At 40.2% G+C, this 571,867-nt stretch overlaps 30 protein-coding genes and 4 long non-coding RNA genes across 75 annotated transcripts in view; 16 read left to right on the forward strand and 18 right to left on the reverse strand.

The window, feature by feature from the left end:
- Positions 1-12,856: 12,856 nt before the first annotated feature.
- On the reverse strand, positions 12,857-13,118 carry LOC120720895. The gene is made up of 2 exons (XR_005693076.1): positions 13,067-13,118; positions 12,857-12,957 (listed from the first exon to the last, which is right to left on the reverse strand). It is a non-coding gene; the product is annotated as an uncharacterized LOC120720895 (long non-coding RNA).
- Positions 13,119-22,966: 9,848 nt separating this feature from the next.
- grpr (gastrin-releasing peptide receptor) lies at positions 22,967-26,540 on the forward strand. Its single transcript, XM_040012172.1, has 4 exons — positions 22,967-23,395; positions 24,574-24,925; positions 25,239-25,352; positions 25,985-26,540. Exons 1-4 carry the CDS (start codon positions 23,025-23,027, stop codon positions 26,252-26,254), a joined length of 1,107 nt encoding a protein of 368 aa, XP_039868106.1. The 5' UTR covers positions 22,967-23,024; the 3' UTR covers positions 26,255-26,540.
- Positions 26,541-34,829: 8,289 nt separating this feature from the next.
- vegfd (vascular endothelial growth factor D) lies at positions 34,830-43,201 on the reverse strand. 2 transcript variants are annotated; one of them, XM_040011742.1, is made up of 9 exons: positions 43,191-43,201; positions 41,972-42,184; positions 38,856-39,060; positions 38,656-38,776; positions 37,136-37,205; positions 36,876-37,003; positions 36,675-36,787; positions 35,637-35,802; positions 34,830-34,905 (listed from the first exon to the last, which is right to left on the reverse strand). In XM_040011742.1, the coding sequence occupies exons 2-9, from the start codon at positions 42,083-42,085 to the stop codon at positions 34,887-34,889; spliced, it is 936 nt and encodes a 311-aa protein (XP_039867676.1). In that variant the 5' UTR covers positions 42,086-42,184; positions 43,191-43,201; the 3' UTR covers positions 34,830-34,886. The 2 variants fall into 2 exon arrangements, with proteins under 2 accessions (XP_039867676.1, XP_039867675.1); XM_040011741.1 differs by lacking the exon at positions 43,191-43,201 and having other exon boundaries at positions 41,972-43,031.
- A 183-nt stretch (positions 43,202-43,384) lies between these two features.
- On the reverse strand, positions 43,385-58,215 carry pir (pirin). Of its 8 annotated transcripts, none has more exons than XM_040011735.1 (11): positions 57,939-58,056; positions 57,664-57,835; positions 56,894-56,990; positions 56,718-56,810; positions 55,149-55,229; positions 49,811-50,017; positions 47,671-47,755; positions 46,901-46,945; positions 45,413-45,495; positions 44,905-44,971; positions 43,385-44,771 (listed from the first exon to the last, which is right to left on the reverse strand). In XM_040011735.1, exons 3-11 carry the CDS (start codon positions 56,984-56,986, stop codon positions 44,653-44,655), a joined length of 873 nt encoding a protein of 290 aa, XP_039867669.1. In that variant the 5' UTR covers positions 56,987-56,990; positions 57,664-57,835; positions 57,939-58,056; the 3' UTR covers positions 43,385-44,652. The 8 variants fall into 8 exon arrangements, with proteins under 8 accessions (XP_039867669.1, XP_039867668.1, XP_039867666.1 ...); XM_040011734.1 differs by having other exon boundaries at positions 56,894-57,012; XM_040011732.1 differs by lacking the exon at positions 57,664-57,835 and having other exon boundaries at positions 56,894-57,012; positions 58,042-58,215.
- A 3,933-nt stretch (positions 58,216-62,148) lies between these two features.
- zgc:113276 (uncharacterized protein LOC553748 homolog) lies at positions 62,149-67,467 on the reverse strand. Its single transcript, XM_040012126.1, has 10 exons — positions 67,298-67,467; positions 66,754-66,964; positions 65,947-66,131; positions 65,648-65,863; positions 64,315-64,729; positions 63,950-64,071; positions 63,615-63,854; positions 63,218-63,379; positions 62,940-63,029; positions 62,149-62,851 (listed from the first exon to the last, which is right to left on the reverse strand). The coding sequence occupies exons 1-10, from the start codon at positions 67,421-67,423 to the stop codon at positions 62,681-62,683; spliced, it is 1,938 nt and encodes a 645-aa protein (XP_039868060.1). The 5' UTR covers positions 67,424-67,467; the 3' UTR covers positions 62,149-62,680.
- A 3,879-nt stretch (positions 67,468-71,346) lies between these two features.
- Positions 71,347-76,974, forward strand: il1fma (interleukin-1 family member A). The gene is made up of 7 exons (XM_040011755.1): positions 71,347-71,476; positions 71,607-71,725; positions 72,672-72,768; positions 73,024-73,366; positions 73,847-73,972; positions 74,140-74,279; positions 75,432-76,974. The coding sequence occupies exons 1-7, from the start codon at positions 71,465-71,467 to the stop codon at positions 75,648-75,650; spliced, it is 1,056 nt and encodes a 351-aa protein (XP_039867689.1). The 5' UTR covers positions 71,347-71,464; the 3' UTR covers positions 75,651-76,974.
- Positions 76,783-88,667, reverse strand: ace2 (angiotensin I converting enzyme 2). Its single transcript, XM_040011754.1, has 18 exons — positions 88,364-88,667; positions 88,126-88,284; positions 87,905-87,998; positions 87,118-87,261; positions 86,657-86,772; positions 86,390-86,495; positions 85,539-85,636; positions 85,197-85,369; positions 82,722-82,948; positions 81,888-82,032; positions 80,667-80,765; positions 80,379-80,501; positions 79,989-80,161; positions 79,345-79,403; positions 79,118-79,215; positions 78,920-79,036; positions 78,247-78,441; positions 76,783-77,788 (listed from the first exon to the last, which is right to left on the reverse strand). Exons 1-18 carry the CDS (start codon positions 88,550-88,552, stop codon positions 77,692-77,694), a joined length of 2,412 nt encoding a protein of 803 aa, XP_039867688.1. The 5' UTR covers positions 88,553-88,667; the 3' UTR covers positions 76,783-77,691.
- Positions 88,668-90,887: 2,220 nt separating this feature from the next.
- Positions 90,888-99,286, forward strand: LOC120721112. 3 transcript variants are annotated; one of them, XR_005693113.1, is made up of 5 exons: positions 90,888-91,231; positions 96,946-97,152; positions 98,559-98,710; positions 98,963-99,071; positions 99,177-99,286. It is a non-coding gene; the product is annotated as an uncharacterized LOC120721112 (long non-coding RNA). The 3 variants fall into 3 exon arrangements; XR_005693112.1 differs by having other exon boundaries at positions 90,889-91,231; positions 98,554-98,710; XR_005693114.1 differs by lacking the exons at positions 96,946-97,152; positions 98,559-98,710; positions 98,963-99,071; positions 99,177-99,286 and adding an exon at positions 91,330-91,378 and having other exon boundaries at positions 90,898-91,231.
- A 7,587-nt stretch (positions 99,287-106,873) lies between these two features.
- Positions 106,874-166,723, forward strand: nhsb (Nance-Horan syndrome b (congenital cataracts and dental anomalies)). Of its 3 annotated transcripts, XM_040011192.1 has the most exons (13): positions 106,874-107,501; positions 151,130-151,282; positions 151,368-151,504; positions 153,406-153,453; positions 153,685-153,729; positions 153,854-153,895; positions 154,210-154,272; positions 155,098-155,290; positions 156,352-156,483; positions 156,836-156,988; positions 157,268-160,456; positions 160,697-160,820; positions 160,978-166,723. In XM_040011192.1, exons 1-13 carry the CDS (start codon positions 107,222-107,224, stop codon positions 161,609-161,611), a joined length of 5,193 nt encoding a protein of 1,730 aa, XP_039867126.1. In that variant the 5' UTR covers positions 106,874-107,221; the 3' UTR covers positions 161,612-166,723. The 3 variants fall into 3 exon arrangements, with proteins under 3 accessions (XP_039867126.1, XP_039867127.1, XP_039867128.1); XM_040011193.1 differs by lacking the exon at positions 154,210-154,272 and having other exon boundaries at positions 160,679-160,820; XM_040011194.1 differs by lacking the exons at positions 153,406-153,453; positions 154,210-154,272 and having other exon boundaries at positions 160,679-160,820.
- Positions 166,724-168,050: 1,327 nt separating this feature from the next.
- scml2 (Scm polycomb group protein like 2) lies at positions 168,051-196,199 on the reverse strand. 3 transcript variants are annotated; one of them, XM_040011197.1, is made up of 14 exons: positions 196,100-196,199; positions 192,400-192,473; positions 192,062-192,130; positions 191,567-191,637; positions 188,200-188,434; positions 187,569-187,657; positions 187,032-187,275; positions 173,886-174,190; positions 173,481-173,613; positions 172,203-172,409; positions 171,267-171,440; positions 170,779-170,994; positions 170,358-170,509; positions 168,051-170,098 (listed from the first exon to the last, which is right to left on the reverse strand). In XM_040011197.1, the coding sequence occupies exons 2-14, from the start codon at positions 192,419-192,421 to the stop codon at positions 169,973-169,975; spliced, it is 2,043 nt and encodes a 680-aa protein (XP_039867131.1). In that variant the 5' UTR covers positions 192,422-192,473; positions 196,100-196,199; the 3' UTR covers positions 168,051-169,972. The 3 variants fall into 3 exon arrangements, with proteins under 3 accessions (XP_039867131.1, XP_039867129.1, XP_039867130.1); XM_040011195.1 differs by having other exon boundaries at positions 170,358-170,512; XM_040011196.1 differs by having other exon boundaries at positions 170,358-170,512; positions 196,096-196,167.
- A 2,102-nt stretch (positions 196,200-198,301) lies between these two features.
- cdkl5 (cyclin-dependent kinase-like 5) lies at positions 198,302-239,812 on the forward strand. Of its 5 annotated transcripts, none has more exons than XM_040011354.1 (21): positions 198,302-198,867; positions 201,595-201,964; positions 206,665-206,699; positions 217,731-217,776; positions 217,855-217,991; positions 218,378-218,498; positions 218,803-218,862; positions 219,764-219,854; positions 222,207-222,309; positions 224,581-224,667; positions 225,133-225,213; positions 225,351-225,526; positions 227,901-228,742; positions 228,965-229,305; positions 230,455-230,556; positions 230,883-230,988; positions 231,138-231,270; positions 232,974-233,079; positions 233,470-233,631; positions 235,065-235,316; positions 236,764-239,812. In XM_040011354.1, the coding sequence occupies exons 2-21, from the start codon at positions 201,928-201,930 to the stop codon at positions 237,172-237,174; spliced, it is 3,429 nt and encodes a 1,142-aa protein (XP_039867288.1). In that variant the 5' UTR covers positions 198,302-198,867; positions 201,595-201,927; the 3' UTR covers positions 237,175-239,812. The 5 variants fall into 5 exon arrangements, with proteins under 5 accessions (XP_039867288.1, XP_039867290.1, XP_039867289.1 ...); XM_040011356.1 differs by having other exon boundaries at positions 233,470-233,592; XM_040011355.1 differs by having other exon boundaries at positions 198,302-198,687.
- Positions 239,813-240,316: 504 nt separating this feature from the next.
- On the reverse strand, positions 240,317-246,190 carry rs1a (retinoschisin 1a). The gene is made up of 7 exons (XM_040011359.1): positions 245,982-246,190; positions 245,750-245,856; positions 245,505-245,530; positions 245,160-245,280; positions 242,977-243,118; positions 242,302-242,497; positions 240,317-241,594 (listed from the first exon to the last, which is right to left on the reverse strand). The coding sequence occupies exons 1-7, from the start codon at positions 246,023-246,025 to the stop codon at positions 241,442-241,444; spliced, it is 789 nt and encodes a 262-aa protein (XP_039867293.1). The 5' UTR covers positions 246,026-246,190; the 3' UTR covers positions 240,317-241,441.
- Positions 246,191-246,825: 635 nt separating this feature from the next.
- LOC120721506 lies at positions 246,826-247,374 on the forward strand. The gene is made up of 2 exons (XR_005693177.1): positions 246,826-247,027; positions 247,123-247,374. It is a non-coding gene; the product is annotated as an uncharacterized LOC120721506 (long non-coding RNA).
- Positions 247,375-247,702: 328 nt separating this feature from the next.
- Positions 247,703-260,796, forward strand: ppef1 (protein phosphatase, EF-hand calcium binding domain 1). Of its 7 annotated transcripts, none has more exons than XM_040011843.1 (19): positions 247,703-248,484; positions 248,802-248,909; positions 249,971-250,003; positions 251,955-252,082; positions 252,165-252,225; positions 253,654-253,817; positions 253,908-254,022; positions 254,474-254,520; positions 254,843-255,009; positions 255,119-255,155; positions 255,276-255,425; positions 257,293-257,444; positions 257,550-257,790; positions 257,895-258,080; positions 259,109-259,251; positions 259,411-259,517; positions 259,625-259,788; positions 260,197-260,281; positions 260,373-260,796. In XM_040011843.1, exons 1-19 carry the CDS (start codon positions 248,442-248,444, stop codon positions 260,600-260,602), a joined length of 2,361 nt encoding a protein of 786 aa, XP_039867777.1. In that variant the 5' UTR covers positions 247,703-248,441; the 3' UTR covers positions 260,603-260,796. The 7 variants fall into 7 exon arrangements, with proteins under 7 accessions (XP_039867777.1, XP_039867779.1, XP_039867778.1 ...); XM_040011845.1 differs by having other exon boundaries at positions 247,704-248,484; positions 248,750-248,909; XM_040011844.1 differs by lacking the exon at positions 249,971-250,003 and having other exon boundaries at positions 247,704-248,484.
- A 5,902-nt stretch (positions 260,797-266,698) lies between these two features.
- On the reverse strand, positions 266,699-281,577 carry phka2 (phosphorylase kinase, alpha 2 (liver)). Its single transcript, XM_040011592.1, has 32 exons — positions 281,288-281,577; positions 281,078-281,167; positions 279,264-279,422; positions 278,059-278,106; positions 277,712-277,880; positions 277,483-277,565; positions 276,785-276,865; positions 276,587-276,685; positions 276,355-276,501; positions 276,197-276,250; positions 275,925-276,047; positions 275,715-275,810; positions 274,253-274,360; positions 273,965-274,043; positions 273,420-273,554; positions 273,218-273,327; positions 272,965-273,109; positions 272,689-272,767; positions 272,451-272,602; positions 272,188-272,358; positions 271,437-271,546; positions 271,200-271,336; positions 270,945-271,107; positions 270,389-270,468; positions 270,228-270,306; positions 270,014-270,143; positions 269,794-269,895; positions 269,450-269,568; positions 269,091-269,144; positions 268,034-268,267; positions 267,757-267,957; positions 266,699-267,676 (listed from the first exon to the last, which is right to left on the reverse strand). The coding sequence occupies exons 2-32, from the start codon at positions 281,153-281,155 to the stop codon at positions 267,503-267,505; spliced, it is 3,699 nt and encodes a 1,232-aa protein (XP_039867526.1). The 5' UTR covers positions 281,156-281,167; positions 281,288-281,577; the 3' UTR covers positions 266,699-267,502.
- Positions 281,578-283,867: 2,290 nt separating this feature from the next.
- Positions 283,868-289,318, forward strand: LOC120721273 (AP-1 complex subunit sigma-2-like). The gene is made up of 5 exons (XM_040011489.1): positions 283,868-284,052; positions 284,506-284,684; positions 286,544-286,652; positions 286,796-286,933; positions 287,646-289,318. The coding sequence occupies exons 2-5, from the start codon at positions 284,506-284,508 to the stop codon at positions 287,691-287,693; spliced, it is 474 nt and encodes a 157-aa protein (XP_039867423.1). The 5' UTR covers positions 283,868-284,052; the 3' UTR covers positions 287,694-289,318.
- Positions 289,319-289,706: 388 nt separating this feature from the next.
- On the reverse strand, positions 289,707-296,534 carry zrsr2 (zinc finger (CCCH type), RNA-binding motif and serine/arginine rich 2). Its single transcript, XM_040011487.1, has 11 exons — positions 296,197-296,534; positions 295,641-295,720; positions 295,459-295,546; positions 295,242-295,350; positions 294,288-294,374; positions 293,857-293,895; positions 292,255-292,385; positions 291,287-291,500; positions 291,118-291,173; positions 290,920-291,029; positions 289,707-290,835 (listed from the first exon to the last, which is right to left on the reverse strand). The coding sequence occupies exons 1-11, from the start codon at positions 296,238-296,240 to the stop codon at positions 290,057-290,059; spliced, it is 1,737 nt and encodes a 578-aa protein (XP_039867421.1). The 5' UTR covers positions 296,241-296,534; the 3' UTR covers positions 289,707-290,056.
- Positions 296,535-297,189: 655 nt separating this feature from the next.
- On the reverse strand, positions 297,190-303,840 carry LOC120721272 (transmembrane 6 superfamily member 1-like). The gene is made up of 10 exons (XM_040011488.1): positions 303,483-303,840; positions 303,271-303,374; positions 302,956-303,053; positions 302,770-302,873; positions 302,505-302,587; positions 302,202-302,320; positions 301,101-301,205; positions 300,900-300,992; positions 300,684-300,803; positions 297,190-298,570 (listed from the first exon to the last, which is right to left on the reverse strand). The coding sequence occupies exons 1-10, from the start codon at positions 303,572-303,574 to the stop codon at positions 298,379-298,381; spliced, it is 1,110 nt and encodes a 369-aa protein (XP_039867422.1). The 5' UTR covers positions 303,575-303,840; the 3' UTR covers positions 297,190-298,378.
- A 1,973-nt stretch (positions 303,841-305,813) lies between these two features.
- On the forward strand, positions 305,814-311,983 carry LOC120721439 (BTB/POZ domain-containing protein 1-like). 2 transcript variants are annotated; one of them, XM_040011773.1, is made up of 8 exons: positions 305,814-306,409; positions 307,640-307,796; positions 308,673-308,778; positions 308,870-309,067; positions 309,222-309,414; positions 309,507-309,594; positions 310,978-311,124; positions 311,219-311,983. In XM_040011773.1, exons 1-8 carry the CDS (start codon positions 305,994-305,996, stop codon positions 311,375-311,377), a joined length of 1,464 nt encoding a protein of 487 aa, XP_039867707.1. In that variant the 5' UTR covers positions 305,814-305,993; the 3' UTR covers positions 311,378-311,983. The 2 variants fall into 2 exon arrangements, with proteins under 2 accessions (XP_039867707.1, XP_039867708.1); XM_040011774.1 differs by having other exon boundaries at positions 305,815-306,409; positions 309,285-309,414.
- A 10,958-nt stretch (positions 311,984-322,941) lies between these two features.
- Positions 322,942-326,627, reverse strand: LOC120721234 (RNA guanine-N7 methyltransferase activating subunit-like). 2 transcript variants are annotated; one of them, XM_040011429.1, is made up of 3 exons: positions 326,511-326,627; positions 325,508-325,678; positions 322,942-323,872 (listed from the first exon to the last, which is right to left on the reverse strand). In XM_040011429.1, exons 2-3 carry the CDS (start codon positions 325,675-325,677, stop codon positions 323,635-323,637), a joined length of 408 nt encoding a protein of 135 aa, XP_039867363.1. In that variant the 5' UTR covers position 325,678; positions 326,511-326,627; the 3' UTR covers positions 322,942-323,634. The 2 variants fall into 2 exon arrangements, with proteins under 2 accessions (XP_039867363.1, XP_039867362.1); XM_040011428.1 differs by lacking the exon at positions 326,511-326,627 and adding an exon at positions 325,885-326,009.
- Positions 326,104-358,075, forward strand: homer2 (homer scaffold protein 2). Of its 3 annotated transcripts, XM_040011426.1 has the most exons (10): positions 327,142-327,162; positions 331,319-331,324; positions 338,881-339,030; positions 348,173-348,304; positions 348,887-348,979; positions 349,697-349,839; positions 352,054-352,210; positions 352,701-352,811; positions 354,530-354,610; positions 356,150-358,075. In XM_040011426.1, the coding sequence occupies exons 1-10, from the start codon at positions 327,157-327,159 to the stop codon at positions 356,336-356,338; spliced, it is 1,068 nt and encodes a 355-aa protein (XP_039867360.1). In that variant the 5' UTR covers positions 327,142-327,156; the 3' UTR covers positions 356,339-358,075. The 3 variants fall into 3 exon arrangements, with proteins under 3 accessions (XP_039867361.1, XP_039867359.1, XP_039867360.1); XM_040011427.1 differs by lacking the exons at positions 327,142-327,162; positions 331,319-331,324 and adding an exon at positions 326,104-326,219 and having other exon boundaries at positions 338,874-339,030; XM_040011425.1 differs by lacking the exons at positions 327,142-327,162; positions 331,319-331,324 and adding an exon at positions 326,781-326,888 and having other exon boundaries at positions 338,874-339,030.
- A 1,613-nt stretch (positions 358,076-359,688) lies between these two features.
- LOC120721235 (WASP homolog-associated protein with actin, membranes and microtubules) lies at positions 359,689-376,262 on the reverse strand. The gene is given in 12 exon segments (XM_040011431.1): positions 359,689-362,414; positions 363,787-363,929; positions 364,341-364,452; positions 364,455-364,748; positions 366,816-366,911; positions 366,997-367,083; positions 367,604-367,788; positions 370,260-370,467; positions 371,772-371,941; positions 372,149-372,299; positions 373,581-373,754; positions 375,565-376,262. Coding segments are annotated over 12 exon segments (2,352 nt in total). The 5' UTR covers positions 376,141-376,262; the 3' UTR covers positions 359,689-362,258.
- A 282-nt stretch (positions 376,263-376,544) lies between these two features.
- LOC120721230 (fibronectin type III and SPRY domain-containing protein 2) lies at positions 376,545-383,141 on the forward strand. Of its 2 annotated transcripts, none has more exons than XM_040011420.1 (13): positions 376,545-376,751; positions 376,819-377,056; positions 377,302-377,397; positions 377,626-377,859; positions 378,046-378,068; positions 378,967-379,088; positions 379,343-379,507; positions 379,643-379,777; positions 379,926-380,079; positions 380,768-380,901; positions 381,232-381,364; positions 381,442-381,618; positions 382,529-383,141. In XM_040011420.1, exons 2-13 carry the CDS (start codon positions 376,874-376,876, stop codon positions 382,776-382,778), a joined length of 1,806 nt encoding a protein of 601 aa, XP_039867354.1. In that variant the 5' UTR covers positions 376,545-376,751; positions 376,819-376,873; the 3' UTR covers positions 382,779-383,141. The 2 variants fall into 2 exon arrangements, with proteins under 2 accessions (XP_039867354.1, XP_039867355.1); XM_040011421.1 differs by having other exon boundaries at positions 376,545-376,714.
- Positions 382,937-394,376, reverse strand: LOC120721231 (KH homology domain-containing protein 4-like). 3 transcript variants are annotated; one of them, XM_040011422.1, is made up of 14 exons: positions 393,713-394,368; positions 392,515-392,779; positions 392,298-392,417; positions 392,089-392,165; positions 391,817-391,869; positions 391,481-391,686; positions 390,737-390,945; positions 390,142-390,202; positions 389,819-389,876; positions 389,359-389,594; positions 388,971-389,075; positions 384,706-384,791; positions 384,502-384,620; positions 382,937-384,035 (listed from the first exon to the last, which is right to left on the reverse strand). In XM_040011422.1, the coding sequence occupies exons 1-14, from the start codon at positions 393,739-393,741 to the stop codon at positions 383,905-383,907; spliced, it is 1,755 nt and encodes a 584-aa protein (XP_039867356.1). In that variant the 5' UTR covers positions 393,742-394,368; the 3' UTR covers positions 382,937-383,904. The 3 variants fall into 3 exon arrangements, with proteins under 3 accessions (XP_039867356.1, XP_039867358.1, XP_039867357.1); XM_040011424.1 differs by lacking the exon at positions 392,515-392,779 and having other exon boundaries at positions 393,713-394,376; XM_040011423.1 differs by lacking the exon at positions 388,971-389,075 and having other exon boundaries at positions 393,713-394,373.
- A 750-nt stretch (positions 394,377-395,126) lies between these two features.
- On the reverse strand, positions 395,127-444,288 carry pde8a (phosphodiesterase 8A). The gene is made up of 22 exons (XM_040011419.1): positions 442,724-444,288; positions 418,341-418,397; positions 414,136-414,326; positions 412,993-413,049; positions 412,791-412,845; positions 412,532-412,620; positions 412,235-412,313; positions 410,614-410,754; positions 409,975-410,063; positions 409,785-409,836; positions 409,658-409,700; positions 408,530-408,607; positions 408,226-408,296; positions 406,584-406,748; positions 404,028-404,076; positions 403,661-403,796; positions 403,343-403,541; positions 401,214-401,431; positions 400,260-400,392; positions 399,341-399,505; positions 399,090-399,219; positions 395,127-397,488 (listed from the first exon to the last, which is right to left on the reverse strand). Exons 1-22 carry the CDS (start codon positions 442,874-442,876, stop codon positions 397,382-397,384), a joined length of 2,457 nt encoding a protein of 818 aa, XP_039867353.1. The 5' UTR covers positions 442,877-444,288; the 3' UTR covers positions 395,127-397,381.
- Positions 444,289-454,269: 9,981 nt separating this feature from the next.
- On the reverse strand, positions 454,270-458,516 carry gatm (glycine amidinotransferase (L-arginine:glycine amidinotransferase)). The gene is made up of 9 exons (XM_040011900.1): positions 458,350-458,516; positions 457,286-457,504; positions 456,988-457,183; positions 456,693-456,883; positions 456,332-456,469; positions 455,976-456,140; positions 455,814-455,877; positions 455,597-455,713; positions 454,270-455,483 (listed from the first exon to the last, which is right to left on the reverse strand). Exons 1-9 carry the CDS (start codon positions 458,416-458,418, stop codon positions 455,371-455,373), a joined length of 1,272 nt encoding a protein of 423 aa, XP_039867834.1. The 5' UTR covers positions 458,419-458,516; the 3' UTR covers positions 454,270-455,370.
- Positions 458,517-463,075: 4,559 nt separating this feature from the next.
- Positions 463,076-481,205, forward strand: zgc:158482 (uncharacterized protein LOC100009650 homolog). Its single transcript, XM_040011853.1, has 10 exons — positions 463,076-464,082; positions 464,802-465,011; positions 465,095-465,253; positions 466,397-466,521; positions 472,630-472,824; positions 473,100-473,190; positions 473,328-473,526; positions 480,108-480,205; positions 480,288-480,418; positions 480,528-481,205. The coding sequence occupies exons 1-10, from the start codon at positions 463,605-463,607 to the stop codon at positions 480,702-480,704; spliced, it is 1,863 nt and encodes a 620-aa protein (XP_039867787.1). The 5' UTR covers positions 463,076-463,604; the 3' UTR covers positions 480,705-481,205.
- Positions 481,206-490,824: 9,619 nt separating this feature from the next.
- On the forward strand, positions 490,825-496,969 carry LOC120721390 (very long-chain acyl-CoA synthetase-like). Its single transcript, XM_040011679.1, has 10 exons — positions 490,825-491,395; positions 491,705-491,914; positions 492,026-492,184; positions 492,398-492,522; positions 492,683-492,877; positions 495,089-495,179; positions 495,255-495,453; positions 495,691-495,788; positions 496,019-496,149; positions 496,239-496,969. Exons 1-10 carry the CDS (start codon positions 490,930-490,932, stop codon positions 496,410-496,412), a joined length of 1,848 nt encoding a protein of 615 aa, XP_039867613.1. The 5' UTR covers positions 490,825-490,929; the 3' UTR covers positions 496,413-496,969.
- Positions 496,970-505,249: 8,280 nt separating this feature from the next.
- On the forward strand, positions 505,250-516,394 carry LOC120721391 (very long-chain acyl-CoA synthetase-like). 3 transcript variants are annotated; one of them, XM_040011682.1, is made up of 11 exons: positions 505,250-505,321; positions 505,644-505,815; positions 506,114-506,323; positions 510,312-510,470; positions 512,254-512,378; positions 512,534-512,728; positions 513,814-513,904; positions 513,980-514,178; positions 515,030-515,127; positions 515,358-515,488; positions 515,579-516,394. In XM_040011682.1, the coding sequence occupies exons 2-11, from the start codon at positions 505,695-505,697 to the stop codon at positions 515,750-515,752; spliced, it is 1,503 nt and encodes a 500-aa protein (XP_039867616.1). In that variant the 5' UTR covers positions 505,250-505,321; positions 505,644-505,694; the 3' UTR covers positions 515,753-516,394. The 3 variants fall into 3 exon arrangements, with proteins under 3 accessions (XP_039867616.1, XP_039867615.1, XP_039867614.1); XM_040011681.1 differs by having other exon boundaries at positions 505,257-505,321; positions 505,647-505,815; XM_040011680.1 differs by lacking the exon at positions 505,250-505,321 and having other exon boundaries at positions 505,328-505,815.
- Positions 516,026-519,836, reverse strand: hdc (histidine decarboxylase). The gene is made up of 12 exons (XM_040011678.1): positions 519,729-519,836; positions 519,447-519,619; positions 519,223-519,336; positions 519,023-519,145; positions 518,790-518,927; positions 518,574-518,717; positions 517,985-518,051; positions 517,711-517,873; positions 517,491-517,581; positions 517,312-517,410; positions 517,111-517,212; positions 516,026-516,839 (listed from the first exon to the last, which is right to left on the reverse strand). The coding sequence occupies exons 1-12, from the start codon at positions 519,754-519,756 to the stop codon at positions 516,057-516,059; spliced, it is 2,025 nt and encodes a 674-aa protein (XP_039867612.1). The 5' UTR covers positions 519,757-519,836; the 3' UTR covers positions 516,026-516,056.
- A 7,132-nt stretch (positions 519,837-526,968) lies between these two features.
- usp8 (ubiquitin specific peptidase 8) lies at positions 526,969-540,355 on the forward strand. 4 transcript variants are annotated; one of them, XM_040011361.1, is made up of 19 exons: positions 526,969-527,097; positions 527,758-527,934; positions 528,089-528,233; positions 528,341-528,426; positions 528,541-528,682; positions 531,182-531,224; positions 531,315-531,486; positions 531,672-531,834; positions 531,937-532,078; positions 532,251-532,537; positions 532,631-533,110; positions 533,771-533,845; positions 533,985-534,283; positions 534,702-534,923; positions 535,018-535,231; positions 536,680-536,916; positions 537,123-537,265; positions 537,389-537,521; positions 538,798-540,355. In XM_040011361.1, the coding sequence occupies exons 2-19, from the start codon at positions 527,831-527,833 to the stop codon at positions 538,954-538,956; spliced, it is 3,246 nt and encodes a 1,081-aa protein (XP_039867295.1). In that variant the 5' UTR covers positions 526,969-527,097; positions 527,758-527,830; the 3' UTR covers positions 538,957-540,355. The 4 variants fall into 4 exon arrangements, with proteins under 4 accessions (XP_039867295.1, XP_039867298.1, XP_039867296.1 ...); XM_040011364.1 differs by having other exon boundaries at positions 535,018-535,228; XM_040011362.1 differs by having other exon boundaries at positions 527,004-527,097; positions 527,754-527,934.
- On the reverse strand, positions 539,961-547,578 carry LOC120721202 (ubiquitin carboxyl-terminal hydrolase 44-like). 3 transcript variants are annotated; one of them, XM_040011366.1, is made up of 7 exons: positions 546,130-547,578; positions 545,604-545,705; positions 543,444-543,639; positions 543,116-543,331; positions 542,869-543,011; positions 541,869-542,004; positions 539,961-540,812 (listed from the first exon to the last, which is right to left on the reverse strand). In XM_040011366.1, exons 1-7 carry the CDS (start codon positions 547,341-547,343, stop codon positions 540,624-540,626), a joined length of 2,196 nt encoding a protein of 731 aa, XP_039867300.1. In that variant the 5' UTR covers positions 547,344-547,578; the 3' UTR covers positions 539,961-540,623. The 3 variants fall into 3 exon arrangements, with proteins under 3 accessions (XP_039867300.1, XP_039867299.1, XP_039867301.1); XM_040011365.1 differs by having other exon boundaries at positions 545,490-545,705; positions 546,130-547,577; XM_040011367.1 differs by lacking the exon at positions 545,604-545,705.
- A 149-nt stretch (positions 547,579-547,727) lies between these two features.
- LOC120721203 lies at positions 547,728-555,772 on the forward strand. Of its 2 annotated transcripts, XR_005693129.1 has the most exons (4): positions 547,728-548,297; positions 553,721-553,801; positions 554,510-554,559; positions 555,213-555,772. It is a non-coding gene; the product is annotated as an uncharacterized LOC120721203 (long non-coding RNA). The 2 variants fall into 2 exon arrangements; XR_005693128.1 differs by lacking the exon at positions 547,728-548,297 and having other exon boundaries at positions 552,840-553,801.
- Positions 555,773-560,638: 4,866 nt separating this feature from the next.
- mapk6 (mitogen-activated protein kinase 6) overlaps positions 560,639-571,867 on the reverse strand; it is a 14,055-nt gene continuing 2,826 nt past the window's right edge. For 2 of the 3 annotated variants that reach the window (XM_040010980.1, XM_040010981.1), the window contains exons 2-8: positions 569,784-570,699; positions 569,346-569,663; positions 564,619-564,763; positions 564,081-564,245; positions 563,749-563,944; positions 563,454-563,571; positions 560,639-563,084 (exon numbers count right to left, since the gene is read on the reverse strand). In XM_040010980.1, the coding sequence (XP_039866914.1) occupies positions 561,987-563,084; positions 563,454-563,571; positions 563,749-563,944; positions 564,081-564,245; positions 564,619-564,763; positions 569,346-569,663; positions 569,784-570,020 (2,277 nt within the window). In that variant the 5' untranslated portion in view covers positions 570,021-570,699 and the 3' untranslated portion in view covers positions 560,639-561,986. Of the gene's footprint in view, positions 563,085-563,453; positions 563,572-563,748; positions 563,945-564,080; positions 564,246-564,618; positions 564,764-569,345; positions 569,664-569,783; positions 570,700-571,487 lie in introns of all 3 variants that reach the window. The other variant, XM_040010979.1, reaches the window with a different exon arrangement.

Raw genomic sequence — 571,867 nt, forward strand, 5'->3', positions numbered from 1 at the left:
TTTTATTTTGTAAGAATGAGAAAAACGAGGTACGTTTAAAACGACAGAGAATAGCAAACATAAGACAGTCTGACTAGGCGGGGCGGGTGTGTGTTCCCAAGGAAAAAACCACCATCAACACCACCAGTGGTTGTTTCCTTGTCAGACTGGTTTGACGAGGTGCTATCACCTAAACACACACGCAAAGGCGCAACGCAGAAACTGAAGCCAAGGGTGTTGTCATCTTAAAATGTCCGATTTTGAGATATTAATGCCCATACGGTAAAAAAAATACATTTTTCCTGGCCAAAATATATTTCAAATATATGGTAAATATATGTTGTATTTGTGATGGTCAAAAAAAATATTTTTGAATTTGAAAATATATTTTTTTCAAACCAAAATGCATTTCAAAAGATATTTCAGAGTGAAGAAAATACATTTCCAACCTTACAGAAGAATGTATATCAAAGTATCCTTTATTTAAAATGTATTTAGTGCAATAATGATAATAATAATAATAATAATACTAAAAGTAACAACATGTTTTATGTACATCTGCAAAAAACAGTTGGATTCAAACAAAACAGAGTCAAAGGTTTAGCAAAAATTAAGCTGTTTATTCATTTGCTTACAGTATTTCATATTACACAATAATGTAGCGTTCATTGACTTTGAAATTATCTGTCAGTGATACAGTAAACAAGATACAACAACTGCTATGTACACTTTAGTTTTTGACAATATATACAATATAGTACTTAAAGGAACACACTCCACTTTTTTTGAAATAGGCTCATTCTCCATCTCCCTCAGAGTTAAAAACGCAGCGTCTTCTTTCTAGATCTGTACGTTAATAAGGCTCTGGAGCGTGATCTTACTGGATGGGGTGTAGCCATGATTTTTCATTGAGGCGCCATATTAGCAGGCCAAACAAATGCTTGCTGTGTGGTCGGTTGTAATGTTAGATTGCACTACCGGCAAAGGAATAAGATTGAAAATGGGCTCTCTTTTCATCGTTTCCTCACCTGGAAGCATCATGAGGGAGCTTATGGATGTTACCAAAAGAAGGCGTCTAGCCTGGATAGCAGCTGTGAGACGAGCTGATATTCAGTTCTCTACCATCCACAGATATCTGTTGGTGTGCTGCTGTTTCCTAAGGAGGTATAGCCATTGGTGGCACCTCCTGAGAATCTCCTCCGTGTTGGCAGAGAATTTCAGGAGGTTGTCAAAGATAGTTCCCAGGTATTTGTACTCCTCAACTACCTCCACTGGATTCCTGTGGATGGTGGTGATGACTGAAGCAGCCAGATCCCTCTGCCTACTGGAGAAGGTCACCACCATCTCTTTGGTTTTGCTCATGTTCAGTTGGAGCTGTCACACCACTCTACAAACTCCTGAAGAGTGGGTCCGTGGTGTTGTGAGGGGCCTGACAGCAGTGACAGGAGAACTCTGTCGTCAGCATATTTCACCAGGTGACAGTTGGGCTGTGTGGATCTGCAGTCATCCATGTAGAGGATGAAGAGCAGGGGGGAGAGCACACAGCCCTGGGGGGAGCCAGTGGAGGTGGAACGGAGACCGGAAAGAGAGTTGTTGACCAAAACTTTCTGAGTCCTGTTGGTCAAAAAGTCCAATATCCACAGGATTAGCTGATCAGCCAGGTGAAATCAGGTGGAAAGTTTAGTGGCCAGGATATGAGGCTGCAGAGTGTTGAACGCTGATGAGAAATTAGCAAAGAGAAGTCTGGCGGAGTCAGGGAGTTAGATGACTTTTTGTCAGCCTGGCTACAGTGCTGAAGAGAAACCTAGGGTTGTTCTTGTTTTCTTCAATCAGTGATGAACAGTAAGATATTCTGGCTTTGCGGAGGGCTTTCTCACAAAGCAGCAAAGTGTTTCTCCAGGCTAAATTATGATCTTCTAAATTTGTGACACGCCATTTCCAGCTTACGAGTTATCTGCTTTAGGCTGCGTGTTTGAGAATTATACCACAGAGTCAGGTACTTCTGATTTGAGGCCTTATTTTTCACAGGAGCTACAGTATCCAGTGTCATATGTGGTGAAGAGGCTAAATCAATTCACCTACATATTGTGTATTGTGCCTTAATTAAGTGTTCCCTGGTGTTTCCCAGTTGCAGTGTGTGTTACTATCAGTAAGTTTGGTAGTTCATGAAATAGAAGAGCTTCTGTTCCTGTAATATTGAATGTTGTTTTAAAAGGTGTCCAAAACAGAAAATAAAGTATTTCAAAAGACAAGGAGTATATCACAATGAATATATAATTTGAATTTATACAATTTAATTAATTCCAGTGTTAGCAGTTAAATGTTATGTATTTAGTACCAAATCACAACAGCAGTCACCTAAAGACACTTTATGTTGCTGGGTAAAAACACAACAATAATACAAAGAAAACCCCAACAATTTAATTACCCCATATGAGCTAACAATTAGTGAGAGTGGGAAGGAAAAACTCCATTTGAAGAGGTAGAAACATCTGGCAGAAACAGGCTCAAGGAGAGACAGCCATCTACTGTGACTGGCTGAGGTTGATGAAAAGGAGACAGGACAACATATACACTGTGCAAGAGAGCAAGAGATACATACTAACTAATGATTAAATGCAGAGAGATGTATAAACACAGAACGAGCAAAGAAGGAAATAATTCATACATCATGGGAAGCCCGCAAGAGCCTAGGCTTATTGCAGCACAAATAAGGGAAGATTCAGGGTCACCTGATCCACTATAACTGTATTATTTGTCGAAACAGAAGGTTTTAAGGCTAATCTCAAAAGCTGAGATGGGTGTTTGTCTACTGAATTAATATTGGGAGCTGTATCCACAGAAGAGAGGCCTGAGAGATGAAGACTCTGATTCCCGTTCAACCTTAAAATTCTGTAGGAACCACATACACCTAATATTCTAAAATTAAAATCTGGATTTCAAAGCAAGTCAGTGAAGACAAGCAAATATGGCTGAAATATGCTGTCTCTTTATAGTCCCTGTCATGACTTTCTCAGCAGCCCTTTTGATCCATTAATATTAAACAATTATTGATGCAGCAGATTGAGATGAAACTTAGCCCAGAGGTACAGTAGGTGTCCCAGAGGAGGAATGTGTTGAAAGTTGGACCTCAACTATTCAGGATGATCTTTAATGAATTTTTGAAAATGTCATAATTCTATTGACTGTATTGCATTGAATACAAGTTTCCTGTAATTTCATAGGAATATTACAGTGAATCTGGATGAAACTTGGCCCAGAGGTACAGTAGGTGTCCCAGAGTAAGAATGTGTTGAAAGTTGGACCTCAACTATTCAGGATGATTTTTAATGAATTTTTGAATATGCGACCAGACTTTGGGCTGTCCCAAAGCAGTGTATGCGTGCATGTCTGAGTCCGCGCGCGTGAATATGTGAGTGCGTGTGCGCGTGTACTTGTGCGCGGGTCTATGCTTTCGATCGGGAAAGAAGGAGAAAAGGTGCTGCCGTAAATGCCGGTGTAGAAGCGCAAGAAAATTAATGCGACTGAAAAGAGGCGGATGGCTTGACTGCGGCTCACAACTGACAGCTCACTTGACCGCGGTGACAACAGGGGATGAACTTGCTACGTTGTCTTTTGTCTTCCCCATACCACCAGACGGTTGCAGCAGATGCCTGAGCCTGGAGCTTCCAGCGGTTTTCCTTTCTGCTGTCACTAAGTGCTTACTCACAAGGAATCATCTGACCTGATCTCTATATTATAGGGTCTTTACATTGCAACATAAAGCATCTCAAGGTGACTGTTTTTGTATTTTGGTGCTATATAAAGAAAATTGAATTGAACTGAATTGACTTTGATAACTACAAATGCATAGTAGTCGAAAAAGGAGGCGTTTGCCACTGAGTGTAATGTAGCAAAACCAAACCTGAAGGAGCTCAAGAGGTAACTGGGAAAGAAAATATTGAGGGTCCAGACTATGGGTGAAACCTGCAGGCTGTGGAAATAAAGGGGTGGAGAAGGCCTCAGATGAACATTCAGATAGAACCCCCCACCCCAAAACAAACAAACAAGCAAACAAACAAAAAACCCAAAGAACAAAACAAAAAACACTCCCTACAGCAAGCAAGCACTCTGGGAAGGAATTAAGGAGCCAGATAGGGGTGCAAAACATTAGGCAAGGTGTTCAACGACTTAAGTAAATCAGAGTGTAGAAAAGAAAGGTTCTTGCACATTAGTGATGGGGTCATTTTCTTCACTCTTAAAATATTGGTGTTCTTTATTTACTATCCCATTAAACTCAGTGTCAGTGCTCACATGTCTGCGGGCCAATCACATATACAGTGGGGCAAAAAAGTATTTAGTCAGCCACCGATTGTGCAAGTTCCCCCACCTAAAATGATGACAGAGGTCAGTAATTTGCACCAGAGGTACACTTCAACTGTGAGAGACAGAATGTGAAAAAAAAAAAAAAAAAAAAAAAAAAAAAAAAAAAATCCATGAATCCACATGGTAGGATTTGTAAAGAATTTATTCGTAAATCAGGGTGGAAAATAAGTATTTGGTCAATAACAAAAATACAACTCAGTACTTTGTAACATAACCTTTGTTGGCAATAACAGAGGTCAAACGTTTACTAGTCAAAGTCAAAGTCAACTTTATTGTCAATTCTGCCACATGTACAGGACATACAGAGAATAGAAACTTCGTTACTCTCAATCCCTAGATAAAATAGAAAATGAACATTTAAATATAAGAGTGATTAAAAATGCAAGTAAAATATTTTAAAGTAAAAAAAATTAAATAAAATTAAATAATATAATACAATTTTACATATAACAAGAAAGCTATACAATATACAATATAAGGGTAAATGACATTGAGTGCAAACCAGGCAGAGTAGTGCAAATAGGCAAATAGTGCAAATGGAGATATAGTAATGTACGGTAAGAGATAGTGTAACAACAAAGTCTTATGAGGTAATGGCAGTCCAATGCTCCACAAAGTGACTGGTAACTGGTGCAGGCCAGTGAGTGAGTCAGAGAGTGTGTGTGTGTGAGTGTGTGTGACAGAGTTCAGTGAGACCGTGGAGGAGAGAGGGGAGAGGGGGCAGAATCGGGAGGGAGTTAGGCTTCCTGACAGCCTGATGGATGAAGCTGTCCTTCAGCCTGCTGGTCCTGGCCTGGAGACTCCGCAGTCTCCTCCCCGACGGCAGCAGCTTGAAGAAGCTTTGCATTGGGTGCGTGGGATCAGCCGCTATGCAAAGGGCTTTTTTAGTGAGACGGGTGCTGTAAATGTCCTGGAGGGAGGGGAGAGAGACACCAATGATCCTCTCTGCAGCTCTCACTATGCGTTGGAGGGTTCTATGACAGGACGCATTGCAGGCTCCAAACCACACAGTGATGCAGCTCGACAGGATGCTCTCGATGGTGCCTCTGTAGAAAGTGTGCATGATGGGGGCTGGTGCTCCTGCTCTTCTTAGTTTGCGGAGAAAGAAGAGACGCTGCTGTGATTTCTTGGCCAGTGCTGTGGTGTTGTACGTCCAGGAGAGATCCTCTGTGATGTGCACACCCAAGAACTTGGTGCTGCTCACTCTCTCCACAGACGCTCCGTCAATGGTCAGAGGAGCATGTTGGGTGTGCATTCTCCTGAAGTCCACAACAATCTCCTTTGTCTTCTCCACATTCAGAGAGAGATTGTTGTCAGCACACCACGTGGCCAGGCGTCTCACCTCACTTCTGTAGTCGGTCTCATCCCTGTTGCTAATGAGACCCACCACCGTTGTGTCGTCCGCAAACTTGATGAAGAGGTTGGAGCTGTATGATGGAGTGCAGTCATGGGTCAGCAGAGTGAAGAGGAGGGGGCTCAGCACACATCCCTGCGGGGCCCCCGTGTTTAAAATGATGGTGCTGGATGTGTTACTGCCGACCCGTACTGCTTGAGGTCTTCCGGTGAGGAAATCCAACAGCCAGTTGCACAGTGAGGTGTTGAGCCCCAGCTGGACCAGTTTTTGGGTGAGCTGTTGGGGGATTATAGTGTTGAATGCTGAACTGAAATCTATGAACAGCATTCGAACATATGAGTCTTTATTGTCCAGGTGTGTGAGTGCTGAGTGGAGTGCAGTGGAGATGGCATCATCGGTTGAGCGGTTGGGCCGATACGCAAACTGGAAGGGATCCAGGGAGGGGGGCAGGACAGTCTTGATGTGTTGCATGACTAGTCGTTCGAAGCACTTCATCAGGATGGGAGTAAGTGCAACCGGACGGTAGTCATTAAAGCAGGAGGGAGATGACTTTTTTGGAACCGGAATGATTGTGGTGGCTTTAAAACATGTGGGGACGACAGCCTGGATGAGTGATATGTTGAAGATGTCTGTGAAGACATCAGTGAGTTCCACTGCACAGTCTCTCAGTACACGACCAGGAATGTTGTCAGGACCCGGAGCTTTACGTGCATTGATCCTGCTGAGGGATCTCCTCACGCTGTCCGGGGACAGGGTCATCACCTGGTCACCAGGAGGGGGTGGGGTCTTCTGTGCAGTGGTGCTGTTTTGGACTTCAAAGCGAGCAAAGAAAGTGTTCAGCTCGTTCAGCAGGGGGATAGTGCTATCACAGGTCTGTGGTGGGGGCTTGTAATCTGTGATGGTCTGAATGCCCCGCCACAGGCTCCGTGAGTCTCTGCTGTCTTTGAAGTGATGCGATATTTTCCTGGAGTACTGTCTCTTAGCCTCTCTGATGCCACGGGAAAGGTTGGCCCTAGCTGTCCTCAGGCTTGCCTCGTCTCCATCTCTGAAGGCAACATTCCGAGCTTTCAGCAGCCTGTAGACCTCTCCTGTCATCCATGGTTTTTGATTGGCCCGGACAGTTATGGTTTTCGTGACTGTTACATCCTCAATACACTTGTTGATGTAGGCAGTAACAGTCTCTGCGTACTCCTGGAGGTCAGTGGTGTTGTTATAGGTGGCAGCCTGCTTAAACATGTTCCAGTCTGTGGTGTTGAAGCAGTCCTTTAAAGCCTCTGAAGACCCTTCTGGCCACACTTTTATCTGCTTACGAACCGGTTTGGTGACTTTAACGAGCGGTCTGTAGGCAGGCATTAGCATGACAGTGATATGGTCTGAGGCGCCGAGGTGGGGGAGGGGAAAAGCTTTGTAAGCTCCTCTCTGGGTGGTGTAAACAAAGTCCAGTGTGTTATTTCCCCTTGTTGGAAAGTCAATGTGTTGTTGTATTTTTGGAAACACGCACTTTAAGTCTGCATGATTGAAATCCCCAGCCAGGATGAGAAAAGCATCAGGATGGGCTGTCTGCTGCTCACTGATGTGCTGGTACAGTTCATTCAGTGCCTCATTCCTGTTGTTGACATTGGAGGAGGGAGGGATGTACACAGCGCACAGTAGTATGGCTGTATATTCCCTCGGTAGATAGAATGGCCGGCACTTAATAACCATTAACTCCAACACTATAGGTCTGTACCAGGTTTGCACACACAGTAGCTGGTATTTTGGCCCATTCCTCCATGCAGATCTTCTCGAGAGCAGTGATGTTTTGGGGCTGTCGCCGAGCAACACGGACTTTCAACTCCCGCCACAGATTTTCTATGGGGTTGAGGTCTGGAGACTGGCTAGGCCACTCCAGGACTTTCAAATGCTTCTTACGGAGCCACTCCTTTGTTGCCCGGGCGGTGTGTTTTGGATCATTGTCATGTTGGAAGACCCAGCCTCGTTTCATCTTCAAAGTTCTCACTGATGGAAGGAGGTTTTGGCTCAAAATCTCACGATACATGGCCCCATTCATTCTGTCCTTAACACGGATCAGTCGTCCTGTCCCCTTGGCAGAAAAACAGCCCCATAGCATGATGTTTCCACCCCCATGCTTCACAGTAGGTATGGTGTTCTTGGGATGCAACTCAGTATTCTTCTTCCTCCAAACACGACGAGTTGAGTTTATACCAAAAAGTTCTACTTTGGTTTCATCTGACCACATGACATTCTCCCAATCCTCTGCTGTATCATCCATGTGCTCTCTGGCAAACTTCAGACGGGCCTGGACATGCACTGGCTTCAGCAGCGGAACACGTCTGGCACTGCGGGATTTGATTCCCTGCCGTTGTAGTGTGTTACTGATGGTGACCTTTGTTACTTTGGTCCCAGCTCTCTGCAGGTCATTCACCAGGTCCCCCCGTGTGGTTCTCGGATCTTTGCTCACCGTTCTCATGATCATTTTGACCCCACGGGATGAGATCTTGCGTGGAGCCCCAGATCGAGGGAGATTATCAGTGGTCTTGTATGTCTTCCATTTTCTGATGATTGCTCCCACAGTTGATTTTTTCACACCAAGCTGCTTGCCTATTGTAGATTCACTCTTCCCAGTCTGGTGCAGGTCTACAATACTTTTCCTGGTGTCCTTCGAAAGCTCTTTGGTCTTGGCCATGGCGGCGTTTGGAGTCTGACTGTTTGAGGCTGTGGACAGGTGTCTTTTATACAGATGATGAGTTCAAACAGGTGCCATTCATACAGGTAACGAGTGGGGGACAGAAAAGCTTCTTACAGAAGACGTTACAGGTCTGTGAGAGCCAGAGATTTTCCTTGTTTGAGGTGACCAAATACTTATTTTCCACCCTGATTTACGAATAAATTCTTTACAAATCCTACCATGTGAATTCATGGATATTTTTTTCACATTCTGTCTCTCACAGTTGAAGTGTACCTCTGGTGCAAATTACTGACCTCTGTCATCATTTTAAGTGGGGAACTTGCACAATCGGTGGCTGACTAAATACTTTTTTGCCCCACTGTATTACAGAATTAAAACTCAGCATTTTGATTTGACATTTTATTTCTTTCACAGTATCATTTCTGAGATTATCTAAGTCGTATTTAAAAATGTTCACGGTATTTGTTATTCCTTCCCTGGTACGTGGTGACTTCCTGCCTTTCACTTGTGCTTGACTTTTTTTTTTTTTTTTGCTGCCCGACCATCTACTATCCTAAAAATTGCAATTAAGAGTTGGTAAATAAAAACAAGCCTCAGTCAGCAACACTGCACAGAAAACCTGCACAGCTGATAAATACAGAAAATCTAAACACGACTGAGGAAGTAGAGCAGATAAAAGTGTATGCCCATGTTTAACTGATGTGTAACACATAGTGTGAGAATACTTTCATTATTATCGTCTGCATGTGGTAAAACCAAAGGCACCGTTGCCACTTCCTCTTGATGATGAGTGTCTTTTTTTAACCTTGGTAGGGAGCAACAACAGTTAGGTCAGCACATTAAAAAAGACAAACATTTTTCTCACACTGCTCAGCAAAATACATATTTTTAACTTTCAAAAAGACTGGGAATGTCAGATTGAATTTCTGTAAATATTGTAGAATTATTTCCTGAAGTTTTCATAAAGTTGGCATTTTATGCTGTATCACATAACAGGCAAGGAGGTGTGGTAAAAGAGCAGTGTGTATTTTCACTATAATATTATACACTGAATGTCTGCAAAAGCATCACCACATTGTATACTTGCTACTCTATTCCCCAAACTTTTCCCTTCTCTGGCTTCACACACATGTAAACTTGAGTGACATCCCATTCTTAATTTGTAGGGTTTCATTACAGAAATTCAATCTGCACATTTCACGAGTCACAGAAAACCTAACTGGCATACAACGACATGGGTGACTTAACAAAACCTTCAAACCGACAACACTGACTGTACCCGGATTCAGTGTTTCATCTTCATAACTACACAGTGAGTGACAGCGCATAAAGAAGCTGATACAGAAACACTCACGGCATTCCCAGTCTTTTTGAAAGTTTTTTAAATTTCATCTGGGAATGTCATGAGTGTAAGAGTTATTTTGCTGTTTGTCTGTTTTAATGTGCTGAGACCTAACTGTTGTTGCTCCCTAGCAAAGTAAAAAAAAAGACAAAGACACTCCTCATCAAGAGGAAGTGGCAACAGTATCTTTGTTTTTACCACATGCAGATGATAATCATGAAAGTATTCTCACACGATGTTTTACAAATCAGTTAAATATGGACATACACTTTTATCTCACACAGTTTCACCTACAGTTTCACCAGTAGTCAGCCTGAAAATCCAGAGCCACACCATTGTGTCTCCTTCTTTCTCCACATAACACTCCACATAGCCACCTATCACTTTCACTCATGACTAGGTTCAGAGGCAAATGAGGAGACTCTACTCATGTAAGTCTGCTGGATCAGATGGGCTGAGTCCCTGCATCCTCAAGGCCTGTGCCCCCCAGCTTTGTGGAGTCTTTCATAAACTGTTCATGCTGAGTCTGTGTCTCCAGAGGGTCCCAGTGCTGTGGAAGACATCATGCCTTGTCCCTGTACCAAAGATGCCACGTCTCAGTGGCCCCCAGGATTCCCGGTCATCACGAAGACTCTGTAAAGACTCATCCTGGACCAGCTCCGACCCATAATCAGACCACATCAAGATCCCCTTCAGTTTGCAACAGCTCAACATGGCAAAGACTAACAAATTGATTGTGGACTTTAGGAAGACCAGGAAAACCTTGACCCCTGTTTCAATCCAGGAGGTTTAATGTGGAAACTGTGGAGGACTATAAATACCTTGGAGTACACATAGACAATAAACTGGACTGGGTTAAAACCACCACTGCACATTACAGGAGGAGCCAGAGTCGTCTCTATTTTCTGAGGCGGCTGAGGTCCTTTAACATCTGTTGGGCAATGCTCAGGATTTTCTATGAGTCTGTTGTGGCCAGTGCTATCCTCTATGCTGTTGCATGCTGGGGCAGCAGGTTGAGGGTCGCAGATGCCAACAGGCTAAATAAATTGATCTGCAAGGCCACTAATGTTGGGGGGATGGAGCTGGACTCCCTTAGAGTCGTGTCGGAGGGGCAGATGTTGTCCAAGATAAAGACAATGTTAGATAACACCTCCCACTCACTCCATGACATGCTGGCTAGTCACAGGAGCACGTTTAGTGAGAGACTGAGATTCCCAAAAAGCACCACTGAACAACACAGGAAATCATTCCTGTCTGTGGCCATCTCCCTGTATAACTCATCCATCTAATACATTGTAAACACTGCAATAGATACACCCTTTTTCACACTCTCTTTTCTACTCAGTAATATTCCTGTCAATATTCTTGATATTTATTTATAATCACCTCTGTCAGTCCTTGATATTTATTATTGAGTGATTTGTATACATTGTGCTATTTCTTAACTTTGTAAATCTGTAACGTATTGTATCGGATGATTCATATGATGTCGGTCCACACTTTGCAGCTATAACAGCTTCAATTCTTCTGGGAAGTTGTTCCAAATTCAAATTCAAATTTTATTTGTCACACACACACACCCAACCATACACAGTATGACATGGGGGTGAAATGCTTGTAGCTGTACAATGCCCGACCATTAAATGACAGAAGAAAAGTTTTACAATATTTACAATTTACTACAAAAATTTACAAATTAACTTAGGAATTTATAGTAAAGAATGTGCAAATAGCAGAAGAGATTATAAAGATAAGGATTATAAATTATAGGAATTATAGGATTATAGGAAATGTGTGGTGGTGCGTGTGGTGACGTGTTTGGGAGAGTCCAGTCCTACACCTGGTTCAGGCCCCGAATAGCCTGGGGGAAGAAGCTCCTCTTCATTCTCTCTGTTTTGGCCTTAAGGGAGCGGAAGCGCTTCCCAGACCTCAACAGTGAGAAGAGTCCATTGTTGGGATGGGACAGGTCCATCATAATCTTCCTAGCTTTGGACTTGCACCGCTTGGTGTAGATGGACAGCAGGTCAGGGAGCTCTGATTGAATGATGCGTTCTGCCGAGCGCACCACCCTTTGCAGATCCACTTCCACAAGGTTTAGAAGTGTTTATGGGAATTTTTGACCATTCTTCCTGAACTGGACATGTGTGTGCTTAATAAACTGGCAAATTACAGCAGGATTTTCCTATCCTTGGTCAGAAGGCACAGGTGACTTATATGATGAAAGAGAGGGTCCACAGCAATGATAATTAGGGTTCCTTTAATCCAAAACATCTCCAGAAGTGAATTCGTGTGAGTATATGTATGTGTGTGGTTCTGTAAAATAACAGAAATTACAATTAGCAAACATTTAAAGTCAACCAAACTGGTCTAAATAATACAGAAAGGGTTGAACAGAAAGTCTAATAGTTGGGTTGCGGTCACGTGGTTCTGATGACGTGCGGAGGCAGCGCGATTTTTGAGTGGAGGGCGGAAGTAAACATGGAGGACACTGTGGAGAGTCAGGAGAGCAGCTATTGTGCAACTTTAGACCCCGTTTCTCGGGAGAGATATAAACAGATAGTTAAAAAATATATCGGACGTGATCCGTATTCTTTGAAAATGTCCGAATACACCACAGAAGTAAAGGATTTGCCTACTATCGAGGCTGTGGATATCACCAACTACTTGGTCCTCCAGACTTCTTACTACACTAGGCAGCAAATGAAAGCTTTCAAGAGTCTGGAGGCGTACAATTTTTTTTGTCAGCGGGTGGGTCCACAACCTTGGAACAAAACGTCTCCGTGATGGATACAGTTTGGTGTTTGCAAGGGTGAGTGTTTGTTCTTATATTGCTTTATCTTAAACACGCTAACAGTTAGCGGTAGCGGCTTTAACGTCAACAAACATGCCACATCCTTAGGACTTCGTTAGAGTGACAGTTGTTTGTTTCAAGGTAAACCATTCTCAGAGGTCTAACGAGGTCTAACTTCACACTGAAGTCTTCTGGTTGTGGATTCTCAGCTGGAAGCTGCAGTTCGGGGTTCTCCACTGTCACTAGGCTCAAATCCGGGCTCTCAGCCGTCTGTTGCATATCCAAAATCGCCTCTGCACATCGATGCTGTTCTGCCTTAAGCTTCATTCTTTTCTCTCGTTTGAGAACTGATTCCGATCTGGGTTTTCGTTCGTAGCCGAGATTGACCGTCGGAGCCCAGTCCTCCGACTCTTCGTCATCCAAAGCACTTGGGCAGCCTATAGTCACAATCAAGTCAATATTAGACTACTAACTTAAAAGCACTAAGTAAACGAGAATTTAACGACAACCTAATGCTAATAAGTTCGTTTGCAAACATAACATTACCTCTGACGAAGTGGTCGCTGCAGACACGGGCATTGGCAGACTCTGCTCCTCCCGACTGTAAACGGAAATTTAAAATCCATTTTTTCCTACGTTTTTCGGTTAGAATTTTCCATTTTTCTCCTCTTCGTTGGGCTATTTTTGGTACCCTAAAATACCGTTTATCAGTTTCTCGGGTCGACCTACTGGAGCATCCGTAAACACAACAGGACATAGGCATTTTGCGTACTGTCTGTCTGTGATTTTGCGCTTATCTTTTTCACTTCCGACCGCCAGTCAAATTTCGCGCTTTACGCCGACGTCACGTCTACGTCAAATGAAACCTAGCTATTCGAAAATGACTAAACCCCACCCCCTGGTGGACACAAATGGGCTGCTGCACAGGGATAGACTCCATCTTTACTTTGGGCAGGTCAGTTCACAAGGGTAGCGCCATTTTGGTCAAATCAGCGTGAATATACAGTGTCTCGTGGCTACACAAACCGCTGGAAAACTCTATAAAAGCATCACACAATGTACATAGGCAAGTATATGATACGTTACAACCATAGAACAAACAAATACAAGGCACTTACTTATCATTCACGCTCACACACACGCACGACACATGTTAAGTACAACAGCCCAGCTCCACCAGCGCTATCACGGTGATAGTGATGGGTCGTTCGCGAACGAAATGGCTCTTAGAGCCGCCTCTTTGACGTGAACGACGCGAGCCGGCTCCTTATTGCGAGCCGTCACGTGGTTTTTTTTTTCTTTCTTTCTCTCACCCTCTCTCTCGCACTTTTTTTCCGCTTCACTGTGCACGTGAGCCTTGTGCTTTATGCTGGGCAGAGGGGGGAGGGGCGGTAGTTACACTCAGTAGCACAGGAACAGAGCCAGACGGAGAGAGAAAGAGAGCCAGGGACAACAACATCACATTAGAAAGGTATAGTAATCATCCACAACTATTTTCAGTTGCGGATGATAAAGGATTCAGAAAGTTTATTCATGCAGGTCCATATGACAGAGAATATGCATGTTCTTTTTGTTTTCATATTATAATTTATATTTAATTGTGTTGTGGTTTGCAGTGTTTTGTGTTGTTTTCTACGGTGGCCCCTTACGGTGGCCCCTAGAGACAAAGCACATACAAACTTCAAATCACGTACGAACTCTGAAGCATGTACAAACTCCAAAACACGTAAAAACACGTACAAACTCCGAAGCACATAAAAACTCAAAACACGTACAAAAGACAACAGAAGTGCTCCAGGATGCTGGGTGCAGTGTTGAGCTTTTGTTATCTTGTGGCTGCACAAGCCAGCAAGTACCAACGACCGGATTTGGTGTGTGGTAGTAACAGGTAAATGAACTTTTTTTAAAATTATTTGAATATATATGAGTGCCTGTGTATAAATACACAAACAATACACACATGCTTTCAATTGTGTAATTTAAGTGATCTAGTAGCTCTGCTTTGGAAGTTCAGTTCATGCTAGAAATGTGTTTTGGAGTTTGTACGTGTTTTGTCTCTAGGGGCCACCGCATATATTTATATATAAACATATATAAATAAAACCACTTTTTTTACGTTAGTAATTCCTTTTGTGCATAATTTTATATTATTGTTAATAATAAATTAATTAAAGCAACAAAACAACCTGAAGAGCCGGTTCGGAGCCGAAAGAGCCGGATCTTTTTAGTGAGCCGAACCGAAAGAGCCGGATCTCTAAAAAGAGCCGGAAATCCCATCACTACACGGTGAACCAGCGTAAACACAAACGAAGGATGGGAGGAATGTACCATCTTAGCAGTGGTTAGAGGGGGTCCGTGGAACAGTCTATATACGCAAATCACAGGGGTTTTATACACTTCCCGAAGCACATTTGTGAGGTTAGACACAGATGTTACACTGAAAGGCGTGACTTGGAGTCTCCACTCTAATTCATCAGGACTCTGTGACCAATCACGTTCTTCCACACCAATTTCACTCATCTATGTCTTTATGGACCTTGCTTTGTGCACTGGTGCAAGGCACTGATGTAAGGCTGTGATGCAGCTGCTCGGCCATGGAAACCCTTTCCTTGGAGCTCTCCATGCACTGTTCTTGAGCCAATCTGAAGGCCAGTTTGGAGATCTGATTCTGCTGGTTGGCGAACTCTGTGATTTTACATGGTCTGTTGGAATATTTAGCAGTGAGAAAATTTCACAACTGTATCTGTTGCACAGGTTACGTCTATACCGTTCCACAGTTCACTGTGCTCCTGAGAGTAACCTACTCTTTCAGAAATGTTTGTAGAAGCGTCATGCCTACATGCTTCATTTTATACACGTGTGGGCATGGCAGTGACATGCAGAGATGGGCAGTAACGCGTTACTTGTAACACGTTACTGTAATCTGATTACTTTTTCCAGGTAACGAGTAAAGTAAGGGATTACTATTGCAAAAACGGTAATTAGATTACAGTTACTTTCTCGTAGGAACGCTGCGTTACTAAAACCGTGATTTTTTTTTTTGCGAGAATGTCTCATGACAGTGACGTAAGCGAGTGCGACGTTCGTGACAACAGCTGTGTGCAGATCAACAGTGGATAATATATGGAGTGCGGGAGAGAGTATGAGCGTGCAGCGTTTAAAGCGTGGAAGTACTGACCTTACTTTGAGTTTGATTCCATAAAAAGTGACAAAAACATTAGCGTCCGTTGTGCGTGGGAAGAAAACATCTTTTTACAGCGAAAAAACCCCCCCTAAACTTCCAAGCAAGCACCGAGTGTGCTATGACGTAATGGAAAATTCACAGAGAAACTCGCGGATTCTTCCACTGACCGCTGCAGCACACCTGCACCAGGGTAAACCTCCGCCTACCCTGCTCCTGCTTTACAGGTGAAAATAGAGCAAAAGGACCGCTAGACTTTGATTTTATTTATTTTCTGCTGTGTTTCACTTGCATCTATTTAAAAGACTGAGTGTAAACACAAAAAAACATTTTATTTTATGTGCTGGAATGTGCAGAAAATGAGTTTAAATGTTAAACAAATTTCTTCCAGTAAGAGAATGTTGCATATAATTACATTTTTGCGTGATGCATAAAGTTAAAAGATTAAAACTAATAAAACAAGTTTTAAAAAGAGACTTTTCCATTTGATTACATTTTGTATGATGGATTATGTAGAAAAAGTAGAATTAGGCTGAAAGATCTATCGCTTTATCACCTATTCAGGTTGTAAATCGTGTTTTTAAAAAGTAACTAAGAAACTAAGTAATTAATTACTTTTGAAAATAAGTAATAAGTAAAGTAACGGGATTACTTTTTTGGGGAAGTAATCGGTTCATTAGTTACTGATTACTTTTTTCAAGTAACTTGACCAACACTGGTGACATGAGCACCTGAATTCAATGATTTGGATGGGTGCGTGAATACTTTTGGCAATGTTGTGTATTTGCATGACATTTGAGATTTAATAAGTAACATTTTCCTTATAAAATGCTTGGCACAAGAACAGAGGTTTTATAAAGGATAAAAAAAATAGTGAAAATATGAGCTTTTGTTTGCATGAAGTCTGCTTTTTGCACTTGTGCATACGTGTATATGTGTGTTTTTGAAATTTGGCTAGTGCATGCCCTCAGCTCCTTCTCCTAATATCCATTTTTCTTGTTTTCTTGACTTTTTTTTTCTCACCTCCACATAATGGCTTCAGACCTCGCTGACATCATTTGCTATGTGAGACAATTACAGCATATTAAATTACCCCGCAGTTCTTGAGAGCAACAGGAATGAGATTAGAAATGTTCATTATCCATGACACATCCAACCTTGCTGGTGTTTTGGTTGCTTTTTTGGGGGGGTGGGGGTGGTGTTAGTGTTTTTACTTGTGAAATCTGTGTAGAATAAATGTTACTGTGGATCAACCATAATTGGTCTCTCACAGCTAAACTTTCTGGCTGACTGCTTGCATCCATTGGCTCTTTTTTTCTCCCTGATGTCCGTGAACTTCCTTTATGGTGTGGCAGCTCAGAGTTCATTGAGACATCACTTTCTGCAGGAACCTGCTGGGAAACTGGCAGATTTGAGGCCTCAGGGAAAATCATCTGGTTAGTCGATGAGTGCACAAGATCTCATGTACTTCACAGGAGCATAACGTGGCTCACTCTGATTGTTGTATCTCAACAACTTCTGGACCACACTGGTCATGGTTTAAAATAACTGACTGAAATTTTCTGCAGGTTTAAAAGACATTAGACCGCAGTCTGCAGTGACAAAGGTAATCACCCACACAGCCACTCGGTAGTGCAGATTTAATGACTTTATTAATTATTAATTTTGCATTGCAACATTTGGCACAGTATATGCATTCCTATCACCCTCTGAATGAACCTTAGAAATGTTCCTTATCCATTATGTTTCTGCTATCATCTGCTCTTCACTTACCACTGGAACTGTTCCTGCTTCCCTCAAAATTGCCGCCATCACCCCAATATTGAAAAAAAACTGGTCTATATCCCGATAATTTTGAGAATTTTTGGCCTATTTCCAATCTACCATTCCTTTCAAAAATTCTTGAGAAAATAGTTGCCACACAACTCCACTCACATTTAACTAATAATAATCTGTATGAAAAGTTCCAGTCTGGTTTTCGCCCCTCCCATAGCACTGAAACAGCACTTATAAAAATAACCAATGATCTTCTTATGGCAGCTGACTCCGGTTTACTTTCCATTCTTATTCTCCTCGATCTGAGTGCTGCTTTCGACACTATTTCTCACTCTATACTTCTCAGTAGGCTAGCCTCTATCGGTCTCTCCCATACTCCACTAGCCTGGTTTAAATCATACCTGTCTGATCGCACTCAGTTCATTCAACTCAAATCCTTTACTTCTCAGCCCTTCCCTCTGACCACTGGTGTGCCCCAGGGATCTGTCCTGGGGCCCCTTCTTTTCATTATCTACCTTCTACCGCTTGGACATATTTTCCGTAAATACAATATCCATTTTCACTGTTATGCCGATGACACCCAGCTTTATCTGTCCACTAAACCTGATTCTGCTCTTCCCCCATCCTCCCTTACCCTCTGTTTAGCTGAACTAAATTCATGGTTCTCTTCTAATTTTCTCAAACTCAATAGTAATAAATCCGAGCTCCTCTTGGTAGGCACTAAATCAACATTATCCGGAACCAACAGTTTCTCTATTACTATCAATAACTCACCGGTCTTCATTTCTTCCTCTGTGAAAAGTTTGGGTGTCATCCTCGACAGTACTCTATCTTTCAATTCACACATTAATAATGTTACTCGGTCTGCATATTTTCAATTGCTCAACATTAATCGTCTCTGTCCTTTTCTCACTCCACATGCCACTGCCATTCTTGTCCATAGCCTTGTTACTTCCCGGATTGACTATTGTAATTCACATCTTTTTGGTCTTACTCAAAAATCCATCCACAAGCTCCAACGCATCCAGAACTCTGCTGCCCGTATCATCACCAGGACCCCTTCTGTCCACCACATCACTCCTGCCTTGCAGCAGCTTCATTGGCTCCCGGTCAAATATCGCATCAATTTCAAAATACTCTTGTACACATTTAAGGCTATTCATCATCTCTCTCCTCCATATCTCTCTGATCTGGTTAAGATCACCGCCCCATCTCGTTGTCTCAGATCTTCTTCTTCCCTTTCACTCTCCGTCCCTTCCCCCCGTCTTGCAACCAAGGGGAGCAGGGCTTTCAGCTGCTCCTGATTTAAGAAATATCTCTTCCTTCTCACTCTTTAAGTCCAAACTCAAAACCCACTTGTACAAAATAGCTTATCCCACATAACCTCTCCACTCTGCTATTTTATTTGTTTATGTCTTATGCTTTTATGATTCTGTAAACTGCTTGATTTTATGTTGCTTTTATGTTGCTTTTATTCTACTATGTACAGTGACCTTGAGTGTTTTGAAAGGCGCTTTCAAATAAAATGTATTATTATGTTGTCATGTAGCGCCACCTTCTGACTGAAATTAAAATTTATGACTAATATCCCAAAGGGTCATTCCATCTTAAATCAACAACGGTCTTCTGTCTGAATGGTATACAGCTGCATTTTATGAAAATGCAGAAATAAAACATGTGGATTGCTTTTAATGTGAAAATCAAGAAAATGCCATATTTTCATCCAACTTCTATGCACATCACAAGTAACGCCATCCATCCATCCATCCATTCTCTTCCACTTCCACTTACAACCGCCACACCACCATGCTGACCAAGTAGCACCAGAAAAACAAAAACATCAGTAGATAGTGTAATCTGAATAGAACAAAACTCTGGAGCGTCCAGATGGTCCGATTATATCTGTGTATTGTGATCCATCATAGATCACAATACACGCATGCAGTTTGAAATACACAAGTGCAAATAGTTTTGCTACATTAATAGTCCCATATACTGTAGGCCAAAAGCACAGCATTTGAAGAACCTCCTCACTTTGTGTTTTTAGTGACTGTTATTAATGCAGCCTTCCATTTGGTGTCGCATTACTATCAAGACATACACAATAAGGTGGAACTGCAAATCAGGCAACACTTAAAAACTTGCACAATATTTTCAAAATAAACTCAGCAAATGACTACATGTGTTCAGTAGAAGATATATGGAGATGAAACAGAGAAGAGATAGAAGAGATAAATTAATTTCTGTAATTCTGACTGATTTTCAAGATTTCCACTTATATGAAAACAACAAGACCAAATGTCTAATTTTTATATAGTGCCCTCTTGAAATGGATGAATCTTGTAATGTAAGAGTACCTTCCATATAAAGCATCAGTATCTGTATGTGTCATCACTCAATGAGGGGTTTTGATTTCAGTCTGATAGATAGACACAGACTTCATAAATCCCACACTGGGGAAATTCATTTCCCAAGTAAATAAGAAAAACATTTTGTAAATACTATACAGATACTATACACACTGTTGTGGTTTTAAAGGTTTTTGTCCGTCAGTTAGATTTCCCATGACTCGTGTGAAACCTGTAGACCGAATTTCTGTAAATCCTGCAGAATTATGTGCAGTTTCATAAAGTTCAGCACAGCGTTTCATGCTGTATCACATAACTGGCGGGGAGCTGTGGTAAAAGGTTATTGAGCTGTCTACCTCCACTGTAAAATTACACACAGTAAATGTCTGTAAGAGCATCACAATATTGCTTCCTTGATATTTACATGACATTTAAGGCTTTGTGTAACCTTTTCCTCGTGAAATGATTAATGATTTTACAAGGTCAGAGTCATTTTTATAAAGAGTGAAAAGTAATCAAACAGTTTTGGGTTGCATAAATGTGTTTTCTGTTGTGAAGTGTAAATGTCTCTGTGCTTTCAAATTTGGACCAGATCATCCTTTCAGCTCCAGGTTTTCTCTCCAGGCTCTAATCCCCCTTTGTCCTTGTTCTCTTGACTTTATCTCACCTTCACATAATGGCTTAAGACCTCACTACCATCATTTGCTATTACAGTTGAACCATATTAACTTACACTTCTTGACACACACGCGCGCACACACACACACACACACACACACACACACACACACACACACACACACACACACACACACACACACACACACACAAACAGGGATTAGATTAGATATGTTCTTTATCAATGACACGTCGGATGCTGGCTGGGTTCTTTGTTATTGTTCTGTGAAATCGGTGTTGAATAAATGTTTCAGTGGATCAGCAGTAATCAGTCTCTCATAGACCATTTTTTCTACTTGAGTGTGTGCCTTGGTTTTTCTCTCTGATGCCCGTGAAGTTCCATTATGTTGTGGCAGCTGAGAGTCCATTGAGACATCACTTTCTACAGAAACCTGCTGGGTAATTGTCAGATTTAAGGCCTCCAGGAGATCAGGAAAAATCACCCAAGCAGCTAATCTGTGAGCACACGGCATCTGCTTAAAGAAGCAGAAGAAAGCCTGCCTAATAGAGTTCAGGCTACAATGAAGGATAGAGGTGGTCATACCATACATTGACTTTCAAGCTTGTTAGAACTGTACAAACTCTATTTTTGCCTTATTTCTATGTATGCATATGATTCAACTGATTTTCAGTCCCTCCCTTAAGGTTCTGATTTCCAAGCTCCTTAGATTACCATGACCTGGATGACAGAGAGATTTCTGATGAGGCTTCCGTGAACAGTGGATGAATCAACTGAACAGCCTGATGCAGCTCGATGCTGGATTTTCTTTTTTTAGACCTGCCACCTTTCTCCTCCACTTGTCCAGTTTCTTCATTCTTTTTAAGCACAGACTGCACACCATGTCAAGTTGTCAGGTTTTTCAGCCGATCTTTTGTTGGTACCAAAATACATTTTTATGCCTGTCAAACAGTTATCTTTGGCTGTATGACATTTCTCCCTCTCTCTCGATCTATATGCACACAGTGGTGGAAAAATGTGTTTGCCCACTTCCTGATTTCCTTTTTTCTATATTTGTCACACTTAAATGTTTCTGATTATCAAGAAAAATGTAAATATTAGACAAAGATAACACAAGTAAACACAATATGCAGTTTCTAAATGAAAATGTTTAGGGAGAAAAAAAATCCAAACCTAAATATCCCTGTGTGAAAAAATGATTTCCCCATAAACCTAATAAATGGTTGAGCCACCTTTGGCAGCAAGACCTGCAATCAAGTGTTTGCAATATCTGGCAGTGTTCTGGCAGTGTTTTATAGTGCTGTGGAGGAATTTTGGCCCACTCATCTTTATAGAATTGTTGTAATTCAGCCACATTGGAGGGTTTTCAAGCATGAGCCACCTTTTTAAGGCGGTGCTAAAGCATCTTAATCTGATTCAGTGCAGGACTTGAGCTAGGCCACTCCAACATCTTCATTTTGTTTTTCTTAAGCTATTCAGAGGTGGCCTTGCTGGTGTGTTTGGGATCATTGTCCCTCTGCAGAACCCAAGTGCGCTTCAGCTTGAGGTCAAAAACCTCTTGGATGAGTAGTTGATGGAGCAATTTTGGTTGGCCATCCAGTCATGGGAAGGTCCACCGCTGTTCCAGGTTTTCTCCATGTGTGGATAATGGCCCTCACTGTGGTTCGCTGGAGTCCCAGCTTTAGAAATGGCTTTATAACCTTTTCAAGAGGGAAAGATCTGAGTTAATTTGTTTCTCACTTGTTCCTGACAAGTGTCTGGCTTTTGAGGATCTTTTGGTCAACTCTACTTTCCAGGCAGGTCCTATTTAATGTTTTCTTGTTTGAACAGGTGTGGCAGTTATCAGGCCTGGGTGTGGCTAAAGAAATTAAACTCAGCTTTCCAAAGATGTGATACACAAAAGTTAATTCATGTCGTAATAAGGGAGGGGGTGGGGTGTGGGTGGGATAGAATTTTTCCCCGTAATAATAAACAGCTCCCTTTAGAAACTGCATTTTGTGTCTACTTGTGTTTTCTTTGTTAATATCAAAATGTAATTGAAGATCATTTTAGTGTGACAAACATACAAAAACATTTTCTATCTATCTATCTATCTATCTATAGTGTAAAAACAGACTTAATATGACCTTTGTTTACATGTTTTCTACAGTACATACCCTCCGTGCTTCATAAAGTAAATACATAGACAAGACTATTTTAGTGATACTTAAAGTTATACAATTATAAAACGTCTTTCTATTTTGATCCACCTTTAGAGAAAAATGTAACTGTGAAATAATAGATTTTTTTTTGCTTCTTTTGTGTGTTTCATTTTCAGGCTTTCTCTCTAAAATCAAATACCACTGACACACTTATTGATTGCTCTTTATTGGTGCACTTTGAGTTCCACTAAGCGCACCGGGTGGCCGCTTGAGACCTGCACACGTCATCAAAATATCACGATAACTTCTCCAGTTGTTTTATTTTTTGGAAACCCTGAAAGGACGTGTTGTCATATCTCAGAGTTTAAACATTTATCCCAAATTATCTCTGGAACAGTCCGTTGGTTTGACGGTGGGGGAGATGGAGCATCAGCATACAAACGCGTCGCGCAGCCTCATTTCTCCTCCAACCCCGGCGCAGACGATGTTGTACACCGGTGTAGCCATCGCTTCTGTTTACGGTGTAATCATTGTGTTGGGGCTAATCGGCAACATCACACTCATCAAGACGTTTTGCTCTGCCAAATCCGTCCGAAATGTGCCGAATCTCTTCATGTCGAGTCTTGCGCTCGGGGATGTTTTACTGCTGGTGACCTGCGCTCCGGTGGATGCCAGCCGCTACCTGTCAGAGGAGTGGCTGTTCGGCAGACTGGGCTGTAAAGTCATCCCCTTCATCCAGCTCACCTCGGTTGGGGTTTCTGTGTTCACTCTCACAGCCCTGTCCGCTGACAGGTAGGTTTTTACCAGTGTACCCCACCATAACTAAGGATAACTTAAAGCAGCATCCATAAAGAAGTTAAACGACTGTATGTCTTCTATTGAAACCACAGGACGTAAAAACTTAATGTCTAAGTAGATATTTACCTGTGTATCGATCCTCGGAAAATTACGCATGACAGAGCTTCTGCTCTGGTAAAGCTATAAATGCAATCAATAGCTACACAATAATAATTATTTGCTATAAATGTATTAGTTAGAATTAGGAAACTTTTGCTATAACAGTCACTGGTACAGCTTCGTAAAGCAATTAAAAGATGTTCTAAGTTTCGGCTTTTGGTGAAAAACATAAATGCTGCACCTATAATGTTCCTGTGCATCCTGTGCTTCAAGAGTTTGTTATCTGAATAGCCTATAATGCAATCCTAAACCCGATAGAGGAAAAAAATACCTTAAACGTATCTTTGACAAGAAACACGATTGTTTACATGTTTGAATGTAAGTATGCGAGGAGAATCAATTCATTTTGCTGCACATTTCCTAGACCTCTTTTCTCCACTCCTCTCTAAATAAACAATGTTAAAGGATTTTACATAGAAAGTTTGTTCACACTGCATTTTTCAGAAAGAGAAATCTCAGCTTTAAAGATGGTAATGTCACATCTGCACTTGCGTGCAAGAGCAGGCTGATATCTATGGTGCTGATTATGATAATGCCCATCGAATGTACTGGTAGCATCTGAAGCAGGTGTCTCAAACCATTGAGAGCATAAACAGTCAAAGACAAGAGATTCATTCACCGTATGCAAATAACAAGGGAAAAAAAGCTGCTGACTTCTGAGTTTTCCCAGCTCCAGACTGTTAATGGGACAGGAACACACCTTTGAAAACAACAGAAGCTGTAGATTCCAAACTGGTCTGAGTCAGTCACTATTAAGGAACACTGGTCAATAAGATGGAAATAACGTGAAACGTACTTTGATGGAAACAGGCAATGGGAGATCCTTTATGGGACAAAACCCTGTTTTAGATGCAAGGATGTGGTAGGTTTAATTAATGTCTACTTTTAGATTTCACTTAGAAAGCACTCACTGCCTTGCATGCCTCTACAGAACACACAAGGTCTCTTTGTCTCCTTGTCTAACTGCGCGTGCATGTGTGTGTGTTTAATTTACCTCTGTCTGTGTCTTTTAGGTACAGGGCCATTGTAAGACCCTTGGATGTTCAAACATCAACCTCCACTACCAGCATTGTCCTGCAAGCATTGCTTATCTGGGTCTTGTCCCTGATCCTGGCAATACCTGAGGCTGTGTTCTCTGACCTCCACACCTTCAACATCACCTCCACTAATGAGAGTTTTGTTACCTGTGCTCCTTATCCCCATGGAGTTGAACTGCACCCTCAGATTCACTCCATGGCCTCTTTCCTCATTTTCTACATAATACCACTGCTGGTCATATCTGTGTACTACAGTTTCATCGCTCAGAGCCTGATGAGGAGCACCTGCAACCTGCCAGTGGAGGGAAATGTGCATGCAAGACGACAGGCTAGTGTTAAATTTGTTACTTGGCAAGCTATAGATCAGTTTGGGTTATTCTTATGACATGAATCCCCACTAGAAATTTACTGTCAACTTAAAAATGATCGTTGCTTGTCTGTTGTCTTTATTACGCTACCAAGGAAACAAAAACAGTCAAAACAAAAAATTAGGGGAATAATTCTCCATACTGGAAAAAAATGTATTTCCACCATGTTTGTAGTCTTTTAAAATGTACCATATATTTCCCCTGTAAATGTTTGTTATGGTCCTCAAAATCTGAATTAATCTAAACATTTTGTTTTTTGTATGTGAACAGCAGATTGAATCAAGAAAACGCTTGGCCAAGACAGTGCTGGTGTTTGTTGGTCTGTTTGCACTATGCTGGCTACCCAGTCACGTTATATACTTATACCGCTCCTATCACTACTCCCAGGTAGGCAAATATTATTATTATTATTATTTTATCAGAATCAGAATACTTTATTGATCCCTAGGAGAAATATTGTTGGTTACAGTGCTCCAGTACAAACAGTAACAAAAATAGACAATACAAGAAGTAAGAAATAGCCCAATATCTATCTATCTATCTATCTATCTATCTATCTATCTATTACTAATAAATATCTGAATAACAAAGAAGAGCATGTGCAAAACGGGTGCAGCTATTGCAGTATTTGCACAACTCATCCATCTAACACACTGTGTGTTAGGTGGATGAGTTGTAACAGTGCAAATTAGTTTATTTGTTTCTGTCTTTTTGTGTATTGTAAGTGGAACATATCTCAACTTTTAAAAAAATCTATTCTGCACAAAGTTATCTGATATATCCATTGATTTATTAATTTTGGTTCCATCCCTGATCTGAAAATGCCGTCAGCGCTTTTTGATTTAAAATATGCTATTTAAATAGAAATTGTTGTTTTGGAGTGTATGAGAAATCTGTTCCTGTTGGCTCACATAAAGTAGATCTTTTTAAAAAGAGTCAAGTCAGATGAATTTAGGTTTTTTAAAAAATATTTTTAGATACCTCAAATCTAATCTTTTAATCTCTTTCTCGCCTGCCAGGTGGACACCTCGTTGCTTCATTTCGTCTGCAGCGTTGTAGCTCGTATCCTGGCCTTCACCAACTCCTGCCTGAACCCCTTTGCCCTCTATCTGCTGAGCAAGTCCTTCAAGAAGCAGTTCAACCAGCACTTGTGCTGTTGCTGTCGCATCATCATCAAACACTCACAGAGCCCGATACATTACAGTACACGTGTGACTTCTGTCCGCAGCTCAAATCACTCTATGACCGTCATTAATGGTAGGCAGCTCGGTCAGGAGGACTGTGTGTGAGCGTGAACGTGAACTGCATCATGCATGTAACATATGTTTGTGTGGTTTTCTTGTGGCTTCAGTTCTCCACATGATACAATAAGCCCAAGGAGTGATGTCTTCTCGAAAAACATTACACATCTACACAGTCAGTTCAATCAATCTTTTGTTGATGTCCTTGAATCTTTTGCGGTGTGTAATATTTGTCTTTGTTAACTGTTAACTGTCACAAAAAACACAACAGAAATAGAAAAAAACACAAGGAAAGTGTTTCTGGGGAGACAATAAACCGACGGACCAGTTGCAGGAACCCAAAACATGGTAGGTGTGTTTTATCATGATTCATATAATACTGATGACGGATTTTTAGGCTAATAGTTAGGCTAACACACTTACCTCTCATCTTTTCTTTCCTCAAAAAACTGATAAATCCTTCACTTCTTTTAAGTGTCTCCCAGTGCAATTCTTAGCATATTTTGGTTCCTGCAACTGGTCTGTTGGGTTATTGTCTCCCCAGAAACACTTCCCTTGTGTTTTTTCCTATTTCCGTTGTGTTTTGTGTGCTTTTGCAGCGTTTTTCTTATTGCTGGTGTTTTCTTAAGTTGCAGTCCGTTTGGCCTCTCAGGGCCACCGTAGGATAATCATTTTCCTTAAATAAGAAATTTACACAATATATTAATGTTTTCTATAACTGTTATAGGAAGCGAACAGTTATTCAGTGCAACTCATTTTTAATTTTACAGGGCCAATTCACAACAGTACAACACCTCAAAGCGGTTTGCATTGCTGGGTAACGACCCTGCAATACTAGAAGGACAACCCCAACAATCAGTTTAGCTCCTGTGAGCAAACACTTGGTGACAGTGGAAATGAAAAACTGAAAAGGAGAATACGTGGGCAAAGTTAGCTTAAAGACACCAGAATTCAACAAAAGCAAATCTTGAACTAATAATTCAACAGTGTCCTGTTCTTTTAATGACAAAGAAATGGTCCCTAGTGAAAATGTGACCTTTTCATTTCCTACAGACGTAGTGGACTTGCTTTTTTATATAGAGGAGAGGAACAAAAGAGTTTTTTCCTCTCTCTCTTATTTCCCTTGTCTCATGTTGCTGTGTCATCAGCAACATGACTGATTAGTTGGCCAATCATTTTAATTAATATGATGAATTAGAAACAACACCAGCACTGTGTAATTGGATATATCTGGTACTTTTGTCTTCTCCCTTATTTCCCAAAGGAAACAAGAAGGTGAGAAAAACCTCAAGCCTGGATAAATGTTCTGCTTCTTGAGAAATATCTCAAGCTTTAATTCCCAAAGGGAATGAAGCAGACCATTTATCCAGGCTTGAGTCTGGTAGTAGAAGTATACTAGCTTGTGACTCCCCGAGGTTGTTTGCGTCTCCTCCTGGTTTGAACCAGGGATCTTTTGTGTGTTAGCTACATATTTTAACCACTGTACCACAAACGGGAAAACAGCTATTGAAACGTTGACACATTAAACAGTATTGTATGCATTTGCTATTATTTTGTTTTTAAAAATAAGCTTATCCTATTTTTAATAATAATTAAAAATAGGATAAGTAATTTAATAAGTAAATAAGTAATTTTGCATTTAAATGCATTTCTTGGGCAAGTTAAATTTCGAAAACGTCATATAATTTGTCAGACTATCATGTATTGATCACTTTTCTCTTACAATAGGATGAAACTCATTCAAAACCAGAGCCCTTAGTCCTGTTGACCCTGTATATGCCACATATTTTCTACACCAGTGTGCTCACTGGCCATGATTATTCTGTACTGTCACATAATTAGATTTACCATCAGCATGTCACATCCCAATGTCCTAATTTGGTGTTTCACAGTGGGAGAAGATGTTGCCTGTAGTTGTAATACGTGTGTGCATAATTCAGTTTGGGTAGTGTTTGTTTAGTTGTGGTTTGAGCACTTTGCCAAATTTCTGTCCTGCATGGTCTTAACCCCCTACTTAACATGTCATCTGTGCAGACAGGCTCATTCGGTGAAGAGTCTCAAATGTAAATAGGTTATTAACTTTAACAGTTAAATAAAGTCAGATACAGACCAAATCCGGACACACACTTTCATTTACGATCTGGAGGCTCCCCTAAAAAGCTCTCGGGTTATTTGTTGTATGTTAAATGTTCTGCCAAATGGTGAGATGTCTTCCCAGCATCTCCTCCTGTTCCTCTGTTGCTGTTTGACTTGCTGCTTCTGTAAGCAGTGAAATTATCAATAAATTCCAGCGTGTCTGTTCCATTTGCAGCTGTATACAATGTGTCCAAAGTGTAAATAGACCACCATGTTTGGCAGATAAGGAGGCATGGTCTGGGCCATGAGCTGTTCCTGTTCCTGTTTTTTTCCCTGCGGTTTTTACTCTGTTAGCTTTGTTTCTGTTGATTGTTCATCTGGAAATGTACATCTAAATCCTGCAGAACAGCCTGCATCTTAATGAGCTGTGCAGTCTTACAGGGGGTTTTCTTCACCATCAAATGATTTCTGTTCATTTTTTAGTTACCGCTGCGCTCTGGTTAAGTTTAAGTAATGCAATTCAATTAACTTGGTACAAATTTTAACTGTAATTCAACCACTGGCTCTCACTCCTGTTCTCACTGAATGTAGAAAAACTGGGTTTACAAGCTTAAAAAAAATCTAACTGCAGTTAAATTTCCACATGGTTTTTTCAAGCCTGAAAATATGAATCTTGGTGTTTTAGTGTGCATGGCTCTCCCAAGATGCTGACCACATCGAGACATGCTTTAATAAACAGTTTATAATAGTTTAGTGAAAAGTTTATTTTGGCAAATTAACCACCTCTGAAAGCTCTTTTCGTCATCTGCACGGTCACGTCTGTCCTCCTCATACATGCCTGTGCAAAAAGTATGTCTCATTGCCTTATATTTTGCTCTCAAAGAGTCACACTTTCTTGCAGCTTTTTAAAAAATGATCCCGAGCAATCGTTCTCTAGGCTTTCGGAAAGTCTTTCGAAGTTTTGGCTGATTTTTCACTCATTTTAATTCTCGTCCTTGTATATGACCGAAGGTTTTGTTGTTTGTTTCTTAAGCCACTTAACACCGACCTATGAATTATTCAAGCATAAAAAGGCATCTAAGTGCTATTATCTGAAGACTTGGCATATCCCATCATAGCTTGCAGCATGTTCATAAAAAACTTTAAGGAAATAGGCAAATGGAGGGGAAAAGAAGAATTGTAAGGCCTGAAAAACTATCTGCAGCAGATGAACAGTATCTGAAAGTCATGTCCTTAAGAAATAGGAAAAAAAGGAGAGATGCATCTGCTTATTCATCTACTCTTTACTGAAGTCTCATCAGAGTATCAGTGGTAACAGGTCTGATGTAGTGTTTGCGCACTACTACTGTGATCTAGTGACAACTCATTCTCAAGCTAACTTATATTTTTTCTTTTCATTTTTCATCTTCCTCTTCTTCTTTTGTTTTAAGAGCGTCGATTTATGAACAGAGCCTGAAGAACACTTTGAGTTCTCCTGAACTCGTCACACTTTTCACTCAGCTTCAAGGTCTGCGTTTGTGTAGGTGTGACATCCGTTCACTGAAATCTGTATCGATCTATGTGGCTGGCCACCTTGTTATAGTTAAGTGTTAGAAGACAAGCACATGTGAAAACTGTCAAATGTCATCATGTTTCCTTTTTGTCTGACTTGATGTCAGTATCCTTTAACATGAACTGTGTCTGATGAACTCACTCCTTTAGTCCTCCTGTAACAAGAGAGTGACACATTTTCAAATTCCATGTACATTTTTACCTGATAGTTGACTGATCGATCAGTGACACAAATCCAGTAACCAATCTTTAAAATGTGACTTAACTTTTAAAATATCACAATGTCTACTGCTCACCTCTGTACTGTATCGGACCCAGTAAATTAATGAAAAGGTTAAAGAAATGAAGAAATACTGTGATGCTCCGACTCTCTGAAAGAAAGATCATTCATGCAGAAGCAAAAACCTTTCTCTGTTCAACAATGTGCTACACTGTAACAAAATTACAGATTATTTCCAAACACTTAATGCACCATATCTTGAATCTTGAATCTTTTAAACAACAGCGCTTTATTTAGTTATTTTCACTTTGTTCAGCTCAGGGAGTCAATGATGTAGCACCAATCCCTTCTTTTGGCCGGTGATGTGAGTCTTATATATGGCTGAACACCTTGAGCTTCAGGTAAGATAAGAGATTGAATAAACTGACATCTCTAGAATGAATAAGTTGATCTAACTTAGTCACCTTAGGCAAATTGTATTTAGTTTTTCAAAGGCAACAAGTTAAGTTCTGGGAATAAAATTAGATTTTGCAGTGCACCTGTTTCTGACCAGCTAACTCGTTTTTTTCTCCTTAGACCCTAAATTTAGTTTTTTTTTTAAATAAATTTTATTTGAGTTTAAAAGTTAATTTTAGGTATAATTGAAATGAGTATGTATATAGAATACTGTAGTTCAGCATTGCTACAATGAATACTTATATATTGAATCTTTTACATAAGTGGTTGTTGTGCCCAAAATGTTGGACAGGATTGGAAGAACAGAAGATAGAAATTTGAATTAGTTCAAGAAATCTGCTCAAATTTCAGATAAAATAATGCATAATAATGTCACACAAAATATTCACATCATTTTAGTCGAAATGAAACATCACTGTCATTTTTTTCAGTGTTGTAGCTTTAAGTTCTTCATGATATGAAATTTCTACACTTCTCATATCCATTTCATATTTTCAAGAAGTAAGAATTAATGGATTCAGTTAGCAGAAAATTGGTGAATTAATGCTTGCTTGTAAAAGTGCAAAAATAGCTTTTTCCAATTATGTTTCTCTGCAATTCAAACAGATGAGTGAGGAAAAAGTCATCGCTCAAATTCTGCAGCAAGGGGGAGACAAAACTCTGTGGAGCTGAACTGACCTTTATGAATTTGTTTCCCTGAACTGTGAGACGCGATGACATTCAAACATCGTGGCATTTTGACTCTTTGTGATGAGTGCAAAATCAATTCTGACGCTGCCTAAAACATGTAGGAGACAAAACTGGTGTGCACGACTGAAAATCAATACATCCGCTGAACAACAACAGTAACACATAAATAACCACATTTACAAATGAGAAGTTGTGTTTGTTTTCTGTCTGATTAATTTAAACACTGTTAGAGATGATGGAGGTTATCTGGATGCACATATATAGGACGTCAGATAACAGACAGTATGTCAAATATCACACAAATGGAGATGTTTATTTATATGACAGTCATCAACAATGGAAAAATGGATGTCACGGGTAAATTTCTACAAGGTTATCTAAATTAAAGACACAAATACAATACACAATTATTATTATTTTTTGCAGTTAAATTCACTTTCCCCAAACCAGCATTCAGTAGATGCAGCAGTTTCAGTCTCGAGTGAGGACAGGCCTCTAACACATAGCACATGAGCAATCACCTCATTCTTTGCAAAATTGATTAAGCTGTCAGTTTGCATTGGGGTTGTGAATGAACAACCTTTTTTCAAGTGCAGTTATTGAGCTGTTGTCTCAGCAGCTGCTCAAGGACACAAAAAAGCTGTTTTGAAGTGAAGTTCTTGTTCTTGCTTCGTTAGAAAACAAGCTTCAGGTTTCCTGGAGACAGCATTGGGTTTTCTTTCTAGAAACGCCTTTTAATACATTCATTTTATCCTCTAAGTCAGTGTATCCCAACTACTGTGCCCTGGAACATAGGTGCGCCGTGGAAGATTATCTGGATCCACCTGGTTAGTCCTCTAAGCAATCAGCGTAACGGGTAGAACAATTACATTCTTTTCCACTAGAGGGCAGTACAACTACCTGCTTTAATTAAATGGGTTGCCAACTTCCAGTAAAAAAGAAGAAGATAAAGAAGAAATTACATAATAGTCATACTGTGTTACAAAACATATTAGCAATAGATAAACATTTGAAAAGAAAGAGTAGTCAGTCTGAGCTGGATCCTGGAGAAAACTCAGACCCATATGAAGGCCCTAGCATAGTGGTCAGAAGAAAGCAAAAAAGGTATACTGGGGACAAACCGAGCCAATTCCACTATGTCTGGTGCGTGGGGAAAAATTATCAATTAGTTTTTTGTGACATTTTGGTTTGGTGGTGTGCTGTGTGATTTTTCTTATGTGAAATATGTGCTGTGGCTCCAAATGGTCTTACTGCTCTAAGCAGTGGCACAGCATGTCAGCAGGGTAAGAGTACCTTGGCAGTCTCTACTTATAAGCAAAGATTCCAAGGCTTGCTTTTGATTCAATCTTCCACTGATATGCAGATTCTGATTATGTCATGTTTCATCTGTGCAAATGCTTCCAATGTACGCTGTAGAGTAATTTAACATGTTCGCCAGGTACCAAGAAGAACCAGGACCAGGAAGTCTTCATTCAGTGGGTATTATCATGTTAAATTCTCCTGCTTGGGACATTTTTATGCTGAAGTCAAATATTTTGTTCATCACTTCATGCAGATAGGGTACTTTCTCACCTTTTGCCCACAGCTCAGCTTATTGAAATCTCCATAGCTGACAATGCAAGAGTACTCTTTCCAGTAGAAAAGGGGAGATCTTATCTTTAAAATCAGTATGACTCACTTACCTCCTTAAAACATGCCGCACCTTTCACAGTTAATCGCACTAATTAAAGAATAAATTCACCATCAATGGCTCTGTGCACCAAAGTGTTCCTTGAATTTTACAATGTCTCTATCTGATGGGATTAAATACAATGTAATATGAGCAGCAGATCATAAAACCTCAAAAGATCTGCAAACAGCCAAACAGGGCACAGCACTGCTTACGGTAAATGAAATGACTACTGGATTACACGCTGTTGCTCTGTGCTTGACAGAATCTGCAGATTTTAATAAGGAGGGAAATACCTGCTTTTTATCAGGGCTGGGTGAAGCACAGCTCCCAGTTTTAGCACTAGCAGGTGTCTTTGAATCTGTACGTCTGCTGCCACTGACGTTCCTGGGAATATTGCTTTCTTTTTTTCAGTTGCAGTTTTCTTTTTTAAGCCTGACCTTTGTGTTTATATTCAACTACTGCTCAGAAGCTTGCCTTTCTTATGAATGTGCATTTTGCTGTTGGTGGCAGGTCCATATACATCCAACATTCTGCTTTAATGTCTTGAATTTAATCGATATATTTACACGAGTTATTGGCAAATGAATAGCATCAAGGCCTTGAACTCATGGAGCAGCAGACTTGGCTGTCAGAGGAGTATAACCAAGGGCTCATTCAAAAATGCATTTGCAAAAACATAAACTCCTGATATAATCCTCACTGTATGATGTCAAACTGGCAAGCTATGTTATAGCAGTGGTTCCCAAACCTTTTTTGCTAGGCCCCCCACGTCCTCCAACCACACACACCCATATTTTGTTTTCAAACTCCATTGCAGTTTATTCCACACCTCAAACCTTTTGTAAACAATTAAAAAAATAAAAGTTAACTGCAATAGAGTACAGGTTGCAATTAAATAAACCACTACCTTTTTTTGAAAAAGCAGAAAAACAAACATCTTTAATTATTTTACGTATAGTTGTTTTTGTTTTGTTTTGACTGTGTAAGAATATTCAACATTGTTATCAATATATTTTTCAAAAAATGTCTCTCTGTGCAAAATGGGTTTAAAAACAACTGTGGGATACTGTTTGTCTGTGATTTGAACCGAGCGAACAAATATTGGCAGGATCAGTGTTTTGCCAAGGTGGATCCGGTTTACTCCACCTCCATTACAGACAATTAGACGTGGAAGTAGTGATGTTTTTGGGAACCACTGTGTTATAGCAGTTAAGAGAAGGGCTTTTGAACTCACAGGCCAAACATATTCATGTGCGTTTAAGTTTGAAACTTCTTGGGTCATCATGCAGGGGCCCTGCATTTAACTAATTACAGGGTTCAGCAGTCACAATTTACATTTCCCACACTATATGACAAATGTTTTCTGTTTTACTTTACAGATTAATACATGGCTATGCTGACATTAAAACAAAAAATTAAAAAAAATATTTTTTTAAATTAATTATTTTTGACTGAATATTTAAAAATATTTAAAAACATGAACTAAAGTCAAAGGAACAAGATAGTCGGGATTTAAACATGCATCTGAAATAACAACCCTTGACTCAGTGGGTGTTGCTGACTGTATGACTGCATTTTTTAAGAGTGACATGTTTAAAAAACATTTCAAATAGATATCTAAGACAAGCTGAGGTTGTCCTATTTCGCAGGGGCAACTTGTAATTCCTGGTTATATCAGTCTTTATTTTCAATAGGGAAAATTAACCAGTACCTAAAAGGAACAAAACCCTTTTCAGTTACTTATGAAACAGTCCAAACATTAAGTTCAAATTATAAAAATAGTCTTTTAATATAAACTATTCAGTGCATAAAACAAATGTACAAATCTTCAATTTTACACATTGATTAAAACAAAATTAAGCATGTTAAACATCAATTAACATGGTCATGTGAGCTAATATAATTAGTTAAAGTGATCTGCATAAATAGGACTGTAAATAAATTATAAGTCTTTTTTCTCTGCCTCCAAACATCCTTGGAGGGAAGGTCGTTGTAGTTTATTCCACAGTGGACGTCTACTTGGGCCATCTGCATCTGTGAAGACAAGAGGAGTCGTTTAGTTCACGCCTCCTTCACCCTGCATGAACCTGCACTCAGCAGGAGTGGATGTTGACATTCATCCTGCATAAATAGCTGCTAGGAATAACATTATTTTACTTTATACAGCATCTCTCTTGTGTTTTAGTCATCTTCATTTCAAAATTTCAGCATTTTCTGTTTGAAGACTGGCTTGTTATATGTGTAATGATACTTTCCATTGCAGATTAGTATATCTGAAAAACCCATCATTAGTCAGACAAGCCTTGGAGACATGTGCCATTTGCTGTGGCACATCATTTCGGCTCAAACAAACTCTCACCCATCTTTGCCCATACTGGGCTAATCACTGTGGCAGTGATAAAGATGGCTGCTGCCGATGTGAATCTGCTCGCTTGCTGGAAAATGGGGGGATACTTTTTGCTGAACAGAAGCATTTTGGTTAGCGGTAAGTACATTTGCCCTCAAGGTTTTCTGTAAGCAATTCCCAATAAGATCTAATCAAACGGGCCATTTTAAACCAAACCATAATCATTTCCCAAACCAATTATTTTTATTGCCTGAACCCAAGGAAACTGTGACTAAAATGTAAAATTATTATCCAATGAAGCTTTCTGGGAGGCTAAATTCTCCCACGAGTGCCTGTTGATAACTTCCCTTATAGATAAAAACTGAACAGAGATGTCCCAGACTAATTTGCATACTGTTAAGGTCCCTCCCTGGTCTACCTGCATGATGCCTCGTCAAAGCGTTGATGCTTGTGGGCACAGATAGAGGAGTTCACTTGACAGCGATGGGTGGTTCTTGACTGGAGTGTTGGCTCAGTTCTAGGAAGACAGTCACAGCGCTCCACGTCTATCTCACAATCTGGCATCCACGAACTGAGCGGAAGCTCTAAGAAAGACAAAATAATGAGGTAATTTTAGAGCACAACCAAAGTACGACACAATTAGCTGAATCACTGTATTGTCACAGGGTTATACTTTGATAATCACCTTGCTGAAAAATGAATTTACAACTTTGATTTAAAAAACTGGAATTATGTGTAAAATGTAAATAAAATCTTAATAATAAATAACCCAGATTTTATTCACAAAAGAGCACAGAAAACATATCAAATATTTAAACTGGGAAAATGAGTTATTTTAAGAAAATATTAGCTAATCCATCCGGATTGTTATCAGTGCTCATTTCAAAAGCCTCCATCTCTGCTGGTGTATCTGTGCATTAGTGCCTCAGGAATTGTCAGTTTGCACATCTGGAAGGCTGAAATGTACTTTTAAGATCCACATATGCTCCCATTGACATCATTCCTCTCCCAAATATCCATCAGCTGAACTCATCACTTTAATGACCTTTACAGACTGTTGTTAAAAGAAGAGTGGACGCTAAACTGACATGGTTGTGTTCCCATTTTTTTGTGATGTGCTACTGCATCAATTTCAAAATAATTTAAATTTTTTATGTATTTATGTATATTATGTATGTTTAAAAGTTGTTCTCAGTTTAAACATTTGATAGGTTGTCTGTGCTGTGAAAATATGGGTTTGGAAAATTTGCAAATCATCAAATTCTGCCTTTATTTGCATTTTACACAGTGTCCCAAGTTTTTTAGATTCGATGTTGAAGTACTAGTTCACACAAACAGAGAATTAGACCTTGTTAGGTGGGATCTCATGCCAGTCCCGTCTGTTGCTCACAGCCACACATTTGATCCTAACAATGGAACTATTTGAAACAACAGGAACATGTTTGCATACACGCACCCGGTGTACTGGAAGGGTAAGGTATGCATCTTTCAGACGAACAGTCCCAAATGAATCCACTGGCACACAGTCTCTTGGAGTCCTCTGCCTGTGACAGCTGGCCCAAAGCACAGCTGCAAACAAACAAAATCACTTGAAAAAGAGGAAAACAAAAGATCAAACAGATTCAGCTGAGAGACACGAGTGGGGTTTGAGACTCACCCATTGCCCCTGTGAGGTTGAGCGTTCCGTCGTATTATTGCAGGCTCCAAACACTTGCACTCTGTATGGTTCGCAACTTTTACTAGCACAGGTTCTGGTACAAACTTGAATGGGATTACACTGAGGACCTAATAATATAAAAATACACACACATAATCACAAATATGCAGGTTTCACTGACTGACTGATGACAAATCGTGGTGTAATTAAAGGATAACTGAAAAGAAAATCTCTTAGTCTTCTGAGATGTGATCACTTACAGTTTTATTGACATATTCAGTAGTTGTGTTTCTGCAGGTGACGCCCTCTTGATTGCAGCAGCCACTACATCTGTCAGCAGCAGCAAAACAAGTAAAGTGAAATGTATGCACCTCCAAGTACGCAGACTGAGCACCTATCATTTTTCTTGTTTTAAGATAGTTCTTCATGTCTAAATGATCATAAAATATAACAGGTATGGAGGACCAAAACTGCCAAAATGAAATGGATGTGCTAGTAAACGCATCAGAACATCAGCAATGTTCTTGGAGAAACAACTGTTGGTGTCCATCAGTCTGGGAAAGTTTATACAGCCATTTCCAAACAATCTGACGTCTGCCATTCTACAGCTAGAAAGATTATTCGCAAGTGGAAAACATTCAAGATTGTTGCCAATCCTTCCAGGAGTGGATGTCTCAGGAAACTGAGTCCGAGGTCAGTTACTGTAAGGCACGGAGGCATTTTTGCAGAACTGGAGTCTAATTAACTCCTCTCTATACAGTGTTGGGGAGTAACAGAATACATGTACCGGCGTTACGTATTTAAAATACAAAATAAAAACTGTATTCCTTTACAGTTACCATTTTAAAAGGTGGTATTCAGAATACAGTTAATTGTTGAAATAAATGGATTACATGGCGGTCTTTTCCTGTTTCATAAGGCTATGCCGTTGAGGTAGGTTAGCAGGGCATAGTCTTATGAATTGCTTTTCCTCCAAAACAATAAGTTCAGTTAGAGCAGTTAGAGATATTTCAACGCCTCTCTCTCTGTCTCTTGCTAGCAAAGCTGACCCAGATAACAAAGTAAAGCTAGTTTTCAGCTACGAGCCCAACACAGTACCCGATGTATTAGCTAGAGGTGCCTTTACTATGGTTCGGAGCCGCGGACCTGTTTTATATACGCGCGGAATAGTTTTCTATACGAGATCGCTGCAAAAAGTGCAGGCTTACCTAATGTCCACCCTACTGTTACTCATTTTATATTAAGATTTAAAAATGTAGTTTGTATTGTTATGGCGAATAACCTTCAGTAATAGTAATAAATCACACAGCAAGAGTACATTCATGTAGTTGTAAAATACTAATATAATGATAATATATTAAGTAATCCAAAGTATTCAGAATACGTTACTCTCATTAAGTAATGTAACAGAATACGTTACAAAATACATTTTGGGGCATGTATTCTGTAATCTGTAGTGGAATACATTTTAAAAGTAACTTTCCCAACACTGTCTCTGTATTAAAGTATAGAGATTTGAATGTGAAGCGATCTGTCCAACATCTAAAAGTTGGATCAAAAAGGGTTATGCAACAGGACAATGATCACAAGCACAACTCTATAACAGAAAGGCTGAAAAAGAAAAGTGTTGCAGTCAAAGACCAGGCCTTAACCTGATTGAAATGCTATGATGAGAACTACACAAGTCCTGTGAAAACCTTTCAGTTTTTTCAGTGTATACGGTGATGATCCCTTTTGTTATTGGTGTCATTTCTGGATTCATGCTCCATCTTAAACAAACCTGTGGACAGACACACAAGGTGGCTTGAAGAACACTGAGTGGTCGGTGCCCAGCTCCTTAGCCACGTCAACACAGGTTTCCCTGGGCATGCACTGTGTACGCTGCCACTCTTCGTCTATGGCTTAATAGGAAAAATGCAATGTTTCAATGCAAATAAAACACAAAGCCTTGCACATTACACGAAATATGTAGATATCAACCTGTAAGAATCTCCAAGCTGTAGGATTCAGCAGCAAAGCGCGTGGAACGGTGTGACCCCACTGAGAGAGGAGAAGTGAGGGTCTCTGGCTGCTGTAGTCTAAGTCGACACTTCCACAGTTTCCAGTCAGGAAAGTCTGCGAGTCGTAGCAGCTCATCCAGGCTCGAGGACGACCGCACCTTCCTTTCCCACTGTTGGATTACTCGCTGCAATGACAGACATTCTATTTGAGATCTTTGGTTGTTTTGGGATGGAGGTTTTAAATCGATCCAATACTGGGCATTTATATAGCTTAAATAGGTACACTAGAACTATTAGGAGGAGCGCACAAGTATGATTAGAGCCACCTCAGTGATAAATGGAATTTCTTATTCAGCAAGTTTAATTAAGACACCATGCTTTAAAAGATAAAATACAGGTAGCTCCTTAATTTTGTTTTTATTTATTTATTTATTTTTAATTTTTCTCATTTTTGCCTCACTAGCGCCACAAATGTGTTTGAAGTGCAGACCTGGAGCATCAGTTTAAGGGGTTTGACAAAAGTTTTGGAGTAACTGCTTAAGGCTTACAACCATTTTTAGAGGCTCAAAACTAAAGTACTAGAATTTAAGGATTGAGTTTAATACTTGGATGAAAATCCTTTGCAGTCAATGAATGCTTTAAGACTGGACCCTGTGAACATCATCATGTGCTGCATTAGGTCTTTACTGAAGCCACCCTCAGTTTCTCCCTGTTTTGGGGTCTTTCTGCCTTCAGTTTTGACTTTCCTAACTGCCAACCAGATGGTTGACTAGGCCACTGAAGAAAATCCAATTTTCCCATTATCCTTAGTTAATCTTGGTTTCATCTGTCTAAAGAATTTTGTTTCTACCAGAACTGATCAGGCTCTTGTAGATGTTTTAAGGCAAATTGTGTATTTAATGTTCTTGAATGTGACCAGTGGTTTGCATCACATTGTATTCACTCTGCAGTTACATTTATGAGTCTATTGATTGTGGACTTTTTTCCTATTCAAGTAACTTCAAGGTAAACTTCAAGGTTAACCTTGGGTTTTTTGTACTACAAAGGTAGCTCAGTGTTAGACACCATGTTAATTTATGCTGCAAATCTAGATTAGAGATCAACAGATATGGATTATTCAGTCACCACATACTGATTCGGTTTTTCAGAGAATGCTGATACTACAGCTGACCTCTGTGCATGAATAGTAGGAGGGTCTACAGTAATTCATTAGTGTCAAATGTCTGTGTTTCCCTGGTGATCGGTAAGAAACATATATTAGATGAAAGTTACCAACTTGGTTTTTTCCCACTGTTTGCAAACAATTTTACAACAAATAATGTTGTTCTACTAGAAGAAATCTATTATCTTAAACAGAGCACCTATTTGCAACCTACTTGTTGAATCTATACGAAATGCATATGTAGACTAAGCCTACATTTGAATTTTATTTTTATAATTTATTCTGTACTCCAACACTAAGTCTGCCGTGAAAAAAAAATTGATCTGTCTTCCAATTTCATTTAATGAAATACTTTCTTTTAATCCACTAGACAAAGTCAGTCAATTATTCAGTTATGTTTTAGCCTCTTAAAATTGGGAACTATTCATAAAAATATCTGTTAATTAGGAAAGTTTTGTAAAATTCCTTGAATTAAAGGTGACAGTCTGCACATCTTGATTCTTTGATGTAAAATCCCCTGTAGTGGTATACGGGTGCAAAACTGCAACAAAAATGAATCTTTGCCAATAAATTATAGGAGTAACTTAATTCTTTTCACTTCATGTTAGGCAAAGTTTCATACTTTCAACTTCCGACATCTTGACAGTCACATGGGGGTATAAGCAACTTTTAGTGAACAATGAAGGATTTCCTGGGAAAATCCCATATGCTAATCATTAGCATGTTAGCCGTTTCACCGTTAGCATTCTACAAAAACACTGCCTATCCTGTATGCACATCCTTTGAGAGCTGCTAGTGTGGCGTCAGACGCACTGGATTAAAAAACAACCAAATGGAGCATAAAACTAAATTCAGTAACAGCTGCCACAGACTACTTGCTTGTTACATTTCCCTGCCTCTGAAGACTGCTTAAAGTTTCCTAACTGTGCTTCCTGTAAGCGGTTTCCTTGTTAACCATTTAAGCCCATGTTGGCCAACATGCATATGCCAGACTTACATGAACACTTTTTTTGTTTGGAACTCCATAAACAGCTGTGACTCAAAACCAAAACGCTGTACGTCATGTCACCGCAGAAGTGATGATGTTGACAGAATAAATTGAAAATACAATGAATAAGACATGTGAGTAACCTTTTATGAAACACAACCAAGTTTTTTTCTCACTCCTTCTCGTAAATCCTGTAAAGGATTACAATTTTTAGTGCTCAGTTGTTGTGTTGACATGCTAAAATAGAGTAAAACACTAAAGAGCAGAGGATGTGAACTACCCAAGCAGGAGAAAGGAGAGAGTTGAGTTAAAATTTTGGAATTCCCAGTCCCATTTTTTGTGGGGTGTAAGTCAAAGCGTGACACCAGATGGTAGGTCTATAACAGGGGTGGCGGCACGGCAGGATGGATGGTCACGGGCTCCACAGTGCTCGGTTTATTTCCTCTGGACGGCTATATGGATCGAAACCCTCTGATGGGATCAGAGTGTTACAAAAGAGGAGGGTGGGGCAGGTTTGCTTCTACTTAAATGTGAAAGACGTCAACAAAAAAACGGGAAGGGACAGAGAAGAAAGATGGGAACCTAAAAGAGGTTGAGGTGTGGAAATGACTGGTGATGAAGGAAATTATGTAAAAAAAGAAAGAGTTAAATTCTTTTTAAAAAATCCCTCAAATGTAACTACCATGTTAGCTGCACATTTACAATTGTGGTTTCAGCTGCAAATAAACATGTTCACATGTGAATTTAATGGGATCGCAGTAACTGTGGCAGTATAAGTTTGTAAGGCAAAAACAAGGATGAAAGAAGGAAAGAAGCAGCAAAAAAAAATGAAATGGCTCACTTCAATCAGCTGAAGTTACAGATCAACTTGCACTTTTTCTCACAGACGTTTTACATGTTTTCATAGTTTAGACAGAACATAAACGTACAAACGAGCCGCACTCACCCTGTTTTCTCCCTCCCTGTGTGCGCTGTGGCCCGCATGTATCCAGCTGAGCTCCACCACTAGAGTCACCAAGCAAGAAATTCTCCACAGAGTCCATTTCATCTTCATCTTCATCCTTTTGACTCTCGCTGTTCTTTCTGAGGAAGCAATATGATCTTGGTTCCTTATGTTGCTGGCAGAGAGCACTTAGAGCTGGCTGCCTCTCTGACTCGGCTTCCCAGACCAGCTGAGTCCTTCAGACCACACACAAACACAAAGTCCTCTCAGACCAGGTATGTCCAAAGCAAACTCTTGGTCTTACAGACGAAAACTAGTGTGTGCGAGCCAGGCGTAACCTGTCACGGCCACCCAGACACCCTCAAGCCAAATGGAGAAAGGGGGTGTTTAAACAACCACCTCTTCCTGTTGAAGCTTTAATAAGAAGCTGAGACATCCAGTTAAGTGCTGAGGCTATTACAAGTTAAACGTTGCAAATTACCTCAGACAAAAAGAAAATGAAGGTTATCCTGAAGACTTCTTATCAACACACTCTGTTTTAGATTCAAGGCCGATGATATGCTTAAAGGCCTGTGGCTGGATAAACTAAACAAAAACCTCTGTGTTCAGACTTCTAGGTTCCTCGTAACTGCTATGTTACAGTATCCGTATTGAAAATTCACCACTATCTGTCTTCATTTCTTCCTGCTGTGGTGTTTCGATGCCTCTTGAGTTCCAGGAGGCTTGAATGCCTGTCTTTCCTTCACTGCTGCCGGTCTTGCAGCCTCAAAGTGCAGCTTTTTATGTTCCTCGTGTTCCCGTTTTCCCTTTTTTAATGTCCGTCTGTCAAGTGATCAAGTCCCCTGCCTGTTAAATCCCCCTACCAATGTCCTTTCTTCTGAAGCTGCCAAACCACACACAGCCAAAGAGCAACACCATGTGTTTTAAATGTGATCCAGACCGCTATAACATGTAAGGGGAAACAAGATGCCGGCACCACCCCTGTCTCACAGACACCACACCCACACACCCCTCCAAGCCCATTTGTCTTTGAATGTAATCCACTAGCAACATGTGTGCTGTGAGGACACATAAATAAAATCAATTATTTGTATGACTATGGATTGCTTTGAAGACTTTTATGTGGTTTATTAGGTTTTAACTGGGCACAAACCAGTACATTTAAAGAATCTCAGTTTACTTTTGTTAAATTATTCCCTTATAAAAGCAGTGATCCTAAGACAAGAGCACATGCTAAGTGTCCCCCAAATTATCATGTTATATTATGCTCAAACTTTTATTTGTAATGTTGAGAGAGAGGAGAAGGCAGAGCAAACTGGGAATTGAAATTGTGTTTTCAGATGTTTGTGGAAAATGAACCTCAGATGTTGGCTGAGAAGAGACAGCAAGAAGGGGAGAGAAGTAGGAGCACAAGGCTTGCAATTATGTACATTTTATTTAGCATAGAAACTTTTATTGTGGTTAAATTTGGACAGAAATGCTGACAAACCAGTGTGTAAAATAACACGGATGATTCTTATAGTGGTCATTGATCAAACCTTAAATCTTTCACTTTCATTTCCGGCACCAAAGAAAGCATGAGTACATCTGAGAAGAGCATTTACACATGGCATCTAGTCTATTAATCTGCTATGACTATGCAGAAGTCACCACTCATGTCTTTATATTTTGCCAGGAAAATGGGAAATAGGTGCAACAATTTACTGAAACATATTTATACATGCATGGAAATACAGTATAAGGCAAATCTAACAAGTTTGAAGGTCAATTTGTGCTTTAAAGCTTTCCAAAGATGGATCAAATGAAAGGTCAGATACATCTCTAAGCTCCTGTGTCAGGTTTTTCGCCTATTTCTTAAGAACATGACTTTCTGATACTACTCATTTCCTGTAGATAATTTTTCCGGCTTTGTTCTTTTGTCCTCCATTTCTCCTGCCCAGTTTCTGCTGTTTGTTTTAAGGACACACTGCACATCATGCTGATACCTCTTCGGAAATCACCTTGCTGGTACATAATTACTCATTTCTGTCTGTCAAACTATGTTTTCTTTGGCATTTTTCAGAGATTCAGCTACAAAAATGGGAATAAATTGTGTGTTTTTGTGAGAGGCTGCTAGTAACAAAGTGCCAATTTAAAATAGGTTCTTTGTTAAGTTGCCTGTTATGTGTAACAACAACACTGGCTTATCTCTTGAATGATTAATTGGTCAGTATTAAATGGTTTTACAAAAAATAAAACAGTCAAGGAAGTCTGGAGAATTGTTGGTTCAGACTTTGGAATAAAGAAATAAGGTGTGGCTCAAGACTTTTGCACAGTGCTCTAACTCTCACTTAAATGATAATGATTGCCCCCCGATTGAAACAGCTCCACAGGTTGTTTGTGCAAACAGCAACCCTTTGAAACACTTTGTTGACAGTGACCTGTAGTGGCCATAATAACTCTGGGACTCCCAAAAACTCCCAAAACACAACGAAGTTCTTACAAGCATATTTCCTGCTGTGGTCATTTCATGTAACAAGTTTAATTTAATCACACATAAATGAAAGATTAATAAATAAAAACAAGTTCTCAAAAACTAAACTTTTCCCATCTTTATATGATTATCCCAAACTAAAACCACCTTATGTTTTTTCTGTAGTAACAAATGTTTTCTGAAGGGTAAAAAGAGTGTCAGGATATGGTGGTCAAACAGAATCCCTGATCTTGGATCTCCAGTTTGGAGCCCTCTCAAAGCCATTTCTGCCATTCTGGTAGTCTCTGAAAGCTTCTCTGATCTCGTCCTCTGTGGTCATGACAAATGGACCTGAACAGCAGACACAACACGAGTGTTACATCACAGCTGTGTTACATCAACTATACCCTAAAAACACAAAGCATCTTTTTTTGTCTGTCAGTGACTTTGTGCCGGCATGGAGGAAAGGACACCAATGACTAACCGTGTTGTACCACAGGCTCGTTGATTGGTTGTCCAGCGATCAGCACAAAATGGGAAACCTCGGAGCCCTAAGGAAAAAAAACACAAGAAGAAATGAAGTAATATTTGTTTGAATTTAAAGTGGACAGACTAAAGTTTTTCACAATTCAAAGTCAGTAGCTCCCCGCTTAGAGATAGGGACTAAAGACATGTTCACCATTTGGTAAATGGACTGGTGCTTTAATAGCACTTTTACTACAAGTCTCATTTACAAGACACTTTATTCTAAAGTGTTAAGTGCTTTCTACCAATCACACTGCATGAGGAAAGATCTAGGGTTCAGCATCTTGCATCTTGACAGTTCACACTAAAAACACCTCACAAAGGCAGAAAAATCACCACTAGAGCTTCTTCGCAAGCTCCTTTGACTACGATGACCTGGATGACTGAGAACCTTCACAGACACCACTAGATGACATGGGGGTGGAAAATTCCCATAGCATACTACTGGTGAAAGACATTTTTCTAACCTTGTTTTCAAATTTGACACAGTCTCCATCCCCAAACACCACAGTGTGATGAGGCTCCACCTGCTGCTGCTCCTCATCTGGGCCTTGAAAAGAAAGGGAAGTCCAATATTCCAGGCATGATATTTGTGAGCGAGTAAAAGCAAAGCACAAGTTCAGCTGCGTGATATTTGTATCTTTTACCGTGCTGCAAAACAATTCAATGTGATGATCTCACGTTTTATACTGACATCAGTTTATATATTTTTGCTTTGAGTAAAGGTATTCATACTTGTTTTAAGATGCCATAAATGATCTCAAACATATTATAAGTTTGACATATTGATAATGATAATAATAATAATATTTGTTAAATTCTTCATTTATATTTCTAAATGTGACAGTTTCCCAGCATTTTGCCACATTAATCCCATTTTTTTCTTATGACGAATGAAACTGAGTACACATTTCATCCATAGAATTGTACTTCATCATAAATCATGTACAGAGCAACACAAAATACAAATATAAGTGATTAAGTTTGGGGCTTGTGAGTCAAAATAAGCATCATTAGCAACAAAGAGTAAATTTGCCACCTCCACGTTTCAGCCATTTACATTTTCAACCTGCTTGAGCAGTTTGTTCGCAACACCAACACTAAATGCTGAGAAACACAGCCAATCCCACTTGTGTTGGATTCATTCATCAAAGCCAGCTGGTGCTGATTTGGGAGGACTGCCTGTAGAGTTAGAGACTTTAAAATCAAATAACTTCTTTAATCTTAGCACTCATTTTCATCCTCTCGTGTCATCAAACATCTGCTCGAAATTACAGCCAGTCTGAGAGACCCTGCAGTGTAACAATGGAGCAACTGAATCATAATGAAGGATATTAAAAGGGAAATTCTGACAGAACACAACAGGTTTCAACAAACTAACAAAGCCTCTGAAAATGAGTTCATTCTCTGAGAGAGTTTGTTCGCATGTGAGGGGAATTCCCTGATCACACCATGCTGTTCAATAAGCATGAAACAATATAGTTCACCGACCAAACAGGAACACGGACTGAATTATAACATGAACATAAGCTCACTGATAAGAAGCCAAGCAGTGAGATGGTGGTATTTTACACACATGTGCACTATTATATTTCCAGAGATGATGGACCACCTGCAGTGATCTAGTCTAAAGAGATCATAGCTGAGTGACAGTCGATATCCATCAAGCTGAAAGGAAGATGCAGCTGGACTGAGATCACACACATTTTTGTAACGTTGATAAGGCCCCAGGACGAGCAAGGAGGGAAACCGGTGCACAAATCCAAACAGAGCACTACCCTCGAAAGGCTGTCTGCCTGCCAGCAAGCTCACACAAAAATGACCAGATCAACTTTCAGAAGAATTCAGGTGGAGCACAACCAATCTCCTTACATTAATCTGAGCTGTTAAACAATAAGAAACAATAAAATAGGTATTAGGAAAGTAATAATTAGTCAAATAAAGAAGAAACTTACCAACATGAGTGGATCCTGATAGTGTGTAGATGAACGTGGTCCAACCTGTCAAGCACAGAAACATCATATCTTAAGTACAGGCGTAATAACAAAATAGGTCAATCGTTTCAAAAGACAATTCACCTCCACCTGAATTTATTGTGTTTTTGGACATTTGTAGGCATCGGAAAAAAGGTTGTCGACACTGACATAAATTTAATTTAATTCACAACTTCTCAGTTTTAACATTTGACAGGTCATTTATGTTTTAATGAAATAAAGCCTTATTATTTGCAGATGCATTTTGCTATTTACATTTTGTGCTGTGATCTAGGATTTTTATTTATTTATTTATTGGAAAAAGGAACATATGAAAATTTGAAGATTATAGAATACCAAGTCTCAAAGTAGTATCATGGATAGAAACAAGAGGCTTTATTAATCATGGATTCAACCTAATTTTTATTCTAAAAAGTCTTATTTTAAAAGCCAAACATTTGTTTTGAGTTTGTTTTACTGTTGCTTTAGAAAAAAGTAGGTTGAAACACTTCTTATATCCAGAAGCATTAGTCATTGTTCTGTCTCTTTCACAAATATGCCAATATTCAACACAGCCTGTGGAGAACACAGTCCCCTCCTGGCAACAACACTGGAGAACCAATATTTCAGTAACAGATGGCGTCAGTCCCAGAGTGACCACAAGATGTTTATGTAAGCATCATCAAAGACATGATTAAGAATTTTATTATTATCAACTCATGTTAGATAAACTAGTTTCTAATTTTTCCTACCTTGAGGGACAGGCTGCACATGCGTGGCCCCTGCCTGCAATTTGAAGTCCAGGTATAACGTCGGAGTTCTCGTGTAGATCTTGGACTAAACAAAAGCAAAAGGAAACAGAAAAAGAAAACAAGAGAGAGCAAGACAGCAACAAGGAGAGTTACACAGTTATTCTTCTGTTTGAAGATATAAAATATTTGAGTATATTTGAGTAATTGTTAAACAGTTATTAAGACTACTAGTCCTAATTTACCATAGCTGACTCCACATCGCACTCCACCAGGCACCTATGTAACACGTACCGGTGCAATACTCGCAAATATAATTTCTCACAGCACATGACTGAAAACACAGTTTTTATGAGTTTTGTATTGCAGTTTATCAGCTGCATAGCTAACTGCTGCATATTCTCTTTCTCCATTGTTGTTATCTGTAACAGGCAGTTGTTTTCAACAGAAAAGAGCGCTACACCTCCTGCGCAACATCAAACAGCAAGCAGACGTTTTTAACAAATAGCTGGTGAAGCATGTGAGGATATAAGATTCACGCATTTCCCTCAGACGTTAGTAGAGACCCAGAATATTGCCAAAAGCAAGCAAATACTGGTCAGTTAACCAGAAAAACAATTCCACTGTAATAATTATGTTAGTCTATAGTTCAGACACATGATTAGTGCTTTGACATAAATGCATTAAGATAAGGAAAAAAGTCTGCTTCAAATGTGAATGTCATCTCTGGTGTTGGCCAGAGGAGCCGATGGCGCGATATGGCAGCCTCGCTTCTGTCAGTCTGCCCCAGGGCAGCTGTGGCTACAACCGTAGCTTGCCTCTACCAGTGTGTGAATGTGAGAGTGAATGAATAGTGGCATTGTAAAGCGCTTTGGGTGCCTTGAAAAGCGCTATATAAATCCAATCCATTATTATTATTATTATTATCACATTCATGTAGTACTTTGTTTATTTATGTCTTCCTTTGAGGGACTCAGTAACAGTCATAGGCTACATTTTTTTCCACTTTGGTCTCTTTATTTTTGTTCCAGATGTGTATTGTGACATGTTTGCTGTCCCAAGAAGGCTGTACTGTAAACAGCAATTAAAAGTGTCTTGTGAAAACATTTACAAAGTGTGGGAATAAAACTGGGCACAATTAAATTTAAACTAACTTGCCGGTTTAAAAAATAGATACGATGGCAGGAGACCAAAGTGATGGAGCTTAATTAACCAATAAATGTAATGTTGGTGTCATTTGAGGCTTTTAATGCTTTCTTTGAACTGTTCTTTTTACACAGCACACATCAGAGGATTTAATGTTACCAGCAGTAACCTTGTTCATCACACACACACACACACACACACACACACACACACACACACACACACACACACACACACACACACACACACACACACGTATGTATATCACAAGCAGCAAACTGTTTCCAAGTCCTTTTACTATGGACTTGGGAACTTTGGTCATTTCTCACTATACAATCCCTCACTGTACAAGTGTGTAATATATTGTATTATTTAATTTAGTTTGTTTAGTTACTATTCTTACTGTCGTGAGGAACACTGACAACATAATGTCTTCTGGTATTAATAAAACATTCTGATTGTCGGTATATTAGAGTCCACATACATGGATGAACACAAACACATACTTCAAACAACTAGTTGCATCAGTTTCCTTCACTTTCAGTCTTACATTTAACCTAAAATGTGTCAATAGTGCCCACTTCCTTAAGCAACCTCCACATCAACTTCCACCGATGTTCACAAAAGTATTAGAACAAGCACAAAGGCAAACCACAACTAACTAACAAGTCAACCCTCACGGCGCTAAACAATCTGCTTTTTATTTGTAGTTTCCTCTTTTCAGACACTGCTTACACTCACTCTGGTCAAACAGTGCAGTAACAGGCTCCTTCCCCTATCCTAGATGCACACACACACCCACATACTGTTTGTAGGTTTTTCCTTTTTGCCTCAAGCATCCAGCAAATGAGCAATCATCATGAGATCAGCAGCTAACAGGAAACTAAACACCATGCCCAGTTTTAGGGTGCTAGTCTGATAGACTTGGTAGGACAAAGGTTTTAGTGACATCAGATCCCTGCAGATGAATTATAAAAACAAACACACATGCACACACCTTAGCTCCTAAAGCTTCTCCAGATATCACAGTGACTGCAACTCCTCCCTGGCTGGGTTTGGGGATATCTGAGCCTTTAAGCTCCTGGTACGCAGGTTCCACCATCTTTTCTTGCCTTGACAGGTTAACCCACAACTGTAAGCCCACTACCGGCTCCTCTGACATGGGCATCTCAGCATGGACCACCCCCCGTCCTGCAGTCATCCACTGGTGGACAAGGAGAAATAATTCACATGTACAAAAGACACAGTCACAAATGATGTGCAAGCATGTGTATGATAGGACTAATGAAAAAAATTACAGTTTATTATTGTCTTTTTGAATTTTGTGTTTGGATTAGAGGTGGGCTGGATACTATTTGCATTTCAATGGTTTGGTGTAGGGCCTAACACGTGTGGATGGTGGTGATCAGCGACTGATTCATCACTTTGGAAAAAACAGCTTTGAAAAGCTGACAGTGGATGTTGAAATTTTGTACAGACATAAATCTCCCTGAGAGGATGTGTTGAAACCTTGGTGATCCCCTCATTTTTGGTCTGGTGTCACCAGTATGCCAATGTGTGTTTTTTAGATAGAAGAGATAGAAGGCAGGCAAGCAAACACTTCCACTGAGTGTGTATGTACACAAATAATGAAATATAACTTAAACTAAGTGCAACTATATTTATTGGGTTTTTCTAGGCGGGTGTCCTGTAATACTGTTTGACAGCCACCTAAACAAAAAAAAACAAAAAAAACCCCACACAGCACAGCCCAGAAGCAACTAGAACCACTGATAGTCTTTGAAAAAAATTGCGAATTTAGATTGGGAGTCTCTCCTCATCTCCTTTAGAAATTTGAGCTCACAACCTTGTTTAACTATATCTGCCCACTTATCATTTATCTAAGAGTGTTCATCATGCAGGTTTTTATTTATCAGTTACTTGATGTAAACTGGAAAATTAAAGATGTATAAATGTAGCAGAAAATTAGTACAAACCCTTAGGAAATCCCAGAGAATAAAATTTGAAAATAATTTCAAAATATATGTTATCATTAAATAGGCATGAAATATCTGTAACTTAGAACAAAGCTTCTGGTTTGGATTTAAAAAATGAGTCACCATCTAAAATCATTACGACGCTCCATCATATCTGAACTTAACCCAAGAACATTCTCAAACATTTTCTTTGCTGATCGCTTCTTTCACCTCTTCCTCTAATGAAAACCTGCTTTCATCTACATAGTCTAGATTTTCAGTTAGGACAGGCAGGCGTCTGTTTGAGCATCTGCAGCTCCCACAAGAGCCAACTGAGGGTGCACGGGGTGGGTTAGAACAAATCCAGCTGAACTGACTAAACCTCTGCTGCACACTGAAACTGAGTCAGTGGGCTGTGTTTGTGTGAATATTGCTTTACTACTTTAAAACAGAGGAAACATCCCAGAGGGCACAATATCCAATTAGTGTGAGTGCACAACATTGTAATGCATATGTAATGAGTTTTGTGAGGATTCATATGCTCTCATAAACTTAAGTCTTGTTCTACTGTTGAAGCCTTACTGAATCCAAATATGAGGCTATAGTCAATAGCGGCTTAGTGCAAACACTGGATATACTGGGAAACAGCTGTGCTTGGTTCAAAATCCACATATCAGTGCCAACTGGCAGCCTCTGGGACTGGAAAATTAAGCCACTGTGGGAGTGAAAAAAAAAGAACAGCTACCTGAATGACCACTTGAGGCTGTCTTGAAGAGTGAATGAATCCATAAAATCTCCAGATTTATAAGGGCTATATCCAAGTTTGGTTTTGGTCTCTAAAACTAATTTCCCTTTTTATGACAACTATAGAGTGTTGATTTGTTAGCACTCTTGTTTAAATTGTGATAAAAATATTGAACTTACCAAATGGAGTCAGCTAAAGTCTTAGTTGTCTCTTAAAACTTCGGCATTGCTAATTCAAATGGCTGAAATGTACCCTGTTTGGCATTGGTGGAACATTTTAGTTGAATCATCGGAATTTTAGTATTTTCTTTGACTGTTGCACTAATTAGCTGGTATGTACAGCGGCTGGGAAGTGCAAAGCGCAAGAAATTAAAAATCCGCAACAAATTAAAAAACGGCAACAAATTAAAAATCCTTGACAGAAAGGGATTGTCTGAAATACCGGAAGTGACAAAACGATTAGCCTAATAGGGCTTTTGGAGAGTGATGTCACGAGAGGGGGTGTGGCCAGGATTTTTGGTTGAGGCGCCATGTTTCTGGGCCGAACAAAGCGCTAGCGAAAGAGGAGCGAAAGTACACGGATAACCCCAGCTATGGTTCGTACTTGCTGTGCGGTCGGTTGTAAAGTTAGATCGCACGACCGGCAAGGGAATAAGGTTGAAAATGGTTTATCTTTTCATTCTTTCCCCACCTGGAAGCAACATGAGGCAGCTCATGTATCGGATGTTACCAAAAGAAGGCGTCTAGTCTGGATAGCAGCTGTGAGACGAGCTGATATCCAGTTCTCTTCCATCTCCAAATATCTGTTGGTGTGCTCCAGACATTTTCATTCCGGTAAGTTATAGATATGTTCATATCACTCTTTATCCAGTCTTTTAAGTCTGACATCACTAGCCGTGTCTTGGTCAAACTCCGCTGCAGGTCCATAAATCACACGATCACTGTGGCATCACTGAGTGTTGAAAAACTATCTAAAGTCTTTCATCTGTAATAAAATGATCAGCGTTCTGCTCTACCATGTGTAACAATTGAGTTTATCATCCAGGCATCCATGAAAACGAAATTAGCAGGAAGTTAGCTCGCTAGATTTCATCTAAATACAATATAGCATGTCCTAACTGAGGGATTTTGGAAACAAATTCTATACAGCACAAGACTTAAGAATATTTAACAGGAGCAAGTTTCATTTTTCCCTGGTTTTACTACCACACTGTTCACCAAAACGGCAGCAAACCTTTACTGTCTTATCCAGAAGGGTCACCTCTTCACCCTCACATGGAAGAAGTAATCTGATTGGCATGGTGGTATGTTTGAAGCAGGTCCCTTGTGTAGCGCTGGAACCCAGTCACGATGTTTCATCCATTTCATTGGCTGGTTTGCTGCAATAATGCCAAATAATTAGCAAGTCTATAAATAGAACGTAGTTCTGCAAAATCACTCATTAGGATGTTTTTTTTTCTAATTTGCTATGACCTCAGAGTGCATCGAAAAGAAAACTAATAGGCTATCTGGTCTTTAAGTGATGGTGTGACAAATCCTGCTTCCAGGCCTAAAGTAGTCTGCGTTTAATATGGGTTTTGTGTTGTTAACATGTTTAATGTTTTGTATTGTCTTCTATTTAATCTCAAAAAACTCCTAAAAACAGTAAGTGATCACTGTTGGCCTCCCTCTGCTTCTATCACCACTAATCATTTGAAAGCTCAGTTTTTAAAACCTTACAATGTAGCTACAGCCCAGCCCATGCAGCAGTATATGAATGACTAATCCTATTCATCCTTGTGGATGGATTATCTCAGTTGTTCTCCTGGCTGAAGTTTGGTCCGTTTACAGCATCCTGCCATGAGATTACATTTGTTCCTGACCACCGAGAATCCTCACGATAACTTTTATCAAGTGGAAAAAGTTAGAGTGTTTATATATTGCTCACATAGCTGTGTCGCTAGCCGTCACGTAGCACATCGTTATACACCAGCTAGCCAAACTTCAGTAACCCTACAAACGTCACTGCTGTTTAGTTTTCTGTCTTCATTTATGTTGGAAGTGATAGCAGAGCTGTACGTTTGAATTTGTTTCCAAAATCCCTCAGTTAGGACATGCTATATTGTATTTAGATGAAATCTAGCGAGCTAACTTCCTGCTAATTTCGTTTTCATGGATGCCTGGATGATAAACTCAATTGTTACACATGGTAGAGCAGAACGCTGATCATTTTATTACAGATGAAAGACTTTAGATAGTTTTTCAACACTCAGTGATGCCACAGTGATTGTGTGATTTATGGACCTGCAGCGGAGTTTGACCAAGACACGGCTAGTGATGTCAGACTTAAAAGACCGGATAAAGAGTGATATGAACATATCCATAACTTACCGGAATGAAAATGTCTGGAGCACACCAACAGATATTTGGAGATGGAAGAGAACTGGATATCAGCTCGTCTCACAGCTGCTATCCAGACTAGACGCCTTCTTTTGGTAACATCCGATACATGAGCTGCCTCATGTTGCTTCCAGGTGGGGAAAGAATGAAAAGATAAACCATTTTCAACCTTATTCCCTTGCCGGTCGTGCGATCTAACTTTACAACCGACCGCACAGCAAGTACGAACCATAGCTGGGGTTATCCGTGTACTTTCGCTCCTCTTTCGCTAGCGCTTTGTTCGGCCCAGAAACATGGCGCCTCAACCAAAAATCCTGGCCACACCCCCTCTCGTGACATCACTCTCCAAAAGCCCTATTAGGCTAATCGTTTTGTCACTTCCGGTATTTCAGACAATCCCTTTCCGTCAAGGATTTTTAATTTGTTGCGTTTTTTAAATTTGTTGCGTTTTTTTAAATTTGTTGTGAATTTTTAATTTTTTGTGGATTTTTAATTTTTTGTGGATTTTTAATTTGTTGCGGTTTTTTAATTTGTTGCGGTTTTTTAATTTGTTGCGGATTTTTAATTTGTTGCGGTTTTTAATTGTTGGATTTTAATTTGTTGTGAATTTTTAATTTGTTGTGGATTTTTAATTTGTTGCGGTTTTTTAATTTGTTGCGGTTTTTAAAATTTTTTGTGGATTTTTAATTTGTTGCGGTTTTTTAAATTTTTTGTGGATTTTTAATTTGTTGCAGTTTTTTAATTTGTTGTGGATTTTTAATTTGTTGCGGTTTTTTAATTTGTTGTGGATTTTTATTTGTTGTGGTTTTTTAATTTGTTGCCGTTTTTTTAATTTGTTGCGGATTTTTAATTTGTTGCCGTTTTTTAATTTGTTGCGGATTTTTAATTTGTTGCCGTTTTTTAATTTGTTGCGCTTTGCACTTCCCAGCCACCGTAGGTATGTCATATATGGAGGTACCTTGCTAGCCAAGCTTAGCTGGTAACTTATGAACTCTGGCTAACTTTCTAGTCGAAGTCAGTTACAAAAACGCGGCATAAAAATTAAAGGGTGACATCATGATGGCTCTTTCCATCTTTTATGTACAGTGTATGATTTGTTGAACAAGGTCTGAGGTTTTAGCTCAGAGGGAATACTCCTGCCAGTGCAGAACTCCTTATTTGAAACTTTGACCTTGTTTAATATGAGCATCCACCACTTTAACAGTATACTGTATACATAGGAAAAATCATTAGAGGTCCCCTTGTAGAAAGCCATACTTGCAGATCTCCAGATTTCAGTCGTCCTGAATGGCCGCAAAAGTCTTCATGAGCTATGCTCCCCTCTAAAAGATATGTTACCTGAAAGACACATATAAACAGCATAATCACCCATTATCAGTATTTAGTCACAGTTAAAATTGAAAAAAGGCATGATTAGAGTTTTTCCCTTTTATGGCACCTTTACTAAACAGGTTTTGGCAAAATCCTTTATAAAACATAAACATTTTTTTCATTAACTCTACCATTGATTTATTTGCTTCATTAACACAAAAAGGCTTGTTTTCACTTATTTTTAAGCAGGAACTTTTAAAAATATGGACTTTTTTTCAGAGTGGTCAGAGTAGACAGGAAGAGAAGTACTGACAGTAAGGTCAAAAGCTCAAAGGTGAACATCTGTGTAAGAGAGGAACGCTTGGGCTCCCACAGTGAACTGCATGCGATCTGTCTCCACAGCTGTGTGATTTCAAAAGTCATGTAAGTGTGTACAAACACACCTGCTGAAAGGCATGCTGGGAGTGAAGCCTAGTCCTGTCCACCCACACCAGGAGATTTAAGTCGCATCTGCCAAATCAAATAAAGTTGGGGGAAGTCCGGCAATCTAAGGACAACGTCTGGGTTTTCAAGACTATGAAGACACAAGTCAAGCCTGCCACACTTCATTGATTCATAGCTATGGTAGCAGCTTTGCTGATGTTTTGTGTAAATTGTGATGTCCATTCTAGAAAGAGCTTTGGCTACTTCATATTTAATTTGTGTGATCCATAAAACGATTAATGAGTAAAATGCAAAAGGTGAAGACAACATCACCTTTTAAAAAATAATTTGCTTTAAAAAAAATCACATTTAGAGCTTCAAGCTTCTAAATGTGGATCACAAATTCAGTAAAAAAATATGCACAAATATTTGGCATTTATTTTAAAATAACCTCTCCCACAAAAGTAAAGTTGCTCCACTAATAGCTGGGGCATTTGGTCATTTCAAAATAGGGGATTTTTTTTTTCTTCATTTGATTCTTTGCACGTTTCCTTGCAAAGCATTCTGGGTAAAAGGTGAGTTTATGCAAACTTTACAGTGGCATGAAATATTAGTGTTTCTTCTACCTTGGACTTTATCTATGTTTTAAAAAGGTCAATCAACCTGAAATAATGTTTGTATAAATGAATGTGGTACATTTATCTCCTGGGCCTTGTCCTGATGTCACCATCTAGTGACAAAAGGAGGAATTTCACCTGCTGGTGATATACTAGTTAAACTGTGTGACAACGTTTAGTTGAAAGGTTGACAACTGCAGTACTTTCACGTTGTACATTCATACGCTGCTTTGCAACCTGTTGCAGTGTTGCAGATTTTGATTTTAAAAATGCAAATTTTAAATCTTTTCTTTTTTTGTCTATTAAGTGTTGTAAAACACTGAAAGAATTCTCATAATTTTCTAAAGGAAAAATACAAAACTGATTGCTCCCCCCCCAAACAGAAAGACCAAACGCAGGAAGGAAGAGCAGCAAATTCCCCAACTTGAGAATCTGGAACTTGTAAATCTTTGGTCACACACTCACACAGCCTCACCGTCTCAAATCCTCTGTGAGGATGGTCTGGAAATCCCGCTGGCTTGCTCACTCTAAACTCATCCAGCATCAAAAAAGGATCCAGGTTCCTCAGCTGGAAATAAAATATGCAGCATATGTTTGAGGAGTGCTGTTGAGTGCATTTTCAGCAAGCAGCATGACAGCTGAAGAGCGTACCTCCTTTCTCCCAATGCTCCTGCGGACCCGAGCGCCGAGCCCCTCTTCCTGTTCCACACTCAGAACTGTCTTTTGCACTCTCCTCACATTCATCGTTCTGGGGAAGATTTCGGTAGTCACTACAACGTGTACAACATATACATAAACATTCAAAACAATGATATAAAACAATACATAACATACCTCAGCATTCACTAAAAAAAGGATAATAATAAGAAGAAAATCTTTATTTTACCCGTGACATGCCTTTTTTATTTGTTGATTCGCTACTTGTAATAACTTTTGTGAATAATTTTCATTTTATATCTATTACTCAGATTTCAACTCTCCATCTTTATCTATTAAAGCACTTCCTTACTCTTAAAATGCACCAGTGTAAGTTTCAGTTCACCTTTCTTTTCTAAAAAAAAAATCTGTATTTATTGACTGTAGTGTCTCAAATGACTTAGAAGTCTCAAAGTAAAAAAAAACGTTTTTAATAGATTATTAATTATTTCATCCTTAAGAAAAAACCTCAACTCTGCTGTAGGCGACTATTCTGAAATAAAATACTGTAAAATACCAAGATATGACAAAATAGCCCCTATTTCATTCCCCGATTTTTAAACACTTGATTGGGCGAACTGGAGGATCTCAGCTGATATGGCGCCACTGCGAAAAGCTCATAGACTCTGACGGCAGTGATCAGCTGATCGGTCAGCTGATCATCAGTTCTCGCTGTCGGCTCGGTCCTGTAACTTTCGCTGTATTCATTTGATACTTCTTCAGACCTTGTTAGGCCTACGCCGTCTCTTTTCGCTCCCGGCTCTGTTGTGTGATCACTTCCTGAAACGATGTCCGTTGATGATTTGAAGCCGATTTGCAGTCTGGTCTGGTGATCACGTGACCAGCAGTCCCTTGTTTTCTGTTCAGTGAACAACTTTAACCACACTGCGTCATTTTCTAGGAAATAAAGGCGCACCGTACTGCATTACCTGCCATGAAAAACCCTTTCGGCAATGTTTAAATGCGACTGGAGAATGACGTTTACAGAAAAAAAGCATACCACGGTAAAGAACAAGCCCGTTCTCACTCTGTAGAAGCACTAGCCGTCTACTTCTTTTTAGAGGCTATATCCAGCTCATACAAGCTTGTTAGCTTGTACTCACCTGCCGGACAGGAGCGAGTTTTTTTCTGGAACTTCACCTGCTCAGATTGCAGCCTACTATAACAAGCCAGGGGCGGAAGCGTGTGTATGTTTGTGTTTTGGGCGGAGGGATGACTAATCATTTTTCAGCCTTATGATTAAATGCCGCAACGGTTGTGTCCCTAGGCGCAGGTATTTGCCCACTGCGGGCACACGGGGCGCGGTTTTCAACCTCTTTAAACCGTTTCTATCGCCCCCTGCCATCTGGCTGCAGTATAGGTCATAAACATATAAGCCACAATCATTGCTTCAAACCTGCTCTCCTGCAGTCCTCCAAAATCCCAACAGCAGGTGCTTGAGCAGTTTCGTGAAATATACTGAAGTATCGACTCCTCCCATAGCAGATATTTATGTTCAAGAATCGATTCTCATATTAACATATCAATATTTTAGTAATCTGGGCAAATTTGGATTTTATCAGTAACATGAACAAAATAGAAAGTAATTAGGAATGGTAGGAACTACTTCTTTTCCCCCCTGTCGTCGTGATACGCAAAATACGGCTGTATAAATGGAGCCGTATAAATTTATACAGGCTCACGCGTGTTCGCTCATTTAGTTAGTCTTAACTCATTTACTGCCATTGACGTCTATAGCCGTCAATTGCAGTGAATGAGTCAATGGGTTTAACTCATTCACTGCCAGCATGGCTGGCAGTGAATGAGTTAAGTGGAGTCGTGTAAACAGCCAATATACAGTCTGTGACATATGCGGCAAGACCACAAACCTTATCAAACACAAAAAAGTTAATTATAATACAGAATATGATGATAAATATATGATGGACAGGCGCTGCTAGCGCGAGACAGACATCGCTCGCGCTCGCTTTGTTGCAGGCAGGCACGAGTACAGAGGGAGAACGTGGAGCTCTTGTCGGACGTGTAGTATAAATATGGATGTGAAATTAGTAATGAAATAAATACATGCTACAAAAATATATGTATGAGTTTAGCTTGGAGTAATATGTGTCTCTGAAATCACCTCACATCAATTCAGTTGGCCTGATTCTGTCAGTAAGGCTGTAGAGCAATTAAAGTGACTTATATAGAGTAGGTCTCATTCAAATATACAGCATACTTGCAGTAAAACAGTTACTGTGGGCTTTAAAAATAAAAATGCAACTCAAAATATTTCATACATAAAAAAGGAAGATAGAACTTGAGAAAATCTTTCTCAGCTTTATTATTATTTTCAGTCACATTTGTTTTGAATGATTGTTAATTGAATATTCTAAAATGTGGGTATTGATGTTTCAGGTTTTTTCTTGTAGGATAATTCTTCATAATTAGACAATAACAACAAGTAGTCTGATGTCTTGCATTTATTAAGTATTGCTATCAGTATCGTATTTGTATCATCAAGCCTAAGTACAGTGGGGCAAAAAAGTATTTAGTCAGCCACCGATTGTGCAAGTTCCCCCACCTAAAATGATGACAGAGGTCAGTAATTTGCACCAGAGGTACACTTCAACTGTGAGAGACAGAATGTGAAAAAAATAATAATAAAAAAATCCATGAATCCACATGGTAGGATTTGTAAAGAATTTATTCGTAAATCAGGGTGGAAAATAAGTATTTGGTCAATAACAAAAATACAACTCAATACTTTGTAACATAACCTTTGTTGGCAATAACAGAGGTCAAACATTTACTATAGGTCTTTACCAGGTTTGCACACACAGTAGCTGGTATTTTGGCCCATTCCTCCATGCAGATCTTCTCGAGAGCAGTGATGTTTTGGGGCTGTCGCCGAGCAACACGGACTTTCAACTCCCGCCACAGGTTTTCTATGGGGTTGAGGTCTGGAGACTGGCTAGGCCACTCCAGGACTTTCAAATGCTTCTTACGGAGCCACTCCTTTGTTGCCCGGGCGGTGTGTTTTGGATCATTGTCATGTTGGAAGACCCAGCCTCGTTTCATCTTCAAAGTTCTCACTGATGGAAGGAGGTTTTGGCTCAAAATCTCACGATACATGGCCCCATTCATTCTGTCCTTAACACGGATCAGTCGTCCTGTCCCCTTGGCAGAAAAACAGCCCCAGAGCATGATGTTTCCACCCCCATGCTTCACAGTAGGTATGGTGTTCTTGGGATGCAACTCAGTATTCTTCTTCCTCCAAACACGACGAGTTGAGTTTATACCAAAAAGTTCTACTTTGGTTTCATCTGACCACATGACATTCTCCCAATCCTCTGCTGTATCATCCATGTGCTCTCTGGCAAACTTCAGACGGGCTTGGACATGCACTGGCTTCAGCAGCGGAACACGTCTGGCACTGCGGGATTTGATTCCCTGCCGTTGTAGTGTGTTACTGATGGTGCCCTTTGTTACTTTGGTCCCAGCTCTCTGCAGGTCATTCACCAGGTCCCCCCGTGTGGTTCTGGGATCTTTGCTCACCGTTCTCATGATCATTTTGACCCCACGGGATGAGATCTTGCGTGGAGCCCCAGATCGAGGGAGATTATCAGTGGTCTTGTATGTCTTCCATTTTCTGATGATTGCTCCCACAGTTGATTTTTTCCACACCAAGCTGCTTGCCTATTGTAGATTCACTCTTCCCAGTCTGGTGCAGGTCTACAATACTTTTCCTGGTGTCCTTCGAAAGCTCTTTGGTCTTGGCCATGGCGGCGTTTGGAGTCTGACTGTTTGAGGCTGTGGACAGGTGTCTTTTATACAGATGATGAGTTCAAACAGGTGTTATTCATACAGGTAACGAGTGGGGGACAGAAAAGCTTCTTACAGAAGACGTTACAGGTCTGTGAGAGCCAGAGATTTTCCTTGTTTGAGGTGACCAAATACTTATTTTCCACCCTAATTGACGAATAAATTCTTTACAAATCCTACCATGTGAATTCATGGATATTTTTTTCACATTCTGTCTCTCACAGTTGAAGTGTACCTCTGGTGCAAATTACTGACCTCTGTCATCATTTTAAGTGGGGGAACTTGCACAATCGGTGGCTGACTAAATACTTTTTTGCCCCACTGTAAGTAAGAGAGGTGGTGGATTGGCCAGATGCATGGCCGGTGTGTAAAAATAACTCAGTTGTTTGGTATGGCGTAGCTTCCACAGATTCAGTAACATTTGATAGTGAATTTTATTGTATTCATAAGGTTAGTTAGTAGAGTTGCCAACCATCCCGTAAAAAGACGGAAATATTACGCATTTCGTATTGAGCTGAGAAGGAACACAGTTTGTCCCGGACTTCAGCTAGAATGGAAAAAGACACAAAGCCATTCTGTCATTGCGCTGCACATGGCACAGCTGCTTCTTCTGCTCTCATTCTCTCCCCCTCCCTCTCCTGTTGCTACTTCGATCATGTGGCTGACCTGCTCTGCCACCTGGGCTACAGCCAGGGAGCATTTTGAGTTGATTTTTGGTCAGTTGGGTGGGTTTGCCAGCTTTCAGTTCTTGTTTGTTTTTGTTTTGTGTGTTTATTTTTTTATCTTAAAATGTGAAAAACTTAAAATGTCAGAAATCTGCTTTTCATAATATAAATATCCTTATATAACTTAAGAAACACTTCCATTTGACTTAAATTTAATATTAAAAAAATATGCATTTTTAAAATAATCTTAAAATGTTATTCTACAAAATGCGCAACAATTTAATTTTTTTTAAAAATTCTTTTTAGCTGTCTGTGGGACCCAGGAAGACGGTATACCTGTATATCTACACTTTCTGCACTCCAGCGTCTTCTGTTCCATGTGAGAGGATTTTCTCTGAGGCAGGAGAAACTATCTCAAAGAAAAGAAACTCGGCCATCACACAGTGGAACAAATTCTCGTCTTAAATAAAAACCAAACGGGATGACCTTAAATGCATCACGTTTTTAATTTGCAAGTTCATAAGCATTTTCTCTTTCCGGTTCACAATCAATTCTACCCTCAGGTCAAAAATATGGATAAGAAAATTGGCCTAAATTAATATTATTTATAAACACACCTGTCCAGCTGTCCTGTGATTAATTGCATAAGTACATGGAGGCAGGACCTTAGAGCAGAAGCATAATGTGTTGAACATTATTATGTATATTATATATATTTTTTCACTTACTGTATTTATCAACATCAAGAAGTCACAAGTAAAGAAAGACCACACCATGGGGCATGATTAGACAAGGAAAGTTTGTTGATCAAAATTTATTAAACAAATAAACAACAAGTTTTTTCACCCAATTTTTTCACTCAGTGCTGGTGAAATTTCTTAGGTCTTCCACTTGACGTTTTTGTTCCATGATCCTCAGGATCATTTAAGAAATTCCAAATGACTATCTTACTGCGCCCCATCTCAGTAGTGATGGCGTGCTGCGAGAGACCCTGTTTATGCAGTTCAACAACCCCACAACGTTCCCATTTTTCTAGTGGGCTTAAACTTTGATCGGGACTGTATGTCTGACAGCCCATAAATAAAGTACCCATAAAAATCAACGTTTTATTAAAACCACATTTGTTGAAGTTCCCAAACTTGATCATATATTCAGTCATCCACATTTATTATTCTCCAAGTACACCTTGACCAAGATAAACAGGAAGAGATGACTTCTATTTTTGAGCAATGGCTAGCAGCTATTTTTGACTTTCTCAGGCTAAGTGGTCATTTTACAGCCAAAACAGACCTCGCATCTGTTGAATGTATTCTTCAGTTTTTGGTTTTTGTCCACTTAGTTCAACAGCCTGCCCACCCTTCTGCTGATGACGGCCTATAATGTCCTTGGCAATCCTCATGCTGGCAGCCTGTCCTCCTGCGAGGTTTACTGCATGAGGTCCAACCTATGTGAGAAATTGGGGGGAAAGGCACGGACAGCCTGTAATATAACTAAAAAAAAAAATCACTTCAAATACAATTTGTAAAACTTACCTGAAGAGCTGCGTACTGCCCCATCAGGTAGAGTGGGCATTCTTCTGTCCACTGTAAGCTTTCCGTTATGCACGGCCATCCGTCTATCACCTAAAGAACACAAAACACATGTCATCAATAATTTATTTTTATATCCAGAGACTGATTGCAGAAAAAAACTACATGAAAACATAAAAAAATTCCTCATCATCCAAGTAATTTCCAAAACCTTTGTGCATGTACAATACACTTCTGTGTTGTACATGCACAAACACTACACATTTCTCTACATAACACACCTGAATTGGGAATTCCTTCATCACTTCAGAAAGTAATGGGTCCTGTTTCACATCAAGTTTGCAGCCGGTGGCAATCCAAATCTTATCTCCAGTCCAGTGCTCCCCGGTGGTGAGGGAAAGGCTCCAGACCTGGTTTCTGTAGCACCAGCTGGCTTCACTCACCTAGACGGTGTGAGATTCTTTATCTCCCTGTTCATTATAGGCCTTATTTGACATACAATGCACACAATGCAGTTATCACACTGTCAAGCCAGTGAGGTAACTGCATTGTGCAACTCAAACATGGGTGACTTGTCCACATTAGGATGCTGGAAAGGTAGTAGAACTCAGAAGTTTGTCATTACTTGGTGGGTCATATCTCATTTTACTCTTGGGACCTTCTACACTGAATACAAACCTGACAGTACGTCTTCACATCCACCTGTCCGTTCACTATGAATGGCTGCAGCTGGATGTAGGCCTCCGGGGTGACGGCCCCTCCCTTCCTTGCCTGATGAATCATTGCAAGGCGTTTGTGGAGACTCCTCTCATTGTAGAACTGCCGTAGGTAGGCTTGGCCATCCATCTTGATGCCGTGCTCCACATGAGAGTAACGACCCACCAAACTCTCAACGTCACCCACGTCAAACTGTTTCAGCTGTGGAAGAAAACAACACGAGCTAAAATGTGTACTCGAGTTGGACAGAATTATTATTAATTTTTGGTTCATGTGCCGTTTTACAGTCTCTAAACCTGGAGGTGTTTTCTCATAACCCATGTCACATGGCTGGCACCTTGTTGCAGTGCAACTGAGATGACGTGAGCGCTGGTCAGACCTCCACCAATGACCATTACTCTCTGGCCGGGCTCACAGACTACATACAATGACAGAAACACACAAGCACACAGTATTTGCACAGAGAGGAGCAGGTGTGAGGATAGGTGCCAAATGGCCAATGAAGTCTGCAGAAGCAAAGACATTTATCAGAAAGCAAAGGTTATAACATTCTAGGAAATGTGCAAACAACTCACAAAGCGGAGTTTTACTTTAAGATACTGGGTCACTAAAGCTTTAATGTTTATGTAATCAAATTATTTCTAAAAGAAATCTCACATACCTTGAGGAGCGAAAGTATCTTTGTCTCTCACACAATTTGTTTCTCGAGGTTTTTGCTTAGAATTCGGCAGATGATGCATGAGATGAACTGTATGCAGTAAACGCTCCTCTGGGTAGCTTTCACCAATGCTTTTCACCCACGATGGGATGTTCGCCATCTGGGCACGGGTCGGACCTGTTGCCATGACGACCTGGTAGGCTCTTAGGATGGTGCCATCTTCAAGTTGGACTTGAAAATATTTAGCTGTCTTCCCCGCCCCATTTCTCTTTGCATCAGACACTTTGAAGACGTCACTCTGATTTTCCTCCTCCTGTTTCAAGTTCTCGTCTTTCATCTCTGTTTCGTCTTCCTTCACAGGGGTGATGTGCTCCACTGTTCCCTTCAGCAGCACTTTGTCCAATTTGTATCTCTCCACCTGTGTTTTAACTGAAATAGCTAAGGAAACAGCAATTCTCAAATTTTGGTGCTCATGCTGCTTAAATTTGGTAGGATAAGTAGTAGCAATTAGCAGTTTATTGTTGCCGTTGGTGTTTTGGTGAGTTTCTCGAAGCAGCAGAAGATGTCATGCAACATTAGTTACATTGTTGCAAAGTTTTTTTTAATAGTGAAAACTAAACTCAAACCTAAAAGTAGGTGTGAAAAAAATATTTGAGTTGACCAAAATAAAAGATAAAAACTACAACTGTTAAAAACAAATATAACATTGAAACTAACTAAACTAATTTTGTGAAGTTGTAAAACCAACTAAAATAAAATATGGAGGATATAAAATTAGTTGGATTATTTCTTAAATTATAAGAATAAGGTTTGATGAGTCTGTGATGGATGTCTAGAAGACCACGAGTCAATAGTTTTCAAATATTGATGTTCTTATTGTATTAGCTTGCTGGTTTTCTTACATTCTTAAATGTTGCCTCTGGCATATGTCCTCCATACATTAAAAATTAAAAAGACTTAACTATGAAGCTAATAAAAACTAAACTAAAACTAGACATCTTCAAAATAATAAAAGCTGACAAGAAATCCCACTGTTTGAACAAGCTGAATCTAAAAACAAAATTAAAATCCTAAAGCACAGCTCTGTTCCAAACTTTGATGCTCCCCCAACAGCAACAGGTAGAGAAGAAATCACATTGTCTAAAAGAAATGTCTCATTTTAGGATTCAAAGTTTCAAAGTTTATATTCTGTTTTGCATGCAAACTTCTCTTATTCAGTAACACAAATGTGGTGTTAAAAGAGCAGCAATCAAAGCTTACAAAGTGCACCAATCAATGCAGTGCACCTTCAAACAAGACAAGCACACATGCTATTTACACACACAGCTGCTCTCACCTGCTCCTTGAAGAAATCCACACTTAGTTTTGCTCCTGGCAGACTGAAGGACAAACTCTTCTTTAGCCCAGAGCTGATGTTTAGACGTTTCCTCTCTTTCTTGCTGAGCCTCATGTCGTTAAAGAACGCGTTTTCATCCAGAATATAAACCTGCTCTGGGAGGCTATGAAGCTCTGCCGAGCGCTCGCACCTTAAAGCAAATTCCTGCAGCGCTTTCTGTCAGGACAAATATTCACACGTTAACACCGTTCTTATTCGTACCTCATTTCCACAGTAGGGGAAGTCGATTGTGCTTCTACCTTATTAAGAGGGTCTGTGTGCACCAGCGAGTGTGAGCGCAGATGAGGGATGTTCAGAGCTGTGAACTGGCTCTCCCACAGAGCAGTCCACTCTCCATAGGTGTCCACCACTCTGAGACTGAGTGGGGAACAAACTGTCCTCTCCGATGTGGTTAACTTTGCATGTTGCACCTCCATCGCCTGGCCTGTAGAATATTTAATTTGTCAACAAAGAGAACAGAGAGAACTGTTCATTCTTATTTACAGCATCAGTGGATATCAAAATAAGTGCGTCTTCAGTCTCATTATCATGTTCACATAAAACTCAGTTATGTCTGAAAAATTGGCGAATTACAAAAGCCGGCTTTTTTTTTAAACAGTCAATTTAAAAACTATCCAGAAAAAGTCTAAATGACTAAAAAAAATCTAAATTATCTGGTTCAGTTTGTGTGGATACTTGAATTTTATTTATTCGTAATAAGATACTTTAGATTTTTATCATTTGTAGTTTAGTTAACAAAATATTACAAAACTATGAAAAACTCCCAGTTTCTCATCACTCATGTTCTTCAATCTACTTGTTTTGTCTGACCAACAGCCCAATAATATTCTCTGCTTTTTAAAATAAAGTGCAAACCCTTTATAAACAGAGGGTTACATTACGTCTGGCATTTCTGCTTAAAACGGTTCAAACAATCTGTCTTCAGTTCATTTTGCCTGGACGGTTTGGTTAATTGCCTGAAAATGTTTCCCTGTGAACACTCAGATTCTCAGTAACAATCCTAACATCTTCCCAGTTTTGAGAAAGTAAAGATAAGCACACCATACCATCTGTTGCCCTCTTCTTCCTCTTCATCTTGCTAGTATTGGGCTTGTTGCTGGATGTTTCTGTGCTTGGCTGAGACTTGGTGGTGGAGGTGGAGAACAGCGAGTCATGTCTAACATCTGATTTTGGGTCCCAGTCATTGCTACATAGCAAGCTAGCCAGGGTTAGGGCATGAGGGCCACTTCCTATTATTAACACATCGTGTATCACCATCTGAAACACACATACAGTAATGATGTCAAACAGTACAACTCTTATATTGCTGATTTTATTAAAGACAACACCGAGAAAGTTGGTATGAGTTTCTGAAAAGCAATTTAGGAAACTTCAAACAACACAGTTTGTCAAAGTTCACTTGAAAATGCAAATACAGACTTAAGCTGTCTTGTTTTCTTGCCAAGATTTAAGCAGATAAAATGCTACATACTTATCAATACTGTAAGAGTCTTTAAAACTCTCCCAGGTAGAGTTTTAAAAAACTTCTCAGGAGGCAGACACACACTTTCATGCACAATTTCTCATTGTATGTTTAGTATGTCACAGTACCTGTTTGGATTTATTCATCAGCTTATTTTGGCTTCTGAGATGGTGAAAAACTGGCCAGTACACTGGATTGAGGGTCCACCGTGTGCCGCTGTTACCAATGTTGCGACAGTGGAGTGGGCTTCTCATGTAATTCAATCTACCTGAACATCTACGGATTTAGCTGGATGTCAGTGGCTCCACAGGGCACGCTGGAAATAACTGCAGAATGTGTGGTTGCTTGTTTGTGTGTGTGCGCTTGTATAAATTTAGTAACAACTCATCATAGCAGCAAAGCATCAAAGTCCCTGCATAACAGATATGTTTGCAGTCATACAGTTATGTGGAAAAGAAAGTTTTTACAGGCTTCTAGCTGCGGACAGCGCTGATATTCTCTGGAGGCTTTAAAACAGGTGTGTCAAACATAAAGCCCAGGGGCCAGAATTGTCCCAACAAAGACTAATAATAAGTGAAGGAGGGTATACATTTTCATGAGTTTTACAGACTGTCTTATTGATGAAGACCTCCCCCAAGGCTATTTATACAGCACTAAAGTAATTAAGTAACAGATAAATAACTAAATGAGAAAAAAATTCTTTTTTCACTGCCTAAGGAAATTTGTTTGTGTGGGGTTTTTTTTTTGTTTTCTTTGGAGAAAAACAATAAATGAAGACAAAAAGAAGGACATTTTCTGTGAATTAACAAAACTTTCTGTTTCATAATTACAGGACAGTCTGCACAATGAGCCGCCATGACCTTCTTGTCACAAACTGTCTCACTGACCATTATTTTTGTTGAATTACTAGGTTTGGGTCCAGGTGACCTTCATCTTTACAATAAAGCAATGTTCACACAGTCGCTTACAGACAGTAATATATATTTACTCCCATCCGCCAAAGCACAATGAAATCAACCAGTTAGAAAATACTAACTCACTCCTGGTGGCCGATTGGCGGGACCTGGTGCCTGTGGCTCGGCTGGGCCCCTTCCGGGGGGTGGGGTGCCCTCAAGCCTCTGGCCTCTGGGCCTGAGGCCTGGTCCTCTCTGGCACAGCTGGCTGCCGGAAGAGCCCGCGGGCACGTCACAGCAACCCCCTCTGGCCTCTGCTTCGTGGCTGCTGGGTGACCTCTCGTTTGGGGCTCTCCTCAGCTCTTCCCAGGAGGGTGGCACAGTTGCCCCTGTGGTGGTCCTCCTTGGGTCCTCGTACTCTGGGGCCTCTGGATGTCTGGGGCCTGGATCTCCTCAATACCTGCTTCATGCCCTGGGGCACGGGGCTATGGCTCCCCACACTCCCTTGCAGATCGTTACATGGAGAAACCTTTTGAATAGAAGCGTGCTGAGCCACACAGGTGTGCACACGGGTGTTCACAGACACAAACTACACCTTTCTTGGCTGCTACCTCAAAGCACATTGTGCGCTGTCGATCTTGCGTGCTGCACAATAACATTTAATATTTAGTATCTACTGTTATCTACTGTTAGCTAGTTTATTGTGATGGTGTTGTATTTATTATGTTGCTCTTTTTGGTTTGTTTTCTCTTCTGTTTTTTCTTATACAGGTGATCCAGGTGTTGTGTTTGTTTTTCTTTTTTTTTCTTCCCCCCTTTCTCACCGTCTCTTCTCCCCTCTATTTTTCTTTCTCTCCCTCTCTTTCTTTCATTCTTTCTCCCTGTCCTATCCCCCAGTCATGTCTGTCCCGTCTGTAACAACCGAAAACCAAAGCAAATAAATACATAATTATAATTAAATACATAATTAAATGGACCAATATGGCAAGGCCATGATGATCCAATTGGTAAAGTAAATCCGCTTGGCATCTTTCTTGGCCTTCAGACAACAATTCTGATGGCTAAAGATCCAAAAGGGACAGGCAAATCAAATAAATAAATAAATAAAAATATAAAATAAAAAATGCCCAAAAAAAAGAAAAAAAGAGAGAAAAGAAAACTAACTCTTACAGACACATCACACATGTGTGACTGGATAATTAGATTCAAAAACAACATTGGTTTTGTTATTGGGTCTCTAGAAGGCAAAAGGAAAGACAAGCAAACTGCCATGTATCAATAACATCAAGATCCAAAGAGGGATAAAAAAAATCTATTAAATATTCTAAAACCATCATTTAAAATGAGTTCATATCAATTGTTAATACTTTCTTTCATCCATTTGGTGATGATGTGCAGTGTTAAAAGAATGAAAAACAGCTTTATGATTTATTCAAATAATAAATCAAACAATGAGCCACATAAACAGGCTCTTGTGGAAAATTTCAAAATTACTTTAAATAGGAGTTCAGCATTCAATGCTGTAAAGTAAATATCCAGAAACCCTCTCTTCTCTTCTCTAATAAATCATGGTGTCCTCCACTAGGTGGTGCTGAGGACAAAAATTGTGAGGACACTGAGCTTGTTCTCACTCCCGAGGCGGAACACCCAACGTTTTTGTTGCGACACTATATCACGTTTCATGTCATTAAAGTGGGCTAAAACACTGTAATTCAACACAAATAATGATAAGCAATACACTGTGTGGAGGTCAAATTATAAATATGTATATACATTATAAGCTCAGAGATTTGTGCTGACTTCTTTTTTTTATAACAAGATAGTAATTAAATGTGTATTAAAATGACAACCCTGCTTTAAATCCATCTCTCTCAGTTGGGTAGCCATGGCTGCTGGTAGCATGGAGGCATCACAAAAATCACCTTCTTAAAATAAACTTAAGAAACATTGTTTTTCTGAACTCATGATAGGTTGACCTTTTTTGAGCAAGAATATGAAATATGTACTGTACAGCAAGGGGTGCATCCAGAATTTTTTCATAGGGGTGGCCTTATAGGGGCCACTAAAAATATGGGGGGGCACACCAAAAACTGAATTTCCAGTTTTAATATGCTGCCATCAAATATAGGTTACTTGAAAAACATTCCCTATATGAGACTGAAGAAGTTACTTGGATGAGTGACATAATGTTTGTCCCACTGAAAAAAGTCCAGATGAACAGAATCCACTTTTTGGGAGTTGTATGCCTGGTTAATTTCCCGCTATTAAAGTTGATGTGACATAAAACAGGTACATCTGAAAATCAAAAAACATTTGGAAATCCATGTTAATCTGTTTTAATTGACTGGAAGTCCCAACCATCACTTTAATGATTGTCAGCAGAAGCAGCTTAAGATTCACTTTCTCAGAGTGGAGTTAACTTTAAGAGCAAACTTGTTCAGGAAAGAAAAATAAGCATTCGATCATGTTGCCTGTCTCTGTGTTGTCCCTGAGATGCACCAGCGATCTGTCCAGGGATTGGCACCAGCTTTTCTGCAACATTTTTACATTATTAGGACAGTTTTGCCAGGGGGTTGGCCAGGGCCCCCCGGCCCCCCGTTGGTAGCGTCTCTGTTTAAAGCAGTGAAATGTACAAATTAAGAAGTGGCATCTTTTTACTTTTTAAGCGTTAAATTAATAGTGAACGCTGTACTTACGGTTTTGAATGGAGGAATTTTACTTGCATTAGACGTTCACAATCTGGTACTGTGTTTTTTCTAATGTACGGGCAGACACGGGTAAAAATGAACTGATATTTAGTTACATTATAAATTTCCATCATAACTGTCACAGGGGAAGAGATTTTTTTTTCCAACAGCTTACATGTGATCTGTGATACACTGCAAATCTGACTGTTGGGATTTATATTTGAAGCTTTTCAGGTTTTCATGCTAATTTTTTAATCCTTATTATTGGTGTTTTTAAGGAAGTTTAAACGCAGTGAAAGAAAAAAAAGGGATGTTATATGAGTAATATTATATAGTAATACTATGTGATAATATTTTAGTCTCTATCAGTTTTGAAAAGGGGAAGTGTGTGACTTATCAAAGCACTGTATTTGTTGCTATTGAAAAGATATTTTACAGTTAAATCATAACCTTCTTCTTCCACATGCTTCACAAGTTCTGCTTTCAAACAAACCATATACTGTGTCCACTTTTCATCAAAAATGTTCGAATCTTCTCTTACTTCCTTTTTTGACAGCAGTTCCCCATCCACGACAGTGTCAGTGTTTTCTCACTCACAGTTCCCCTTTTTGTTCTATAATAAGTTGAAGCACAGACACACTGGAAGACTTAAAAACCGCCACTTTTACCGGAGTCTGTTTCAGTCAGTGGTATCTAGAGTGGACATTGGTGCAACCATGGACATGAAGGTAGGTGACAACGCTTAACTGTCCCCTAACAATAAGCACTACATGTAGTGAGATACACTTAAAAGATAATCCTGACATGATTGTCTTTGTTGAGAAAAGTTAAAGTTTGTGTTCTTTTTGTACATTTTAGGATTCTCTGGTTAAGGGCGCTGTGCTGATTGCACACAAGATCCACGAGGGAAAGCATCAATATGTAGTGGAGAATGTGGTGAAGTACAAAATGGAGAATGAAGGAAAACTTTATGTCAGGTATAATTTTCTCTCTGTTTAGCGGATTCTTTCTCTTCAACTATTTTCCAGGTACTGCTATGAAAGAAGCTAATACAGTTTTACTGTAGAGCCTCAAAAGTTGTAGTCATATAACGTTGCACGGACATCCAACTTCATGTTATGGATTTTTTTTAATTTATTTTTAGCAAGACCATGTTTTTGGTAAAAACATATAACTCTCTTAGTTTTTATTTATATTTACATTGAGGTTTTCTCTCCAGCTTACATGTTGAGCCTTCTATTTTTCACCCTCATTAAACATGAAGCAGTGATGAAAGATGTTTATTTATTGCAATAATTAATTCTTAAGGAATAAACTGAAATAAACTTGGTATAAAATGAACATATACCAGTCAAGTACATTGACATTCGACCAGATCCCATTAAATGTAACATTTTACATCGTAAAATGTAACAAAATTACAACATTTAAATGTGATAAAATTACTTAAAGTCAGCATTTTGTTCAGAATTTCTTTTTCTTTTCTTTCTTTCTTTGAGCATGAGTTCAGTTTGGAGTATCTCAGTTTGTTGCATACCTAATTATGTAATCCTGTTTTTTCTCTTATTTTCACTGTTTTCAAATTCTACCACTTAATCGTTTCAACATGATGCCAGAAAAGTTTGAAACTGTGAAATATTATAGGTGAATTGAGCAAATGAACTAAGATGTATTATATAATTCTGTTGCCTTATTTTGTAATTTTATTCCAATTTTGGGTGGATTTTTTTTGTGTTCATCTCTAGCTCAGTGTACTCACGAGACCTTCTGTAGTGGAAAAAATAACCCCTTTAAAGAGTAAAACTAGTAAATTATTATTTATGAACACACTCTAACTCCTTTTATTACATCTGCTAAACACAAAAGGGCTCAGTAAAGCACATTGTACATTTATTTTATTTATTTACTGTTTATTTTTATCAGAAAAGGAGACAAGCTTCTGCAGATAAATGGCATGGACCTGAATGATCTTACACCTGAGGAGCTGGCAGAGATGATAGCTGAGGGGAGTCCAATGCTGGTGAGTTGACGACTTCTAGTTTAGAGATATTATTTCAGATACAGTCTTAGAAGATTAAAAATAAAATAAAATAAACAATTCATTGTGTTTCACTTTATATATGTAAACATTATGAAAATGTGTAATGTGATTCAAATTTCTGTGCTTATGTTCTTCATAATCTTGGTAAATGCTACCTGCGAACATCTTTTTTCTGTGTTTATTTTGGTTTTGGGGGGTATTTTATATTATCCTGTTTCTCTTCGTTCTCTTCAGACAGTGTGCAAACCAGCCAAGGAAGAGGACCACACTGAGCAGACATCCCTGACTGAAGACACTTTACAACCAGTCTCTAAAGAGCCCACACTCCTCAGCTTTAGCTGGAAGATGACAAGGGAGGATGACCCGGAGGGAACTGTAGTGGAGCCGCAGGAAGAAGAAAAGGAGACAGTGAATATTGAAGAGGATCTTTGCCAAGCGAAAACTGAGGAGAATGAGATGTTTGTTGTTGAGATGACAAAAACTAGCATCTCTCTGGTGAGAGGCAGGGGCTGTGATAAGACAGGATGTACATTTAATGACATCATCATGGTGGCAGAATCCAGCACGGTGACGCTCGGTGAGTAAAAGCAGTTTTACTCTCCTGCCATTTCTCCCAGCTTTTCTTCTTTTCTCATAATTAACTTTGCTAACAGCAATATTTACAGTATTTAATGCATTAAAGTGTTTGAATGTTGTGAGGCAACTGGGTATTTCTTTTGCTTCTGTATATTTGTGGTTATCTAAAGAGGAAGCTACTGAGAATAGTCGCATGTTTACACCCATGAACCAAAATGTGTCCTGGCAGCTGTTATGACCTTGACTAGGCAGTTTTTCTGCAGACCCCTATAGATAACTTATGTGTTGTACAACTGCCTTCAACTGGCAACATTAAATCTCATAAAGGAAAAATGAAACCTGTGAAAGTCGAGATCGATGTAAAGAACACAAGACCACTGCTGTGAAATCACAGTTTGAAAACGGTCAGTGCAGTCACCTTTGTTTTTAAAAAGGGATATGACTTATAAACAGGGGCCCTTGTTCCCATTCTTACTTTCAGTTCCGAGAGGAGGCGGCAGTTTCCGGCAGGAAAAGTTGTCGAATGTTTTAATTGAAAATCTGGCCACTCGCCAATACCTCCGAGGTATCTGTTCTGAGAAGATCGTCTATGCTTCTCCAAATCCAGGTTTGTCTTTCAGAGCAAGACACATCAACGTGGCACCCGTGGTTTTCAGATGAGTTTTTACTGAAGCTGTCATCATTCACATTTACTCCAGTGTTAGGTAGAGTAAGAAAATACTCTGTTCTGATAGAGAAACTGCTCTCATTATTTTGGTTTCCTTTTGTGCTCAGAGAAAATTACTATCTACTACTACAAGTCAAGCGGTTTCAGAAGGGGTTCCAGTGGGATGCCAGTGGTGCTAAACCTCACCGATTCCAACTGCTTCCTCATGTGCTGCAAGCAAGCGGACAGGGTGTTCCTAAAAGTGGAGGTAATAAGTGTACGCTATTGATTTTGACTGAATCATGGCAGTGAAAAAAAAAGGCTTGATAAACATTTGTTTCTCTGGACTCAGCCATCATTGTTCAGGGGATGAAAGCATTGCATGCCCGTTTCTGTCCTTTGTTCTATGTAGATACACTTCTCACTTTAAAAGATTTGCTTAGACAGAGTTATGTTACAAAAAATATATAATAGCAGAATAATTAGCATCTCAAATTAGTAGTAATATCAAAATTTTAAATACACACAGATTAGGCATAACATTATGACCACCTGCCTAATATTGTGTTGGTCCCAAAATTAGCCTTCCCCACTGAGGCATGGACTGTGGTATCAGGCACCAAGATGTTAGCAACAGATCCCTTTAGTTATGAGGTGAGACCTTCATGGGTCAGACTTTTTGTCCAGCACATCCTAGAGATGCTCAATTGGATTTAGATCTGGGGCAATTTGGAGACCAAGTCAATACCTCAAACTGAAGATATGCTCCTCAAACCATTCCTGATACATTTTTTCTTTGTGGCAGAGCATTTTATCCTGTTGAAAGAGGCCACAGTCTTCAGAAAGTACCATTTCTATTAAAGGGTGTACATGGTCTGCAACAAAACTTAGGTATGTGGTACTTGTCAAAAATTACATCCACATGAATGGCAGGACCCAATGTTTCCCAGAAGAATATATATAAAAGCATCACACTGCCTCACTGGCGTGCCTTCTTCCCATAGAACATCCTGGTGCCAGGTGTTTCCAGGTATGTAATGTAAAACAAAACCAGACCATCATCTGTAGCTGCTCCACAGTCTAATTCTGATGCTCACATGCCCATTGCTGGTGTTTTCAGTGGTGAACAGCAGGGGCTGTGGCTATGCAGTCCCTTACACAACAAAGTGCGATGCACTCTGCATTCTCACGCCTTTCTAGTTCTTTCACTTTGTTTAGGACCAGCATCGACTTTTTCAGCAGTCTGATGCATTAGTTAGTTAGAACTGAAGAAGCTTCTCGGATGAGAGGTGAAACGTCTTGTTGTCTCAGTTCGACAATCGTTGTTGTCTCAGTTGTACTTCATTTCATTGTGACTTGAAGATGTTTATAAGGAAATTGCCATTTTCAAGCAAACTAATCCACGCTTTCATCCCTTTAGACATGTGAGAGGCAGAGGCTGAAGCAGATCTCCAAGAGCGATGAGAGTACCCTCTCCTTTGTGTTTTACATGAAGGGTGACTCAGCGAGACGACGGAGATTTGAGTCAGCATTGTATAGCGGTTGGTTCATCAACGTTTGCAACACAGACACAGTGGGCGTGGCAACCCTGGATGGACATACAGTGGATCAGTCCTTCCTCTTCATCATTCAAAAGTGATGGAGAGTCATTTTCCTCTGCATTTTCAGGACTCAGAAAAGTCAGTTACATTTATAAAAAAAAATTCTTGTAAATATTTCGTGTGACCTGGTTTAACAACACAAACCAACATCCATGTTTCAAATTCTGCTGCTGCAGAAATCCATAGTTCTCTAACTCTTTAAGGCTATGCCTTTACACAGCTGTCATTCCACATGTCCCTACCTGAGAGATGACGTGGAAAATGATCTCAGACACCAACTGTAGTGTTACGCTTTCGTTTTTTACTTGCCTCAGTGACCTTACCCCAAGTGATGAATGGGTCATCCTTCTTGTACCCAGGCTCTGCTTCCTCTACAGAAGGTAAGTCTGTGGGATTGAGGAGATCCTCAAAGTATTCCTTCCGCCATCTGACTTACATCCTCAGTTGAAACTGGCAGCACCCGTACCACACACCGCAAGTTTCTGAGTTGCCTGAAGATATGCTAGTATCACTTTGAGGCTGACTGAAAGTCTTAATGCATGCTCTCACCAAACACATTCAAGTTTTTGCTTCAGAGCCACACTCCACCTGGCCCTACCAAGAAGGGCACCACCCACCATGCAGCCGCAGCTCATTGCAGCAACCTCAACAATGGAGGTTGGGAACATGGCCAAGGGGCCTCACTGTTCCCTATTTCCCTCACAATGTTGTCAAATTTCTGCTAGAAGTGGGAATTTGACATTTCACAGACCAGAGCGTAAACCCAACACTCCCAGCACACCCTCACTCTGTGTTTAGATATGCCACGCCCATCCAGCATCCTGTCCCACCACCTGATCCAGCTCACCACCAGGCGAACGTGGCGATCAGGTGTTCCTTGGTGTCGGGAATATAGGGCAGCAGTTCCAATGATACGATTACAAAATCAATCATTGGCCTGCGACCTAGGATGTCTGATATGTACCGTGTAAACAGAGCTGGGGTCCGTTGTTGTTTAAAGTCTTTCAAGCTGAATTTTTTTGTTTGTTTTCTTTTTTGAACTCATATTGTATAATCTATATGTTTGATACAACAATACTGTTTCCAATATATTATAAGACATTGTAAGGAAAAATGACACATTACATGAACGATAAATAATGGCCCAATGCATTAACACAACCAAACATATTTAGAATTCTTTTTTAATAACACATCTCAGACGTCCTGGAAATCACACCTTTAGGCTTTGATTGTATAATATCAACTCATACAAATGTACTACTCTCCTTTTCGCTTAATGGTCACTCACTGCTTGCGAAAGAAATGTCTTTTTTTGTACACATGCGCAGCTGACAAGTAAAAAAAAGTTCCATTGGTAAACTGTGTAGCAGAATTTTTTTAATGCAACATTCATGTTTTTATTTGATCATTTTTCTTTAGCATCTAGGTGTATAATGACAAGATTTGATACTTTAGGAAATCTCTCAGGTTTGATATGAAAACACAGTGAACTAGACTAAAACGAAATGTGCGCTGTGATTGAAGTGTGCATTTTGACACGTAGGCGGCATCATCATAAATGTGACTTGAATTTGCCTAACTTTTTCAATTATGAACTTTATTTTTAAAATGATACTTTAAACCGGTTATTATTGTTATTATTATTATTATTATTATTATTATTATTATTATTATTATTATTATTACCAAAACAGTTAAATATACATAATTGCACAGGTAAGTAAAAAGGGTTTCAAAAAGGGAGGTAAGGCAGTGTGTTAAACTTGTTACTTATTGTATCACAAAATACTGTATAATAACACTTTAATGACACTCACATGGAAGTATACTATGTAAATGGCAATTAAGGATACTGTTCATTAACAGGGTTATTCACTGTTGCCAATTAACAACCTTCAGCATAATGCTTCACATTTAGCACTGTTAATGTTCTGCTATTGTTGATTGGAGGCCATGCAGCACTGATGAAAGAAGAAGAGAACTTTTAAAGCTTTACTTTCCCATTTCTGGGAAGGCTATGAGATTACTGGACACAAGTACTGATCTTCCCTCTGATCTACTACGACAGCGGTAGACTCAGAATCCAGTTTGCTCATTGTCACTGTCATCATAGGCTTTGTTGCTTTGTCCATCAGTGGATGACTCATAGGGGTTCTCCACACCAGGCTTTTTCCTATAAACACAGAAAACAACATTCCTTAACATTATGCACATAATTAATTTAATTGGAATATTTTTATTTTACTCATTTAGTCACCAAGTCTATGTGAAGTCAAGATATCATTTGTGAAAAGGGGCAGACTAAAGCTCTGATGGTAAAAACATACAACTGCACAGACAGACTTGTAATATCTACATATAATTAAAACACACATGCACAACTCATCCTGTTAAACCTGCAGCTCGAAGTCTTCTCTTCACAGTTGAAACTGAGACTTGCAGAACAGCTTTAAATTTTAACCCATTTTATGTTCCCTGAAAAAGGCCTTTTTATATAATTCTGAAATGTACATTATTTTTCAGTTATCAAGCTATTCATTGGATTTGAATGACTTGAATTGCAGTAAATAACTGGAGAAATTGAGCAGTTCTAAAACTTTTAACCGGTAGTGTATATTTGGGTCTACTCACTTCCTGCGCTCCTTGACACCAGAGACGACAAGGTAGACGCCGGCTACCACCACAATGCCCATAACCACACCAAATACCACCAGCCACACCTGCACAGGTTGCTCAGTGGGTGAGGCCAGTGTTGGTAGGATACCGGCAAACTCCAGAGTATTATCACCTAAGTTGAAGGCGTCGTTGATCCGGCCTCGAGCTAACCTGGAATAGATTTTAAATGACTTTACTATTGCTTTACAACTCATAAACAGGCACAGGCGACATTACTGCCAGGTTGGTTATTTCAGGTGTAGCAGGAGGCAGTTAAATTACAACTCTTATAATAAAAAAAATAAAAAGAATATGTTATAAATTTATGCTGTTGTTATAGCTGTGCCAAGACATTTTTAAAAATATTTTAAAGAGTTCACAATTCATTTCATAAGAAAAAGGTTTGAGCCATAGATCACCAAAGACACCTGCGACTAATCCTGTAAAGACCATGGATGTGTGAATAAATGAGCAATTTGATGGCAATTTGTGCCATGTTACTGAAGTTCAACATTTCCATCCAGCTAAAAACTGCAACTAAAAAGATTTTAAATAAATGAATCAGCTTGGCTACTGCAGCTACCTTAGGATGCTGAGCTCAGTGCTTTGGGATATTCTGTATTTAGCCACTCACGCACTTGATCCTCACCTGATGGCTTCCTTCAGCTCATTCTTTGGGATGAATTCAGTGGTTGTATTTGGGTTTTTGGCGACAACGTAGAAAGAGATTCTGGGAGTCTCCTTATAGGTGATGACATTAGTTGTTCTGCATGTGCAAACAGAGAAAACTCAAACCAAACAATTTTTTTGTTTTGCTTAAAGCACAAAATATCGACCTCATACTGACGTGAAAGGAAGAGTCTTGTTCTTCTGGCTGTAGTACTGCCTCAAGGCATAAGCAATGTTGGCCTGGAACAGGTAAAGCTCATTGGCATTCCAGGGGTACTGAAACACGTAGTAGATTTTTAAAAAAACAAAAAAACAATGGGCATGACGTGAAACAGACAGTATTTCACTGCATAAGTGCAGAATTCCTGCAAAATTTCTGGCTCAATGACAATTTTTAGTACTCACAGCATCATCGCCCATTGCAGAATTTAAACTTAGTCTCACTTTAATTGAATATTCTGGATCTGTAATGGGAACAACAATCAGTTAAAGACATTTTAAAGATGTATACCTGTGTGATAAATGTGCTCCAGCATATTACATTAACTAGCATAAAGTCTAGAAATAAGGAAGAACAGATAGCTGTGGGGGTGAGGACCCAAAAGCTGACTTTTGATTTTAAGATTTTAAGAATCGATGAAAGCTTCAAGGCTAACAGGACCAGGAAAAGTGTGAGAAGTTAGGTGATAAATTAAGGACATATGGTTGGGAACAGAAGACTGTGACACTAATTAAAATGTTGTCTTCTTTGAGTATAAAAAGCAAATTGTAAAAAAAAAAACCCGGCATTTTGAAAGCTGTATTATGCTGGACGATGACAACTAGATTCAAGTAAATTACTGTCAGTTCTAAAATTTGTGTACAAATAATTCAATGCACTTTACACGTGCAAGTACAGACTACAGAGAGTTTCCTTCCCACGTTCAGTCTTTTATCAAGTAGTGGCATCAGGAAGAGCGGTATCAATCTCAAAAAACACTAAATACTATTACTCCAGATAGATGATTTTAGTGCTAATAATTTTCATTTTGGGTATCTTTTGTACTTACATGGATCTTCACTCCAGCCTACCACCCTGTTGTGTTTCTTGTTGTCTGCCTGCAACCACTCATAAAGTTTATGGAAATAGTCCAGCAGAGGTTGGGCATCCATCTTTGTGTCACCAGATATTGCTTGCAAAGCCCTGGTCCAAGACTTAGACCTTCCAAGTTCTAACATATTCCTAGAAGAAAACAATGAGGATGATGATGATGATAAATTATTCCACCACTTTTAGACGTGAAGAACAAAAAAGTAATACAATGTGCTAGAGCAAAATTGCTCATTTATGCTGTAATTTCAAATAGCTACATGGACTTCCTAGAAAACATAAACAGACTGTTGTGATAAGAAAATCAAGCGAGCGAGGTTAAAAATGAAGAAAGGGAAGTTGTATGCACCTTAGCTTGGTTCCTGCTTCGATAGAATTAGTGATGTCACATGCAGACAGGTCGCCTGTGTGACCGGCCGCATCGCAGAGCGCTTTTTGGAACTGAAACTGGTAGATGGTTCGTGTGAAGTACCTGGATCGAAAGCAGTAACAAATGGACACACACACACACAGGTTCAGTTTAAAGTGAACTGGGAACTGCACCAAATGGTCATAACTGCTATAATTTAAGAATTAAGTCAATCCACAATCTGCAGTGTTATTGACACAAAATGCAGCTTTAGATTGGGATTGTTACCTGATGAATGAATAGTCTCCAGACACATGGAACAGAGCGGGTGGGTCACAGTAAGTCTCATCTCTTGGCACTGGCTCCATCACCCCAACCATCTCTCTCCTATTAAAACAACACAGAATCAATAATACAAGCTGTCAGGCCTGCAGTGAAGCAGCTGCTAAACTGCACAAAATGAAGACCTTCTTTTATTTCTTCAGTTTTCAAGTCACTTCCCTACAGTTATGCCTGCTTTGTAATAACATTTCTGTTGTGTTTTTGTTGTAATTTTGCCCGGCTGCCAGCAGAACCAATCCACAATGGATTTTAACTTGAACAATTAAGATGTGGTTGAAGTGCTGACTTTAATTCGAAGGATTAACTACGGTTTTGCAGTTACAGTTTAGGAGTTAGAGACAAAGGCAGAGGCAAACTTTTACATTTAAGGACTGTTATTAAAACTTGGATTAAAAACTCCTTTGTTCTTGGTGGCTGCTTGAAGTCTAAAACCCATGGACATCAAAAACCGTGTCTTCACTTAAAATGTTCTCACAGGTCTTTATTGCATCAATATTCAGTTGCTGCATTGCATTTAATAACTACAAAGAAGGCTCTGTTGTGTTGAGATTAGGTGACTGGTTTGCACCTTGTTGTAAACTCTTTGCATTTCCAGTCAAGAAGGCACATCTACGTTATAGACTTCCATAATGGTACAATGACCTTCTTGAGAGTGTTGTGATGTTGTGGAGGAAACATTTTTGCCATGATCTCCTTTAGTTGTCTTCTGTGCTCTTTTAAGCCTTTTGGTGTTATCGAGCTGGCCTGTGCATTAATTCTTTTTAATAACTTTGATTTGGTCACTCCTATTCTTTTTAACGGGTTTATGTTGGTTTATTCAGCATAATTTGGCCTACTTTACTTTAAGCCTTTGAACATCAAATTGAGATTCTAGTGAAAAGCAGACAAATTTAAATTCAACACTTCAAATGAACTCTAAATCTTTGGATTCATTTTTCATGGAATTGAATTCATTTTTTTTTTTAAATGGCTGTAATTCCTAAGTTTGCATGAACAGTTTGCATTAAGTGCAAGAAATTCTCATTTGCATATTGTTTGATTTTAAAATCTCTATAGGGATTTTAAAATCAGATGCAAAAAAAATAGTTTAAAAAAAAGTATGAACCTAACTGTAATCTGATGACATTGAAGTAAACTTTATACTAAATATTGCATAACTCTGCTCACTTCATCTGCCACCAGCGTTGCATCCATTCATCCTTGGTGATGTTCCCTGCAAACACCTGCCACCTCCATTCCTCCAGCATGTAGGTGAAAGGCAGGGTGGCCACAATAGTGAGTGCCTGTTTCAGCAGAAAGTTGATCTCTGTGTCTGTAAAGCATTAAACACAAAGACAGTTTATGATTCAGAGTGAGAACGTAATTAAATTTTACAAATGCTTTATTTTTATGTTTATGGCCTCTTTATCAGAGACTGTAAATCGATGACAGTTTGAATACCAGTTAGCATAAGGCTGCAGGTCATCTTATCCCGATATCGCATGTAGTGCTTAAGTTATCTTAACCCTACATTTAATAATCCAGACACATTGCAAAATTAAATCTGCAATAAATATATATTTTTTTGCTACGCAGAGGCAATAAAAACAAGGTCAACGTGTTCATAATATCTAAGTTCATGTTGACAACTTGGTTACTGGCCAACAGCTTATTATGCAACAAGGGGCAAGCATCAGGACAGAAAAATCAAGCCAGTGCTCAAATGCCAGAAACGGCAGTTCCTCAGGTTGTCCTTTGAGGTTGTCTGTAGAAGTGAGACACCAGCAATTGCGACTACCTGAGTTCTAATGTTGGGTATATATTGAATGCTCCTGTAAAATTGAGGGGACAGAAAACTAAAACAATGAGCTGAAAGAAGTTAAAATGCTGCATACAAAAACTGCAGAGTTAGGTGATTGCTCTCTGTAGCTTACTCGTTCACCTGTTTCTTGTTATTATAAATCTATTGGTTAAAGCAGCTTTAATGTTTTGAAGCACCAGTGCTGCCCGCAACGGCTGTACCTTGATCATAAACAAAGTCAGCAGGCAGGAGATTCAGGCTCTGTAGGTGTTTGGGTGTTGCAGCAGAGAGGGACATGATTTCTCCAACAGCCTCGTGGAAACCCTCATTGGCTCCGTCCCTCAGAAGGTAGGACAGGTTGCGGTAAGCCATCTGGTACTGGTTGTGTCCCATTTCATGGTGTGCTGTGAGGTAGTTGTCCATGTTAACCTGGGTGCACATCTTGATCCTGAAGATATTACAGGAGAAATGCTGATATCAGCAATTATATTGTGTGACAGAGACACTTCATACTACTGTGACCAGTGACCAGTAAAAGAGCAATAGTGAACTCAGTGAACTCCAAGCACTAAAAGCAGAATAACTAATTAAAAAGACAGGTAGAGGACTTCAGTTTTACACGCAAATTCTTTTCCTGTAATTTTAAACCAAACTGACACACGAGTAACTATAAAATTATTTTGCTTATTTTGCATTTTGAGAAACGTTATTCTAGGCAGTGTTGGGGGAATTATATGAATATTTTACAACCTAGACTTTGGTTATCTTTATCAGCAGAAAAGGATGATTCAGCGATTAAATAGCATCACAACATCAGTGTTCCAATAGGTTTATTTTTATGGCTATCATAATTCCCAGCTGCCAACTTGCTTTAACAAAAGTTGAACCTAGATAAATAGACAGATGGATAGATAAAGCAAAGGTTCTGAGCCACCTCTTGTTCTTCATGTCTTGCTAAGTTTTGGTAAGACAATGGGAAATAAGAGCATTAAATTATTGAAGTATGCAGGCTTGGAAATACAGTATAAAAGGCAAACACAGAGTTTGTACAATTCGAAGGAGCTTGAAAGTTGACATCTTGTATGTACACCTTTTTCCTCTTGCCTAGGAGAGCTTGAACTCTCTTAACAAGCTTTCTGTCATTTCTGTCAAGGACCCCTTGCCGCCTTTCTTTCTGGCACTGTTAGCAACTTAGGTGTTCTCTTTGCCAGCTCCTTTAAGTTTGACAAGCAAGTATCCACTATAGTTAAATCTAGTTTCTACCAATTGCGTCAAATCTCCAAGGCCAAGCACTACATACCACACAAGGACCTTGAGAAACGAATCCATGCTTTTGTGACCTCTAGATTAGACTACTGTAATTCCCTTTACTTTGGTCTCCACTCCACCCTTCTTCATAGCCTTCTGACTGGAACCGCAAGGTTTGCCTCTATCACTCCAGTCCTTGCTGATCTGCACTGGCTCCCTGTCAAATACCGAATTGAGTTTAAAATTCTGTTGCTTACCTTTAAAATCATAAACAATACTGCACTACTTGTTTGACCGAGCATTTTCAGTTAGTTAGTGCACTTCCCCTATATTTTACCCTTATGTTACTTATCTTCCTACTAATGTCCCACTGCATAAATACCCCCACCTTATATTTATGAATACCCTGTAATTTTATCTTCTAAACCAGCGGTCCCCAACCCCCGGGCCTCGGACCAGTACCAGTCTGTGAGTCGTTTGGTACCGGGCCGCGAGAGTTGAGGCTCAGGTGTGAAATGTATGGTTTTCAGGGTTTTTATCGGTTTTCAGCGTTATTTTGTTATCGCTTTTATCGTTAACTCGGTTTTCCTGGGTCTTTTCACGTGTGTTATGAATAAATCTTCTTTTTTCGGTACCGGTACTAGTTTTATTTTGTTTTATTTATCCGCGACACCTTAAAGGCCGGTCCGTGAAAATATTGTCGGGCATAAACCAGTCCGCGGCGCAAAAAAGGTTGGGGACCGCTGATCTAAACCATGCTCTAATGTTTTACTTCTTACTCTGTCTGTACCTTTGGGGGTTTTGTACTCTGTTATAGCCTTTTATCTTTTATCTTATGTTTTAACCTTGTTGTGAAGCACTTTGGTGTACCTTTGGTTTTAAATGTGCTATATAAATAAAGTTGTATTGTATTGTATTTCTTTGTGAAGTCTTCAGGAATAGTTCTCCAGGCATCTTGGAGGACATTCAAAGTGCTTCTTTGGATGTTGGCTGTTTTTTGTTCTGTTCTCTAAGGTGATCTCACACTGCTCCAATAATGTTAAGGTCCGGGCTCTGGGGAGACCAACCCATCACTGATAGTGTTCCATTGCGTGCTTTTCCATCCGGTACGCTTTTACTTTATCCGAAGTGTGTTTGGGATCATTGTTGTTGCCAACCAGACGAATACCACATCCCACTGTGGATCAAAATCAGAGTCTCACTGTATCTCTCTCCCGACCTCCTCTTTATATTTTGACACTGATTTGAACCAGAAAATTCACATATGGATTCATCGCTGCGTGAGATCTGCTAACACTGAGTTTCAATTTTACAAGGTGCCTTAAGAAATTTAAGTTTTGTTCTTTGCTAAGTTGTTAGTTGTCTGTAGATACAAAACTGGTTAACTCATAAAGAAATGACAGGTGTCTTAAGACTGTTGCACAGTAGTGTAGCTGTGTATACTCTACCTAAAGTCCTTTCTGTTTCCCATGTCCCAGGCTGTGGGGTGACAGACCACATTGCGTCCATCATTGGGATGTACAAACATAGAGTCAGTCCAGAAGTTGTCAAACATCTTGTAAAGGCCCACAGACATGAAGAACTTCTCAGCTTCTTGGAAAAGCTGAAGCTCGGTCCAACCCTGAAATTTAAGATGACAGGTAGGGAATTTCTGAGTATACATATTTATTTTCCATCCATCCACTCTATCTACCATAGGACAAGACACAGGGTACACCCTGGACAGATAACCCCAAGTCACAGGGCTGTCTTTTTTTTTTTTTTAATATAAATAAAAAGTTCTGCAATACCTTGTCCACCATAGACTGACTGACATCGATATCTGGTTTGTCAGGATAGGGCACTGTTAGAGAATAAAGGTTGGTCCAGAATCTTCCCCACATGTCACCTGAACAACCAACAAATAAGAAAATTATTTTTTCATAAATTTTCTCCTTCTACAGCAGACTGTAGCCTTTTATATGTGCACAATGCATGTGGGTGGATCAGTTATTTCCAGCTAAAAGCCACATGTACAATATAATAAGTCTGTTGGCATTATTTTTCTGTAGCACAGAGAGGTAGTGATAATACATGAACAGCAGAGGGAGACACACTTTCAGTTCTGAAATTATGAGACCTTGCATGAACTATCTGCTCTGTCAACAACATTTTTGTTGTTACAGTTTACAGATTAGTTATATGTTGTAAATTACTCTTTTTTTGTCATCAGGTATCCCACAAGCCCCATGAACAAAGACTCTACACTTAAACCAAGGATCAAATAAGAAAATATTACAGAAAGTGCAGACATGAGGGAGCAATGATAATAGGGGGAATCAAATGTAATACCCCGCCCCCACACACACACTCAAACGTTTTCTTTAAAAGTTATTTGTAGCCTGATAATCAGAGAGGACAGGGAGTGAAGATCTTAATTTTCTGTATATGACGAAACCGATTTGAATTTTGACTCTTTCATGATAATGATAAGCTCCTGATGCCGCTCTCAAATTTGTTTCGCAACTGTGCTGAATTTATGCCAAAAACACCAACTCTGTAAAATTAAAGTATATAAAAAATGTAATTATGAGAGTAGTAGGTGGATATTTCGCATTCAGTGTCTTTGGTTTCATTATTAGCTTTGAAACCAGAAACATACCCAGCAAGTGGGATGGGAGAAATCCATCTGAATCAATATGCCCTGGATAGACCTCCATAAGCTTGGCTCTCACATAGGCATGCAGCTCCTTGTATAAAGGCAGGATCTGTGGGGGGAAAAAAACCCCAGTGTATTATTCTTGTTACAATTATTATAAATAATTTATGTTAATTACGTCACACAGTCAATAACCAACTGCACATTCTAACTGTCTTTAACACAGAGGCACTGAAGCGTGAAGCATGCGTCACACAGACATGGACGTACCTGTTTGTATATTACACGGACATCTTCCATTAACTCATCGCCTGTGTAATGGTACATGATGTCGTCTTCAAGAGTCTCATAGTTGTATCTCCAGTAAGCGCCATAGTCTTCGAAACCTGCACACAATAAGCGTTTGTGTCAGAGATCAAGAAAAAACACCAAATTAAATGCTTTTTTACATTTTTTGGTGTTTTTAGCATTGATGGTAATCACACTTAATAAGCATAATGTAAGATATGACACTACTAGTGTTACATGAGCGAGATGCTGCCAAAGCAAAATTAGACCTCAGTGGTGGAGGAGTGGTCATGATCGCTGAACACTATCAGCTCTTGTCTCACTATCTTCACTGAGAATCAGTTTATATCTCTACAGGTCCCTGATAAAGTTAGAGTCTGCATCAGGACACACCGCAATGAAGCTTGTCTGTTATTCATTATTTTTTCATATTAGTTCCTCACCATTTAGCTTGGCAGCTTCATTCTTCAGATCCACGTAGTCTTCGTAGAGAGGTCTCATCCTCTTTCCTACTTCTTTCCTCCAGCCCTCCCACACATGGAGACGTTCGTCATAGTTTTGACTAGTGGCCATTATTTCGTCCAGTCCTGTAAACAAGTAAAGACACAGAGCGGTGTCAGGGCAGGCTCACACTGAAGTGAGAAAACAGAAAAATGCCCATATTCTCCCCCCAAAAAACTAAACTAAACAAAAACAAAAAAAAGAAAAGTTGGGTTTGTTCCTGTATCCATTCTGACACTGATCAAGAACAGGTGTGCGCCTTGGGCAAGTATAGGCAGTCCATTACAGGCTTAAAAAAGACAGACAACCATCCACACTCACATTTACACCTACGTCGAATTTAAAATCGCAAATGCATCTAACAGGGAATTCTATTGGATCACGGGAAGAAAGTCAAGAACCCGGATAAAAGCTGTGCAGGGCAGACAGAAAGGCCCTCACCAGGCCACAACATTCAAACCCAGAGCCTTCTGACTGTGAGGAGATAGCGATGAATTAGTGCTATTTTATTATTTTATGATGATTTCATTTACTAATCACCCGCGGAGCTGCCCGCTGCTGCGGTCCCTTGTGACGAAAGTAGCTTTACTGCAACAAATACAAACTTTTGTCCCAAACAGACACATTTTCATCTTCTTAGCGAGCGTGATAATAATAAAATGCTCTGCCTGTCTTTGACAGCAACAGGCAGCCACTTCACTACAACAGGTCCTAATAAGGAGAGCTTACCTGGCTCCAAAGTCAGACAGTTAAGCGGGTTGTCAAGCATACACACTGTGGCTGTGCTGTAGATTGTACTCATCTCACTCATGACTTTATTCAGCTACAGGAAGATATGAAAGAATACACAGCGATAAAATGTTTCATTTGATGTGGAAGACTACTGTATCTGTGCAGTTTGTCCAAATGAAAATTTGCCAAAGTTGAATTTAATATTTAAATAGTCTTACATGTGCAGCTTTATCTGCGGACAAAGCACCAGAGCCTTTGTCTTGTAGGGAAATGAGCTGTAATTTGATTTCCAGGTCGTTGACCTGGTCGATGGGGTATTTCTGGGACTCTTCAGACATTCTGTTGTAAAACGTGCCCCAGATCGCTAACTGTGCTGCCTGTGGAGAATAACTTCAGGTTTTATAACTCAGTAACAAAATAACCACATTTTAAAGTAAGTGTTTTCCAAGTGCTGACCTCTTTGTCTGCGTTCTCCTGTGTGATGTTGGTGTTGTAGGCCCATGATGCCAGCGAGTACTGGTACATAAGGTCACTCGCCTCCTTGTCAAACCTGTCCAGGAACTCCCTCGCCTGGCTCTCCACGTCTGACTGAGCAGAAACAGCACAGGACACGGCCAGGAGCGTTACAAGAATCCTCGGAGACATGCTGGCTGCTTCAGCTCCACGCAGACAAACTCTCACTGAGAGGGAAGGACTCTGTTATACAGTTTCATTAACCTTCTGTGCTGCCTTGGCCTTTGGACAGTAGAGCCATAACGGGGGTGTATCTGAGTTTTCATTTACAGATACAATGTTTCAGAGAAGCAGCAAACATCAGTGAGCCGTCTTCACAAGAGGGGAAGTCTTAGTTTTGCTTTGATAATTATCAAGATCTTTTGTAAGCTGTACAATTAGTTACATGTGCACAAAATGTGCTGTTTTGATGGGGCCACTTCCTCAAAGGTTTTATATACTTTGGCTGGAAGTGAAAGGGTTGTTGTTATGAACAAGACATCAGTCTTATCTTAATTTTGTATACTTCATTTTGTTTTACTTAATTATTTATTATTACTTCTCTTTTTTGGCTTTTTTCTTGTGTCTTTAATAAGTTTATTAAGCTCATGTTGTTTATTTTACTTCCCATTTGGAAAAGAAATAGAAAAAACTTATAAAAGACTTGCATCAGCTTTAGCTTGCTTCATATAAGGAATCATATAAGGCTTATATGATTTACTCATGAAAGTGGCCACTTTCTCATTACTTTCCTATATTGTTTTAGGAAGTATCCAAAACATACAAGTTTCATTTATATAATTTTTCAAGGGATCTTATATCTGCTTTCACTCTTGTATGCTTTTCATACAAGTTCAACACAAGAGAGATACAAACTTTATAAGATTTAAATATATCTTTTCCGTATGGGATTCTTGTTGCTTTATGTGCTCTTTTAATCTCAGAACCCCAAAATGCAATTATTTGCTGAGGTAATTTTATATGTAAAGCAGAAAAACAGAACACAGTAGCTTTAGATGAGCCCGAAACCACTTTATCAGTTGGTGACGAATTTCCGAGCACTAGATAAAATTGCAAGTCATGCGCTGTTAGGCCCTAAATACAGATAAGTAATCAGCCATAAGGACAAAGTTTATGCCATATTTATGTTTATTACTAACTCCAAAGATTATTTAATACTTTCTGGCTTTCTCTGCTACAAACCAATCAATAATTGACTAAAACATCGGTAAAATAACAAGATAAAGACCGTCTGAATTGTTACTGCATCGACAGCAGCAAATTCGACTTTCTGGTTGAGACTTGGGCTATTCTGAGGAAAGCTTGATTTTGAATGTTACATTTGTTATTTACTTCTGCTATTAAAGTGGCAGTTTCCAAATATATGTTTCTTCCTTAGCAGTAATTTGAAACACTGGTGCAACAGTGCCCTCCTATGGAAACTAGCGGCATTACAGCACTTTCAGCACTTCTTTCCGTCTTGCGGTTAAAAAATATTTAGATCCTCATGAACCCTAAAAATCTGAGGCTTTATTGGTACTTCCTCCTGTCTACACTCGGAGGGAATCTATTCTATCAACAATTTAGACATAAAAATGTTTTGTTCCGTGTAAAAAGCACAGCCAGGACGATGTGAACCGTTTGTTTCATTATTACGCCACCAAACCTTATTTATTTATTTAGGACACGCAGTCTGTGCAAGTACAAAATGGGAATTTGGGACAACAAAGCTACAAACCAATGCTGTGCAGGATGTAAAGATTTGCAGTTCACTTTGACAATGTTTTCACACACACACACACACAAAGAAAAAAACGATATTTATGTTTAAAACCAGGAACTTTTTTAATGACTGGGAAAAAATACTTGTGGAAACCTGTAAAGTTCTGTAACTGTATCTCGGGTAGCTGCAAAACCATCATGTGGACAAAACCTGCCAAAGTTCTTGAACATGCTTTTTGTGCTAGTTCTCAACATTTTAGATGTCTCCAGGAAAGCATTTCTCCGTGATGACACAAAAATTCAGACCACGGACTGTACGTAGGGTTTATGTTCGGACACAGTAAAACTACCCTATTCCAGGTGATAATCAAATCATAAGAAAGACTTGTTATGGTCAGATATCATCTGATCGAGTTATCAATTTTATGACAGAGTTAAGTGACTTCAACTGATAAACTAGCTGACTGCAGATGTGTGAGTTCACTCTCACACCAACACGTTCTCACTCCCAACTCGTCAAATGTGTGACGCATGGTCAGGCTCCCTCTGCTTCACTTATCGACGCTTACTAGTTAATAAAGTTTTCAGTAAAGTGTTTAATCGCAGCCACAGACTGACAGCAAATATCTCGATTAGCTTCAGTGCATCTGTAATAAATATGTGCAAGTTTCAGTGCTTCGTTTAAACTGTATGATACTTATACTGACCCAGGGTATCAGATCAACCCTATGTTTACCTGTCAGCCTGGACGAATGTGCTGTGTGAAGGAAATTAAATTAAAACAGATCTGAACTGTGTACATTTAAGGAACCTGTTCATATTTAATTGAAATATGAACCAGTGATTTTTTGATTGCTGATTCCAAGAGAGTCTTTGTGGAAATCCTGTTTGGCTTTTTGTTATTTTAATTCTCTTCTCTGTTTTCCAGAACAGTTCTCCACAGTCGCTGTCCACATGGGTCAGTGGGACCAAGAAGCACTCTGCTAATGTGTGGACTCTGACCAGCAACATCCAGCAAGACCCAGACAGCGTTTTCTATCTCCCAGCTGGAGTTTTTTGTTTGTCTGTGACTGGAGAGTCAGATTTTTGTTGAGCTTCACACTTGCAGAGGTAAGTCAGTTTGCAGAGATCCCTCCCACCCTGGCTTTTATGTCCTAGATTTCTTATCTGAAACAGTAATATTTCAGTGACTGCTGCTTATACCACAGGTTAATACACGCTACTGATCCCTGATAGGAGAATCATCAATTTTGGCAACAAAGAAGCCTGGTGGATGTTTGTTTACAGTCTGATGATGGGACATCATGCTCTGCATCTTCAAAGTTTGCCTCCTCATTATTATTCATACCCAGTAATGTGAAGTATGCTTATATCTCTTTGCTCTCTAAATGCTTTGCTTCTTTTATTGATTTTTACCGATTTTTATGCTGATTTTTTCCCCTTTTTTCCGTATGAGCTTACCTGCGATAGCTTCTGGACACTTATAGATCATTAGGACTAAAGTGTTCTTAACAGAAACAGTAAACGTGGAGGTAAATGGACTGTGTGGAAATGAAACAACCTTGCCTTTGACTCAAAACAATGGCGATGAGCAAGCTAGCACACAGCTAAGGAGCACAGATAACATGACCAAGAAAGTAGACTCTGTGCATTATTATAAATCCTCAAGTGATAATCCCCCCTTGGACTGTCTTGATGCAAAACCAAGACATAAATCATGTCTCCTGGAAGGGGGAGGACGTATCACAGGCAAGGCACAGCGAGCTGAAATCTCTGAAACCGACTGGCCTTCACTTCCTACGAGACAGAGAAGCTCTTCTACCCCTGTATACGAGAGGAAACAGGACTGGACAACCGTGAATAGGAAGGTTAACAACAAACCTTCAAAACAACTGAATGTGAAACTGCAGAACAGATTTGCTCCACTATCAAAGGACCCTGGATCTATATCGGACAACCATCCATCTAAAAGTAGCGAAGTAAGGTCCGAAAATCCACGGGGAAAGCTAAAGGCTAGGCCTGAAATGCTGATTGTGGGTGACTCTGCCGTAAAGGATGTACAAAGCATGTGTGGTAAGAACACTAAAGTCCTCTGCTTTCCTAACGATATGGTCAACATCCTGAAGGAGAGAATTCTTCAAATTGCAGATGAATATCCAACTGTGACAAACATTGTCCTGCATACAGGGTCAAACGATGTGTCCAAACAACAATCGGAGGTTCTGAAACGGGACTTTATTGGATTATTAAACACTGTAAACTCTCTGAATGCAGCTGTATTCATCAGTGGGCCTGTACCGCCGGTCAGAGGAGGAGACGAGAGATTCAGCAGGTTGTTTACACTGAATAAATGGCTTATATCAGCATGTGCTGACCACTCAGTGCATTTTATCAACAACTTTAATATTTTTGGGGAACGCAGGCATCTGTTTAAAGCAAATGGATTTAATTTTAATAAGTCAGGGGTGAAACTGTTCACCTCCAACTTGTTTTATTCCATACGTCATCCATCTGTGCTTGGTGCCAAGGCTGAGATAAACGAGGAGTTATCTCATAAAGAGGAACAAACAGTACTCCAAGAACAGACAAAGCCCAACAGAAACCTTGAGGAGGAGCTCCATCTGCCCCCACCCGGGAAGAGCCTCAGAAAGGAGAGACATCTGACGCAAGAAGAGGCAAGAAGAGGGGTCCCTATTTGCCTCCAACTCTCTCAACAACACCAACGACCAGGACCAGGATCTTCCCCAGTCCCCCAAACCCCTGACAGGCCATCACCCCCATCACCCTCCTCCCCCTCCCTTTCTCCCTCCTCCCCACACCTGAAATTCACTGAAGAGATGATGGAGCGGGTCAATGCTGGGCTCAGATCTACCCCCCGACCCAATCCCTCTTTGTCCCCCATAAACCCCCCACCAAAGGTTCGCTACCGAGCCCCACCCTCAACAGAGCAATCGAAGTCACATTGCCCAGCCTCGCCCCCCTTAGTTCCTCCTTACCACCTTCATGCTTTGTCTCCGCAGTCTGATGTGTGATGTGTGGAGGGTCCGGGCTGCGAGGATTATGGCAGTGATGACTTTTCCCAGGAGAAGCTGGGACCCTGTTTATTAGAAGGTTTTAAAATCTCTGTACTTTTAGGTGACAGAAGGAGACATGTGGCCTGGTCAAAACACAGAGAGCTGCACTCTAAAAGATCTTTAAATATAGTAAACATACCTTGTGTGCCACAGACTGCTCCCAAACACGAGGGGACAAGTAATGCCTCTAAAACACTTAAGTTGGCTTTATTAAACGTTAGATCTTTAGCTGGGAAAACATTTTTAATTAATGATTTAATCACTGAGCACAGCCTTGATTTTATGTTTTTAACTGAAACTTGGTTGGACCAAAGTAACAGTGGAGCTGTTCTCATCGAGACGACCCCTCCTAACTACAGTTTTATCAGTGAGGCCAGGGTGAGCAGGAGAGGAGGAGGGGTTGCTGTCTTATTTAATGAATCATTTCAATGTAAGCAGCTATCTCCTGGAAGTTTTCAGTCTTTTGAATATGTGGCTTTACAGCTGAAGGCCCCATCCAAAGTTGTGTTTCTTAATGTTTACAGGCCTCCCAAATACTGCACAGACTTTTTTAATGACCTCAGTGAACTGCTGTCTGTGATCTGTGTTGATTTCGACTGTGTAATTATTGTTGGGGATTTTAACATCCATGTGGACAACCCTCAGGACAAAGGGACTAAAGACCTGAGTAACACTCTGGGCAACTTTGGGCTGACTCAGCATGTAACAGAGGCCACACATAATAGAGGACACACTCTTGACCTACTGATCTCCAAGAGCCTGAGCATTTCAAACATTACTGTGTCTGATGTGGGCTTATCTGATCATTACTGTGTTTTCTTTGAAAGTAAAATCTCAGCCCACATAAATATATCAACAGCAGTGATCACAAAACGGTGTATAACTGAAGACAGTAGTGAGATCTTTAACCAGGTCTTCCCATTAACACCTGACCTGTCCAAAGGTTCAGTCAATGAGCTCGTCAATAGCTTTAATGCAAAAATGTTAAATGTAATGGATACTATTGCCCCCATTAAGGTGAAGGTTATCTCTGGAAGGAAAAAGTCTCCATGGAGAAACTCCACACTAGTGAAAAATGAAAAAAGAGAGTGTAGGAAAGCTGAGTGCAGATGGAGAAAAACAAACCTCCAGGTTCATTATGACATCTATAAAGAGAAACTTCACAATTATAATTTACAACTGAGGAGTGCAAGAAGGTCCTACTTCTCTGACATCATCACTAAAAACAGCCATAATGCTCGGGTCTTATTTTCTACAGTTGACAGGCTAACAAACCCTCCTGTGCCAGTGGCAGCTGAACTTCATTCAACCATGGCCTGCAATGACTTTGCCAAATTCTTCACAGACAAAATCCAAAAGATTAGACAAGCAGTTGGTACATCAACAGCAGATCCAGAATATGTACTGTGTCCACCGAAAAAACTGTTTAAACACCATCAAACAGTTTCACCCGATTAACAGCAAAGACCTGGAGGACATCTTAGGTCAACTGAACTCCTCCTCTTGCTGTTTAGATGTCCTGCCAACAAGTTTTTTCAAAAAGGTCTCAAAGACTTTAGAGTCAGACCTGTTACAGATCGTCAACTTTTCCTTAATGTCAGGTGTGTTTCCAGAACCACTAAAAACTGCTGTAATCAAACCTATACTGAAAAAGGACAATCTTGACAAGACACAAATGAAAAACTACAGGCCAATCTCAAATCTCCCATTTTTAAGTAAGATCATTGAAAAAGCAGTTTCTCAACAGCTCAATTACTTCTTAAAACAGAATAACTGCTACGATGCCTTCCAGTCAGGTTTTAGACAGAACCACAGCACTGAAACCGCTCTGACAAAAGTGTTTAATGACATATGTCTGAACACAGACAGTGGAAAAATGTCAGTCCTAGTTTTACTGGATCTCAGTGCAGCATTTGATACAGTTGACCACAACATATTACTCAAACGACTGGAGAACTGGGCAGGTCTTTCAGGAACTGTACTAAACTGGTTCAAAACATACTTAGAAAACAGGAAATACTTTGTATCAATAGGTAACTTCACATCCGAGCAGACAAGTATCACATGTGGAGTTCCCCAAGGTTCCATCTTGGGACCCCCTCTGTTTAACATTTACATGCTCCCACTGGCACAGATTATAAAGAACAACAAAATAAACTACCACAGCTATGCAGATGACACACAAATATATATCACAATGTCACCAGGAGACCGAGGCCCTGTACAGGCTCTTGGTAAATGCATTGAGGAAATTAATGACTGGTTGTGCCACAATTTTCTCCAACTAAACAAAAACAAAACTGAAGTAATAGTCTTTGGCGCCAAAGAAAAACGATTACAGGTCACCAGAGAACTTCAATCTATACATCTAAAAACCACAAACCAGGCGAGAAATTTGGGTGTAGTGATGGATGCAGACCTAAACTTAGAAAAACACATTAAGACAATAACAAAATCAGCTTACTATCACCTCAAGAATATTTCAAGGATAAAAGATCTGATGTCTCAACAGGACCTGGAAAAACTAGTCCATGCATTCATTTTTAGTAGGCTTGACTACTGTAACAGCATCTTTACAGGTCTACCTAAAAAATCAGTCAGACAACTACAGCTCATTCAGAACTCTGCTGCTCGAGTCCTCACTAAGACCAAAAAAGTGGACCACATCAGTCCAGCTCTGAGGTCTTTACACTGGCTGCCTGTCCGTCAGAGGATAGACTTTAAAGTTCTGATGCTGGCCTATAAAGCTCTGAATGGTTTAGGACCAAAATACATCAGTGACCTCCTAACCCAGTATGAACCTTCCAGATCCCTCAGGTCATCTGGATCCGGTCTTTTATCAGTTCCCAGAGTCAGAACCAGACACGGAGAAGCTGCATTCAGCTTTTATGCTCCTTATATCTGGAACAAACTCCCAGAAAGCCTCAGATCAGCTGAAACACTCAGTTTATTTAAATCCAGGTTGAAGACTCACCTGTTCTCAGCTGCATTTGAATAAAGCACCAAATCCACACTTTTAAGCTTAAATTTCAAAACTTACACTAACTACTGATCTTATCTATTTCTGATTTTATCTGTTTTGATTTTATATACTGTTTTGTTTGTTTGTTAATTAGTTAAGCTTAAATTTCAAAACTTACATTAACAACTGATTTTATCTACTGTTCTGATTTTATCTGTTTTGATTTTATATACTGTTTTGTTTGTTTGTTAATTAGTTAAGCTTAAATTTCAAAACTTACATTAACTACTGATTTTATCTACTGTTCTGATTTTATCTGTTTTGATTTTATATACTGTTTTGTTTGTTTGTCTGTTTGTTAAGTGGGTTTAGAGCTCTGGGTAGCTCCCCAGCTGGGTCTAGAGAGTATTTTAAATTCAGGGAATTTAAAATAGAAAGTAGCTCGTCCACAGAAGGACTGGTAGCTCCCCTTATGATAAGGGTTCAGATCGCGCAAACAGGTGTGAAATGTGTGTGTTTAGTTAGTTAGTTTGTTTGCTTGTTTTAATCAATTTTAAATCATGCTTTTTATTTGTTTTTGTTTCTAATGTCTCTGTAAAGCACTTTGAATCACCTTGTTGTTGAATTGTGCTATACAAATAAATTTGCCTTGCCTTGCCTTGCCTTGCCTATATCTACTATAACTGAACCAACCTGGTGGTCTTCATTTATGGAGGCTGTTGAGTCTGAATGTTGGATGTTGTGTATCTCGTGTTCTCTGGGCTTTGTTGTCCTCAGTTTTTTTGCAGGATCAGAAAACAAAACCAGGAGGCGCGTAAATGTTTCTTCTCCATGATGTTTCTTCAAATGTTTCTTCTGGATGATGATAAGACTGTGACACGGGATGCTACCTTTGGTCTTGTGATGAAGCAAAGCTCAGGAAGAAGTGTAATTAAATGGTACCCACATGTTGAGAAGGATGTACAGGGGCACCTGCAGCCCAATCCAAGCTTCAGGTTAGTTGTAGTTGCAGAACGCTATAGGACTGAGACAGCTGAGGCATCAAATGTTTGATTAAACGGATGAAAAAGAGAAGTTTCTTCCCTGTAATTATCACTTCTTAAAATCTGTAGCAACTTCAAGTCTGTCAGCATGCTGAGCATGCTCAGAATGTGACAGTATATTTTTGTTCAATATTTAATTTCTTTCAGTTGAAATTGTTAAATGGAAAAAAAATAAAAATGTATTCTTATAATTTAGCAAACTAATTTATCAAAAAAAATATATATACATATATCTGTATTAGTTTTAATAAATTAATTTGACACCTGTATTGAAAATACCATATTGTGACATTCTTATTACTAACCAAATCTGAAGCGCAAAGTAATATTATTTCTAAATTATATAACAGCATTCTGCGGTTTAAAAACGACAGCACTCTGTATATTAAAGCGAAGTGGGAAAAGGAGGGTAATTTGTCAATTACAGAGAAGTGTTGGGCTCACGCATGCAAGATACAGTGGGCTACCACTGGGTCTAATGTTTGGCGTGAATTTTGCTGGAAAAGCATTATGAGATTTTTCATTACCGCTGCTCAACAAAGATATCGAGGAATTGGTGATAAATGTTGGAGATGTGGGGGAGATGGAGCTAACCATTTCCACATCTTTTGGGACTGTAAAGTTATTCGCCAGTATTGGTCTCTAATCCATGATCATTTACAAAATGTTTTTTCATTTGTTTTTCCTTCAACTTTTGAGACCATATTTTTGTGCAATGTACCAGTGGATAAACTGAATTCCAACGACAGAAGACTCCTGTATATCCTTCTGGCCGCAAGTAAAAAGCCTCTTATGAGAAGATGGCTTAAGCCTGAACCACCAACGATAGAAGACTGGATACATTCTGTACAAGAGATCTATACGATGGAAAAAGTGTCATTTTCTCTTAAACTTCAAAGGGATACCTTCTATGGAATATGGTCTAAATGGACAGACTATGTTAAGCATATGAGGTGTGATTTTGTATATGATGTTACAACCCTGAGTACTACGTAAACCTACCTGCCCTGCTGCCTCCTAACCCTAGTTTGGGTTTTTTTTGTTGTTGTTTTTTTCTTTTCTTTTTCTGTCTTCTTTATTTTTCAATTATAAGTTCAAATGTGACAGCAAAGAAAGTGTAAAAAGGCATACTACTGTTATGTTCAACAGCTGTCCCAATAAAAGAGATAATAATAAAAAAGAAAATACCATATTGTATTCATACAGAATCAGTATGGTATCATTGTTCGTCTGCTCACTGATTGCTGAAACTAAGAGCTACTTTGATCTGTTTAGATCTAAAGTATCCAAAGTTGAGCTCTAATGTTTCTTCTCCCCTGTGTGTGTGATATCTGATTTCCTACATGCTGGCAGAGCAGCAGTTTGTGCTCACAGATGGTGACGGTGTGGAGAGACGGTGGTGTTTCCTCAGAAGAACCAGCAGAGTCACAAAGGACACCAGTCCATCTCACCACCTTGACTTGCTGACTGATGTTCGTCTGCACTGCACAGAGGAAATCAACTGACCAAGGTTTGTCCAGTGACGTGTTATGAAATGTATATTTGTTTTATGCTGACAGATATGTTTTTCTTGACAGAGGCTCTGCAGAGGTTAAACAAAGCAGAGAAAACATGTGCTTTACATTTTACTGTGATTTATTGAGATATTTGTTGCCTGGTGTTCAGCAGGAATGGAGAAATAGAATCAAAGGGAGATGTTTTTGATGTTTTTGTAATGATGTAAGTAAATCTTCAATATTATTTATTTGCTTGGTTATATTAGGAGTGTTTCTGAGTGAGGGGGAGAGGAGTCATCATCCAGTTTAAGTGACGTAGATCAGTGGATACACTTGTCTCCCCTTTAAAGGAGACAATCCAAGTCATCCTTAAATGTTAGTGCTTTCAAATACACAAACATTTTTAAAGGACAAAAATGAACATCCAACTTTGACTGTAATACAAAACAAATCTTTGCATGTGTGTTTTCAAACTCTCAGATGGGCAGGATATCAGTCTTGGACTGTCTAACCTGCCGGAGCAGCACTGAATGACCACCGCACATGAGCATGTTCCTGCAACATTCAGCATCTGATCCTTCATCTGTGTGTGTTAGGATGCCTGGGTCGTTGACCCAGGGGTTTTGAGTTTATTATATTATTTATACTTTCTAGTCTTTGGTTTCTTTGAGTTCTGTCTTATAGTTTATGTCTCTGTCTTCTCTAGCTGCTCTGTCTCCCCTGTCAGCTGTATCCCCTTGTCTAGTTCGCGTCTCTGTGTGTCCTTAGTGGCTATATCCCCGTGTCCAGTCAGTGTCTGTGTCTGCCCTGGTCCCACGTCTCTGTTCCCTCTGTTGCAGTGCGTGCGAGTCTGTGTCTTTGTTCAGTCTGTGTTATGTGTTTCCTGTTTTACTTTGAAAGTCCATGTCTGATGTTAATGTGTCTGGTTTTGCTTCCCCTTGTCTCGTTAGGCCTGATTTGCCCCAGCTGTGTTTCCCTCCTGTTACCCATTCCCTGATTGCTCCCTCTGTGTATTTAAGCCCTGTGTTTCTCTGTGTCTGTGTCGCGATCTACCGTTTATTTTGCTGTGTGTTTTGTCAATCCGCCGGTGTAGTTTATTTTTGACCTTTTTTCCCCCAGTTATGTTATGTTTGAGTTCAGCATTAAAGCTGTTTTGGTTTAAGTTCTGTCTCCGGAGTCTGCACCTTGGGTCCTATTCCTGTCTGCACACAGCCACACCTAACAGTGTGCTTCTGCTTTTGGTAAGTAGAGTTACCCAACTCCAGTAACTCTAAACACATGCCTTCCATTTCTAACGGCCTGGTTACTTCCTGTCAGTTACTTTAGAAACCATGTGGTCACCTGACCTAACACTGTTTCTTCTTCTTCCCCTTAATGTTCAAGTGTCACATGTCAAACAGCTGGAGAGGAAACTACACCAGTATACTGGGATGTTTCAGCAACACGTGCCAGATGCTGTTCCTTCATGGTGACATCACCAGAGACAGCCCCACCCACCTAAGGACCTCGCCATTGATCATGATGATTATAATGATGACAGCGAGCGGAACTAAGACTGTAAAAATCCACGACCAGAATTTTTCTTTCTAATTATTAATGAATACTGAGAGCCTCTTTCTCTGTTTTGGGGTTGTTGTGGGGTTTTTTTTGTTTTTTTTTTTGTTTTTTACCTCATTTGTTACTAACAAAGTTCACCAAACTCACACAGTTTACATTCTGTATGTTTCCATCTTTACTGCATTTAAGAAAATAATCCTTAGAAATCGTTGTTTTTCTCTTTTGTAATTGATGATAATTCAGTGAATATACTGCGCTGCTTCCTTTTATTGCGTCTCACATTGCTTTATGTTTTTCAGTGTCCAGTTATTTTATTTTTTTTTTTTTTTACTGCTGTTTGAATTCTCTGTATGTTTGACCCTGTAGACTGTTTGATGGACTGCTTGTCTTCCTGTTTGCTACCGCCGCCTGTTTTTGACTAAAGATTTGGATTTCTGACTTCAACACAGCCTCTGTGTGTCCTCCCTTTGTGTCCTCTTCCTCTGTGAACGTGTTGCATGTGTCACAGATTCATTTTATTAACAGCTTTCCCACAGTGAGTTGCATCAGCATTCATTCACAGCACATTTCAGAAGGATTCAGATTAATACAGTGATCTTACAATCAGAATTATCCTGACAGAGTGCCACTGTAAATTATCTTTCATCAGGTAAATTTTAAAGTTCAGTATTTCAAAGCAGGAGTTATGAAGAATCATACTGGCATTAGGACTAATAATATGTACTTACAAAGTCAAAGTTTTTTAATTATGCTAGAATATTGGAAGACAATCAACTTTTAGTGTTTTCCACATATTAATTATTCTGAAATAGAGACGGTGACCCTAACTGTACAGAAGCACACTAAACAACTGACAATCTAACAGACATCATTGGCCTGAGCTGATATGCACAGTGAGTCTGATCCTTTGCTGTGAGAGTCTGACAAGCATGTTTCTGGTCAGTTTGGAAGAAATAATATCACAATGTTGATCTTTTTTTCCAATATTCCTTCTCTTTTACAACATAAACTGTGATCAAAGCTACTTATGTTCACAGCATGTAACACTGACAGTCCAGGGCATTGTGGTCTGTTGAGTTAGGGTTAGCAATTCAGACATATGTAATCAATATTAAACGTCTCTGACGTGGGCCACTGTCCGCAGTGTTGGGAAATCCATACCAGGCTGGAACGAGTCAAGGTAGGTGAGCATCCACGAGAAGACAGCAGATGCATCCTACTAATACTGACAGGACCAGGAGACTCCAGAAACCGAGCAACAAATGGCGAAATGAAAAGCCGAACAACAACAATGCTGTTTCTTTAGAGTCTCTTAGCTTACATGTGTGTTTATTTCATATTTTCAGTTGTTACCCTCCACGGCTAAATAAACCGGTTTCAGTAATGCACTGATATACAAGAATGGACATAAGGGGCTTCTTTCAAAGAAAAAACTCAGGTAGTATTTTATATATTATGCTTTGTATGTTGTTCAGTATATTTCTATGCAAAACAAGAGGAACTTCAATACACAGCAGTATATTCACAGTTGAAACCAGATATTTACATACACTTTATGGAAAACACAAGAACATTTTTTTACTGTACAACATCAATTTAGAGCAAACTTGTTTTGTTTTGGATAAATAAATATTGAAATATCTTTTGAATTAGTTAAATGTCAGAATAAAGAGAGACAGAGCTTTCTATTTTTTTTTATCACAGGCATAAACACACAAACATTTATTAACATGTTCCACAGTCTTCCAGTTTGATTTTCTCATCCTGTGGACAACAGCGTACATGGATGCAGGTTTATTGTTAACTTTTGTAAGGTTTATTTAGTGAACATATCCAGCTGCAGCTCCACTGTGATCCTGAACTGGATAAGCACTTAAGAAAATGTGTCAATAAATGCACATACATCAACTTACTATATTTATCCAAACAGACGGGACCAATAATGCTTCACTGAGTTAGAGACTTTAATGTCTCTTCTATGTAAGAAGAATGTCTCGTGCTGATATACCTGCAAACTTGACAACAAAGGTGTTGCGACTTTCATCCGTAAATAAAGCCGCGGCCGGCTGAGTTGGTTGTGTCCCTGTGACGCGCCTCCAATAATCCATAATGGGTCGTACTTGTACTTTGCGCATTTATTTTAAGAACAAAACAAAAACAAACATTTGCGCTTTCAATCAATTTACAACTAGTGCATGGATTAACTGGTGTGCCAAAAAATGACACTCAACAGAAAAGTTTGCCCACAAACCAATCACCCAACACACCTGCTGCGAACACCGACATCAGGTAAATAGACTGTGACCACACCCACATACCATCACCTGAGACGCAGGTAAAGCTATACACCTGTGCCACCAAAACAAAAAGGAAAAACATAAACATTGACTTTGGCTCTTACAAAAGGTTTTTCAGACAACATGTAGCTGTCCTCTATGTCAGCTCACACATTTACATTTATGTCACACTTATTTCTGCTTTCCCATTTTATAATTATTACTTACATTTTGATTAGATACCTTGAGTTTGTAAATGATCAGATTACATAATTGGAATACAATGTATCCAATTCAGGGTTGCGGGAGGATGAAGCCTATCCCAGCTGATACAGGACAAAGACAGGCTGCCAGTTTATTGCAGGGCTAAGACAATATGTGTAACAGAAAATCCACTTAAATGTTTGATATTTCTTATAATAATCATAATTATGACTATTATTTAAAGGTTTCTTTATAAATACATTTTGATTTTTTATAACACCTAAAATATAAACCTGAGCTGTTTCAGATTCTGACCTCAGTGACCTGGCTGTGTCCTCACTGCAGCTCCCTCTTGGAAGTACGTCTGCTTCTTGTCTACCCCCAGTGTTGACCGCCTGCCCTTGATATCACGTACTGTACCTGAGGAACAAAAAAGGATAAACACTTGCCTTCATTTAAGAAGTACATTCATACAGAGGTAATCTATGGAAACACACTAGTTCACCCTTTGGGAGGAATCAGTTCCTGTGAAACATTTCTGTAAATGAACATCATGTGGAGAATGAATGAAATGAGTTCTTCAGGTGACTCAGCAGTCCCACACTGACAAATGAAATCTAGTTAAACTATTAAGCATATTTGCTCTTCTGAAATCTGTTAAACAACAACAAACATAAGTTAGTAACAAAAATACAGCTGAGTAGAGGCTTTACAAACCACCAGCAGCCATAATGCTAAATTTTAATCTTCAAATGTTTCTGAGCCGTCTTCAACCTGCTTTTAACACATTAAAGTCCCACAGTCAATGCAGCCTGACTCAATCCTAGATGTTCAGCACACAGAGACACAGAGGTACCGTTTAAAGTTTAGTGTTAACATGAGTCACTGATCATTTACAGTATTACAGAGTCTGGCAGTCTTTGCATGATGTCCACGTCACTGTAAGTTTCTAGCTGACTCTCAGGTGTGACAGGTGTGCCAGCAGGAAAGAGTAATAATAACCTGCATCCTGAGGTTTGTCATGCAGGATTAAAGGAGCCAGGCTTTGTTCACACAGCTAGGATTGTATTTTACACTGACCCTGGGTCAGTATAAGTATCATACAGTTTAAACGAAGCACTGAAACTTGCACATATTTATTATAGATGCACTGAAGCTAATCGAGATATTTGCTGTCAGTCTGTGGCTGCGATTAAACACTTTAATGAAAAATTTATTAACTAGTAACTTCATCAGTCATGACAGAAGCTAATATTTCTGTGCTAACATCGTTTAATCAGCAACAGTTTTACTCCAATATAGGCTAACGTTTACACCGTAACTTTAAGCTAGCACCATAAAGACGGTAAAACACGTAATAATATCTACAAATGCATCTTAAAGCTGTTATATTAGCACTCTGTGTATTACTAAGATAACCACATTAACATTACTGACACTCGCTGACTTTTAATAGTCATTCTATAAATGCTGTCCGTTTAAATGGTCTTACCTGTACACACTGCTGTATCCACCGCCAGAGTGGATTCTGGAGTCTTCCCACGCTCCTGTTAGTGATCCTCCATCTGGATGGATGAGAACAACCTTCTGAACAATCTAGCAGGAGATGGCCCAAATCTATGGGACTGATTTGTGCTAATAACGCCCATTGTATGGACTGATAACAGCCGAAGCGGGTGAATAAAGTCACCCAGTCGCTAGCTGTGCCATTACCCAGCATACATCACTCCCTCCATAAATGCAATAAACGATACAAAAGTATCGTTCTACCTGTTTTTCAGGTAGTTGTTTACATTATATAATTTATTGTGTTCAGTATACGTCACTACAATGCGATTTCGGAAATTTATAAATATACGGACAACAGGCTCTTCCACGGCAATCTCTTGTCGTCAATAAGCAACGTTAAGGGAGCTCTATAGTATTCAATGAGAGGACCCTGCGCGTCGATAAGTGAAGCAGAGGGAGCCTGACCATGCGTCACACATTTGACGAGTTGGGAGTGAGAACATGTTGCTCACACATATCCCTGTCTTAATACTTCTCAAATGTCTAATTGATTGAATTGATCGCCACGACAAATTCTGTCTCATTATAAATAATAATAAAGGATATAATGCATAACTGTATAGGGAACAATTGTAGCATTCTTGTCTTCTTGGCAGTTCGGAGAGAGAGGCCCGTGACAGGTTCCTGTTAATCTGCACTGCCTCAAATTTGCAGCAACAGCAAGTTTACTGCACACGTCCATATACAGACTGAGCCTAGAGGCTATAGGCTAATCACTGTGAATGAAACAGACAACGGGCAGGCTTAGCATCCTGGAAACAGAAATTCAGCAAAAAAAGAAAAAAGAAAAAAAATTGGTTGACAGAGGATCTGCTGTAGTTAAACTTTTTGGAGAGGTGTACAGGGTTAACAGTTTATGAATTTGGAGCCTCAGTGCATCATGAGAAGATACTGTGCAGTGACGTGTGCATTGCAACATGGTCACACAATTTAATTTTGTAGTTTGTGAGTTTATATTCATTACCTACTATGTCCACATCATCTATAATTGTGGTTTTCAGTCTTTGCATGCATTTTTTTCTTTGGGGGCGGGTATCAGAAAAACAAAGCTTAACTGTAACTTGTTTAAACAACAACTCCAGATTACAGTGACATAACAAAACACCATGTTCTTTGTTCAATGGGAAATATAGTTTGATACTAATTTAAGACACAAGCTAGCAGTCTACAAAGAGACACCCAGACCTCTCTAGGTGCACCCACCTCCTTTGGCTATTCTGGGGGGACACCAAGCTGGTCCCACACTAGCTGAGAGGTATAACCTCTGCACAGAGGTCTTCTTGTGATAGGATATCCCAAAACACCTCAATTCAGAGGCGCATGCACCACGTCTGCCGGCTCCTTTCCATTTGTAGGAATAGCAGCTCTAGCGCCTCTTCACAAACAGGAAGCTCATTTCCGCAGCTTGTATCCACAATCTTATTCTTTCTGCCAACATCTAACACCAGTGGCCACAGGCAAACGTGGCAGAGCCTCAGAACTGGTGCTAATTCTCCCCCCAGCCGCTCCACACTCAGCTGCCAACTGCCCCAGTGTGAGCTGGAGTTCACTACCTAATGGCACCAAGAGACAATTATATTCCAGCTATATTTGGGGTTTAGAGAGTTGTGAGAAACATTGTGTTAAAAATCAAACACAGCTAAAGTGCTGAACACACCTCAGTCAGAGGAGCTCCATCCAAGCTTCAGTTTTACCACCACCTCCAGTGTCAGATCCTAAATCCTATCACCACTGAGATTCTTCTCTGCCATGATGGGTCATCAGAGTCTAATTGCCAAATACATTAATTTCTCTATCTCAATAAATCGTGTTCAATTCTTCCAAGTGATCTCTCCTTATTGAAATGCTTTTGGCCCGTTTAATGACACTGTATGTAAATGAAACTGTTTGCTCAGTACAGTATAGATACTTAATTAGTTATTTAAGTTTGTAAGATATTCTCATAAAATTAGAAAAAGCTGTTTTCATGAATAATTAGAATTGTTTCAGTACACCAGAAATTTTATTAATTAAAATGAGTTTAGAAATTATATCAACTTGTGTCCCCAGCTCCGAACATCCCCTTCAAGAAGTTTTGGATGCTGAAAACGAGCTGTTTTCCCCAGACTTACCTGATCACCTGCATTTAGGCCAAGTAAGACATTAATATTTTTCAGAATTATCATCTTTCAGTGTCTGCTGACATGCACGACTGTCACGACCATTCCCCATCTACTCATATCTGCATCTCCGGGTTTTACCTCAGCCTTCTCCCTCATCTTCTCTGCCTGCACATACTTCAGGCCACGGAGCCAGGTTGCATCAAATACCAGAAGAATTACCGCAATATGGGCGGAAAAACAAGGGAAGGCCTAAAAAATAAAAGCTCCAAACGCGGAGATCGGTCATGAAGTAACCTTTGTGTATTTAAAAACAGGGCTTTGCAAGACATGTTTTCACTTTTTGTCGTATCCACCTCTGTATCCTGTGTAATTACCATCAATTTTGACGAGACCTCTTCAGTGATTTTCTATTACCGTCGTTGTCCCAGATTCTTATTTTGAAATCATTCAGCGGCATTTCCTTTTCGCTCTGGCTGATTTGACGCTGGACGGAGGCAACCCATGATCGCAGACTCAACACGCATCCTCACACCACTGACCTGGGCTTAGCTGTGTCCTGCATGTGTGTGCATGTGTGTGCGTGTGTGAGCGGGAGTGTGAATGATCCCCAGAAACCAGCAGCAGGATGGAGGATCTCAAGGAGAATCTGGGAACTTTGGATTGACGCCCGGGGATAACGCGCAGACGGCCTGAACCTCATCGGGCTTCTCGTGGATTTATATATTTGGATGTTGTCCGTTTTACCCTTTTACCTTTTACTTCTAGGCAGCGGGATTTTACGCTTGGCTTACAACCCTTATCATCTTTGGCGTGCAAAATGCCATTCGCCAAAAGGATTGTGGAGCCGCAGCTTCTGTGCAGACACCCGATCCCCAATGATGATGGTCTGCTTTTCGAGGACCTGTGTGCCATCAGTAATGTGGTTCTTTCCCGGACCTTGCGACAGCTCTCCGACCTGGCCCGACACGCCTGCTCCTTATTTCAGGAGCTGGAAAACGACATCATTAGCACCAACCAACGGGTCTGGGTCCTTCAGAATAAAATAGGCCAGATACAGCAGACTGCCAGTGCCCTAGACCCCAAAAAGGAGGCTGTGCGTAAGTAGATGAACACATGTGCATACCCCCATATTATGGGGAGAAATCGCTCCCCGATTTACACCTGAGCGTTTTGGCTTTGGTTTCCATACATTAACATCCCTCATGTGTCCCCTAATGCTTCTTAGTGTCCCTTCCTCAAAAAAATAAAATAAAATAAATATATATAATTTTTTTAACACAGCTGCACGCGCGCCCGCCGTAGACTCGGCCGCGCTCGCACCCCCACCTTCATTGAAATGTGTCACACGAGTGCGTTTGCACATTTGCCCATCCAGATGCATGTTTCACAACGCAAGATGTGTTGACTGCACATTTATGTGGCGTTGGAAACTCGGATGCGCGCGTCTGTGTGTCCTTCGACGTGGAGGGGAATCTGTGTGTGTGTGTGTGTGTGTGTGTGTGTGTGTGTGTGTGTGTGTGTGTGTGTGTGTGTGTGTGTGTTTTGACAAGCAGGCAGCGAGAAGCGGAGCGGAGGGGCGTGTGTTGCCGCTGCATTGGCTCAGCATCGCAGTCTCGCTACTGCGGGAAGCGCACACCTGAAGCATGTTCAGGCCGTGTTTCCCGGTCCCCCAACAAGGCCTCCTTCTCTCAGAGAGGGTGTGAACAGGCCAGTCTGCATGAAGTTAAGGTTCGAGTATCTGTTTAAAAAAAAAGAAGGGGGGGGGGGGATACGTGTGTGTGTTTGTCTGTGCTTTTCTATCTGTGTGTGTGTGTTAGAAAGAGAGAGAGATGGGTTTTTCGTAGACGACTCCCCGTGCGCCAAACCCACCCTTTCCACATGCAGCGGCACCAACACAGCATCAATAATGAATCCAGATGTCCATGTTGCAGGGTAAATGTGGAGCGATCGCGCCTATATGTTTAGGCGTCGCATTCATTTCCAGCTTCCGCGGATCTCACAAGGAAAAAAAAAACAGAAAACAGAAAGAAAACCCGCCTGATTGGCAGCGATGAGAGAGCCTGCAATTGACTGTAACAGAGCGTTCTGTGCAGCAGCTACATATTATTTATGTTCTCTGCAGTGCCGTCAGTATACGTCTTGAGATTTTAGAGGTTCGTTTCAGAGATTTTAGGGCAGTTCTGTACGCTGGGACTCATCACTGCTGCATGTTATCATAGTGTGGGGACAAAAAGAGCTTCTTGGGGGTGGGTGGGGGTCTGATTGTAGGAACATAAGCACTTCAGATATAACCCCCTCAACACACATCTCTGAGCGTGTGGTACGGCGGCCATGTCTATATTACATGGGAATCTGTTCTGCTGTGTTGTTTTTGTTAATAAGGGTTGGTTGTCTCACATTCAGCAAGACAGAAAATATGTTCAGTTGTGCCACATGCAGTAAACAGTAAACTCATCTCTCCATAATGGAAACTCTTCAGACCTGACACAAGCAGCACTAAACCCAGAAACCTGCCACATACTTGTTGGGCACAGAAGACTGATTTGTTTAGTGGATTGGGCTTTTTTTTATCCCCCTATCCAGTCAAGACATCAAACACAAGTTGTTGTTTTTTAAACATGCACCACCGTCAGAGTTTTGAAAAGTCTTTGCACTCATGCTGTCAACTAGAAATTCTCTATTGTGAAATGCTGTTTTACCCTTTCTGGCCCTTTAATGTTCTTTAAATCTGACAACCTGAGATGTTGACATCAACTTTTTACATGCTGCAATTTTAGGCGTCCAAGAGAAAAAACTAAATTGCTGCTCATATGTGCATACACTATAATAAAAATATAACTTGAGCTCCTCTTCCCCATTTGAATTGTTGTTGTTTGAGAATTCCAGTGCAATGTGGCCAACTTTGGCAAAACAGGAGAATGATGCCATGCCGTATTCTATTTTTTCTTTAACTGTCCCGCTGCTTTACATGCCTACAAATCTATCACACAATTAAAATGTTAAAGATATCTTGCCCAGTTATATACACTGTAAAACATTTTCCCCTTTCTGATCCTTAGATATTTAATTTCCCACAAGAGTATTGTTTTGAACTTACCTGTCACTGGCATCATTTATGATCATATTCTTGTTATGCAGAGATTATGCAAAGAAGTGGCTCCATGGTCTGAAAACTCCCCCCGGTTCAGAACTGGGAGGAGACACAAATCTACCCTCTGGGTGTCACAAGCTACTCTTAGTGCTGGTCCTAAGCCTGGATAAATGGGAGGATTGGATCAGGAAGGGCAAAATTAAACGTGCAGACTCATTTGCTGTGGTTAACCCTTGGGAAATAAGGGAGCAGCTGAAAGCACCTTCTAATATGGATACGGAAAGAAAACGTTGCTTTTTACGGTGTCTTATGATGCAAAAACACTTAGTGCTGGAATATCCTGTGAGTGGTGGGGATAGAGTTAATGTGGCACATTTTGAAGACAACTGACAAAATGCTCTTTGACTTCAGATTGGTTGCAGGGAGAGTCTGACTTCTTTTTGGTGAATGCTCCTTGGACGAACACCAAAAATGTTGCTATTTTTATTCAGCTATCAAAAGGGCTATTATCTTCCTGTGTGCTGATAAACAGAAGCAATAACCCCGAGGATGTAAAAGTCACTGTTTAAACACAGATGGAGATTCAGTGTCGCTGACAACAGTTTCCCCACCTGATGGTGGAGCGTATCAAGATTCCAGGGAGTCAATATGGTGCTAACTTGGATTGATCCTGAACATAGCAGTGGGCAGTCTTCAGACGGCGTTCAGACCACCTGCGTTGTGTGAGACACTGATCAAAACATAATTAAACAGTCTGTACTTGTTGTCATCTGTTGGCACTAGCACGTGGTGTTAACTTGCAAATGTACAACTTTCTTTTGTTTGATAATGCGTAACAAAAAGCAGGTGACCTACAGCTCAGTGCTGCTTTTCCGCACTGATAGAGGACTGAAACTCCCGCTGCTCTGATAATGCGCTTATGATACTCCTTCTCTGTACATATGGACTGAGGGATAAGCCAATCATGCAGGGGAATCTCATGGCAAATGTATGAATATCATAGAGGAGGAAATCAGTGGAGATGTGACAACCAGAGATAACAGATTGTTGTGAAATTTGAGGATTTGTAGCAATAACAGGACAAACAATAGCTAGTGATGGGAAATGGGCACTTATCACTTATTTAACTTTGAGGTGAGCAAAACTAGGCGTGAGAACTACTGTTGACTGACATGTGACAGGCTGCGAAATATACCAGAGGGTTACGTAAGCACCCACGCCTGGAATATCCAGTAGCAACTAGATGTCAGCAACAAAAGGGATATCACTTTATATGGGAACACGGCTTAAGGCTGAGGGATATTTTTACTGTTGGCCATCAGGATGTCAGATTGGAGTAACGGCTGTCTGTACTTTCCTGGGACTCAGGGTGCCAGATTTAAGTATCTCACTGGCAGCCCAAGGCTCAGTGATACTCAGTGAAACTCAGATACAAACAAATAAACACACACACACACACCTCCTTATGACTGCTTTCGTCAGTAGCGGATTGATGTAGTCACCTGTAGTTTGTATGGAAGACACTGCAATCACTTGGCAGATAATTTCCAAGTCTGAGTGAAACTGAAAACTCCAACACAAACAAGAGATGGCACGCACTGGTTGCAGCGCTAACGCACAACTTTTACTTTGAAGGCGAATTCTCTTATTTCTGGGTCGTGTCTCATTTTTTAAAGCTTTAATAATCTTTGGCTGGTAGTTACTAAGTGTTTGCAGACAAATTGGTGTCTTCCATAGGAATTTATAGGTGACTACAGCAATCTGCTACAAAGGACAAGGCAATTCATGGTGCAGAACCCTCTTTGCAATTGATTTCACCTAGTGACAGCCAGCAGCCTCCAGGAACCCCATTTTGCCCCCATGATCAGTGGTTGTATCTGATCTAATATGCCAGACAGCTTTTGAAAAATGTACACATGATGTCACGTGAGAAGCCAATATAAATTAAGTCCCCTTTCCTATACATTTTTATCCTATACATCTTACACTTGTCACACGTTTTTTAACACACCTTTTTTGGGGGGGGGTAAGGGTCTTTACTGGCATGATCGTTCAGCAACTATATTCTATTGACAGAATATAGACTACCTTTAATTACCAGTTAGCAATAGCATAGTAATTATACAACAAGGGTCATCAAAATATCAAAAATATACTGGTCGAGTAGCTAAAGAAGTATTTCCTGTCTTAGTCCAAAAAACACTAACACGTTGTTTGTATATTGCCTTTTACAAATCAGTTATCATTCCTTGGTAACCCCCCAAGCAAAACACACTTCCATATCCCATATCTAACTCTGCCTTTCTGCAGTAGTTGTCTTCTACTTTCTTTGGTACTTGTGGGCTTTAATCTTTTTCTTCTTCAGTATGTAAGGATAGAACACTCTTAGTACTGGAAGAACTGCTGCCTTGATACATATGCTGCCTGATATAAAAAAATACAGTTACTGTTGCATTTTTCTATTAAACTGTACTGTAAGCATTGGCTATGGTGACATCTCTATATACAGCAGGTTGATTATTTCCCTCAGTGATCACCTTCTCCTACATTTTGATGCCAAACGGTGTTATCAGCCAACCAATGACGCTCTCTGTGGATATATATCACAATAAACAAGATGTGATTGGCTGATGCCTGCAATGGTGCTTCAACAGTTTTCAACAGTTTCAAGCAAAGCGACGGATCCTTAATTCACCTCAGCATTGCGAGACATCCCCCCTTTTAAAGTGAATGAGAAGCGAAAAAAAGTCAAAGCCCAAAATGCTTTTGTGTGAATCCTCTCTAAGACAGTATTATCTTTCTAGCATAATGATAGTGTACTTCAGGTATATTGTTTATCACTCATCAAAGCTTCCCCAATCAAATTTTCACATTAAAAAAAATAACTCAAATGTCCGTGTGAAATCGCTCACAGCTTCCACAGCCAGCCAGCTGAGCAGCTTCTGGACCTCTTGTATCTAATTTTTCAGATATTGCTGTTAATAATTCTGTATGGTACAACAGTCTTACTCTGATTAGCCCCATTTACAGTACAGCAGGTGAAGCAAAAGGCACTGAAACTCTTTAATACTGTCAATGTAAATCACCTGCCCAGCACACAACATCAGACTTAATCAGTTATTAAGAACTAATATAACTGGTCAGAAAAGTGATATTAAGAACAGACAACATCTATACAGTATTTTCAGTTAATGGACTATTTAACAAAATCTGTTTTAAAAAATAACAAATTCCAAATTAATATTTACATATTTGATACAAGTACAAGGATTCGTGGTAAATAATGGAATAATGTGTGAATGCTGGCAGACCAGACTTATGTATTATGTACATTAATTAAATAATGCTGTGAGAATTACAGTTAAGTGCAGTTCACCTCTGTAAGGCTCACATACCCTGACTGGTTTGGATTCAGGATCTTCTGTTAAGTAGTAATCTACACCATACACTCTCCACTGAACACACACACACACACACACACACACACACACACACACACACACACACACACACACACACACACACACACACACACACACACACACACACTTACACACAAGGTGGAAGGGATTTTAATGTGAACATATTGGACTGTGGGGACTGTGGCAAATATATTGTACTGCTCTGGCAACACTAGTTTCTTTGTGGTATGCCATTAAAGCAAATTTGACTTTGAGTTTCAGAGCGTATGGCCTGTGGCAGCGGGAGGCTGCTCTATCTCTCGCTAGTCTGCATAGTAACAGAGGACAGAGAGGGAGGCCTGCTTTAACCTTTCAGCTGAGTCAGTCCCTTTCTCTTTAATGCGTGTCGTACATTTTAAGTCGCTAGTCGTTCCAACAACTAAAACTAGGATCGCTTCTGAAGCAAACAGCATCTCTTTGTTTGAGATAAATTGAGGAGAGCGACTGACAGAGAGAGAGACTGAGAGCCTGGCAGTACACAGTAATTCTCAGTGGTTTGAATGTGTATTTATTATTAACCAACTCATAAACAAACTAGCAGAATGAACTATTATCTATGGAGAAAAACATAACCACTCTAGGAGAGGTACGTCTTAGTACGATTGGATGAGTTCTCAGCAGGGCTCAACATTGATTGGTTCAACTTGGAAAAAGTGCCATTTTTGAAAGCAAGCAATCTATCAGAAGCTAGATGATAAAAACTGCCATCAGTGACTGAAAACTTGGCTCCATTCTCTCGTTTACTGATGTTGTTGTGGTCTAACAGATCTATGGTTACAATCATGCACTGTTTTGAGATGCATCATGGTTGAAACCTTTCTTAAAGCTATCGTCACCCCACAAGTCCAGTGGCCTGAATTCCTACAATGGAAAATCACCTACTTAGAGATATTGACCAACGTCATAGGGTGCTACTGGTTTACAGGCTTAATCCATTCAGTGTGTGGTTCTCGGAGCTGTGCAGGTATTTGGTTTCAAACACGCATTGCACATCAGAATACTCTGCGTCTAGGCACCGTTTGTCTGCCTCACACCTTACCACAAACAACCCAAGTCAGATGCATCGATTCAGATGTTCCCAGTTCAATATGTGTGATGATTTGTGTGCAAAGCTTTTAGTGACTGTCTCCTTGCCTCTCTCATTCCTTTTTTTTCTGTCCTCCATCTTTTCTTGTCTGTATCCATTCTCATCCCCCTTCTTCTCCTTTGCTTTCTCCACTCCATCTATACCTCTTTCCTCACTGCCCTACTTTCACCATCATCGGCAGCATGGAGAGTCTTCTGCCTCTTGACAGCATATTTAATGTTTAATGCACTTTGATTTTCACGCAGACACTTACAAGCCGGAGAGGAGAGGAGAGGAGAGGAGAGGAGGAGAGGAGAGGAAAGAGTTTGATAGCTAAAAGGAGAGATGAGGAGAAATCAAAGAAAAAGATGACAAATTCTTAATAGTATTAATTAAGAGTGTCCACAAAAATGGGAGACATGAGTGGTGTAAAGTTATTAAAGTCACACTATGGAAAGTATGCTTGTATTGACAATGCCGGCATGTTTATGAGCGTAATTTTTAGCATATTCAAAATCTGGTGGTTAAGTCAGAGATAAGCTACAGTTGGAAGCTGGCACATAGTGTAGCATTAACTGTTTAAACTAAGATTGTGACATTAAAAAATGTCATTTTCACAGTCAAACCAATTATTGCCAATATGCATTCAAAAGAGATTATTCTGGGAGAGCATCCAATCAGTGCAGCAGAAAGACAATGATCTGTATGTGCGTTGGGTAAGCAGCTTCAGCAGAAACAAACAGGCCTACTTCTGTAATGTTTAAGAGTTGCATTTGAGCGTGCATATGAAAATAGTTCATCCCTCTCGTTTAATGAACATTAAACGAGAATCACTGTGCTCGTTTAATGTGAATCAGTGACACAGAACCTACAGAAAGCTCATTTTTTTTACACATGGACACGTTCATTTCAATCATCAGTGTGAGGACAGGTAGAAACATAAAAGATCTTAAGTGAAAAGGAGGCTTCAGAGAGGGAGGATTTCATAAAATTACTAATACTGTTAGATAAAGACCTTACAGCACCTTACAGAAAACCCCAACAGTTATGTGACCTATGAGCAAGTGCTTTGGCCTCAGTGGGAAAGAAAAATTCAGTTTTGACAGGAAGAAACCTCCAGCTGGCCATCAGCCACGACCTCTTGGGACTGAGGGGAGGAAGACAGGATACACACACGCTGTGGAAGAGAGCCAGAGATTAATATTAACTAATGATTAAATACAGAGTAGTATATAAACACATGGTGCGTGAGAATAAAAGGTGAGTGAGATAGGAAGAACTAAGAAAGAGAGTCAGAGATACACACGAGTAACAACAAGTAAACCAAAGCATATGGTCAGCATATGTCCACTTATGTTGCCACAGAAACATGTGGACACGACATGTGGGGAAAGCACGAGAAAGGGATGTGACGCCATACTGTGTTGTTATTACTATCTGCACAAGACAACAGAGCGCCCGGCTGTCCTCGACTTACACACGCAGACACACACCACACACACATACACACACAATGTATTTTATTCAACTCCTCAGAGTCTCTTATGTCATGGAGAGTAAAATCACCACTGCACATTTTCTGTTCTCGTGGCCCAATTACCTCTATGCTAATTTTGGCTGGAGTGATTCCGTTGCCTCGCGCACAGTAGCACACAAACACACACAGACATCTGTCACAGTTTTGGATCAGCCTTCCTATGCTAGCTGGTAAACACACACATACAACTGCATACAAAAATAAGCACAATTAAACATGAAAATACATGCACACTCTCTCTCACATGCACACACACTGGCATAACATACACACCTAACCTGCTGAACTCTGAAAGCCTCATCGTTTTCCCCTCATGTTATCATTTAAAATTCTGCTTTAAGTGCCTGTGGCTCTGTCGCCATTGCAGCCGGCGATAAAACATGTATGTAGGACTTCTAGGTCTATACAACCCAGGAGTCAGCCAAGTGGATTCCTGGCATGCCGACTTCATGAAGGTGATTCTTCACATGTGCACACTGATCTCTGGCATATTCATGTTATCACAGCTGAGAGGTTATGCCTGAATGTGGACATGAATGGTTGTTTATCTTCATGTGTTATCCCTGCAAACGACTAGCAACCTGTCTAGGATATACCCCACCTCTCACTGGGATAGGTTAGGGTTGGATGGATGGATAAATGGAAGGATGGATGGACTTATTCACAGATATTGCACATAGAGATTGGACTGTAGGGTAGAATGTAGAGTAAAAATGTGACCCAAGCTAAAATATTTTTTGCAGAAAATAGAACTATTTCCCCAAGTGAGCAGACACTATACTAACTTGATGCCATTAGTTATCAGTCAAAGTAAATGTTAATAATGTCCCAGCATTATTGAAATCAGATCAGATTAACCAGTTTCCTTCAACAAATGACAACTGAAACCTCAAAGGACTGTTTTCTTTTTTAAAAAATGTTAAAGCGATCATTATACCCAAATAATAAAACTGCATTCTCCTTCATTCTTTTAGCACTATGCTCTAACCGTGCTGGCACCTGCCATTGTTTTCATTGCTTTGCATTATGTGTGTGAGTTCATTATGATAGCAGCCACATTTGTCCAGCAGAGACCTGCCATAGCAAAAGCTGCCACGGCAGCTGTTTTAATTGTGTTGTATCTAAAAGTCTATTTACGACAGAGGCAGTCAGCATGGCAGCGTCACGCTCTGCAAGGTGGATTCACAAAACTATACAGCAGTTTGATATGAAAATGAAGGATTACTTTAAAGATCGGTACTCACGAGTACTGAGTACTAGTATAATAATGTAGTAATGACAGCATCATTAATGGATGAGCATTACAGCTGATGTGCTACGTTGCAAAATCTGCTAAACTGAACCTCTTTGCATGATTATTTTGTCATAAAGTATAGTGATGGCAAATGCTGTCGTAGAGACAGCCCATGTGTAACAGACAGCAATTGTAGCAATCTCATGTCATTGCAGCTCAGTCAAGAAAAACTCGCCTGTGTGTATCCAGTAGCTCTGCCCATGCATAACTCTGTCCCTGATGTGTGTATGTGTGCCAGCCTCCTGTGACATGCTAAAATGACCTGTTGTCATCTCTGTCTGGAGACCCCATCATCATCACCATTCACCCAAAATCTTCGAAAGATGGCCGGGGACTAAAAGAACAAACAAACAAAAAAACAACATAGTCAGCGATCACTCTCTGCTCTGTGTGTGTGTGTGTGTGTGTGTGTGTGTGTGTGTGTGTGTGTGAGGGAGAGAGAGAGAGAGAGAGAGAGTGAGGAAGCACACCAAGAGGACATCTCTGTAATCTAGCATTTCCAGCTGATAACCATACAAACACCTTTTCTTTGTTTTTCTAAATTTTAAAAACTCTCGTTTTGTACAAAGAAAACCAAGAAAAATCTTAATTTAAAGCATGATTTAAAGTGTTTAAACTATTTATCTTGCTCTCTTTGAATATTTAATAAGTTAAAAAAATGGTGAAACACAATGGATAAACAGGAAGTGGTATCCTCATATTTGTCAACAAAGCTAAAATAAGTGGACAGGCATATCTACCAATGACAAACCTTTATTTTTGTGTAACATATAAAACTGAAGTCAGAGAAAGTTTCAGAACGATCAGATTTATAAAGTGTTAAATTATCAGTTTCAGTAGTTTTTTTGCTACAGAAGGCAGGAAAATTTTACAGGAAATATATTATTTTCTTATAAACACTGTAAATAGACCTGTGATAATCACTGGGTTTCTTTTCTGAATTTAAATATTTTCTGGCATCCTTGCTCTTATACCACTGCGAACAGAATTTCTTGACACTCGACAAATTTCAGTAGGTGCTTGTTGACATCTTACCAACCAATGAGCCATCATAATGGTAATATGTAAAATGATATTGAAATAATTTGTGATCAAATTAATCAGCAAGAATGTGAAAAGGAAAAAGTCTCTGTTTAAAACGTATCACATTTGGTCTTGTTTTTTGTTTTACACCACAGAAAATTTTGTTTTTGGTTTTATTAGTATTCAATGGGAAGAGAAAAGTATTTCCAACATAATGTTTAATATTTTATCTGCTTTTAAAATAAAATAACAGTGATCGTTTCATTGTAATGGCTCCGATCCAACAGAGGAAAAATAGGACAGCAATCTCCTTGCGACTAGCAAGCAACCAGGTGGTCACCCAGAAGTTAAGCATGCAGTACCTTTAACCTCTAAGCAACCACTTTCAGTTGCAAGGCAACAGGCCCGATCGCCTTCCAGGAAGACTGACTGACTAACTGACTGACTCTCTGGTGTAGCTTTGCAAATGATCACCATCTGATTTATAAATTCAGACAGACTGTCAATGTAGCAATCAATCTGAATGAGTCTGCACCAGTGAATGAAACTCCTCTGCGTTATATCTCGTTGCAATAGACCACTTGACTCATCTGGATGCCAACTGGTTGTATTCTGGTTTTATTCCTGTTTAAAAGAAATGTTGCTGGAACGTTCGCCATTTTGATGTTATGCAGCAGCTTTTTCACTTTTTGTGAAGAAATTTCTGTTTCAGATGTATGAGATTCTGGGTAAGTTCATAGCACATGATTTTCCCTGGTGTCACTGTTACATTAAAGATTTCTCTACATGCTGTTGCAGATCATTTGTTCAATTAACATCAGTAAAGGTGTTTGAATTTGGAGATCTTTTTAGTGTTTTAGAGATAGAGTCAGTTATTGCAGAGCTTGTGAAACTCTTTCATTGTCTGCACCACGCTTTTCTATGCCGGGGCTCTTACAAACAGGTGTGGTATTGGGTTGGGGTGTTACTGGAGGAGCTGCCATGTTACAACACAGAAATAAAAAGGTAGCTGGTGAAGAGATTGGGGAATATGAGACTATGTGGGGAAAATTTGTTAATAATGAATGAGCAGAGTTGAGGGTTGTTCAATTATCCAGAATGCTCTTATGATGAGAATTGTTAAACTGAACTTGTTTCATGTATACTGCTACTTTCACCTACAAGTTTTGGAGAGTCCCCAAAAGAGACTTGGTTATTCCTTCCTTGGCTCAGCGGGGCTGTTAATACTACTATACAGCTCCAGTGATCAGAGCTGTCAGTTGTTGTAGTCTCGTATTATCAGATGTCAAAAATAGGATGGGAAGCCAATTATATCAATAATGTTGTGACCATGTGCTTTACTCATGCTCAGAATATGGACAACAGAGATTATGGGTATCAACTTGGGATTTAGGGGCAAAGCATGGCAGATGATTTTCAAAGGAAAAACTTCTGGAGAGACTTAGTTGAATATCAGCATAAAAATAGAAACAGATGGAGTCAGAAAAAGCTTAGTAGAGGTTGCCTGGTGCTTGTTTTAAGGACTGATCTGCTCTTAAGGAGCTCCCTAGAAACAGATTGTCTCTGTAAGAACCTTAGCACACCGTAAAGACGAACCAGCCTAATTGGACTATAAGGAACCCCTGCCTTGAAGTCAACATGCTTAGCTTCCTGTGTGCATGCTCATGTATGTGTGTGAGATGTGGAGCAAGCATTAGCACGACAGGTAACGTCACTGAAATATGCAGAGAAAATTTTAAAACGCGTCTATAAAGAAATCTGTGCTCTGTGAAACAAACTTGCTTTTGGTCAAATTCCGCAGCCAATGCGGTGCAATCGGGTAAGTTAAATTAATCCAATTTCACAGCGGGCTGGTGAGAGGTGAGGACAGCCCAGCCATAGCTGCACTAATTAGCCGTGTATCTGTCACTATCAATTGTATCAGAGAGCATACCAAAGCCTACCGTTTTGCAAACACATGCATATCTGTATGCAAAAAAGTGCAGTCCCTCACAAAGTGCTACTTGTCTTCCTTCACAGATGAGTTCTCATAATCTTTAATTTTTAAGGAGTCTGTGATATTTCATATAAGATTGAAAGAAAAAGTCACCCTATAAGCATAAGAAGTTCTTGTAGGTTTTGCATGCACGTTGTGTGTTCTGTGGCTTGCTCGATGAGTGTGCTAATGTACCTCTGGATGACAGGCCAGAGATGCGTTAGCTCAACGCTGCAGGCAAGCACAGCTGTTACAAGGGAGAGGAGAGCAGAGGAGACGAGAGTAGAGGAGATACGGGAGAAGGAAGATGGACTGCTGCTGAGCATTGAGTAATGTAATAAGATAAAGAGACTGCGCACACAATACCTTCTCTGTAACGTCCTACTCTACTTTTATCGTCTTTTGTAGCATACTTAACAAAAAGTAGAGCTAAAGAAAATATGTCAAATCAGGTTATTTAATTGTTGCGGTTACATAAAAAGTTGAACACTGACCAAAATTGTTACAGTTAATCCTGAGTGAAACTCTAATCTTTGAAGTAACAGTTGTAGTGTATCCAAAACATGTCACCCAGTTATCCATGTTTTAATATCCTGAGAGGAGACATTAAGTCACCAAAGCCAATGGGATCCATCTTTAGGGAATCATTAATGCCCGTACCAAATTTCACAACGATCGATCCAGCAGTTGTTGAGCTATTTCAGTCTGGGCCAAGTGTTGGACCACCTATCAGACAGAAGCACTGTCACAGGGAGAAATATACAATAGGAAGGAAAATTGATGTTGTTTATCCTTTTTTTTTCCAGTAATAATACTCCACATACAATATGTGAAAAATAATTACAGTACGCTGACAGAATCTGCTCCCTGTAATTATCACCACACAGTCAAATAATTACAGTGGCAAGAAATTACAATTAACCAATTGTTTGACTTACAGGGGACTCCTCACGACTAGTGTGTGTGTGTGTGTGTGTGTGTGTGTGTGTGTGTGTGTGTGTGTGTGTGTGTGTGTCAGAGAGAGACAGAGAGAGAGAGCCAGAGAGAGTGATTGAGCCTTACCCAGAAGATTACTCCAGTGAGGCCAAGTCCCTACAGATGAATTGTGATAGCAGATTAATAGCCTGTTAACACGTTAAAGCCACATTTCTTATTATTTTCCTTTGTATCAGCACCTAATCAGTTATGCTACACTAACACTATGGAACACAGACATTGGAGACTTTGGCATGAATACAATTATTCTGACCAATTAAGGTCCTGTGAACTTGTGTGTTGTTGCCTTAGAAATGGTTCCTTCGAGCACGGGGACCAGGCCTGTGACCACTCGCAGTCAGACGCCGTCTTCGAGCATGATGACTTTGATGCGATACTTCAGCATCTAGCTAGCCATAAAGCATAAAGGGAGAATATTTTTTAAGTGTCAGGTCATTTCAAATCCAAACTGTTTGTGTGCAGTTTGTCGCACAGTGTGTTGCTAGCTAAAGATCCAGCTGCTGTATTTCACAAGTAGAGAAAAGAAAGAGAGCTAACTTCACTCAGAGATGGAGAAAGATAAGAGAGAGGACGGAAGAGAAGGAAGAGAGGTTAGATTTGAAGGAAAAAACTGCTCAGTGGTGTTTGATAAACTATAAATGTAAAGGTTACATGTAAGTCCTCTCGTTTTCAAATCACATATTGGGTCTGTACATGTGACATTATGGGGTTTTTTTTCATATTGTAAAACATGCTACAAAGCAAACTGAGGTAGACTAACTGTTATTTAGAAGCTGCATGAAAATAATCTGCAGGATAAACAGGTTAGTTTGCTGCACTGTGATGGATTTAAAGCAAAGAACAGTGTGTGACTGGTGCACTGTGGCTGAGGTTTACATCAAGTGTAGCAGAGATTCATATGAAGTTAAACTAATAATGCTGAGATTCATTCGCTGAATACCACCGTTATACCATCTAGCAAATGAAACAGCACAAACAGTGTGTACTGTCAGTGTAGAGGATGGAAATCAGCCAGGACAACTCATGAAACATCTGCTGACATCTGGTTGAATTCAGGTGTGCAAATCCACAAAGAGCAGCAGGTCAGCTGATCACATCCTGTACACTAAGGAAATCTATCTGATTCTTTTCCCCACACTGAGCCACTACAGCTGATTTTTAGGGTTCCCCACCTGCTGAATCCCACTTTAACCGTTCATTCATTTTCCTGTTTAGACACAAAGTCACCCTCTACAATGTAGGCAACAGAAACAAGCTATTTTTTCTCTGCTTATGTTCTACTTAACTGATTCAAGCTGAGTAATTTTATCAGAATTAAAATATTTAGACTAAAATAAATTTGAATTTCTGTCTACTAATATTATTTTATTATTACATTAAACACAAGGTTCAGTTAGCTTTGCATAAAAGTAGGTGGTAGAAATGTTCTTAGTTACTTTTCCTTTCTTACTTTGAGTACTTTCAGAGCCTGTACTTTTTCATTTTTACTTGAGTAAAGAAGTTGAATCAGTACTTTAACTTTTACTGGAATATTTAATATCTGTACTTGAACTTAAGAACAGAATGTCTGTACTTTTGCCACCTCTGCATTTAATCCATGCGTGTTAAAGTGAAGCAGAGCCATATGGTTTGCAGTGGATCACAATCACAGTGATCCTGAGGATGAGACTGACCCAGCTCAACCTTTGTAGAGATCATTTACACAATCAGTGTTTATGATTGCCACATGGTCACTGATGAACAGCTCTGATGTCACACAATCACACTGCTTGTTACTACAAGCAGGAAGCATGTCATGCATGTAGCTGAGGCTCTGTCAAAGATTTCACCAGCAAGAAAACATGAGACTAGTAATGTGCTTTTTCCTTGTTTACTAGTTTTAGAGTTAGTCTCTTTTTCTTTCTGCTGCATAGACTCTTCTTAAAAAATACCAGATGCTTTCTTCTCAGTCACAAGCATGCAGATAAAACATTAAAATGCAAATACACTTTAAATTAACACATCCACATACGGGGAAATGCTTGTATAATACATTAGACAAGCACACGTGCACGAATCCATGACCAACACTTGGATGTCCCACAGAAACTGTCCCTCCTCTCATCATCAGGATGAAAAGGGAGATAATGCATTATACATTTTCTCCTCTTTTTAACAGCTCATTACGGTACTCATTTAGAGCCTTTGCCTAAAAACAGGCCGTTCCTAACGAGACAAGGTTTGCTATGTAAACCCGCCATTTTTATTCAAGTGTCGTGCTTGTTCTGGCATCAAACTGCTACTGTTCAGCTGCAATGACCAAATAGTTTATTGTATTATTCGTATTTGTAACCCATTCACAACAGTGAGCACATTATTTGTTAACACATTAAGCTAAGTCTATGGACTTCCTTCTTGTTCGTTAAAATCCACTGGTGAGGTGAATCTAGGTGAATGCTAATAACTCGCAGTAAATCCATAGACATCAGCAAAGTCGCTGAATGAGGGATGGATTTTTTTTTTTTGCTTTAAGATTATGTTAATGTAGATTATGCAAAAGCACAGACGATTAATTTTTTGTAACAATCTTGTGCTTTAAATTTGAATTTTTTTATAAGAGAACTGCAATCTGGACTGAGTTCTCAAAGTTGTTTAATGTCTGATATCTCTAAATCCAGCTAATCTGAAACCCTGGAGTTCAAAGTTTTAGGTCTATAGATAAATGACAGAGATTTATTAGAGGTTTGTTTAGTACTAAAAATATTTTAGGGGTTTTTGGGGTTTTTTTTTTTCAAGTTTATTCATCTGTGAAATTGTCTGAACAAAATCTCCTTGGCAGCATGGTCAGGATATGTTAAAGGGGTATTTTTTAATGAACATGGAAAAATAGCACCTTAAGCAATTAAAGTGGTTGCCTGTAAATTATTCTGTAATTGCTGCCGCCAAGCTGGAATTTTCCCACGCAAAATCAGATTTGCTTTACAGCAAAAAGGAAAGGAAACTGCACAAACAAGTGCTTAGCAGCTAGCTAGTTCTAACGATTAAGATAAGATAAGATAAGATAAGATAATCTTTATTAGTCCCACGCGTGGGAGATTTGTTTTGTCACAGCAGTGGACAGTGCAAAGTTGCATAGAAAATACATTACATGAACAGTTATTGAAACGCAACCGTCCTCCCCCCAAAAAAGAGCTGCTTTATGGAAGGAAGTGAAGCAAAAAAAAGAAGATATTTTCACATTTTCTTAGTGTTTGTTTCTATTAGCATTAGATATGCCAGCTAATGCGACCATGAGGTTAGCGTTTTACTGATCCCTCTATGTGGTGAACATAGATAATTCCTGTGTGCTAATCATTCAGTGTGCTCTGTTGATAGTTGTGGCCAGGTTAATACACACACACACACACACACACACACACACACACACACACACACACACACACAAAACAGGAAAGTGATGTGTTATGGTGCAACACTACATGCCGTAACATCAGTTAAAGGGCCAAAGATGATCTATTATAGGTCATAGCTTCTTTTTTCTATGATAAACTAAAAAAACACGCGAAAGGTCATATTAAGGTTTCTCATCGCATTTCGATTTCCTCAAGATTTGTCTGCCATATTGACTGAGGCACAACCACCTATTACTGGGGAAAAATATGTGTACAGTGAGCAGCTAGGAGTGGTTAACATCACATGATTAGTGGTCATTTTCCATTTGATAATGAAATGCTTTTAATTTAAACTGCACAGAAGCAGGTTATTACCGAATATGACCGAGTATTCTTTCTAACAAAATACCCAGTTTTGCACTACAATATCTACGTGCAGTGACTTCAACAATATCAGACTTTTTATGATTAGGTTTCAGCAATCGCCGTTCTTAAACACAAACAAATGCATTGTGATGTTTTCCTGATGTCATCCAAGTTGTTTAAAAATAACCTTTGATGGGACTTTATATGTGAACCTGTCTGCCCTTCGTATACCTGCTATCCATCCCAAACATGCATTCAAAAGGTTGCCTCTAAATGCAAAATGTATATGCCATCAGTTACCCTCTAAATATACCCTGCAACTTGGAAAAACTATGGTATAAGCAAAAATAAAGACACGGTGAAGTACTGGTTCTTAAAGGTACAGTAATGTATAACAAGGCTATAGCTTCAAAGCCTTTAAACAGATTTAGACAGTAAATACCTCTCTTAACCCCATGGTAAAGAGATAGATTGGATACGACTAAAACTGATCTTGTTATCTCGTGTCCTGCTGTAGCAGATGAAGCTCCATGAAAGTCTATTGTGGGAAGTCTAGATTTTTAATTTCGAGAAAGAGCAGTCAAAATGTTTTGGGGTTTTTTTTTCATATATTTTCTTATTTAAACTCTTAGAACAAAGGAACACGAATTCTAATTTATACATGTCAGCACAGTAAGCACTATGTTTAATTCCTGTGCAACAAATGGTACCTATTTTAATATATAACTCTACCATTCTATAATAATGATTTTTTAAATGATGTAATTTGTGCTATATGTTTTACTAAATGATGCCCAAAAACCTGAAATGCATTCCATCAGATTATGGACAGAAAATTATTTAGGAGTTTCTCTCTCACAGGTCTGTGTTTACACACCAATATGCTCACTCTTGAGTCCAACACTGACATGATCTCTCACTTGCTGCTTGTAGCAGCTTGCTGGCCGTCACTAGGTAAAATCAATCACAGAACCTCTTTGTTTTGGTTTCCATTTTTATCAGTTTGCATTAAAGTTGCTGACTCGTCTGCAAAAACTCACCATTAATTCTCCAAGCGATAGTGAAACTTGAACTGGAAAAACAGAGTGCTCACCTTCAAAATAGAGATTGCGCCTTATTTTCCACTGCAGCCAACATATTTCAAAAGGCACACCATGTGCTTTGAAGGTCTCAGTCTCCATTTGTGATTTCTGTAGCACTTTTCACTGTTTCACTACAGCTAGCCAAGTCATTTGGAAGTGTTTGCAGACAAGTCAACATCTTCCTTGCAAACTGCTGGTGACCGTAGAAATTTATTATTAACCAAAGCAATCGCAAGAAGGTTTGCTGTACTGCACCATGTACCTTTTTACATACAGAATACAAAGATTTCCCTAGCAACCTGTTGTTTCTCGATGGTCGCCAACTGGTCTCTAGTCCTACATGACTGGCGCCTAACATGCTACTGATCAAAATTTAAGCATAAAAGCCTTACACAACGTCAGACCTTGTAAAGTCTTTGGGCACAGGAGATGAACAAATAATCCTTAAGCGGGCCATGATAAAGACATTCTAAACTATGGCATGTATGGCAGGTGAGAACACTATGAAGACAATGCCTGAGACTTTTAGGCGATTTCTAAATTTATGCATTTAAGCAGATTAATAGCCTCAAATGTTTTATCAAAACATTTCAAGCAGACAGCTGATAAAGACGGTTATAAAAAGAAGTATTTCACTATAAATACACAACACAAATTAACTGATAAAATAAGAGATGCCTGCCCTGTGATGCCCGTGTGCTTTCTTTTTTATTTATATGAATCATCGTGGATATTGACATATACACCTAACCTGGGAAATACTTATTTATAAAGCAGTTTCACCACTGAGTCTGTTTAGTAGCTGTACAAAGCTTTTAGTTGTATGTTCTTCAGCAGATTGATTTTGCTCAGAAGTCCTGAAAGTTGTTGGAAAAAACTGAAAACTAAGTTGAAAAGTTAAAAAAAAGTTTCTGCCTAGGAACAATCCAAAATATCAAAAATTCGGGTGATATTTTGGATTGTTCCTAGGCAGAAAAAAACAGTTTTGTTTTTGTGAGTGGTGTATGTCTGAGTCAAGCATGTGCTCCTCATCGTAACACCCCGACAGTTTGAGAATTCTGTGAGGAGCTTTGCTGAGCCTTGGCTGAGATGGGCTGTTTCAAACACGAACAGTAAGAGCCACAGAGTTTATTTGTTATATATTATATTTGTTATATATTGTTATATTTGTTTTATGTTCAGTTTATTTTAAGAGTTGGGACCTGCAGACAGTGTAAATTGGCAGAAGTTTTCGGTAAAGCCAACATACTCATTAGAAAGTCAAAATCTTAAATTTAGTGACAGCATGCTAAAAAAAAAAAATAGCATTTTAAATAGAAGCTCCACCACAGTCTGCTTAAACTCTGAGGGGATTAAATGCAAGCACAATCCCCCACTGGGGGGTTAAAATCTGTGTGAGTATCTCCTCAATCCGCTGCCATCTCTTCCCAGACTCAAACTGCTTTATTTTCTTTTCAGCTCAGAAAAGTTGTGTTTACCGCATAAAACAGCGAAACCTTTTAAACACTTGCCAAATAAGATCTGGCACAGATGAGGTATTAATGTTTAGTACATTGAAATTATTACTAAAAATTGATAATAGATTTTTTAGGGATTATGTACTTTTTACTGAATTTGTCATTATATTATTGCTCTTGCTCTTTTTTTCTGCTTCACTTGTTTTTAATAGCCAGAGAGATATATTTGCTAAAAAGCCTGTTAGCCCAGTAACTTGCAGAACACATCTGCTAAGCTTATGCTTCTAATAACTTTCTGTACACCTTAATCTTTATTAACGAGCACACATGGCTATGTATGTGATCACTTCATCAGTCGTGATGTGTGTTCTGACTTGACACACACCTCCTTAAGCCTAGAAATTTGCATCAGGCCTAGAGCAACTGCAGAGATACTGCATGGACACCACGAGACATCCATTGTTGTTTGCATTGCTAACACCAGGATCTCCACTGCAAACAATGATTCTCTGTCACAACAAGTGATGAAAGAAAGCTCAAATATAATTACAAAGACTTCACTGTAGTAGTATCTCATTCATAGGAAAGAAATAAACTACAGTCATCCAAACAATTTTCACAGAACTCTACACGCCATGATTCAATACCCCCTTTTAACAGCAATAACTTGAACTAATCGTTTTCTGTATGGCTTTATCTGTCTCTCGCATTATTGGTCCACTCTTCTTTGCCACATTGCTTCAGTTTATTGAGGTCTGAGGGCTTCTGTTTGTCTGGACAGCTCTCGTGAGGTCCACAGCATTTCAATCAGGATAAGGTCTAGACTTGGTTTTCGCAAAATCTTAATTGCTTTCTTTTTCGGCAATTCTGTACATAAGCAGATGGCTTCACACTTGAGTCTAGAATATTTTGGTATACAGAGGAGTTCATGAGCGAATCAGTGACTACATGGTGCCCTAAGTCCTGTGTCTGTAAAACAAGCCATGCGTTGTACAGTTGTTTTCTTATTGTACTGTCCTGAATTTGAGCTAACTGAGATCTGTAAACTCTGGCATGTAACGCTGGTATTTAAAAAAAAAAAAATTATTTGCAGTTCCTGCAAATAAAATCACAGGATTGTGCAGGGTCTTGTGAAAAAAACTATGGAAAACGTCCAGAAATACTTTCCCTGGAAGAAACAGTCACTGTGGTCAGTGGTCATGAATCAAAAGGACTGTTTTTGAGATTCCGTATTTAATTATTTTCATATTATTCTAAAATCCTGCAAGATCTCCAGATGCTTTTCACCTTTACCTAGATGAAAGAGGAAATCTCCAAAACAGATCTCTCATAAGAAGTCAGCTGAAAAATCCACAGAGGTAACATCAGCATCATCATCATCGTTTATTTGTATAGCACTTTAAAAACACACCAGGCAGACCAAAGTGCTGAACAACACAGATTATGCTAGTAAAGACATAAGGAAAAGCCAGACAGTAGCTCCTGGTATTTCTGGTACTGTTCTAATAGTTTACTTGTGCCGGCCGACATTTATTCTAGACACTGCTCCAATCAAATTTTCCATTTTTTTATTTCTTTCATAATAATTATGAATCAAATGGCAACATAATTTTCACCTTAGACTTCAGCTTCTCATGGCTTTACAGAGCTATACAGTTGCAGATTTCCCTATTTGCATATTACAACGTAACTCCAAATTATTCGTGAAAAATTTGCTTATGCACTGATTTTTTCATAGACCATATCTAAAATATTTGCAAATTACTTTCATTAGGATGATAGTATGAGATATATTTGGTGTTTTTAGCATTTTTAGAGGGGGTCTCAGGTATTTCAGCTAATACCAAGGGTCATCTGTATTGTGAATTTAACCTGATTGTTAAACTATCAGTGTTTGTTTGGCTGCTGCAAGCAGCTGTTTTCAAAGGAAAAATCCCCAAAAGACACTACCTGCACAGCAGCAAACATCAGACACACAGTCTTCCACTAATGCATATGGCTGAGTCGAGCCTTCCACAAACAGCTGTTAATAAAGACTAAAGTAGAGTTGTAAGATTGCCGAATGATTTGATTTCCATTCATTAGGTGGACAAACTCAAATTCCATATGAATGCTTATTCAATAAAGACATCCTTATGGTGCAAATAATCATGTAACCAGTGATTTAATCTGCGATTCTGAGGCCACTGGGTGCTTTGTGTCTTTTAACATGAACGCTAGTTGTTCTCTGTAAGCCCTGGATCATTGCCCTGAAGTGCACAAAAATGGATTAAAAGGTTTCTATAGAGCTTTCTTAATCTGTTAATCATTTTGGTTTTTGCTTGCTTAGTGATCAATGTGTGAATGAAGAACAATCTCTGTCATTACATGATCACATATTTTTATAAAACCAGAGCTAGTGCCATTCCCTGACAGCTCACAGCTTCAGAAACTGGACTTATAATATCAATACTGTAATAACTTCTGCATTTCTACATGGAGTGCTCCTCCTGTTTGAATTTGAAGTAAAAGGTGTGATAGTTTAGATGCTGAATGGCTGATAGTGACCAGTATGTAGTCAGCGGAGAACATAGAGCTGTGAGCCCGTGATAACTAAAGCTAGCTTCCAAGATTCAACTGTGGTGGAATAATGGGGAAAAAAAGACGACAGATGGAGGGAGAAGGAAAGAAATCTGTAGTCATTGTACAATGTTGTATATGCGTGTGTGTGTGTGTTTGACAGTGAGAGACAGAGTATGTCATGTGTGTGAAGGGACAGCGTGGAAGAGAAGAGCAATAAGGCCAAGCTTCTTCGAGGAGACTCACTCTCACTGTCACATCGATCAGACTACGGCATCGTACACACTCATGCAGCCGACACCCTGCTCTTCTTGCACTCTCATTGGTGGAAATACAACATGGAAGTAAGGACAGGATTTTCTTATTTATGTAGATGTACTAGTCTAGTGAATAATAGCTATAAATCATTTATATACCTATAAATTATATGTATAAAAGCTGCAGATTTTATTTACTAAACATCAAAACTATAACCTTGCAGCTAGTTGGTTTGAAGCAGGGTAAAAAAAGGTAGCCTCGTGTCAACATATCTGCCTGGTGGACTTCATGTGGCTGCAGAGATGTAATCAGCTGTGGAAAGTTTTCATCCAGTACAACAACACTTACTCTAGGAAATATATCTACATAGATGTAGTGCAGTCTGCCTCCTCAACGAACTGCTGTAATCACATAAAATTTAAATTTAATTATGCCAACTTATATTAATATTTGATTCATTTATGAATATTTTAAGCATTATTCTGTACATAGTGATGCATTTCCACGATGTACTTAGGTCCTGTTGACAAAAGTACACATATTGGCCACAGACACCAGACAATGAAGGGATAGTTAAAACAAAAATCCTTCACAAATAAATTGCATTAGCAAAAATAACGTCCTCATGTCACCTTCGCCATGATGTGTGGGTATATGATTTTATTTTTTTGACGCTACTCTCAGTGTAAAAAATAATGTAAAACCACAAATTCATTTGGTACAGATCGAACCCGTTATTAATTAGTCAGCTTGCTGGTGAGATGTGCTGGCAAGTAGATTTTGTTACTTTTGCACAGAGCCAGGCTTTTTGTTTCCCACTGTTTACAGAGAAAAGTTGAGCTATGCAGCTCCTGGTGGTATCATTATTCTCAACTACCTCGCATCAAGGTAACAAATAAGTGTACATATACAAAATGACCCTGGAAGGCAAAGTAATCTGGCAGGCTAAAGTCAACAGAATTAGAGCAAGTAAATGAAGAAATAAGTGCATCAAATTTAAAGGCGCACACAGGTACACGGGCTTATAGAAAAGCTGCAGAGGTGCAGCGGTTATTTATAATGCAATGACAATATGGGTGCGGAATGTATTATTGTTGTTGTCTTTGTTCTCCATCGGCTCCCGGGAGCAGATTTAAAAAGGGGGCAGGGTAGATGTAAAATAATGGAGGCAAGAATTTTTAGTTAAAAGAAAAAAATCTTTCCTTTGTGCACTAAATATATAAATAATCATAAACTTTGTATACACATTAATTTTATAGGCACTGGCAGGGACGTGCACGCACACGCGCACGCACACACACACAGAGGGCTACAGGGTGTGCCCAGCGTCAGCGAGAGTACTCTCTGTGTGCCTGCTCTCTTACTCCCGGTGCCCTTATTGGTTCTTGCCCAATCTGGCCATCCAATCGCAACAAGCGGAGCGATTCTGTGCACAGACTTGCAAATAATCTGCAGTTTTACACACAGCTCTCCACAAGCACCACAATTATCTTTGTTTTTTCCAATATTCATGGCTCATTCTGTTACCCTGCAGAAAGTGATGAACGTCACGTGATGAATGCAAATTACCTGCCAAGTTCCACTTCTCACAGCGACAAGTTACTTACATCTTTTGCCAATCCCTTTCCAAACTATTTATACTTCCTTTAATACAGTAGTTCCTATACTACACACGTTATTCTATTTATGTGGCTTTCCAAAACACATCTGTGAAAACTGCTTTTTTTTTCCCTGAGTCTGTTGTTTAGTTGAGTAGAGGCTTATGAAGCTGTAGTGAATTATTAAGCAGGGTGAATTATGGGGCTGGAGTGAGTGAACAAGAGAGAGAGAGAAAGGGAGAGAGAGAGCGAGGTCTGGACAAAAATAGGTCAACCTAGCAGTGGCAACCCAGGGAAGTAGAAATGATTCGTTCTCTGAGGAGGAGCTTTGTGTGTATGTGTGTGTGTGTGTGTGCAAGTGTGTGTGTCAGAGATGCTGTATATTTGTCAGCCGCTCGTGGTGTGATTCTAATTCATATTCTACAACAAAGCAGCTTAAAAGAAAAGGTTCACCCCTTGAGCCATGAAAGGGAGCCAAATGTCAATTCACATGTGAATCTGGAAAGAAATAGTGGGAAGTATCAGTTGACACAAATAATTTAAGGTGGGATACAATTATATAGTTTTTTTTTTCTTTTTTTGGTGGGGGGGGGGGGGGGGTGTCTGTGATGGAAAATAAGCAGTCAGAGCATTTCTATAGCTGCCTGACAGGATTTAGTTTCAGATTTTTAAAAGTAAATGAGGCTGATTGTTAAAATTTCACCAGCTCCCTCCGCCTACCACCACCAGCACCACCTCTTTGCTACCTTATTCAGCAGCACTGTCTTGCTGTGGCTCTTTGTCTCATGTCAGTTGAGTAACTTCCCCTCTAGACATAGCTCTTCATTCAACAACTGACAACTTGTAAATCAAATCCTCTGCTGAGATGTGAAAACAAAAGTCAAAAATATGAATACACTTCTTTGTAGCACAGCTTTTTTCTTCTTTTCCTCATGTTTTTTTCTTTAATGTCTTTTTAATCATTACACAGTCCATCACATTCATCTTCTGAACCTTGAAAGAAATCCAATCCAAGGGTCGTGAACCGCTTGCTCTGACAGTCTGTGCATAAACGTATTCATTCATTTGCAGATGCTACAAACATTTTAATAATACCTATTGATATGTGATATGTGATTTGCACATGTCATTACTCTTTCATCCATTTTTGGCTTATATGTCCCTCCATCTGTATGACTCATGCACATCCACATGTATTTGTGTCCATCTACCTATCTCTTGAGGGAAATTCCTTCAAATACAGCTCAGACTTTCAGTTGAAACGATGGACTAATCAGATCTTGAAAGTCAAAGGTCAGTGATGAAGGTCACTGTGCGTGCTTGTAAATGCCATATCTCAAACACACCTGTTGTTCAAAGGTCACCATTACCCCTGAAATTAACTTTTGGCCATTACTCTAAAAATTCACGTGTCAGTTATTGCAAGATTTCACACACATTTTTGCTAAGTAGGATGAAATAATGACAATGATAAATGATGAGATTTTAGTGCAAAAGGTCAAGAACATAAAATTGTGCTGCAGAAACACATTTCTTGCCATTTTTCAGCAGCTTAGCTCGGGAAACGAATGGGAGATGTGGCCATGTTATTATTAGTCTAAACAACAAACACAAGTCTGGACAGGCAATGCAAGGCATGCAGCTTCAAGTTGGTCGGTATGTTCATGACTACTTTACATTACAGATTCATTCTTTTAAAAGGTTTTGTTTTTTGTTGCTAAGGTGGGTGATGTTGCACTGTGGGGATGCAACAGCAATGCACATCCCTCTTCCGGGATTTAAACAATTTGATTTCTTTAATATGACACACAGCTATTGCATTATTTCCTAAATCCATTCAGACTGCTCAGTTTAGGGCTCTGATTAGTGCCTGGTATAATCTGCGGACTGCTTGTGTTATACAGACAGAAGCAGTTCAGCAAGAGTTCAGGATAATGTAAGTTTAATCGTTTGGCTTTTATTATCAGTGGAAAAATTTAGGTTTAGATGGATCTGGGCATCTCATGAAGTGTTCATCCTGTAGGGAAGAAACCCACCAGTTATTAACAGACAACCAAGAGCATTACCACCGAGCACAGCGTCACCCTGCCTCCAGTGAAAACCCACGAGAGTGTTGGGATGAATTCTGCATGTTTGCATTAGTGAATGTACGAGTATGAACACCTTTGTGTGTCGCTGGCGCTGTGTGCGTGTCTACTTATGTGATGAAAATACACATTTATCTAATTCCCGTGTATGTGTTCATCGTGTATGTGTTCATGTGTGAAGGGGTGAAGAGGTTTATGTGTGTGGAAAGGTAAGAGAGGGGGAGGGAGAGAGAGAGACAGAGAAAGAGAGAAGCATGACCTACATTTGGCAAAGCTCATCGTATGAAACTGCCTAACATCACCCCAGAGCTCCTCAACGCAGAGCCACACGATTGGCTGCTTTTAGCTCCAGCCTGACAACAGCACTGGCATCACCCAGGGGGAGGGGGAAGGGAGAGAGAGGGTAAGAGAGGGAGAGGAGGACATGGGGAGGATTCACATACATTAAATCCTAAAGAAGAATCAAATTGATGTAGTAATAGAAAGAGACAGAGAGTGAGGAAAACACTCTAATTACAGACAGTGATATTATTAAAGTGTGTGTGTGTGTGTGTGTGTGTGTGTGTGTGTGTGTGTGTGTGTGTGTGTGTGTGTGTGTGTGTGTGTGTGTGTGTGTGTGTGTGTGTGTGCGTGTGTTTTCTTCTTTTATTTAAGAGTATATTTGACATGGTTAGTGACAGTGTGATGGTCTATTTCATAGACGGCCAAATATTTTTTTCCGAAAAACTCGATAAATAGGGTTAGTAATTTGGTTGTAGTGGCCCTTTAAATAGCCCAGGAAGCCCCAAATCCCTCAACACAATAACACTTTAATAATTTTCTGTCATAAACTGATATATCTATGTAGGTTTTCATTCGGTCAGGTCATGGTAGCCTTAATTAAGCACTTGAGCTAAAGGCAATTGGACTTCTTTTGTTTGGTTCTTGAAAACATTTATTTACTTATCCTCGAGGCCTTGGTCTTTGATGCTGACAAAAATGTATCATTTTATGTTCAATTTCTCAATTTCAGAAATACTAACATTTCTGCCAATATAATGACAATTTATGTAACTATATTGTTTTCAAAAATTCCTGCAAAAATACTCCAGCAATAAAATAAAGTAGAGTAATAAAGTAAATTACCTACCAGTATGACCAAATACTTCAGTAATACAAATAAGCGGCTTAAATTTAAAGGAAGATTCAAGCATTATTTGGGTTTTTTGATCCAATTTTATGCAAAAAAATCTTACATTTAATCCATTTTTAATGTTATAAAATGATATACGACCTATAAAAAAGTTCAAACATTATAAGACTCAATGGCTCAATCTATTATAATATACCTAAGTGTTGACACATAACTCTCCATAAAAAATGTTGTAAAAATTTGTGATTATTATTAATTGTTACTGTTTAAAATGTACATTTACGTATACATATAACGGATTAACCTTTTAGTTTAAAAGGTGATTTTGTTTTACAATTACAACAATTAGGAAACAAAAAATTACATCTAGTATTTAAGTGAAGGATACCTAAAACTTTAGAATAACACTAAACATGAAAGACGTCATGATCCAGGCTCAGAATGTAAATGTTTTTATCATTTAGAATTCGGTTTCCATGCATCTCTTGATTTGTGTTTGTTTTTATAAGAATCTCAGGGTTCTGTGTTTAAGGTTAGTATTCTTCTTTATGTTATGTTTTTTAGTTTTTTATTCTTCATGGTTAGAGTGTGATTTCTGTTTATTTGATAAATCGCTATGGTTCTTGGTTTCATTCTTGTTTTTCATTCACATGTACTCAACAGTATGTGTGCTTAGTTCCTATCTGGCGTTAATTACTTTAGTTTTCTGTTGAATTTACTGGATTCTTCCTTTTTTCTTCTCCTGTTTTTCTGCTGTTAAGTTCACCTGTCTGCAGTGTTTCGGATTTGATTGTCAGTCGCTACTTTGTTAGTCACTGACTCTAGTGTCTGGTATCTACTTTGTACTTTCTGTCTCTTGATTGAGTCCGACTGTCTGTAGCACCCCTGACGTCTCTACTTCAGGTGTCTCCTTTTCCCTCATTACTTCCTTTGTATTTAAAGTTTGTGTTCTTTGTCAGTGTCTGTTTCCTTGTCTACTTTCATGACTTGAATCCTGCTGGGTAACCCTGTGAAGCTGGAGGTAGTTAATGAACTCAGAAGTAAGATTTTTACAGCTAGTACCAACAATTACACTTCAGTAAACGTTAGTGTTTTCTCTGTTCTTATAAGTATTAGTATTATTTTATAGACTGCAACTCAGACAAGTTAATTAAATAAACTGTATTTTGTATTTCATTGGGATTTTTTATCGGTTAGTGTTGATGCTGAAAGAAAATGCCTCATGTTCAGACTCCGCCTCTATGTGCAGGTTTTAAAAAAGGTCCATGGACACACATATTCTTTTATATGTTGCCAGATTTGCTGGCAATATTGGAGAGTGGCAGAATAATGAGAGCTTGAAACCAACAATTTTTAAATCTTGTATGATTAAAGGGGCTATAAGTAACAAAGTCTACAGTGAAACACAAGTCTCTTTGTGTTTGTTGAAATTTCAATACCAGATAGGCATTTTAAAACATTAGGAAACGATGACAAAACACTGGAAAAGTGATCTCTAAAAGCACTCCAGGTGGAATATCTCAGAGCTTATCAGTTTAACTGGGTAGCAATGAATTAGTATAAATAGGAACTCTTGTCATTCTTCCATAAAACTGGACTAAGAGCGATGTTACGAGGTTACTGGGTTGGACTTATAATATTTACATAGTACTTTCACTTACAGCACCGCTAGCTCTAAAAGTGAGTCACTCTCTTCCTTCCCTTTCTCTTTTCCTTTCCTTGAGATCCCCAGGCACAAGGCATTATGGGAATCACTCTGGCACAGCTCTCACTCTTCGCAGCTTTAATCTTTAAGTTGTTTCCATAGAAACAACTAAATTCACTCAGCTGATAACTGTTGGATCATTTCTAAAGCCATAAATGAATGTCTTCATCTAACATAAAGCGCCTCTACAGCCCAATAGCACAAGATTGTCTTAGTCACTGTTATTCACTGATTATAAGGAACGGAGAGTCAGTGCTGATGACGGTGTGTAGGACAAAAAGAAGTCCAGTTGTTAAGGATTTTTTTGTTTTGTTTTCTTGTGTCTTTTGGGGAGATTTTTTTCAACATTTCCCAGTATGACCACTGCCATATTTTTGTAATTGGTGAACCCACTTCCTTAGATTTGGTTATTTCAGGTTAACATAGCTGCAGCAGAATCCCACCTGTCGTCTTCTACAGCATGTTGGTGTTTCTTCAGTCACCTCAGAAGCCCTCTCCTCTCTCCCTCAGTATCTGCCTGTCTCTCTTTGGTCTCTTCTTCTGTCACACTCTTAGACTTGGCATGTCATTAGAATTACAGACAGACAGAACACTAAAAAGAAAAAGAAAAACATAGCCCATTAGTGTGATTGGAATAAAGACCAGTTGAAAACAGACTCAGACAGACACACACACTTGCGCATGCATGCACACAGACACATACCCATTCACGCTGTGACCAGGGTAGGAGTCTTCCTCGGCACGTGCACAGCAGGAGATCACCCACTCCTTGCAAATGTGCCGGTTTCCATGGAGACACACAGTTAAAAATAACATGGGCGATGGCTTGTCTTGTGCCATTCCACTAACATGGCTGAAGCGCTCTCACACACACACACACACACACACACACACACACACACACACACACACACACACACACAGAAATGTTGGCAGCAGTGTGTCTGACAAGCACACAGAGAACAATATGAAATCACACACACATACGGCCACAGTTCTTACAGTATGATAGTGGCATTTATTCCCACCCTCCTGCCGCTGGCCTATACAGAGGTGATCTCTGATATTTTTGGAGAGAAACAAAGACACATTTAACTATGGTTACTGTATAAAGCAGATGGTATGAGTACACCATTATAGTATATAAATCTACCTTTACATTAACAGTTAACTTTAATTCTTTGGGGAAAAGTCATTCTGTTACTCATCCAGCAGATACGCACCAACATAAGTGTTTATTGTTTTCTTATTACTTGAGGAATCTCCAGTATTTGATCACTTTTTAGAGAAATGTGACTTTGTACCTGATGACACACGGTGCTAACAGTGTGTGTCTCCCACTTGGTAATATGCAGGTACTTTATTAAACATTTATAAGAACTTTTCTCAAGTTAAGCAGTTGCCTGCTTTGCCAAAAAAACAAAAACAAATTATCTATGCATAATTTTCTCTTGATAATTCTCTATTCATGTCACATCAGGTAATTTCTCCTAAAATTAAACTACCTGTAAGTGAAGCTTTACAACTGTTTTTTACAGTTATAACGAACGTTTTTGTCCCTAGTCTGGTTAGGGATGCATTAAGGTATCATGGATCACTAGACACAGTGATGGAAGATGGAACAACAGACAGCATTAAGACAGGAATATGAAACTAGGATACTAAACAGCATCAGTAAATTTAAAAAAACAAAACAGTCAGAGCAGTCAGATGACACAATTTGTAAGAGAAGTTCAGAGAGTCTTGAAACGGAGTCACTGAATACAAATTATTCTAAATGACTAACATCAGTTAAAAAGACCACTTTCCTTTCCTAGTTGCTGTCTCTTACACAAGTTCACCTATCTCCAGTCTGCACAAAGGACTCAGCCAATACTTTTGATATTATAAAATGACCATCTTTATTCATAAAGGTCTTTATAAAAACATGCAGATAACATTTTAAATATGTCAGGTGTTTGGTAGAAAAAATACAAAACATGTATTTACTTATATATTTACTGAGGCACCGTGTAGACTGCCATGCGATAATTGCCAACATTAAGAAACAAAGCGTACTTGCCGTCTGGTATAGAAATCCTTTGATGACATATAGCTTTTTTATGCCTTTATAACAATTGTGCATGAAGTGAATGTTTGTACAACGCACCCCAGTAATAAACTCACCATAATTACAAATACACAACATTGGCTCTCAGTCTATGTAGTGTTCATGCAGTACCACTAAGGGGCAGCACAGGAGCTTTCCACTGGTGACTGTTAATACTGAGCAAACAGCAAGTACAGAGCCAGGAAATAATCCCTTGAACATTTAACCTGCTGTTATATTGTTGATATTTTCTCTGGCTCGTCTGACCCATTGTGACGTAGTGGATGCTATAAATAAGCCTACGCCTGTATTGACAGATGCTCTGCCTCATCTCTGTTTGCCATTACGGCCAAGTCCCGCAGCCTTATAGAAATGGGCATGTAGCTATGATAACATGAATGTTGTGCAGGAGGGAAAGAACAGAGGGATTGAGGAGGAGGGAGACTGAACAATGGCGCAGGTGTGCAGCTTTCGAAATAGGAACAGAAGCAGAGAACAGCAGTAAATGTAATGATTTGAGAAGATACACACTGGAAGCAAGTCACATTATATGCCAGCGCATTGAGATAAATTACACTACAATTCCATCAACATTTTTAAAAATCTAGCTTTAGAAATCTTATCAGGGACTCATAACTCAATTTCAAAGCATTTTGTGAAGTCCAATAAATTCTAAACTAGCGACCTTTACTATTTTGTTATAAATTCAGTGAAAGGATCTTAAAAGTCTACCGAGCAAGATGGTTCTTCGAACATAGATGTTCAGCACTTTTGCTTTTGCAAATGACTTTGGACATGGAAGAATTATGACATACAAAGTGGTTTATTCTTAACCTCCTAGGACTTGGCGTCCACATATGTGGACATCACATTTTGGGTTGTCTAGACCAAAATATAAAGTTTTGCTCTACAAGGGGCCCGATTTCCACTTACGAGGATGTTATACTGCCACTGTTCTATCGAAATTTAAAATGAATGTCCTCATATGTGAATAGATTTTTTCTCAGAAACAAAAATCTGTTAAAAAAAAAAAATCTGTTTTTACATTCATCAGGTCCCAATCAGCCCAAATAGCAAAGAGAAATTAAAAATACATGCATGTCTTAGGAGGTTAAAGGTAGCAAGTACGTTAGTGAAAGGTCGGTAGTGCTTACTGTTTTATTTTAAATTTCAGCTTTAAAGAACTTTTAGCAACATGACGTTGCTGCTGTTGATCATACATTATATTAGCAAGTCAGTCTCAAAAACAGTGTGTATCTTTTGACAAAAATATATACAGAAGTAGCCATTTATATGGTATCAGAGTTACAATCATAATCATCAAGCTAAGAAAATGCAAGAGAAAAATACCGAGCGTGATCCCTCCATTAAAACAAGTCTGTAAAAGCTTGTTTTAAGTGACTTAAAAGATGAGACTGATAAAAGTGATTTGGTTAAGCTTCTCAGGCAGAGGAACCCATTAGGGTCCTATCTGAGAAGCTCAGGTTACGAAGCAGTTAATATGTGGTTGAAAGGTCTCTGATCTTGCACTGATGTTTCATAGATCACTCAGTACCACAGCCCCTGACAAACAACCCCAGGGACGCCAAGCTATTAAGGACTTCCCAGCAGTCCTGTTTAGGAAATGTGCTGTAAATAACTGAGGCAACCCATGAGCAATGTCTGTACATTTAATATTCGGAGCCATGTGCTCTCTTTGTCTGCATATTGACCACTGCGGGGAAGCGTGCAGGGACACGTGGTGGCTTTAGATGTGTGTTCAAATATTGCTGGTGTGTCTCCCGGGCATGGCAGGAGGCTGAAAGCTCCTTGATCAGACTGCCAGATCCACCAGCTCTTCTCCAAAGTCAGAGCTCCAGATTACAGCAGATTACCAGGCGGGGTGCGCTTACACTCTCTCTTTCTGTGAGTGCGTGCTGTTTATTTTACACCCACATGGGGATCATGACCCTGATAGTCAGTTCAGACAAAGACAAAGTTTCTCTAAAGAGGACACTGCATTATTGAAAAAAAGCAACAAAAAAAAAGCACCATTGAGCTCAGCTTTTCAAACAGTAGACTCATTTTTTTCCCCTCTTCTTCAGTGTTGCAAAGTTCTTCAAATATTTGACTGCATCAATGAGAGATGTTATAACCGCACAGCATGTCTTTTAGATCACGGCCATACATATTCCCAGCATGTGGTGGATTAATACATTAATACGTTGACGCTGAAGCCCCCTTCCACATATTACCGCATCATAAAGAGATTATGGTCAGGGACAGGCCATGCCCAGGCAGGAATCTACCATCTGATACAGGCACATGGGGGTGAATCACAGGGACAACAGGGATGGCATACAGACGTGTAGTCCTGTCACTCTTTGTTAGTGTCATGAGGCTGTCAGTAAAGCAGTGGAACATCCACATATTCTGTGGACAAGAAAGAAATAGTCCTTTATAGTGATATGTTGGGCCAGCTGAAGGGAGGAGAAAGCAGGGATAGCAGGTGGGTGGGTGATGATGAGGAGGAGGAGGAGGGAGAGGTCTGTGTATGCAGATGTTGTTAGTTGTTGTTAGATGTTGGGCTTGCACAGGAATGGTTTAGAAAGGTCTGTAGCTTTAAATAAGGTGTTATTACTGAGAAACAGATGATAAGGAGTCTAAAAGAGAAAGGAGGACCAACAGACGAAGACACAGAGGGAGAAAAGAAAAAGAGGAACTATACAGCTGCTGACTATGGCTTTGGCTTGTCTTGGTCTAGGGTGCGTCCCTGTGCGATCCAGAGGTACTGTCTCCAACGTCAAGTGTATCTTAAACTTCTTTCTTCCTGTTTAGTCCTTATTTTGATTGTCTAAAATGTTCATTGGATTTTTATTAGGACAGGACCATTCTCCTGTGTTGATTTTATATCATTTGTAGAATCAATGTAGAATATTGCCGTATCCATATTTTTGGGAGGGAGTGGTGTATTAGGCTGTATATATAGAGTGCTCAAACACAGATATCCATTTAGTGTTAATAATGCATAACTTTAAACCTTTGTGTATACTGTATTCACAAATTAATTTACCTGCCTTCAAATTCATATAAATTTGAGTGACATCCCATTCTTAATCCAAAGGGTTTAATAGGATGTCGGCCCAATCAGCTGCAACTCTTCTAGGAAGGTTAATTCAAAAGTTTTAGGAGTGAGCTTAAGGGAATTCTTGACCATTCTTTCAGACACTGATGTTGGATGAGAAGGCCTGGCTTGCGGTCTCCACTCTAATTCAACCCAAAGGTGTTCTATCAGTTTGAGATCAGGGCTCTGTGCATGCCAGTCAAGTTCTTCCACACCAAACTTATTCATCCATGTCTTTATGGACTTTGCTTTGTGCAAAGTCTATGTTGCACAGTCATGTTGGAACAGGAAGGGGCCGTCCCCAGAATGTTCCCATAAAGTTTGGAGAGTTCCATTTCTTCTGGAACTAAAGGACCCACCCCATAATTCCCCCTCCATCAAACTTTACACTTGACACAATACATTCAGACAAGTACTGTTCTCCTGGCAACTGCCAAACCGAGACTCGTCCATCGGATTGCCAGATGGAGAAGTGTGATTCGTTCCTCCAGTGCTCTAGAGTCCAGTGGCGGCGTGCTTTACAATGCTTTCCATTGCACTTTCATATAATGTGATGTAAGGCTTGGATGCAACTGCTCGAACATGGGAACCCATTCCATGAAACTCTTTATGCACTATTCTTGAGCTAATATGAAGGTCACATAAGGTTTGGAAGTCTGCAGCAACTGACTCTGCAGAAAGTTGGCAATTTCGATGCGCTATGCACCTCAGCATCTGCTGACCATGCACTGCGATTTTACGTGGCCAACCACTTTGTGGCTCATTTGCTGTCACTCGCAAACGCTTCCACTTTGTTATATACTATTAACAGCTGACTGTGGAATATTTAATAGTGAGGAAATTTCACAACTGGACTTATTGCACAGGTGGCATTGTTTCACGGTACTATGCTGGAATTCACTAAGTTCCTGAAAGTGATTCATTCTTTTACTCGTGTTTGTAGAAGCGGTCTGCATGCTTGATTTTATAAACCTGTATTGTCTACCAAGCATTTTGTCACATAGTGATGCAGTGGTAGTACTGTTGTTTTACAGCAAGAAGGCCCTGGATTCAAATCCATCAACTGGTTGGGGACTTCCTACATAGAGTTTGCATGTTCTCCTTGTGGGATAAATGGAAGAAAATCTATGCATGTGGTTAGAAAAGAAAAGAATTAAGTCCTTTTCAGTTGTCAAGATCAGGGAAACTAGCGATTAGAGAACCAGGAAGATATAAAAGCAATTTTTTTGTGCCAAGGTATAAACATGTTTATTTCTGCCATGAATTTTTTGGCATAGAAGTCAAAGGGACTGGCTTTTAAGCACTTCCATGTTGGAATCTAAGTTGCCACTTTGTATAAACGTTTAGTTGATTGAGTTTTGTACTGTTGGTCACAAGTTTAAAAATATATATTGTATGCCATTGTATATTGTTTAGATTAATAGACATTAATCAGTAAGTCAACCTAAAGATTGACTGATTCAATTAATTAGTTTTTATAACAATAAGCCTTGTACAGCAAACGATTATACTGCCATTTTATAGGGGTTGGAAAAAAATTGATACAGCATATATAAGTATATTTTGTCTGTCAATATTGTATTGATACAGTCACACAAAATATTGATATTTTATTATAATAAATTAAAATACTCCAGGAATACTACAAACAAAAGGGCCCATCTTGCCAATCTCTCAGAGAGATTGGCAAAGGTTGGCAAATAATTGGTACCTCATTTATAAATGTAGACAGACTGCCAACATGTTGACTAAGTATTTGTAAAATGAGCGCAACTTGAGGGAACAGGGAGGTTGCTTTGAGTAAATGTTAAAATTAAATGTGAATTTTTGTCTATGTAGACAGCAACAGATATATGATTTTTGATGATTAATCACTGATATTTGCTGTATTATCAGAAGCTGATTTAATTTAACTGCAAACTTGATCCCATTCAATCGCAGACTGATGGCAGTCTTATGACAACATTTACGGGACCTTTTAGTGACAAAGAGATATGGAAAGTTTAAATTGAAGGACATCATTTTCCCAAAAAAAACTTTGATTAAAAAAAGTTTGATAAATTGCAATAAATGATAATGCAATACTCATATAGAAAATCGCAAAATGTTAAAAATTGCAATAATATTGTATCGGGAGCAGTACTGGGGTAAAGACTCAAGAAAAATAATGTATTATACAATACTCGTTATTTCAGTAATACATTTAAGTTAAGCAGTATGTTACTTGGTCACTCACCGCAGAAAGTGATTCATTACACTACTTATTATTGTATCATTACTCTATAAAATTACCTGAAATTATTACATCATTACCAGTTAACAATATAAACCTATAGGCTACAGTCCCACACACCAACACAAATCCCTACCCTAATGGTGACACACGTAGGATCTTTCTTTAGTATTTGCACATGAAAACACAGCCGGCAACACAAAGCAAAGATGAAAAGCAGCCCAAAGAGACTTTAAAGCAATCGCCACAGTGATTCTACTTTAGAAACATGAAAAGGTAGAAAGAGGCTACAAGTCTGAGTTCTCATTCAATTCAATTCCACTTTATTTACATACAGCGCAAAATCACAACAACGTTCAACTCAAGGCGCTTTATACTGTAAGGCAGAGAGCCTTCAATAATAGAAATCACTCCCTTTGCTACCTGGTGAAGATCAGGGTCTGGCTGCTGGGCAGGAGATAGCAAACACAGCGATAAAGTCACTCTGGATTCTTTGCTAGCTTTGTGTTAGCATGCTGTCTGTGCAGCTGCTTGCAAAGGGCTAAAGTTGTATGAGCAGCATAATGTAGCTGGATGCCACTTCAACTTTACCATCGCACTCTCATCCTATTGTGCAATAAAAATTAAAGTAATTTCCGTATCTCCACTCCTCAAAAGCTGTATTGCTGTACCACTGTGCCATTTTTCTCTTTCCACACATGAAATAAAATCAGCTGATCGTAGCTTGTAATTGTAACTGTAATGTAAATACAGTAACGCTTTACATTACTGTGTTACTGAAAAATATCATGTAATCACAGTAACGTGTTACACCCAGCAAAGATCCTGAGTGAAGTATTGTGATAATATCATATCGTGGGGTGTCTGACGATTCACACCATTTACATCTTTATAGTCATTTGTACTTACACTGACCACTCAAAATACTTTAATACAGTACACTATTCCATGCATGAGCATATTATCTACCTCACATTCTCAGCCAGTTCAGAATCACCAGTTACCCACAGAGACACAAGGAGACCATGCAGATTCCACAGAAAAAGGCCACAGTGGACCAGGAGGAGATACAAAACCAGAATCTCAGAAAATATGAGATGTTGCACCGTTTGAGTTGCCATACGCTCACAGTGCAATTTTCCTCAGCAGAACTGGCTGGCTTGTGTTTCTTATATAACAGCTGTCTACTATGACAAGATTCTGCAGCTACTGCCTAGGGAGTATACTGCCTGACCCAGATACACCCTAATACATTCTACTAATGACTTACATTCACTCACATCTGCACAAGAGAGATTGAAAGAGATTAAAAAAAAAGAGATACAAAATCTGTACATATATATATATATATATATATATATATATATATATATATATATATATATACTATATATATATATACACTCATAGATATATTATATATATATATATATATATATATATATATTATAACACATATATATATATATATATATGATGGGGGTTATATATAATATATATATATATATATATAGTAATACAGTGGGGCAAAAAAGTATTTAGTCAGCCACCGATTGTGCAAGTTCCCCCACTTAAAATGATGACAGAGGTCAGTTAATTTGCACCAGAGGTACACTTCAACTGTGAGAGACAGAATGTGAAAAAAAAAATCCATGAATTCACATGGTAGGATTTGTAAAGAATTTATATGTAAATTAGGGTGGAAAATAAGTATTTGGTCACCTCAAACAAGGAAAATCTCTGGCTCTCACAGACCTGCAACGTCTTCTGTAAGAAGCTTTTCTGTCCCCCACTCGTTACCTGTATGAATGGCACCTGTTTGAACTCATCATCTGTATAAAAGACACCTGTCCACAGCCTCAAACAGTCAGAATCCAAACTCCGCCATGGCCAAGACCAAAGAGCTTTCGAAGGACACCAGGAAAAGTATTGTAGACCTGCACCAGACTGGGAAGAGTGAATCTACAATAGGCAAGCAGCTTGGTGTGAAAAAATCAACTGTGGGAGCAATCATCAGAAAATGGAAGACATACAAGACCACTGATAATCTCCCTCGATCTGGGGCTCCACGCAAGATCTCATCCCGTGGGGTCAAAATGATCATGAGAACGGTGAGCAAAGATCCCAGAACCACACGGGGGGACCTGGTGAATGACCTGCAGAGAGCTGGGACCAAAGTAACAAAGGTCACCATCAGTAACACACTACAACGGCAGGGAATCAAATCCCGCAGTGCCAGACGTGTTCCGCTGCTGAAGCCAGTGCATGTCCAGGCCCGTCTGAAGTTTGCCAGAGAGCACATGGATGATACAGCAGAGGATTGGGAGAATGTCATGTGGTCAGATGAAACCAAAGTAGAACTTTTTGGTATAAACTCAACTTGTCGTGTTTGGAGGAAGAAGAATACTGAGTTGCATCCCAAGAACACCATACCTACTGTGAAGCATGGGGGTGGAAACATCATGCTATGGGGCTGTTTTTCTGCCAAGGGGACAGGACGACTGATCCGTGTTAAGGACAGAATGAATGGGGCCATGTATCGTGAGATTTTGAGCCAAAACCTCCTTCCATCAGTGAGAATTTTGAAGATGAAACGAGGCTGGGTCTTCCAACATGACAATGATCCAAAACACACCGCCCGGGCAACAAAGGACTGGCTCCGTAAGAAGCATTTGAAAGTCCTGGAGTGGCCTAGCCAGTCTCCAGACCTCAACCCCATAGAAAATCTGTGGCGGGAGTTGAAAGTCCATGTTGCTCGGCGACAGCCCCAAAACATCACTGCTCTCGAGAAGATCTGCATGGAGGAATGGGCCAAAATACCAGCTACTGTGTGTGCAAACCTGGTACAGACCTATAGTAAACGTTTGACCTCTGTTATTGCCAACAAAGGTTATGTTACAAAGTATTGAGTTGTATTTTTGTTATTGACCAAATACTTATTTTCCACCCTGATTTACGAATAAATTCTTTACAAATCCTACCATGTGAATTCATGGATTTTTTTTTCACATTCTGTCTCTCACAGTTGAAGTGTACCTCTGGTGCAAATTACTGACCTCTGTCATCATTTTAGGTGGGGGAACTTGCACAATCGGTGGTTGACTAAATACTTTTTTGCCCCACTGTATATATATATATATATATATATATATATATATATATATATATACACACACACACACACACACATACATATATATATTTTTTTTTTTCTTTCTTTTTTGGAGTGTGCCCAAGCTCTCAAGCTGTTATAAGTGCCACCAGTCCTCCTGCAGATATTCAGCACACCCAACATGGCGAGAGAAAGGAAAGTGCATGTGGCAAAACTGTGTTCATCCAACACTGTCAGTGTAATAAAAGCAGCTGTTTGACATATAGGTGCTTCAATTTGCTGTTTGGTTAATTGCAGTGTTACAGCATTGCAACTGGGTTGCTAATTTTGGGGTTGTAACATCTGAACACACAATAATTGTCCAGTTGAAACAAACTGACATTTTTCTGCCTTTAAACTTAGATAAACATACTGTTGATCTAAGAGTTGATACAACATAAAATGCTATCTTTTTCTCATCTGTTTGTTTTCTCCGTTTCTCATCAATACTTTTATGAAGTTGTTGAAGTTGTTCAGCAAATCGTTTTGAGATCTCTCTTTACCGTCTGCATGCATTTATCACAAAATTTGGTTTGATATTCTCAGGCATTTACTCTCTTTTGTACTCTACTTTTTTCTTTCATACTTCCCCCTTCTGCAAGTTGCTGATACTGCATCTGCAAATATCACAGTTTGGGGAAACAGAGACTTAGACGTAGAGTGAAAAAGAGAGCAATGATGGATAAAAGAGAGAAAGCTGGCAAGATACAGGACTTTAAATCAGCATTCATGCTTTCAGTTTGTTCAGTTTAATCTGACTTGATTAAGATCATACCACACGTTATGAGTACTCATATAGAAATGCTGGTTGTACTAAACAGCAACAATGTACCAATTTAATGGACATAATGTGGTACAGACACTCAACTTTTCTTCCAGCTTTGGTCAATATATTTTGCTTGTCTGTCCTACTTGTAATGAAACTAAAATATATTTTCGTTTCTCTTAAAAAAGTTCAAGTTCTTTTCTTCGGCTGTGTGAAGTCTTGCTATATCTTCAAAAACATTATCTTTATGAATTATACAGATGTGAAATCTAAAAAAGTGACTTTGTCTGTAACTGTAATTTGTAATGGTTTGTTTGATGTCACTGAACTGACCCTGTGTTTTTTAACCTTGTAGTTTACATGAGCCAAATGCTGTCTGATTATAATTGGATGCAGGCACATATAAGGAAAGTTGCGTGGCTACTGACATACAGTGTGGCTTCCAAGGATGCAAGTGTATTTTGAATTATGAGTTATAAGACAATTGATTGCATAAGCTAAAGAGCTTAACAGCATGTATCGGTCATTCTTTCACTTCTTGTGTGAACATCAACTTTGAGAATTATATACAAATGATATATATATATATATATATATATATATATATATATATATATATATATATAGATAGATAGATAGATAGATAGATAGATAGATAGATAGATAGATATACAGGGAGTGCAGAATTATTAGGAAAGTTGTATTTTTGAGGAATAATTTTATTATTGAACAACAACCATGTTCTCAATGAACCCAAAAAACTCATTAATATCAAAGCTGAATGTTTTTGGAAGTAGTTTTAAGTTTGTTTTTAGTTTTAGCTATTTTAGGGGGATATCTGTGTGTGCAGGTGACTATTACTGTGCATAATTATTAGGCAACTTAACAAAAAACAAATATATACCCATTTCAATTATTTATTTTTACCAGTGAAACCAATATAACATCTCCACATTCACAAATATACATTTCTGACATTCAAAAACAAAACAAAAACAAATCAGCGACCAATATAGCCACCTTTCTTTGCAAGGACACTCAAAAGCCTGCCATCCATGGATTCTGTCAGTTTTTTGATCTGTTCACCATCAACATTGCGTGCAGCAGCAACCACAGCCTCCCAGACACTGTTCAGAGAGGTGTACTGTTTTCCCTCCTTGTAAATCTCACATTTGATGATGGACCACAGGTTCTCAATGGGGTTCAGATCAGGTGAACAAGGAGGCCATGTCATTAGTTTTTCTTCTTTTATACCCTTTCTTGCCAGTCACGCTGTGGAGTACTTGGACGCGTGTGATGGAGCATTGTCCTGCATGAAAATCCTGTTTTTCTTGAAGGATGCAGACTTCTTCCTGTACCACTGCTTGAAGAAGGTGTCTTCCAGAAACTGGCAGTAGGACTGGGAGTTGAGCTTGACTCCATCCTCAACCCGAAAAGGCCCCACAAGCTCATCTTTGATGATACCAGCCCAAACCAGTACTCCAGCTCCACCTTGCTGGCGTCTGAGTCGGACTGGAGCTCTCTGCCCTTTACCAATCCAGCCACGGGCCCATCCATCTGGCCCATCAAGACTCACTCTCATTTCATCAGTCCATAAAACCTTAGAAAAACCAGTCTTGAGATATTTCTTGGCCCAGTCTTGACGTTTCAGCTTGTGTGTCTTGTTCAGTGGTGGTCGTCTTTCAGCCTTTCTTAGCTTGGCCATGTCTCTGAGTATTGCACACCTTGTGCTTTTGGGCACTCCAGTGATGTTGCAGCTCTGAAATATGGCCAAACTGGTGGCAAGTGGCATCTTGGCAGCTGCACGCTTGACTTTTCTCAGTTCATGGGCAGTTATTTTGCGCCTTGGTTTTTCCACACGCTTCTTGCGACCCTGTTGACTATTTTGAATGAAACGCTTGATTGTTCGATGATCACGCTTCAGAAGCTTTGCAATTTTGAGACTGCTGCATCCCTCTGCAAGATATCTCACTATTTTTGACTTTTCTGAGCCTGTCAAGTCCTTCTTTTGACCCATTTTGCCAAAGGAAAGGATGTTGCCTAATAATTATGCACACCTGATATAGGGTGTTGATATCATTAGACCACACCCCTTCTCATTACAGAGATGCACATCACCTAATATGCTTAATTGGTAGTGGGCTTTCGAGCCTATACAGCTTGGAGTAAGACAACATGCATGAAGAGGATGATGTGGACAAAATACTCATTTGCCTAATAATTCTGCACTCCCTGTATATAGAGATATATATATAGATATATATATATAGATATATATATAGATATATAGATATAGATATATATAATATCTCATTTATGATGGGAGAAATTTTTGTTTGCTGAAATCTTTGTTGCAATAAAAACATGAAGGACTGAGAAATTTACAGTGGTCTGTTTGTATGTTCGGAGTTTAAGGTGTGGGTTTAGCTGCCACCTGCTGGTGTGTCAGGGCTTTGTCTCGTGTTTTCATCCACAAGACATACAGACTAGAGACTGTCAAATTCTGTCTGTAAACAGATTTGAAGAAGGTTGACTGGCTGAAGTCTTTCAGTGTGGAGCCTGCGTGTTCTCCCTGTGCCTGCGTAGGATCTCTTCGGGCACGCCAGCTTCCCCCTGCAAGCATGTCTAAAGACTTACTTGTTAGGTTAACTGGTGATTTTAAATTGGTCAAAGGTGTGAAGGTGGGAGTGAATGCTTGTCTTTCTCTCTGTGTTAGTCCTGTGACGGCTGGAATAGGCTCGAGCCTCCTAATGACCCTGAACTGAACAAATAGTTAAGAATATGGATCGAAGGGTATACTTGTATGTGTGTGCGCAAAGCACTCTGCAAAAGCCCTTTCTTCTAAAAGTAAATAGAGATTGCCTTCAAAACTATTTAAAATTCCAAAAGTGAAGTTATTTATGAATTAATGTCATATTAAATGAATGAAGACTACATTATATCTACATTTATTGTGCTGGCCTTCAGCACAACAGCAGCTTTCCTAATTTTATGCTAAAGCATTTGATGGGCAGGTTATTCAAGCATCTTGGGGAGCTTGTCATTTAGTGCATCTCTCTCCTGTTTCTTCACATGGTCCTCGATGATGTTGATCGCTTTTCCTTCTTCTCCTCATCATCAATTCATAGCATTGTTGTTTTGCTTCAATTTTTTTGGAGACAATTTTGATTTCTGCGCGTCCTGTTTATTTATGATGTAGAAACCATATTTTAGTTTGTGACTGGACACGCAAATTCAAGAGTCCCAAGTTAAAACTTAAACATGGATAGTCATATCAAAGATTCTATTTAAGAGAATTAATTGTGTCTCTCTCCTCTCATCTTAGCGGTGTCAAACCTCGACATAGAGAGCAAGCTGTCGGTTCACTATCAGGCTCCATGGCACCAGCAGCACAATGTATTTCATCCTTGCACCCGACCGCCGTGTCTGGAGGAGCTGCACAGAAACGCTCAGCTCAGTCTCAGAGCTCTGCACCGAGGTGAGAGAGGCAAAATCAGGGGCAAAGTTGCATTATGTACAAAGTATGGATTGGAAATTTGTACTCGTGTGTTCGGTTTCCACAGACGAACAACAGCAGCAGCGGTCCACGAGTCGGGAGAGAAACAGGGTGACCATCTCTATCTCAGTGGCGCCCCCCATGCCCACCTTCCCTTCGCCCCACACCATCCGGCGGCAACAGAGGAGTCGCCTGGCAAGAGCGGTAAGGATGACACACTAAGAGTAACATGAACTAAGAGTATGTTACGTTTAACAAACAGGGTGGAGTTAAGATGCGGTTCACTGTAAATGACAGCAACTACACCCTTGCTTCATAAATCCTCGTTTAGGACTGTGCATCTTATCAGTGGTCAGTTAATATCTGTAGCAAAAGTTGTGATAAAATTTGGTATTTGGCATCAGTATCTCCAAGATTCTTCTTCAGTCAAATGCATGTATTTTGATATTGCACCTTAACACTTATTGTTGACTCCTGTAAAACAAAATAAAAGAAGATAATATTTTCATATACTTACGGTGTCAGAGTTCCACCTCCCTCCACCCATATTTTGATTGCGATTCCTATGCAACACAAGTGATCAAACACACAATAAAGAAAGTTAGAGATTAATTTGATTGATATAATTTTTGCTGCAATCACATATTTTTATAGCGTGATAAAATTATCATTGTGAGTTATTTTGGCCATGATAGTTGTGTAAACCCGTCTTAAAACAATTCTGCCGTGTGGCTCCAAGTAGGAGAAACTACTCCATGCTCTGAACCAATATAATGTTTGCATTTGTGAATGTTGTGTGTGGAGCTCAAATGCAACAGATCCACTTGTCAAATCAGTAACAGTTTTGACAATTTTGAAAACGTAGCTTTTAAGGGAACTAAAAAAACTCCTAATAGAACTCTCAGGTCAGCTGATAAGTCTAGTTGTCCCTAGAAGCAGGCTAAAAACCAGAGGAGATCGGGCCTTTGCGATTGCTGCACCCAAACTTTGGAACAATCTGCCTCTTGAAACTAGGATCTCTTCATCACTTGACACATAATTTAATTGTGGCTGAGTTTTGTTCTTTGTGTGTGTTTGATCTACTTTTTACTTTTTTTGTCATGAACCGGGCCGTACAGTCATGACAAAAAAAAAAAACCCAGACATGGTTAGGAATGTATTCCAAGCTGCTTTATTCTTTTAAATAAATAAAACAGAAAAGAAACCCTACTGTCAAAAACAAACAGTGGTAAGTGTAATCAGTACCATCAGTAGTGTGTGAAGGGATGTATGAGTGGAAGATGATGCATCTAATAGTGTCAAAAGTAAAACACCAACCCTAACGCAGCCAAAGTCCAACCTGGTGTCTCAGAGCCAACCAAAACTATGCCCTAAAGGCTTTTTATATAGAGTCCTGGCACACTGGCCCAGGTGTTGCCAGTGTCACTGATTGTAAACGGGAACTCCGCCTCTCCAGTGCCTGCAAACAAGACACACATGACCCAAAAGGAAGGCAGGGTGCAGTGGGTCATCACAACTATGTACAGCACTTTGGTCAACCTGTGTTGTTTTTAAATGTGCTTATAAATGGTAAATGGCCTGTATTTGTATAGCGCTTTACTTAGTCCCTAAGGACCCCAAAGCGCTTTACACTACATTTAGTCATTCACACACTGGTGATGGCAAGCTACATTGTAGCCACAGCCACCCTGGGGCGCACTGGCAGAGGCGAGGCTGCCGGACACTGGTGCCACCGGGCCCTCTGACCACCACCAGTAGGCAACGGGTGAAGTGTCTTGCCCAAGGGCACAACGAAACTGTCCGAGCCGGGGCTCGAACCGGCAACCTTCCGATTATGAAGACGAACTGCCAACTCTTGAGCCACGATCGCCCACTTAAATATTTATAAATAGATTGATTGATTGATATGAAATCAGAAAATTGCTTACTTTGAATTCTGTGTACAGGTGACAATAAGCTGCTTAGATAAACTTAAAGTGTTTCCTTAACTGGTTCAAATTGCCGTGTGGTGCTGTTTGCACAACTTTTTGTTGGTTTTTATGAAATCTGTACTTCGTGTCTTCCAATAAAATGATAAAATATCTTATTCTAACTTTTGCATGCAGCAAGAGAGAGCAGAAAGGGAGCGAGACTTAGACTATCAACCCAGGAAGGTAAAACAGAAGTTTGTTTGTGATTTTTCTATTGACACATGCTAATGTGAAATTTATGTTATATGCACATTTGTGCACAGTTAAGGCTGTGTGTCTGGAACTATATGTTATCATGCTACATCTTTTATACCACTTCTATTTTTTTAATTGCTTTGGAACTTTTTTGTGTAGAGGTTGTGTGTTTTTTAATTACACTCGCTCTACTCTTTCTTGTTTCGAAAACTCTTGAAGGAGAAGCCTGTGAAAGAATCAGAAATCCAGACCATACAGAGAAAAGTAAGAAAGAACATTTACACTTGGCCAAAAATTGATCATTTTCAGTCCTGACAGACTTTACAACATTTGCCTGTATGTGTAAAAAAAATGCTTGCTTTTATGTGCGTGTTTCTTTCTACTACAGGAGAGGCCAAGAGAAGCAGATGTTCAGACGATCCAAAGAAAGGTAAGAAAGATGTGTCAGAGTGACATACCTGACATCTGATGTCAAATATGTTAGGAGATAAATGCAGGATTGTTACTATATAACATATGTTATAAAATTTCCTGGGTTTTGGGTTGAAGAACAGGAAGATGTAGCAGCATCGATTAAATATCTGTTGGGGAGAAAAGGTTGAAAAGAGTGCACCGCCTTGTTCAGTTGTCACCTTTTGATTTTCCTTTAATCTTTTTATTTGGAATTACTTTAAATCTTTTGGATTTCACATGTCACTTCATCGACTTAATTAATTTATTTTTTGTTATATTTTGTGTTCTTAGTTTGAGTGCTTTTACTCACTTCACCCTATTGAAAGTTGCATCTTCATTCCATGGAATAGAAAGGTACCAAGCTTTTTCGTTTTGATTTCTTTTTTTAATCTTCCTATCATATTACTTGTTTAGTAGTTTGAGTCATTCAGCTACAGCTTTCAGTGTGGAGTACTTTGAATTAGACTTAGCTATTGCATAGATTCATTGGACACATCATTACGTACGCCTTACTAGTGCTGGATTGGACACTTTTCCCCTCAATTCTTCATATCATACATTCAACATGGTGCTGGAAACATTCTTCAGAGGTTTTGGTCTGACAAGATAAACTCACAGTTGCTACAGATTTGTCAGGTACATATCCAGGATGTAAATCTTCTGTGCCACCACCACATCCCAAAGGTGATCTATTAGAATGAGATCTGATGACTGTGGAGGTCATTTGAGTACAGTGAACTCACTGTCATGTTCAAAAAGCCAGTTTGAGATGATTGGCACTTTGTGACATGATATGTTATCATGCTCAAAGCAGCCACCAGAAGATGGGTACACTTCTGTCACCAACAACCATACCACATTCAAAATCACTTCCCCATTCTGATTCTTTAATTTCATCTCTGTTGGGTAATTTTGACAATGTCTACAAACCTAAATATCTTGAGTTGCTGGCATGTGATTGGCCGAATAGATATTTGTGTCATTCATCATTTGAACAAAGTGTACCTAATGAAGTGTCCATGAGTGTATATGATATTGTTAGAGAAATTGTAAAAAAAAAAAAAAAAAAAAAAAAAAGATTCACCTCACCAATGTAAGTAGTTACTGTTAATCTGTAACTTTCTAAAATTAAATCCTAACGCACATTTAATGATACCAATATCTGCCTGTTTCTTACAGGCTACCTCTACAGGGGAAGGTGAAGGCGGTGAGGTCTTGGGAAGCAACAGAGCCCAGGCCTCAGCCCCCAGTGCACCTTCAACCCAGGATAAGCAGACAAACTGGTCAAAGGAAAACGTCCCACCATCAGATCACAAGTCATCTGGCGATTCTCATGCTATCTCTTCCTGTATCATCCCGATCAATGTCACAGGTAAGTTAAAGAAGAAAGAGAAAATAAAGTTGAAAAATAAACAGCATTTAAATCAGTTGATAATCTGAAACATATAATGCACAGGCCTTATTCGGTATGTGCTACAGCTCATTCATGGGCTGTTACTGTTAAACATATCTGTTCTGTTATTTGTAAATGTTGAAATCATAAGCTTTAATAGCTTAAGCTCTATTTAAGAACTACATACAAACTACATAGTTACTAGTAAATATGATTTTCAACACTGTTTTAAAGTACACGTTTGCACAGTCACTAAAAGAGGAAAGGGCAGTACTTTTACCATTTGCAATAGATCAAACGCTTTAAACCACACATTAATAGCAATAATAGGAACTTTTAATTGTAAACACAGAAATTAAGATGCAACTGAAGTGGCAAAGAAATATATTGCCTCAAAGAAAAGAACAGCCAAACCTGCTGTTTGCAGCAACTACTTGCGGCCTTTTACAACTATCACGGTTCTTTGGCCATACCATGCACATGTCTGGAAAGATTCCCCTTACTCTGCAATCTGTTGTGACCATCGTTCACCCATAGTTAATGGTATAGAATCGTACCGGATAGAAAATAAAAACTTGACAATTCTTATGGCTTAAACCCTATGGTGACTATTAAAACGCAGGTGTAAGGAGCATATGAACGTGCAAATGTTAGATTCTATTTACATGCATAGAAAAGGTGTAACTGGCCTCGATTGTGCAGTTTCTATATACACATACACAGAAAAAGAAACTGTACATTTTATTTGAAGTAAATATTCTAATCAATTGCCATATAGATGTTATGAATCTTGGTACCCTAGGCAGTTTATAGGGTAAGTTTAATCAAGATTGAACCAGTCATCTTGGAGGACTTCAGGAACAAACATACAGCCTACGCTAAAATCATTATAGCACGATGATGATGACTTTTACTGGCCTTTGTCAGGACCCAAACAGAGACTTTCTCATCTAGATATTCCCGAACCTGGGATCATACCAGATAGTTTCTTTAAAAAGATTATTAAACAACATTTTATATATACATTGTTGTTATTACAGGAGTTGGGTTTGACAGGGAAGCAAGTGCTCGATGCTCTCTAGTCCATTCTCAGTCAGTTCTTCAGAGGAGAAGGAAGCTAAGGAGGAGGAAAACCATAACAGGAATACCCAAAAGAGTACAGCACGATATGGGTATGTTATAATAAAATCCTTCTCACATAGTATTTTACTATACTATGTATTTTTGTACTTTTGGCAATAAAAAAGATGACATGTATTTTTTGCAAACAGCTAATTTGGTTCTCCATTTTTAAAGAGGCTTAAATGTGAATTATTTTGATCATGAGTTAAAAAACTTCACAATTATGTGTAAAGTTTAAAGATGCGAGCCAAAAGGATATTAAAAAACAAAGTTGTTGTTTATTTAAGGGTTCGTCTTCCTGCGGGGTTGTTTGTGGATATCACATTCTGAAGAAAAACTCAGATGAAAAAGTTAGCGCAGGATATTTCCGAAAGTAAAGACACTTTGATTCTTTGCTTTCAGATTCCGATGAATCACCTGTGGCAAGAGAGCGCACAGTGATTATCCATGCCAATCCACATCAACTCTCGCTCTGTCAGGAAGAACTCTCAGTCAGTGGTCGCCTCCATCACACTCGTGACTCTGGCTGCCAGACAGATGATTTTCTTATAGCATGTAAGTTTCTGATACTGGAGGAGGTTCTTTAGGGTGAGCACTTTTACCACACATTACAGCACGGTTCCTCCTTGATTAATCTACTCTGTTTTCAAAGACCCTCTAGATCCCATTGCATGAAAATTATCTCGAAGCTGCTTATCTACTTTCATCCCTAAACTTGATTAATTGATCTGGAATTATAATTAATTCTTTTTTGCAGTTACAATCTACAGGCCACATGCATTAAGAAATATCTCCATCTGTTCCCCTCTCTCTTTTCTGTTTTTTCATTTTCAGGTACAGCTGCTCCCTCCAGAAGGCGTATTAGAGCTCAGCGAGGCCATCAGGGAATTCCTGCCTCTTTGTCCCATTCAACAGGAAATATTTCTTCTCTTGGTGACCAATCAGACTCAACATACACCACAGCCACATCCCATGGTGGGCGATTGCGCTCACGTAGCCTTCCACGAGAGGGTGGACGTCTGATGGATAGTGATGAGGATGACGATGACAATTATGACGATGATGATGAGGATGAAGAATTGTCACCTTACGAAGCAGAGGACTTTATTCCAGCTGGCCCCAGTCCAAGAATGAAGATGATGATGATGAAGGATGAAGAGGAGAGCACAGATGACCAAGCAGCTCCAGAGCCGCTACAACTTGGAAGCCTAAAAAGGCTGCAGCGAACTGGGGAGAGAGACAGAGGAGGTGGAGGAGGTGGAAGCCCAGAGCATAGCTGGATGGAGAGGGGTCGTTCACGGTTACCACGCAAGGCTGACATGGGCAGCTGCGAGATCTCGTCAAGCTCAGATACTTTTAGTAGCCCTATTCATTCAGTGTCTACAACAGGAGTCTTAGGCAGCCATGTGGATCACAAAGAAGACCACCAGTCATCCAGCGGGAACTGGAGTGGTTCTAGTTCTACCTGCCCCTCACAAACATCTGAAACCATCCCGCCACCCTCTTCTCCACCCTTGACAGGCTCATCCCACTGTGATTCAGAGCTGTCACTCAACACCGTGCCCAATGCTATTGATGAGGGATTCTCCCTCGATCCCTCATATCACTCTGACCTCAGACCCCAAGGCCAGGGTCACAGATCAAGCTCATTCACATCCTCAGCCACAGACCAGCTGGATGATGCAGGGGTCAGTACAGCCAGTGAAGGAGAGTGGACATACCCTCCAGACCAAGATCAGACTGACCAAGATCAAGACCCTGACCAGACCCAAAACCTGAGCCAGAGCCATGGGGTAACCCAAGAGTACAGCTCTAAACATAGCCTTGAAGACCAAGCTGGCTTCAGTGACAAAACGAGCAACACTGAAACAGAGCCTGGCTCTCATTACCCATCTGATACAGAAGGTTTCTATTCCTCCTCTGTGCATATCAGAGAGTGTAATCAGAGTTATAGAGGATACATGTATAACTATGCAGACCAAGGGCCTGACTGTGGTCAGTCCAACACTGTGGCAGCACCACTATCACATGGAGTTTACCCTGAGCCCTCAGCTGACTTCAGAGCAGGCACTCTAACCCTGGGGAGGACATCTCGTTCATTAAGGAAACCGAAAGTCAAACCTCCACCACCCAAACGAACCTCCTCACTAAAGGAACCCAGTGGTAGTGTTGATGTCGGAACGGACACACAGGCAGATCAGGATCAACCAAAGATGGTTATTGAGCAGGAGCTTACTTTGTCTTCCACAGATATGAAGCTGGAACTGGACCTAGAGCTTGGAGTTGCTCCAGAACCATTACAGACATCCTGTTTAGTGGCAGAGCCTTTGGGAACATGGGGAATGGGACTGGGGGAAACCGTGGACATAGTAGAGCCCATGTCTTTCAGCTCTGCAGATACACACTCATTTAAAGATGAAGGTGCTGTGCAATCTGACTATGCAGACCTTTGGCTTCATAACAGTGAACTGAAGTCCAACAATGGTGAGTACACATCCATGTCCAACTCAAGCACCGCCACAGGCACTACTGTCATGGAGTGTATCAAGTCACCAGACAGCTCTTCCTCTTCCACAGAAACCCAAACCCAGGCCCCTACCCAGGCTTCAGACACCGTGGCAACTAGTTCACCACTCCCACCTGAAGACTTCAAACTAGGGTCTCCTGAGAAACTGGCTGGTCTGGCTTCACCATCAAGTGGTTATTCCAGCCAATCAGAAACACCTACATCAACCCTGCCCACATCTTCGGCAGCATTTTTCCCAGGACCATTGTCTCCTTCAACTGGCAAGAGGAAGCCCAAAGTGCCAGAGAGGAAGTCTTCTCTCGCTTCCCTGCAGCATTTCCCCAGAGATGGAGCTTCCATTTCCTCTTGCTATAAGAGAGACCCAGACTTTCCACCTCCACCTTCTCAGCTGGATCTCAGTATCCTTCATGGTGGCTATGTCAGACACACGTTATCCCACCGGACTTACCACATGCACACATTGCACCATAGCAAACACAGAGCTGCAAATGTTTTAGCCACTGGCACAAAGTTGTTGGCTCCTGAAGCATCAAATACCAACCCACCACCAAGTTCAAACTCTACATTAACAATTCCTAGTTCAAATCTGTCAGCGATAACACCGTCTGCTCTTCGATCAGTGCAGCTTCATTCTGTTAGCCAATCTGCAGATCCACAAATTACTTACACTACAGACCAGGAAACACCAAGTGTAACAGAAACTGCTACAAGACCCAAATGTCCTCCTAGTGCTTCTACTCTGGCTCCGCCACCTCCTAACACTAGGCCTCTCCCTCCTCGCAGACCTCCTCCTAGACCACCAGGTCACGAGCACACCTCCTCCCCTGAGCATGCACAACCAACACCTCCTGGCCGTCATCCTGATGGGCCTCCATCTTATGAAAGCCTGCTACTTAGACAGGACCGCTATGGACCTGGAACTTTCTGGGCTATGACTGCCTTCCGAACCCGAATGGACCCATCATCAGACCTCTCTGAGGACAGCTCACCTGTGCATCGACCTGTCCCACGTGCTCCCCATCCATCTCCTGTGGATCTACACACACACATCCATTCTCATAGAGAGTTCAGAGGGCTCACCCACTCATCTCGTGCACATCCTGAGTTTAGGGTTTTAGGAGAACGCTCCTTCTCCCAGGATGATGATGATGATGAAGATGAAGAGGAGGAAGAGGAAGAGCACGTGAAAGAACCCCCTAGACCTGTATGTCCCAGAGGAGGTATGCGATCAGATCATCCTCCACCCCCAGCATATGAGTTTGCTGGGGGATCCCACTCAGACTCAGGGCCCTGGGCTAGTCCAATCAAAGTGCCTGGTACCACAATGGAGACATTACATTCTTACCTAATCAGTGACCCAAGAAATAGAGGACACGAAGAACAGGAAGAAGAGGAGGAAGTGACATCAGGTGCTACCAGAAGTGCCCAGCAACAACAGCCACAGGAAAGCAAAGATGACTCCACGACTCCTGACACTGAGGATTACTTCAGTAAAGGTATGTTTCTAAACAAAATACCACTTCCAGAAGAAGTAGGGTATTATTTTGTAAAAAAATAAAGAAAATCTCACAAAATGCCATGATGTTTATTAATATTAAGCTGTTGTATCACAAAACAACATCAAAATTCTAAAAAAATAAAAAAAAAAGGCAGTTTAAGGGATGGCTATTTCATCAACTGTATACTAAGTGATCAGACAGCCAGATGACATGTGTTAGGGATGTTGTGTCCTACAGATTCCACACCCAGTGATAATTCGCTCTCCCCTCTGATGGATGACACCAAAGTGGATGATGACATCATTCTCACGTCACCCAATAAGACCCGGACAACTGAGGACCTGTTTGCCATGATACACAGGTACTGGTCAATATACTTAATTACAATGTCTATGCAGTGTTTGTAATATATCTATTTTCTAGATTATTTTTTGTACTGACTCTGCTACATGTTTATGTTTTCTGTTTATTCCTTGTCTGGACTTTAATTGTGACTGTATTGTGATTTCCTTATTTAGATCCAAGAGAAAGGTCCTGGGTCGTAAAGATTCTGGCGACTTAAATGCTAAGTCTCGTCTCTGCCCTCCAGTACCAGTGACCCCCAGCAACGTGTCCACCGTCATTATCCCTCCAGCACCTCCCCTCAACATTCCAGCTACCTTAGCCACTGCTGTTGGGTCACAACGAGCCCCTGTGCCAATCTATCGCAGCGCCAAGAAATCAAGTACGTCGAACGAGGAATTTAAACTCTTGTTGCTAAAAAAGGGAAGCAGAACTGATTCCAGCTATCGCATGTCAGCTACAGAGATTCTGAAAAGCCCTATTACCCCTAAAACACCAGGGGAGTCTGTCCAGGAAGGGCCCATTAGACAGGGAGAGGAGCCACCCTCTACGCTCCAGGAGACCCCCATTTCTGGCCTCGACCCAATCCAGATACCAGGTCTTTTTCCCAGGGCCAACTCTGAGAGTTTTGCATCGAAAACCCTGCCTATGTCGGCTGCATCTCGACAAGGACGTTCTCGGATACCCCCTGTAGCCAACAGTAGTCGCTACAGTACACGCAGTCGCCTCTACACAGCCCCCATGCAAGCCATTTCTGAAGGGGAGACCGAGAACTCAGATGGGAGCCCCCATGATGACAGATCATCCTAAAGCCACCCGATGCGTGATGTCCTCTATTCTTAGCTGTGCCCTGCATTTCAAACGGCCCCTTCTACTTTTCTTGGATGGCTGTGTCATCGAGGCCAATGGTGTAATTCTTATGACACACAAAATCTGACTGTTGCAGAAATAAATCCGGTTGTGGATATTTTATTCTATAAAAAGGTGTCAAACTGTTGTGAGGATTTGAACCATAAAGGTTATGAAAAACTATGAAAAAATAGTGTATTAAATAAATAATTCCCTCATCGAAAAAAAAATGCAAGACTTATTTTGATTGAACTATCTTTTTAAAAAAATAACGAAAGAAAGAAATAACGAGTTCAAAATGTTTGAAAAATTATAAAAAGAAATTTTGTGGAGTGTAGACAAGGTGCGTTTGTGTTTGCATGAGCAAGCACATGCAACATCCACTGATATTTCTACTTCTTGTGTTGTGAATGATGTGGGTGTGTGTATGTCATTGAGGAACTGCTTTCTTATTCAATTTAAAAATTCTTATGACAATTAATATTCTTTTAACTTGTGGTGCCCAAAGCATCAACTTCCTAGACTCCATATTCAATATTCCTGCCAACCAGCAAGGTTTGTCTCATTGTGGAAGTTATCTCTCAAAACAGCATTGACTTATTAGACTGGATTTCCATCTGCAGACCTGGCATAGAGAGTATATCACACAGAGCCAATCATATATTTCTTCACATAAATTATATCCAAAAAGATGACATGATGCATGTATTTTTGTAAAATTGCTTCTCAGAACATGATGATAAAGTTTCACCATGTTGCATGAACCTATATGGAAACATCCCCTGGATCCTGGTTTCTGTTGACATTTTTGTGGTTCTTTTGTATTATATGAATCTTTCTCTGCAGAAAGATTTGGTTGACATTTGTACCACATTGCCGGTGATCTAAACTGATTCGTCTTGGATTTGAGTGTTTAATAAGAAGGAGCAAGGGCTTGCGCCTATTTGTCTAAGATACATGCTAATTCTGGACAATCGCACAGTGGCCTTTCTCTACCAGAGGTGGTTTTAAGCAGGGAATTTGTAAATCTCTGCATGTATACATGGAGCTGTGCCATGTTTCACCAAAAGTCAACCATGAACCCAACCCTGAAATCTAGTATGCTTAGACTGATTAAAGATTTTCCAGCTGCTGGCCAGTCTTGCTGTGCTGACTTAAGTGGAAAAAAAGGTACATTTCAACCAGATTTAAATACACCACTGAGTGCAGATGGTGAAAATGCTTTAGATGGTTCTCAATCGGTTTGACTAGAGGTTCATTTGGAAAGGTATCAACTTCGCTTTTGCACTTCATGATTATTCAAGAATATTCCTTGAAAAGAAAATATATCTTATAGTGAAATGCATATGTATATTTGTACTGAATATAAAGAAAACTCATATCTATATAAAATGACAAACAGAAATTTTATAAGGAATCAATCTGAGTGTAGCAAAGAACAGGTCTCACTGAAAACATAACACATAAATCTTAGCAATGTACACTGTTCTCCTCTCCTTGTTGCCTCTCCTTCATTTGCACTGACCCAGTGTAGCATTAGACAGGTGAAAGCTCAACCCAGTGTCAGGTGTACACCATTTTGTCTTGCACTCCAAACCTCATATATTTCAAAATCTGAACGAGAGGAGGCAAGAGGAGGAAAGGACTGCATACATCCAGTGTTCAACAGTCAGCAGGGTACCGATTGCCTCGCTGCAGCCTTTTCTCTCCCACACCCGGTTTCGAGTGTGCTGTGAACTCTCTCTCATCCTTCAAATAAACATTACACAGTGTTTTACAGAAGCAAACTATCATCAGTGGAAAGCTTGAACTCTCACCTGCCTACCACAGCAAACGCAACACATACACGTCTTACATTCAGAGACCGTACTTCAATTGAAACCACTCACTGTATTCTGTGAATACCTCAGCAAGCATATTACTGTTTTATTGTAAATGATAGATAGATAGATAGATAGATAGATAGATAGATAGATAGATAGATAGATAGCAAACCACAACTGTTTGATACTCAGCGAATATCAATTGCAGAACTGACACTGTGTAAGATGGAGAGAGTAAAAAGCTGTGAACTGATTACTTTGACATTTATCATACTCATACTGCTGAAGCGCACCTGTTCCTGTTCACTGTTTTATTTGTTGTGTTTTCTGTCGCATGCAATAAGCAACAGTGGGGGGTGGGGTGGGGGTGGGGGTGGGCGAGGGAGAAGAAAAGAAAAGGACACCGCCAAATCATTATTTTTATCTGAGGGATGTCTCCATGAGAAGAGATTTTTGTATTTTCTGTTCAAACGTCAAGTTCAATAGTGTGTTCTATAGATGTACAAACTGTCTGGCTAATTCTGTTCTGTATAGTCGTGATCACAAACAGGGGTTTATCTTGTACTGTATATCTACTCACTGGACAATCATAGGTTATAAGAGACTGTAAAGAAAATTATCTAGAATCTGCTGGGAGGGAGAAATCTGAACACTTTCGGTGCTGGGTCCTAGTCCTGGTGGAGCTGTGGAAGTGAGAGAAATATTTTCCAGGAGAAACTGCTGATTATGTTTAAAGTGCATATGTGTACACGCCAGTTTCAATACAATGTACAAATAAAGAGTAAGCAAGGAAAAACATGAATTCGTAAATACAAAAAACTAGTTTGGATGTGATCAGAGTGTCACCATCTACTTTTGACTAATAGCTAAATATTTTGTTTCCCACTAATATTATTACTGAATAACTGAAATAAAATCATTTGTAGGGCTGTAACAGTATTACATGAAAAATGCAACGTGACTGTGAATTGCCATGTGAAATTCTCCAAACACTCAGTATTTGATCAGTTAAGTATTTGGCCTTTAGTTTAGTTTGTGATTTTTCCGTACTGTACCTGGCACTGACACCTTAAAGGTATTCCAAGACTGTTTCTTTTATTTGTAAGGAGTGGACAGAGGGGTTGACACATTTTGTAAGAAAGAGAAACTCTTGAGGTTGCCATGCAGACTCTAGTTTAACACTCTTTTCGCCCTCTAAAACCTAAGTCCTCAGCAGCTTGGGAATACAACAAAACAAGAATCTGTAACCTTTATGGATTTTTTTTTCAATCTGTTTCCAATATCCGCACGCAAGGGGAAGTTTGATGACAACCACTTGATATTTTTATTCAGAAGTGTACAGTATGGAATAACACTAAACAGACTTTTAAAAAAAAGTGACATAGAGGAGAAAAAATAAACACTGAAAACAAACTGTAAGTATTTAAAAGATGCTCCATGCTTAAAACTAGCTAGGACTTATCAGATTTGAATCACTTTTGTATTTTTGTATAAAAATGTAAATACGTTTTTAAAGAAAAAAAAATGTTGCAAATTCTTTCTTTTGTAAAATAAACAAATAAAAAAATTAAAAACAAAGAAAGTTTTTTTTTTCAAAGTTTACATGATTATTTCCAAGCCTTTGTATATTATGGAGCTGTGCAACACCTTCAGTCTTGTATTTATTTTGGGGGGCTTGGGGGTCGGGAGGTGGTTACAACATTGTGAAAATTCCATTACTCTATATCTAATTCATTTTAACAGCTCATCGGGCTGCTTAGTAACTGTGCGTAGAAAAAAAGCCAATAAATGTGATTGCAATGAAATGAAAGGCCTATTGTGTGACACTTCATTTCATCTCCGTCAGATCCAAAAGCACTGAGAGACTCTTCCCACTAGATGGTAGTGTTTTAACGTTCAGGCTCCTAGCTGCTATTCAGATTTTTCATGAGAAGGACCCAGCATTAACTAACTTTCCTTCACTATGGTTGGACCTCATGCTTGAATCCAGTCATACTAAATTAGGTACTGATACTTAGACAGTCCTCATTTTAAAATGTAAGGAGTAAAAAAAAGAAAAGAAAGAAAAGAAACATTGCCATATCTGTTCTGACCAGTAAACCTGACCACACTTTCCAAACAACAGATCTTGAATATTTAGTTACTAACCCAATGCAATAAAGAAAAATATCGTGAAGAAAAATATTACATTTTTAATAAGAATCTTAGACTAAAGGTGATGTACACAAGCTGAGATCATTTAATCAAAATTTGCACTTGTTCAAAAGATTTTGAAAGAGTAACTCAATACATTTACTGTATTTTTCGTTTGTTTGCTGGTTTGTTTTTCGGGGTATATAATTGTACATTGCCACGTCTCAAAATCTACCAGTTGTTGCCTACTGTCCATATTTACAGTGTCTCTGGTTATAAAGAAATACATGCATTATGTTATTTTATTTATCTGTTTTAAAAAGCTTTTATTTTCTCCAGGGGTTTTTTTGTTTGTCTTCTATCCCTGGTCCACAAATAGCCTGCTAATTATTGAATAAATAATTAATATCTTATCTCTCTCTCACTCAGACTCCATTTTCAGTCCCTCCAGCTGCTGTCCTCCTTTCACATTTATGAAGCTGTTAATAACTAATCGTGATGTCTTTATGTAGCTATGGTTTAGCTTAGCAGATAGCTTAGCTTAGATAGCTTAGCTATCTGACAACTACAAAGAAAGTTTGAAAAAACAAACTGTGGCCTTGGAAGGGGTATTACCACCTTTATATATTTACAATTACTGTTTCAAAGGTAAATATTATAGTTTTATTTTCACAACGAGTTATAGTTGCTTCTAAATCTCATACTACAGCACATTTTGTCAGTGAGTGCAGTGTGAACTGAACTTTCTCTTAGGGACCCAAGTCTCAAACAGCTCTTTGTTTACATATCTTGAAGCTAGCTGTTAGCCTCTGCAGTTAGCTAATGGTTAACTACCCATGTGCTCCTTCCTAACCAACCCCCGCTGTTACGTTATGTACTTAACGATTTTCCCTTTACACAAAAAAATAAATGAAATAAGATGATTTAAACTTTAAAAAAAAATACCCGTATTGACGAGAACTATGCACTGACACTGACTACTTCAACTGAAGTTGAAGTTACCAACTAATTCAACTGAATTAGACGGTAACATAAAAAAATAAATACATACATAAAAACACTCGATATAATTAATGTTCTCAGTCTGATTTATGAATGTTACGTGATTACTAACACGCAAAACAGACACATCACCTGTCGGGGCGCTGTTTGGGTTCAATTTGAGTGTAGGAACACTCGACGTCGTCAGGACTTAAGCATTCCCATTTTAGCGACCATGTTTAGCATATGCGTGTATTTCTGTTTGCAGTTTCCAGCAGCAATGTGAATTGAATGTGACTAATTCAATTTGCACTAAATAAAGAAAAATTGAAGTGTTACTGAATATTTTGAAGTCAATTTATTTGAGTACACACTGTTCATATTTATGATCTCTGTAATTATGAGAAAACCTATTACATTTATCTTCAGTGAATTATTTGCCCCAAGCCAAGGGCATTTGTTTTGGGGGTTTGTTTTGATTTATTTTTTTAAACCCTGCATATCTGTTTGATTCACTTTAGGGAGCAAAGTGCTCTCTGAGGGCAGTAATTTATCTCTATTGCTAATTTTTAACCGTTACTTCATATTAAATATATTGGCTGATTTCCCCAGATAGCCATGAGAAGAATATGATGTGTGTGTGTTTTTGTTTTTAAAGATTGTTTCTCACATAAATAACTGTGAATGTGAGACTGTAGCCTCCATAGGGGGTCACTGGACTCTGAGCACACAACCAGGAAGCAGCACAACTCCTCAAGAAAGAGTACTGCTGTTGAGCTATTTGAATTTCTTGATCTTTTTAACAATGACTCCTATCGAACTGTCACTTTGCCTAAACGAGACATCCATGACCATTTGACCCTTAAATCACACTGCTTGCTAGAAAGACACATAAACACAACCAACCAAATCTAAAAATGTTTCCATGCTTTTTGGTGTTTTCAGTTATGGATTATTTTTTCTGTCTCTTTATTCCCCACATTTTTATTGCAGGAAGCAGCTGAACTTACTTGGCGATTGGTTGAAAATATGAACCAGAACACGCTGCAGTTTCACATGAGGAAAGTGCAGGGCTGCAGGATGATTAACAAGATGGGAGCAGGAAAATGCTGATATCCTACACAACAATTAAAAATTGTTGCTTTTCCTGATGAATTATTGACAGTCTTCTATGCAAAGTGATTCAGAAAACAAAACTAAAGATCTCTTGGAACTGCTGGTCGGGAACCACCAAACTAGAAGATTTAACCCTCTCAAGGCAGGCGTTGCAGATTTGCAACAGTTAAACACTAACAACCTGATTACCCCACATACATATTTTATGAGGTTTTTTTACTCAGAAGTACCACTGCAGGACGTGGTTGTGCATTAGCAACTAAAACTTAATTTGAGCCTGAGAGGGTTAATAAACCTGTGCTTGTAGCTGCCCTGCAGGCCTTGTGCTTAGACCTCAAACACTAAGATGATGTAAACAAATGTTTAATCGTGTGAATACATATCAAACATATTTAACAAACATCTTTTGTTGAACATACAGTAAAAAGTCGTGTATATATCTATATATATATATATACATATGAAATGCTGCAAAGCGAGATGACAAGGCATAGAAAATATACATGGTTGTTGTGCAGTCCCTCTATGCTTTAGCAATGAACACAAAATTCTAATGATGTAAAACATCTAAGAAGAAACAAACCTTACTAAAAACCTGAGTTTCACATTAAAGCAAGAACGGTTTCAAGTATCAACTTGTTACCACTACAGGAGAGCAACAGTGTGAAATGCAGCTACAAAAGACATGATTTGGTTCGAAAATTGTTCTGAAATGTTCAGAAAATGAGGATTTCTGCCATCAGTAACAGATAAATACTTTGAGACTTGTGAATAATTACTCAGACACAATATCTTCCCGTACGTAGTTATTTGACAGTGCACACACACACACACAGGAAAAAATAAAAAACAACAACAAAAACTGTCAGGCAGAAAGAAATGATTACACTTACGCTTGATACACTTTGTTACAGTACAAAAATCATATTTTAAAAATCAACTTTTTAGCTCAACTTTATACAAAACAGTTTCTCCATCTTGTGCTCCACCAGGAAAGAGCACTTTTGACTTCCTGTACAGCGCTCAAGCTTGACCTGCTTGCATTTCTATGCCAAAACACTCACAGCCTTCCAGTCATTGTATGTCTTCTGTGTATTTAATGGGTTTGACTGTCCAAGCATAATACAATCATATAAACACATCAGTGTTCAAGCTGAGACTAACTAGCTTGAATGTCCTGCCGCATACTGACAAACACAAATGAGAGAGAACTAACTCCTCGGTAACCGTTTCGTCTTAATCTACAGCCTGCGCTGTAAAAAATGAGAGTCATCATTTAAATGGGAAGTGTACCCGCTCTGCAAAAATGATATTGTTACCTAAAAGATTATAAATGAGGTGTTTAATGACTTCAGAAAACTGGGCTTCTCCAATATTTCCACGTTAATTTACATAAACTAACTAGGGCGCCCCTGTTGATCAGTACCCATCAATAATGCTCATGACTTCCTACATTCACTACTGGCATGCACAAAACTAAACCCGACAGTCTGTAAGAGATGCAGTCATCCAGAAGCTTTTATTGCCTTGTTAGAAATTACGCAGCGAGACGTTCACTGCCAGTACCTGAACTAACCTTCCACGTCTTTTGTGCAGAGCAGCCACCCTGAAAACCTGACCAGGGAAAGAAAAAAATAAGCCAGACAGTAAATAATAAAATAAAATAAAAACAAAACCTATAGTGTACATCCGTGTGTATCTGTAGAGGTAAGTTAATAAAGACTGACAAATTATGGCATCCAGTTATTCAAAATAAGGCAAAAAGGACATAAACATAAACACAATGATCTATGATCAGATATCTGACACTAATTACAGCTATGTAAATGTTGACTTCATGTACTAAGATTAACTTCATGTACTTTAAACAGATGTCTGTCATTTAAAGAAGACGCCGATTTCAAGTTAAAACAGTCCACTGGGGGAGTTTTACTACGATTCAGAATTGCTTCGTTTTTTTTTTAAATCATTTTTCCTTTAAGTGTTTAGACTTTTGCTAAAAATTTCCCCCAAATTCACAGCCGCTCAAATGCTGCTTCAAAGTGTTTTCCACAAATCCTGAAGTTCTGACGGTGAAATCCTCGGCACTTCCATTTTTCAGGCTTCTAAAAACGCCTCAGAATTCACAAGACGTAAGGCTAACATGATGTCAGTGTCCTCGTTAGTAGCTACAACCGTGGCTTGTGTGGACTCCACTGCATCCTATCACTGCAGAATAATGCTTGTTTGTGTGTGTTTGGTTGACAGTGATCAAACAGACGTTCATCCTCTACTGCTTGGTCTGCTTCAGCTTCTCGATGTGATGACAGAGCTTTAGCGCAGGGCCCAGCTTCAGACCCATGTACTTCATAATGACGTCACTGCGCAGCAGCATCAGTGCCTTCCCATCAATCTCCTGTAGGGATAAGAGGATGTTTTCAGCTTGGTACGTACTTCATACTTTCTCTAAAACCGTCTAATAAAAATGTTAATGACTTTAACCAGACAACTTCCTTTAGCACAGCAAAGTAACGTATTGTGTATACTACTGTAGACCACAAGAGGAAGATCAGAGGTCGTCTTCGTCCATAATGTATGTTACTTAACATTTCAGTGCATGGCTGTTTGTTGAATTAAAATAATATGAATTTTTATAAAAAGAATGAAATACTCACGTGTTTCCTGAACAGTTCCACATGCGGCCCGAGAGTGTGGGGATCGGCTTCTTGGACAAACCGTATGACATCATCAACCGACCAGGAGGAAGCGCTGTTTCCGGAAGCATCTTTGTCCTGTTTCATGTGGTCTGGACCTGTTGTTGAGCTAGCTGCTGCGAAGAATGAGAGCAAAAGGAAGGAAAAACAAATGAAGAATTATCAGAAAGGAAAGAAATGATCCCTGCAATAGTTTGATGTTAGGGTGAGCTGTTAACACGGCCTTGATATTTGTCTCAAAATTTGTAAAAAAAAAAAAAAAAAAAATTGGGTTCACAATAAAAGTAAAAGGGGAAACAAAACCCACGAGGCGAATATTTGTCTGTGTAGTGGTTAAAGAAAAACCTGGTGTGTCTGTGTGACTGTGTGTAATTAATCCTACCCTCCACTCGTCTGTGTGCACACACTGGGCCAGGTTCAGTGGGGTTGGAGCTGACTCGTCGGAGAGGCGGCGGCGTCTGTGCGTGTCCGGGGTAATACGGACGCTCCCGCTTGGCTGCTCTGTAGTCTGGCGTGTTGTGAAGAGGGCGGGGGCTCGGAGTGGGATCCTTAGAGGGATCGTTGTTAGGCAGGCCGTTCTCAGCAACACACAGTGGTTCTGTTTCAATAAAGAAAGAGGAGGAGATTAAGACTTCATGAGTGCAAGAAGAAAACTGGGGGAAAAAGCACGATGTACACAATGACACGTTGACAGACTCATTAAACAGCAGCGTGTCAGAAACTTTACACTACAACCCACCACACTCCATCAATGCTTGTAATAAATTTGAAAGCTTAAAAGCTCACAACCTTTAATCTTTCTCTTTAAAAAAAATAAAAAAATTAAAGCTCTTCACTTTTACAGTCAGCACATGCACACATTTCCCCCACCTGACTTGGCCCTATTGTAGAAGCGAGTGCTGTTGCTGTAGGGGCTGAAAGGCTGTGAGCTGAAGAGACTGTCACTCTCCAGATGTTGGCACATGTTCTCCAGGAACCGCAGCACAGAAGAAGCACTGGAGGCAGAGGGCAGCTTCACATAGCGGATACCATGCTCTGACCGCACTGGAGGCAAAACATGGCAGCTATTAGTTTGCATCTGAGTGTGCGCGCACACACAAACACACACACACACACCACACAATATGCATTCACAGCTAAAGAAAACAGCAGATGGTTTTGGGTTAGCAGCACTCTCCATTTATAAACCTGCATATTTCACCCCATCCCACACGGCACAACACCCTCCCATCCAAGCCAAGCCTGCACAAATCCACAAATTAAAACCCCTCTCCCCACCCAACCTCTCCCGTAGCCTTCCCGATCCGACCCCCCGAGGGAGACTCAATCCCAGAATCCCAAACCAGGTTAGACACACATGTCACTTCTTATTACAGACACAGTGCTCACATCAGCTGCTGCCACAGGCACCATCTTTTATTCCACCTCTCTCCTGCCTCTCTCTCTCTCTCTCTCTCTCTCACACACACACACACACACACACACACACACACACACACACACACACACACACACACACACACAGTACATTCACATGTGTTTAAACCAAGTTCACTGGGCTGATTGCCCATCTAGGACGCACAGTGTAAAAGGCGCTGTTTTATAAGATGTGATAATGATTGTGAAAATATGCTCTTGACAATTAAATACTTAACCATCATTTTTTGTCACTTTTTGTAACAATTACAGAAAAAGGACAAAGCATTTTACTCAAATACATGTTAGATGTGTCATCAACCTTCATTGATATAGATTATTAGATATTATATTGTTCACATATTATTCCATGGTGTTCTCCTGATTTACCTCTAATGACTTCTCCTCCTGTATGGGACTGGCTCTGCAGAAATGACAGCAGTACAGAGGGCTGGTATGTGCAGTCGACGCAGGCCTGAACAGCCTGCTGAAGCACTGCGTTGACTGGAGCTGGACCGAAGTGGTCTGGGAGTTGCTGCACCAGTTTTCGATCAAGATGCGGGCCGTAGTCACCGTGCTTGTTCACATAGACACACACTGAGATGGCACAAATACAGGAAACATTAGCAAAGAACACAAAATAATTAGACTTAAAAAAAAAAACAGATAGCAGAATACAAATTTTAATTGGAGTTTGATCGAGGCTGTTGTTACTAAAACTTAAATCGACAATTTATATATAGACTTTAATTTAAAACAGATACATTCGTTTACACTCCGTAGCACATTATGATTGGCATGTTTTGACAATCTGCAGTCTCTCATGTACACAATCCTTGATTTAGTCATTTGTAGGAACCCATTTGAGTATTCTTGGTTAAAGCTCTACACGTACAAACTGCAGACAGACATGCCCCAAAGCTGCTTTAGCATTGCATTAGTTGAAGGCTCAAGGGCATTGTAATCCTGAAAAGTGAACCACTGATTCACTCTGTTTTTTCCAAGAATTTCTCTGTATTTGGTTGGATTTTCCTTCCCTTAGTTCCATAGTCCCCTCTTAGCATGCTGAAGCATGCTTCCTCTGAAGGGATGGTAACCAGATTAACCAGGTGATGAGTAATGGCTATGGTTTGTAGAAACAGAGAAGAGGTTTTTGGCAAAACTTCATAATATTCAAGGTGCATGGCAAAGGAGCATAAAGTCCGAAGTGGTTCTGTTGTATAAAGAACAACGTGACTACCTTCATCAGGGCCAAATAATTTTTCCATTGGTGGCTCATCAGAGAATACTCTTCCTCTTACTTAGGCCTACATCTTCCTCTTCTTTGTTATGTCCTTTTAGTGCCATTTGGTCCAATTTAAAAAAAATCACGAGAATAGATAATTCATGCTACAATCCATCAAAACCCCAACATACTCTAATCTCTGTAAACAGAGTAAATGTAATCAGTTCTGCTCATTTCAAGCTTCTTCCATTTCGCACAAACCAGGTTAGACCCATTTCGGGTTTCTGTTAGAAGTATGATAGGGAAAGAAAAACAATCACAATTTCATCTAATTCATGTTAACGTCTACAAAAATAAAGCACACAAAATCATTTGATCGACCTTCCTATAAATATTTAGTATTGAGGCATTAAAATCAGTTTTGGTTTGGTTTTTTTTTTTACCTGTGCAAACTACATTTGTGCTGTTGTTAAGGGTGTTGTTGTCCGCTGAGACGTGGCTGATACTCAATCTGGTCTCTGGAGGTGGAGCTGTAACTGATGACGCCCCCAGGGACTGTACCACCCGAGGCTTCTTCTGAACCAAAAAACAAACAAAGCCTTTCTCAGTAAATCTCAGTAACCTACAAAGGCTGTTAGATAATCATTTATTAACTGTCTCTTTTAACTCTTCTTCACATGGATGGCACTGCATACAGTGGCTTTTAAAGTAAGGACATTTTTACTTATACTTTCTTTTTCTTTTTTTTTTTATCAGTAATCAACTTTTGACTATTTTCTCTTTCTCCAAACCATTTCTGACATGGCAGAGTCACTGGCCAAGAGACTGTGGCTCTGGTGACATCTCACCTTGTTCTTAGGCTTAGGTCCTCTCTTCTTGTGTGGTCTGGGGGCCAGTTGAGTCTCAGTGCTAGTTCTGGCCGGGCTTTGTGACGCTCCATTTACTGCTGCTGCTGCTGCAGCTTCTGCCGCCGCTTTCAATAAAGCGATAGTCTGGGATTTGGGACGACGACCGCGGACACCCTTGCGTACAGGGAGGGGAGGCAGGGGGTTTGGCAGTCGGTACGAGGTCTGCATGGAGGAGGAGTTAAAAGACGAGCGACGTGTAGATGAGGTGGAAGAAACAGGGGCAAGCAGGGCACCAGGGAGGGTAACTGGAATAAAAGAGGATATGGAGAGACAGAATAAGTACATGGAAAAGATCTGAGAGATATAAGAAATCAAGATACTTCTCATTACTAAAAAGATGACATTCTAAAAGCTATTGGGCTGCAATTAGCTGCATCTCTTTCAGTTAACTTTTAACCCCGTAAAGCCTGAAACATGAAATAATTACTAGAATATTCTAACTTTTTAAAATTGTGTTTATTGAACCTTCTGACCTTTGAAAAAAAATGAAGTAAATATTAATCAGCATATGTGACTTTTTGTGCACATTTTTGTGCAATTCATTGCTTACAGTAGTTCATGTCTCTTATTGGATGCGTCAGGTTTTTTAAGGGGAAAGAAAAAAAATCACACTGATGATGTAGAGGTGTCAAAAACTCATGTATCGGATGAGCTCCGTTTGGAATTACAAGGTTAACAAAGTCATCTTTATTCAGATTACTTATGAAAAAAAGGAAAAGCATCAAATAAGAAGCTAGAACCAGCAGATTTACGGATTTTGTTTGTTGCTTAATTAAAATGATTATTTAATTATCAAAATATTTGCAGATTGACTTTTATTCAGCTGGCCAGCTAATTATTCAATAACTGATGGTGCTTTACACACAGCAGCGCCCTAATCATATTTACTCTCCACCCACACAGAGGCTTTAAATTAAGACGTGCAGAGAATCCACTTTGCTGTAGGTCGTTGAGCCAAAGCGTGGAAAGCAAAAGTTAAAAGAAACACAAAAGCCGCGGGAAATGAATAACTGAGTCCTGCAGAGGAGATTTGTTTTGATTTTTCAGAGTCCCCTGGGATTGACAGGTCCTTTGTCTTCGGCTCCTCCCCGTTCTGAAATCAAAGTCAAAAGTCACGAGTCCCCAGAGAACCGCTTTGAGTTTCCATTTTCATTTCAGTTTCACTTTTCAAACAAACAGAGAATTGTATGATTCTTTGTTATTTTGTGAGTTGGGACCATAATCTTTTGGCTACTTTCTCAAAAAAAGAAAAAAACAAACAAAAATAACAAACGCAACGATACATCTAACCTATATCTGAAATATTAACCTTAGGGGAAAAATAATTAGCAAAGAATACTATATTAATAAAAATAAGACATATATAAATATACAGTTGTAATGTTTAAGGTTTTCAGTGGCTTTTCTTATTACTTAAGGATGTTGTCAGATGTTGTGTAAACTGTAAAAACTAGTCACTGACATCAGTATTGTGAAATGTTAGTACTGCACACAGGCTGACATCCAGCAGTGTGGGATAAGCTGGGGTCACGTATACGTGCTTCCCCAGAACGGAGACTCATGATCTGTCCTTCATCCCTTATGTCAAAATAAAAGACTCCACCTCCTCCAACCCAAAACAAATGAAAAAGAAATGTTGAAAAACAATCTTAACAACTCACATACAATTTCCAACTTAAAACGCTTTATTTGAATATACCTGAAGGAAATAACAGGTACTTTAAATTCCAATCAGCAGGTGTTAAAATAGTAATAAAGTGACAAGGAAGTGAGAGGAAAGGTAACAGCCCCTGGTACACAAAAATATGACTATGCAGTGGCACCAGCAGCCCTTTTTCATTTTTCATTAGCCTCAGCATGACACTGTGATAAAATCATATAATTATCAGAGTAAATGTGTGAAAGAAATGTAGCCAGATAACAGAAAAAGAAAGAAAGAAAGAAAGAAAGAAAGAAAGAAAGAACGAAAGAAAGAAAGAAAGAAAGAACGTCTCCTATTTCAATACAAATGTATAGCTTAGTGAGAGCAGGGGCTTGAGAGTGCATGTTAAAGCTCTCAAGGGGCGAAAGCTTTCATTAGAGCCCTTGACTGAAGCAATATGGAGCAACTATGGAAGGTCTACGGTATTCTCTGAGGGGCCAGTCTGGGCGCCCTGAAAGCTGCTTAATTGGGAAATGACTGAAAGTGGGCGTAGAAGAGAGCAGTGTCTTATTTCAGGGGGCGAAGGCTCACTTGCTCACCAGGAGCGGTCACACAAAGCGAGCTCAGAGAGCAGCGGCGATACCAACCTGCACGCACAGCGGTACGCTCATTCACGCTGAACTCAGAGTATAAACCCTACAAAGGCAGATCAAAATATCTTTGCAGGGTACCAGTCAGTATCAGCGGGTTTAATTCACCGTAGGGAATCTCGGTTGGGGCTCTTCTCTGATCTTTCCTCGCTGCAAAAAAACATAATCCGGTCACATATGTGACAGCTACAGACGCCACACGTAACATTTCCACACTAGTGATTAATGTCATATCCTAACACATCCTGGTTTTGTTGTCACATTAAAAAAAATGATTGAGCTTTTCAAAAAAAAGAAAAATCTGCTTTTGAAGTACTTTCATTTAATGCTGCCACTGTGGCAGTATCGCATCATATTGGCTGTCTCAGCCTGTTCCAGCTGCACGGTGAAGCTATATGTTTACACTGAGCAAAGCTAACCCGATACCCTCACACTGAAGGTCATTTCACACCCTGTGGATTTGAAGTTTCACTGCACAGACTTAATGATGCTTCAAATTTAGGAGGCTGCATGCAAAAAAGGTTTAAACAGTAACTGCTGTATGTCCACATGTGAAGACAATTCAGTGCTGTGCTGGGAAGCTGTGGGTCCCTGCCTTTATTCGGATTTAACTTTGACTCGAGCAACTCACGTAAAGTTATTCACTTAGCCCCAAAATCTCCCAGCTCAAAAGCCCAACCCACAAAACTCAGACGACTCAATGAGCCAAACTACAAACACTACAGGACACCACCAGAGGTCAGAGCTGTTTGGGTGATCCACACAATATTAGGCACGTGATCTTGAGGCTAATCTGTGCTGTTAATGCATCACAAATAAACAATCTATCAGATGTGTCTGTAACAAAGCACTGTTCCTAGATCCAGCAATCACATTACAGCCACTAATCGCACATAATCACATCTCCTGCATTACACCAGTTCTTTAAATATCTGCATAGCAATTTAAAAAAAATCAGTGTACCTTTTCATGTGCAATCAAAATGCCTTTATCTGGGTTTGTGTACATTTTGTAAGTGTGTAGATTTGTATATTTTCTCAAATTCGTTCCAAAAAGAGACAAGAAGATTTTCATAATATAGTTCCCTATTTAGTGGTCTCATAGTGGGCATGTGCAAGGGTAAAATTATACTGTTAGTTGAGTTTTACACCTTAGCCAGTGATGCAAAGCAACACAAAGCGTAATACAAGAAGTAGTGTCACGGGTTAAATATGTAAAATAGCACTTTTTTCATTTGTTTTAATAAGTAATGTGTATGAATACGTTAAAAAACCTGCGACTGGTAAAAGTCTGGCTATTCTAAGGTGACAAATCTTAATGAGACAAGGAAAAAACTTTTTTTAATTTGTTGTTTTGGGTTTGTTTTGTTTTGTTTTGTTTCTGTATCGTATGAAAATCAGTAAATAATAAATACATAAAAAGGCAGGGGCAAAAAAAAGCAGCATGGCTTGCACAATGGCTAACAGGGATTTAAAAATAAGACCAATAATAATTTTGGTTAAAAAACAAAGGCAAAACATCAATTTCAACAAACAGAAACAATAACAACAAGCAAAAATAAATAATCCCAAGTTTTCCAAAAAAAAAGCAACAATTCTTTTTAAAATGTCTGAGCAACACATGACTAGCATGTATACAATGTAACCAAACTGAGCCATATGGTACTGATCATGACTATATAAGTCCAGCTCGACCCACTGACCTGTGTAAGAAACCGCCTGAGGAAACACGCGTGTTTGGCGAGAGTGTGTGTGTGTGTGTGCGTTCGTGCACGCATGAGAACGGCATCACGGAGCGAGAAGTGTGTCTGCTGTCTGGGGGGTGGGGGAAGGGGCCCCACAGAGTTCCCTCTCATCTAATTACACCACAGACACACACACACTTACATGTAGAGCACCCTCAAAGCAAACGGTCCATTCACACACGCACACACACACTTACAGGCTGTTCCTTTGAGTGAATTTATTGCAGTGTAAAACTCATCGGCTGCAGATTTAACTGTGATACTGTGTGTAGAAAGCAGAAGGGGAAGTTGGTTGTGTGTGTGTGTGTATAGTCCCAGAGTCTTTGTCCACACACACACAAAGTCTTCATCTTCAAAACACACAATATAAAACAATAAAATGAACTGACTGCATGATTACAAAAGTCAAAGACAAGTGCACATATAACAGATCTGATGTGCACTAATCGTTCCCGGAGCCTTCTGCAAACAAAATCCTGATGCCTCGCACACAGAAAGACATGATCAAAAACACATGGAGCTCTAAACTTAATTACAGCCAACAATACTGTTAAATCCTCAGACTCTTAGTCAGTCTGTCTGGCAGCAGTCACTGGTCTCTAACAATGAATGTGAATGAATGCAAAAAGACTCAAAAAGTCATCAAGCTAAACAAAGAAAGCAGCTCACACACCAAGTGTGAGGGGTTCAAGTCCTCTACACTTGTGAAACAACTTTTCTGTGAAATGTAGGATCACTTTTCACTTCCTTTTTTTTTTTTAGCTTTCGATACAGCAACACCATAAAGGGAATCGGGAGTTTTCTAGTAAACTACACAATCATTTCAATTATATTAACAAGAAATTATATGAACGCACTTCTACTACCACTACTTCCTGTTTTGAGGAAATTCATGATTGTGTCCAGCATTGTTAATTTGTTAGATTCTCAGACATGTTTCAGTTAGAAAACAGCAGATTTGTGAAACACAGTGAAGCACAGCCCACTCAGAAACATGTTACTGCTCCAAAATCAGACAGCAGATCACTATGTGTGTGAAACTGTAGCTCACATCAACCTCACAAGAAGTTTTTCTTTCATTTGCACAAGCGCAAAAAGAATATTAACTTGATAAACAAAGGCGACTCACCAGGAAATCCTCGGCAGGGAAACGAAGAGCTTCACTTCTGCAGTTGTGGCTTTCGTAGTAGTAGCAGTATTAGTAATACTGGAAGTTAAGGCAGCCGCTAGCCGATAGTAACAGTAGTGTGTATAACAATACTAGTGAGTGAGAACAGTTGCTTCCTGGTTCTCTCTTTGAAGCAACTCTTTATTCTTTCAGCCTGTTGTTGATTTCTGTACCGGCCTGTTATTTCCTCTTCATAACTTTCTCTGATATCCTGTCTTCATCTGTACTTTGTTGTCTATTTTTTGCGCCTCTATCAGCTGCTTTCTCAGTTTGCCTCCGTGGGTCTTTCCTCTCTCCGTCTCTCTAGCTTTCTCCCGGCAGAAGCCCACAACAAAGCCCACGCTGCTCCTGCTTTTGCCATTGGTTGAAGCCGCTGCAAAGCTTCCCTCCCAATGAATGAGCAGGCGGGGTGAGGGGTGAGGGAGGGGTGGTAAGATTTGCATAGGGGTTTTGGGAGGAGTAAAGAAAAGGAGGGAGGGAAGGAAGAGTGGGTGTGTGGAGGGAACTGAGTTGAGCCCTTTATTAGTGTTATCTGTAGGCTATATCGACAGTCTACATCAGTCACCTGCTTCTAAGCAAGCCTCTCGGGGAGGGGGGAGATGAGGGAGGGGACAGGGGTTAATGGTGGGGCTCCGGAGCGGATGGGGGATGGGAAAGTAGGGGTTGTAGGGGGGGAAGAGAGGTTAACCTGGATCAGAAGAGTCCTGATTGAGACGGGTGAAAAGGGGCAAACTCTTGGAGTTGGCGCACACACAAGCAAGCTCACACTCAACATAGAAACACACACACACACATACACTGTCGCAACCAAGGAGCACCCACACCCCCCACCAGTGTAACCCTAGCCTATTCAGACATTCCCTGATGAAAGATGGCCAGGTCCAGCATCAGGAAGCAGTGGCATAGTCGGATAGCACCCTCACTCTGGAACAATGTGGAACAGAGCAGCCAGAGGAAGCCAGCATGGGAAAAGTCCCTTCAGAGACAACTTAATCTGTTTCTAAAGGGAAAAAAGGAGTGCTGATGTTGCAGATTCAAGAAAAAAAATATTTTCTTAACTCTACAGCACTAATAGACCTATGTTCATTTGATAACATCATTGTTTTTTATGTCTGCTTTTGCAAGAATGCTTTCTTTCCTTTGCACTGATTGCTACTGAATGTTTAAGTCCAATATTTTCCTGCTTGTGTGCCCATTAAGCATACTGCGGGTATAAAGTGAGACTTAGAAATAATTAAAGATGTGTAAATCCTGTGCATAAGAATCTAAGACGACGAGAAGTATTAATTTGCCTCAAAACAAACAAAAGATGACTGCCGTGTGTCAACGTGTGCTAACATGGCGACGAGCTCTACCCTTCATGCATTATTCAGAGAGAAGAGACAAATAAACTAACACAAAGACGCATCACACCAAAAGTTAAAAAAAAAAACAGGCATAATGACAAATACTTACAGTACAAAAAGGAAAATAATTACACCCAATCTTGGCGTCCCCTGTAGCTTCTTTCAAAAGTATGTAGCAGGGTCGCAACAGGAGAATTTTGATGAAAGCTAATGAGAATTTTTAAACGTAGTAGTAATTACAGAGTCTCTCACTCCTGTTCGCACATGCACAGATAATTATCAGCTCATTAACACCTCAACCAAGCCCTACTTATTCACTTATTCGCATCCAAACATGGTAGCTGTCTAGTGGTTTACATTATTCTTTTTTCTCTCCCTCTTCAGAGTGCACACAAAGGGAAAAAACCTCACGCACACACAGACTTGGAGATAGTTTCACAAAGAAAGGGTGAGACTCTGGTTTTGATCACACTAAAAACAGATGTTCAAAGCAGACCTTTTCTCTCTAAATACCTTTTTTTTTGTTGTTTTTTAGTTTTTGTTCTTAACTTCTGTTTTCATTCATTTTTCTAGCATATCCTGTTCTATTTTAGTCGCTGGTTTAGATTGTTTGTGTGGGCTTGTTAGTGTCACTGTTTGCGTAGCAGCGTTTTACCATAAAAAAAGCAGCACTAATTCACTACAAACCGTGAGTAAATCAGGAGCTTAAACAATGGCTGGCGGAGCAGCACTGTTAAATCACTCAGCTGTATTCATTTCAGATGGAAAAAAGAAAAAGTCATCTGGAAGAATTCAGGAGTTACAATGACATTTCACTGGAAGAATGCACAAAGTCTGCAGATGAGGCTTTCTCTGTCCTTCTGTTAACCCGTCTGTCACACTCAAAATTGCTTCCAAATGAAATAACTAACAATGGCCTCATTGCTGTAAAACTGAAGGGGACTGCTGCATGTTCACTCACTTGCTTAAACACACTAAACCACATAATAAAAAGCCAGGTTTTGTCAGTCCGGGGGGGGGGGGGTCACTTTTTTTTCACTTTCTGCAACTTGTCAGAGTTCATATAAATCAAGACGACTGCACACTGGCTGTTTGAATTCAGTTCAATTCAATTCAATTAGCATCACTGTCAATGCCACAAGAGCGACGAGACAGCGCAGTATCTCCATAAATTACAGCAGCAGTTAGGTGTGATAGTCACACCTAAGAGTTCACGTTATAGTTTCCAGTCTTCTGAAGGTCTTTTTAAGTCTTTGGACATTGGCCGCTTTTCACTCATTTTCCATCTAGTCCTTCTACCTGACCATTTTCACATTTATGTTTCTTTTGCCATTGTTAAGTCACTTAATACTAACCAGTGAATCATTCAAGCACCTAACTCCAACCTAACCAGTTTATGTTATGTTTTTCTACACATAACATAAAACTTAATCGAATTTAACAAGTTTTCTGTTATGTGTAGACATAAGACAGGTGTGTTGTGGTTATTGTAGGTACTTTGTTACTAGCAGGCTTTTATTTAAAAAAAAGAAATCCCCCATTTCTTTGGTTGAATTAATGAAAACTGCCAAAGATAACACAGTTTGACAGGAATAAAATAGCATTTTTGGGCCATCAAAGTGATTCCCGAAGAAATTTTGACTGAACATGTTGCATATCTAAGCATGGTGTGCAGTGTGTCCTTAAACAAATTGAGGAAACTGTTCAATTATAGGACAAAAGAAGATGTGGTAGGCCTAACAACTACCTACAGCAGATAAACAATATTTGAAAGTCATGTCATTAAGACATAGGAAACAATCCAGCAAAGACTTCTGGCCCTTCAGTTGATCTGTCCAGAAATGGTCTCAAGAGTGGCTGCCAAAGAAAGCGTTATTAAAGAAAGGAAACAGGGAGAAAACAATGAGGTATCCAAATTACACAAGAACTGGACTGAAAATCATCGGCAGCAGATCTGAAATTTGATGGTAATTCCATGGTTCTGCCATGGTGTGGCTCTGTATTTCAGCCTGTGGTATTGGAAAGCTTAACAAAATTGACAGAATTACGCACACAGCCAAGCACCATCAGATTCTGATCCACCACTCAATACCATCTGGAAAGCATCTGATTGGCAAAAGCAGCTGGCATCCAAGAGCATCAAAGGTCTGGAAATCTCCTTCAAGAAACCTGGAGAACTATTCCTGAAGACTAAGAAATGACAAGCTTGCCTAAGAGAGTTGAACAATAAAGGTGATCATAGCAAATATTGAATTTCAAGCAGATATAGAATTGTACAGACTCTGTTTTTGCCTCATATACTGTATTTTCATTAACGTCTACACACATTTCAATAAATTGCTGTGCCCATTTCACACTTTTGTAGCAAACTATGAAGAAATGAGGGGGTGGCTTTCCCCAGAAATAAAGACCGTGGAAAACTCACATGGAGAACGTTACGTAACGATGCCATTTCTCACCTTTAGTGATTAATATTTTGCCAGCTTGAGTGTAATTCACAGAGCTACAGTGGGATTTAATATCTTTTTAGTGGACAGAAACACAAACAAGCTGCAAACTTCCCTGCCCCAGGACTGCAAACATGCTCTGACATGGCACATAACTGTTGTCATCCATCAGTTATGTGGACGACCCACAAAAAGACAAAAAAGAAAAAGACACACACATGCACACACCTCCCTATTAATCAAGATTCTTGCTTTATTCAGTACCACAAGCTTCTTCAAACAGGGAACACCAACAAGTGGCTAAAGGCGAGGAAACTGCTAGATGGGAGCTGATGACCTTAACAGCAAACATGGGGAGGATTGATATTTATTACACCTGCTAAACTTTGTTTAGAAACCCCAGTTTCAGAGTCAACAGACTACCTCAAGAGCCATTCGTCAACGTGATTTTGATGGATGGCAAGTGTCTAAATAGCAGCCAAAGAAACTAAACAGCTGAACTCTGAGCATTTTGCACTGGATAAAATCACATGGAAACATGCTACGTAACTGCTGAGTGTAATTAGCACGTAATGCACGCTGATTGATAGTTAATAGCTCAGTGCTGCCCTCACACTAATAATAGGAACGGAAGCTCGAATTCCCACAGACTCACACTAGGACTGTTTTGTCCCACATGCCTCCACAGAAAAACGACACAGTACTTAAAGAAGCAGCACAGTGTTTTTCTGTCTTTAGATGTTTCACACAAGCACGCGCATTTGACAGATCTTCACATAGTTGGCGAAGCATTTATAAATATTTTAAGTATTTTAACAGATGAATTTCTTGCCAAACTTTCCACATCATTAGAGCAGTCTGAAACTTTGGTCTATGCCTCTCTCTATCTCGTGGCCATGTCTACTTTGCAAAAATGTCACAGGGACTTACAGTACCGGATTAAATGCAAATGTTTTCAGATTTAATCAAACAAGCTTTCTAAGAAGCTCCCAGCAATTGAAAAAGCATTTTTTAATAAGAATAAAGACTACACAAGTACTGAAAACTCATTAACAATAAAAATTAAAAAAAAAGCTACAAATCCACAAGATAGATCTTTAGTTTAAGTGGACGATTAAAGACACATAATTATTCAAACAAAAACTAATTATAGGCTTTGATAAAGATCTTCAACATTAATGATCTTTATGTTGTCATCTCCTGTGATATTTTTCCTCTCCGGTGTCCAGAGACATAAGCTCAATTTTCTCCACATACGCTGCACTAACGTTTAAGGCATTAGGTCTCATTGTACATACTTAATTCAGCGAAACAGGACAAATAAGTTCCCCCACATACAAAACGTTTCAGAGGATTATAAACTGAAATGTGTTCTTTCCGAGCGTACGTGACCAAAACTGTATCTCCGTGGAAAAAATCAATGATTGGCGTTTTGCTCTAGCTGCCACGCAACTTTGTCACGTCTTCAAAAGGGCAAGAAGGAGGCAAGAGCAGACCGAGCTACTGCACATTAAAACAGCCTGCAGTTATGGAAAGCAGCGCTAATGTATGATAAAAAGATCAGAAACTGGAATCTGCTTAAGCTGAGTCTTCAGGGAACTCTGCAGACTCTGTGTGGAGGTCAGAGCGGTGGGTCATAACCCCGCCAACCGAGCCAAGTCAACACACACAAAGAACAAATACAACTGAAGCCTTGACATTCCTAAACTGGTTAGCTTTACAGATTTTTTGCACTTTTGTTAAACAACCTTGACTACGGACCAAGACAGTCCATTGTCTGAAAAGCTTCTGGTGCTGCATAAACTATATTGATTACATTCTTATATTTATTTATTACAGTTTATTACATTTTTTCCAACTCCTGCTGCTTGGAGCTGACTAAAATAATTATTGTAAAAAGGCTCTGCAAGCACCGCCTGCTATATGATTTCAGACAAAGAAACCATCTTGAAATATTTGACCTGTTATAAAAACTAAATGAGTAACACTTAAGAACAGGGAGCAGTGATTATGACATCTTTTACTGGTAATAACATCATCATGATAGTGATACTTAATCCGAGTATTTACATTTTATTTTATTTCAGTTATTTTTATAATCTCATTACACTTTAACTACAACTTAATCACACCATATGAGGCTAAAGCTTCACCTCAACTGGCTCATTAAAACTAATAATAGCTGATTAATAATGAATTACCTTAAACCATTTTGCTCATAATGCTTGTGTAAAGTTACTAGATCAGGAATGATAAATATCGGACTGTTTTAAATGAGGTTTTGTTGTTTGTTTTTGTGAAGTATCTGAATATCCTTATCATTATATAAAACACTGTAACATCCTTAATGTAAATAATCAACCCACTGAAGGGAGAAGTTTTTTTTTGTGATTGTTCTTAACTTCTGTTTTCAGCCATTGTGCTTCTCATATCCTGTCCTGTTTTAGTCACTGTTTCCGACTCTTTGCGTTGGTTCATTTGTCTGTGTTTATTTTACTGTTAGCCTCACTGTTTTACCATAAAAGCCTAACCGGGGGCAACATATACAAACTTGTGGCTACAAATCCTACGTAGCCTACATAGCACAGGTCCATTTATTTTCTTGCTGCTTATCCGACCAGGAGTGCAGCGGGACTGCAGTCTATCCATGCTGACACTGGGCAAAAGGCATAATTCTTAATTCCCTTATATGGTTTGCAGCATTTGAGCATTTGAGAGAATAAATAATAAGACACACACACAGAAATGTATATTAGCTGTAATACAATCAACACAAAATGCATCTATTCCTCACAGAGCTGAAGCTGACGGACCAGCTCACTCTCAACGTTCACACCACAACAAATTGAGTAACTGAATAAACGCAGTTAATTTCACTTAATCAAGTAAACGACTCGTTGCAAACTTAGCACCCTCACAGTTTGCCACAGATGATTTTTTATTCAAGATAATCCTGTTTGCGTCCCTCTGCACGTCTATGTAAATGCAGGGTACAGTTCCTGTTGTACACAGTGAATCTCTTACTAACGAATAAATAAAATGTTAGCAGAAATATGAAGAGAATATGACGCTAATCTGACTGAAAGAGTTTTCAAAGGTTTTCTGATGCAAAGTAAAAACTGAAGCTCTGACAGAAAAATAAGGCACTCCTATTTTAAGACAAAGCCTGTCTGTCTTTAAAATGGCGAGAGCGAGACTCGCGCTTCTTCTCTCTATTTAAGCAAAGTAAAAACCTCAAGCCTATTTAAAGAGAAGTGAAAGCACACAACAACTAGGTCAATACTTTGGTTTTTACAACCATGTTTCACGCACACAGTTATCTCTGCCACTCTGATCTCAATGTAATGCCACAGCTCCGACACACGTCAGCATTTATGCTCTGCTGCTCTCTAGAGGCCAAAACGTGTAGTGCCCGAGATCTGACCAAGATTACCAACCAGGAATAAATAATAGAAGGCTTGGTAATTAATTCCGTAAATTTGAGCCAAACTTCTCATATAGGAACCTTCTGTTCCATGATAACATGAATCCCATTGCTAAGATAAAATTACTGAACACAACAAACCTCTGCCTGCGTTTGTTTTTGTTTTGTTTTTTAATTTCACAAAAAATATATATAATGACAGTGAGTGTTCAAAACATCTGGAAACTGTCCATCTGAGGACCATTCACAGAGAGCCAATTTATGGTGGGAAGCCAGTGGACACAAAGACACTGAAAGCTTCAGTGATCCAGTGGCTTTGAAACCAGGACCTTCTCGCTGTGAACTGTTAGCATCTCCCCCCCCCCACCAGCCACCTAGTAGATACACCTATGGTATCAATTTCAAAATCCTACGTAGCCTTGTTCTAAAGTTATCGCATTCACAAGATTTTCAGGAAACTCAACCTCTGACCTTGAGGTCGAGGTCGCTGGCATTCAAACTTGTCAGAGGATTTAGTAGATATACTTATGGTATCAGTTTGAATATCCCATGTCACCTCATTCTCAAGTTATTTATTTTAACTGTTTATTCACATAAACAGAATTTTTTTTAAAAAGCCCTAAAAATGCATGAGAAAAAAACATATGAACCAAAGCAGCACTCACAGAAGTTTCCGGGTGGCTGCAGATTGTGTTTCGTCAGGGCACACCAGCCGACAGGGAAGATGTCTCTGGAGTCGAAGGGGCACCAGTAGTCAAAGGCGCCTCGCCAGCCGTCGAACATGACAAAAATCTCCTGACCTCTGACCTCACCCACTGTGGCGGGACAAATCAGGTAAGGGTTCTTCCTGTCCACTGCCTCTAGCTTCATACCAGGCTGAAAGTAGTTTTTGGCAGGGCTGGCAGGTTCCTAAAGAAACACGTAAATATACATGCAAATAAAATGAATCCTGCAAATCTAATGGAGCTTTATTTTAATGGCAGATAAACTGTGCAGAAGGTGAAAGTGAACCACGGAGCCCACATACAGAGTAAGATTTCATTGTGTGATTAAAATGGACAAAATTAACTTAGTAAAGGCCGTGCTGTTGTTTGAACATATAAAAAAAATTCCTAAAAAACTGTTTACTATTACAAATTTCTATCCAGTTTTTAAACATTATTTTCACTAAACATAGCTGCCCTCTTATTTTTTGTCATTACCTTCTTAAAAGCCGAGGCTGGGGCCATCTCTGCACCGCTGAGCGTCCGTAAGAGGAACATGGGCCAGGAGGAGGCATTCATCCTGAAACCTGTACACAAGGCCAAAACAATTCAGTTTAACCTGATTGTTAATGCTGCAAATTACTGACCAGGACCTCTTTATGTTCACACTGGATTTCTACATGGTTCTTCCACAAATATGATGAAGTACCTTTAAGTGCAGGATATTTTTATTCTGTTTATTTTAGAATAGGACTCAATGTCACCAAACTGCACTTAAAGACGAAAACATTTGCAAGGAGCACTTGTGCTTTTCCTACTATTACAAATCGAAACACACATACAACATAACATACACCCTTTTCCAACATACAGTCACTGGGAGAGTTCAATTAGGCAAATTAAGTACAAAATTATTTTGTGTATGCTCTAAAACCAAATAATACCGATCATAATGTTATGTTTTTAATGCATTATGTACATGCTTCTCATATTTTGTTAAATATATTTAAGTTTTTAGTTTCTAGGAACTGTAATCATTCAGATATTTCAATTTACAAACAAACACTGAACGTTACATGGAAGTCTTAATAATCCAAATTGTTCCCGGTAACAGCAGGAAGGCACCCACCGAGCGGCGGCTGCAGCATGTCTCCGTTCCTCTCGCAGGTTCCTATTGGCTGGATGTCCAACGAGTCGACCAGCCGCCAGAAATCGTTGGTGTTGTCGCTACCATCCAGACGCAGGCGTAGCCGAGTGCCCATCATCCCCATCACCGTTGCGATGCACACCGAGTTAGAGTTGCGAGGGTCCCGTGCTTCAAGTTTCATACCTGCCTTGAAGTCATTGGTGGGGGGGACTCTGGACTGCAGAGGGATACCAACAGACCTTCAGTCATCGCTCCTTGAACATGAAAGATGAGTCTGCTAATATTCCTCGAATGTGTACTGGCAATAACAACTACAAGAAAAACAGTTGTTAGTAACCGTCTTAGTTTTTTGTGACTTTTGCAGCCTGTGGTATTTAGCCCATCTGATTATATTTGACGCGGTGCCCGAGAACCACTTTATGTCGTTCAGTATACAGTACTGTGCAAAAGTCTTGAGCCACTTCCATTTCTTTTATTTTTCCTGGAAAACAGGAAAGAGGTGCAGCAATTTTTTGAAACATGTGCACACACACAAATGGAAACACAGTATATAAGACAAAAACGGAGCTTTTACAATTCTACCAAGCTGGAAAGCTAATAATTGGTATGACCACCTTTATTCTTCAGTACAGCCTGAACTCACTCAGGCAGCTTGTCATTTCTTTAAGTCGTCTTCAGGAATAGTTCTCTGGGTTTCTTGAAAGCTCTTCCTTGGATGTTGGCTGCCTTTTGTTCTGTTCTTTGGGGAAGGCAATCCATGACTGATGACTGAAACACTCATTGTTGTACCTCTCTGCTGAACTCGTCTGTACATGCTGTAAATGAGACCTCTTGCCACTGATTTTCAGTCCACTTCATGAGTAGTTTGGCATACCTTCTCCCTGTTTCCCTATATTAAGAATGGCTTAACAGCCATTGGATCTGAAGGCTCAAGTCCATCTCTCAGGCTCTGTGTCAGGTCCAGAATACAAAGAAATGAGGGGCAGAGGGCTCAGGAACAATCCTGTTGCACACATCCAGGTGATATGGATTGTGTGTTGCATGTAGATTGTGGTGTTTTGATCCTCAGTGACGTTGCTGCTGCTGCCACAGCGCTCTTTGATATTAATGCATGTCATGTTTGTAACTGCGATGTCTTTTTAATTATGGATGTATTTACTGACAGCTGAGGAAAAACACACAGAAAACTTTCAAAAAGGATAACAAATGTTACAAACTGAGGAAATATTTAAGGTAAAAAGCCAGAATTAACTATTACGGTTCATATTACAAATTGTGCTCATATGTTTGGGAGCCAGTCAAGGTTTTTCTTACAGTTATGTCTGGAAGGTTACTTTCAAGATGTAATACTTTACCAGTTTTTCATTTTTCTCAGAATTTTACTTATTAGATTTTGATAACTTTTTATTTTTCTAACAATTTAAACTGATGACATAAAGCTGAAAAATCCTTAAACCAGTGGGGTAAAGCTCATAAAAATGGGAGTTGTGCAAAATTCAGCTCTTTACTGGAAACCAATTCACTTGTCATGCATACGGCACCTTAACATTACATTGAACAATTCTATACTTTTAACTTTGTGGGAACAGTCTGGAGAAGGCCCTTTTCTTTTCCAGCATGGCTGAGCCCCATTTGCACAAACAAAGGCCTTTAAAGGCATCGGTTGAAGTTTGGTGTGGAAGAACTTGAATGACCCTGACCTTAACCGCATCAAACACCTTTGGGATGAACTAGAACAGCCAGGCCCTTTTGCCAAACATCAGTGTCTGACCTCAAAAATGCTCTTTTGGATGAATGGCACAAAGTTCCCACAAAACACTCCAAAATCTTGTAGAAAGCCAGAAGAGTGGAAACTCTGCAAATAGGGACCAACTCCTTATTAATGCCTATGCTTACTTCACAACACTGTGGATCATTGCATATGAAACAAACTCCACTCACAACAACCGTGTTGACTGAAATGTTTCTTGTAAACAAATACTATATGTGGGGTTTTTTTAATAAACCAATCAGGAAGTACCTCTTTTGTCTGAAATCATCACAGAATGTTTTTGTGCCAGGAAACCTGGGTGTTATTTTTGACTCTGAGCTTGGTTTTATCCCACATATTAAACATGTAACCAAAATTGGATTTTATCATCTAAAAAATATAGCCAGAGTCCGCCCTATTCTCTCTCGGGCCAACACGGAGATGCTGATGCATGCTTTTATTACCAGTCGCATTGATTACTGTAATGCCCTGCTCTCTGGTCTTCCTAAGAAGAATATTTCAACTTTACAACTTTTGCAAAACTCGGCAGCTCGTGTGCTGACGAAGACCAGAGGGCGGGCCCACATTACACCGGTTTTAGAATCGCTGCATTGGCTCCCCGTGTGTTTCAGGATCGATTTTAAAGTTCTTTTATTGGTTTTTAAATGTCTTAATGGTCTTGGGCCTTCTTATCTCTCAGATCTGCTTTTACCATATGAACCCTCGCGGACCCTGAGGTCCTCTGGTACTGGCCTTTTGATTGTCCCTAAAGTCAGGACACATACTCACGGAGAGGCAGCTTTTCAGTGGTACGGTCCTCGTCTGTGGAACAGCCTGCCGGAGGACCTCAGGCCCGCAGAGAACGTACATGTTTTTAAGAACAGGCTCAAGACCCACCTTTTTAATTTAGCTTTTACTTAGCGTTTATTTATTTTATGCTTATTTATTCTATCCTGTTATTCTATTATTAATTTAGGCTTTACCTAATATTTATTGATTTTATTCTTATTCATTTTTTAATCTTCTTACTCTATTTATATTTATATTTATATTGTATCCTGTTCTTATTTATTTTATCATTTTACCCTGTATATATCCTATTGTGTCATATCTCCAGTGTTTCCTCAGAGGGCGCTCTCTGCACCGGGGCTGTGATCGACCGTGGCTGCTGGGGCTCTGGGGGTCCTCTCAGCCTGGCTGGGGGGCTCCTTTGCCTCCCTCCTGCTGTGTGCCCAGCCTGGAGGCTGCGGTCTGTGACCGGCTCCCGGTGCAGACGGCTCCCTGTTATAGTGTTTCCTCACTTGGCTCATGCGAACCCAGCCCAATTTTTACTCTTTAAGTGTGCGCGCGTGTGTGTGTGTGTGGGGGGGGGGGGGATATGTGTGTATTCACATCATTTATGTTAATGAGAGTGTGGGGAGTGAGTTGGAGGGTGGGGTGGGCTGCTTTTAACTATGTAAAGCACTTTGTGCTACATTTTTTGTATGAAAAGTGCTTTATAAATAAAGACTGATTGATTGATTGATTGAAAGAAGCAATATGCTGAAAAGGGAAATTAATGATATGGCATCTTAAAAAAGCTTCTTAATGATCAAGTACCTGTTTGAAGCAAGAGGGCGACGCTGCAGTGGAGGACGTTTCTCTCAGATATTCCTCCCAGCTGAACGGTTCTGGCACAGAGGACGGAAACAAAACGCAGATCAGTCAGATACAGAGCGGGTCAAAAAAGTGTAAAAAGATCACGTGTTAAAATAAAACCAATCAACAAAAAAACCCTTGTAATAACACTAAGGCTAATTTAAGTGAAAGGAAAAGAAGCAATCCCCACTTTATATTTATAAAAGCAAAGTAAAGCTTAGTCTGCGCAGGATGTCAGAAATACACAAAAGAACGTGAGTAATACTGTTAGAAAAGCACTGTTAGGTGCTTTTGTTAACCTACCCCGGAAACTTACTAAAAAAAAGACATAATGAGTTACTAACTGTGGAAGTGGTGACACTGCAGTGGCTGGATTAATAAAAAAAGGTTTAAATTAGACTGATAATGAGAGGGTTAACAAAGAGGAGTGACACGGCAGAGATCTGCACAGCTAACCATTAGACTTGTCGAGAGCAGAGCCCGCTGTGATGCTGCTCCGTCTCTCCTTCTTCTCCTCCTTTTGATCTGAAATCAAAGCGGTGATTGAACGGCTCATCAGAATTATGGAGCTTCTGATATACAGACTTTAATTACTGTGAGAATGAAGGCATTGTAACAGCTCTCAAACTACCTCAAACATACCAAACATAAAAGACTCCAATCGTGTCTTTGTTAAAAAAACAAAAGAAAGAAAAAACAAAAGAAAATCAGCGAGGATTTTGATCGTTTTGGGATGTACCTTCTAGTTTGGGGTTTTTGGATCAAATTGGCACAAAGGCACTGTGCAGGCTTACCTCTGTGTGGCGTTCGGCCCATGATGACTGTGCTTCTTCGGGTCAAGTCAGGCAGGCAGCTACCCAAACAGATGCTAGAAATAACACAGTCAAAAGAGTTCATCTCAGTAGAGATCAAATGTAACCACTTAATAGCCACAAGCAATTTCCGTTGAGGGTTTTCATGTAACATAAACTTATACTTACGACAACATTAGAAATTTGATTATTTCAGATAATTAAATGGAAAATACTCTGTACTAAGCCCACGTAACAACATTAACAGATTATAAACTTATTTTAAAAATGCGTCCACTTTTTTTTCCACTTAGAAAGCTGACGTTCCTCTAGTTTCCAGAATATTGGAGAATTTACTTTGGAATACTACCGCAGCTTTATAAAGCACTAAATAGTTTAGAGCTAAATTACATTTCAGATCTGCTGCTACATTATGAAAAGTCCAGACCTCTCAGATTGTCTGGAACATGTCTGCTTGCTGTCCACAAGATTAAAACTATACACCGCAAGGCAACATTCAGTTTCTATGAATTACAAACTGGAGGAAAAAAAGCTTTTTTTATTAAATTTTCTGTCCGTGTAGTAGTCCACTCTAATGTGTAATTTCCTGTTTAGTCTGTTTTATTTTATCTTGCACTCTGTTTCGTCTAAATCTTGTTGAAATGTCTTTTTAAGTCGTCTTTCGCCTTTTCTGTCATCTGTAAAGTACACCCATTTACCTCGTTGTTTAAAATTACTTCGCAAATAAGCCTGTTTGACCTTTTTCAAAAATGCTGTGATATTTTGCTCACTCTCAACAAATCTCAGGGAAAAAGACCAAAAATGAAAAATGACTCTATCCAACTGTGTAGCCAAAGCCTACCAACTTACTCCTGTTATTGTGAATTACCTAAAAGCATAGTGAGCCGTGCTTTTGCACCAGGCGACCGTTTGTAACCATTACTTTGAGTCAAGTGCTTCTACAACCAATTGAATCCAAACATGGCTAAAAATAGTACCTACCAAACATAGCGTCCACACTTGTTTGAGTGCCACTTGTGGCACAATACAGACAAGTTAGGGAAGTACTGACAGAGCTGGATTAACATGTTTTAGTCATTTTATAGGATGAAAATCAGCCATTTCTCAAAGCCCTCTGTGTTATTTTTCTAACTGTAACCTATAATTTCCCTAAACTTTCCACATTTACATTTCAGGGGTCGTAGAGGATGCGCAAGAGCTGTTCATTGTGCAAAACAAACAATGAACTTCAAGCAGAGGCAAAGAGGTAAAACATGTCCAACAACTGCTCACTACCACTCATTTTAACTAGTTCAATTCCATGTGAACTCATCTGCTAGCAGCTTTTCAACCATTATTACTCCTTTTTCAAGAAAATCAAACTGTTACCACACTGCTTAAGCTCCGAATCTGGTCCAAAACCGAGGATCAATTTTAAGAGAAACTTCAGCACAGTGCCACTCCATGCAAATTCTGTACATAGCTACAGCTCAAACTGAAGAGAAGAAAAAAAATAATCCACAGCACACAAAAGAGACAAAAATACAAATTAAATCCACAAATCCAAAGGTTAAGATGTCTTCAGAAGCCTCACAATGTCTCCTTTCTTTGTGCTTCAAAGTTTTAGCATCTGCAATGTATTGTGGCCGATCCTCCCTCTGAAACCCCCCCTCTCTCTAACCCCCCCTGTGCAATGAATCCCACTGAGTCAGAAGAAGCCATAAAGATTCCAAGCTGCCATAAAAAACCATTAAGACGTGTGGAAGTGGGACGTCTGCTGGCAGACATGAAAAGGATTCCAGCTCCAGACCGGTTCAGTGTTTGCATTGGTTTGTCCGCCTTCCTCAAGAGGGTCAGACAAAACTGCCCCGCAGACCAGGAAGCACTTAATTTTTACAATCTCCATTTCCACTCATGCAGCCACTGATCTGGGATTAGTGCGACGTTCACAAAACGGAACAGTGAGAAGACGTGAAAAAGCCGTAACTCTCACTCAACAGGAGCTGTCAAAGTGTTTGTCACTGATTTTATTTTTATTTTTTTATAAGGCACACATGTTTAAATTTAAAAAAAAATCTTTCTTATACTACAAACTGATTTTTGACTGTGTTATGTTCACTGGTCACTAAATTATTAGGATTTCCAGTTGTGGAAGAAAGCTAGCAAAGCAATAACAGAGGAACACAGAAAGTTTGTTTTGTTTCTTGACCAAAGATAAAGGCGGCCAATAAAACAAATCTCAGTCATCTTCCCCCAAAAGCTTTTTCTGACTCTTAATTAAGAGTCAAAGATACCTTGTTTATTTCTATTAATAATTAATCTAACTTCTTTTTTTATTATTAATATTTTTGTTGTTCTTTTTAGTTTGGCAGTGAAAATGTGGAAAAAATGCTAAAAAAAAACAACAACAAAGAAACAAAAAGTTTAAAACCAAAGAGTAATGTGGCGTAAAGGTCTGGGTTCTTATTATTATTTTACTTTTAATTTTTAAATAAAATTTAAAGCATCACAAAAGATAAAGAAGAAAAATAAACGTGAGAGCAAAAACATAGTGGATTACAGTGCAGTACAGTAACGCTGCACGTTCTTAACTGTAAACTGAGCATCTGGTAGTTTTGATTATTTCAGTTTTAACTGCATTTCAGAGACAAACAGAAAAAAATAAAGTGAGAAATTATTTATCTGATGAAGAATGAAGACGGTTGCTCCACGCAACCGACTCTCAACGACCAAATGGGGGAAGGTGACTTGCTGATTATTAGATAACATAATAACACCTTTACTCAACTGTTGAATAATAACTTGGTTTTTTTTAATTATGAGGGATGTTTATTTACGCTACATCACTGTCTTCGCTTTTTTTCTTCAATGAAATGTTACAAGAGTGAGACGAGCTTCCAAAACCGGGTTTGAAACCACGCTCTCGGCCTGGCCTGGTGTTTCCTCTGTGAGGCAGGACAGTTGGGAGACAGGACGGTGAAGGGATCACATTACTGCTGCTGGGAGGCTGAGGGGTGTGTGAGCCGCTGCAGGGCGTCACCTCCGCGATCATAACTTGGGATTCTTTCAGACCCCATAACTTTAACAGCAAAATATTTCTTTTCTTCTTTTTTTTCCAAGTCAAACTGTTTTCGCAGCACCAGCATTAAAGATGAGTCGCATAAAAGCTTTGAAATGGAACAGCATGCAGGTTTAGAGGAAACTATAAATAAAAAAATTAAACGTGCATTGCTCTTTTTTAAAATTTGAAGCCTGTGAGGAGGGAGGAAGTTAAATAAGCTGAAGGTAGAAATTTAAATGTGAAGAAAAGTCTGTGACGCATTTTCATTTGGGTTATGGTCACATTTAGTGGGCGGGACAGTGCTCCTCACACGGGCTAAACACTGCTAACGATACACTGTATCCACAGCGGTGTAACTACAAGGCTGCAGGATCGCGCTAAACGGGTGTTTTTCTTTTCCTCCTCAGTTGCAGAGCGATCCTCTGCATTAGTCCAGTAAACAGAAAGCAAAGGGAAAGCTGCAGAGTTCTATGTAGCTACTGTAGGCAGCACCGAGCTGCCCGTCTGCACAGACTACAGTATAAACACGCTCCGCTGTCCGACACTGCGTGCGCTAATAGTAGGAAAGCTGAGCGCTTTTGACGGCAGCACGGAAAACAAAACAACACACGAGACTAATAAAGAGGGATGAGCCGTACCAACCGTGTCAACTGGGTATTTTGATGCGAGACTCCTCACTTTCTATCAGATGCAAGCCGCCATATTCGCTGCAGCTTCGCGCATGTCCACCGCGCAGTGCTGTAATTCATTTTTTCTTTTTTTTTTCTTCTTGTTAAAAAAAATAACCAGGTTAGAGCAGGGGAAATATTAATTAGGCCTTGTATTAAGAAAGTATTGATTCATGTTGGGTATTTATATTAAACAGCATGTCACGTGGAAACGAAAATCTTTTTCTTTATGTGTATTTTTGTTATTGTGGCATGCTAATTATCACACGGGGGGTGATGAGAATAGAGATGACATGAAATGTAAGTGACGGAAGGTAAGCTGTGTTAATAATTAAAAAATGTTTTTAATCAATAAATTAAATTAGCTGAAAAAACAGACACGTAATCTGTGTTACAGTAACAACAGAGCAGTTACATTCAAAATTGTAAATTTTGAATTTTGAATAATTTATTAATGTAAAACTATAAATGCGCTTTCGCGAAAATCATGCATTTTAAATAGTAAAATCAGCAAATGACAATGATGTGATTTGTGGTATATTATCAAAGCTGATATAATCATGGCTGGTTGAGAAGGAGTTCATTTTGTTTGCTTTGTCACTTCAGTTGTAACAACGTGTCTGTTTCAAACAGTTCAGTTTTCTAAAATTGCATTTTAATTGATTGTAACCAATATAATTAGGTAACATTTTGTATGTTGTATTTTTTTGTGTAAAAAGTATTTCTAATAATGCTAATTGAACATTTGTCACTTTTTTGTTTTGCTTTTTTTAATTTCATGGGTATAAAAACGCCTTTTGGGTTAATTCTAGTATATTTTCCCCTTTTTTTTTCTTTCTCCATTTATTTATTCAGTGACTATAACAGCACCATACTATATAGGAGTAATGAATGAACTGTTTCTACCTGAAATGTAATGGAATAAACATCCAAAGTAGTATAGAGTAACAGAAATACTCAACTAAGGTTCCTCAAGTATGTTTTGTGTACAGTATTCCAGTTAAATGCATTAGTTATGTAACACAGCTACAGATTTAAAAGATAGCTACATAATAGTCTAGAAATATTGTCACATGGCAGTAGTTTATAAGTGAAGATCCTCTTCCAGTTGTGACACTGTGGCAGAAAACAAACTCTTTCAAATCTCAGTATATGAACAGTAATTACTTTTCTCTCTCATAGTAATTGTGGTATGAAATCCAAGTGGCAAAGTGTTTTTTTTCCTTTGTAAAATGGTTATGCACATTCACCAACCAAATGACACCACACAACACGTAACATAATAGTCAGTTGGCTACTGTCCATTAAAACATTTATAAAACTGTTCATATTTGCACTTTTACTTCTTTGTGTAGCAAAAGAAATGAGCTGGCCATTTACCTGGATGCTATTATGTATTCAGATTTAGTATAGACATAACAGTACAGAGAAACCTGTTTGTTTGTTTTAGTTTAATAGTTTATTGTAATATCTTTTTCTTTTACATAAATTTAGAAATAATCTCAAGCCTTGTGCTATAATTATTGTGGTATCTTGTTGCATTGGGAATTACTTTAATAGGTTTAGATTTTAATAAACAATCACCCCACACACTGTGATGCACTGGCAGACAAAATGATCCAATACAGGCACAGGTAGAGCTCTCAGTCTGAAAAAGGACAACTGGGGTTTGTAAGTCATTAACTTTTAGTATAACAAATGTTGCTCAGACAAAAGGGTAAGTCATTTTTTAAAGTACATTTAGCCTATATTTGCTGATATTTGCTACAGTTTACATAAATACACGCCTTAATGGCATTCCTCTTTCTCCATAAACTATTCTCCTCATGGCTGCTGGACGGAAACTGAAAAAAATATTTATCTTATGAACACGTTAACCACATTTCCTCAGAAAAGATAAATCACACCTGCCAAAATGAACTCGAGAAGGTCAAACCGAGACCAGAAGGAGGTGTGTGTGTGTGTGGGGGGGGGGGGGGGGGGGGGGGTCACACACAAACAAAATAATGCAGCATTTAATGTGCACCATCTTTCTAACACCTGCTCTCATTACGAAGCCGGTCGATGCAGTGTCCGTGAGTCCAGTGGATTCACACCGATTTCGCCAATTAGTGCATTGGTGGAGGGGAGGTGTAGGTGAGAGCGAGTGGAGAGGAGCTGCAGGAAGATTTTTAATCAGTGACACAACATGGGTTGACCAAAGGGGAGGGGAGGGAGGCAGCAGCAGTAATTAACAGTGTAAAAATCTGCGTGCTGCTGGAAGGAGACGATCACCGGGCTTATCAAACGCTCAACAAACAGTGCGCTGGACTGCATTTCCATCCCAAAGTTTTATTTTATCTCGACTCGCTGTGGATCTTAAACCACTGCTGGAACGCGCAGACGTCCGTGTTTCTATTGGCTGTGCGCAGCGTCGCTCAGAGGAATGACGATTTTGCTGCTATAACCAGCTGATGCTGAGGCTATGAACGCGGAGCCTCTGAAGAACTGTTGACGGTACATTGACACCCCGTCATCGGCGTTATGCCTGCGGATTCGGTCTACCGTCCGTCCAAAGACTGAGTGAGTAGGACATTTGATCGTGTCACGACGCACAGGCCCGGGTTTCCCCCCTCCTCCATCTCCTGTCGCTCCACATGATGTTTCTTCGTCTTCCCACATCATCATTTTCATGGGCATGATGCTCCGTGCTTCACAGATTGAGCTTTCTCACTTCGTACAGGCGTCACATCGCATCTGCAGGTAAACCTTCGCGTGGTTTAAACGGTGGATGGGCTACGAGGTTTTTTACTCGTTATCTCGTAGGATTTGATTTGATTTCATTTTTGGTATGTGTTGGGAATGATGTCTTACCACGGGTTCATGAGTAAAGGCTTTTTTCTTCTTGAATTGTGGATGTTGTTGTGCAACATTGTCGTGAACGTGGACCGTTATAATGTATGCACTGGTTGCTGTGTAGGCTGAGAATCGCGTGGACAGCGATGGAATGGTGGTGCGCTCTGCAACGCAGCGACGAAAGAGACGCAGTTTCGGTGCAGAGAGAGCAGCATTACTATCCTCCCCCCACCCCCCTCTCTCACCTCACGCAAACACACATAGTCTCGTGCACGCGGACGCACGCACCTGCCTATTAAATTTACACTCCCAAACTCACTTATTGCCGAGGTTTCTTTGCATGCAGACTCCAACGAGCCTCAGTTGCAGTGTCGTGTTGCCGTCCATTCTATATTCATTCAGTATTTTCTGGACCTTCACGGTGATGTTTTCACCTTGTTTCCATTTCGTTTTGCAAGGAGAGGAAGCAGCTTATCAATAAACCGAATGCATGCTGTATCCATTTTATTTCCTCCCTAAAGTATGAGCTCTAATGTCTCATAGATCACTCTTGTCGCTGGCGTATACCTATTAAAATGTGCACTACGAATTAATTCACTACCCACTGTCCTTAAATGACAAGCCATGGGTGGCCTTAACGTCCACCTTATCTCTTCCCCTGGAAAGACTTAGCTGTGTGGAGCGTACACTGCATAGGAAAACGCCCACACAGGCACATGAGCCAAGTCAACATTAAAGTGTTTTTTGCACTGCTGAATAAATCAAGTGTTATACAAATGAAGTTGGACTGATACCGTGAGAAGCTTTGATGGTTCCTGTCCAGCAGCATTCACATTACAAAAGAGGCATTTAATATTCGTGGTCAGTTTTTGGATGTGTGACAAGAGACAGTCTGCCTTTAGATGTAATTGTTCTGGGGCTTTTTTTTCTTTGCTTTGCTTAAACAAAATAATAACAATATTACTTGTACATAGATGTATAATAACCTCACAGAAAGATTGAGGGGTAACTATAAGCAAAGAGGGAGAATGTTAAATCTTCACATCAACCATCTCGGCTTGACAGATTCAGAGTTCTGCAGAGACAGCGGTCACTTCACAAAGTGTAACTGTTGCTGATGTGAGAGTGGTTTTGGAAAGTAAAACAACTGTTTTTGACCTAATGATCCTTTAGCTTAAAACCCAAGAGGTCACCGGGATTGTTCTAAATCCTCCTGACGCAGACGTGAATTTACACATCCGCTTTCCTTGATTGAATTTCACCCAATAATTCTACAGATGATCTGGGTGTTGTCACGCTGTGTGATTGAGTGCTCGGAGCTAAGTTCAAGTCTGACGCCACACCTGAGAGGGTATTGCTGAGGTGTAGGTTGTAATGATGACCCAATTCTTACCCTAATGCTATAGTTTGGAGAAAGACAAAGCAGACCTATTTGAGGAACTAATGAGAGTAGATTTTGATGTTTGTCATTTAGAATGATTATTTTCTTTGTTCTGTGATTGCTAAAACTGGGAGAGCAACTTATTAAAAACCATAATTACATATTCTTTTTGCTTGTTTGGGTTGTGATGACTTAGACCTCAGAGGGTTAACTTGCTAATACCAAGAATGTGTCATTTTTACTGTGTTCAACATCCAGTTTACCTTGTTAACACTTCCTTGTTAGCCCAAACACAAAAACTGTTAATAGTTTTGCAATATTTAGGTGTTATGTAAAATATCTTGATGCATGCATCCAGGTAAGGAAATCCCAGAAAGCTTGATCGTGTTCACCTGGATCTCGTTTTTACAGTGGGAGAAACGTTTAATCACTCATCCAAGTGACTTCTTCAGTCTCACTCACTTGGATGAGTGACGAAACATTTCTCCCACCAAGATGATGAACACAATCAGCTTTCTGGGATTACATAAAGTACTTGACAAATTTTTTTGGAGCCGACGACAGGAAACACGAATGACGACACAGAATGTGATGGTTAATCAAGTAGAGACCTTTCACTGAAAACCACAAACATCACTCAGCTGGTGTCTCCAGAGGGAAAGTCAGGCCGAAATCTGTGGGCTATAGCATGCATCACTGTTTGTTACCAAAATTGTGCCAACCCATTTAGTAAGTGCGGAGATGTTTTATCGGATAAGTGAAAACTTTGACCTGCTGATGGTTGCCGAGTGCTGTAGGCAAATTAAAGAGGATTCATTCTCCTCGCACCATGGATATTAAAGCACTCCATCCAATGGCTGTCAATAACTTTATTAAATAGCAAAAATCCCTTTTTTTGTAGGGACGGTAGAGAAAAAGGTAGGGGATCACTCAGAAGAGTCCTCTTCTGAGGATCTTCTGAGCACCTATGTTGTTGACATGCTTCCTGCAGCATCCTCCATGTTGATGTATAGCTAATTAGAATAGATGGGATCTGTGTGGAAGTCATGCTTAAACCATGAGTTATTTAAACATGTCCTCAAGGAAATATTGCCTTTCTGTATATCTACATGTCCTACTTATTTACTGTCTGTGTCAGGAAGACTAAGAGCATGCAACTCCCTGTGCAAGGAATGATGGGATATTTGGACCTTCAGAGAGACCCTTTGACAACATATTTAATTGCATCTTTGTTTTTGTCTCTGGTCTTCCAGGTTTGTCGGCATGTAGTATTGGATGGAAGTAGAAGAAGGACATCAGCACATGGAATAAAGGGAGCGCAAAGGACATCTGAATACACTCGACTCAGATACCTAATAATTACAATAATAAGAGATATTTTTAAAAAGTCCAGAAAAGAGGCAGAGAGAGAGAAAGAGAGAAGCTATGGTGTAAAGGGAGTGAAGATGGGCTGTGGTCAGACGCTTGCAATGTTCCTCCTGGAGTCCACAGTTCACTCCACCGGCTGGTCAAAGCAGGAGTCTCCTCGCTAAAAACCCGAGCAGCTCATTTCACCCGCTGGAGGAGCCCTCACTCTCGGTGATGTAATGAATAAGTTTGAAGTCCTTGGCATTGTGGGCGAAGGTGGGTGGATTTTACACAGCAGATTTCACTGCATGCTTTAAAACTTGAAGACTTTATGTACTGTTGCTGGTAACACTGGGGTCATAACCAGTGTACATTTTAATGGGATTCAGGTGTCTTACACTGCACAGCTGAAACCTACACACATAGCTGTTGACAGAGAGTATATATCCTACTTTAGCATTTTTGAGCACAGGCAGATTTTAAAGGGGCGCATGAGCCTCAGAGTTTGGTGAAGTCTCCCATGGAGTAATGTCTAATTCGTTATAATAATAGCTTTGGTCATTAGGTCGCCATATTTATCTTAAAACAAAATTGTTTTGGGTTTTTTTGTTTGCATGTATGCCTGTTTGATAAGAATACCTTTAAAGGTTTTACTATGAAGCCTCGCTCTTTCCCATTTTGCAAATTGAAAACATCCCCTGCATATACCTGTTGTTTGGATCCTTTCCACAGCACTAATTTAATCAGTATGTTAACAGTCAAGCATGCTCACCCCTCTGCTGCTCAGTTTATCTTCTCTAACAGTCTCTGTTTTTATTCCTTAATCACGTTCAGTTGCTTCTATTCTGTGTGATTATCATCATCATCAGTGCAGTCCAACCCTTCTTGGTCTTGGTGCAGCAAACAAAAATATGAGTATGAATATGCAGAATCTGCAGGCAAGGGGACAAGATTTTTGTTTAGACCAAACATGTTTAAGAAGGTGTTGTTTGCATACAGGTAAACAGCCAGTCCAAAGAATTGCACATTTTTATTCAATTAGATTTTTTCTTTGAATTTGTCTGCATTGCTAAACGATAACTTTCATGTGGGATAGGAAGTCTGGCTACTCCGGAAGCCCCAAAATGTTATCAGATGATAGCCAATGGGTTCCCATGCCTAAAGCCTTTAGTTCAAAGGGTAGGATCAGCCCCTTCCTGGCCAGAAAGAAGTGCTGAGTTTGATAAGCACTGCTTAGAAAATCTAGTTTCAATTAAAATTACTTATTGAATTAAAAGACACTCCAAACTCAAGAGGAAGAACTGATTTGTAGTGCTGATGAAACTAATATTGCTTCAATCTATAAAACGCTGAATTTGCCATGTACAGGTAGTTCTAACTTTCAATGTTACTCTAGCCTTACTTTGTTCATGGTTAGTATGAGATGATTTAATATAATCACTTGTTTTACTGTTTAGGATAAAATTAGCAGTGCCTGTCTGACAAAGACATCCTGCTTATAGATGAGAAAAACACTGTTTATGGTTTTGGTTGGAAGTGTTTAGCTTGAAGGATGTAAAATGCCTTATTAAGAAATCGTAGAAACCACACATTTTTCAGCACCATATGAGTATTGCTGAAATGTTGAATATGCATGTAAGTAATTCTTGCAAATCAACTTTGTGAAATTTCAACAGCATAAATTAGTCTTGGTTTTTCTGAAAAGCTCATCCTTGATTCTGCTATTTTTATTCCTAATCGTACTTTTCTTTAAAGTTTATATAAATAAAATAAATAAAATTGCACTTTTAGCTGTGAGTGACTCTTAAGTGAGCCACACAAACGCCCTTTAATTAGCAATCCGTGTAGCTTCTGCTTTTTGTAGCCAGCAGCGTGATTTGCAGCTGATTTGACTGAGCTGGATCGACATGTATTCCTGCCTTACTCTAATGTGAGAAGACAGAGTAGCCAAGTGTTTATTCTGCTGTTGGTAATTCTCGCAAACTGTGATCTACACCAGCACTCGTTACTACATCTATCAAAAAGTTATGTACACAACGAACCGCAATAACAGTTTTCACACAGTTTTCTGGGTTTTTTTCTCATGTTAAAAGCTCTGTGTGTACACATTTTTCATACTTTACACAGAGTATGTTTTATATATACAGTGTAACCCTGGCGGCATATATTAAAGTTAACTGTTGTCTCTGGGAACTCGCTTTTTTTATTGTATTGCCATTTTTCTTCAACATTGACACAGATGGGTTTGCTGTATTTAAAATGTATGCTATCACTAAAAATTGTTTCATCTTTTTCTTCCAGTGAAATTGTGTCTTTTTTTCTCTAAATACATCCTAATACCAATGTATTAGGGGTGCAACGATACTCGTATTGATATTGAACCGTTCGATACAGTGCTTTCGGTTTGGTACGCATATGTATCGAACAATACAAAATTTTTAATTTATTTTATCAACTTTCCTTCTGACGATGCTGTCTGTGTTGAGCGCTCAGTGGATCTGCGCTCGACAGTGCAGCCTAGGCGGAGTAGTCGAACGCAGATTCACTGAGGGCAGGGCAAGCTAGCGAGACAGAAGTTAAGCTCTCCTTGCAACATGGCAAACTGAACCTCCCCCACCCTCATTCAGATCTGGCGTTTGGAACTATTTTGGTTTTCATGTGACGTATGACCCTGAAGGTAAGCGCGTCATGGACTAAAGTAAAACAGTATGTCGGATGTGCCATGCAATGCTCAATTACATTGGTGGGAACTAGTGCGTTAGTGCAGTTTGCTCGTTAATGTGCTGGCAGTCCAGCCCCACGCATGGGGCGATCCGTTAATGGAGATTTGCGGTGTTGTGGAGTTAACGTCATTTCAACAAGATTAACGCTGACAGCACTAGTGGGAAAACAACGAATATGACTGCACATTTATGCTGACATCATCCTAGTGCAAAGACAAGTGGAAGCAGACAAAAACAACAAGCACGCATGCTACACACTTTACCCGAGTCATTTAGACAGCCGTTAGCACATGATTCTCCTTATGGGGACCTGATATGTTTAATTTGCTGCTGAGAATATAGCCCAGAAGAAGCGTATAGTATAGCTTTTATTTTGGAAAGAGCCATTTCTCTGTAATAAACTCTCTTTTCCAAAGATGAGTGATTCCTCAATCAGATATATTTATTTTTTTATTACTTTTTTGTTTCAGCAACATTAAATTTAAAAACTGTACTTTTGAGTTAAAATATATATTTATAATTTTAATAAATGACAAATTAAAAAGGCATGAACATTTTTTTTGTATCGAAAAAATATCGAACTGTGACACCAAAGTATCGAACCGAACCTAACCGTGAATTTTGTGTATCGTTGCACGCCTACAATGTATGTAAACTTTAGTCAGCAAAACTATAAAGAAGATTTTTTGTCATACTCATGAATCAGAGGTAAAGCAACTTCAGAACATTTTGTTCTTTGTAGACAAAACTCCTTCACAGTTGCTACATGTTTTTCAAACATTACAGAGAATAAAAAAAAAAAGATCCGATTAAACAGCTGCTGCATTTTTAGGTTCTAATATTTTTTAAGTGTTTCCTTTTAGCATGCAGTTAGCTAAACAGGGAGTTTGAATGTTGTAAGGATCTTTCTTAAGAATCTCCAAAAGTTGACTCTGTTCATCTGGACGTAGCGTTTTGTGGGAGAAACTGCAGGTTTCCCTGATCTTATAAACAGTACATTTGCATAATGACTGAAACCAGCCCAGTGAAGGAACAATGGGTTTAAGAATGTTATTTAGGAGTCACCATTCTCTCCTTACTGCTTATTTACACATTCATGTTCCTGTGATTTATCAAAGAAACACATTTGTACGTGTACTCGTAATACTGCTGGGACATTAAATACTCTAACTAGCACCACTCACCTATCGTTGTCCATGGAAAAAGTAAGAAAGTAAGAAAGGAATTATGAAACAACTTAAGTGGGTTTTTGAAATTCCCATAATCATGTAACTCATGCACACGTTTGTGAGAGGTCTGTGCCATTTATTGCCAGCAATTTATGTGTATTGATAAAATGTTTGTTTTACCATGTAAGTAAATCAACTTTGTAAAACTCTGGAACTGCATAAATGTTACCACAGAGACCATTTCTACAGTTTTTCTGTAAAGACAAATTATATTTCTACAGGCTTCTCTTCATATCTGCACCTCTTTCTGCCCCTATAGCAAACAGATAAATATTTGAATAAATCAAAAATCTTATGATAAGAAATATCATTATAAAAAAATAGGTTTTAATTGTTGTTGTTTTTAATTTCCTTTCACACAAAAAAAGAAAAACAAGAAAAAAATAAACACTGAAAGTAACTCCGAAAGCAAGCTAAGTGACAGATGGTGTCAAGGCAAAAGGGCATCATTCTCCGTAAGACTGAAGCTATAAAAATCTCTAAAACTCTGCACAGAAATCAGGCCATTGCCACAAAAACAGACCGATTCTGGCAGAAAGACAAGCAGCATTACCTAACCCATTACGTTGCATATGTGATCTGAACAGCAACAAGAGCAGTTTGGAAAGACGTGGAAAACAATTAACTTCAGCAAATGCGAGTCCAGCTGACATCCTTGCAGGACAGAGCCAGAGACTCGACTTCTGAAATATCAGCCATCATCCCAGTCTTGTTAAACTGACACAATCATCTGTCTTAGTAAAGACAGGAACAGGGACACGGTGTGTGTGTGTGTGTTACTTGTGAAAGGTATAGCTGTGAGTGTGTGTTGAGTGTGTGGGAGAGTGAGTATGCATGCCTCCGCCTCACCTATTAACGGCTGTTTCTCTGGTGGTTCTCACCTACTGTACTTCTTTTTCATGAACCTGTTTGTTTGAGGTTTGGAGGTCAAAGCATAATTAAGATGTCAAAACTTTAACACCACATCTGAGTCTCACTTTTTTATTGAGCGTTTGCATCTTTCTCTCCATTTCTTGTTGTCCAGGAGCATATGGAGTGGTGCTCAAGTGCAGGCATAAGGTAAGATAGTATTTCTGATTTCTCAGAGTCTTACAGTATGCCTGGTTTGTTTTATTGTGATGTAAAGTGTTTGGATGGTGGCAAACTTTCACTGAGAAGAATGGTACGGTGATGAAGATTGAAACAAATGTGACTGGTATGATGGTTAAAATACTCAGAAAACTACAATGTCAACAGTGATGTTTCATCCCTATTTCATCCCTGATATGTTAGCTAGCGTGTTTTAACCCATTGTAAAAGCATACAGTAATGGAGGAAATCCTTTGCTTGGCTCTAAGTCGATATACTATGTAGACAGAAGTGCTGAGCCACCTACACATTATCAAGAGTAGCTGCTCAGTAATGCAAACGGATACCCTGAAGCTCCCAGCTCCCAGTTTTGTGCAGATGTTAATGCCAGAGAAGGTTTGGATGTCTGCAGAGCACTAGCAACTTTTACATACTATGCATCTCAGCATTCAGTGACCCCGCTCTGTAACTCCAGTGGTCTGACCCTTTGTCGCTGAGTTGTAGTGGTTCTTAGACACTTCTCTTTTGCAATGTTATCATTTACAATTGAGGGAGGGAAGAAATTGCAACCAGTGAGCTCTGTAGAACAAATCATTCTTTCACAAATGGTTGTAAAGCCAGACTGCATGGCTATGTGCTGGATTTTATACATCTGTGGCAATGGGACTGAAAACAGCTGAAAGATTAAAAGACTGTGTGGCCCACTACTTTTTTTCCCCATATAAAGCGTCTGGTCTGTATTTTAACAACCATATTTCTGTAGTTTACAGTAGGGAGACAAGCTGTATAAGCACAGCTTAGACTTACAGGTCTAATTCATTTAATAAGGAACAGATCTGCTGTTTTCATAGAGAACATTTATTGATGGCTTAGTTTTGAAGATTCTGCTATTGCACAAAATCGACCAGCGAGCAATTATAATGCAAAACGAAATAAAGTTCATTTCGCTTTTCTAACACACCCACAGTTGGTCCATTTGTTTTGCAGACAATGTGCGTGGTCACAAATTTTGAGCTACAGACCACTGTGCTCATTGGCAGATGGCAAAATTTACCTCATGCACACCAACATTTGCAGCCTCACCAAAAGCACATCTCAAAGCTGTGAGGCTATTTATGCTAGGGTACTTATACTTGCAATGCCAAGCAAGTGTTTATCATGCAAGTTATTATCATTTGCCAATTGTTATAAAACACAAGGTAAAGCTGAGGCAGATGGAACCGTTAGTATTGCATTTATGTCCTAAAAAATAGTGGAGAAAGTGGTTTATTTATCGGATGGTGGGATGGATGAATAGACAGGGAATCCCTTCAGAGTGAAAGAATGGTTACAGCCACCTTAAAGGTAGATTAGAAACTTTAATGTCACCACTTGCACATGTGCACCCTCATATGAATCACTTACTTGGTGCTTACTCACTGTGTCACGCTGTAAGCATGAGTCTGAATGTTCTCTGACAGACATTGTTAGATCACGTTGGATTTTAGCGGTGACTCTTAAAACAAAGTTATTAAATGTGAGCCATTAATGTACTTTGTATGCATGAATGAAAGGGCTGAAGGTGTGACTCATCCAGCTGTGTCTTACTTAATATAACTGTGCGGTTTCAAGCTTATCTTTAGCTGTTATATGGTCCTATTACTTGTTTCTCTGCAGTCTGTTTATAAAGTAAATGAATTTTCTCAACATGTGAGAACTTTCCAAATCAAAATGATTACATTACATTGTTTGTCTTTTTGACTTGTAATGATTGGGAATTCTCAAACAAAGCTCAGAGACCTTTTTTACACTGTTGAAATTTTGGACTTTAGTCCAAATTTATTAAAACTGCTCTGCAAAACACTAGTGCACATGCAACCAAAGACCGCCTGCAGCTGAAGGACAAATTTTCACAGTGTGACTTCTAATAAGTCACACAGTCAAAAGGAAATGAGGCAAAATACAAAGGGCCAGTTTTGTAATATTTGAATAAATTTTAGGAATAAAACATTTCCTTCCCAACCACGTCAAATCTCTCCTTTTTCTCTTACTGCCATCATGTGTTTAGACTCTCTGCATGGGCTTGTGGGCCAAACAGAAGAGTTGTGCAGTTGGATATGAGGGCAACTGGGTGACTGGGTATTTTGTCGCCATGTCAGGTGGGCGACATATACACCTAAGTTTGTGAATGTGATGACTCGAGAACGAGGCGACATGGGATTTTGAAAGTGATACCATAGGAGTGTCTGCTCGTAGGCTTGGGGGTAGCACTGGTGGTTGCCAGTATATTTTTTAATTAATGCCACAATTCACTGGAATATACGACATGCCTCAGGAGGATGTTGTCTAATAGATTTTATTGGACCCATCCTACACAATGTAACATTAGGTAAACTTGCATGATGATTGCTGCTACGCTGTTGAAAGTTATCTGCAAAATAAGTTGTAAGCTAACACACTCATTCAGTTAGCACCTTTTATCTCCACTGGTCATGTTAAACGTGTGCAGTCAGTTATCTTTATTAGAGTTTTTATATTGTCAAATCTGAAAGGCCCCCACGTAGTTCTGTGGTTTGGCATCATGCATATCCATTCACCATTGTTTCTTTTGTTTTCTATTAGCGCCAAGAACAAGTATAGCCTAATGGTCAAGAAGCGTGAGCAGGTCACAGTGACAGCACAGCACGCTGCTACCTGTGCATGTTGCTTATATGCTGTGAATTTTGAGGGTAAAAAAATGTAACAAATTTACCAAAGACATATTTAATACCTTATTAATTCAGTTAGTAGGAAGTAGGCTGTTATTTCATCTTTCAGAAATAACAAAGCTTTTTGCTACGTGATCATAATTAGCAGCTAAATGTGCTTAAACTTACAGAAGGTAGTTGTGTAGATTAACCCCCTTCTAATGAAATTCTGTCCATTTTTGCAAAGTAATATGTATCTATAGCTTTCAAGTCAACGTAGAGTTGTTGTCCGAAGTTTACACACATGGACATAGAAGTCATGGTAACTTTTAAATTTGAATGATTTCTTTAAATTGTTTTTTTTTCCAGGGTGAATGATTGTTGTTGCTGTATGCTTAATGACTTTAAAAAACAATTTAAACTTTCTCTAATTGGCTGAAGGACAAAAGTATACATACAGGCTGAACTATAGGTTTCTGAGTCATTTCTAAACAACAACAGAGTCCAAGAAATTCAGTTCAAACTGTTTACATAAGTACAACTTATTTGGATGTGTCAACACTTCACCAGGGTCTGAAAAAGGACCCAGACTTTTACCCTCCAATGAGAAGAAATGTGCAGATGTTCAAAAACAACCCAGGAACTGCTGAGTCTCAAGGCTGCTATGAACTGGAAACTGCTGAAACACCAGTGTCGCTGTCCACAGTAAAGCCAACGAAGAAAGAAGCTGCCCAAATGGACAAGCCAAATACCTTCTGAAGAAAATTTTATGGTCACACGAGACAAAGACTAAGATTTTTGGACACAGTGGCAAGAGTAAAGGTGAGTATCTCAGGCCTAAGAAGACTATAGCAACTATCAAGCATGGTGGTGGTAGCATCATGCTTTGCGGGAACAGTGGATGGAATAATAAAGGCAGACTACCTTCCAAATGTTTAAACTTCAGCCCAAATCAAGAAAACTTGGACATAGTTGTATGTTCCAACAGGAGGACAATGATCCCAAACACATCAAAACGGGTTCTGGAATTAATAAATCATTCACGTTAACATAGGCTTCTGGAATGACTTTCCCAAAGCCCTGACCTCAGCTCTACTGAGAATTTTTAGAATATAACCAACTAACTGTGCCAAGAAGAGTGGTCAAATATCCAGCCAAAATATGCAGTTATTGAAGGTAGTTTATGGCTACCAAAGCGTCTGCTTGACTTACAACTTGCTAAAGGATATTTAACCAAATATTAATGTGAGTGTATCCATATATATGTGTGAGCCTGTATGTATACTTATAACCCTTTGTGGAGGAAATGCAAAAAAAATTCAAACTGCACTCAATTTCTGTTTTTTTCCTTTTTTTGGTGAATGTGGTGACTGTGAATGTATGACTGCAGCTGTAGTTAACGAAAAAAGTGCAATATTTGCCTCTTAAATAAAGCAGTACTTAGTGTAAAAGCAAATTTTGTTACTGTTAATTCAAATGATTACGGTAATTTCTTATGAATGACATTTGTGTTACGTAGTACTTCGTTCACAACCGCTAGTTATTCATTAATAAAAACGGCACCTAATGTCTAACCCAGCTTTGTCTAAAGTGATGAGCTTGATGTTCAGAAAACATGATTTTCAGTCAGTGGTTTTAATTAGTTTTAGTTAGTGTGATTGTTTATTTACTATTTTTATTTATTAAACCTTTAAATTCACAATATAGTCTTCTCCAATAAATCTCACCTCTTTTTACATGGTGCAGTACAATAACCAGACAGCCCATGTGAAAGTACGATACAGACACAGTGGTTTGGATTGATAGTCAAGTATTTTCAATTTGTCTTTTCAGATTTTTTGTATTTTATGTGTTCATTGATCAGGCTTATTTAGGGCTTTTCCAGGCTTTTGAATCAGTCTTAGGCAAGTTGACTGCCGGTATGCTGAGTGGAGCACTGATGTTTTAGAAAGCAGGAATAATGCTGTCAGCTACAAACAATGCAGCTATTCAAGCACATTAGTCAATAAACTTGGAAGCAATCTTGGAATATAAAAACATCTGTGGATGAATCAGCATGTTACAATTGAACACACACACACACACACACATTGGTATCCTGGCTTGGTCAGAGAGGAATGGGGTTAATGGCGGATTACAGCAAATATTATGAGCACCTGTATTCAGACATTCATTAATAAATAGACCTTAACGAAGAGCTTAATTACACTGAAACTAACAAAGGGGGCCCTTTTTGATAAGCACTGATGTGGTTTACATGTGAAACAGATTGCTCCACGCTGTGCCTGTTGAAATAAATTTTCGGGGCTTTCTTTAATATAAACACTAAAGCAAATTTAAAGATTAAAGAAGCTAAATTGCACATTGTTTTTAAAGAGACTTTACGCTTAGATGTGCAGAAACATTGAAATTGCCATCTGTTTAGTGACAGTTTAAAGTTACTTGACCTCCTTATGTGTTTGGATTCTATGTGTCTATAATTTGTACTTTTTTGATATTGTCAGTGCACACAGAATAGGTTTGTGGCTATTTTGTGATTTTTTTTTTTTTTTTTTTTTTTTTAATCGTCCTCAATGTTTCGGTTGTTTTTAACAGACAGATAATTGAATGTTTTTGATAACTGAATGTTTAAAGGCAGACTTAGCATCGAGTACTCAGGATTGGTTGGTGTTTTCCCTGTAGTCCATTTTCCTACATACCATACAGTCTGAGCATGTTTCATCCAATATATCCTATCATTATGTCGTCCTTACTTTGCTGTGCTTCATAAAACTTTCAAAAAAGCCATAAATTATACATATTGAGTGACATTCTGAATATGCATATACTTGCATTTTGAGAACATGAACAAAATGACACTGTAAGTAGAACACAGTGGTTAGGCAGGAAGTTGAAATTCAAAGAGGGACAGATAAAAGAGAAGCTAGAAGAAAAATCTGGGAACCAGATGTATTAACATGCAGGATGCAGCTGAATGTAAATTTGGACAGTGCCTCATCTCTTAAGCATATTGGCCTGTTGTGGAGGAAGGCTTAAGTTTTTTGGCTCTTTGTACTGTCTTTGTGCTCTAAAGATAAACCCTGCATTTGTGAGAGAAATGTTTGTCTACCCGTTATGGCAGAATCCTAATATGTCTAAGAGACACAGAGAAATGCCAAAGCATAGTAAATCCCAGTCAAATTAAAATAAATCTTTTTGGTGGCTGTAGCTAAAGAGGTAAAGCAGGTAATCTACTAATCAGAAGGTGACTGCTTCAGTCCGCATGCCAAATATTTTTGAGCAAGATACTAACCCCAAGTTGCTCTGATGCATCCATCAGAGTGTGAATGTTAGAAAGAAAGCACTTACGTATAGAAAAAAAGCGGTTGGGTGAATGAGGCGAGTTGTATAAATGTGCTTTGAGTGCTTCAGTAGAGTAGAAAAGCACTGCATACAGTAAGAACCAGTCCATTTACCATTTACCAGTAAATTACTTTCCACTGGTTATTGGTACTGTTTGTATTATTGTATGCACTTTAGTCAGACACAAAGTGAGAGACAGAGCAGGAGAGCAAAATACCACTAGAGCATAACCATTACTCTCCAAGGTTTATTGTACTGTATTGATTACTCCATAAAAACCATTCTGAGTCATTAACTTTTAATTAAATATGATGTGCATAAAATATCTGAGGGACTAGTGAGTGATAATAGTGACTTTTAAATTCCAAGCGTTCTATATGCATTTTTTTGGTGGTAGAAAACAAGATCACCTCACAGTATGCCTGCCTACATAAGCTATGACAATGTTCAGTCTTTATATTAATTTATTATAGCCATGATTTTAAAAGATGACCTTTCTTTACACCGTGAATTGTGTGTGTGTGTGTGTGTGTGTGTGTGTACCTCACAAAGTCCGCTCTGGCACAAGAACAGTTAATATTTCCATGCTTGCATAGCACAAATGAAACAGCTAATAACATAGCATATCTTTAAAATTCAGTATTTTTCTGTCACAGACTTTTTTTTTTCTTTCTTTCTCTGGACCACAGATTTGTTGTTTTCAGCAAATCTCCATTTCATAAGAAATTAAATACCAGCTGTCAAAGTGTGGGTATGTTAAACTGGGTATTGCTTCCCTTCCTCTGGGTTACTAAGAAGTGACATGTGACATGTTTCTCATTTATATGACAGTGTAGGGATTCATTTTCACACACACTTGGAGCCAAAGATTCAGACCATTGCAATAAAAGCTTTTTAGCTTTGCTGCAAGAGAGCAGTTATTTTTACTTTTCTCAGCTGGAAGCAGGGCAAAAGAGAAAAGGGTAGCTGAGGGAGAGAGACAGAGAAGCAATGTGTGAATGCGTGTGCGTGCACGATGGAGAGAAGGAGATGCAGAGGGATGTATCGAACAGGGAGACTACGCTGATGGTAAATGGGTCACCCTGTTAGGAGTCTACAGCAGACCTGCGTGTAGTTAAGAGAATCATGCCTGCAGGCTGTATGTGCTGGGCTAAAACCTTACCCGGTGACACAGGAACTGTACAAGGAAGGAATTAAATGCATTTTAAATGTATGTTCATTTGTAAATTATATATGCTTCACCTCACAGTATGCATTTGATGGCACATATAATTAGTCTAGTGAACGTGCGCCAGCGTTTGTGCAATGTTCCGCCACTTTATGCAAGTGTTTTTATTAGCGTATGTGGGTGTGTGCATAGAAGCTTGTGTTATCTTGAATTTGTGTTTTTGGAGTGACAATAGCACAACCTACACAGCCAGTGTTTCCTGGTGCCTATACAGGATCTCAGTGCAGTGCTGGAGGGCTGAGAGGACTTGTTAATTAATTACTGGTAGGCGACCAGCAGAAAATTCATCAGTGACTCTTTGATAATTGATTACTTGTTTAAGTGGTTTGTCACATTACAGTCCCATTCATTTACTGGTTATAGATTCTCACGCGGGTTTTACTTGAATTTCTCCGTTTAAAATCTTTGTGATCAAAACCTGATGTGTTAATTTCACTTTTCAATCCAAAGCAATTTGAAAGCATAATAATAATTGTAAGAAAAAGAAAAAACTAGAAAACAAAAAGACGTACATTTCTCAGGAAATTTTGAGTGTCCCAATGCACCAGCTGGCCATGAAGATGTCACCACAAGTAAGAGCTAACCAAATAATAGCTTTGGGGAAGCTGTAAGACATTTTAAGGTCAAGATTTAGGTAGCCAAACATAAATAAATAAATAAATGAATAAATAACCGTGGATAAAAAAAGAAACAGGTGTGGAATGGTCATTAGAATATGAAAGGAATTTTATTCTGAAAGTCTAAAGCTTTCGCAGGCATCCTGTTTTTACAGTAGTAGTCATAACTGAAAGAATAAAACCCACTATCCTTTTCAGCCCTGAAAAGAAGCTTTACTATTTGCAAGCTTTTATTTTGACAGTCTAGTACTATTTAGCTAGTCTTTTTAGAAATGAGAGACAAAGTGTAGACATTTGTCTCTCCCATGTCCAAGTGTGAAGGAGACAGGAAAGAAGTGTATTAAAATGGAATTTGGTTATTGAGTAGGTCTTATTTTGAAAGGCCAATTTTTTTAAACATATCCTGCTTAAACCACTATGGCATCCACACAATAGTCCATTATATTCATGCATTACTGTAGCGAGTTTACATCACAAAATGAAGTACCTTGAGCCAACTGTTGTTGTGATTTGGTGCTATATAAAAAAAAAAAAAGAATTGAATAGCTCATTATATACAGAAGAGCCAGCATCATTTATGAGCCCCAGCAATTGGCTGCAATATTTGTTGTTTGCAAGCTTTTATTATGAAGGACACACTTTACTTAGAGTCTGATTTTGAAGGTGAATCAAAATTTAGACAGTCTGGATCATCTTCCCTCTCTTTGCCATCCTTACAGCAACACTTATTCAGTCCAAATGACATCCTGATGTCCTTGCTGTAGATCCTGATGAGATATATCAGTGAGTCAATGTCTCACTTGCTCCTGGCATACAGCTTGATGCCATCCATGTACAGGAGGTGGCAGATGGTCATTCAACTCCTGAATGTGTTTCTATAACCACTTGCTGTGATGAGCTGGCTGAGGGTGTTGAGGCCTATACAGCACAGCAGCAGGAACAGTGTATCACCTTGATATAATCTGAACTTTGATGGTGACTTGTGCAGTTGGCATGGAGTTGTTGTCTTCCAGAGATTCATTCAGTACCTGATGAAGGCTATTAGTACACCATTAATCTTTTATAGCACCAAACACTCCCGTAGTCCACGTAAGGCACAGGCTTTCTTGTAGTCAGTCCAGGCAGTGCTCAGGTTGGTCTGCCTGGTCTTAGAGTCTCTGACTCTATCGGTGAAAGGGTCTTTGGAGAGCAGGCCGTTTATTCTTTTGAACTCTGCTTCTCTGCTTTATCTCTTCGGACTAGTAGCCAGAGGTGTGAGACTCTGTTTGGCAGTTTTGAGAGCCTCAGTTATGGAAATTTTGTACTTATCCATGGGCTGCTGGCAGTGGGGAGATAGGATTAACATCGTCAGATAGGATTTTGTTAATGAGCCCCAGATGTTGTACAACTGTCTTGAGTCTGGCTAGTCTCGACTACTGCTCGGTACTGTTCCTTTTGACTTGTCTCCTCGGGATCCTCAGCTCACTAACTGCTTCCTCCTTTTGACGTTAAAGCACTGAGCTATCGGCTGCTTCTTGGTCAGCATGACCTTCTGCTCATCCATAGGTTGTACCTCTTGGGTCAGAGGGGCATTTAAGCTTTGCTTTTTTATGTACTTTGTGTGACTTGTTTAAATCAGCAGCAGCAAATTAGCAAAGGTGAGGCTATTTTGGAGTGTGCTGACATATCTGTGGTTTCAAAGCTAAATTAGTGCAGGTCAAAGAGCCCACACATGAGCACAAGTATCATCAGCGCTTTAGATATTGCTACCACAGAGCTCGAAATGTCCCATATGGTGCATGGCTGCTGGTGTGTGTGTTTTTGTCTGTCTAGTAAACACTGTAAAGCTCCCAGTTTGCTCTTCAGATTTTTCCCCCCTTGGCTAAAATCTCTAACTTTACTCTGAGGATTAAGTGCTGTCAGAGCTGTAAATCCTTGTTGTTTCATTTCATTTGCCTCTCATGTAAAAATCTCTAAACAGACAACTTTGTACTGAAAAAACGCACAGGCAGTCAAACGATTTGTTTGTGTGAGCAAAAGCACTACAAATGACGCGTAGCTCATCATCACGCTGGCTTTTCCCCACACTGAGGCCGATTCTGTTGCCTATTCCACAGAAAACAAAAGAACAATAGCGGGACACAAGAGCGGCCAAGGACACTGCCCAGTATGTTGTAATTCTCGTAGAGCCTCTGGGTATAGCATCAACACCAAATAGAGAAACAATGTCATGTTGACTGCAACAAGACTTTTTGCTTTATGTTGTGACATGCACAACATTTGCTTTGTATCATTTTATATGAGGTAACACATGTTGAGAGACACTGTATCACTAGTAGCTTTAGCTTCAACACAGATGCTAAATAAAACAATTAATGCATGCAGCGAGAAGGACTGTGCTAGAGTCATGGAGATTCCACTTAGTCCTAAAATTGCTACTTTCTTTCAACAAAGTAGGCCTGGTGTTTGATTTTCAGTGAAAAAAGTCAGGCTGTTGCATTATATGACTGCAATATTATTGTATGTGGGGGAAATGTAATCACCTAGCATCAAACAAGCTGGTGCACATGTAAATCACTGCGTTTACCTCTGAAAAATCATGCATTTTCTGTCCAATAGCATGCTCCAGTCCATACAGTACAGAGTCAAGTTCCTATGGTATAGACTGAGGGTCCATCCTTTTGCAGTAGTTGCTAAGAGGCTTTTTAAAGTGTGCTGCTGCTGGGCCATGGCAGTCTAGCAGCAGCAAAAATCTGCGTTTGTGTTGTAAAAATTCAGCAAGGTCAATCAAGCAACCTGCAAGAAGCTGAAGGAGGCCTAAGAGCGTTTTAGATATGCCAAAGAAGTGCTGTTTTGTCTGTCCGTGTGTATGTGCGCACTTGTGTGCATGTGTGTGTGAGAGAGATAGCCCTGAGTAAAATAACTGAAATGAGAGCACCAGCATCGCTCTTGTTTTGGCACTGCCACGGCAACTTTTCCTTCTTAATGTTAGGAGTGGGCAGGAGTGGAATTTAAATGTCCTCTCTCTTTCTTTTTACCTTTTTTTGTCGTTGTTGTTCTGCAGATACTTTCTATTTCTTACTTCTTCTTTGATCATAATGGTCTTGTGTCGTATAGGTCTGGTTGTTGAGGTGTTTGTCTTTGTCTTGGTAAGTGGCTTGATTTGACTTTTATCCTCATGTCTTCACAGGAAACCAATGAGCTGGTGGCGATTAAGAAGTTCAAAGACAGTGAAGGTGAGTGGAGTGAGCCAGGAAGTTAGGAGAGGAGAGAGGAGCTGCTGTCTAATTTCTGCTGCTTTAATTTCCGAACAGAAAATGAGGAGGTCAAAGAGACCACTCTTCGGGAGCTGAAGATGCTTCGGACACTGAAGCAGGACAACATCGTCGAGCTAAAGGAGGCTTTTCGGAGGCGGGGGAAGCTCTACCTCGTCTTCGAATATGTTGAGAGGGTCAGTTCAGCGACTGCGTCGTTATCATTTGACTTCGCACACGTTCCTCCTCTCTGCTCTGCCGTATCTAGATTCCTAGCCTACTTCTAAGTTTCAGGATGTTGAGACTGCTCACTTAAGCATTAAAAAGTGTCGCCATGGCAACATATGAACTATGCTGTTGGTGAGTAATGGTATTCCCCACTGTGTTGCCAGGGTACCCGGCCAAGTGTTTATTTTATGACAGGTTTTATTTTCATGCTGTACTCTAGTGATTTAGCATGGTGTCCCCTCTCACCCCCTGTCAGGGCTAAAATAAAAAAAAGAAACAAAAAAGAAATTAAAGGTTAACACAATTTATATTTTTAGAGCACACTTTCTAACAGGGAATTTCTTGCACCTTGCAGAATATGCTGGAGCTACTAGAGGAAATGCCCAACGGTGCTCCGCCTGACAAAGTCCGCAGCTATATTTACCAGCTCATCAAAGCCATCAACTGGTGTCACAAGAATGAGATTGTGCACAGAGGTGAGGAAGTGTCACCCGGTCTAATGTCACATCTGGAAATCACACTTTTGTGATTCAATAATGATTCAAAAAAGGAGGAATTCAGTTCAAATTATGCTGTTGTACATGAGCATGTTGGTTGAGCCTTTCCACACATCAAGAATAGTTTTCCAAGACAAAGTACTGTCATAGGAGGGAAACTGAAGCTGAAGTAGACCTTCAACTCTCTGCAAAAAATGTATATTGTTGTCTTGTATTCATGTTACGTATTCATGTAGTAGGACAGCATTTGAAGCATATTGTTAATGCCTCGTTTTTCTTCCAGATATTAAACCAGAGAACCTCCTTATCAGCTCCGAGGATGTTCTCAAACTTTGTGACTTTGGTGAGTCTTCTTCGGTTTTTTACAGCAGCCAGCCATGTGTCACGGTGCTGTAAGGATTTAGAGTCTGTGTGCAAGGCAGTAAAAACTCCCAGACCATGCACGTTTCGCTGCTCGAGTGATGATAACTGCTTTTAAAATCAAGCAAACTCTTTAACACAGTAAATCGCTTTCAGCTGCCGATTGATTGTGATTATTTGAGTTTTTGCAGTTATCTCTGTGATTGCATTGTGCCCATTTTGGTTTTTTGGGCTTAGTTCGGTGTGAAAAATCCCACCATTAATTTGTCACCTTGTAAGTTGTATATCAGAAGGATCAATTCTGCCATTTGGGAAGCAGCCAAGCAGCATTTCAAAGTGCAGCCTGCTGGGTTTTAACACAATTAATCCGCCAAAGAAGTCCAATTAGTGAAGCACCTATTTTCTCTGTAAAACACTAATAAAGTGCATTGATATGACACGTCTTTGCCATTTTACTGTTTTCCAGGTGTGTGTTTTACATTAGCGTCAATATCAGCAGGGTCACATGGTTAGTTAGCGTTGCATAATTGGCTAATGCAATGCTATTTAGTCAGCTGGGGTGAGATTTGTTTGTTATTCACTGTTGGAGCTGGCGTTCTGTTTATTGTGACTTTTTTATGATTAAAATGGACTCTCTGTACGACACTTTTCCAAAGCACAGTCTCCAACTGCCTGCAGTGACATAACTAATTAGTTTGATCACATGGGAAGACCGTGTTGTTACTAAGCTGTCCAAATTACTTGAACACTGAGAGTCCTTTTTTTGTTTTTAATTGATCTTTGAAAGAGTCTAAATTGTATATTATCACACTTCAATGTGATGGCTGTGTAACATACAGAATCAGGTGTATGTGATTTATTGAATATTTGTTACTCTGGCTCAGGTTTTGCTCGTAACCTGTCTGAAGGAACAGATGCCAACTACACTGAGTATGTCGCCACAAGGTGGTACCGCTCACCTGAGCTGCTGCTGGGGTGAGTTCCTGTGTGTGCATCTGCGTGTGCATGTCTGTGCATACATGTATATATGCAGGAGCTGAAGTGAGAAACATGAAGCGAAGGAAAGAGCACAGAGCACAAGATATGTTTCTGTGTTTTTCCACAGAGGGCATCGGAAGCTTTTCTCTTGTGATACCACCATACCTTAAACAAAATAACACAGTTGAATGTATCAGCTCGTGCCTACAGCCTGACACGAATAAATGCAAGTTATAGCAGAAATCTTATTATATCAAAGCAGCTTTAAATAGAGATCTCATCTCATTACAAACTGAGGCCAAACTTTCCAAAGATCCCAAAAATGTCCAGCTGCATTTTCTGGAATAAGACGAAGAAGAAGAAATGAACACGATTTTAATCTGTTTAAACAGGAGGCCAGTAAAAATAGACTTAAAGTGTCTGGGCTAATGTGAGACTTATTTTATTGCATATGCACCAGCATGCATTCATCAGTATGAATAAAATGTACCAAGAAAATATCCCCGACACCATTGACAGGTAGGAAGGATCCATGCTTTCATGATGTTTATGCCAAAATACTACAATCTGAATGTCGCAAATCAATCTTCTGTTCTAGTGAGTTCATGTGAACTGTAGCCTAATTTTCTTGTTCTTAGAAGAATGACAACCAGTGTGGTCTTCTTCTTCAAGATTCAGCATATTGTGAGGTGTTCCTCTGCATACCTTGTTTGTGGTTATTTAAGTTACTATCAGCTCTAAGCAGCCTTGCCGTTCTCCTCTGGTATAAACAAGGGATTTTTGGTGAGAGAGCTGCTGCTCAGCATTTTTGGACCACTCTGTAAACCCCAGAGATGGTTGTGTGGCAAAATCCCAAAAGATCAACAGTTCCTTAAGCATTTTTCCCCCATTCTGATGCTCAGTTTGAAATTCTGCAGCTCGCCTTGACCATGTCGACGTGCATAATTGCATTGAGTTTCTGCCATGCGATTGGCTGATTAGATATTTACATTAACAAGCAGTTGAATAATTTTTTTTCCTAACAAAGTGGCTGATGAGTATGTGTAAAAGACACTGGAACTATAGATTTTTTTCCTTTTAGAGTGAATCTATTGTCCAAGCAGCAGTCAAATCAATAAATATGAAAATCTTGTAAAATTACTCTTAAAAGAAAACTATTAATGGATGTTCAGAAATGAAGTCTGTGCTTTCACTGTGTCTGCAAATAGGCTGTTTTTGTTTCCTTGTAAAAAGCGGGCTCTCTCTCAAACAGCTCAAAAACTGTACTGAACACGATTTCATCTTTTTAATTCGTCCTATATTCTTTTATAACTTAATGAAAATTGACAAACCAATTTCATTTTTAATTAGTTCACTACTGAAAGCGATGTATTCACTCCGTTCAGTCTAAGAGACCTCAGCTGTAAAAGCTAGTTAAATATGATTCGACATGCTCTATATCTGGACTTTTACATGACACAAACACTGTCAAATCCCCAGTAAGTCTAACTGGATTGTGTTTATTTGGGGTTTATTACATCTGGGCAAATATAATAAACATTACTGCATTATGCTGAATAAAAGTTGACAAAACACAAAAGTTGACTGATTATTGCCTGTATGATAACTGTCACCCACTTAGTGAGCTCTAACTGCATCTCTGTGTGTTTTTGAGCACGAAATTAAGCTAACAAACCTTTTTTTTAAATGTAATTTCACTGTAAAAATTTTCATTTCATTTCATTTCTTTAATTCAGATGGCTGGAAAAACAGTCAGTGATTCATCTGCTGCATTATGACATGAGCCACCATGCACACACCATACCCACAGATCAAATTTCACTTTCCTCGTGGACTTCTCTTGCCGATGTTGTTTTGGTGCTTTTGCTGCATTTAATGTCCATTCTAGCTTGGAGACAGCTGAACGTCATCTAGCCTCGGTTCTGTAGCCTGATTTAGTAAATGCCCTGGAACATTTATTGAGACAGCGTTTGAATGCCGCCCACTCAAATACTCTCTCCCTCCAACACCACCTCTCCTCTGCTTCTCTGCTGCCAGATCTCTCACCATTTCTCACCAGACTTCTCAGCTCTGTTCCCTCAGAAATGACCATCTTCTTTATGAGCTTCTCCATCAGAAACACAACATCGATCGTTTTATTTTAATTGCACCACCTCCGTGAATTCTATCACCCCCGCCTCGCTGTCATCCCTCTCATAATCGTCTCCTCTTCATTCGGGGACTTGGTTTTTACCCTTTTTCCTCGCCATTTTCATTTCCTCTCTCATTATTATCACCCTACCGTCTAATTAACGAGGTCTTTTTGCTGTATTTGATGATTACATATTTGTCTGTTTTTCTCCGTCTCAGGGCTCCTTATGGAAAGGCGGTGGACATGTGGTCGGTGGGGTGTATCCTCGGGGAGCTGAGTGATGGACAGCCCTTGTTTCCAGGGGAAAGCGAGATTGATCAGGTTGGTGAGCCGAAACAAGGGTGAAGCGTATAGCTAATTAAACAGGCTGATTGAAAAACGGAAATAGCTTTTGATGTAAATAAATCAAAACCTCACATTTCAAAGTCCTACTGTGTGATGTTTAAGGTGGGCTGACAGGTTTTATCTATTTATTTCAGATTGTTATAAAGGGAACAGGCATTCATAATATTTGACGCTTATGCACCTGATAGAACGCCCACTTTGGTTTCTTCTCTGATATAATAAAACAAAAGAAGAATTACTGAGAGTCCTCGTGTAAAAATCACAGTTACAGGGGCTTTTTTGGACTTCACACCTGGGCAAGAGAAATTTCAATTGTGTTGTCGGCAATAAAGCAACTGGGAGACAACAGAGCGAGCGGGGGGAGATCTCAGAGATGGTGATGAGCGCTAATTTTGGAAATTTAATAGCAAGTCAAATAAAATTTTATTCATCCCCAAATCACAAGTTTGTCCAACAGAGCTCTGAGATCTGAGATCTGTGCACCAGAAGAAACTGTCTCTCTGTTAGCTCGCACACAACCCATCGATATATCGAAGAAAGAAAATGTATTAACACAAATAATCTGTCTCAAGCCTGCCCTCAAACACTTTATGGATTATGTGCCGTTCCAACAAGTTTAGTAGGAAATTTATGGAAACAATGTGCATCACTTTCAGGTCAGTGCACCTGGGCTGGTGCTCTCATTTAAAGCACTTTCGTTGATTGGACAGCATGCTGTGTTTAACCATCTAACAACAGGTGTATCATTTATGACACTGTGGTTTTGAGTTTTTGTAACCTCTGATGAAGATCTAAATAAATTGTACACTATAATTCTAAGCAATAACACCCAGAAATAAATATATATATATATACATATATATGAAGTGTTATACTGAGTGAAATTGAGACAGATATAAAACAACAGATGATCATGTCTTAATGATAAATTTCAAACATCAAAAATGAAACACGGACTTCTTGAACAGGTTGTTCCAGCCAGTGTGTTTTATAATTTATGCAATAGTTCCATTGCTCCGAAAGGCACCAACACCACAAACATGGTCAACAGGTCAAGTTCGGTGAGTTGAATTATCAAAGGTGAGGCTTAGCAGAACGCTATCAGCTGCAGCTGTTGCCTATGTTAGCAAAACAGCTATCATTTATAAAGTGAAGACGGTATTTTATCCAGCTCCTTTATTCACCGTAACCTGACACAACCATAAAGGGATTTGTCTCCTCCCAGGATTGAACTGGGAAACTGTGCTTATTAGACAAATGTGTCTTATTATTATATCACTAAATATTTACCACACACAGTTTTTAAGAAAAAGCATTTTTTATATCAGGGTGTCAACATGCTTTTTTAAAAATTGCTGTTAAATTGAGGTTTTACCCAGGACTGAAGAGAAACTAAGATGCACAACTTGTTTGCAGATAGGCAGGTAGGAGAGCAAGGGGCAGGAAGAAGAATCACCAGCACCATTATAGTCTGGGAACACGGGGCCCCGGGGGCCCAAAGTTTAATCAGGGCCCAGAGTGTCCCAGCAGATCATCATATGCGTCAAGATGATCAAAATGATTCAAATCACCTGTCAGCTGTATTGCGGTTGAGCAGTGTGTCGTCTATATGTATGATACTGTAAAATATAAATCCATGATATATGGCTTTACAGAGTGTTTTTCCTGTCGGTTTGATTTTACAATTCACATCTTTAATGTTTCGCTTTCACCACTCACATGAACATTATTTTACTCGGCAGAAAGCAGCTGCTGAAGATTGTGCTGAATCAGGTTGACGAAGAGTGTGATTGGTTTAGCAGACGTTCACCCCTCCAGTGAACGAAAACGTTCCTCCTTGTCTTAAATGTGCACATCGTCAGATTTGTTAGGTAATAAAACATCGCTGTTGGAAATGTGTAACAATAAAAAACTATAATGGAGAACAAAATGAGCTCATCATCTGTTCCCTAGTTGTTCTGCCACCTTCGATCGTGTTACATGATCTTCATCAGTTTGCCCGGCTGTCACAGAAATGTGCTGTAGATGCTCTGCACTTTTTTTTTTTTTTGAAGCTTTGGAAACTCCTTGTCCACAAATACATCTTGAAGTGAGATTATTTGAAGTGGGATTAACTGCTGTTTACAAAGTCAAGAATGAACTTTGATGCTTGAGATCTGCATATATCTTTTACAGACTTGCGTAAATATTAAAAGAAAAATAAAATAAAGGGTGTTTTTAATGATATTTCTCTTTTTTTGTCTCCAGCTTTTTACCATTCAGAAGGTTTTGGGGCCACTTCCTGCAGAACAGATGAAACTCTTCTACAACAACCCTCGATTTCATGGAATCAGGGTACAAAATACTAACTGTGCTTGAATTCTTCTCTACTTTTTCATCTCCTTTCTCCTCGCCCTCCTCTTCTGTTTTTTTTTTTTTACCTCCTTTCCTTCTATCTCAGCTTTGTGTCAAATCTCTCTCTCTTTTGTGGCAGTGTTCCCAGCACCATGACTGAGTGGATTGCTATGACTCATGAGATAGGTGGTTGGTGTTCAGTTTAGCAGCAAGAGAAAATGCCCCAGAGGGACGATCAGGACTTGTGTGTGTGCTTGTGTGCATGCGCACGCTTTGTAGTTTGTTCAGCGTGATCCGCTGATAGATTTCTGTGTGATTTGAAGTGAGAGCTCCTTTTATTTTATTTTTTTTACTGGCAGCTACATAAACTGTGCATTGGAAATCACAATAGTAGTCTTTAATGCACAGAAAGTTTGCGTTGGTTATGAATTTGATCCAGTGTTTGTGTCTTTGTGCTTCTGCCAGTTTCCATCAGTTACTCATCCTCAGACTTTGGAGAGACGTTACCAAGGCATCTTGAGTGGTTTGATGTTGGATTTGATGAAGGTAAAATGGCAAGAAACATTCCAACTCTCACACAAGAATAAGAATTATTGATTAGACTGCTATATCATATATGAAACCTGAGACAGGGGTCACTAAAATGCATCATTCCCTTTACGTGCATGCCTTTTTCCAATCAGAATCTGTTGCTGCTCAACCCTACTGAGCGTTACCTAACAGAGCAGAGTTTGAACCATCCAGCCTTCCAGCCTCTGAGGCAGGCAGAGAGAGAGAGGCCTCCGCCTGCATCTCCCAACCCGCCACGCTCCTCCAAGAGAAAAACACACCATCATGGAGAGAACACGGTTCCTACAAGGTTAGAAAGCAATCCTTTATTTCAGGCTTCTGCCAGAGTGTCTACATGCGGTCATCTTACAAAGCCCAGTTTGGATGTCTCTGTGTTAACACTGGAACTAATGCTGTGCTATAGTGACGGACTTTTCATCACATCTAATGTCAGATACTGTTTGTATCTGATTACATCAAGATTTAGTGTTTCTTTATTTTTTTAAAACCAATGCCGTTTTAGTGTTTGTTTTTGTTTGTTTGTTTTTTTCATTTTAATATCCCAGCCCAAGTTGAAAGCTGCAAAGCCAGTTTAGCTCACTGAGTTGAGCAGGCAACCACATGCCATATGGATGAGAGTGACCAGCCTGGGTTTGAGTCTGACCTGCAGCACTTTGCTGCATGTTTTCCTCCTCTCTCTCTCCCTCTGCTTTCCTGTCATTTCTTCACTGTATCTGTCAATAAAGGCCAAAAATAAGAATTTGATCAGAACCACTGACAGTAACTGCAGTATTAATTTATGCACAACTCTCTTTAGTTCCTGCATTCCCTTTTCAGCCATTCTGCTGAAGATTTGCTGCTGTGCTTGTGGTCGTTGTCATGTTGGTTGACCAGGTTTGCATCGGGCTTTAGCTATCAGACCTCAGGTTTGACTCCCGATTACTTTAGTATACAGAGGAGTTCATGGTTGTTAAGACTGTAAAACAAGCTCAACAAGCTCAAATCATCACCACTACACCACCGTGCTTGACAGTTAGCATAAAGTGTGTTTGGTTTTTGTCAAATGTGGCGTTGTGCGTAACAACTAAACATCTCCACTTCGTTCTTCTCTGTCCAAAGGACATTGCTTCAGAGGTCTTTGTTTAGATGCGACTTTTCAAAGCAAAGCTGTGCTGCCGTGTTATTTTTCGAGACAGGAACCTCGATCTTGGCACCATTTCCTGTTCAGGCAACTATTCAGTCTGTCTAATTGTAGTGTCGTGAACTTTAACCTGCTCACAGAGGGCTGTAGAGTCCAAGATGCAGCTCTTGGGTTTTCTTGAAATTCTCTGAGAACTGCACAGTCTGACCTTAGAGTGAGTTTGCTGGGATGTCCACTCTTGGCAGCCATCTGAAATGTTTTACACTTGTGAGTAATCTTTCCCACTGTATAGTGATGAAATTCAATTAGTTTGGAAATGGCCTATAAACTTTCCAATACTGATGGCCAGAAACTGTTGTTACTCTAAAATAACCCATACGCTTAAATGCTCGCACCTTCTGATGTTCAGTTAATCAAGTGCATTTCATTAGACCCCGGCTGCTACTTACCCTACGAATTCCTATGGAAGCAGTTCGAGTGTATTTGGCTTTTCGAACACTGTATCTGCATTTTGATTTAGTTTTTCTTAAACAGATAATGACACAGTGTCATAGGCCACATGTTCTAGTTCATCTGGGTTGTATTTATCTAATTTTAGCTATTTTTTGCTGTAATTTTAATATGTTTGTCGAAAACGCGTCTCTCTCGTAAATGAGACATTGAGTCTCAACCTGTGTTCATAAAAGTTAAATTAAATAAGTAAATAAACCTGTCCTGATATATAACACTTCACTGGCTTTCATTTTCACATGACTGTATTTTATAACTATATAAACAATGCTTTTGTGAGATAACAGAATATTTTCTTTCAACGCGTCTGCTCAGATTCTGTCCTCGTTGTTCTCTTCTGCTTCTTCTTTTTTCTTTTTCAAGAAAAACATACATACATCAATAATAAGTTATTATCATTATTTTGACTCACTTGTAGATGTGGAACTGAAAAATATTAAACAAACTCTTGGCCTCAAATTGTATATTTTAGATTAAAATGCTCATCTAAGGCTTGATAAGCTCGTAACATTTTAATGAAAGAAAGGATAAAAAACAGAATCAGAGTTTGCAAGAATAGTTACACTTTATGTAAACTACTTTGGTTCTGACACCATGCTGACAGGAAAATCATATAGATTGATTTAATAAGATGCTTTTTCTGGTGCTTGAAAGTTACACTTTTAGTTCTCTGACCAAGATACAGCTCTCGATGATGGATCATCAAGGCTTGTAAAACTACATCAAACTAATAAGCCACGAATCAAGGTCTTAGAAACCGGACAGATCAGTGTTTTTTTTTTGGGGGGGGGGGGGGTTGTTAAAAAAAAAATTTTTATATATTTTTAAAGTAAAATACTAGCTAGCTATTTTAACTTTTTGTAATGTCATATAGGAAATGCTTCCACAAGCACTTTAATAAACGGTTGTAATATTTGTATAAGAGATTATTTTCAATTTAAAAACATAGACTGTCATATCCAGATGGTGTTTTTGGTTTACAGCAGTAAATATTACAACACCATGCTAAACGGCCCTCCCTCTGCTCCTACAGGAGTCACACTAAGAGTTCAAGCCGTCGTTCCAATAGCAAAGAATGTTCCAGCCTCCCTCGCCACGGAGACCTCCATCACCTCGGGAATGAGAGTTTTCTCAACGGCAACAAACCGGCACCATCCAGTTTAAGTCCGACTCTGCACCCCAAGGGCCAGTACATGTCCCAGACTCTTAATCGTTCTATCTCCTCCAGCAAAGATCTGGTTAACAACAACCTGCCACACCTGCTCAGCCCCAAAGAATCCAAAAGCAAAACAGAGTTTGATTTCAACTTGGGGCCCTCCCCGAAGTTGCCGGACCAGGGACATGGGGTAAAGTATGGCCACGGCAAACCCAGCTCCTCTCGCTCTCAGCAGCAACAGCAGCAGCAGCAGCAGCAGGTCAGTCGGCACACTTTCCTGGAAAACAAAACTAACACCCTACAGTCTGGGGCAGAAAAACAACACAGTCGACACGCCCACAGTATGGCCGACTCTGCCCACGGATCCATGTCCTCATCCTCTAAGAGCTCAGCGTCTTATCTCAGTCTGTCCAAGAGCCACAGCGGACTGAGCGATGCCAAATCTGTGGGGAATCTCAGCGACGGTCGACTCCACCCGGATGACCCAAACTCTAACACGACAGCTGGGGTGGGACCCAGTGCCCGCTTCTTCCCTGCCAGCTGTTTAGACCTCAACACCCCTTCAGGTCCTTCTGGGCCTCCTGGCAGCCCCTCTACTCGACACAGTGATCGATCTGGACACAGCCCCGCCTCTCGTAGCAGCGGCAATGCCCGCATGGAGAGCAGCACGCTGGACTCTTCATCCAGGCACAAATCCAGACATAAATCTTTAGTGCCAGGTAGGTTTCATTCAAGTCTATTCATTTTACACTTTAAAAGCTTTATAAAAAAACAAAAACAAAACACATCATCACAGTGGATTCCAGCAAGAAGAACAAACAAGAAAATAAAAAAAGATTGGCCTGATCACTTAAATTAGTTTGGACAGTTAAATAGTAGAACACTTGTAACTGTTCACTTCTTATCGCTCTGCTAACTTTGACTTCTTTTCCCGTCTCCAGAGGACGCTGGTGCTCCGGAGCTCTTGGACCCAGGAGGACCTGGGATGCCCTCCACTCACACTCTGCCTTCCCCTCACGAGTCTTATCATTACGGCCTCGGCTATACCTCGCCTTTCTCCTCTCAGCAGCGGCCACAGCGCCACTCCATGTACGTGAGAAGGGAACGCCACCGACCACACGGAGTGGAGACGGCGATGGCGGGCTTGCCTCCGCCGGGGCAGGCGATACCAACACGAGCCAGTAGCCTGCAGCTCCTCTCCCCACAGCTGCAGCACAGGACCACCCTCGCTGGACACTCAGTGAGTTCTTCGAGGGAGGACTGCACGGACGACATGACGAGGGTTAGTGGCAGAAAGTGCCTCGAACGTGGCGGGATTGAGTCTAAAATAGCAACAGACACACAATGAAAAGCTTAAATTAGGGTGCATTATGTTGAATGGTGACAGCAGTTTTTGTAGTTCCCCACACACTTCCCCACCAATCTGAAAAACCAACACCAGTCATCGCTCATAAGGATTTCTAAACACATTGCCATTCTTTATGCCAGAATTATCTGACCATGATCTCTCCACATTTTAACGACCCAGTCCAGAGTCCTCCAAAATTAAAAAGAACTAAAATTGCTGTTTGCCCCACTTTTAAACCCATTTGTCCTAATGCTAGTACAATTAATTAAACGGCAAACCACAAACAAGGTCAAATGGTGCATTTCAATGACATGAATTAGTTCAGAAGTCCGATCCAAGTGGCCATTCGAGGAACTGTTTTTGGTGTTTCCAAACAGGCTGCCGCTTACTCATGCACAATAGAAATAAGTCATAAACACAAGTAAAATTGCTCAAAACACACAAAATTTCAACCTCCACAGCAATAGTGGCACAATAACTCATAAATGATGTGTCAAAAACTTTTTTAAAGGGATGTTGACGGTGATTGGAAAGCACTAAGGTCAACAGAAAAGGCAGGTGAGGTGTTGCTCATTCGTAAAAGACTTTGACATTTTAACTGAATTTCTCGTGAGATAATGGGAGGTGGGTGCAGCGTCAATGTTTTAACTTTTCAGTAAGTGCTTGAAAACCTTTTTCTGTTTCCCAAACACGATCACTAAAGCTCTGCGTCTGCAGTTTAAAAGCCCGTCTGAAGGCAATAATAACTGGGGCTGTTTTCTTGGAATTGTTCTAAGTTACAGAAAGATGATGGAGGATGAGGCAGGTTGGTGAAAAATCACACAGAGACAAAATTACAGTTCCTGAAATGTATGAAAGCTCATCCGCGGAAGATATTAAACAATGGAAGCGGAACAAAGGGTGAAATGTTCCTTTGTTATGTGCACTGACTGTCTGTGTGCGTGTGTGTTTGTGAGTATGGGTGTTTCATGATTTGATGTGCGTGTGTGTGTAGGAAGTGTCACTGTCTCGCATTATCATTGCCACTGCTTCATGCTGCTTCTCCAGTCTGCTTTGACCTGCAGCTGTCCGTCTTCTCAACAGAGTGAGCAGTCCCCTAAAGACATGAGCCACCCTTGTGCCCCCATCAAAGACTCTACGCGGGACAACACTGCTGCTTTTCTTACACAGCGCTCTAAAAACGAGGTCCGACCCCCCGACTCCTCCCCGTCTCCAGCCAGTTCAGCAAACACAGAGAGTAGCTCTTCTGACTGCTTTTCTTTTTGTGTTCCTACTTAAGCCAACAGCTTCACTGCACGTTGTCGCTGGTATAAATGTAGCCTCACTGAAAAGCGCTAAGATGTCCTGAATGTTTGTGTTGTAAGCCAGAAAAGACTGCGATAGCTAATGATAAGGGATGAAGTGAGATTAAACAGGAATGTCGCTTAAAACGATAAAGGCTGAGAAAAAAATTGTATGTTCCTGTTTCCCTGTGTGTGTTCGTGGGTCTGCACGATGTGTGCACTCTTTAGGTTGGCATGTACCACGACCCTCACGTTGAGGACGGAGCTTCCTCCAAGGAGAACCGGATGATCTTCACTGAGTCCATGCCTCGGAGAGTAGGGAGCTTTTATCGAGGTAAGGAGCAAGAAATAACAGTAAAACCTGTATGGTTCCTCTTTCTTCTGTTTATTATTCCTTTGACACAAAGAAGATCAAAGATCACACATTCATCATATTTAAATGATCAAAAACAGTCATTTCCACCTCTCGTTGTTTCTCCTCAGTCCCTTCTCCCAGGCCAGATAACTCCTCTTTCCACGACGGCGTCGGCCAGGGTCGAGGGCCAGTCGTACCCATTGTACCCGGAGACCCTGTCGCCATGGCCAACCACTCCAAACGCCAGACAGCTTTTGACTGGTGAGAGTTCATTTGTAGTCTTTATGTGGCATGTTGAGGCAGCAGTGCAGTAAATGTAGGAACAACAGTGGATTAAAGAAACATGAACAACTTTTAAATTGTTAAGCCTGCTGTTAGAATTGTGCACGTCCAGTACAGAGTGTGTCAGACGTGCAGGACATTCATGGATGAAGACGTTTTTTGTTTTTTTTTCTTTATAGTTTCCTTCCCCGATCTGAACATCATCCCTGCTGTTAAAGTGTCTGACTTTTTTTTTCTCGCTGTGTCATTAACACCAATTAAGATCTATTGTTCACTCTGTGCTGCTGCACTGAATACATATAAACGCTTAATATATATGATGGGTTATTCCATGAGATAATAAAATCAGCCAATCACATAGCACCTTAGTGAATTTAGGCATGTAGATATGATCTGCTTAAGTTCAAACTGAGCATCAAAGTGAGGAAAAAAGATGATTTAAGTAACGTTGAATGCTGTATGGTTGTTTTTTGAGCATTTCAGAAACTGCTGATCTTCTCTGATTTTCCCACACTGTCATCTCAAGGGTTTACATAGATCCAAAAAATAGAAAATATCCAGTGAGCAGCAGCCTCTGGGTGAAAGAGCCTTATTTGTGTAAGAGGTCAAACAGCTTCAAGGTTACTGGAAAGCAACAGTAAATAAAAAAAAACCACGCTTTACAACCAAGGCATGCAGAAGAGCATTTCTGAACCTTGAAGCAGATGGACTACAGAAGCAGAAGACCACACTGGGTGCCACTCCTCCCAGCTAAGAACAGGAAACGGATGCTACAGTTTTCATAGCCTTACAGTTGAAGAGTGGAAAACGCTGCCTGGTTTGATGAGTCTTAGTTTCTGCTGCAACCTTTGAATTTTAGGGTCAAACTTTGGCATAAAAAGATGAAAGCGTGGCTCTATCCTGCCTGTCAATGGTTATGGCTGCTCATACTGGTGTAGAGATATACCAGATACTAGTATAGAGATATTTTCTTGGGACCCTCTGGGACCCTTATTACCCTCAACTAAGCATTGTTCAAATGCCACAGCCTATCTGAGTAGACCATTTCCATCCCTTTATGACCACAGTGTACTCATCTTCTGATGGCTACTTCCAGCAGGGTAATGTGCCGTGTCACAAAGCTCAAAAAATCACAAACTGGTTTCTTAAATATGACACTGAGTTCATTGTACTTAAATGGCCTCCACAGTCACCAAATCTCAGTCCAATAGAGCATGTTTGGGATGTAGTGGAACCATAGATTCTTATAATGGATGTGCAACCAATGAACCTGTGATGCTATCATGTCAACATGGACCAAAATCACAAAACTGTGTTTTGCTTTGTTTATTCTTCAAGTGGACTGTTTGTGGTGGCAGTGGCTGCAGAAGAAGCCTGAGTTCCTCAGAAAGAGTATATTGTTTTTTACGTAATGACTTTTTTATTCAGATTCCTTATTACAACGTGTTTTTTTAGATTTTCTGTTTCAAAGCATGAATAGTTTGAATAAAGTGTTTCCGTTTTCACATGCAGCTGGTTTGAAAGTGTAAATCGTGAGGATTATTAAGTTAGACTCCTTTACTGTGCTGCATGTGTTATTTCATAGTGTATGGTTCCTATGTATTACTGTATTATGTATTTTGTTTGCTCCCATGCATGTTATAATCCAAGTTATATGAAACGTTTCCACATTTGCCATGCAGGACTACTGCAGAAGCAATGGTCATGAATCCTCCAGAGCCCGCCAAAGAGAAGGAAAAGCAAGGCTTCTTCAGAGCCATTAAAAAGAAAAAGAAGAAGTCACAAATAGTAAGATTATTAATGACTTTTTATTAATAAGATTATTCTTGTCACCTGGTTTTTCAAATCAACTATTTGTATTTTGGTTCCATGTGCTGTGTGCCTTTTGAGTTTAGCACGTACTGATTGTAAGGCAGAATCTGCAGTGTCAATATTTTCTTGCAAAAATGTTTCATATGAGCTTAACACTGACATCTAGTAAGATTAAAGGGAAATTCGATTTTATTTGAAAGCTCTTAAAATTGTCGAGCATATCTTAAAGCAAAAGTTGCTCTGAAGTTTCACCGTCTCTTTTTTGCTTCCTGTTTATCACATATTCCTCCTCCTCTGCAGTTGTTCTTCTCTTGGATGTCAGAGATTTGTGTTTAGAGTTGTGGCTGTGCATCTTCTGCTCCACAGACCGACATGGAGGACGGGAGGAATCCCAGCATCAAGAAAAGCCTTTTCCCCCTCTTTAGCTCTAAAAATAGCTTAAAGCACAACTCAGCTGTCAAAGTCCTACCTGTAGTCGCCTCGCCTATGGTACAACACCAGCCTGCCGCGCCCTACCCTGCCTCACCAGTAATCTAACCCCGACGCTGTGGCTGCATGTTGACTTATTTTGCACTCACTGGAATGACCCAGTTTGAAATCCTCTCAGTTGACTGATTGATTGGCTAAAGAAAATTTTTTGCTGAAAGGATTTCAAACACAAACATATATATATATTTATATATTTAATGCTGCACGCTGTTTTCACATCCATTTTGTCTTGCTATAACGTTTGTCAAATGCAGTCACGTTGCACTCACATTGCATCGTGAGACATTTCAACGTGCAGTGTGCTGTTTGTCAGGCCAGCGTAAGGCATCATTTTATCATGAGAGGGTCACGAACATGTTCAGCACATGAACACACACTCCTGCTGTAGAAATTACTGGTCTCTTTGCTATGTTGTGTAATAATGCTGAAATCATGAATAGTTATTTCATAAAATGTGCTCATTTAGCTCCTTTCTGAGAGCTAGATTAGGCTAACTAGCTAGCTTAGCAAGGCTGGAAACAGGGAAAATGGCAGATAATTCAACTTATCAGCACTTCCTAAAGGGAGCTGATTATGCTTTTCCTTATTTTCTGTTTCTTTACTTGTAGTGCACCTAGTTACATTTTCTGATAATGATGCTACTATGTGCAAATAATCCCTATGAGGTAAAAGCTTAGGCTAAACTTCTATATACAAATACTTATAGAATGGTTTTTTTTTTTTATTCTTTGATCGGTTCTTCTTAGTATGGTCAACTCAGCTAGACAGATCTGGTGGTAAGCACAGTAGCCCCACCCATTTTTTTTAAGACTTTTTGTTTGTAAAGGGCGACCAATCAGATGAAAGTTGTATTAAACTGAGGCGGAGTTAAAGAAGGAGGAGCTAAAACAGATTGTTTCAGACAGTGGATGAATAGAAGAGCTGCACGAGTGTACAATATACAATGAAATACTTTGAAGTAACAGTGCAAAACTACTCCTTATATAGTCCAAAAAATACAGAACTGGAATAAGGAAAAGAAGTACACTTTAAGTAGTTCTTATGTAGCCAACTGGTACATGAAGCTGAGTAATTGTGTATGAAGCGAAAAGAAAAAAGGCCAAAGATTTACTGGTTTCATTTTACCAACAGTAAGAATTTGCTGTTTGTCGCTGGTTTGTATCATTTTTCTTTTTGACCTTTTATGCAAACAAATAACCAACTATCAAACTGCCCAGTGATGATATTAATTATTAGTTACATCTCCAGTTTATATTAAAGCTTATCTAAACACACTCAGACACCAGAGCAGACAGTTAAGCATTTTTTCATAAGACAATCATCATCACCACTTTCTTGTCTCATGTCTGTTTCTGCCAGAGCAGTGCATGAAGGGCTTCACCGGGATTTTAGTGAGACGTGCGATCATCATTTTTATGTATTTGTTTTGGATTAAAAATAACACTTCCATATTTCTATTTCTGGAACGTCAGGTTCCCGGGAACGGACAGGATCACTTGTCCCTGCAGAGGAGCTCCAAGTCATCCTCTCACCACAGCAGCCGGCGGAAAAACCGCGAGCGATCCCGAGACAGAGATCGAGACCGGGAACAGAGCCGGGACAGAGACCGGGACAGGGAGAGGGAGCGAGAACGAGAGAGAGAAAGGGAGAGAGAGAGGGAGAGAGGGAGGGAGAGAGAGAGAGTCACTGACTGGCCGGACAAACAAGTGGACTCACACTCTCAGGTATGTGCCTACTTTAATCTGCAGTTTAGATTTATCTGCAGATCACAACCCAGTTTGAGTCTTTCATCTGATTTTTTTATTAGATTTTTAAAAAGAACAATACTTTATCTTGTCATACATACTTAAGTTTTCCTATAAATTATATACTGAAGTCACGAAACTAGAATATATAGCGCCGTGCTCATAAAAAGTGTCACAATAAAGCTCCCAAGATTCAAGGCCCAAAGAAAGGGAAACTGTATAATCTATAAAAGGTCAAAGGTTTTTATTAAAACTGAACCTTAAGAAGAACCTTAAGAATGGGGGAAAAAAACAGGCCTTGTAGAAGCACATTTAGTATTAATGCCATTCTCGCATTATTCCTACATTTACTTTCATGCTTTTAGGAGTACGAAGGAGGAAGCTATTTTCACACATGCAGTGTAGACCTGAACTTTTCCAGACATTACCCAGCAGTAGGGCGCCCAGGTGTCCTACTTTATGTAGGACAGCACAGTGTTTTATCCTCCGTTCCCCCAACCCACATAGTGAGACAATGCCCCACATTCTGATTTAGTGGAGTCAACACGTGTTAGTCTCAAAGGAAGCAAGTGGTTTACTCAAACCCAAAGATGATTAGCAGGGAGAACAGCAGCTGGAATAACCATTAAGGTTTAAATGTTATTGGGACAGAAAGGGAATAAATGAGTGAAAGAAAACTATTCAACAAAATCAAACCTTAAGCTTGAATTGAATTTTTATTGCATTTATTTATAATGGGACTTAAAATGTTGCAATTTGTTCTTCACAAACCACTAATTAAAATCAAAGTAACCGAAACATTAGTAGCATTTCCTGCCTTGTCCCACATAAACATACAGTTTGACCCACAGTTAGCTTTTGGGATCTGGTCACCCTACCTAACAAAAGATATATTAAAACACAAATGTCTGATATTAAAATCAGTTTTATCCTGACAGCTATTTACTATTAAAGCAATTGTTTAATTTAAGAATATAGCTGGTAATGTTGCTGGGAAAGACTATCTCCTGCTGTATAGTGCATGTGAGACTGACCTAGATTCTCCCAACAGTGTGTGAGACTGGCTTTAGTACTCGGCAGACAGAAAACATCGTTTTCACCCATCAACTCCAGACAATGTCAGGAGAATCAGGTCGGGGTTTTGTCTGAAGTTGACCTTTCTTTCATGTGCCACACAGCAGGAGATAGTCCTCCTCAGCTCCATGCTCACTAATCGAAATGCACATTTTAGGCAAGATAGCTACCTGGGGATAGCATCCTTGAGCCAATGTGAATTCAACAGACAGTTACCTGCAATACTGTCACATGGCCTCAGCACATGTGACACACTGTTGGGCTTGGTCATGGGATTTGTAAACAATAACAAAAATATAGTTTTATTTTTTAAGATAATTCATCAGTGGTGTCTCTTTCCCCCCCCTGCCAGAGCCAACCACTCAAGTCACTACGTAGGCTCCTTCACCTCTCCCCTTCTTCCTCAAATCAAGGACAGGCTCCCCCTCCTCCTCCTCCTCAAGACCTGCGCTTCCAAGCCCCCATGCCCAACCCTCCGCAGCCCTCCTCCAAAGCAGGCTACCCCGAGGGTCGAGGTCATGCCGACAGCAGGGGGCACACTGGGGTGAGCAGCTCCACCCAGGCTAAGAGCCGCAAGGCCAGCTACCCCCTGCCGGGACAGATAGAGTCCAGCTGGCACGTATCTGCTTTACAGCGGGCAGAGGGGGCTCAGTTCACCCCTGAACAGCTGGGCATCAAACCGGGTCAGAATGGACCCACTTTTACCCGAGCCTCCCGCACCAGGATGCCAAACCTCAACGACCTGAAGGAGACCGCCCTCTAAAACCTCTCAACCACACCACCTCCGATGCAGCTCCATCCCGGAAGCACCTGCCAGAATGCAGACATCGTGGTACTGCAGTAAGGGTCTACACAAGAGCCTTTTTCACTGGATCAAGTCCTAATTCAGAAATGTAGTAATCTGTCGATGCTCATGCCTCTGAAATCTAAAAGCCTAGACGTTGACCGGCCAAACACCTGGGACAGTGTGGTTTAGGGAAGCAAAGATAGGGAAGGGCCCATCCTTTCTTGAGATGCCAGTACTGTATCAGCTCTATATTATTGTCTGTCTCTACTTGCAAGGTTACATCAGAATAAGCTGATCATCCCTGTCAAGGAGACACTGCCCATGTGGCCTCTTTGCTGCCATCTTCTGTTCACAGGACGCTACTGCAACACATTAGACAGCCGCTGTCATAGCAGTGGCCAATAAACTCAAATGTTTTTCAAGCTCTGATATTTGATAAGAACATAAAAAATGATTTATATTAACATTATTTATGAAATATTTATTTGTTTTAAATTCAAGGATATAAGCTATAAATGACACAGTATGTAGGTTATATGGGAATATTATAAGGTAATATAGAATTAAATGTGTAATTGCAAGAGCTTTAGTTTCGACACAAAGAAATGCATAGATATTTATGTGTTGATAATACAATATGTCACAAGGAATATTTAATAATGGTGAATGTCCTTTTTTTTGTTTGTTTGATTTGATGTTATTAGCAGATTATCATGTTATGTTGTTTTTACCCTTTTTTCTGATTGTTTCATCAAAATGTAAAAAGAAATACTGACAAATATATAAAATATCTGATATTACAAATAGTGCAAATCTGCCCATCACCCTCATGACATCAGTTTTGACGTTTTGTGACAAGTTGGGCTATTTGTTAGCAGGGTTTGGTAGCAGAACAGCCAGAGTGAGACTGTTAGGCTCTGTGCTTCACATATTGTAATTGTCAGGTCATTTTATCTTACATTCCCATTGTCGCAGTTTTCAAATTTGCCCATTTTTCAGTCCCTCAGTTCGTTTAGTGACAAACAGCTTTCCAGCATCTTGTTGCTGCCATGTTGGTTTTGTCCACAGCCTTAAAAACCATTTAACGGGCATCTTCGCCCACATCACCACGCAGCTCTAGTGAGGGAGGTTTACCTAACATGACATCGAAAATTTAAAGTGTTTTGAGACGGCAGGGAAGCTCTCTGCAAAAAGGCATACCTCACCTGCAACCTTTAAGATCTTAAAGGATAAGTCTGGTAATACTTTATCTTTATCCATTTATTTATTTATTTTGTCAGAAATTCCAAATGCATTGTCTGTGCAGCCAAAGTGGGGTGTATGTGCTCTAAAAATCTTTAGATTCATTTTAATTTGTTATTGAAATTTGTTATTAACTAAAGTAGAGAATATGCTCATTTTAATATAGTAAGTACAGTACTTGAGTGAATGTGGTTACTTACATTCCCCCACTGGCTGGGTGTGGGCTTTTCATAGGACTTTGCTGACGTCATGAATTATATGAAATAACACCAGACTTATCCTATAATATGTGTTTACATTTCCTGTGTGCATTTTAAAAGCTTGTGTTATCAAGAGTTTTGTAAAAGTCTTTTGTAAATCTGAATTTGATTTTCCAATTTGCATTACTATTAACATTAACAGTCATAATCAGGGATGATTTTACTTAACTTGATTGTTCATTAAAGCATTTACTAATTGTCTTCTGATCTGTGGGCAATGTAAAGCTGAGGTGTGTAGAATGAAAAACATTTTGTGGCCTAGGGGAAGTATACAGCATTGTTTTTCCCCAGTTTTTCCATTATTCTTCATTCTGTCCTCCTTAATATAAAACAGCATTAAGGCCGCTGGGGGGGAACAAAAAACAAAATAAACAGTCTTGTTGCATTATTCTCAGAATTCTGATTTTAATTTGAGAATTCTGACTTTTTCTCAAAAATCTGAATTCAGTTGGGAAATTCTGACTTTTTTTGTTTTTCTCAAAATTCTGATTTTAGCAATTCAGGCTTTTTCCCAGAATTCTGACTTTTCTCAAAGTCTGACTTTTGCAATTCAGGCTTTTTCTCTAAATTCTGGATGTAATCTAAGAACTGTGACATTTTCCTCAAAAATCTGACTTTAGTTGCAAATTTCTTTTTTTTATTTCTTTTTTTTTTGTTTTTCTCAAAATTCTGATTTTAGCAATTCAGGCTTTTTCTCAAAAGTCTGTCTTTAATCTAAGAATTCTGACCTTTTCCTCAAAAATCTGATCAGTTTTCTCAATGTCTGTCTTTTCTTCAAAACTGAATTCTTCTCAAAATTATGATTAACTCTCAAACAAATCTCTCCCTCAGAGAATTCTTAGTTTAAAGTTAGACTTATGATTTTGTTTTCCTCAGGATTTTGAAGGGGGGAAAAAGTCATGACCTCAAATTTCTTTCTTCAGTGGCCTTAATTCCCTTTCATACGTTTGTGATTTGAAAGCATAAAGCAAAAAAAATGTATTCCAAATGCCATCACAGACAAAAGGAACAAAGAACAGAAGAATGGTCCATGAAAAGTTTGGATCCCCATTTGGTGAAAATAAGAATCAATCACAGTAACTTGATGGTTGACTGAAAGCAATAACACTCACTAAAAGACTCGGAGTGATGCAGATTGTATTAGCCAAATCGGCAGCTAGATGGATTTGAGCCAAATATAGCACAAAGAAGGATTTCCTGCAGGAGACTGTGATTACAGCAAGTGTTGGCAACTGTTGGTATGTGACATCACATCATTCTGCAATACATTTTTTACATTTTTCTTAAGTTTATCCCACAGAAGGTAAAACTGTCCCATGTTGTGCGCTTGTGTACAAAATCCTCATTGCTAATGATTGTAAATGACTGCTGACATGGGTTTGTTTATATCACTAATGGGACAAAGTGATGATGAAGTTTACCTTGCTAGTGACCCGAAGCCTTACGTTAGTTTATCGACTCAACGCGTCAGATGGAAATGAAGGCTTCAACCCTCAGCAGGTCGCACACGCTGAAAACTGAGATGAGAAGAAGACTTTTTGTTCAGAAATATGAATGTGTTTCCTATAACATCAATTCTCTTTTTTTGTCATTAAGCTGTTTCCCACTTCTGACAGGGTGTAAATAAAAAATAACAGAGTATCTATACTGACCGTTCTACTTTAAAAATGATAGGGTCTCATAATAAATGCCAACTGTACATTTTTGAATGTCTCAGAGTTTGTTTTGGAGCACAGACGCAACATAAAAACAGACACATATTTGTTTATTCAAGGACATGGTTTAAAAATACAATAAAGAGAACATCTTCAGAGCAATTCAGCTCTGCAATGTATTCCTAAGTGTAATGGGAAATTCAAATATAACATTAAAGAAAGCAATCAGGAATTTTTAACAACAGCACCAAACAACAACAAAAAAATCAAACAAGAAAACAGTAACTCAAATGAGGCAATAAGACCAAAAAAAAAAAATCCATATTAACAAATTCATTGAAAAGACTAAAGACAGCAGTCTGTTACACCTATCCGATTATCTAACAGCTGTGCACAACAATAATAGAATAATATGCATTTGTTCTAATTTGACCCACCAGATGATAAATTATGTATATATGACTGTTTACTATATATTATATTTGGACAAATAATTAATTAGAAATGTAAAAAAGCAAAACAAACATTCAAAATTAAATAAATAAAATATGAATTTAAAAAAATGCTGTAAATGCAAACAGTAATTGTAATTAGGATGACCTTGTTGTTGTTTTCGGTCTTTTCATGGGATTTGCTGAAAATATGAAAAATGCAGACTACTACCACACCGATTCATTAAGGTAAATAAGGAGGGGAGACTTACTGTGTAAATTCCCAGCTACGCTCAGATTATCAGGAGAAGCAGACAGAATTTTATTGACCTATCACAGAACGATTTGGATTTCTAACATGAGCGCAGATTCAACCGCCATAGCAACGCTACCTCTCCCTCTCCATGCCTAATTACTGCTTTCAGTTTATGCCGTTTCATTGCAAATGGAGCAATCTATTGAGAACTCCCCAAATTGAAGCCCCCATAGTGAGACTGGTTTAATACAGACAATGCAGAGTGGAGTGAATGAGAGCTCATTGTACATATCAAACAAACCTGGTTTAATGCATTTATGTAAGTGTGTTTTAGCTGTTTTGTTTGTATTTTTTAAAGGGGGTGGGGGTTGGGGGGAAGTGGGGGGTGGGGGGGGGGGTTTACATGCATTTGTTCATGCAGAGCAGCAGCTCCAGGCGCAGAGCGATGCGTGTGTGCCATCCCAGAGGGAGGATGCGAATGTAGCGAGCAACGATGGGCGGCCGCAGAAGGTTCTGCACAGACGAGGACCGGTCAGAGTTCCCATAAAACACCTGAGGAAAGACAGAAAGGCAAGATTAAGGTATAGATTAGTTAAAACCGGCCATTGCATTAAAGCTACTATTTCTAGAACCACATGGTAGTTGACTTGCAAACAGTTAACATTCAGTTGGTTTTCAATGACTGATTAACAGTTTAAATCACTTCTAAAATATGACTTCTCATGACGTCAGTATCAGGCAAATATAAAATGCCTAATGTTTCATGCAAAGAGGCATGGACAAAGAATTATGTAGCCTCATTCTTAGCCTAATCAAAAAGAAACCTCCGGTGTCTGAGTATGAAGGGCATTACATAAAAACAATTTCAATAAAGAGAATAATAAATGGCTCAAAAAATAAATTTAAAAACCATTGAATACATAGAAAAAATATATTTAAAAAATGTTGGCAGCAATTAAATTCGCTGACATAAAAGTCTTTTGAATTAGGTTACTGTTATATTGATTTCTCTGTTTATTTGTGTTCCATTTAATTTAGTATTTTATTTATATGCAGCTGTCAAATACTGCATAAATACATAAAAAAAAAAAGCTGAAAAAATAAAAGGAACTGGAGGTCAATTAATACAGACTCCTTATTTTTTTATATTATATTTTCATATATTTCATGTCATATTATTTATTAATTTAGGCACTTTCAGGCCTCCATACTTGAAGTGTTGAACATTATTCAGTGTATCCAAAGTGCACTTAACTGACCCTGTTGTTTCCAGTCTGGTCTTTGTAATAGATCCAGTTGAGCTTCTCATCTGTTCTGTACTGAACACTGTACTTGGTAATCCACTCATCGGCATCACAGCGGCCCTGAGTGAGAATCCCTGACACCACCGTCACTTCCCTTAAGTCAATCTGCAGCCACTGACTGCTGTCCTGGAACTTAGACAGCCAGGCGCAGCTGGAGGAGAAAGAAAAACATTTAATATCAGCACTGATTTATACAACAAATATCATAGTTGGTCACGACAGTTTAGCACAACGCAGGACAGAGAAATTTACTGCTGTTTTTACAATATCTTCTCTAAAGATAAAATCCTGTTGTTTTGTGTTCTGAGGAAACTGACAGTTTTTAACATACGATATGATGTTTTGTTTTCGGAAAGAGAGAAAATGAAAGAAAGGATTCAACTTAATGCTTAAAAATTACAATATTTAGCATTTTTTAAAAGTCCTACTAGATTCTGTATGTTTTTTTCCCCATTTTGTCTCATCTATATGGTTTTTTAAGCAAGAGCATTTTGGTGTGTTTAAGTAACAAAATACACATAAGGAGTGTGTTTACTACACTTTTCCTCACAGATGATAAGAGTCATGATCTTTTTTTAAAAGAGACACAACAGTTGGCTGTGTGGTGCTGGCCTATATATATATACCTACCCAAAGCCCTGGCTGTTGAGTCGCGCCTTACTCGGTACCCATGAGGAGAACCAGCCAGTGTACTGGTCCTGGTTGGAGCAGGTAATCTGTTCTTGACTCACTGATCCAGCCTCAAAGCCAAGAGGTCTGTGGTAGGGACACTCTGCAAAGGAGATCGGAGACAACTTAATATGAGCACTCTTAGTTTCAGGTAATATGTCTTCTTTCGCTGAAAGTCCTCGTGGCCATGAGATTTTAATATCGTCACCCTGAGAGAAGAGAATACAAACGGCTAGCTTAAGCCAAGCAGTGCATCACAAAAATATATATATATATATATATATATATATAAAAAGACCATCAAACCACTAAGCCTCTCCTTAATTCTCCATTTCGGCATCCTTTCCTCTCTCCTAACCCCTGCAGATTCCCATAATCACACCCTCTCGCTCCCATGGCCCCCACTGTTAGGAGCCTCTGTGTGACCCATATCCCATCCTAAAATCCTGCAGTTTAATTCTCCGTGGTGAGAGATCAGTGATGTCCATTAGGGCAGCAGACGGACAGATGGCCATGTTCTGCTCTCCGTGGCTTTGGCTCCGTGTTGTTCTCTCGCTTCCTTTAAAATCACACGAGAGCCACTCCTTTACTTGGTAAATAAAGCCTTTAAATATGTGAATGAGAGAGAGAGACAGTGGTACATGAGTGAGAAAAACATCAGCTGTGGACACATGGAACAGAAACTGTAGTAGAAGTAGCCTGCTGCTCTTTTGTTTACTACTGGCTTAAGCCTATCTGGCACAGGGTTGCATCCTGTCTAATCCCAGTATTACAACACACCCGGCAGAAGCGTCTGTGTGAGTCAGGAGATAAGTGTTTACATAACAGTAATGCAAATGCCTCTGTAGTCCTCCCTAATGTGTTTCCTGACTAAAACAACACATATTCAGATGGCTGAATCAACAGGCAAACTGCGAGGTGAGACTCCGTGGATTGAGGAACTCTGCGAACCCTGACGCAGAGCGGGCAGGAAAGTCTTTCTCACTCATCAGTTCTCATCCACGTAGCGGTAATTGCTGGTTTCTGTAATTGTGAGATCAGCATGGTCTATTATGAGCCCCGTAATCTCCGAATCATGCTCTAATATAATGATAGTCGGCAGAACTTCTTCCTCCTATCTGTTTCTGGTTGCCATGTGATTTGCGGCTCAGCTCAAACACACTGATTCACTCGTTTGTCAGCTCCTCTCCTCATCGAGTCAGACGTGATTCAGATCTGATCTTTAGCTCTCAGGCTCAAGTGAGGCTGTCAGAAGACCTTTTTTGTAGTTTCTTTGTAGGAGGTCCAAAAAAATAGGAAAACAAAACAGGTTTACAGATTTCACTGGGATTTAGTTTAAAAGCTAAATCCCAGGCTAAGTTGGCAAAGTGAGAGAGCGTTCAGTTTGAGGATGAATATGGTACGATTGAAAACTCAAGATCAGCTATTATTGGGCGCTGCAGTGAGATTATTTTTTGAGTGTTTCTGACAAACATCCAAATGCAGGTTTCCCGTTACTGAAACGGGAATTCTGGAGGACTGTGCAGTGTTATCACAGGTAGCTTCTGTTTCTTCACATGTCCCCCCCCCTCTTCTTCCCTTTCTCCAAGGATGTCCAGTGAAGCATGTCCATCCACCCTGCGGCGTCAAATCTGGAGCCTAATGCACTCATTGCATGAACACGAACTATAGACACACAATTGTGCACACACTGAAACTGTCCATCTACTTGTATCAGCAGTGATAATCGTTTGAGCAATTTTCAAGCAAGAGTCCCAGAAAATTAAAGCGTTCAGCTCCTCAAATATGAAGATTTGCAGTCTTACTTTGTCTTCAGTTGAATTGGCTTCAATTCTCTGACTGTGCAGCAGATTAATCAGTAATAAAAATCACTGTTAAGTACAGACCTTTCAGTTTTGAGCAGGTTAAACAACAGTTAATTCATGTCTATCTAACACACCCTTCCCTTCTCCTTTTAAGAACTATTATCACTTTAGTGGTGCAATTGTAGATCAGCAAAAGTCACGTAATAAATCTCATTAGTAAATAAGTCTTGACACAGGGGGTTAAAGCACACTGATGTTATGAATAAATTAAGTAGTGATTGAGATTTAAGCTACTTATATGATTCATGTCCACTCAGAGTGACGTTTAATGGCTCTCACCCGGCATGCAGTCCACTCCTCGCACCAAAGATGAGCCAGACCCAATGGAGTAAACCTCCGTCTGCGATTCGCCTCCATCACAATCACATTTGCAGGACTTGTTAGTCCACGCCCCAGGGTTCTTATACAGACACACATAAACAACGTTTATCAGCTGAAAATTGACATAGAGCTCATTTACAAATGATAAAAGGAGAATAATTTAACATAATAACTCTGGTCTGGCTGTTGTCTGTGTTTTGCTGTTGATGTTGTTTTTCTTTCTTTTTCTTTACAAGCAAATCCTGACACTGTGACAGTTAAATCATCTGTGACATTTTGCTGGGTTGCTGAGATTTTTCATACCTCCTGAGCATAAATACTGATGAACACTGTTCAGCCAGATGGACAGGAGGGAAAAAAAGCCAGTTGATGAGGCACAGAAGAAGAAGAAAAAAACAGGACTGTTAGGGCATCATAGTCACCCTTTCTGGATACTAAAATCTGTGAATCAATCTGTTAGTTTAACCACATTAAGAAAAGGTAAATAAACACAACACACACTGGTAATAAAATATAATATCAGTGCAACTGTAAGAGTGAAACTGTACCGTTTGTTCCCAGGAGAAGGAGGCCCAGCAGGAAATGTTGTATGATGAGAGCCATCTTCCAACCCGCTCCAAACCAGACCAGACTGACCATAGACTGAGCATTCAAGCTAGTAGTGATAGGAAGGCTGGATTACAATAATCCACGGGACACTAATGGCCTTATCTAATGCCATCCTTATCTAACAAAGCCCCTCCTACAGCTATTCACCCATCACCATTAATGCCATCATACCTGGAAAATCTCCATGCGGTCACAGAGGTCAAAAAATCCTGCATTAAAAAAAAAGAAGACACCAGCGCACCCAATTGCCACACTAGAGTTGTGTGTGTGTGTACAAGAGTGAAAGCAAGAGAGATGGATGCTGGTGGTGGCTGATGCTGGGCCTAGTGATCCATATGATTGGACAGAAGGACCTGCAGTTGGATGTCATCCTCAAATGTTTGCAGTTCTCTTCTATACTATCACGTTAGGTTTGAAGGAAGGAATGAAGGAACCTGGTTTTTAATACTTGATTCTTTGCTGTGATGTAACTAGAGTGACATAAAATTGTATCGTATTTATTGTTTAATTTTATTTTTATTTAAAAAATGTTTAAAAAAAATAAAAAATCAAATTTAAATTAAGAAAATTAAAAAAAAAAAAGAATTCGATTAAGAGTCTAAGTACATAGATGATATTACTATTTCACAAATGTATCAATGTACTATTGTTTAATCATAAACCATTTTTCTGTAGGCAAAAGTCTCTCATAAACATACTCTGTTTTATTAAAAATGAATGCATGAATTGTATATGTTGCTTATAGATCTATTTTATTTCACGTTATTTAGTTATTTTGTTTTTGAGGGGATTTGAAATGCTGCAGGTGACAGGCACGTGGATAATTATCATCAGAAGCAGCTTTTAAAAACAAAATAAGCGAGTGTCCTGTTCCTGTGTTTGTTTGAGCGTGGCATTTCTCCCTCCTCCCACTGAGGGTTTTAAAGCCAGGTGGGTAAAAATAATTAAGCCTAATCAAGCAAAGCTGTTTCCAATTTGTGCTGATTAGAGCACGAGTTTCACTCCCTGCGCGCCCTTTTGCTTTCACCAGTGGCCTTATAAAAGAGATTCTGCATGTTTCACTAGGTGATTTTGCTTCATGACAATTTTTTTTCCCCTTCTAGGAACTTGACACAGCAAACATGAAGGCGGCTATTCATGCAACGCGTAGGATCCCTCCATGCACCAAAAAGAGGATTCATGCTTACTCCACTCTCATCTACAGAGCTCATAAAGAGGTCAGAATGCACACTGTAATTATCTGGCCTGTACATGTTCCTATGTGATGAGGGACTGGTTTCACATGCACTTTCTTGGTATTCGTCTTCTGCAGGTTAGTCCTGTTGGACTGAGAAGTCCTGGGTTTCTGACCAGGAGGCATGGTGTCCCCAGACCGATCCTGCTCAGGCTTGTAGGCTTAGAGGCTTCTCGGCTGTCCAAGTCAAACAGGTTGAAAGTCATCACTCGGCGAGAGCTCAGTGCTGCTGTTGCACACGTACAACGGAGGATTCATGCAAGAGCCGCTGCATGAAGATATAGACTTTAAAACAAAATTTTATTTTTATTATTAAAGGGTTTATTTTAATCTTTGCCTCTTTATTAAAGTAAAAGTATTAGGTAATTAACCCTAACAGCTGGTAGATGAAAGACTAGGACTGACAGAAAGTGTGTATGCTCAGATTTATGGTTGGAAATGTAGTATGTCAGGGGTGGGCAACTCCAGGCCTCGAGGGCCGGTGTCCTGCAGGTTTTAGGTGTGTCCTTGAGCCAACACAGCTGATTCAAATGGCTAAATGACCTCAACATGTCCTGAAGTTCTCCAGAGGCCTGGTAATGAATGCATCATTTGATTCAGGTGTGTTGACCCAGGGTGATATCTAAAACCTGCAGGACACCGGCCCTCGAGGCCTGGACTACCTCACCCTGTGGTATGTGGCGAGATCACTATAACACTATCAGTGTTAACGGGCTTCAGGATCACTGACTACAAAAACAAAATGATACTGTTTTGTATGAACATCCTCACACTGAAGTGGCTTAGAAACCCTGAAGTAGGTTTTTACAGCTGCTTTCTCAGCCCAATCTGAAGTGTCAGGAGAGGCTGGATGATTCAACAATATGGTTCAAACATCAGTAAACTTAAAGGGAAAAATCCATCCTTTGAAATGGCGAAGTCATGACCTTAACCCTGGGGAAATGCTTTGGCATGACCTTAAGTGCAAGTGTGTCTTGGTGGGAGGATTTTTCCAGGCTGCCCCCAAATAAAGGCTCTCTTGTCATAACTAGGATGAAAACCAGACTATTTTGAGTAAATGTATGTTTGTTTTCAGGAGGACAGAAGTTAGAATACAGTTTTCTTATCATACTTGGTTAACAAGCTAATTAAACTGCATCTGAAAACTTAAAACGCTGTCAAAGGAAAAACGAGACTTCCCAGTCGTCAAACACCGGCCCCTCCCGGGTTGAGGTTTCACTCCACCTGATGCCTCCGCCTCTTCTGTGAGCTCTCCTCCTGCACCAGTAGCTCCTGTTGCATGTAGAGCTGCTCCGGAAACGCTCCAGAGTCCTCATATCGACCTGTTTTTACGCTCGAATCGATTTCATAAGCTGTTAAGGGAATATAGAACGCAACCGTATTTTATTATTATTGGTATGAATGAACTGCATGACCCTGTCGCGCGGATAAGAGCTACAGGTAGGTTTGAACTGATGATTTTTGCCAAACAAACACCTCGTTGGAATACGATGCTGTCCTAAAAGGTAACGCGCAGTAAGACAATGAGCAGCGTTTTTATTTTATTTTGGTATGATTTGACTCGATTAACTAGCAATATAATTCTTACTGTCGCTTTTTTTTGTATTGTTTTATTTTTGTAAGTTGAAGCCAATCCTGCACTGTTTGAATACATTGAAGGCAACGTGATAATCGAGTACTGCTTTAACGATGTGTCTCTATAAAGGGAGCACGTTCTCATATCAATCAGTGTCATGTCACCAAATGCCACCAAACAGCTTTGGAAGAAGCGGCTAATGTGAGCCCTTCTGGACCCTCTCTGTTAGCCATCATGGGATGTGGCACCTCTGTCGCCACAGAAAAGCAAGGGGAAACACTGGAGCAGGGTAAGCATGTGTAGATGGTTTAATGCTGGAGTACACCGGATTATTGGGATATTAATTCCCCCCCCCCCCAAAAAAAAAAAATCTATATATCTATATAGATAGAGATAGATATAGATATATATACTGTCCCCAGAGAGATTTGTTCCTCCTGTGAAAGGTGGGAAAAACCCACATGCAAAGACGTCACACACACAAAACACCCCATAGGGGTTAAACACTAATTGGAAAGCAAAGCTCATGTGATGTTAAACAGCATATTTATTCGTGCTGTGTAATACTGCAAATTTTGGTATAGATCCGATACTAAGTAAATACACTGCCAATGTTACCAATACTAATACTTTTAACTTATAAAGAGCTTATGTAGGGAAAAGCAGCGACTTAGCAAATGATTAACATAATTCAGTGAGCTACATACTGAACAAAGAAGATTAAAGCAAAGTATCGATCCCATCATGCTTGTACCAATACCGATACCAGTGATAATATCGATTTTTTTTATTTTTATGGATCCACCCACCTCTACTGTTTCTGGGCCCTTACAGAGACTTTTATTTCCCCTTACTCGAGTACAGGATAGTGTAATAAATGATTACACATCAGGCACATACAGTTGCCCCTTATTAAAAATGACTGCAGTCAGTTCACCTAAATTGCAGGGTGTACTCTAGTTGTTACTGAGTGCTTGTGTTTATGCAAAGGCATTTTGTAATGCTAGTACTGCTACTACTATGCTTTAGTAAGTTGCTAACCTGTTCTGCTGCAGCAAGGTGATGATAGCTATTTTTTTGCTGCAGTAAATGTGCCTCTGATTTTGACAGATGATCCTTTCCCTCCTTTGCAGTCTGTCTTTTCTTCTCTTTAATGAGTGCTGCTGCTCCCAGAAGCTTGTTTAATTTGCTTAGTTTTCCCAATCCCACTGTTGCACACGACCTCCCTTGTGTCTTGTTATTTCTCATACCGTGTGTGTGTGTGTGTCTGTATATGCTCATTTGCACACAGTTTTATTCAATTACACGTTTCACGTTTTCTCGCTGAATTGTAGTTTTCCCTTCATGCAGATGAACCAGTTAAGACTCCCAGCCCGGCTCTGAGTAAGACCCCGCTCATCCTTAACTGCCAGGCTTTTACTTATGTGGCATCTGTGTTTGTGTGCTTGTCTGTCTGCATTTTTACATTTTGCAAGAGTAACGGAGGATTCCTGTGGCCTGTGGAGTTCTGTAGAACTAAAAAGAAAACATTGGGTAAATAACAGCTAAAGAGTCATAGGCATCTGAGGTATGAGTTGTTGAAGCAGTAGTATGGTTTCATGCTATGAGTGAGCGCTACAAATGGGATGTTTGCTTTGAGTGTGCTGGTGGAGATGTATGCAGAGGTCAGAAGGAGCTTCACTTTCTCTTTGTGGATCTAGAGAGGGACTGTATGAGGAAGTAAGGAGAGGCAGAGAAGTATGTTAGGGTGGTGTAGGAAGGACAGTGAGATGTGGAGTAGGAGTGGAACAAGGGTTCAAGGTAGGGGTAGGATTATATCATGGTCAGCTCTGAGCCCCTTTTTGTTCGAAGCGGTGATGGAATTGCTGAGAGATGAAGCTCAGGCAGGAGTCTGCATACACTATGATGTTCACTGACATTATGATCTGTAATGAGAGGAGGGAGCAGGTGGAGCCTGGAGCAATGGAGGCATGCACTGGAGAGAAGAGGAGGGGAAGTAGGTAGAAGCAAGACAATACGTGTGTGAATGAGAGGAAGAAAGGTGTAACAGTGAAGCTGCAAGGAGTAGAGGTAGTAAAGACGCACAAGTTTAAACATTTGAGCCAGTTCAGCCATGCAAAGCAATGGACAGCGCACAATGTCAGGAGTGATTTGTGGCCTGCTATGATGTATGGTTTGGAGACGGTGGTGCTGACAAAATGACAGGAGGTGGAACTGGACATGGCAAAATTGAAGATGCTGAAATTTTTATTAAGAGTGACAAGATTAGAAATGAGTACATCAGAGGGACAGCTCAGGTTGAGTAGAGACAAGGTTAGAGGTGAGGATGAGATAGTTCAGACATGTTCATAGGAGGGATGGTGGATATATTGGATAAAGTTGAGTATGGAGTTGCCAGGCAGTAGGAAAGAGGAAGACCACAGAAGGGTCATGTATGTAGTGAAGGAGGACATCCAGAGGGTTGGTGTGACGGAGGACGATGCTAGGGATGGGGTGAGATGGAGACAGCTAACAAAGACGTTTTCATTTTCATCTGTTTTCATCTTTGTTTGCTACTACATACACTCACTGGGCACTTTATTAGGTACGCCTTTTGCCCTCAGAACTGCCTTAGTTCTTCATGCCATAGATTTAACAAGGTGCTGGAAACATTGCTCAGAGATTTGATCCATACTGAGATGATAGCATCACACAGTACCTGCAGATTCATCTGCTACACATCCATGATGTGACATTTCTGTTCCACCACATCCCAAGGGAGCTGGGATTTGAGCATTGTGGTATGGTGCGCTGTCTTCCTGGAAGCAGCCATCACAAGGGTACAAATTTTAGCCCTACAATTTGAATTTCTGCATGTAGCATGTTGCTATCAAACAATTTTTGTGATCCTTGAATTGTAGCCTCAGTTTCCTGTTCCTAACTGACAGGAATGCCACCTGTAGCCCGTCTATTTCAGAGATGCTCTTCTCCATACTTCGATTGTAACCAGTGGTTATTTGAGTTACTGTTGCCATCCTATCAGCTCAAAGCAGTCTGGCCATTGTCCTCTGAGCTCTGGCATCACCCAGAGATCAGCAGTTTCTTAAATACTCAAACCAGCCCGTCTGTCACCAACAACCATACCATGTTACTTACATCACCTTTCTTCTCTATTCTGATGCTCAGTTTGAACTTCATCAGGTCATCTTGACCTAAATGCACTAAGTTGCTGCTATTTGATTGGTTGATTAGATATTTGTGTCAATGAGCAGTTGAACAGGTGTGCCTAATAGAGTGACTGGTATTTTCTCACATGCTTAGCCTGTAAATAAAAAAATACAACATTTTGTTGCAGCTATGAAGGCAGCTGTTTTGATCCAGCGATGGTACCGGCGCTACATGGCCCGTCTTGAGATGAGACGCAGGTACACTTGGAATATTTTTCAGTCTATTGAATACGCCGGGGAACAAGACCAGCTGCAGGTGTCTCTCACTACAGGCATCTATTTTGCAAATTTCAGAAGTATCATAAAGCTTAAACATGCGTTTCTTTTTGGTTTTTCAGCTCTCTAGTTTCTTCACTTTCATGCTGGACAACTTCACTCAGCTGAATGGGAATGGGCCAGGTTAGGGGAGAGAATTCTCATATCTACAGCGTAAAAGGGTGTATTATTATTATTATTATCATTATTATCATTATTATTATTATTATTATTATTTTGCATGTCTAAAACTTAGATTTTTGCCTATAATATTTGGAACTGCTGAAGTAATGTTTGCTTCCTTTTGAAATAAAATATAATTTCCTAGTCCTGCTATGTAGAGAGGATCTCACTGGGTTTTAATGTATGCAGAAACGACAAACTTATCACACTGTAGCAGCTAAATAAATGTGCCTAATTTTAAGAAACATTCGTTTTCTTATCAGTTGGTGTTTAATGATTGTTCTTTTTAACTTTTCCAACACCCCCATTGTTTAAATTAACACCATTTTGTTTGTTATGCCACTGTACTTCAGATATTTTGATCTAGACGAGGAAACCCATTGCGTATACCCTGTTGCTTAGCAACTACTGTGAATGTGGAGGCCAATGTGTCGGTGTGGTGCACTGAAACAGCTGTGGCTTAAGTGTGTATTGACCCGCTCTTCCAGCTCAAAAGCATAATGTTTCATTGACAAGCTAATCCTCAGGGAAACCCTTTTTTTGCTCATCATCTCCTGAACATCCTCTTCATGGGTTTTACGTTAAGTCTACATAAGGGATGCAAAGAGGCCAGAGGCTGTCTCTGTTTACTACGTACAGGATCTGTGTTTTTATATTTGTTTGTCAGGGACACTATAGAGGAAATATCACAATAGGAGAGGGACATGGGCCTCTGGGTAGACATCTGTCCCAGCACTGCTTGTTTGCATAATTTAAAGGCTATTGGGATTTGTTCTTATATTTGAAACTTCAGTGAGGTCTCAAATATGAGAAGAATATTTAGTATATCCTATATTACCTGTATATGAGATTATAGTATAGCACCTGTATATGAGATTTTTGTAGTTTAAGACTACAAGAGAGAGGGGGGAAAAGCAACAATACACTCCCAGTACAGACAAAATAGAAATTGTTGATGATAAGCTTATCATTGATTAAGTCAGAAAAAGAAGAGCTGTGTGGTGGGTGGGTTGCAAAGCAGCTTGCAGATGTGCTGCACCTATAGTCGTGTTAAAGCAGGTTAAAAAGCGCCACCTAGAAAACATTTTGCACTGGGGTGCTTAGAAGGGCATCAGCTAAGCCATCATCTCTCGTGAGCTGGCATTAACAACAGTGGATTTACCAGGATTGATAGCTGAGGTTTTTTAAGCTGTTATATAATTTTTTCATATAACCAAATATTGTGCATTCCTGTTTTGGATTTAAAGGATGTAAAGGTGAGGATAGAGGAAAAGGTACAAGATATATACCATTTACTCATTTTTTTTCTTGACAAAGATAAGATTTCATGTTTGTGGACATCTAGCTTTCATTTTAAATAAATTATATGATATGTAAATTGCGTTTCAGACTTGATCTCCCAGCTGCTGGATCCAGTGGTGGACCCATGGTTAGACAGAGAAACCTGCTACAACCTGATCCATGTTCCAGAGTCCTACACCGGACCTAGACTATCATTTCCTCTCTCCGTCGCTGATACAAATGTGCTCCTGAGTGCGTTTAAGGATCAGCAGGTACCAAATATGAGCCTTTCACTTTGTCTCTTAAACATCTGATTGTCTGGTGGTTTAGATTTGGAGTGCTCACTGCTTTTTTCCACACAGACTCTCCATGCCAGATATGTTCTCCAGCTGCTGTATGAGACCAAAAAGCTCCTCAAACAGATGCCAAACATAGTCCACTTGTCGACATCCTACTACAAAGAGATCACTATATGTGGTGGGTCTCAGTGTCTCTTGTTAATTTAAGGTTCAAAATTTTCAGGACCATAAAAAAAAATTAAAAATATATATATTTTAATCTCATTGTAGCATATGCTACACTGCACAGACCAAATAAATGATCTCTGTAGTTTTTAAATGAGAGATGGTGCCTTGTGGTTGTTTAAAAACAGTTGATTGTATCTTACTGGCAGCTTCCCAAGAAAGGTAAGTCCTACTTATTTGCACACTGATCAGCCACTTGACTCCTCTTGCAAAGCTTTCCTCCTCCTACCTTTGCATGTCATTAAACTCAAGAATACTTGAGTAACAAAAATGAAAAAACACACACTCATAAGGCTGAGGTGGAGCAATCCTTATGATTAGGGAGTTTTAGTCCGTTTCTGTAAACCCATAAAGCAACAGGACTTCAGTTTCTTGATTGCAGTGACTTTTTTCTTTTGGTACAGGTGATCTGCACGGGCGACTTGATGACTTACTACTTATATTTTATAAGGTAAGGCTGCCCGTACAACAGCTTTCTTAGGCATCATTTGTGCATCATCTACCTCATAGCAATATCAGATTTCATGTAGATTTTTTATAAATAAAAGACTGAACCCTCTGCAGTTAAATCCTAAGCAGTCACTATATGTAATTTTTATTTTTTAATAAATTCTTCTGCCCGTCAGAGAGCAAAGAACAACTAACTGACACGCATCAGTCATTTTTTAGACTGTAGGGTCATTGCAGGGGGGTTTTCTATGACAACAAACCTCAGATGGTTAAATAAGTAAAAGCTGAAGGTCTGACTGTTTTCATGTTTTGGTTTTTCTCAGAATGGCCTTCCCTCTGCAGAGACACTGTACGTGTTTAATGGGGACTTTGTGGACCGTGGAAAAAAGTCAGTTGAAGTGGTTATCCTGCTGTTTGCCTTCCTTTTGCTTTACCCAGACTACATGCACCTGAACCGAGGAAACCATGAAGACCACATAATGAACCTCAGGCAAGTTTAGAAAAGGGTGAAGTGAAAAATATTTACCTGTCTAGGTTCACCACGAACACGAGGAGAATAGAGTATCAGGGTTTAAAGGTTTGTGGTTTTCTTTTTTCAGATACGGGTTCACAAAGGAAGTCATGCAGAAGTACAAGGTAAAGTCCAAATACATGCCGTCAGTCTGATTTTATGTCCACAACTCAGTAAGCACTTTGCAGCTTGGTGACTGTCACAGCTGATTGTTATTTTAAATTACTGTTCTCGCCTGTTTGCAGACTCATGGCCGTGAGATCCTTCAGCTGTTTCAGGATGTTTTCAGCCTCCTGCCCATCGCAACAGTTATAGACGGAAAGATTCTGATCGTTCACGGAGGGATTTCAGACCAGACTGACTTAGACTTCCTGAGCTCCATAGAGAGACACAAGGTCAGCGGAATCAATCAGCTTTGGCCACCAGGGGTCAGAAAAAACAACTTTTTACATGCTGACACACTCATACCCACCACACAACAATGTAGCTGTGTGCAGCGTGGAAAAAAGTGGTTTGTAGTTTTATCCGGCAACAGGAGTCAGATTCCTGAGACGCATATCGAGACATGTTGTAGAGTTGGTTCAGCAGCTTCTCGGTAACAGCTGCAAGGCTCAGTTATTGACAAGTTATTAGAGTAGCTTCTTTCTAGGTCTGCTACTGTGTGAATAGGGGTTAAAATGGGATTTGGCAGGTGGGGAGACCCTAAGGTTGGGTGTCGGAGTGCGGTGTGGGGAAAGGCATCACTTTCCCTACTTCTCAGTAGGGGTGGCTGTGGCTCAGGTGGTGAAATGGGACTTTTACACACTGGAAAGGTTGCGGATCGATCCCGGACTCCTCCGGTCTGTGTGCCAAAGCATCCTTAAGCAAGATGCTAAACCCTGAGTAGTGTGATTCTGTGTGTGATGTGTATGTTAGATATCAGTCACATAAGCTCTAGTTAAACTTTATTTGTATGCTACCTATAATCAGCTGGCCTCTGCTGCTGTTCCAATATTCACTGCTCCATGTGGATTTAGCCAACTGAATTCATTCAGATCTAAGCAGATGTTTGTGAGCTGGTTGGCTGATTTCCTTGATGCTTGGTGTCCTTGATGAAACCAAACACTGAAAACAAAAGCAAAGTGTGCTTTGCAGTCCAACATACAGCATCATTGTGAAGTTCACCTGTTTGTGTGTTTGTTAAACTGTTTGAAAAGTTGCATTTGAAATTCCCTGCATGATTACTCTGTTTATGCTCACTCCTCCTCTATAGCGCTGATTAGATTCTGAATTAGGCCATCATGAACAAACTTTATTCACATCTGCACCTTGAACACATCACAGAGATGAGAGGTAAAACAGGTTGTGTTGATGGTGCAAGCAGACACATTTAATTGCTCATTAATCTAAAGTGCCTCAGTGCCTTTCCAGACACTTCCAGCCCACTTTAACCCCAGTTTGTGGGCTTTTATTATGGTATCAATCTGCATTCAAGATTGCTACTCCAAGTCCGATTAATGGACTCCTGCTTGATTAAAAAAACAAAATATTTAGCCTGACAAATTTTGAAGGTTTCTGTGACATTGCAGTGTTTCACGGTAGGATTAGCTGAATAATGAAGCAGCAAACCGGAGGCCAGGTTTCCAGCAGAAGGGTTAAAAAAGTAGGAAATTCATGCACAGGGATTAAGAGAAACAAATTGTGAGGGTTCACCTTATTTTGCAGGACCCATACAGAGTAGTTTGACTTTGCTTCACTGTTTGATGCTCAGGTGACGTTCACGAAGTTTCAGTTTCACAGAGCTTTTCTTCTGGCGTGTCTCAGACAAATGCTAAAAGATGTTTAAATGCTTCTAATATGGCAACCTTCAACACTCTGTCCTGTACCTATGCTATTTTATTGTTTTATTATTATTTGTTTTTATTTTGAATGATGGACTCTTGGTTTTGAAAGAAAATGACACAAAAATAAAATTGTATTTGAATAAATTATTGCATTTATTCTCTTAAAATGCAGAAAGCACAGAGCATGAATGGTCATCACAGGTATTTCAGAGAATGCTTTAATATGTATGAAAGTTATCATTAAGGTAGATTTTATTGATTTATTTGTTTATTTTTTACATTAAAATACTCCTTTAGTACTTGCTAAGCACTGCACTAAAGATGTGTATATACCTTTTTTTCCACCCTTTTTTTATGTTACTTTTCTGTCTTCACGTTTTGCTGTTTGTCAGCATGTTGTTTCCACCTCACTGCTACCTCCCATTCCTTCCTCTTATAGGTGAAATCAGCCCTGAGATTTCCCAGGTGCAGTTTGGAGCACCTGGACATCAGTCAGTCCTGCAGACAGACCAAAAGAACGAGATCCACAGACAGCTCTCGTCCCAGCAGCAGTCGCAGTCAAAACAAGAACCAAAGGACACCCAACACGAGGTGTGACCGCAGCCCACAGACACTTACATGTGTTTTTATGTAGTAAGGTCCGTGTGCAGTTAGCTCCTGTTAACAGCTACAGGGCCTCGTTTGTTTTTTCTCTAGGAAGAAGCGATGCAGGCTCAGCAGACAAGACAGCGCCGCCTCCACCTCTTCCTCCTCCTCGTCTTCCTCGTCATCCTCTTCACTCTGCTCTCCTCGAACCCCATCCTGCCTCTCCCCGCATGCTTTTCCATCTTCTCCTTGCATGCCTTACTCTGTTAACGTCCTCCAAGTGCCTTTCCTGGACTCCCTGTCCTCCGTTCCCCTCCCGTCACCTTCGCAGCATGAGCAGGAATGGAAGCAGGTGAGAGGAGCAGAGAACACATTGACACTGTTTAATAATCCACTCATTTGATCAGCTTCTTCTTTGTCTTGGTCAACACTTTTATCTGCTTTACTCTGGAGCAGATAGTGGATATATTGTGGAGTGACCCTAAAATCCAAGATGGCTGCAGTCCCAACACCTTTAGAGGTGGAGGCTGCTACTTTGGCCCTGATGTCACCCAGAGACTACTGCTCCAACACGGACTCCAGCTGCTCATCCGCTCACATGAGTGCAAACAAGAAGGATACGAGTTCTGTCACAATGGAAAGGTACACAAGGTGCAATCATTTCATTTAAATGTGTCACTAACACTTTAAAATACGGCCAAGACTAAGGGCTTAATTCCCCTGTAATTAAATGGAATTTCACTGTAATTACAATTACAGTTAAGTGTAGGTACCCTCGGGTCAGAGGATAATAAGTAATATTTTTACACAAATTAAAGAAATAATTATACTCTAAGCAAATATAAGTACTCTTTAAATAATTATAATGAATGTCTAAGTAATTTTAAATAGCGCATGAGGAACTTTAAACTTTGTATAACGTAAGGTATTTTATATTAAAGAAGCAATAATTACAATGTAATTACATTTAAGTAGTGCATAAGTAATTTTAGTAGTGCCTAAATTCTAGATATAGTACAGGAAAGGAGATATAAATTACACCGTATGTCATTTTAAGTACTTCTAAAGTAATGTTGTACTGCATCATTTCTTTAATTTTGCTGAAAAACAAACAATATTTTCCCATCTTACATTGTACAATTTAGGGGAACCAGCCGTGTTATGGAGTGGCTTAACTCTGGCTCCATCATAAGGTCACATAGGCCTGAGAGTTTTCCTTGTAAGTCGTTAAGGCGGAACAGTCATTTCATTTATATTGGAAAAGTAAAAGGACAGTTGAATAATAAAACATTCATCATGAGCATCAACATTATGAATACTGAGTAAAGATGTAACAAGACGAGATTAATCCACTTCATAATACCGCCAACACCATGAAAAATACAACATATTTACAATGTAAGATGAGGAGATATTGTTTGTTTTTCAGATAAATTTCACAGTACTTAAATTTGCTTACAGTATAGTAATTTCCTCTGAAGCACTGACTTGTTACCTCTTATTCTAGTGTGCCTACCTTTAGGTATTTGTAGGTAAATATAATTACATTATAATTTCAAATAAAATACATTGAAATTCCAATAAATTAAAAAAGAAATTCTGAAAAATTCTAAAAAATTTTGTTCACTGTCTAAAAGTTTTGCCTTGTTGAGTCTATTTCCATATTGTAGGTGATCACCATCTTCTCTGCGTCCAATTATTATGAGGAGGGAAGCAACCGAGGAGCCTATGTCAAACTGGGGCGAGAGCTGGTGCCCCGCTTCTACCAGTACCAAGTCAGCCGGACTACTCGCAAACTTACTCTGACACAGAGGTAACACGGGTGTCTGGTGTGTCTGTGTACTGTGGGGGCGATGAAGCAATGCTCAGAGTAGTAGCACTGAAACTAATCATGACAAAATCTTGTGCATAATTTTATAATTCTATTAAATGTGTAAGAAAGGTTGGTCTAGGTTAACGTTTGTGTCTGCAGAGTGCGAGCCGCTGAGGGCTCTGCTCTCAGAGCCTTAAAGGAGAAGCTGTTCGCTCACCGCTCCGAGCTGATGGCCGGCTTCCAGCAGTACGACCAGAATAACACAGGTGCTCTCTTCTCACTCCATTTTCTTATAAATGTCATGTTTTAATATTCAGGTTTGATTCCCAGGCTGACATGGAGAGTTTTTACATTTGCACACGCCTTGCTTCAGGTCGTGTGTCGGTCTGCGAGTGGGCTCTGGTTCTGGAGTCTGTACTGAGACTGGACCTGCCGTGGAGGACGCTTCGTCCACACTTAGCCCGTCTGGCACCAGATGGCAGCCTGGAGTATCAGTCCTGCTTCGAGGATATGGGACCAGGCATTCCTCTGCCGCAGGTCAGAAACAAAGGGGTACAAAAGAAACACGTACATTCGCTCGAGAAATGACCTTAAAGGGAAAAGGAGATGAAGGAAAACCCTTAAAGGTCACTGTTTTCATCTGAAGTTATATGCTTAATATAAACATCCCTTTGTCTTATTATACAAACATCCAGTCACAAACATCCAGATTATCGAAAGGCTCTTCACAGCATTTTTTTTTACATAGCAGTTCTTTCTCATTTGCACTTTTAAAACGAGTCCATTTTACTCCTGATCCTGTTCTTTTGTCTACAATGTCGAACTTGTATCTGCGAGGAGGGATTTTGCCCCTAGTGGTAGAGTTACTTCTAGCTTCGCAGTACATATTCCCAGCGCTGCTGCTGTTAAACACAGCTGGAAGGACTCCTGTTTTTTATCTTTCAGGTCACTCCAAATTTGGCTGAAACTCTGTTCAGATACAGGACAGACATTGAGATAATATTCAACATCATAGACAAAGATCATTCAGGTAAATAAAAAGCAAAAAATCTTTTTCGAGATAATGTTTCAAATAAGCCAAAACTGACTTGTACGTGAGTGATGTTTGTTTTAACCTGTAGGTCTGATTTCCATTGAGGAGTTTCGTCAAACTTGGCGTCTTTTTAGCGCTCACTTGGGAGTTGCCATCGACGACAGTGCCATTGATGACCTGGCCCGGAGTATTGACTTTAATAAGGATGGCAGTATAGACTTCACTGAGTTCCTAGAGGCATTTAGAGTGGTACACAAACTGGACAGCAAAGATCAGCAACTGCATGAAAAGATGGATGGAGAGAAGAGGACAGGCTGAATACTAAACTGTGGAAGTACCAATGTAGGATACTGTAGGATATAACAAAGGACAGCATATACATCTCAGAATACTTGAAGACAATACCACTGGAAGTGATTAGGTCATGATTCATTAGCAGATTTCTCAATTGTGGTGTGTGGGTTAGGGTTAGGGGTATGGCTCTGGGAATGCCGATATCTAAGGCTGATTTAAATAAAGTGATATATCCCTAATTTTATTATGTCTTTTATTGCACCACCAGCTTTTTAGAGGGGCTGACTGTGGAGAAAAAAAATGTCTTAACAACTGCTGGCTCTAGTAAAATGAATATTTCAAAGAACAGCACAATAGAGTTAAAAAACCTTTACAGTGAGCTGATTTAAAAAAAAAATCAGCTACAAAATCAGAAGAAGCTCTTGAGGCGTTGTGTACTTCAGGCACTGTTTGATTTACTTTTATTCATTTTCTTCCACAGAAATTAAATTGAAAAATATGCTGCGATTGAAAACGATTGTACAGCTGTACCTAATAAAGTTGACTGAATGTAGGTTTACAAGTATTGGTGTAAAAGATGCTTCTTTTTTTTTTTTACTTAACAAAATAAAAATAATATTTGTGTGTGAGTGTGGACAGGTGTCTAAGACAGAGTGTATGTTCAACTCTGTTTGGCTCATAGCTGATAGAAAGTTCAGGTGTTGAACTTTAATCCCCGTGCTCAAGAAATACATTTAGAAAGAGGAAGAAGTCCCTGGGATTTTCAAAGTAAAACACGCCCACTGAATGCACTATGGAAAAATGTCTGAACCTTTTTGTGCTGATTGTCACATCAATTTAAAATTTCTCTAAAGTACCTCAGTGCTTTGGAGAGAGGCACATTTACATTCCAGGTCTCCAAAGAACAAAAACAAAATACACAAGAAGCTGAAAGATGTGTTTTGTTATATTAAATAATTATTGTTGAAAGTAAAACTCACTAAAATGTTTTCAGAATTTGCAAATTGATGATGATCATTCATCTCATGAATCACAATACACTGTTCTTCCCCCACACAAGGTTCTCTTATAAGTTAAAGATCTTGTTATTGGCATTATTGGCTGTTTTTATGTGGTGTGGTATCAATACTAAATTTTTCAGTAACACACAACACTAATTAGAAAGTCTTGATGGTCACTCTAGAGCAGGCCTCAGAGATTTCAAATCTCCACTGATGTATTAATAATACACATTTGACTGGATTGATAATACTCCAGGGACCAGGAGATAAAAGGAACCGAGATGTCTTGACTGTGGTACTTGTGTTACTGCATTAAAGTGGACAGATTACAAGCACCTTTACTGGAAAGTTTTGGCTGTGGGCGGGAATGCACAGAAATATATTACTTCTAATTCCTGACCTTGCTCCCTGTCACTTATAGAAAATGGATGTGAACTTGTTGACGTCACCTTTGAAATGTTTTCCTGCGAGTGTCTTAAGGTTTACCAGTGCAGCAGCACTTTAGATTATATTTAGCAAGAAAACTAAAAAGTTGAAAAGAGAGCATGTTGAGTATACCGGAAGGATTTGGGACAAAACATGAAGCTCTGATGGGCGAGTAGTTTGTGTCTCTATGAGGGATTGGAACATTGTTACTGCCTACATGTTTAAATTATTCACTCATGCTCACTGGAATGACACTGGCTCCTGGCTATGTCACAAAATGAAATGCTGAAAGGAGCTAGTACCACACCCCAAATTTTAATTAAGACAGATTTAATAGTGTCCACTTGTAATAAATTAGCAGGTCTCATTGTTCACCTTCAAGACTGACATTTTTCAATATTGTTAGAGTAAGAAAAAAAAAAACCAGTTGTTTTACTTGCTACAATGTCCTTATTTGTTTGATTAACAGACTATTTTTGGCTGGGCTCCTCCAACCTTATAAATTTATGATACGAACATTTTTAAACAATTTGTGTTTCAGTTTTGTTAGTGTGTTTTTTTTTTTTAATGGTTATGTTCAATGTTCCCTCTAAACTGCGCGCGTGCGCAATTGCGCACTACTGGCACGGTCTCTATGCACAGAAAAAAAATCTAACCAGAATTGAAATTAAGATTAAAACTTTGCAGTGCTAGTCAGTAAGTGACTGGCTGCTCCCGTATGGGATTAGAACGATGCCACCTTATCCCATAGTCCAGCCAATGATGCGATTCACATTCGTATATACGCAGCTAATCAACGTCGTTGACAGACTATGACAGCGTCCTTATGTGCCGGCGTTTTAGCTAGCAAAGCAGCGTGGCTGATGTGGAGTGAACGTTAATGACAACGTGGACAACCATTGGAGATGTGAGCAGGACAGACGGAACAACTGACGGAAAAAGTGTGGACTTTATACCAGTTGTGTTGATAGGCCACGTAAAACCAGAGCTATGATAAAATTATATGTAATGTTTGGTTTTCTTCCTGAATACTATTGTTGTTTATATTTACTGTGGGAAGAAACAGTAAAAACGGCGTTTTATAAGGAAAACGCTCGAAAGCACTCCCCTTATGTGAGCAAAACATCCCCCACCCTGTCCTATTGGTCGAAAATGTACCATGTCAACCAATCAAAAAATGATATGGCAACATGGCATTTAGTTGTTTAGGGAGGGGGAAGTTTTAGGAGTGACGGCGGTGTTTTGAGATGTGAGAGATTTGCGATGTTTAGCGCAAATCTTGTGTAGTTAGTGTGTAGTGTAGTCAATAGTTTTGTTGTGTGTGTCAGAACAATGAGGCGACTACTGAATGTTACAGGTGTTACAGCAGTGATACATCACCTGTTGTCAGGCCTGCAGGTATCAGGGTGTTGTTCTCCTTTATCTCATAGTGGACAGAAATTATTTTTTGGAGTGGCACAAATGATTTGTGTGGCATCAGATTTGATGCAGAACAGCTGATTGTTCTGTAAATAGTTTGAAATGTTTATTTAAAAAAAACGCCTTGGCTGCATTTTTAGGTAAACAGCTGCAAAAAACTTTGTTTGCAAAACTGAGTTACTTTTTTGAAGAAGTAACTATATAATTAATTGCCCAGCATTGGTCATTACATACTGTATTTTGCAGACAGAGAGTTACAGGACTCTCTCCCAGACCACAGACTCATAATACAAGTCAGAGCAAAAAATAATAAAAAAAAAAAAAGTTGTGTTTTCAAAATTGGAGTTCAAGTTATTTTTACTTCTAATAGTGTTAACATACTACACAGGTCATGAACAAGATGTTTTTAAATTTTCATTGTAAGTGGGATAAAGCAGTTAATTAAAAGTAGTCTAACATAAATGTAAATGGTGTAATTTGATTATTTTAATAAACCATGTAACTTGGATGAATTCGATGCTGGCGTGACCACAGTGCACGCATCTGCTGTCGCTCACAGTGGTCCACGGGATCGCTCAGGGAGTTTGTGTGTTCGCTCAGACACATAAAAAATTAGAGTGAACATTGGTTATGTTGTCGTTAAATGTCACCTTGGCACACTATAATACTATGTAAAAGTTATATGAGCGCTGTTAAGTAATCAGTACGATTTGATGATTTTTTTATTATTATTTCTTAAATTGTAAAATATAAGTGTCCAGTGGGAGGTCCCTAAATTATTTGTCCAAAACTATAAGATGTTTAGTTAAATGTATTCTTGTCTCCACCAGAGTCCAGAGATAGAGAGTACGCTAGAAACTGCTTTGGCATCAGTTGTATACACACATTTTCTCTTCATTTACTAGTTGGTCTAAATAACTATTGTTGGGTTTATCTAGGCACAAACCCCGCTGGAAAACGAGACACTCAATAACTGCACGACAAAACAAGTCAAGACAGAGCTCTGTTGTCTTTGTGGCTCGCGAGGGAAGTCAGCCCAGGCCTTCACCTGTCCTTAGCCAACTTTGACTGATTCCATACATACACATATGACCTTTCAATGAACTTAAACTGTGTGTATGAGGTATGCAGAAAAGCAGACGTAAGCGTCTTGCTAAACATAAAAACAGGGACTTGCAATAGGTCATATCTCAAATGAACATTTAAAGGTGTGAAGTCTTGCACCTCAAGAAACAGAACATGGTCCATTCCAAATGTAACATAGCTCGTCTCTGCACTAAGCTGCACTCTAAATAAAGAAAGCACATTTTGTCAGCACAGACACAGATAAAGGAAATGTTAGATGGTTGAAAATAAATCCTCTGACTGTCCGGCCTTTTCTTCATAATGATAGCCATATTAGGACACATAAAGGCAATGATTATATATCTATATATTTTAGCACAAATGACGATATAAGAAATATCAATTCCAACAACTATAATTATAGAAAAAATAAGGAGTGTGTATTTTTATCATCATAATTATAATTATAATAAATTATTATTATTATCATACTTGCTTAAATTTGAAGCAATTATATGATAAAAGGAGAGCGCTTGAACGCACCACGGTAATTTGACAGATTTTACACACAGTATTTGAAAGCAGCACAACTGTGTCGACAGAGCAGCGTTCAACTGCATTTTAGAAGCAAACAACACACAAAAAAGCTAATGTTGGTGAAGAAGAACAGGGACACAGGCCATAGATCTTTTCAGATACCAGTGACATGGGATTTGTAGTGTGCTTATCAGACCGGTGCTTATCAGACCAGTCTCTGGTAGCAGTTAGCGAAAACCTTTACAGCACAGTAGCACTGTTATGCTGCCATCTTTCGGGGAAATTATGTCATTACACCGGTATGAGGTTGGGTATAGGTGGATTTGTTTTTTTGCTCGTGAGTTTTTGCAAACAGTCAGAAATGTCCACGAGCTGCAGTGAGTTAACATTTTGCACAAATGTTATTCAAATCCCAATGTTTGTTTGTTTTTTTGTTTTGTTTTTATCACATCTCAGGATTTTAGCCCCTGTCTGAACAACAACATCCTGGTAACGTTTTTAGTTTTTATTTTATTTTTTATTTGAATCAAATAGATTTTTTTTTTTTTTAACAAATGTTTTTAACTTTTTCTTGTTTTTTTAATGTTTTACAAAATTTCAGTTATGAAGCACTTTGCAACTTTAAGAAAATAGCTATATGAATATAGCAATTTGTAATACAATATTTAGATTTTCAATTAACGCTTTATCTGGCAAGGAATCGTAAACAGTTCCTTGATTTGCATCTTAACAATGACCTTTTTTTTTAGGAAAGATAAAAGGTAACAGTCCTGTAATATCCTCCAGTAACTCTCTAGGGTTGTGAAATTTGCCGTGTGCAAGCATTTCAAGTTCCCAGTAAAAGGTTAAAAGCTGCAAAATAGCAAACTTAGTAGGTCTGAGATGGTCTGACTTATGTCTTATATTCAAATCGGGCCTGCATATGACTAGGACAATTTTGTAAGTCTCTAATAAAAGATGGGACTGTTTTGAAAAATGGATATGGTTCTGGACATGCACACTTTGAGTCTTAGATCTTTATGATGCCAAAATGCATCAGCAGCTACACTCCCCTGCTGTTCAATTCAATTTTATTTATATAACGCCAAATCACAACAACAGTTGCCTCGAGGCGCTGTTCAAACCTTCTGTTTGCTAAAAGAAGTTGCTCAAAAGGAAGTTGACTTGGAGGGTGATATAGAAGCTTGTTATAGAGAGTGAATGTGCACGGGTTGCACCAAAGTTCAGTACAAAGAATTACTGTCAAACGTGAATCATGTAATCATGATCTAGTAGTCCATGAGGATTTTTATAGAGTTGGAAATTAGCACAATAAGTCTCCCTTAATCTTTAATGTAGTTTTTTTTTAGTTATATCAGTTCTTCTGTTATACAGAACTGACACCCTAATAGTGACACTGAGCCATCATTAACTGCACATGTGGTTACTCTACTGCGCTACTATTGCAGATAAAAATGTCAGCAAAAAGAGGCCTACTATCATTTCAGCAGCTGGGAAAACAGACTAGACACCCACTGCTAGTCTATGCCAAGGAAAACACCTGGCCAACTTCCACCTGTTGGGTAGTCGTTAACTTACTTTTGCTGTAAATTAATTACTACATTGCAGTCCTTTCTGTGAAACAGGAAAATGGATGTGCATATTAAAAAAGACACATGAAAGCTTTTTTTTCTTTCTTTATTTCACACTAAATGAACAAACCTTTAGTATATGTTGAGGTAAAGTTGACCAGACATATCAGTAGCATAACCCTGGAGATTTGCAGAAATAGACTGATTTTTATCTTTATACACACAACACAGATTTTAAAAAAACTGTTCCCAAACAGAGTATTGTTAGTACTAAAACATATTTGGCTGCAATGAAAACAAAATAATAAAGAACATGGAAACTATCACACTTAAAAATAAATACATGTGTTGTTATGAACGTGGTCATGTGTGAGTGAAAAGCTAATCTGGGGCACAAGTTGTAAATTTTACTCGTTTTCCCCACATATCTGGGGAATTATCTCATTAATTACAGCAGAACAATAAATTACGATGTTACTAAGTAAAAAATAGATAATAACAGCAGAAATAGATTTGATTTATGAGGAATAAGTAGTGCAATTATGATTGACATTCCTCTGGTAAATGCTGAGCCTGAATAGAACTGTAACATACGATAAATTAGAAGACAGACAACAGAGTAAGATTGTAAGTGTCATAAACATACGTCTGAGCAGCACGTTCACAAAATAAATAGGTTTACGGTCTAGACTCACAAAGACGAAATAAACTGAAATACAGAGGTCTGCACTGGCAGCTAAGGCTACGATGTTAGATCAGTTATATGAGCGCTTCACAGCTTATTAAAGAGTATACTTACAAGCACCGCATGAACAGTATGAGGTGATAACGGGAAGTTAGTTTTATGAAACATGCCTCTTCGGGTGTTTATAGAGTCTGTTAGTAAAACACACCAGTCTGCCTATTCACTGCATCAGGCAGCTGGAACTTGGCAGGAAGTCCTGGACGTAAGTGACTGCTGCTTTGGAGAGATAGGTCATGGTGCCATAGCTACCACTAGGAGCGCTGTCGTAGAAAAAGTTGCAGATTCCGGTTGCTGGGTCCTTCTCAAGGAAATACTCACTGGCGCCGTGGGATTTCTAAAGATGAAGAGGTAACGCAGAGTGAAGCTCAGTGAACGAATACTTGCAACAAACCAAAAACCTTTCTCTGTTAGTACCTGGTCACTGAGGAAAAGGTCATTGGCCAAATGCAAGACGCGATCCACGTGGATGATGCCGCCGATGTTGTCCACGTCTACGTCCGCTATCAGGCCCACAACCATCACCGTCTCCACTAGCAGCTGCCGGTACTCTGGCTGAGGGACGTGGTTCAGCACAGATTCAACCTGCACTGCAAACTTAATCTCTCCTGCTGTCATCTAAACAGAAAACACAGAATTTAAACACACACATATGCAGGAAGTCCAAATCTGCAGCAGGTCTGCGAGTATCTACCTCTCTTGTGGTAGAAGAGGGTAACACGTATCCGTCGATGGACAGACCGTGGCACTTCTGCAGGATCTTCCACACCTTTTGGTAGAAACCCATAGGTACTCTGTTGATGGCACCATCTAGCCTGCGTCTCCTCAGCCACTGGCCTTGCCTCTCCTCCCAGTGCAGCTGGGCGTCTCCTGGACAAGTGCTCACCGGGGACAGCATTCCACTGGGAGTGGAAGGGCTACTGCACCGCTGTGGCGAGCCAAAACATGTAAAAAAGGTTGAAATATTGGAGCACTTTTTTTTTGGCTCACCAGACCACAAAATGATAGCTTTTCCACCTTTCATGCAGTTATCCATGCATACTGACACTCCATCAAACTTGGCAAAAAAGCACTTTAGTATATATGCTGAAGGACAAGGCTGCTATTATTATATTATTGGTGTTAAAGATAAATACTCTAAAGAGCTTACTAACTAGTGTTGTAGCCGTAGTAACAGCCTGATATAGCTTGTGCCTTTACTAATTATCTTCCAACCAGAAATGATACTGTATAATGTTGCAACAGCTGCCACATTGCTTCATTATGATAAACACACCCAGGGTTATTTTTGCCAAGCTATTATAAATGCAGACGTCTCCCAGACCCAGAGATTTATGATCACAAGCTACCCCAGGCTTCGGCCACAGTAGAGCCCGTGCTGATATGAGATCAAATAAAAACATTATGTTAACGTTGTTTTTAACATAATGCAAAGAATTGGAATCTTGTCTTGATATGTACTGTTTCATCATTTATAAATAGATGAAAGTTATCAATTGAGCTCTGACACACTATACTTGTTAGTTGGGTACATTTGTGAGCGCTTGCTTTCTCATTAAAACCGTTGTTAATAATAATAGATTACAAAATAACAGCATCCTCATCCTTAAATAGATAAAACCACGAGTAAACTGTAAGATATCTACATAAACTATGAAATCCGAATGGAGTTTGCTTGGTCTACACATACTTCCTATTGCAACCTTAAAACAAATAAGGTGACATGAAGCAGGCGAGGTGAAATGGTTTACCGTAGAGCGAGGCGATGTGACATTGCTACTCAAGGAAAAACCGCCACTGAAGATCTACACATGGATATGGATGACAGATGACAGAGAACAGTTTGAGATGGTTCACACGGCTGTCGCACTGCAAATATGATGGTGCTGGAGCCACACAGAGCAAGGGCATGGGTAAAAATGACAACAGAGCTGCGAAAATCAGCACACGAGAAAGACTGCTGTAAGCAAAACGATAGCTGGACAGGGCTGATCACAACAGAAATCCTTTAACAAACAAAACCATGCCATAGATAAAAAGGCACTTGAAGCAGATTAAATATATATACTTAAATTACAATACTTAGAATTCTATGTCCTATTATTCCCACCTGTTTTATCTCACTCTTTAGCTTGTGTATTCCTGTGCGTTCAGTCTTTGTAGCTCCTGTGTGACCTAGTTCATGGATGGATATCGCAGGGCTAGTGGCTGCAGACTGGATTGGGCGCACTGATGGAAAAAAACGAGTCACAGATCAAAGATTCAGGATTGTTTAAGGGGAAGTCAAATACATTTTTTCCTGATTAATCATTTTAAGTAACAAGGTTCCTGATCTGGTGTAGAATACATAGACTCTGTGTGAGAGCAACAAAATATATGACCATGATTATTACAAAGGTGTTCAGCTGTTCCTGAGGGATGAGGGATGGATGCATAGGGAACAACAAAACTCACTGCTTCTCTCCACCCCAAATTCTTTGCCACTAAGGATGTGATGCAGTAGGTTCTTCATGCCAAATGGACTCAGGCTCATCAAACTCTCTGACGCCTCCTCCCCTACAAAGACATTTCAAGCTTTTCATATTGCACACTCTGCAGACTTAATTCCTTTGCTCAACCACTCGGTTATGCGTGCATGTGCATGTGTACGTTGTGTTTGGGTGTTTTTTCCTACCAGAACAGTGCAGGCTGCGAGCTAACTCAGTGGCCATCACTTGCATGATGAGTCCTATCCTGAGTCTGAGCATGTCCCCGAACAGAGCGGGCTGGGAGCGCACATACATGGCTAGATACACCATGATTTCCTACATGACAGACACACACAGTTCAAGGCTGTAAGATTGGTGTGTGAAAAAATTATCAGTCAGTCCAAACGGTGACTGATTTACCTGAGTGACCACTGCTACACTGATGTCCTGACCACTGGCTTCGTAGATGAGGTTGTTTAACTCATCTGGCGGAAGAGGGCTGAAAAGAATCAGGACAGAGACCTTGGATTATTATTGGAAGATTTCTTCAGCCACACTGTTTTACTGCAATAACAGCTTACACTGTGATCACTCTTTCCCTGGGTTGAGGAGGTAGACCTACAGTCAGCTGCTTGTGATGGGAAATCAGATCTGTGCAGGCCTGCAGAAAGGACAAATACATGTGGACTGAATTATTAATGAATGGCCGTGGACACTGTTGATCCTGTTCAAAACACACCTATTAGGAACTTCCTAAATCTTACTTGCAGCATGAGTGAGTGACTGAAGCTGTTTGTTGCAGGAGGAATAGGGTAGGTCAACAAACAGACAGCAATGATTCAACAACACTGGATCAGAACAAGTCCAGATATCTGATCACAGTGACTGATCCACGTGGAAGATACCAATGACATGGCTAAAGACTGAATATATAAGTATACATGATTTATGATATATGTTTGTAAGGTCAGTTTGTGGCTACATGTGGAATGGCATCATCATGCTGTTGGTGGTAGTGCTGTCTTACTACTTAGGTGTCCAAGTCAAGCACATAATCTCTGCTGCAAGTTGCTGACACACTTTGTTTAAAATAATCTCCAACCAGGTGCTAAGCCACCTTTTTCCTAAAACACTGACCTCAGCGAGGACCTCCACCCTCTTGCGCAGTATTCCAGAGATGTACCTAATGAGCCCCCACTCTTTGCAGGCTCCGGCTTCTACGTACAGCTCCTCCAACAGTGATCGCACACTGACCCCACCCTGCCCAGGACCTGACAACTCCACCAGCCAATCAGCTCCTCTGCTCAAGAGAACAAAAACACACGACGGGCAATTACAAAAGCAGCATTTTTTAATCAAACGTTTGCTCTACTTTTGTCTTGATAATCATACTTCATCACATAGAGAATGTAGAGGATGTCAGCCTGGTCCTGAAGAGTGGGGCATTCTTTTAGCTGCCTGACCAATGCTGCAAAGTCTGTGTTGCCCTGAGAGTCTCGCGGCAGATGAAGATCAGCAGCAGAGTGTGGCTAGTAAAGGAAAAGTGCCAGGGTTAGACAAATGTACTCATAGCAATACTGACGTCATGAGAGAAATGAGTTTGCTGGTGGAAGGATGTGCTATGCCCACCTTGTGCTGTTTCACCTGTGGGCCGTGCTGAGGATGAGGAACATCAAGAAGGTTGAGAGATTTGCGATGTTTGCTCTTGACCGGAGTCACAGGCAGATACATGGAAGACTCTGAAAATACGTGTCATTAAAACGGAGCATTAAAAAGAGAGTCTCTGCTTTTTAACACACTGGCAGCTTATTACAAAAAATGCCTTTTAAGGTCTCTGCTTTGCTGTTAAACAGGGACCTTTGATTATTACTGGATTATTATTAGAAAATTCCTTCAATCACAGTTTTTACTGCAGTAACAGCTTGCACTGTGATGACTCGTCCCTTGGGTTCAGGAGGTAGACCAGACCTGTGCAGGTTTGACAGGCTTGACAATGGCTTAGTGTTTTGACAAGATTTGTTACTTTGATGTCAAAAAAATCTAACATCAGTTTTATTATATCATTACAGACTCCTTATAAAAGATGGCTGTGATAGGAGGGTGAAGCCAGTGCTCGAGTGCCATAAACCTGCCTGTCCTTCTAATGGCCAGCAGGGGGTGAAAGTCCTTGCTTAATGTGTGACCTCAGCAAACATTTTCAGTCACACTGACACTGTGCTTGTCTCAAATAAACAAAACAACCAAAACGCTCAAGACAAGGCTTCACAAAACAATTGGTGGCATTGTGGTGACCACATCCATCTTTTAAATACACACTATGGTTAGTGTATCTGGACTAGCATGAAAACTAGCATGGTCATTACATTGTTGAGAAACTCACTGGGAACGTTCAGGCCCTGGACCTGCGCCATAAAAGACAGGATGTCTCTTGTGGTATGTTCTGGACTGAAGACATGGTGCTGCCCCCTCTGGATGGGAGGAAGATGGCACTTGGTAGTGGTGCTGTGAAGGAGCTGGGTGAGGTACTGGTCAAATACATCTTCTGAGTCATCTAGAGTTAAATCGAATTGAACCATGTTTACACACAGGACAAATTAATCGTGCCACACAACTGCTGTACAGTCTTGGACAATAAGTAATTACCCGAGGGACGACAGATATTATACTCCTCTCCATATCCATCATCATCATCGCCTCCATCCTCAAGCAATATGTCATCATTCTCTTCATCCAGGAAGCTGAGACGAGTGTGAAAAGAAGTGGTCTGGACACTGGAGACGTCTGACATCTGCACCCTGTAGTGGTCAGCCAAAGTACTCAGACACAAACTTTATACAAAAGTCACATCATCTGTTGTTTTAAGCTATAGAGGGAAACAAACCTCGCTCCAGCAAAATAGCCATCCTGTAGTTTCCTTAGAGTTGACAGGATACATGAATCAATTGTTTCTCCATCTTCATCTAGACAGAAAAAAGATGGACATTCATCAGGTAAAAAATTAGGAGCTACTCACAGTTCATGTGTTCAGCAGTGACATCTCCTGTTTGAACATGCAGTCTAAACATCTAAGTTTATTTTTTATATTAGCTAAAAAATACAGTACATTATTAATTATATTATGTAGAACAATTACAGACTGATATGCTTTGGTTATTACCCAGCATGCTACGGGTGATTGGGAATGTGAGCGTGGGCCGCCCTGTCATCCTCCAGCAACAAGAGAGATAGGCCAGTTCGGTCCGTAACATCTCCACAATCATCTGGTTGTCCAGAGCGAGATAGAAATGGTGCTGATCCAGAAACTGAACAAAGGGGGGCCAAGCAGAAATAAAGAAATTCAAATATTTATTGTTCAATTATTAATGTTAATGTGGCTAACATAACAAGGTCACAACATGCCCTAGTTTTACCTGAGGGGTGAATATGTAAGAGCGATTTCGGATCTCGTAGAATTTGGATGTTCCCAGGACACCAATGTGTCTGTACGGCCGCCCACTCAGACTCAGCTTCTTGCTGTTCCCTGTGGCAGAGACACCAGATGGTACTCTTATTTATTTTAATATGAACACACATGCACAGGTGTACACTGTAAGGAAAAGAGTGCTCGTTTACCCAGTCTAACATAGACATGGCTCAGGATGCGAGCTGGCATGACCCTGATGGGCAGAACTTCTGCCATCGTCTGTACCTCGATCCCCAGATCTCTTAACAACTCCTGGATCTCCTCCGACTCTGCTAGAACACAAACTAAAAAAAAACCAAACATATAAAAAGCAATTTAGATATTTAAAGATTTTTAAAATATATTAAAATATTGGTAGTTCAATATCTGGCTGCTCCAGTCTGGATGCCAAATATCCTGGGGCAAGTTACTAAACCCAAGTTGCTCTCCGATGCATTTATTGGAGTGTTAGATAAAAAGCATTTAAGCATAAAAAAGTGCTTGCATGAATTGGTGTGCACATTGGTGCATTGGTGTGTACAAAAATATGCTGACTTTAGAACATCAGAAATGACTAATTTCAGAAATGTGACATTGGTTACTGAAGCTGAAAGTCCCTCTATTTTCAAAGCAGTGTTTAGTTAATATCTTACTTAATGTACCAGACTTTAACTCTCAGCCCATATCAGTTGTTTCCTACAAATTAATCACCAACCTTGTACCACAACATCTGGTTTGAAGCTTGTAGAGAATCTCCTGTTGAGTGGATCTATCTCTCCTGGTGCTAAAAAACCCTTAATCCGAAAAGAAAAGGCAAGACGAAGCAGAAGATTTATAACATTCGTTGAATGCTTATACGTATAAAAAGTGAGGTGGTTTTTGTGTATTAAATGTCTGTTAGAATACTGCATTATTCCCAATTTGTCTGCCATACACACAATGATAACAAACAGTTGCCTTGTGGCTAGCTAACATTTAAGCTAGTGTGTAGCTCAGGACCTACCTCAGCCAGAAGACACCCCAAGATGTAGAGTGACTGTCCCCACATGTGTGGCAGCTGACCCATGGCTACCCTGTCTACTGAGTGAGGATTGCTATACTCCTCCTCAACCTGCAAGAGGTACATATTTTTTGGTATCTTAATAAACAGATATATACACTGAAACAGTCCCTGTCTTTGTCACAACAGGTAAACAGAACAGCAGGGAGCAGACAGAGTCTGGAGCTAATATTTCTACCCAACAGATTGACAATGTATGAGTAAAATTAGCAAAAATAACCCTTAGGTGAACAAAACTACAACTTTATAGAATATAGATGATGACAAAAACAGGGAAAAGAGTATTAACCGCAGCAATTAGCCTATTAGCAAATGCTAGTATGCTAATGTTCCCTAATTAGCGCTAAACCATCATTAGTTAGCTAATTTTTCACTTGTCTAAAATTTGTCATTAAACAAAGTTTAATGACTTCTACAAACTATTTTGTGAAATGAGAATTAAAACAAATAGTAAATATATAAATAATAAATAAAACATTTTTTTTGGCACAACCATTTTTTTACTTTTTGATTTTTAGAGGACAATGCAACTAATTATGGTTAAACTTGATACTGAAAAAATATAAAATAATACACTACAATAGCATTGCACATGTAAAAGCTGCTCCTATGGCATATGTGTCATATTACAACAGACATTTTAAAAGTATTCTTCATGAAAGACTCAATTTTCTATCTTTGATTAAGTTTCTTTAGACTAATTTACAGCACAATCTTGAGTCCCCCATCATTTTGTATATTTCACTAGGAAAATGGGAAATAGGTGCAGTGATTTAATTGAAATATATGCCAAAGAAATGTAGTAGACAAAAAAAAAAGAGTTTGTACATTTCTAATAAGCTTCTTTCGTCTTCCCCAGATAGTAACAAAATGCTTCAAGATATAATTTATCTTTCTTTTTTTTTGCCAAGTTGTCTGTTATGTGTTGATACAACAAAGGTTCATCCCTTGAGTTATTTGCCTTTTTATGCCAGAACGATTCACAGGTCAGTAACAACAAACCATAAAAAGCATTTCTCTGAAAATGGTCAGGTATGAGGACTGGACTGAAAAAGAGGATGCCAATGACCAAAGACAAACTTCGAAAGATCTTCAGAAAGCTTAGAGAATTACTGCTCAAGACCGCTTTAAAAAATTACTAGTCTAACAAAACAAAGCAATGAAAGGTGGATTAAGTCAGACCATGACACAATAATGTAGCCCTTACTATGAGAACGGGTGCATATATCTGTCAAAATGTGGGACCATGTTTAAAAATGGCTGTAATTCCTACATAGCTAATGCAATACTTTTGTTAATACTCTTAAAACACACATTCATTTTAAAATATAACCCATACTATGGTGGTGTACAGAGGTACTAACTGCACTAACTGTATGTTGTGCTCTCCGTGAGTCTAGGATACCTTGTCAGGAGGAACAGAATAAAGTTCAGGCACCAACTTAATGCCATTCTTCCCTCTGATTAAAACACCCTCCAGTGCTTCACGGTACTCTTGCACCTGTACAAAAGCAAATTTGTTGTTATTGTTAAAAAAAGCCATATCCAAAGTGACTCAATGATTGTGTGAGTACAGCAGAAAGTGCATATGAACCAGTGTCTTTGGTTGCTTTACCTGAACTTGATCACCAGCAAAAATACCATCCAGGATGAGGTAAGTCCAAAACACAGGCCACTCACACTCGATATTCTCAAATAGCTTCAGCTCAGCAGGATCATAATGCAGCCGAGATGGATCCTAGAGAGAAAGATCAGGAGCTTACATAAGCTTTCCTGCAAAAAAACATAAACATCTATACTCTTCACTAAAAAAGAGCACCTCCTCCCTGGGTTCACTGCTGTAATGCATTTACATGTCCCATGAGCCTTAATACTAGAATATATCACCTCTTTGGGACAACGATATCCGTCCCTGATAAAGCGACAGCAGCCATAGCGACCCTGAAATAAAGCAAAGAGTAGAATTTAAAGAGCGCAGGTCAAAATACCAAACTATATACTTTTCCTTGGCAGAAATGTCCAGCTTGCTTATGCTTTGACTTCACCTGCAGTTTGCTTATGATCTCTGACTTCGTCACGGCCACCAGGTCAGCATCCTCCACAGCAAACGCAGGGAAAGAAGTAATGGACAGAAGACCAGCATCTATTTCCTTTGAAGTTGAAGCTCTTGGCAGCATGGAGCACAGAATAGACTGAAGGGGAAAAACAGCACGCTGAATACAAGAAAGACAAACAGAGGTGATGCTACCATAGCTAAAGGCCAATTAAAAATGATACCTGACAGTGTTCGACTTCATCAGGCAACACATGGATTACTGACTTCGGCCCTCCGTGAGCACCAAACAGATCCAGCTCATCTATAGCCTCAAGCGCTGCCTGCAACGTGCATATGCAGATGAATCCCTATATCCATGAATGGACAGTACAGTGTATTATAAATGCTGATAATTATTAAATAACACATATCCTTTGTACCTTAGCCATTCCTACAGAGCTGGCATTGAGCTCAGGAATGCCCTGGTTAGTCTTGTCACCTCGTTCCCACATTCCATAGTCCTGCAGTGGTAAAAATGGTCATGGCTTCATTTCTTTATAGCAACTCTCCAGTACTGAAACTCATCATGGCACTGAAAAGCCTATTCCACTAATTTATCATTAAACTATGATAACAGAAACAAAACAACCTTGATTTTACTATAATTCTTCTTCAATCGTTCAAAATTCAGACTGTGAACACTCATGACACCTCAGCTTTACTGAACTTTAAATATGCACTCCATACTGTAAGTCGTTTCACTGTCTCACTTGTTTTCTTTAATAATTTTGTTATGTACTCTATTACTTGAAATGGTACACCACACAACACACACACGTGAAAAAGTGTTTCCGAGCATAAACTATATTGTACTGGATGTAGTATTCTTAATTTTGCAATGTATTTGCACAACTCGTCTTGTGAAGCTCGCACACAAGCACTCCATACCTACCTACTGGGAGGAAATAAAAGTGAATTGCTTGATTACCGGGTCTGTCAGTCAAAACAGTTTTCCAAATGTATGTGTTATCGTAGAGACTCGACATGATTTGGGTCAGTTTTATCTCCTTTCCATGAACTACCATTGCACCTCCAGACACCACATACCCAAACAAGACCTCTAAAAAACATTACCCACCGCTACTTTGTAGGCAGCCTCTATGTAGAAGACCAAGTTTTGGATGAAGGCTACCTCGTCCAGGTTGGAAATGATACGAAGACCTGCGGGATAAGATAACAACTATGTTCAGTTCTGTTTGAACAAAGGAAAACTCATTATTTAATAACATGATGTTACAACACCAAGGCAAAGAAAAGGCAAAAATTATATATATACATAAAAAAAGCAGTCTGCATCACTATTGTACCTGAGGCTGTCATCTGTGCCAGCATCAGCAGGTAAATCGAAGTGGCGTCCACCTGGAGATGACCCCACTGATCATCCCTGACCACTGTGGCACAAGTGGGAGTATCATATTTGGCATGCAAGCAATCTTTTGTACTCTGGGTGTGTTTGAACTCCTCCACCTTGGCCACCTGGAAACACATGACCAAAGACTCATTGTTTTTTGTCTATAGCTTTAGCTAAGTTTATAATGAGTTTCTTCATAAGCTAATCAGCAACGTCAATAATTCCACAGTACAAAGCGACGTCATCAAGTTGTTTGTTTTGTTTGCCCAGCAGTCCAATACTCAAACCCAGGGTATATCTTACCTGTCTCATCATGCACTGCAGAAGCCCCTGCATCAGTTTCACCACACTCTGCCAGCAAACAAAAACAGCTCTATCAGTAAATGGCAAAAATCTCACCGTGATGCAATTTACTTTCTATTTCTAGCAAGCTAGAAAGGAAACAGTCATCTCTTGTGGCTCTTTTTTCCAAGATGGCGCGGCCACGTCCAGACGCCTTCCTGACCACTCCGCTCCGACTATCTACGTTTCTTGTTTTTTACCTATTTTTTGCTCTGGTTTTCATCCCAAAATCCTCTAGTCTTATAGTTTACGACAGCGGATCACTTGTAAACTTCACCTGCTTGCTGCTACTACTGCACATTCACCCAATGTATATACTACATATATATATATATAATGTTCTTCCTCTACACCCCCCCAATTTTTTTTGCACATGTCGAGGAGCGTGTCAGGCTACATTTCACTGTGTGTTATACTTGTATAACTATGCATGTGACAAATAAAGAACCTTGAACCTTGAACCTTGTGTATTTATTCTCACATTTCCCACAAGAACTCGTGGAGGGGGGCTCGAGACTTTTGCAATGTGCTGTATTCTATCAAACAGGTTAGCAAATGTATCAGCTTGCACTATTAAACACTGACTCAAAGTTACAAGAGCTAAAAATGTACTTAAAAAAATTCTAACAGAACTATGAATTGGGTGTTTTTTTCCATACACATTAGATAATTTTTAGCAATTCTTTTAGTGAATCTTAATCAGAAACTTTTATCAGTGCTGGCCTGATTTTAAAGTTAGACATTATAACACCTTACTCTATAATTAGGGGCAGAGTGCTACTTGTTGATTGATGGCACTCAGTACATGCACTGTAGGTTGTATGTATGGGTGAAAGCCTGTGCATGTTCAGCATGTGCACTATGTTATGTCAGAGTGAAATAATCCTTTCCTCTTTCTTTAATCCTCTTCTTTCTAAAGCCTACTAAAACGTTATGATCGCAGTGCTGACCAAAACAAATGTGATTCTTTTATATTCCCTTTCACTTCAAGCTATTTAAGAGTAAAACAATATTTTATGTTGAGCTAATGTGATACTTTAGCTTAACTACAGCCCACATTCATTAAATTTTTACTAAGTATTGCTATCCTCAAATATTTAACCCGTCATAACTGAAAGAATGCACAGGCCCCTTTTTCACTTGCTCTATTTATGTTGCAAACACACCTGCTCCAGTTCATAAGCTTTGGCCTTGTCTTCATCGCGGTCTGCATTCTTCCGGTAGGCCATTCCCAGCCCCCACACCGCCAGGACACTGTAAACATTATCCCTCACCCAGGCATCCTTCTTCTGCGCACTGGCAGGAAGAAGTCCTGTCACTGGATTCTGAAACCAAGACACATGTGACATGTTAACTAATAGTAAAGACAGGGGTGGTATGAAGGATACAGTTGTGGTCAATAGTTTACCTGCACTCATCATGAGCCTGAATGTGATCATAATTGTGATTTAGGGTTTTGTTTTGTTTTTTCAGAGTTGAATGATTGTACCACAAACACAAATCTTTAACATTTCTGAGGTCAGGGCTTTGGGAAGGCCTTTACAGAAGCTCCATTCCAAAACCAATTCTGGTGTGTTTGGGATCATTGTCCCGTTGGAAAACCCAACTGTGTCCAAGTTTCAACTTTCTAGCTGTTGATGTGACGTGAAGCTGAAGAATTTGAAGATAGTCATCCTTCATTATTCCATCCACTTTGTGCAATGTACCAGTATCATAAGCAGCATTACAGCTACAGAGCATGATGCTACCACCACCATGCTTGACAGTTTGTAAAGTGTTCTTAGGTTTGAAAGCCTCAGCTTTACTCTTCCAAACAGCTCAATGTTTGTCTCATCTGACCATAACATTTTTCTCCAGAGAGTATTTGACTTATCCATGTGGGCTGGTGCAAATTTCGGTCAAGCTTGAAGGAGCAGGAGCTTTTTTCTATAATCCATGTGTGAAAGATCCACGACAAGACACACAGCTGCAGCTTTTTAGCTAGCTGCTGAACACTCCACCAACGATTACAACGCACAGACAGGACCCAATACACACTTTAAGTCGACGAGGCGTGATTCTTCTTTGGCTATCACAGATTCATAGCTATTATTCTTATATGTGTTATTGTGATCTCCTATGAGCAGAGCTGAAAATGAATGAAAGCATGGTCCCACTGATTACAATTCAAACTGAAATTGTTAAAAAGTATCAAAGTCCTTTGACTGAAAGTTACTGAAAGTTCATGTGTGCCCAATAATAATAATACAGCAGTTGCAGTTTATATTTGGAGGAGCCTGAGACATCAGTGTGTCACCCCCTCCTCTCTCACTAAACATATACCCCGACATATCCATATCAGTATATGCTATGCCTGGAAAGCTGATGCTGTTTCCTATCAGCTGAGTACTCTCTGGGTCACAGTTTAGCATAGACAGCTGTTGATGGTGCCTCAATGTGAGCTCAAGAGCCAGTAGATAACAGTACATAGCTTTCCAGTCCTAAGCCTGTTCCAGTGCCTGAACTTTGCCCACACTTTGTTTATTTCTGTGCAGCTCACTTTTGGCTGAACTCTAACCTATATGGGCTACAAAACATGTCCATACCTAGAATGCTTCTGAAGGAGAAATCAAGGATATGTGCATAACTGAAATCCATAACACTGGGTCCTGGTGTTGTCTCGTTTAAAGTTTACACGACTTAAACGTTCAAATGGACTATAGTGTCTGAAATAATGTATGAAAGTATTTCATATACAACCACGTACATTCTGCAACATCTAAACTAGTACACGGGTAGTAACGCATCAGTAACTGTAATCACAGTATACAACATACTTCATTTTGAAATAAGTGCTTCCACATTTAGATCTTGAATTATTGCTTCATTCAAACGTTTCTCAGTAACATTGCGCAAAAAGGGGCCCTTACTCCACTCCACCTTTGCGGAAGTGCTCCAGCTTTACTGCGCTGCCTCGTCTCTGGTGTATGTCTGAACTCACCTGATGGCACAGGATAGTCTCCTGGACCAGCCGGGCATAGCCGTCCAGCCGCACTCCTGAGTTACTGCGACTCCTCATCCTCTGTGATCACTGCACACACAACGACAGTTTAAGTCTCAGCGACCGCTTAAAGCTCGGCATTTACTTCTTTGTAAACGAAGCTTCGAACACCACCGGCTCTCGCTTAATAAATTAGGTAGGCTGTCTTACCAGGCAGCGACCCATCCTCCCACTCCTGTTTCGCCGACTCGATCCCCGCAGAGGCTGCTCTGCTAGCGCTCGCTAGCCGGGTAGCATCCAGCTGTTTTTTTGACGATATCAACACGTAACATTAAGCTTGCAGCATGAATTTTCAGGCACACAGGACCACACGGCCCGGTCAAAGCGCCTGATAAGACGAGTCAGGGCTCGCAGAAGACAGGACGTGAGGTCTCACAAACACAGAGAGGCTGGAGGGCAGAAACGTCTGTGAGCGGCTGTACATCCAATCTGTAAAAGAAAAATACATTATGTTCTTGTTGTTTCCCTGCTCGACGACAGGGGGCGCCAGATCACGTTCGTTCCTTCCACTCCAAGGCTTTAAGCCTTAAGCGTATTCACTTTATTTAGAAATGGGGAAAACTGACCGAGTATCCTGCTAGTTTATATGGCTCGTTTCACAAACAATAGATTTATTACATGTACTGTTGGGTTTTGGGGGGTTTATATTTTATATACAAAATGTAAATAGTTTAAGTATCTAGCTATTAAATGCATTCAGCTAGAGTTTCCCTTTATTTCCCTCGATTTTAAAGCAGCATTAAATGAAAACACTCGTTGAGTACCACAGAACTGTACTTTTGCACATTGCTTAAAATGTAATTCATGCATTGTTCTTTGTCCTTAAAGTCATCATCACTGTAAAGAATATACAGTTGGTGTATTGTGTAAATGTTGACAGTATAGACGACTTTTTACGTATAATCTGAGAAAGATATACCAGCAGAAAAAAAACACAAACAGACATAAACTTCCCTTGTTGTTTATTATTTATGTATACCAGGACTATATTACAGTGCTGTAGTGCAGATTCAGTATTTTAGTCCAGTACTCAAGTAAATGTATCTCCAGTATATCTTGATTTCAAAATCAGGGAAAGTAAAGAACAGTTAAAAGTACCATTTAATTGAAATATACATAGTTAAATGCATAAAAATATGTGGTCAAAAGATGTCATGGTAATTTGAGGCTTTTTATGATTTCTTCAAATCATAAAAAGTTGTTTTTCCAGGAATGATTGCATAGCTATGTCTCTAATGGCTGTTAAAAAAAAAAGAAAAAGAAAAAACAAGAGTTGGGTGTACAAGTTCATAATGATTTTGGATTTTCTGGGGGGACTGGAGTCTATCCCATCTGCCTCAAGGCAAGGTGGAGTACACCCTGGACAGCTCACCCATCTGATACACAGAGACAGAAAACCATTCACACACACACATAACACCTGGAGGCAATTTAGAATAACCTATCAACTTAAGCCACTAATTTGCAAACCAGCATACCCAGAACTCACGCAAACACCAGGATAACATGCAAACTCCACATAGAAAGACCGAGACAGATGATGGATTTGAACCCCTTTCGAACATGTTTTACAGAAAACTGCTCCAACTGTCAAGCATGGTGGTGGTAGCATCATACTCTAAAGCTATTTTGGAATAATGAAGAAGGACTACTTCCAACTTTGTCAACTTCACCTCAATTGGAGATAAATTTATCTGAATTTCAGGACTGGGACCACATCTCCATACACCTCCCTTCTGGATCTCTGTCTAAATATGACCCCCAGACACTAGAAGCTGCATTTTGTGTGCCTGACCCTCCCTTCCATTTTCAGTTTATATACTTGTCATTAGTACATGGAGATCTGCGTGACTCAGGAGCCACCACCAGTTCCCTCTGAGGCAAAACAGTTCCCCAAACTGCAGCCTCAATTCATGCTCAAGCCATCTGCCATTATCTATTAGAAATGCTGTCAAAACTAAAATGAGGACGTAGTCACAGATAATGAAATCAACAGCTAGACACAACTGGGTATTCCAACAGGACAATTACCCAATAAACACACATAAAAACTGGTTTTGAAATTAATAATGCAAGCTAACATTATCCTTTTAGAGCGGTCTTCCCAAAGCTGTGACTTCAACCCTTTTGAAAATTTGTGGACTATGCTTAAAAGCTGGATCCGTGACAGGAAACCAACCAATTTAAATTAACTCCACTATTTCAGCCGAGAAGAGTGTTCAAATATCGAGCCAAAATAATGCCGCATTGTTGAAGCTTGTTAATGGCAACCAAACGCATCTGGTCAAGCTGCAACTGGCAAATGGATAACCAGATATTAGTGGGGGTGTAAGTATGTATGTGAACATGTATGTATACTTTCCACCTTGTGTGGAATTGAGAAATTCAAAATAAATTCAAACTTGTGCACCAGTTCTAGTTTTTTAAAGTAATAAAAGATGTACGCCGTACAATCATTAAACCCTGGAAAAAGAAAATTTCAAAGAAATCATCAAAAATGTAAAAATTACACCGAATCGCAACTATGTTTAGAGTTGGGTCATATATATCGTGAAAACAGTTACTTGGATTAATATACGCTCTTTACTGAACAAGAAGAAGTAAATTTGACTGAGTGGTAACTTTACACACACAGGCAGCCATTGCTGTTTCCTTGTAATAACGTAACGAATAACGGAATCTTTAATCCAATCAAATTTCAGAGCTGTGGCTTTTTAAACCAATCACAGCGCAGCCGTCTCAATCGCTGCTTATCATCGACTACTACCCGCTAGCTAGTTTAGCAACAAGCTGGGTGAGGGGCTAAACCGCAGATACACAGAAGCAGCTTCTTCACTCGTTTTTTTTGTGTATTTCGCTGGGACATAGTGAAGTTAGCAGTCATCCAAGTGATTATCTTCACGTTTTGGTCGAAGGTAAAGACTGGTGTTTACTTCTTGTGCATGCTTTAGCTAGATAACCCTTCGCAGGATGGGGCGCAAATGACACGAGACGCGTTGTTGAGGTTATTATGTGGCCGTCAATTAAGATTAGCTGATATTAGCTAATGCAACTTTGTATTAAAACCTCTTCAACGTAAAATATTTCAAGTTGGACACATTCTTAACGGGCGGCTAGGCGGTCGTGTTATCATTGTCAAGAATGTGTGTATTTCCTGTTTGGACGTCTCCCCTTATTGTTGTGACTAAGTCAACTGGGTGATTCAAAGTTTCATACCATGCCAACGTGTTATTCAGTAGTTGCCACAGGCTTGCTGATTGCACCCCCTCTAGCTATTTTAATTTCTCCTCATCTTTCTCTCTCATCGTCAAATAACTCCTTTAGTTGGTGTTTATCTCACTCTTGTATAACTGGACTTCCTCCCGCAGATGCAGTTCATGCTGCTGTTCAGCCGGCAGGGAAAGCTGCGGCTGCAGAAGTGGTATGTTCCTCTGTCAGACAAGGAGAGAAAGAAGATCTCCAGGGATCTGGTCCAGACTATACTGGCCAGGAAGCCCAAAATGTGCAGCTTCTTGGAGTGGCGAGACCTGAAGATTGTGTACAAAAGGTAGGTGTATAATGCAAGTTGTGATACAGCTGCACGCTCTGCCTTTCTATCACTCAGCTTTTGGTGCAGTAGGTAAGAGTAGATCAGATCCTCAAATGCAACAGCACAATATTGCCCTTAAAGATTAAGTAATGCTTATTAGCACCAACATTTGTTTTCTACAAAGTAACTTGTATTGGTTCACTTGAGTTGAGAAATGGTCAAAAAAATTATTTATTGGGATTTTGTTTTTTAGTGTGCCAGTCGTCGGTTCTCCTCAGGAGGGAGGAGAGTAGTGAGAGGAATTAAAGCAAGATGCGTGCTCCTCTAAATCCCAACTGGTGGGAGCAAACTCCCACTCCCTTCCAGTGCTTCTTCCCTTAGGTTGTGGATTCCAACACACTACACCTAAAGGAGAGAGAGTAATTCCCAACATTAATTACCTGTGTTAATTAGACTCCCTCTCGCTTCTCCCCTGCTGCCTCAAGCAGCACCAGACTACCTGTTGCCATGTTTTGAAGCAGTAATCCGTGCACTACAAGTTGCGACTTAAATAAACAGGAAAAAAAAAGTAAATTCGGTGTGAATATTTGTGACTTACATAAACTGAAATAGAAATTCATTAGGGAAGTCAGGATTGAGTGCTTTGCCAAGAGATGTCCATATTGGCACATGTGGGATGGGGACAGTTCTTCCAGGGTGAAACAGTGGTGCCTGATATGTGGACTCAGTGTGTTCCTGTTCGCTGTATCATAGCTGATCAAGTGTACTGTTCATGTCAGGCCAAAATGGCTCTCGTCTGACGGCTCCTGAATGGTTGTCCCTCCTTGTTAGCAATATAATAAGGGCTGGTACTGGTGAAGTGCCAGTTTCCAGGTGCACATACTAGTTTTTTTCATTGTTTCAGTTTGTGTCTCAGCAGCAGATGGAGTTGGCTCATGGAAAGGTGTTTTAACTTGTATAAAACACTGTTCACATGACAACAGACGTTTATAAGGAAGAGAACTGCGTAGTTTCAGTTCCCGAATTCATGATGACTGTGGTGTGGTTGAAACCTTCAAAAGCCATTAGGAAGAGGATCGTTGACTTCAGGCATTTATGTTTAACCTGTAAATGGCCCAGATAAGCTTCACTCCGACTGTTGTGTAATTTCTTTAGGTCAGGGTATGATCTTATCAGTAGGCTGTGTTAACGTTTGGTTCGTTGCATCACTGGTAAATCTGTGGTGGTTTGTTGGGGTGGTTAATGGGAGCTGGTGATTCAGTGATTATTTTGTCAGGCACTGAGATTTCTGGCATCTAGAGCTCACCTTCTGGTGTGTCGTGGAAGCCAAAAACACCTCCTTTTCAAATAATAACTGCCAAAAAATGGAGTACAGAGTAGATGGGGAGATTGCCTGATTTGTTGTGAACATATGACTCATAAGTAATGTAAATTTCCACTTTATCAAGGCAAAACAAACAAACAGTTCAGCCACATGATAGTGCAGTATTATACACACACATGCAGTTCAATACACAGGCCTAAATGTGTTGTATTCATAACATGTGATTGTCTGATCAAATATTTGCATGACGGAGCATTTGAACAGGTGTATCAAAAGAAAAGATTGTGAGTGTATTATCTCAGCATTAACTTCCTGCCCATTTTTAAATGCCCTGCAGACACTTGCTGGGTTGTGATATTGCTGCATGCTCTCTTTCTATCACATTCTGGACCAGACATTAGACATTTTAGCTTGGTGTCTATGCTTCTTTCTTTTTTTTTTTTGTGACTGACTTTTATTACCAAATATACACTTAACAGTCTTAATGCATTACTTAATACTGCTGATGTCACAAATATTGATGCTTTGCATATCTTCTTTCTTCGTGTACTAGATATGCAAGCCTGTATTTCTGCTGTGCCGTCGAGGATCAGGATAATGAGCTGATCACACTCGAGATCATCCACAGATACGTGGAGCTGCTGGACAAATATTTTGGCAGCGTAAGTCGTGTCAACATCATGCACATAACATGCTGATCGATGGTATCAGAAGGGGAAATCTGTTAAAATGTTACTGCAAGGATTTTTAGTAGGGACAGTGTCTCCTCTGATCTGCTGCTATTTGTTGTTTTGTGGACTCTCAGGTGTGTGAGCTGGATATCATCTTCAACTTTGAGAAGGCTTACTTCATCCTGGATGAGTTCCTGCTGGGCGGAGAAGCCCAGGAAACATCCAAGAAGAATGTGCTGAAGGCCATCGAGCAGGCTGACCTGCTGCAGGAGGTACGCTCAGTTCTTCTTCAGCAGATAAATAAATCCATTTGACCTGTAACTATGAACAGGGGGTTGCAATGACGAAGTGTTGATAAACCTATCATGTTTGTTTGGTTTTTGTGGGGGATTTTTTTGTTTTCTTCAAAAATCTAAAGGTGTTATCTTTACTGCCAAGTAAGACAAGGAAAGCTAGCAGTTCTTCACATTTGATAAGCTGAAACAAAAACGGACATAAATCCTTTCAAAATGAAACATTTGCCAAAATTCAGTAACTTTCTGTTGGTTGCTGGAGCACTGACTTTGTGGAAATAGAATTCATTTTACTCAATAATTCAAGTGTTGATCCAAACAGAAGGCTGGCTTTCTCCACCTTACACTCACCTGCACCTGCTATCATGTTTATTCTTAGGCTGCAGGACTTGATTAATACCTCTTTCTATCTCTTGTGTCAGTGCACTAAAGAACGTTCTGCCTAGGTGGCTGTTTCCAGTAGACAGATTCAGTGCTCTTTGATTTATTTAAAGCAAAGCATGCAGCACTATTGTTATAACAGAAGGACTGGCTGTGCATGCCTGTAACTCACTGTAAAGCCCCTCTGTTCCCATCTTAGATTCAGCAGCTAGCAATTATGACTCATGCACTATTAATTATGTTTTGTAAGGGGTACTTAAAGAACCTGACATAACAGCTTTAAAGAGCACTTGTCTGTCTTCTTCTGCAGGAGGCTGAGGCACCACGAAGCGTTTTAGAAGAGATTGGGCTGACATAGATCAACGTGTTTCTGCCTTGTTTGATTCTCACCTCCGTGTGTCGACCAAGTCTTCTCCTGTTTACCGTGTCAGTGTTGTGTGTGTGTGTGTGTGTGAGTGTGGTCACCATCTATGTACTGTATTATTCTGTACTGTACTATCCTGTATTGTCCTTTCAGTGTAGTGCCAACTGTGGTTCTGATGTGTTCCCTATGTGCAAGCTCCCTCACTGTATTCAGCAGCACTCGGCGTACTTCACTCCCTTAACTTAAAACTCCACAGAGAACAATGTAGCACCGACATGAACTCCAGCATCATTAGATAATCCATCATCACCCACTGCAGAGCTGTACATGTTTGGCCTCAAGTGCTTGTTAAGGTGTTGTGTCTGCAGCTGGTGCTTCTCATGTTTTACCATCACATAGCAAAGAATCATGAAAATACAGCACTGCAAAAAATCTTGAACTACCCCTCAATTCTTTATGCTTTGCTAGGAAAATTGAATATGGGTGCAGTGGTTTATTGAAACATGTAAAAACATATGTGGAAATACAGTCTGAAAAATTCTGTTTTGTCTAATCATCTTGAGTCTGCAGCCTGAACTCTCTTAAATCAGCTGTGCAAGAAACTAGTGTTCAGGAATAGTTCTGAAAGGACATTTAAAGCTCTTCTTCGGATGTTGCTGTAGATTGTTTTGTCCAGTTTCCTCAGTTTTAAGGCTCCACTGCACACTACGCCAAGATAACAGCTCTTTGGGAATTGACTTGTTGCTGCAAAAGTGCAGTTTTCTGTACTTCAGACTGTTATTTCTGACATTTTTTGAGATTCAACTGAAGAAATGGCTAAAAATGGTGTTTGCGTTTTTTTTACGGGGTTACAGGCTCCTAGTGCTTAAAGATAAAATTTGAAATTGGTCCTTTGCATAGTTTTTGTTACGTGTAGAGATGATGCTGGTTCATCCCATGATACCTTTTTATGCCTCATTGTCTCACAGTCAGTGTTAAGTGGCATAACAAGTTAAAAAAAACAAACAAAAAAAAACACATTCATCTGAAAATGTTCAGGTACAAGGGTTGGACTGAATGAGTGAACAAATAACCAGTTCCTATGTTGCATGCTCATATGTAATGCTAATGCATCAAAGCCACCAGCTGGGGCCAGTGCTGTTAAGGGAACCACAGACACTGTTACAATCACTTATTCATGGCTAAACTGAACCCAGTAACTAAAATTACACATTTAATAATCATTGTGTCTGTGTTAACACTTAATACAGGTTTATTTTCTGTGATTCTTCTCTTCAAATCATTTCATATTCACATTTCCAGACTAATTGTTTGCTATATGTGGGTGGTTTCTGTGTAACTAGTGTCACGTTTGCTATACTGTATTTCTGTAGTGTTTTTGACCATCGACTTATTGTCCTTACAAAAAAAAAAAAAAAAACACTGAGGTTTGTAAAAGCCTCTGAAAGTATATCTTAGGTCCAGTTCCTCCCTTAGTGCTGAATTAGGTTAGGATAGTGACCCAAATAAAACCACTATTTTGTGTATTATATAGCTCTGGCTTACTCTTAACGACTAACATATGACCAAAGAACACTGTGTTTTACCTTCTCAGTGGTGTCTATAGGAGGCTAAAACAGCAGAAAAAAGGGATTTATAACTGCAGGTTGATGTCACTGGATGTGGGAATTATTTGGCTACAATAAACCAGTATTATGGAATTACTCCAGTCTACCCAGACATGTTGATCATGACTTTCTTCATGGAGTGGGAACATAAAAACATGAACTGCAGATATCAGGTATATCATTGTAATGTGCAAGGAAACAACTTCTAAATAGTTACTCATCTCAAACTGTATGGAAGTCTTTTTTTTTTTTTTTTCTTATCAAGATCAAAACTGTTGTCGTTGAACACTCGTATTATCAAACTTTGATTTGTGCAAAAGAAATCAGTTTTTGTATTAAACACTGACAACACATTTTTCTTATATTTGAAAGATATTAAAAATAAATGTATTCAAAAAGCAAGGGTTTTTTTTTGTTTTTATATTTTTACGTAACATGTAGTGCCACAATGAGCATCTTGAAAATATTCACATATGTACACAAAAGGTGTTGACAAGTGCCAATGTTGACTACATTAACATCATTGCATTTTAAACTGGATTAACGCATCAGAATACAGTGATCTCAGGACTCACAAACTGCGATGCATCCCTTTTTATTCATTTAAAATCCAGATCGGTAAGGCGGAGATGTATCGCAGTGTGCACAAATTTCTAGAAGTTATTTTTAGGGAAATCTGATTTGTAGATTTTAAAATGTGCGCTACAAAAAGAGCATATTTTCAGTGAGGTCACCTCACATTTCCTCGGACTATTCACTTTCACTGTTTTTCTGCGTTCGCGCCATCTCATTTCTCTCTCCACCGGGACTTGATGTTGAAAGATTTTCCACCGTCTCCTCCCCTGACTCCTCTTTTTCTGACTCTCCAGATGAAGCTGTCTCTTCAGGGAAATGGCTTTTCTTCTTGTGCTTCTTCTTGCTCTTCTTCTTGCTCTTTTTGGAGTGTTTGTGGCGACGATGTGTGCTGCTGTCATCATTAGACTTTTTCTTACTTTTATCAGGTGACTTGGGGCTTCTTTCTTTACTTCTCGACTTTTCTCTCGTTCCCATGTGAGCGACGTCATTCGTGCCTCTACCGTCTCTCTCTTGATCTCTACCCCTATGCTCCTTCTCTCTGTCCCTACTTCTGTTTCTCCGCCTGTCTTGCTCGTCGTCTCTACTTCTGCTCCTTGACCTGCCTCTACTCCTGCTCCTTCGTCTGTCTTTCCACCTGTCACTGTGTCTGGATCTGGACGACCGTGTGTCCTCTCTGTTGTGGTATGACGGCCTCCTCTCTCTGCTCCTGCTCCTTCGCCTGTCTTCGTCTCGTCTCCTTTCAGATCTCTCCGATCTCACCGGGCTCCTGCTGTAATGACGCTGCCTCCATGATCGGCTCGAATGCCACCCGTCTCTGTGACTGCCCCTTACACTGCGGTCAGGGGACATGTGCAGGTCCCTGTCAGCCTCCCAGAATTCATTCCCAGGGTTTCGAAATACATGCAGAAAGTTGCAGTGCTTCCCTTTAGGGCACTTGTGTCTGTCAAACAATCCTGAGAAGATAAACAAACAAGCTAAACACTGTGGGAATGTCTTCAAGTGAAACTGCATGCCGTCAGCATTAAAAAGTAGCTCACCACATATAGCATTCTTCCACCGTGTAACAGGTGATATCTCACAGTGAAGCTGCCGGCCTGCATACCACCTCCCATTGAATTTGATGAAGGCCTCTTTGCATTGCTCCTCTCTGGAGAGACAAGTCAAAGAATGATGTGTTTTCTCTGAAGTGTTACTTCAATTGCAAAGAGACGGAAAGTGGCTGAGTGACTTCTTACGTGTCAAACTGAACATAAACGTTTCCTCTCAGGTGTGGTTCATAGTTACAGCTGACCTATTAGAGGAGAGGAATAGGTGAAATCTATAAATGTTTTTAGGGGGAATAAGTGAGTCTGTTTTACAACACAGACAGGATGACGGGAGGAAAGCTTCTTGATGTCATCTCACCTTAAACTGCAACACTTTGCCGACGCTCTTGAACTCTGGCAGAACATCGTGGTAGAACTCGAGGAAGGACTCCTGCATCTCCTCCTCGCTGTGCTCCAAACAAGCATCGATGTCATAGTCATCACGGCGCGACTCTTCCATACCGAATGTTCTAAACATTCCGCGGATCATCAGCGTTGGACTGGTTGCAGGATACGTATGTTTTCGAGAACATCTGGATTCATAGAGAGAAGACATTCAAATACGTGGGGAAAAGTCACTTTAGTGTCATCGTGTAATTTAACCTAACATAACATTCTTCTTGACAGACTAGCTCCTATTGAAATCACTGGACGCACTCCGTTCATTCAACTGAAAAATTCAAATTCCATCAATTTCCAGTTATTACTGGAGTCTCCCAGGTATCTGTCCTGAGCCGCCTTTTTTTTTCCTCATCTCCTTCCTCTTGGTCAAATCTTCCATAAATCGGTTTCCATTGTTATCCCGATGACACCCAGCTCTACCCACATGCCAAACTACCAGCACCTCCCACTCACTGCCCTCTGTGTTTGCCTCCAGGAAATTAAATCCTGGTTCTACTGCAACCTTCTCAAACTACAGTGATAAAACAGAGGTTCTTCTCACTGTCCAAACATAACAGCTATTCATTCCCTGTTGACAACTCCTTAGTTTCTCCCTCGCCTCAGATTAAGAGTCTGGGGGTCATCCTTGCCAGGACGCTTTCTTTTCAAGGGCATATCAGTGGCATGTCAAAACGCACCTCATTAAACTAGTTTATTCACTCTGATTGCAACTTTGCTCTTAATTTTATAGGATTTTTTGTCTATTCCTTTTGTTCTTAACTCTTCTGGGTGAGGTAACCTTGAGTGTTTTGAAAGACACCTAAAAAGAAATGTATTATTATTATTAATATTATTGTTATAATTATTATTATCAACAACTCAGAAGAAACCAAAACCCATCAGTACCTGTCTCCAAATCGACACGCTCCAGTCTTGAGGAAGAACGGACAGTTGGCTACGTCACGCTCCGTTCCAAAGTTCTCAGAGTTCACTGTCACAGGAGCCTCAGGGTTCATCCACGGGCCACCATTATCCAGCTGTAAGACAGGCCGTGAGCAATATTTAAACTGTCGTAGTTTTCAGTCTTTTATTAGATTTAGAGATGTTTGCAATGACACCAAAGTGCCGTGACACTAGTTAGAGTAAACTGAATTGAAAGAATTTAAATGCGTCTCTAGGTATAAACAAGTGAAATAAAAAACTTGAGAGCTTCTAAATACCACTTTGAGTAAAATTTAAGGTCAACCTTGTGACAGAAAAGCCCATCAAAAGTCATCAAAATGAACAGTAGGCTCAAATGAAAGTATCTGGCTGAGTTTAAAAACATTGGACAACAAGGCCTAAAGCTTTTATTTGTACACTGCCAATACAAATACTAACATTTAACAATATTAAAATAATATTTTGTCATTAAACCAAGTCTGTTCCAAATCTCTATATTTGGTTAAACAGAAAAAGAAAAAATTATCACACTCCCTGATGATTTGATAGAAAAGCAATTTTTTTTAAATAAAGAAATATATTTTCCATTTCCTGACAAGTAACTACAAGTCTTACTGCTAGGGCTGTGCGATATGACCAAAATCTCATATCCCCATATAAGACATCTATCGTCCGATAACGATATAAATCACAAAAATTTTACATTTTCTGTAAATTCTGTGAATCTCGGGCAGCTCGACTTGCGTGAAGTGTTTCCAGCTGGGCGTTGTGTACCTGGAGTCGAGTGTTTTAGTGAGGTTTAGTTAGTTTAGTAATGAAACTATACATTTTTAGACATAAGTTGTAACGGCCGCCGTTTTATTTGTAAATATTTATTACACAGCGTGCTGCGGAGAAAAGCCCGTTCTAACGTTTGAGTCTAAGGTTTATTTTTTAGCACCTGACGACTCTTTTTTGCTTCTCATCCGTAAATACTCTACATACTCTTTCACGTGATTCTGTTTATTTTTTGAAAAGTCTCAACAGGATCTTGAGCTTTATTGTGAAAGGTTTATGTGGAAAATAAACAAGCAGACACGTCGCTTGTCCGTCTGTAGTGTGGTTATATTAAATATAAGAGAAAGAGAGAACTTTAAGAAGTTATAGCCACTACAGTGACCATGAAAACGATGAAAAAAATATTGCTGTAAACAGTTTATTTTGCGACACCACGAAACAAACGATAGCGTAAAATGAAACGATAGACGTTTTTATATCGTCATCCGATATATATCGTTATATCGAACAGCCCTACTTACTGCTAATCTGCACATATACAAAATATATACTGGAAATGAGTTACTATCATTCTGCGTCTCATTTATTTTCAACGTTTATTTCTGAAGTCATGATGGCTTGGGAGAATTTCCACTGTTAGTGTATGACATTTAACTGAACTTTATTTAACTGATTCAAGTTAAGTCCCATTAAAAGACGAATACCAGTATTATATATGTACTATATGATACTTTGGGGGGTTTGTGGCTAAGACAGACAGTTTTTACTGGTGTTTGTGTGTGTGAATACCTGATTTTCAGCTTCATCCAACATTTTCTGAACAGCCTCCTACAAATGGTGTAAAGACACGGCTGGTGAAAATGTGTAGAAGTCAATATAACTGCAGCATATCTGTTTTCTGTGGGTTAAGACCACGTTCACAGAGGCTGAGAGGCACAAAAAAGTTGTTAATGGGAGGTATCCTTTCAACACTAGTGGAACGATTTCACAGCTTTCACACAATATAAAAGATACATCCTTGTTGTGAGAGCTGAGGGTTTTCTCTTTGAGTGTATCTCAGTTAAGGAGTAAAATGGTTCAGTCAAGGAAAAGTTGCACAAACATGTTACAAAAGAAACAATCAGTGGGTGAGACATTAAGCCGGTTCATTAGCTCTCAAGATTATGGAGAAGAGGATATATATGTCTTTTTTGTTTCTATCCTCCTGGAGCCCATATCACCTCTCTGTCTCGCTTCTCCTGCTGCTTCTGCTCTTTTTCTTCTTGTTCTCGCCTCTGCTGCGCTTCCCATTCCTCCTTTATCATCCGCTACAGACACAAAAAGACATAAAGACAGTTATTTGGAATTCTTATTGCAAATCATTTCCACTGATTCCACTGTGTTGTCATTTCCATTCATTTTGGTGCCATGAAATGCTTTTTTCCATTTCACCACAAATGCAGCTCTTTTAAATCAAGCTGGTATGGCCATCATGCCTGGACTATCTTTATCCAGTCAGCTGTACTGGGGTTTTATCCCATACAAAAGCGAAATGAAATATAATATGTTTTTAAATGTAAATAATTAAAAATGCTCAGTAAAATTCTGATCTGAACTGCAGTTTGTAAAAGCCATTACTCAAACAGAACAATGGATTTGCTGGGGTCTCCAGTCAATATTTACAGCAGCAGGATGCTGTGCGCTGGACTGAGTTAGACTAAACTGGTCATGTTCACCAGAATAATGACTGAATGAAACAAGCAAGATCAGGCACACGTGCAGAGCTTTGATCATAACAAAGGGGAGAAATGCCTCCAACATGCTCAAACATTTGACCACACAGTTAATTTGCACTACTGTAATGTCTTTGGTACGCTGCTTAGCAACGGTGGCGACTCCCGAGGGGAAACTTACGGCACAAGCAACGTAAAACTTCTCCAGGTCATGTTGATTGTAATATGTTAGCGCCATACTGTATGAATAATCTCCATCTCGTATTAACATTTAGTTGACGAGGTCTGCCAGAGTGAGACTGGCTCAGAGGCTCTCTCATATACCTTTAGCTACATCTGTACTACATTTTATTCTCTAACTCAATGACAATTGATTAGAGAATCGATAAGGAATTAAATCCATAATTGATATTGATAACGGAATAAGTAACGCTAAATTCCTGTCAATTCCCATCCCTATACCTCCTCCTCCTCTTTTCTTTTCCTTGCTGTTTCCTCCTTCTCCAAACGCAGTCTGAACTCCTCTTGGGCAATCCGCTCTCTTTCCAGCCACTCTTCATGAAGACGCTGTCTAAAGGTAAATAAATACAAAATCAAACACATCCGGCATGTGCAGCAAAATGGTCTGTGCTGGTATCAATGAATGAGCAGCTTCAGAGCAGTGTCAGTATGGCCCTACCTTTCTTCCTTTGCAACATCGTCATCCTCACCGTCTTCATTTACTTCGTCTTCTTCTCCAGGAGTAGGGCTTGCTCCATTTTTTAAATCTGTAACAGAGAAAAGGTGGTGAAGAATTTGCTTAACAACTGCAACTAGACAAATGAGAACAACACAACTTGGACTCATACATCTATCACATACCTCGTTCTCTAGCATGGGCGAGAGCCTGGCGTTTCCGTTTCCTCCTCTCTTTCCTCAGAGCAGCCCTGCGTTGCTTCTGACTGAAGTGAAAGAGATTGAAAACAATAATCACAACAGAGGAGCAAAAGGTAGATGAGGGACTAAGCTGGGGCTTGCACAGCTCTTACAAGAGAGTGCACCTTAAACAATAAAAGCCAGTGTTCACAGCAGACCCTGTGCCCTGTCAAACATAATGATCACTGAACTCTTCCCATCACTGGTGCTTCTGAAGAAGACAGAATTCATGTGCCATTTGCTTCAGTTAGCCATATTACACCACCTTCTGCCTTTCCCAATACTAAAAAAATCTCACTATCTGCAAAGAAAAGGCTCAGGCATTCAAATCTGTTTCTTTAGTACCACCAGACTCATAAAAATGTATCTAACCTAAGGCTAAATTTGTACGATTACGGCGTTTATTTAACAACACTTTAAATGCACGCAGAAGCCACTGTTGTCTACGTGTCTCAAAATCATTACATAAATACGTTCAAAAGACCTACAAAGAAACACAGACCTTAATACAGGAGCTGAAATCACTGGAGGAGTGGACGCTGCCATTGCAGCTAATGGGAGCTAGCTGGTTAGCTTCTTTGGCTAACCCTAGCTGCCCAGTGTAATTCTGCCCGCGTTGTTTGTTCTCGCCAGCATGTATTTAGAAACATTAGAGAAAATCTTCTCTGCTTATACGAAATATTTCCCAGGTGGAATAATTTGTCAAGTTAGAGGCACAACTAAAAAAATGTTTATTGTAAATGTTAGCTACATGCGGAGTTGTTTTGCCTTCTTTATCTTCTTCTTTGTGGAATTCCGGCAGGCAGGACGGAACACAGGCGTATTGCTGCCCTCCTCAGGTACTTCCTAAATGTACATCAAGGATTAAATCCTTACGAGTAGTCCATTTGGGTGCAGAACTTTAGATAAAAAAAAAACCTTTAAAACTTCCTAATGATACAAGTCGATTACTGATTTTAGGAGAAAAGGCTTAATGTTGATAATATTTGTCTCAATAAAATAGCTGGAGCAGTCCATCAAAACATGCTTAACAGTTTCCATTTCTTCACATGTGCAATTTCCACAATCTGACCTCCTCCACCTACTGCAGCACGCACCCATACCATAGCTATAAATTCTGCCTTGTGCACAGAAAACCCCTCGGTCAGTTATCTAAGCTTAACTGTGCTACACATCTATTACCAACTGAGTCTTCATCTCTCCTCTACCACCTTAGAAAAAGCTAAATTAGCTTTTGCTCTTTTGTTTTCCTAAATCCTTAAATGAGGTTTTGGTCTAAGACTAAACCATGGTGCTATGGCTATCCTGTGGAACTGGGGGCTAACCCCACTTTCTCCACTCACAACTTCTCCACCTTCTTACTTAATACTGAAAACAAAACTCCCCTCTGGTTTAAACTAAATACTTTGATTTTTAAAAGGGAATAAAAGGTCTGCTCTCTATTCAGTATAAACTATTTTTTTAAGTCTGTGTACAAAAAAAGTCTGTCTACAACTTTATTAACTATCATCAGAGATCATTTTATAGAGCATCTTGATGAACAAATAACAAAATACAGGCCAAGTATAATAACACAGCATGTAGCACACAAGAGGATTATAAAAGACGCAAAGGATGAAATAAAGAGGCGGTGCAATGGCAGTACAAGGGCAGGTTTAGATTTCTGTTATTTTTTCCATAACTATTATTTCATTTCAGTGCTATGCTTTTCTTCATCACAATTAATCCCATTAAGATGAAAGCAGGATTGTATGAGGGCTAGAGAGCGCCTAAAAGTGGGATGGTGGTGGTGTCAGATATAACGGATGTAACTGTTTAATGCAGGGAGACAGTGCTTGTGAATTAGAACTAGATGTTAAAAAAACAACAACAAACAAACCCCATTTTAGTTAACAAAATAAAAATAAAAACTAGACCAAAAAATGAAATTAAATGATTTTGTGAACTTGGAAAAGAAAAAAATTAATAGAAAATATCCTTAATTTTAGTATTTGTTAGTTTGTTACAGATTTCATTGCATTAGCTGTAAGGATTTTCCTAAATTTTGCCCCTGGCATACAATAATAATTAAAATGTAATTGAGGAAACTCAGACTAACAAGGAAACTACAAAAAACCAAACTTAAACTAATCATTTTCAGACAATTAAAACTAAACTGAATCGAGGGAACCCACTCTGCAAACTGACTGAAACCACACTGAATAAAAAAACAAAAAGTTAAAAGAAATTTTAAAAAATTGCTATTAGCTAATAAATACTGTGAAAGGCACAGACACATTAATTTATTTGCCAAGAAGGCACTGTGCAGAAATCTCAGCGACAAACGACAGTTTTGTTTTTATACCAAACAATGATTATTGTGAGTCATATCAATCTGTTACACAACTCTAACGCACCATTGCCTGCAGTGTAACATTGTGTGTGCCTTATGTGGATGCTGCTGCTTTACACACAGAGATTTTCAATAAAAAGCGGCAGATCAAAAACAGTAGATGGCACAATTTCCATTTTTGTCCATTTCTAGCACCTCCACATAACCCCATGAAGTTTACAGGTGGCAGTTTCCTCTCTAAAATAGCAACCGCTAATAACTGCAAACACAGCAGGAATTTGCGAGTTCTTCGGGCCTTTATTTTAGGCATCTTTGGCATCTGTGGCACTCTCTCTGTCCCCCCGACAGTCTGTCATTCATTTTTCTTCTCTGGCGCTGTCCTGAGGAAGAAGGCGGGCTGTGTGCAGCAGCGGTAGCACAGAGCCTGAGGCACCAGCATGTACAGCACATTGACCAGCAAGAAGACAGGCTGGCTGTCCACAGGTACTCTGTATGAAAACGGTGTCCGTGTGTGAAGAGATGCACCGATGTGGGAGAACTGGGCCTGTGAAACGCAGCAGAGAGGGATAATAAGCATGTGCTTCACAGCTGGTATGTTCACCAAGATTCTTATATAACCACTATATGGACAAAGATCACCTACATATTACATCTGCAGGAGCTTGTTTGACATCCCGCTGTGAATTCATAGGCATTACTATGGAGTTGGTCCCTGTTTACAGCTATAGCTTCCACTCTTCTGGCTTTCTACAAGATTTTGAACGGTGCCTGTAGAAATATTTGCCCTTTCACCCAGAAGGGCATTTGCAAGGCCTGACACTGATGTTGGACAAGAGGGGTCGGCTCACAACCTCCATTCTGGTTGATCCCAAAGGTGGTAAATGGGGTTAAAGGTCAGGGCTGTGTCAAGTCAAGTTCTTCCACTCTACTTATTTGACCAAACCTTCATGGGCCTTGCTTTATGGCATGGTGCACAGAGATGCTGGGAAAGAAAAAGGCCCTTCCCTAAACTGTTAATAGTCAAAAATGTCTTTGTAACCTGAAGCTTTAAGAGTCCCCTCCACTGGAACTAAAGTGTACAGGCCAGAAACACAAGCCCCAAAGCAATATCTATCTAGGAGGGAAGAAATTTCAGACACTGACTTGCTGCACTCAAATTCAGTGAGCTGTTTAGAAGGACCCATTCCTACACAAATGTTTATAAAGGGTGGCTGCACAGCTCAATGCTGAACGAAACACCTGAATTCAGTCACTAAAAGGTGCTGCCCAATACGTTTGTCCATACCGTGTATCTTGGTCTTAAATATCTCTTACATTTTTAACAATATTTTGAGCTCATGATGTAAAAAAATGATAGAATCAATTCAATTTTCTACCCCCCCCCCCCTTTTTTTTTTTTTTTTTTTTTGTAATTTAACAACTGAAGCGCTGGAAGAATTATGAATTTTAGAAAACAAGATAGAATTAGATGTCAGCACCAGGGTTAATATGGTTAACTAAAACCAAACTAAAAACTAAAAGTAGAAAAATGTTATTTAACAGAAATAAAAACTAAATATAAAAATAACTGAAATTGTTTTGTGAAGTTGGAAAACTAACAAAAATAAAATAAGAATATAGCAGAAATATCCTGAAACTAAACTGAATTTAAAAAATAAATCAAAACAAAAAAATAATAGAAAATAAAAAACTATAATAACTAAGATTTTTAGTTGTTGTTTTGTCCCACAGAATCTCAGTGGTCTGGGATAGTGAGACATTTGGGCACATTATTGTCTTATTATCATGTATTAGTAAATTAAACATCAGTTCAAAGTCATAAATCTTATAGGAAATCCTGTGATGCTAAAGCCCACATTTTCTTGCTGGAAGCAATGATCTATCTACAATAACAGAGCAAGAAGGGCTTACACAGGAAACCCATTTGAAGCATACAAAAACAAAGTAACAGCTGTTTTGGAGTGAATTATTCCTTTACTGGACTGACGATGCCTGCATTCTGGCACCACCACTGATCCTCATATGATTTTCAATCTAATACACTTCTGTCATTTACCTTTTCGTAGAAAGCTGCTGACACATGACATGTTTCATAGCAACCAAGGCTGCCAGAGGATCAACCTTCCTATTTATATCCTGGCTGAACAGCTGACATTTAAGTGAATACCACCAATACCACCATTCCTCTTGGTCTGAAGTCAGCTTCTGCCCTTATCCTGCCGATGAGTGACGCGCCAGCCTGCAGCTCAAACACAATGGCTGCATTGTGCAGTGGAGATGTGATCAGCGCGATAGCCGCTCCCACAACTCTTCCCTTTCCATCTTTAGATGTAAATAGAGCCACTGGAGTCTGTCAGCTCTGAAGAGTACGCTAAACAAAGACCAACTTGCAATCACTACAGAGGAGAAAGTTTACCGAACTGGCCAGAAGCCGGCTCTCAGTCTCTGTGTAACATTACATAATCTACCTGGATCTATGATGTCATGTGGGAAAACAAAAGACTGTAAACGACTCTTTCACATGACCTTCATTTTTAAAACCTGGCAACCCTTTCATCACTTACACATTTGGTTTCCAGATATTCGGAACAAGTTAGAGACGTTAGGTGTCTCTAACTTGTGAGGGGCCCCTCGTTGTATACGGAGATCAACAGTACCTGTGCCAATGCTCCTGAGTGTACAAGAGTCAGGTCCGGCATCCAGTCACATCCTGGGACCAACAGCCCATACAGAGTAATGATGTAGTAGGGCCCAGAATACAGCATGCTCACCAGCATCTGTCAAACAGTGACACAGTTTACTTTTTTAGATATGTGGCTTAACATTACAGCATTAGAGTGACGTTTTTGGAGTGTTTACTGTCACCGTGTTACCTGTACTTTAGGGTAGGCTGAAGGGTCTTTGAGGTATGGCTCATACTGTTGTGTGTAGTCTTGGCACCATTTGCTGGAACAGTCAAGAACAACCTCGAACACATAACATAACAGTTTGATATGTGAGAGACACCCAACGCTAAGAAAGTAATCTAGAGTTGTGTGCGTGCTGGGCAAGCCGATCACCATGAGGTTTCTTACCAGGCCTCTGAACACACAGAAAGCCAGCGCTGGAATGAGGTAGATGATGAATACCAAGTCCACAGGTCTGCGGAGCAAGCCTGCCCTGTGAGCCTCCTCGATGTCCTGAGAACACAACAGCAACACTAACATTTGCAGATGCAAAGTATGGATGTGTTTCCAGCAGATAAGACACTTTAACCCTTACCTTGTGGATATAAGGTAGATCGCAGTTATTTTACAGAGGCGGGGTACACCCTGGACAGGTCGCCAGTCTGTCGCAGGGCTAACACACAGAGACGGACACCATTCGCGCTCACATTCACTCCCACAGTCACACCTATGGGCAATTTGGATTAACAAATTAACCTATCCCCACAAACTGCATGCCTTTGGACTGTGGGAGGAAGCCGGAGTACCCGGAGGGAGAACATGCAAACTCCACACAGAAAGACCCCAGCCTGATGCTGATGCTGTGCGGCAGCACTGTTAACCACCTTGCCACCGTGCTGCCCTTCAGAAAGAAATGTCACCAATAAATGGGCATCTGTTTAAACTTCAGTTATGTTTAAATATATCTACTATCAAAGACATATTTGCCTAACTTATAATGCACTATATTGTAATTGTTGTTGACATAACAACATAACAACACTCTGTAGCTCAACTAAAAGCATGATAATAAACATTCCTGTCATTTTATGTCTTTATCCCTCAGTTCTTTATGTAAAGCGACTTATCAGCTCAACATGTATCAGTCTTTGCTGAAGAAAAAATTCACCTCAAGGATATAAAACAAAACATAGTAATTACATATTATACTTTACCGAGAAAGGCTCTGCCAGTTTTAATTATTACTCATGGGAACGATGGAATATTGTGAATGCAGGAACTTGTGAACACTTTTGATGAATGTGTCGTCATTTTGTGTCAATGACAATAAAAGTATGATTCTGAGAAATGTGCCCATACATTTTTTTTTTTTTTTGCACTGTTTCTGTGGTGGTAATTACTCGTCAGAATAATCTCACAGACACCTGAGACGGACTCACTGATGGATTGGACTAAGGGCAATAAAAGTAGGTGTTTTCTCTGTGAGAGGGGCGGCGGTCAGGTTCTTACTGATAGCTCAACGTCCCTTGCAGAAGGCTGACAAAAGATGCGGAAGCAAGCCCACACCGACACTGAGATGTACAACAAATGGAGGATGAAGAGAGGGCCAACGTGAGTCCCATACTTTCCTGGGGAAAAATGAGGGGAAAAACTAGATCAGAAATGATCTAGTTTAAATCCCTGTAAGCAAACGGGATATAAAAGTCTGTGTGTGTGTGTGTGTGTTGTCGGGGGGGGGGGGGGGGGGGGGGGGGATGTGGGTTACCCTACACAGGCTATCTAAAAGCATCCCATTATTTTTAGTGTACTTACCGACAGCATTCCCAAGAATGTAGACCATTGCACGCATGAGAAAAGATCCCACCCAGTAGAGTCCAATAGCTCTGTAATTGTCCCTGCCCAAACCATGTAACAAAGCCAGATGATCATATTGTAGTTTCAAAGAATTAGGTATATAAATACATTATCAAGCTTATCTTATCAAACAGTATAATATGGATGGGATTAAGTGGCAAATATTTTCCTTACTTAGTGATGCAGCTGTGGTGAATAACCTTGGAAACAAGACAGCTCTTACCCCCAAGTTATTGCAGCAATCATAAGCAGATACATGAGATAGTGCACGCAGCCATCCCAGTACGATATCATGTGCCCATGTGCTGTGTTGACATGTGGATCTGCCTGAAACACGATGTAGATTTATCAGTAAAACTGTGAGGAAGTGGGGGCATTCATAATCTGGACACAATAGAGCAACACTTGCCTCTTTGAGGTAAAATGTCACAAATCCATCAATGATGTTGTCTTGCTCCAGTCCAATGATCAGATTCACCACACTGAGGAATGCATGCACTGCATACACTTCACAGATGTATATTTGATATATTAATTTCTAATTAAAGACAGGACAACTTGCAAACATTACGTGCTGCTTTAAATATCACTGCTTTCTAAATACTGCAACAGGTTTTTATAGGTACAATATGCAGAAAGTCCTAGCTCGAGCTTTGATCTGTAATGAACACTTCCCTCGGTCGCTGTTGGTCAAAGCAAGAAACGTGCATTTGAGAAATCCTACCATAAAAAAGTGGATCTACTGGAGCCTTCTTTTTAAGCATAAAACGAGCTGAAATGGCCAGAATAAGAACTGTTGTGCACCAAGCGAAGAAGAAAGCTTCAGCACTGCATGGGGGAAAAAGCAGATAAATGATTCTCAGAGTAGTTACTCCTCGCTGCTGATGGTGGAAGTCGGAAGTCCAACAGTTAATATGTGAACCAGTTTCCACGTACCTGTTGCTGTAAATGAGAGAATTGAATAAATAGCAGATGGGGATAGACATCAGGGAGAGCAGGAACACTCCCGTTCCCGCAGACGCGCTCATTGCGCACCGAGCGATTTGTCTGAGCGAGAACTTAGAATCTTAAATTAAACAAATCAGCCCCAGAAAATGTTCATGCTTAGCTTGCGAGTCACATTTCACAGGATGGGAGGAAAGTCAGAGTGTTGCCGGAAAAAAAAGAAACTTTGAGCTCGGCTCCCGCATGCATGCTCAATCTTGTCTGGTCTGTCTGCCTGCTCTCCTCTCTCCCTTTCTCTGTTTACCTACACATGCACTACACCCAAACGAGCTTCAGCTTTCAGATGGTGGGGGCGGGCCCTCACCTGGAAAGAAACGTAAAAAAAAAAAACGTCTTTCTGCAGAACTTAATGTAGTAAATTAACAATTCTCGTGCCTTTCTCTTCTTCTTCTTTTTGAAACATTTTTTTGCTTTTTTTTTTATCTCTGATTTGATGGAAGTGGCAGTTTTTTTCATTCATTCATATTATTCTATACATCCAAATACTAAGCTGGAGGGAATAGTAAAATAATACATTTAGAGGCTGTGCAAATGAATTTATATGATAGTCCATGAAAAATACAAAAAATTAGAAAAAATAACAAAATAGGACAGGGACGCCACAACTTTATATTCGTCCTAAATGAAAAAATTATGATGTTTTTTCTCGGGCAGCTTCACTGTGCTTAACAAAAATATATATTTTACCATCTGTGAAAAAAACCGGTTTTGTTTGTTTGTTTGTTTGTTTGTTTGTTTTTAACGAAGAGACACTGACACCCAGCGGTCAACTGGAAAACGTCAAGCAAGGATGAGGAGGTTTATAATAGGAAAATAAAGAAAAGTGGATAAAACAAAAAAAAAGCACAACATACTAAAACATACATTTGGTGTGTAAATTACTTTTGTTCTGAGACTAAATTTAAACCCAGTTGTTGAAAACAAGTATCCAAAGATATTATTCTTGAGAAAACCTAAATTGCATTTTTCACTTTGGCCAGTTTCTTGAAAACCAAATACATGTCAAATATACGATTTAAAATAAGTTATAAATCCATCATTTTGTTTTGTAGCGTCTCTTGTGATTTTTAAACCAATTTATTAAACATTGACATATTTTAAAGAAGAATCTAACAGTCCTGTTACTGAAACCTATTCGACCTGACAAAAGAATAGACAAGCAGTGAGACCATGAGACAACATGACAAAGATGAAGTGGCACTTTCATCCATGTGTTGATAGCTACCACTGGTCGACAAAACGTCAGTCTTCTTTGACATATTTAGCATTTTCTAATCTTTTCTGACTGGGTTAAGTGTTTCACTAGCCAAAAGAAGACAATTACATTTCAGCGTTTTATTTCTTTATTAGTACACCTGCATTTATTAATTCACAGTCTATTGCAATTCACAGCTGCATCTTTTTTCTAAGAAAACACTAATCGTAGCACCGATTTGTAACACTGTTACCATGCATGTAGAACAAGTATTACAAACATGTGTTAAAAGCATATAAAATATTATTAATCAGTATTTTGGTGGTCCTGAGTATTTATTTATGTCATTTATGTCATGAGCTACAAATAAAAGTAAGATACCCCTTCAGCCATATTACTCCAATTTCAACCCTTTTGCCATAACATTTATAATAAAGTAATCATAAATGATTCTCTTAGTTCACAGAGGGTTGATCTATATGCTTTGTAATTGTTTGAATAACTATAGTGAATAGGGTATTCAAGCAAATATTTGCCAATAAATACTGAATGAGTATTTAGTACGAGGGACAATTTTTAACTTTATGTTTAATAATTTAAAAAGGGTTTTAAAAATTATAGCATACAGCAGCTAATATCTGATAAAAAGTTTACAATTGATGCCTGACCTTTATAAATACATTTTTAATGGCTTATTATTTGTTTTTATAAATTACACATGTATTTATTTATTTGTTTACATTTTAAGTTTGAATTAATGCGCCAATTGTGTAATGATCAAAAAATATTTAAAAAATTAAAAAATAGAGTGTAGTGCCTCTTGCTCACACGTCCGTCCACGTTTGAATGTAAATGCTGCTTTTAATAAGAATTGTATTATTTTAATTATATTCTATTTAACATATTTGCCGATTGTATTGTGCCCAAAACGGTCATATAGATAAAAAGAAGGAAAAAAAAATCTGTATGTTAAGACACTGTTCAAGTTTTTTCTTTGTTCGTTTTTTTTTTTTAATCTAGAAGTGAACAATAAAGTTTCAGGACAAAAAAAAAGTATTTTGGAGGAAGTATACCCACGCCACTTCCGGAGACTCTGTAGCTAGCAGGTAGCTAGTGATGAGTGATGGCGTCTGCTGCGATGGATACCACGTAAATGAATAACAACAAAAACATTACGGCGAGTGCGTGTCTGCGTGTCAATAACGAGGCCGTTTCTGTGGAAGTACACTTAAAAACAGTGTGTCGTTATGGCGACCGGGAGCAGTGGTGGCGGATTGCCGTCAAACCATGACGGTCAGGAGGCAGCATCCAACTCGGCTCATTGCGGAGCACCAGCAGCGCTCTCCAACGTCCCAGCCTCCGCTCCTACCCCGTCCGGCTCCCCGCCCGTCCTCGGCCTTCACCGGGAGCCCATGTACAACTGGCAGGCGACGAAGAGGTCCCTAAAGGAGCGCTTCGCCTTCCTCTTCAACAACGAGCTTCTCAGCGACGTCAGGTTCATAGTCGGGAAAGGAAGACAGGCCCAGAGGATACCGGCCCATAAGTTCGTCCTGGCCGCTGGCAGTGCCGTTTTTGATGCCATGTTTAACGGTGGGATGGCCACGACCTCTGCTGAAATCGAGCTGCCTGATGTGGAGCCGGCCGCCTTCCTCGCGCTGCTCAGGTAGGACAGGTGAACCCCGCGCCCTGCCTGCATTCGAGACCACCTAGTACCACACTATTTCCGGGTGGTAAAAACCTCATGCATACCTCATGATCAAAGTGTACATAAACATTAAAAACAGCATTTAAAAGTTAATCAAAGTCAAGGCGCTTATGTGGTGATATAAAGTTTACGTTCTGAGCTGTTGTTGATACAAAGAAGGTAACCAATTATAGGCCTAATGAAAAATACGAAACCTCGCTCTAACGTACTCTATTAAAAACAGTTTATCACTTATTAATTTGACTTCCTGATTTTAGAGGTCTCACAGCAAAGTGACCTTCAGACCTTTTCTTTCAAATTAAAGAATTTGAAAGGTTAAAAACTCAAATGCGAACTGCTAAGAAACTAATAATTAGAAGGGGTGGGTGGGGGAGGGTATAGCGATACAGTACAGTTTCACGATATTGTATCGACGCAGGGACACCAAATATCGATATTTTATTAGATGAATGAAAATAAACAGATAAATAATAAGTACATGAAAACACCCTGTAATACTACTCTACTAAGAAGAGGGCTTATCTCCTGCACCACCATCCTAAATTATAATTCTGATTCTGATTTAGGATGGTGGTGCAGGAGAAAATAATGCTAGCCAAGCAAACTTACAATAAATGGGCTCAACTGAAAAAAAAACAACAACTATCACCACAAATGATGGACACACTCAGCTGGGCAAAGTATATAACTGCCAACTTGACCCCATTCAATCACAGAAGGGCAACATTGATGGATGATTTTAGTGACATTGTTGTTATGCTTGACAATCTCATTTTGCAACAGAAAAATAACTGAAGCACATAACTTTATGTTATTGGATAAAACAGATACTTTGATGATATATTTAGGTAATAAATAACTGTATATGTTATTGACATACTCAGCTTATTGCAAAATGGTAAAAAATTACAATTATAGCAAATCATGAGGGAAATATTGTGATAGTATCGTATCTCAGGGTGTCTGGTGATTCAAGCTAATAATGAGTAAAGAACTGTTGTGATTATCTAGAGGACCATTTCAGTTTATGCCAAATGAGTAGTGATGTTTGTATGAACTTGTTCCTTGTAACTCAAAATGTTGAGGCACCTCCATCTTAGCATGGCCTACAAATATTAAGAATTTACGTAGAATAACTATGAAAATGTAATTGTTCCCTTTGTTCTGGTGCCTGTTTCCTCTCTACAGGTTCCTCTATTCTGACGAGGTCCACATTGGCCCAGAGACGGTGATGACGACTCTGTACACGGCTAAGAAGTATGCGGTCCCTGCTCTGGAGGGGCACTGCGTGGAGTTCCTCACCAAACATCTCAGAGCTGACAACGCATTTATGCTTCTCACTCAGGTTACTTTCACTCTCCTCGACTATAGTGCATCCTTTACGTTAAAACTGAGAGATCCAGATGGCCTGGATTGTACTTTCGGTTTGTCAAATTTTTAATGTTGAAATATTCTTTTTAATTCTGCAAGTTAACTTGCTTGGTTTTGAACCATCCTCGATGGCACTAGATATAAATAGTCAGATTTATGTAGTCTACAAAGAGTCAGATGGCGGGCATGAATAGGGTTTTAATATCAGCTATGTGTATTTTTTTTTTTTAATGCATTTTCCAGGCAATATGTTAAAAAAATCTAATGAAAATCTGGCATTGCTCTTACCGTCTGTTCAACAGCAGCTCTTACAGTTAGAGATAAACTGTATTTCTTTTAAGTGTGTGTGTGTGTGTGTGTGTGTGTGTGTGTGTGTGTGTGTGTGTGTGTGTGTGTGTGTGTCAGCACCAGACCACCTCCCAGCCATCGCTGGCAGGACTTTTACAACATTAGCTGTTCTATTTTTGGTTTATGCTGCCGTTTGTTTGGGTTCAGCATTCTGTTCAGTGGCTGGCTGCTGTGCCCTCAGGCTGCTACTGAATCTGATTGGGGGGTAGAAAAGGTCTCAGCAGCAACTACAACAAAACTATAAACAATACTGTAAATAAGCTAAAGCAACCATATTCTGAGCAGTGTTTTCTTTATTAGCAGTGGTGGTTTGGGAGATTTATTCATTAGCATTATGAGGTTCCACCCAATTTGGATTGTTTTAGTGTTTGCATTAAACTTTCAGTTTTGTTTTTGCTTGTTCTAACGTGTTTGGGGGTAAATTCGATACCCTCCTTTGGTGCGTTCAAGATAAATGACCAGAATCGACACTTACACGGATGCTTCTGTGGTCTCGTTACAGGCCAGGTTATTTGATGAGCCTCAGCTCGCCAGTCTCTGCTTAGACACCATCGACAAAAGCACAGCAGATGCAATAAATGCAGAGGGATTTACAGATATTGACCTTGGTATGTGAGCGTTTATGATCAGGTGTTTTCTTGTCCACGGTTTGCATGCGAGTTGTTAAATATTAAGACTTTTGTGTATTTGCATGTGTAGACACTCTTTGCGCGGTGCTTGAAAGAGACACACTAAGCATCAGGGAGAACCGTCTGTTTGGAGCGGTGGTCCGCTGGGCGGAGGCTGAGTGTTACAGGCAACAGCTTCCTCTGACCGCGGAGAACAAACAGAAGGTTCTGGGGAAAGCCCTCCCGCTCATCCGCTTCCCGCTCATGACTGTTGAGGAGTTTGCTGCCGGTAAGTGAATCACAGAAATATGAGTTTATTTGCAATGCTGTGATGTTTGAAACACTATTCTTACCAGTTCAGCCATCACTAAGCATATCCATCATGTTCCTCATGTACAACTCAAACCACAGAAACCAGTTTGATATTCTTTCTTGTGCAACAGGGCCTGCCCAGTCTGGAATATTGTTCGATCGGGAGGTGGTAAATCTGTTTTTACACTTTACAGTAAACCCCAAACCGCGGGTCGACTACATCGACAGGCCTCGCTGCTGCCTCAGGGGGGAGGAGTGCAGCATTAATAGATTCCAGCAGGTTGAGAGTCGATGGGGGTACAGTGGTACCAGCGACAGGATCAGGTGAGCGGAGGCTTGATGGTTGTTTTTTTTGTTTTTTAATTATTAACACTTGATTTTTCTCATTTTCTTTCCATCTCTTTCTCTCTCTGCAGATTCAATGTTAACAGAAGAATATCCATAGTGGGCTTTGGCTTGTATGGTTCCATACATGGACCCACTGACTATCAGGTCAACATACAGGTAACTTCTGGCACGGAGACATGAGGTTCAAGAAAAAATACTTACACTGCTGATGAGTGGGTTTATAACTTTTTAGTAGAACTCAGTGTCATTTCATTTTTATATTATTGCCAGCAAGTAAAAAACAAAACAACAACTTTGAAATATTAAATTGAATTTAAAAACAAAACACAAGAAAAACAACCTTTTCTAAAATACAGAGTTGTGGTAACACAAGCATCAATCCTCACTTTAATATATCTTAGCTTTAAACTATAAGTTAAGTGCTCAGTGTGTAAAATCCCCCAAATTATTCCTCAAGGCTTTAACTAAACTGCAGCCAGGTCTCTGTAGCTTGCATGAGCATACAGCATATTGTGTTCAGTGTTGGTGCTGTAGAGGAATGGAAGAAAGACAAAGGCAAGGTGTTAAGGAGCGGGCAACTCATCTGAGTCCCTCACATTAAGGTTACTGCACAGGCTGCTGGAAAAGATCTTATTTTTAAGTAACGTTACAGTCCGCTCACACATTGGCAATAAAGATAAAAACATTGCTTTTATGAAAAAAGCTGAAATAATGTTAAAAAAAATACCAGTAAGTGGAGAAATTAAAAATCTGAACACAGTAGTAATATCCTTTCCAAAATATGCAATAAAGATACCAAAAAAGGGTGTGCTGTCTAGATCTGCTTTATGGTAACCTCACTCTCTTTTATTGTGTAATTTATAATTCCTCTTTATATGACGGTTTTCTCTGTTTCCTGCTTGAACACAAGCTTTAAGATAAAACATGGCTGAAGATACTGCGATTGCTAAAAGCGAGTGTTCAGTAGCTGACCTTTTATCTCTGTCAAACACCAAGCCCTGACACGTGTTTGCCTTTCAGTTATTTTACTAAAAATGTGCCATCAAATGCCAACTGACTTGTTCAGTTCCCTGTATTTGTTAAAAAGTCTAACAGAAGCTTCTGCACACCAGTGAACAGCCCAGGTTCTTGCAGTGCTCGGTAGATGTTCTGATTACAATCTGTGATGTAAAGGTCCAAGATTTGCATCATCCCTGCATTTCAAAGTATAGCCTGGGGCCCTTTATGCATGTGATCCCTCCTATTGCTGCTCATCTAAACTAAACTAAAACCCCAGTCACACAGGCGTAAACGATCGACGACTGAATTCAGCAGTTTAGCGGTCACAGGCTGGTCTCTGTGCCTGTTAACTTTAGTCCCCAGTAAGAAGAGACATAGCTGAATATGTGCTGTGTAACAGTTTATTTCAGGGGGCTTCCACGTTTGTTACAGCTACAGAAATCCACCAGTAAACAGATGTGACACTGATGCTGCCAGCTGTGTAAAAAGTTGATTTTGTTGTTGTACATTCAGTGAAGACTTTCTCCTGTTCCTCTGTAGATCATAGAGAGCGACAAACGCATCACACTGGGACAGAACGAGACAGGTTTCAGCTGCGATGGCACAGCAAACACGTTCCGAGTGATGTTCAAAGAGCCCGTGGAAATCCTACCCAACGTCAGCTACACTGCGTGCGCCACCTTAAAGGTCAGCCCGAGGTCACTGTATTTGAAAACTGAATTGAAGGAATGATTGAAAATGAGCTTAATTTAACGTCTGTCTTTTTAATTTTATAACTCAGGGCCCCGACTCGCATTATGGCACTAAAGGGTTAAAGAAAGTGACCCAGGAATTGGCATCGGGGGCCAAGACAACATTTTTCTTTTTTAGTTCACCTGGAAATAACAACGGCACATCCGTGGAGGACGGGCAGATACCAGAAATCATCTACTACAGCTGAACTCGCTGCAGTGTCATTCAGGTACACTGAAACAAGGAGACCTCGGACTGCTGGGAAGACTGGACTGTTCTTAGTGCCTCACGAGCCTATGGAATAACGAATGTGTGTGTGTGTGTGTGTGTGTGTGTGTGCTGTATGTGTGTATTTGTCTATACGATGTTGGTGTACAGGCATGATCAGCAATGTGGAAACAGCCTGAGTTGTGGAAAAATCACAGCTCTGTTGTCAAAAAAAAAAAAAGAAGAAAAGAAGCTTTTCGGGGGACAAAGTGTATCATCTGCTATGAATGATCTAAATACAGACACATCCTGGAGACAGGCCTGAGAGCTGTCTGTCTGTTAACATGTGAATCTGAGCTGCACGTCAGACTGCAGACAGTTACAATCTGTTTTGCTGATGCATTTATCCAAAGTACAATATTTACATTTTTTATTATTTTTTTTATTGTGCACTGTTTATCATGTATTCAACATGTGTCTGTTCAAGTACTTTGTTTTGGCATTGTAATCACGCTCCGTGTGTGTATGTTGTGTAACATTGCCAGTGGTACATGCTGTTATTTATGACTTCATGTTTGCTTAGAGTTAAAATGAAAAAAGAAGACGGGAAAAAAAACCAGCAACAACAAAATAAACGTTCCAGTTTTATGGGGAAATAAATGTTTTGGTTTTTTTTAATATGGCTTAAAAAGTGAGATTTTTTTTTTCCTGTTCCAAACGCTGTGGTAAATATTTATGTACAGTTTATATCATTCCTCTTTGTGTCACTAGGTGATGCCAAATCTTCTACATGCATTCAGATACTACAAAACAGATTAGAGGAGGGGGTTGTGAGACGATCAAGGGAAGTAATCGGCGTCGTGGTTACAGTGTCGTCCTTAATCCTGACGCACATCTCAATAATGCCCAATTATTCTTTGCTGGATGTGCTCTGTTCTTACTCTGCCAGTGAAAAGAAGGCTGTCCTCTGAAAGCTGCGTCTACAGCTCAAAAGATGAAGTGCTCTTTAATTGCATAATCTGCACATTCATATGAAACAGGCAGTGCAAACAAGGCCACTTTAGGCGGCTGTGAGTGGGCTTTGACGAGGAGAGTGATCCACGAAGGCTGTCAGGTGAGTCACCGGGACCTGAGAGCTTCTGCTGCCTGCCCACTTAGACGGCCCTCATAAGAGAAAGAACCAAGAAAATCACTTTGAGGCAGCTTTGTTTTTCCTTTTTTTTTTTTTTTTTACCACCCACGACACAAAACACTCAAGAACCAGGAGGACAAATAGTCCACAGCACTACCAGTCCTCTAATTTTTACCTGTACTTTGTTAAAAAATATATTTTAAAGTCTTCAAAGAACTTAATAAAGGCTTCCTGTTACGTCTGCCACAAACAGGCAAACATGGAGCTTATTGGGAATAACTCAGTCACAAGGATGATTTCTTGCACTTATTAGATTACAAATCCATGACAGGGATTTGTGGTTTCTATGATGTGTGTGCTTGTCTTTCTAGGTGTGTGGGTGGTGTGAGGCTGGTTAGATGGCAGATGAATGAGCCGTCTTTCACAGAGTGAGCCTGAACATGAACACTGATGACAGGAGAGGGGATTTTTCTCTCTGCTGTTTTTTGACAACAAGTGACACATGACTGTACAGGACTAAATGGTTTATGTGGTGCTGAAGCATGATTATAATCAGGAACCCCACTTTTAGTACTCAGCCTAGAAATGGTTCCTCTAATTAGTGTGGCTGCAAAAAATGTTGTGCAGCAAAACTCTCACAGTACCAAAAAATGATGCTGACATATGAGCAGGTAGTATTACCTGCATGGGGTTCTTCTGTTGTGAAGGAACTGAAGTGAAGCAAGGTCTTTACTCTCTTTTCTGGTTTTTAGCATTTTTATGAAAACACATTTTCGTGTTTGCCAAAGACATGCATCATATGTGTATGATTTGTCTGTGGTTACAGTGTGTATTTGTCATTTACATTATGTACCCAGATGTATTTGTGGTAATATAACACACCTAAAGGATGCACACACTCCTGTCTTTATCTGAAGACACAAAGCAACAACAGCAAAAATCACATCAGTGTCAAAACTGAATCAGGAAAGCCTGAAATATTGTATTTTTCTTTTGGTCAAAAGCTGAGTGTGGTAAGTGTTACACCAAGCAATTTTTAGACTACATCAGTTGAGCCAATTTCCCAGACTTCACGCAGCTTTCTCTACACAAAATACAAGGGGTTTTACACACCTTTGTTTTCACATTTGTGGCAATAGTCCCTAGGATCTTTTTGGATTTCCCTAAAGGAAATTCAGTTCAGTGATTTGTTTACTCCTATTGTGTCTTGACAATTGTGTTGATTAACTGAAACCACACAAAGTCATTTTTAAGGCTACATTTAGATGCTGATCCTAAAATGTTACCTGGGTCAGTCCAGATCCCCACTCAGTCACTCATCCTGGATTTTAGCTTTATTGTGTGTGCAGCCTATCCTTGTTTGTCAGTGTACTGCATCTTAGCACCTACATTTATTTAAATATTCTCGTCAAACAGGATGACACATCCTCAGTGAAGGTACACTGAATGTACCGTGTTCTGGTACAAGATCCAGCTTTCTGTGTGTGTGTGTGTGTGTGTGTGTGTGTGTGTGTGTGTGTGTGTGTGTGTGTGTGTGTGTGTGTGTGTGTGTGTGTGTGTGTCCATCACGACTTAACCTGCAGGCAGAATGGATAGTGTGTGAGTGTGTGTGTGTTTGTGTTCACCTACTTGTCCAGCTGGTGGGAGTTATGTAATTTGTATTCCAGTGTTGTGAGACAGTTGGATAATTAATTATTAATATATATATATATCTATATATATATAGATATATATATATATATATATATATATATATATATATATATATATATATATATATATATATATATATATATATATTAGGGGTGCAACGATACACAAAATTCACGGTTCGGTTTGGTTCGATACTTTGGTGTCACGGTTCGATATTTTTTTGATACAAAAAAATGTTCATGCCTTTTTAATTTGTCATTTATTAACATTATAAATATATATTTTAACTCAAAAGTACAGTTTTTAAATTTAATGTTGCTGAAACAAAAGTAATAAAAAAATAAATATATCTCAGGGCTCTCAAAATTTCAAAATCCCTGGTAGCCCTTCGGGCAGGGACTCTTCAGTTTTTGGTAGCCCAAAATAAATGTAAGTAGCCCGAATAAAAAAGAGAGCAATTTTTTGATTGATGTTTTGTTTCCTGTTTTGTTTCCTTTACAATATTATACATTAAAGTATAATATTGTAAAGGAAACAAAACATTAATCAAAAAATTGTTGAAAAACAAATTACAACATTGTATAAAAATTACAATCATCAACTCAAATACTTGGTTCTAATTGAACAGAAATTTCTATGAACTTGTAAGAACTGTGTAGGACTTGAATCAGTCTGTGTCAGATCCTGAATTTGAAATTTCCACTGAAGTCACGGGTAAGAGACAAGTGGAACCAAGATCTAGGCCATTTGCTTTTTGAAGTTTGCAAAGACTGCTAAATTTTGCCAGTGGTAGTTCACTCTTTGCAACATAGTACGCTGTTCTAAACAGATTTTTCAGGTTTATTTTTAGTATGTTATTTGCAATTGGTGTTTGTTCTGGGAAAGATATTGCAGACTGAGCAATAATGCATTTCTTGCATTTCTCATGGGTTCTAATGGGGGCCTTTCTTAAAATGACTGGTCCCAGTAACAAAGGCGCTTGTCGACTCAGAAATCGAGAGAAAACCAACAACACACCCGGCAGAACATTATGTTATTTACACGGGTGCACATAAGTGGTCCGCATGTGCGCATTCGCTGTCAAAATAAAAGACGCGCACCAGATAAGAAGTTTGCGTCTATATAAAAAGCACTGTTTTTGTCCGTTAGAATGGGATTTTCACGGCACATTCCGCACCACATCTCTGTGCGTTCATCATTTGTTTGAAGCCAGCTCACCTCCTGCAACCACTTTTTTGAGAATACGCGCTTCCTTTGTGGTTCGGACTCCTTCTGACATTTGTTTGGAGGTGGAGGAACACCAAAGTAATTGCTTAAAGGAGCTTCTTCGACATCTTTAAGAGTTCTAAACAAATGTCTGTCCTCCTCCTGAAAATCTTATGTATGCAAACACGCGTTGCAACTTCATATCTTGTGCGCGTTTTCTTTTTGTTTTTTTTTTGACAGCGAATGCGCACCTGCGGACCACTTATGTGCAGCCCCGGTTATTTAGCTCGTCATATTGCAGCCACAGAAATTATTTTGTCCATGAAACCATAAAGCTGCACTTTCTTTTCGCCTTATAGTCTGATTTGGCATAACTTTTCGATTTTGTGGTAAGCTTTTCTTTGGCTGTCACTTCTTCACCCTGACCTGTCTTATTTGGCTCAGCAGAACTAAAATATATATCCTGCTGCTTTTACACACACACACACACACACACATAACGGTCAGCGATTCTCTGCGTGATCAACCTCTCATATGTTTAAGCTTGCTGCTGGAGATTTCACTTGTCATGTTTGCATAGTAAGCTAACGATTGATAAGACGATGTCAGAGGAATTGGTGCACAAATTATCATCACTCACCAATCAGTACTGTCACTCTCTATACACAGTTCGTGCGATTGCAAAGTGAAAGCAAAAAACAAGCGCAAATTCAAACGCGATTTCAATATGTCACATATTGACAGTGGCTCATTGATGCCAATGACATAATTACCCAGCTACATTTCCGAAAGAATGCAAAAGCATTGACATATATTTTTCCTTCCTACAATAGCCCTACGGGCAGGGCAGAGATAGATTTTGGTAGCCCGACTGGAAAAATCGCTAGCCCCAGGACGTCGGGCTAGCGATTTTGCGAGCCCTGTATCTGATTGAGGAATCACTCATCTTTGGAAAAGAGAGTTTATTACAGAGAAATGGCTCTTTCCAAATTAAAAGCTATACTATATGCTTCTTCTGGGCTATATTCTCAGCAGCATATTGTAGCAGGTCAGGGCTGTTCGGGGTTCTTTTTGTACAGTTATGTTTTGTTTATGTTGCCATAGTGACGGGTGACGCCCTCTCGCTGCGACGGTGTGTCCTTCCGGGGTCAGAGGGCGCCCTGTGTGTTATTGTTGTTGTTGTTGCTGTGCGGTTGCCGCGCTGAGCAGTTAGCTAGCGCAGCGTTCTTCTGCAGATGTCAATAAACGGCTGTGCTCCCTGGCTAGCTCACGGGAAGCAAGACCAAACGACACCTCCGTCTCCACCTTGTCTGAGCTCGCCACAATATTAAACATATCAGATCCCCATAAGGAGAATCATGTGCTAGCGGCTGTCTGTGTTGAGCGCTCAGTGAATCTGCGTTCGACTACTCCGCCTAGGCTGCACTGTCGAGCGCAGATCCACTGAGCGCTCAACACAGACAGCATCGTCAGAAGGAAGAGCGCAGGGCAAGCTAGCGAGACAGAAGTTAAGCTCTCCTTGCAACATGGCAAATTGAACCTCCCCCACCCTCATTCAGATCTGGCGTTTGGAATTATTTTGGTTTTCATGTGAGGTATGACCCTGAAGGTAAGCGCGTCATGGACTGAAGTAAAACAGTATGTTGGATGTGCCACGCAATGCTCAATTACATGGGTGGGAACTAGTGTGTTAGCGCAGTTAGCTCGTTAAGGTGTTGGCCGTCTAGCCCCACGCACGGGAGATCAGGGGTAGCTCGTTAACGGAGATTTGCCGTGTTGTGGCGTTAACGTCATTTCAACGAGATTAACGCTGACAGCACTAGTGGGAACACAACGAATATGACTGCACATTTATGCCGACATCATCCTAGTGCAAAGACAAGTGGAAGCAGACAAAAACAACAAGCATGCATGCTACAAACTTTACTCGAGTCATTTAGACAGCCGTTAGCACATGATTCTCCTTATGGGGACCTGATATGTTTAATATTGTGGCGAGCTCAGACAAGGTGGAGACGGAGGTGTCGTTTGGTCTTGCTTCCCGTGAGCTAGCCAGGGAGCACAGCCGTTTATTGACATCTGCAGAAGAACGCTGCCCTAGCTAACTGCTCAGCGCAGCAACCGCACAGCAACAACAACAACAACAACACACAGGGCGCCCTCTGACCCCGGAAGGACACACCGTCGCAGCGAGAGGGCGTCACCCGTCACTATGGCAACATAAACAAAACATAACTGTACAAACAGAACCCCGAACAGCCCTGACCTGCTACAATATGCTGCTGAGAATATAGCCCAGAAGAAGCATATAGTATAGCTTTTATTTTGGAAAGAGCCATTTCTCTGTAATAAACTCTCTTTTCCAAAGATGAGTGATTCCTCAATCAGATACAGGGCTCGCAAAATCGCTAGCCCGACGTCCTGGGGCTAGCGATTTTTCCAGTCGGGCTACCAAAATCTATCTCTGCCCTGCCCGTAGGGCTATTGTAGGAAGGAAAAATATATGTCAATGCTTTTGCATTCTTTCGGAAATGTAGCTGGGTAATTATGTCATTGGCATCGATGAGCCACTGTCATTATGTGACATATTGAAATCGCGTTTGAATTTGCGCTTGTTTTTTGCTTTCACTTTGCAATCGCGCGAACTGTGTATAGAGAGCGACAGTACTGATTGGTGAATGATGATAATTTGCGCACCAATTCCTCTGACATCGTCTTATCAATCGTTAGCTTACTATGCAAACATGACAAGTGAAATCTCCCGCAGCAAGCTTAAACATATGAGAGGTTGATCGCGCAGAGAATCGCTGACCGTTATATGTGTGTGTGTGTGTGTGTGTGTGTGTGTGTGTGTGTGTGTGTAAAAGCAAATTTTGACTCATTTTATAAGTATTTCATTCACAGTCAATCAGGAAAAGGATAAACAAAGGCATATTTCTTACATTTAGCTGTTTGGGCAACTGGTTTTAAACAAAGGGACATTTTCTCTATTCACAAAAAATCTGCACCTTTCCCTCTTGAATCTGACTTTTATTAATATTCAACAATGTAAATTATCAGCAGTGGTTCGATGTGCTGCTCTGTAGGACGCTGATGGTTGTCATCTTGAAGGGTAATTGCAGCCTAGACGGCAGTAAGCACAGGGCAGGTTGAAGAATGAGGGAAAATCGTTCCCATTTCGCACACTGCTGAATCTGAGAATGTCCTTACCCTGAATGAGACAAGAAAAGCAGATGGCTCAGATGTTGCATTTTTGATCAACATCAATTACAAACCAGCATCTTTACTGCAATGAAAAGGCTTTCGGTGTAGTTCTGTGTGTCAGCCTGTCCCTCAGCCAATCACTGGTTTGCATGAGGAAGACACAGATGGACTGAGCGGAGCATCTAAGGTTTTGGAAGATGGAGCCATCTTTGGTAACAAGAGAAAAGCCATTTCTGTCTGTATTCCCATGAGAGAAGAAATACATTGAATTTTCATGACCTGCATTTTATTTATAACATGGGAATTTACAATTTGGCCTTTCTACTACATATGCTGAATTTGATAATAACAGCATCAGCTTTTAATTCATGAGAAACCTTTTTGGCCTTTGGTTGCAAAAAGTGGCACCAAAGCTGCTTCTTGTTATGTTTCACATCCACTACCGAATACATCTCTCACCAGGTTAGTAAAGGATCAGGTCTGAATGCTTCTTCCACCAAGTATTCCTAGAGCTGTCTATGTGTGCCACTAGAGTACCACCTGATATAATCAGACTAACAAGCGCTCCTCTGCACCACAGTCCACCGTCTTCACATGGATGACCTGGGCAGCTGCATGATTAAGTTACAGAGTGTGCATTCGGATGAGCAAAGCACCAGGGTGCATTCAAACCTCACTTTGCGACCTATTCTTAATTGTTAATTAAGTGCATATATGATCACGTGGCTTCTAGCTGCACGTGTGCTCGTGCACACAAGGTACACTCGTGCACAGTGTTGTTTGAATGCTGGAGGCATTCATTTCAACACAAAAGAGCAGAGCAGGAGCGCTTTGCCATTTACACACGCCACTCGCTACACGAACACTCTGCACTGTCTGCTGGGGGCTGGCTGGCCCGGACCAACCTTAGCCCCTGCACTCTCCAACACCAGATGTAGGTCGCCGAGTGCTCCGGGGGCTGGGGGATCCTGCGTGTTTGTGTGTGTTTCCGGGGAGGCTGTAGTGTATTGTGCGCACAAGCGCATGTGTGCATGCTCTTCCAAGAGGAGGGGGGGCAGAGTGATGATTGTAGTGGATGAGTTCATCATCAAGGACATGGCCCCCAGCGCACTGTCTCCATTGCTGTCACATTGCATCGTCACAAACAGGCCACATGAAGCCTGACAGCCCGGCAGACCACACCGAGGGCATACTCTTGTCGGTCCCTCACTGTGGCTCTCTCTATTGTTTTCCTTTTCTTACAATCTCCAAGTCTCATCATGCATTACCAGCGTAATAATTGCAATTAAAACATGATGGGATTGATTAGAGGGGGATTCAAAAGGTCTCCACCTGGTAGTCAAAGAAATAACAGTAAGCAGCACATTTATTTTCTTAATGTGGCAAAAACTGCTTAACCAGATGCTTTATGCTGCATTAAGAGATGAGTGCAATGAATGTGTTGGCTAAGGGATAGTACAGTCAACACTCTGTCTCACACAAAGGACCGGATTAACATGCTGACCTTTGGATTAATCTTTCTAGCTGTGTGAACTTTATGTTGAGTCTAGTTTCTGAGGATTTCAAAGGGGATGTCAGTTCATCTCAATCTGACAGGCAGTCCTTCTGATGTGATGTGTTAATATCAGCACCAAATTCTATACTACGTAAGCTAAACACATTCAAAGCAGGATTCGAGCACGAAGACCCACTTTTTTGACAATCCATGAAAAGCAAAAACTATCATTAGTGTTAGAGAAGGAAATGTCAGGGGAAAACACCAAATTCTGTATCATATATCCTCTATAAAATGCAGGCACTATCCATCCAGACTGATGACAGAGTGAACAACACTGTATGGGTCCTTATAGAGTCTTTGCCAGCAATGCCATCCAGAGAGTCGTGCTATTAGCAGGGACAAACCATAAGAAATATGACTTTAGCTTACTCTTGTAATAACTTGAGACACTGGGAAATGTTTGTTCACTGTGACCATAGTAAACTTCAGTAGTACCAGTTTACAAAGTACATCAATTAATGAGCTATATGTGTTGTATGCTCCTTTCATTTTCAAAGCTGTACAGTGGGCCAAACTGGAGTCTCTGGAGAGCTAAATTTTGGCAACTGGGCCTTATGTTTGACACCCATGCTTTAACACTTTCAAGATTATTGAAACTGTGAAAACTCTGTTTCGACCTTCCGAAATGGTCAAGGGAGCCGGCTGCTGCCTGAATTTAGTTCTGTCTGAAGTTTCATACTCCCCACTGTTTGCCAAGTGCTTGCTGAGTGTGGGTGGGTTTCTCTTTATAATATTGCATATAATTCAATATAATGTTTTTGTCATATATACTGTGTTTCCATGTATGATTGCACGTATCCCAATTTTCTAGAATTTTCTGGTAGAATATAAAGAAATGAGGGTGGCTTAAACCTTTTCCACAGTAGTTTACCTTCACTGACTGGAACATAAAATACTGTATAAAGCTGATGTATGATGTATGTATGATGCTATAGGCCCTTCTTTTGTGGGACCTCCCACAGTGCACCTATCATCTTGGCTTTGCTCTCTTCTCGTTCAATGTAAATTAATTTTATTGACGACTATTGCAGGTCATTCACTTTGGATAGTTTTTGCATTGTCCCCTCTCTTTCCAGAGCCTGTGCGTCTGGTTCTGGAGCTGTGTGTTCCTGATCTTTTGTTTACTGGCACCACCAATCTGCTCAGTGTTTATTGTTTTTCAGCGCTCATCCTTTCTCTCTCCGCTCACCCCAAATGGTCAAGACAGCCCAGCCTGAATTTAGTTATGACTGAAGTTTCTTACTGCCCACTGTTTCCCAAGTGCTTGCTGGGTGGTGATGTGTTGGGTTTCTCTTTATAATACTGCATATAAATCTGCTGACCTTAATTTGTGAACTCTCCTCAGATTATACTTTTATGATTTGCCAAAGCACTGATAACAAAGAAAGTGAAATGACCGTGAAAGATGGGAATATCTACACTCCTTCCCTGTGCCACGTAAACACAAGTCTAGAATTTTTAGATATTTCTCTGTAAATAAACCCCTACTTTACTTACTGATCTACTCTGCACAAGACATCGCTGTGCTGTGAAGACACAGCAGTCTCGGGTGACAACTCTCTAATCTAAACTGATTACAGTGGTGATGGCAGCGTTCTCCACAGTGTGCCAGTTTCAGCACATCCCCCACGCACTTACGGCCTAACCTCCTCCCTCCCTCCCTCGCTTATCATCACAGCTGATTGCACTGCTGAAGTCCAAATGAACTGTTAACCCTGTCTTTACCAGGTCCATAAATAGAAAGCACAGAACTGAATCCAGGCAGTGATGAAACAGTGCGGCGATTTGCTTGCTGCTTCCATCTCAATATTGGTTTAGCAAATTCACAGTGGTCCCAAAATCAAAATTCCTGGAATATACTGATTGGGTTATTCTGAAATGTGTTTGAATACAATAAAGATATAAGCCTGGACCACTTATTGAGGAATTTTGCAGTAAGGTTTCGCTTATTTAGTGTTAAAATGTGAGCTAATCTTTAACAAAGGTCATGAACCCAGCATGAAGCATGAACCCAGCATGAAGCATGAACCCATTACTTTCTGATTATCCTACACTGGGTTGCTCATTTGTTTCAGAACTGATAAAAAGATTTGATTGTCCGTTGGACTATTGAAGGCTGGAAGATGGTATTATGGACTGATGAATCAAAATGTGAAATCTTTGGGTCATCATGCAGGATCTTTGTATGCTGTCGGGTAGGAGAAAGGATGTGTGTTGCATCAACTGTCAAACATGGAGAATGACGTGTGATGGCCTGGGGCTGTTTTGCTGGATCCAGGGTCAGTCACTTGTACAAAGTGAGAGGCACCCTGAACCAAAACTGCTACCATATCATTTTGCAGCACCATGCAATGCCCTGTGGTATGCACCTAGTTGGTTATGGGTTCATCCCACAGCAAGATAATGACCCAAAACAGAAGTCCAAGCTACAACACAACTACCTCAGGAAAAAAGAACAAGATGGTCCTCACTAAGATAGCTGAACGGGTGTGTGCGTGTATACACACATTATGAAAAACTAGTATTTATATGGTATGTAACACAAGGTCAGTGATTCTTTGGTGTTACAACCTGAATCAGCTTAGTGCGACTAAATGAAAGAAAGAAAATAACAAAATAGCATACAGTAGAAAAATGAAATAGGCCAATATCTGATCTTATCAATTTTTGAACTTTTAGACACATCCCTATAAATTATCTCCAATAAATTATTAGCAGCTATGTTTCTGCTGGGAACAAGACTCTTTATTAAAAAAAAAATAAAAATATCAAACTACATAACTCAACCCCCCCCCTCCAGAAATCTCGTTTGTTTTTTTAATTTAGTTTATTGACAGCAGATTAGCTCTTAAGTCTACATGTCCTTGCATAACATTCTGACACAGAAAACTGAAGCTGTGTTGCTTACACGTTTTCGCTGCGAATTCTGGTTTAGTGTTTGTTACAACACTGTACCACACAATTTTATACCAAAGCATATAAAACAGTAGCAGAAAATAAACAAAACAATGCTCCTGTGAAATTTCAGAGCAATAATGTGCTAATGAAATTATACGGCAGCCCACAAACCCGAGAGAAACAGTCATTTTCAGTGTCAGCTCCACTGCAGAATACTGCAAATCTATCTCCTGTTAAGACATCCAAATATGACAACAGGGCTGAGCAGTGTGAAATAACATGGGAAAACATTACTGTGGTTAGGTATGATGGGGGTGGGGTGGGGGGGGGGAGGAAAAAAAAAAAAAAGACGCTAAGTGGACGTCCAACAGAAAAGCAGCAGATTCACACAGTCCCATTTACCTGCCAGGAATTTTAATTTTGAGAGTAAAAATCAGTGCATCTAAAAGACTTTTTAGTTTATACATTGCTCATCCTGGCTTATATATGCATCTTGAATCACTGAAAGAAATATTAGTTGCACACTCCTGCATATAGTACTACAATGTGAGCTAAAAGACTACAAATACTTTAAACACTTGTAACACCTGAGAGATTACAAAAGAGATCAGTAGCGATCATGATGTGGTCTCTGATGGGAGACGTATCCCTGGTTGGAGCTTGGCCGCCCTGAATAAGACCCACTTCCATGACCCCAGTGCCGGTCTCTGTCTCGGTCTCGCTCTCTGTCTCGGTTTCTGTCGTGCCAATGTTGCTGTCCACGATCATCTCGTCTCCAACCGCGGTCTCCTCCCCATCCACGGTCTCCTCCCCATCCACGTCCTCTGTGACCACGGTCATGGTACCTTGATGATGACATAAAATTAACAAACAACAGGCAGTGATTGATAGACATTAGCTTAAGTTGTCCTCATAAACTACTACGGTATTGTGAGTCGTGCTTACTGGGTTTCTCTAATCTCTCATCACAATTTAAAAATAGATTTCTCATTTACAAGAAGGTAAAAATACCAGGAAACTCCTCCAGAAACTTCAGTGTTAATGCTAAGATTTCAGTTTTATGAAGGCAGTTCACTTCTTACTGGGGTACATCGCCATGGCAACTTATTCTACCAACCTAACCTGCAGGCTATGGTCCAGATTAGATATTAACAGGTCCAAAATTACCACCTATGGATTAATCGGTTCTCTGGAAAATAGCGTCAACATTCCTGGAAGATCCCTCTGACCTCTGTGGGCAGACTGTATTGGGGCCAAGTTTTCTTAAGAGCATAACAAACACAGATTTTGAGATCTAGCCTTATTCCTTGATTTTTGTGTGTGTGCCATTTTCTACAAATATTGGAGAATTTCAGTACACAATTATTAATGGGGTCACACAACACATTTATGAACCTTACATCAAATTTGCTCACAGACAAAGCTTGCATTGCATCTGAATTACAAACGAAACTAAAACCATCTTACAGACACTACATTAATTTCATTGCATAACAATTGTAATCCATCAGATGTATTCGTTACAGCAGACTTATAACTTACAGAGTCCTCATTTTCATCAGCATTCTTTCGTGGCTCCTGGAGGAGTTTAAACAGATATGCCCAGACCTCCCTTTTTTTAGTCACCTCCTCTAGCCCTTGTGCTGCGACACCGAGGTGTTCCCAAGCCAGCTGAGAGACAAAGTCTTGAAATGACTAAAGAAATTACTTGTGCTGGGTTGGCCCTGGAAACTCCTCTGTAGGACATGCTCTAAACACCTCACCTAGGAGGGAAACTAGTCAGATGGTTGAATCACCACAACTGGCTCCTTTTGATGTGTGAAAGTAGCGGCTTTATTCTGTGCACCACCTGAATGATCGAGCTTTCATCCTCTCTTTCAGGATGGAAGAAGTTCTTTTTCACCACTCCACAAATCACCACCTTATAACAGGGGAGGAGTTTGTGTGCTGTCTCAAGTAATTTGCTCCAAGTGGCAAGTTGCAAACTGGTCCTGGGTGAAGGGCAGAATAAATGTGTCTGTGTTGGTTCACAGTCACACAGATCATTGGAGTCCTGTGTGGTTGGTTGGTTGGTTGGTGGGGGGGCTTTTTGACTGGGTAGATGCTGCCAGTGCCATGCCTTTCAAAATATATCAGCGGTAGCTCGAACGTACTTCATAGTACACTGTCCAGATCAATGGTATAGTGGAATACTGATCTTTAAGGACAGTTTCACCCCTCTGACTATCTTGCTGTCATTTTTCAGTGGAAAACTGCCTTACTTAATGAGAAGTCTTTTGCATTCTTCTTTACTGGTTCAGAGCATCTAAACAGAATCTCTCATTCCTTACCGATATCCCAGCTACACGATGGTTAGGGGAATTCTCCTTAATATTTTCTAACGCTTATCACCTACATTACAGCGGTGTTTCTATCATTATCACTTCTCTCAATCGTTAGCAGTTTCGCAATGACAAAGTGAAATCAACAAGCAGCCCTACCGGTTATCTCTGCCCCTCTGGTTTCCTCCCCCACGACTCCTCCAGTCCTCCACGATGGGAGGGCGGTCTGCAGGACGGTTTAAGTACTCCTGGTACTCCTGATCCTCCGAGGAGAACCTGTGTGCGAACATCTCCTCGTAGTTCTGCTGGGTTTCCGCAGTTTCGGTCATTCTGTGAGCACACAAATTATTGAAATACTTAATATCACAGAAAAGCTGCTATCGCGGCGTCGTGTTTGTATTCCCTCTTGGTCTTGCTAAACCGCGTGTTCCCAATAAGATAACTATTCTGGACAGTAATAGTAGTTATCCAACATATAAACAACGGAAAATAAAACTAGATTAAAAACAGTTACATCTCTGGCTTTGAAAAAATACCTGAATGTGCCAAGTACGTCGTTAGCTTTAGCGACACTTTCCACTTCTGAAATTTCAGTGTCGTACGTCGCTGAAATCCTTCCCCCCCGGAACAAACCTCTACAAATTTTAACGGTTCTGGGAGCGCGCGCACCTGCCAGAGATTAATTAACGTTACCTGGCAGTTAGGGGATAGAAGAAAAAAGTCCAACAATCATTATGAAAAGATTCAAGACCTATTAATTGACACAATTACATGCTAATAAGTGGCGTAGCGAAGTTTGCTTTAACAGTTATTCCACTTAATTTGGGAGAAAGGGCAAACTGGTGGAAGCCAGCACAGTGAATGGAAACATGTAAGTGCATCAGATTTTTATTTTTTATTTAAAAAGCCGTCGGGTTTAACTGAAAATTATTTTATTTTTTTTTTGTTTATGACTAAAAAACTCCAGTCTGGCCTGAAAGTCCATCTAAAACCGCAGACGCCACCACAGATATGACAGGTTTAGGAAACAGTGGGTGGCTGAAAGGAGAAAGCAGGTGGAAGCCACCCCGTGTCGCTGCTGCTGCCGTTGATATGAAACAGCCCGTTGTGGAGGAAGAAGCTCAGCGTAGAGCAGCGAAATGCAAACATTAACTTAACTCACCAGCGCCGATTGTTTGAAGGCGGCGAGGGAGAAGCCACGCCAAGGTGGGATTCACACCCGCCCATGTGAACAGGAAAAACAAAGGAGGAGAGGAGGAAAAAACTTCCTGAATTGAACGGGCTTCTGTGAGACTGAGCTTGACAGCCCGGTGAGTCGAGTTTGCGAAGAACTGCTCTCTCTCTCCCCCATATCTCAGCTGTCTCTCAGCGGCAAGAGGACTTGTTCGGAGCTGGCACACGGGGTTATGAACTCTTTGGACCGCTAATCATCTACGGACTGCGCTTTTGAAATATTATTTTTCCCCTCAACCCAGCCAATACATAACCTTCAGATTAAAGAAAAAAATAAGGAGTTGTTCCTCAAGTCCGCGGCAATGGGGTGAGTAATCCAGAAAGCGCTGCCCTTCAGAGCGCCTCTCATGACACCTGCGCTGACTAAAAATGTGTTTGTGCGGCGAAAAGACGGCAAATATGCCCCCAGAGCTGCCCGTTTCACCTGTCAGCCCTCAAATACATTTAATTCTAAATATCGCTGATTTCAAGCGCCAGGTTGTGAGAAGATCACCTCTGTTTTATTGCCAGATTGTGTTGCAATGTGGGGAAATTAATGAGGTGACTCTTGTTGGACTGTCAGTGAGACTATTCAGATGTGTGTATATGTGTGTGTGCGGTGGGGGGTTGGGGGTTGATGCCATATTTATAATTATGGATTTATGTTTTATTTATGAGCAGAATTTCAAAAGCATCATTCTTGAGTGCTCCACTTCTTCCTTTTCTTCAGGATAGGAATATGGTTTGGAGAGGGTTATGATATGGAGGTGTCAGAGTCAACACTGCCCACTAATGAGGAGAGATGGTGGTACTTGTGGAAGTGTGTATTTGTATGTATGTGTGTTGTCCACAGTACTGGAGGTAGTGGCGTGTACTCCCACAGTAGTTTTACATGGTACCGTACAGTATTTTGCCTCTATACTGTGGTATGAATGTTGATTCTGTGGCTCACTGCCACAGTTATGCAATCACCATCTCTCCCTCTTTCTTCACATCTACATATATTCCTGTCTATGCTTTCCAAGCAGCTGGATTGTATTTAATTTCACACAAAAAGGGAAAACTTTTCAGACTTAAACCTCACTCTAGATCACTTATTTATTCATTTATTTATTTTAGGAATTCTTCCACTTGTAACACACAACTTGGATTTATGGAAACTATGATGTGAGGCGTGAATCACTAGCTGCATAAATGCTCAATTATGTAATGAGTACCACCCCATACCAAAGTGATTGCTTTTCCTTAGTATTTTAATGCGTAAGAAACCAGTTCAACAGTCCTGACTTCCTTTCGCCAGTTTGGTGTACTCACCCAGCCGGTTTCAAAGGACTCAGCTGTGTTGTGTCATGAAACTGACCCATGCAGTGGATCTGTGACAAGCATGGCAGCCAGGCCAAAGCAGGAGTTCCCACCTACTCACAGGCACAAAAGTTCCCTTTTTCTTTTCTACGTTCACTAATGTCCTAAGCAGTGGTGTGACTTGTCACCTAAATACCTTTTTAAGAAGGAGGACACAAATGGCTTCTATGAAATTTCATCCCACAGGACTTCCTTGAAACTACATTGGCTGCCTTTGTCATTCCAATTAGTTTTGGGGTAATCAAATGTTGCTTGTATTTAAAAAAAAAAAAAAACAAAAATAAATAAAAATCTTAAAATTCCTTTTCGCAATACCTGAGCAGCAGTGAACAATCAAAACTATGGAAGGCTGATAAATCCAATCTCCTACACTTCTGATTCAGTATTGTTGCTTTGATGCATTTGAATCAGCAGCTATTACAGCAGTGATTGAATCAGAATGTTGTGACTGTGTCTGACCAGGAGTCCAAATCACAACTAATGAAATTTACTCTCATAGAAGGCAAACAAAATATTTAATAATAATAGTAATAGCGAATCAAATGTGAGAACTGAAACTGGAAACTTTCTCCTTAAGAAATAACTTAATGAATGTTGCTCATTACACTGCAACTGAATGATGGAGCTTACTGATGAATCTGCAGTTTTCTTGTGTGTTTGTGTAAAACAAGACCCAAAAAACAATGCCTATCACATCTTAAACCTTGAAGTAACTGGACTAAATTAAAGAAAGGGAAGGGGAATTCTTTTGTTCGCCTTCCAATAATTAGCAGATGTGTTGCTAATTCTGCAGTGTGTATATATTACTACATGAGCACACCTGCTAATGATGCAATGTGTTTTGCACGAAGCAGCAAATCAACAGATAAGAATGAGTCTGTGTTTGGTGGAGGGAGCTGTAGATCATTTGTCGTGTGTGTGTGTGTGTGTGTGTGTGTGTGTGTGTGTGTGTGTGTGTGTGTGTGTGTGTGTGTGTGTGTGTGTGTGTGTGTGTGCGCCTTTGTCCCTGAAGCTCCTGTCTCCTAAATGAAGTTATAGATTAACTATAAGTCAGACAACACACACATTAACACCCTCGATTTCTATCTTTACGTGTCCCTTTATTACCATATTTCTTTGAGCAAATGATCTATCAGTACCCTCTTGACCCTGAGACACTTTTTGTTGTTCATGCCATTTCCACACGATTTATTGAGTATATACTGTTACATATTGGTCCAAATTGTAGCATTGTATGTGTGCATGTGTATGTGTACGTCATGTGCGGCATGTCTTAAAAAAGAATAAATCAAGCCTATGTAATTAAAGACTGGTGAATTGGAGAGGGGGAGGAAATTCAGACGGTAGCACTGGGAAAGAAAGCGATGAGAATTCTGTTTCTAAGTACAGTTTTGCAGCTTAAGGGCTGCATCTCTGGAATTATTCCAACATAAAGCTTAGATTGCCTGAAAGCCCCTACTGAATAGGCAGCCACACAGACAGCAATGCAATCAGCATATTGCTATTTAAAGTAAGCCATGCTGGGAGCAGGCCTAACACAGGGATAGATGATAATCTCCTGGCTGGCCAGAGAATGGCATATAAAGGTTTAACACTCATTGATTAGGCTCTGTGACATGTGACGTGGCAGTGGGTCCTTTGGCTGCCCTGACAGGAGCGTGGACTGTAAGCTTAATCTGAGGCTATGTTCTCCATCTGTGTCCGAAGGCTGGAGGGGATGGCTGTAGAGGTGCAGTTGGGGAATAGGAGCAGGTCTTACTGTTAAAGAATCATGTGTAAATGAAAGGGGACAGGCTGATGGCGGATTGGACGTCTCATCACCAGATGGTTGAAGCCTAGGAGGCCATCTGCTGCCATGCTGTGCTTCTGTGGAGACTTCCTCACTTCCTTTTCCTTGGAGCGCTCACATTACGTTGGGCTCTGTGTCCTGCCGCCTCAGTGTGGTGGAGGGAGACCTGCTGTGGTGGCTTGTTTGATTCTGGCCTGCTGCCTGTGTTGCATGGGACACTCAGTGATGCCAGACCTGGCATTGATTATGAAGGTCATTGGTAAAATGAATAAAACAAAGTTTACCACAGTCATGCCTAAGACAGAATGTTTTCTACAAAATTAAAATATCCTGCATTAAAGCAATATGTAAAGATTATTTTACTATTTTTCCAGCTGTTTTTCCAATTTTCCAAAATGAGAAACAGCCCGATTACTAAAGTTATAATGTTTCGGCCCTCAGAGCCTGATCATGATCTGTGGAAGGAGTGGGCCAAAATATTAACAAGTGTTTTATCTTGAGATCATCAATCGTCGATAGCATGGAGCCAATTATAGATACTTCTATTGAATATGTAGGTGGACTAAACTGATTTCCCTGACAAAGGTGGACTGTGTATTAAAGCAAGAGAGCTACCGTAATTAACTGATTTTAATGCTAGTAAACAAACCAAGTAGCATAACAGCAGCATTTACTCCTCTTCAGTTGCACAAATGTCTTGATGTATGTTTGGATAATTGCCTCGCGACGCATCAAACGTTGTATGCCTAATTGTGGATACCATATTGCAGTACTCAGTTACAATAGGCACGGGAGTTAAATAGTATGTCTCATGTATATCTAATTTTTACTATAGCTTTATAGATATTGGAAATTCTGGTAATACGGGAATTTTTTTTTTTTAGTAAAATAGAAATGCTTGTAATTAGTCAGTTTATGAGCAGTAGTGTTGAATTTGGGCTTATTTTGCTCTTCCCTCCTAACGGTTGTTTCTTCCTGCACTGGATAGTGTAGTGCAGAAGAGATGCCATAAAATAACCTTTAACAGTGACTTAATGTGAGTGGTTTTAAGCTGAGACATCGTGCTCCTGTTTTGTAAATGTCAGGAGAAAGAAAATGAAAGCATAATATAGAGCTGTACTTCTCTGCTAACTATTAAATCCATTATTTGCCTCACTCAGCGGGGACCTTGAAGTCTGTTATTGCATACAGTATATATATACAGTGGCCTCCTTTGACCTGTTGACATCATTAGTTGAGCAGAGTGTTTGTTGCAGGGAAAGCCCAGGTGGTTTAGTAGTAATGAACCCAGAGAGAATTTCCTCCGCTGCTTACTTTGCTCATTCACACAGACAACACGCCGTTCTCGCTAATAAGGCGGCGCCGTTCTCCATCAGGACTCTCAGATAAAATATAACACCATGCCTCAGCGGTGCTCACCTAACATGCAAAAAAAGGATAATGAGAATCCAAGTTGATGATTTCTAGTGTTTTATGCTTAGCAAATTAATACTCTCATTTCTAATTTTCCATATTCATGTTGCCACATTTGAACAGTACACCTTGTGACACAGTTTTTTTTTCATATGGGAAAAGATGTCCTTTTGTTACTGTGCTGCACTCTAAAGCCTCTTGTAATGTGGAGTGCTACTGACAGGACCAGCAGAGAAAGTGAGGAAGGATAACTGCTCCCAGTGAGTGTTTCTGCAACTTTACCGTGGATATTTGACAAGTGAATAATGCCCCATTTGTCACTAAAGTTCTTCGAGCAGGCAGCGAAATCTGCATATATATATTTTTTTCAGACCACATAGGGACAAGGACAGCACTTTATACTTACTCTGTGAGTGATATAATGAGCTTAAGTAACTGGGGTAGCCTGCTGATTGTCCTGCTTTAGTGCCAGTTTCATCAAGAAAACTTTCACTGTGGTGAAATTGTCTCTAAAGGAATAAAAAAAAATAAAAAAATAATGGAGTAAAAGACCAAAAAAATAGTTTGACTTCCTAATGTTGGATGTTTCTTTTTATTAGTGAGATGGTTGCACAGTTTGTGTTCACATCAGGCAGCTGACAGTAATGTGGTCCAGTCTCTAGAGGATTCAAAGGGAATGAAATATGAAGTCTCACTGGCAAAGAGACTAAAGAGGTTATCTTATATTATAGGTTACTATTCTCAAACATATTGTTATGCCTCTGGAATTGCACCCATGTAAAAGTGACTACTTTATTCATCTCTTGCACATTTAATGCCTGAGACATGGTGCAAACCCAGACAGCGTGTGGCGATGCCATCTCTCTAACCTATTTAGTGAGCGATCTGACACCTTTGTAACGGTACTGCATGCTAGAAAAAATGACACCGAACTTTCTAAAGAATCGGGCCTTACTGTCACAAGTGATCAACTTTTCTTTTTTTAAGATGTGAAAAATTACCCAAATATGTTTTTACATAACCACCCTTGGCTCCACATTTAATTTTCAAACATTACCACCTTGTGAGGTTAAACTGTCCCACAGGTTTACTGCAGTGATACGAGCTTCCTTGTGTTTAGTGAGACGCATTAACTTTCTGTAGGGATGTAAAGAATGCAGTTCGCATAGCTGAAGCTGCTGACGCAGCAGATTTCTGTTAAACCAGCTTCAAAGCCTGTTTGAGTGACGTTAAATGCTTTAGCGTTTAACCTCAGATTTCTAAATCCTCTATCAGACCGAGAGCTCGATGAGCAAAGTTTGTCTGTGGGTGGGGTAAGCCCGGAGTGGATTCCTATACTCAGGAATCTGGACAAAGCTGTTTGTCTTTGTTACTGAAAGAAAAACATGCCTGATCTGCACAGATGTAGCAGCACACAAGTGCAACGTGACTGCAAGCGCTTGCATGAAAATCACCATCCCAGGCTCCTGTTCAAAGATAGAAGCTGTCTGCTGTTTATTCACACTTCCTCTCAGAACACCATGCCATCCTGTATCATCTTAAAATGTCTTTTTTAAGCTGCATGATAATCCTTCTTAGCTGTGTATGGTGTTAGACTAATCGCTACCTACCTAAGTTATAAGTTTTTGTGAGTTATTACTCTCAAGGCAAGATTGTTTTTAACCCTTTCATGCATGAATTATGACAATCTCAACCAGGGTTTTTATTCATCTTTAGGCATGAAAAAATAGTTTTTTGAGCTTCATTTTTTTTAAACATGTACTTTTCAAAGAGTGTTTTTTTTTTTTTAACTTGTCCACTTACGTGGACAACATCACCTTTTGGAGTGGGTGGCAGGGTATGGAGTGACACATCAGTGTCCAATGTAGTGGTTTATGTGCAAGTATACCATCAACACTGACTCTGTGAAAGGCTGATACAAGAAAACAGCCTTTGAATAGCTGTCTACTGTAGTGACCACTATGTGTGAAAGGGTTAAAAATGCATGTATTTATAGGTGGGGTACTCTGAGTAGACGGATCTGTCTGTCAGCTCACTTTAAATCTTTTTGCTGGTACACAACAAACACGATTGCTGCGTTATCAGTGTGTACAGTCCTGAGGTGCGTGTGTAGGTGTATGTAAGCATAGACAGTGCAGTCTAACTCAGACTTGCACCCCCACATAGAAACACACACACACACACACACACACCTGTAAATTATTCAAAGCACCAGATGGGGACAGAGAACGCCTGACAGGCAGCGGGACAAAGTATCCAGTGGTCGTAGAGTCCCAAATGTTGTCGTCTTTTTTTCTTTTCTTTTTTTCCTCATTTATTTTTTTATATCTAGTAAAATCAATCAACCTAATGCTTTTTATCTGAGAAAAGCAGATCAGACAAATCCATTAAACAGTTGTGTGAGTGCATCCATGTGTTCAGCAGCGGCCTTTCACTCCTCCTTCCCTTGCCAGTCTGAGCTGGCTCGAGACACTGGCACTGCAAAGGTCAGCGCGTGTGGCTATGTAAAGCGACAACAGTGATCTGTATAATGGGTTTTGTTGTTCCCAAAGCAGATGAAGACAGAGATTAGGCTTAAAGGGGACAGTGAATTTATTAGGCTTTCATTTCTGTGAGAACCATAATCCCAATGGAAGTAAAAGCTTTATTAGCTCATGAATATGTGCTGCCTGCCAGCTTGTCTGTCTGACATTATTTTCACCGGCAATTCATAACAGTGCATTAAAGTATTTCTGTCCATGAGACATGTCACTTTGCCCGTTGCAGTGAAGCTTTGCAACAACAATGGGACCATCTGTACCCTGTTAATCAAACATGTGTACGCTTCTCAGCATGAAAAATTGTTTGTTCAGATTTTTAAATTTTAAAAAAAAAACAAAACTCTCAGATGATTTTGATTAATTTTCCTAAGCACATCCCCGTGCTTAAAATGTTCAAAATAGATTTGTTGGCATCACATTACAGCAGCTGTACCAGTGTATCTAGCTCAGAACCATTACATATGTTTAAGGAAGGAAGATACCAACCCAAGAAAATGAATGTAATGAAACAGTAAAAAGGGTTATAACAAAGAAAATATAATGCAGTAGAAAAAATTGTGTGGTTCTGTTGCTGTGGTGGTTCAATCCCAACTGCTCCAGTTTGGTTTGGGCAAGATATTGAATTTAAGTTTCCCCCGATGCGTCCATAAGATTGTGAATGCTAGACAAAGTCCTTGTTTGAATGAATGTGTGATTGGGTGAATGCAGCTTGTAATAAAAAGTGCTTTGAGTGCTCAGAGTAGAAAAGTGCTATAAAAGTCCAAGTCCAAGTGATAAGATTTTGTGGAGGCAGATAAGTGATATGTAAACAATGTTTTAGAAGCACCTTTGGGATTTTACAGAGAATAAAATTATCATTAAATCATCACTAATTATCAGTGGACAGAATGACTCTTATAGATGCTTATAAGATGGAAATGGTGGTATTTTGATCATTTTTTTTTTTCAAACTGGCCATGACTGTGTTTGGGTGAGCTAATGCTTGTGCTGGCTAGCTAGACTGGTTATCTGGATTCAACTCTACTCATTTTGATATTAAGAAGAGATGCTAATTTAAGATAGCAAAAACACTATATTAAATCTACTAACCAGAAAAACTAACAGCTGACTCCTTTTTGTCTTTTACTACCTGACACTGATTAAGAGAAATCCGCCTGTGACTCAATGCTGCCAGTCCCACGAAGCCTCAACACAATTTAAACTGATGTGTTTTTAAAAATAAATTCACTCTGTGCAGTGGTCACAAACAGGTGGATTTACTATAGAGACAAAAAAACGGACAGCCTGAAGAGACACGTTTCGGCTGTAAAGTTGAGTATTTTAACCTGGGATTCTGTGGGGGTGGAGTGGCTTTTAGAGATATTCTGAAGTGCCCATTTGAGGAAATGACAACTTAATTTTTCTGCCCTGGAGTTTGATGTTGGCTTAAGATATGACGTAACATACAGATCATCCTTGAGGGCTGTTCATACATCACAGCATCCAAATTTCTGACTCAAAAGGGCTGTTTTACTATCGTTGCAGTCATTAGAGCTCAGCGTTTAGTGCATTTTAGCCAGGTCTTAGCTTTAGATGGAGAATTGAAGGTGAAATCCAAAACAAAAGACTAGAATCTACAGTATGGGCTTGTGTAAATGTGTGGGTCCGACACACTATGGACCGCAGCAAAATACATGTAATACCAGCAAACATTTTGTTCTCCCTGTTTTCCAGGAACGTGGGAACGAACTGCACTGTGCTGTGCTTGTACTGTAGCTCACTACTCAAGGCATCAATATGCTTCCACTGAAGTGCTCTTCAGATGGCTGAACAGCATGTGAAAGCCCACTTACTCCCCGATGTCAGCACTGAGGGGGGGGGCTGCATCCAACATTTTCTTTATTTTCCTAAAGCGACAGTCACAAGAACACCCATTTCATACAACTGATGATCAGCTGTAGATTTGTTTTTATTTTTTCCCCAGAGGCTTTATCCCCCTTCTTGACACAATTACTTATGTCACTTTCTGTTTCTATAACCATGTGCAATGTGTTGGATGCCTTTGAGGAAGGATTGTTCAGGAGTGTGTTATGCATGTTTGCACGGTTCATTGCATTTCACTCCTCTGTGAAGGCAAAGTTTTCACAATGCATTTGACTGTGCCTTGTGGGACAGAAGCACTTTTGGTGTCAGTTGGAGGTGGTTGGAGGGCCCTTGGAATTAAAGAAAGGATAACAAAATGATCAGTATGTGCTCAGAACAAGATACTAAAATATACTGCAATCAGAATAACAAAGCATTGACAACAGTCAAGTTATTTGTACCAAGCAGTGGCATCTTTCTAATATATGTTTTGTCTCTGAAAGTATTTTTTAATTCACATTTTGATTTCCAACAAGTACTTTGAATCTGTCTCCCCACATTCTTCAGCTTGTATCCATTATTAAGTTCTTGAGGTGTCCTATGATCCCTCTCATCTCAGCCACTCCACTTAATTATTCCTCACTCTTGGAACGTTATAGAGGAGTATTTCAACCACCTGCACTCGCCTTTTGAAATGAGAACCTCCAGTGGAAATTTTAACCCTCCCGAGTCCAGTCCTTTTAAAGCACTATCATTACAGAGAAGGCAGACTGTTTTTTATTACTTTTTTGCTTCTAGCGGCAGTGCTCTTTCAGTCTTAGGTTTCTGCATAGTTGCCTTGAAACACTAAAAATGGATGGTCTGCTTTCAAATGGAGTTTTTTTTTTTTTTTTTTTTTTTTTTTTTTTAAATATTTATTTTTAACCACAAGCTTTGAAAATGTGTAATAGTGTAGTAGATACCGATGTGTTCTTTTTACTGAACCCAGCGATCACAATGGCTTGAAATTTAATTGATTTACAGAGTCATGTCTATTTTAATACAGTGTCACCTGAAGATCACTCGGTGTCTGCATTCTTTAAATCGGGGAGTGTCAAACATACGGTCTGGGGCCCAGAATTGGCCTGCCAAAGACTTTGGAAAATGTGAAAAGGGGCATACATTTTGGACTTTTAACTAGTTTTAAAGTTTTTACATTTTTACATCTTACCGTACTGATTTAAAAACCTCTGGGTCATTCATACTACACCAAAATATTAAGTAATAGATGAACATTTAAATGACAGTTTCTGATTTTTTGCAATCTACAAATAGAAGGGGTTTTTGTGTGTGTGTTTTTTTTGTTTTTTTTTAAATAGTGCACTTTTTTTTTTAAAGCTTTTTTTTTTCCCTTTTGTTGTTTGTTGAAAGTGTCAAACAACTTCTTCAGTCCTTTGTCAGCTCTGTTCCAATTTTTCTGAAATTCATACAAATCAAAATGAAAATTTTTTTACATAATAATCTTTGGGGAGATCGTGGCTCAAGAGTTGGCAGTTCGTCTTGTAATCGGAAGGTTGCCGGTTCGAGCCCCGGCTTGGACAGTCTCGGCCGTTGTGTCCTTGGGCAAGACACTTCACCCTTTGCCTACTGGTGGTGGTCAGAGGGCCCGGTGGCGCCAGTGTCCGGCAGCCTCGCCTCTGTCAGTGCGCCCCAGGGCAACTGTGGCTACAATGTAGTTGCCATCACCAGTGTGTGAATGGGTGAATGACTGAATGTAGTGTAAAGCGCTTTGGGGTCCTTAGGGACTAAGTAAAGCGCTATACAAATACAGGCCATTAATTTTGGTTTCATTTCATGTGTTTTCTTTGTACTGTTTTTATTTCAGCATGGGGTTCAAATTATTTGCAAAAGGTTAGGGTTTTTTTCTCTTCTTTTTCTCCTCTGTTAAAAGCTGTGAAAGCTGAAAATCCACTTCTTGTCTTACTGAGTCAGGCTATGTTTCCAGGTAACAGCAGGACTGTCATCGGAATCATAAAGGTGTGTCTGTGGATGTCATTGAGAGGAGGAGCATTTGTATTTAGTCTGTGGTCATTCAAGTTTAACAGGCGCCTTGATCCTGCTCCTCATGCTGATGCTCTTCTGAATCACAAGGGCGGTGTGCAGCTCATGGCTGAGAGGCAGATTACTTCACTCCCACGGATAGATGACATGATTTTGAACTTTTCTCCATCACATTTATTGCTGACTTGGGTTTTATACTTTTTTTTTTTTTTTTTTTTAAAGTCGAGTGTGGTTTCACCTTTTCACTTAAAAATGATTAAACTATAATGAGGCTGTAAGAGATTGAAAATGGAGAGAGAACTGCTTGAGTATAATGACAGAGACGTGGCAGTAAAACTGGGCTGGACAAAAGCTTAACTTGAATCAGCTTGTGAATACTTTCTAAAAGTGGACACTGAAATGAGTCAGAGACGGGCTCAGCAGAGCTTTTATCTACTTATAATTCCCGTAATGAGTGGAATCCATTTTACCGATGTTTCCCAGTACAGTCGTTTGCCGATAAATCCTGAGAATCCCCATTAGTTTACAGGTTTAATATCGGTGTTTTATGGATAACGTGCTACCATTCAAGCTAAGCGAAGTAATACAAAGCAGTTTTCTTTGATTATAAAAGATGACTCATGATGATGGCAAATGTATGCAAAATCATAATTAGGAATTAATCCAACTGATGTTTAATTCAGTGCCTTGTGCTGTGCAATATATAAACTGTTCAACAAAACAAAAACTGCTTTTGGATGTGGGTAATTGCAAATGTGACATGATAATAACATACTAAGAAAATGGGCAAGCATTATGTGCATTATCAGAGTGACATGTTGCCATTAGCACTGTGCATGTTTAGTGTAAAAACTGTTTTGACAATGTGATCACTTGGTTAGATTAACATTGCATCCAGTAGTAGGCAGCTGGTGTGAGAAAAGTCAATTATCTGACTGTGGTGCACTAGAAAAATCTTTCTCTAAACACATAAAAGTGCACAGTCCAAACATCTAGTGTGTTACTGACACCTATGAGAGGGAAGGGGGGTGTTAATGTGCTAATGGCTTTGGGTTGCCATGAGAATTAAGGGTTTGTGTTACATTATCACCTGCCTGTCCACGCTAAGACTCTCAGGACTCTGCATTTCTGAACACAAAGCACACGGTCTCTGCAGACTTTATGTGATAAAGATTTTATTCACCCTATAGCTCTGTTTGTGTGTGTTGTGTGTGAGAGAGATTTGGCTCGTTTATCAGTGGATGTTATCTTGAGCTGTAGTTCCATGTTGTGTCTTATCTCAATCGCCCTCTAATATCGTCCCTCTGCTCTGTCTTCTGCTCTTCAGGGAGCAGCCGATCTACACCACCAGGGCCCATGTCTTCCAAATCGACCCAACTACCAAGAAGAACTGGGTTCCTGCCAGCAAGCAGGCTGTCACTGTCTCCTATTTTTATGACAGCACGCGTAACAGCTACCGCATTATCAGTGTCGATGGAAGCAAGGTATGTGTGTGCATATTCTGTATCTTTGTGTAACAATATCAATATCAATAACTGCCCTCGGGAGACATGGAACGAGAAAAACACTTAATAGTATTGAACAAAAGGTGCTGCCAAGCATGTCAGTATTGCATTTGCTGCTCTCACTGATTAGCGTTAGTCCAACATGCCAATGTTTAAGGTTTCCTGCAACTCCTCTGCGTTTGTCTGAATAATTTGATATTAAATTTATTGCACAATGACAAAGAAAAAGATGACATCAGCTCTATTTGAGGTCACAATATTTAGCAGTTAGAATTGTTGTATGATTAACTCTTTACACCTTGAAAGCCTACTTACTGGGAGCAGCCCTAGTAACAGGAGGCTTGAGGTCAAACTTCATCTTTATGGGGAAAGCGTCAAAGTTTAGTCTACTCATGTAGTGCTAAGCTGAAATAACTGTCTAACCGGACTGGCTGACACCTGCAGTTAGGTCCATAAGTGTCAGACAATGACACAGTTTTTCTAGGTTTGTCTCTGTGCATCACCACGGTGGATTTTAATGATCAAATGATCAAGATGTGATTGAAGTACAGACTTTTAGCTTAAAAAAGGGGTTTGACAAAACCATTGCATTAGCTGTTCAGTAATTAGAGTCATTTTATGCACAGTCCCCCATTTTCAGAGTTTCAAAAGTAACAGTTGACTGACAAGTTGTTTCATGTCTTGTCAGGCTTGTTCACCATTTATTCCATGACAAATTAAGCATTCTGGAGTTGATTCAAGTATTGAACTTGCATTCAGTTCACTGGAACTGTCTATGTGAGAGTTGTTGATGCAACTGAAAGAAACCAGATTAGACCTCGCTGGAAGATCTCCAAACGTGTTGGTGTAATTCTGAAATAAAAATCTTTAGACAGATGAAGACGCGTTTAACCCGTACCCGAATGATAGGAAGGGAAATCTATGAGGTAAGGAGAGAAACATGATCTGACGCACAACACTTATTCTGTCAAACACACTGTTATAGTATGGGCATGTATGGCTGCCAGTGGAACTGGTTCAGCAGTATTTATTAATTATCTGACTGCTGATAGAAGTAGCAGGATGAACTCTGTAGTGTACATGGCTGTACTCTCTGCTCAGATCAAAACTGATCCCACGGTGCTTCACAGTACACAAGGATAATGGCCCAAAGCATACAGTGAAAGCAACCCAAGAGTTTCTCAAGGGAAAGAAATTTGATATTTTTCAATGTGCACGTTGGTCACCTGATCTCAGACCATCAGAGCACACTTTGGAGTTACTGAAGACAAAACTGAAGGCAGAGACACCCACAAACAAGTGAGAGTCGAGACCTGGCAGAGCGCATACACAGCATGTGGTGACGAGCATGGGTTCTAGACTTCAGGTAATCATTGACTGCAAAGGATTTTCATCACCATGTTAAAGACTTTTCAAAGTTATTTTAGTTTGTCCAATTACTTTTGAGCCTGTGGAAATGAGGTCATGTAAAGGTTGGCTGTAGTTTAAATGTAATAAATAGACTACATTGAAACAGACTTTCTATACTGTCGCTGCATTTGGTACTGCTACAGTTTAAACTGTGTATACTTGTTATAGCAATGTTAATTGGAGACCTTAAAATTCAGAATTGCCCATTAAACAGTTGTACTTTCCATTAACTGTATAAACATACATCTAATAAAATGTTTTTTAAAATTAATGCAATGTTACAGTTCATAAAATAAAAATGCTCGTGTTGACTGTCCAATTAAGGGAGGGAAAAAAAGTGTGAGCTCTGCATTTTTATTTGCCAGCTGTTTCCATGGATTTAATGTATTTAAAAGCACACACAGCACATAAAAATATGAATATGGGACACACATTGATGATTTCCGTGCTTACCTTGGATCTTCTGCCTAGTTAAACTGTTTCCAGACATGGAGCTTTGCAAAACAAATATGTTAATCATAACATTAACTTGAATAACTGCCATGTAAGTTGAAATATTAGCAATCTTCCCCTCTAATAGATTAACAAGAGTATCAAAGAGCTGCCGACCTGTGGAGTCACAATTAAACTCAATTATCTGTAATTTCATGTCATCAACAAAAAGCCAACAGTCGTCATACTCTGAGGGTGGTAGAGTTTTTAAAGACTGGCCACACTGCAGGGGGAAAGTGTCAACTTTTGCTTGTGTTATAGTGATTTTTTTTTTTGTAGTTGAGAGCATGGTGCTAAGATTAAATAATACAAGTGATGATGGACACCACTTGAATTTGTCTACATCCCATATTCACGCAGTCTTCCTCTGCTTGCTGAAAAAGTACATTATGCGTTTCCATGGCGATCAGTTTTCTGTCTGTGTAGAAAGCTAGAGGAGCCTCAGGACAGCGATATTCCTCTGTTGACACTGTTAGGCAACCACATTTCAGAGTCTTAAATCACATAGTTTACCTGCAGAGCCACTTTAGGGTGGGTGTGTTGACAGATGTTTGGATTGGTTGATAGTTTCACTTCTCTGCTTCGGTGAAAGGATTGAGGAGTTAAGATTACCAGCAGGCGATGAGTGGCTTTCTCACAGGAAGTCAGCATATCAGTGTTGAGTTTTTTGCACAGCAAGCATGTCCTGCTGTCTTCTTAGTGCAAAGCATGTTTTTTTTTTTGTTTTTGTTTTTTTTTTTCTTTTTGTATGTTTTTTGACCATCTGGCTCTACTGTAAAGAGCTTGTGTTCATTCTTAGAATTTTAACTCACTTTTCTGGGCAGTTTAAGCCTTGCAGCACAATTTTAAGTAAAAGAAGCATCGGTTCTCTTCTCCAGCAAAGCATTGTTGAGTCAAGCTCTGCTAGCTTCAAAGCTTTCAAAGCTTTCTTCCTACAGCTACAGAGGCAAGACTTTAATGTGTTATGTCATCAGCCAGCACTTATGGATCTGCAGGGATGACAACAGCTGACAATAGATTACTAAAGATAAACTATATCTACTACTTCATGTCTGTTTTATTTGTGAGAAAGATAATGGGACTATTATTTATTCATGTCTAAAAGCATCAATATTTTGTCCTCTATTTCCTCAAGGCCATGAGTGCTCTCTCTCTTCTCTCCCTCTCCTGTCATCTTTGTTGTTGTCCTCCTCCTCCCTCCTCTGTAACCTTAACAGAACATTATGTGTCATAAAATCTCTGCAGGGAACCGCTGTACGCGAGGTACAGGGAAAAGGAATTTCTCAAATGTTATTGCAATTTAAAAGGAGCAGACTCCTGCTGATTTTAATTTTATCCTCCTATCCATTTAATTTAAGTGAGTCAAAGTGATGTCGATATGAGCAAAGTAACCAAAAGCGAAGAAACGTTGAGTCATGTCAAATAGATGTTAAATATAGTTTCTAGTTTGCACAGTTGCTGCAAGGGAGACAGGTCTGTCTAGAAGAATTCTGTGCTGTTGCACGCACTAACTATGACAGACCATCAGCTTGTATTCATCCACCTATGATGTCTGGGCAACTGGCTGATGATGATATGGCAAGTAGAGGAGCGCATCAGCACTTTTGACTGTCGCTCAGCCTGCATCGTGCTTCTCATGCAACGATGTACCAAGTGCTGTGACAACACAGTGAGGACACATCTAGCTGTACTTTATAAATAATTCCCAGTATGATAACTTTGTGAGGTAATGCCTAAAACACTCAGCTCTTTTTAGATTTATCTTTCTGACACTTCATTAAGTATCTTCTTTTTTTTTTTTTTTTTTGGCACAGCCAGTTTCTAGCACTAACGTTAAAGCTCATGAGCTTGGCTTGTAGGCTAAAAGACATGTCTCTGCCAGTAATAAGAATTCAAATGAGCTTTTTATTCATCAAATGCATATTTTAGGGACAATTTTTGACTATTTTACACCTTGTGTAATTTAGTAATTTCATTGTATTCATTCACTTTGTCTGCTTATTACAATGTCTGTTAAGCCAGGGCAATCTTTATTGCATGGCATACCCTCCTTTCTCTTCGCTGTTCCTGTCAATCATCACTTTTGACTGTTAAATACAAAACTGTCAAACAAATATATATTCTGCTACCTAGCCAGAGCTCATTAATGTACTGGGAAATGTTGGCATTCAGCTGCTTTGCCCATACCAGGGAAGAAAGGAGTAAAAAAGAAATTTCCAAAACCTGAAGGTTCTGAAATAATTATTTTATTAAGTGCTAAGTATTCTTGGTGCAGTGCTACCAGTGACATGTTGTTTGTGAAAGTGGAAAAATAAGGGTTAATTGTGCTGGAACATAAACAAGATGATCAGGTTTATTCATTCTTTTTAAAGTTGTTTTGGTCTTGCCTAAACAGCATAGTTTGCATCAAACTATCAAAAAGTCAAGTTTTCCTGTTATCATCAATCTGCTCATAAAGAGTACACTAAGTTTTTTTTTTTTTTTTTTTTAATTTTCCTTTTTTTTTTGAAGTTGTGAGCCATAAATGTTTGTTTCCATCCAAGAACAAGAAAACAAAAAACTAACACCCTCCCCGATAAACCTGGGGATCTAGGGGATATGCACACTCCACCTTTCAGTGTCTGGTACGTCAAGCTAGTCGATTGGATATTGTGCTGTATGCCCAGCTGTCATCAGAGAGAATGCACTGGGCTGTTATCAGTCCCAGCACAATTATCCATAAGGATTATGACACAGTTGCACCAACCTTTTATAGTGTGAAGTCCCAGCATCAGCAAATTCTGTATTGTAAACAAAGCTGCAGATCAGTGACTCTTTCAACGGGGGAAACAAACGAGGACAGGAAACATCAAAAAATAAATAAATCTAAGAGCACGCATTTGAACTTTTGCCAGTGAAAAAGCTGCACTTCATCAGACAACTGTCAAGACTTGAAGCATAAATACACAGAAGTGTTGTATTTATTGTGACTCAAGGTACAAATACACCCTCTATTCAGGCAACACCTGGATTTATAGGTCTGCAAAGACCTTGTGAAGGTCTTGGCTTTCTCAGAGATCAAAAGCTACATTCGGGATGTTGAACTAGCAGACTTATTAATTCAACTTTCTGCTAAAATGCGTCATAAACATCAGCAGATGTACAAAACAAATATAATTCACACAAAAACTGTAAAAAAAAAAATACATTATGCTAAGTTGAGTTAAAAGTGGTGTTAGGTAACCAAACTTGCGTCATCACCACCGAGGAACAGTGTTTTGTTTTTTTTGCAGTTCTTAATATATGGTGAGATGAAATGCATCAGGACATTAAAGCAGTTGGCAGACATACAGAAATACTGAACATTTCTTCATCTGCATCACACCTCTACCTGATGAGCAATCGCAATTTTTCCACTTTGCTTTCTGGTTTAATGACAGGACATGGCAGACTTTGTCTCACCTATCATTGGCTGTGTTTCAGATATACCACAGCATCATAATGACTATCCTCACTGCGCATTTGTCACCATAATTCAGATTTTTATTTTTTTATTTTTTGTATGTCCTTTTAAGAAAAAAAGATTCCTTCCTGTTCGTCCTAATTATCAGTAGATAACTTCAGCTGGTGTTTTTTTGTTTTTGTTTTTTTTTTCTTTCCAACCATGAAAAAGTCATCTGGTATTTGGTGCTTGATAACTGATCTCTCATGTTCTACATCTCCTTTCCTAATCACTGACTCTGCAGATTCTGTGCACTCTGCAGACACCTAATCGGCCGAGGAAGCTTTCCCTTATAACCTCCTGGCTGTCTCTGAGTTTCCAGCTGACCCTCAGGCCATTAGCTTGCCGAGCTTCACTCTGTGCCTCCTGTGCCACTTGATCCACAGCCCAGCTCACCATCCACACAGCTGCCAGCGTCACTCTGCACCCCCTCCCTTTCCTCCGTCACACCCTCCCACTCTCTCATTGGCTTGCTCACTGGGTCGTTTACATATGCGTGCCAAACGTACAGTCACAGGTCTCGTGGGGGTAACTTTGTATCCCATGTTACATTACAGATGATACTGTAAATGCAATGTCTGAGCCTTTCTCTGCAGATACTTTTAGTTCAGTAGGTATCAAGTTACAGGTATGTAGTTTAATTAGTCTCAGTGTTTTTCTTTATTAATATATAGTATAAAACAGCAATGAGATGTATTCAAGATGGCAGAAAATAATGGAATAGTTTGACATTGCTTTGTTGTTTGGTTTAAAAAAAAAACAAAAAAAAAACGGGGAGAAATAAACCCCTCTTGCCTTCAGAAATGCCTCATCATGCAATTGCTGCAGATTCCTAGGCTGCAGGTGATGATAATCTCCTGTTCCAGGACATCCCAAAAGTTCTGTGGGTTTAAGATCTGTTGATATGTCACCACACAATTACACAACCACCAGCAACCTGAACCAAGGCTGGATGGCTTTCATGTTTACACCAAATTCTCACCCTACCATCTGAACGTTGAAGCGGAAGTCAAGACTCATCAGATTAGGTGACATTTATCGATCTATTGTCCAACTTTTGCTGAGGCCAAGCAAATTATAGCCTCAGTTTCCTGTTCTTGGCTGACAGTAGTGGTATCCGGTGTAGTCTGTAGCCCATCTGCTTCAAGGGTCGATTTGTTGTACTTTCACAGATGTTTTTTTGCTTACCTTGATTATAACAAGTGGTTATTGATATTGTCTTCACCTCAAAGCAGTCTACATTTTCACCCAGAGAACTGCCGATTACTCGCAATTTAAGAGTCCACATGCCGATTGTACATTTAATTATGAAATAATTTTATGGTAATGAATTTTTTAAGAAAACTTAGCGAGGAGTAAAATGTTTGAGAAGCACTGACTGCGTGTTCAGGTCTTTGTACCTGTAGTGTGTAGCTTCAGTGGTATAAACGTCATCATGCTGTGTTTCAGATCTTATAGCAAGAGTTATCTTGCATTATGTTTTTGTTTAATAAAATTCAATTTAGTGAAAAAAAAATTTCTACCTCTTAAAAAACAAAACAAACAGAATTTCTCCTAATTATTTTGAGAATTATCTGAAAGCATTCATCACACACGAGATAAAAAAGAGAGGATTATTATTCCAAAGGAAATTCACATTTTATACGCCGCTGGTTGCAGACATTGACTGCGTGTTTACTTAACTCCTTCCTTTTTTCGCTTTATTCCGCAGCAGCACTCCACTTTTTCCACAATGATCATTAAAGTTTCATCTTATCTTAACACTTCTCTTTGAGCCAGAGTTATGAGCCCTGTTAAATATTCACTTCACTGCTAGAGATGAGACGTAGGAGTGTTGTTCAGGCTTTACCCAGGTTCCACTTCAGGGGAAATTGGGTCACCTTTGTTTTGAAGAAGCCTCTGAAAGAGTGATGATTTTTAAGATCAGATTAGCAGTGCCTTGGTAAATTGCCAGTCTCCTTATAAACCCTTGATGTGGGAATGATGCCTGCATCAAAGATTGCAGTTGTAATCTTTACCTGTGTTGCCTGATGGTCGTCTTTTTTTTTTTCTTCTTTTTTTTGTTCACCTGTTGTGATCTTTCTCCCTAGGCGCCATTAGCATTGATCTAAATAGAGGACAAACATTAATTGCGTACTAATGATCCTTATTCCGCTCGCTCAGGCTCCTCTGCTTTTTGGCTCGCTGTGTCCAGTAATGATGTGGTATAAAGAGTTTTAACACCTCAGCCACTAAAAAGATGGAGAGGGAGACAGTGGGGGCGTAGAATGGGACACGAGTCTGTCAGCAGTTTAAATCCTCAGATCCTGTATTCAGAGCCATGTTGCTATGAAACAAGGGCTGCTCTGCCATTAGACTGTCTTCTATTGTTTCTTAATCGTTGGGATAATTTGCGTGTGCTGGTTTTAAGTTCTGTTATATCTCTGTAGTGAGACTGGGTTTGTGTGCATGCAGCAATAAATCAAAGCTGCTTGTGTTTACATGCACACCTAGCGTCACAGAGGATCAGAGTTGTCTATATGAACTGTGATGCGATATACAAATCGGTGAAGTCAGGCTGACATGGTGTTTAGACACGTGTTGCTTTCTTCACTGACACATGCACCCGTTACAATTTTAGACTGCAGCAGATGTTTTCTGGCATCTGAGTTGCGGCATGGCTACAACAGGTGAATGGATACCATGGCAAATATAGAGACTGTACTTCAACTGCTTAGAGGTTAGCGGGTCAGCAGTCAGTGTTTTTCCATTTGTGTGTGCTTTTTACATTTGCATGTAAATTATTTAGTGAACAAAACTTTATTTGTAATTGGGGAATAAAACGAGTGAGTTGAGAGAGGCAGCGGTCTGCACTATTTTATTTAAATCGGTATCACAAAGTAGTGGAGGTCTTTTGCGTGGAGCTGAATATGCAATAAAGACTTTTGCAAATAGCTCAACCTGATTGCTGGTGTATGATAAATCCTTAACCAAACCTGATGTTAATAAGCTTTAGGATAATTAATCCTGGATAAATGGTAGTGTTGCATCAGGAAGGTCATCCTGTGTGAAATCTTTGCCGAATCAAAGGTGCAAATCCATCTTCTGTTGCGACCCTTTAAACATTAAGGGAACACATGAATGTCCCACACAGGTTATTGGAGTGTATTAAAAATGGTACGTTTGATTCACGCGACAATGTCGAAACTTTAAAACTCTGGGTTGACAAAGTGTTTGCTATTCAGCATCCTAAATTATAAATGTGGAAACCTTGTATGCCCTCTGGTTTAACAATAATCAAAGATTAGTACTCTTTAAGAAAGTGTTTTTTTTTTTTTTTCTGTGAACACATAACTGCTATATATTTCAGAGACATGCTTATAAATCTGCTTTTTATATGATTGGATCATTTTAAAAGAAATAATAAATATGCCATGTGTGGGCACTGGCATACAGCCGTCAGCATATTACAGGTGTAGTCTGGTGTGAATGGAGCTACAATAGAGGATTGTCCTTTATTAAATTGGTGGGCCTGTTTATTATGTGAATGCAGCTGCTGGAACAGCTTCTGTAATATGTCTTGGCTGAATGAGACGCATAATTTTCCAACCTCTGTACTGCTGAAATCCAACATCAGTTATTTTTATGAGGAGTGTCAGAAAGACCTGAGAACTATGCTGGGAGGATTACACATGATCTGTATTGATAGCAGTATGGTCTCTTATAGGCTTAGAAAATCTATGTGTTATTTCCCAACAGGTCATCATCAACAGCACAATCACACCCAACATGACGTTTACCAAGACATCACAGAAGTTTGGCCAGTGGGCCGACAGCAGGGCCAACACCGTGTTTGGATTGGGCTTCGCTTCAGAGCAGCAGCTCTCAAAGGTGAGAGGTTTTTGTAGCAGATCCTTCATAAAGCTGATGGATGGCTCTTTCCCCTTTCCCCTTTCCACTTTCATTGATTCTCTTTGCTGGTTTAAAGTAAAATCCAGAATCACAGAATCAATTTAAAATGTTGTATAGTTAACCTGCTGAGCCCTTATTCTAACGGTCAGCCTCTCTGACATTATGATCAGGGGCTCTTAACTGTTTTCAAGAGGGGATCATGCTTTGGAGGTTGAAGGGCTTAAACTGAATCTGTGTTTGTTTGTTTTTTTTTTTTTTTTTTTTAAATGGTTAGCTTTTCTTTATTATTAATGTTATTGTAGTTGTTGATGTATTATTATCATCATTATTATTATTATTATTATTATTAATAGTAGTAGTAATAGTAGTAGAATCTGTGGTAAAATCAAAGTGTGGAAAAGTGCAGCTTTGTTATCAGTTAAAATTGGTAGAGAACTGGAACGATCAGATATATATTTAAGGGTATCGCGGATCCTCACCATCCTTGGATAATGTTTAAAAATGAACCTCGCCTTGCCACTAATAACCACAGCTTCCTGACATCTCTTCTTGTACTTTCAGTTTGCTGAGAAGTTCCAGGAGGTAAAAGAACAGGCTAAGCTAGCAAGGGACAAATCTCAAGAGAAGGTGGAGACATTGAGTAATCACTCCCAGGTAAATAATATCTCTGTGCCGTATGAAAGTCTGATTCATTTCATCTCCTTGGCTTTCCACCCGTTTCATCTACAGTCAGTGTGTTGGCTTCCAGAAAGCTTACAGGGCCACAGAGAAAATGAGAAATGATTTCACAAACACCAAATGATACACTTTCTGTGTTTAGAAATGGCTTCTGGCATAATTATGTATGTAAATATGTTCAAATATTAATGGATCTCGTGTTTAAATATTACAACGGAATCGTGGAGTAGTGTGAGCCGTCATGAATAAGAGGTCAAAGATCGTCCTTACTACCTTGCAGGCACAACAGTAACTTAGAGGATAAGGAAGCTATAAACAGTGACAGTAAATTTGCTCAGATCTACATAAATGATAATGATAGTTAGTGGTTCATGCCACAGTCACCCACAACTAACATGCCTGCTTTCTACTCGCTCTGGCTCCAGGTGCTAAGGATCAGCCCTGAAGCACACAAAGCTTCTGGCCCATATGACATGATAGATACTGGCAAGCATTTACCCTCAACCCTTGGCTGTCAAAGCTGACGTCTTCAGGGTGTTTTGCCAAAAGAAGCCTAGGGCCCTTTTTCAGAGAGCAGGATTTCTGAGATAGATTTCTGTCTTTTAACCCATGAGACCCTTTTAGGTGGCTGCATGTTAACCACAGGCCTCCTTAAAACCTGCTTTGAAACAAAAGTTTCCCTCAATTTCTCAGTTGGAATCTGGTCGTGATACACCCTCAACCAACCAGGCATCCAGCATTAATGGGACAGATGATGAGAAAATCTCTCACGTCGGTCCGGAGGCTGCTCTCCTACAGAGTGAGAATGAACGTCTCAAGAGTGCAGTAGAGCAGAGGTAAGATTTTTATTTCATCAACTTAATGTGAAATCATATGTGATTAAATCCTGTTTCAAATCTACTAAATATCAGTCTCAAGATTCACATCCCAGGCTGCATCAAAGTGCTCATATTTAAATTTGTATTCACCAAATGAAAACACATTTTCCAACAATTTTCTTTTTTCAGTTTTTAAAAAAAGAATAAAAATAGAAAAATCGAATTGGAAACAGCTGGTTCAAACAAGAACTTTCGTACTGTGTGATGATGCAAACCAACTAAAACACATACTTTATAACTGATTTTACTTCTCTGCAACTGTTTCATCACAACCAAATAAATAAAAAGTAATAAAAATTCACACACTGCTTGGCCTGCAGCTGCTGCTGCTGATGCAAGTGCTGTATAAACTTTTCCTGTGGCATCAAACAGAAACCACACAGGTGTTTGAAATCTGGCTGTTTGAATGTAAAATAAGCAGATTGGATACACTTCAGTGAGACAGGTACTGCATAATTATGGCATGACACTCGTCCAATCGAACAGCTTGCTCAATATTTATTATATTATACATATATACACTACTATATTACAAGCATGCAAGTGTGTAAACCCAATCCAGATCATATCAGCTCTTGATCACACTCTTGCATATTAAACTGTGCTCGTATGTTCTCTCTCTTTATTTTATTGCTGTTACTTAAAGCAGTAATGACTCCAAAAGGGCTCAGAAAGCATATAATCCAAAGAGTGATGCTCCTCCACTCCACCGTTTGGTTATTTGGGCTTTATAATCCAGATGTAGAGTGTACAAATTGGTAATTGCATGAAATGCCAGATGTGATTCCAGATGGGATTACAATGACCCTGGGCCCCGGGCCATCAGAGTCAATTAAAACCACAGTGAGGAAATTGGGGGAAAAAATAATAATAAAATAAAATCCCATATCATATTGGATTTATTTGATCCAGATGTGCGGGTGGAGTGGAGGGGATTGCAAATTTTTACTGGGAGCAACAGACCCCTAAAAAAGTAAGAACTACATTATCCACACCACTCATGCAAATGTTAACAATTCATTTTACAGATCTTGTAGTTCTCATTAATTTCCCTAGAAAGAAACTGACAAAGTTGAAAAAGTCACTGCAAGTTGGTACTAATTACACAAAGGCCACTGCAGCCTTTCCTGCTTAACCTGCCTAACCAGCTGAGCTATAGCGGTGCCGTTCTTGGCATATATGTTTGCTTTGTAACAAATGTTTGTACTTGTGCTAAATCGTTAAGATGAAACTATAAAAAATTTAAGTAAATGCATGCCCGGGGATTATTATTTTCTGACTTGTTTTGTTTCTTTTTAATGTTTTTTTTTTTTCCTTACTTCGTTTTTTTTTTTTTTTCTCAAAGCACCAGCTGAGAACAACAACCACACTGCATAAATGTCACTCTACAGTGCTCCCTTTGTATATCTAAAGAATCTGAGGTTATCTTGACCAGTTCACTTATTAAAATTCCTTTGGTAAACTAATAAAGTCCAAATTTTGATTGCAGAGCTCTTTTCAGGAATTATCCTAATAAACAAACCTGCAAAATCAAAAAGTCATAATTGAGAATTTAAGACAACACTGATATGAAACAGTTGCTGAAGGAAGCGCTTCACTTCATATAAGGGCATCTAAATATCTCTAGCTTCTGGATGTAAAATTGTCTCTCTGTGGACATTTTCCCATGCATTCACAGAACTGTTGGATTTTGTTTTTGTGGAGAGTGTCACAGCAGTGAAACAGCAGAGGACTGCAGAATGCTGCGATGCCAGTCTGTCCACATTTGATGATAGAGCAAAACACTTCAACCCAGCCATGCATAAGGAAGTGAGGACAGTGATGCATACTAAATATACATCACATATCTCCCCATCCTTATCGATAAGATAGGAATACAGTCGCTGTGATATGAAAGATAACAAATCACATGCTGGTGCCAGTTTGTTGGATTTTGGGGGAATTTTATCTACTTCTAGCTTAAATTTTTGTTTCTTTTTTATTGTGGTCTAAACATCTCTCAACAGCGTAATGTGCAGCAATACTAATTAAGTAGATGTGTCTGAAGGAGTTTGTAGAAATATGTTCCGTGTTGGCACTCACAAGCTTTTCAAAACGGAGTGGTTGAAATAAAATTTTACTTCCATTAATAACTCTCCTGCTGGATCTCTTTCTGTCGCTCCTGTCTGACAGCAACACCAACGCCAAGAAGTGGGAAACGGAGCTTCAGACTTTAAGAGAAAATAATGCCAGGCTGGTGGATGCACTGCAGGAGTCTTCAGCTAATGTAGAGAGCTGGAAGAAACAGCTTAGTGCCTGCAAGGAGGAGAGTGACACGCTCAGGAACAAGGTAATACACTCATGCACTCCTACGGGGAAGTTGAACAATGTAGACTAGCCCATTGATCGAGGAAAAAGTGACAGGTTTGATAAACCGTTTCCGCTGCTTTAAAAGAAGAAAACTCTATCACAAACTGCACACACAGAGTTCTCTGCCACGGGTTTGGTCAAAATCTGTACAGAGCAAAACACTGTAGGTACTGTACATTTCATTAGCTTCTGTGTTGCCTGCAGTCTCAGTCTGCTAAAAATAGAATCATTTTAGTTTCATAATCAACGTGGGCTGTTTCTGCAGCTGGGCTGGTGTGGTACCAGTGTTATTCTCTAACCCTTTCTTTTTTAATTGTTGGTATCAGTTTTCAAATTGCCATTATACTCTACAACAAATCCAGGCTTCCGCTTAACAAGGAGGAATATGTTAAAAAAAATCTGATTAGCTTAAAAAAAAATGCCTAATTTTTCTTTTAACCCCCCCCCCCCCCCCCCATTCTGCATTTTAGATTGCTGAACTAGAAGCCCAGTGCAATGAAGCCAATCAAGAGAGGCAGAAAAACGCCCAGCTGACTGTGAGGGTAAAGGAGCTGGAGGCTGAGCTACAGGACAAGGAGCAGGTGAGACGTGCATCACAATGGTCGGTCTGCAGAGCTGCAATGGAGAGTTTGTTTTACAAACTAGTTCTAGTGCCTTTTTATTTCCCCGAGGAAGTGATTAGGCCTCAATAGGAAATGTTAGATTCTGCTTTGGGTTTTGTGTGGATTGATTTTTTTTTTTCTTTTCTTTTTCCCAATTTTAATCCCAGACAGCTCTTTATATTGCCCCGTTGTCTCAATTTGATTGATCAAACTGTTTTGGGTTTTTTTTTTTTGTACTGTTAAAAAAATTAAAAATTAATCCACTCTAGTCAAACCTGAAAGAAACCACCTTGTGTCTCCTACATTAATCATCCATAATCCAAACTAGCCGACTGTCAGCTCAGCACGGCCTAATGGCGCTGTTCTTTCTAATGAGGATGAACTCTGTGCGACCACGTGGCATTTTAACCTTTGCTTATTGCTGGTTAGATGCCGTTTTCTGACCGCAGACAAATTAGAACTGACTTCTGCCAATCTAAGAGTCTTGCTGCCCTTTTCAGCAGCGACTGCGTCTCCCTGTCGATGCCAAGAAAGGGAGACGCAATCAGTAACGTGTGAAAACCATAAGTAGGATATGTATGCATTTTTATATATTTCTGGTTTGGGGTCATCTGTGCATCTGTCTCATATAGTGCAATGCCCTCTCTTTCAATTCAGTGGCAATAACAGCTTTACTGTGTCCCATTCAGATCGCCTGAGGTAAAGAGTGTCTGGGATATTCTAGTTTACCACATGGCGGCCAGAGTATTAATAGAACGTATAAATCATTCCTTCGAAGGCGGTATATATTTTACACAACAAGAGGAAGGGAAGTAGTTCAAAGAGCTGGAGCTGAATTTGAAAGATGATGAGCAAAGAATGGCATCCTTTGGGAACTCGGCTTTGCCTTTCTTGTGTATCCTCCATAACGCTGTGAACACCGACCATGGGGTCTGCAGAGAAAGTCTCCTTGTGTGCACAACATTGCTGCCGCAGGCGGCCCACAGAGGCTCACCTGCACAGTGACTCACCCCCTCCCTGTCTAGAAATCCACATCCTCATCGCCTCAAACTTAAAAGTGTGCCTATGAATTATTAAGAGTTGACTGCTGTGACCCCTGTGCTGGCCAGCGGTGAACTAACAGAACAAAGCCGCTGCAGGTAACTACAAAGACTCAAGCAATTATTACTTGGCGAAGATGTGCTCGAAGCGGTAACAGATGCCATGAAGCCGCATAGTGTTTTGCTTAAAGCAGGGAGGAGGTTTTCAGAGCAGTAACTGAGATGTTTACCTGAGAAGGACACAGAGGCGTGATCACAAGGCTGTCTCTTGATCTTGATGTCCTTTTTGCCTTCTTTGTACCACTTTGACCTTTTTTCATTTTTCCTGGTTGGCTTATTTACAAAGGATGGTGCACCTTAATTAACACTGACATAAAATCATGACAGTAATTATGTTCCAGGGTTTGTGCTGGGCATCACACTTTTTTTTTCTTCTTTTCTTGGCAAGCAGTTAATTACTGGCTTAAATGTCCTGTTTTATCTGGGTGCTGTTCTTGTCAGTCTATCTACATACTTTTATACAAAAAAGCAATTAAGAATGATTTATTTTAAATTTCAAAGGTCCTTCAGCTAAATAACTTAGATTGTTCCTAAGACCCTGACTGACATCGGAATCGCTGGATTTTACATTTTTTTTATTATGAACATTATTCCCAGGAGCTGGAGAACTTGAGGAAGCAGGCAGAGATAATCCCTCAGCTCATGTCGGAGTGTGAGAGCATCACTTCGAAACTGCAGGTACGTTCAAAAGCACCCGGCACAAGCCCTAGTTTTTACCCCCCCTCAGGTGTGATTTACTGCAGAGTACAGAGACCAGGCTGAGAGCTGTCTAGACCTAACACACACGTGAGGACACGATGGCTATCACAGCGAGCTAACACTCGGGCTCTGAGGCGTAAGCAGCGCTTTCAGATGAAGGTAGACAATAAGAGTTGCTATTCATCATTCTGCCTGAGGGCTGGTGACACAACATTCCTATCACGTGTCTCACTAACGCACATTGTCGTCGTTACTGTATCTAATAATAAAGGTCCGTCCCCAGTACAACGCAGAGAAGATTATTGCCTCTTTGAAAAGGGTTCTTTTTTTTTTTTTTTTTTCCCTCTTCAGTGGAACAGAGATATGTCTCTGTCACAGCTTATTAGTTTCCTGCTGGTGCAGATTTGATCTGTTTTTGCTATAAAAACAGCTGAAGTAGTTTGAGAGCTCTGTTCAAAGCTTTAATGATCAGCTCTTATAACATTTCTGTAGGTGTGTGGGTTGTGCCTGTGAGAAGCCTCACGTCTTCTTTGTAACAAAGGGCACCTGTTCTTCAAAGCTGACTCCTCGCTGAATAATATCAGACTTTCTGTAGAACTAGAAGAGCCAGGCTCTTTGGATCACCGTGTGTCCTGTTAGTGCCAAGTCTGACATGAGCTGCATTGATACTGACGCTCATGTCGCCCTGTGCTGACTGACTCAGATCGGGATTTTTATCGTCCAAGCTGTCAGTGCATGTGCTGCCATTTCAATCTGGGCATGGAGTGATGAATAAAACCAACAGTGGCATGCCTGAAGTTCTTGTGCTTTACAACGCTCGACGGCATGGTTTGTCTCTGCAGCAGCCAGCTGGGTGAAAGACAGCAAAAATGGCTCAAGCCAGAGTTTATCTAACCAGTTATCCAAACTGAGAAGAGGCATAGACGATGGGGTTTCTCCAATACCTTTTGTCCAACTATGGAGCCTAAAGCTGAATCTGACTCCATTTAGACAGAAATGCTGTAAAAAAATTATCTTTGCTGGTGCAGAGTTGATGCTTTTTAAAAAAAAAAAAAAAAAAAAGTCTACCTATTCTACCCCTGTGTTTGTGGTTACGGCTGCCCTCTATTTAAAGATGACAGCCCTCATGGAGATCAGGTTTCAGGAGTCAGCTGGAACATAGCAATGAAGGGAGGGATTTAAAATAGGAGTGCTAAAAGGGTGTTGCGCCTGCATGACTATCTTCAGCATTATTAACGTGTCACTCGTGTTGCCTGTTAGTCTGAAAGATTCACTTTCATGTCCCATTCACACATGCAAACACGTTTCTTTCACATAAATGTTTTCCCATCGCTTTGTCCCAACATACAGCAAGTGGATCTCTCTCTTTGTGTAGCTGCACATGCAACATGGGAAGGCTTTTGTTTGTTACTGCAAGTGAAAAAGCTCTTGCTCATTTCAGCTCAAACACACACAACAAACCAGCTGTGCTGATACATCAAATGTTAACGTTAATGTTTTCCCGACATCTTTCCACAGGCTGCAGAGACAAGAAACAAGGAGCTGGAGGGGAGAATAGAGGGTCTTCAGCTGGACATAGACGACAGCCGACAAAAGCAAGGAAACATGAAGATCGAACTGAAGAAGTTGATGGATGTTCTAGATGGAAAGCTAGATGAGCTGCAAGAGTTCAGGCAGGGGCTCTCTAAGCTGGGTGCTGATAACTGAGGAAAAGTAGCACTGAGCTAAAAGGGTCGGAGGTCAGGTACGAAGGATTCACTGCAGGGCAGAAACTGTGTGGCACCTATTCCCCCAAGGTGACGTCCACACAGACACAATTCAGCTTTGGCTTCTAATAAACACTACCTTGTGAGAAAGATGTTTTTGAGAGAGGGAGAGAGAGACTGGCAGACTAAAAGGAGGGAGGAAGGCCAGTGCACTCCACCAAATGGCTCGATTTCGTGTGCTGGCATTGCAAAACTAAATCAAGAGTCACACTTTGAGCTTACTTAACCGTTTCTGTGGGGGAAAAACGGGTTTAAAAAGCCGGTGGTGGGTTCTTAGATTCTGTCCATCTGTCTTTCTTCTGTTTTGTTTTTTTCCTGAAGGCAGCACTTCTGCACAAGGAAGTCTGAGCTTAGAGTAGAGGAGGGGACTTAAAGGGCTAAAATGAACAACAGAGACAATGCTGCTCAGCATCACTCAAGTAATAATTGGTGTTAATCTTTGTGTCCCGCGCGAGAATTAAAGATGAAATCTTTGTACAGGCTGTCCTCGCTGTTGCCTCTCTTCTATCTCAGGTGTGTTCGAAGACAGTTTGTACTTATTAGATTATATGCACATATGTGACAAATGGCCGTGACACAAAGTGCCTCCAGGTGAGTTTAAACCTACCTGGTGAGGAGAACTGGCCAATCGATGACCATCACCATAATAACAACTTTTCTTTTTTCTTTTTTTTTTTGTTGAGGAAACCTGAAGATACATTAAAATTCTTGCTAATAAACTGAGATGAAAAAGGAGACAAGCATGCACACCCCGAGGATGTTAATGAGATGAGAAACGTAAATGATGAAAGCCACGTTTAAAAATAAATAAATAAATTAATTAAAAATAAGAGCCCTCAGCTGACTTTATCAACTCTCTTTTATGTCAACACTTTTTTGATTAGATTAAAGAAGGAAAACACTTTTCCCGGGAGCTTTCCTTCCAGAACATCCAGAATAATATTGGGAACCCCGTATAGCCATGAGTGTAGTGTTTAAAGGACTTTGTGTGTGCGCGCAGTAGTATTGCTCATTTGCAGAACAAAGATGTCTCCAAGGCTCTCGATGTGCTTCCTACACACTCGGTTTTTGTTATGGTGGTGGTTATTTTTGGGTGAGGGGACTCGGTGCTGCTCGATGGGTGGATGATGTGAAAGTGTACTTCACTTTAGATGGCATGGGGCTTTTCACTAAAAACTTGTCAAAATTTTGTTTTGTTTTGTTTTTTGCAAGGGGAGAGGGATGTTTTATGCATTTATTTATTTTTGGTGCCTCTCTACAACGACCATTTCTAGAACGTAAGAAGTAAATCAACCTTAACCTAATGTCTCCACGGGTGTACGATAACATATTAAAGAAGTCAGGAAGTTTTCAGGATGGTGCCACAGCTGCTTCTAGGAAGTCCATCTTGAAACTTGCTCCATTTGAAATCAAAGGCACATGTTGTAGTGACATATTTACTCTGTAATACTAAGTCTTTATTTTTCATCAGTTTCAATCTTGTCTTAAAGTTGAGATATCGAATGAAGGGATTTTTTTTTTCTCTTTCTGTTTTGCCCTCCTGTTTGTAACTCACCTGAATCTGGATAACACGATGTATGATCCTTCCTTTTGAACCGATGCCTCTTGTGCACTTTTGTGATTCCTGTTCAATATTGTACAATAGAACTGACAATTGGTAAAATTTAGTTTAATTACACTGCTGAGTTAGTGTCTTTTCTGTAGGGGGATACATTTTTGGAAAGGGCTCCACAGAGAGAAGATGGGAGGTTTCCCTAATACCTACTTAGCTGCATATTAGTGCTGTGGGTTCTGTGTAGGAAACTTTAAAAAAAAGCAAAAAAAAAAAGCTTACAAACACGCTGCCTGACATTTTATAAGTCTTGAGGCATTTTTCCTGGACGAGAAGCACAGAGGAGGTGGAATGAACCTACAGTGCCAGAGCTGAGTCCCGTCGAGCACAGAAGCTCTGCCACCGCACGATTTACATACCACTAAATATAGCTGTAATCCACACATAAGCAAAGCAGATGAGGTGGGATTCAATCAGTCAATGATGTATCAATTTCTGAGATTAGAACAAATAAAGCACATAAAGATAAAAGCTGGTTTGAGGACTGATGGAAAACACCTTAAACATCCTCCGAGCTCAGAGAAAATAACTGCAGTAGTGGATCAGAGGACAGGTTGCCTTGGTAACTTAATCCTACTGACTTTTATTTTTCTTGTGTAAATAACTGTGTGAATGATGGACTGAGGGATGTACCAGTTTTACTTGGTTGATTTAAAAAAAACAAAAAAACAATCAGACCCTTGGAAACTGGACTCCCATTTAGAGTCTAATTTGTTTTCATCTTCAGAGATCAGCTGGTTTACAAGGGGGAAATTAATCAATACGCAGTTTAAGCACCAATTTAGTGTTAAAATGATGGGATAATTGACCAATTAATTCAGTCAATTGGAAATTAACTGCTGTAGGAATGCAGCTATGATTTTCACTGCAAATTACTCGGACTTTTTTGATGAATCACTTTGTTTATTATATGAAATGTAAAAGGGAAAAAAAAAAAGTCAAATCTGAGACGTTTTGAAAAGACGTCTTTTGTGCAGCCAACAGTGCAGAATCCAAAGACATTTGATCTAGAGGGATTCAAAAAAGAGAAAACTGCTACAACTGAATAACAACCAACAATGACATTATTTAAATGAGAGACTCTGATATGGAGACTCCTCATTTTTAGAATTGTTTTTGGTTCAGAGTTTAGTAAAGTTCAGACAGCTGTGGAAACACCGTAACAGACACGTTACCAGGTTGGACCTTCAAAACTGACTTCATTCTTCATGGAACAGATTCAACAAGGTACTGGAAACATTCCTCAGATATTTTGCTGCATATTGAGTTGACACCATCACACAGTTGTGCAGATTTGCCAGCTGCACATCCATGATGTTCCACAACATCCCAACGGTGCTCTGCTGGAGCAAAATCTGGTGACTGTGGAGGCCATTCGGGCACAGTAAACTCATTTTGTTAAAAAAAAAAACAGTTTGAGATGATTTGCGCTTGTTGATATGGCACATTATCCTGCTAGAAGTAGCCATCAGAAGATGGGTACACAATGTTCATCTGGTACTGAGGGATTTACACCACTACCTTGACCCACTGATAGGAGGCAAGGTGAATCTTTTTTTCCACGTTTGTTGTGAATTTTGCTGCAGAAATCGAGACTCATCGGAACAAGCAACATTTTTCTAATTTCCTGTCGTCCAGTTTTAGTGACCCTGTGTGAACTGTAGCCTCCATTTCTGTTCTCAGCTGGTAGTTGTTGCGCCTGGTGTGGTCTTCAGCTGCTGAGGCATTTTTGCCAAGAGAACTGTCGCTCATGATTTCAGAACTTTGTCTTTTTTTCACACCATCCTCTGTAAACCCGAGAGATGGCCGTACAAGAGTGCTACTTTCAAAGTCACTTTCTTCTTCATTCTGAGGCTCGGGGTGAACTTCACCAGGCCGCCCTGGTCATGTCTGGATGTCTAAAGGCTTTGAGCTGCTACCATGCGAATGGCCAATTAGATACAGTATTTGTAATAATGAGCAGTTGTACCCAACAAAGTGGTCAGCAAATGTATATTAAGTTAAACAAAAAAAAAATGGTGTGGTGAACATTTTTTACTATTTTACTAATTTTATGAACAATTTATTTTTTTAATTAATGTCACATGAATACGCATGAATGTCCTTGAGGTCAGCAGATGGGTTCCCAGACTGTTTGCAGCCTTACTGAACACCTGAACACTGTCAGCCAGAGTAACAAACTACACAATGGACTGCCATGAAAGCAGGAAATCTGGGTAGATATTCATGCCCACCTTAGGATGATTTTGTTTGGCGCCACCAGCAGGTCGCCATTTTGACCATATATCTGACATGCATACTGATAATGATCTGCTAAATGTCAGCACTGCTTTAAAGTTTCAACTCTGGATCTCATTACACACAATTAGGGCTTAAATACCAATTTGAAAAAAAAAAAAATTGTACTTCTGCTCCTCAACTTTCAGCCTCGCTCCCAATCGATACTGGTAGAGCAGAAACGGCCTCTCGTTCTCTCTGCTGTCATCGCTGTCTGACTCTCAGCTCTCATTGTGTGACTGGTGACGAGTGGGCGAGTTGGTGAAACATCAAGAGACTATGCTGCTCTGTACATGTGAGCGAGAGAGCGAGCAAGAGAGCGATATGGCACTGCAGGCCACTACCGCTGACACTTGTTGCCATAGTAACAGGCTGCTGAAATTTCTGTTTATACTGGATGGAGGTGTTCGTCTAAATACCCCCGTGTGCGCCTTCCCTCCCACCCCGAGGTGCGTGACCCGTCTCCACCTGAATCGCGTGGATGTTGCCAACAGATTGCACACAGACTGACAGCAGCCCCGCAAAAACGGTCGCTTCTCTTAAGTACGCAAAGCTGAATAAACTCAATCGCAGCTGGCTGGGGATGTCTGAGCTGTCACTGCAGGAGACCGATGTGTGAGAGCGAGCGCTGCCAGGATGGACATTACTTCGTGACTCATCACCGTGGGCTTCATCCACCAAAGCCCACTCGCCAGGGGTTCACCGGTGCAGGTCTGATGTGACTTTGTTTAAAGAATGAGGGCCTGGGCACAGGTAAGACTTTGGAGATCGGGGACTAGCGTGAGCAAAGCAAGTGGCAAAGCGCTCAGATGAATGTATTTGAATGAAAGTGGAGGGAAAAAGGAACGCCAACGTTTGATGACGACCTGATGCCTCTTAGTTTATTATTAAAACACAGCAATGCAGGTGTCGGCCTCGAACATCATTAACTCATAAAACTAAAATTGAATTCATCCTGTAAAGCATTTAATGCTGCTATCACACAGTTTAACTGTTTGACAGGTTCAGGTAAGGAACACTTGTAAAGATTGAGGAGGGAAAACCCCCCAAAACAAAGCAATGTGCTGTCACAGGTTGAAAGGTCAATTTGCCTTAATCAACAGGAACCTTTCCCCCGTTTTCCTTTTCTTTAGATCACACAGCGATTTGCGATGGGTTTTTTTTTAATCCATTACTTAAATTAAAGCCTAATATTCTCAATTTGTCTTTGTGTACTTCATTTCGAAAGTGCCCTTTGATCAATCCTAAAGCGTTTCCCAAATTCTGACATGAGAAGGGGAAAATTGCGGGCAGCGTGAGACGGCCTGCAACGCAAACAGCGACAAAGACTTCAGACACGCAGGCTTTGAATAATTAACAGCGCTGCCTTCACGTGGCTGTAGCCTTACTGGGGTTAGGTTAAATAAACAATTGTTCAAATTTAATTACATTCAAAATGATGAGATCAGACCGAGCGGTGCGAGCGAAACGACAATTTGCGTAGTGCTGTCTTCACCGCCCGCAGCACAAGCTCCCACCCCACTCCCCCCCTGCTGTGTGACACTGTCACAAAAGGCCTTCGGGCACAGATTTGGGAGAAATTCAATAATTAGAGGAGCATTAAAAACAAAGCGGCTCATTCGCTCTCACTGGGATTTCTGAAAATTGGAAAGTGTTTTAGAGGAGAGTAAGTCCTGATTCTGCCGCTCGCTAGTTAGTTGCAGTGTTGGATGTATTACAGCGTTTCAGGGCTACAAAACAAAAGCACACACATACACACAAAAGGGATTAAATGTGCAACAACTTTAACAAACTGCAACGTTTAAGTCTGAGGAGGCGTAATCCTGTTCTTGTCAAACAAGCAGCTTTTTTTTCTTCTTCTTGTTTTCCGATGGAAAATTGGCAACAATGAGCTGAAGCTCATAACTGTGAGGAAGACTGAGCGGGGCTAACGTAAGACGGCAGCTTCGTCGGCGTGAGTGCGCACGCATTCTCAGCTATCCCAGTCTGCACTGCGTCCCTCTTCGTCCCCTCTGTCGTCCTCATCCGAATCAGCCGCCACCTTCTTCATCCTCATCATGGCGGCCTTGATGCTGCGCTCCAGCTCGTTGTCTCCGCCGCTCGGGACTTCTGCTCGTGCAGGAACCACCTACGCAACGGCAAAGAAATACAGTTCACATTTTAAGTTACCGCCTGCTGTGAAATCTGTAATCAGTACCAAAAAAGTAGCTAATAACATTATAGTAGAGAGCTACATAGCAATGACCCCGTTGGGATAACACCCGACCCTGGAACTAGAACAGCTAAATGTATTCTAGTCTGTTATAGCATAGGTTTTTACGTATGCATAACTGTGGCTCCACGGTGCAGCAGTTTAGCACATTTGTCTAATATGTGAAAGATCCCTGGGTCGAGACCAGAAGGAGACACAGATCCAGCCTCAGGGGGTCACAAGCGAGTGTACTCCCTTTGCTGGACCCAAGCCTGGATAAATGGAAGGATTGCATCAGGAAGGGCGTGTGGTGTAAAATCTGTGCCAAATCAAATATGTGGCTCCATCCGCTGTGGTGGCTCCTCGGGAAATAAGGGAAGAGCCTAAAGTATGTTGCATGTATACTTGTGAAAGTTGATTCTGTTGATCTGCATTGTAGCGTTTGCAGTGGGTGAAGCGCTGAAGAGGTCACTTGGCTAACATCATCCACATCCACAAAATCAACTTTCTGGGCTTATAAAGGAGACGTCTGCATTCTCATAAAATAAAAAAGGAATTTACACGCACAACCTGTGAACGGCTTCATCGACCATTCGTTTAAAATTAGAAGCAAAATACCCAATTTTAAATTTACTAGCACTGTTCAATAATTCACTCCTTTGCTGCGCTAAAAAAGAATCCACACGGGGGAGCTGTTTGTTGTGCACAAGAGTGCACTCAAAGTTCCCATACAGCACATCTCCTATCAAAAATTAGGACGTGAACGGCTTTTTGTGACAGCTCCTATAGCTTAACTACCTCACGAATGTGTTCTTCACCATTAATAGTCGGTCAGTAAAAAGAAATATTGTACACTGAGAACAAACGAGGTTTAATTTATGTGATCCACGTCCACAGCAAACGGCTCATAGCAAAAATACCGGTGGTCCTTAGTGAAAATGAAACTCGTGTCACATTTACCTAAACACCGATGATCGCATATTACACAAACACAAATAAATTGTGCTTTTGTTAGGTAGCATTTTCACATGCAGATTAATTCTTTAGTAAAGACTGATATTTGATATTTGGAAGTTTTTTTGGGGGGGGTTGACACAAACTGAGCCACACTGGCTTTTTTTCCCACAGGTGAATAACCAACTTAGAAAGCCAGTGCTCTCTGGATAAACTATGTAACGGTTCCGAACTGTCTAAATCACTCAGTGTGACTTCTCTGTTCAGAAAATGTCATCACATTTTTACCAAGTGACACATGCGGTGATGCAATCGTTCTGCAGTAAGCTAGCCGATCAACGTATCAACATCTCACCTTCTTCAGGGTGACTCCCTGTCGGATGGCAGACATCAGACTGCTCCTTGGGTCCCCAGTGAGGCTCGGCGTGCTGGCCGCGGGGACCTTTCGAAGCTTAATCTGTCCACGCTGTAGCGAAGCCAACACTTCGTCCATGGTTCCTACAAAAATACCAAAGTTAAAGGAGAAACACTGTTAAAGTGTAGGGGAAGAAGCTACACTGCCGATGAGCTGGTTCTTCCCAGTTCTTAGCTCGCTGTAAGAAACATTATTGAAACAGTTTCGTTGAGTGTGCTCCGTTTCACATGAGCTTATGAAAATGAAGCTCCGCTGGACGTTAGAGTCTCCTTGGAGCAGACAGCGTATATAACCAGGACCGCTACTGCAGGTAAAATGCCTCCTCTGGCCCTGTGAGAGAAGTTAGGAATTTAGGACAGAACACTATGTGCAGACACACACACAACCTTCCCAGCAGCCAAACAAAAATCACGTATCCTGCTCCATTCTTTTATTCTTCGTTGGTTTTGTTGGACATGAAGATCTGAATGATACTGCACGTATTTCACCCTCACCTATATTTTGTTTGAGTGTGTTCTTGGCTGGAAAAGGAGGGCCCTCTTTTTCACTCAGAGGCATCGGGGCATCCTCTGATGAGGGCGACACTCGGGGGGGAGGCAGCAGGGTGGCGGTGGTGGTGGTGGTGGTGGCGGAGGAGGAGGGGGTGGGGCTGTTGGGGGAGGGGGGATGGCCGTTGGAGGAGGTGGCGCAGCGTAGATTTGGACAGGGATGTCTTTCAGCTGCTGCTTTTTGGCTGGTTTCTTGCGCCTTGGTGCGGGTCGGATGGAGGGAGGGGGTCCTTGAGAAGAGGGAGCAGGGCTGAGGCTGATGATGGACATCGGCTGCGAGGGGCACAGGCTTTCTGGAGAAGACGGCGAAGGCCTGGACTGGGGCGCTTTCAGGATGTACTGGCCCGGTCGCTTCTGGAAAAAAAAAGAAGAAAAAAAACCCCATCAGCTGAAGCTCATGCATTAATGTTTTGTTTTAAACAGGCATCTACATGAGATTTAAAAAAGTGACGGCAGATGTGCATCAAAGCCCCGCACAGTTAAACACGGACGTAAAAGCTGATCGTTTAAATCAGGGATGTCAAACTCGTTTTATAATGTTGGCCACATACTTTGATCCTAAGTAGGCTGGACCTCCATTTTCTGTCAATGTAAAGTTAAACTACACATTTAATTTCTCATGTATTTTTATATAAGAAAACTAAGTGTAATTTCGGGGGTGCGTCAGTTTTTCTACATAATTAAGAAATACTGCTGTAAATAAATGAAAGAAAACTGGCAGCATGACTCCATAGGCTTAAATGATATATAATGGGATAAAAATATGAGAAATAAATGTGTAAAATTCAATGAAAACATCTGTTAGTGCAAACTGTCCTGTGATTAGAAAACAGAACATTTTTTTGTTAATTGACTGAATGTCTTTTTTTTTTTTTTTACAGATTTTCTTAGCAGATACATTCATCTATTTCTTATTTGCCTTAGTGTCTGTATAAATGGCTATGGTGGAGGTCTTTATTAGTTTATTAGTTAGTTCTCCTTCATATTTTCCAAAGCTGTCCAATGGGCCACATTGCAGTCTTTGGCAGGACGATTCTGGCCCTCGGGCCTTATGATGACACCCCTGGTTTAAACAAAATAGTCTCACCACAAAGGCTTCTCAGTTCTGGCTTAAAAAGGACCAATTTCGACTGAAATACATAATAATTGGTTTGATTTTCCTGCTCACTATGGAATATACAGATGTACTGTCAACAGTGAGCAGAGCATGTAGACGCTCATGAACAAGAAGACACAAGGGAGTGATTTTAAACACAAGAATCAGCCGTCTGAAATCTTGTGGGTGTATTTGTGTGCAGGTGGAACGACATCACAGTGTTGGACTTTCTGTGTATGTTGCAGAGAGAGAATTTCCTGGGGCCAAAAACTTGTTTCGTAGTGACCTTTGACCACCGAGATCCAGCATCATTGTTACATCTGGTTGCCATGACGCCCTGACGCAACCACAAATGGGATTTGAGTCTCCACCTGGAATTGAGCCAGCAACCTTTTGCTAACCATGCACATTTGTTAACCACTACACTATGGAGGCATTAAAAAAAATACCAAGAGAGCGTTAATGTTTTGTTTTAAAGCAGGACCATTCATTCAGACACAAGAATCAATGGAATGATTTCTAGTAGTTTCTGACCACTCAAAGTGCTTTAAACTACAAGCCCCCCATCTTCTTTTTCATACATATTCATCCTGTGCACATGAGCGCTGCATCTACCGATTTAGAATCATCAGTTAATCTAACATGCATGTCTTTGGACTGCTGGAGGAAGACGGATAACCCCAGGAGGTTTGAATCCTTAATCGCCCGCTCGGCCTTTTTCTCGCTGTGAGGCGACGCAATGCCAGCCACTGCACCACTGTGCCGCCAAATGATGTAGTCATCATCATTACCCAGTCATTATTACTGATGCAGGGCTCTCTTCCTGGGCTCGTAGCTATTCTAGCAGCACTGAGGTTGCTTCAGCTGAATACTAATGCCATTCTTGATTAGGTGTTGACAATGGCATCGCTAACATGCTAGTTTAAGGTAGCGTCTAAGTCTTTTTTAGCAATCAGCACACTGTAAAGGAGAAGCTGATGGAAATGTCATTAGTTATATTTATATTTAAAGTTAAAACAGAGTCTGACTGTCACAGTGAAAATATCACTGGGTCACTGAAGTTAGAAGCCAACAAAGAGCAGTCGTCCACGCACAGTTTGAAGCTCTGGTGTAAGACAGCTCATTACTAACAAGCCCGTCCACAGCCACAGCGCGCCGTCATCAGGACTTCCTCCGACGCGAGGGGTCGAGTGGCTAATAACTGAGCTTTTATTTTTGAGGTGAACTATTGCATTAAGAGGGTACGATGCAGCGTCCCCCCGGGTTTTATTAACTCGGAGAGAGCTGCAGGCGAAGGCAGAGCAGAACGAGTGAGAGCGCCTGACCTCTCTGAAGGATCTTAATCGGCTCAGAGTTTTCTCCCGCTCCTTGTCCACCCACTCTTTCCTCCTCTGCTCCTCCTCCTTCTTCTTCTCTCGTTTCTGCAGACAACAGAGGGAGACACTGAGAGGCACAGGAGAGAAACAGCGGCTTTCATTTGCGGCTCCAACAACCTGGCTGACTTACGAGGTGGACCTGGTGATGCTGGCTGAAGACTATGGAGCTCTGTTTTTCCGCCAGGTGCTTCTGCTCATGTGCATCCGTGCACTGATCCTAAAGAGAGACAAAACATATCACTTAATCGCTCGAAAATACATTTTAGTCTGTCTGAAATTAGCGACTGTCTGAGCAAACGGTTAAAAAACTTTGAGAAAATGCAACTGCAACTCATCCGGATTTTATTTGGAGGCCGTTATTTGTAATTTTCCAATGCCCCTATTTTTTTAATTGCATTCCCTCCCTGTGAATTACTGGAATTAACTATCGAGAGTCTTTAACCAGGCTGCCTTTCCCATTTTTTTGCTCTGAGTAATACTTTTTTTTTTAATCAAATAAGCAAGCAGCCAACAAAAGAGGAAAACATGCCAAGTGCTTCAATTACTATGTCAGCTAAAAATAAACCAATGTAGTAAAAACATTTTAAAAACCCAGCATTTGGCACACGAGGCAGGCGGAGATGTGCCTTTGAAGGATCGATACATTTTTCCTTGGACAAAAAAACCCCAAAACGCTTGAAAAACACAAAGGACCACAGAATATGAAATGATTTCATGTCAGCAGCACTCGCACACACCTTTTTGTTACGCAGGTAAGCTCGGCGGGCACAGATGTTGCCCCTCTTGGTTTCCAGGGTCTGTAGGCGTCTTTTGAGCTGACTGACAGCTGGAGGGTCTGCTTGATGAATACCTGTGTGGACCATGCTCTGCAGCTCCTCCGGATCCTCGCACACATCGTAGTACACCACCTCCTCCTTCAGCTCTGAAACACAAACGCAGCCCAGTCACTCCTACATGTCTTCTGTTTATATGGCATCATCTCCAGCCGTACGTCAGCTGTCGCATCCCATCAGACAACCTAAATAACCAGTGTCATGCCCACTGCTCACGAGCAGCACAGGTAGTTGTCACAGGTAGTGCCGAGGTTACTTTTGTGCCAACTGTAGTTATGCAGCTTACGTGAAGTTAAGAAATCTGTTTACTTCCTGTTTAGGTAGCAAACTTACATCTGATTAAGAGTAAGCGGCTTAACGTTGGTAAAATTACTGCTAAATTATAAAAGCATCTCCTCAGCTGCTTATGAAACATTCTGGGTCTCCTTGGCAACTGCACTAATTGCAGTATTTGCATTGCAGTAGCTTTCTCCTTATTTACAGAACATCATATCTTCCTCAGTCCTCCAACTTTATGTTCACGAATAACAAATGACAGAGGGCGCTGCTGTTTCTTAGCTAGGAAACTACACCTGAGAGCTGTAAAGGTAAATATGCCCACAGCCAAAGTCACCACAGACACAGGCAGCAAGATGCACACACAAACGCCTTGGAAGCAAACATGCCCCCTCCCGCGAGGAACAATTAGAGAAACATTTACACGAACAAAATACAGCATTTCCCAGAAGGCACCTCTTTTCCACAACACACTGCCTGACAATCCAACACATTATAATGCAGCGGGGAGGGGGGCATTGTGTAATGTGTCATTTTAATCATAACTGACACAGAGTCTGAAGGGTGCTGAATCAGCGCTGTGGGAATTGTAGTGTTGGGATATATCGTAAGATGCGTTTAGAATATTGGACTCAAACAGGTGAGAGAAATATTAGAGACACACAATCAAGGACGATTATAAACACTTCATGCATAAAAGCAAGCGGCACGCTTTTTTAAGGGCCAGTTCACCAAATGAAATAAGGAAAAATACCAATGTGCCAGAGGTTTGCAACATTCTCAGGAAGTTGGAGGAAAATTACACAGCTGGTAAAGCTAGTATTTAATGTGGAGCTTTTAAAACAAAAAGCCGTTATTAGCATTAGTATATAGGGCTGTGCGATATGACCAAAATCTCATATCCCGATATAAGAATTCTATCGTCCCGATAACGATATAAATCACAAAAATGTAACATTTTCTGTAAATTCTGTGAATCTCGGGCAGCTCGACTTGCGTGAAGTGTTTCCAGCTGCGCGTCATGTACCTGGAGTTGAGTGTTTTAACCGATGCATGAAACTATACATTTTTAGACATAAGTTGTAAAGGCCGCCATTTTCTTTGTAAGTATTTATTACACGACGTGCTGTGGGGGAAAACCTGTTCTAACGTTTGAGTCTAAGGTTTATTTATTAGCACCTGGCGGCTCTTTTTTAATTCTCATCCGTAAATAATCTGCTCTTTCACGTGTTTCAGTTTATTTTGAAAAGTCTCAACAGGATCTTGAGCTTTATTGTGAAAGGTTTATGTGGAACATAAACAAGCGGACACACGATGCTGTTACCGTCATTGTTGCTAACGACAACACATAAAAACAGTCGCTTGTCCATCCATAGTGTGGTTATATTACATATAAGAGAAAGAGAGAACTTTAAGAAATTAATATAGCCACTACAGTGACCATTAAAACGATGAAAAAATATTGCCGTAAACAGTTTATTTTGCAACGTAAAATGAAACAATAGACGTTTTTATATCGTCATCCGATATATATCGTTATATTGAACAGCCCTATTAGTATACTTCCATCTGAAATCCATGGAATATCCTCGAAGACCTTTAAATCTCAGTTAAAGGTTCAATGAGGCATGCCGTATAAAGCTGTTTGAGCACTCAGGGAGAGTAGACAAGCACTATATAAGAATCAGACCATTTACCAGGTGCCTTTTTAAAGATGGAATTATTCATTATTATTGAATTATTCATTCAGAAAATTAAGTAGCTTAGCCGGCAAACAAAGAAACAAACAAAAAAAGTTCTGAAAATGTTCGGGTACAAGGACCAGACTGAAAATGAGTGAAAAACAGCCGATAACCAAAGAAAACCTTTAACCCGAACTCTTCCATGGCATGCATTTTTAATTTCTCTTTGATATTTGTGCATATTGGGACACGATGAATGTAAAAAAAATTTCTTTTGACCTGTTTTTTGTTTCTGAGAAAATAATATGAATATATTTGTTTAAAATTTCGATAGTACAGTGGCAGTATAATGTCCTCGTAAGTGGATATCAGGCCCTTGTAGAGCAAAATTCAGTATTTTGGTCTAGACAACTCAAAATGTGATGTCCACATATGTGGACGCCAGGTCCTAGAAGGAAGACCTTCAGAAAGCCTGGTTGCTCAAGACTGCTTCAAAAACAAGAAACTCTGTCACCGTGGAGGCTCAAGACTTTTGCAAAACACGTGTATATATACCCAAAATAAATCTGCTGTACAGACCAGCTATGTAAATGTGAGGATACCTTTAATCTGTCGTCTCAGGGTGTCTATCTGAGCCACCAGGAGCTGCTCTTCATTTTTCAGGATTTCAAACTTGGCGTCGTAGAGTTCCAGCTGGGTTTCGTAGAACTGCAGTTCCAGCTGGTCCACAGTGTCCTGCTTCTGGCCGTCCTCAAACGCAGACCTTAAATCGGCCCTCTGGCCTTGGGCTCTCACAGAGAGGTTCTCCAGCTGCAAGGCAACGACAGAAAAATGTTACATCAGCCCCACTGAAAGGATCATAACGGTCGTTTGTGGGGAGAAAAAAAAAAACAGTCGTTTGTATGCATACAGTGAATACTTTGTGAGGCAAGTGCTACTTTTTGACAGCTCGCTACTTGTCCTTGAACATTATGATCAAAATAGGCTTTGCTTTCAGCCACGCTACTGGCAAAAACACACACACACACACACACACACAATAAATCTGACATAAAAAATTAAGCATTTGTGATGGACTGCCTGTCTGAAGACAGTTTAATCTCTGCAAGCTTTCATGCTGTGATGAAATGAGCTGAAACCAGCAGCTACCTGCAGCATGTGCCATGCATGAGCTTTTGCATTCAACGCATTCAAAATACAGCCTTAAAATGCTCTTAATTATGTCGAACACAAATACACACACTGCTGGAATATGACACAGCTGCCACAGAGACTGAAGCAGTACACTCACGCAAACATCTGGGATACCCACAGGCATACTGGCACGCTCTAAAGAGTCACCGAGCTGTGTTGCCACCAGCGCAAGAGTTTGCGTAGGTGTAGCTCGCTGATCTCGTTATGAACACTCGCACACAGCTGCAGATGTAAAGGCTCGGGTTGATTTCACAGTGACGGATGACGCCAGCGTCCTCAAACCTGACTTTTTTTTTATTATTTAAAAAGCTTAATGGGATGGGAATGCAGCCGTGTGAAGGTAAAGGTGTTGCGGTTGTTCTCTTTGCTCTTTTCAAGACCTCAAACGCACAGCATGACCCCCGTGAAGCAGCAAGTGATCCGGTGCCGTACCATCCCGAAAAATGCCGTGATCCTGACATGAGAAACATCCTCCCGGTGCAGTCACACATTTGTGTGTAGCTGGCACATTTTGAGTATGCATATATGCACCCAGACACACTCACTTATTCATGCGTGGAGGGGTTTTTTTGTGATTGGGATGGGGGTGTATTGAGGGGATTCTCTATGTTTTCAGAGAAGCTTTATAAATAGATCAAAAGGAACAGAGCAGCCACAGACTCACATCAGACTGGAGTACCAAGTGAATGATACATGAGAGCGAGTAGGCACCGTGTCACATCTCTACTGACTTACAACCACTACAAAAGCAGCATTGGCCTTGGCACGGAAATAAAGACATGAATGATAACTAAAGTCTTACAACTGCGCCACACTCTAGTAAGATGTTACCGAATGTGCTGAGTAATTACAGAACCACTGGAAAAGCAGCTGATACTAATGGAAAAAAAGAAAGAACGAAAGATAAAATGGACACGCACCCTCTCCTTGATGCTGTCTTTCTTGCGGCTGAGGCACATCTCGGTGGCTCTCATGTGCTGCAGGGTTTCTTTGGCCAATAGGAAACGGAGTTTTTCCAGCCTGGGAGCCGCTGACGCCCAGGCAGCGGGTCCAAAACGACACTTATCCTCCTCCATCTGTTTCACCATACCTGGAAATGTGCACAAGGAGCTGTCATGTATATATAAAGGTTATAATTTTTTCCTTACAAGTGTGAAATGAATCCCACAGCGTAATCATGAAGGCTTTTCTTTTAAAACAATTTCCTCTGAAAACAATCTTTTTGGAGGTTTTGATCATTGACACATTTCATAATTAACCAAAACATCCACGCAGATATAAACACAGCGACTTATACCAGCCAGAGCCTTTGAAGTCTGTGCAAAGTAGGTGACAGTGATGTCCTGAATCGAGGCGACTGCATCCTCTGCTTTTTTTCTCCACTCCTCCGCCTCCTTTTCCAGAGCTGCAATTCTCTTAGGACCCAGTTCCTCAAACTCCAAAGACTTCTGCAGACAACCACAGCAAGCAAAACGGTCTTTACTCAAGGACTTACCTGTGCATTCATGGGAGCTTTATTCATATTTGGATGAGTGTAAAAACAAATTCTGACCTCTCTTTTCCCTCTAAGTGGACATAAATATTTTCCCTACACCACGCTCACTTTTTACATGTCATTCCCCTTGCTTTCTCCCTAATTTCCTGATACTCTTTACTGTCCTATCAAAATAAAGGCTAAAAATTCCCTTTAAAAAAATAATGTTCTTTAACCTACATCACAGAGTTTGAGAACCACACTGGACATAGTGATGCAACAGGTCAGTCTATTCATGAGTGCTGTGTGTGGCTCAGCAATAACAAATGAACCAGTTAAGAGTGAAAGAGACCTTTATGTGATCACTAAAGGACGTATCGGTCAGTGCTGTGCAAAAGTCTTGAGCCAACTCTCATTTCTTTATGTGCTTCCAAGGAGTCAGACTTAGAGAAGACACCTAACAATGACGCATGAATTACTGAAGCATGGACCAGTGTTTACACAGAAGAGACAACTTAGTAAAAAAACATTTTATTCACTGTACTATTAGCTGAAGACTTAGCAGCAGGAGGCTCCATCATGGTTTGGGGCTACGTTTCATTCAGGGGTGTTGTCAAAACTGCTGGAATTATGAACACAGAAAAGTACCATCACATTTTGGTCCATGTTATCAAGAAAGCACCTAATTGGCAACGCCTTCATTTCTCATCAGAACAATGATCCCAAACAAAGTGTGAGTGCAGTAAAAGTATACCTGGATAGAGAAACACATAATAAAACACCATCAGTCACAGACTGGCCTCCCCAGAGCCTGGACCTCAACTTTACTGAAGCAGTGCGGGATCAGCTTGACAGACAACAGAACAAAAGGCAGCCAACATCCAAAGAAAAGTTTTGAATGTCCTTAAAGAAGCCTGGAGAATTATTCCTGAAGACTACTTAAAGAAATTACGAGATTGTTCAGGCTGTGTTGAAGAAACGTTGTACAATTCTAACAAGCTTAAAAGTCAATCTCTGTTTTTGCCTCACATACTGTATATTTTAGCTATGTTTATATGTTTTGATAAATCACTGCAATATTTCACATTTTCCTAGCAAAATATAAAGAAATGAGGGGGTGGCTCAAGACTTTTGCACAGTATTGTAAAATCCTCCCTTTTTTTATTTTCATCAAAATCTTAAATTTCTGATATTAACACTAAGTACATCCCCTGCATATAATCGTGTACAACATTCTGACAACGTGTGTATTTACAAGGATGTCCATCTTGTAAAGGCAGGCCAGCTCTCTCATGTCCCTGAAAGGCTGCAGCAGGTACTGGAAGAAAGTCGTGGCGACAGTCGCCAGGTCCTGGTAGCCCTCGTCTTCTTCCTCGTAGATGCTGAGCAGCATGACCATCCTGTCAGCACCGCTGTGACTTTGTAGCAGCTGTGGAGACAAAAAAAACATAAACACCATGATCTGGGTTTACCCTGAGCACACAGCTTAGTTTTGCTCTGTATGACTTTTCATACTCAGAATGAACCAATCCAATCCGTGCCAGCTAACACAAGAGTCGATAACTAGGCCTTTCAGAATACAACTTGGGTGGGCTGAAGGTAGACTTGTGAAGACACTTCAAGATGAGGTTAGTGGTTGAACACCACGGGGATTCTTGGACCTGGTTCTGCGGTGTTGACCGCTGAAGTCAAACAAATTCAGGTATTAAAAAACATTTTATGTGAGAGTGATGAAATATTTGGAACAGACTTTTTTTTTGAGAGTGAGATCTTGGTTAAGAAAATGTTAAATCGCTTGGATTCAAAATATGTAAAGTTGGAAAATCAAGCGTTATCTATGCCCTGACATCTTCCAGCATACAAAGGGAACAATGTTTGCTTTAGCCATTAAAAACAATCAACGCAGCACCACAAACCTGCATCTGAGACAGCATAAGCAAAAGCTGGATAAGATGTCATAAAGGTATCATTTACAGCAGAACCGTAACAGTGGTTTATGTAGACATAATACCAGCACCGAGTACAGATTCTGATACATTTATTCTACTCGTAGCGGTGCCATCAACAGTTTTTCTTACAGGTCCACTTGCTCATTGTTTCTGTTACCAATTCTTGATCAGAACCTTACATCTGTGTAAGGAAACAAACCAGCACATTTTCAGCTCAGCGAGCTACATCATGATGTCTGTGGAAACAGGTACAGTGTGGGCATGTAAAAACTCAGCTACCATAACTCAGACCACATTATTTTGATAAAAGGACATGATAAGCTTGGAGGCATGCATTCCAGCGATCTCCAGTGGATCTCGAATGGAACTAGATTTCTGTTTTGATGTCAAGCTGACGTATTATGCTCTTCAAATGCTTCATTGGTCTATTGGCTGTCATTTGACTGCTTTTACTTCCATTTGCATGTGAAACAGACTAAACAGAGCTAAAGGGTCAGATTGCAGGTTAAAGCAGCAAACAAAGACCAGTGCTGGTGGTGTTGCAACATCTAGAGCCTTGGCTGGAACAGCAGCTGTGGTTTGCTGTGTCATGGTGGACCTGATTTAGACTCACACCACCACTGAGAGGTGCTAATATGGCAGACTAGACCTTTAAACTTCTTGGGATTAGAGAGCATGCAGTCTTTCTCAGACTTCAGGGACTCGTGTTTCTAAGGTGTTATAAGACTTCTCCTATCATAGATGGGGCACCAAACAGATACAGGGCCAGTGTTGCAGATACCGATGCCAATACTTTGGCCCTATAAAATGTAGATTACAAAGGGGAGAGCAGTGTGCCATGATTACTGATTGATTCATCATTAATTTACACATTCTGAACACATTTTAATGACCACTTACATCTGTGTAAGGAAACAAACCAGCACAACAAGCACATTTTCAGCTCAGCGAGCTACATCAAGATGTCTGTGGAAACAGGTACAGTGTGGGCATGTAAAAACTCAGCTACCATAACTCAGACCACATTATTTTGATAAAAGGACATGATAAGCTTGGAGGCATGCATTCCAGCGATCTCCAGTGTGATTTTTACTTTCCACATTAATTAATTAACACAAGGTGTTTGGAAACTGATTTTCTGGAGACCTGGAATGTAAATGTGCCTGCCTCTAAAACACATTTATTTAAAAAAATCCAGTGGGCATACTGCACTTAGGGAACAAAAACAGAGTCTCAGTCCTATCGCGCTGGTATCGATATTAGATCGATCCGCCCACCTCTACGCCTCACCTGTCTCAGGTGACCCTTGGCCCTTGACATCTCCTCCTGCAAGCTTTTCTTTTTGAATTCCTGTAAATTCTCAAAGTACTCCTCGACATCTCGGTCATCCTGTGCGAACAAGGTGTCGAGAACGATCTTCCGTCCGCAGAGGTCAATAGCGGTGCTGAAATACTTCTCGAGTTTCCTACACGGGGTGTCATAGTCCCTCTCCTCGTCATTGTCTGGACCTGATCTCCTATTCAGGAAGAGCAAGTCCCAAATGTTGCCCTCTTCAAACTCCGTCAAATCCGGGAAGCAGCCTCCCAAGACGTCGGCCACGCAGGTGAACTGCTGGTGGACGTGCTTCAGATCGCTGACGGAGAAGAGTCCTGCCCAGCTCATCTGAGGGTCGTCGGCGGCAGGCTCGGATTTGCGCTTCTGCCGCTGTAACGTCCGGTTGTGGCAGGTGACGGCGAACTTACACTCGATGACGTTCCACTGTACGATGAAGCCCAGTTTAAAGGCCTCATCTTCCTCAAATATGTTGCTTTTAACGGCCACCCACCCCTCCAGACTGTCTAGCCGCTCACACTCTATGCTGTTCATCTTAAAAAGAGATATTTCACCCTGGCCGAGAAGCTGCTGGCTCTGTTTACAACGTCCGCCATTTGTGTGACGTCAGTTGCCTTCACCAGCCCCGGAAGTTATCGGTCAATATGAGCTAACGGTTTTACTAACACCGATATCTACCTTTTAAAGAATACGCTGTTTTGACAAAGAATGGTAACCACGAAAAACCTAGACTGGGTTGCTAAGAGCAGGCGCGTCCCATTACAGAAATTTCTAATCCAATGCGTTTGATATGTCTTAAACTAAAGTTTACGAGGAACATTGAATGCACCATAAGCCTCTGGTACTGCCTTTAACTTTGACCTTTATATCACATGTTCGGGGATTTCCAAATCCTAAAAATTAAAGCATTTAACTTTTAGTTGTTGTTCCTTTACAATGTCAGCATATCTCAGACCTCTGCAGACTTTCGACCACGTTTAATGAATCTATTTCATTAATAACGAACTTCCTGCGTAGATGTTTGGCATGCCTGTGAAATGTGAGCAAACACAGTCCCATCTATTTCTGTCACTGCTGTCCTGCCGGATACTGCTGCTGGCCTGAAAAGGTTGTTTAAGAACCAAACGGCTCCCTTAAATTTTCAGGTAAATTTGTTATCAGCTGCTTGCTCACTATAGCAGTTCTGCTTTGTTAAATTCTCCTCCGATGCAGTTTCAGGACGCTAACAGGTACTTAAGCCTCAGTCCTCGCCTGAGTCCTTGTCATCATGGACTTGTATGAGATCAGAGGAGGCAGGCTGGGTGTGATTGCAGAGGAAGCCGAGCTCCAGGAGTTAAGCAGAGAGTCTACTGCTATGGAGACCTACAATGTAGGCTCACCTCCATCTCCCACTGGAGCAGAAGATGGAAGTGATGGTGAGGAGGATGCTTTTAAGGAGGGAGAAACTGAGGTGAGGACACTAACTACCTCTGTTCAGCCACAGTCGTCTCATTGCATTTAATCACTTCTCTGAGAGAACGCCAGCACAATACAGAAAAGTAAAATGAATAGCTGAGTGAGGGGAAACATCTGATTAAGATACACTCATAGTAAACAGCAACATAAACTCTTAACTGTTACCCCTCATTGTAGTCTGTGTTGCAGGTTTGAATTAAATGTGAAAAGAGCTCAAGCTTGCGTTATGACTGCTTTCAGGGGGAGATCATCTTCATTCGCGATCAGCTACAAGAGAAGGTTGCAGAGATGGAGAGCTTTGCTGGTCATCTGGAAGAGATCTTCCTTACAGTGGAGGTACTACTCAAACGTCCAGTCTGATCTCCTTTGTTTTGACATAATTTTACTGTTTTATTATCATATGAATATGCAAAGATGCTTTTTTCCTTCTTTTTTTTTACTCATAGACAGTAATAAAGTCATCACAAGCCCATTTTATTACATCAAATTGTTGTTTTTTTATTTGTTCTTTCCTGTAAGACAAATGTGTTACACTCTAACTCTCTCATATTATTGCACGTACAGGAGAATTTTGGCCGTCAAGAGCAGCACTTGGAGCAGCACTACAATGACGTGCTGCAGACACTGTCTCAGCGACAGGATGAGAGCGCGGCAAGGTTGGAGGAGGAGAAGAAGAGTAAGCTGGAAGCCCTGTACGGTCAGCTGCTGGCCTGTGGTCAGGCACTCGATGCCTCCAAGGAGCTCATCGAGACAGCGCAGGAGGTCTACCGCAGCCAGGACAAGAGGCTTTTTTTGAAGGTGATAAATGACTCCACTGGATCATATTTGCAGATGGCCCCAAAAATAAATAAATAAATAAATAAATAAATAAATAAATAAATAAAACATGGCCAGCTAATGCAATTGTGGATATGAAGCATTGATTAGCATTTATTCATTTATTTATTTTGCTATTGAAATTATTTCTTTGGATTTTATTGACAGACAGTTATGCCCACAATTAAAAGGTAAGCATGAGGCTGCACAGTGAGTCTGCACAGTGTGACACTGCAGGTGTGATATTAAGAGATCGAGCATCAATAACATGTGAGATTTGTCTTCCCTTTAGTTTCAGACTTTAGTTTTATTTAACTTGATATATTTTAAAATCCCAGTTGAAGGTCCACTTACTGAACTTAGCAAATGAAAACAAATAAAGAACCTTGAACCTTGAACCTAGCACAAAAAGTAAAGAAATTTGTATTTGGTCAATTATTTTATTTATTTATTTTTTTGTAAGGTTGCTTCCTGCCAATAAACCTATATGTTGGAAAGCCTGTTTATTTCCCCTTAAATGTAGCCACATTTATTAGGGAAAATGCATTTGTGGGCTGAGCAGCAGAGTTGAGTATGTGGGTCGCGCCCGTGAAACACTTGCCAAATTTCCTCTTCCAATACCAGTCAGCTTATTCTGCTACTGACTCTTGTTTGGTGTAGTTTATTGGACTGGATGATTAAAGTCTGAAGAAACAATTTATTCATTTAACAAACAGGGCCCTGAGTAGCACGTGGAAGATCCACACACAGCCACAACAGCCTGGCACCTCCTCCTCATGCTGGTCACCAGCTTGGTCACACGCTGCTGTGGGACGGCATCTCAATATGGTTGTGTTGGCTGACTTGCGACAAATGCTGTTAAACTGACAATATGTCTTATTTCTTCAGACTTCAATCATTCATATTCATTCATGGGCACAACCCACAGACACAACTCTGCTGAACAAACTCCATCCACTGTACAAAACATGCTTGCATGATGAAAAGCACGTAAAGTATTTATTTTATGGTCAAATTTTGAACATTAGCCTGATAACGCACTGCACGTTTTTTTAAAATCAGGGCTTTTTTTGTTCTGTACCACACTAGAATCGAGGAGTTTGCCAAAGACGAGGTTGACCTCACGCTGTCTACATGTCTTGAATTCAACACACCGCTCGCTGACCTGTCGGATGTCAAAACCATGATGGACTCGATCAACGTTGTTCCAGGTCTGAATCTACAAATCGCCTCCTCTGGTTCACTTTCCACCTCCTTCTCTGTCACTTGAAAAATACAAATCTAGGAACACGCCGTGTCTTGCGTCACTGAAAATGAGAATCCTAATAATAGGAATCACACAGAGGTGTCAGTGTTGAGCTTCAACCAGAACAGAGCTGTCTTAACATTTAGATTTTTGTACTTTAAAAAGACTTCTTGATAACTGTGCTGAATTTACAGTGAATCTCTGTCAAACAACCCCCAGCTCCATCTGCCCCAGTAATCAATCCCCAGATGCCCAACTCTGCCACTCAGACATCCCTGCGCGTGTGCTGGAGCTTGTTCTCTGATGACACAGTGGAGTACTACGAGCTTTACTACAGGCCGGTGCTGGAGGATACACCAGCAGACAGCACCTTCAAACCGCAGGGTATAAACCAGAGACGCTCCCTGCAGATGTGCACTGCATGATAATGTCACCATCTGCTGCTCAACTTGTATCTACTGATCTCCCTGAAAATATTGTGATCTAAAGGTGTGCTCATCTTTTTGTTTTTTATTTAAGTGAGCAAGGTAACGTTGAAGGAGACGCACTGCACTGTTGCAGATTTGCTGCCCAATGCTCAGTACGAGCTCTGGGTGACGGCTACCAATACCACAGGCATCAGCCCAGCCAGCGAGAAGGCCTTATACATGACGGGTAACAAATGTCACTCTCCAACTACGTGAGGAGTTCTTAAACTTGTGGCAGTTTAAAATAATAATTGTTCTGCCACTTTCCTCAGCTTTGCAATCACTCCAGAGTGGCGTGTTGGTGGGAATAAAAGTCTAAATCCTCTCTCCCCTAGTGCCATCACCTCCAGTGATTAAGCAGAGGGAGTGCAGTAGCTGTCCAGAGGCTGCTCTGATCCGCTGGGAGTCAGGAAACACCAACCCCGTAGACTCCTACACGGTGGAGCTCAGGGAGTTGGGTGCAGACGGCACAGAGAGCAGCATTACCGAGTAAGAGGTGTTATTAACGAGACCGATTTGGCAAGCTCAAAATTTAACCGTGCCCTCTCCTTGAAATCTGTCACTTTGAAAAGGCCGCGCCTAGAGTTAAAGTTAAAATAGCTCGGTAAAAATAGAAGCGCTTCGCTGGAAACGCAGAGCTTCAAAGACGCAGTACCCCGTGATATTAGGCTCCACTGGCTTTTTCCTTTGATAAGGCTTTTGCTTCAAAATAAACAAGCTGGTGTTAGTGCTTGCCTGGGAAGTTTTGTTTTTTTGAGGTCCCATGGATATAGAGCTGCTGAATCAAGATGCACTCTGTCCTAGAAAATCTATTCTTAGCTTCAGCCCTTGCAGTGCTGTTGGCCTCAGCTAGAATGCTGTGCCCACATTTGGGGTCATTTTCATTTCTTATCCAGTCGCTCTGGAGAACAATTTAAACATTTATCTGTGCAGTAAACTATCTTTTTATTATGATTTTTTTTTTCAAGGTAGACTTAAACTAAAGAAAATGTTCAATTATCAGTATATACAAATATAAATTTCTGTTTAACCGCCAGAATTTCAAGGTGATCTTTCAGTGATTTGTGTTTTGGAAACCATACACAATAAAATACAGTTCACAAAGTGATCAGTGTTCTGCATTTACTATATATTTAAAGGAAGACGCGTGACCCTCGTGTCTCAATTACAACCCCAGGTCTATTGTAGCAGTGCCCACCTGTCAGTGTCTGATCCAGCTGCAGCCAGGACAACGTTACCTCATCTCTGTGAGAGCGGTCAACATCGGAGGGCCCAGTGACAGGAGTGAACCAATTACTATCACCACGACAGGTGAGAAACAACTGGGATCAGCGTTTTCATTATGTTTTTGGCTCACTCATAGGCGGTATGGACCTTATCGTTTAAAGCAGAACAGTTATATCTGTTTGTAACTTTAAGCATCTGCTTGTTGATCATCCCCATCATGTTTGAGACTCCTTTCGCTTAGAAAGAGCATATAAGTTTATTTATTGTTAGCCTTGTATAAACAGAGGTTGCACGATTAGAATAAATCAATCTGATGTCCTGTGTTTAAGCCGTAGCTTAAATAAATATACCTTCTTACTACATACATGGATTCAGGCAGAGTCTTTGCAATCAAACACCCATTTACCTGTGCAGGTACGTTTTTCTATCTCCTGGAGGACACTGCCCATCCTTGCCTGTCCATCTCTGAAGATGGCTTCACAATCTTTTATGGAGATGAAGAACTTCCCATAAGTGCCATGGCCTTAGATGACAACACCTTTACCAGGTGCGAATAATGGGAACCTTGACTTGTAAAGATGACTCTATACACTTGCAGATGTTTAAATGTCAATGTCTTTACAGATGTGTAGCTGTCCTCGGGGATCTGATTCCAGTGCGAGGAAGGCATTACTGGGAAGTTGAGGTGGATGATGGGACAGAGTTCCGGATCGGAGTTGCCTATGAGGACACAGAGAGGAACTCGTATCTTGGGGCCAACAGTACCTCGTGGTGTATGAGACACATCCTGAGTCCATCCAGGTAGCAGTCAGTACCACCCAGGGTTCTTTCATCAGCTTCACTGCTGAACACCCTGTGATGTCCTGTCAGTACTCTTTACACATTAGTACTCCTCCAAAATAACTGCACACCAGGGATCCTATAGGTAAACTATGCCTGTGAACAACGGTTTAGCAAATATACAAAAGCACAACTGCTGAACCGCAAAATACTTGTATCTGATTGCTGTAACAAAGTCCCCATATATTTCATCTTAATCATCTCAGTTTGAACAGCGTCTGCGTGTTTTCAAGACAAGTGCTGTAGTAGCTTTGGTTTTCTGCTCAGTCATTTTTCTTAAATATACTTGTTCCCTGAAAAGAAGCAGACATTTTCACAGGACTCCACAGACCTAATAGATGCAGACTTTTCCACCAATCTGATAGCAGAATTAACATGCGGATCCTCTGAGGGCCTACTATTGCAGTTCTCAGAAACTGGGCCAAGACTTTATTTTTAGCATTCAGAAATTTTCCCTTTCCTAAGCAAAAAAAAAAAAAAAAAGTGCATCCGTTCTGTGTGCAACTAAGCCCATTGAAGGGAGAAAAGCCCACAGCTGAATATCTGTTACTTTATAATAGTTTCTATGGCAACTCTTCTTGGAACAAAGCAGGACAGATGAATTATCACATTTAGCGAGTCATTCGCAGCAGCATATCACACGAGCCCTGAATATGGCTCCCATTGTGGGCATCTTCTTGTTGATTCTGCCTACGCACAATTTAACAAGCACATTTTTCATTTTCTTTAAGCTGCAGCCATTTGAAATCCTGCTGTTGGCTCATTATTCAGCATCTGCTTTCCTAATGGCTGACAGAGCGGGAAAATCATCAACAGTGTGAATAAAATTGCTTTTTGACACACTCAATAATGATGCTTCTCCCTTTGTTAGGCATAAATACGAGTTTCTGCACAACGGCTGGAGTCCTGACTTGAGGGTCACTGTGAACCCCGTGCGGATTGGAGTGGCACTCGACTACGACAGAGGGACTCTGTCTTTCTTTAACGTAAATCTGGAACAACATCTGCACACCTTCCACTGTCACTTCCGAAATTACGTCCACCCCTGCTTTAGCCTGGACAACCCGGGAGCGCTTACTGTACACAACGGCATAGAAGCTCCTGAATACACATTCATCTGACATCAGAAGTATCAACAAGAAATAAAAACCCAGGCAACAAGGACAAAACAATTATCGACTTTAATACTTACCAAAGTGCTCGGTGACATCGAACAAAACCAATGTTTGTAACGCCAATCTCCATTAAAAACTGAACTTTCTCACTGAAGACAATACACTGCTTTCAAATGTTTTTATTATAGTATTCCATGGGAACAGGCATACACCATTTTCCAAGCTAAGAAAAGGTTTCACTAGATTGTACAATATTTAAACCACCTGTGACTGCAGCAGACTTGAGTGTTTAAGTCCAAAGGGGGAAATAAGGAGCTGTCTTTTCTTTGCGCTCCCACAAAAAAAAAAAAAAAAAAAAAAAAAAAAAAAAAAAAAAAAAAAAAAAATGCATTGGAGGAAAGAAAAATGAAAGGGGGGAAAAGAAACCAATTGAAATTAGAATACAGCTATATTCACATATGTAGAAGGAAAGTCCACCCAGAATACTTCCACACACTGTATAAAGTGGCTGATGATGATGTGTTTGAATTTGCAATCAGATCACTATTTCATAAAAAAATAAAATGAAAGTAAAAAACCCACAAATGCAGCCCAAAGAGGTGTGACATTTTAACATAAATCCACACTGACGCTGAAATAGTTCGCATCTAGACTTCTATATTTACATTTTCTACACAGGCAGCAGAAAGTTTGAATACGCTCACCCTCACTTTACTCCCCCCCCCCAAAAAACCTCTATTTCCACATGTGTCCTTTTTTTTTTAAAGCATGTTACGACTGCTGTATGAAGACCGATGGGCTTTGAAGGTTGGCTACCTGATCAGGTATGTCAATAGTAAAAGGGGTACACAAACTTTCAGAGAACTGTCTCCAAGATCCTGACAGAGCTTAAAATTATAAATGCATCTGTTCTGAAAAACCGAAGAATAAAAAGGACTCTCCCCTGCTTTGTGCGAAGGCAGTTGTCAGCAAATATATTTGTCTTTGTAGTAAATGTGGTGTAACATGCCAGAACAGTGTATGATACAAGGGTGGACTTTTCCTTTGATGCGGTTTGAGTTTGTGAAACTTGCTGATCTACTGAATGTGGTCTATGAATGTCCTGGACAGTGGGGATGGGACGGGGCAGAGGTTATGAGTTATCTGTCTTACTGCTGCGGCTCCTCTCCTCCTCTTCATCGGAGGAATCCCCTCCGTAGGGCACTAACCCTGATGTATCACTGAACACTTTAGGCTTCTTCTCGCACACCTCGTCTTGAACACCTGCAAGAGCACAATAAAGGAAAAAAAGAAAAATGGAGAGAGAGAAGTAGAAGAAAGGTGGGAGATATGAGCAAGAGAAAAAGAGAAAAGAGAAGGGGGGAGACAAAGCAGGAGAAGAAAACAAAAAGGAAACCCATTGAGGAGCCCCATATTAGCGGTGGTTTTTGAGTTCGTTTGATCCACAGCCAGGGGGAGGGAAGATATCAAATGAAACGGCAGCAGATCACACATCCATAACAGGCAGGTCCAGGGACACATGTTGAGAGAGAAAACAAGGGAAAGACAAAAAACATATACAAGAAGAGCATGTTAGTGAGTTTCACCAGCGGAAGGTTTCACACAGGTCTCCACTCCTCCCCCATTGCTCCACGGGGGGGAGATGCCATTTCATGTAACAGACAACACCACAGAAGAAATATCTGAGTACTCAGGCTCTCAGAGTATTAGGAAATAAAGAACAGCATACCCAATGACGCGGTGCTACTGGGCAGACTCGCTGGATCATCCGTCACGGCATCTCTTGGCCTTTTGCGTGCAACAGCGGCGGGAGCCACGCAGGGAGGTGGCGGGGGAGGCATCAGAAACCTGAACAGAGAAAAATATGAATATCTACGCTACACAAGACTCACGAAGAACATACAAAGGGAAAAATGATGATCTATGAGCAGACCTTTCTACTTCTTTCTCCTCGCCAACACTGGGTGCAGGAAGGGTGGACTCCTGATGAGTTGGACCCTCTGGAGAGATGGCGTAGGGCTAAAAAGACAGAACATTCAAGCCTTTTTACAAACTTTCAAAAGAAAAAGCTTGTCTCAAAAGAAAATTATTTTAGCATGTGAAAACCTTGGAAGACGCTCAGAGCTTCCCATTTGCTTCAAGTTATTTTGATACTCAGCTGAGGCTGCAACAAGATCCAGCAAGTTTGCTCACTTACAAAGAAATGAACAGTTGCTAATTTTTATGGTAGTTCCAATGTAATGGAGAGAAACCAGGAAAAAAAAAAACTATTCAATTTTTCAAGTTATAGACTATCCCATAAAACCCAGATCCCACAGATAGGCTGTGTGGCACAGAGATGACAAATAATTACTCCTGATCTCATTCAACTCATTATGTGTATCAAGAAAACCTGTCCAGTTACTTCAATTTAAACCTGTCCACCACCATGAGCAAGACCAAACAACAGTGCAAACATGGTGACAAACTACAAAGACACATCTTACTACTGTCAAACTATACTTTGAGATCAAATATTCATTTCACTCATCTACATGTAATCATTTCAGAACTTTTATGCCGTTTCTAAGTGAGCCAGCTAAAAAATTCAAGCAGGGGATCAAATTAATATTTCCCCCGCTGTATAACACAGACCTCTTGCATGGACTAAGGCATTAAAATCTTTAATATTCTATTTTAAAATATCTGAATTTAAAGGCAGATCAATAGTAGGGAGCAACTAGAGAGAAATCTGCTTACAAATTACAACCCAAAGTGCTTTTGATGGGAGATGATAGGCACTACAGCTTCAATAATGTTTGTTTTTGAACTGAGCACTGATAAAACATGATCAGATTTTCATCCAAGCCAAAGTTATGGCCAAATGCAATCAAACAAAAACAAAAAAAACCCCAAAACAAACCTGTTGTACTTTTCACATCTTTACTGAACAGTAATCTAATGTTATCTTCCTAATTGGAACATGTTGTTAGTACAATACAATACAATTTTAGTTATATAGCACATTTAAAAACCCGAAGGCACACCAAAGTGCTTCACAGTAATATGGAGAGTCAGCATAAGTCAATAACAGGGTACAAATCGGGCACTAGCACAGACAGGATGGAGGCACTAACATACCAGAAGAGTTAGATAAATACAAAATCCGCTAAGAAGACAAAAACAGCAGTAAAATTAATAATAAAAAAATAAATTTAATAAAACTTAAAAGATTTAAAAGTGTAAAATTTAAAAGATTTAAAAGGGCATTAACTGGTCAGGAAAGCCAAGTCAAATAGATATGTTTTTAATCTTGATTTAAAGGATTGGATAGAATCCAAGGCTCGAATAGAAGCAGGGAGGCTATTCCAAAGGTTGTGTTCAGCTGAATCAAAGGCACGATCGCCTCTGGTCTTCAGTCTAAACTTAGGTTGGGCCAGAAATAATTGACCTGATGATCTTAATGCACGATAAGGAGTGTACAGATTGAGGAGGTCAGTGAGGTAGCCGGGTGCAATGTTATTCAGGATTTTAAAAGTGAGTAGCAAGATTTTAAACTCAACGCGATATTTGATTGGTAACCAGTGTAGATCAACAAGACCCGGAGTAATAGGGTCAAATTTTCTAGTTCCAGTAAGAAGGCGAGCCGCAGCATTCTGAACGAGTCGCAGCCTTCGAAGAGAGAACAGTAGAGAGAATTACAATAATCTAACCTGGAGGTCACAAAAGTGTGGATAAGTTTTTCCAGGTCCCTGTGTGGTATATAATGCTTAGCTTTAGAAATCTGGCGCAGTTGAAAAAAAACAAAAAACAAAAAACAAAACAGATTTAACTACAGATGATACTTGCTTATCAAGCTTAAAGGAGCTATCCAAATAGACACCCAGGTTACGCATAGAATCAGAGATAGAGTTAGCTAGGGGCCCCAGCAGGGCAACAAGCTGGTCTCAAGGAATATGGCTGTCGAACACCATAACTTCAGTTTTTTTCTCATTTAAAATGAGAGAATTATCTGACAGCCAATCTTTAACCTCTCTCAGGAAATTGTACAGGGAGTTCAATGATGCTGACAAATCATCAGTCAGTTGACAATAGATTTGAATGTCATCAGCGTAAAAGTGATAAGAAATATTGTATTTTTCCAAATATGGAGCCCAAGGGTAACATATACAAAGAGAATAATAAAAGGGCCCAATACAGACCCCTGGGGCACAACACAACAGAGAGGGGCAACAGAGGAAGAGTATCCTCCCATCACAACAGAGAAGGATCTGTGAGGTAAGAATTAAACCAGTTAAGGGCAGAACCCTTGATGCCTACAACATGCTCTAGCCTCCTCAAGAGTATATTATGATCAACCACGTGAAAGGGTGAAGACAGATCCAATAAAACTAAAAACGGCAGGGCGACCAGAGTCAGCAAATACAAGAAGATCATTATAGACTCTTAGCAGGGCCATTTCAGTGATATGGTGTGGCTTAAAGCCAGACTGGTATTTGTCAGTAATATTATTTGCAACTAAGTAAGCCTGTATTTGGAGAAAGACGGCTTTCTCTAAAATTTTTGATAAAAACGGAAGTTTCAAGATTGGCCTATAATAGGACATACTTTAACTAGGCGTGCAACGATACACAAAATTCACGGTTCGGTTTGATACTTTGGTGTCACGGTTCGATATTTTTTTGATACAAAAAAAAACAAAAAAAAACAAACAAAAAAAAACATGCCTTTTTAATTTGTCATTTATAAAAATTATAAATATATATTTTAACTCAAAAGTACAGTTTTTAAATTTAATGTTGCTGAAACAAAGTAATAAAAAAAATAAATTATCTGATCGAGAAATCACTCATCTTTGGAAAAGAGTTTATTACAGAGAAATGGCCCTTTCCAAAATAAAAGCTATACTATACGCTTCTTCTGGGGTATATTCTCAGCAGCATATTAAACATATCAGGTCCCCATAAGGAGAACCATGTGCTAAAGGCTGTCTAAATGACTCGGGTAAAGTTTGTAGCATGCGTGCTTGTTGTTTTTGTCTGCTTCCACTTGTCTTTGCACTAGGATGATGTCGGAGTAAATGTGCAGTCATATTCGTTGTGTTCCCACTAGTGCTGTCAGCGTTAATCTCGTTGAAATGACGTTAACGCCACAACATGGCAAATCTCCGTTAACGAGCTACTGCGGATTGCCCCGTGCATGGGGCTGGATGGCCAACACGTTAACGAGCAAACTGCGCTAACACACTAGTTCCCACCAATGTAATTGAGCATTGCGTGGCACATCCGACATACTGTTTTACTTTAGTCCATGACGCGCTTACCTTCAGGGTCATAAGTCACATGAAAACCAAAATAGTTCCAAACGCCAGATCTGAATGAGGGTGGGGGAGGTTCAATTTACCATGTTGCAAGGAGAGCTTAACTTCTGTCTCGCTAGCTTGCCCTGCCCTCAGTGAATCTGCGTTCGACTACTCCGCCTAGGCTGCACTGTCGAGCGCAGATCCACTGAGCGCTCAACACAGACAGCATCGTCAGAAGTAAAGTTGTTAAAATAAATGAAAAATTTTGTATTGTTCGATACATATGCGTATCGAACGGTTCAATATCGATACGAGTATTGTTGCACTCCTAATTTTAACACACTTTTTCCAGCATGGGCTCTAAATGATCATGCACATGTAGAGTGGAACTGCTGGTGTTTTATTAGCACAATAGTGATTGCCTACATTTCTGACACCATTGAAAATCCGAAAACATAAATAGCAATGGCAGATGTCACAAATCCCCTCCCCTGTATTAATCTTTTTTTTTTTTTTTTAAATTAACACAGTGATACAGATGAAACTAATGTCTGTGATCAAAAAACACTGCTTAGCTCCGTTTGATGGTCATTTGTATTACAGACAATAACTTTCAGCTTAAACACTTGTGTAATTTGGTAAACAACTAACTCAGAAAACAGAAAGCAAAAGAGACGGTCAGTATTTATGCTGAACAAACTGAAACTAATATTTTCATACAATAATTTCATGAGCTATAATTATGTGTAATTCTGTCCAATGTTGGTTGTTTAGCAGTGATGCCTGAAGCTTCTCTGTTTAAAACCAGATGGACTAATCGGCTGCAATTCAGACAGGTTTATCGGTGAGTAATGGTCATGTTAAAATGGGCAGAATTATCTATTAGTGATATGTACAGGTGTTACTCTTCAGCTAACCTTTTCATCCTTAGCCCCCTCCTGGAATTGATGCTTGGGACTTCCTGAGTCAGGGGGGGTATTTAAAGATCCTTCAGGCTCCACTGTCTCACTGCTGCTTGGATCCTTGGGTAGGGCAAAACCAACACATACACATTGATGCTGCCACAGGACTTTAAGAGAACTAAAACTCCTCCTAAAGACCTCGACGACTTTCATGTCTTATTGCACTTCTAGTGTAAACTTGCACTGAAACTGGAAACTGATTGATCTATTCAGTGGTTTTAGCTATATGATGTCACAGTTTTTGATGGCTCTTCCAACAAGCAATTAAAAATGTAGCACTCTAAATCAGCTGACTAATAAATGGGAACTTTAAGTAGTGGCAGCTTTAGACTTTTATAATTACCTGAACAAGATAGGGATGCGGTTTCCTAGGACACACCGGATACTGAACCATTGCCTGAGAAGATGGAGGGTTTGTCGACAAGTTAGAATGACTTGGGGGACCATTTGCCTTACTCCAATAACCAGTGGCTCCTGGATACGCTGAATAGCCGCCAGCATACCCATTTGCTGGGTAGTTATACCAGGACCCCTGGCTAGAGTAATTGCTATTAGGTGGAAATCCATGTACTGCGTATGCTGAAATGAAAGTATAGAACCCTGAGTTAATAGCACATATCACATGGATCAATAACAGGGTGTTTTGACAACTGTGACCTACTATTTCAAGCAATTGCTGAGCCACTAAAGACGTCACGGGAGGATTAATTACCACAAGGAGAACGAAGTTAGTCAGTACCTTACATTTGGTCACCCTGTTGGAATTTGCCTGTTTAGTTACAAGACTTAAGAAGAATACTCACACTGTGTCGAGCCCGTGGCTGTGTATATCGACACCATACGTGCATGCTCAGCTCTCACCTAAAGAATGAAAGAAACATTAAAATGATGTAATGAACCAGACAAAACTGCAGCTCTATAATCAGAAAGTTTTGTGGGTAGGTGCAGAGCACTCAAAACCTATCTCTGGAGATCAGGTGGTTCACACTACCACTTTCACTTTTGGAGGTGGGTATCAGTGAAAACTATACGCTTTAGTAGCTTCACTTTCTTACACCTCCTGTAAGACTTTCATGCAATATAAATCCCCTCTGACACAAATACAGTGATAACAGTGTGTACTTACGGTTTCCAGGAGACTCTCTGTGAGTTTCTTTGCCGATTCCAATCCAGCTGCATTTGGGTGGCTGTAACAAAGGTCCATTGTTAAACAGGATGTAACAGACTTAGTGAAGGACTAAAGCCACATATTATCATTACATAGACCAACTGTGAAGCCAACACTGTGCCATAACCTTTAAAACTTGTGCTTAATACGTGCTAGCTCAACTCACTGGCAAAGAAAAAACAAAAATAAGCTGCTAGACTGTTGGAATAGCAATAGGAAAGGTAATTTACAGGATTTACGTCATTAAAACTGTTTTTCCAGTTTCTACAGAAAGTTTTGTCTTTTCAAAAAGCAGAAATCTCCTTGGATGAATTCTGTGCCTCTGGATCTCTCCCACATCAATGGTCTGAAGAGACACAACTCTGGCCTACACCTGAACCATTTAGCACATGCTGCAGATGCGCAGTGTTCATCAGGTTAGTAAAAATAGCAAAAGCCATGCAGCAAACGACCATTCATCTGCAAGCAAGGCTCTAACACTGAAACCACACAGCACATACTGAATGTGTGTATATATATCATTTAACGACTCTTCCAATTAGAATGAACATACCTGATGTAGACATAAAGAGGTTCAAAGGACTCTCGTTTCGATGCTTGTTCTATGTAGCCAGAACCTTTTCCTCTGAGGAAGACTCGAGCTCCCGTCTCTGTCTGGATGTGACTCAGGTATGAACCTGCTGGACCCTCAACCTTTTCTTTCACATTGAATGAAGGCAACGCTTGGTCCAGACCCACAAAAATCTTTGTGTGCACAAAACTCTGAAGAGAAATAAAGACATGGTTACCTTACCAATACCATGTACCTTATGGCTCTTTAGTGAAATCATGCTTGACATTAGGCAGAAGTGCTTTGTAAGCAGATGCAGTAATCCAAGGCTTTTCACTGTAGACCAGGGATGTTCTCTCTGCTCCTTAATTTTGGAGGCAGGTATCAGTGAAAGCAACATAGTCTCCACTTGCTTCACTTTCTTTACCTCCACTCCCAATAACCTAGTCTGCATAATTAATTTTATATTTCATAACCCTAACTTTATCTTAGATTTTGAGTAATGTAGCATTGTTATACACCCAAATAAACAATCCTACTACTGAGTGTCCCTCAGTTTACTGCCTGACTACAGAATCTTTCTCACTAAGCACTGTTAGTCTTGAACCTTTGGTTACAATGTACAGCTTATCTGTCTTTGTCCAATACTTAAGGAGACATAAATAACAAAATTAAAGATCAAGTTGTTGATATTTAGGGTGTGATGAGTTCATACAAATTTGACTTTATTTTTAATCATCTGCCTACCCCTAAATGAGGAGCTGCTGGTCGATGACCCTGGGCTGGCACTGAAGTGGTATTGGGCATCCGTGGCACAGTAGGAGGAACGACAGGTCGAGGCGGCTGAGGGTAGAGAGTGAGCGGTGGAATTACAGGCACCTGCTGTCCCCCCGAGGCTGCTGAGGTCCTCATCACATCCTCAGAGATGATCTCCTTTATCCTGATTACAGCCTCTAATGTTGCAAAGAAAAGTGACCAATATTTGAGCATCTGCCACATCAATTGTTACATGCTGTGACATTTGTGAATTACATTAGATCATGTCAGCCTCAGCATATTAAGCCAATAAAATGTGCTACTTACTGTTGACTTGTTCTTGGGTCTTTCCCTGAACGTGCAAATACAAAGGTCTTTGTCTAAAGGAAAGAAAATCGGTCATGGACAACATTTTACACTCCTCTTTATCACTGCAAAACTCATTAATTCAGGTTTGTCTGTTTACTTTTATTAGATGAACTTCACTATTCTAGTAAATAATTAATGTAGATTTTCTTAAGACACAATATGCAAATGGGTGGGAAGGGGGGGGGGGTCTACTTTTGCAGAAACAAAGTATTAAGACTTGAAACACATACCCTCCTGCTATTCCCTTTTCAGCTTCTGTCATGAAATGACCTTTTGTTGAAACGATGGCTCCACTAAACTGTCGAATCTGAAAAAGGTAAAAGAAGATTTTAAAAAAGAAAAAGAAAAAAAGATATTTTAAGAGACAACTTGTTTTAAAAGTTCTTAAAGTGTGACAAAAGTGTTAAATGGAACACTGCTATGGTCACTTTCCACCAACCTCCTCCTGTGTTTTGCCTTTAGTAAGAAGGTCCCTGCAGTTGAGTGGTACATCATTTATGTCGACTTCAGTGACCACCATCTCTTCTGTAACAGCTGGCACAGGCACACTTGGAGGAGTCTAAAATATATGAAATAACACAGAAAACTTAAACTCCATTAATAATGACAAAAACATACATGATACAGTTATTCAAAGCAGCTCTCTAACTGCACACCTTTGCAAGTAATGGTGGAGGAGTCAACAGCTTTCCTTTTGCCATCAACATAGCATTTATTTTAGCAGCCATTGCTGCAGCCATTTCAACTCCTCCCTGAGGAGATTTTCCTCCCGTTTCTGGTGCCTGGGAAACTGTGCTGTTCGGTCCAGAAACGACTCCTGACAATGAGATAGGGTGGGCTGCATTTTCACTGCTCTTCCGCAGCTGTATGTCTACACTCTGTTTAGGCTGGGCTGGCTTATCCCAACGGCTGGTTAGGCACCTGAAAAAAAGATATACTATAACATACTATAACTACAATACTATAACAATCCAAGTTTATCAAATTATTTATTGACAGTATTCCTATACCTAACGCTTTTTCATCTTTATTTCTTCCTAAATGTTTTCCATTATGTCTTGGGAAATACTTTACTTTGTTTTGACACGTGTTACGCAAATAAAGTTATAATTATTATTATTTGCCTAAAATAAATATAAACAAAAAACAACTCCGTGACGTCAAATAAAAGGGGACTAGGTATTTTAACCTAAGGACAGCCTGAGAAATACTACATGAGCACCCATATTACCACTGTCCAAACCAGTCATTGGAATTTAAAGTATCGGCACAACATTTTGTCTATACTATAACGATCTGTTTAGATACACTAATACATTGTGGTATCACAAGAAAAAATGCCTAACACTTCGCTGATGATGCTAAACAGTAAACGTGGTGAATAGCTGTTTATTTTAGCCAATCGTATTTCGCATTACTAGACATCTCTGTCATACCGGTGCATTTCAATGTTTTAACAATCTTTCGGGTGTAAAATCGGTGGATTCTGGTAACGGTAGAAGCCGTTAGCTAACATATTAGCAAATAAGACGGCGTTAGTCATTGCTAAGCTATCAGACGCCGAGAGCTAAGCTAGCTAGCTATCAAGTTACGATACTGTTTCACGAGTTTTTTCAATGAAATATAATTTTGGTGTACACTGAACACATAAACTCAGAGTAACCCATGTATGTTGTTGAATTTTTTTAGCGTCAAATAACACCCTGCAATCTAACTTTTACTAACAGGCCATGGTAGTGCTGGCAGTTAGCAGATTAAGCTAACAAACACTAGCTTACTGTTCGGTGAACTCTGCAGTGTGGCGTTAGCTTGTGTAACGACTACTCAGTTCTAACAAACTAAACAGACACTTACGGTGTTTGCCCCGTCATTCCTGAAGACATAGCACAACTCCACTAAATAGATAGTAAATTTATACTAGTTTTCGGATACAGTACAAAAGCTACACGGCCTTAGCCATCGGTCTTCTTTCAATCCTGCTCCGGCGATTTCTTCTGACGACTTGTCGCAAAGTCTGACTTGGCGGAAGCGCAGCTGTCCTCATGTTCTGGAAGAGTCTCTCTCACTTTCAGTACGCTTCATAACAAATCAAGGCTCACCTGGTTAACGTGGCGTTATGCTAGCCTGTTGATTTAAAATAAAGTAAAAGAAAAGAAACACATTAAAAAGTTTATTTTTTTCTCCCCCCAGCATCTTAAACCGAAGACAGCCCGAACACAAAGCGCTTATTTTCCCATTTTGCGTGCAATCTCAGGCCGAAAGCATCAAATACAACATGTCTGTCTTTTTGTACAGTTCCGCATTTGCTCGCGTTGCGTACCTTATTGTGTCTACATGTGAGACATTATGAAAATTTAGTGCCATATTTCTGCTGCCAATATTACCATGCACAAACAGTCCTGTCATTGTTGTGTGTATGCTTGTACCTGCAGCTCAATGTTTAGTGCCTGTATATAGTAACCAGGCAATACATCCGTCAGACAGGCTATATATGGGTCAGTTTTGTTAAACAGACAGCTAGTATGACTGTACTTTAGGCACAGACAGTAAGAACTGGCAGCCTTCATGTATTTCCTTTAAGGACTTGGAGACTATGTTCAATGTAGCCAAAAAAAAAAAAAACTCATCCCACACATATTCACCTGTTCACACAAACAGCATGGATTAAGTGTGTGTTATGAGCAGTTTCTATAGAAATTAATAGTTTGTAACACTGTTAAAGAGGAAGAGGATGAACTTTAAATGACCCGTGTTTATATTTAGCTGACAAGGATCTCTAGCAGCAGCAGTGTGACTTATTGACTCCCATGTGCTGGGAAAGAAGTTGGAAGTTGAACTACATTGTCTGTAAAAAGGCAAAACCTTGAAGGGAGGAGGTTGTGGTGGATATATGGGTCGGCTAAGTGATGTAAACACTGAAGACTGTTGTTTATTTTCCATTTCCTACCAACCAGCAAGACCGTGTTCTTTCTCCAATACCTCAATGAAGCAGCTTAAAAAAAATAATTAAGGAGTATGTACTTTGAACCAGAGTTAAAAAGTCCTGTTTTAACCATATGTGGGAGGATCAAAAATCAAATGAAAATAAGAATCTTACACGTGTCTTATTTTTCCTCGAGGTTTGTAGATTAAAAAGAAAGTGCTACAGAAAAAAAAGTAGCCTCAGTCACATTTTACTGTGTTTGTTTTTTCACTATTTTATACTATATTGAAATGTGTCACACGGGGTGTTATCCGGCTGCCATGTAGTTTGAGATGCTTCACAAAATGTTGAAAACCTTTTATTTAAATTAAGTCAAAAGAAAAGAATAAACTAATGGAAGTAACCTGAAGAGGCAGACACAGAGTCTTACTGCAGGCATGAAATAAATGAGCAAGTCAAAAAGAAAAAAGGCATTGAATCATAGACATTAAATATATAATTGACATTATTTTATTTTTCATTGAATAGTTTCTAAATTTTTTTTTCCGTGCCTTCAGACCAATGTGTATCAGAAGGAACAAACAAATCCCCTGATTGCGTGTACATTTCTGTCATTTGAGAGAAACAACGATAATCGTGGTCAGCGCATCTCGTTAACCACCATTTGCTTAGCTGTTATGGCATTTAATATACTGTTTAAAGAGGAAATATTCTTAATAAGCGACAATCTTTAACATATATTAGTATCCTAATCTGAATCCAACCTTGAACAAAAAGCTGTTCCCTGGGTCTGTGCAGAAGGATGTTGGACAAGTGGCCAAAATAGAATGATGTTTGATCCAAAAACAAAGAAGAAGAAGAAGAAGAAGAAAAAAGAAAATCAATACAAGCTGGCCTCCAGGAGACTGCTTAAAGACAGTGATAGACAACTCTGCGATCCACATCCTTCTTAACCATTTAGTTCTCTGTATACATGCTCTGCGTGACCATCCCATTCAAAAGTATTCAGATAGCTATAATGGTTGATCTCTTTTGCTGCAAATCCAGTGTAAAATTCATTGTCTATAAAAATATTGAGATTTCCTTGAACATAACCTTCTGACTATGTCATAATAAAAACTCCAGATGTCTGTTGCAGTTGCACAGTGGGATGTACTGTATAAATATTGTATAAAATAAGGCAGTCTTTTCAGTAGGATAAACCAGATACAAAAATTTCTGGGAGACAAAATTTTTCAAGTCCAAAATGTTTTCACATATTTCTGCTGTTGTCAAATGTCGAGCGGTTTACAGCATTAAACCAAGAGCAAGGGATTGTTGCAACAATGAATACACCCACGCACTCGCAGCAACAACCAAAACACACCCACACACGCACGCACGCGCACACACACACGCACGCACGCACGCAAACTCCCGATGATCAACAATAACAGCTTATTCTCCAATGCAACATCCCATCCCTGGACAAATCACTGAGACGTAGACATTTCTAATATTGTTTACAGTGCAATACAAAAGTGTTCATTCAAACTGGTACTGTACTTTTGATAAAAAAAAAATTTAAAAAAAAGTTTAATATGGTAATGCTTCATATGAATAATAATTGTGAATTTTCGAGAGTTATAGTAGTATTTGTCTTCATTAGCTTTGGCTTTTCTCGCTCTTCATAAATTCATTTTGTTCTCGTCAACTAATTCATTTAGGAATTTTTATATAGAAAATATGGAACATCTTAAGAAAAATGTACACACCAAATCATCTGCAGTTAGATACCTACGATTGTGATGTTGAGGTTTTTGTCTCTCAGCGGTGGCCTAAGAGAAAGGTCCACCGCCCCCGACCCATAAAGAAAGCATCTCCTCTCACATGTCTGCTAAGACAGCTATGTGTCAACTTGGTTGGGTTTCTCTCGGACACGTGTGAATATTGCCCCAAAACAAAAACAAACAAACAAAAAACAAACAAACAAACAAACAAACAAACAAAGAAAAGCAGTGGAGTGTTCTTTCATGGTGTGACCTCCAGGGGGTTGAAAGAGCAGTCCTGCCTTGCTGCGAGCACAGGAATGGAGGTCAAAAGTGATTTCCCGGCCTGGTTTGAAAAGATACCTTTTTTCATCCAGACCACGCTTCCATCGAGTCTTTTCAGTAAACAAGCAGTTTTTACTCAAACAGCAACTTCACAGGCAGACAGGAGTGCCCACGTGGCGATCGGGGAGGGACCGGTGCTTCGCCAGAAGACCGGTAACGACCCTCTTTCAGTCATGTCACTTGACCAGCTACACTGCGATTGCCTGAGAGGCACAAGAAGTTCGTAAGGATGCTGCGTGTCCGTGTCTGTTTGTCACAGTTCGCGTACGACAGGCTCGTAAAGCCCGCAGCATTACAGCTGCAACTGCCTGTCAGGAAGGAAGTCCTTCTGTGGTTCTCTGTATGGACGGACATGTGGACGCTCGGTGTGCTACGGAAGCAGGAGAGTGAAGGCGAGGAAGCCCCTTGGCTGGCTGGGCTGGCAGGGAGAGAGACCCCCCCCAGCCAAGAGAGAGAGAGGAGGTCTGCCTCAGATTACAGAGTCCCAGGGCACAAACACTGCAGCACCTACTCGGGAGGTGGTCGCAGGCTGTGCAGCTTCCTCTCATCCAGGCCTTTCCAATACTTGAAGTTGTTGTCCAAGTGCTGCATAAGATTGGGGAGGTCTGCAAAAGCTGGGGAGAAGAAAAACCAAGATCAAGATGAGGCTTAAAGATTACATTTTGTTTCAAAGATAGTACGACACATTTATATTTAATAAACATCTCTATCTCACTGTCACAGTATAAAAACAAGCAGCAGCATCTGGTGCTGAAAAATGAAGACAGCGGAACGTGACAAAAACTGCAGTTCCTCCGACGGCCACTTTGGTTCTACCAATGGCCGAATACCCAATAAAAGTGATGGATCAAATAAATATTATTATTATGAGAGTCATAATAAACTGAATCTGCCTCGCTATAGTTTCATGTCATTTCTGCACAAATAACCAATACTTGCAATACAGACGTGTCTGTGTGTGCACGGGCACACAGGAAAAAAACAGAAAAGAGAATGAAACCATAATACTGACGTAATCCACCATTTTGGCTCTTCAGCTGTCATCCCTCCACTCACATGCATGCTAACTAATTACAGGGGGATAAATCAGTTAGCGTTGTATGTCGGCACCGACTCTAATTAGATAGCGCGGGTCGTAAACCAGTCGGAAGGTCGGTGGATCGATTCCCCGGCTACTTTTTGGAGTCCTTAGGGACTAGAAAAGCGCTATACAAATACAGGCCATTTACCATTTACCATTTACTTTTCTCTGAACGTCGAAGCATCCTCGGGCAAGATACTGAACTCAAAGTTGCCCCTGATGCATGCACTGGAGTGTGAGTGTATGCATGAATGTTAGACAAAGCACTTAGGTGGAGGGAAAAAAAAGTGCTTTTATGGCAGGGTGAATGAGGCTTGTAGAAAAGCACTTTATAAGTAATAATTTACCATTACAGAAAGTGAGGAATAAACTCAATTTTTTTGTCCCCTGTATGTTTGGGGCACATTATGGAGAATTAGTAACCTCCTCTGCCCCCAATGGTGTGTCAGCCGTCGGCTTTGACACGGAGAAAAGAGCACGATTGGACTTTAGAGCAACCTAATTGCCACTTGAGAGTGGTTCTAAACAATTGAAGCATCACAGCCCACCCCAAGTGAATAACCTCTTGGTTATACAAGCAGATATAGAGCACGGCTACTGCTACAGCAGCCAATGCAAGCTGTGTCACCAAGTGAAGTCACTGAACTAGTCCTCTCAACTGTGTTTGTGGTTTCGGTGCCTTTTGCAGCATTCTTTTAATGATTATCTGATAATAACATGGCTGTGTGAAGATGTAGGACTATTTTAGTTGTGAGTTAGCACTAATTAGAAGACATCTATGTGCATGCGATGCTCCCTAACAGTCTACGGGCGTGCCAATCCATCCAAGCTAGACAACACTAGCAAGCTTACCAGGATGATAACATCTATAGTGTATCTGCCTACAGTATGAGCCTTTGGATTAATTTCTTTACAAGGCAACAAAAGGCCATGTTTGATGGCACCAAACACCGAGTATGCTTGCTGTGATCTAATAACACTGAGAATTTTATTATGGCAGTGAAAGACAAATGCCACCTAATCACATTACAGCAAATAACTGAACCTCCTACGAATATTGGTCCTGTGCATGCATAGGAATTGACACAAATATAGATATAAAAGTACTTTTTATGTCATGCTGTGCAGACTTACCGTCCCATGCATCAAACATGTCTGTAATGAAGTAGTCTATGAAGGAAATCTGGGACTTTGGGATGCTACAAGTGTTTCTGTCAAACACAGGCATGACCACCGGTAGACCTTGTCTCTTCTCCTCGTCAGTCTGCATCAGAGATAAGAGCGCAAGGAGTCATCAATCCCAGTAAACACATTACAGCTGCTTCCTGCTGGATCCATTTCCACACGCATTCAACACTATGTTATTTTTTGCCCCTTCTAATCACCTGTGCAAAATACTCCTCTGAGATTCGTCCAGCCCATTCTATACAGAGCTCCTGAGGCCTACATGGATTGGATATGTCTGCACATTTAATCAGCATCCGCTTGACAAGGATGCGATTCTCGGGGGATGTCAAGACGCTTTTGACAGATTCTTCATCGTTGTTTCCCTGTATATAAGGAAAGAAGAAAAGAAAAAGCAAACATTTACCACAAAATAAACTCAAATTCAAGTTTTTAGTTAAAATCAACAGCACCTTACAAGTGAACTACTTCACGAATAACCTGATATGTCTTTACAAAGAGCAGCCCTGGCAGCTGATAGGGTTTAGTCTTCTAGACGTTTAATTATGAGTTACACTTCCATGTAAATGAGCACAGCAATCTTCATGAAGTCGCAACATATGGGTTGTACTTTATGTTACAAGACTGAATTCACTGAGAGTAATGTTAAACCAACCTGCAGAAGAAGATCAGTTTCCCCTAGCAGAGTTATTTTATTCCCGATCTTTGTGTTTTGTCTTACAGTCAAACGATATTATGTTTTTCCCTCAAAGCACTCTTTTATTAACCAAACCTGACCTTCATCACATTTTACATCAGACACAAACGCACAAGCCCTCTAAAAATCCTACACTTAAAAAAGCAATACAGCTTTTAAATGTCTGTGTTGAGCATTCCACACAGGGATGAGAAAGATGGTAGCAAGTTGCAAAACTCTCCCCCCACAAAGACATCTGTACCACAGCAAACACCAGTATCATCACCTCCCTAAGCCCTTAAGACACTGTGGCTCGCTTACTGTTGGTGTATCATTATCTGGTTTATTTAGGGGGAAAAGGGGAAAAAAGGGAAATTATATTTCCTCACAGGTATGAAATCTATATTAAAAATTATTTAAGAGTGTTTCAGTTTCATTCTCACCCCATTCTCCTCCAGAGCAGCCAGTGGTTTGTTGATGCTGTTGACAAACTTGTTGACATGCTCAAAGTGTTTGGTCATCTCAGTTGCGAGCACCATGTCAATGATGGCCTGTCGTAATGTTCGATATTCATTCCTTGAGAGAAAGTGTGGACAGGAATCACGTGGGTAAGGGAGAGAAAGACGGGGAGAAGTGAAAACACAGAGTGAGATGACAGTGTGGTAAATAGCCTGGAAACCCGTGTGAACAGTTTTCCCCTTCACTACAGTGACAGTGGCCATGAATGAATGCTTTGTTCACCTTCCCCCTTGGAGGGGACCAGCAAATGTGAGCTATTCTGTTTTGGGACTCAAATCACATTACTACCCTGCTGCTGTCAGCACACACAAACACACAGTATCACTTTCATCAGTGCATAAGGAGACTTAAGTCCTATGATACTTCAGATCATGTGCGTGTCTCAAAGTGCTTCCATATGTTAAATATAATGAGCCTGACCTTGCATGTTGCAAAATCTAAAGATTTTGTAGAGCGTGCAAAAAAACAAAAAAAAAAAAAACAACAACGTAAAATAAAATACCTGGAATCATGGTTTATCTGATCAAAAGTCAGAAAATTCACTTAAACTGAAATAAATAATTAATCCCAAAATAGAAATTTAGTAATCAGTTTTCCAACTCTGTGCAAGCAAAGGCTGTGTGGCAAATATTAGTCCTTTGAGCACACAGTGACAGCAGATTATACTAGACATCAAGCTGTCTAAACGATAACTAATTTAGGCCTTGAGGCTTCAAATGTAGCTACATCCTAAAAATTCTTCCTCTTAACTCAGTTATTAGGGAAAAAGCTCAAAGTCTGGACACCTAATACATTTATGTTTGGGGAACTTGTGGTGTTTTACAGAGCTGCTGGCAGTAAAAGCAAGCGCACAGACGGCCACATCATAAATCTCCTACCTTTCTATGTTTTTGAAGATGTTGCACTTATCATCTCTCGTGGTGATCTGGAAGGCCAGTGCGGCATGGTGACTCTCTAGTACAGCTGTGTCATTATAGAGGATGGCCAGCTCGCTTCCTGCATTGCAAAGGAAGCTGTTGGTACGGCCTGGGTGGTCCACATCGTGCACGGTAGCAGCAATCAGGGCGGCCACCTCATCAATGGGATCCAGACTTTGCTGTTGGTAGAAGCCAATGAAGTTAAAGGTTGGCATTTGAATAGCCTAATCGTTATCAGGTGAATGATAAGCTATACTAACAGTTGGCACAGTATAACCTTCTACTATTATAACATTTATATAACAAACATTTCCATCTTTGTTCAGTTCTCTGTCAAGATGATCCCACACTGCTTTAACAATGTTGAGATCCGGGGTCTGGGGAGTCCAATCCACGACTGATATTGTTCCACTGTGCGTTCTTCTATCCAGGTTTGCTTTTACTGCACTGGCAGTGTGCTAAAAATGAAGCCAATGTTTCCAGCTGGTTTTGCATAGTAGATCTGAAAGCATTTTCAGATTTTATAATTCCATCAGTTTTATATTCCCAACAACATTTGTTGAGATTCAGCCCCAAACCATGAGAGAACCTCCACCGTGTTTTATAGATGGCTGCTCACACTCATTGTTGTACCTCTCTCCTGACCTCCTCCGTATACACAACAACAATTTGAACCAAAATTTTCCAATTTGGATTCATCATTTATTAAGAGCTGTGGTCACTGATTTTCATTTCAGTTCTGGTGTAATTTCTTCCCGTTTCCCTTCCTTAGGAAAAGCTTTCTTGACAGCCACCCTTCCACTGAGACCATTTCTGATGAGACTTCAGTGAGCAGGAAATGAATCAGCTGAGGATTCAGATTTATCTCTCAGATCGTTTGCTGGATTTGTTCCTCTTTCCTAAAGACATGACTTTCAAAAACTGTTCATCTATATAGTGTTTTTAGGGCTGTCATTTCTTCTTTTGCCCCCCATTTGTCCAATTTCCTCACATTTTTTAAGAACATGTACTGCACCATGCTGAATAAATGCCAAGTTTCAGCAAACAGTTCTTTGGGAATCATCGTGTTGGTGAGCAAAAGCTATATGTCCATCAAACTGAGTTATCTTTGATATTTTTCATAGATTCGACTGAAAAAGTGGGGAAAAATATTGTTTTTGTGACAGACTGCTTGCTGACTTGTCTGTTACGTGTGGACACAACGCTGGTTCATTGCTTAAGCTAGATGCATTTTTATGCTGGGCTGATTCAAAGGTCAGTGTTAAATGGAATAAAATATGGCTGCTGTAAAAATATAAATAAAATAATAATGATAAAAATAATAACACAAGAAAGTCCAACTCCTTGGAAGCATAACAGAAAGAAACAAGGAGTGGCTCAAGACTTTTGCACTATTCTTTTATCAATACACATTTCATGTCTAATGCTAGCCAGAAAACAAAAATCATTTAGTCTTTAAAGCACTTGGTTTTTGAGTTGTTGTTTTTTTTTTTTAAAGCTTTGTTCTACTTTTGATTTGAGGTATATTTAACACATTTAAAGAGTATGCTATACAACAGTACATAACAGATTTTAAACCTGCTAACCCTGCAGATTTCAAGGGATTTATTAACCCTGGTGATATAACTACACAGTTTATGGGCTAAGCCAATGAAAGATCACTGCACTGAGTTCAGAAATAGATTGTTTGGTAAGCAGCTTTGGCCACTGCACATCACCCAACAGTTACTGAGCTACTGACACACTTGGACAAAACCAAGACTTTTTAGGATAAAGTAGACTCAGACAAGACAAGTGACACCCAAGACTGTGCTGAGACTTCTGTCTGACTGTGTTACCTTCCAGCATTTAGTTACTTGTAGAGGTCTGGGTCCAAAAATCAGAAATGGTGAACTCTTGCAAACAAAAGTAGGGCAGGCTGCTGAAGCTTTAAATAACTATTTTATCCATCTATAGCATCTGGTTCTGACCGAAGATAATTCAAATAAACCATAAGTGAACATTGTTTTTAATTCTAAATGATACAAGTAATTAGGAAATATGAGCTTAATTTGTAATATACTTTTTTAAAACTAACATTATTAATTTACCTTGACCCTCTCTTTGCAGAGAAAATAGGCCGTTGCATGCAGGACATCAGCTGCATGGGTAGAGTTGTGGTAGGAGTTACTCGAGTGGTAGTTCGCTTCAATGACTTGTAGCCAGGAGCGCAAAGTGGCTTCAGGGCAGTTTAGGAACTCACAGACCCCAAAGCGGGAGAAGATCTTCAGGCCCAAGTAGGTCAGAGGCCTGTGGGATGATTGAACATGAAACTTTAACACAAGCTGTCATCGCGAGTCTTCTTTTTATTTCCCCCCCCCAAAAAACACACAAATCAATCCTGCAGCATTAAACAGGTTCAGCCTCACCGTTTCAGGGTCGCCGCCTCCAAGTTGAAAATGTCAAAGTCCCAAGAGTCCTCATTCTCCATGGTCTGGGCGATTCGAGGGGGGATGTCGTTTAACGACAGAGGAGTTGTCAGGTGACTGGGGAGATGGTGGGGCTCTGTGAGGAAAAGGAAGACACGACAAAGGAGGAATTCAAATGAAGAGGAAAGGGAAGAAGGGAACTAGGATGTTTTTTGTTTTTTTTTAAAGATTCAGGCAGTTGAACAATATAAGATACAAAATACACAAAATGTACAAAAATATATAATATACACCCAAGCTGGAAAGAAAATGTAATGAAAAATCTGTACTCTGTGTCACAATTGCATTATGCATTTTGTAAACTCACGTTTGGTGGAAAAGATGTATTCATTTCCTGACAACCTGCGTAAACCATCCTGTAGACCAGAAACAAAGAGCTTTAGGGATTGCAGGTGGAGAGAAATGCACAGAATGAATAAATCCATCCTTTAGCTTTCTTCAAAGCGCAACACGAAGACTTCAGCTCATTGTCAGGAGCACCAGCATCACCTCTATAATAAATCCTGCGGCGTACTGTCAAAATTATCTGGAGAGTGAAACTCTTAGGATGCTCTGAGTTTACGCTTGCATTAGATGTTATATAAAAGTTATCTTTGGAAAATTAAGCCATTTGGAACACACACACACTGCACACACACACACACACACACACACACACACACACACACACACACCAGCTTGGACTTTAAAGAGATCTGTGCCAGTTCAGCCTGAACATCTGGATTCAGCCATCACAGATGTTTTTAGCAACTCACAAAACAGCATGAATGACATATGAATGAGCCACAAGTCAGGAGGAATCTCCATGCCAATAGTAAATATAAATAAAATAAAAAAAATTAAATTATGTAATATTATCTACACACAACCTATGAGTCATTTTAATTTGGTAGTTAAAGAGCCAATAAATCATTAAACCAAAACAGCAGTCCCAGTAACGCATGTTCAAAAGATGAACGTCAGTTATCACCTGCGTTTAATGTGATTTAAATAAGAAGCAGGTGGTTGGATTTTGGATTGGTCTGAACAGCTCTTTAAGGAAGTGCAAAAAAGAAAGAAGAAAAAATGACAAATGTAGAAATAGACCTGTTGTTCCTGCCTTTATGAGTGTTCTTCCATCTGTGCTGCGGTGACACAATGTTTTAAAGGCCACGTTAAGCCGACAGTTCGCACCACTTTCCCCACTCGCACAAAGAGGGATGACATGGCCAAATTGAGCTTATTAATGACACCAATACGCAGTCAAAAGAGAAACATATTTCTGAACTGACCGAGTCAGAAATAACACTGTGATAAGTTATGTTCGCAGGTCAGATAATCGAATGATTTCATCATGACATTTGTCTTCCTCTGGGCATTGATGCATGCTGTGATAGCAAATGGAGCTTATCAGTGGGGTAACACTTCATCACCCAAATAATCAAACATGTGGTGAGAAGCGTAATGATCCGGCTCTGCTAGGACTGTGATTTGTACCAGCTGTGCTGAACACACTATGTGTTAAGAATTTGAAAGGTAATTTACAAATATTATAAATAGCTCTTGAATGGACCGCCATGACATTTTGGACACAATGCGGATCAGCTGGCTTTCCCTGCTCGTTAACAGGACAGCCATGCAACTCAAAGCAAAGCCTGAGTCGCCATAGCACCTTGAGCCCTATCTACATATAAAGCCGTTCACCTGTTGCCCATCACTTTGTAGCAGATAGTTGGTCTCCTGTCTCTGCTCAACTATATTTCAAATTTCACAAGTCAGCCAAAGTCAGCATGGCCGACAAAGGCACGATCGACACATTGATGGAAAATAATAATTAAAAAAAACAATAGAATTCACCTATAACATTATGAACATCAACTTTCAAGTTCTTTCTCCAACTCGCCAGCAATGAAAATTACAGACTTCTATCATCTAGTCATTCTCATGCTAGATATATCTACTGGGTGTTGGTGAGTCCATGGGTGTGTGTCACACAGTGAAATGTTTACTTCACAAGTGAAAAAGGAAGAGGAGACTGGCTCATCTTTGACCCCCGCATTGTCTCATGGTGGCGTTGCCTCTGCTACATGCTGGCTATTTTAAGACTTCTTCACCCAGAAAAATGACAGCTCCTCTCTTAATGTTCACTGGGCGGTTTAAGTTCAGAGCCAGCATCCCGTTCACCGTAACAAACTGGACACCTATCATTTCAGCAAAGCACAAATTCAGCTAGGCACCTCATAAACCAGTACGATTGTGTATAAATAATCTTCTAATCACAGACACCTCATGGTTTTTGGATTCCATTAGCTTTATCACCTATGCAGAATAAATCTTTCTGGCGAAGGACCAACGCTTCTATGCTTTTGTGTTTCCGCAGTGGACATATATAAGTAAAGCCATGCTTATTCATCGGATCCAAAGAACAGGATGTTTCCAGGCCTGTGGAGTCGAGAGGAAAAGGTTCATGTGTGCAGCGAGAGAGAGAGAGAGAGGGAGGGAGCGGGGGGAGAAAGAAAGGGTGGGGTGGGCTTTCCTCTCCAGCCTACAGGAGCACAAAGGACAATCTAACACTTCCTCTGGGGTTGTTGCCAAGACTGCCAACTTGGCACTCTTTCTACTTCTGTTCTTCACCATTGCTGTCTGTGAGTCGCTTTTTGCCTCCCGCTCTCTTATCGTCTCCCAAAATACGAATTGATATATTTGCAAAAATACGAGGGCCACATTCAAGGACGTTCCCAAAATGCTTGCTTTTACGTTACCACATCGTGGGCATTCATAGTGCAGGCTTCCTGGCTATTCAAGAGTCGTCGTATAGGAACTGATTCATTGGCAGATGGAGGAAACAGGTTGTTTCAAACTTCTTAAAGGATCTGCGACTTACCGTCATCAGCCCGCCTACAAGGTCATTTGTGTGGGGATCTTCATCCTTGGTTCCCAGCTGTGGAGAGTAGAGCTCAGTGGTCCTTAGGATCTCCAGTACCCGATCCAAGGCCTCAGCAACAGGCATAGGACTGCTTTCCTGTGCTGCATTAATGATGTTGATTACCTGTGTAATGAAATATTATAAGTATTATTATTATTATTAATATTATTATTATTATTATTATTATGATGTAGTATATACAGGAGGAGAGGTAAAAAGTCCCCCTGTAAACATGATGATTATTAATGACATGTACGTTGAACCAAGTACAAATAAAATAAAGAAATTATTTCAAAATAATCATAAATTCTCCAATAAAAGTGTGTTTCAAACAATGCAAATTAAACTAGCATCACTTTATTTGGGCCATTTGAAAGCCTCTGGGGCCAGACTAAAAAAGGCTCTGTCCCTTGTAGTTTCAGAAATACACACGTGTAAACTGGAAAGAAAAAAGGGTCACAAATACAGCTAGATGACTCTTTGGAAATGTACAAATTTTGTTTATTTGTGAAAAGTAAATGGATCCTCTGTAAAAAATAAAACAACAACAATAAAAACCAAACAAACATCAGTTTCGCAGATTACCAGCGCACTCCTCTAGCTATAATACACAATGTAGCGTCACAGCAGCAACAATTGCTTCTCTACAATCACTGCGGATGTCTTTCATCTTTGGCACACCTGAATGCTCCAGACCAGTAAACCGCCAAAACTGGGACTTCAATCTTCCTGTGTAAGAAGTAAGCATGCATGTAGGTTTTCTTTTGTTTTGTTTTTCACATGCAACCTTCTGCATTTTGGCTTAGTTTTTGTTAAATAAATACTGCTACCGTCTACTATGTCACGTTTTGTTTTCCATCTGGGGTTGTGTTTACCAAATTTCAAAACCTGCTGAGGAACAGATAATTCTTTATCTCCTGATACATAGTACACGTCAAGGTTGTACTTTCTTTTTCATATGTCTGTATGACCTGCTCCTGCTCAGTAACTAATAACAGTACAATATCAAAATGTTTCTTTAAGTAAAATAGTATTTAAATAGGAGCTCAAAAGCAGAGATATTTTCATTTCCACTCAGAAGGCTGAGGCGGCTTTAGCAATGGGCACCTATGGGCGAGGTCAGCAAACATGCGCAAGAACAGAAGTTCCAGTTAATTCGCTTATACACACATATAAACACACACAGTACCCGCAGTTCTATCAGTGCTTTATTCTGGTGAGGATGACGCCTACAGGGACTGACTACACAGTCAAATGATACAGCAGAGGAACAGCAGTGTGTCATATGACCCATCCCTGGGGACTTTTTCTGTTCCGACTATCCAGCCTGCAAACGGCATAAACCAGTAAAACAGCAGGTCATTCCCGTCCAACATGCTTTAGTGTCTTGTGCATAAAATCTGGTATTTTATCAGCTTGTCTACTCTTAACATAGTGTGTGTGACCTCTATACTCAGTGCTGGTAGCTCTTCAAAAAGTGCTCATGGCAGTCATGGCAATTTCTATAATCCAAGAGTTCAGTCATGAGATCCAAAACATCAAAACAAAGTGCTAATCATATGATGGAGGCTGAGAGGGACGAGGAAGGAAATGTACCCACCTTAGTGATGGGAGCCTCTATAGTCATGGAGTGGATACGAGCCATTGACGAGTGCCTTCGCTGTGAGCTCCCTGGAAGAAGAAGAGAGAAAAAAAAAAAAAAAATCACATTGATTTTCAGCAAACTGAAAGTTGTGTAGTTCAAGCACAAGTTAGGTAGGCAGCAGTTTTCCCCAACCACTTTCTAATTAGTGTGTTTGTGTGTGTATCCAATCAACAATTGATGTAAACAGACAATAGGGAATGTTTCATAAGCTGACACGAAACGCCCAGAGTTTCCATCATCTGTCTCCTTTCACGCTCACCATCGCTCCCTCGAGATGTTGTGGATCTTACATCCAGAGAGCCTTTCCTCCGGTCTTTGTGCTTACTGGATTGTATGTCTGGGGAGAAGAAAACACCTTTCATTAGTTATTGCAGGCAGACAAAATTGAGATGTGGCAGGAATATGACTGATCTTTGGCTAGAGGAAGAAATTTCTTAGTATGTAGAAATCTGTACTTTTATCCATTTTAAAAAAGATCAGATATAATTTTATTTCGAACATGCAAATATAATTGAAATAACAACAGAAAAAAGAAGTGTGTGTTTTTAAGGCAATGAAGAAAATGGTGTAGCTTGTTGATGGGGTTGTAAACTGTTTTAGATCAACAGTAGTCTATCAGGGGAAAAGATCTCATCATGTTTTAGCTACACAGAAAGTGCTTTTGGATAACACCCTCTTGTTTGTTTGATTCATTAATTATCATTGAATTTTATTTGAATTTATCAACAGTAGGAACTTTCCCCCCGTTTGTCTGTATGCTAAATGTCACTTGCACTTTCCAGTAATCTGAAAGAGTTCACCAACTTTTACTTGTAGCTGTAAGGCTTCCCAGACAAGAAGGAAGATTTTCAAAATCAATTTTTCGCAGTGAGCTGGTGACGCCAGCACAGGAACGATATGATCCCCGTTTTGTTTGCCTGTCAGAAGTCAAGCTGCTGCATTTTGATATCGGTTGCAGCTGTGAATTGGCCTTACACTTCAGTCCACAATACAACGAGAAACAATAGTCCAGTTGAGAGAAAGTGAAAATATGAATGACCTTTTCAAGGTAAACAATCATTCCTTGTGAGATATTTCTCAGCTAGATAAAGCAGGACTGCACACTCTGTTAATCTACGGTTTAAAGTTTGGGTTGTGATTATAGAAAGCAATAATTTTTGCTGGCATGGTGCAATATATTTGCTAAAATATTTCCAAAGTCTGACTTCACAAAACTCCCAAATGCATGTATTCTTATAAAATAAAAAAAATAAAAATAAAAAAAAAGCACTGTATGTTGATCTTTCTAATGACCAGCAGCTTGGCCGTCAAATCATCGAACCTTGTGTGACTTCTGGCACAAATTTTAACTGAACGGAGGATATGGTCAGCATTTAATGCATCTCACCTGTCTGAGACTCTGCCTGCACACGTTCACTGGATTTATCAGTCTGCATGGACAGAGTGGAAAAGCAACATGATGAAAAGCAAAAAGCTCACATCATTCTTCATTAACAACTAGAAACACATCTCACCTTATTATTATCATTTAAAGGCCTGTTGATAGACACATAGTGTCTGATTTTTCTGTGAAAGACAAAAGCATATTAACACAAAAGAGAAACCTAAACTGAATGATCATTACAGTGTAATCATTCTGTTGCTGAACAGGTCATTTACATTAAATCAGACTACAGGAGCAAGATTTCCAAAACATCCACTCACCCTCCCTGCCCAATTACAGGTGTGATCTTCACATTTTGCTGAATGCTGTCTCCATTCTTCTTTTTGGCATAGTAGATCCCCTGCCATTCCTGGAAAACATCATGTGACCAATTATTTAGCCATTTATCACAAAAACTGAAAATATAAGACTTGAAAACATCCGATAAATAGGTGTGGAGCTCGGTTGGTGTTTGTGCTGCAGATTAGGGGGGGAGGTGGGTCAGTGTATGTCAGATGGCAGCCACTTGCTTTAATGGGGAAGGGGCACGCTCCTGGAGTCCAGTGCTCTTGTTTCATGTCACCCCCCCACAGACTACCTTAGTAGCTTGAAAAGACCCTTCCTGCTGTTAGCCTGTCTGCGACTGACCTTCGCTCTCTGTGTAGTGAGATTACAGCACAGGCATCAACCGCTGCTCTTATGCACATGAAACGGAGGTGCTGGATGACCGGTGGTGCAGACTTACAGCACACACATGACATGCCAAAACTGTATATGTATAACCAATCAGAAAAAAAGCTCCTCACATATTGTCTGATGAAATTAAGTCTGTGATGAAGTAAACTGCATTTTAAAAAAAAATGTGTATGACCTGAAATGTGAGATGCGAACGATAAAACGATTTGATAAATGCACTTTACCTTTCCTTTGCGTATGCAGGAGTTTATCGTTTCAAGGAGATCAGGCTTATTCTTCTCACTTTTAGGCACTTCTATTATTTCCTTCCCTATTAGCTCGCCTTGTTGGTAGCCCATAATGGACTCGTAGGCAGGATTCACATACTGTCAAGGAGAGGCAACAAGAGACTGTTGTCTGCTGTTTAAAAGATGGACCATGAGTTAAGACCACTACCTCTACTGATACAAGATACAAAAGTCTTGAGCAACCCCAATTTCTTTATATTTTGCCAGGAAAAAGTGAAACAGGTGGAGCAATTTATTGAAACCTGTGCAAACATACATGGAAACCAGTATATAAAGGGAAAAACAGAGTTTATACAGTTCTAATGAGGCTGAAAGTCAATATTTGGTATGACCACCTTTTATCCTTCAACACAATCTGAACTCTTAGGCAAACTTTCTTGACATTTCTTTAAATAGTCTTCAGAAATAGTTCTACAGGCTTCTTGAAGGACATTCCAAGCTCTTCTTTGAACGTTGGCTCCCTTTGGATCCAATGTTGAGATCTGGGAGACCAATCCATGACTGATAGCGCTCCATTCTGTTTTTCTTTCCAGGTATGCTTTTACCACACTGGTAGTGTGTTTGGCATCATTGTCATTATTCGCTGTGACAGACCATGGCAGATGATATGGTACGGTGGAACAAAATCCAGCAAGTCTAACAAGAATCCCAACACCACCGACTGAAATGGCTGTAGTCACAGACTGTTGTACCTCCTGACATCCTCCACCCATACGGACGTTGAATCAAAGATGTCATAATTTGATTGATCACTCTATAAACACTGATTTTCAGTCCAGTTCTTGGTTAATTTTTTCCCCTCCCATTTCCCTCCTTTAAGAATGGCCTTTTATAATCATAATTATAATATGTTTATTTATGACTTATTATTACCCCCTTGAAAAATAGATTTCGTCTTTGCCTTTTCTAAAGGACATGACCTTTAGATACTGTCCATCTGCTGTAGCCTTTTCTTTTAGGCCTTCTTCTTTCTTTCTCCTCTACTTATTGAGTTTCCTCAATTTTTCTAAGGAAACACTGCACACCATGCCAAGGTAAGCCAAATCTTTGGTTTATAGGTCTTTGGGAATCACCCTGTTAATGCAAAAATAATATGTCTGTCAAATGATGTAATCTTTAGCATTTTTCATAGATTAATTTAAAGAAACTGGAACAAATTATCTATTTTTTGCAACAGGCTGCAAGTAACAAAGTTCCTATAGACATAATTTCAATTTTTTAGATGTTGAGTTGTCCAGTATGTGTATCCACAACTTTCAAAAACCCTGGAGAATTACTGCTCAAGAGCACTTAAAAAAATACAAGAAAGTCTGGATTCTTGGAATTAAAATATAAACAAATGAGGGGTAGCTCGAGACCTTCGCACATACTACACATACTACTGTATATGTAAATATGAGAACACAGGCTATAGTATTATGGGTCATTCAGATGACAGGAATGAAAACAGGATCTTAAACAGGAGAGATTGTGAAAGGAAGAAACCGGAAGGGAAGTTCAGGAAAAGAGAGAGAGAGACAAAAATTGAGCTAGAAGCAAAAGTTTATCAAAAGCCCACCTGAATAACTTGATCTTCAGAAGTGATCTCTATGGCCTCTTGGCTTTGTTCTAGAGCTGTGAAAATAGCATTGCCAGCCCTTGTGTAGAGACACAACAGCACCAGAATTATTGTTAAGAAATGCAAAAGTAGCTTAACATTTACCAACTTTCAAGAAAAATGTAGCAGGAGTTAAAACTGGGATTGAAACTCAGCATGTTCTTTCCGATGCCTTGCTCTCAGTGCATGAGCATTTAAATAAGGGCACTGTGTATTTCACTACAGCACAGGACATCACACTGATATGGCGTGACTCACCTCAATTTGAACTGTGCCCGCACCTCTCCATGCTCCAACTGTAGCAGCTCATTGTAGCAGGCCATCATATTGGCATTTTCCACATATCTCTGAGAGTCAGAGCAACACAGGTAAAAGGCAAAAAAAGAAATCCCACTTGCAATTCATGCACAGTCCAAATCTGGACTCCGGCCTTATATACCGATAGATTAAAACGTATCAGTACATCAATACGCACGCATTTGGTAGAAGACACACATTTAAAGACAGAGTCACTCACCCTATTAAAGCCAGCATTGATCAGTGGCATCACAGAGGCTTCCTCTCTGTCTGGCCTTAAAAGGAGAGCACGTGTAAGCACCGAAACATCGACAAGACAAACAGTTGTTTAAAGAACATCAGAGGGTTACACGGACCTGCTCCAAGCCAAGCATTTTCAATCATTTCAAACAGTGACGAAAAGGAAGAAAGAGATTACATACCTTTTCACAACGGCGACTATCACAGTGTTTTCTGAAGAGTTTACTGCTCTAATTGACCTGAATGTAAACAGAGGGAGCCTTTTAGCTGGTAAGCAGGCTGGTGGAAAAGCCCATGGCATCAAATCAATGTATTTTTCAGTTTTTCACGCTCCGATTCTCGCAGGCAGGCAGAGCCCACTGGTGGAGCTCTATGAGCGGGCAGAGGCCTCTGAAAGAATGCAGTGTACAGGGCCACTCATCCGCCTGTGGTTTTCCCCAGCCAGTGGTCATAAAGGCCCTTTAGTTCCCGTGTACACCGAACATATGGATCGGCCAAAATGAATAGGGTTAACATACACGCTGGGCAGGGCAAATGAATGTTTGTCAATGTGTTTTTGGTTTGAGCAGAGGCTAAAGATAGAGAGTGGTATAGGCAGTCACTGCTCATTTCTCAGTGACATGACTCCACTAGGTAGCACGCAGTGGTAGCCGGGGAACCCAAAGTGAGCTGGCCATTTACCCCCACATAGAGTCATAATCACCAGTGCTGTACCAAATGCACTGTAACACATGAAAAGTAGTTCCATAATTGGTCAGTCACAGCCCTTAGAGGACAGCCACTAACAAATTCACTTCAGCTGTGCTGGTTAAAACAAAAATCACAGCGTGATTAAGTAAATTTATATGCACAACTTTATCTCGCTCTAAGGTCCTATGATCTAGAGTGCATAAAAACAATTTACAAAGCATGTCTAAACAGTCTGCAAAAAAGTAATGGAAAAAGTTGATAAAAAAAAAAGAAGGTGTAAATGATGTGAAGCTAGTGGAAACTGGGTATAAACAGCTAAAATAGCAATAAGTCAGTGGCTCAGAAAGTAATGGCCCGAACAAATGGTCACAGTTTACGAGGTAGTGATATTTGAATGCAAACTCAACTCCTGACTGGTCAATCACTGATAGCTCAGCTTAAAAGTATCAATGTTCATATCACCAATAATGCTAAATGACATCCAGCTTTAAAAAAAAAAAAAAAAAAAAAAAATGGCAAGAGGAATAGATACTTGACCATCTGCAAAGAGCTGTGCGGGTATACTGGACAAAACAAAGCTGCAGATCACTACACCGCATCACTCAAAGAAACAGATGATGGGAGAGCTTGCTTACCGGCATAGTGCTTCAGCGTCAAAGTGTCTGGAATGTCTGTGGTCAATGATGACGAGGTCATGATGCTTCTCCAAGAAGCATTCAAGAGCCGACTCCGGCGTTCGCGCCATGCTGCACCTGAAGTTGGCCTTCTCGCATGCCCAGCAGAAGCCATTACTCTGACTATCCTCTTTGGCAAAAACTAAAAGTACCTGCAATAGAGACACGGCTAAGCACATATCGTAATATAAAAGACATCTATTAGTACCACAGTTAATATTCCAGTGGAATAATAAATGAGGAGGGGTAAAAACGAACACATTAAAAGAGTCTCCTAAGTAAGAAATGATGTATGCAAACAGATTTTACACTCGGTTTGCTAGCATGGACAACAAAGACAAAAGCACGCAAGTGGCAACCTTCGGTGGGTAAATGATGAGTCTACATTAAAGTGCCGGACACTTATTAAACATCTCTGCTGTGTAAAATTCATCGTGGCTTACATTTACAAAACATTAAGGACCGAGAAGTGGCTGTCAGTCCTGGTTCTAAAAGTAAGGTTGTGCCAGCCATAGTGCCACCCTCAAGGTTTTGGAACAGAACTTCAAAAACCATTGAGTGACGCCATGATGGATTCAAATATTATTGGGGTTTTTTTTTTTGTTGTTGTTGTTTTTTTTTTTTACTAGTAATTGATATTATCCAAATAGTAAGGGAGTAATTAGGACAATACCATTATATAAAGTCTATGGACTAAATCTACTGTGGCACTCAAACATCTGACCTAAAGAATTGTGATAATGATTCTGTTGATTCATATAATCAGTCTTTTTTTTTTTTTTTTTTTTTTTTTAACAAAGTGAGTCTATGAAATTATGCTCTACTGGTTGGATGTGTGACAACTACAGAGTAGCTGCATTATTAAAAGGAATCTGAAAATATTTATTGCACAACCCTGGAGAACTCCCGTGCAACTCGTTCTGAAGTTGTGATTCCATTAAGGAAATTAGATTAATCACAAATGATGTACCCTGACCCTATATCATCAGTTCTGTAGCAAAAAAAAAAAAAAAAGGCTACAGGGATTTGGGATCTGAATTGTCAAAACATCACTGTCACATTTGTGGTCATTTGCATGTGTCATTCTAATCAGCCTGCAGTGTGACCTCAGGTCTCCAGTGGGTAGGCCCTGATTGATCAGCTTGTACTCAGATGCATGAGATTTTCTTGTCTGCTGCCATGAGCTATAGCACAATTAATCCCGGTGGCCTTCACTGGCTGTGGGCCCCTCCACCAGTCTGCCAAGGCTGTGGCCCAACGAGCTGCTGCTGCTATCGTCAAACCTGAGAATAGGCTCTCTCTCTCTCTGCCACCGTACTTTCAAATAACCCCATTACATGCGCAAATACTGGACCAGAGCATTAGGCCTGCCTCCAAGAGCAGTGCCGCACTAAGAGTAGATTCATGAGTCACCCTCTCAAACAGACGTCATCTCCAACTGTTGGCAGGGAGCAGTGTGAACGTAAAGAAAAGAAAGCTTGTTCTGCAGTTTTAAGTTTGCATCACACCTGTAAGGTTGAGTTAGGATACAAAGACCTGATTTTGCTGAGAAAAGTAGAAGCTCTGTCCTCCACACAATGAGGGGATAGAGGATTGGCTGTTTAGACAGTTGTCTTTCTGATTCATGCTGACAATTGGCATGGCATTATTTAAGTAGCAAAACATAGCCTCAGGCTCGAAGCACTGAGTCCTTACGTCTGAGAGAGGTGTTGCCAATCCAAGCCATATTTCTCATGTGAGCATTTTTCCTACAAGCGGCATTAAGTGTCCGGGTCATAAATACATCACCTCTGAATCCTAGAGCTATGTTCGGTACGCACAGGGAATTAGATCAGAATTCCACATTGGGATGTTGGTAGAAAAGTCAACATTCCTGCAGAGCTGGAAGAATGGGGCAATATAGGCCACGATAAGGTCTGCTTAGGGGATTCTTGCTGGGCCTAGACAGATATGCCTTGCTTATAAAAACAAAACCAGTTACAGCTGATAGGGAAAAATAAAATCTATAATCTTAAAGGACATTTAAAGAAAAAAATTTCTGAAAATCAGGATACCCTGCTCATGCTCCAAAGAGTCAGATGTACCAGAAAGAGAAAGTAGCAGACAGACAATGACATCCAGAGGGGAAAAAATAGTTTGAAGGGGGTAGTGAGCGGTTTGGCAGAGTCTGATCACTCAGTCTAGAAAACATCATTGTTGAAAACAGAGGGCCCGGCCAGATCCTGTGGACCGCGAGAAAAGAGGAGGAGCAGAGAGGAGGAGGGAATGACAGGATCAGCTGTGAGTGACAAAAACAGGAAGGGGATATCTCTCTACCTCGCTTTCCTACTGTGGTCACTGTGGAGCGCATCAGACAATGAAGCAGTCTGTGCACTTATATGTGTCATTACAATGCACGACTTCTAATATATCCAGCACCTTCAAACCATCACTGTTATGAGAATTTGTTGCAATTTTATTTTTGTAAAAATGCACCATGTTACATGCTATGCCCCAGCTGTGCAACTAGTCTATTTTCATTCATGCGGTATGTCTGAGGCTTCGACATGAGTCCTTTGTCATCTCCATTTTGGCCTTTTAAAAGAGGGTGTGACAAGCACAGGGTGACTCTGACTAAGAAGCCCGGGGACAATGCAGGTTCACTGTGATCTTGTAGCCACACCCTAAAGCATACATAGCTTAACCTTGTATTCTTTTGTATGCAGAGCCATGATTTACTAGCAACTGAGAATATCATTTCATTATTACATCAATACATTTTTTGAGCGCTTTCTTATAGAGATTTCCTGCATGGCGTCATTGCAACCAACAGTTACAGGGGAAAAATGATGTATTCTCCAACGCTTTGGCAAGTGGTTTCCTTAAATGTTGCTAGGTAAACTTAGTTGCACCTTAGGTGCAGCACCAAAAACCTCAATCTTATTGCTTTGGCTGTTAGCAAATTTCTGTGATCACCTGTAGTTTGCATAAGAAATGCAGACTTATTTGCAAACACTTGCTAACCACTAGCAGAGCAGTAGCAAAAAAATAGAAACCTGAAATGGGAAATGTTTGCCTTCACATTAAAAATAGTGCCTCAGCACTGCAGCAAACATGTTTCAAAGGTTTGTGTCACACTTTTCAGTTTCACTACTGCCTGAAGAGTAGTTGGCAAGTGTTTGCAGACAAATCAGTGTCTTCCATGCAAACTATTGCAACATGCTAGCAACCAAAGCAATCATAGGTGGTTCTTCGCCAACTGGCAAACATAAATTATTCCCTAGCTTTCCGCCATCAGGGGGTCACGATCAGTCTCTAGGCCCATGTGGCTGGAGATCCTACACTGTCATACGTCCAAGATGGCAGACAGATATACATCATGCGACTGTAAAACCTTCTATACAACTGGACAATTACTTTTTGGGACCAGATGAGTTGCCCCCTGCTAGCTACTAGCAAAAATGCAGTTTTAAGGCATTTCTGCAGCCACTTCACTTTATCCTCTTTTCATAATCTGTGTATGTTCTACTGGGTAGAACGACAGTAAATTCTTATTTCTGCTTAAAAAAAAAATCTAAGAAAAACAATAAAATAAATGTCAAAACCCCTGAAGAAACAAAAAACAAACAAAAAGACCACACCACACTGCGTAAATGGCTGAAAGCTTGACGTTTCTGAGGTTTTATACAACAGCAGCGATATATGGCGAAGGAACGCACACGAACTGTATAATGACCCACTGAACATCTGAGAATGTCTGCAGCGATGAAACCGGTCCATGGACCCTCTGTGCAGCTGTTCCATAATGTGCATTGTTCATTATGGTATGCTCTTCGTCACAAATGTTTGGCCTTGTTGCCTTGACAACCCAGGGGTGTACTGCACACAATACGCCCATTAACAGTTTTAATCCCCATCTCTCCTATTTTCGAATCTTTGCATGGGACATGCTGTGGGGTCTTTAAGAATTTCCACCAAACTCCAAGCAAAAGTTTTTAAATACTAAAATGCAAAAAACAACTCCACCAAATATTCACAGTCACACCAAGTTTTGCTTTACAACTTAGCTAAAAGCTTCTTAATGAATGGACATGAATATTTTCCTGGAGCACTCGTGTTGTTCGCGGAAGGCCTTCAAAAACTCAAGCACAGGAGCGTCAGTCATGTTAGTTATTGTTTTACGATACCTGAAGTGGGTCTTTAAATAACTTCATTGGTCCGAATTGCACCTCTGTTAATGTGGTCTGAAAGATAACAAAAAGAATACAGGCATTAGAAGAATATCAGAAAAAAAGCATTTCACTCGTTCAGTTTAAAATGGTTCCATAGATCCCAGTAATTTCCCAGAAATAAGAAAGTTAAGCATAATGTTGCACCTTTATCTTTTCTTCTGGCCTTAATATTGCAGGAAAGCACTGACATAAATAACTATATTCATTGCTACAAGTTGACCATGCATATTTAAACAAGAAAAAAAAAATTGCTGTAATGCCAAAGGAATGTATCACATATTATATGTAAATATTATTTTTTTATTGATTCACAGACAAATAAATAAACTGCAAGTGATCCTAAATGGTGATTTCACTTATATTTTGGCTCATGAATAAAAAAAAAAAAAAAAAATATCATTCACTGATACTTTTTCATATGAAAACAACAGATCAGGAGCTTAGCAACAGTAACTCATTTTTCTGAACCACATTCTCATCAGTTTAAAATTTTTATAAGGAAATCTAACAAAATTTCTAAAAGGTATTAAAGTATGAGCTATTAAATATAACAGATATGGCAACATGTTCAAATGTACTTATCTGACATCTCATTAAAGAGAGCAGTGAAATATAAACAAGTATTTTCTCAAGTAATATTTTCAGTTGACGCTACATTTTACTTCTGTTCAACTAGAAATATAACACTACCTCTAACCCTCTTTAACATTCACACTATATCTTAACCAATTTTGATTTTTCTTAATTAATAATCAAGATACTTTTTAAAAGAAAAAAAAAGATTTGCAAAATTTGGAGTGCAAAACCTTTTTGCACTCCAAATTTTTAAATTGCATAATCTTGTATTGTGTTTCTACATAATTGGTATTACATATCTGCATACTTCTCTCATCACCAACTCAATTAAAACAAATGTTTGAAATTTAGTCATCCAATTTCTCCTAAACAAGAGACTTGAAAGAACCTTTTTTTTTTTTTTTTTTTTAAAGGGCAAATATCACACTGACAGGTTTTTCACTCATTACACTTTCCTTACATGAGCTTTCTCATTTCTGTCTGCAAATAATTTAGCTTCCTTCCTGCTAAATGGAACCCAGCTCAGGGGTTAGTAACCATAGCAACCAAGCCCCTTGCGGACCGCCATCCCTCTAGAATTCCTCTTCTCCGTAAACAATCTACACATGTGAGGAGGAATACAGAGAGGAATTTCAGAGTGTGCTGGGCTGCAGTAAATCACTTCTTGCTAAATTGTAAGCCTTCTGAAAGCTCCATGAAACAACAAGGGGGGGGGGGAAGCTGATTAGCCCTGGGTTGTAGCCAAACTGACGTCATCATGACACTAGGCTGTTTGTTGTAGCTGACCACAAACAAGAAGTATGGGACCAGAAAGGCTACAAGCTCTGTGATGCTCTGTGATCATCTGATCTTTCACATGAACTAGGATCTGGTAGCAAAATAGCCTGATGTGGTATGCGCACACATAAAGAAGTGTCCAGCTACATTTTTGCACAGTCATATAGAAACATCATAAACACATGCTCTTCTAGAAGGGTTTAGCTCAACAACATCTAGTTTATTTTGTTGCTAGATTTCTTTGCCCTCATGCCAGAGCAAATAACATCTTCTGCTTCAATCATTTCATTTTGCCATGAGAATGAACCAAAACTCTCTCTCTCGTTTTGATTGCAGCTGGGTAAATGACACAGAGATGCATGTAAAGTACACAGTACAGCGCAAAAATTACCCCACATTTCTTTACATTTTGTTTTTAAGAAGCCAGATTTTCTTGTAATTTTTTTAAAGTGGTCTCGAGCAATAGTTCGCCAGACTTTCTGAAGGTCTTTCAAAGTTTTTCTTTGGACACTGGCAGCTTTTTCACTTATTTCCAGTCCAGTCTTTGTACCTGACCATTTTCAGGGGAATGGTTTTTTTTGTTTTTGAAGCAGTTTAGCACTGGTCTATGAATTATTCAATCATTAAAAAGGCATCTAACTCAATCAATAAAGCAGTGCTGGGTCTACACACAACAGGCAACCTACCGTAGGTTAGAAATAATATACATAATTTGTTCCCATTCCTTTAGTTGAATCTGTCAAAAAATTTGACAGCCATAAAATACAATTTTTCAACAACAAGTGAGCGATTAGCTGAAAACATGGTGTGTAGTGTAGCTGTAAAAGAGGAAACTGGGAAACTGGACAAGTCTCATCAGAAATGGTCTCAGTGGGGGGATGGCTGTCAAGAAGTAATTCTCAAGGAAGGGAAACATGGAGTCTGAAAAGTCTCAGGTATGCCAGATTATACAAGAACTGAAAATAAGTGCCAACAGTTCTTGTGGAGTGATGAATCCACATTAGAAATTTTTGGTTCAAATTGACATCAGCATGTATAGAGAAGGTCAGGAGAGAGGAATAACAGTACATGAGTGTACACTGTAAATATAGTTTGAGGCCACATTTCAGTCAGTGGTGTTGGAGATTTTGTCAAAACTGACTGAATTATGAATGAAGAACATTCAGATTTTGATCCAACACCCAATAGTATATGGAAAGCTTTTGATTGGCAGCATTTTAACTTTTCAGCATGACACTGATCCCTAAAACACTGCCAATACAGTAAAAGTATACCTGGATAGAAAAATACAATTTAACACTGTCAGTCATGGATTGGCCTCCCCAGGGCGCGGACCTCAACATTATTGAAGCAGTGTGGGATCATCTTGACAGAGAAGAGAACAAAAGGCAGCCAACATCCAAAGAAGAGCTTTGAATGTCCTTCAGAAAGTGTGGAGAACTATTCCTGACAACTACTTAAAGAAATGACAAGAAAGCTCCCTAAGAGAGTTCAGGCTGACTTTCAATCTCATTAGAATTGTACAAACTAAATTTTTGCCTCATATGCTATCTTTCAATAAATCATACAGTACTATATACAACTCATTCAGTGTGTAGCATTTGGCTATAAAGTATCCAGCTAGCTGAGGCGTAGCACAAGCAGTAACACACCAGAGTCTCACCATCCCGGGAGACTTGTCTTCAACTGACAATGATACAACAAATACAACTGCAGCTGAGATTGTGTAACTCACAGAGCCAGCCCTTGTCTCTCACACACACACACACACACACACACACACACACACACACACACACACACACACACACACACAGCTGAACCAGTCTGCCAGCCTCTTCAGGCAACATACTTCTCCTGTACAGTACACAAACGCACACACAAACGCACACACTGCAATGAATCATTCAGACAAGCATTTACATCCCGCAAACATCATGTTGGCCCTCAACCAGGAGCAAACAAAACAGGGGAAGTGAGTGAGCATATAGGCCAGGCAGCCTGGCAGTACAGACACAGTGTGCGCGCCCAGGTAAGCAACGTCCCGCCCTATATGCTGCCGCGTTATACCAGTCACACTGGGAAATCTGTGTTTGTGTCAGAGTCTGTGCCTGCATGTGTGTGCGCGCACGCATGCATGTGTACACGGGGCCTTCATGATGATATTATCATGTCATCTCTCTACAAATCTTAATACAAATTCCTGCTGACTGATTCAGAGACACAGTTATTAGACAAAAAAACAAAACCTAAGTGAATGGTTCAAGTGTTTCTTTCACATAAATATTGTTTATTAATATAAAAAAGTTTTCATTATAATCAAATGTTAGAGAATATTTTTTAAAAAGCTGGGGGGTTATTTTAATTACCAATAAGTAATTATTTTGCAGTAATCTGAGAAAATTCTATTTAGGATTTACACTGGGTAAGCATTAAATAAGGGATGTTATATTAAAGAATAGGTAATGGGTTTACCTATTCTTTAACCATCCTTGAAAGCTGTCACGATTTGTGCTTTATTGAAGTATAAACCACAACTAAATAAACACATAAATAAGCCGTTATTTTAGTTTTAAGCACCATGATCAAATCTTATCCCTCAATATTTTCAGTATGTATGGCAATCTGTAAAGTTATTGGAGTAATTTTTCAGCCAGGCACGCAGTGGTACCAAACACTGAGTCAGCAGCACACAGTGACTAAAGCAGCTCAGTACAGATGCTGAATTAATGTAGATCAGTAACATCATGGCCAAAATCTGATACACTCAGCCCGGGTCACATTATGTCGATATACGAGCATGAGCAAAATCAAATTATAGCACACCAGTTGGCACATGGTGAACTTGGAGTCTTCAGGCCCTCTAACCCACTTTGACAAGTTCCTAAAAATTTTTTTTCACTAAAATTCACAGAACTGCGTCTGTTTTTTCATTCACTGAGAGGCCATTTTGCAGGCTGGCCACTTCAAAGAAAGTTATATCGTGTGATATCACACCTTTTTGTTCGTTTGGGCCAATATGACCAAACATGACAGCTACTAGGCATCTGCAGTCATCTAGAGAAGTATTTAAGACAGTCTGCAGTACCCCTGATTTTTTCTTTGTTTTAATCTATGGGTAAACCTACATTTCAAGAAAAATATACAATGAATAAAACACATTTTCAAAAACCACCCCACCACTGTGACCATTTATACCCAAATCCTTTCAAACTGACTTCAGATCAGTGTATACGCAAGCACCTACTGTGAGTTGTTTTTAATAACCGTTCAGCTGTCAACCATAGACAGCTACTCAGCTACCATGATTTCACCCACTGGCACCTGAAATCCTGTTTTGAAGCTTTGATGTCATAGGTATATAAAAGTAGGGTCTGAAAAATTATACCATAGCATAAAGAGAAACGCATAAGTGCCTTAAAACCTATATTTTATCTGAAGACCACCAGATGGCTGTAGCTGTGGTTGCTAAAAGAAATCTACGGAAAACTGGCTTTCTGTCTCAACTTGTGCCAAACATTTCCTGATGAGTTTATGGGCTCAGGTTCTTGGTTAAAGGTAAAATAAATAAAATCATACTTATTTTGACAATCTTGGTCGCACTAAAAATGAGGATCATCCATGCTATAAGTTGTTAGCCAATGAGCAAACAATTTTCACAGTCACACATATTTACTGATTCTTTTAATGTGAAAACCTACACATTTCCTGATTTAATAGCATTTAATGGACTACAAAGTGAAACCACAGTATGCTGTTGTTTTACCAGAGCTAAAAAAAAGAACCTGTAGGTGGTCATGATGGGTATAAAACAGAATATCCATCACATGATTAGATAAACCATCTGTCTCATAACATGTAACACATGGCTAACCCTATTGGCCAGTAGTTCCTAATAGCTCACCAACTTATCTCACCGAGTGCCTACCAGAGCATAGCATGAAGCCTGGCATGGAGCCTCTCATGATTGTGATCTTGAAATATTACAAGAATCTAGCTATTTCACAAGGCAAGTCCCGCTGCCACTTTCTTTTGATACACCTAATGTATTTACGTAGTGGGGCTGCTTCTGACCCTATATCCTGCTTCCAGTGTATCCGGCCCTATAGATCTCCTCCTCCTCTCCTCCAGACCACCAGCTCTTCTGTCTGAGACACACACACACACACACACACACTCACAGACTAGACCATACACACTGGGAGAGTGGCTTTCCACTAAAGTGAAAAACAGGAAATTGGATGACATTGTTCGGTGCGCCGACGTCAGCAGTGAGAGATACTGTAGAAAGAGTAAACAGCTTCCTCCACCCCAGAGCTGGGACCAGGATGCAGGGAATCTTGGGATGCCTGCCCTGCTCATACTTCTTAGAAAAACGGCTACTCCATATTCTCCAGATCCCTCGCTTTGACAAGCCCTCTCCAGCTAACGTGCAGCTAACACTCTCTCTTCGTTTCACCGCTCCCTCAAACCACTTCATCAGTTCAGGAGTTTATTCCTTTTAAAAACTTCTCTACATGTGGTTAAGTAGAATATGATATGCCTAGCTGATGGCACAGTAACATAGGATGAGATCAGATTTCTTCCTTAGAAGTGTTGGGCCTCACAACCAGTGGTGGGGTGTCATGCGTGTGTTTGTGTATGTGTACGTGCATGTTCCTGTCTAAAAGTGTGAATCAAATGGAGATGAATCAATGTACTTGATTAGGACTGATTAAGGGCAGCAGTCCCAGCCACAGGTGTGGATGCACACTATGTACCAGACAGACACACAGTCGGACACACCAACCCTGACAGACACTCAGCTAAGTGATGGGCTAAATGGCACCGCCTGACACATCAACCTCACCACATGCTGAGCCACTCAGATAGTATTGCTAGCTGCCCATGCTGGGTGTGTTACCTCAAAGAGAATAATTCACTTTCATGTGTGGCCACTGCCTATAGATCTGCCCCGAAACCAAGAGTAACAGAGGAGTTTCAAACTTGTGACCATATCCAGCAGAGATGAATCAGCTACCAAGCCGATATTTAAAACCTTTAACAAATTCAGCTGAACTAAATCGAAATTTCTTTAAGTAAAGTACCAATGCACAAAATATGTAATAACAACCAGCCTGGTCTTAAGGAAAAGGACGTAAAACACATTAGTTTATCTTATTCCAGCAGCATATCTTTTATTAAGAATGGTGGTCGACCAATCTAAGGTAACTAGGGTCTCTTAAATAAATAATGAGCGATTTATCACCACATCCTGTCTCCTGCTCCACACTTTGTTATGCTGTCAAAATAAAAGTGGTACAATTCGTATTATTTTTCAGTAATGAATAGATACAGCTTCATCACTATTTCACAAGCTGTCATATAAAATTTTATGAGAAATTCACCTAATGCCTTCAGTGTTTGGCTCAGTGTAATTGGTGTCCATGAACACAAATTCACTTATTTTGTGACTATTTCAAAGACTTTCTTGAGACTGACATGTTAGGCAAATTAATAGCTTTACTTATTCGTGTACTTTAACAGTATCCATCCATATAGTTCCCACTGATAAGACATCTGAGGCCTATCAGTCACACAGGTCTAAATACCGGTCAGCAACCGCAAACGTGTAATCTCCAGCTGTTTGATGAGTGCTTGATAGCTGAAATCAGTTGCAAAAAGGGTACTGGACCAAAAACCTCCTTTTGATTGTTTATGAGCGTACAAAATTAGAGAAATGCTTTCAAAGTAAAAGTTCTGCTGCACCCAAAACATTGTAAAGTAAAAACCTTTACTTTGAAGACAAACGGTCTTGTGTTGCACTTTTTTACAGTTTCACTGCAGCTCGGGGAGTACAGCGTGAGTGTTCGTAGCCAAATTGGCGCCTTGTTAACAAACTACAAACGACAGATCAGAAAAGTGTCAGATGACTCATCAATGCTTTTCTCACAACAACAAACCCGAATACACAACCACAGCCATAAACAATAAACTTCCACAACAAGCTGCACCTATACGACTTCAGAAAACTGGGAAACACACAGTGGTGGAGAAAAAAAAAAAAAAAAAAAAAAGAAAATTATGATATATAATCTTCAAAATTCGTCAAAAGCCTTCAGTACTGGTATGATATTATAACTTCCACTCTTTCTTTAATTTTTCTGAAAACATAGCGTCTTCATCTACAGTGCAGTGGAAAAAAAAAAAAAAAAAAAAAAAAATTGCTCCCGTCCCAATTTTTTGGTGTTTTGCACATTTGTCACACTTAAAAATTTCAGAGCAAACAAATTTTAATATTAGACAAATATAATCCAGGTAAATGCAAAACGCATTTTTAAGTGATGTTTTCAAATTTATCCAAACCTACCTGGCCCTGTGTGAAAAAGTAACTACCCCCCAAAACCTGATAACTGGTGGTTCTGCCCTTGGCAGAAAGAACTGCAGTCAAGCGTTTGCGATAACTGGCAGTGAGTCTTTCACATCACGTTGGAGGAATTTTGTCCAACTCTTCTTTGCAGAATTGTTTTTATGGAGACATTCAGAGGTGGGTTTGCTGGTATGCTTTTGAAGTTCTTTAGATGTCGTTTTGAGTCGATGAGCTCTTAGAGGTTAATCAGTTAATTCATGATTCATGGGCACGATTACTTTTCACGTAAGCCCAGGGGAATTTGGTTACCCCCCCCCCAATAATAAATGAAATCAAAATTTATAAATGCATTTTATATTTATATTTACTCAGGTTATCATTGTCTAAAAAAAAAAATTGTTGTATGATCTGAAACAGTTGAGTGTGACATATTTCATAGAAATTAAGAAGGAGGCAAATACTTTTTGTACATGCAGAGGTTAACAGATAAAAACTGTCCACAGTGTGAATTCTTTTGTTGCCTTATTTATGGCACATGGATCCATCCCTTTGCACTCTAGGATAAAATCGTGTGTTAAAAGCATTTTGGAAATCAGTCTAGCTTAATCCGACATTACATCTCAAATAAAAGACAAATGAATTTTTCAATTCATCCATCAGGTCCTTCATTGCCTTATTATGCTCAAAAAGTAATAAAATAACTACTGAATAAGATAAAAAAGGACAAATAATAAAATCACAAATGCAATTAATGTGCTAATGTAATTACAGTCCATCCTTTCTGAAAAATAACTACGTTGATGTGTATTCTGGCTCTGTCCACATGTTTTATCCACAGTGACCAACCCCACAGTCAGCCAGGCAGAAGACTTTAGTTGAGTCGCTGGCATGAGTGAGGGAAACTAGGCCACTGTGGATCGGTTTGTCCCAGAACATCCATGCTTTCTCTCTGTCTCTTTCTCAGTCTGGCAGAACACACACGGAGGAAAGACCAATTGCCTGAAACAAAAACTATGTCCAGCAAAGTACGTACACACACACACACACACACACACACACACACACACACACACACACACACACACACACACACACACACACTACATGAAATGAATAATCACATTCAACTAATTTTCTTTCCATTCTTTAGATATATGACGGTGTGACTCACATGCAATGTTGAGATTAACAGTGCAAGCATCTTGCATTTACTATGCAAATTGTTCAGTTATGTGTTCATGACAGGGCAGAATAAGCTGCCACAGTGAATGAATATAAATTTTACATTAACTGATTTATTTTTTATCTCTCTTTTTTTATTCTTCTCTAGCCTGGCTACGAAACTTATGATAGTTCTCACTATTCCTACCTTTGAATGGAAACCAATTTAAGGTCATCCTCCAACTAATAATTAGTATTCATTAATTGGCTCTTGGTGAATTTTAAGAATAAATCTGTTTGCAGGAAAATAAAGAAAAACAGAGAAAAAAAAAAAAAAAAGGGTTCACATTTACATCACAGTGAGACATAATGCAAGTCAAACCATGCCACTTGGACAAACGGGTAACTATTAAACATCTTTCCATTAAAAAAAAAAAAAAAAATTCATTACTTTAATAGGTTATCATAAACAGATTAATGTAGTTCTTTCAACTGCAAACTGTTTAAAAATCTTAATTACACCATCTTATTTTCCTAAAATAATCAAAATCTCATATTAAGTGATAAGAGATTGTCTCCAACTATCCAAAATAGTGAAGATATCTTTGTGAAATTATGTGCAACTCACAAAGAGCTTTACAAAAAAGTTCCTAAGGACCCCATAAATCTTAAAAACTAGATATCACTTAAGGCTCTGGAAATGAGGTCACTGTTTGAATACCATTACATTCAAGATTATAAAAAAATGAGAAAAAGAGAAATTACAGAAGCTTGTGGTTAAGCTCACAACAGAATTGTACCCTTAGAGTAGATATGTAAATTAAAAACACAGCATGATGTTAAAAACACTGGTGGACCAAGTAAATTACATTGATATTCTCATTAAAATGCAAAGTTCTGCTGGGAAATCTTGGACCCTTGGGTTGATATGGATGTTACTTTGACATGAACCTAAATGTTACTGCAGGCCAAGCGCACCCGCCATCTCAGTGGCCTTCCCAGTGGCTGCTCAGTGATCTGCACCACATTAAACCAGAGCTTCAGTGACGTAGCAGCTTATTTGCCTCACAATCTATCACAATTCACAGACTGCAAAACCACAATTTTGCAGAATTTGGGTGATGACTCATTAGATGATCAATACAACAGGGAGATTAGCTGTTCTTGTGAATTGTGGGCAGGTATGACTTCACTGTCTTTTTTGGCCAGACGAGCTAAAGACAACTTAGCAACTACAACTTTTACCCAGCCTCCAAACTCTCAAGATCTTTAAGTACTCAAGGGATAGGCCTGATCCACAGAACCCAAATGAAGCTGCCGGTGTCTTGGGTCAGGACCCCAGAGAAACCCTCAAATGATTCTCTCTCAGAGAATACTGCCTTTCCTCACCAACGGTTATTGAATCGTGATTGCTACAAGTCACCAAATATCGACAGTAGAGTTGGATGTCTCGAGACCACTTTTACGTGGTCTTGGTCTTGTCTTGGTCTCGGATCCCTCGGTCTTGTCTTGGTCTCGCTGTCTCAGATCGACATAGTGGTCGGGAGATTTGGAGCCAACAGTATGACACACAAAGTAACGTTTCATAATGTGTCCTGCGCAAAAGCATCAGCTCTAAGAGCTGTGCTTAGAGAGTGCTTGGTAGTGAATCAGAAGAGTCGACTCCCATTGAGCGAGAGCCGGCTCCTCACTTAATTTCCTTTCGCTGCTCAGCTCTCACATAGTGGCTCAGCTATGCTCCAATCCCTCCATATTGTGGCCAATCACATGCGAGGATATAGGATAATATCATTATGTGAAAAACAGAGAGGGTAAGAGACGCAACAGTCAAGTGGAGCGTGCGTCTGTCCTCTCAGTAAGTGAGTGAGACAGTAGACAGCGGAGAGGAGGGCTGTGTGAGTCCATCGCAAAAACACATAAATATGCCTGACATCTGCAAACGAAGCAGCATCTGGCTGCAGTTTAAAGACTTTTTTTGTCTCGGTCTCATCTCGACTTTGGTCTTGGTCTTGTCTTGTTCTCGATACCCTCTGGTCTTGGTATTGTCTTGGTCTTGGTTTAGGCGGTCTTGACTACAAGTCTAATCAACAGTAATCCACAGCTCTGGTCACCACATCACTGTCAGAGTCGACAATTATGATAACAGCGTATAGTATAACAGGAAGCATATGAGCCAAGGTTGCAACTCTTCTGGATATTCAGGGTGCAGCTTAAGCTTACAAGTGGTCTAATCTATCCTTACATGCTAAATAACCACAAGCAAAGGAAAAACAACTGCTGCAACTCCTGTCAACTGCTTTTCAGGAAAGCATAATAGCAGGAATGTTTCTAATTCAGCGACACACCTGAAAGACCGGCATCCAGACCTGTTCAAAGAGGTGAAGGAGTTTCAGTTTGACATCACAGTATTATCCTTCCTAAATGTTACCATTTTGTTTGAGACAGCTGACACTGCTGTTGTGAAATCAACTATTTTCTGTAAGTTCAGAATCTAGCAGCTGTTAATGTTATACAAGTACTTAAACTCACATCATGTAGCTAACGTTATATCTCAAAGGAGCATCAATAGGTTACCCAGCAAGCATCCTCACAATTTAGTCTGCATCCTGTCAACAAAATATGTTAACATTTTAAATAAACGGTCTGCGACCACCATTCTAGTAATTTTTTCATTTACTTAAAATGACTTTCCCATAAATGTTATTATTTTTTAGATTTACATGTTTGAAATGACCCCCCCCCCAGTTTAAAATGATCTAATCCTGTCCATCGTAATACTATTTAATAATAAAGGAGTAAAATAATAATGGAATGTATAATAAAGTATTTTATGTTTAAGTACGTGAGATAAATCCCTTAGTATTGGGAGGGACAGTCATGTAGTTCTAATGATATTGATACAAACGACTACATTTCTGGTGTTATGACATTCCTCGTGCACACCTCCTACATATTAGGGCCACTCTTCCCATATTTTATGTCAATAATTTGCCATCTAGCATCATATCTGTCAGAGCATCACTTCTGTTATGCAGCAATCACAATACAAAAACAGATTTTTTCACACCCCTTCAAATACTCGAAATTTTGTACCCTTGTCCACTTCAGTATTTCCCCCGTTGCTACCATCTTATTAAAAAGTGGTGAAATTATTCAGTTGAATAATTTGACAGGAGAGAGTGAGAATAGCTTTTCTTCCTGATCTGTATTGTTAGCTAAGGAAGCTAGCAGCAGCTAGATAATTTCTTTGGTACATTTACAGTAAGTAAAGGTAAGTATTTGCTCTGTGGAGGGAATTCATGATGGCATGAATTTAAAGACTGTGGTCTAAATAAATTCTGAAAATGCTGCTTGACGTCAAGTTTTAAAAACCTGAAACCTGAAATGCTTTTCCTGCAGTGTTGTGAATTACTGCTTACACGTGCTGTCCAAAAAACCTGAAACTTCTAATCACACACGCACACACATTCATTGTTTTTCGAGCGGGTGCTTTCAGAATACACCCTGACCTTTATTCTGTCTGCAGTGACATCTCTCCTACCTCACCAGATAGTGCGGAAACTCAAGCATACGGGAATGTGCACACAGACACGCACACAAAGGGAAGACACTGAGAAACACACAAGAGACTGAACTTGTCCTGGAATTCAGTCCCATACGCCTTTGAGTGACGTCTGTGGTTTAAAAATACAGAGTTTGCAGAAAACTGATAGGTTACTGCATCCTTGGTGACCTGTCCCTGTTTCTAACTGGTGTTAGCAAGCAATGCTTCAGATTTCCCAGAACCCACCGGGGTTGTGTGACCTGCTGGTCCAGTGCGATGTCTGTCATTTACAGTGTCTTTGCAAAGTCAGAGTGAATGCTGCATTCCCTCATTTCACGACGTGCCCAGGACTGCCTCCATGCATGCATTCGCTGTATCCATCACAGCCCAAGTTTGTATGTGATCTGTGCAACACAGCGCCAAGGAGAGTAACTGAGGCTTGGCTGAGCAGCAGCTCATTCCGCCAGGCCAAGTGATGAGGGTTGTATGAGGAGCAAAAAAAGAGTCGCATTCATGAAACTTGGAGAGAAACACTTCTCATGGATGTTTACTATACTACTGCATGCCAGCAAAGACAGATCACATCGACACAGGTCGACTTTTATGCATTTCCTGTGGCTGGATTTTTCTAAATATGCCCATTTTCCAATCATGTTCCATCATTTCAAATCGCCCGAATAAACGTTCAAAGTGTGCTCACCCATATGGAAAAGATATATATATAAATCTTATAAAGTTTGTATCTGTCTTGTGTGAAACTTGTATGAAAAGCATATAAGAGTGAAAACAGATATAAGATCCCCTTGAAAAATTATATAATGAAACTTGTATGTTTTGGATACTAAAACAATGTATGAAAGTAATGAGAAATTGGCCACTTTCATGAGTAATCACATATAAGTTTTTACTATTTCTTTTCCATATGGGCACACTATAACCACACACCATCTGTTTTTTTTAGGATCCTACAGAACCACAAGCACAATCCAACTTTAAAGTTCTGATCTTTAAAGGCAGCATCGACAAACTAAAGAGGAGAAAGTGTATAAGATCAAAGAGTGAACGTGGTCATTTATTTATATAGGAGATATTTAAAAATAATAATAATAATAATTTTTTTTTAAAAAACAAAACAAAACTTGAGAGTACTTGAAATATTTCAGGTTGTAAAACTCCATATCTCACACAATGGCATATTTGATTACACCTTCCCTGCCTCATAAATAACTGCTTCTTTCAAACTGCACAACTCCTGTTAATTTTTTCCAAACATGTTAAATATTGTGTTTTTGTATATCTACCACCAGTGCGTGACAATTAATTAAAGACAGACCCACAAGAAGCTGAGCACTTTCTCCAGCGTTCACCTTCAAGGTATTTCTGTCCTTATCCAGATTACCATGAAATCCCTGTAAGACCTGGTCAATCCTAAGCTATCCAGGGCTCTGGGGCAACCAAAACCTCCCCTTCTTCCAGTGGCCTACTTCAACACTAGTACAACTACACCGCAGGCCTGTTTTACCTTCCCTTATGTTCACATCTACTCTCAATAACCCCTCAATTTTATTACACGTTCTTCCTTTCACCCCCACTATCATTTATCAACTGTAAATCCTCTACTTACAGCACCTGTCATCAGTGTGTTATCTTTACTGTGAACCATGTGCGACTATTGATCAGGTGTGTGTTATTTTTATTCCTCCTTCTCAGTCCAGGTAAAGCCAAAGGCCAGTGAAGCAGAAGGACAGTCTAAGTTGGACGCTACCCGGTCCAGCGACACTACAGCGTGCTGTAATCTTATCGGGAACCTTTCCATAGCAGTCAGCCCCTCCTCCTTCTGAGTCCAGCCAAATACATGACAAGTCCAAACAACAGGCACCACAAATAAGAATCGGGAATCATTAGTGTACAGTAACTTTCGTGCCAGATCCATACCCAACAGTGCAATCTTAATTACCACACCGGCCCCATGGCCTAAAGAGTGGATTAGAATTTATAAAAAAAAAATTGCACTCCTGCTCCGTCTGTAACTCTGCCTGACTCTAGCCCTCCAAAACAGCTTATATGTTAGTAAAAATATCAGAAGTGGTTCTCCTGGGCTCCTCAGATAGCTGGGAGAGCATTAGATAATCACCGGACCCCCCTCCGTCTTCTTCGCCTGCTAAAACAGGACCACTGATGTCACTGTTGCATGAGGGATTAGTGAGCGACACGAGCTGGGGCTTGGCACACAAACTATACTGGAATCACAGACAAACATACACACAGAGACACGAAACGCTGAATAAGGATGACTGCACGCCAACAGAAACATTAAAGGGAGTTTGTAAGAAACACAAAGACATGCGGCCCAGTGTACTCTTAGAAAATATGCAAATACAGAGAGGGGGAAAAAAGTTTAAATAGACCGACAGCAACTTCCCGTCTGAAGAAAACTAATATTGTTATTGAATTATTTTAGAAATCACGTTTCCCTTTGTGCATATTTTAATTACCACTGTAAGGACCATTAAAAGAAGCTCTACTCCTAATAAAAGTAAATTATTTGGGTTTCACGCAGGGGCGTAATTTCCAGGGGGGTTAGAGGGGTTATAACCCCCCTCAATAATCAGACCCAACCAATATAACCCCCCCAATAAAATTATGAATTATCTTGCATAAATAGGCTGTTGATTTTCTTTACTCATTTCAGGTATTACCAGCAAAATAGTTGCATGTTTAATCATCTGGGAATTTACCCAGATTTATTTATTTATTTATTTAGACAGAGATATTGACCCCCCCAATGTTTAGTACAAAGTTACACTGATGGTTTTATGACCACATCCCTGGAAACACTTTCAACTGGTTAATTCTCAAAATTCAGACCTAATCAGTTCTGGTGGATGTCAGATATTTCACTGGTGGTATTTAAATTATAAGCATAACTACATGTAGCCATAACTTTTCAGCTGCTTGTATCACTGAAACCTGAGCAGGTTTTTTCTTCTTGCGTACTAACGCTGGCGTTTCAACTGCTTTCTTTAGGAGGACATTATAAAAGGAAAGATTTTAAAATGTTTATACTTACATACACTCAATACTGATTTAAATGGAGAACTGGAGATTGCAATTTAATCTCCAGCATGTCATGATGTCATTTACATTTAGAGAGGATTTAGTACATCTAATGCACCCTTTTCCATCTTGAAAGTGCATTCTGCACAAAACCCATTTCACCTCATCCAATATTACTGGTAAATAAATAAATAAATTTATTTGCAAATGCATCGTATCATTAAACAGAAACTGTTTAAGACAACACATGTGTACAGAGAAAATTCTTTCTAGCGATTAGCAGGTATTTCTAGGGCTTGCCATTTTCCTACGCACCCAAGATGCCTGATAGTAGGTAATGAGTGATGTGACGCAATATTGTTAGGTAACCAGTCAAAAAGGTAACACAAAATCTCTCTTAACTTTATGTGACTGATTATTCTTCCCTACACGTTAAGCAGAAATTGGTTTCTTGTACACAGATCGTTGCCACTTAAGGTAGAAAGGCAGCCTTGCAGCTCTTCAACCTTCCTGACTTTGTTGAAGCAGAAATATCTAGAACAATATTTCACAACTATAAGCAGCTGTTCTTGTTGCAATCCACACAGTAATACAGGCAGTCTGTGGAGGAATGTCATTAGGCAGGTGCAACAGGTATGATAAATGGCACGGGTTCTCGTGAACGTCACGCAGGAATGTTTCACTTGTGTCACTTCTATTAGAACCATGCAAACATGCTCCACTGTCATCAATGACTTTATTAGGGTGTGTCCTTTCATAGTTTCCACTGAATCATTTTCTACTCTCCTAAAGTGTCCAACAGGCAGTCTTAGAGGTATGTTTCAATGACTGTTTTCAAACGCTGTTTTTATGAAACCGAACTGGTAAGCACCTGGAGTAATACCGTCTATCTTGAATCAACCTTATCACCTCAAAGCAAAATAATATGAGGCATAAAACCACTGTCAAGTGTTCCAGCAAAGGTTGTGCCAAAGTGTCCTTCTCTGACATGCAAAATTAGATCAACTCGATAGGAGAATCAGAATGGAAAAAATTACTTTAATATTTGGGTATATTCATCTTGACCTTTAGGAAGAAAAGGCAGTTTTGACATATCAAAGTTTCCACAACTTAGACTTGAATTTCTCTGGGGTGGGGGTGTTACGGTGGAGCTAACCAATAGTGACTGGCTCACTCCATGTTTTTGAAACTTAGCTACAAATTCTATTTGCATGTCACGGTCGAACGGTCGAATGGTTTGGATTACTACAGCTCTGTTACAATCAAGTAAGACTTTGACGGGATCAGTCAGTCGCTGATTTGAACTTGCCTATAAAAATCAAAAAGCACCAGCCTACATGTGTTGTTACAAGCACGCAATGGACACTGCAAAAACAATGTGCACCATCTGCACTCCGCCCCACCGACACTGTTAGGGCTATTTCAACTGAGGGTACAGTGCATCTCAAGAGCAAAAGACAGAATAGACTCCAGAGAGCTCTGCATCAGAGTTAATGTCCCTTTAAACAAAGGAGGAGGAGAGCAGCGCTACTTTAATGGGGTGCACAGCAGGTGAATGAGTGTCTTGTGTGTTTACAATAAGCTGAAGGCCTTTTTGCCTTAAATCTAGTCAGCTCAGCAATTATTTAGTGAAAAAAGGCAGCAGAAAGAAATCAGTGCCTCTGGAGCACTTTGATTGTAAAATTATTTTTATATCAATTGCCAGGTTTTTGCAATAAAATACCCATCAGGTTTACAATTCAATACTAAATCTAATAATTTTTGGTGCTTTGTATATCCTGCCCCAGAAGGAAACCTTCCAACAGGCAACATTCCTTCAGTTTCTTCAGTATATTCTGGCAGCGAAGACAGCGGTGTGATGAAGCGTGAAACTGTCCAAAGTACTCCAGTAACCAGTTGCTATTAACATGGCTGTTAGCTTTGTTAAGATGATGTGCTGTGTGTGGTTACATCAGGACACAATCACTACGAAAGGCTCCATTCCAGAGCAGATTCACTCCTGTGGACACGGACGCTGTCCAAGACTGATGACACTGGGGTGAACTTTTCCTTTGGAAGAACAATGATGCTGTGTTTTTACACTGTGTGCTTTTCATAATCGCTCATAGGTGTGGGAGTGGGACTTCAAGAGATTAATGTGTAATATAGAGGGTCACACGTGACAGTAGTGTAGTATCCTAAACATTTATTCACATGAAGAAAAACAAAAAACAAAAAAAGGTGGTCAAAGCAGAAAATGGTGATAACACTACCAAGCCAACAAATAAACTAGGCAAGATAAGGTTCAAGAAGAGAGACGGCGCAGAACCTTAAATATACAGAAGAGGATTTCTAATACTGTGACTCTTTAAGGAATCTTTATGGACTAGCTGTTGATGGCTATAATCAGTCCCCTCACAAACAGCTATTTAGTCTAACATAACATAAAGACAGGCTCTAGCCAGAAGTAGCCAGTCTTCTGGCCGCCCCTCTAAAGCTCAACAGTTAACATGTTGCATTTCAAATAAATGGTAAAGTTGTGTCAATGATCAAAGCCAAGAAATACTCCATCACACAGTCCACAGAACCACAGCTCACAGGTTTGACCCTTTGGTTTTGAATCAAATAAGCAAACAGCGTATAATGTGTTAATTTGTAACCTTTAAGGGTGCCGCTAGAGGTTTCTAAAGTGTCAAACCTGTCCTTTAAATCCTTGTAAATGGTTTTCTGTTTGAAAATGTGTCACAAGTTAAAATGCAGCACTCCAATCATTAGGCTCACGTTTGCCACAACATGCAGAAACTATTTCACCTGCCCTGCCATGCCTCAGTGAGGACGAGCATAGATACTTTGTGCATTCAGTATACTGCTATTTTATGTACAGGCGGGAGTGTACTTCACTGAGAATATCACATTATTGTGATTTTTAACATTTTGCAATAACGTATACTGTAGTTGGTCATTATCTGTTTTATCCAATAAGATAACATTATCTCACTTCTGCTTTTTTTTTTGTCTTTGCTGCAAAATGAAATTGCCAGGCATATTAACATTGTCGCTAAATCCTGATGGAACTTTTGCCACATGACAAAGTCAGTCTGCTAGCAGTCGGATATCAGTCTGCAACTGAATGGGGTCAAATTGGTGATTTGCAGTGTAAATGGTCAGAAATCTTCCATGTATTGCCCATCTACATAGACAAAAATTTACAAAGAGAAATTTAGCAGAAATTCAAATTGAACTATCATATTTGTGCTCAGCAGCCTTCCTGTTCAATAAAAATATATCCAGAAGACAACCAGCTACCGGAAGTCCTTTCGAGTTGTGCCCACTGATAAAAACTGATTCTGATGGAAAGATGTTGGAAACCTACCTGCATTTAAAAATTAAACAACAATTATTTGCACACCTTCAACAATCTCTCTGAGAGTGCCTGCAGTCAGTCCAAGTCAGATTGCAACTGTTTTGCAGAAAGGTTGCCTCATACCAGGCCAGATGAGCAATAGCCTTGGGCTCAAAAGCAGTCATGAGTGCACAACACCCTCAATCTGCGGACAACCACGGTTGCGGAATGTGAAAAAAAAATTCAACGCAATAAACAGACAGTCACCGTTTTTTTGTTTTTTTTTTGTAGATGCAAACAGGCTGCTGTCCCATTTCTACTCGTGTGATGGAGCCGTTAACTTTCTCTGAGTTAGGAAGTAGTTTTGTCAAGATAAGTGTTTCCAGTGTTGGATAGTTTTTCGACAGAGCCGATTTGATCAGAATTTGCTCGGCTAACAACATCTCAGGATGATGACACATAAGATAAGCCCTGTTGTTCATAGTATTCCCAGAGTATTTTAATTTCCTTAATAAATATCTATATTTGATTTACGTGTATCAATGTGATATTGCCACGCAAAATATACTGCATCAATTTGTTTCCCCACACCCTTGTCTGACCGCGCAATTATTGTCAAATAACTTGGATTCTGCTGCACTACGAATATTGGAAAGTTAAGTGTGAAGTGAAAAAGAAATGATGACGCCTCATTCTACTCCATCCTCACGAATAAATATGATCGACCGATCAGGACAAGTGACATCAGTGATAGTTGACACCTAAACAGTCAACAGACCAAAGCAATCCTAAAATAATCTGTTTCCAGCCCAGCCAGGCCTAAAAGTCTGGATGCTTGGAGAACAAGTGGCATGACTGCATAGCCCGAGCAGATGCTCAGACCTTAGAAAGCCCAGAAGCTGGGAGAGGCGCATTCAAGGAGGAGCATGAAAGGCCACCAGCGGACCAGGGCCCACTCACATCTACATTCCTGTGAGCTCCTGGAAGAGCGAACAGAGAGCGCTGCAGCAACATAAACACTTGTAGCGCCTCGTTTTGGAAGAATACCATTTCAGTAATCTCATGAAACTATCACATGCCGACCTTATGATACTAAATTCTAAACCTGGAGGGGGAGCAGAACAAGCTTTGAATGTGGCCTTGCTCGTTAAGACCAGTTTAAACAAAAAACAAAAAAAACAAACAAGAAAAACAATGGGAGGGTCTGTTTCACGAGTACACGTAACCCAGTATACACCCCACAAGTAAGCAAGTCCTGTGAGATGAAGAGACCCACTGTAGCTACACCTAAGGTGACAAAGAGATTTATCATTTCATCTTAATTTAATTTAACACTCAGGGTGACACTTTATGAAGTGTTGTGAGCTGCTTAATGTTCAAGAACAGAGTGGTTGTGGGAATTAAAATGCATGAATACTGTAGTACATTTGGCCCTGAACTCTTGGATAGCTAACGCTATGCAAACATGGTTGATAAGCACTAGAGCGCCCTATATATCAACCAGAGGAGTGTGGTTGTGCCATGTGCCCCATCTTGCCTCCTCTGAGCTCCTTCTGCTCATGTGCTAGAGGAGATAAATGACATAGCAAAAAAACCAACAAAAAAAAAAAAAAAAAAAAAAAAAAAATCCCCCTTGCTGCCCCCTTACTGCCCTTGCCGGCACTCCAGACAGGAAGGGAAACACAGGGACACTGCAGCTGACATTTTGTTTGAATAAAAGACAACATAAACTTATTAAAGAAGCTTGCAATCTTCCTTTTTCATGCCAAAGTTTAAAAGAAAAATTACTGCAGAAAAAGAAACGTTAGCTTGACATGTGGGGGAAATACGTATGCGTCCTCGCCTGCCAAGAGCTCAGTTTCATATTGGTCAGTTAAATGTGAAACTACGGTCACAGGCTGGTTGGCTTATCTTGACACAGGGACTGGAAACAGGGAGAAACTGCTCATCCAACTCTGTCCAGATGTAACCAAGCCCATTTACCAGCACCTCTAAATCTAACTGATCACCGAGTTTGTTTTGTTTTTGTTTGTTTAAATAATGCTTTATAGCACAGGAACTTTGCCCCAGTGGGATTCAAACGGCCAGCTGTGGCAGCACGCCAGGGGGGAGTGCCATGCTCTGGGCTATAAAAGACCACTGTACATATACGCATGACATCTTTGATAGACACGGATAAACACAACCCATCATTTGATCCATACAGCAGCTGTAAAGACAAAGAAAACAGCGTGAATGCTGAAGTCAACTGAACATAGACGCTTCTGAGGCTGCTCAGAGGGAGACCAGCAACTATCGTGCATTCAGTCGTGTGCGATTGTGGCAATGAAGGCAGTCAGAGAGAATTTGAAGAGTATCACCTAAGAAGTAAAAGGTATATAATTAAAAAAAAAAAAAAAAGGTCCATGTCTGATAGCCAAAATGAAAGACGGAGAGAAGGAGCCCATATCAGTCTCTTTCCTCTCGGGCAGCAGAAAAAGCACAGTGGATTAATTCATCACCATGCGAAGCCTTTGCCCTCCTCTGGAATAAATTACCCAATGACTCTCAACTTGGACTAAACACACACAAACTTGGCCATAGAGAGCTCGCATGGAAACGACAGGAGCGAATACTGACAAATGCAGACAGTGTGCTCAGGTCGGCGGTGGATCAGGTTGGTGTTTCAGATAAGCAGCAGTTAAATGTTTCTCAGCCGACAGGAAAGAAAACCCCGTGTGCCCGGTCGCCCGCGGGGATGGGAGGGTTAAATGACGAGGGGGGAGTCTGAGGTATAGCCTGAGTGATACCACTTATGCTAATGCACGCAGAGGCTGGAATCAGGCAGTAAGCAAGATGGCATTGCTTTCCACACACTTGTAAGCTTAGCACCCTTTACTGCCCTTTTTCATTCATACTAAGAGGTAACCGTGAAGCTGATTTTACATTTGCTGATCTGGGAGGGGGGGGGGGGCTACTTGATTTCCTTGTGTGGGGGGCAATCAGACTGGAAAAATCAAGGCCAGATAAATGATGTTGTGTTTGGCTAAGGCCTCTCTTTCTCTCTGTTTAGGCCAACACACACACACACACAAAGCCTACTATCACAGGACCTTGTACTTGAGCCTTATCATCACTAGAGCAGCCCAGATGGTAACGTACCCTTGACAATAACTCACATCACACTCCCAAACTTCTATTGAGTCCTTCTCACGCTGTAGATGCCTGCACATGTTCTGATCCTGCCTCCCTCACTCATATGTAGATATAAAACAAAGTAAGCAGAGGTACAGCGCAGATTTCACATTTGCCTAACACAGTTTTGCAACGAGCTAAACGTGTACACTGCTGTACTTCCTGCCAGTTGTGTGTTTATTTGAAAGAATATTATTATCCTTCAGGGCACGAATGCGTGCGTTCTGTTCAGAATCACAGTGATTCAAAGCCGAAGCCCAGAACATATAATAACAAAACAGAAGAAGTATTTGACATTAAATTGTAGTGATTTATATGTCAATCCAATGTACTTATAAAAAAATAAATAAATAAAATAGGGCTGTGTCATATGAAATGATATGAAACATTCATCATCTCAGGGATCTATTTTACAGTGTAAATGCTTTCTTGCTCATTAGGTCTATTCTTCCAAATATTTTCTGAATGAAATGCAAGAAATGAGTGCTTTTCAATGATATTGCCTGAAAGACTGCTTTATTAAATCAAAGTGCTGCAGGTGTCTGTTATTGGTCTTTTTTTTTTTAAGAGACACCCCCCCCCCCTTTAAAAAAAAAAAAAAAAGCTACAACAATCAGAAGTGGTGTGGATTCCCGAGGCTTGAATGCATCATGGCAAGCTAACGCATGTGTGGTTCTTAATGAAAAGCAACCATAAAAATACTTTTTCTGTCCATTGTGGTAAAAATAAATCCGGCCGCTCGCTCAGAAAATGCGCGGCGGATCTCGGCAATGACACCTTACAGAGCAGGAATTAACATTTCCAGCACAAGAAGATTTGTATACCATCAGTCTAACTCAATCAGGGAACTAATTCAATCAGAGTCACAGTGGGCGTTTTGACGTGGGGGCATCTGTCACACAGACTTCTCACTGCATCCTGGGGTGACATTTGGCCACAAAATTCAGCTTGACAGAGGCCCTCAGATAGCCCGCGGCCTGTCGGACAAGCGCACACTTTCCCATAAACACACAGATACACTGCTGCACTACTAAATTCACAACATCCCACCTTCTTCTTCTTTAAACCAACGCTTTGTGCTTACAGACGCCTGCAGATCTACACCAAAACAATACAGTACAGCCCAGCTTTGACTGCATCATAAATGTGCCACCAATGGACTCTTCAGAGACACGATGACAGCTCCCAACTCTATATTGCTCAAGTTTTTATGCTGACGAGATTATGCTTTTAACCAGCACAAAAACAAAAAAATGGATCTTTATGTTTCAGTTTGCTGCAGATAGTTACACCTATCTGACCCCAAAACGCACGTCTTAATCTGAATAACAGAAATTGTTATGTGCATGTGTAATCTCTTACACAACAAAAAGGCCAAAAACAATCATCCTGATTAGAAACACCTATTTAGTCCCTGAGTGGAAGCAGGCATGGCCTGTTTTGTTATATTTAGTGTAATTATTATTGGTCCAATACACAAATGGGACTGTTACTTTTTTTGCCAGTGATGAAGCACTTTCAATGAGAGACTTTCTGGTGTAATCCTACCGCCATCCTTCTCATTACCCACTTTCCCCACTTCTAGCGCAAAGATCCCTCTGCACGGTCAAAGTGGGTACTGATAGCTGTTTGTGTAGGTTTTTGTGCATGAAGTTTAGACAGCAATAAGATTTCGCAAGAGAGGACATCCTACTGAAAAGCATAACTGGTGGAAAGGTGAAACAGAGGCCAGAGCTAAGTCAGCTGAAAACAGCTGAAAGAAGCACGTTTGACAACACATGTTGCTGCCTTGTGCGTAGATTTTTTAGATCTGTCAAGTCCAGCACTTCACAGAGTAGATATTTAAGGACTCACTCACACACACACACACACACACACACACACACACACACACACACACACACACACACAAAAAGAGTGCAACAAATATTTGCGTCATCCTGAAACCTCAAAGAGAACAATACCTCAGGGTAGCGCGAAGGGCTTTCGACCCTATGACCTTCCACTGAGCGTGGCCTATTTCCTCTGAATTCAGAAAAGCAGCAAAATTGCAATGCTCTGCATGGAAATGTGTATTTGCAACAGGTCATATATTGTAGTGACTGTGCCTGTTGGTCTGAAGAGTCAGATTTCTAATGGCTTTGGAGTCATCCCCTCTCCCCGTCTCCATGGATTTGTGTGTATTCCTTCTTTAATATTTCTATTCAATAACCTTTTTTAAGTAAATAGACTATAGTTTATAGAGCAGAGGTTTTTTGTTGAACAGCTTTAGACATGCATATACACAAGCAACTGACTCTCTCACACACATAGATACACACATACATACATAGTGGATCTGTGTCTGTGTAAATGTAAATGAATGTAGAGTCCCTCACCTTGCAGCTAGGGGGTTTTAGGGGTAGTCCAGAGGCAGGATTTCCTTGATGCTGAGTGGTATTAGTCTGCTGGGGTGAGTGGGAATCCTCGGACTCTTTTCCACTGTGGTAGACCACCCTATCAGAGATATGAATACTTGAAGCACAGCCCATGCTTCAACCCACTTCAGCCTTTTTTTTTTCCTTTTTGCGCAAGTGCTTTACTTTGAGGCTACAAGAGTGTCATTCGCCCTCTTTTTGTAATCTTAAAGTCCACTCTTCCTCCTAAGGTTCATACTTTTTTTCTTGTTTAAATATAGGCTACATATATATATAAATATATATGTAAATATCATCTAGGCCACAGCAAAGCCGGTTCTGCAATTGCTCTAACACAAGGCATGAATAATATATTTTTCTAACCCCCACCCCCGACCAGGAAGCTGATTTCCTCCCTCTGTTTTTCACATGAAGTTAATTGGAGAGCTTCAATCAAAGCAGCTGTCTTGTCCTCGAAAACTTGGATTCCGTTATTCTTCCGCTGCTGAGATCCCCATGGACGATTTATTTTATTTTTTATTATTATTATCCCTCACTCCGGCTCCTCTTCTCGCCTTCCTCGTACCACATCACCATTTTCTCATTTTTTTTTCTCCCCCCCTTCAACTTCAGTGTTATCAAGTAGGCCTAAGACACACCATGCAGTTCCCCCCTCCCCGGCCAGCTTTCATGCAATAGTTTTATCCATTTTTTGCGGCCAAGGTTTCATGTGTAGTCGTCCTCCACCACCTCGGAGCCATCAAAAACGATGCCTTCTCTCTCTCTCTCTCTCTCTCCCCCCCCCTGTCCTCTCCTCTCCTTCTCTTCAACAATCCGGTTGCCCACTTCAGCTCAAGACACGGGCCCATAAACCGGTTCTCACGACACTTTGCTCCAGTCCTGAGCGGTTCATCATCAACAGGCTGAAATATTCACACTGCAGAGCGTTATTCTGGCCAGTGGCTCCGGTGTCAAACAAGCTTCGTGAAGCATACTGCCCGACACAACACTCCATTTATCAGCCCCAAATCACCAATTTTAGGACGCGGAGAAATCTTGGTGGATGGCTCGCAATCTCCATTCAGGCATCCGCTGGCCGGCTGAGGATGATCCGACTGATATAAGAGCTCCAAACCCGGGTGCAGTAAAGAGTGTTAGCAGGCTCCGCGATTTTCTGTCATTCTGGAGGAGGAGGGAGAGAAGAAAAAAGGATGTAAAGGCTGTCAGAGAGTAATGTTGTGAGGTACCACCTCTGGAGAATGCGATCGCTCTGAGAGAGAGACACAGAGAGGGAGAGAGAGAGAAAAAAATCTTTCCCAAAAAAAAAAAAAAAAAAAAAAGGACCGCTCCGTGTCCACAAGTTTCAGATCCGAAATCGGGCACGGCAGGATTATTTGAGGTTGTCGAGAGCGGAAGTAAGGCAAGATCGAGCTACATAATGCTGATTTAATGTTTGTCTTTTCTCTGCCTTTTCTGGCGTTTGCCCTTCCAATTCTTCAGCACTGCTTGACAGCGGCACATCCAATAAAAGCACCCGCAAGGATTGACCTACAGCCTTTACTGACGTTAATGCAAATGAGCTGCGCGCAGCCAATCAGAGGCGCGCTCGGCGCCGCTGGGCGGTCCTCTGCTTTCTGTGGGAACTTTGAAAAGAGGAAAAAAGAGCCCTGGCCAACCAACGCTGAGCTGGCTGCAGGTAGCCTTTCCTTTATTTATTTATTTATTTCATTTCTTTATTCAAAGCACGTAGCACATGCAAACCGCAGATACTGTGGCTGTGGATGAGTATGTCGCCCTGCTGAATCTGGGAAAACACATTTTACAATTTTTAATACACAGGAAAACTTTTATTAAAACGCTTGAATGCACATAATGAAGTTGAAGTCTATGCAAATATGTCTGAAAACACACACAAAACACACTAATGTATATCTAAATCCATTAAAAGGCTCTGTAATGAGAGATTATCACACTGACGTTGTTGCTGATAATGAAATGTTAAGCGACCATGAGGCGATTTTTTACATTTTTGGTTAATATGATACACATTGTGCCACGTAGTTTATAATAATTTTTTTAAAAAGTAAGACCAACTATCACAACTTTAAAGAATTTATTGCGTTGCTTAAAACAAAAAAAAAATCCAAATATGTTTTTATATTTATTCTTTTATTCTCACATTTTACACTTTTGGCAATGTTTGTTCCTGATGAGCTGTTTTATTTTGTGAAACTCATTCGCTCACCTCTTTGGCAAGCTTCACTAACTCAGCAGCACTCCACAAAGCATATTTAGGGACTAAAAAACAACAACAACAAAAAAAAAATGCAACAAATGTCTGCTTCATCCTGAAACCTCAAAGAGAACAATACCTCAGGTTAGCGCGAAAGGCCAGTGACCCCACGACCTCCCACTGAGCGTGACCTAGTTCCTTTGAATTCAGAAAAGCAGCAAAATTGCAATGCTCTGCATGGAAATGTGTATTTGCAACAGGTCATATATTGTAGTGACTGTGCCTGTTGGTCTGAAGAGTCAGATTTCTAATGGCTTTCAAATCATTCCCTCTTCTGTCTCTTAGGCTTTGTGTGTATTCCTTCTTTAATATTTCTATTAAATAACTTTAAAATACTCAAGTACTTAAAGGCACCCGACACAAGAATATCATGACCATAATATGGTCTGGTACTTGTGTAGGACTTTTTCTACTCAATTTTCGCATTTCATTCACCAAAGTGCTTTTTTCGATGCCTAATTATGTTGCCGACATGGTGTATCTGATGCCCTCCTGTTGGCTTTGTTCCTACATCATCGTAATAATGTTGGTCCAGGATCAACATCGCAACTTTACTGACCAATCATGTTGTTGTGATGTCATAACTTTGCAGTGTGTGTGTGTGTGTGGGTGGGGGAGTATTTACGTGTTTTCTTTATTAAAAATTATATATATATATATATATATTATCAAGTTAGCCAATTTTAGCTTACCCATGATGGTTTGCTAGTGATCATTTTTTGAGAGCATTAGCTAACCTCTTGGCTGATGCTAACCAAATGCTAAGACAATGTCACTGGTCAGTTACAATGTTGGTAACTAACACTAAGACAGGGATATCAGATGCACTGGGGGCAACTCGTGGTACAGTATCTTACCCAAGGATACTGTGAAACATAGGCTGAAGAAGACGGGGATCAAACTATCGACCTTTCAATTAGCAGACAAGCCCCTTTCCTATGTTGCCCCTGCAAATCCTAATAATAGCATAAACCCATGATGCTTAATGTTTTTCATCATTATTCAGCTACTGAATAAGGGTATGATATAAAACAGTAAACAGTCTGCCTTGTGTCATAAGCTTTGACTTCAGCTTTTGAACAGCTCTGAACGTACAGCTGGCCAAAAACAGACCTCAGTGCATGCTGGGTGCTCTTCATCAGAGAGATGAGCAGCTAGGGGCTTCTTATAGAATCCGCACAGCCTTACTGTTAATCCAGAGTACAGAGTTTTTTACACCCTTTTTATTATTATTTACGTGTTCTGACTCAGTTTTATCATAGCATATGTTTAAACTAATTTTGTCTCAGTTTCAAGGTTTAGCCTTTCTCTTTTATTTTGAAATTCCCTCATCTTTCATCCATATTGTTTTACTTCCTGCCTTTGTGTTTTTCCCTTCAGCTTTGCTTGTTACATGTGTCTTTTATCTAATCAACCCCTTTGTGTATTCATAGTCCCGCTTCTTGCCCTTTGAACTATCTGATCGTCTTTGTGCTTCTGGTGACGACTTTCAGCGCTTCCAGTCTGTGGTATGTTTAGATTTATTTATTTATCTTTTGTTGTACTTTAGTTTCTTTTTGAACTGGAGGCAACCTACTGCTAGCAGCACAAATATGTCCGAAAATACTCTTAAATGGGTACATGGACAGATGGATAAATATGGAACATGTACAATAAAAAAGTGGCACTTTCAAAAATCACTTTTCAGGTGATTGGATGATTGAATGAATATATCTCATTGCCGGCTTTTACATCAAACTCTTGCTGAAGTTCGTCAGTAAAAGAGTGAAGACATCTTTTAAGAAAGTGCAAATATACATTCTTCTGTGATTGAACAAATACTCACCATTTCTAGTAACTACTACAGCAGTATTAAAGGAACGTTTCTGCCATCTGCATGAAAATGATAACTAAAAGAGGAAGAAGAATGAGGAGGAAGAGCTGTCAGTTAGTGTGTTAGTCTGTCCTCAAAAGCTAAAACATTTTTATATTTAGTTTCTTTGCATTTAATCACCACTGACAACCTCTTGCTTCAGACGGAGGGCCTGCAAAAAAAGAAGAAGAAAAATCATTGTTTACTTATGTGCAGTGTTTATAAGTGGATAGCTAAATTTAGACGAGATGTGCTGCTCTAAATAACAAATGTTTCAGTGGAGATTTGTTGCACGTGAAGACTAAGAAGGAGGGCAGTAGCCAGAGTCCAATGAACTGACACTGTTCAGCTGAAAATGAGCAAGACGCAGACAATAAAAGTATTAGCAGTTGTGCTAAGTTGGTGGGCTCGCAGTACATCATAAGAAGAAGACAACATTTCCTATAAACCACCAATAGCATCCTTTCAGTAGAAACATTTCCCTATACACACCCATCATTTAAACTGGGTGCCTTTGAGTGTGCCGACTGCAGACTTTATTAAAAAATACTCTCAGATAAACTTGGCTTCACACGTGTTTTCTTAGCCTTAGGAAAGGCCCTGACACATACTCATAATAGTCCTCCCCATGACAAGTAAATTGCGTTCTATGTGTAAAATTGGCAGCGTTCCCCTTTAACATAGTTCAGTCTGTGTCTGTGTTGCCTTTGATGACAGTGAGCTTCAACAGGCTAAAAGGTGTCCCAGAGCCACAAAATGCTATAATGCTAGAACATGGCTGTTTTACACTCTATCACAGATTCAATATTAAAACCATCAATTGCTTTTTGGAGCTTTTTTTTGTGCAGCATATTATAAGAGTTTGCTCAGTTTCCTTAAGGCATGGCCCACAAACAAAACCCAGCCTCAAATGGTTTACAGCCTCAATAAAAAAAGAAAAAAAAAAGCAATGTGAAGAATGTAAGTGTTATATAAATCTATGTCAGAGATTTGACAGATGAGAGCACATAAATGAATCCGGTGACAGATCATGCTCAGTTCTTTATAAGCTGTCAGTAACAGTGGCTGCATTATTCATGAAGAGATGACATGTTTACTTTACCTTATTTACACTTCTCTTATTTATGCATGTTTGGCTCTCAGTTATCACCATTGTACTTTGTGCTGCCACATGCTTTAGCCGGGACATCGTAGGACAGTGAGGCTGTCATTTCTTTACGTTTGCTTCACTGTTAAACTGCGTGTTTTGTCTACATGCTAAAGTCCTGAGGTTGTCAGCGACTGTGCGTTGCTCAAGGAGCAAAATTCCTTTTTGCATTTTATATCTGTCGAGTTAACTCATCTTAGACATCATGTGATTCCATTCAGCGTGGTAGCACACTCGCTGGCCACTTTATTAGGCACACCTTGCTAATACCACAGCTCCCTTTTGGGGTCAGAGGTGCTTTCATTCTTCATGCTACAGATTTAACAAAGTGCTGAAAACATTCCTCAGAAATATTAGTCCACATTAGCATGATAGCATCTTTCGGTTGCTGCTGATTGAGATTGGTGACTGTGGAGGCCGTTTGAGCGCAGAGAACTCCTTGTCATATTTAAGAAACGAGATGATTTGAGCTTGGCGACATGGTGTGTTATCCTGCTGGAAGCAGCCATCAGAACATGGGTACACTGTGGTGTATAATACTGGCTATACAGTAAAAATGGCGCTATATGTTACTAACAGGGCCAAGGTGTGGCAAGCAGCAATCCCAGACACCATTACACCACCACCACAATGCCATCAGACCAGGCAACATTTTTCCAATCTTCAGTTGTCCAGTTTGTAGCTTCAGTTTACTGTTTTCATCTGACAGAAGAGGCCGATGTGGTCTTCTGCTGCTGTAGCCCATCTGCTTCAAGGTTTGAGGTGCTGCATGTTCAGAGATGCTCTTCTGCGTACCTCGACTGAAACGATTGCTCATTTTCTTGTTCCTGTCTGTACAAAACAGTCTGGCCATTCTCCTCTGACCTCTGGGATCAACAAGGCATTTTTCTCCAGAGCTGGTGGGATATTTTCTCTTTTTAAGACCATGTAGATGTGTAGATGGCCTTGTGGGAAAATCCCAGCAGATCAACAGTTTCTCTACCATGCCACATTCAGTCACTTAAATAACCTCTCTTCCTCATTTTGATTCTCAGTTTGTACTTAAGCATGTTATCTTGACCATGTCTGCATGCCTGGGGGAACTGATTTGCTGCCAAGAGATTGGCTGATTACATATTTTCATTAACAAGCACTTGAACATGTGTATCTAATGAAGTGGCCAGCGAGTCAGGCAGTAACACCAAGGAAACCTCCGTTACTCTAACCTTATTGATATTTTGCAGCTTTTTAAAACTGATAATATCCATGTTATATTCAAGGATTGAGACACTAAGGTGCATTAAGTAAAGTAAAACAACAACAATAACACACAGTTAATAATCACTTAAATCAATCACCGGTTTCTGAATAATAGACCAGCTAGCAAAATTGTTGTGAAATTTTATTTCATAATTCATTTCATTAGTTTTCATAACGGCATTACATACTTACACGCCCCTCAAGCAATGATTTATCTCACAGTGACGAACACTAAAGCGACAACACACCATAACATTAGAGGCGGCTCCTGTAAGCAAAAGAAAACAGGCTAAAAAAAATAAGTTAAAAACATAGTCTGACACTTATGTTTATCTTTCGAGATAAGTTTAAAGTTGGTCTAGAATACCGATGAATGGAAATGAATTTCTGCCCAGTCATGTCAGTAATTTGATTATTATGACATAAGATTTATCATTTCAAATGGGAAGTGTAGCCTTGCAGAGGTTACTTTTTGGAGGCTTTGTAAAGTGTATAAAAGACATTAAATAAGAACTGAGAATTGCTCCACTTGGGCCATATGGGTTTACTGCAACTGATTTCATGCTCGACATTACTTTGTGTAAGTGCCTGATATCTGCTGAAAGGCTGTGTGTTTGACTCTAAAGATTTATTCCACGATTCTTCCACTAGGAGGCGCCAAAATGATTAATTTTCCAGGATAATGTTCATGTTTTCTTAACAAACTATTTTAGTTTTTAGGACATCAAATCAGAATAGGAAGTGAGGATCTCTCCAGACCAGCTATTATGTCACTTTGGGAGTGTAGCCCAAATATTTAGATAACGTATTTCAGTTGGCCAACTTTTTACCACAAGTGAAACATTTTTAGGGATCTTTTGGTTGTCTAGAGATTGGAAAGTGCGCTCTGTTGCTCTCTACTGGCAGCTCCTGTAAAATAAGCATTTAAATGAAACTGGTTACATTTTGACCCATACAAGTTTCCAAACAAAGCATGAATATTATCAGGCAATAATATTAAAAAGGCAGAGGAATAACGCTCAGCTGCATCATGTCTCTGGTGATTCTGAGACAGCTCGGCGGCTGCGTCTCAGCATGTTCAGATGCTCAGAAAACTGCTTTATCATTTATTGTCTGCACGTGTTGTACTCGCAGAATCTTTGTGGTGAAAGTGAAAGAAGTTGTTAAAGCACAGCTTTAAAGCAAAAAATCTTTTCTTCTTCAGGTTAAGGACAGTTTTCTGAATGAATCCTGTTCTTTATAGTCCATTTTATAAATTCTCCAGCATATCAAGCAAACCAACTTCCTATATAAAAGAAAATGCAGAGCGATCACAGCTGGCATCCTGAACCATGGCTTAATGATTTACATTATGGGGGACTTCATTTACGTCCCCCAAAAATGGACACGGCCTGACGAAACACATAATCAGGCTCACTGAACAACATGCTTATGTACTTACAGCCGGTTCACTGGTGCGAGCGCTTTAAGACATTGTTTTGACTTCTTTTCATGTGCAACCTTGAGCCTATATTTAGACTGTGCAACCAAGGGCTGCTCCTAAAGTGCTTCAGCTTCTCATGGTCACATTTGTCATTCACACGTGAAATTGGGTATAATTCTCTATATTAACATGTTCATCCACGCATTAGTGTTTGGTTGTGTCGGGGCCATCGGATGATGAGAAAAAGTTAAAAGAAGGTAAAGTTAAGTAAAAAGGTGAAAACAGGAGAGTATGCAACCTTCTTAACAAGCTTTACAACCTTCTCGGTTTGTGCATTAGACAAATAAGGGCCCCTCAGAGCTGAAAACACATTGAAAATAAAAAGCTGTGCTGGCTGCCACAGAAGTGGGTTTCCTTGCAATGCTGTTGTTTTGGTTTTCATCTTTCCTCTTGCCTTCATCGGGTAACGTGTCATGTGAGCCTGATTAAATGCTTTCACAATAAGGTTGTCCGATACACCACTACTACGTGTTGCTGGAGTTTTGACCTTTTTAGACTTTCTCCAGTCTGCAGACACCTTAGAAGCATGTAATCGATGTGTGTGCGTGTTTTCCTGAGCGTGCACGGCCACCTGAAAAAGTTACTTTTTACTCAGCCTGACCTCTGCAGTGCTGTCATCCATTATAAGGAAGAGTTATGCATAGTTTTTATGGTGATGCAAATGCAAAAAAAAAAAAGTACTTTAACCTGTTAAACCTGCTATCGGCAGAGACAAGACACTTAAACCACCACTCAAGTGAAGTCTTTTGCATTAAATGTGTGACATGAGATTTGCTGCCTCCCTGTGTTATTTAACACTACTTTTTTTCTCACATTTTACTTTAAAGTCGCTGTTCATGTGGGTGTAATAGTGTTAATACTTATATCTATCCTGATGGACCAGAGACCATTAGAATATGTCATATTCTAATGCTCAACATGCTCCTGAGATATCTTATATTTTCACTGCTTTATGTATTTGACGAGTATAAACTGAGCAGCCGGTTGTTTCTGAGCCTCTTCCTCAGATAAGAGGAATTGAGGAGGTGAGTGTTGTGCTCCTGCAGACAGTGAAGCCTGATCATTACAAGATCCCAATCAATTCTCCTGTTTGGAGACAGTTGCAGTGGCAGCTGCACTGTTGCTCAATTAGGCAGCTGTACAAACAAGCAGCCCATCTGCACATCTACATAGGATCAGAAAAAAAGACACACAGTTGAGCAGCTGCATAGAGAAGTGACTTGGCTCGAAGTAAACCTCTCCTGTTATAAAATGTGTGTGTCTCACCACAGGCACCAGGTCCAGCCCGAGAGTTTGATCCAAACCACATTGAGACAAAGGTGAATCAGTTACGAATCCAACATGATTGACAAAAGAGTAAAGTCAGAAAGCTGGACATGGTCAGGATATGTCTGTGGATGGTAAACAAACTGTTTTTTGTCTTGTCTTTGTTGTCAAACGCAGCGGTTCCTAAAAATGTTAACTTGATTGAGGAAATTGAGGATTTAGTCTCCTAACAGCACAATTACATCAACTGCCAAACATCAAAGCGGATTAAGTGAAGATCTTTAATGGTGTTAAGGCTGAGCATCAAATGACTTGAGATTGAGGTGGTCTTGCCATCTTGCACGAGGTGGGAAGAGCGCAGACATGGAAAAGGCTGCACATGCCGTGCTGAAACAAAGACTGAACAGTTTTAAAGTTCGAGAGTAATAAATGTACTTAGATTGAAAGTGAGGGTGTTTTAATCACGAACAGCAGTTGACGACCTGGAAATGTGATCCTGCTGCCGCAGGCTGTTAGAGCCAAGCACCTGATGTTCTTTCTCACTATGTCATCTTCTCAGTGTAAAAGTAATGCCTTAAATATCTTGCATGCTGAGGAAAACAATTTCATTTGCTGAAATTGGCCATTACATATTTAATTCATGACTTGTTCTCCTTTGCGTACAGTGGTATCCATTTAGCTAAGATCTAAAACTTCTTACACAGTAACAGTATTGTTCAGTCCCATAAGAAGAGCGCGGAGAGGTGAACACATTTTAAAACACCGGCTTTTTATTTGAACCCGAGCGAAAAAAGAATAAAAGAAAGGAATGAGTTAATTACAAAGTTTATGCAATATTAAAAGACAAAACTGCAGTTAACAGAAGACAGTGCCAATGTCCACAAACTACAATGTTAATCTAACATGCTCATGGTTATATTCCAAGATTCTGCCTTTTAAATTAAGCTAAATGAATAAATGACTAAAGCAGATATTATCATGTTTTTTTCCTTTACAGTAGTGTGTATGGTTTCTATTGGCAGTAGTCAGGTTTACATAATAATATATGATGCAATGTTCCACTCACTGACAAATCAGCCTGGTTAATGTTTACAGACATAAAGGTGTTACAGTAAATGTGGTGCCACATGCACTGGAAACTGCGGTGCCATTTATCAAACAGATGAAGGGGTCCCAGGTTCACGGGTTTGTGTTACCCTTAGTGGCCCCCTTTGCTCAAGCTAATGTGTGATATCAGCAGTAACAAAGTACGCATGTGCTCCAGTACTGCATGTAACTACAGTACAGTTAAAAGTTTGTTTTTGGAGTTTTCAGTTTTAAGTCACTTTATGCTCCAACTATGTTTGAGAATCTAACCGGTTAAAGTTTCAACCCAAAACACAAGAGCACTTTTTAAACTGCTTGTGCGTTTTGTAACATCGTTCAGGACCCTGATGGAGGTGTTTTGGCGGTGACCCTGATGGCATTAAAGCCGCTAACACATTAATCCGTGGTGAACATGTAAAAGGGACCCATAGTACAAGGAGTACTCCATGCTGAGAATAGTCCTATAAATTCACTTATGTAAAAAGATTTTTTGCAGAACTTTTATTTGCAGTGAGGCATCTTTAACTTGTATTACCAAAACACCAGTCAGCTTTTACAGCATGGGCTCTTGACACTGGTGCAGTGGACGGTTGATTAAGATATGCAATACTGCAATACTCACCAGTTTATAATCAGAGGTATATCAAATAAAATATAATGTATAATTAAAATGGAGTTTGCATGCTCTCCCTGTGCCTGCGTGGGATTTTTCTCCCACAGTCCAAAAAATATGCTCAAGTTATCATAATTGGTTATTATCTAAACTGCAGGTGTGAAGTTGTATTTTTACTCAGTTGTAACTAGAATTTGTATTCTATTTTTATCCTATTGTATATTTTATTCTATTTTATTCTACTGTATATAGTATTTTATTTTATTTTATTCTTATTCTATTCTATTCTGTACAGTTGTGTACAGTATTTTATTCTTATTGTATTCTAATTTTTGCTATATAACTTTTGCACTGTCCACTTCCTGCTGTGACAAAACAAATTTCCCACGTGTGGGACTAATAAAGGTTATCTTATCTTATCTTTTTTTATCTTATGTGAGAGTGAATGGTTGTCCAGTTCTCTGTGTTAGCCCTGTTACAGGCTGTACCCTCATGATGGATGGATGGATGGATGGATGGATGGATGGAAACACAAATACAGAATCACAGCTGTGTCACACAACTTGCTTTAATTTATTAACATTGCACATTACAAAACACCACTAGCATTCCTCTGCTGAGCCACAATGTCCCTTTAATTTATTGTTTCACAACAAATATCAAGACAGGCTAATGCCTTACATCCCACCCTGTCAGCGGCAAAGGAATAAAAAAACAGAAATCTTCACAAGAAAACATCTTCCATCCTGAAGACACAAAAAGCAGCCAAGCAGTTTTAGTGAGAATGACTACTAGCATATAGCTGGCCCAGATTTGCAATAGGAGAAAACAGCAGAGGAAAAAGGTATACAAAATCTGATATGGATCACATACTTTCATGCATTTGGGAATTGTTGGGAAAATCCAATAAAGAATACGGAAAATATAAACAGAACATTTTCCCCCTCTTTCAATAAACTGAAGTTAATATTGTTTAATGACCTACGTAAAAGTTTTATACATTTATTTAAATAAAAAAATGTTTTGGTTTCTTCTTTTTTTGAAAAAGGTAGGATTGTGGTTTTGAGGTTTCATGAGGAGGCTTCCCTCCTCCTGTGCCCTAGTCTGATGACATTCACATACCAAATTGTACCTTGTCCTCAAAGCTTTGGCGTTTGATGTAAAAGCCATAAAAACTTCAACTTCACAACAGCCAGGCCAGAAATGCAGTTATTATTGAGATCACTGATTCAAGTGATGTTCATTTTTTGCTATTGAGATTATCCCGTATATTCTAATTGTCTCCAAACAAAGCTGTCTGCAAAGGCACTGTGATGTGCAGCAATGTCAAATCAAAACAATCCATAAATATTCGTTTACTATATAAAGACACAATCCGGTAAAGGCTTCGGTGCCACCTGTCTTCGTTTTTATTATCCATCATTTGTTTTTGCCACTTCAAAGAATTAAAACTTTGAGTTTCAGCAGGCGACACCTGAATACACATTTATAAAAAGATAGGTTTAAAGATCGCCTTTTTGTTTAGGAAAGTTTCAGCCTTTGTTGACTGATGGGTTAAAACTGACTGATAATAAAAAATGGATTATTGCAGTGATTCCGGACTGAGGCTTTATATTCAAAGCTCAATAAAACTGCCTGTTTCTGGCAAGGCTAGTGAAAGTAGGACTGCAGGGTACCACGGCGGCGGACATCGGTTGTCCAGCAGTGGAAGCCACCACCCAAGGAGTTGGCATGGCGAATGTTCACCTTTATGGTCTTGATACCTGCATTTAAACACACACACACAGTTATGGAGCATTTTTCTTATTTTTTGCTGAAATTGAGTTTACTAAAAATAAATAAGGTGGTGAAGGTGGGGGTGCTTATAGAGGCTCACCGAGGTTCTCAAACATTTTCTGAATGCTGGTTTCATTGGCGTCAACCATGACACGCTTCTCATCCAGCATCAGGACGTTCATGGACAGCCATTTGGAGGACATCCACAGTGGGTGGTCTGCTCAGCAAGAGAGTGGGGTTTTTTTCAGTAAAAAAAAAATCTAAATATCATCTTTTTTTGTGAGTGAAAGAAAATAATTTTTACTTTGAGTACCCACCATCGGGAATCAAAGGTATTGGTGGTTTTACAACTGTCCAGCCAGCCTTCTTGAACATGTCTACCTGAGGGAAAAGACAAAGAGCACTGGTAAGTGTGGGCCACTCTGTGGTGGTGGTGTGTACAAGTGTACCCAGAAGAGGGCAGCACAGCACTTCAGTACCTGGCGACATGGGCGATCAGGGTTTGACAGCACGAGTCCTGGCCCGATGATGTTAAACGTGGCATCAATGTGCATGGGGTTAGGGTCTTTGAAGGAGATTATGTGGACCTTGTAGGTTGGTGCCAGATGACGGCGCATCCACTCAATTCCCATGTAGTTTGTAACCTAAATAAAAAGCAGTGTGAAAGGAGAAGTTTCAGGGGCTTATCCAAGCTTCACATTCATATTCAGAGAAACAATGGATAAAAGAGAGATCTATATATGCGTGTGTGGGGGTTTATTTTACATTTTAATACCATTTCAGCATAAGATATCACCCATAGGATGTCATAAGATAAGCAAAATATCCTTCATACCTGGCTCCTCTGAACAAAGAGGTCCGTCCCAGCTCGAATAAAGTCAGCAGCATCGAAGCAGGGCTCGTGCTCTGTGGTCACAAACTTCCCCTGAGCAGCTAATTTGTGCCTGTCTTCCACTGTGCGGATGGGATAATCCTGAAAGGCACACACAAAAAGGATTTACACCCGTTTTGAGATATAGGAATGGCCTGCTGTCACACTATCATGTACAAAGCAATAAAAAAGTTGATGCAAAGAGGTTTGGTTTGCTATAAAGAACATAGACAAGGTGTTTAGGTGTTAATGCAACTTTGACTTAAGTCCTTGCCTTGAGAAATGACCACCTGGCTATGTTATAGCTCCCAAACTAAGGCCTCACCTGATCATACAGATCGTCGGCCATGGTTGGTTTAGGAGCAGTGGTCCACTTTGCACCTTTTCTGAAGTACTCCTTGATTAAAGGTCTGTAGGCTCGGTACTCAAAGAAACGAGCCCTCCACGCCATAGGAGCCTCGATGATCTCGTTTCCCACCACTAAAAGGATGTCTCTGGGCATGGCCGCATACATTCCTACAAGAGGGTCAACAGCAGAGAATTACTTTACAAAGACTCGTTTATAAACTGCAGTGTGATGCATTAACACCTTTATGTCACACATATTTCTGTCTTTTTACCTGATGAGGTGAAGTCTGGTGTTTTGTATTCCACAGACCAGTCGACGGGTTCTGGCCTCTTCACAACGACGCCCTCATGACGCAGAATATTGCACATTTCTTCGATCTCAGCAACTGCTTTTTTCAAGTGGTCCGCAGGAAAAGACCAGCCCCCATACTTCTGGTAGAAGGGCCAGTACTTCTCATATGTGTTAGCCTGATGAGAGGTTTGTAGTATAACAACATGGAGTCAATCTGACAGCTGAGAGAAATGACAAGGATGCTTTGAGTCAAAGCATCTTCTGACAGCATTGCTTACTTTCACTTCCACAGTGAAGGGAGGCACGTGGGCATTTTCAGCTCGCCCCACAATCACCTCCTCCAGAGGGTCCCATTCATTGTAGCTGCAGACTGGGCATTCCTGCTGAACCGGCTCAGTAACATGTTCCTCTTCAACTACATGCTGTGGCTGTGCAGCTGCTGCACTTGAAGTGCTTTGCAGGGTCTTCTGCACCCATCCGTTCAACGCCCGGCCAAGCTGATGGAAGTGAAAACACATTAGGATTTTTTTTTTGTATATATATTTTGCTGAACAAAAATTCCATGTACTTTTGCATAAAATCTTTGGATTTAATAGATCTTGTTTTCCCCTTTTGGATCAGTTCAGTACATATTTACACTATGTGCAGTAACAGATCGGTCTACATGAAGTTCCTATTTAGTGGTGTATTTATTTTTATTTCAATGCCCCCAGCTCGCGTAGAAAGCGGCTGATCTGTGTGTTAACCGATAACACATTCAGGCTACTTGGGTTTCAAAGCGAAAAAGCTTCCGTGAGGTTGATTGGTTTGGTGCCAAAGTACACGTTTTATTAAGAAGCCTTATCTCCACCGATAGCCTCTACAGTGTGGCCTCCGCTGGCTCGGGAACAGCTTCAGTGTCACTGAGTTTGAGAGCGCATCTGTGCCAAACAGCTGTTCACTGTCACTCAGGCAACCAGAAAAAAAAGCTTTGTCAGCAGTTAAGAAAATCACGCCAGTCACTGGAGGAAGATTTCTTGGAAATAATCGGTGCAATTACGATTTATGCACTGGATTAAAAAAAAAAATTCCCTCAGCTTCATTTCTGCAACACAGTCGCCTCCAAACGGGGTCATTATGACTGCTTCGGCGTTTCTAGTGTTAATTAGACAAATAACAAATGAACAAAGCAATGAAGTGCAGCGGCAGATGTGAAGAGAAATGCCAAATTTAATTATATTTTCACAGTTTATTCACTTTGACTGACTTGTGCTTTATAACAAAAACGCTGCTTAAGAGAAAAGAGAGAGTGAGCGAGCGCGAGAGAGAGACACAGAAGACATTAAACCACCGTAATACCAACCATTGCTCCGATCAGATGGGCAGCCTCGGCCCCCCTGCTACCTCCTCTCAGGCATCTTACTCGCAGCATTGTCCAACGTAATAGTGAGTGTGTCAGTGGAATCAAACGGCAGCGCAGGATCCACTTCTCAGTGTGCTCATGAATGAAGACGCCTCAGCTCAAAGCCAACTTTATAGCTGTGGGACTACGTGCCTCTTAGGCCATTGGTCGCTTTTGTGTTGTGGGGCAACGTGACTTGAGGAAAAACGCGTTTCTGAAACACAATCCCTTACGCCAGCACATTCTTATCAGGTGGACCAGCGCTGTTAAGTTTCCGCGAACATCTGAAAAGCGCTATTTTGACTACAGGCTTGTAGCGGGTTTGTGCATGATGCAAACTTGTTATCTGTAAAAACATAGATTCTCATGTGTGAGCATTATTATTATGATTTTAAAAAAAGAAATGAAAACGATTTTTGGTACTGCAGTGCAGTGGGGTGCATCTTCTTTGCTTCGGCACACAATGCCTCAAAAAACAAATAAAGCAAGCAGCCCACCACTTATTTAAGATTTTATTCAGCTATTAAACGAGGGTTAAAATGTTTTTCCTTTTAAAGATCTCTTAACCCCGCTTATTGTTCCAATTACAAAATAAAGGCACGAATAGTGAAAAGTGTTTTAAATTAAACAAAGTGAAACTAGTACGTTGTTGCCAGCTCTTGAGAGCAGTCCTACTCTTAGCGGCTAAGAGGATTAAGTTTGTCGCGCATGCTCGATAAACAGGGGTGCACATAAGTGGTCCGCAGGTGCGCATTCGCTGTCAAAATAAAAGACGCGCACCAGATAAGAAGTTGCAACGCGCGTTTGCGTCCATATAAAAGGCACTGTTTTTGTCCGCTAGAGTGGGATTTTCAAGGCATATTCTGCACCACGTCTCTGTGCGTTCATCATTTGTTTGAAGCCAGCTTACCCCCTGCAACTTTTCCGAGAATACGCGCTTCTTTTGCGGTTCGGACTCCTCTGACATTTCTTTGGAGGTGGTGGAACACCAAACTAATTGCTTAAAGGAGCTTGCGTCTTCGACATCTTTAAGAGTTCTAAACAAATGTCTGTCCTCCTCCAGAAAATTTTATGTACGTGTCACAGTTTGCCGAGGCAAACTGCGTGGAGTGTGAATAGTGGACCCAGGTGCAGACATTCTAAAACTCAAACTTAACTGATGATGAGCTGTTTATTAAGGCAGACAGAACAGTACAAAATAAAAGGGCAAAAACAATGCAAACTAAGCAATAACCTAAACTGGGTAAACTAGAAAGGAAGCACGAACTATGAAAAACCCTGGCAAACAGAAAAACAAAACTCTAAACATGGCAATGATAATGAGCGCATATATATAAACCTGAACTCAGGACTTGGCATGAGAACAAACACAGTCGATCCGACAAAGACTGAATGAGAAGGCCCAGACTAAATACACACAGGAGGCTAATGGGAGAAGTGGGAACACATGGGGGAAACAGCTGACACACATGAACATAACGACGTGCCAGTGGAAGAGTAACACTAGACACGATGACCCAGGATCGTGACGCAAACGCACGTACACTCCTGTCTATAAAAGCAGTAATATTGCAAGATGCCTGTTGAGATCAGTATCAATCAGTCATTCACAAAGCTCCTAAAAGTGTGAAAACAGGAGATGGCATAATCACAGAGGTTGGCTGGGTCACCACATGCTTCCCTGGACTGTGCTCACACGAGTTTCACAACCTGGAGACCTCAGTGACCCCGGATATTACCTCGCTCTCTAAAAAAAAAAAAAAAAAAACATCTCTGGCTGATGCCCAAAGGATATGCTAAGATGATGCCTTCAGATACCCACCGCAATCCCCTCTATCCCTTTGAGACAGCATCATCTACCAGTCTAAAAAAGTCACAGACAATTTTGTGACAAGGTATTAGAAATGCATTGGCATGTCAGGCTCCATTCATGCATTCATTATCAAAAAGGTGAGGGAAAGCACTGAACGAAGCAGATAAATACACAGCTGGTGTACAAAGTACAGCGAGTCCCTGAAGTCTGCCTTATGGTAAAGGAGAGGTAGTCTAGCACGTACAAACTCAGGAACCTTAGTATGGTCCTTTTAGAGCCTGCTGGTTATCTTTAGAAGGCTTTTGTACCTTTGGACAGACCAGCCCGCACACTAGTGTAATACATACCAATCAGGTATTTCTTTTTCTTTTTCCCTGACCTCATTACCCCTTTGTGGTTGTCAGATGTCTGTCTGAACTTGGTACCTTCATGTACACATAATCCCATCATTGATTGCTATTGTAGATACTGTTCCACTGTACCTTTTGATCATCAGCACAAGCAGACACACTGTCTGTATCTTTGAACTCCTCCAGTAAACACCCCACCTCGACAAACTTCAGAACAGGACTTTGAACTATTTAGTTGCCAAAAGTATCCAGAAATGTTTCTTTACCAGACTGCTTAAAAATGTAGCAATCCTTAATATCAATCCACATTTTCTCTGTGCAGATAAATTGATATGATTGTGATAAAAAGATGACTGCAGACTGTAGCCAGCCTAACTAAACAATGACTGGATTGAGTTTTACCAAAGTTCTTCTTCAGGAAAGTCATCTTGGGGAACATATTTTGAATACCCTATTTAAACAAACTGTAATCCTCTGAGGTCGAGGGTTGAGGTTGACGTTTAGGCAAACTGTAAACAGTTTCTAATGTGTTGCCATTTTTTCATCTCCCATGATTGATGATGATGATGATGAGCCCATGAAAACTTTGGAAAACAAGTTTCAAAAGGCAAAAATTCCATTAGTTATTAGGGCTTAGGGTACTTTTTATCATTAAAGATGCCAATGAAATAAATAAATGTCATATAAGTTATTAAAAAAATATTTTTTAACATCTTCTTTGGCATGAAAACATTTCCCTTAAAATCTTTACTCATCTTTTACATGTTCACAAATCTGCACAATAGAGCCAAATAAGAGTAACCAGCAGCATAAGAGTGTGAACATTATTTAATATTCAGTTGTGATTTCAATGTTTATGATGTTTATGAAGTTAGGGGGAAAGTAGAGTTATTCCCTACCCAGTTCTCTTTTATATTTTTCTATCTTAAACAAGATGTTGGAAAGTGAAAGGCTTCAGCAGCAGCAGCAGACTGATGACAATGAATGAAATTTGAATGCCAAAAAAGAAAAGAGCGCCACCTGCAGGAATTTTACAACAGTTTGCAAAAAATGCTCAGACTAAATAAAGAAAAATCCACAACAGTTACAACACAGACCGACAGAGAGCTGAGTGTTTAAACTTTATGTGCATGTGTGTGAGTATTTTTGTATGAATATGCAATCATTAGCATGCAGCATGTTGGCCACAGGACCAGAGGCAAAGATTAACAAAGTATCAAATATCAGGTCACATAAGATAAAGATTCAGATAAGAAATATACCTAATTTTATAATAATACAGCAACTATAAAAGACTAGACTAGTCGTTCCCCAAACGTTTTTCTTTTAGCAATGAGCAGTAAATGAGTGTTCCTGTCACAGGCTGTAAGAAAAAAGGACGTAGTCACCTGGACTGGAAGTTCAACCAAATACAGGAGTAATTTATACTGGTATTGTTTCTGAAGTATGGAGGATTGTTGGCAAATTAATGCATATATTTACAAAAATTAGAGTATTTTTTTCAGTTAGGAGTACCACCTGGAAACTTCAGAATTTTGAGTTTTTGGTTTAGACCATATACGGGGAGAAACAGATACTTTGTGTTTTGGTGCAGCTATGATATTTGCTCAATCCAGCATAAAAGCTGGTTTTTCATGACATATAAATGTTCAAACATTGCCATGAATCAGAGATGGCGAAGGAGAAGTCCTGTGTTGATCTGAGATGGAATGACCCAATATTCTGTGAGCAGAACAAGGATTGTGTCACTCATATACTCACTGGCCACTTTATTAGGTCCATTTTGATAGTAAAAGGTTGAACCCCCTTTTTTGCCTTCAGAACTAACTTAATTCTTCGTGACATAAACGAAGGAGCTGGAAACATTCCTGAGATATCCTCATCCATGTTGACATGATAGCGTGACATAGTCGCTGCAGATTTGTCAGCTACACATCCATGATACATATCCCATACCATAACACCACCAGCCTGAACTGTTGATACAGGCAAGATCCATTATTATTTATTTATTTCATTTAATCTAAATTCTGATCCTACAGACTGACTGCAGCAGCACTCATCGGACCAGGGAACATCACTCCAGTCACTGCTGACTTCTGCTGCTGTAACCCATCTGCTTCAAGATTCAATGTGTTGTGCATTCAGAGATATTATTCTGCGTACTTTGGTTGTAATAAGAGTTTGTTTGATTTCCTGTTGCCTTCCGATCAGCATAAAGCAGTCTGGCAATTTTCCTCTGACCTTTGACAAGGGTAACGTATTTTGGGCCAGAGAACTCATTATGTAGTTCATCTTTTTTGAACTATTGTCTGTAAAGCCTATAGAGAGTTGCATGGGGAAATCTCAGTAAATCGGCAACTTCTGAAATACTCAGATCAGCCTATTTGACACCAACAATCATGCCACGTTACTTTTCTTCACTATGCTGATTCTGAGCTTGAACTTCAGCTGTCTATATGCCTAAATGCACTGAATTGCAGCCACGTGATTGGCTGATTAGATATTTGCTGGTGGGCGTACATTCATCATGTGACTCCAAGGATGGCGCTTAAGCCTTCATTGATAACTCGAGTTTAACCACCAAACTGAAGGCTATATAAACAAGTGGTATAATTTTATTTGACTCTTTGACTAATGATGAAGCTTCAGTCAGGATACAAATCTTAAACTTGACATCTACCCAGTGAACACCATCCGCTCAAACAAGATGTTATGTTGTGTAGCACGTACCCACTTTACCCCTCACATGCCTCGTTAGAAACGCCCATAAAACTTTGTTATTCTCTAAAAGTTGCTGTCAGTTGTCTGTCAGCTACAATCTAGAGAGCACGTCCTACTTCGCGCGTTTCATTGGCGTCTCTTATAGTAGCTGCTGCTGCCGCTCTCACTGACGTGATTCCAAGTACTTGTTTTTCTTATGAATCTTCGCATTCTTTGAAACAAACGCTCCGCCCCACTCAGCAAAACCCTCATCTGCAACACTCCCCATTTTGCAGCAGGGCTTCACATTTTTCTGTCCAAGCTTTAAAAAGAGAGAGAGAGAGGTCACGATGGAAATATATATTTCAATCATTTTAGCAAGTCTGCTCATCATACCGTTTGCACTCAAAACCTTTTCCCCCTATGTCTGGATGGACATTGTGTATTTCGGGGATCTAGTGCGTATTTTGGTAAAGTTTGTAGCGAGGCGCAGAAGGAGACCTCTCTTCTTTGTTTTGGACCGTTTTTTGGAGCAGACCGAGGCGCATCCTGACAACACGTTCATAGTGTTTGAAAATGAAAGCTACACATACGCTTGCACGGATAAGAGGAGTAACAAAATTGCAAACGCGCTACAGTCTCACGCTGGGTATAAAGGTGGCGACACCGTCGCGCTTTTTATGGGGAACGAACCCACCTTCTTGTTTACCTGGCTGGCTTTGGCTAAACTGGGCTCCCCTGTAGCTCTCCTCAATCATAACATCCGCACCAAGTCTTTGCTGCACTGCTTTAATTGCTGCAAGGCTAAAGTGTTGATAGCAGCCGCAGGTATGCCTCCATGTGCTTGCTTCAAAGCTGTTTTTGTTGTTGTTGCTGTTGTTGTTTTTTATTTCTGCTTTTTCAGAAGCTCAAATAGTGTAAACCAACCTTTTATCTTTTGATCCACATAATTAGGTATTCAGTACAGATTTTGATTAAACCTAGCTGTAACTTTGAACTTGTGGAGTTGGCTTGGTTTTCCTTGCCTCCAACAAGGCTTTGCTGGTAGAGGTGAGATAAATTCATATATTAATAGTACTGATACCAACGCTGATATTGGTCTCTGATCGATACTAGTGCAATAGGATTGATGCTTTGTTTCTATCCACTTCAGCCCTGAATTATGTGAAATGAAGAAAAATATACATCAAATGTGCTGGAAAACCTGGTTATTTTATTTGTAACCTACAGCACTTTTAAACAGAAGCTGACTTGAAATGCTTTAGAGATAGGCATGTTTACAGTCCAGGGCTAAAAAAAACCCCAGTTTCAAAACACGTGGAAAGCTGAAAGGTCTGTTTTGTTGTTTTAACTTATTATTGTGAAAATTAGAACCATTAAAATTTGTTCAAAATTTGCTAAATTAAAAGTTGATGTCAGTATTGGTATCAGGATTACTGGCCCTGTGTTTGCTTGGAATCAGATCGATACCAAAGTTTGCATTATTGCACGACACTGCTTTGCTTGTCCTGCTTTGCCTTATGAATGTGCTTTATGTGCCTTTCCAGAACTAAAGGAGGCCGTGGAAGACGTGCTGCCCTCCCTGATAGAGCAGGGTGTCATTGTCCTCCTGATGTCCAAAAACAGTGATACGCCTGGAATCCAGAGCTTCTCTGATGAAGTCGAGGAGGCATCGGATGACCCCATCTCTCGATCCTTCAGGTCACACATCACATTCAAAAGTCCTGCAGTTTATATTTACACCTCTGGAACCACAGGTACGTGGCAGGACTTTGTCCTGTTGATCCCATTAAAAGTGTCGTTCAGTTTCAGAATTTTGCGGCTTGTTGTGTTTCTGTAGGTCTTCCTAAGGCAGCTGTGGTCAACCAGAACCGCATCTTAACAGCTCTGGCTGTGTTGTCATCAAACGGGGTGGTATCTAGTGATGTCTTCTATCTCAACCTTCCTCTGTATCACACAGCTGGATTTGTTGTTGGGTTCATTGGCACGATTGAGACAGGTGAGGTGACTGAGCAGTAGCTGTGAGTTAAAGTTAAAAATAAGACTTTGTGAGAGCTGGGTTCATCCTCTACTGAGATAACAAGCGCTGTTTAGTTACATACATTTCAGAGTTTGTCAAACAACAGAGACATCTGCTATGCACAGAGGTCAACGTCACTTCTATTATTGACCTCAGGAAATTCCTATGCTGTCAGGGGAAGAAGGATATAGTGAAAAAAGCTGTTGCAAAAGCTGCAAACAAGTCCAACAATCCACATTGGTTTGCAAGCAAACTGGTTGCAGGTATGGCATTTTGTACCATAAAATCAAGAAAAATGAAGCAAAACTTGGTTTTATTGTACAAAAATGATTGGATTCATCTATAATTAGAGTAGGCCTTCACACAAACTTAGTGCATAAATGTATTGGACAGTTTTTCGTCAGATTCAGGTTCACATTGCTGCCATAAAGTACTGACACACAGTAGAATCTTTGTCTCCATGTTTGATGATTTTATAGTTTTAATCCATGGATTAAGTGATTAAGAACATTCTCTTACTTGTGCTGTAAAGCTAAATAAACCACCCAAATCCCAAATGGATTAGCTAAAACAAATGCATCATCACAAGCAGTTGATTTCTCTTGAACCACAAGTAGACACTGACTGCGCTCCCTGAAGATCATGCAGATCCATGAAAGCTCCCCACGTGAGCTGAGAGTACACAGCAAGAAATATATATATATATAAAAAAATTTAAGTGAACTCATTTCTACTGAAATAGAAGTGATCTCCCTGCGTCATCTCTCTTTCTTGTTACCCTGGTAGAATCCAAGTGAAAGAGTCTTTTGTCACTGTGAACCTGTAATCTGAACAGATCCTATGAAACAGCTTTTTTTCCTAAATAGGCTAAAGTTCACAAAGCTCTTATATGTTTGACTAAGCAGCCACGTTGCACGCTTATTAGGAAAGATTCAGCACTGCCCCGGGCAGTCACTGTTTTGTTATTTAGCACACGCAGTTATGCGGCACTGAATTTAATCCTATTGGATTAGATGGAGTCACTGTTTCCATAATGACTTAATTGCCTCTCATTTCTAGATGAATTTGCATATGCATGCATTTATTTATTCAAGTGTAATAATGTAAATTTCTGTCTTGAAGGATCAACTATAATTCTGAAGAGGAAGTTTTCTGCCTCTCAGTTCTGGGATGACTGCAGGAAACACAACGTGACTGTTATCCAGTACATTGGAGAGGTGATGCGTTACCTCTGTTGTGCACCAAAGGTAAAGTGATTCTAATAGGCGCCCACTTGTAACAGTTAGAATGTAACCGTGCGTTTGCAGTCAAAGCATTTTGAAGACTTACAGTATTGTGTAACTAGGACACAGACAGAGTCCTTGTGATCGTTTTTGTTTTCTTCCTGTGCAAAAGTCTCAAACCACCAAAATGATTAGGTGCTGCTGAATAGGTGTATTTTTGATTTTTGCGGTGATGTGGTTCTGTTGGCTTCATCGGGTGAGGGCCTCCAGCTCGCTCTGGAAGGGTTCGCAGCCGAGTGTGAAGCAGCGGGAATGAGGATCAACACCTCCAAATCTGAGGCCATGGTTCTCAGCCGGAAAAGGGTGGAGTGCCCACTCCGGGTCGGGGATGAGTTCCTGCCCCAAGTGGAGGAGTATCTCGGGGTCTTGTTCGCGAGTGATGGGAGAAGGGAGCCGGAGATCGACAGACGGATTGGGGCTGCAGCTGCAGTAATGCAGACGCTGCACCGGTCCGTCGTGGTGAAGAGGGAGCTGAGTGTAAAAGCGAAGCTCTCAATTTACCGGTCGATCTACGTCCCTACCCTCACCTATGGCCACGAGCTGTGGGTAGTGACCGAAAGAACGAGATCGCGGATACAAGACCCTATTCTCATTATTCAACTCCTTTAACAGGCCACCTGATTCTCTGCCCGCTCATCTCTATTCATCTAACTTCTGCGATGCTCTAATGCTATTCTTCACTGAAAAAATTCATAAAATACACTTAGACTTGGACCCTAATGCTCAATGTAGCTCCTCTGTCTTAACTCCACCCCCTTCTCACTTCCTCTCTGTTTTTCAACTTCCGTCTTTAACTGATATTGCTGATCTCATCCACAAATCAAAGCCTTCTACCTGCCAGCTTGATCCTATCCCCACTGTCCTTGTCAAAACCTGTCTACCCCCTCTCCTTCCCCTCATATCTGCTATTATTCACTCTTCACTCACCACTGGAACTGTTCCTGCTTCCTTCAAAGTTGCCGCTATTACCCCAATCCTGAAAAAAACAGGTCTAGATCCCAACAACTTTAATAATTTCCGTCCTATCTCCAATCTACCATTCCTCTCAAAAGTTCTTGAAAAAATAGTTGCTTCACAAGTCCATCTACACCTAACTGATAATAACCTTTACGAACAGTTCCAGTCTGGCTTCCGTCCTCTGCATAGCACCGAAACTGCTCTTATAAAAATAACAAACGACCTTCTTATGGCAGCTGATTCTGGTCTCCTCTCCATCCTTATTCTCCTTGATCTGAGTGCAGCCTTTGACACCATCTCTCATCCCATTCTTCTTAGCAGATTAGCTTCTATTGGTCTCTCTCATACTCCATTAGCCTGGTTTAAATCATACCTGTCTGACCGCACTCAGTTCATTCAATTAAAATCCTTCACTTCTCAGCCTTCTCCTCTATCCACTGGGGTGCCCCAGGGATCTGTTCTCGGGCCCCTTCTTTTCATCATTTACCTTCTTCCACTCGGACATATTTTTCGTAAATATAATATTCAGTTCCACTGCTATGCCGATGACACCCAGCTTTACCTCTCTACCAAACCCGATTCTACTCTTCCTCCACCCTCCCTCATCCTCTGCTTAGCTGAACTCAATTCCTGGTTCTCCTCCAACTTCCTTAAACTCAGCAGCAATAAATCAGAACTTCTCCTGGTCGGCACTAAACGATTGCTATCCAGAATTAACAATTTCTCTCTCACCATCAATAACTCACTGGTCCCTATCTCTCCCTCTGTGAAAAGCTTGGGTGTCATTCTTGATAGCACTTTATCCTTTAATTCACATATCAATAATGTTACACGTGCAGCATATTTCCAACTCCGTAATATCAATCGCCTCCGCCCTTTCCTCACTCCTCATGCCACTGCCATTCTCGTCCATAATCTTGTTATCTCTCGAATTGACTACTGCAACTCACTATTATTTGGCCTTACACAAAAATCTATTAACAAGCTCCAACGTGTCCAGAACTCTGCTGCCCGTATTATTACTAGGACTTCCTCTACCCACCACATCTCCCCAATCCTGAAGCAGCTTCACTGGCTCCCGGTTAAATTTCGCATCCATTTTAAAATAATCCTCTATACATTTAAGGCTATTCATTCTCTCTCTCCACCATACCTCTCCGATTTAGTACAGATGAAGCTCCCATCCCACATCGAAAGGAGCCAGCTGAGGTGGTTCGGGCATCTGACAAGGATGCCCCCTGGGCGCCTCCTGGGTGAGGTGTTCCAGGCATGTCCCACCGGGAGGAGGCCCTGGGGCAGACCCAGGACACGCTGGAGAGATTATATCTCTCGGCTGGCCTGGGAACGCCTTGGTGTTCCCCCGGATAAACTGGAGGAGGTGGCTGGGGAGAGGGAGGTCTGGGCCTCTTTGCTTAGGCTGCTGCCCCCGCGACCCGGCCTCGGATAAAGCGGATGAAGATGGATGGATGGATGAATAGGTGTACCTCTCCACACAGATTTGAACCAAAAATATAAAATTTGGATTCATCACTCCATTAAGACTGATTTTCAGTCTAATTCTTTTGTAATTTTCCTCCTTTTGACCTTCCTCAAGAATGGCTTCTTGACAGGCACCTTTACTCTGAGACCTTTCTGATTAGGCTTCATTAAACAGTAGATGGATCAACTGAACGGTCAGATGTACACTACTAGTCAAAAGTTTGGACACACCTTTTCATGTAATGTTTTTTCTTTATTTTCATGACTATTTACATTGTAGATTGTCACTGAAGGCATCAAAACTATCAATGAAAACATCTGGAATTATGTAGTAAACAAAAAAAAAAGTGAAATAACTCAGAACATGTTTTATATTTTAGATTCTTCAAAATAGCCACCCTTTGCTTTGATTAACTGCTTTGCACACTTTTATCATTCTCTCGATGAGCTTCACGAGGTAGTCACCTGAAATGAAAAGTCAAGGAGTTCCCAGAGATGCTCTTGTTGGCCCTTTTGCATTTCACTCTGCGGTCCATGTTGTCTCATTCCAAACCATCTTCGTGACTGGAGGCCAGACCATCTGGTGCAGCACTCCATCACTCTCCTTCTTGGTCAAATAGCCCTTACAGAGCCTGAAGGTGTGTTTGGGGTCATTGTTCTGTTGAAAAATAAACGATGGTCCAACTAAACACAAACCAGATGAGATGGCATGTTGCTGCAGGATGCTGTGGTAGCCATGCTGGTTCAGTGTGCCTTCAACTTCAGTGTCACCAGCAAAGCACCCCCACACCATCACACCTCCTCGTCCATGCTCCACGGTGGAAACCATACATGTAGACACCATCCGTTTACCTTTTCTGTGTTGCACAAAGACACGGCAGGTGGAACCAAAGATCTCAAATTTGGACTCATCAGACCAAAGCACAGATTTCCACTGGTCTAATGTCCATTACTTGTGTTTCTTGGCCCAAACAAATCTCTTCTGCTTGTTGCTTTTCCTTAGTAATGGTTTCTTAGCAGCTATTTGACCATAAAGGCCTGATTCGCACAGTCTCCTCTGAACAGTTGATGTAGAGATGAGGTGCTGTTAACTTGCAATTTCTGAGTCTGGTGACTCGAATGATTTTATCTTCAGCAGCAGAGGTGACTCTTGGTCTTCATTTCCTGGGGCGGTCCTCATGTGAGCCAGTTTCATCATAGCGCTTGATGGCTTTTGAGACTGCACTTGGGGGCACATTCAGAGTTTTAACAATTCTCCAAACTGACTGACCTTCAATTCTACAAAGTATTGATGGACAGTCGTATCTCTTTACTTTGCTGATTGGTTCTTGCCATAATATGAATTCTAACAGTTGTCAAATGGGGCTGTCAGCTGTGTACCAACCTGACTTCTGCAGAACACAACTGATGGTCCATTAAGAAGGCAAGAAATTCCACAAATGAACCCTGAAAAGGCATACCTGTGAAGTGAAAACCATTTCAGGTGACTACATCATGAAGCTCATTGAGAGGAGGCCAAAGGGTTTGCACTGCTGTCATCAAAGCAGAGGGAATCTAAAATATAAGACATATTTAGAGTTATGTATCAATTATTTCTTTGCTATATAATTCCATATATCTTCCTTCATATATTTGATGTCTTCATTAAGTAGCTACAATGTAGAAAGTAGTAAAAATAAAGAAAAAACATTAAATGAGAAGGCGTGTCCAAACTTTTGACAGGTAGGTCCCATGTTAGGTTTTTTTGTGGATTTTTTTTCCTTGTTTCTCAAGGGCATCATTTTCAGATAGTTCTGTTGACCTTCATTTGTCCAGTTCCCTCAGATTTTTTTTAAGAACACACTGCACACCATCCTCAGATATGCCAAGATTTTAGCTAATAGCTCTTTGGGAATCCCGTTTTGGTTCAACTAAATAAATGGGAACAAACTGTGTTTTGTTTTTGTTTGTTTTTTTGACAGACTGCGAGTAACAAAGTACCTAAAGTTAGAAGTTAAAGTTGTTTTGTCTGCTCTGTGTAGAGATGATACTGCTTCATCCCTCGTGTTAGGTGTCCTTTTATGCTTGAATGATTCCTATGTCAACAAAAAAACCAAAAGAAAAACAAACAAAAGGAAAAAAAGAGAAAATGGTCAGGTATGAGGACTGGCCTGAAAATAAGTAGAAAAAGCAGCCAACGTCCAAACAAACTATACAAAAATGAGGGGTAGCTCGAGACTTTTGCATAGTACTGTATTCCAGTTTCTCCCGTGTTGTAGAAAAGCCTCCGCAGCACTGTTTTGATAATGTGATCGCTGAAAGTGGCAGAACTCGGCTTCTTAACTGAAACCTTATGAGGGATTTAAGGTGGACTTCTTCGTACTCAGGGGTGTTGAAACGTGAATAGATAAGGCCTTTAAAGTAATATTGTCTTGGACAGCATTTATCTGGACTGTACCTGCTTTTAACATTTATATTTGGTGCAATAACTTCAATATCTGCTGCTGAAAGTCACATTTGCAATCATTCTAGTGAATGCAGCTCAAATAAACTCGCAGGAGTCGCTGGCTGGGATGCTTACGGGCACCACGCCTCGTCTCTCTCAGATACTGTAAAACTTGCTCTTCAAGACAGCTGCAGAGGCAGAATACTGGGAACTAGTTGCAGCAAGTTGCTGCTGAGGCCTATCCAGTCAGAGATAACTTTCCAAATCTGTACATTCCCAAAGCTCAGCACAGCTGGCTTACCAAAATAGAAATCGTTAAATCTCAACTATCGGGTTCCAGGTTTCTGCGCCAGTATCTGCGGGGTTCTGAACTGCAGAACAAGAATCAAGCTGTTGTTTAAAATATCACCACTAACTGCATGTGTTTCTGATATTTTCAATATGTATTTGTATTTATTTAGATCTACTGTAAACAGTCGTGTATGCCATTCAGAGTATCCAGTTGCATCACATGAGGCACAGTCTCATTTTACTGCGTGACCCTGCACGAGCCCGATGAGGTGGTTTGTCTTTATCTGGTCACCTCTAGGAATAGATGCTGGCCTTTACTTAAGACGGCCATATCAAGTAACTTTGCATACCGAATCTTCTTGTATCTAATTTAAGGGTCAATTTTATTTCAGCAAATGATATTTCTCAGAAATTACATGTACAGTACTTAAAGTGCCGAGTACTGTTGAATCCAACTGAAAAATTTTGTTGTGAGTTGGATTCTCACATACTTACAGAGATTAGGAATTAAAGGGCTTGTTAGATGTCTGATGTCTTTTTAATACAAGACGTCAGTGTGCTCATAAAGTGTGCAGTCTTCATTTCTATTCTAAAATCCCTTAAAAATGTTTTTGATTAGTTTCTTTTGTTTTAGAGTGAGCTGGTACTAGTGCTGCTCTGTGGTTGATACATACATGGTGTATTTATCTTTTTGTATTAAGGGCGAAAGATCATCAAAGATGGCGATTTGCTGAGTGCCCATGGATACACACATTTCTCGGCTAGTTGTTATCCTACCCGAAATGGCAACTTTAAAAACAAATTAACTAAGCTCATGGATAGCTTCTTGTATTTTGGATGTTTTCTTGAATTGGACACTATGTATTTCTACTGTGCTTGCAAAAAGCCTCACATTCTTTATTTCTTATTTCAAACTACAGAAAGACAGTGACAAGGACCACAAAGTAAGACTGGCCATTGGCAACGGCATCAGGGCAGAGATATGGAAAGAGTTTCTTAACCGCTTTGGGAACATTCAGATTCGAGAGTTTTACGCCTCCACTGAAGGAAATGTGGGATTTTTGAACTACGTGGGGAAAATTGGAGCTATTGGACGAGTCCACTTTTTTCATCAGGTAAAAAAAACCCCAACAGCAATCATTCTTTAATGTTATATGTATGGAACTTTTCAGATTTACTAAATATTTAACAGATTGTCTATTAAAATAATTAATCTTTGAAAAGTGTGCAAGCAAACCTGACAGATTAGCACGTTTTATAAATTATCTTGATTTTATGAACTATTGAAAGTATTTTCTTTATTGCAAAAAGAGATATTATGTGTGTAAATAGTACTTTTTATGTTGGTTTAATATTGTATTGAACACATATTATCATGTTCGTCCTGTAGAAGCTGTTCCCTTACACCCTTGTTAAGTATGACACAGAGCGAGATGAGCCAGTACGAGATACTAACGGCCTCTGCATTGAGTCGCGCAAAGGTAAAGAATAACTGCAGTTCTTCTTTCGAATGGCACATCCATCCATTAATTCATCCGCAATGGAGCCTGGACTCTGTCCCAGCAGACACAAACTCTCTGCGAGTTACGTGCATCTTCTTCACTTTTCTTTTTTAAAGGTGAACCAGGACTGCTGGTGTCAAAGATTACAAACTTGGCCCCATTTGCTGGCTACGCGCAGAATGAAGAACAAACTGAGCGGAAGAGACTTCACAATGTTCTCAAGAAGGGCGATCTTTATTTCAACACGGGAGACCTGATGAGGATCGACAAAGATAACTTTATTTACTTCCAGGATCGAGTAGGTGACACATTCAGGTACTGAACCCACCATGATTTCATTTGGAAAATTCTTTTTGTTTACAGAACTAATTTTCAGGTTCATGCTGAAGCATTAGCCTTATTATTTAAATACAAATAAGACTTCAACAAATGTATGAAACCTAAAGAGGTGGCTGACTTTCCACTGCTAAAAGCATAAAATGCTTAATTCTAACGGGCTTTATTAGACACAGTGAGTGAAATAATTATTTGATTCTTTGCTAAATTTGTTAAGTTGGCTCGTTTAAAAGAAGAAAAAAAAAGAGAAATAGAAGAGTCAATTTTTTATGGTATTTTCATTTTAATGGAGAAACCAGAATACCAGGCAACTATTTAGGAAAAAAAAAAAAGGTAAAAATTGATTTTCATGTCATTAAGTGAATAAGTATTTCATCCCCAAGCAAAGCATGCCTTATGCCTGAGTTATGCTTCAGCAGGTAGTCTACGTCATAATGCCATAACCTTCCATGTAACCTGGCGTGCACCTGCAGTCTTCAGCTTGTAGGGTTTCTGATTACGTCATAAATTACGATGTACTTTTCCTGCAAAAGTCTAAATCGGGCTTTAGTATTTGGTGGAGTAACCCTAGTTGCCAACCTACAGTGAGATGTTTCATGGATGATGAGATCTAGATTTTATGGCACATGGCCCTGCACATTTGCCCTTCAGTGTGGCGAGGTCATCTTGTACCCTTCTGTCCTAAAGCATAATGTATCCACCTTCCCTGCTTGACTGTGGGGATGGTGTTCTTTGGCTCATATTCAGCGTTTCTCTTCCGTCAAACATAACTGGTCAAGTTCATGCCAAAGAGTTCAATATTGGTTTTATCGGCTCACAGAACATTCACCCAAGCCTTCTCCTAGTCATTTAGTCATTGTTTACTGGAAAACTTAAAATGGTCCTGTACATGTGCCTTCTTGAGCGGGCACTGCAGGATGTCAGTCTATTATGGTGCAGTGTGTGACTGTGTTCCCAGATGTCTTCAGATCATTAAGAAGCTCCTCCTGTGCAGTTTTGGACTAATCCTCCACCTTTCTCAGGACCATCCTCATCCCACAAGGCATAATCTTGCATGGTGCTGCAAATCAAGGACAACAGATGATCATTTCTTGTTTCTTCCATTTCTGAATAATTGCAGCAGCAGTTGTCACCTTCTCACCAAGCGTCTTGCTAATGGTCTTGTAGCATATTCCAGCTCTGTGCAGGTCTGAATGATGTCCTTGTCCAAGACGTCATTTAACAGTTCTTTGGTTTTGCTCATGGTGGTGGACAGGTTTAAATGGAAGAATTAGATTCTCTGGGCTAGTGTGCTCACACACATAGAACGAGTTGAGATCAGGCGTATGTGGAATTGATAGAATCAGTGTGTTCACTCAATGATGTTCAAATCAATTTCTAACTATTATGTAATGTGGTTTTTTTTTTGTTGCTTTTTTGTTTACATTTTGTCTCTCTACATGAAGCTCAAACTAACATTAAAGATTAGAGACTAATGGTTTTTTTTTTTTTTGGTAATAGAGCAAACTTACAAATTCAGCATGGCATCGATTAATTATTTCCCCCCCCCCACAGTATATATGAATATGAATGCTGCAAATGACGTTTATTTAAAAAGGAAAAAAGTTGAAACGAAACAATTTATTATCCTGATTATGTGTTTTATAATCAGCTTTTTGCTGTGAAAACACAACCCATGATTCTTACACGGCACTCTTTTTAAACTAGATTTCTTTTTTTGTGTTTATTTTATTTTTTATTTATTTATTTTTTTTGCCTGTCCCGTTTGGCTCTTTTGCCATCAGAATTATTGTCTAAAGGCAAAGAAAGATGCCCAATGGATTTACTTTACCAAATTGACCATCTCAGCCTTGCCATAATGGTCCATTTGATTCACCTTTTATTGTTTATTTTATTTTCACTTACTGAATACGGGACAGACTTGACTGGGGGAAAGAAGGGGGGAAAGAAAGAGGGAAAGAGAAACAGCTGAGAAGAGGGACGGGGGAGAAGGGCAAAAGACAAAAACCAACAGAATGGGCAGAAAAAAAGAAAAAAAAAAGAGAAAAAAAAAAGCATATATCGATCACCTGTTGAGAAAGAAAAAAGAAAACAAGCAGAAGAGAACAAGAGTAATAGAATAAACAACATCACAATGATATATGGGAATATGACAGTAAATACTAAATATTAAACATTATTGTGCAGCACATAAGATCAACAGAACACAGTGTGCTTTGAGGTAGGAGCCAAAAAGGGTGTAGTTTGTGGGTGTGATCACCCGTGTGTACACCTGTGAGCATGGACGCGCTTGTTTTTAAAAGGTTCCTTCATGTAATGATCTGCTAGAGGGTGTGGGGGGGCCACAGCCCCGTCCTCCAGGGCATGAAGCAGGTATGGAGGAGATCAAAACTCCAGACATCCAGAGGCCCCCAGAACACAAGAGACCAAGGAAGACTAACAGAGGGGCAGCCGCGCCACTGTCCCAGAAAGAGCTGAGGAGAGTCCCAGATGAGGGCTCACCCAGCAGCCGCGGAGCAGAAGCCAGGGGGGGTTGCAGTGACGCGCCCGTGAGCTCCGCCGGCAGCCAGCTGTGCCTGAGTGACCGAGCCCCAGGCCGAGAGGCCGGGGGCACCCCACCTCTGAAGTGGCCCGAGCGAGCCCCAGGCTCCAGGCCCCGATAAGCGGCCGCCAAGGAGTGAGCCGGTGTGTACCTGGACGCCCATCCCCGGACACAAAGAACCACCAACACACCGATGTCTGAGGGAGTCCGCCACTGGCAGGGGAAGTGGTGGTGGGGGGAGATAGGCCTCCAAACCTTGGAGGGCCTGAGATGTCCCCAGAGAGGTGGCGTCTGATACCCGACCTGACATATAGACACAGACATGCAGGCACACACAGACACAAACATCCATTCCCACCCTCATGCTCTCATATGCACTTACTCCACACTCAACCAACGTGGAGACAAACATGAAGAGACGCTGTACACATGATCACACTCCCCAAGCGTACTCTACGAACCGGGTCTAGGTACCCTTGCCCCTGGAGGGGGGAACTGCACCCAGACCCAGGTGGTGTTACCCTTTTCCCTGCAGTGGGGAGAGGCAGACCGCCCCGACTCCGCAGCAGCAGGGAGGCCCCACACTCCAGACCGCAGTCGGACGGCCAACTCCTCCTCCTAGCCCCCCCGCTCCAGCAGGCCGCAGAGAATGGGGGTGAGAGAAGACTCCAAACCTCCCTCTACCCGCTCATTGTAGTGTTGATGCATGTGTGTTCTAAGGTGCATTTAAAACCCAGGAGGGCATGGAGCTACCTGCCAGAGAGCAGCAGGTAAGCGCATAGCCCCTCCTGCTAGCCCTCAATGTCTACGTGTATTCAAAATTGAGAGGTGGGCAACGACGCCAGGGGTGAGGTTGTACACCCTGATGGTCTATTGGAGTCCGTGTATCGTGCCCACCCCCAAGATCCTATATGTATGTGTAATGAGAGTGTGAGTGATGTGAATGTCTAAGTTGTGAGATAAAATTGAGGCAGAGGCAGCCAGAAGGGGACAGAGGGGGGGGGGGTAGCCTCCTCTGCACCCTGGTGACATACCCCTACTCCAAGGCCCTGCATGTGTGGGTGGTTGTGGTGGAGCGGGAAGAGGGAGGTAGCTGGAGATGGGGAGGGAAGGAAGGGAGAGGAAAGTGACCCCTCCCTGGGGCCAGCTCCCCCGCTGACCCCAGTAGGCACTCCCATACTCCGCGACCCGCCAGGGAAAGGGGGCCCAGGCCCATCCGGACCGGGGCCCAGTGCAGCAGCGCCTCCCGGCCCCACAGAGCCCGGGACAGTCCACCCAACCCCACCACAGAGAAAACTTCACCCACCCCACCATCCACTCATCTTCCAGACTACATAAGACAATAGACGCCCAGGCTGAGATCTTCCTCCACCTCTCCTGTATCTCCCCCTCCTGCAGAGAGAGTTCCTGAAGAGAGGAAAGCTCCTGCAAGATGTGACAATCTCCCCCACCAGTTGAAGAGCCCCCCAGGTGGCTCGACGCACCGGCGGCACCCTGCGCCAGGGCCGGGCCCCCATGCACCCACCCGCCCACAACCCCGGCAACACACCAACCAGGACCCAAGCCCCGAGGCCCGGCCAGGGCCCCAGCCCAGAGACGGAGCGCCCCCAGAACCTCACGCCTGTCCCGGACCCACCCAGGGGCAGCCAGGCTACCAGGTCAGTAACCCACGTCCGTCAGCACAGACCCTCCCCTAGCCCCGCTGCACGTAGCCACGAGGAAACAGTCACCTGAGAGCCAACAGAGCCCCTAACCGGACATGACCGCTACCCCGGGTTGAGCCCCCCAAGGAAGATGCCTCCGGGGAACCCCCCGACACCCTAAACCTGTCCCTACCCCCACACCAATCACAACAGTGAAGGCGGGACCAAACTATGACCCCCCCACCCCCACTAGGTGATGGAGCTGATCAAAGGAGCCCAGAGCAATTGACCTGATGTGGTGGCAGAGGCTGTATCAAGACTAATGTAATCTAATAGATAATTTCTATATTGGTTAGAATTAAGATTATTTTTATTTTTCCAGTTCATGAGGACTGTTTTCTTGGCTATGCATAGGGCAGTGAAAACCATATGGGCTATATTCTTTTCTGAAGTGACATTATCTAAGCTGCCCAACAAACACACTAAGGGGGAAGTTGGAATGTTACATTTCAGACACTTTGATAAGTCTTCACATATCTCGCGCCAAAACTTCTGAACTGGTGGACAGAACCAAAGAGCGTGGATGTAATTGTCCGGTGAATTGGTTTGACAGTGTGAGCAGTTGCTGGTAGACGTAAAGCCCATCTTGAACATCCGATGACCTGTATAGTGCACTCTATGTAATATTTTGTATTGAATTAATTGAAGACTGGGATTTCTAATTAGATGAAAGGTTTTTAAGCAAGTCTGAGACCAGAAGTTTAGGTCTAAGTTAACTGATAAATCCGCTTCCCATTTTGCAATAGGAAGTGATATTGATTCATCTGTTTTTAGAAAGCATTCTGTATATTTTGGATAGTAATTTGGGGGTTTTAAGAGTAAGAAATTGAACCACACTTGGTGGTGTTTGTAGTTCAACTTGACCCGGTTTAAATTTCTTTTTTACTATGGATTTAATTTGGTGATATTCTAGAAATCTTTTCTTGTTGATCCCATATTGTGTAACTAGTCCGTCAAATGAAATAAATTCTGTTCCTTCTAGTATATGTTCTAAATATTTGATTCCTTTACCACTCCAATCTGAAAAGTTTATCATATTATTGTTTTGTAATATGTCAGGGTTGTTCCAGATAGGTGTACGTTTGCATGGGATTAATGAAGACGCCGTCAATTTTAGATACTCCCACCATGCTGTCAGAGAAGAGCTGATGTTGATGCTTTTAAAGCATTCATGTCGTTGGATGTTTGAGCTGATAAATGGTAGGTCTGAGATCTCTAGATTATTGCAAAGTGCTTGTTCTACATCTAGCCAAGGTTCATCTAAGAGGGTATGTTTTAGCCATCCTGAGATAAACTGAAGCCTGTTGGCTAAGAAGTAGTGCTGAAAGTTAGGTAGTTCTAGTCCTCCTTTATCCTTGGTCTTTTGTAGTGTTTTTAAGCTTATACGTGGGGGTTTATCTTTCCAAAGGAATTTGGACATACATGAATCTAGAGATCTGAACCAATCTTGTGGCGGTTTAGTTGGGATCATTGAGAATAAATAATTTATTTTTGGTAAGACCATCATTTGTATAGCGGCAACCCTTCCCATGAGTGATATGGGTAGACATTTCCACCTAGCCAGATCATCTTCTACCTTCTTTAAAAGTGGGATATGGTTTAATTTAGTTAGATCTGCAAGCTTGGGAGAAACATTAATACCTAAATATTTTATATTTCCCGATTGCAGTGGTGTAGAAGAGGAATTATGGAAGGAGCAATTAATCGGAAGGACTGTAGATTTTGATCAGTTAATTGAGTAATCTGATATTCTTGCAAAAGAGTTTATCAATTCAATCACCCCAGAGATATTGGTTTGTGAATTTTGGAGAAAGAGTAACACATCATCCGCATAAAGGCTGATTTTATGTTCCACGTTCTTGCATGTTATGCCCTTAATTACTGAATTCTGTCTAATTGCTGCTGCTAGTGGTTGAATAAAAATTGCAAACAGTGAAGGGGAGAGTGGGCATCCCTGCCTGGTGCCCCTCAAGAGACAGAAACTGGAGGATGTCTGGTCATTTGTTCTGACACAAGCTGTTGGGGAATTATATAATATTTTTAACCAGTTTATGAAAGAGGATCCAAAACCAAATTTGTGTAATTTTAATTACACAACCCGACCGTTAACAGTAATACAGCAGTTTTGTGTTGACAGCAGATTTACAAGTGGTACAGTAATTGTTTTATAGGACATTTACTTGTTGAGAAGGTTTGTTCACAATACTTGTCAGGACTTTTTTTTTCTACATGGATGAACTTGCACATTTTAGTTTTGCCTCTGGTATAAAGAGACCTGCAATAGACATGAAGTTGCAACTTGTGTGAGCCCACAGGTGGAAAGGTGAGAATGTTGCCACGACCGAGGTGTCTGACATCTTGACGATCTGTGATTGTCTCAAAGAAGCCAACGTTTACGGAGTCCAAGTGCCAGGTGATTGTTACTTTCTCTGTATTTTTTCAGCTCACCATGATTTCTATAAGAATATCATCACCACCTTTGTTTTGCTATGTAGGCCATGAGGGGCGGATAGGGATGGCAGCTGTCACTCTGAAGAAAGAAGTCCAGTTTGACGGACGTAAAATATACAACCATGTGGTCAGCTGCCTGCCCTCATATGCACGTCCTCGCTTTATAAGGATGCAGGTAATTTAATTTTCTGTTTCAGTTTAGGATGAAACACCAGGCATATTTTAATTTTTGAAAAGAAACAGAGTAATCATTGATCCAATATTGATGATTTCTTTCTGTGTAGAGCGCTGTGGAAGTAACTGGGACTTTCAAACAGATGAAGGTAAAATTAGTGGAGGAGGGATTTGATCCAGGACGTATCCAGGACCCTCTTTACATCTTTGATGATAATGCCAAGAGCTACGTACCACTGACAGCTCAGATCTATCATGCCATCATATCAGGAAGCACGAAACTATGAGCGGGCTCTCAGTTTTCACCAGATGTGCAAGCTTTTTGGGTAATTGGTATTTTTAATGAATTAACTTCCAGCTCAGGGAAGAAACACACACTTTTCAATAATGCTCTAGTTGGTTAAATCACATTTTTTAAGGCAGCACGTGGGACTCTGTGTACAAGGGGAGGGGTTTGTCACACTATAAATGTGTATTTACTCGCACGCTGACTTCTGTTTATGCATGTACTTTTTTTCAGTGTTGCGTTCATGTGTTATGGTACGACAATTGTGGTGAAGAAACACTATGGATAGACGGTGTAGTTTACATACTTTATTTCATACTTATTTTTTATGTACTTCAAAAGAATTATTTGCTTTTCTTCAAGTGATGAGTACCTCATGATCATTTAATACTTACAAAATTATATATTAAGGGGAATGATATTAATGCATTTTATAATAATGTGTCAGTAACTGTAAATGTGCGTTGCTTTCTTCAGAATTAAAGTTAAGCCAGAAGCAGTTTTCGTGCTTGTGCTTGCTCTGATTTTGCTCACTACAAAAATTTCAGATGTGACATGTGACGTGGAACAGTCACTAGGTGGAGACAAACACTGCCTGAGCTTCACTCCTCAGTGTGGTTGAAACAGAGTAGCAAATCAGCAGTCAGTAAATTAACTTCAACATCTAGAATTTACTCCCTTTTCTGACTGCGTGGGAACCACAGATCCTGGGTTATCCTCACGTTCAGCCACAAAATGTGGCTTGGGTTTACCAAATCATGAAAATCAGCACCAGACTAAATGTGGGGGAGGGAAGGAGGGAGGTTGTCTATACACATACATGCATTTCTGCACATTTTTTCTGAAAATGGAGAAGTACCATTTTCAAGGACAGGATGGGTGAAAAAGCAGCCAATGCTTTATTACTGTGTAACTGTTGTGTAATGTTTTTTCTGCCTTATCTGCTTTTATGTTTTTATGATCAGTTGGTTGTGTTAAAGGAAGGTGGCTGGAGAGCCGCACAGGAATCTTTGATGTAAATCCTCTGTTAATGTTTTCAGCTCATTATTTGGCAGCCACTGGACAAAACCCACCTGTCTTTGCCAAGTGTGAAAATTGCAGAAAAACAAGACCATAATTATTCCACTGTTCATGTTACTTTTGGAAGCACTGGAGTGCTTGAAAGTGTTGAAAGGGGTGTTACACTTTCAGCTTATCCAGCAAAACGAGCTGTGGTGAGGCATCTAACTGTCTGTCCACATGTAGTTCACAAGAATCACAAATATCACAACTAGTGGTCAGAATTTAACCAAACTTGCTCACATTAATCACCTAATGGGTTCTCATGGACACTGTGCTGAAGCTCAAGGTCACATTTATAATCTGACAATCTGATTACTTTGATCCGAGCCAGAGTCATCGAGAGTTTTACAGGCTTCATACTGACAAAGGTGTTATCCAACATCTGCCACACACACTAAAAGTAACATGGTTCAGACAAGGAGCCCTCCTGACACCTTTCTTTGAGTTACGACAGTAGCATTCCCTGTAAAGCCATTAGATTGACCAGTAATTGACAGATATTGTTAAATAACATAGTGCACATAAGCATGTTTCACTATGTTTACACTTTACACTTTCTATACCTGGCCCAGGTTTCAAAAATCCCTATTGTTTATGCATCAACTTGGTATTCCATTTGAATCACGGGTGGAAGTTTGCATTTGGTGGCGCGCCATTAGAATAGAACCAATGTTTTCAGGAACTCAGGAGTTCCCTGACAATATCATTGTGAAATGCACTATACACAGGTACACACACACACAGGTCTTTATCACCAGGTTCCACATTTATTTACAATTTTCCCCGGTTATGACTGAACACAGTCTGACAGCTGTCGGTCCCAGCCGATTTCCCTCTCCCTCCGCTCCTCTCCGTCTCACTATAAAAAGGGAAGGAAACCATTATCAGTCCAAATCGCCATCAGCTGTTCTCACCGGCATCTCCAGCACCGCCCCGTTGAGCCCACTGCACCACTCCTCCCCTGCAGCCGCGCCCGGGACCACACCTCCGCCACAATCATGTTTACTCGTTTTCTAAACCCAGAAAGCACACTCAGGCAACAGTGTGTGAGATGCAAGTGTTTATTTAGAAAGTGCTGAGAGGAACTGAGAATCTTGGAAAAGGCAACACAGTGTTAGTTTGTTCATGGAGATGGACTCATCTTACATCCGGAGAGGGAATATGCTGGTGTGCAGACTAGGTGAAGAATGACCAGGCCATTGAACTTTCAGTTGGTACTGAGTTCTGCAGATAATTGTAAGGCTGAGGTGTTTTAGGCACAATACCGGCTGGGACCTGGAAGAGCCATGAGGCTGAACTGGTAAACCCTTCAGGGGAGTGAACATGGTGTGTGTCTGTGTGCTGTAGTGAAATCAAAAACAGTGAGAATACTGAAGAAATACAAAGGCACAGATGGAACAAATCTACCATCATAGTGGACTGTACGATCTGACTGGGAATCACAACCACAGCCTAATGGTAGATAGGGGTGGGCAGATGGACTGGACTGGTCGCTTTTCTACTCTTCTGAGCACTCAAAGCGCTTTACACAACTTGTGCATTCACACCCATTCACACAAGCACATTGTTCTAAGTGCTTTCTAAGTAGCATTCACACACACTCATACTCCGATGGATGCATCGGAGAGCAATTTGGGGTTAATATCTTGCCCAAGGATATTTGGCATGCAGACTAGGGGAAGCCAGGAATCGAACCACCAACCTTCCGATCAGTAGATGACCTGAGCTACAGCCACCCAGATTGATCTAGATATTGACAGTATCAACACCAGCTCTGAAATTTGTATCGGAATGATACTTTGAGGCTTGTTTTATCTCCTCCAAGTTGAGTGCATTGCTCCTGTTCATCAGAAAGTAGACACATCTGTAAAAACAATGGTCCTTTTCATATATATATATATATATGTGTGTGTGTGTGTGTGTGTGTGTGTGTGTGTGTGTATGTATGTGTGTATTCTGAACTTTCTTATATTTAGTATATAAGAATAATATATCTTATATTTAGTGGCCTGTCATTAAATTTAAAAACTGGTGTATATTTTGAAGTCAGAACTTTCATCACAAGCTGCAGCTTGTTGCTATTTCATCCTGTGTAGGTGCGGCACATCCGTCAACCCCAGAGGGTTGATAACACTCACCTTCATTCCATTTCCAGAGTGTAACAACCAACCACCTGTGTGAAATCTGAAATGCCCATGGTGTTGTTCAAAATGTGCTCCGGGACAAAGAATCGGTTGCTACTAAAAAAAAAAACACGAAATAAAGCCGGTGTTGTGCCAAAAAATGATTGTCTGCCAAAAACAGATTTCTGGTATTTTCCAAAAACTGATTGCTTGTATTTAAACTGCTATAAATAAGGGGGGGGGTTGGTTTTTTTTTTTTTTAAAGAGCAATTTGGCCAAGAGGACAGCAGATATTGCAACAAATGTAACCATAGTTCTGTAAACATTTTTTAAGTGAACAGAAAGGACTGAATTGGTTATAATGCAAGTACAATAAAACAGAGTTATAAAGATATTTGAAAAACAGATCATTTTAAAATTTTACATGTAACACAATTTAACCCCTGTTCACCGAAGTCTATTTCCCAACATACGGAAAGATATTACACATAAAAAACACAGCAAACACTGGAAATCAGTTTTTGGCAGGTGATCACTTTTTGGCACAACACCGGTCTGCGCTATGGGCTGAACCATTTTATAATGGTGGTGGGTGAAAAAACTGAATATATGCAATATTTTCAGTCTTTTAAATTTATATTCAATTTTAATTTTTGCTAGGCTTACAGTGTTAATGCTATTTTATTTTAATAAACAACACTGTCACATGCAAAACTAGGGTGGCACTAGGAGTAGCAAGAGAGCATTTTAGGGGGGCACATGCCACCCCATGCCACCCCTGTAGATCTGCCCCTGGGTGAAGGAGTTTTTCGCAGAGAAAAAAAGGTACCTTTGGAAAAGCTGGTATCAGTGACTGCCGACAGGTAGTCACTGATACCAGCTTTTATCGGCCAACATACAGGATTCATCGCTCACTGGACTGATCTACAGAGTACAGAGTTTCCAAAATATATGCATTACCACTGCATCATTCACCAGCAGGCGTTATGTGCGAAGGTGATCGGATTTGGGTACATCATGACTCCCATCGTGATGATCATGAACAGCATCGGCTCAAAAGCTAAACAACACAAAACACCCTAAAAATGCTGGGTTATTTTCATAACTCAACTTCTGGGTAAAAGCCGTAGGTTCGTAAGTTGGGTTATTGTGACCAAATATTGGTTTAAAAGTCATGACTCGGGAGTTGGGTTGGTAATGTGCCAGGTTCTTCAATTCACTCCACAGCTTGAATAATTCTGTTGGGTCATAGGTTCGGCAGCTTTGATAAAATATTGGGTTAAAACTTTACCCAATTGTTAGGGTTGAAGATAAGCCTCAGAAGAAGCCACATCATTCTTCACAAACTGCCATTTTCAATTAGACTGTCAAGTCAAGTCAACTTTTATTTATATAGCACATTTAAAAGACTAGTGTATATCAAAGTGCTTCACAATAAAAGCGCAATGCAGACAGAACAAAGAACAAATAGTACAATTATACTTAAAATTGCATTTACATGGTGTAGTGCAGGTCGAATGAAAGTCAAACTAATTTGTTTCAAAAGCTAAGTTAAACAAGTGTGTTTTTAAACGGGATTTGAACGATTGAACTGATTCCGGTGTACGGATTTCAACTGGGAGATTATTCCAGAGTCTATGGGCAGCGATGGCAAATGCACGGTCACCTCTGGTTTTTAAACAAGACTTTGGTTGCATGAGGAGCAGTTGGCTGGAGGATCTTAGTGCTCTCTTTGGGTTGATTGGATCATGGAGATCAGTTAAGTGGCTAGGGGCCAGGTTATTTAGAATTTTAAAAGTGAGCAGAAGGATTTTGAAATCAATGCGATATTTGACGGGAAGCCAGTGTAGGTTAGCGAGGACAGGGGTGATGTGCTCATGCCTTCTGGTGCCGGTTAAGAGGCGTGCTGCCGCATTTTGGACTAACTGGCCCAGGTAAATAGAGTTGCAATAGTCCAATCTAGAAGTGATGAAGGCATGGATAAGTTCTTCGAGTTCTTTATGTGGTAAATAGGGCTTAGCTTTGGAAATTTGGCGTAATTGATGAAAGCTGGTTTTTAGCACAGTGGATACTTGCTTGTTTAATTTAAAATAACTATCCATGAGCACTCCAAGGTTTCTGGCAGAATGAGAAAGGTGCTTGGCGAAAGACCCCATTGTATCAGTTAGCTGGCCCAGGGGAATGTGGCTATCAAAAACAATAATTTCTGTTTTGCTTTCATTTAAGATAAGAGAATTCTGGGATAGCCAGTCTTTATCCTCCCGCAGACATTCGAACAAAGGCAACAATGGGGATGGGGCATCCAAATTTACAGGAAGGTAGATTTGGATATCATCTGCGTAGTAGTGATAGGAGATATTGTATTTTTTAAAGATGAGTCCCAAGGGCAGCATGTAAAGCGTGGGGCTTAATACGGACCCCTGAGGCACACCACAATTAACATGGGCAGAAGAGGAAGAGTATTTCCCCAAGGTGACAGAGAAGGATCTGTCTGATAGGTACAATTTAAACCATGAAAGAACATTACCTTTAAGACCAACTACATGTTCTAGCCTTGTTAGGAGAATATAATGGTTTACCGTATCAAAAGCAAAAGTTAGAGCTAATAAAACTAGAGCCACAGGGCGCCCTGAATCAGCAGTTAGGAGATCATTAAAAACTCTCAATAAGGCTGTCTCGGTACTATGACGGGGTTTGAATCCAGATTGAAATTTGTCACTGACACCACATGCCTCTAAGAAGGACTGAAGTTGCTGGAGAACTATTTTTTCAAAAATTTTAGACATGAGAGGAAGTTTAGAGATCGGCCTCTAATTTGAAAGAGTGTTGGGGTCAGCGTTGCTTCTCTTGATTACAGGTTGCACGACTGCGTGTTTGAAGGCAGTTGGAACATTAGAAGTAAGACTGTGACCTGATCAGATATCACTGGACTTCTCCACTACTATGAAATAAAACATGTTAAGTAAAAAGTGAATTCTAACAGTTTGAAAGTCATAGGGTTATTTTGATAATGCATTTTATTGGCTTATTCTAGAACTTTACCAACTCATTGAAGGTCTTTGAACAGATAACACCAGCTAGTTTGTGAAGAACACTATCTCTACTTAAAATGCTCGATATCATCCTATAAAATTATTATTTGAAACGATAACAGCATCTTTTTTTATTTTAAAATTGAAAGAAAATGATAATTTGCCCCATTTAGATGTTTTAAAGATAGATTGCTCTAATACTTTGACCACCTTTTTTTCCTCGTTCACTACACCGTGCAAACGGCACGCGCATCCCTGTGCTTAGCTCGCTTGCTACTAATGAAAACGTGATGACAACAGCAACATACATGAGTATTTATACTGCCGCTACCAATATTTAGCCACCATCTTCGATCCTCACTCTGAGACCTCGGTAGCTTTAAGGTCCGCCACAAAGTTTACGTGTAATAAAAAAAAGTAAAAAACACTCATTTACTGCCTTCTAAATATCGTTTGTATTAAGTCTTTTGGTTCTTAGGCAACACACAAGGCTAAGTTGTTAAAGGGTTTTTCACTGTGGCTACATTTGGGCTTCTTGGTCAGAACAACAGTGACACTGCGCTGTGCTGGCCCATGTAAAATGACTCCAGTGGAAGCTCCTAAAGTGTGTGCGCTGGAGTGAGGAAAACAAAGAGGATCAGTCAAAAATGTTTGTTTTCTTCTTTTTTTTTCAAAGCTTCTGCTCTTTGTATTTGTTTATTTTACAAGAAATCTACAGAAAAATTAAAGTTTTTGTTTATCCAATTTTATTTAATGCAACTGTTTTTGCCTGCAGCCCAACTTCAGGAATAAAGGCAATTTTGGCATCATCAATAGTAGATCAGTTTCCATGTAGGACTGCCATGGCACAGGATATCTAAGTATCTACACTTAAATGAATACACACAACAACAATTAAAAAAACCTGAATACTGGTCAGTTTTTCAGTCAGTATACTGAGTGTCATTGTGATTATAAAAATAACTATAAAGTTTGTATGTAGTCAATTTCCATGTCTTCAAAAAATCTATGCACATTATATGTCACTCATCCAAGTGATGTCTTCAGTCATATGTACATTATAGATGCATAAATAATAACATTTGTTTAAATCTATTGCGAAGTTGGCAAAAAGGTTTGTACAACCTTGTGACAGTATAAAGTGTGTGAAACATGGCACTTGATCTTTGCTTAGTCCATCTCCTAACAGTTCACAACAAGGCATTCACAACAACAGGCTGGTCTGCTTCATTGTTGTTTTGTCCTCTCTGAGCAAATTTCAAGCATAGTGTTGGAGCTCACCGCTTCAGGATTACAGACAACTTGACATTAACCAAACAACTGCAAATAATCTTTTAAATCTTACTTTACTCACACTTTTCTTATGTTTAAAAATTACAGGATGCGTGGTTCAGCTTTTGCAGAACTCATAGGCCAGCAACTGGATTTCTGGAGGAGTGTCTACGCAATGTTAGGAAAAGGCTTCGTTCTATCAGGAAGAAGAATTCAGCGCCAAAGGAACCCCAAGAAAATATTCATCTTGCCTGGTACTAGGAGACAGACTTGTTTCTGCTTTTTGAAGAAATCTAAGGTGTTTTGATGGCTGCTTCAAAGCATTTTTTGTTTTTGATGCAAGTTACCCAAAGTCATGCACCCAGGTTCAAGAATTCCTTCACACTGTCATCTATCCCAGGAATAGATGAATAGATGAATCCCAGGACATGAAGCAATTATGATCAAATGAATGAGGGCTCATTTAGCCCTCATTCATTTGATGGAAGCGTAAAATGGAAGCAGAGATTCCCTCTTGCCACTTTTCCAAAGTGTTGATGTATGTTAAGTACTGATAAAAACATCAATTCGTCAGTTTTTTACATGTAATTTGTTCGTTACATCACATGTCTTCATGTGTATTAACATGTACATGTCCTGTAACCAAAGACTGATTTGAAGTAATGGATATAATTTAATGAATTATATACTTTTTTGTTACTTGCATTTTACTTTCATTGATATATTTTTATGACTTTTGCTGTCTATGTATCATATGGCAATAAAACAATCTTTTGAGAAAATCTGTTTTGAATCTAGTTTTTATATGCTGAATTTTATAGTAAGTAGAAATCTTAACCTAAATGCTAATGGTAATATAACCCTTGTGATAGGTTTTGAGTTTCGCCCAATTTTGGGTGATCTCAACTTTAAACATTGGTCAGTTTAACCCAAGTTTTGGATAGTTATCCTAATCCAGTGTGCTGGGTCAAACCAGTAACCCAACCCTGTTAAGCTGAAACAACCCAGCGTTGGCTCGGTCCATATTTAACCCAGCGTACAAATTGGGTCATTTTTAACACAGCATTTGTTAGGGCTGTCAGCTGAAAATGGTGACCTACACAGAAATCCAATAGCTCAGCAGTGGACAAATTTTGCTTTGTTTTTTGTCACCTTCAGGTAAAATCAGGGAGTTCATGCAATCTAAAGGCAAAGACACATGGCTGCTGGAGGACACTGAGTGGACACTTGACCTTGCATTTTTAACAGACATTACTGGAAAAATGAACCATTTAAACTGTGAGCTGCAAGGCAAAGGTAAGACTGTTGCTGACATGATAAGTGTTTTAAATGGATTTAAAACCCAGAAGAACATTTCCTCTGTGCATTTACAGAGAAGGCCTTGTCATGAAAAAGTTAAATTTAATTATTGAAAAAAAGAATGTGTTCGTTAAATGCAACATTTGATAATTTTTTTTCTAAATGGTGACAAGTAAAATCTAAAAGTTGTTTTTCAAGTATGATACATACTTGATAATCTGTGCAAACATGGTGCAATGTAGTGCATGATTTGTTAAAAAATTGTTAGTGGCAAGTGAAAATGTTGTAGAAGTGATCATTTGAAAATGTAAATACGTGCAGAGATTTATAGAAATAAACTGTTGCATATTGATATTTATCTGTTCCCTACCTTGTTAAAACATTGTTTAAAATTATTGTGAGAAATCACTAACACAATCAGTTTCTCTACATACATGAATATAATTAATTATTAATGATAACAAATAGTTAAAAGTAAATTGAGCAAATTTGTTATTTCAGAAGTGTGTATCAAACTGGTCGCCCTTGAAGTAGCTCTCAGTTTCAAAAAGATTGGTGACCCCTGTGCTAACTATACAAGACAGCACATTAAATATAGACTCAAAACACGCTAAATGTCACAAATCTATGTATTGACATGTAAATGTGTTAGCCATCCCTCTTTAAACGTCTTCCAACTACTATTTTCGCGTTGGCTCGAAATAGAATATCGCCCTCTGCTGGTATCGCAGCTTACTGCAACGTAATCAAGAATTTTCTTTTTTCCCCCATAAAAACGGCCTTAGGGTTAGGGTTAACCCTAACCCTAACCCTAGGAGAGACAAAGGGTGACGTCCACACGGTGGAGCAGCGTGTCTATTAGGGGGTGCGGGGATGAGGTTGAAAATGTATTACCCTGGGTCCCTGCATTTCTGAATATTGGCCTTGTTGTTAACTACAATTAACAAGTTGAATAATATTATGGGACAATATACATATATATATATATATATATATATATATATATATATATATATATATATATATATATATATATATATATATGTGTGTGTGTGTGTGTGTGTATTATTATTATTATTATTATAATTATAATATTATTATTATTATTATTATTATTAAGAAAAATATGTATTTAAAAATTCTATTCCTCAGTTTTTTTTAATACTTTATTACTGCTACATCGAGTTCATGTGATTCCTCCCCAGCCAAAAGAAGAAGAAGAAAAAAAGAAAGAAAAAGGAAAAGCGTAAGAAAGAGACTCACAAATCACAGCAGGCAAAGGGGGGTTACGTCGTCCCATTTTAACCCCTCGAACTCTTAAACTCGTTCAAAGTTCAGGAGGCGTAAACGGAAATGATCCAACGGCTGGAGTCCGTTGAAAGGTGATGTATGAATCCAGCAGCAGGTCTGACATATTCGTCTTTTTTAAAAAACAAAAATGTTTGCATATATTTTGTGCACCGCGTTGGCAGTCTTGCCCTTACTGATTTACTTCCGGAATCCTTATTTTTTGAAAGATTTAAGATACACATTTATTTCCATTTATGTCGGTATACGCTTGAGCAGAATCAAGAAAAAGTTTTACAGTATTTTAGATCGTTTTCTAGAGAAAGTGGCGGAGCATCCGCATAAGAAGTTCATAGTTTACGAGGAAAGCTCCTACACGTACAGCCAAGCCGACAGAGAAAGCAACAAAGTGGCCAGGGCTCTGTTAACGCATGCCCACCTCAAGCAGGGGGACACGGTAGCCCTCTTCTTGGGCAACGAGCCGTGGTTTGTATGGATGTGGCTCGCACTGTCCAAGCTGGGATGCACAGCTTCCTTTCTCAACGTCAACATAAGATCCAAATCCCTGCTGCACTGTTTCTCCTGCTGTGAAGCCAAAGTCCTGCTCGCTGGCGCTGGTAAGCTGTGTAAATACTGCAGTAAGCTGTTGGCGTTTGTTTTAATGAAATTAACTTTAAACGTGCTGCATATCTTTCGTTTTTAATATCACGTGATCATATTGTCTAATTAATTTAAAAAGTATCTGTTTGTATCTCTGACTACTTTTTTTATGTGGGAGGGTTGGACTGGGCTAAAGTTGCATGGGTATATCTTGTTAATTTCACCATTAAAACTTATGATAGTCTGTTTATTAAACACACATTTACGTATATAACCCTGTAATGACTGATCAGCAACTCTTTTCTTTTTACCTCCCTCGCTCTCAGACCTTCAAGGAGCAATAGAGGAGGTGCTGCCCACTTTGAAGCAGCAGGGTATCCGTGTGTTTATCCTCCGTGAGCACTGTCATGTGGACGGCATCGAAAGCCTCTCTGACAAAATTCAGATGGAGTCAGACGAGCCCCTGTCCCCTCAGCTCAGGGCCAGCATTAACATCAAGAGTCCTGCGGTGTACATCTACACATCAGGAACCACAGGTAACCTCGAGGGCTTATCTGGCCTTGACTTCTAATCTATGTTCATATAATTATCATGCAGAGGTTGAGTAAAAGGATGACAATAAAACTGTACTACATCTGCTCTTATAGGGCTTCCAAAAGCAGCTGTGATTAACCACGAGAGGGTATGGATGCCAGCTTTTGCCCTGACCTTTGCTGGTGTGCGCTCAGACGATATTGTCTACATATATCTCCCTCTGTACCACACTGCTGGCTTTCTTATGGGACTTTGTGGAGCTATAGAAAAAGGTAATACATAAAACATTACCTAAAAATAAAACCACAAATCAAGATTTCACCTGAATTTATTGCAGGTTAAACCAGCATATACATGACCTCAAACTACACCCGCTTCCATTGTTTTTACTTTGAAGTCCTAAAGTTCACCTTGCAGAGTTTACAACACTGAACTCTTAGCATGAAGCAGCATATTTGCTGAACTCTGTATCTTTCCATTTTTAGGCACCACTGTTGTTTTGAGAAGCAAGTTCTCTGCCTCCAACTTTTGGAATGACTGTAGAAAGTACAATGTGACTGTCATCCAGTACATAGGCGAGGTCATGCGCTACCTCTGCAACACACCGAAGGTAAACACAAGTTTAAGGTCATAATTTACTAATGACAATATTGGGATATGCATTAGAAGCTCAAACTGTTTTAATGATTTCTACCAACCTGCTTCAGTCAGGAGCATTGTTTCTTATGGTCATTGTTTATGTTCTCACCTCTCCTTTGGCCTTCTTTTAGAGAGACAATGACAAGGATCATAAGGTCCGACTGGCCGTAGGGAACGGAATAAGGGAAGACACCTGGGTTGAGTTCCTGGAGCGATTTGGGAACATTTGTATCCGTGAATGCTACGGCGCAACTGAAGGGAATGTTGGCTTTATCAACTATGGTGGGAAAATTGGAGCTATGGGCAGAGAACATTTTCTCTACAAAGTAAGATGTAGATTGGGAGATATAACCATGTGAAAAAGAAAGCACACCTTCTTTCAATTCTAAAGATAATTAGACCACTCTTTTTTACAACGTCATTCTAGGCTGTTGAGGTTTGGGAGCATTCATTTATGCATTGATCTATTAGGGTCCAATCACATCATTTCAGTGAAGTTCAGGTCTGGATTTTGACTTGGCCATTCCAACTTTTTTTTTCTGTAGTTGCTCTAAACATTAAGTCTGAGCTTGAGGTGATTTTACTTAAACGTCTACTCCTGGGAAGACTGAAAACTGTTTTGATTTTTTGCCACTTGTGAATAATCTTCTTACTGCAGAATGATGGATTTCCGATTTTTGGGAAGTTGCATTGTAACCCTTCCCAGACTGATGTGCAACCAAAATTGCTTCTATAAGATCACTGCTGATGTCTTTCCTAATGGCATCCTGTTAACACAACACTTAAGTGCTCCAGACCAGCAAACTGCAGAAATGTCTGCTTGTCTGCTAATTCCTTTTTCCACACACTGCTTCTGCATTTTAGCTGAATCTTTGTTAAAAAGATTAGAGATGGACCGATCCGATATTACGTATCGGTATCGGTCCGATACTGACCTAAATTACTGGATCGGATATCGGAGAAAAATAAAAAATGTAATCCGATCCATTAAATATCACGAAAGCACCTCACAAAACTTGCAACACGCCGTAACTCACCTCAGAACGTTAGCACGTCAGAGCAGTATGCATCACGTGATAGAGCGGCTGTGGCATGCGGGACCTGTGGTGGTCTGGATAGCATTTGGAGCTTCGCTAGCAACCCGGCATTTCATCTCCGACAAAGTTATCCCGAGAGAAGTAAAGCAAGTGTGTAAGTCCATCTCTGAATGTAAAGCATTCCTGCTTAAGCTTAACGAGCGACTGCCTCTCGCTCTCTGGCTGCTACTTCAATCATGAAACTGCTTAACGATCAGCTGATCGGCTTTTCTGTCGCGACTCCGTCTCTCTTGTTTGCTTTTGGCCCACTTTGCACCAGAAAGAGGAAACCAGCGGCTAAACAACAGCAGCACGTTTAAGCTTGATCAGCTGTTGTTAGAATTTATTTAATATTACTTTCTACTCAAGGATCTTTTTCTACGCAGCTGACGGCTGTAACTGTGCAGGGGCGGATCTAGCAAAGTTTAGCCAGGGGGGCCGATAGGGCATGAACAGGGAAAAGGGGGCACAAAGACATACTTTTCTTTCTTATTCTCATTTAAAATGTCTCGCTTTTAATTATTTAATATTTATCTGAATCTTACACCCAAAGTTTTAATCTGATGTAAAATGTATAGAAGTCCATTACTACATATAGTAACTGTTAAGTCTAATATACCCTAGTAAGCTATAGTACTTTTTCCTTTGGGAAGGTACCATCTGTGCAGTCTGCAATTTTGTTGAAGAAAGATGTTGAATCTATTTAATATTTCTTGAAAAAGAATTGATTTCTGTGCATTTTTTTTCACACTGCATCAAATTAAGGTTGATTACGTCGATTAAGCATCATGAGGTGGAGCGTGAGGGGTGGTTCCCTATTTTTTATTTATTTATTTTTGTTGTTGCTGGGAGTTGGAACCCTATTAGTTAGGTTGCTTAATATTTATGCTAAGTATTCTTTAAAATACCAGAATAGGGAGGATGGTGTAGGTTTAAGTTTATCAGATTGATCAGTATTGCTGAACTATGAAATATTTTTTTTTGCATACAGGTATAACAGAATAGCTTTAGTGTAGTTGTTGTTTTAAACTTGAGTATGAACTTATACAAAATGCAGCAAGATATTTAAAAAACAGTTTTGTTGATTAAAAAACACTATATCGGATTCATATCGGTATCGGCAGATATCCAAATTTATGATATCGGTATCGGTATCGGACATAAAAAAGTGGTATCGTGCCATCTCTAAAAAAGATAATGACAATGTAACATCTTGTGTTGTTACTCGCCTGATGTTGTATTTACTTGATTGTAAAACCTATTCCAAACCAGATTCATATATTTTATTTTGTCTTGATGCATAAAATCTTTGAAGTGAAGAGTGGGTGAAATTTCTTTTTCACATGACTTTTTTCTTGTTTTTTTTTTTCAAATGTTTGCTGGTGTATACAGCCTATATAGTATATGCAAATTATATTACTAACTCCTTTTTCTCTTCAATGTATCTGTAAACTGTTTCAGATGGCATGCAAATATGCCCTCATAAGGTTTGACACAGAAAAAGAGGAGCCAGTCAGAGACTCCAGAGGATTTTGTATTGAAGTCCCAAGAGGTGAGCCTGTTTCCTAAAGTGCCGTCTTGACTTTTAAGCTACTACTTAAACGTATGCTGTTACTTTTACTCGCAGGAGAAACTGGTCTGCTTGTGGCAAAGATTGGAAAAAGAACACCCTTCAGTGGCTATGCCAAGGACAAGCAGCAGACAGACAAGAAGAAGCTAAGAGATGTGTTCGAGAAGGGCGACATGTACTTTAACAGTGGCGACCTTCTAAAGATTGACGACGAGGGATTCATCTTCTTTCAAGACCGCATTGGAGACACTTTCAGGTCTGTGAAACATAATAAATGAATTTGACAATCTGGGTGAAAGGTCAGGACAAGGAGTACCAGAGAGTGTTTTTGTCTTAAAGTAGACATGAAACACTTTATTCTGCTATAAAAAACTGACATAGATGTAACACTGTCTGTGAAGCTAGATTTAAAAAATAAGTGAAACAGCAAAACCCTCATTTTGAGATATATCATTTCAGAATTACAGACATTGTGGTATTATATCTGTTACAGGTGGAAAGGAGAAAATGTGGCAACCACAGAGGTGGCTGACCACCTGCTCGCAGTTGACTTTGTTGAAGAGGCTAATGTCTATGGTGTGAAGGTGCCAGGTAATAATGACACTAAAAGCAAGATTATTGTGATGTATGTCTCATAAATATTACAAACATCTTTTTTCCAGAATTCTAAGAAAAAAAATCAGAATTCAGAAGTTTTTTCTTGGAATTCTGAGATTAATCGCATATTTCTGACATACTGAGGAAAAACTCTGAATGTTTGGATTAATGTCAGGATTCTGAGGGTATTTTTTCTTCTTTTTACTTTGACCTTCACTGAATAGGACATGAGGGAAGAATTGGAATGGCAGCACTGAAACTGAAAGAAAATATGGACTTTGATGGCAAAGCTTTATATCAGCATGTCAAAAACTACTTGCCCAGCTACGCAAGACCACGCTTCGTTCGCATACAGGTAAATAAAGTTCAAAGAGTGATCACATTAAGATATATCTGCATATATCTTAGCAATAATCCCGTAACCATTTCATTTTTCTCTGGCAGGATGCATTGGTAGTGACGAGCACCTTTAAGCAGATGAAGGTGAAGCTGGCAGAGGAAGGTTTTAACCCTGCTGTCATCAAGGATCTTCTGTTTTACCTGGAAGACAATAAGGGCTACATACCCATGACTCAGGAGTTATTCAACTGCATTGCAGAAGGAAGACTCAGGCTTTAAACGAGTTCAGTGCTGATATTTTATTGTCAGTCTCAAAAAGATTAGTGTTGATTTATGACAAACAACATTTACATTGTGGATATACAAACATACAATGGCATGCATTTCATTTTTTTATATTTCAACTGTTTAGTCTGAAATACTTTCTTTTTTTAAATGATTTTTATATGAATAAATCCCATATCGCCGACACTGTTATTTGGTGACTGTGTTGGTTGACTGTGTGCTGAAGCAAACTGCTTATCAATCAATAGGTGAATTATTGTGTGGATGTGAGGTACACTTTGTGCTGGTTTTTGGCTCGTCAAAGGAGTTTAGGAGCAGTGGAAGTTTCCAGTGGTGTAGGAGGGGGGGCTGTGTTTGTTACAGCAGAGGAAGACATACAGTTCACTCTTCTGCAGGTGGAGGGTAAGTGGTTTTGAGCTGCTGGAGAAACCTTCAGAGGGCAGCAGAGCTGGTGCCAACCACACTGCACCCACTGGTTACAGAAGCTGAGAATGTATGAAAGTATTGTTGCAAAATATGAGAAGTTGTAGAATAAAAAGGAACAATTTGTAGAAAAAATGTGAACGTGTACTTTGAAATTTCCACCTGTACATATTCTTCTCTACACACTGCACACGTGTTTTAAATGTAGTTACAGAAAAAAATATTCACAAATGTGTTGACTGATAGACTGATACTTTTGCAACACTGTTTGCGAGGAATGTGTTGCAAAACTTGTAACTGAAGGGTGGTCGGGGTTATAGGGGGTTGGGGGCGGAGGGACCGGGAGTGGAGGTCAGCCAATGAGAAGGCAGGAGACAAAGAGGCCTCATTCTCTGCTCTGCCACGCTGGATTTACAACCACATAAGTGAGGAAATCAACATACACAGAAATCCCTCATTCCTTATTAGCAGCGGCAGCAAAAACTGGAGTAAAGACAATTTTAGCTCATTGTAACGGTGCTAAGTAGTTTAAATAAATACCAGTATAAATTACCTGATCAGTGTTCTTCCCTGACATTAGCGTTTGTGCAGTTTTTTGACAGACATTCCGACCACGTTCCAGAAGTGTCTTTAGAATGTCACCATCATCACCTTTCTCAGGTCCATTTGGGATTTAAAGGAAACTTAACTCACTCTAACAATAACAAAAACTTTGCACTGAGTCATTATGTGAAGTCCATCCATTCGCTTCCACTTATTCTTTTCAGGGTCGTGGGGGGCGCTGGAGCCTATCCCATCTGTCATAGGGCGAGAGGCGGGGTACACCCTCGACAGGTCGCCAGTCTGTCGCAGGGCCAACACACAGACAGACAACCATTCACACTCACTCGCACATTCACACCTAGTGGCAATTTGGATTATCCAATTAACCTATCCCCACAAGCTGCATGTCTTTGGACGGCTGGAGTACCCGGAGGGAACCCATGCAAACAGGGGGAGAACATGCAAACTCCACACAGAAAGACCCCAGCCTGATGGTGGAATTGAACTCAGGACCTTTTTGCTGTGCGGCAGTGCGGCAGCAGTGCTAACCACCATGCCACCGTGCTGCCTCACCATGCCTCACTGTGCTGTATATGTGAAGTATACGAGTAAAATCAGAACATCTGTCCTCTTTAACTCATAATAAGAATTGAAATGAAGAGAAGGTATATAGATATGTATCATTCACAACTCTTCAACTTGTGTTTTATTACAACTTATATCTTCTTAATCCTTTGACATCTGGATGTGTCCTTTAGGTCAGTGGCTCTCAAATTAGTGCCATGTAAATACATGTGCATCATCAAGGGTTGAGCTATGGACAATGGACAAATGGCTAACATTAGAACGTATGACATACATCAGTTTTTGTGAAGACGTGTGTGTGCCAACAAAGACCTTTTGCACATACAACAACAATAAACCATGGTTCACTCCTAAACTCCAACATCTTCGTAAGGCCAAGGAGGACGCCTGAAGAAGTGGTGACAGGGCCCTGTACACGCAAGCCAGGAACACACTAACCAAAGAGATCAAAGCAGCTAAAAGGATATACTCCCAGAAGCTGGAAGAACGGCTCTCAGACAACAACCCTGCGTCAGTGTGGAGGGGCCTGCAGGAAATCACCAGCTACAGATGCCCCCCACCCACTGTTGAAGCAAACAAAGACCTGGCCAACGAGTTAAACACATTCTACTGCAGGTTTGAGACGGACAGACTCCCACGCCTCATCCTCCCCTCCCCAGAGACATTGCTTCAGACATTGACCCCCAACACACCTTCCACCTCTCCCCCCTTCACCCTCCCCAATCCAGACTCAACGACCACCACCACCCTCCTCGTTCCAGACTCAACGACCTCCATCACACCTCTCACCCCCCTTTCCTCCTCCCTGAAACTCAGAATACACACTGAGGATGTGAGAAGACTATTTCAGAAACAGAAGCCCAGGAAAGCCCCCGGACCAGACGTCTCACCCTCCTGCCTCATAACCTGTGCTGAACAGCTGGCTCCCATCTTTACTCGCATCTTCAACAGATCCCTGGAGCTGTGTGAAGTTCCCTCCTGCTTCAAACGCTCCACCATCATCCCTGTTCCCAAGAAACCCACCGTCACAGGACTGAATGACTACAGACCTGTCGCCTTGACGTCTGTGGTCATGAAATCCTTCGAACGACTGGTGTTAGTCCATCTGAAGGATATTACAGGCCACCAGTTGGACCCTCTGCAGTTTGCCTACTGGGCAAACAGGTCGGCAGTGAACATGGGGCTGCATTACATCCTGCAATACCTCGACCGCTCAGGAACTTATGCCAGGGTCCTGTTTGTGGACTTTAGTTCGGCTTTTAACACCATCGTGCCTGAACTTCTCTCTTCCAAACTCTCCCAGCTCAGTGTGTCACCAGCTACCTGAGTCTGTCCTGTGCTCCTCCATCACAGTCTGGTATGGTGCAACCACTAAACAGGACAAGAGCAGACTGCAGCGGACTGTACGGGCAGCAGAAAGGATCATCGGCGCCCCCCTGCCCTCCATCCAGGATCTGTACCTCTCAAGAACCAGGAAACGGGCAGGGAAAATCATCACAGACCCCTCACACCCTGGACACAGACTTTGTGATCTGCTGCCCTCTGGCAGACGGTACAGAAGCCTGCAGACCAGGACCACCCGACATAGGAACAGTTTCTTTCCCCTCGCCATCTCCCTTCTAAACAGTTGACCTGTCACATTGCTCCCACTGCCAGACTGCAACTGCACCTTATGTACATTCTGTAGTATTCATTCCACCTCATTTCATTTCTGTATTTTATGTATATAAGTTTAGATTTACACAGCTTTGTGTATGTATGTGTATGTATGTATAATGTATACAGGGAGTGCAGAATTATTAGGCAAATGAGTATTTTGTCTACATCATCCTCTTCATGCATGTTGTCTTACTCCAAGCTGTATAGGCTCGAAAGCCTACTACCAATTAAGCATATTAGGTGATGTGCATCTCTGTAATGAGAAGGGGTGTGGTCTAATGACATCAACACCCTATATCAGGTGTGCATAATTATTAGGCAACATCCTTTCCTTTGGCAAAATGGGTCAAAAGAAGGACTTGACAGGCTCAGAAAAGTCAAAAATAGTGAGATATCTTGCAGAGGGATGCAGCAGTCTCAAAATTGCAAAGCTTCTGAAGCGTGATCATCGAACAATCAAGCGTTTCATTCAAAATAGTCAACAGGGTCGCAAGAAGCGTGTGGAAAAACCAAGGTGCAAAATAACTGCCCATGAACTGAGAAAAGTCAAGCGTGCAGCTGCCAAGATGCCACTTGCCACCAGTTTGGCCATATTTCAGAGCTGCAACATCACTGGAGTGGCCAAAAGCACAAGGTGTGCAATACTCAGAGACATGGCCAAGGTAAGAAAGGCTGAAAGACGACCACCACTGAACAAGACACACAAGCTGAAATGTCAAGACTGGGCCAAGAAATATCTCAAGACTGGTTTTTCTAAGGTTTTATGGACTGATGAAATGAGAGTGAGTCTTGATGGGCCAGATGGATGGGCCCCGTGGCTGGATTGGTAAAGGGCAGAGAGCTCCAGTCCGACTCAGACGCCAGCAAGGTGGAGGTGGAGTACTGGTTTGGGCTGGTATCATCAAAGATGAGCTTGTGGGGCCTTTTCGGGTTGAGGATGGAGTCAAGCTCAACTCCCAGTCCTACTGCCAGTTTCTGGAAGACACCTTCTTCAAGCAGTGGTACAGGAAGAAGTCTGCATCCTTCAAGAAAAACATGATTTTTATGCAGGACAATGCTCCATCACACGCGTCCAAGTACTCCACAGCGTGGCTGGCAAGAAAGGGTATAAAAGAAGAAAAACTAATGACATGGCCACCTTGTTCACCTGATCTGAACCCCATTGAGAACCTGTGGTCCATCATCAAATGTGAGATTTACAAGGAGGGAAAACAGTACACCTCTCTGAACAGTGTCTGGGAGGCTGTGGTTGCTGCTGCACGCAATGTTGATGGTGAACAGATCAAAACACTGACAGAATCCATGGATGGCAGGCTTTTGAGTGTCCTTGCAAAGAAAAGTGGCTATATTGGTCGCTGATTTGTTTTTGTTTTGTTTTTGAATGTCAGAAATGTATATTTGCGAATGTGGAGATGTTATATTGGTTTCACTGGTAAAAATAAATAATTGAAATGGGTATATATTTGTTTTTTGTTAAGTTGCCTAATAATTATGCACAGTAATAGTCACCTGCACACACAGATATCCCCCTAAAATAGCTAAAACTAAAAACAAACTAAAAACTACTTCCAAAAACATTCAGCTTTGATATTAATGAGTTTTTTGGGTTCATTGAGAACATGGTTGTTGTTCAATAATAAAATTATTCCTCAAAAATACAACTTGCCTAATAATTCTGCACTCCCTGTATATAGACGTGTGTGTGTGTGTGTGTGTGTGTGTGTGTGTGTGTGTGTGTGTGTGTGTGTGTGTGTGTGTGTGTGATTTACATTGCTGTGCTTGAGAGTCACCATCTACCGGAACCAAATTCCTTGTATGTGTCTGCACATATACTTGGCCAATAAACACAATTCTGATTCTGATTCTGATTCTGGTATGACAGTTACCTGGAGTTTGTGTTTATTGAGAATGATGAAGGAAAACCAAAATGTGCTGTGTGCCCTTAAGTGCTAGCAAATGAAGTAATGAAGCCAGCAAAGCTAAAGTTGCATCTCATTACAAAACACCCAGAGTTTTATCAGCATGAAGTTTACAAGGGGCTCCTCGGAAAAATTTTACCCAGTGTAAGATTCCCTGGTCCCCCCCCCAAAAACGAGAACCCCTCCTTTAAGTTATTGACTCATCTCTCAAACCATAAAAGCAAAACTGTAATGTCTTCAGCAAAAGTTAAGAGAATATCTTTAAATAGTCATTCAAATAACAATGTAGAAGCTGGCAAAAAAACAACAACATTGTGTATAAATATAGAGCTGTATATGAAATGTGTCTGTGAGTACTTCAAAGTAGTCCAAATACTCAGTGGTCCAAAAGTACACTTAGCAGATGCTGCTTGCTCTTCTCAGTGGCACCAGCAGGACCCGGAAGGAAAAGTTTCCTCACTAACAGAAGGATGAATAACAATGACTTAAAGGCTACCACCTGCAAAAAATGTAATTGCAAGAGCAACGCACACAATGATATCACATCTAGACATAAATACAAATAAGATGGCTTGAGGAAGGTTGCAGATGAGAGCGGCAATGGATCCAAAGCAAAAGCGTCGGATTATGCCTTCAGGATCAAGGGTGCAGACATCGAAGTCCAGCAGCAGCAGTCAGCAAAAGGCCTGCTGGTGGGCACCTGGGATACCTCACACATCATTAACGACATGGCCAAGTTCAAGAGCTCAAACCAGAGACGCACAGGAGCTGGAAGATGGTACCCTGTACAGAGGCATCGCCCAACAGAGAGGGGGACGCAGAGATGTTACTGATTGACGATACAGGCCAGTGATGCAAAGCAATGCTGAAAAATGCGCTGTTTATTCCATCATACCCCCAAGACATTTTCTTAGTAAAGTCAGCCACTATATTAGCAACAGTCAACTTTAAACAAGGGCAGGACATGTTGACCCACAAGGACGAAACATTCAAACATTCAGTTGTATGGCAAAATATACTATTTGCAAACTGAAGTCGAGAGTAATGATAAATGTAACGCTTGTCATGACGAACAGGGATGGCATGAGATATTAGGTCATTGCAACTATGAAGATATACTAAGATTTCAGAGTGTTAATGGTATGCAAATTACATGAAAAACTGACAGACCTGACCAGGAATGTGAAGTGTGTATCCAGGAAAATCACAAACCCGGAACAGAAATCCCAATACAAGAGCAAAAGCTCCTTCACAAATGGTACACACAGATTTAGCAGGTCTGATGGCCACTAAATCTATTGATGGGTACAAATATGTGCAGTCATTCACGGATGATTATTCAAACTCAGTGTTTGCATATTTCCTGAAGACAAAAAACTGATACACTGCAAGAAACAGAGAAATTTCTAGCAGATGTTGCCCCATATGGCAATGTAAAATGCATCAGATCAGACAATGGTACAGAGTTCACCTGCAGAGATTTCCAAACCCTGCTAAGGAAAAATGGCATTAAGCATGAGACATCAGCGCTGTACTTACCCCATCAAAATGGTACAGCCGCGAGGGGGTAGTGTACTCTTTTTGAAATGGGCAAGTGCATGTTAATTGAGAGTCACTACCAAAATGCCTGTGGAACTATTCCTATCCAAACAGCAGCTGTAACACAGAACAGATGCTTTAATAAGCGAACAGTTATGGATTTATCAAAAAGGGAGAGAAGAAAACTTAGTCATCTAAATGACTTTGTAACTGACAACAGTGGTAGCAACGAGATCCATACACTACCATAGACTACTGATAACAGGGCAGTGTGTGCTGTCCCACACACATTTAGAATCATCTAACTCAAAGAACTGGATTAAAACTATGGATGAAGAAATCCAATCATTAAGGGAAATGACACTTTCACCCTAACCACTTCACCAAAGAGGAAGAAAACAGTGCGGGGAAAGTCGGTTTATTCCGTTAAGAGTGACATTGAAGCACATGACTAATACAAAGCGAGATTCATAGCCAAGGGCTACAGCCAGAAGATGGGGATAGATTATGGAGAGACATTCTCACCAGCAGCTAACTTAACAAGCATAAGAGTTCTGTTACAGAAAGCAGCGCAGGACTGTTACTCCATCAAATGGATGTGAAGACAGCATGTTTACACGCTTCCATCGATTATGAAATCTACATTGATCAGCCAGAAGGTTATGAAGAGGGGTGAGGTAAAAATCCTTGTATGAGTTAATCTGGTTGTAACCGGCCCTCGAGGCCATGAGTTCGACACCCCTGGTGTGAGCGGTCAGCACAAACTAAAACGCAGCCGTGAAGAGAGGATGTAATGTGTGTTAGTGTGTAATAAAATTTCCAAAGAACTTCCGGATATTTTGCCTCCGTTGTCATTTTCCTTCGAGTTGATCGCTGTTGATGCTGCGTTGCTCAACAGCAACGATATCCTAATACTTTAAGGTAATTGTTGTGCATATTGCATAGAACTGAATGTAACTGTATATTATACATTAGATGTCAGATAACTAAATAATTCTGGTTAAATCAGTCCGTCAGTGAGACACTTTGATAAGTTTTCACATATCGAGCACCAAAACCTCTGAACTGGTGGACAGAACCAAAGATCATGGATGTAATTGTCAGGTGCATTGCCTTGACAGTGTGAGTAGTTGTTAGAAGACGTAAAACCCATCCTGAACATCCACTGACATTTACTGTGCAATCAATGTAGTGTTTTGTATTGCATTAATTTTAGATTGGGATTTCTAATCAATTTAAAGGTTTGCAAGCATATTTGAGACCAGATGTTTTGGCCTAAGCTGACTGATAGATCTGCTTCCCATTTTGCAATAGGAAGGGATATTGACTCATCTATTTTAGAGAGTGTCTTATGTATTTTAGACAGTAATTTGGGGGGTTTGAGATTAAGGAATTGTACCACACTTGGTGGTGTTTGTAATTCGACTTGATTAGGTTTCAATTTCTTTTTTACTATAGATTTTATTTGTTGATATCCTGAAAATCTATTCTTTTAGATCCCATACTTTATAACTAATCCGTCAAACGGAATTAGTTAAAGAATATGGTAACACCTTTAAGGTATTTCTAAAAATGATTATATAAATTTTTAAAGTGGATCTTCTTTAGTAATTAAAATTCAGAAACAACACCGAATTATAAGTCTCCTATGTTTGTTTTTAGTATCTGTCTCAGTACTATCCAATGAAAAAGATAAACCCTCTATAAATTAATAATTTGTTTTTCTCTTCAACAGGTCCAGTGATGGTGGAAGATGGTTTAATATATAAAAAAAAATAGACCAAGAAAGGAACCTGTTTTCTGCAAACAAAGTTTTTCTATGACATGTGGCAAATATTTCTTTAAAGTGTGAATAGAAAGTGTAAATAAAATAAAAATAAATGTCTACGAGTGTGTGCCGTGTGTAGTGTAGTAACAAAATCCAGTCTTGGTTTGAAGTAACTATGGGTCATATGAGACATAAGCTATCAATACCTCAGAATGGCCCCTGAATGCCCTAATGTGAACTTGTTGTTAGGAGTAACCAGGTGAATAACATTAAAGAAAAAAAAATCAGGCGATATATAGGCCTATGTTTAAAAAATATAATTCCTCGGTTTTTAAATGATTACTACTTCATCAAATTCCCATGACTCCTCCCCAGTAAAGAAAAGAGGAAAGGGGGAGAGAAAGTTAAGGAGGAGTAAACGGAAATGATCCAACAGGTGCTGGAGGTCGATCGTTTGGATCCAGCAGGTCTGACATATTCCTCTTGGTTAAAGAAATGCTTGCATATATTTTGTGCACCGCGTTGGCGGTTTTACCCATACTAATTTACTTTCGGAATCCTTATTTTTTGAAAGATTTAAGATACACATTTATTTCCATTTATGTCGGTATACGCTTGAGCAGAATCAAGAAAAAGTTTTACAGTATTTTAGATCGTTTTCTAGAGAAAGTGGCGGAGCATCCGCATAAGAAGTTCATAGTTTACGAGGAAAGCTCCTACACGTACAGCCAAGCCGACAGAGAAAGCAACAAAGTGGCCAGGGCTCTGTTAACGCATGCCCACCTCAAGCAGGGGGACACGGTAGCCCTCTTCTTGGGCAACGAGCCGTGGTTTGTATGGATGTGGCTCGCACTGTCCAAGCTGGGATGCACAGCTTCCTTTCTCAACGTCAACATGAGATCCAAATCCCTGCTGCACTGTTTCTCCTGCTGTGAAGCCAAAGTCCTGCTCGCTGGCGCTGGTAAGCTGTGTAAATACTGCAGTAAGCTGTTGGCGTTTGTTTTAATGAAATTAACTTTAAACGTGCTGCATATCTTTCGTTTTTAATATCACGTGATCATATTGTCTAATTAATTTAAAAAGTATGTTTGTATCTCTGACTACTTTTTTTTTAATCTGGGAGGTTTGGACTGCACTAAAGTTGCATGGGTATATCTTATTAATTTCACCATCAAATAGACTGTTTATTAAACACACATTTATGTAACCCTGTAATGACTGATCAGCACCTCTTTTCTTTTTACCTCCCTCGCTCTCAGACCTTCAAGGAGCAATAGAGGAGGTGCTGCCCACTTTGAAGCAGCAGGGTATCCTTGTGTTTATCCTCCGTGAGCACTGTCATGTGGACGGCATCGAAAGCCTCTCTGACAAAATTCAGATGGAGTCAGACGAGCCCCTGTCCCCTCAGCTCAGGGCCAGCATTAACATCAAGAGTCCTGCGGTGTACATCTACACATCAGGAACCACAGGTAACCTCGAGGGCTTATCTGACCTCGACTTATATACAACTATCGTGCAGAGGTTGAGTAATTGAAGGAGCAGTGGGGAGAAAAGTGATGACGATTCTAATGACTGACAGGATCCCATGAAAACAGCACAACAGTCATTTAGCTTTTTTCATGAAAATTATTAACCTATCACCATAAAAAGTTACCCCCCTCATTATTTCATAATTTGGTTTGGTCCAGGTGCACGTGCTCCTAACTGACGCAGAGCGCCAGAGCGGGATGTAGGATGGATCCGTTAAGAGGGATGTCTGGGATTTTAAAAAGAAAAGAGAGACAGCTGGAAATTAAACTCAAAGCGACGCTCACATGAAAGAAACTGTCTGACTTTCCTTGTTTTAGTTAGCTTACTTCATTTATAAGAGTAAATAATATGTTTGCGTTATTTTAGCCAACATGTAAGGATACAACCAAACTCCTTGTACATAGGTATACGGTATAGATAAGAAGTGAAATTCGTGTATATCCAAAAAGGTAACATATATTTTATTTGTATCGGGTGTAAGGCAGCGGTCCCCAACCCCCGGGCCTCGGACCGGTACCGGTCCGTGAGTCATTTGGTACCGGCCGCGAGAGTTGAGGCTCAGGTGTGAAATGTATGGTTTTTAGGGTTTTTATCGGTTTTCAGCGTTATTTTGTTATTGGTTTTATCGTTAACTCTGTTTTCCTGGGTCTTTTCACGTGTGTTATGAATAAATCTTCTTTTTTTAGGTACCGGTACTAGTTTTATTTTTGTATTTATCCGCGACAACTTAAAGGCCGGTCCGTGAAAATATTGTCGGGCTAATATTGAAATTTTTAAGGAGTGGGTAGATAAAACATTCATTAGGACAAATCAAAAAGTCATGTTCATATGTGGGGATTTTAACATAGATCTACTAAATCCAAACAAGCAGAGAGCGACAGAGGAATTTATCAATACAATGTATAGCTTGGGACTTTTTCCAGTGATCACTAAGCCCAGCAGGATTACAGCACAGTCGGCAACCCTAATAGACAATATATTTACTAATGAAATAGAAAATAGAACCATAAGTGGTCTCCTAATTAATGACATCAGTGATCATCTACCTGTTTTTATAGTGTATAACAGCAATTACAGGAAGGTTAAACAGCAAAACACAATAAAATACAAACGAGTGAGACAGAAGAGTCAATAAACGCATTCAAAAGTGATTTACTCAAGCAAGAATGGGAGATGCTGTATAAGGAAAAAAATATTGATAAAGCTTATGAGATTTTTTTAGGAAAATTTAAACTGTTATATAATAGTCATTGCCCAGTAAAGAAATATAGTAAAAAACAAAAATATGCAGAGTGCCCATGGATTACAAAAGGATTGCAAAATGCATGTAAGAAGAAAAATACCTTATACAGAGAATTTATAATGAACAGAAGTACAGAAGCTGAAAATAAATACAAGAAATATAAAAATAAATTAACGAGTATTTTAAGGTCATGTAAAAAGGAATACTATGAAAAATTACTGATTATGAATAAAAATAATATTAAAGGGATCTGGAAAACATTAAATACCATCATCAAAAAGGGCTCGGGGCAGGCAGACTATCCTTCGTATTTCGCAAATAATGATAGAAATATTACTAATATGAGAGATGTGGTAAATGAGTTCAATAAATTCTTTGTAAGTGTTGGGCCAGACTTGGCTGAAACAATTCCTGATATAACAGATTCTGTAGAGAAAGAAACTAGACTCATTGACCGCAATCCTCATTCAATGTTCTTAACGGTGGTGGAAGAAATGGAAATCATTGATATTGTTGGGAAATCACAAACAAAAAACTCTACAGACTCTGACGACCTTGATATGGAAATCGTTAAGAGAGTGATAGAGGGCATTTCCAAACCCTTAACACACATTTGCAATTTGTCCTTACAAACTGGTACATTCCCAAAACAAATGAAAACAGCTAAAGTAACACCACTGTTTAAAAATGGTGACAGACACCAATTCACAAATTATAGGCCTGTCTCTCTACTTTCTCAATTTTCAAAAATACTGGAAAAAGTCTTTAGTAATAGACTTGACAAATTTATAGATAAACACAAAATAATAATGGATAGTCAGTATGGTTTCAGATCAAATAGATCAACATCATTGGCATTAATGGAACTGATCGAAAATATCACCAACAATATAGATAAAAGACAATGTATAGTTAGTGTATTCATTGACCTAAAAAAAGCTTTTGACACAATTAATCATGACATATTACTTGATAAACTGGAGTACTACGGCATTAGAGGAGTGGTGTTAGAATGGGTAAAGAGTTATTTGAGAGACAGGCAGCAATTTGTGAAAATTGGGGAATATCAATCAGAGTGTATGGACATTGTTTGTGGAGTTCCGCAGGGGTCAGTATTGGGACCAAAGCTGTTTATCCTCTATATCAATGATATATGCAGAACATCAGATATACTACAGTTTATTCTATTTGCAGATGATACAAATATTTTTTGTGCTGGAGAGAACTTACAGCAGCTTTTGGAAATTGTCACACAAGAAATGATTAAACTGAAAACATGGTTTGATAGAAATAAGTTATCATTAAATTTGGAAAAAACTACATTTATGTTATTCGGAAATTGTAAAAAAGATGCAGGAGCAAAATTATTAGTAAACAATGTTGAAATAGAGCAAGTTTCGGATACAAAATTTCTGGGTGTGATAATAGATAACAAAATCTGCTGGAAACCTCACATAAAGCATATACAAGCCAAACTGTCAAGAAGCATCTCCGTACTGAGTAAAGTTAAATATTTTTTGCCTTCCAAATCACTCCGGGTACTTTATTGTTCACTTATATTGCCATATTTGGAATACTGTGTGGAAATTTGGGGAAACACATATAAAACTGCACTTCAACCAATATGTAAAATTCAAAAAAAAGCAATCAGGATGATTAATAAAGCAGGATTTAGAGACCATACTAACATCATGTTTTTGAAATTAAAAATACTGAAGTTTATGGATCTTATAAAATATAAAACTGCAAAAATTATGTACAAGGCCAGATACAATATGTTACCAGGAAATATACAGAGGATGTTCTATGACAGAGAAGGAGACTATGAATTGAGGGGGAAATTGAATCTAAGGATTCTTAAAGCACGGTCAAAGGTTAAAACCTTTTGTGTCACTATTTATGGGGTAAAACTGTGGAATAGTTTTACTATAGATCTACAGCAATGCTCAGGAATTAGTAAGTTCATGAAAATACTTCGAAAACTGATTTTGGAAGAATATGATACCGATAAAGATGATCACCCATTGTATGTATAAAAATATCAAATTATATCCAAATTATATCAATCACGGTAGCCAAGTTTATATAGGTTCTCCTCGTGTATCGTGTGGAGTATGTGATGATGGGAATTAGGTGAATTATGTGGGATCAATAAGATGTTGAGCAGGGGTAGGAATTAATAAGTATGTTCATACTTCTTCCTACTCCTTTTCAGACCAAACATTGTTACATTATGTCAGACGATTTTGTTTTATTTCATTATATATTTTTTGTTTATCTGAACACATACGTGTGTGTGTGTATATCTACATATATATTCGTATCTGTAAATGAAAATATATGTAGTGTGTATATATTGTTTTTTGTTTTATATGTCTGAAACAAATAAAGATACAATACAATACAATACAATAAACCGGTCCGTACGTGGCGCAAAAAAGGTTGGGGACCGCTGGTGTAAGGTACCAGTTAGTGTAAAAAAACAAAAACCCAAACTAAATAAAAATAAATTAATGAAATAATCCTATAATGAAAAATATTAAAAATAAAAAATCTATTTATCTAAGCAGAATATTGACCCATGTCTGCACAGTGTTATATTTTAGGAGTTTTCACAGTTCACAGTATTAAATTGGTGGGACACCTGAGAATGAGGACTAACTGTGCTACATCTGTTTTTACAGGGCTTCCAAAAGCAGCTGTGCTTAAACACGAGAGGGTTTGGAGGGGAAGTTTTCTCCTGACTTTTGTTGGTGTGCGCTCAGATGATGTCATCTACATAAATCTCCCTCTGTATCACAGTGCTGCTTTTCTTATGGGACTTTGTGGAACTATAGAAAAAGGTAATACATGAAACATTACCTAAAAATAAAACCACAAATCAAGATTTCCACTGAATTTATTGCAGGTTAAACCAACATAGGCTACAGGGAGTGCAGAATTATTAGGCAAATGAGTATTTTGTCCACATCATCCTCTTCATGCATGTTGTCTTACTCCAAGCTGTATAGGCTCGAAAGCCTACTACCAATTAAGCATATTAGGTGATGTGCATCTCTGTAATGAGAAGGGGTGTGGTCTAATGACATCAACACCCTATATCAGGTGTGCATAATTATTAGGCAACGTCCTTTCCTTTGGCAAAATGGGTCAAAAGAAGGACTTGACAGGCTCAGAAAAGTCAAAAATAGTGAGATATCTTGCAGAGGGATGCAGCAGTCTCAAAATTGCAAAGCTTCTGAAGCGTGATCATTGAACAATCAAGCGTTTCATTCAAAATAGTTGCGACCCTGCAAGAAGCGTGTGGAAAAACCAAGGTGCAAAATAACTGCCCATGAACTGAGAAAAGTCAAGCGTGAAGCTGCCAAGATGCCACTTGCCACCAGTTTGGCCATATTTCAGAGCTGCAACATCACTGGAGTGGCCAAAAGCACAAGGTGTGCAATACTCAGAGACATGGCCAAGGTAAGAAAGGCTGAAAGACGACCACCACTGAACAAGACACACAAGCTGAAACGTCAAGACTGGGCCAAGAAATATCTCAAGACTGGTTTTTCTAAGGTTTTATGGACTGATGAAATGAGAGTGAGTCTTGATGGGCCAGATGGATGGGCCCGTGGCTGGATTGGTAAAGGGCAGAGAGCTCCAGTCCGACTCAGACGCCAGCAAGGTGGAGGTGGAGTACTGGTTTGGGCTGGTATCATCAAAGATGAGCTTGTGGGGCCTTTTCGGGTTGAGGATGGAGTCAAGCTCAACTCCCAGTCCTACTGCCAGTTTCTGGAAGACACCTTCTTCAAGCAGTGGTACAGGAAGAAGTCTGCATCCTTCAAGAAAAACATGATTTTCATGCAGGACAATGCTCCATCACACGCGTCCAAGTACTCCACAGCGTGGCTGGCAAGAAAGGGTATAAAAGAAGAAAAACTAATGACATGGCCACCTTGTTCACCTGATCTGAACCCCATTGAGAACCTGTGGTCCATCATCAAATGTGAGATTTACAAGGAGGGAAAACAGTACACCTCTCTGAACAGTGTCTGGGAGGCTGTGGTTGCTGCTGCACGCAGTGTTGATGGTGAACAGATCAAAACACTGACAGAATCCATGGATGGCAGGCTTTTGAGTGTCCTTGCAAAGAAAGGTGGCTATATTGGTCGCTGATTTGTTTTTGTTTTGTTTTTGAATGTCAGAAATGTATATTTGTGAATGTGGAGATGTTATATTGGTTTCACTGGTAAAAATAAATAATTGAAATGGGTATATATTTGTTTTTTGTTAAGTTGCCTAATAATTATGCACAGTAATAGTCACCTGCACACACAGATATCCCCCTAAAATAGCTAAAACTAAAAACAAACTAAAAACTACTTCCAAAAACATTCAGCTTTGATATTAATGAGTTTTTTGGGTTCATTGAGAACATGGTTGTTGTTCAATAATAAAATTATTCCTCAAAAATACAACTTGCCTAATAATTCTGCACTCCCTGTATACGTGACCTCAAACTACACCCGCTTCCATTGTTTTTTACTTTGAAGTCCTAAAGTTCACCTTGCAGAGTTTACAACACTGAACTCTTAGCATGAAGCGGCATATTTGCTGAACTCTGTATCTTTCCATTTTTAGGCACCACTGTTGTTTTGAGAAGCAAGTTCTCTGCCTCCAACTTTTGGAATGACTGTAGAAAGTACAATGTGACTGTCATCCAGTACATAGGCGAGGTCATGCGCTACCTCTGCAACACACCGAAGGTAAACACAAGTTTAAGGTCATAGTGATGACAATATTGGGATATGCATTAGAAGCTCAAACTGTTTTAATGATTTCTACCAACCTGCTTCAGTCAGGAGCATTGTTTCTTATGGTCATTGTTTATGTTCTCACCTCTCCTTTGGCCTTCTTTTAGAGAGACAATGACAAGGATCATAAGGTCCGACTGGCCGTAGGGAACGGAATAAGGGAAGACACCTGGGTTGAGTTCCTGGAGCGATTTGGGAACATTTGTATCCGTGAATGCTACGGCGCAACTGAAGGGAATGTTGGCTTTTTCAACTATGGTGGGAAAGTTGGAGCTGTTGGCAGAGACCATTTTCTCTACAAAGTAAGATGTAGTAATAATAATAATAATAATACATTATATTTATAGGCAGCTTTAAGACCCTCAAGGTCACAAAAAAGTAGCAACAATACAACAAATATTGCATAATAAACTTTTAAACATAAGGTAAATGAGGGGAAAAAAGCAAGCATGAAAGTATGAAAAGTAAGCAAGGTAAAAATAGACCGAGACGGAATCAAGGGTATGCAATTCTGAATAGATGGGTTTTGGGACGTGATTTCTAATTAATGAGAGAGTTTGTAGTCCAGAGATCTGGTGGAAGTGCATTCCAAAGTCTCGGGGCAGAATAACTAAAGACTCTGAGTCCCATGGTAGTCAGGCGAGCAGGTGGAAGAGACCGAAGGGAAGCTGAAGAAGAGCGGAGTGTACGAGGGGATGAGTATGTATGGAAAGATCGGATAAATATGGAGGCGCAAGGTTGTGAAGATGGGTAGATACAGCCATGTGAAAAAGAAAAGCACACCCTCTTTCAATTCTAAAGTTACATAATTATAAAACTATAACATTAGTCCACCTTTCTTTATAATGTCACTTCAAGTTGCTTCAGTTGTCAGACAGATGGTCTCACATTTGACTCTAGAATACTTTGGTATACGGAGGAGTTCATGGTCAACTTAATGACTGCAAGATAATCAGGTCCTTTGGCTGCAAAACTAGTCCAGACCATCTCCTCTTCACCATCCTGCTTCACAGTTTTTATGCTGTGCTTGCTTTTCACAAAATATGCCACTGTGTACAGTCCATTTTCCCAAAAGTCTTGTGGTTTGTTCAGATGAATTTTGCGAACCTAAGCCATGCTTAGAAGAACCATGGCTTAAGTCATAGCTTTTTTAGAGAAACGTTTTGTCACTCAAGTAACTTCAGTCTCAGCTGAATGCAACAACCTTATAAAGAGTACGTTTGCATAATGGCTGAAACTAGTGCCACTGGTGGACAATTGGCTGTGAGTCTCTGTGAGGCCAGTGAGCCTTTTTTCAGAGGTTAACTGGACCTCTGTATATGGAGATGTGGCATGATTTATATGACTAACTGCTTATTCTCTTCAATGTATCTGTAAACTGTTTCAGATGGCATGCAAATATGCCCTCATAAGGTTTGACACAGAAAAAGAGGAGCCAGTCAGAGACTCCAGAGGATTTTGTGTTGAAGTCCCAAGAGGTGAGCCTGTCTCTTAAGGTGCCGTCTTGACTTTTAAGCTGCTATTTAAACGTATACTGTTACTTTTACTCGCAGGAGAAACTGGTCTGCTTGTGGCAAAGATTGGAAAAAGAACACCCTTCAGTGGCTATGCCAAGGACAAGCAGCAGACAGACAAGAAGAAGCTAAGAGATGTGTTCGAGAAGGGCGACATGTACTTTAACAGTGGCGACCTTCTAAAGATTGACGACGAGGGATTCATCTTCTTTCAAGACCGCATTGGAGACACTTTCAGGTCTGTGAAACATAATAAATGAATTTGACAATCTGGGTGAAAGGTCAGGACAAGGAGTACCAGAGAGTGTTTTTTGTCTTAAAAGCACAACTTAGTGTGACCCCCAAAAAGTTGATTCTGTTAATCTGGACGTAGCGTTTTCAGTGGGAGAAACGTTATGTCACTCATCCAAGTGACTGCACTCAAACCAGCGTTCCTCCCCGTCCAGGATGTGTACATCGTCATCATTGAAAGAGTGTCCACTGCCCTGTAAATGTATAAATCCTGGCAATCCTCCTGGCACTTTACAGCATACACTATATTACTCTGTTTGTGTTGGGGAACCCAATCCTTGGGGTGGACCAATTTTTGGTGCAGCGTGTTTTGGGGTTTAAAAGCCACAGAGACTCAGTGTTTAGAAAAAATGCGTCTCAACTGATCCAATACTCCTGACACATACGGGATCAATACGGGTTTGCACTTAGGCAGCAGTTGTCCTTCTGTCTGGAACAGCTGGATGAATGTTTAACAGATTGCTTACAATCTGTTAAACATGTTAAACATACAAAGGTTATAGTTGTAAAATAAGGCCAGAAAGTTTACTTCTTCACTTGAAATAGAATTTAAGCTATGGAAAAAACAGTAAAACCCTCAAGTTTAGGATATATCATATATAATTTCAGAATTACGGACACTGTGGTGAGTCTAATCTAATTGCTTTCAGTATTTTATTCTTTATAGTTAAACCTAAACATCTTTGATGAACTATTATCTCAGTGTTTTAGGGAAGTTTGTTACTTTTGTGTGTCCCTGCTGAAAAAAGATACACTGCAGCTGAGTACTGTAAATACTCTGTATTATATCTGTTACAGGTGGAAAGGAGAAAATGTGGCAACCGCAGAGGTGGCTGACCACCTGCTCGCAGTTGACTTTGTTGAAGAGGCTAATGTCTATGGTGTGAAGGTGCCAGGTAATAATGACACTAAAAGCAAGATTATTGTGATGTATGTCTCATAAATATTACAAACATCTTTTTTCCAGAATTCTAAGAAAAAAAATCAGAATTCAGAAGTTTTTTCTTGGAATTCTGAGATTAATCGCATATTTCTGACATACTGAGGAAAAACTCTGAATGTTTGGATTAATGTCAGGATTCTGAGGGTATTTTTTCTTCTTTTTACTTTGACCTTCACTGAATAGGACATGAGGGAAGAATTGGAATGGCAGCACTGAAACTGAAAGAAAATATGGACTTTGATGGCAAAGCTTTATATCAGCATGTCAAAAACTACTTGCCCAGCTACGCAAGACCACGCTTCGTTCGCATACAGGTAAATAAAGTTCAAAGAATTAATCACATTAAGATATATCTGCATATATCTTAGCAATAATCCCGTAACCATTTCATTTTTCTCTGGCAGGATGCATTGGTAGTGACGAGCACCTTTAAGCAGATGAAGGTGAAGCTGGCAGAGGAAGGTTTTAACCCTGCTGTCATCAAGGATCTTCTGTTTTACCTGGAAGACAATAAGGGCTACATACCCATGACTCAGGAGTTATTCAACTGCATTGCAGAAGGAAGACTCAGGCTTTAAACGAGTTCAGCGCTGATATTTTATTGTCAGTCTCAAAAAGATTAGTGTTGATTTATGACAAACAACATTTACATTGTGGATATACAAACATATAATGGCATGCATTTCATTTTTTTATATTTCAACTGTTTAGTCTGAAATACTTTCTTTTTTTAAATGATTTTTATATGAATAAATCCCATATCGCCGACACTGTTATTTGGTGACTGTGTTGGTTGACTGTGTGCTGAAGCAAACTGCTTATCGATCAATAGGTGAATTATTGTGTGGATGTGAGGTACACTTTGTGCTGGTTTTTGGCTCGTCAAAGGAGTTTAGGAGCAGTGGAAGTTTCCAGTGGTGTAGGAGGGGGGGCTGTGTTTGTTACAGCAGAGGAAGACATACAGTTCACTCTTCTGCAGGTGGAGGGTAAGTGGTTTTGAGCTGCTGGAGAAACCTTCAGAGGGCAGCAGAGCTGGTGCCGACCACACTGCACCCACTGGTTACAGAAGCTGGGAACGCTGTAGAACTTTGTCAGCTTTTTCAGGACCTGTTTTCCCAGATCATTTGAAGGCATCTCCTCAATATTTATTGTCGCACCAGATCCTGTTGTTGAAGGCACAGGAAGGCCACCAGCAGCATCTTCGACTATAGGCCTCGTTTCAAAATCATAGCCACACAAGGACCTGATATAAGTGTAAGGCAGGGGCTCGCTGCTGCAGCTAAGAGATCGCATTGGTCTTCTAGACCGATTCCAAGCTTTGTCAATCCACAACTCCACTTGAGCTTTTTCCAGCCTGGCAACAGCATCCTCTTTCTCATCAGACCCGGTGTCTAAGACCGGGTCTTGGTATTCTTCATCACCTATTACATCATCTTCCCCTGATTGTGACTGGTCTGCATAATTCAAAGCCTGTGTCTCAGCCAGGAGAGTGGAAGCTGTTTTACAGATAATGCCCCAGTCCCTGAGGATGTCATCGGCAGTAGTGTACTGTGAGGTCACCGTAAACCGGATGATGCGTTTGGTATAAATATCCGCAGGAATGAGGTACATGGTGCCTGACCGGGTCAGTCTCCTCAGCAGCTCCTGGGTCAAAGCGTTCCCTCCCAACAAAAAGAAGATACAATAAAATGTTCGTAAGTCTTTGTGTAAAGCCACAAAACCCTTACTAACACATCTGTGTTTACCCTTTTCCTACTATTTTTGCCATTTCACCTGGGAACTAGCTGACCACATTCAGGTATATAACAAACCACCATTGAACAAGGCGTAATAGGGACTTCTTAGCACATGTCAGTAATGATTTTCTGGTGAAAACTATAAGGTCAACATATTTATAGTTTACTGCACAATTCAGGTACAAGGACAAGTTGCATACTTTCAGGCAGAAGACCACCAGGCCGAGGTGCCTCTTAGCAGGAACCTCAAAATCTGTGTTGCTCCTAATATGAGACTCCAAGAGTTTTGCCATCTCAATCCCCTAAAAAACCCCAAAGCAAACAAACAAAACTTCACATTAAATACACTTTCTATAATGGAAGTCTAATATTGATATCTATTTTAGAAGAATGCCACTTACATGTCTGATATGAGCCTGGAGGTTTTTCAATCCAAAGGAGCGCAGAACAAACCAGAGCTTCAGAGCACGGAAGCGTCGACTGAGAGGTATTTGCCAGTGCTGAACCAAAGAAAAAAAGTGTAACTGCTTCAGATGAGACTGTAACATTTTGAACTGGTGAATAAGTGATGATGACGAACCATAAAGTCGGTGGCTGCCAGTGAGTTTTCATGTCTGAGGTAAACAGGATCAACACTGAAGGTCTGCTGGAGCTTGTATTTATCCTTTACCCTGAGATCAACAGTTAATTAAATCACCAGCTTAAAAGCATTCTTCTGTTTAAATTTGCACTTTGTCAGATGTAATTTTGCAGATATTATAGCGACAGAGTTGAGGTATGGCTTAAATGTCTCTACTCACCAGAATGCTGTGCAGTCAAAATGGACCATCATCCACTTAGAAGGGTTGAAAACAAAAGAGTGCGCAAATTCAATGCCCTTCATTGACCAGCGGAGCTCCGGACAAAAGTAGGCAGAGCCAGCATACGCGGCATCAACATGGAGCCAGAGTCCCTCTTCCTCACCTGCAAAAAGATTTCAATTTCAATTTCACTTCTAACTTCATCTTATGTATGCAAAGAAAAAAAAAAGTCTGACTCTGCAGTATGATTTGGAAGTAAAATTAAAAGACACACAGACTGGTCCCAGTTCCGATAGCTTATCGAAGGCACACGCTCCAGTAGTTCCCAGAGTTGAACACAGCTGAAAATGACAGAATGGGTCAGATGAGATCCAACATGCAACACGGGTTTGTTGTGTACTTTTGAAGCTAAAAATCACAGTTTCCTCATGATATGAGATGATATACAAGTGTCCCGATTAATGATGTACAACGTTTTGCTACTTATTTTCATATTTTTTTCCAAGTTTAAAAAGAAATTATTCGGACAATTTTTCAGTTTTAAAAGAAATGAAGCTGAACTTCAACTTCCAGACATTTGATTTTCTTTAAATGCACCATCAAAAAAATAGATTGTAAAACAGTTTCTGCATGCATCTGTGTTTGCCATGCAGCAGAAAAATCAAACAAAGGCACTGATTGGCTGATGCTACAGTCTGCCGATTCTGATTTTTATATACTGCAGCGTTAGTATATGCTTTTAAAAATGTGATGGGTATTGTGGCACATGTTAGGTATTCGGTGTAAGCTACTAGATTCAAAACAATATGGGGATTCTTAAATTCTCTGCAGAAATGTCCCATTGAGGTTTCAAACACACATACCAGGAAGGGGACAAGTCCTCTTGCCCTGTCTTCTTGTATGGCTTGTTTCAAAGTGTCTCCTCTCAGAGACAACTCGTCATCGGTCGGCAGAAACCTGATCTTCACCAGTGAGATCAGTCCTGCCTTTTCAACTGATGAATGAGCCTATAAAAGCAACATCTGATCAGTTTTACGGTTCAGTTTATCAGGCTGATAGGAAGCTCCTGTGCAGCTTACCTGATCTGAAGCGTAGGCCACTAGTCTTGAGTTTATGACTGAGTCGTCCACGTCCTGGTCAAGCTCGGCCCGCAGCTGCAGGATTTTGTCTTTCCTGGCTGCCAGCAGAGCAACCAGTGTGCTCTCACTGACTGTACTCTGACGAGAGAGCCAAGTAGGTCAGAAACACAATGAGGCCCCGAAAGACTGTAAACTTCGTGGCTCTAGAGCAAACAGATTAGGATGTTGCACACCTGCAGGATGCCTCCACCTCTGCTGTCAGGATGGTAGTGAAGAAAGAAAGTGGGGAGCTCTAGTGCTTTACACAGCCAGTCCATCACATTCATTTCCAGCTCTGTGCATGCTGGGCTTGAGGCCTGAAAAAACAAGCAAATAAGACATCACTGAAGCAGATGGTAGCATGTGATTGATTGTCTTTTTGGTCATTGCGTACCCAAGTGAACCCAACACAGTTGATTGCATCTGCCAGCATATCCCCGAGCATAGAGGGCCATGAAGTCAGACTGGGATAGTAGGCGTGCATGTGAGGGCTCTGCCAGTGAACCACCTGGGCAGAGAGATAGGAAAACACTCGCTTGCCATAAATGTATTTCATGATCATTTCAGTGAACTGAACAAGCAAGGTGAATTCAAATTGGGTTTTGCTGTGACGCTTACCCCTGGCATGATGACCTTCTCAATGTCATTGAAGATATTCTCCCAGTCCTCCGGCTCCGTAGGTGCAGCCTCAGGAAGAAGCTGCCTCATGTAGCCAGGTTTCACATCAGGAATGACCCTCCTCTCCCTGATGGAGCCCAGGTACTTTGTGATGTAGTCCACCATCTCCTTACCTGATCAATAAGAGATCACTGCAAGTTATTCATATTCATTTTCTTTATTATGTGCTTGTTGGCATTTGAAGTTAAATATCAACATCATCCAAAATGAGTCCATGATTACCTCTGCGATTGTATTCCTCAGCTTGCATTTTCGGAGATGAAACCTCTTCGAGTTACTTTGTCGTGTGTAACAGGTGACTGCAGTGAGGCTTTGTGTATTTGGGAGCAGAGATTACACCACTATATAGATCCTGTTGTGAAGAACACGCCCCAAATTGGTGACGCATTTGAACCACAAGGCAAATGTCTTTCATGTATTTTTTCCATCACTGGCTTCACATTTGCACTAAATATTTACTTTCCTCTTGCAGCCGGGGATTTAATTTTTTTTCATATCCACGTGAAATGATACAGGATTAGAACAATATAATAAATAGTGTAATAGGTTATATAAAAGTTATGAAGAATTCTTTTTCACCATTACACCTGAATCCCTCTGTAATGCAGAAAAATAATTTATGTGTCAAATCAGATTATACAGAGACCCTTATATTTTCAAACTGGTGCTCAGGCCCCCTCACAAGGTTTCTGCTTTTTTTTTTGTGCGTGTGTGTGTGTAAATTATATATTTGGTGACATCTCTCTGACCCTTAATCTTTAGGGAAACACAATTCGATACAATTAACCTTCAGTCTCATTTCCTCCCCTCTTCTCACTCCAACAGGTTATGAATGATGATGGATCATGATGAGCGATATTTTCAATGTATGATGACTCTTCACAAAGTAATAGGTAAAAAAACAAAAAAAACAAACAATAAATGTAAACACAGTAAAAGGTACTGGGATGATGAGGGAAAACCATTTATGTCATTAGCTTATTGCAGCCTTTTAAACCCTGACAAAAGCCTGAGCAGCACCTGGACTGTTCGCACACTGCACTGTTTACTATGCATTGTGCTCAGCATGTGATAGATCTCATGTGGTGCTCTGGGGAAACCAGTCGCTGGATGACAATCGAGCCACAATTCAAACCTACAAAGCACGCATTATTGGTAAGTCACCGAGAGAGAGCAAGCACACTGAAATTAATAACATGTTTATCTAAGACATATGTAAACATATGTAAACATATCTAATCAATCAATGAATTCATGAATCAAAAATGAATAACTGGCAAGCAACAACGGAAGATTTATTTTTTTACTCTTTCATTTATTTTAATTCATTTGTAGTTATTTTTTGTAACACACTGTGCACACTTGTACTTGATTAAACTTTACCATTAACCATTTACTGCTCTCTAATAATAGTATAATTCTTTCACTTAAAATGTCATTAGTTTTGTCACATAAGATGAAAAGAACCACACAAAGTTAAAGAAATCCGTAAATGCACTTGCATGAGTGTTTATTCTATCATTTCCTTCATTAAAGCTGCGAACAAGCAACTTCGCATGGAAGCTTCTAATCAAATGTGCCTGGTTTGAGAGCAAGAAAAGGCTTCATCACTGAACTTCTCCACATTCCCAGCGTGGTTCCAGAGATACACACAGGCTGTTCTTTGCTGCAGGTACTGTGACACACTTTTAGTGGCAAAGGTGAGGTGGATCTTCCTAATTCTTACATACAACTGTCTGCTTCTATAGTATCTAATGAGCCAGTCACACAGCAACAACTCCATTTGACATTAGCATGACAGCATCTCATGGGAAAGAAAAGTGATTTAAATGACTGTGTGAGGGTTGACAGAGAAATGGTCTGAAAGAGGAAAATATCCAATGAGCAGCACTTCTCTGGGAAAAATTTCTTCACATCAAACACTTGAAGCAGATGGACTACAGCAGCAGAAGACCACACTGATACCCACTCCTGTCAGCTAAGAACAGGAAATTGAGGCTACAGTTTGTACCGGATCACCAAAACTAGACAGCAGAAAATGTGAAAAGTCTGATGAGTAGATTTCTCCTGCCACATTCAGATGGTGGAGTCAGAACTGGGTGTAAACAACATGAAATCATGGCTCCTTGTGCACAACACAGAGCCTCTGGGGTCACATTTAAGTAGGTACTAGTAGGTACGCAGTGTTCGGAAGGTTACTTTTGAAATGTATTCCACTACAGATTACAGAATACATGCCCCAAAATGTATTTTGTAACGTATTCCGTTACGTTACTCAATGAGAGTAACGTATTCTGAATACTTTGGATTACTTAATATATTATCATGCTTTTTTACAACTAATGAATGTCCTGTTCCTGTGTGATTCATTACTATTACTGAAGGCTACTCGCAGGCTACTCAATAGCAACTAGATTTTTAAATCTTAATATAAAATGAGTAACAGTAGGGTGGACATTAGGTAAGGCTGCAGTTTTTGCAGCGATCTCGTATAGAAAACTGTTCCGCGCGTATATAAAATAGGTCCGCGGCTCTGAACTGTAGTAAAGGGACCTCTGGCTAACACGTCGGTTTCCCTGTCGGGCCGAAAACTAGCTTTACTTTGTTGTCTTGGTCAACTTTGCTGGCGAGACACAGAGAGGCGTTGAAAGGCTGCTCCAGCAGAACTTATTGTTTCGGAGGAAAACAGGAACACGGTGTATACTCGAGTCTTAATAGCTTACTTACAGCTGGGCTCGTCAGGCACTCTTTTTTGGCTGCAGTGGTTATTATTATATTTACATGCTTCCAGCTCCCGTTTCTGCTCGATGACAACTCGTACTTTTCCAGTCGCCTTTTTTCTTCTCCCTCCCTCGCTCACAGACACATAACGGGTATGGCAGTCCATTCTCCCTGCAGCACGGACTACACTGCCCATGAGGCTACATTATTTAGGGCTATGCCTGTAACACTCTGCCTTCATATTAAATCATTTTAAAAAATATTTCTTCACGTCATTATGAGACTCGATATTGAGACACGGGCATTTGAGCCTCTTAATGCTGTTTTATTTGGGTTTCCACCGGTGTGGAATTACAAAAAATAGAGAGGGCATAGCCTAACATATGAAACAGGAAAAGACCGCCGCGTAATCCCTTTATTTCAACAAAGTAACTGTATTCTAAATACCACCCTTTTAAACGGTAACTGTAACGGAATACAGTTACTCATATTTTGTATTTTAAATACGTAACGGTGGTACATGTATTCCGTTACTCCCCAACACTGTAGGTACGTACCTTTTCCAGTCTGCAGGGTTAATTTTGAGAATGGGTCTAGTTTAACCAAAATCACCATCTTTTCATGAGCCTAACCAATCTGAGAGTGACACAGGACATGAAACATGGTCTCTGGACTGGCTGCCTTGTGATCTACGTCACTGCAACACTATCTGCCCAATCTTTAAGTAACTGTTTATTAAAACATACATTTTTAAAAACGATCCATATAGTGTTACTAGATGAATTACAGTGTTTCTTAACCTCAGTTGCGAAGAAATGGTCATGGACAGTTTATAAGCCATTTATTAACAATTTTGTAAGTATCGTTTATTACTGTTAAAATGGTTAAAGAGTTTATGTAGATATATTTACATCTGACATCTGGTCTCCAAACTGTCACATAGGTTAACGATTCTTCTAAACTAGCCAAACTGGTTATTTAAATTTGATCAAGAACAAAGAGTTTTGATTTTATGTAGGAAAACTGGTAGCATGCAATGACTAATGGCAGGAGTGGGTGTGTTACTATACACAGAAATAAGTGTTATGTGATATGGAGCATAGCACACTGTGACTATTGTGCTCCTTGTGTGCTTTTAAATTTGAGAGGCTGAGCCTGATGAAAGCAGGTTTAAGCATTATTGTGCAATGAAGCCTGATCGCTGCCTTGTGACATCAAAGTGAGAGTGCTTCTTATTTGGTCTGATTCTGCTGCTTTTATTCAAATAAGCTGAAAATAGCTGTGCAACATAAGCCCGTCACAAAGAAAACTTTGAGCTTGATAATGCAAACCAAAAAAAGCAAAACAACAGCATGAAGAGCAGAGAGGAAAAACTAACGACTAATGTTGAGACTGGCTGTGACTGAAGGTTAAAAAAAAAATTGGAAAAGCAACTAAGTGTCAGTTTAAACATGTTCCCCTTGCATAGGAGGAATGTTGGAGGTAGAAAATAATGAACCAAATAAAAAATGTAATGCAGAAAATCACTTATCTAATAACAGCTTTGCTTTTTTATTGTTTTGTTTCACTTTTTTAAAATCACTTTAATGTAAAACTCACAACTTAACAGGTGATTTATTAAATCATGGTATGAATGTGACAAAAGCAGCACTTATCCGTTCCATTTGAACCATTGTGTGTACAACAGATCAGACTGGTTTAACTGCAGACCAGTCTGGCATGGCTGTAAGCTACTGTTAATAATATAGATATGTGAGTATATTACAGAAATGGGTCTATTATGGTATGTTATAATGTACACGGTATGAAGTTGTGAATATTCTATAACTATAAGTATGTACAGGCTGTAGTGAGTACAAGCTATGAACAGGATATAAATATGAAAAACTATACAGAATATGAAATAAATAACTTTACAGAATCTGAGATATACAGCTATACAGAAATGGGAACTATGCAAGTTGTAAACAGTTGTAGGATTAAAGATTATTGAATGTACAGAATGATTATTTACACAGAGCTATACAGTAGTGCAGTTGAGATAAGTGAGATATAATTCCTACAGAGGCTATATAAAGTGCTAGTGGTTGTGAGTGGTGGTTCAGTCCATGTTATTATTGTGTGTTTGAGGGTACAGTTGTCCATTGTGGGGTGTGTGTATGTTCAGTCCATGAGTTTAACGTGGGTCAGATGTCAGGAGGCAGAGTAATAGGGCAGTCCTAAGAAAATACAAGTATGCTCTGCTTTCAAAAAGAAAGATTCAGTTTCAGTTTCAAAACTGACCATTACTACAGTACAGTACAATACATGATATACAATGTCCTTGATGTAAAAGGGAATTACATACTGTATATAGATGTGAATATATTCCTTTGTATGTATGGGAAGTGCATCACAGTAGAAGAAAGAAAAGAAGCTGAAGGTCAGAGCCAACTTAGAAACAAGCTTTCTTTGTGTTGACTTCAACAGCTCATCATTTTCCTCTCAGCTGTCCATTTGAAGAGCAGGTAGAGTCTCTATGCAGCCTTGTGAAAACTCATTAGACCCCATGATTCAGCAGCTTGCAGAGCCCCCTTTAGCAGGAATATCTATTTTCTGTATGACTTTATTGGTCTCTCAGGAATTTTGACCCATATTTCTTTACAGCATTGCTTCAGGTCATTTATGTTTGCGGACAAATATTTATTTTCGGGCTCTTAAAGTTCCTCCAGAGTATTTCAATCAAGTTGAGGTCTGGACTTTGACTGAGCCCCTGTAACACCAACAATTCTTCTAATCCGTGAACCAGTTTCAGCCAAGCTTGAGCTGTTTAGAAAGATTGTTAACTCATCATAATCTCATTATTAACTCCACAACACTTTGTATATGCATGCGGAGGAGTTCATGATTGATCAGTGAATGCAACATGCCCATGTCCTGTGGCTGAAAGTAAGTCCAAATAATCACCTTTCTACCGCTACACTGACAGTTGGTATGAGGTGCTTGTGGTGTTGTACATTATGGGCAAACATCTCAACTTTGTTTTTGTCTGTCCAAAGGTTTGTCCTGATGCAACTTTGTGAACCTAATCCTTGCTGTTGTGTCCTATTTTAGAGAGAAGCAGCTTTCAACATTTAACAAGCCAATGGAACCTGACATGTAGCCCTTGGTTTGTCTGTGCATTGCATGATCTGACCTTGAGTGAATTTACTGGGATGGCACTCCTCAGAATATGTCAGCGTAGCTTCTCAGTCATCCAGGTAATGGATCTTAAAAAGAAAAGAGACTGGACTTTATTAAGTCTCTTCGAGCCCTTTCGCCTTTCAACTGAGAAGCTTTTTCAGTTCTAAAACCAAATGGTGGAGAGTCCCAGGTATTTAAACCTTAGTGGGAGTTGTCCCTTAAGAGGGCTGTTGACCCACTAGTGATCACGTGCCTCATCGCACAAACCAAAGTGTGAAAAGGGGTGTGGATCATTATCAGCAGAGGTTTTGGGTGAAACCATCATGTGACTCATTGAGATTAACTGACACAAGGCTTGAGTGGGTGTTAAGGTGCCTGGGAAGGGTTCTCAAATCTGCACAGTAGGTTACATACAGTTGGTATCATAAACCACCCCCTGTAGTCAAAGATGGTGGTTCACAGTAGACATAGACGGCCTCTTTCACTCCTCTTTCAAACCATCTGTCCTGTCTGTCCAAAATGTGAACACTGGCATCCTCAAAAGAGTGAGCTGAGTCTCATCCTGCTGAGGTGGAGCAGCTGTAGTTTCTAGAATGTAGAGGTCTGAGTACTCCTGCTGCACTGCAAACAAATACTACGTGGTTTCGTTTCTGTTTGGGAGTTTTGTCAATTGGGACAAACTAGTTTTTGTCTGATGGTGTGGCTGGGTCTGAAGTGCACTTTTCACACAGCTCTATATATAAACAAAAGAACCAAAAACATATTAATCACTGGGCAGTATAAAACTGTTTTAACTATACAGAGTTATGGCAGTAGGATAGGATAGGATTCAACTTTATTGTCATTAAACATGTATAAATACAGGGTAACAAAATACAGTTTGCATCTAATCAGAAGTGCAAGGTGCATTAAGTGCATTAAGAGCAGATTATATACAGATAAGGGTAGTATGAAAGGTGGGAATAGTTATGTACAGACTATGTACAAATAAATTAAGTATACAGATGTTTATATAACTATACAGAGAGCAAATATACAGATGCACTGCGGACAAATGTATAGATGTACTGATGTATACATATGTGCAGATATACAGATGAGGTGTATAGAATACAGATATTCTATATTGCTATACAGACGGGCAGATATACAGATGTAATATGAACTAATATACAGATATGCTACATATGTACATATGTACCAATGTGTGGTAAACAGATCTACAGAGTGCTATAAATATATCTTCAGCAGTTGAAGAGTAGCGCTATAAACTATAGTAGTGAACAATGTAAGTACGTGCACTTAAAAGTCACAGAGCAATACAGATAAAATAAAACAATAAAAATAAACAGATAAAAATAAACAGATCTACAGAGTGCTATAAATATATCTTCAGCAGTTGAAGAGTAGCGCTATAAACTATAGTAGTGAACAATGTAAGTACATGCACTTAAAAGTCACAGAGCAATACAGATAAAATACAGGAGTGATCACAAAATATGTGGTTTGGCAGCAAAGATGTGGGAAACGGGTATCAGGAAAGAAAAAAATGACTCCAGAAGGTGGCGGTAGTGTGATAGTAAGGATGCCAACGTCTAAGAATTAGCTGAAGAAGAAGAAGAGAACGGGTTGGGGAAAAAAGGAGGAAGCGGAACAAGAAATCAGCTGTCAAAAAGTGGCTAAAGTGTAAGCAACGGATCATAAAGAGGTATTTTTTAAAAACTAAATGTATGTTGTCAAACTGTCAGACAGTAATATAGACCTCAGTGATATGGGGGGTGTTATGTACTCGACTGTCTCTGTTGTAGGGAAATAGCTCTCATAAGCTAACCTTAACGCTTAACTACGTGCGCTTTAAGCGCAGCTTGCTAACTGACGTAGCTAGCAGGCTAACGAGGAAGGTAACAACGCCAAGTGCACATTTAAGGGGCTAAATAGGTTTTTTATCAGCCAAGTAGTAGGTTTAAGGTTTAAACCGAATGCTGTCAGTTTAGTTGACCTTTAGCTGCTTCGTAAAAGCATCCAGCCGAGTAGTGGTTAGCGGCTAACATTAGCGAGAAAACTATGTTGTTGTCGTCAGTGTTGACATGCCCTGGGTCTGTTGACTACAGCCAAGCGCCGTGTCATAGCTAATAAGTGATTTATCTTCGAAGTGTCATCGTTTCGGCTTAGCCTGTCCTAATTCTAGACATTTCTAAATACTACACAACCGCCGACGGCACGGGAAAACTTTTTGAGACGTTTTTGCTAACCGTGGCTTAAATGTTCTTTTGCAGATTGAACTGTTCTATGAAACTAGAACAGCAACAGCTGTTCTAGTATAAACGGTGTGTGTTTGTGTTTTTCTCTTTCACAAACATTTATCTAGAGATGTTCGGAGCTTGTCTACACCACTGACCCTGTTGCCTGCCAGTGACCTCTGACTCAACACATTCGCCAAGATGCCTGCAGTTTCCACCGGGGTCAAAGAGCTGTATTTGTCCACCTCTCTGGGGGACCTCAATAAAAAAGCTGAAATTAAGCCAGACAAGACAAGCACTAGAAAGTAATGTTACTATATTTTTTTTGGGCAGAAATTATTACCTAATAAAAAGACATTTGTCACTGATCTCAATTTTCTGGCTTCTGTGACTGAAGCACATTGCAGTCATGTGGAGATGAAAATCTTTAACTTACATATACTTTTTTCGTGTTTGTAGTTATGTCCAGAGTGCCTGCAAAATATTCAAGGCGGCAGAGGAGTGCCGTCTGGACAGAGATGAGGAGAAAGCTTATGTACTGTACATGAAGTATTTGACAGTATATGACATCATCAAGAAGAGACCAGAGTTCAAGCAGCAACCGGTATACCTAATATTTATAAGTTTGTTCATTCTTTTTGTATTGCTAACCTAATGTTTTTTTCACATGAAGGCAGATTATTTACTTGAAGTGTTCTCTGATGTGCACAGGAGTATTACGTGACTATGCTTGGGACAAACAGCTTTAAGAAAGCCATTGAAGAAGCTGAAAAGCTGTCTGAAAGTCTTAAACTCAGGTTAGAGGTTTCAGCTGTCATGATTATGCTCACTTTCTTAATTCAGACACTGTAAAATAGGATATTGATTTTGTTTCACTTAACTGATCTTTATTTCTTACCTATTTTGAACAGGTACGAAGAGGTAGAGGTGAGAAAAAAACTAGAGGAAAAGGAGAGACAAGAGGAGAAGAAGAGGAGGGAGGAAATGACAGAAAAAGATGGCGATCGGGGCTCTCCAAAAACGTCATTCACAAACAGGAAGGACAGCAAAAAGGTGAAGGTTTGAAATGAGTATACACACTGCTGCCAGTGTGTATACTCTTTGCAAAGTATATTGCTGGTTTTGGAATTATTTTTGAGGGCCCCATTTACGTAAGTTATATAGGCTTTGCAATGGATTATTCTTCCATCCAGATGACATAGATGTGTCACCTTCTGCACATTCTGCACACATCACAAAAGGAATACTCAGATAATAGAGTTTGTCAAACTGGTCTGCATTCAAGACCTGTCCCCCATTGAAAACACCTGGACAACAAAACAGGCCAAAGGAGACTCTGAACTGTATGAAGCTGAACTCAGATAGTGACTGGAAAGCACTTTCCCACAGTAGCTGATCTCCTCAGTTCTTATTAGTTTTTTTTAAACATGAAATGTGATGCAACAAAGTGGTGAATCTGCCACTATCCCAACTTTTTTTAGAAATATGTTGCAAATCAAAAAGAGTATTTTTACTGTCTTATATGTAACTTTCCGATAGTTTACCAAATTTACGCTTACATAAAAACTGCATCGATCAATAACCCTCCCAAAAGGATCTAAACTAAAGCACAGTATAAGAGTTGAATTTTGCAGGTGGTTACAGGTATTGAGATATTTACTGCACACAGCATTTCTGTGCCTTTGAAAAATAAAGTGAGATATAAAGACTTCAAATGTTTTATTTTCTTTGCCCTACTCGGCATTACAGTGGATTTTAATAATAATAATGCAAACACCCGTAGCTTAATTAATATTTGAATGCCTATATTGAAATTAGAGCTGGGCGATATGAGATTTTTTTCATATCACGATATGTTTTTTTCATTTCAGGCGATAACAATATCTATCACGATATAAGCCAAATAACTATATTTGTAAGATTTAAATGTGCCGTTGCTCACAAGTAAAATGTAAAATAATCAGCAGCTTGTTTTTATTTAAATATTTATTTCCCATAATAAGTTCAACAGGGTAGATGTACTTAAGGAACATGAGACTTTTTCAGATAAATAAAGGCAAATATTGCAAACTACACAAAAGGCAGCCGCTAAAGCGTTTAAGTTTCAAAGTAGAACAAACGAAACAGACTACTAAATTGTCAATTCCACTTAGAAACAAAATATTAATTCTAAAAATAAATCTTAGTTTGTTTTACAGAAGAACAGACAAAACTGACTAACTTTTGTCAATATCAAATAAACTGAGAACTAAAAGGAAATTCTCAATCTCTCCTTGTTGTATAGCTTAGCTTTTCAAACAGTTTTAACAGTTACTTTAGTCTGACAAAAGCCGAATGACGAATTAGTGCTTCCAGTCAGAGACTGAGGCTACATCCACACGTACACGGGTATTTTTGAAAACGGAGATTTTCCGTTTTCGTTTTAAAAAAATAATCCCGTCCACACAAAGGGAGAAATGAAGGAAAACGCTGCTATGAACATGCCAAAGCAGCAGGTGGAGCTAGATTCCTAACCGTGCAGAAATGTTGGCCAATCAGAAGTCTAGAAGCCCCGGTGGGAAAAAGTAAACAAAGCTGGGGCATAGAAGCAGAACCGAGTCGTATGTGTGGAGGGACAGTAACTGTGTGTATATGTAAGCATTTAAACACTGCAGAGAGTAGAATTAACAGTAACAGTATTGTAGAAATAAATTTCACCGAAACAATAACAGTGTGACGTCAAAAAATGCGCACACCTTTGACACTGCGTTTTCTCCGTTTTTCTAGTCCACACGTAAATGCAAAAACGGAGTTTTCAAAAATATCCACCCTGGCCGGAGTTTTTAAAAATCTTCGTTTTCAGTGACCAAAAATGCCGTTTACGTGTGGACGAAAGGTGCAAACGCATAGAAAAATCTGCGTTTTCAAAAATACCCGGGTACGTGTGGACATAGCCTGAGCATGCACCAGTTTATTGTATTTCCAGACTTGCTTTCGGCACAATTTACAGTGCACGCTACTCTGTTTTTTGTCAGACTTGAAATAGCCGAAATACCTTCACACTACGGAACTTCTATGGCTCTTCCGTTCGACAATCTCTACGGCATTGGAACCATCATCTGTTTTCTCTTCGGTAACCTTCGGTCACGCTCGGTTGATTTTTCTAGTCGGCACACTCATTTCCTCCATTACCCGGGCGGTACGGTGGCTGGCTGCTTCCCAAACAAATACACATGTGCGGCTTGGCACTTGTGCTGTACGTAACAAGTCACGTGACGTGACGCTGCGGCTGTGATTGGTTCGGCTCTGCGCTACTTAATTTGGATTGGCTGTTCTTCTTTTTTTTTTTCTTTTTTTTTCTTTTTATAAGAGGACAAGAGCGGCGAGGTCTATCGCGATAGTTTAATTTTTCTATCGAGAAAAAGTTATATCGCGATACATATCGTTATCGTTCTATCGCCCAGCTCTAATTGAAATCGTAATGATTCTTTTTTTGTACCTTTAGTATAAGGGGAAAAATCCAGTTTATGTCAACATGCTAATGAGATGAGTCTTTGTGGATGTGTGTCGCAGGTGAAAGCTGAACAGAATGAACTGAAGAATGCAACCTCAAAAGGTAAAGGGGAAAACCTCAAAGCAGTCACTTTGTTTTTATCTTTGAATTTAGTTGATTTATTAGTGCTGAGTTATGAATTTTGTCTGACAGCTGCGCTGCCTGCTGGTGGGATCACGGCTGAGAAACTTTTCAACATGATGAAGGACCAGACTATCGCAATAATTGTTATGGATGCACGCAGCCATCGAGATTTTGAGGAGTCTCACATTCAGGTCCCGGCTCAAACCTGCATCAGCGTGCCTGAGGAGGCCATTAGCCCAGGGTGAGAAGCGAAGCTTCAAACTTGATTGAAGTTTGTTCTAACACACCATGTGTGATTCATTATCAAATAATAATATGAATGGACTGATCTTTCTACCTTCAGTTTGTTTGTTTTTGTGTCTGTCTTTTTGGGGGGGGGGGGGGGTTTGGTCAACCTGTGGAAAATGAAATGTTTTGACTTTTCAGAATCACTGTGAATCAGATTGAGGCAAAGCTGCCAGAAGAGTCCAAAGAGCACTGGAAACGGCGGGGATTTGTAGATTATGTCATCCTCTTGGATTGGTTCAGTTCTGTCACTGACCTTAAACTGGGGACCACCTTGCAGAGCCTCAAAGATGCTCTTTTTAAGGTAACTGTGTCTGGAGGGTGGTTGACTTTATGCAGTAGCTTGTAAATATCAATACCTGTGTTTTCATGTAAAATTACAATGTTGTGTTTGACAACTGCACAGTGGGACAGCATCACCATCCTGCGTAGTGAGCCGCTGGTGCTGGAGGGTGGCTATGAGAACTGGCTGTTGTTTTACCCCATGTATACGACCAATGCTAAAATTCGACCACCTCGACAGACCATTACCAACACCCTCCCTCAGTGTGAGTATGAGTAGTACAGTTTATTTAAAAAATGGCCTATGTTTTCTCATTTTATGAGAGAGAAAATAAAAACCACAATATACTTTATATAATTTTGTATTACTCACTTACTTCCTAATTGTGACTGGACTCTTGTCTTACATGTAGACATTTTCTTTGATGTTTTCAACAGTGAACTTTAGCTACCCATCCCTTGAGGAACCAAAACCTCCAACCCCACCTCCACCCGAGCCTGAAGTTTCACTTGAGCCCCAGGAACCATCAGCTCCTGTGCTGGTGAATGGGATCACTCCAGCGGAACCTCCAACATCTAAAACTTCCACAGTCGCTGATAGGTTGCCCGACAGTGTTGATTTCTCTGTCACCGGCTCCACAAATTCAGGTCAGGACTTGGGTAAGAAGGCCCCTGCTGCAAGCACATCCAGCCAGTCACCTGCAACACCCAAAGCATTCCCTCAGGTATTGTTTACCCTGATAACTGTTAAACCTTTAGAGAATGCAAAGCATTAAGGACTCCAAATGTGTCTAAACATGACTCTTCTCCTGTCCCAGTTTGACCGTACCAAGAAACCTGAACCTAAGCCCAGCCAAAACGGGTCAGCAAAGGATTCTACCCAGAATGGCCCAGTTGTCCCAGACCGTTCAGTTAAACCACCCTTTGCTCCTAATGCTTCTCTTTCTAAAGAAGAACAAAGTCAGATACACTCCGAAGCAGTGGCATTGATGGAGAAAGCAAAGCAGGAGCAGGAGAAACGCATGCAGCAGCGTCGTTTAGAGGAGGAGAAACGGGAGGAGGAGTCGAAAGAAAGGCTAGAAAAGGAAGAAAGTGAGAAGAGAAAGAAGGAAGAGGAGGAGAGAAGACATCAGGAGAAGAAGAAACTGGAAAGGCAAAAAGCAGAAGATGAGGAAAATAAAATAAACAAAGCATGGGATGAAAAAGACAGGAGAGGAAAAGAGCAGAACTCTGACACACCCTCTAAGAGTATGTCTCTGGATTCCCCGGCTCCCAACCATATTGTTAGTGAGATTAAGGTGAGTCCTCTTCTCTGTCAGAGATAATTACTGTCACAAACAAATGAAAGTTTAAGGTCATCCCACAAGGTCCTAGTGTCTTAAATCATTGGTTAAAAGAAGATGTTAAAAATTCTTCGTCATAATTGCACATCCTAAACAATGTACTTTTTTTTTTTTTTTTTTAAAACACACAATCCACTAAACTGTTTTAATGAGTTAAAGGATTAGAACCTAGTTTGGCTCCTAGAGCTAAAGTATAACAATTAGAGCCCAAATAACAATTATTTGTAAAGATAAAACTTCAAATAGTGTAATGCTCCTCATATAAAGGTGGCATGTGTAGGTTGAAACTTTAGATTCTAACCCCCCATTTTTACTAACTAGTCCTGTTTAGGCTGATCGCTTCCTTCAGTTTAACCTGTCACTGTCAAAATGGAGGAACAGTTTGATAGAGAAGTGAAGCCACTGCTAAACAATTGTAGTTTGTCCTTTATTAAATTTGAAGTCCTGGACACTTGGGGTTAGTGTTATCTGTCAAACTTAATGCGTTTGTTAGATTTCCGCAGGGCTGTGAGAGACTGAATCTCACAGCCCTGCTGTGACTGTGAAAGCCTTTACAATAATTTTTTTGTATGACCTTATTAAATAAAGTGTGTTTGTGTGTGTGTGTCTTCACAGAGGGAGCCTCTGACCCGAGCAAGGAGTGAAGAGATGGGTAGGAGTGTACCGGGTCTTCCTGATGGTTGGATGAAGGTACCAGATAACCAAAAATGAAATAAGTGATTCATTTGAAATAACTGAGGGTGAAAGTTCAAAGGAAAAAAAGTTTAAAGGTTTATGGTTAAATTTTACCAAATGCTTTTCTTTTCCTCTGCTTAATTTTCTTGGCTAGTTCCTTGACACAGTGACGGGGACCTACCGATACTACCATTCGCCAACCAATCGTGTCCACCTGTACCCTCCTGAAGTCACTGTTCCCCAGACCCCACCATCGACACCACCAACAGTCAAACAGAAAACACCACGACCAGCTGAGCCAGACACAAACCGTGAACAAGAGCAGGAGCAGTCTAAACTGAAACGCTCCTACTCTTCCCCTGACATCAGTCAGGACCTGAGAGAGGAGGCACAGAAAAAGGCCACTGCCCCGACCGCTACTGCTGTCATACCCACAATCAACAGAGAAACCAAGTAAGACACGCTGTGCACCTGTAAATATGTTTTAAGTGAACAGATAATAGCTGCATATTATAAAGGACAATTGAAGCCTGCAAAATACTTCTTCTGGTATGAAGATGATGTGTTGGAATGTCATAAAGATGATTCAGATTGTGTTTGTGTGGATAGAAGAGTAGCTTTTGATAGTATTTCCTCAGGCTGTTTTGTTAAATGAGCAGAAAATGTGTGATAAGGTAGTAATTTCAGTGACTGTTCATGTTTAGTTTGAACCTGTTTTACAATGAAATATTATGCTTTTTGTGCTGTTAAAGCAACAATGGTATGTATGACCTGTATTCTTTGTATATATTACACTGTGGTACTTCCTTTGATGATTCATCTGTAGTAACTAGTCTGGCTCTCTCTTATTTTACTCTTTTTTTTCTTTCAGACCTGCACCTGCCAAAGTCTATTCTAAAGTGGAGATTGCGCGTCCTTCAGCAGCCAAAATTCGCAACCTCAATCCCACATTTGGGGGTTTGGGCGCATCACTGACTGGCCTTCGTAACCTGGGCAACACATGTTATATGAACTCAATCTTACAGTCTCTTTGCAACACTCCTGCCTTGGCTGAATACTTCAACAACAATTGCTACCTAGAGGATATAAACAGGTTAGATCCGAGATAAGTGGAATTGCTGGTCATAATGAGGTCTGTATGCGGGGGAATGTATAACACCGGGGCCTCTGTTCTCTTTCTCTGCCAGGCACAATATTCTTGGCCACAAAGGGGAGGTGGCCGAGGAGTTTGGTGTAATCATGAAGGCCTTGTGGGCTGGTCTGTACAAGTGCATCAGTCCACGTGACTTCAAGATCACCATAGGCAAGATCAATGAGCAGTTTGCTGGTTATGACCAGCAAGACTCCCAGGAGCTGCTGCTGTTCCTCATGGATGGGCTTCATGAGGACCTCAACAAGGTAGTGTGAAAACTTAATAAGGGGTATTCCACAGCCACCAGTGAGGCATAAACAAAGTCTTACAATGGTTACATGAAAAGAGAACCATTAACATCTAAATATTCTCACTCTTATTTAAATATTGACTAAATTAACAGTGCATCCTTTATTCTGTTGAACCACAGCTTTCTCAGGTTTCCTTTTAGTATCCCTGTATGTTGTTACACACTTGCCTGTTAACAATGAAGTCCTAGTCTTTTTTATCATTTTCCTTCTTTCTGTTTTTTTCACTGGGTTTCATTTTGATGGCAAATTAGAGAGTAAGTAAATAGCTGTGTGTCTTTGGTCCTCCTGCAGCAGTGTGCGTGTGACGTGTCTGCATCTGTCTGGTCTGATGCTCTGTCAGAACCTCTGTGCATGTTGACCCAAGACATGCTCATTGCCTGTATCAACAGATGTCTTTCCTTTCGTTTATTTTGTTTTTACTGGCTTCATGTGCATTTAGATCGGGGGGGGGGACAAAGGAATTGTGTGATTGTATGTTTTGTACAACTCAGCTGTAAGAGGCTGATATTGTGGTCACCTACATTTTTGAAGCAATAGATCGAGAACGAGGTGATGTAAGACCTTAAAAATGATGCTGTATGTGCATGTACTAATAATCTTGGATACATTTGAATCTCAATGACCTTGACCTCAAGGTTAAAGTACTTCTGATAACTGTATTTCTGAAAATCTTGTGACTGCAATGACTTTTTGAAATTGATACCCTAGGTGTGTCTACTAGGAGGCTGAGGGGTCACCAGTATTTTATATTTTTAAACTTACTATAACCACAAAGGTAGTAGGGGTTTTTTTCTGAGTTATTTTTCCTATTGAAGGTCTTTTATTTATACTGTTAGAGTATCAGCTGAGTGATACAGTGACAATTGTCTCCACCTGGGGTTAAGTTGCAGAAGTACATCAACCCATTTTCTTTTTGAGCATAGGATGCAGATTCGATTGTAGCAGCTGGTGATGTGCATTTGTCATCACGCACGCCATCTCATCATGTCCCTTTTGTGTGATCTTCTGACCTGTGTGCCATCACGCTGGCCCAGTCCACTCTGTCTCTCTGGGATAATTGATTTTTTTTTTTTTTTTTTTTTTAAATCATACTAATTAATAAGGTATTAATTAGCAAGTGTTAACCTGCCATATCTTCCTGCCTGTCATACTGAGAGTGAACTGGCTGAACTGCATGCTAATAAGCTGAACAATACTCGAGAGATGAATACAGAGATTATGGCTTGAAAATTCTTCATGTAGTTTTTAGTGATTTTTCACTTCTCCCTGCAATGTGATATCGATAGGTGGTATAGTGAACATCTGCCATTATTCATTGATTTTTAATTGAATCACAAAGGCAGGTTTTTCTAGCCGTTAATTTGGGCTTGTGTCATTTTAAATTATTTTCTTTCACTTCTGGTCAGGCGGACAACAGGAAGCGGTACAAGGAAGAAGAAAATGACCATCTGGATGATCAAACGGGTGCTGACCTGGCCTGGAGCAAACACAAGCTTCTGAATGAGTCCATCATCGTAGCACTGTTCCAGGGGCAGTTCAAGTCCACTGTGCAATGTCTGACTTGCCATCGCAAGTCACGGACATTTGAGACCTTCATGTACCTGTCGCTGCCACTGGCCTCCACCAGCAAGTGCTCCCTACAGGTCAGGGCATATCAAAGCATGTTTTTGCTCTCGTGTCAAGCACACATATTGTTATCTAACATATTCACATCGTAACAGCATTTGTTTCTCTGAATTCATTCTGACAAACTAGCCAATTGAATGTATTGTGGTTGTGTAGATCATATTACTCTTGATTAAATGCATAACTATGGTTAATAATTAGTGATTTTTCTACTTCCGGGTAGGATTGTCTGAGGCTATTCTCCAAGGAAGAGAAGCTGACTGACAACAACAAGGTGTTCTGCAGACACTGCAAAGCCCACAGAGACTCCACCAAGAAACTGGAGATCTGGAAGGTCCCACCCATCCTCCTGGTGCACTTGAAACGGTCTGTAATCAATGCAGTAAAACAGTTTTTATCTGTCTATTTTCACTCCTCACTTTATAAGCTTTACAGGAGTGCTATTTTTGACATTAACATTATTTTCTGTTGTGGGGGTTCTTCCTGCAGGTTTTCCTATGAGGGTAGATGGAAGCAGAAACTGCAGACATCTGTAGACTTCCCTTTAGATAGTCTGGACCTGGCCCAGTACGTCATTGGACCCAAACAGAGCCTGAAGAGATACAACCTTTACGGAGTGTCTGTAAGTGAAACTGAAATGACTGCTGCTGTTTTTACCGCTCTGGTGTAAAAGATTGATGAAGTATTGTTGTCACCCCGTCACACCTAAATTTGTGAATGCAATAACTCGAGAATGTAGCTGTGAGCAGTAGCTTCAAATTGATAACATGGGAACATGTACAAAAAAAACTCTTCTAATCTCAGTGACCTCAAACTAAATGTCAGAGGTCACATATTCTGAACATCTTTGCACCTGCAATAACTTGAGAAGTAAGTCACCTAGGGTTTTCAAACTGATACCATTGGGGTGTCTACTAAAAATCTTTGATCACTTTCAATCTCAGTAACCTTGACCTCAAGGTCAAATCACTGGCCTTTGCCAATATTTTTAAATTTATGCACTAAACAAGATTTTAACATAAACATTTTATTCTGAAATAACACTCTGCTCAGGAACCCTCTGAGCCGATCTATATAAATATGATTTCCTGAACTGTATTAAGTTGAGGCATAATGCCAACGGGTCCTGTGTCCTGGGCAGTAAATTCAGCAGGTACCACCATGATACCGTTTCTCTATTTTGGTGAGAAAGAAGTGTTTGTATGTAGTTTGGTCTCGGTATAGCTGCTTCTACTGACAGACACAGGATTCGTTAAAGGTCTGGCTGAATGACCAAATTATTTATCTGAATATACCAATTCTGATATCTTCATAGTCAAAATCTCAAGTTGTATATGGTATCATCTGTGGTAAGATCAGCAGATGAGCAATGATTACAAACTGCTACATGCAAAGTTTACAGTCTGCTTACTGAACAAAACTGGTGAATTTTTTAAATTATTTTGACATGGTGCAATATCTTTGGTCCCACTCAGGCTTCAGTAAACGTTAAATCGATAGATCTAGCATTTAGTTTTGTATGATCAATCTGTGAAAACCTGGGCTTTTTAAGAACACTTTTTTTAATGGGTTGTTTGGTTTCCCAAATATAACAAATGTAGGGAGCAAGGTGGATGTACAGTTTATCAAAGTAACATCAACAATTGTCTGAATGATTAAAAAATGAGTTGGATCTGCTTGGGGACTACAGCCAGTCTTTTGGCAAATAGGCAACACAAGAGCTGTACTGGCTCAGTAGCTTTGGTACATAAATGTGTTTGGTCCCTAAACAGCAAGACAGGATGGTAAAATATTTATACAGGCAAGATTGGAAAGAAAAAACTTGGTTTAAAACATTGAAAACAGCAGCCTGTAATGCTTAAGTAACAGTTGATTGTCGTCTGCTTTTCCACTACCAGAACCACTATGGGGGTTTAGATGGTGGCCATTACACAGCCTACTGTAAGAATGCCGCCAAACAGCGCTGGTACAAGTTCGACGACCATGAGGTGTCTGACATTTCCACCTCCTCCGTCAAGTCCTCTGCAGCCTATATCCTGTTTTACTCCACCCTGTGATGGTGCTGTGGGACATAAAGGAGGCACACTAATACACCAGAGCAGCAATGCTTTTTGTCTTTTTAGAATCACAGCTCTGAGGACCTGGTGCACAAAGCTGCAGTTAACTTGTCGGGGAATTACTCGAGTGAGTGGCCATGAGATCTCGTCTGTCCCAGAAAGGAGAACGGTGCAGGCACACTGTGCAACGCTTCAGCTACTAGAGGAGCCATAGCTGTTTAAAATATGCCATCTGTTCACGTTACTGATCATCTAGAGACTAAATGGATCCTCCTTTAAATCTGACTTCTCTACCATAGTTGTGCTGTAGGGCTGACCGCTGGTCCAGACGCTCTTCACTCGCATTTCTTTCACACTCGGTGTGGACAGCGCTATCGCAGAACTGATTTTCAGCTTTCTTGTACTGTGCATACACAGGATTAACAGTTAGGTGGCATGTACATACCTACCTACGCTGATGTTGCACATTAAAAATGTAAATACTTTAGGGCAAAATATTTATCTGTTAAGTGACCAAATTATTATTATTTTTTTCGTGAAAGTAGCAGCCATTATATTATCTCCATATTCATAAAGGCAAACCATATGTTTTAGGGGTTTACCTGTAGAGCCTTCTCTTGTTTATTAACGAGGGGGTGTTGAAGAGACTGACTGATTTTTAGCATTCTTCCTGAGGTAAAGGAGGGAGTTTTGCTTGTTCATATTAGCCACATTCTTGCACTTATCCACTTATGCAATCACATTAAGTTGTTTATGTAGAACATATTTGTTTAACAGCCGATTTCAGCGCTCTACTCAGAATGCTTTAAACTGATGCTGATATCTTCTCTGTCTTGCTCGGTTCAGCTAATGAAAGGAAACCCTACAGTCTTCTGTAAAGGTTATTGTCAGTTAAACATACTTACTCTTTACATGATTATACTCAAACACTATTTAGAGGCAAATGTATCAGGATAGATTGACATCCTGTTTGGTTCATACTAGTGATTTTTGGTCTTTATTTGTTTGAGGCTTGGTTAGATTTCTTTTTTTTTTTTTTTTCCAGGAATTACTTTAATGTTTAGTATTGAGCTGGAGAATGTGAAGACGTGAGAAATTGACCTTAGCCACTTACACGAGTGTGATAGGGTCAACACACTCTGCCTGACTGACCAGCCGACTGACAAGGGCAAGCACAAAGTAAGCTGATTATTTTTTTAGAATGGACCAGAGCTCTTAAGGGGTAGGATTAGACTCTGAACTTCCTGACTGTTTTTATTGCCTCGCATGAGATCATGTGCTATTTTCTTTTCACTTGTACTCCCCCCCCCCCCTCAATGTTCTGAAAGTGTTTCAGATATAACGATTATATTAATCTCAAACAACTCATATGTCTATTTATTAAAACTGCTTCAAATTAGTTTCTGTGTGTGTTTGTGAACAAATGTTCCAAGATATTTTCAGCATGTATTAAGTACTGTCATAAAGCCCTTATCAACATGATGTCCCTGTCTTCCTGTGGTTTGGAGATAGTGTGATAGTTAAACATTATACATTAGCACTGAACTCACAATTTATTTCTAATTGTTATGGAGATGCTAACAGTACAAAGAGCAGCAGAGATGTTGAACCAAATGCAGATGATAACATTTTCAAGAGGGAAACTGATTTTGGTCTATTTGCAAAGCTCACAGTCCTTGGATCTTTGGCTTCTGGAAAGGCTTGCGGCTGTAGAGCAGCATGTAGGCGTTGGGAGATTGCACCAGGGTGTCCTGTACCTCTCTGACAAGCGAGTCGTCAAATAAGTGCCAGGTCTGGGCTGAGGCGTTGTGGCACAGAGCCGTATAGTGACCCATGTTCAGATGACCTGTGTGGTTCTGTTAAAAAATATGAAATGAATACATTAAAAAAAACAGATGTGGTGAAAACTCCACGGTTTTCCACAGTTTGTCATTTCATGTAAATATTACAGTTTTAATTACATAACAGGTGCCAAGTCCTAAACATTAAACCCTTTGTGTTGCCTGGGTGATCTTAAAATGGTGCAAAGCACTTTGTGGCAATGCCAAAAGTTTTTCTGTAATGTTACAGATTTGTGTTTTACTATTTAAGCCCAAAAAAGTTGGGTTTGTTTCATTAACTGCAGCAGCATTTCTTTATCCCGTATTAAAACTGAGACAGTTTATTGAAGCTGCACTTCATTTTCTCATACTGAGTTATCTCACATTAAATTATTAAACTACTTTACACTGTTAGAAGGGGGATTGGTTCACTGCTCCAGCCCACATAAGATCAAATTGGCCCAGGATGAAAAATGAGTTTTGCGCCCCTGCCTAAGAAAAAGTCTGGCACCAGGGGTGTTCCTGGGAATTTTAAAATGGTCTCTTTAATATTGCAGCTGTTGATTATTTTAATTATATAATAATGTAATTTATCAGGAAATTAATAACTAAAGATTTAAAAAGCTGCAAAATAAATAGTATAAATAGAGTAATTGCATCCAAAATATAGTGGAGTAACAGAAGAAGGCAACAACACGTCCAAATAAGTCTCAGTAAATCATTGGAGTAAATGTACTCAGTTACATTCCTACTGGTAGTATTCATGCTCTTATATAACAGTGTTGGGGACTGTAAGATTAACAGTACTCTAGTCCAACCTGCCAAAGATGACTGTCCTCAAGGGCTGAGGGCAGTCATCTTTCAGAAGGGGCTGTTGCCACCCCATGCCCCCCTTCTGGACATACCCCTGACTGCCAAAGTGGCGTCATGCATTTCATTTACAGCCCTGAGCCTTCGCGGTCTCGGCAGTCATGCATCCCCAAGTCTTTGACTCTACGAGTGTGGATGTTTGCAGTGCGCTCAAATATCTTTCGGCAAAACACAAACATGACCTCACAAATTCATATTACGATCTTCTTCATGTTCACTCACCACAACAGCATAAAGATGGTATGAAGAATCTGAGACATTATGCACTGAGCTCGACAGAAATGGGGTCAAGTCGAGCTTCATGGGGAACGCGACATTAGTCCTCAGTTTCACCTGCTTCTTCCCCTTGCAGCCAAACCTGCGGCGGAGGAAATAAGTTTAGTTTGAAACACTGACTCTTAAAAAAACAGTGGGGGTTATTGATTTATTTTAGCCTTCCTGTATCTCCGGGGTATTTGGAAGCAGAAACACTTCATAATATAATGCATAAAGAGTATTAAGTATTCATGATGCCTGCTGAATTAATGCATGCATGAATACATGTTATTTGTAGCAAAGGTCGGTTACTCAATACTGATAAATGGCGCTATTCGTGTTTTTGTACTTACAAGCAAAAAGACCATTTTTGGAAATCAGTTAATTAATTTTTTGAGTCTTTATTGTCTAATAATTTAACAAACTCAGTCCTTGAATTATTCAAATGCATATTGTTGCTTCTCTGTTACTGTCATGACCTTTGTTGCTGTAATTCAAATAGACCAAAAACAGACTGAAATTGGTCACTAAAAAAATGAATGTCTCCAGAGCAGTGGCGGATCTAGAAAATTGTACATGGGGAAGAAACGATTTATTTAAGCATCTGTTTTTTCCCCCTCAAGCCTACAAAGCCTTCTTGGTTTTGCTCAATTTTGGTCATGATGATATTGATTGTATCATGTGACGTGAATGTGAAAGTTTTGTGCACTGCCGTTTTCACGATCAACACTGAATCTAGACAACATCGACTAAGTCCTTTAATTGCTTTCAAACAGCACTCTGCTGAAGTTCATCTCCTTCTAAAGATCAAAGATCTCAGAGCAGCTACACTCCTGAGTGGACCTTAAAGTGAGATTATGCTCTGCTAAATGTTACACATCCACTCATAAAATTTAAAGATTTTATCGACTGAACATATACTCTGTAAATAAAGTATCTTAAGAGATGACGATCCATTCCTTCTCACCGTTTTAGGTGTAACATGAGGATCTCTGGAGGTTTGTCCAAACTAGTGATGACTGCCGTTTCTCTCCTCATCCTGCACACTGAACACAGCAGCTGCTCTCCCCCAGTTAGGACAGTCTGCTCGAAGAACAGCGACAGACAGTCCTGCACAACATGAAACGAGAATAAAAGACAAGCACAGAACTGCAGGGATGAGACCATCAGTATATCAAATGCAAACAGTCTGAATGGTGTTTAAAAAAACCTGCCTGAATGGAGCACTTAAGGATGCCGGCAGGAATCGGCAGTGACAGCACAGTAAAAGCTTGTGTGCTGTACGCCTGCTGATCGCAGTGCATGCAGAGGGTTATGTAGCTCAGCTCACCCTCAAACAGCTGTGACACAATGGTGCTTTCAGTGGTGCAGTACCTATTGTGTTCTTGCCTTTGCTGTCGTATTGAACAGTGCATCTGGTCCTTTGCAACCTTGTAAACAATCACATACGCACAAAAACACACTCAGTTATGGTTTCCGTAGGTTTATATTACTGAGAGGAACAGGCTATGTGATGGTGCAGATGCGCAGGTGTCTCTGCACCTTTTTCAGGTCGTCGTGTAGCGTGTTAAGGAGAAAGAGGAGCAGTTCCTGGGCGTCCTGCTGGGAGTAGTTGTTGAACTGGGGAAGGATGGAGCACAGCACCGACCTGGCCTCTACGGGGGCACAACTGGAGTTCGTCCCCAGCCACATCTCCTCTAGCAGGCGGACAAACACCTCAGCGACAAGGCACTTGGACCTGCATGAAAAGAGGTTAAACTACTGGAAAAAAACATGACTGCCAACCCTCAGGTGAGTCCGAGAATAAAACGAAGATGCTCAGTCTTAGTCTGTGAAGGTTCTCAGTCATCCAGGTCATGGTAGTCTAAGGAGCTTGGAAAGAAAAGCGTCTGGACTTCTTTAAGTTGCTTGAAGACGTTTCACCTCTCATCCGAGAAGCTTCTTCAGTTCTAAGGTCAAATGGTGGAGAGTCCCAGATTTAAACCCAGTGGGAGTAACCCCCCAAAGAGGGACAAAGGATCCTCTGATGATCCTCTACCTAATCACATGAGCCAAGGTGTGAAAACGGGTGTGGGTCACAATCAGCCAGGGTTTCGGGTGAGCTCATTGTGAAATCTGGCCCCACCCTATCATGCGATTTCCTGAGGTCAGATGGCCCAGGATGTGAGTGGGCGTTAAGGCGTCTGGGAAGGGAACTCAAAAACTGGATTATAGATGGCAGAGAGTTGGTGTCATAAACCACCGCCTCTGTTCAAAGATGGTCGCTCACAGTGGACATAAATGGCTTCTTTCACTCCTCTTTCAAACCATCTGTCCTCTTTGTCCAAAATGTGAACATTGGCATCCTCAAAAGAGTGACCTTTGTCCTTTAGATGCAGATGGACAGCTGAGTCTTGTCCCGTGGAGGTGGCTCTTCTATGTTGTGCCATGCGCTTGTGAAGTGGCTGTTTGGTCTCTCCAATGTAGAGGTCTGGGCATTCCTCGCTACACTGTACAGCATACACCACATTGTTAAGTTTGTGTTTTGGAGTTTTGTCTTTCGGGTGAACCAGTTTTTGTCTGAGTGTGTTGCTGGGTCTGAAATGCACCGGGATGTCATGCTTGGAGAAAACTCTCCTGAGTTTTTCTGATACACCGGCTACATAGGGGATGACAATGTTGTTGCGTCTGTCTTTCTTATCCTCCCTCGCTGGTGTCTGATCTTCTTTTCTGTGTCTCTTTGCTGACTTTATAAACGCCCAAATAGGATAACCGCATGTTTTGAGTGCTTCCTTTACATGTATGTCCCTTATGTAGCCGGTGTATCAGAAAAACTCAGGAGAGTTTTCTCCAAGCACGACATCCCAGTGTACTTCAGACCCAGCAACACACTCAGACAAAAACTGGTTCACCCGAAAGACAAAACTCCAAAACACAAACTTAACAATGTGGTGTATGCTGTACAGTGTAGCGAGGAATGCCCAGACCTCTACATTGGAGAGACCAAACAGCCACTTCACAGGTGCATGGCACAACATAGAAGAGCCACTTCCACGGGACAAGACTCGGCAGTTCATCTGCATCTAAAGGACAAAGGTCACTCTTTTGAGGATGCCAATGTTCACATTTTGGACAGAGAGGACAGATGGTTTGAAAGAGGAGTGAAAGAAGCCATTTATGTCCACTGTGAGCGACCACCTTTGAACAGAGGTGGTGGCTTACAACACCAACTATCTGCCATCTATAATCCAGTTTTTGAGTTCCCTCCCCAGACGCCTTAACGCCCACTCACATCCTGGGCCATCTGACCTCAGGAAATCGCATGATAGGGTGGGGCCAGATTTCACAATGAGCTCACCCGAAACCCTGGCTGATTGTGACCCACACCCGTTTTCACACCTTGGCTCATGTGATTAGGTAGAGGATCATCAGGGGATCCTTTGTCCCTCTTTGGGGGGAAACTCCCACTGGGTTTAAATCTGGGACTCTCCACCATTCGACCTTAGAATTGAAGAAGCTTCTTGGATGAGAGGTGAAACGTCTTCAAGCAACTTAAAGAAGTCCAGACGCTTTTCTTTCCAAGATGTCCTTAGACATCCTCAGTCTTACTTTTCCAGTTCTCTGCGTGTTTCCTGATCCAGGAGGTGCTCTACGAGGGGCACGGTGGAGCACAGGCACTGTAACACCGCATTTAAGTAGCAAGAGTTGCCAGAATTATCTAACCCACACACTCCTGGTCTGTTCCAGTTGTTCTGCAGCCTCACTGCAGAGCTGCACCTGTGTTTTCCTTTCACCGTCACCTGACCACAGATGTTGGTGTTTGTCCTGCAGGAAAATTTAGTCAAGCAAAAATATCAATGACAGGATTTATTTGTTCAAATCTTCACATTAAAAGGTCACAATATTAAAAACCCTGGTTATCACATTAGAATGTGGTGTGTCAAGTGGTGGGATAGATAACACAGGATATTAAAAATCAGCTGCAAGTAGCAGTAAGGCTCTATGGCAGGTTATGTGGGGTGATGAGCAAGGAAGGAAGACTGAAAGTCAGAATCAGGGTTATGGGTGCTCAAGGTTCAGTGATAAGTGTGGGGATCAAAGATCTAAAACACACACTTGTAAATTAAATACTAAGCTAAATATAAAGTTTTCAGAATTTCATTTTTTTCTGTTTGGCTTATTTCATTCATCAAACATTGCAACAGCCATAAGACGTTGCAGAAGATCTGTGACAAAAAGCGGGACTAACCTTTGCTTACAAATATTTGAGACATTTTTCTCTTGGTATGAGCTGCTGTTCAGTCGTGGCAGAACGGGCACGGCGGTGCTGCTGTTCATGGCCAGCTGAGAGGCCAGAGTCCTGGTGAACTGTGTCAGGTTGACCTTCTTTCCTGAGCTCTGGCTCTGCAGAGTGTGGAGCACAAATGTGTTGATGCAGATCACATGCAGCGTCACCCAAAGGCCTGGGAGGAATACATCCACCCCTGTTCCTTTTGGATCAGACAGGGGAAAGAGGGCAGGTCCTGTCCAACCCTGCAGGTGGGCAATGAGTTCAGACATCATGGAGCCCTCAGGTGGTGAAGATGGTGGCCTCTTAACAGCGGGAACAAAATGAATGGTGAACCCTAATCTAGACAAGATGTGTGTGAGCCTTTCCTCCATCCGGGCGGAGCTATCCAGCTGAACCACACACCTGTGGCTGCAGAAAGGTCTCAGCAGGTGTCTGACCACCTGCTCGACAACAGATTTCTTACTCTGCCTCTGGAGCTGCTCTGGACAGTACAGATACATGTTACAGATGAACCCCGAGCTTGGGTCACAGAGGAGAGCGAGATAAGGAGAGTAGCGCTCCTGCTGAGAGGACAGTCTGTATTTCTTTACAGCCAGGTTTGGCCCCGGCGTATGGAGGGCCTGGTAGCGCTGGGTTATGTGGCCACAGAAAGCAGAGAGGACTTCCAGCTTTTCTCCATCCTCCAGTCTGGTCAGAGACAGCAGGTCGGCCTGGATGCTGTTTCTCTTTAGCACGCCCTGCCATCCGTCTAGTTTCACATTTAGATCATGCCCAAAGTTGCAGTTCTCCCCCAAAGACAGGCCGCTCTGCAGGACCACAGAAAACCACGTCACTGCATCAGCATACCCCTCCTCAGACACATCTGTGCTCTGCTCCCTGCTCTGGCAGTGTGACTGCCGATTTGGCCCTGCCTTCACACCGGCAGCTCTCCTGATCAGCTCCCGGATCGCTTCTCTGTCCAGCACCTCCAGCAGAAGCTCCCTGGCTGTGTAGTAAACCTGGCAATTGGGGCTGGTCCGAGTCTTTGTCAGAGGCTTCACCTTTTTGGACTTTTGGAAGATATTCGGTAAGCAAAGGGTGTCCCTCTGGGTAGCTTCACGCGGTATGTCCACCAGGTGGCAGTCCTCGGACATCCAGGCGCACTCCTTCACTGACAGAGCTTTGGCCTTCATCGTTCAACCTGTGCGCGCTAAGAAAAAGCCATCTCAAAATATGTATTTGTTTGGGAGCAAAAGGAGGAGATAGCCTCAGACGGCGGTGTTTTTAATATCCTGTGTGCTATCCGGAAAACTGTGTGTGCTGTTCATGTTCATCTGATCCTCAGGTGAATCCAGCGCTCAGGAGAATCCGCTTTTAGGTAAATCACCTGGGATCCGCAGTAGCCAGACAACTGTGTCCTGGCAACGTAAACACAGCGCTCGTGACGCGCTTCTGGCTTGTGGTGCGCGTGACTCCAGGATTTAACTTGTCATTTAGCAAAACACTAAGAAGAACTAACTCACGGAGAATGTGTTTACTGTGTATCTGTCGGGTATCGTTTGAGCTACATGCAGTTCTTCAGAGTCTCCACTAGATGGTGCTCTGTGGTGAACCAGTGCGGCTTTTGGGAACCTACCAGGGACGTTAAACTGTGTGTTTTCAAAACAAAACAGGAACTTTTCTGTAATTGTTATTGTTTATCTATTACTTAATTACTTTGGTGTAGTTTGAATGGCAGTGATTGAGGTCTTTATCAGTAGGAAATGTTGTAAAACCTTTGAAAATACAGTTCAAAGTCCAAATTCAATGCCCTCTGTTACATTTTCCAAAGCTGCCCTGTGGGCCAGATTGGGGTCTTTGATGGGCCGATTCTGGACCACGGGCATTGTGTTTGACACCCCTGCTCTAATCTGTTTTTAATAATTAATTGTTTTAAAACACCTGACGAGGTGTGGCAGTTTCTCTTCCGCTGAAGTGTCCTCACTGGTACTGCGTACTGGTGATGGCATCCAACACGTCCCTAACTCCACCCTATATCATAACCTCCTGAAACAACCCCTACACTGCCGGTAAAACGTCTATAATGGGGCAGGGGTCTGGAAGAGACCCCAGAAGGTGCAAGAAAAGAGCAGGAGTCCCTCCTTCAGGTAAAAATGTTGAGGATCTGTTTTGAACAAAGCCATGTAGCATATTAAAAGTAAAGACTGTCAGCCTGTATGCACAAAGGCAAAGGGATCAGCATCCAGGATTGTACCCAGATCTCTGCAGTAAAGGTGCAGTTGAATCCATTTTAAGTATTGAGTTGGCCCATTCATTTTGTGTGCTGGTAATTGTTGCTTTGTTTTGCGGTTGGAGTTGCAAAGGTATGATCTTAGGTCTGGATTACTGTTGCAAAACAGTGAAAGGGCCAGTGATGGAAGCAGATAAAGCTTTGTGGTTTTGATGGATCATATGGGTGGGGTGTTCAACCAAAATGCTTTTTTAAACCTGAGACAAACTATGAGTGTAAATATGTGTTAATTTACCTGTGATTAAAACTCAGTTACTGGGCTCTTAAAAGAACAAATGGTAGCCGAGCTCTGTTTGGTTGCCTTTTTTATTAGTTATTTTGTGGCTCCAAGCAATAGGAAAAAAAATACATATTTAAAGTGAATGGCTGTGAAAGCTAGTCGTATGATTTCAGTTTTTGTTTTTCTTATCCACACAGCAGCCTGGAGAAACAGACCTGAAAGCTGCAAATAGCTTGATCTGTTTCCCAACAAGCAGAACAGCTCAAGTTCATGTGCCTTGCTCAAGGGTCACAACTTGCATCAATAACAGCAGGAATTGGGAAAGTTGGGTAAAGGTGACACCACTTTGGATTAGAAGGAATTGAGGAAAAGTGTGGGGGTTAGCACTGCTGCTTCAGAGCAAGAAGGTCTTGGGTTCAAATCCACCATGTAGTTAGGGCCTTCCTGTGTGGAGTTTTCATGTTTTCCCTGTGCCTGTGTGGGTTCTCTCCGGGTGCTTTGGTTTCCTCACACAGTCCAAAGACATGCAGTTAGTGGGTTAACTGGTGATTCTAAATTGCCCATAGGTGTGAACGTGAGTGTGAATGGTCATCTCTCTGTGTTAGCCCTGTGAGAGACCGGTGACCTGTCCAGTGCGTATCCACCTCTTGTCCTAAGACAGACACGCTCTGTGACCCTAAATTAGATGGATGGCATTTCTTACGGGCAAAGAAATCAAATATAGCTCCCTCAACTGTGACATTTGTTGAGGGAGCACACACACACACACACACACACACACAAAAGGGTGTGACCTTGACCCAGTTTTCACCCAAATTAAGTCAGCTTGAGGTGTTACTGGTGTCTACCATTCCACAAAATTTTAAAATGACATCTTGAAGTCTGTGGCTGCTAGACTCCTAACAAACAGATAAAGAAACCACAACCGATCGTATACTCCCTCCCTTGTGGGAGAGAAAAATGTTACTCCAAATAGTTTTTTTTTCTACACATACAGTGGGGCAAAAAAGTATTTAGTCAGCCACCGATTGTGCAAGTTCCCCCACTTAAAATGATGACAGAGGTCAGTAATTTGCACCAGAGGTACACTTCAACTGTGAGAGACAGAATGTGAAAAAAAAATCCATGAATCCACATGGTAGGATTTGTAAAGAATTTATTCGTAAATCAGGGTGGAAAATAAGTATTTGGTCACCTCAAACAAGGAAAATCTCTGGCTCTCACAGACCTGTAACGTCTTCTGTAAGAAGCTTTTCTGTCCCCCACTCGTTACCTGTATGAATGGCACCTGTTTGAACTCATCATCTGTATAAAAGACACCTGTCCACAGCCTCAAACAGTCAGACTCCAAACTCCGCCATGGCCAAGACCAAAGAGCTTTCGAAGGACACCAGGAAAAGTATTGTAGACCTGCACCAGACTGGGAAGAAGTGAATCTACAATAGGCAAGCAGCTTGGTGTGAAAAAATCAACTGTGGGAGCAATCATCAGAAAATGGAAGACATACAAGACCACTGATAATCTCCCTCGATCTGGGGCTCCACGCAAGATCTCATCCCGTGGGGTCAAAATGATCATGAGAACGGTGAGCAAAGATCCCAGAACCACACGGGGGGAGCTGGTGAATGACCTGCAGAGAGCTGGGACCAAAGTAACAAAGGTCACCATCAGTAACACTACAACGGCAGGGAATCAAATCCCGCAGTGCCAGACGTGTTCCGCTGCTGAAGCCAGTGCATGTCCAGGCCCGTCTGAAGTTTGCCAGAGAGCACATGATGATACAGCAGAGGATTGGGAGAATGTCATGTGGTCAGATGAAACCAAAGTAGAACTTTTTGGTATAAACTCAACTCGTCGTGTTTGGAGGAAGAAGAATACTGAGTTGCATCCCAAGAACACCATACCTACTGTGAAGCATGGGGGTGGAAACATCATGCTATGGGGCTGTTTTTCTGCCAAGGGGACAGGACGACTGATCCGTGTTAAGGACAGAATGAATGGGGCCATGTATCGTGAGATTTTGAGCCAAAACCTCCTTCCATCAGTGAGAACTTTGAAGATGAAACGAGGCTGGGTCTTCCAACATGACAATGATCCAAAACACACCGCCCGGGCAACAAAGGAGTGGCTCCGTAAGAAGCATTTGAAAGTCCTGGAGTGGCCTAGCCAGTCTCCAGACCTCAACCCCATAGAAAATCTGTGGCGGGAGTTGAAAGTCCGTGTTGCTCGGCGACAGCCCCAAAACATCACTGCTCTCGAGAAGATCTGCATGGAGGAATGGGCCAAAATACCAGCTACTGTGTGTGCAAACCTGGTAAAGACCTATAGTAAACGTTTGACCTCTGTTATTGCCAACAAAGGTTATGTTACAAAGTATTGAGTTGTATTTTTGTTATTGACCAAATACTTATTTTCCACCCTGATTTACGAATAAATTCTTTACAAATCCTACCATGTGGATTCATGGATTTTTTTTTTTTTTTTTTTTTTTTTTCACATTCTGTCTCTCACAGTTGAAGTGTACCTCTGGTGCAAATTACTGACCTCTGTCATCATTTTAGGTGGGGGAACTTGCACAATCGGTGGCTGACTAAATACTTTTTTGCCCCACTGTAGTAAGCAGCCATAAAGTCTACAGTTACCAATTCTGGGTAAGTCATTGAAAAAGCTTAAAGGTTATTCAGGATTGAGTTTTGGTAAAACATTAAACGGACTGCTCATATTATCCAAAAAGCAAACCATCAAGCGGGAGACCTTGTGTATCTAACTGTCTCCAGGACGGCAGACATGCAGGCAGGCGCATTTCTGTTGAATATGTCCCAGATCAAACAAAGATTTAATATTTAACATATAAGTTTCTCAAGAGCAACTAGAAAAAGATTAACTGCATCACAAGTGGCAGTGATCGCCCTGGTGAATTATCTAAAATGTAACAAGTTCCACATGGGTGGTGAATTAAAGGAAAAACAAAACAAAGAACAATGTGAAGTTTCTTGGGAAGTGCTCCAATGTGCCACTAGGACAACTTTAGTGCACCTTGGCACGATGCTGTGACTGAGTTTCTAGTAACGTATTTGATGAATGGAACACCTTTTTACAAATGATGTTCCCTTATTATTTATTTTGACGATTCTGCACTACAGATGGGGGCATTTCCAGAAGAAACAGCTCCCATTAGGATAGAAGGGTGCAGGATGAAGATGATTTTCTCTTTTTTTTTTTTTTTTTGCCACCAGATCCCTTTTCCATAGTGATTTAATGGTTCAGGTTTTTCCTTTAATTTGTCACCCATCTGTGCATTTGTGTAAACTGTCTCTACTGCTGCTTTTCTTATCAGTAGGTGGTGCGAGGTTGGATCCAGAGGTGCAGACATGAACCGGTGTGAACCTGTGAGTTCCAGTGTCATGGATTTGAGTTCACCATCCTCAGTGACACTGGTGCTGTTGTTTCACAGAGCTGCTCGCAACAGCACCAGATCAGTTCAAGAAATTAAGTCTGCTCACTTCCAGCCAAATTACTCAGCCAACATTTTGTGTTTTGACAAAACACGTATTTGCCTTCGTTAGAGCTGATCCAACATTCGCCATATGTGAACAGATAATCTGCTCGAAACCCTAATCGCAGATAATATCACAAGCGGTCTGGCTGTGAAATGCAGATAAATTTGGCAGAGAGGACGAAAACAAAGAGGGTGTCGCATCTCTATCTAAATTGCAAAAACGAGCCTCACGAATGCCCGCGTTCATTTCACGGCAATCCTGCTTTCTGATTAAAGCTCGCCTGATTTTTTTACCTGTAGCCTCTGTAAAATTATAATGACGTCATTCTTTCTGAGAAAGTGGCACATTTCTTCTTTTTTTTTTGTAGGAAAACTGCATAATTCTAACTCATGAGATGAATTTTAAAGGTGTTTTTCCACAGCGGATCTAAAGTATATGCCGAGTGTCGTGATAATACCCTGCCTTCTGTCACCGGGGGTGGAAGAATCGCACAATTACCTCGAGGGCTCGGGAAGCTCTCTTGCATAAATCACATCCACTTTACGCTTAAAATATGTTAATCCATTAATATCAAAGGGCATCGTCTCTCCTTCAGCACACTCTTTGAGCTTTGTCTAATTTCTAATTTAAGAACCTATTCATTTAGACCCAAAGAAACATAATCAAATAACCACTGTTTACAAAATGTGTTTCAGTCTGAAGTGTCCACTTCAAGTCTCCCACACACCGAGTAGAAAATACTCCCCCAAAAGGTGATGATTTTATTTCATGTAGGAGTTTGAAGATAGGCAATAGTTTGCATCGTAATACCACTCAAATCCTTAAATTATCTTCTGAAGACATTATTCCTGCCCCCATTCTGCTTCTCCTTTGTTCTGTTTGTGATTGAAGACAGGTCAGAAAATCAGCTACCCTGCACATCGTGTTTCTGGAAACTCTTCTGTTGTCTGCAAAATACATGAACACAGATTTTAAACCAAGTAAATATGATCCAGAATTGTCTCTTCATTTGAAAATGACAGGCTAGTTCTCTTTCACACATGCCCATGTCCAACATCACTTATACTGTAGATTCATTTTGAGATCTTTTAATTTCTAGTTACATCAGTTAAATATTTGTAGGAATCAAATCCCTGCTTGCACCTGACTCATTTTAGATTAGACTAGAAGAAGAGAAAATGTATTCTTTGTTTTTGAGTTTGAGTTTGTACAATCTTGAAAGTCAATACTTGGTAGGGCTCCATCTTTTTTGGATTTTGGCTGCCTTTTGTTCTACTTTCTCTCAACACGATCACACACTGCTTCAGTAATGTTGAGGTCCGGGCTCTGGGGAGGCCAGTCCACGACTGATAGTGTTTACTGTGTGATTTTTCTACTGCATGGTGGATCTGGGATCATCTGACAGCACTTTTCTGTGATCATAATTCCATCAGTTTTCTGTCATACCTCTCTCCTGACCTCCAGACATCCCCCAATAAGACCTGTTGCCACCACATTTTCAGTCAGTTCATGTGTAATTTGCCATAACTCCAACTTTTCTTCCTGTTTCCCTTCTTTAAGAATGACATGATGATTTCTGGCGAGGCTTCAGTGAACAGTAGACGGATCAGCTGAAGAGCCAGATGCATCTCTCACATCCTGGTGAGATATCTGGTGTTTCCCACATTTTCTCTATTTATTAAGGACATGATTTTCAGTTCTTCTGCTGCAGATAGTTCTCAGTACTTCCTCAGATTTTTTTAGGATGCCATGCTAACACTTGCCAAGTTTTCGGCAAATTTCATGTCTGCCAGACTGTGTTATCTTTGACATTCCTCATGGACTAAAATAGAAGAATGAGAGCAAAATATCTGTTTTTTGAGGGGGTTTTGGCAACAAGCTGTTGGTAACAAACTGTCTAAAGATAATCTAAAAGATTACATGTATTTATCTGTGGCTACTCTCGCCCGTGTTTTTCTTAATTGCTGTTGTGTCATTTTGTCTCACTTTTTCAGTTTTTTGTAAACAGCTCTCTTTGGAAAAAAAGACATCTTGATTTCATTGAGAATACCTGTTTAAATGAAAGATTTATTAATAATTATAATAATAATTACAGAAATAGTTAGGCACAGTCCTTTGACGTTGTTATGAAAGAAGATGGGTTTATGCCTCAGTCAATAAGAAGGCAGTAAAACTGATGATGATGATCCTCGATCTAATTTAAGAAAACTGGCGTGAGAACGACTCAGGTCACGATCGGATGGAAATATTTACCAGAATCAAATTACGTAAACACTGGAGGTGAAACATCATTTGTGATGCTTCCTCATTTTTTTCTTTTCTGTCTTTCTTTTTTTCTGGACGAATCAGCAGAGAACACTGCATCGCTGCGTTTTTCTGTACAGTGCAGGTGTACCCTGGTAGGTTTTATAACATGCACACACACACACAGACACACACACACGGACGCGTAAGCGTGTATGCATGTTTAAGTAGTACTCTTTTGTACCTTCTGTGGTGGAAAATGCATTATGCTGAGCTTCAGTCAGATAATACAGTGTAATGTGCGTGGCAGTCTGCTGCCGAGATACGCATCAGCTGTGTACCTCTGTTGTAAACTGAGCTCTCTGTGTGTCTGTAATGACACCGCAGTGGAAAAAAGTCCACTTCCTGGACAAGGTCAACATTGTTTTGGAAAAAATAAGGACTCGTTATTGTGGCAGGAATGTGTGCAGGTTTTTGGGTTTTTTTTCTTTAGCCCTGCTTGGAAAACTGGCCACTGTGTGGAAAATGAGGACTGATAAGACTCTCTCTCTCCCTCTTTCTCTGACTCACACTTTCATTTTTTTTTTTCTCAGTCATGCTCAGCCACATAAATACAGATCTGCCATTACTGGTCAAAGGCTTGGGATCACTCCAAAAGATCCTTTTTTGATAGAAAAGCACATTTATTATTGTCTAATGGAACAATATATTGATTAGAAATTGTGTAAATAACAATGAATTCCTAATGGAGTCACAACATTAAAACCATTGACAGATGACTTGAATAACAGTCATTATCCTCTTACAGTGCAATGTTCTTCTGGGGAACTTTGGGCCCTGTCTCTTTGACTGAGTGTGCAGTGTTTTGGTAATCATGCTCCCTGATGGCAGCAGCCTTGCCCAGCTGGACAGCGTTGACCCAGCTTCCAAACATCTCAGATGTCAATGCAAAGCATCAGTGGGATGCTCTGGAACAAACCCAATCCATGGAGTCCCCAGACCACAACGCCCCAAAGCTGGACACCACAGAACAACCCAACGGGTCATGTGTACATGGGTGAGAGCACGAGGGAGGCCTGCACAATATTTATGTTTTCAACAAAACGGCAGTCAGAGAGTCAGCAGAGACAGAGCTGCAAAAACCAGTTCCACGTCTGAGGCTGACAAATAAAAGGAAAAGTTCTTAACACTCTAAGGCTACGTTCATACTGCAGGCGAAAGCGCATCAAATCTGACTTTTTTGACCCTATGCGACCCTTATCCCATCATGGTGTGCCAGTGTGAACAGCAAACAAATCCGATATTTTCAAATCTGACCTGGGTCACTTTCGTATGTGGTACTGAATCTGATACATATCTGATGTTTTAGAAAGCGACTGCTGTTTGAATGGTCATGTCGCATTAAATCCGTCTTTTACGTCACTGACACAAGACAGACGACAATTATCAGCGCCCGAGAAGACATCGCGAACGCTTCCTGGCCATCCAGTCTAGATGTTAGTGGAACTGTTGGAAAGACAGCGTTGTGGAAACGTGAACATTTTATTTGTACTGTATAATCTGCAGATTCTGACAGAAATCTGCAGCTATCCTTTGAAGCACCGCTCCTCTAAAACAGCAATAAGGATAATTATTAGGCCAAATGTAAATAACAACATAACTTTATAACTTAAAGCAAAATTGGAAAACGTAAAGTCTGAAACAAGTGTTTCATATTAAGGGCCATCAGTCAAACAATAGTGTTTGGTCTGGGTCTAAACAGAGCGCGTTGTGTGTGACGTCTTCTTTTGTTCACAGTAGAGCGCGTTTGCTGTCACATTTTATTTGTAGTGTGAACAAGCAGACAAAAAAAATCGGATTTGATCAAAAAATCGGAATTGAGCATTAAGACCTGCAGTGTGAACAGAAGGAGGTAGTTTTGCGGCTATTCGGAGACTGTAATCATAAACCATTAAGCCCAATGGTTTAATGATCAACTAGCCATCTAACATTATGTACTTGCATAACACAATGTGCCATTGAAACACAGGAGTGCAATATTCCATTAAATATCATAAACAGTTTATAATTAGTGACTGTGTAATTAATCAGAATTGTTTATTTTTTACACAATTCTAAGAAAGAAAAAACATACCAAGAGCGCTGTGCTAACACTGCTCCATAACAGTGGTCTAAATTTCATAGGTACCTTAAAGTAGCACCAGCCAGAAGAGGGTGTGCATATAACACAAACGTTGCATCTATGACTCAGCGTACCTCATCTAAAGCATCGCCGTCGTCTCTTTTTCAGACTATAATTGATTATGAACGAACAGTCGACACGGTGAGAATCTGTAGACTTTCTGAGACCTGAACCTTCAGTCCTGCACACAGCAGGTGATTCCTTCTCAGGGACTCTTTTTGTTTTCCTTGCAGACACGCTGAGAGGGAAGTGAGGAAACTCTCCCCAGAATGCATGTCAGAGATATTATAACAAAGAGAGGGAGGGAGAGAGCATGATGGCACCTAAAGAATCCAACACTGGGATTTATGGGAGAACTGTGCAACAGCAAAGATGGTGTCCAAAAAGAACACGGATATATTTAAAACCTTATTTGTGGGCCAAAGTCTGCAAACCTGTTTAAGCTGTTTCTACTCAGAATACATGCTTGAAATTAAAGTTCATTTAGATCAAGCTTCAACATAACTGCCCAAGTAAGTGTTGGGAAGCATTTCAGTAGTGGCAGACTAGTTTCAAGAAGCACTTTGGTCCTAATAAATCACTTTATTACTGCAATCTAATTTAGTAAAATGGAACATGTTGATTGTATAAGACGACAAAATGTCATATTTTTGTCCTTTCCGTTGCTTATGCACACACACATGCACACAAAAGAAAATTGTTTCATAATGGAACCTCTTCAGCTAAATTGGTTGTCTCTGTGTAATAAATGGGCTTCACTGGGAACAGCTGTTGCTACTCTGCAGGCACAGGGAACATTTTGTGACGAGGACTCTGTGAATATCAACGGGTTTTTAGGATGTTTTTCTCTGATTAAGGGCACATTATTATGATGTTAGCTGCTGTTGTTTATCACAGCGGCCCCAAAAGTGCTTCGAGTCCTAAAGTGAGTGCCGGCGCGTTTTCGTTCTCTTCTTAAAACGACGAGTATGAAAACGACTTTTATTTTGCGTACTGTGACTTTTTCTACAGTTTGGATTTCAAGTTTTAAACAACACTGAAAGACTGGCTGCTGTGCATCCAGCAGTCTCTCCAGCACGTTTCTCCTTTAGGAGGCCAGAAAAGGGTTCGTGTCTCACCCCCGCCCTCCCAGCCACACAATGACTGCTTTAATTTCCATTACTGGAGAAGCAGCCAAGCTGGATTGTATTAATGTAAAGTGCATGATTCAAGTCAGAAGTACTGCAAATATTCGTTCCCCTCCACTATACAGTGTCTCCCAGTTTGAGGAGAATCTGTAACTGTGATGTCAAAGCTTAGAAACGACACATTGATATCAGTGGTCGGGACAGGCTGTAATTTTGGCCAGAGTCGAAGCTTTCAAAGTGGCGACGTCTATATTTATAAAGGCACTTTGTGTTCTAACTTTAGTGACCGGTGCTCAGCACAGCTCTGGTCTGAATATGGACACACATCCTGACACCGTGCAGCCATAATGAGCAGTCTCGATTTGTGGCAGATAACTGCCGGAAGCTTTGTCCCCACGTTTGTTCAGCCCGAGTGCAAAACCTGCAGCCAGTGCCAAGCAGGTCACCGCTTTTACACGAGGTATTTTAGGGCTCGCCGTGGAAGGAAATTCTGTGGAAGCTTAAGCAGTTCCTCATCTAGGAGTTTTAATTGGCTTCCCGGGAAAGAGAATAGCATTCATAACCTTGAATTAGGAGGCGATGTGGTAAGCTACTGTCAGCTGATTGATGGTGAGTTGAGCTGCTTATCCTGGTGCTGCTGGATTTTATTTTTAACCTGGTGGCACCTGACAGGCCCAGGGCATGAGGAAGACCTCGGGTGGGGAATGACCACAGAGAGGATCGACACATAAATCTAGGCAAATATGAAGCTGCAGTAAAAAGAAAAAAAATACTGCAGAGGGAAGATGTGGAATAAGTGATGTTGTGGTGGAAAGAGTGCTTTCTTCAGAGTGTTTGGCCTACATTTGGTTGTTGGGCACGCCTCTTACTCTTGCACTTGATGCAAATCAGGTGTTGGCTTTCATCTCAGTATTCAAGCAGGGTTTAATCACAGTGGCCGCGTCTTGTGTCGTTACTAGGAAGGCAGAAAAACAAGACAGAGCTGGCCTAATTTTTTCGCAGCACGAAGTAGCTGCGGTGAAAAATCCAAGCCCAGCTGTAGCTGATTACTGAGGGACAACCGGTTCCAACCTTTGTACCACGATTCCCCCCTCACTCTCTAATAGTTGGATTACTTTAAAATACAGACTCTTGCCTGCTCAGAGGACTGTGCACACTGTAAGGCAGTATTAAAGCAGTTTGCCCTCAATGGGCAAACAGTAACATATTAAGAGAAGCCTTGCCACTCAAAACAAACGCATTCTAGCCAAGAGTCAGCAGAGGCTCGTGAGCTCTGGGTTAGAGACGTGCTTAACTGGGTAAAACAGCTTCTGCGTGATCAGACTTTATATGCTTCACTTCACTTTGTGGATCACATTTAAAAATGTTCAAATGGGGATTTCAAGTTTTATAAAGAGAAAGAGCATTGGTGTGTACTGTGACCTGGGAGGGGCTCTTTTACCCTCTAAGGGTGACTCAGTACTGTAAACTAGCAACACAAGCACTGCACACAACTTATATAGACCATGAACACCAAAAACACACACTTTGAGAACAAACCACAGGGATTATGTGTGTGCAATAGTGTATTACAGTAACGTAACAGTGCCGGCTATCACGGGACAGCCTGTCACTCAATCAGCCTCACACCCAGTGCTGTCCCTCTGCAGTGTAACGGAGGAAGAACCGCCGTTTGCGCAGCATCCCTCGCGTCGGTTATCTGTCCTTCGCTACACCACCACACTCCTCTTCCTCTTCCACAGACAGGCTGTTTCCCTGTGATATGTTCATCCAACTGTTGCGCTCAAGTTCTATAAATGTTTTTTTACAATGTTCACGTTCATGACTTGGCACGGAGTGGCATCGGCAGATTTTGACAACTAGATAAACTGTTCTGCATGTGATGACATACACAGTGGATTAATGCTGCCATGTTTTGGAGAACAAAGCGTTTCTACTGCCAGAGAATAAATGAATAAAAACTGGGAGGTGCTGTCACAGCAAGAGGGTCTCCAGGCGGGGTCTGGAGTTTCTCCCAGTCCCCGTGCCTACACAGAATCTCTCCAGGTAGTTTAATTAAGATGTGAATCGTCTCAGTTTTCAGCTCTTCGACAAACTGGAAGTACCCTGCCTTTTGCACTATGTAGCTGGGATAGGCCTCAGCTCCACTGTGATCCTGGACATCATAAGCAGTTAAGAAAATGGATGACTACAAACTGTAGACAACCGTGTTTAGCGACTAAAACATTTTCCAATGCTAAAAGAGAAATGCCCATTCTCGTGCACAAGTACTAACTTGTTTAGAAAGATTTGGCTTTAAGACAAAATCATGCCATCCAAGAATATGAACCAAAGCATCCCAATCAGCCCACTGGTTGATTAAAACTGGCTCTACCTCACTTAGAATCACTGCCTTTAATGTGAGCCAGACAAGCTTGTTTTTGCACATTTTAGTACACCCACCCCCCCAAAATCCAAACAACCCTACTATCCTGCACGATTGATGTGAAAATGAACTGTCAGAGTGACTTTGACAATGTCACCACACCCTACAAAAACCTATTATTTCTCCACAGTCCGATTTCATCTCGTGAAGTTGTTCCCTAACAGGAAGTTTGGAAATGTAGTTATGCTGCGTCAGTGTTAGAGAACAGGACTGTAGAATGGAAAAGTACTTGTCGTGTAATCCCGCTCGCTTCTCTGTAGCATTTTATATGAGAAGCAGGTGGAAACCAAGTTGGCAGCTTTGAAATATGGTGGTCTCAACCAGAGCTACATTTAGCTGGTGATTCAAATCCCGTGTCCCCAGCACTTCCAGTGAAATCCAGTCTGCTTACTTGGACTTTAAAAGTGGCACATAGATTTGGCGGCACGTCTTCTCCAAGGACCAGGTTTATGACGGGGCCAATCCCCTGATCAAGAACAAGGAAGAGAAGGAGGCCAAACTCTCTGCCAATAATTTTTATTGAGATATTTTGTAGAACAGGGGAACCAATGATTACAAAAAAAGTCCGTAAGTGTTCTACATGCTACACCTTAACCTAATTTCATCATGCTTGCCTGGAAAAAGTACATAGAAATTTAACAAACAAAAAACAAAAAAAGTACAATTAAAACTGACGTACATTATACTCACCATTAACTGTACTTTTAAATGTACCTTTCTCCTGCCTCCATGCACGCAACTTTAATTTTATTTTTTTTACATTTGGATAAAAAAAAAATTAAGACTTTTAGGCGCTTCTTTAAACCATAAAATAATTTTTTTCCACTAAAGACAGAACGCACCCATTTTTTAAAAAAAGAAAAAAAATATCCATTAGAACAGTATTGATGGAAAATGGAAAGCCTCGACTTCAACATAACACATGAATATGCATCCTACCTTAAAACAAAAGAACACTTGCACGCCCGTATAGTGCCAAAAATGAAAATGGAAGTCTGCCCAACTCCTCAAATCTTCAATAATCACATTGAAATAACACATTTTGATAAAATAAATAGCGCACATTTTGCTAGAAATAAATAAATGATTACTGAAACACCTCACTATGTTAATTGCTAAAGTGAGACAGATTTCATCTACGCGACCACTTCATTTCATGGTATGAGGATGGTCATGTGTGTAAAGCACTAGTGCGGCTTCGAGTGTCTCTCGCGGCTGTTACCTTGAGGTAGATAACACATTTACATTAACGCCTACGATAATGGTTGCTGCTGGCATCATGTGTCAGATTTACAGTATGAAAGGGTTTTCAAGGAAGCTTTCTTCAGGGGAAAAAAAAAATGTCAGAAGGTCAAAGAATATTTTAAAAATAAGGAAAAACAAAAAAACATGACGAACAAGACACCCCATCCCAGGAAAGGCTGTTTGAGAGCACTTTAAAACCCCACAGCAATGTTAGCGTCTACCTTCCTTCTTTATGTCACACCCAAAACGGCCAAACTTCATCTCTTAAATCCTCTTTACCTCATCCTCCCTCCTCTAGATACTTCTTTCCCGCTCCCCTTTCATCTACAGTACTTAAATGTGCGACTGACATGCCAGTATAGCAATGAGGGTGTAGACATTAACCCATGAAGGCCTGGTGATCAAGGCTCAGAGTGATGATCAAAACTCTTTAAATAAAATCACCCTTTTCGACTCTTTAAAAAAACAAAACAACCATAATAATAACAAAAAAAAAAAAAAGGTATGAAATGATTCAAGTACAGTATACCATATTATTTTAAAAAAAGCAACATAAAAACAAAACTGCCTAGATTTTGCACTGTGAGGAAGATATACATTTCCTTAATTAAGATGTTTGAAGATGCTGCTGTACGTTTTGTGGGCAATTTGTGGGGAGCATTTGACAGCGCAGGGGGTGAGGGACGCCTGGATGGATTTTAGAGGCAAGTCATCAGTGCTGTCAAAGCCAGGAAGGGCCAGAGAGTCCAGCTGCATATTGAGCACAATCTCCGTGCTTCTGTCAAGGAAGCTCTCGTCTAGCTCTCTCACCACCGGGGACCCAATCTGCGGGCTGGCAGTCTCGGAGACGGCTTCTTCCCTCCTGCTGAACAGGTGGTCCAGGTAGCTGGTGTAAGGGCTTTCCTTCTGGAGGTGGTCCTCTTTGCCAATGTCCCAGCACGCTTCGTCTATCAAAATGCCGTTCTCTCCGACCGTGTCCCCAGAGCTCTCCCAGGGGCGAGCAGGCCAGACGCAGTCTCCGCCGACCACTCCCAGCCCTCCGCCACCTAGCTGGGCGAGATTTACCAGGCACTTCTCCTCCTTCTCCTGACTTATGGACTTGGACATAGAGGTTGAGCGAGGAGCCTCGAGCTGGGAGACAGAAAAGTTGAGCTCGTTCAGGAGGCCCACCTCATTCAGGAGCCCCACATCGTTGAGCAGGGTCACCTCCTGACAGGGCTCCGGCTGCAGGCTCAGCTTGATGGTGCTGGCAATGAAGGAGTCAAAGTCAAAGCCTTGGTTCTGCTGGCTCTGAGGCTTTTCCGTCTGGTGTTTCTCTTGCACTTTGTCCTTCTCTACAGGGCTCTTCTCTGCCTCCTTTAATGCGATCTGAGCCTTTACCAGCCCGTTCTTCTCGCATTTGCTCTTGGACTTGCGGTCTGCCTTCTCCTTGCTCTGCTGCTCCTTCCAGTTGGAGAGGTCGATGATAAGCTTGGGTTCGTAGTAGTGGTTGACTTCACTGTCTCTCCAGATGAGGTTGTCCAGGTAGGAGGGCGACACAGCCTTGTAGTTACAGGTGTGGCTACACTGCAAGTCACAGTATTTGTTCTCGTGGTGGTCATCCTGCCAAGATCTCTCTAGTGGGAATGGGGTTGAGTAGTCGAAGGACGGCTCGTCCAGGAACTTCTCTCGATCTCCATCAGCATATTTACGAGGATCCACCTAGAAAGAGACAACAGCCACCTTTCAGAATCTGATAATTTAAGTCAGTGCTGATTTAAATCCAATTTATATTAGTAAGGAATGAGCTCTCTTGCACCTAGCTTTTTTCAGACATGGATTAAGCCTATCCAAACAAAAATACATGTAAAATTCAAGGAAGGCCGCCTCTGAAATAATGTTTATTTATGTTAGCAATAAAGCTCAATCCATGAATGGGAACCCGGCCTTAAGGCTTTTATTGATGTATACCGCTTTAAGATCAATCCAATACTTGCTTCCTTGCCCAGAATTAATCACCCTTAAGGTTCTGAAAAAGCAGTGAAAATAGTTTTGATAGTAGTATTGAAGCGTTTGTCAAAAATAACTCACCTGGACGACCTCTTCGTCCGTTACATCGGAGAGTGCCCTTGGGTCAACCTGAACCTCGTCTGGGTCATGGGTGCTGTGCAAGTGCCAGTCAGCTTCTGAGAACTGGCTCTCGTGATACCTAATGGAGTAAGAAATAGAAAGACTTCATTAGCAACAGTCATATACAGACTAAGTTTGCAAATAAACTCTAGTCAAACAGTGAGAGCTGCTCACTTGCAGCAAGCACAGCAAAACAAATTCCGCTGAAGTTAATCCCAAGAGAATATGTGAGAGGGAAATAAGTGAGAAGGCACACCTGTCACAAGTGTGGCTGTGGCTCTGGTCCATGAGCAGGATATCATCTACCTCATCCTCAATGTGAAAGGGGTGCAGAGACACAGGCTCATCCAGGGGGAAGGAGTAGTCAGCCATATAGGGGTGTGCCAGGGCCTCTTCCGCAGTCAGACGATCCATGGGGTTAAAGGTCAGGATCTTCTCCAGGAAATCAAGGGCTGTAAAGGAGAAGGACAATGAGATTATCAAGCTGGAAATACGAGATGTGATCTATGAAGTACACGACCATGACCCTGGGTTCACAAGCACTTCACAAGGCTCCAAGTACTTCTGATTAATTAAAGTGGTACTTACCCTGCGGACTGACATCAGGCAGCAGTTTGGCCAATGGTGTGTGAGGCTTGGTCATGTCATTGCGGATAAAGACGGGAATTACGCTATGGAGCTCCTGGCGGTCTTCGTCTCGTAGTACAGGGATTGACTCCAGGATCAGCTGCATCTGTTCCAGTTCGTGAGCTCCTGAAACAGCAAACAGAAATATTATGGAGTTTTTTAGAAGAGAACCCATGACTCAACTTCTGCATGACTGAGGGAGTTTGAGCGAGGCAGCCTCGATTCCCATGATCTGAAGCAGATCATGGGAATTGAGATTTCATTTGCCTTGTGGTCAGCTCAAGGCTGTTTTAACAAGAACAGTCTCTCCCTGCACCGGCCGAATACGCAAAGTCAAACCAGACTGTCTGGTTTACCATGTGTTTAACAAACAAAGTTAGCATATGTGTCATCACACCTATACTTGACATTTAACTCTGTCACTTGAGCCACCTTAAAGACTGATTTTACACAAGGTGTGAGGAGTGAGTCTGACATAACAAACTGAGTCAACATTTACCTGCAAACAGGGTTTTCCCTGTGAGCATCTCAGCAAAGATGCAGCCAGCAGCCCACATGTCGATGGCTTTGGTGTAGTTGTTAGGAGAGAGCAGCAGGCGAGGAGATCTGTACCACTTTGTGACAAGACCTTCAGAGAGATGGCCCTGTCGTGGTGGGAAACCAGACATTAATTGTAACCCTCTAAAAGATACATTACAGTACTGGAAATTGTGCAGCATTATCATCATTATTATTATTGTTCTCATTATTTTTTTATGAGTGACAAGTTACTTTCAGTTTGTCTTCATTCAGAGGTAAGATGCTCATAAGTCTGCAGTGATTCACAATAAAAGCTATGATTACCCTCGTTTCATGTACCTCCACGTTTGCCACACAATACAGGTAACAGGAGATGTGACACTATCCTGCAAGTCTGTGCTAAACATTCAGAGCCCTGTGCCATCTCCTTAACAGCCGTACTCTGTGCTGGTCACGTACACCACACAGCATACAAAGACCCCCCGCCCAAAAAAAGAAGAGACCAATGAAAAGAGGGGAGATCAGACACGCAGGCCATGTCAGCAGTCTGAGCAGGATAATACCCCACTGCCACTAACCTGCACTCAAACAGTGCCTGACTAGTCACAAGGCCAGGAGGGCACCAAGCATAAAGGAAGCTGACCTCTGTATGTGTGTCTACACACTCAATGGGGGGAGGGGGAGCGGTAAAACAACACCCTTGCTGCGCTCTTTTTTTCCCCCCCCCACATGCAGTGGTAGTTTGTGGGACCAAAATGGACTGCTCACCACCGTGGGAGGCTCCCATTTCTGCCCAAATTTAGCCACAAATACTTGATGTCATCCTATCCTTAAGTGCCTGCAAGCCCTTGTTTTGATGGGACCTATAAACGACACGACATGTATTCCTTCCTACAGGTAACCAGCTAATCCGTCTGTCCGAGAGAAGATTGTAAAGAGGTGGGGGGAATTAAGAGATAGTCTGGCACATAGACAGGTCATACCTAGTGACTGGGACCAGAACCCATTCTGAGAAGCAGCTGGTAAAGCCGACCTGTGAGATTGTGCTTACGGGGGAGAAACACACACAACCAGCTTAACAGAGAATGTAAATTAGGTTAGCTTGAAAGAGTCATTGCAGAGAGCAAGGACAATGCGTAATGGACTCTGAACTAAAAGGAACAGATTAAAGTTTGCCTACCAGCTAAGTGCATAAAGTGCATTAGGTGAACCTTCCAGCTCAATTCTTTTACAGATTTTCAAGCGGACCATTCACCATAAAGCTTTAAAGCATTAACAATGTCAGTACCTCCAGCAGCAGCTGGTGAATAACTTCACCACCCGATCTACATCAGCTCAGGCTGACATTTAATGATTCACAACTAGGCCTCTCCATGTGACAGGCTGCGGTTAGTCAGAGCAACCTCAAGCAGGTTTAACCAGATGTCAGTAAAGGTGGCTTCTGGAGAATCAGAAAGATCCTCCCCCACCTCCCAATAAAGCTGTTGACTGAAAAATAAGTAATCAATTTTCTTGCCAAGACAGATTCACTTCAGAGTTCAACTGTCAAGTACTAAATGAGGAGGATGTGAACCTAATAAATAAGAAAAAAACCATTTCCATCTGGATCTTTGGCTTCTCTGAATAATTTGTGATACATCTGCTTGCTGCAGAACAAGATTAAACTACTGTTTAAAATCAAGAAAGTACAGGGTGGAATAATCCAAACCAGCTCTCTAAAACTCATTGAGCCTGAAGTCAACTTTGCTGCATTTATTCTGAATCTTGTAAAGTCTGGCACCAGACAGGCCCGGTGGTAGCTAAATAACTGGGTCAAGTATGCTTTTTATTGCAGCTGTGGCTTAGAATTGTTCACTTTGATGAATGTGTGGCAGAAACAAACCTTGTGAAGGTCTTTTATAACATTCCTACCAATGTCACGGCTATCATCTCTATAGCATCTCAAATTACTGAAAATTATACCAAACCACAGGCAAGCACAAGATCACACTTTTTCAATATTCAATAGTCTGACAGGCAACATGCAAACACAACTGTTTCCACAGCACAAAATTATGCGAATGTCTGACAAGTTTGCCACTTTTTTCTAGGCGTCATAAAAAGACAAACCTTTAAATGGTTTGCCAAGCCAAACGATCTCTCAGTGATAAATCACAAGAATAGTGAAGACTAGACTGGATGTCACTTCTAGAGAATGTATTTTTGACACACTCAAACTGCTTAACTTAGACACACAGTAAAAATTGTTAAAGCCTCAGCAATTCTTGTTTAAAACTGTTAAAAGCTTCTTTGACTGACTTTTGGTTCAGCTTAGTCTCTAGCTAAAGTTTGGGACAAGACTGAAAGTGAACGCAGGCTTTAGATCAGCTTCAAATAAGGCTCTGAGCAAGGCTCCCACAACGAGACAAAGGGCTGGCTGGGAAAAGGAGGGGAACTGGGGTTGGAAAAGTTGGATGAGTGCACGTGAATTTTTGTCATTCTTGAGTATGAGCCACTATTAGGCGAGACCTCAAAGCTCACAGAGACAGAAACTGTTTCCCCACAGAAACAGGTAGTTGTGCTTAAAACAAAGCTATGCAGGATTATTAAAAGCCTAAAGGGAACCATGAGCTGTTGATGTCTTTAGCCAAGGCATCATAAGAAAGAATAAGCGTGGGAGGAAAGGATTAAACAAACGCCTCGTGAATGCACCACTGATGCATGAATCCAAGATCACATTACCGAAGCTAAACTAGAAACTGAAGTTCACTGGAAAAATAGAGCTGCTTTTTTTTTTTAGAAATTATGTTATTCAAATACATTGCACTCCAGCACCCAACCACTGCGTCTCGGACCCTATGCTCCAAGTAGAGGGTGGTCGTGAAAGAGCATGTGGTCAACAGTAAAACCAACTGCTTTTTTTAACACCTTCACGCTGTGCCACTGGTGTGTTATCTGGGGGTGCTAAGTTCATTTTTAAACACGCCTCATTTGTTCTTAGACACTCACTTTAAATGAGTCTAGGAGCCATAAAAAGGTGGTTGGTAAAGATACTAGCTTAACTTTGCCCCTTGGTACAGCTATTATCACAAAAACAATGAAAAACCCAAAACAAAACCAAAACAAAACAAACAAAAACACAGTAAGGAGAGCTTCATGGAAAACCAGTTAGTCAATCTGACTATAGCGTTTCCATCTTTGAGCAAAACAGCAGTAATCTGCTGCAGTACATCTTTGAGCTCTGACCCCAGGCAAGCAGCTTAAGGAGGGAAAAAATAAAAACTTCTCTAAAGCGTCTGGCCTGCTACAGACACCAAACTGTGAAGCTCTCATTCCTTCCCAGCAACTATTACCTTACTCTTCCTAGTGCGCAGTGACATACTGTCTCAAAAGACATGACTCATATGAAAACAGTCAGAGCTGAAAATGTGACTACATGACCAAAACGCAGTTTTCGTATTTAACTGGCAATTAAGCCAGTTATGGTAAACAAGGGTGCGTAAGTCTATTTCGAGGGATGCATTGTGTGGCAGGAGCCTGGATGAGTAATGGATATGAATGAGACAGTACCATCCAGTGAGATCACCCATCACTTGAGCCCCATTTCCCTTCTGTGACTAATCCGAGACACATGCAAGCATCTGACCACCTTAGCGCCTCAAGAAGATCCGGGCAGAGACACAGAGGGAGGGACAGGCTTCCCAACCTAGATTTCCTCACATTACACCACCATATGGCCATCAACTGGAATTTCCTCATCCCTTTATAAAGGTGACAGCAACACACAAGAGCTACACAGGCCTCCCACCTGGCTGCAATTACACAGGCTGATCTATACTCTTCTCACACTGAAGACAGAAACAGCTTCTTTAATGCTACAATTACATTGCTTCAAAGAACAAAGGTTTTATAGAAAGCATTAAAATATGTGCATTCAACAGATGGCGTGCCAGCATTTGGCTTTCTAAGCACGTGTTTACAGTAAGCATCTTTCAGAAACCAGTGAAAAGCCATGAACAAAGAAAACAGCAAGGGACACAAATGTCTTCACTTCTAAAAGTCTCATGCATGAGAATTTGCTTATTGGAGCAGTGACCTCATGCAAAGAGAACTCATGCAAAGCATTGTCCTTTCAGATGTAACAAATCCTCAATTTTTATTTTTATTTTTTAAGAGCAGGATGTCCACAACAAATTTTTGCAGCCTCAAGCCTTCGTCAGTTTTCTCTAAAAGCCGATGGAGGCGCAACGTTGAACTCTTCCGGTTTTGTGTCATTGTGAAAACATTACACCCCCCCCCCCCCCCCCACACACACACACACACACACACACACCCTCCGCTGGAGATCCTATTGTAGCACGTCTTAATTAAGCCACATTATCACAAACTAATCTCCAATTCTTATCGTCTACACTTTTACATAATGGAAAAAAACGTTTCCCACGGCTTTGTTTTCAACCCTCACTTATGAGAAGGGAAGGCGAGGCCTTACCTCAAGGAACCACATCCTTTCTAGCTCACTTCCTGCTCAAAAAACTGCGTCACCCTGGGGAGTACCACATTACTGGGCAATAAACATCTCGTGTCAGAGCAGCAGAGCACTCGTATATGGGCAAAGAGTTCACCAACGCTGCTATATTTGTTCTGCTTTGCGCTGTAGCCTGTGCTGCATTATAACCACCCATCATAAACCACAGCAGACCAGCAAAACTCTGCAATTGGTCTTACCTTGTGAGAGTAGTGAGGGTCCATAATGCGTGCCAGTCCAAAGTCCCCGATTTTAAGTACCAGGTCCTCCGTGTTGACAAACAGGTTGGCAGGCTTGAGGTCACGGTGCAGCACATTGGCAGAGTGGATGTATTTAAGGCCCCTGAGGAGCTGGTACATGAAGAGCCGGGCGTGATCCTCTGAGAGAAGGCCCCTCTCCAGTAGCTGACACAAATCAGTCTCCATGTACTCTTGCACAATGTAGACGGAGTTGACCTCCGTAAGAGACACCACATCCTCTGTTAGCCTGCGACCGCTGGGGCCCAACGTCTCAAACACCTAGTGCCATAAAAAGGAGGGTATGTGTTGATCATGAAGTCTTTTCATTTTCTGTCACAGCCAGATAAAAAAGATAGCAACGTTTTCTTTTTTTTTTAAACTTTGAACCTGCCAACATACCTTGACAATGTTGTCATGGTCGAGGCGTCTGATAATCTTGATTTCCCGGAGGGCGTGCTTGACGCTCTGGGGGTCAGTCAAGATAATTTTCTTCACGGCTACACGCTTGTCACAGTCAGTGTCAACTGCTGAGAACACGAGGCCATTCCCTCCGTAGCCCAGAGGCTTCAAGTCCATGTAGCGAGAGCCCAGGTCAAAGCCGTGGATGTTCATCAGTGACTCAAACTTCTCTGCCATGACTTTTTTCTTTTGTGGGCTTCTACACCAAGCTTCTGCTATCTCTAATGTTAATCCTCTGGCCCGTTTCAAGCCCAATTTTCGCACTTAACAGAGGAATCCCCGCCCCCCCCTTGCTTCAGAGGTTCGGCTGACCCCTGTACAGACGACTACCAAGTCACCCCCTCTAGCTGTCACTGTCAGATGCAAGGTATTAATGTGTAGTCAAAGTTTCCTTCCATTTTGAGTAAGGAGAGAAAATTTTAAAGTTGAATTCATCCTCCAATCCTGAATGTGTGGATATATTTAAATGAACAGCTCTAAGTAAACTAGTGTTTGTAGACGGCAAATGGAATGGTCTTTGAGGCAAATTAAAGCGCACTGGCACGATCTTAAACTATAAAAGCACGTAATTGCATCCTCACAGTGCAAATACATTCAGTGTATGACTGGTCCTGAGCAGCTTCATGTGAAATGTGCGTAAACGCACTGCTAATTCTTTTCTTTCTTTCTTTTTTTCCTTTGTAAATATATGTATAGATCTGTCTGTATAGTTTTCCTGTCAAGTCACGTCGTCTATAAAAATTGAAATGAGTCTGGCCTTTAAGTCTCTAAAGTAATTTCTCAGCCTCAATGATCAGGTGGCTCTAGCTCGCCACAGTCGCAATCAAAACTATCCTCCATTTTACTTGGATATAACCTGAAAGACAAAGAAAAACAAAAACAAAAAAATAAGTGTGAGAACACATGTATTGTGCCAGAGCAAACTGGGTTTGAGCCCATCATTTGACACATTGTTTCCGTCTTCTATGAAGATGTCTCACTCTGTAAGGCTGACATGTGTTAGGGATTTCCATTAAGCAACAAGCTGCCTCGCTCGGCCGGCTTTTGAACGCGGTGACATTACGAGAAGCTAACCCCTCCCCCGCTCCCAGCTCCAGTGACGCGCCTGCTAGTCCGGTTTTCTAGGTATCGTTAAAATTAAAGAGATAACATTTAGAAGCTTCACGAAGATCAGTATCCACGAGAGTACACGAATACTACACATTAAAGACGAATAACCGTGTTCACAGCGCCTACTTTTGGCCCTCGCCCGGTCTCTGTTGACTAGCTCGCGGGGGAGAAAAAAAAAAAGCCAAGAATGGCAGAGTAACGGCAAGCAAGCGAGAGACCGCCGTTGATCTAATTTAGAACATAACCACGACCACCCTTTGACGTTAACATGAGCTAAATTATATGTGGAAAACATATCTCACTACATCACTCATTTTATATACTTAAAAAACATCAAGCCAGCGAGAAATGTGCCGACAGCGCGAACAAAGGGGTCGTTGTTGGCGGAGGCTTCTGACTACGTGGTACAGCTTTCCTAGCGCTAAGCAGCACAAAGCCGACGTCGATTAAACGGCTCGAATAACAGCGAATCCTCAGCGAAACCAACATAACATGTAAATAATAATCAGAATCTATATATAACATGTTACTCACGGTCCTTGTTTGTTGCATTAGGCGGGCTATAGTTTTAATCAAACCCAGACGAGGTTTGACTGCGATCCGCTCCCGGTGATATGCGGATCTGTTGCAATCGCCATTTAGGCTAGGTAGAGAAAGGCAGCAGTGACGTCACATGGCCACCTTCACTGACTATCGGAAAGATGTCTACTACGACTACGAGTCTTCAACAAACAATTTATTTTTACTTATTTGTTGTTTTCCCCAGCTTTTAGTTGCATACTAGCAGTTATTTACAAATAAATATTCCTGATTTATTTTTAAAATTATTATCAACCCACTATTACATTGATAGAATACTGTAATTATCTCTAGTTCTAATACCCTAACCCCACTCTGGGTTCACTGGGTTCATT

Source organism: Simochromis diagramma, unplaced genomic scaffold, assembly GCF_900408965.1.
Source record: "Simochromis diagramma unplaced genomic scaffold, fSimDia1.1 OVJJ01000603.1, whole genome shotgun sequence".
NCBI classification, from domain to species: domain Eukaryota; kingdom Metazoa; phylum Chordata; class Actinopteri; order Cichliformes; family Cichlidae; genus Simochromis; species Simochromis diagramma.

Excerpts from the sequence above, each read along its gene's own strand:
- grpr (XM_040012172.1), top strand. The coding sequence starts at position 23,025 with ATGGAGCATCAGCATACAAACGCGTCGCGCAGCCTCATTTCTCCTCCA. Across the intron at positions 23,396-24,573 it reads ACAGCCCTGTCCGCTGACAG|GTACAGGGCCATTGTAAGAC; the intron begins GTAGGTTTTTAC and ends TGTGTCTTTTAG. Across the intron at positions 24,926-25,238 it reads ATGTGCATGCAAGACGACAG|ATTGAATCAAGAAAACGCTT; the intron begins GCTAGTGTTAAA and ends TGTGAACAGCAG.
- vegfd (XM_040011742.1), bottom strand. The coding sequence starts at position 42,085 with ATGAAGATGAAGATGAAATGGACTCTGTGGAGAATTTCTTGCTTGGTG. Across the intron at positions 39,061-41,971 it reads ACAGGGAGGGAGAAAACAGG|CGAGTAATCCAACAGTGGGA; the intron begins GTGAGTGCGGCT and ends CTGTCATTGCAG. Across the intron at positions 37,206-38,655 it reads CCTTGTGTGTCTGTCCACAG|ATGTAGTGGCTGCTGCAATC; the intron begins GTTTGTTTAAGA and ends TGCTGCTGACAG.
- pir (XM_040011732.1), bottom strand. The coding sequence starts at position 58,162 with ATGATTAGTCATCCCTCCGCCCAAAACACAAACATACACACGCTTCCG. Across the intron at positions 57,013-58,041 it reads AACTCGCTCCTGTCCGGCAG|TGACTACCGAAATCTTCCCC; the intron begins GTGAGTACAAGC and ends TACACGTTGTAG. Across the intron at positions 44,772-44,904 it reads CGAGCCTGTGGTACAACACG|GTCCATTTGTCATGACCACA; the intron begins GTTAGTCATTGG and ends TCTGCTGTTCAG.
- zgc:113276 (XM_040012126.1), bottom strand. The coding sequence starts at position 67,423 with ATGAGAAGCCCACTCCACTGTCGCAACATTGGTAACAGCGGCACACGG. Across the intron at positions 63,030-63,217 it reads TGAAGGAATTCCCAATTCAG|GTGATAGACGGATGGCCGTG; the intron begins GTGTGTTATGTA and ends TGTGTTCTTTAG. Across the intron at positions 62,852-62,939 it reads GGCAGTACGCAGCTCTTCAG|GTTGGACCTCATGCAGTAAA; the intron begins GTAAGTTTTACA and ends TTTCTCACATAG.
- il1fma (XM_040011755.1), top strand. Across the intron at positions 73,973-74,139 it reads CTATGCTTCTCCAAATCCAG|AGAAAATTACTATCTACTAC; the intron begins GTTTGTCTTTCA and ends TTTTGTGCTCAG. Across the intron at positions 74,280-75,431 it reads GGGTGTTCCTAAAAGTGGAG|ACATGTGAGAGGCAGAGGCT; the intron begins GTAATAAGTGTA and ends TCATCCCTTTAG.
- ace2 (XM_040011754.1), bottom strand. The coding sequence starts at position 88,552 with ATGTCTCCGAGGATTCTTGTAACGCTCCTGGCCGTGTCCTGTGCTGTT. Across the intron at positions 88,285-88,363 it reads AGGAGAACGCAGACAAAGAG|GCAGCACAGTTAGCGATCTG; the intron begins GTCAGCACTTGG and ends TATTCTCCACAG. Across the intron at positions 85,637-86,389 it reads TCTCCCATCCCACTTGCTGG|GTGACATGTGGGGAAGATTC; the intron begins GTATGTTTCTGG and ends TTGGTTGTTCAG.
- nhsb (XM_040011192.1), top strand. The coding sequence starts at position 107,222 with ATGCCATTCGCCAAAAGGATTGTGGAGCCGCAGCTTCTGTGCAGACAC. Across the intron at positions 151,283-151,367 it reads TCTCAGAGCTCTGCACCGAG|ACGAACAACAGCAGCAGCGG; the intron begins GTGAGAGAGGCA and ends CGGTTTCCACAG. Across the intron at positions 151,505-153,405 it reads GGAGTCGCCTGGCAAGAGCG|CAAGAGAGAGCAGAAAGGGA; the intron begins GTAAGGATGACA and ends TTTTGCATGCAG.
- scml2 (XM_040011195.1), bottom strand. The coding sequence starts at position 192,421 with ATGGGCCGAACGCCACACAGAG. Across the intron at positions 187,658-188,199 it reads CATGCTGCAGCCGCCGCTCG|GTTTCAGGATGAATGCCTCC; the intron begins GTGGGTGCCTTC and ends CCTTGTGTACAG. Across the intron at positions 171,441-172,202 it reads AGGAGGAGAAGTCATTAGAG|TGCGGTCAGAGCATGGTATC; the intron begins GTAAATCAGGAG and ends TTTTGCCTCCAG.
- cdkl5 (XM_040011354.1), top strand. The coding sequence starts at position 201,928 with ATGAATAAGTTTGAAGTCCTTGGCATTGTGGGCGAAG. Across the intron at positions 218,499-218,802 it reads GAATGAGATTGTGCACAGAG|ATATTAAACCAGAGAACCTC; the intron begins GTGAGGAAGTGT and ends TTTTTCTTCCAG. Across the intron at positions 222,310-224,580 it reads GGGAAAGCGAGATTGATCAG|CTTTTTACCATTCAGAAGGT; the intron begins GTTGGTGAGCCG and ends TTTTGTCTCCAG.
- rs1a (XM_040011359.1), bottom strand. The coding sequence starts at position 246,025 with ATGCAGGATTTTTTGACCTCTGTGACCGCATGGAGATTTTCCAG. Across the intron at positions 245,281-245,504 it reads TCAGTATTTATGCTCAGGAG|AACCCTGGGGCGTGGACTAA; the intron begins GTATGAAAAATC and ends TGTCTGTATAAG. Across the intron at positions 242,498-242,976 it reads CTCAACAGCCAGGGCTTTGG|CTGCGCCTGGCTGTCTAAGT; the intron begins GTAGGTATATAT and ends TTTCTCCTCCAG.
- ppef1 (XM_040011843.1), top strand. The coding sequence starts at position 248,442 with ATGAATGAACTGCATGACCCTGTCGCGCGGATAAGAGCTACAG. Across the intron at positions 259,789-260,196 it reads CAGGCATTCCTCTGCCGCAG|GTCACTCCAAATTTGGCTGA; the intron begins GTCAGAAACAAA and ends TTTATCTTTCAG. Across the intron at positions 260,282-260,372 it reads CATAGACAAAGATCATTCAG|GTCTGATTTCCATTGAGGAG; the intron begins GTAAATAAAAAG and ends TTTAACCTGTAG.
- phka2 (XM_040011592.1), bottom strand. The coding sequence starts at position 281,155 with ATGAGGAGTCGCAGTAACTCAGGAGTGCGGCTGGACGGCTATGCCCGG. Across the intron at positions 274,044-274,252 it reads TGGGGTGTCTTCTGGCTGAG|GGTTTTTTAGCACCAGGAGA; the intron begins GTAGGTCCTGAG and ends TTTCGGATTAAG. Across the intron at positions 270,144-270,227 it reads GTGTAGCAGTGGTCACTCAG|GAAATCATGGTGTATCTAGC; the intron begins GTAAATCAGTCA and ends TCTGTCATGTAG.
- LOC120721273 (XM_040011489.1), top strand. The coding sequence starts at position 284,506 with ATGCAGTTCATGCTGCTGTTCAGCCGGCAGGGAAAGCTGCGGCTGCAG. Across the intron at positions 286,653-286,795 it reads TGGACAAATATTTTGGCAGC|GTGTGTGAGCTGGATATCAT; the intron begins GTAAGTCGTGTC and ends GTGGACTCTCAG. Across the intron at positions 286,934-287,645 it reads AGGCTGACCTGCTGCAGGAG|GAGGCTGAGGCACCACGAAG; the intron begins GTACGCTCAGTT and ends CTTCTTCTGCAG.
- zrsr2 (XM_040011487.1), bottom strand. The coding sequence starts at position 296,240 with ATGGCAGCGTCCACTCCTCCAGTGATTTCAGCTCCTGTATTAAG. Across the intron at positions 292,386-293,856 it reads TGGATGAAGCTGAAAATCAG|CTGGATAATGGTGGCCCGTG; the intron begins GTATTCACACAC and ends CCTGTCTTACAG. Across the intron at positions 290,836-290,919 it reads GTGGAAGAATGCTATATGTG|GATTGTTTGACAGACACAAG; the intron begins GTGAGCTACTTT and ends TTATCTTCTCAG.
- LOC120721272 (XM_040011488.1), bottom strand. The coding sequence starts at position 303,574 with ATGAGCGCGTCTGCGGGAACGGGAGTGTTCCTGCTCTCCCTGATGTCT. Across the intron at positions 303,054-303,270 it reads AGTAGATCCACTTTTTTATG|TGTATGCAGTGCATGCATTC; the intron begins GTAGGATTTCTC and ends ACATCTGTGAAG. Across the intron at positions 298,571-300,683 it reads ACTCAGGAGCATTGGCACAG|GCCCAGTTCTCCCACATCGG; the intron begins GTACTGTTGATC and ends TGCGTTTCACAG.
- LOC120721439 (XM_040011773.1), top strand. The coding sequence starts at position 305,994 with ATGGCGACCGGGAGCAGTGGTGGCGGATTGCCGTCAAACCATGACGGT. Across the intron at positions 306,410-307,639 it reads GCCTTCCTCGCGCTGCTCAG|GTTCCTCTATTCTGACGAGG; the intron begins GTAGGACAGGTG and ends TCCTCTCTACAG. Across the intron at positions 307,797-308,672 it reads CATTTATGCTTCTCACTCAG|GCCAGGTTATTTGATGAGCC; the intron begins GTTACTTTCACT and ends GTCTCGTTACAG.
- LOC120721234 (XM_040011429.1), bottom strand. The coding sequence starts at position 325,677 with ATGACCGAAACTGCGGAAACCCAGCAGAACTACGAGGAGATGTTCGCA. Across the intron at positions 323,873-325,507 it reads CAGAGGGGCAGAGATAACCG|GTACCATGACCGTGGTCACA; the intron begins GTAGGGCTGCTT and ends GTCATCATCAAG.
- homer2 (XM_040011425.1), top strand. Across the intron at positions 339,031-348,172 it reads TCAGTGTCGATGGAAGCAAG|GTCATCATCAACAGCACAAT; the intron begins GTATGTGTGTGC and ends ATTTCCCAACAG. Across the intron at positions 352,812-354,529 it reads AGCTACAGGACAAGGAGCAG|GAGCTGGAGAACTTGAGGAA; the intron begins GTGAGACGTGCA and ends CATTATTCCCAG.
- LOC120721230 (XM_040011420.1), top strand. The coding sequence starts at position 376,874 with ATGGACTTGTATGAGATCAGAGGAGGCAGGCTGGGTGTGATTGCAGAG. Across the intron at positions 377,057-377,301 it reads TTAAGGAGGGAGAAACTGAG|GGGGAGATCATCTTCATTCG; the intron begins GTGAGGACACTA and ends GACTGCTTTCAG. Across the intron at positions 377,860-378,045 it reads ACAAGAGGCTTTTTTTGAAG|ACAGTTATGCCCACAATTAA; the intron begins GTGATAAATGAC and ends TTTTATTGACAG.
- LOC120721231 (XM_040011422.1), bottom strand. The coding sequence starts at position 393,741 with ATGTCTTCAGGAATGACGGGGCAAACACC. Across the intron at positions 389,877-390,141 it reads CAGAGAGTCTCCTGGAAACC|GTGAGAGCTGAGCATGCACG; the intron begins GTAAGTACACAC and ends TTCATTCTTTAG. Across the intron at positions 384,621-384,705 it reads GAGGAGAAAGAAGTAGAAAG|GTTTCTGATGCCTCCCCCGC; the intron begins GTCTGCTCATAG and ends TTCTCTGTTCAG.
- pde8a (XM_040011419.1), bottom strand. The coding sequence starts at position 442,876 with ATGGGCTGTGCTTCAAGTATTCATATCTCTGATAGGGTGGTCTACCAC. Across the intron at positions 412,621-412,790 it reads TCAATGCTGGCTTTAATAGG|AGATATGTGGAAAATGCCAA; the intron begins GTGAGTGACTCT and ends TCTGACTCTCAG. Across the intron at positions 397,489-399,089 it reads CATGTTTGATGCATGGGACG|CTTTTGCAGACCTCCCCAAT; the intron begins GTAAGTCTGCAC and ends TCTTCTCCCCAG.
- gatm (XM_040011900.1), bottom strand. The coding sequence starts at position 458,418 with ATGCTGCGAGTAAGATGCCTGAGAGGAGGTAGCAGGGGGGCCGAGGCT. Across the intron at positions 455,878-455,975 it reads CTGATCGCCCATGTCGCCAG|GTAGACATGTTCAAGAAGGC; the intron begins GTACTGAAGTGC and ends CTTTTCCCTCAG. Across the intron at positions 455,484-455,596 it reads GAAAATGTTTGAGAACCTCG|GTATCAAGACCATAAAGGTG; the intron begins GTGAGCCTCTAT and ends GTTTAAATGCAG.
- zgc:158482 (XM_040011853.1), top strand. The coding sequence starts at position 463,605 with ATGGAAATATATATTTCAATCATTTTAGCAAGTCTGCTCATCATACCG. Across the intron at positions 465,254-466,396 it reads CATTGGCACGATTGAGACAG|GATCAACTATAATTCTGAAG; the intron begins GTGAGGTGACTG and ends TCTGTCTTGAAG. Across the intron at positions 473,527-480,107 it reads CGAGTAGGTGACACATTCAG|GTGGAAAGGTGAGAATGTTG; the intron begins GTACTGAACCCA and ends GTGAGCCCACAG.
- LOC120721390 (XM_040011679.1), top strand. The coding sequence starts at position 490,930 with ATGTTTGCATATATTTTGTGCACCGCGTTGGCAGTCTTGCCCTTACTG. Across the intron at positions 491,915-492,025 it reads CTACACATCAGGAACCACAG|GGCTTCCAAAAGCAGCTGTG; the intron begins GTAACCTCGAGG and ends CTGCTCTTATAG. Across the intron at positions 492,523-492,682 it reads ACCTCTGCAACACACCGAAG|AGAGACAATGACAAGGATCA; the intron begins GTAAACACAAGT and ends GCCTTCTTTTAG.
- LOC120721391 (XM_040011680.1), top strand. The coding sequence starts at position 505,350 with ATGCTTGCATATATTTTGTGCACCGCGTTGGCGGTTTTACCCATACTA. Across the intron at positions 505,816-506,113 it reads AGTCCTGCTCGCTGGCGCTG|ACCTTCAAGGAGCAATAGAG; the intron begins GTAAGCTGTGTA and ends CCTCGCTCTCAG. Across the intron at positions 510,471-512,253 it reads TTGTGGAACTATAGAAAAAG|GCACCACTGTTGTTTTGAGA; the intron begins GTAATACATGAA and ends TTCCATTTTTAG.
- hdc (XM_040011678.1), bottom strand. The coding sequence starts at position 519,756 with ATGCAAGCTGAGGAATACAATCGCAGAG. Across the intron at positions 519,146-519,222 it reads ACTGTGTTGGGTTCACTTGG|GCCTCAAGCCCAGCATGCAC; the intron begins GTACGCAATGAC and ends TTGTTTTTTCAG. Across the intron at positions 517,874-517,984 it reads ATCGGAACTGGGACCAGTCT|GTGAGGAAGAGGGACTCTGG; the intron begins GTGTGTCTTTTA and ends ATCTTTTTGCAG.
- usp8 (XM_040011361.1), top strand. The coding sequence starts at position 527,831 with ATGCCTGCAGTTTCCACCGGGGTCAAAGAGCTGTATTTGTCCACCTCT. Across the intron at positions 531,225-531,314 it reads GAAGAATGCAACCTCAAAAG|CTGCGCTGCCTGCTGGTGGG; the intron begins GTAAAGGGGAAA and ends TTTGTCTGACAG. Across the intron at positions 532,538-532,630 it reads CACCCAAAGCATTCCCTCAG|TTTGACCGTACCAAGAAACC; the intron begins GTATTGTTTACC and ends CTCCTGTCCCAG.
- LOC120721202 (XM_040011365.1), bottom strand. The coding sequence starts at position 547,343 with ATGAAGGCCAAAGCTCTGTCAGTGAAGGAGTGCGCCTGGATGTCCGAG. Across the intron at positions 543,640-545,489 it reads ACACGCAGAGAACTGGAAAA|GTCCAAGTGCCTTGTCGCTG; the intron begins GTAAGACTGAGG and ends CTTTTCATGCAG. Across the intron at positions 543,332-543,443 it reads TACACGACGACCTGAAAAAG|GTTGCAAAGGACCAGATGCA; the intron begins GTGCAGAGACAC and ends ATTGTTTACAAG.